Source organism: Molothrus aeneus, chromosome 19, assembly GCF_037042795.1.
Source record: "Molothrus aeneus isolate 106 chromosome 19, BPBGC_Maene_1.0, whole genome shotgun sequence".
NCBI lineage: Eukaryota > Metazoa > Chordata > Aves > Passeriformes > Icteridae > Molothrus > Molothrus aeneus.
The window spans coordinates 1,172,687-1,727,858 of NC_089664.1; the positions used below are offsets into that span (position 1 = coordinate 1,172,687).

Sequence of the window (555,172 nt, forward strand, 5' to 3'; positions counted from 1 at the left end):
GCATTGAGAAGTTAAAGGATCAGTTTCAAGGAGTTCCTTTTCTGCCGTGAAATTCATAGACTGAGCATAAACAAAAGAGAGTGAATATCCCCAAAGAGAACAGAATGAACCTTTTCAGTTGGTTCCATTGGCAATGCCCTTTTTTCCCCAGTAACTGGTTGTCTCCGTTGATTTTGGAATGGGCAGTCAGAACTGAAACAAAGCTGTTGGGCTTTTTGGAGTGGAAGCTGAAATGTTAGATTCTCTGCTGCCTTGTGCTGGCCCTGCAGCCAAATGTGATATTCCCCTTGGCTTTTCCAAGTGTTAATGAGGTCCAGAGACGACCTCAACTCTTGTTTTATATTTCATGGAACATTAATGGCCAATTCAGCCCCTGGCCCCAGGAGCAGATGCCAAAATGCAGCCTTGGCTCCATTTCACCCTTTTGCAGCCCCAGGGCTGGGGCTCAGCTGGCACCCACCAGCACAGCCTGGGAGGCTGCAGCCCCGTCCCTGGGCTGGGCTCTGCTGAGTGCACACATTGTGCCCAAGGTGAATTTTATCCTCAGTATAGCCCTGAGCCCAGGCCTGAACATCGTCCAGCCCTTGAATGTTGTGCAGAATCTCTTCTGCACTGGAGCCATTCCTGATTCCAGGAACACTTTTCACGTTTTTTCTGTCAGGGTCCATAGGCCCAGCTCTGCCATGCACTGTTGGATTTGATGTTGTTGGGCCTCTGAACTGTTGGGAAGATGTTCCCATGAAAGTGTTGCTGGGGGGTTCAGGCACAATTCCTCCTGTGCTGCTGGACACTCTCTTCTGCCTTTTGACTTTGGGACAAGGCCATGTCCTTCCTGCAAGGTGAGAGAGCATTGATATATTCTGATGACAAACCCTGATTTTTAGTGCTTTCCCTCTGATCCCACTAATTTAAGCTACACTCTGTTCTGCAGCTTCTATTTTCTCCTGTACCGCAGCTCTCCTCTGGGGCTTCCAACCATTGGTGTTATCAGAGCTTCAGAAATAGAAAATTAATCAAACACTGAGGTAGTCACTCATACCAGCAAGAGCTGCTTTTACACATTCCCCATCTGGAGCACAAAGAGAATCTCCTTGAGATTTCACAGGGGAAGGCTTTGGTGTTGAATGCAAAGATCAGGAGCGTTTACTACATTAAACTTCAGCAGAAAGACTCATCCAAGTGTCTGGAAATCAAAGGCAAGGGCCAGATTTGGGTGCACAGGGGGATGGAGGGGCAAATGGCACTCAGCTGGCACCCACCACTGCCCCATGGGCTGGAGATTTAAGGCAGGAGAACACCGGGAATTTCTCACCTGGACAGACCCAGATGGGCGGCTTGGCAGCAAAGAGCCTGAGCTGAGGGAAGGTGAGGCAGGGAGTAACCAGGGGGGAACAGGGAAAGTGATCCAGGGAGGAACAGGGGAGATGATCCAGGGAGTGATCCAGGGAGGAACAGGGAAAGTGATCCAGGGAGGAACAGGGGAGATGATCCAGGGAGTGATCCAGGGAGGAACAGGGGAGATGATCCAGGGAGGAAAAGGGGAGATGATCCAGGGAGTGATCCAGGGAAAGAAAGGCAGGAAATGATTCAGGGAGGAACAGGGAAGGGAAGGCAGGGCATGGTCCAGGTGAGGACCAAGGACAGACCTCAGCAGCTGTGACAGAGCACTGCCAGCCAGGAGCACCATGGCCACATTTCTGACCCCTGAGCTGTGCTTTGAGGGGGAATTGAAGTAATTCAGAGAATTGAGTTCCCAGAAGCATTCAGGAATTGAGGCTCTGATTCAGAGGTTTGTAAAATGTCTGAGGCTGTAAAATCCTGCAGGGGTCACTGGGTCATGCCCAAGACCCCCCATAGCACATGTGGGGAGATTGATCTGCACCAAACAGCAAGTGCGGCTTTGGGGCTGACTCAGCTTGAGCATCAGCTGGAGAAGGGGAAAGATTTCTGAGCACTGCATAAGAAAAGAGCTGCCAAAGAGCCCTGCAGTGCCTGCAGGGGTTTTCCTCTTCATTCTCTTGGTCTGTGACTCCTGAGCAGTGTCCTCACAGAACCAGTTCAGCTGGAAAGGTCTCACCTTTCTCTGCAGACCACAGTGAGCTCAGGGATTTGGGATTTCATTCCCTCCCCTGCAGTTCACCTCTTGCCCCACAATCCTGAATCACAGCTAAAGCTGAGCTAAAAACATCCAAAGTTTCCAGGCTGGAAGGAGTGGACTGTGCACCTGCACTTCCCCACAGCTCCATGGGCAGTGCTGGGATGCTGGGGGCGAGAGCATCACAAGGAAAACAAACACAGCAGGAGCTGGGCTTTCACAACACAGGATGGGCCATAACTCAGCAATGTGGAGCAAGGAAACCAAAAGCAAAAGTGTTTCACTGAACTAACCCAAAGCTTTCCCAGTGATGAGCACCTGTGTGTGGCAGGAGGGGTGTGGGAGCTGCGGCAGGTACCTGAGGCAGCCACAAAACACAGAATGTGCAGCTCAAGTGACCACACTGAAGTCAAGATTCAGTGATCAGTTCAGCCTTTTGGAAGTCCCTAATTCCTGCCATGACAACGTGGGATGCTCCAAGAAGCCCATTTGTCTTCAGAGGATGATCCACCCGTTCTGTAGGTGGCTGGGAGAGGCATCCAAGTGAGGATGCCCCTGAGGCTGTGCAGGGGGCAGTGGGAGTAGGGAAAAGCAGCCCCACATCTTTTCCAAAATCCCCATATCTTTCCAATTATATTATCCCCATTATTATTTCAAATATTCCCCATATCTTTTATTCATGGGCATTGTTGACCCCTTCCCCTGAGCATGGGGGAATGAAGCAATAAGAAATCCTAGAAGTTTGTGGCCACACAGCAGCTCACAGGAACCTCATCAGGGAAGTGGGAGGTGAGTGAGAAGGGGCTGCAGGGACCCAGGAGAGGGATGCAGGAGCCTGGGGCAGTGAGGGAGCTGGCTTTGGGTGATGTGAGTGCTGGAGGCAGGAGCCAGGTGCCTGGCAGCCCCATTTCCTGCCATTACATCCTGGAAAGCCCTGTGGGAGTTTCCTGTTGCTCAGCCCTTCAGGCTGAAGCAGCACCTGCCTCCCTTCCCCACATTGTGCTGGCAGCAGGGGGAGGATGTCACTGGCCAAGAATTCCTTAGCAAGAAATGCCAGGAGGCCTCCAGCCCTTTTCCAGGCTGCTGGGCAGTGGCAAAGGCAAAATAATGTGTGGGAAATGATTTGCCAGGTGTATCCTGCAGGCCAAGGAAGTGCCAGAGCCGGGCCAGACCTGGTCCCACGGGCTGTGAGGCACCTCTGGAGGGAGCTCAGCAGGAGCAGGACCCCAATGTCAGCTGAGAGGTGGCTGCTCTTGGGGCTTGGCCAGGTCTGTGCAAGGCAAGGCTGCAGTGTTGGGATTCCTGAGGCTGGGCTGGAGCCCTCAGAGGGCTGTGTGAGTCCTTCAGAGGTGCTGTGAGTCCCTGGGGTGAGCATCTGCCCAGGGCTGTGCTTGCAGTGCTGTGACAGTGACCCACATGTGGTGGACACACTCCAGGGTTTCAGTGTTCACACAGCTCTGGGTTATTACTAAATCACCTTACAGACCACCCACACATCCCATTTCATTTTCTCTTTCATTTCAGAACCAGGTCACTTCCACACCCATCCTCCTCTGAACTCCCACTCCTGGGATCCCACAGCATCTTCATCAGCTCTTGCTCCTGGGGTTTGGCTGAACCCATTCCTGTCCCCTTCACCTCTTTTTTTTTGGTCATTTTTCTTCCCCTCTCCCTCCCTGCAGCTGAGGGAGCAGCTGCTGTGGAAGCTGCAGAAGGCAGCAGCTTTCCATCAGCTCTGACAGGAGCAGCAGGGCCCTCCTCCACTCCACCAGCAGATCCTTCCCCATATCCATGCCTGGAGGGATCCAGGCAGCAGGGAATGCACCCAGCAGCTGCAGACAGGTCACTGGGAGGACACCTCGGGGCTCTGGGGGAGCCCAGCACAGTCAGTGAGCAGCAGGATTAGTGTCAGGTGACATTTCAGCTGCTGCTTTTGGGCACCCACAAAACCAGCCTTGTTCCCTGCAGCCCTGGGGCCAGCCCTGTCCCACCCTGCAGCCCTGGGATTCCCTGTCCCTCCCTGCAGCCCTGGGCTCCCTGTCCCATCAGTCCCAGCACAGGAACAGCCTCTGGCCAGGCAGGAGGTGGAACAAGCCAGGAGGGGACATGGATCAGTGTGTCCATCCCCCTAGAGCTCAGCCTCCCTTGTAGGGCCACATCTCCTGACCATGCCTGGGCACACCTGGCTGCTCTGGGACAGTGTTTCCATCTCCCTGGAAAGCCTTGGGGCAGCTGGGATCCCTCTGGATGTCATTGGGAGGGGATTTCTCCTGTGATGCTTTGCAGGAGAGCGTTGCCATCCTGCACGGCTGAGACAGGGCATGGAGGGTGGGAAGGGACCACGAGGGATGCTGAGGAGGGAGTCAGGAGAAACTGCAGAATACATCCTGTGGGAGCCCAGCACATCCCTCTGGCTGGCCAGGATGGCCAGGACCCCTGCCAGGGGGCTCAGAGACCCTGGCACAGAGCCCAAAATGCCTGTGGTTTTGATTATGACCCATGGAGCAAATCACCAACCTTAGATGAAGATCAGCAAGCCACAACAGTTTAGGTAGAATAACAGTGAAGTTATCACAGGGTGGAAAAGTAGATTTTGGGGTTTTTGGTATGGGGGTTCAGGAGGCAAGATGGAGGGAACTGGGCGTGTCCAGCCTTTCTTCTTCTTCTTCTTGGCCTCCATCTTCTGCTGTGATGTTGGCACTTACAGATTGGTTTAGAGTAGAAGCTCAGTGTCTAACATAGGTGATAGGTATTGGAAAGTAATTGTAAATAATAGTAATAGTTTTTAGTTTAAAGTCATAGTTTTTAGTTTAAAGACATAACCCCGCCCTGGGGGCAGGCAGAGTGCCTGGAACTGTCCTGCTGGAGGGACCTCGGCAGGGCAGGAGAAAAAAAATTATAGATAAGGAACAATAAACAACCTTGAGACCAAGAAATGAAGAGCCCTGACTCCTTCTTCAAGTGCTGGGCTGGGAAAAGAGACTTTGGAACTCTTCTCGGGGTCACTCTGAGCAGCAGAGACCCCAACACATCCATGGAAATGGTGGCACTGAATATCCCCTTGCCCCCTTCAGCTGGAAGTTCATGGCACTGGGGGAGGTGATTGCCATGGCCACACTGGGATGGCCCTGGCTGGCACTGGGGTGGTCACAAGGCATGGAAAGAAGGTTTCCAGGGAGCCCAGCACAAGAAGGAACCCAGACCCCAGTGTGTGCCCACCTGGAGATTCACTAATGCAGCACAAGGTGCCACTGATCTTCCTGGGGCAGTGACACAGTGCCAGCCTCTGCTCAGGGTTGTGTCCACCAGGACCCCCAGGTCCTGTTCTGCCAATCCTACTCAGCTGGGAAAGAGGAATAACAGGGAGAGAGAGATTGGCCAAGGGCACAGATCCTTCTCTGCGAATAAATGGGATTTTGGTGCCTCTTCAGAGGGTGCTGTCAGGGAAGAACTGTGTGGGTTTGTCCCATGCTGCTGCAAGGGCAGCTTTGGAATCATGGGATCAAAGACTGGGCTGGGTTGGAAAGGACCTTAAATCTCATCCAGTGCCAGCCCTGCCATGGCAGGGACACCTCCCACTGTCCCAGGTGCTCCCAGCCCTGTCCAGCCTGGCCTTGGGCACTGCCAGGGATCCAGGGGCAGCCCCAGCTGCTCTGGGCACCCTGTGCCAGGGCCTGCCCACCCTGCCAGGGAACAATTCCTAATTCTCAATATCCCATCCAGCCCTGCCCCCTTATCCTGTCATTCCATGCCTTGTCCCAAGTCCCTCTCCAGCTCTCTTATGCCCCTTCCGGTCTCAGAAGGGACTTTAGGCTTTCCCCAAGCCCTCTCTTCTCCAGGCTGAACAATCCCAACTCCCTCAGTCTTTCCTCCTGGAAGAGGTGCCCCTTCCCTCTGATCATCTCCATGATCTCCTCTGGACTTGTTCCAACAGCTCCATGTCCTTCCTGTGCTGGGGACCCCAGAGCTGGACACAGCACCCCAGGAACTGTGAGGGACAGAAGAGCTCTGAGCAATTCCAGAGGAGGCACAGAAGCACAAAAAGAGCAAATGGACTTGGAGCAGCTTTTCCTATTTCGACTCATTTGTTATGGAAGTATCTGAAATGCTGGAAGCTGGAAAGCTTCAACAAGCAAAAGGTCCTGCCAAGGTTTATGTTTTCCTGCAATGTTTGACCTTTAGCTCCAGAAGTCACAGAATTACATAAGATCCCTCATTTTTGCTAAATAAAAATATTGTCATAATGGAGAAAGAGCCTTTCACAGAAAAATGAAACATAAGCAAGGTCCTGAAAACACGGAAATGGGAAAGGAAAGAAAAGTCCAGGGTCTGTTCCCTGAAGAGACAACCCTGTTAAAGCCAAATTTGTGAGCTGGGTGAATGTGTCATGGGTTTCAATCACATCATGGTTGGCACAGTGCATACCAGCAGCCCTGGCAGCTCCACACTTTAATCTGGAAGTTCAGTCTGTGAAACAAATTTTTTGCTCCATTTTTTCTCTTTTTTGGATTTTCAAAAGTGTCCAAGGCTAGGGCTCAGGGCAGCCTGGTTGAGGGGAAGGTGTCCCTGCCCATGGCACTGGATGAGCTTTAATTTCCCTTCCAACCAAAACCAGTCTGTGATTCTATGATTTTATAATCACTGGTTTAAATAAAACCCCAGAATGCCTGGGGGGGACTATTCTATATCCTCCCTTCTTTATGAGAAATGAGAGTGAGCCAAATAAATTATACCTGCAGCTAAAAAAATGATTTCAACTAATTGTAGAATGACATCTTTTTTCTTCCCCTCTCAAAAAAATCAGGTCACCAGCAAATGACAGCTCCAGTTTTTCTCTTTGTAGTCACATCCCCAGCAGCTCTGGGGGGGATGAAGAGCAGCAGGACCCACCTAACCCAGCCCAGCTCCTGGGGCTTCCCTGCCACCATCCACGTGCCCAGGCTGCAGGGGAGGCAGGAGAGAGGGAAAAGGGATTTTATGGAGTTTTATCATTCATGCACAGGAAAGGCCCCAGGTATGACCCCAATGAGGGCTGAGGGTGATGATCCCAACATTTGGATCTTGTGGGTTGTAATTCAGGAAATTGAGAGCCAGTCAGGAATTTACCTCCTTCAAAACTGACAGAAAATCAACATCCAAAAGGGAATTTTAACTGCTTTCCAGTTGTCATAAACACATATTATAATATTGGCTTTTTGCAAATATTAAAATAGATGTTATATGTATATAATATATATGTATATATGTTTATATACAACATATACATAAAGATACATGCTTATATATTTTATATATAACATAATATAATAAAATATGTATAATGTAAAGTAACTTTATATAATGGTAAACTTTACTATAAAGATATAGGGGTTTTTAATTTTATTTCTGTTGTTAACTAAACTTAAACATAGTAGTGAAATAGCTGATATAGATATGCTTGTGTTGGCATGCCTGCTTAGTTACAATAACATTGAGTGAACATATGATGAAGATCCTACTGCTGAAACACCAACTATCAACACTCACCATCAGTAGAAAATACAGATCAAAGCCCAAAACTAGAGGTAATGATAAAAATAGACTAAAACCACAGCTAAGGAATACACATGCTCTAAAAAACTGAGAAAAAGCCATACTGAACAGTTCTTAGAACATACAAATTCGTTTGAGGAAAAGTTTAAATATACATCATTGTTTGTGAATATGCCACAGATAATACAATAGAAATAGTATATAAAGAGTGTTTCCAAAATAGCAGGTGTGCTCTTAGCAGAATGCCAAGCACCCAGCCATAAAATCTTTGCTTTTTTGTCTTTGTCTCCTATTGCCCCTTGTTAAACTCTCTCATTTTCACGAGGGAGTGAGGCTGGTTTTTCACACAGCGCTGCTGCCGGGCCGTGCCCTGGCTGTGCCCTCCCTGCTGGGCTGGGCTCTCCTCCCCTGGGAGCCCCCAGGGCTGGGCCAGGGCAGGGGCACACAGGGACAGGGCCGGGCTCTGCTGCTGGCTCTGAGCGAGCGGCCTTGGCCAGGGAGCCCCCATCAATCGCTGGGGCTGGGAGCCCTCCCCAGACACAGCTGCAGGAGCTACAAAAAGCTCCAAAAACGGATCCGTTCTGCCAGCTACAGATATTCCTGCAGCTCCAGCCCTGGCCTGGGTCCCACAGCCCGTGGGGAGCCCCCTCCACCTCCCCTCCCTGGCACGAGGGGGGCACCAGCATTTCGGGCCCCAAAGCCAATGTGGAGCTCTCCACATCTTTCCCTTGTCTGTGTGCAACATCCAGCTGGAAAAAAAAAAAGGATTTCTCCTTTGCTATTTTCCTTTTATTTAGAGAATTGCAGATCAGGATGGGGGATTACAGTTGGAGTTAATCTTGGTTAGGATAACGATGAGTTTAGGACTGAGCTTTAATTAGAAATGGGTTACTTTGGAGGTTAAAATATACAATTAGGTTTTTCTTTGTGTCTGTAGGTTTAGATAAGTTTTAGGGTTATATCTATGGGGATGATTAAACTCAAGGACTTAGATTTTAAATTTCAAGAGATAATTGCCTTTGGGCTGGAATTAAATTTGAAATAATTTGAAGGATTAGGCTGGTATTAAGGTTAGATATGATTAACCATTGCATTATAGTAGATTACTGTTAAATAGAATCTCAGGCTGATTTAGGAGTTCAGTTTGAATCTAATTATAATTAGGGCTATTATTTGGCATAGACACTGCAATTCCTGATCAGGGGAGAGATGAGAATTTGCATGAGGGGCTCTCTGCAGCTGCATTTCCACTTGATGCCCCTGATTTGGGACTCCCCATGAGGGGAGGAAGCAGAAATCTCTGTGACCCAGGAAACCCCAAATCCCTGATGCCACCAAGAGCAGCTTGGAGCAGTGCTGGCTGTAAGACTGCTTTGTTTGCAATCCCTATTTCTGTTTTATGAGCACGGGAAGGACAAACAGAGCATGGTTTTGTTTATAGCACACTGACACTTTCCCAGGTTTCCAGCCATTCATAGCAAGGCAGGGGAAAGATCTGATCATTTAAATCTATTTTCCATTCTCTGCCTAAGCCTTTATGAATAAAACCAAAGATTGTTTTTAGAAATAAGTCTCTTCCATATATAAATCCAACTTTTCTGTGTTAAAAAAAAAACCTTCTTGATGTTTAGTCAGTGCTGTTTTATTCAGTTGCAGTAAAAGCAGGGAAGAGAAGCCTCAGTTGGCTGTTTATTACCAGGGATGTTATTTTTTGTACTTTACAGGATGCATTTTCTGTCAGAATTTGTAAAATATTAATCAAACAAACAGAAAACAGTACAGAAACTACAACTTGAAATGAAGGTGATTTCACAGCAACACTAAATCCATAATGGCACATTCCCCATCTTTTTTCTGTCAGCTATGCCACCTAAATGCTTCATTTACAGGAAGTTTGCTTTTGTTTTGGTATTTCTTGACATTTTATTGTCTCGGTTTCATTGAAACGAGAACAAAGCAGAGAAACTCTCTGTGAATAACAATGTTAAGAAGCAATTAGCCAGTAGAAATCAAAATACACGCTGCTGCCATTAGAGTGACAAGGCGTGTGCTCAGAGGGAAGAGCTGCACTGAGTGGGGAATGTTCAAACCCTGCCTTGCCTGGCCTGCCTGGCAGCTTTACCCCACACTCTGCACTCACGAGGGAAGGGGGGATTGTGGCTCCCATATATTGTATTTGTGGGGTGCCCCAATCAAGAAAGGAATGATGAATCTGACTCCATGTTCTCAGAAGGCTAATTGATTATTTTAAGGTATTATATTAAAGAATACTAAATTATACTATACTAAAGAATACAGCAAGGATACTTACTGAATGCTAAAAAGATAACAATGAAAACTCCTGACTCTCTCCAGAGCCCTGACACAGCTTGGCCCTGATTGGCCAAAGAGTGAAAACAACTCCCAGCAGAATGCAATGGAACAATCACCTGTGGGTGAACAATCTCCAAACACATTCCACATGAGCACAGCACAGGAGAAGCAAATGAGATGAGAATTGTTTTACTTTTCTCTGAGGCTTCTCAGCTTCCCAGGAGAAAAATTCTGGGCAAAAGGATTTTTTCAGAATGTGAATGTGACCCCCCCCTTCCTCCCTGTCTGCTCATCCCAGGACACAGCCCAGGGAAGGCTGCCTGTGGTTAGGATAAGGATGAGTTTGGGACTAAGCTTTAATTAGGAATGGGTTCCTTTGTAGGTTAAAATATACAATGGTGTGGTTTCCAGCAGGGAGCAGAGACAGGACTCCCACAGCCACCTGGTCACTCCCCTGTGACCCCAGCGCACATTGTCTGGGTTTGAACAGACAGGTGTCTGTTAAGGAAGGCAGGAGCCTCTCATGAAATGGAAAATGCAAACCCCCTCCCTCTGAATTGTTGAAATTGAAATTGGGGGGGGGGGCCTCTCAGGCAAAGATATGGGAATAGGAATAACAGTTCTTTATTAGGGAAGAAATTTAAAATAAAACAAACAATGCAGTAATACAAAACACTACTGCCAGAGTCAGAGCAGGAGCTGACCCACCCCCTGTGTGTCAGGGGGTGGCACAGCCCCATCCCATGGGGGCTCAGCCCTCCTGCAGTGCCAGCTGTGGTTCTGCTGGAGCAGGGATCCTGCACAAGGGGGGAGTTTTCCTCTGCAGCTCCAGGGCTGCTGGAGATGGGCCTGGGCTCCCTCTGGCAATGCAGGGCAGCAGAAGCTGCTCCTCTGGCAATGCACTGGGCAAAGGCTGCTGTGCTGTGCCAGGCTCACATTGGATCCAAGTAGGAATGCTTGGCTCCTGCCCTGGGCGCAGCATCTCCCCATGGGATGCTGGAATTGGATCAGCCCTGCAGGGACACTCAGTGGCCATGGACAGCAGAGATCTCCTGCAGGGAGGATTGGCTGGGGGAGAGATCAAGAAAAAACTGCCCATGGACAGCAGAGAACTGCCCTATTGTAAATCAAAGGCAACTCCAACAAAGGGGAGAGAATGATGAGGAGGACTCCATGGATATCAAAAAAGGCTAATTAATTACTTTATTGTTCTATATTATTCTATACATCTAAACTGAATCTGCCAAGCACTCACTCTGCACACACCTGCTCATGCTGCACTGAATCTCCCAACACACACACCTGGCCCTGACAGGCCAAGGAAACAAAACATCCTCACTTTGGATAAACAATCTCCATATTTCATTCTGCTTTGGCACAACACAGGCACAGCACATGTTAAGCATTGTGCTTTCCCTTTCTCTGAGGTTCAGAGAATGTGAATCTCAGAAATCCTTGGGAAGAACTGTGCCTTGCTTCTCTCTGTGGAGAGAAATGTGGCAACACTGCCCCAGCTCTGGCAGATGGCAAGAGAACAGACCCTTACCTTGCAACCCAGGACAGCACAGCTGGGCACTGGGGCTGAGGGACACGGCCCCATGGGGACTCCAGCTGGGAAGGTTGGATCCTCCTCAGGCAATCTGGATCCTTCTCTCCTGTTCTGGACACACCAGGTACAATGTGAGCCCCACTGAGCCCAGGATGAGCCTTGGGAGCTGCAGTCTCGTGACAGAAGAGTTTTGCAACCCTTGTTCCCATGACCAAGATTCCAGTGTTTTCCACTCAGCCGTTTTTGCCATTAAATATTTTATACATTTTGATTTTTTTCCCCAGGAATGTGAGGTTGTCATAGCAAATCCCATCCAACATTCTGATTTTGGGGAGGATTTCCAAACCTTTGCTGAGTGCTGAAGGCACCTCTGCATTATATTGAATTTTGGGAATATTTGTTATGTTTCTGCTTCTGCAGGGGTTTCTTGTCTAGCATAGAAAGGAACACTTCTTTATTAAGGTTTTCAAGACCTCCATGAATTCTCCCTCTGATATTTGCTAAAAGAGCCAGAACAACTGCTGCATTTTACATTTTTCAGAAAGAACTAGATTGGGATTGACGTCACAGACCATATTTGGGTGCATTAAAAGCTGGAGCTTGTCTGACAGATGCTTTTTATAGATTAAAAATATTTGTGGTCTAAGGATGTATTTACATGGTCTTCAGGAAATTCTGGCAGATCGTTGTGCCAAAACAATGGCTGCATTTTTTCTTTCTAATTCAGACCAATTTTACCCAGCTGGAGCTGCTGCCTCTTCATTTGTAGGTTTGGATCTTGCACAGAATAGCTGCACTTCATCAGATACTCCACTCTGTGTCAGGAGCAGCTCTTTAGTCCAAAATCATCCAACTTTCCCTTGCTTTAGGTACTCAAGTGTAGAAGTTGAGTTCTTCTCCTTGGATTGGGATTTTCAGCATCCCCAGTCTGAAAAATCCTTGAGGAACCCAATTTCTTGGTGGGCCTTGCCCTGATTTCTGCCTTGGCATCTCCAGATGGCTCACAGGAGTGGGATGGAGGAGGCAGGAGGGTGGGGAGGTGCTGGAAATCACCCCTAGGGTTTTTTCTTTGTCTTTACTCTAGATCTCCAGTGAATTGAATCAAGGCCATTTTGACATTAGAAAATGTCCAATATCAGTAAAATTCACAAATAGCTGCAGGTTTCTTTATCAGCTTTGACCACTGGTGATGAGGATTTACTCCAAAAAGCTGCTGGCCTGACCAAAAACACCAATGTGGTGTTCCTCCACTATTCCCCAGGAAATTGCCACTGGCACCATGGCTGTGCTGGTGTTTGTTTCCTTCTCAGCTCCTGATTTTACAGATTCTGAACTGTAAATACATACAGGTATTTGTTTGTTTGTGCATTTGGGTTTACTTTTATGTATTTATATATTTTAAAATATATATTAGATATTATAGATATTATCCTATATTATACATAGTATATATTATGTATATTTATATATATTATATATTGTATTTATATATAATTATAATATATAAATATGAAATATATAAATATATAAAATTATATATATATACACATATATTTTTGTACGTATAAAAGAAGATAAGGCAGCAGCTAAGCAGTGACATGGATGCCAAGTAAGTGGGATGGGATGGGATGGGATGGGATGGGATGGGATGGGATGGGATGGGATGGGATGGGATGGGATGGGACGGGATGGGCCAGAAACTTCTGGTAAGGAATGGATAAAAAGCAGAAAAATCCCAGAAAGGTGGGAAAGGCAGGACATGGATTTGGGTAGAACTGAGCCAAGTAGAAAACAAAGGTGGGCAGAGCTGAGCCTGCCCTAAAGCCCTTCAGGAGGAGCTTCACTCTGGCCTGAATGATCTAAAGGATCTTTTCCAGCTGAGCCTTTGAGACTCCACAAGATCACTGGAGTCACTTGATGTAATCTGTTGGAACAAGAGACATTCCAGAAATAGTTTTCCAAAAGAAAAATACTGAGTTAATGCAAGCTTTTCTTAACTCAGTGATGCAGCCGGGGGAGAATTTTCAGAGCAGCCCCAGGGGGAGCATCATTAACATCAGGCTGGTTTGTTGCCACACAAAGTTTTTCCTGTTCTATTTCTGTGTTTTACTCCAAGTGAAATCCATTCCTGAGGTGGGGGAAAGGCAAGCTTGTGTTTATCTTATGCAAAAAAGCAATCCTTTTTTACTTTACAAAAACAGCCCACTGGAACAGGATGGGGTCATTTCTGACATTTTTTCTTGGTACTGTTTAACATTTGACCCAGTGCCTTCACTGAGGGACAGGGACACTGAGGTGGGTTTTACCCTGTGGCCTGATCCTGGTGTCAGCTCCTGCCAGAGCTCAGATCCAGAGTGAAAAGCCATCATCTTTCAGGGATGAGTCACCTCCCCAGGAGCACAAGGGAATCCCCAGCCCTGTTTTCTTTCTCCAAGCCCCCCAAATGCTTTTTGAGAACTCACACATCACTACCCAGCAGCTCTTTTGGGAGGAAACCTGCTTTTTATACAGTCAGCTGAATATTTTTACACAAATTTGAGGGCTTCTCTGCCCTTCTGGTGCAACAAGGACTTGTGCAGAGTTCAGTGTGGGTGAAAATAACCTGGAGATGGGGAATGGGCTCTTTGGCTCTGTTTCAACCAGCCAGGGCTTCTCATCCCAGCAGAGCTGTGCCCAAACTCTGTCCTCTCATCTCCCCCCCTCTCCTCTAACTGATTTTCTTCTCACCAGTCTCAGAGGGCTCCTGGAAATTTTTAGAGGAGACTTTTCCCCAGGCTCCTCCAGAGGGGAAGCAGGCCACTCCTGAAATAGAGGTGACCTGCGTGGGAATGAGTGTGGGGCTGCTGCTGCTCCCAGAGGAGGAGACAAGGGCTGGCATCTGTCCAGCACTGACCCAGGGAGCTCTGCCAGGATCAGAAATGCACTGGCCACTTGTGAGGGCTCCTGGATAAAAATGCCAAGAGCAGGAAAGCCCAGAGTGACCCTTTACTGCAATAACCCCACAGTGTCCTTGCAGACCTGGCACAGGTCTTGGTGCTCGTTCCTCATGGGGGCACCTGGCCCAGGGAGGCAAGAGAAAGCAGAAACCCACAGATGTCACCTCCCATGACAAAGAATCCCAGAGTCCAATAATCCCAGAATCCCAGACTGCTTTGGGTTGGAAGAGACCATAAAGCCCCTCCAGTGCCACCCCAGCCATGGCAGGGACACCTCCCACTGTCCCAGGTGCTCCCAGCCCTGCCCAGCCTGGCCTTGGGCACTGCCAGGGATCCAGGGGCAGCCCCAGCTGCTCTGGGCACCCTGTGCCAGGGCCTGCCCACCCTGCCAGGGAGCAATTCCTAATTCCCAATATCCCATCCAATATCCCATCTAAATCTTGTTCTGCACCCATCAGGTGCAGCCCTGTCCTGAAATCCTGAGCAGCATGGAGATGTTTCCCATCACCGCTGGAGGACTAAGAGCAGCATGGATGCCCACAGGAATTCTGCCAGGTGGGAGTAGGGAAATGGGAGGAAGGAAGGGGTAACAGTGTGAGGCCTCCACGGTCAGGACAAGCTGAATAAAGTGAATATTTTTTTATTTCAACTTCCGAGTCAGGATGTCTCTGATTTACTTTGGCCAGAAACAGGCTGAACCAAAAAAGATTAAATTTGACCTTGATTGTTTTTTTCTGTTTTTCTTGTTTTCTAAGCCCTTCCTTAGGTCATTGGCCATTCTGGGCAGAAACATTTCTGGAAAAGGAACTGTCTGCTTTTGCTTTGACTCAAGTCTGTTGGGGGATTTTCCATCACACAGTGAAAGGCTCAGCCCTGCTTTGGGGCCAGGGACAGGGAAGGAGCACTGAAAAGCCCCTCAGTACCCACAGGTGGAAACTCCCTGGGTGTGATACAAAGCCCCAGAGCTGAACACTGCAGCTGAGGCTGCCTGGCCCCCAGCAAGCCCCAGGGAGCTCCTCAGTGCCAGGTTTGCTGTCAGTGAGGGTGCAGACACAGAGCTGCAGCTCAGCTGCTCAGAAAGGCCTCATCCTGGGCACTGTGGGCCCTGGTGTCCCTGATGTCACCCTGGTGTCCCTGATCCCCTGCACTGACAGGGCTCAGGTGCCTCCTGCCAACAGGACAGGGGGTCCCAGGTGGCCCCAGCCCTGCACAGGGCAGGACTCCTGTTCTGTGCCAGCCCTGGGAAAGCTCTCCCAGCACGAAGCAGCAGCAGCTGCTGACAGCTTGTCTTGGTTTGAACAGACAGGTGTCTGCTAAGGAAGGCAGGAGCCTCCCCTGAAATGGAAAATGTAAACCCCCTCCCTCTGAATTGTTATAATTTTGAAATTAAGAGGCTCTCAGGTAAAGACACGGGAATAGGAATAACACCTCTTTACTAGGAAAATTAAAAATACAAATTCAATAGTACAAAACCACTTCTGCCAGAGTCAGAGCAGGCCCTGCCCCCTGTGTGTCAGGGGGTGGCACAGCCCCATCCCATGGGGGCTCAGCCCTCCTGCAGTGCCAGCTGTGGCTCTGCTGGAGCAGGGATCCTGCACAAGGGGGGAGTTTTCCTTTGAAAATCCAGTGGAAAAGGCAGCTGTTCCTCTGGGAATGCAGTGGAAAGGCTGTGTATGGTGTCCCAAACCTCAGATTGGATCCAGGCAGGAATGCTTGGCTCCTGCCCTGGGCGCAGCATCTCCCCATGGGATGCTGGAATTGGATCAGCCCTGCAGGGACACTCAGTGGCCATGGACAGCAGAGATCTCCTGCAGGGAGGATTGGCTGGGGGAGAGATCAAGAAAAAACTGCCCCATGGACAGCAGAGAACTGCCCCAGCTCTGACAGATGGCAATAGAACACACAGCCCCGGCTAAATCTTTCAACCTGAGACACAGCTCAGCTGGGAGGAGTCCCTTGCACACCCTGCTGCTGGAGGAGCCCCACAGCCCAGAGCTGAGGTCACTTCCCAGGCTGGGAGCAGCTCTGGCAGCTCCCTCTGGGTGTCCCGTGCTCCTGGTGTTCTCCAAAGGGGAGCAGGAACCAGGCAAGAACCCCTGAGCCCCCAAAGGGCTTTGTGCCATCTCCCCAAAGTCACTCAACTTCGCTTTGTGGCTGAGCCCTCAAATGGCAAAACAATTAGCCAATTTTTTTGAGAAAAGATAAAACATGGATTAAAATTGTTCTGTGACCCAATCTTCCAGCACCTCTGAGAGAAGTGCCCAAGGCCAGGTTGGACAGGGCTTGGAGCAGCCTGGGACAGAAGAAGGTGTCTCTGCCCATGGCACTGGATTGGCTTTGAGGTCCCTTCCAACCCAAACAGGGCCGGAGCCTGGCTGCAATCCCACAGAGGGGTGTAAGGTCCTGCTTACTCCAGGAGAGCTCCAAATATTTTCTTACTCCCTGCTCTAGAAATTGTAGTTTAGTTAAATTGTAATCACCCGCTAGAAAAATGTGTAATTAAACTACCAAGGGAAAATTTTCTCCCCGCAGAGCAATATTCTTACTCCAAAACATTTTGCTGATAGTTTGCTATTTTCATACTCCCCAAAAAAAAACTGAATGGGGGCCCTAAACATGAGTGTTTGTCCTCACAATAAATCCTGAGCTCAGCACTGAACAGGCTGCCTTGCCTTGCCTTCAAAACATTTATTCCTCTGCAGGTTTGGTTACATTTCATGCCTGGCTGCAGCAGTGATAATGTGGCTCTGTTTGTGCCCATCAGCACAGCTGGACTCCTGCTCCTTTGGGCTGGAAATATCTGTTAAAAAGAACATCTGCCACATGGAAATCCAAACATGGTAAACAGCAGCAGGAGGGGAGGCTTGGGAGACTGGTGAGATTGTGAGGAAAATATTGGGAGCCAAAGGAATTTAATGGAAAGGTGAAGGATCAGGATGGGTTAAGGTTGGGCACTCTCAAAGGGTGAAGATGCCACCTCTAGAGGGTCAGATAGAATTAGAGCAGATAAAATATTTCAATTGGAGTTGGAAGGAAGCTGTGACCCCCTTGTCATTCCTGACTCTTGCTGGGACAATTCCTGGGGCTGGAGTGAGGCCACTGATGGAAATATTTAAGGCCAGGGTGGATGGAAGCTCTGAGCAACCTGATCCAGTTAAAGATGTCCCTGCTCACTGCAGGGGGGTTGGATTTGATGGCTTTTAAATTCCAACCCAAACCTTTCTGTGATTCACTGAGATTTCAACATTTCCTTTCCAACCATGCAGGGGGAATGAATTTCTATTTGTTCTCCCTCATAAGTTTATTTGCCAAGAAATTATCTCATGTATTGATCGAATTCCTGGCTCTGACACTGGAGATTACCAAATCCCAGTTTTCTGCACCTGTAATTCCCTGTGGGAAGAAATCTGTTTAATGGATAGGTCAGCCCCTTGCTCAAGGCCTGAGCACTTTCCTTCTTTGGAAATGTCTGGGAATCAGCGAACAAACAGTTTGGACAATCCCTGGGCTGGATGGGGCCAGGCAGTGTCACAAAAGGGAATTTGTGGGTCAGCACTTCGAATTTCACTTTCTGTAGACACATGGATTTAGGGAAACTCAGAGTAAATATTGGCTTTAACTTTCTACTGGTCAATATTTACTTTTTCTGTCAATAAAGCCTGATGTTCATCAGAGCAGAAGCCTGCACTTGTTGGAACAACAAGGATTCTCCTCCCAAACAGGTGTCCACAGGAGCAGGAGGCACAACAGCCATGCAGCAACATCTGGGCTGGCTGGAGAGGAGACTCCCCAAAAAACACACAGAGCTTCAAACACAGGTGAGCAAAACTCCAGCACCTCTGTCAGTGCTGGAAGACAAGTTGTGAAATGGGGAATGTTCCTCTGGACCTTCCCAGCCTTTGCCAGGCTGAGCTGAGAAAGGTAAAAGTGTCCTTTGTCCCCTGTGAGGGCATCCCCCTCCCCAGGACCACACTCTGGCTCAGGGCGTGGGGTCTCCTGTGCCTTGTGCCCATGGTGTGATCTGATGCTTTCATCTCCCTTTTTCCTCTCTCTCTGACACCAGGCACTGCCCCAGAAATGCTGTCCAGGAGGAGCTCTGGGTGTTCCCAGCCCCACCTCCTGCTCGGGGCTCCAGGAGAGCTCAGCCCCACGCTGGGGAGCTGATCCAGCTGTGCATTGTCCCTTCCCTCGTGCCATGGCCGTGTCACCTGCTGCCACATCCCCCCAGGAGCTGCTGCCACTCTGCCTGACCTCCATTCCTGACCTCCTCCCCCAGGGCTTCGGGAGAGGCAAAGCAGCCCCTGTGCAGACAGCTTACACTTCTGCCATGGTGTATCCTTAATTTTGGGTTCTAGCAACAGCTTCCAGACATGAGGTGCCTAAAAAGACAACATCAAGGGGATGTCTGCAAAATGCTGCACCAATATCCAGATTTGTGCCAACACCTTCAGAGGAATTGGCCCAAATCCCAGGGGTCTGAGCCCCCAGTCCCACACAGAAGGGCTGCTGGGAGACAGTTCTGCAAGCCAGAGCTGCTCCTGGAGAGGTGAAAGTTTAATCCCTGTTCCCAGCAGGTGCAGCAGCCCTGGGCCCCAATGGGGCAGCCCAGGTGTCCCAGGGCAGACACAAACACCCTCTGAGAGCTGTCTCAGCCCAGCACTGCCTCTCTGATTGCTGCTGCAGAACCCCAAAATTCAGCATCAGCTCTGTCTCCTGGACACCTCCATGGGCCAGAGGATCCCTTACATAAACAAAGGGCAGCTGCTTTTCCAATGGATTGTTCAGGAGCCAGGAGGAATTTGATTCCAAACCTCATTTATAAACCCTGTGCTGAAGCCTTGTAAACCAAACCAGCCCTGGCTGTGTCAAATAATTATTTTAAGGAGGTTTGTTAGAGGCTCGAGCAGAGGCTGCAGCCTCCAACTGCATTATTGGGATATTTAATCCATTCTTGTGAGGAGCAGAGCACAGAAAGCAGCACACAGAGACAGGAGCTGGACTGGTGCCAGCACCAGAGGACTGGAGAGCTTCACTAATGACTTTATTTGCTCCCCTGGGAGCAGGGATGGCTCTTGGGAAAGCATCCAGGGCTGTTCAGCTCACAAGGAGAGGAGCTTTGAGCACTCTTGAGTAGCAACAACCCGGGGTGCAGTCAAATTTGGGGAATTACAGCTTCAACTGCACCAGAAAACCTGGGAAAATGGAATATCCTGCTGCACATGGGTGCTCCTTTGGGGAAGGGACAAAGGCAGTGGGATGAATTCTTCCCTCTCAGTGTGAAGCTGGAGCTGTTTCCTGTCCAAGCCTGTGGCTTTTGGCTGGACCCTTCCCAGGCTCTGCACTTTACTCTGGGTCCAGGGACCTGCTTGGCCCAAGGCCTCATGCCTGGGTCACCACTGAACCCACCACACCACACTTGCTCCCAATTTTTTTTCCTTTTTTGTGATTATTTTCTCTCCTCCTCTCCCCTCCCCTGTGCTTTCAAACCCAATTTCAAAATGGCATTTGGGATTTGGGCCAGACCTTCAGCCCCCCTCCAGAGGACCCTGAGGGGGAGTTGCTGCCCTCCTGCTCTTTGGGGTCTCCAGTTTGGCTGCAGCCAGGGCAGGAACAGCCCAGGAGAAATCCCCATCAGGACATTTCAGCTCTGCCCTGCTGCTGTCCTGTGGGGGTGCTGATGGATGGAGGTGTGGGATCCCTCATCCTGCAGGCACACAAGGGCCATGGAGGAGTCAGAAAGGGTTCCTGGTGTTCCCCAGGTGTTATTCCCAGCCCCAGCTCTCCACAGGCTGGAGCAAGGATGAGAACAAACATCCCCATTGTGCTCCCACTTCAGAACTTGGCTCTGGGCTCCTGCTCTGAGCTGTGATAAGCACAGGGGCACTGGGACCCACCTGGGCCCCATGGGCAGTGCTGCACACGAGGTTTCTGGGTGTGCAGTGACTGAAACCTTACAAAATCCACAGGGAGCAGAGCCCTGGCTCTGCCTGGCAGGGCATTTGCTCTGACACTCCAGGACCACTGCCAGGACTTGTTGCTCATTCCTGCAGCATCCAGGAGCTGCTTCCCTGCCACCAGCACCACAGCACATCCCAGACCCTCCTGGAGCCAAGAGCCAGGCCTGTGCTGCTTGAAAACAAAGGACAAAACCAGTGCCATGAAAGATAAACGCAGCTGGGAGTGGGAAAAGTCCTCACCCAGTGAGACAGGGGGAAAGTGAGAGGGGAAAAGTCACAAAGATTCCCAGCTGGAGAACACATGGAGAACATGGGCAGCTGGGAGAGCTGAGGCACACAGAGATCAAAGCAAGGCCGTGGGAGTGCTGCTGGTGCTGGGGTGGCAGAAATGCAGGTGCTGAAAATCAGGGAGCCACATCCCAGCCCAGCCAGGGAGGGGAGCCCTGCCTGCCTCCAGAGGTGCCCCTGCAGTTACTGAGCTGCCCAGAGCTGTGGCATTCACATTCTCTGAAAAAATCCCTTCGCTCAGGATTTTTCTCCTGGGAAGTTGAGAAGCCTCAGAGAAAAGGAAAACAATTCTGATCTCATTTGCTTCTCCTGTGCTGTGCTCATGTGGAATGTGTTTGGAGATTGTTCACCCACAGGTGATTGTTCCATTGCATTCTGCTGGGAGTTGTTTTCACTCTTTGGCCAATCAGGGCCAAGCTGTGTCAGGACTCTGGAGAAAGTCACCAGTTTTCATTATTATCTTTTTAGCATTCAGTAAGTATCCTTTCTGTATTCTTTAGTATGGTATAGTATTCTTTAATATAATATAGTATAATAAAGTAATAAATCAGCCTTCTGAGAACATGAAGTGAGATTCACCATTCCTGCCTTCACCAGGGCACCCTGCAAATACAATATAGAACTGCAGAGCTGCTGTCTCTCATTGGCTTGGCACCTGTGTTAGGTTGGATGCTCGTGTGCAGGAGGTGGTGGCTTCACTGCTGGGGTGACACCCAGGTACCACAGCAGAATCTGGGCTCTGGAACCTGAAGTTGCATCTGTTGGGAATTGAAATTCCAGCTCAGGCAACATCAGTGAAAATCTTCCTTCTGCTCTGAAGCATGTGAGCAGCGAGAGTTGGAGAGGCAGGGACAGAAATGTTGGTGGGGATTTTATTTATTTTGGAAGTGAATTCCTTTGATGTCCAGCTGAGCAAGCCAGACTAATGAATCAGGGTAAGCCCCTGGGACTAGCAGCAAAGGGCCCGGGTGTCCTGCTGTGTTCCTGCTGTGTTCAGCACCCAGCAGGCAGGACAGGAGCCCAGCAGCCCCGGCCCTGGCAGCTCCCCCTTCCTGATCTCCCTGCCCCGAGGGAAAATGCTGATCCCGAGATCCACTGCTCTGTGTGCAGCGCTGCTCTATTCAGCCAACACAATGAGAAAGCCGACAGCAGATGTGGCTGATGAAAAGCACCATCAGCTGCCAGGGACAGCCCGAAAGCCCCAGAACACTGTCCCGTGCTGAGGCTGGTTCCAGTGCTGGCAGCTGCATCCTCTGTCCTCCATCCATCCATCCATCCATCCATCCATCCATCCATCCATCCATCCATCATCCATCCATCCATCCATCCATGCATCCATCCATCCATCCATCATCCATCCATCATCCATCCATCCATCCATCCATCCATCCATCCATCCATCCATCCATCCATCATCCATCCATCATCCATCCATCCATCCATCCATCCATCCATCCATCATCCATCCATCCATCCATCATCCATCCATCCATCATCCATCTATCCATCCATCCATCATCCATCCATCATCCATCCATCCATCCATCCATCCATCCATCCATCCATCCATCCTCCATCCATCCATCCATCCATCATCCATCCATCCATCCATCATCCATCCATCATCCATCTATCCATCCATCCATCATCCATCCATCATCCATCTATCCATCCATCCATCATCCATCCATCATCCATCCATCATCCATCCATCCATCATCCATCCATCCATCATCCATCTATCCATCCATCCATCCATCATCCATCCATCATCCATCTATCCATCCATCCATCCATCCATCCATCCATCCATCCATCCATCCATCCATCCATCCATCCATCCATTCATCCTCCAGCCCATCCCTTTGGGCTCCCAGCCCGGTGGGCACATCCCACGGCCCGGAGGGAGCAGGAGCGGGCAGGGCAGGGCAGGGCAGGGCAGGGAGGGTGTGCAGGGGATGTTCCTCTGTCTGCAGACAGAGCACGGAGCCGATCCTTGCTGCAAACCAGCGGGTTTAATGAGTGCTGCCGTTGATTGTGCTGCCCTGCCCCGCTGTCCCCTCCTCAGCCCCTGTCCGCTGTCCCCACGGGCCGCACCACGGGAGATGTCTGGGCACGCTCCCAAGGGCTGAGCCGCTAATTGTTCCTGGGTGCTAATTGCTCCCGGGTGCTAATTGTTCCTGGGTTTTACGGAGCTCGGGGCTTTTCCTGCCGTTCTGGACATCTGTGTGGCTGTGATGGCTCCGAGAAGGGTTCCCACTGCAGGCACACCTTTGAAGCTGTGGGATCGCAGGAAGCTTCAGGAAGCAGATGGATTGAACCGACAAATTGAAGCTCACTGAGTTTTCATTTAATTAACTTTTAATTGGCGAATTTGGAGCTCACGCATTTTTAGTATAATTAGCTGCTTAAATTAGCTGTTAACAGAGGTTTAAATTTAGAAGCAGGCTTTTTATATCCCGTGTCTGGGTTTTTACTGTATCCATGCTGTGATTCCTTTTCAGCCAAATGCTTTAACTCCAGCACACCAAAGGATGAGGAGGTTTGGAAGCTGCTACAGGAACTCAGAGCAGGAAAAATGAGATGCTCAATTCCACAAGGATTATCCCTTGTGTTCCTTTCTGTGTGGGGTTTCTGGTGACTCTGCACCCTCAGATGGGGAGGATCAAAGGAGGATCAGAAAATAAAAGAGGAGAGGGAGAGGGAGAGGAGAGGGAGTCAGTCCTACAAACTCAATTGTCTCCCTCAGACCTAAGAAGCTCCATGAAATCCTTGAAGTGGGTCCCTCACACCCTGTTTGGTGGCTGAAGGAGAGGGATATGGAGAGAACTTCAGACCACCTGGAAATGTTGATCTTGGATGTATTTCTCAAGGCTTCTGAGCTGCTATGAAAAAACACCTCCATAAATTGGGATGGATTGGATCAAAGATCACTGAAGGAAGAGTTCCCAGCAGTGGGGTGTATAAAAGGATTTAAACAAGTCCCCCAAAAAGGAGAATATTTTGATTTTTGCAGTTGAAAACAGGAGAAAAGAAAACTCAGCAAAGATATCAAGGAGGTGAGGATACAGCCGTGATTTGTTCCTTTTTTCAAGGCTGCATCTGTTTACTATTTTAGGAATAAATTCACAAGCAGGGTGGGCAGATCTGTATTGTTCCTAATCCCCCAGATTAAGGGCAGCAGAGAGGGCAGAGCAGCCCAGCCAACAACAAGGGCTAAAAGCTGCTCAAACCAGGGCTGGAAAATGCAAATCTGCTCCTTCCCCAGCAGAAATAAACTCCACATTTTTCTCCTCTTTGCTAAGTTCTGTATAAACGGAACAAAAATATGCTGTGGACAAATGACTTTTCCCCAAAGTGAACAAGAAAGGCATGGTCAGGTCCCTGCTTTTTCCTGGTAAAAAAGGTCAAAAAATATTTTAAGAACTGTGGAAAGAATGGAAATGTGGCTAAGTGGAAATTCAAGTGGAGTAGGAAACAATAGCATGGATTAGGTCATTCCCTGCAAGAACAGGGAGAAAATGTCAGGGATTTGGGTGCTCTGGCCCTTGGTTTCCTCTCCTGTTGTGAGCAAATGAGGACCAAGCTCTCAGGAGATGAACTGGGGGGAAATGAGCCCCCCAACACCACCCGTGGGGTCACAGAGGGGCTTTGGGGCTGGATGGTTCCTCCAGGAGGAGACACATCCATGGGAAGGGGCACAGAGCCGTGATGTCTGGGAGGTGCAGCTCTGCCTGTTCCTGCTGGGACGGAACTTTTGGGGGCCCTTGGGAGCATTCATCCCTCCATTAATGATCCCACATTTAATTACTGCACATTAAATGACTGCACACTTCCAGTAGCCTCTGGTTGTCATCTGCCCCCAGCACTCCCTCCAGGATTTAGGTTCTTGGGCTGACAGACAGACACCAACTGTCCAGAAGCCTCCCACACGAAGCCTTTGCCAAGGATTTCCACAAAATTTAAAAAACCCAGTTCCAGGAAGAGCTTTGATTTCTGCAGAAATGTTGAAAAATTGGGAGGGGAAGTTATTTTTCTACTGAGCAAAGGGAAAAAAATGTAGGTAGTTTCCTTTAGAAAATTCTACAGCTATTTCTGGAATTATTCAAAAAACATTTTCTGGGCCCTGTGGGTTATGAGGTCACAGTTTCTCCAGCTCCAGTGGCCTTGAAGAGCAAAACTTGGCCCTGGCACAGGGTGCCCAGAGCAGCTGGGGCTGCCCCTGGATCCCTGGCAGTGCCCAAGGCCAGGCTGGACAGGGCTGGGAGCAGCCTGGGACAGGGGGAGGTGTCCCTGCCATGGCAGGGGTGGATGAACTGATCATTGAGAGCCTTTCCAGCCCAAACCAGGCAGAGAGAGGAGTTTCATCCCCATCAGTACAGGAGATCCCTGCATGCCAGACCTCCTTTCCCCAGGCATTGCCATTGTTCCCTCACTGCTTCATTCCCACACAGATTTGAGCCTAACCTGAAGAGCCCAAAGTGCCTCCACTGAGCTCCAGTGCAGCCCAAGCTCTCCTGCTCTTGTTTCACCCTCATTTTCCCTGCTGGGAGCTTTGCTGTCTCTTTCTGTCAGCTGCCTGCTTATTCCCAGCCCAATATTCCGAGTTCAGCTGTCCTTTCAAGATGCAGGAAGGAGAATTTAGGGCTCAGGAGCCAGAGAACAGATGGGCAGATTGGAGCATGAATGGAAACCTCTGCCATTGAGGAGCTGAAATCCCAGCCCAGAGCCCTCAGGGCACTGAACCACCGGCAGCAGGGGCTGGAGCAAGGCTGGCATATGGGGAAAATCCTCCTTGCAGGGGGCAGGAGGAGCTCCAGCTGTTTGCAGGGAGCCTCTGCACCTGGCCAGCCCCGTAAATCTGTCACAGGCTCACAGGCAGCGGCTGCCAGCACAGCAGGGCGGCTCCTCCCGGCCTGTTTGCACATCCTGCCCGCAGGAAATGTGCCCAGAAAGGATTAAAGCAAGGCCACGCTTCACAAATTGATCCCATCCTGAGCCTTTCAGCCCCGCAGTGAGTCAGCATCCAATCCCCTAAGGGAGATTTCCTGGGAATCTGAAAGGGAATGAAGTGCCAGGTTAAAATGCCGTGTTTATCAAACTGAGCGAGAGACTCCCCTGCTTCCGACGTGATTTCAAATAAATTAGGAGCCCATCTGCTGTGCTTGGTTCCAAAGAATTAATTACTTCCAAGGGTGACGAGTTTTTACAACAAAGTAATTATCAAGCTAATAATAAAGGCAGAGGTTGGGCCTTCAACAAGAGCAAATTGCTGCCACTCTGTGCCTGCAGCTCGGTGCTCCTGAGAGCCCCTCGGGACTCCAGGGGGCTCCAGGAGAGGGATGCTGATAAATGATTGATAAATAACTGATAAATAACTGATAAATAACGGTGACCTCACTCTGGGCCGGGTTCTGGGCTCCCAGGGATGGGCTCTCAAAGTGAGCTGGGATCCAGAACCTTCCTGTCCTGGGCTGAGCCCCAGCCCCATGCTTCTTGCTGTGGGATTTTCTCATAGAATCACAGAATGGTTCTGCCTCCAGCTCTGGGGACCTCAGCACAAGATCTGGAGCTGCTGGGCAGAGTCCAGAGGAGGCCCTGGAGCTGCTCCAGGGCTGGAGCCTCTGCTCTGGAGCCAGGCTGGGAGAGCTGGGGGTGCTCACCTGGACAGGAGAAGCTCCAGGGAGAGCTCAGAGCCCCTGCCAGGGCCTAAAGGGGCTCCAGGAGAGCTGGAGAGGGACTGGGGACAAGGGATGGAGGGACAGGACACAGGGAATGGCTCCCACTGCCAGAGGGCAGGGATGGATGGGATATTGGGAATTAGGAATTGTTCCCTGGCAGGGTGGGCAGGCCCTGGCACAGGGTGCCCAGAGCAGCTGGGGCTGCCCCTGGATCCCTGGCAGTGCCCAAGGCCAGGCTGGACAGGGCTGGGAGCAGCCTGGGACAGTGGGAGGTGTCCCTGCCATGGCAGGGGTGGAATAAATTGGTCCTTAAGTTCCTTGCCAATCCAATCCAGCCTCTGATTCCATAATTCTCTGTAAAATTGCTGCTTTATTTCCAATAAGGATCGGGCTGATTTAATGATAAAACAAAAGGAAACCAAACTGGCTTCAAGGGAGGGAAGGAGAGGCTGAACCTTTCCTGAAGCACCAATCATCAGAAATACAGGGACTGCAGGGACAGGGAAAAGGACTTTCCATGCTGCTTTCTAGGAAAGCATACTGGAAAGTCTGATTTTCCTTATTGGGAACCTGCTCTATTGGGAAGCTTCCTGGATGTTATGCAAGCAAACCCTCATCACAAAACTTTCCTTTTCCCACTGAGGTGTCCATGAGGCTTCTCCAAGTGCTTCTGCAGCTGCACCAGGCAGGGCAAGCACCAAGAGAGGTTTCTGAAGTATCCAGATAATATTCCTGCCACTTGTAAAGATCCCCAGTGCTGCGGAACCAGCTCCAGGCTCGCCCAGGCAGTGTTCCTGTGCTGGCTGGAGCCTTTCTCCTCAGCTGCACCATTGCCAATGACACAGGGCTGCTCATGTGCAGGCCAAGGGCTTTTTTCCCACATAGCTCATGGCCAAAAATTTGATGAATCAGGGTTTGGGGTGATTTATCTCTATTTCAGTCTCTCCTAACTGTGTTTTCTATTTCTAGCACCCACTGTCATTCAGGAAAATCTTGTAGGTGTCCAAAGACACCATGACTCACACCCTGGCTCTCCCAGCCCTCATGAGCAGTTTTCACTCCGATTTTGGGATCCTGGCTTGCAGCAAGTGGCTCTCCAGGACCAGGCCCATGACTGGGAGAAGGAAAATGCTCAGTTTCCTATGAGTCAGCCCAAGCACTGTGGTTTGTGTTGTCATCATTAACACATCTCTGCAGCTGGAGTTATTTTAATAAACTCGTTGATGATAATGCTTTTAATAATGGTTTTAGGTGTTAATTCCCATCCTCCAGGGAATCTCTTCCTTTGATTTGTCAAGGCTGAGTGAAACCCAGACCCCTGGAAGCCAATGATCTCCTTTGAGGAGCACCCAGTGTTTCACCTCTCACTTGTTCTTCCCCTTCCCCTTCCCCTTCCCCTTCCTCTTCTTCCTCCTCCTCCTGCTGCTGGAGCTGTGCTAAGCTCTCACTTTGCTGCCCTGCAGAGGTCTGGCAGCACAGAGCATCCAGCAGGAACAGGGAAATGGGGATTGGGAGTGCAGGCAGGGCCACCCCAGCCTGCAGCACCTGGACATGAAACAGGGATCTGGACCCCAAAAAAAGCCCCAGGGCTGCAGGTGACCTTCAGTGGCAGCTCCTTGTGCTCTCCTTCACTCTAGCTGCACCAGAGGTGTAAGAGCCGAAATGAGGGATGTGGGACTCCAGGGGCTCTCTAAAATGCAGTTTGTTGTATCCAAAATGCAGTTTATTGTATCCAAAATGCAGTTTATTGTATACAAAATGCAGTTTATTGTATCCAAGGTGTCACAGCAGTCCAGAGTCGTGGGTGACAGAGCTGTGCCCACAGCTGCCAGCTCCAGCTGCAGGCAGGCCTGGAGACCCTTTGGCTTTGGTTACAATGCATTATAGACTTTTCTTTTGGTTACAATGCATTTTATACTTTTCTTTTGGTTACAATGCATTATAGACTTTTCTTTGCTGAGCATCTTAATACAGTAGAACCAACCTATACCTTAATTATTACCTATAGCCTATCATAACTACTATAATTACCATATTCACGTTACTGTTCTCCAATCACTCAAAGTCAGTACATTACAGTTTAAGCTAGAAGTTGTTTTTCACTTTTCTTGCAGTGGAAAATTCTGAGACCTTTTTTCTACTTGCAGCTTTGCTGCCTTGTTTGCCTGTGCTCTCTTCCTGCTTGGTAAAATCATCTTCTTGTTTGGGGTTGGTTTATCCTTTGCTCTAAGCCATAAAAACCCCTTCTAACTAACACACCCTTTGCCTCCTTGGTTATCCAGTGAGACTGGCTCAGCAATTCTTTTCTTCTAGATCAAAACTTGCTTCCATCTCTATTCTTTCTTCAGATTCTACATTCAAAAATCTTTCTGCCAAGCACACACATACCTGTGAGACTTTCTTGTCAAACTTTCATCCTTGCCAACACAGAGGTGTCATCCTGAGTGTAGAAGCAGAGCCAGGGGGTGACCTTGGGAGTGCCAGCTCCACTCTCCCAAGGGTTTTGCCCACTTGGAGGCTCAGGAGGATGAAATTGCTCAGCAGGATCCAACACCATGTGCACAGCACAGCAGAGCTCAGGGCAAGGCTGTTCAGCCAGAGGGGAGTTTTATTTGAGATCCAGCTGATCTCAATCTCAAACACCCCAAAGTCAGCAGCAGCAGGACACAGGCTCTGCCCAGGTCACTCAGAGTGACACAGGGGACAAGGGACACCAGCAAGGCCTTGGCACATGTCCTGTGGCAGCCAATGCTGATTTTGGGTGGCCATCCCAGGATCCCCTGCTCACAACACAGTGACCATTGGGTCACCTGGTGGGAGTGGGAGGGGTGGAGAAGGATGGGGACACTGCTGTGGTACCCATGGTGCTGCTGAGGAGGGATGGCTGGAGGAGGATGGTGAGGGGGGAATGTTCTGGTTCAAGGACTTGTAAGAAAGTAGGACACCCTAATAGACTTCTCAAGGAGTTTGGGGGAGGATTTGACTTTGAACTTCCTTTTTAAAATAAGAAGTGGCCTACATAGGACTGCGTTTAAAATTATGCAAGTATCCCCCGGTAATGTATAGAGCAGCAGGAAACCCCAGAATAGCATCAGAGAGGGATTTGTGCCCTCAGCTGAGACCATCTGCAGAGGAGAAGCTGAGCTCCTTTGGAAAGCCCATGTTGGATCACTGGGAAAGGAGAGATTTGCTCTCCTGTCAAGGACTCTGGGCTGACTGTACTGAGAAAGTCGTGGATGTGCTCGAGCTGAATCTCCTGCAGGGCACCCTGAGGCACACCTGAGGTCCAGAAGGAGAGTGCAGGAATTGGCCACAGCAGGAGAGTGGAGAGAGCCCAACCAGAGCCTCTGGAGGTGCAGGGCCAGGAGCTGCACCTGGGCAAAGCACCCTGGAGGAACATCCCTGCCCTTGGGGGATCATCCCTGTCCTGGGGGAACATCCCTGTCCTGGGGGAACATCCCTGTCCTGGGGGAACATCCCTGAACTGGAGATCATCCCTGCCCTGGGGGAACATCCCTGTCCTGGGGAACATCCCTGAACTGGAGAACATCCCTGTCCTGGGGAACATCCCTGTCCTGGGGAACATCCCTGAACTGGAGAACATCCCTGAACTGGGGGAACATCCCTGTCCTGGGGAACATCCCTGAACTGGGGGAACATCCCTGTCCTGGGGAACATCCCTGTCCTGGGGAACATCCCTGAACTGGAGAACATCCCTGTCCTGGGGAACATCCCTGTCCTGGGGAACATCCCTGTCCTGGGGAACATCCCTGAACTGGGGGAACATCCCTGTCCTGGGGAACATCCCTGTCCTGGGGAACATCCCTGAACTGGAGAACATCCCTGTCCTGGGGAACATCCCTGTCCTGGGGAACATCCCTGTGCTGGGGAACATCCCTGTCCTGGGGGAACACCCCTGAACTGGAGGAACATCCCTGCCCTGGAGATCATCCTTGTCCTGGGGAGCATCCCCGCCCTGTCCAAGCTCCATCCCTGAGCCATGAGTGTGTCCCATGCCTGCCACGGAGGCAGTGGGGCAGAAATGGCTGTGGGCTGGGTGCTCTGGCCTCCTGTCCCCCTTTCCTGCCCTGGGAGGGGACATTCCCACCCCTGGCCAGCCCAGGCACTGCCTGCAAGCTTCTCTCTGCCCTGTGAGCACCTGGCCTGGGCAGGAGCTGCTCCTGGGGGCTGTTCCCACATGTCCCAGAGCTGTGGGGGAGACACTAAAGCACACAGGTGACACAGGGCCTGTGAAATTAAGGACATCCCTCATTTGGGAGGTTTAGGAAAGAAACAAAGCAATCTCAGGGCCACTTGCCCTACCTCAGAACAAATCTGGATTCATTTACCTCGTGGCACTTGGGGACAGAGCTTGGCTCTCCTTGGGCTAGTGCCTTTTAGGAAGGTAAATCTTGCAGAGCCCACCAAGAGCTGTGGTTGCTGAACATTCACCAGGAATTTGGGGCTGCCCAAGCCAGTGGGCAGCCAAAGGATGCTGAAAAAATTCCAGTGCCCAATGCTTCACCAGAAGTCAAAATGTTCTACCCACTGTGTTTGTTATTCCCATTATTTTTGTCCCTGTATATAAAAAGTGGTTTGTGTTTGTCTGGTAGGAAATATCAGTGCTGGATTTGTCTCAAGGACTCCTCAGCCTTGCAGTGCCTCCCTCCCTCTCATGTTTGAAATCATGAACCCCAGCGCAGTGCCCTGGTTTGGGTAAGGTCCTGGAGCCTGGTGACAAGGGCAGGACTGGGCACCATCCTTGTGGATCCATGGATTTTGGCAATGTTACATTCAGGCTGGCACAACTCCACCTCTGCCTGTCCCCCAGGCCCCAGGTCCCTTCCAGGGGACTGAACATGAGGCTGAACAAAGACAAACAGGCTTGAAGAGTGGAGGGAGGGTTTTTCACTCCCTGCTTCTTCCCAGTGGAGGGAAAGGAGGGAAAGGATGAAGGGAAAGCCAAAGGAGGAGCACAAGCATCTCCACAGACAAACCCATGGAATTTCAGCCTCTGCTTTGGACTCAGCCTGGCCTAAGCCCAGTTCTGGGTGATTCTGGGGGGTTCAGGGCAGAGCTGGGGGGTCTGTGCTGGTCACTGGGCAACATCCCCAGGGTGGGGGCAAAGCTTTGCCAGTGACACCCAGGAAGGGACAGCTGCCCCCACAAGCCTGGTTTGGTGTTTGGGGTATCCTAAAGCAGATCCTGGGGTCTGTGCTGGATCCTCCAGCCCTGCAGATGCTGCAGGTTCTGTGGAGCACCATCACCTACAGCTGAGTGCCCCAGTCCTGCCCTGTAACACCAGTTCAGAACCAGCAGTCACCAGCTGGGCTCTGCAGAGAGACCCTTGGCTGGCTGCTGCCAGACCCTGCTCAGGCCCCCCTCAGGGAGAGGCTGAACTCCTGAAACCCTGAAATCCTGAACTGCTGAAACCCTGAAATCCTGAAATCCTGAAACCCTGAAATCCTGAACTGCTGAACTGCTGAAACCCTGAAATCCTGAACTGCTGAAACCCTGAAATCCTGAAATCCTGAAACCCTGAAACCCTGAAATCCTGAACTGCTGAAACCCGGAAATCCTGAAACCCTGAAACCCTGAAATCCTGAACTGCTGAAACCCTGAACTCCTGAAACCCTGAAATCCTGAAACCCTGAAACCCTGAAACCCTGAAATCCTGAACTGCTGAAACCCGGAAATCCTGAAACCCTGAAACCCTGAAACCCTGAAATCCTGAACTGCCGAAACCCTGAAACCCTGAACTGCTGAAACCCTGAAACCCTGAAACCCTGAAATCCTGAAACCCTGAAACCCTGAACTGCTGAAACCCTGAAATCCTGAAACCCTGAAATCCTGAACTGCTGAAACCCTGAAACCCTGAAATCCTGAACTGCTGAAACCCTGAAACCCTGAAACCCTGAACTGCTGAAACCCTGAAATCCTGAAACCCTGAAATCCTGAACTGCTGAAACCCTGAAACCCTGAAATTCTGAAACCCTGAAACCCTGAAATCCTGAAACCCTGAACTCCTGGCTCCACTGAAAGCCACAGCAACATTCCTGTTCCTTTTTCATGGGGCACCTCCAGCTCATGAGTGCTGCTCCCAGTGCTTGGCTCCAGCTTCCCACAGGCTCTGAACTGCCCCAGAAGCTTCCCCAGGGCAGCTCTGCTCCCAGCACAGGCTCCAGGGCCCCTTTCCCAGCTGGGACACCTGGGGAATGTCCAAAGGTGTTGCAGTCCTGACTGTTCCACATCCACCTGGCAGATCCCTGAGGGCCAGCAGAGACCAACCCCAAAACCTCCCTCCCTCCCACTGCAGGGAACGAAGCAGAGGTGCTTTTTTCACCTGGCTGCTGCATTTGTGCTGCTCTCAGGTTGGAGAGGATCCCCCTCAGGGATGGGCCAAGACTGACTTGGTTGCATAAAATCCTCTCCTGCCTTGTGCCTCTTACAAAATCCACCTGGAAAAATAATCCTGGAGGCTGTGCTGACAAATGAGGAACTCTGCTCCTTCCCTTTCTATTGGAATAAAATACTGCAACACCTTTCCAGGGGTGTGCTTTGGAAACCAAACACAGAGAGAGCCCCTCAGGGTGGCCAAAGCAAACAGCTCCACTCAGAATACAGAAATAAATATATAAACCAGGCTATGGACAAATCAGCAAGGAGCATTTCTGAACACAAACCCTGCCATGGGGCCAGACCTTTCCAGTGTGCAGAGCCAAGGAGGGGCTCTTTTGGTGCTGTCAGACTTTGTTGCTGCTGCCAGGCTGATTTACAGCAGCTCTTTGTGCAGTGTGGCCCCTGCTCAGGGCTTGTGTGGGGCTCAGTCCAGTGGGAAGCAAGGCATGGTCAGGACCCTTCTTCCACTAGATGCAAACCCAGCAGAGGAAATCACAACCCTGCTCTTAGGGGAAAAAAAAAATAATTCTAATACAAGAAATATTTAAATCAACCCAGCAGAGGAAATCTCAACACTCCTCTTGGGGAAAAGAAAAAAAAATTAATTATAAGAAATGTGTAAAATCTTCATCCTGGTATGATTTCTTTGATTTTAACAGCTGCTGATGGAGACTTTTTGAGGCCATGGGGAGGAGCAGCCACTGTCTGCAAAACAGATCAGGAGCAAGGCTACCTTCTGTCTCTCTGATTAGGAACGGGGGATATTTTAGGAACACTCAGCCAGGAAAGGCAGGAAGGGAGGAGCCAGGATGGAAACACGGGGCTGACACGGTGGAGTGGAGCCCCTGTGCCCCAAATCCCTGAGCAGGAGCCACCCCAGGGAGCCCAGCTGTGGCCAGCCCAGGGGAGGTGAGGGTCAGGATGGGCCATGGGATGGGCACTGAGCCCCAAACCCTGGGAACAGCCTGGGGTGACCTTCCCGAGGGGAACAGGGGGATTTATGGAGCAAAAGGCCTGGAACCCCCAGAGCAGCTTCTCCACATTTCTGGGAGCACCTCCCAGGCTGCTCCCAGCCCTGCCCAGCCTGGCCTTGGGCCCTGCCAGGGATCCAGGGTGGGCACCCTGTGCCAGGGCCTGCCCACCCTCACAGGGAACAATTCCTAATTCCCAATATCCCATCCAGCCCTGCCCTCTGGCACTGGGAGCCATTCCCTGTGTCCTGTCCCTCCATCCCTTCTCCCCAGTCCCTCTCCAGCTCTCCTGGAGCCCCTCCAGGCCCTGCAAGGGGCTCTGAGCTCTCCCTGGAGCTTCTCCTGTCCAGGTGAGCACCCCCAGCTCTCCCAGCCTGGCTCCAGAGCAGAGGCATTTCTCTGGGCTCCAGGACACCCCAAATCTGAGCAGAAGAGCAGGACCTGAAGCTGTCCCAGCCCTGGCCCAGGCCCTGCTCCAGCAGAGGAGGGGGTGAGCAGCCCCTGGGGCCGGGCAGGACCAGAGCTGCACTGAGCACTTCCTGTGGCCAATGAGAATTTTGTATTTATTTCATCATTAGGCCTTTGACTGGCTTCAGGAGCAATTTTCAGTTCACAAATGAGGGTGTTGGAAGTGCAGCTGCCTTTTACATGGCCATGGATACAGGACTGAGCACAGACAGTGGTAACACTCCAAAGGCTGAGCAGGGTGAGCAAAGGAAATGCCTCAAATGCTCAGGGTGCACTGTCAAGTGTAAAAGTGGAACATAAAGACACTTCTGGTGCAATTTTTAGGGGGAAGAAAAAGCTCTCCAAACTTCCTTTTGTTGCTAAGAAATAGCAAAACATGAGGATAAGCAAAGGAGCACTGCAGAAGGCACAGATGTGCAGCACAGTTCATCATCCGTGGACACACTCCTGACAGCCAGCTAAATACAGTTGTTTTCCATGTCTAAAATGATCCTTTTGTGGGACAAAAGCTCCATGTATCACCAATAATGTATTAACTACTCTTTGAAGAGAATAATGGAAGATTTGGCTAAAATATTCATACTTATATTTGTGGTTTCTGAAGTCTGAAACCATGAGGATTTCAAAGCATTTCATGTGGCTCATTACAGCTTAGCTAAGAGGGAAATAATCTATTGTCGAGTTATTTTCAAGGAAGAAGCAGCAGTGAGAAGAGTTGAAAATGTGAGAAGTGCTTCCACCATATGGTTTGAATTATGATGATGATTCATCACTTGCCACTAAAATTTTAATTTTCAAAGTCAGAATTTAAAGGGAGGGAAAGGCTGAATATTTACTCCCAAGTTCTCAACCCACAAGTGTTAAACAGCAAAGTATGGTGTAAATGCATTGTGTTGAGAACAGAAGTTTATGAATTCCTTCCCCTAGCAAAGGGCTGAAGAATTGTAGAGGATTTGGGATCTTTTTCCTATTAAATACAAAGAAATGTTGAGGCAGCCCATCATAAAATGGCCCTCTTTCCTGAGAGTTATCCCAGGGAATTCAGCAGGAATAGCCCAGCTGAAGTTTTTATATTCTTTAATCCAATACAGATGGCAAGAGAGATGGAAAGTGCTTGGTATGCAAGTGCTGAAGGCCTTCAGTGTTCATTTTAAAACACATAAGAGTACTTTAAAATGAGCCTGCATTAATCTTTGCATGCCAAAATGTGTACCGTGCATCTACTGAAATGTAAATCACAGCCAAGGACTGACAACAAATTCCTTGGCCATAAACACCAAAATTCTCTGAAAGAAAAACCCCAACAGTGCAGAGCAGAATCAGCAGGAAAGGGTTTTGTTTGCCTGGGTTTGTTGTCTTGCAGACACCTGACTTCACAGGGATCTCAGCACGTGACACTCACTTAACCTGAATCAATCATTTTCCCTGAATTCCATGCTGACTTCTCACCACAAACATCAGAGAAGTGGGGAATTCCTAGAGGAGGCTTTTTGTGTATCAGACTGAGCATGCACAGGTTTTAGGGGGGTGAGTTATGGAAGGCTCTGATTCTGAAGCAGTGAATCCCAGGATCCCCCTGGATCTCCTGCAGCTGTCAGGGATGTGTCCATGTGTGCCAGGTGGAAGGACATCTGGACAGGCTGCAACCTCCTGATAAACCCTGATTCTGCCAAAGGACAAGTCTCAAATTAACACCATTTATCCACAGAGAGTGGTTTATGGCTTGATAAAAATATAAAAAATACGAGGAATGGAAGCCTCATTGTCATCCTGCCATGAACTTTTTAAATGAGGCATCAGAGATTCCTCCCCCAGAGGGTGCTGGCACTGCCCAGGCTCCCCAGGGAATGGGCACGGCCCCGAGGCTGCCAGAGCTCCAGGAGCTGCCAGGGATGCCCAGGCTGGGGTTGCTGGGGGGTGTCTGGGGAGGGACAGGGCTTGGACTGAGTGATCCTGGTGGTCCCTCCAGCTCAGGATATCCATGATTCCATAATGGGATGAGGGCCCTCAAGATACCCAGAGAACCCTGGATGATTGTGGCAGTGGCCATAATGCCAAAGACAACACAAACTCTCCATGCTGGTCCTGGATATAGAACACACACTTTGACTTCATGACAGCTTGGAATGATGTCATGTCCCAAATGGAAACTGTTCCAGTGAAGGAGTTTGGCTGTTCCCCAAATTCTGGAGCAAGAGAACCCAGAATCAAGCCCAGTGGGGTGAGGGTGACCTCAGAGCCCTGTCCTTGGCTGGAGCAGCTGTCACCAGCACACACAGCCAGGGGACGTTGGCTGCCCTGCAGAAAATTAACCTGGATTTGAGAAACTGCTGCACCCTGCTCCCACTGGCACCAAATCATCCCCTCTGTGCTCCTGGGGTCACAGCGCTGGCAGTGCCCGTGGCACCTGGGACACTGAGCCAGGCCTCAGCTGCCACCTGGGCTGGGTGGGGCCCTTGAGATCTTCACATGGGACATCACAGGGGTGTCCCCACTGCCTGCCCCTGGTGTCCCCCATTTCCTGGCTCTGATGTCCCCAATTCCTGCCCCTGGTCTCCCCCATTTCCTGCCCCTGATGTCCCCCATTTCCTGGCCCTGGTGTCCCCCATTTCCTGGTTCTGGTGTCCCCCATTTCCTGGCCCTGGTGTCCCCCATTTCCTGTCCCTAGTGTCCCCACTGCCTGCCCCTGATGTCCCCCATTTCCTGGCTCTGCTGTCAACATTTCCTGGTTCTGGTGTCCCCCATTTCCTGGCTCTGGTGTCCCCCATTTCCTGGCCCTGGTGTCCCCCATTTCCTGGTTCTGGTGTCCCCATTTCCTGCCCCTGGTGTCCCCCATTTCCTGGCTCTGGTGTCCCCCATTGCCTGGCCCTGGTGTCCCCCATTTCCTGGCTCTGGTGTTCCCCATTTCCTGTCTCTGGTGTCCCCATTTCCTGGTTCTGGTATTCCCCATTTCCTGGTTCTGGTATTCCCCATTTCCTGGCTCTGGTATTCCGCATTTCCTGTCTCTGGTATTCCCCATTTCCTGGCTCTGGTTTCCCCCATTGCCTGGCTCTGCTGTCCCCATTTCCTGTCTCTGGTGTTCCCCATTGCCTGGCTCTGGTGTCCCCCATTTCCTGGCTCTGCTGTCCCCATTTCCTGGCTCTGCTGTCCCCCATTGCCTGGCTCTTGCTGCATTGCTGACTGGCACAAAGCAGCCCCAATCCCCGCTGGAGAGCACTGTGAGGGGCTCTTTCCTCCTCTTTCCTCCTCTCTCCTCAGTAATTCAATCCCAGCTCGGGCTGGCGGCCAGGCGGCTCCAGGAGCGAGACAGGCTCCTCTCAGTTATTAACGAGTTTTTTGATTCCAAAGAGCCCTTCCCAAGGAAAAACCCTTCCCTCCATGAGCCAGCGTGGGGCAAACAGATTGGGGCTGCATTTCTGCTTTGGCTTTGGTGCCTGGGCTCCTTGGCCTTGTGCCAGTGGGCAGCAGCTGGCCCCAAGCTCACCCTCAGGATGTGCAGCTCCAGCCCCCCTCCCTCCTGCCTTTGGGGAGGGGGGATCAAGGGCCACCTAAATAAAGCAAATATTAGTGGGTAAAAAGGGCTTAAATGGGTTATTTTTTATTATTTTGCTCTCCTTTCTATTGTGGTGGCATTTTGTGGATTTTCTTTCAGTGGATAAAGCGAGGCTGCAGCAGATGTTGTGTGTTTAGACCTCACCTTGACAGAGCTGGGGAACAGAAATAACTTCAGTGACTTAGAGAGAGGGTGTGTGGAATCAGTAAAAACCACAGGGAAATAAGCTTTGTTTTAATCATTTGCCCAAATTCTTGTAAGTTAAGGAGATCCCAGGTACCCTGTACTCAGAGAAATGTTCCTGCTGCTGTCCATGACATCAGTCCCTGGGCTTTGGCTGTCTGGGATCTGTGCTGTGCCTCCAGCAGATGTAACCTTTGTACAAGGGTGATGTTTGGTGGTTGTATTCTCCAGCTATTTCTGGAAGTGAATGCAATAATCTTCCACGGATATGACTGTCTCCAGCATAAACAAATCCAGGCCAGCTTTGCACCATAGTTCTACTGTCTGGAAATATCATCATGGAGGATGTTTACTTGATTCTTTCCAATTTTTTTTTTCATTCTTTGCTTTGTTTGCAGTCAAACTCAATTTTTTTAGTTTTATACACTTTTCCCAACCCAAATGACTTCCCCCTTTCATTTCAGCAGCTCTTGCTCCAGAATTTGGGGAACAGCCAAACTCCTTCACTGGAACCAGTTTCCATTTGGGACGTGACATCATTCCAAGCTGTCATGAAGTCAAAGTGTGTGTTCCATACACAGGACCAGCATGGAGAGCTTGTGTTGTCTTTGGCATTATGGCCACTGCCACAATCATCCATGTCCATCCTCCCCTGGAAACACAGGACATCACACTCAGGAGTCTGGGTCACCTCTCACTGCTTAGGTGACATTTGTCCTCCAGGGGGGACAGTTGGACTCAATGGGCTGCATTTCACTGTCCTGGCATCCTCCCAGTGCTGACGTGGGAGTGACAAGGAACTGGCTTTGGGCAGCTTTGATGTCCTTGAGGACATGGGACAGACCCATGGGGACAGACCCATGGGGACATCCCCATCTCACCATCAGCCTCCTTGGAAAGCAGTGGACAGCAAACCAGCACTGTGCTGGGAACTCAAGGTCTGAGATGAACTAGAAGTGATTGCAGGAGAAATTGGCCCTCAGCCAGAGGCACTGGGTGGGTAAATCCCCTCTGTGATGATGAGTGTGATGCTCCTAAAACCCTCAAGTGCTCACAGCTCCAAGGAGCTCCTGCTCCAGGACTGGATGGTGCTGGATCTGCTGGAGTCCAGGCTGGGGAAGAGCATTTATTCTCACAGGAAAAAAAGAGTGTCTTTTGAGATAGACTGATTTATTTCTGCCTGGATGGGACCTGTGGTGTAGGTGTGTGAGACATTGAACTCCCTTCCCAGCCACACTGCCTGGGGCAGCCTGGGGAACCAGCACGGCTGCTGCTCTGTGCTGAACCATCTCAGGGAGCAGCTCCTTGCAGGGCCCATGGGCAGCTGGGCAGCACACCCAGGCTGTGCCCCACCCTTCTGTCCCTCTGCCATCTGTAGCTTCCCACTGAGAAGTTGTTGGGGTGAAATCTTCCTGGCAAGATTGGTTCAGATAAACACACAGACACAGCTGGAAGCAGCTCCAGGGGAGATGAATCACACCCAGCCCTGGACTCCATCAAGACAAGATAAAACAGCCTCAAGTTGCTCCAGGGTAGGTTTAGTTTGGATATTAGGGAAAAATTCCCAATGGAAAGGGTGGTAGGGAATTGGAATTGCTCAGGGCAGCAATGGGGCCACCATCCTTGGAGGGATGTAAAAGATGTGTAAATGTGGCACTTGGGGACATGGTTAGTGGTGGCCTTGGCAGTGCACTCCAGGGGGAATGGTTGGACTCATGATTTTAGAGGCCTTTTCCAAGCTTAATTCCATGATTCTAAGAGTACCATCAGCCCCCTTGCTTAGCACTCCTGGCTCTGGAATAATCCCCTGCACTTCAGAATCCCCTGGAAATCAGAGCTGAGAGCCACCTTAAAGCCACACAAATGTTTTTTCCACCACCCCTCTCCCCCTAAAGAGCAACCAAGTGTCCTACAAACCTCTGTGTGTGCTCGGATCTGCTCCCACCAAGGAACAACCCTGCAGGGCAGGAGGAGCAGAAACGGGACCAGGTTAATTTGGAGAGTGCCCTCCCAGCCCGGCATCAGCGGATATGGGTATTTCTGTGCTGCTTCCTCAGAGATATTTTTAGCCACTCAAGTGACTTGTGGCAATTCCCCGAGGCCAGAGTGATTCATAGGGTTTGGAGACTGCGCTGGATCGCTCCTCGGGAAGGGAGCGTCATCCCTCTGAAATCAGGAGCTTCAAAGGCATAGGGACTTTGAAAAATGGAGCAGGGTCTCCAGAATGAGGTTTTTGGCTCTGGCTAAACTGGAGCTGTGGAATTTTCAGATTATTATATCATGGGGGGGAGGGATCTTTTTGTTCTGGTGCTGGTGAAAGGCAGTGATTAATCTCACAGGCTGGGGGCAGGCAATATGCAGAGCAAGACTGAGCCATGGAAATTCCCTCTTCCCTCAGTCCTCAGCAGCTTTTAACCCTGCCCTGGGCACCATCTCACATTTTTATCCTGCCTTCCTCCCCTGCAGCCTCTTCTCCATCAGTGCACATCAGTCCTCCTCCTCCAGACCCCAGCCCATTATCTCTGATGTGTTGGACTTCCAGAGACTTTTATAAGTTCTTCTTGTAGTCAAGAGAACTTTGGTGGGATTTGTGAAGTTCAGCAGCCCAAGGGCAGAGGAGAACAGGACATTTTTTCCTGATCCTCCTCATCTGGCTGCACCTTCCCCAGGCACTCCTTAGATCATGTCCGAGAACTGCTTCTCCCTCCAGACTGACAAAAGCAGAGGAAGGAACCTCCCATCAATCCATTGAGAGATTGAGATGAGATGAGATGAGATGAGATGAGATGAGATGAGATGAAATGAGATATGAGATGAGATGAGACAAAGTTAATTCAGGAGAAAGGTTATTTCTCTACTCTTTGTCTCCCCTTTACTTAGGAATGGGGCACACCTTTCCTAAAGTGAGTTGAATGTGGGTTCAGAAGAATGTTTTGATGTATTTCTGCTACAAGGAAGAAAGGAGAGAAAGTTTCCTTGGTGGGTTGGCAGTAGCTGTCCAGCCTGTCCAGCAGCTCCTTTCCAGAGAGCATCCTCTGGACAGCAGAGAATGGGAATGATCAGGGAGGGCAAGAGCAGCAGAAGCAGTGACCAGAGCACCTCCCTCTGTCCCCAGTCCCACAGAGAAGAGTCAGGAGTGCTGCTGCCAACAGCTCTGAGAGCCCCATGGGGAGAGGCAGGAATCAGGGTCCTCTTGGCAGGAAGAACCCAAAAAGATGGAAAAGATCTGGAGGCAGAGAGGGCAGGGGAGGGCAGGCCTTGGTCAGAGCTGTCGGGAAGGCATGAGGCTCTGAAAGCTGTGTCTTTGGGCTGCTCCTCAGGGCTGAGGCAGCAGCCAGACTTCCAGGCTCAGCCCTCAATTTCCCCGGTCATGTGGGATCTGCTGGGCTCCAGACATCCCTCAGCAGCAGTGTTTTGTGGGCAGATAATGCCTGGCTGCTCTTGTAAGAGATGGTAGCTGTCCTGACTGCAGGGCAGTTCTTGATCCCTCCTGAGGTATTTTTGCCATGGACAGGAGCCAGTGGGATCATGTGCTGGGGATTCAGCTCCAGCTCCTGCCGTCACAGGCCCAGGCACAGCTCACAGGCTCCAGGAGTTATTTACAGCAAGCCAGCCAAGCCCTCTGGCACAGCAGCTGCTGGCTGCCAATGCCAAAGGCCAGTGCTGAGGCCAGGATCTTCCTCCCCATGACCAGCACTGCTACAAAAGCAGCTTCTTCAAGCCCAGTCTTGCCTGGGACTCAGCCTTCACCCACCCTTGCAGAGCAAAGAGACAGTGACCACACTGCTTGGTCTGCTCCATGGTGAACTCAGAATCTCAGAATATCCTGAGCTGGGAGGGACCCCCCAGGATCCCCCAGCCCAGCCCCTGTCCCTGCCCAGCCCACCCAGCAGCCCCAGCCTGGGCATCCCTGGCAGCGCTGCCCAAAGGCTCCTGGAGCTCTGGCAGCCTCGGGGCCGTGCCCATTCCCTGGGCAGCCTGGGCAGTGCCAGCACCCTCTGGGGGAAGAACCTTGCCCTGAGCTCAGCCTGAGCTGCCCTGGCCCAGCCCCAGCCGTGCCCTGGCTCCTGTCCCAGAGCAGAGATGGGAGCTGCCCCTTGGGAGGAGCTGCAGCCCCGGGGAGCTCTGCCCTCACTCTGCTCCAGCTGAACAACCCCAGAGCCCTCAGCTGCCCCTCATGGGCCCCTCCAGACCCTGTGTCCCTCCTTTGGCCACTCTCTAACAGTTTAATTTCTTTCTTATATCATGGGGCCCCAAACTGCCCCCATAGCTCAAGGTGAAGCTGCCCCAGCCCAGAGCTGGACAATCCCTCCCTGGCCTGGCCAGCAATGCTGGGCCTGATGCCCCCAGGACAGGGATGTCCCTCCTGGCCCCAGGGCACTGCTGGCTCATGTCCAACTGGCCATCAACCAGGACCTCCAGGTCCCTTCCCACAGCTCTGCTCTCTCATTCCCCCTGTGCCCACCCCATGTCCCTGGAAGCAGCAATGCTCCTTCTCCAGGCCACGCTGCTCAGCTGCCACATCCTGGCCCCAAAGAGGTGGGATGGTGCTGAAAGCATGGGGAGGTGGTCCTGGGCTGCCAGAAGAAAAGGCTGCTTCTTACATAGGAATAAAAATCAACCTCTCCTTCAATCATGGTACCTGACAGGCCTGACAACAGCTTCACTGCAAAGGTTGTTCCTCCACAGGCCACAGCCTCATGGAAAAACTTCATTTTTCAGTTGTACCCTGGCAAAGCAAGGGCAATGACAGGTGACACAGCTTTGGTGACACCTGGGGCCATCTCAGCCCTGCAGAGGGGGTTTGGGGTGTGCAGCCAAGTGTTGGAGATGCACAAAGTGCTTCAAGGGCAGCGAAACCAGCCCTGGCCTGCCCACCTGCTCTGCAGGACCAGAGATGAACCAACCCCTCCTGAGACTCTCCCAAGGCTCAGGTGGAGCCACAATGTGAGAAAGGGAGTGTGTGGGAAAGTGGATTTCAGTATCAAACCTCACCACAGAGCAGCCAAGTTGTTCTGGGAGAAAGTTTCCTGTCAGAGAGTGTGGTCATACTGGAACCAAAACTTTTCTTAAGAGCAGGCCAAAACTGAATGACTGATTGCTAATTCCTCCTTTGTGGCAGAGCAGCTTCATTTTGAGCTTATGGGCTGTGCATTTCAGTGCTTTAAATGAATGGTTGGATGATGATAATAGTGTCCTAACTCCACAGCAGTACAGCAAATTAAATGTGATGCTCTGGGTGGAGGTTAAATAGACTTAGGATTGCATTAATGTTTATGTTTGGATGTTAACAGAATGAAATAACCTGGAGTTACTGAGTGCAAATCTGTTATCATCTGTCCTGGGGTAAATACCAACATTTTCCTTCAGATTTAGGATTTCAGTCAGTGAAAGAATAGAATAGAATAGAATAGAATAGAATAGAATAGAATAGAATAGAATAGAATAGAATAGAATAGAATAGAATAGAATAGAATAGAATAAGGGGCCTACAGTGATCATCTGCCTGAGCAGGATGACCCAGATTTAAAGCCTGTTGTTAAGGGCATTGTCCAGATGTTTCCTGAGCACTGTCAGACCTGAGGCATCAAGCACCTCTCTGGGGACCCTGTTCCAGTGTTTGATCACCTTCTCACCAAAGAAATGTTCTTTCATATCAAGTCTGAAGCTCCTTGGTGCAGGTCCTCTCCACTCTAGACAAAACCAGTTCTGGGCCAGTCACCAGGGAAGGAATCAGCCAGAAGTGCCCATGTCTGTGTAAAATCACAGTCAGGGGCTGTGTGTGAGGCAAATCATAGAATCACAGAATAATGGAATGGTTTGGGCTTGAAGGGACCTTAAAGCCCCTCCAGTTCTACCCCTGCCATGGGCAGGGACACCTCCCACTATGCCAGGCTGCTCCAAGCCCTGCCCAACCTGGCCTTGTTCATATTGGCAATGATTTAAAGTTGAGGAAACACAAAGTACTGTTGCTGAAATACATAAACATTTAGAATCTGTGCATCAACTCAACCATGGAATTACATTTACTCATTTTCAAAAGAGAGAGAGAAGATTCCCACTTCAAAAGCAGTAACAAGTCAGAGCCCCGGTAGGATATTGACTGTGGATCACTCGTTAGCACCATAAAAAGCTGTGTAATTAGACAAAAATTACAAGTAGTTTCACTGAGAGGGATGGAATACTTACTTACATCAAGAGGAAATTATTTCATGATTCCTCTTCTAGATGTTTCCCATATTTTATGGCATTATGACTTTTATGTTGGTTTAATTGGTAGAGCAGCAGGAAATGAAAGGAGATGTACAAAACATGGTTTTGCTTTGTATTGAAAGTTGCATTCCTGGAAACTCAGCTCAGAACATTGTCCAGAGACAATGGGGACTGAGAAAACCTGGATCCAGAGTTCCCTGGCAGGGAAGGAGGGTTTCTGTCCTGTGGAGCCAGGCTGGGAGAGCTGGGGGTGCTCACCTGGAGAGTAGAAGCTCCAGGGAGAGCTCAGAGCCCCTGCCAGGGCCTGAAGGGACTCCAGGAGAGCTGGAGAGGGACTGGGGACAAGGGATGGAGGGACAGGACACAGGGAATGGCTCCCAGTGCCAGAGGGCAGGGCTGGATGGGATATTGGGAATTAGGAATTGTTCCCTGGGAGGGTGGGCAGGCCCTGGCACAGGGTGCCCAGAGCCCCTGGATCCCTGGCAGTGCCCAAGGCCAGGCTGGACAGGGCTGGGAGCAGCCTGGGACAGTGGGAGGTGTCCCTGCCATGGCACAGGGGTGGCATTGGATGAGCTTTGAGGTTCCTTCCAACACAAGTCTGGGATTCTGTTCTGTGATTCCATTCTATGGCAGCCCAAAGTCCCAGGACTGCAGCACAAGCTGACAAAGCAGCTGACAGAAGAGACAGCTCTGAGCTCTGCCGGGTGCTCTGTGGGAAGAGGCACATGGGTTTCATCTTCAGAACCTCTCCCAAAGCTCTGGCCCAGCACGGGGACCCAGTGAAGCCCCTTCCTCTGAGCCCAGCCCTGGCTCTGCTCCCCTGCTGCAGCACGGCTGGGGAGCTTTTATCTTTGTGCTTTTCTAATTGTGGCTTATTGCCTCCAGAAACCCCAGGAAAAAAAGGGCTGTTTGTCATCACAACACCCACAATTGGTGCCTTATGATACCCAACATTCACACCCTTTCCTGGGGATTACAGTGCTGATGTTTTATGGGGGAATCCTTGGCATTCATGGATTTACTGCACCAGAGTGAGGACAGGCCAGTGCATGGCACTCACAGCTGGACCTCTCAGCACAGTGGGGTTATTGGCTTGTGATAGCACAGAAAAACCTGTCCCCATACCTCTGGATCCATAAAGAAAACATCAGTGGACAGAAGTGTATCACTGCTGGAATTGTCTCCTTCCTCCCAAAATAAAAATGAAAATTACCAAAAGCATTGGAAAGTTTGCATTTTCTCTTTCCCTATGTATTGGATTCTATTTCTCTAAAATATCTAATCTTTTGTACAAGACCATCCTTTAAAACTTATTTCTAGTTCTATTTCTCTCTCAACAATATTCTATAATATATCTAGGTCCTGTTCTATAATATTTCTAAATCAATATTTTTATCTTAAAATTTATATACAAATACACACTATATAAACCTTCTATCAAGTTTGTCCAATTTCCTACAAATTCATTTCCCACACCTGTGCTCATGCTGGAGTGGCACCAAACGTTTATAGCCAGGATCCCAGCCAGGCCCTGGTGTCCTTGCAGGGCTCTGTCCCATGTTGGGAAGCAGGGCTGTGGGGACCTCCCTGGGACATCCCCAGGCTCCCAGGGCTGGGAAGGTCCCTGCTCATCCCCGTCCCTGCATTGCCTCAGCGGGAAGTGGTGACAGGGGTGACACGCCTGGGGTGTGATATACAAGGGGCACTGCCCCTCCCCACACACCCTCCTGTGCCCCCAGCCCCAGAGCCACCCCTGGCTCAGCTCTGCCTCAGTTTCCCCACAGCTGCCAGACCTCCAGCTCCTCTAGAGAGTGCTGGGCTTTGATCCTGCTCATTCCTGCACCCCTGGGCAGCCTCTGGAGCTGCTCCTGGTGCCAGGCAGGGTCAGCAAAGCAACAATTCTGTGTCCTGCAGGGATGGACCCACAGGCTCACACCCCAGCTAAAATTCTTCCAGAAGGCTTCCACACAGGAATCAAGCTCCTGAGAGAGACCAGAGCTCCCTGGGCCTGGCTGCAGCTCAGCTGCTCCTCCAGGTGCTCTCCCAGCCCAGCTCTGGGCTCCCAGCTGGGCACAGCTCTGCCTCCCTGTCCACAGCAGGCAGCCAGGGCCTGCCAGGGTTGCAGGAGAGGCCCAGCCCCTGATTTTGGGGATTGCTGTGCCCAGAGGGATGCAGTGACTCACAGTCTGGCAGCCAGCTGGGACGTTCCCATGAACATAAGCCAGGCTGATGGTGCAAGCAAATATCTATTCCCAAGAGTCAAACAGGAGCAACACATTCACAAGTGCTATAAAGAGACAGAAACAAAAGCAAAACCAGACCTGGGCCTGCCAAGATGAGCCAAAAGCATCTCTCATTCTCCTCTATCCCCTGGCCAGTGTCCTGGGCAGGCTCTCTGCTCTCAAGCTCACAGACACAGGGTAGGATCTGGGGCTGAGATCACCTTGGATATTTCCCCTTCTGAGAGATGGGTCTGAAGGAAGAGCCAGGAACATTTACCCATTCTCCAAGGGGTACCACATTTCCTGGATTAATTAGGAGGTGTTCCTGGCACTGTTCCCTATCCCCACACACCTGGCTGGGGACTCCATCACTGCACAGACACACTGGAAATGTCCCCTCCTCCCGAGCCACCACATTCCTGCTGCTCCACCACAGACACTTCCCCACCTCCCATAAAACCCCCTTAGCTCAGCAGCCACACTCAGTGAGCTCTGCAAGACTGACCCAGCTGGCTCCTAGAATGCTGTGACAGCCATCACCCTCCCTGGGGACACTGTGGGCAGAGCCTCTGGCCAGGCAGCCCTGGGAGAGCTGCAGTGGCATGGCTGGTGTGCCCCATCACCCCCCACCCATCACTGAGGGCTGTGCAGCTGCCAGGGACAGCCTGGTCCCCAGCCATGGCCAGGGGACACTTGATCCCTCTGGGGACACTTGATCCCTCTGGGAGCCTGTGGGGCCAGAAGTGCAGTGTGAAAGGCTCCAAGCTCCTTCCCAGTCCAGAGGAGGAGGAGCTTGGACAACACCACCCAACACCATCCCCCTCTGTGTGAACTCCCCAGGCTGTGCCTGTGCTGAGTGAAAAATTTCCCCTCCTTTGTTGTTAAGTTTTTTTCCCAATTATTCCCTTCCTCTCCTGTGTGAACCAGAGGGACCAGGCAATGTTGCTGCACTGACCCACCTGGATTAGAACCTCCCCAGCTTTCCCTGTGTCAAACCACAGCTTCTTCACCTGGAGAACACCAGGAGCAGCAGCCTGGGGTGGGAGCCAGGTGCTTGGCCATGGCCCCCATTGCTGTTGCAGACACATCAGGGCAGCTGGAGCACCCAGGACCCATCTCAGAGCTCCTGCAGACCTGGCCAGAGGGATAAAGTTGGGTAGGACCATGCAGGGGGCCAGAGTTTCTGTGCCTGAGCCCTGTGTCTAAGGCCCAGCACTGGGGCCACCACCCTGGGCCACTGGAATGCTCAAGCCTGGAAGCTGCAGGAGGGGAAACTGATGGGTTCTTTGGATCCCAGGCAAAATCCCATCAGGTCTGGGTGTTCCCTGGCACGTGGGGAGCAATGCCCAAGCTCTCAGCCCTCCCTGCAGGATGTTTGGTGTCCGTGTCATCCCCCAGCCCTCTCCCTGGACATAGAAGTGCAGAGCATTTTCCTGTCTGCAGAGGTGGCCTTGTGCCAGGCTCTCCCTGGAAGGATTTGTTACTCTGCTCCCCAAGGACTCAGCAGTGGTAATTTTCCTATCCTGCTCCTATTTCCCACCTGGTATTTGGCATTTCTCTGCACAGCTTCCTCCTCAGCTGGGGATGAAGGTCAGCCAAGACAGCAGGAGCTGAGAGAGACGGAACAGAAACATCTCAGGGTGAGACAGTCTGGCACAAGGGCACGTCCAGCACCCACATCCCAGCTGAAGGCAGCACAGGAAATGCTCATGGTCCTTGTCCTCAGGGCCATGGGTCACCCTGCAGCAGCCAGGAGGGGGCTCTGGGCAGGATGATACCAGGGCTGACACAGGAACCTCCAGGCAAGGGCTCAGAGAGCCAAAATCTGAGCTCCAGAGAGAGGGACAGATCAGGCTCTCCTCTCTTCCACTCAGCCCCCTGAGATGCTCTGGACAGGGGACACTGGAGCCAGGACTGGGGGAAAAAAGGGTCCTGGAGTAGCACTGGAGCACCTGATCCCCATCCCAGCTCTCTGATGGGAACCAGCTCCTCTTCCATGGCTGTGTGGCCACAGGGCTTGTGCCAGGGGCTGAGGTCTCATCCCTTGGGCTCAGCCCTCTCACTCCTCCAGCCATTTTTCTGAAAGTCATTGTGCCTTTGGGAGGAAAACAAGAACTTCACCTCCCTCTGGAGCCAGCCTGGCAGCCCTGGTCCAGCAGGGTCATTCCTGTGGTTGCACTGGAGGGTGGGTTTGGGTTGGGCTGGAGGCAGAGCAGCAGCGTGGTGGTGCTGGGACCTGCAGATCCAGCACAGCCCAGGGACAGCAGCTCTTTGTCTGCCCCATCAAAGGATGATCCCCATCTGAGGATGCTTGTGGGGCATCACTTGATTGGAAATCACATCCCCAGAGCCCCAGCCATGCTCGTCTGCCTGCCAGCCCTCCCCACCTCCTCAGAGCCCTGACCACATCTGAGGCTCCCAGAAGAGCTCAGCACTGAGCAGATGCCAGCAGATAACAAGTCAGGCCCTGCCTGAATCCCTGGTGCTCTGTCCTGTTCCTCCAGCCCAGCTTTCCCTGGAGTTTTCACACAGACATTGTGTAGAACTGTCACAGACCCAAACAGCTCCTGGCAGGAGCAGCTCTACCAGCACATGGAAAATGCCTGGAGAAATTGGATGACACCAATGGGGACTGTCCTGAGGGCTGGCCTTGAGTCTCACCACTGAGTCTAGGGTCTGTCTGCTCCTCCAGGTGGATGCTAAGCCTGTGTCAAATCAGACAGCTTGACCATGATCCTCTACAGCCCAAAAAACCCACATTTTTGGCATGTAAATAAATTAAAAACCTGATTTTATCATCCTGTCTGGGTGCCTTGCTTGTTCCAAGGTGCATTCTTTCCCAGGAAACACCCAGGAAGGCAGCTCTGGCCACCAGCACAGAGCTGAGGAGGAGGCTGGGTGCTGCAGAAAGTTGTCAGTGCTGCAGACATTTGAGCATCCCTCCAACTGCAGCAATCAGCTGTCAGAGCAATCAGAAGGAGCTGGAAAGCTCCTGTAGCAGGGTAAATTGAGCTGTTATCACACACTTAAGGATTGATGAGAAGACTTTGGTTTGCACTTTAACAGTCCCTTTCATCTGCCCAGCTCAGAACACTTGAAAATGTTTATAAATAAGCCCATGTCTCTCCAGAGGAGACTTTATTCCCCTTTTAACGTTGGCCAAGTGCATGGGGAAGAGCTGAGCAACTCAGCAGAGATCTGAGCTTGCTGCTGGGAGCAGAGACCCCTCTCCTAGGGCAAAGAGCCAAATCCTCACAACATCATGATGGCAGACCCAGGGCTGACAAAAACGACATCTCCAGAGGACTCTAACAAGGCCCCAGAACGGGTGTTCCTCGCCACTAAGCCCTTTTATCAGATGTCTTCATCTTGTGTTGCTGCCTGAGCCGTTCCCAGTGAGCAAACCTCCCTTGTGAGGCCCAGGAAGGAACCCACAATTATCCCAAAATCTCCAGATAACCCAGGCAAGCCAGCACAGACACTGAGATGTTACCTGCCCTGAGCACAGCTGCTCTCTCATTTCCCAAAGCCCAGCCTGCTTCAACAGAAGTGTCCCAAAATCCTCTTCAGCTGTCCCAGTGCTCAGGACATTGCTGGTGACACCAAGCTGGGGCTTTGATCCCTACAGGGGCCATTTGCTCAAGAGCTGGACCCAATGATCCTTGGGGTCCCTCCCAGCTCAGGGTAAGGAAGTGTGGGAGCAGAGCAGACCCAGTGGGAGCAGTGGGGCTGGAGGGACAGTGGGACAAGAGGGACAGTGGGACAAGAGGGACAGTGGGACAGGAGGAGCAGTGGGGCTGGAGGGACAGTAGGACAGGGGGGACAATGAGGTAGGAGGTCCCAGCCTCCATCTGCCCTTTCCTGGCCATTGTCCCTGTGCCACCCACAGCAGCCACCCAGCCTCCTCTGGCTCCTCTTCCTGCAGAGCCCAAACCTCCCCAAATCCCATCTGGGCCAAAACCTCCCCAGATCCATCTGAGCCCAAACCTCCCCAGATCCCATCTGGGCCCAAACTTCCCCAAATCCCATCTGAGCTCAAACCTCCTCAGATCCATCTGGGCCCAAACCTCCCCAGGTCCAATATGGACCCAAACCTCCCCAGATCCCATCTGGGCCCAAACTTCCCCAGATCCCACCTGGGCCCAAACCTCCCCAGGTCCAATATGGACCCAAACCTCCCCAGATCCCATCTGAGCCCAAACCTCCCCAAATCCCATCTGGGCTCAAACCTCCTCAGATCCATCTGGGCCCAAACCTTCCCAGATCCCATCTGGGCCCAAACCTCCCCAGATCCCATCTGGGCCCAAATTCCCCCAGATCCCACCTGAACCCAAACCTCTCCAGATCCCATCTAGGCCCAGACCTCCCCAGATCCCATCTGGGCCCAAACCTCTCCAGATCCCATCTAGGCCCAGACCTCCCCAGATCCCATCTGGGCCCAAACCTCTCCAGATCCCATCTAGGCCCAGACCTCCCCAGATCCCATCTGGGCCCAAACCTCCCCAGATCCCATCTGGGCACATCCCCCAACCCTCAGAGCCAAATCCTGGGCTGGGTGGGCTCCCACCCCAGGCTCTGTGCTCTCCCAGCTGCCAGGGAGGCTGCAGCAGTGGTAGGAGCAGAGCCAGGGACACAGAGGAAGCTCAGCCTCCTGGCCCTGGAGCCTTTCCTGCCCTTTCCAGAACAGCCCCGTTGTTGTGCAGCCCCTTGTCCGCCCCAGCCCGGCCCTCACTGACTCCTCTGCTGCAGCCTCGCCAGTGCGGGGGATCAATGGGGCCATTGTTCCCCCGAGCCCTCCATGAAGGGGATTTTGTTTATTAAAAAGTCATGCTGCTGGTGAGGAGCTCCTCGGAGCCAAAAATAACTGAGGCTGCCATTGTTTGCTCGCTGCTCCCTTATCGGCTCCGGAGGAGCGGCGGGCACAGCCACAGCCACAGCCACAGCCCAGGCAGATGCAGCTCCTGCTAAAAATACCCCGGACCCAGGAGCAGGAGACTCCAGCTGGGCTGCCAGGGCAGGAGCAGAGCCCTCAGACATGCAGGGACACCGAGAGGGCTCCAGATGTTTGCTGAGGGTGCCAGGATGGGCTGGGATGCTGTTATAGATACATAACATTGGCTTTTGGCAAATACTTAAATAGATTTTATATGTGTGATGTTAAAGTAACTTTGTTATAAAGATACCTTTTTTATTTCTGTTGTTAGCTAAGCTTAGAGATACTAGTGAAATAGCTATACTTGTATTAAAATGCCTACTTAGATGACATAACATCCAATGAACATATGAAGACACCTACTATAGATATACCAACAATCAGCACCAACCGTCTGAAGAAAATATAAGCCAAAGCTCAAACTAGAAGTAATGAAAAAAAGAACCAAAACCATAGCCAGGAAACACATGTACTCTAAAAAAGACCCAAAGAAGAACCATGTAAAATAGTTCCTGGAATATGTAAACTAGTTATATATAGATATATATAAAAGTCTATAAATACACAAAGGGCTGATGTAATAAAAATAATATTTAAATAGTATCCCCAAAAATGCCAGTGTAGTCTTAGCTGAATGTCAAGATGCACCCAGCCATAATAACCTTTGCTCTATGCTCCTTGTCTTCTATTGTCCTTTATTAAACTTTTTACATTTTCACAAGTGTTTATCACATTGGGCTGGCCATCCCTCGGCTCTGGGGGATGCACAGCACAGCTCAGCCCCCCTGAGGTGCTCTCTGGAGATTTCCTTTGGGAGAACCTCTGAGGGAAGGGAGCAGAGGGCAGAAATCCACCGGCAGGGAGTCTCCAGAGGGGCTGGGATCAGCACAGGGTGTCCCCAGAGCCCAGCATTTCCTGCTCTCTGCTCTCTGGGCTGCTCAGATGGGCAGCACAGCCCAAGGGGTCTGAGCCCCAGGGCTGGGGCACCCAGCCAAGCAGGCTGCACCCACCACGGGTCTGCTTGGCTCTCCCAGAGCCCTCAGCAGAAATGTTTGTGTCTTCCAACCAGCCCAGAGGCTCTTCCTGCTGCTGGGATGCAGGGTGGGCATTGGAGGACACACACACAGAGCCTTCCTTGTGCCACCTCTTCCAGCCACCCAGCCCAGGGAATCTTTTTGCTTCCCAGAGAGTCTCTTGGCATGAGGTCCAGCATTTCCTGACCACCAGCCCAAGCCACCCCCAGCCCTCAGCCCTGCTGGCACCAGTGGTGGGAGCTGTGTGCCAGCCCTGCTCCACAGCCCTGCTCCCTCCTGGCAGCAGGGACAACAGGAGCCAGGGGAGCAGCAGATCCAAGCAGGTCCCAGAGGTGCCCTTCACCCCCTGTGCAAGCCCAGGGAGAATCCCACAAACACTGCACACAGCAGTGGCCTCCCATAACTCCCTGTGAACCCCCCTCCCCATTTTCCCAGCTGTTCCCTGACATTATTCAACTGATTTAATTTAAGAAAAAAAGCCTCTGGGCTGCTCTGAGCCCTGGAGGGCAGAGCTTGCCCAGGACACGGTGCTGGTGATGCTCTGCCCAGGTGCACTCCCCAGAAGGGCAAGACGTGAACTCTTCAGAGCAATCTGGGCCATAGTGATCCCCCCACCTTCCCAGGCTTCTGTGGGCTACTCTGGCAGGGAAAGTGTCCTTTCCTCATGGGAGCAGCACATCAGAGCCAGCCTGGCCCCTGAGGCCATCCCTGACTCCAGACACAGCTCCATGCTCCTGCTCCCTCCCAGCTGGGCTTCTACTGCAGGAGCATCTCGAGGCTTGGGGTGGGGGAGCCTTCCCTGAAACACCCAGCAGCTTTGGAAACTGGAAACTCTCCCTGCTGCTTTTCCAAGAGCCTGATTTTGCCTTTCTGGCTCAAACACACCACTCATTTTTCTGCAGCAATGAAGATAAACGTCAATAAATCTCCTGCAGTCGTTCCACGGGGCCAGGAGTGATCTCAGCCCTGAAGCATTTCAGTGTCCTGCAGTTCCACCCCAGCCCCATCCAGCAAACTCACCCTGCTCCAGAGCCCCAAACACACAAGTACCTCCTTCAAGGAGGTGCCCAGTCCCTGTGAAGTCAATGACACCTCTGTGCTCCAGGGTTTGCCTGCAGCAGCTCCCACACAAGCAGCCTGTGTGTGTGCAGCAGAGAGCCCTGGCAGTGCCAAATCCCCCTTGCAGTGCTGCTCCTGGGCTCCAAGGTGTTCTGCTGCCTCTTCTCCTCACAGCTGCCCCCAGCCAGCCCCAGCAGGGTGACCCCAGGCTTGGCAGCCTCTGGGGGCTGCTTGTTCACATCTGTTCTCCTTTGTGCCCCTTGAACAAGGCCTTGGGAAGGGGGGTGACCCCCTGTCCTCGTCTGCATGAATTCCCAGCAAATGGGGACTCCTCTGGAAATGCAAAGTCCTTTTCCAGCTGGATGGGCAGCTGGGACTAGGGGGATCCTGCACTGGGCAGGGTGCAGCAGGCCCAGCTGCTGGACTCTTCTCAGCCAGTTGTGAGACACAACTGCTCACTTTGAAAATTTAAAAAGGTTTATTAAACCTTAACAAAAATACAACAAAGGACTACACAAGGAAAAAGCTGCAGCACTGAGAACTGCCCCTCATGGATACCATGAGGTTGGTTCATCTTCAAGATGGATGCTCAGTCTTTTATACCCCTGGGGGTTGCATCAGCCAGCCCTGGCCCCTCCCAAAGTCTGTCAGGCATCTCTTCTTTGCCATTTATCAGTGGAAACTGCTTTCTTGTAACTTGATTGCAGATCAGGTGTTTCCATGCCCACCCCCTGAGCACCCCCAAGCTTTTCCATTCCCACCTGCCCCATGCCAGGGACACCTGTGCAGCTTCTTTGTACCTGTCCTGGACAGCCCAGGCTGTCTGATGGCAACAATACAGGGGGAAAGGGAACTGTGGGGAGAACAGAGGACATCTAAACTACAATAACATAACTGTACATCACTAAAGTTTTTCTTCATATTCACACAATAGTTATCTTTGAATTGTGAGACCAATCAGCTCATTATCCATCTGTAACACAGTGGTGTTGTCCCAGCACCTTTCAGTGGTACCACAGCCCCGTGGGGCAATGCAGGGCCCTGGTGCATCCTGCTGGCTTCTGGTTTCTCCCTTCTGCTCCTCACAGACCCCCAGCCCTGGCAGCTCTGCCCTCAGGCCACGAGTGCCCAGCCCGGGGTCACTGCCCTGCCCACAGGAGCTGTCAGCTCCATGGGATGTGCTGGAGAGGGCAGGGAGGGCTCAGCTCCAGAGCTCAGCTGGGGCAGGCAGGGCACCCTGAGGGTGCTGCTGTGGGGGACAGGAACTGAGTCCTGGACTGAGCCAGCACCAATGGGGCTGGAGCTGGGAATGGAGTTATGGACCTGCAGCACCTGGTGGGGAACCAGGAGCTCCCCGTTCTTCCCCTGCTCAGGGGAGCAGGATTGTTCCCTCCTGGACATGCAAAGATTGGATTTGGTCACAAAATGCAGTGGGGAGAAGGTGCTATGGTGCAGGTCCCAGGCTCTCATCCAGCCCAAAGGCAGCAAATGTTGCTCTACTTCAGACACAGCCAGGCAACCTTTGCTGGCCAGGGTGGGTGACCCCAACCCCTGGAGCAGAAACCCCTTCCCCTTGCAGAAGGACAATGTGAGTGTTTCATTCAGCAGTTTTACACTTTGAATTCCCTTCCTTCCCTCTGCTTTTCCTGGACCTGCCTCGAGCTGCCTGCACTGCCAGGAGCTGCAGGGTCTGCAGTGCCACAGCCTTGTTTCCCTAATTTCCCACCCTAACTTCAGCCTGCTCAGCATTATTGGGGGGTGGCCCTGGCTGAACAACTTGACCTTGCAGAGTACCCATGAAAACAAACTGTTTCCAGCCACCCTGGGAAGGCTCTTATCAGAAAATGAGCTTAGAAATTCCTCAGCACCCTGAGTTGGTGCCAGGTCATGGCTCTTATCTTCTGCAGTTGCTGCACTAAAGGGAACATCCAGTGTGTTCGAGGGACACACAGAATTAATGGTCCTGGAGCTGGGATGGAGCCCAAAGAAATTGAGGGTAATTTTTTTTCCCATCCTCTCAGTTTGTGATGTTCCAAATGTCTCATTGTTCCTTTGCAGTTGTTCTGCTCCAGCTCAAATGCAGGTTCACAACATACACAAGCAGCTCTTTGAAATAAAATTATAAAAATTTGCACCTTGGGAAGGAAGTGAAAGAAATCTGAGGGATCCTCCTCTGAAAGTGACTGTGAACAACATTCCTGAATGTGTCCATTCCTCCCCAGGAGCCCCAGAAAATCTATTTGATAGAATCCCAGATCCCAGACTGGTTTGGGTTGGAAGGGATCTTAAAGCTCATCCCATTCCACCATGGGACACCTCCCACTGTCCCAGGTGCTCCCAGCCCTGTCCAGCCTGGCCTTGGGCACTGCCAGGGATCCAGGGGCAGCCCCAGCTGCTCTGGGCACCTGTGCCAGGGCCTGCCCACCCTGCCAGGGAACAATTCCTAATTCACAATGTCCCATCCAGCCCTGCCCTCTGGCAGTGGGAGCCATTCCCTGTGTCCTGTCCCTCCATCCCTTGTCCCCAGTCCCTCTCCAGCTCTCCTGGAGTCCCTTCAGGCCCTGGCAGGGGCTCTGAGCTCTCCCTGGAGCTTCTCCTGTCCAGGTGAGCACCCCCAGCTCTCCCAGCCTGGACCCAGAGCAGAGGCTCCAGCCCTGGAGCAGCTCAGGTGTCTCCTCTGGACTGGCTCCAGCAGCTCCAGGTCCTGTTTCTGTTTGGGTCCCCAGAACTGGAGGCAGCTCTGCAGGTGGGGTCTCACCTGAGGGGAGCAAGGGACACCCTCTCCCCTCACAGCAATCCCATTTCCAGTCCAGGGCACACTGACATGGCCAAAGACCAGTTTGCCACCAAAATGTTGCGTTTCCAATTGGTCACCTTATCCCAGGGAACCAAGCTGGCCAAGCTGCACATTTCCCTGGAGCAATCCCAGTGAGGTGGGGCAGGGCAGGCAGGATGGATCCCTCCTGCTCCTGCCCACAGGGAGAGCCAGCCCAGGGCAATGCCACGGGGCACAGGGGTCCCTGTCCCTCCCTGGGGCACCACAGGGGCACAGCCAGCCCTGCCTGGCGCAGGAGCAGGGCCAGCCCCATCCCACAGCCCCAGCAGCTGGGGACATGTGCTCTCCATCCCTCCTGTGCTGCTGGGGGGCTCTTCCTGCCCTGCAGACACAGCCCAGCCTTCGTTGGCTCCCTGCATTTCACAAAGGCATGTGCTGCTTGCAAACACCCTTGGAAAACTGCTGGCAGTAAGGCAACCACAGGGAATTTTCCCACAAGGTCCCAGCCACAAAGACACCCAAACTCCAGGGCTATTTCCAGCCCTCTCTCCTGCCTGAGCTGGGTGAGCATCACAGGATGCTGGGGAGCTTTGTCCTGGCCTCTTGCCTGAGCCTGACTGAGCCTGGCTGCAGAGCTGGAGGTTATTCCTTTTGGAAAGTGCTGCAGAGGGAGCTTCTAGACCCCAAAAGATTGCAAAGGAAACCCAAGAGCCTGGTGAGGGTCACTGAGTGGACAGAAGGTCCTTTATGTTCTGGCATGGGCAGTGTCTGAGCTGGGCCATGCAGAATCCCAGAATTGTTTGGGTTGGAAAATCCCTCCCAGCCATGGAGCCCCAGCTGTGCCCATCCCTCACCTTGTCCCCAGCCCAGGCACTGAGTGCCACATCCAGCCCTTCCTTGGACCCCTCCAGGGACGGGCACTCCAAACCCCCCTGGGCAGTTCCAAGGCCTGAGCCCCCTTTCCATGGGGAAATTCCTGCTGTGCCCACCCTGAGCTGCCCTGGCCCAGCCTGAGGCCGTTCCCTCTGCTCCTGTCCCTGTTCCCTGGAGCACAGCCCGACCCCCCCGGCTGTGCCCTCCTGGCAGGAGCTGTGCAGAGCCACAAGGGCCCCCTGAGCCTCCTTTGCTCCAGGCTGAGCCCCTTTCCCATGGGATTTACCCCCTACACCCTTCAGACCATGTGGCAAACCCTGTCCCACTCCCCCACCTGTTCCTGGGCTGGTTACACTGAGTTCAGCCTTTTACTGTAAATTCACTCTCCAGAGCCTGCTCCAATCCTTGGGGCAGACAGGGAATCACATCCAAGGGCCAGTTGTTGGCTCCCCACCAGGTCCCACCCCCTGAAGGGTCCCAGCAGAGCAGAGCCCCCCTGGCAGGCCCCGAGCCCACAGGTACAGACTGGAAACAGCTGCTGGACAGATGTGCTGCAGACAGGCAAAGGCTCTCAGCCTGCCAGGGTTGCTCTGGTAACACCCAAACACAAACCTCACCTCCAAAGGCTTCCAGCCTTGCCAGCAGCACAATAGGAGACAACAAAGTGATGAAATCTCCAACCTGCAGAAACCCCCTGGAAGCACCAGCCTGGCTCGGATTTGCAGGAAAAAAATGCCAAGAAACTGAGCTGGGACCAGGCAGTGGGAACAGCCCTGGGACAAATCCATGCAGTGCAGCAGAGGCAGGAGAGAGGACAGAGGCAGCAGCATCCCAGCAGCAAGAGGAAGGTGGAGGAGAGCAGAGGGGTGGTGGCAGGAGCAGGAGGTGACCAGAGGTGGGCTCTGCTCCCACTGGGGGCACTGGGTTGACTGGGAATTGCTCTGGAGCTGCAGAGCCTCCAGCACTGCCATGTCCCCCTGCAGTCCCAGGGAATGCTGTCTGGAGGGACCTCTGGGATCACCCCAGAGCAGCTGCATTCCCAGACCCATCAGATCAGTGCAGTCCCACTCGAGGGGTCTCCTGCAGCCCCAGTGCTGCCTCCTGCCCCACCAGGGCTCCCAGGACTCAGTCCTGTTTGGGACTCATTCCTGTTTGGAGTGGCTCCTTCCAGCAGCTCCTCCTGGAGCACAGGGCCATGGAGGGACACAGGGGACATCCCCTGCCATGAGCTGGGCCAGCACAGTGCACAACCCTTCCCATGGAGCTGCCCATGAGGGGCTGCAAGTCCTTGGAGCAGGGACCAGAATTCTCCCACCCCTGCTGCAACCACAGGGCTGCCTCGGTGCTTTCAGCTGACAAAGGCCCAGCCCCTTTTCCCCCACCTCCTCCGTCAGTCCAGGGCCTGCTCTGCCAAACCCCACCACGTGCCCTGGCACCAGAACCCTTCAGGTTCATGATGGGCCCACCAGGACACTCTGTCCTGTGTCCTTACCTGCAGGTCCAGGAGCTGGAATCACACACAACACTGGCCTTGGCCCCAGCCCCTGCACTCCCTCTCTGCCAGGCACCTCCCCAGTTTACAGCCCATTGTTTTCAGGAGAATCAGCCCCCAATCCATGCTCTCCATTCAAGAGTGGTCAGGAGTTGGCCCTGGGCTCACTTGGAGCTGCCAGTGCCCCCTGCAGCCCCACCATGCATCTCTGGCCATGGTTTGCTGAGGACCTGCAGGACAAGGGACACTCGTGTGCCCTGTGCCAGCCCTGCCCACGTGGCACAGGCAGGGCACTGGTGACTCCTGGAGCTGAATCACCCCGTGACCCTTGTGTGAGAAACGACTGCTCACCTTTAAAATGTCAAAGGTTTATTAAACCTTAACAAAGAAATACAACAAAAGGACTGAAAAGGAAAAATTGCAGTGCTGGGAGCCCTCATGACTACCAGGCACGTGCTGCTCTACAAGATGGGTGCTCTGCCTTTTATACCCCCAGCCCCTCCCAAGGTTTGGTCAGTCAACTCTGTCAGATTAAGCCTTTTTCTGACCCAGAGATGGGGCAGCTGAGAGGCCTTTTAAAAACTTTTATTCCATTTTCAGTCTCATGTGAAGGGCGAGACAATATAGATGTTATAATTCACATCACCACAATCAGAAGTTAACTATTTCCTAATTACAATACATTATAAGTATTTCTTGGCCTATCAGCTTTTTGCCACACCATGCTGTAAATGCCTTAAGCCCAATCATCTAAAATTACCCCTCATGGGTCCCACTACAATGCATCTTTCATAGGTTCTTTTTCTCCAAAGTATCCAGTCTTACTTACAAGGCCATCCTTTGAAATTTGTTTCTAGTTCCATTTCTCTCTCAACAATGTCTGTCCTATTCCGTGGCATTTTCTACAAATCCATTTCCCACAAACTCCTTCCCTGCCATCCCCTGGTGGAGATTACCTTCCCACATCCTGGCTGGAGGTCAGGTGTTGTTCTGCCACCCTCCTGGTAAGAATCCAGCCCTCTCTGAATGCCCTGACTACTGAGGCTGTTACAAGGGGAGGGAAAGGGGACTTTGGGGGACATAGCACTGTACATCCACATAATACCTGTCTCTTCATGGTGAGAGGCAGCTATTTTATTACTCACCTGTAACCCTTGTGACTCATGCCACGGTGCCCCAGGCAGGGCCTGGCCAAGCCGGCACTCCCTTCCCTCCCAGCCCTGGCTGATAACAGCTCCAGCCCAGCCCCTTCTGACCTGGCTGCTGCAGCTTTGGAGGAGCCTCTGCAGGGCTGGCTCTCAGGGACAGGAGGGGCTGTGACGAGGCCAGGGGACAGGAAGGGCTGTGATGTTCGGAGTGGAGTCACCTCCATGGTGTCCAGGAGCAGCCTCATACCTGGGGCCAGAGTGGAGGCACTCCCCAGCCCAGCCCTTCACCCTCCACCTGCTGCTCCATCCCTGCTCTTTCCACAGCCAGGCACAGCCCGTGCTGCTGCCCCATGGAGCAGAAGAGATCCTGGGCTGCAGAAATGGAGGGTGCACAGCAGAGGCAGGGGGAGAGCAGGGAGGGCAGGAGGGAACAATGGGGTGAAACCACGGCACCATCACCCTGGGGATGATGTCCACAGGGTGACATCACATCTCCAGCCCCCAGCCCTGCTCACAGAGGCCAGCTCTGGCTCCAAAAGCCCCAGCAGAGCTCAGTCCTTCCACAGGAAACCAGCACTGAAGCCCTGAGGCTCCAGTCCAGGGCATCCTGGCCAGGGAGCTGGGCAGAGGTTGGGCCTGACCCTGCTTTTCCAGGGCATTTCTGTAGTTTATGGGCAAAGGAGCCTTGGTGGGCCCTGTAAACACACCTGTGCCTGTGGGAGAGCAGCCACCCCTGAGGAGAGCCCCCAGGGTTCCAGGCCCCTCCTGGGGGAGGCAGCAGGAGGCCAGGGAAACATTTGTGTACAGGAATTTAAAAAAAAAAAACAAAACCAAACAATTTGAGGGATTTCATCCAGAAGAATGAGTGCTGTGACTGTTCCTTTTCTGACCTGGAACATGCAGATCCTCAGCACTCCCAAGTCCAAAAGAATTCATCTGAGAATCACTGGCTGGACCAAGGATGGATGTGCTGGGATGGAGCCCAGAACACCCCAAACCCTGCTCTGGCCACGAGTGGGGCACTGCCAACCCCACAGCCAAAGGGTTAAACCCTGCAGAGATCCACCAACAAACCAGAGCTGCCAACCTCGTGCTGCCCTTGATTTGTGCCAGCCTTGGAGGAGCCACCTCTGGGGGCTGCTCCTCACAGCGCTGGGATTGGAACACCCAGGAGCTGCCACAGCAAAGATTTGTCACCAGCAGAGAGTGTGGGGCACACCAGGAGCTCAGGAGGGTGAGACAGCCACGGGAGATTCTCCCAGGCTTTATTTCCATTGACAGCTGCAGTTATTTTGGGAGCTTGGCACAATGGAGAGTGCAGGGGCCAGTTGGATCCAGGAAAAAAAGGAGATGTGTTTTTCTTTAAGAAAAATACAACAACATTGCAGCTTGATTGGAAAAAGACCAGGTTTTGTTTTTCTGGTTGTTATTTTTTTCCTTAGCTGGCGTTCCTCTGACTCTCTGCAGCATTTTAAGGTTTTTCCAGAGAACGAGGAGCAGCCCCAGCCCTGCCAGGAGCAGTTACTGAGGCACCAGGGCTAAAAGTGGCAAAAGCACTGACGGTTTCCAGAAGCCACAGCTGGAAATAACCAAGCACAGCACCACAGGAGAGCACAGGGCAGCCAGTGGGGCTCCACACAACCCCTGCTCCAGCCCAGGGGCTTTCCATCCCTGGCTCCTCATCCTGGAGGAGTCTGGCATTTCCTGAGACTCTGCAGCCATGGAAAAGAGGGGAACAGGAGCAGGATGGGCTCAGAGCAGAGCAAACAGGGCTTTGAGTTTGTGGTGCCTGGGGGAAGTACTGGGGGTGGAATCATGGAATCCCAGAGTGGTTTGGGTTGGAAGGGTCCATTCCTTGGGCAGGGACACCTCCCACTGTCCCAGGTGCTCCCAGCCCCGTCCAGCCTGGCCTTGGGCACTGCCAGGGATCCAGGGGCAGCCCCAGCTGCTCTGGGCACCCTGTGCCTCCCCACCTCCCAGGGAACAATTCCTTCCAATATCCTAAACCTGCTCTTTCAGTTTGGAGCCATTCCCCTTGTCCTGTCACTCCATGGGGAGCAGGACCCAGGTGTTTGTTGTTCCTCCTGAGTCCCACCTGAACCTGGCTGGGATGCTCTGAGGACAGAGCCCGTGGCAGTGGCCCAGCAGTGTCCCCAGCCAGCCCAGCTGTGTCCCCCAGATGCAAAGCCCCACTGGAAGGGCTCTGCAGCGCTGCCAGGGTGAGAATCTCTCACAGGAAGTCCTGGATTCACCAGCTCCTCCATCCCAGGTGGCAGGAGCAGGGCTCAGGAGGGGTGGGCAGGGCCAGCAGGGTGTGCTGGGCAGGGTAGGGAGGTCCAGGGGGAGGAAGAGGAGCAGAAAAGCCATGGGACCCCCCTGCTGGGTCCCACTGCTCCTGCAGCATCACTGCCAGTGGGACACTGGAGTGGGGTTTGGGTGGTGCCTCCCCCACTGCCCAGGCTGAGCCCAGTTCCAGCTAAACCCAACTTCAGCTGAGCCCAGTTCCAGCTAAATCCAACTTCAGCTGAGCCCCACTTAAGCTGAGCCCAACTTCAGCTGAGCCCAGATGTGAGGGCTCCCATCCAAACACCCTCAGCCAGAGAAACAGCAGAGAACAGAGAGGATGGAAGGCCAAGGAGTAGAACCCACATTTAATGGGTTTCAAAATCCCACTCAAGCAATGGAGCACTGGGGAGACAGGACCCTCAGGGTTTAAAACCAGCTGAATTCCCCAAGCCTGTCTTTATCCAGCAAGCAAGATCTTCAGCCACCCCCAGAAACAGGAGAGATGAGCAGGACAAGAGGGTGGAACCAGAAAACCCAAGCACGAGTGGTCTTTAACACCAGAGCCTGGAAAACACCTCCAGTGTCTGACCCACCCTCCCACAGGGCTCAGGCTGGCTGGTGGTGCCACCCCGACCCCACAAACCTGTGCAGCCACAAACACAAGCAGGAAATCTTCTTCCCACCTTCCTCAGGAGGCTTTGCCTCTCTAGGCCCAGGAGAAATCAAGTTTTGTCCTGGTCTGTGGGGACAAAGTGGCACATCAGGTGCAAGTCAGTAACCCCTGGTGGGGTCTGTCCCTGCAGCTCCCAGAGGGCTCTGGCTGACAGCTCAGCTGGAACCCAGCATGCTCTGGATGATGGAAGGTGCCTGGATGAGGAGCCAGCAAGGGCTGACACATTTCCCAGCAAACTTCCATCCCTCTAAAACACCCCTGTGAGAGGGGGCAGTGCCCCTGCAGCCTTTTCAGACACCAGGATGGACCAGGAGGTCCAAGCTGAGCCCCTCTGGATCTTCAGTGGTGGCCCTGAAGCTGCTCCTGAGGCTCCTCCCTGTGCAGGAGAGCAGGGACAGGGTGGGAATTGTCCCTTGGGAGGCCACTCTGCCACCAGGCTTGGACTCCAGCAAATTCCCCACAGGGCTGGGGACTCCCCAGAGTCCCCAAGGTGCCCTGAGGGAGGCAGAGCCGTGCCCTGTGTGCTGAGAGCAGCCAGGCTGGAGCCTCAGCTGTGGGAGAGCAGTGGGAGCTCTCCTGGAATCACCTCCCTGGCACGTGGGCACAGCAGAGCCCCCCCTGCTCCCTGCCAGAGCCAATTCCTGGGCTGTGATGGAGCTGCAGGAACGAGTGTGGCCATAATTATCATCTCATTAATGCCATGCCAGGGCTTCAGGAACTGTGGTTTTATGGCTCAGCCATAAAAGCTGATACTATTTAAAATGTGATTTTCAGGGGCTCCCATCCTACTTCCTTCCTCATTGTTTATTTTAGGAAGGGAAAGATTGGCTGGATCAACTTATCAGACTTCCTACCTCTGGCAACACTTGTGCTCCCTGAAAGATCACGCAGTTAATTAACTGGATTGTTTGCATGCAAATGACAAATTAAATAAAATACATGGGGCAATTGCTGCAGGAGCCATCCAGGATCCCCATCCACACCCCAGCCTGCACAGCTCTCACTGCTGCTCAGGCCTGGGGAGGCCAAAAAAAAAAAGATTTTAGGCATAATCTCTAGAAAACACAGAAATGTGGAGATCAGAATCACCAGTCAGGGAGATGAGCTTTAGTGACAGGGGACAGGGCAGCTGAGCACAGCAGAGACGTCACCCTGAGCTCCATGGGGCCATCCCACAGCCCAGCCCAGGCCAAAATCTGGCTCTCAGCTCCCATCTTTTACCCACAACCAAAGAGATTGTGAGTGCTCAGAGGGCAAAGGGAAGGACTCTCCCCTCAGCTCCAGCATTAACTCAGTGGACCCATCCTCAAGCTATGGAATTTAATTTTTCCCTTGTAGAAAAACAGAGGATTCATCTTCACATGAGGCCTTTGGCCTCTTGCAGCTCTGTCCTGCACCCCTTGTGTGCTGGGGGACATTGGCCATGGCCATGCAAAGCTCCTCAGAGTGCTGGGGTGCATCCCTGGGCTCTCTGTCCCCCCCTGCCCAGGCCAGGAATGTCCCCAGCACCTGGGGGGCAGCTGGGACTGGGCTCAGCTCTGGTCCCCTTCCAGCAATGAAACCCCTCCCTCTCTGGTTTCCTGCTGTGCCATGAGAGGGCCTGTCCTGCTGTCCCCAGCTCTGTCAGCTGTCACACGCTGTGCTGCTGTCCCTTATTGTGGCACCTGTGCTACCCTGAGAGCTTTGGCTCTGCTGGCTCTGCTTTGGCTCCATCACCTTTCCTGCTGTCCTTCCCAAAGCTGTGGATGCTGCTACATCCACCCCTCTCCTCCCTCCACCCCAGCAGCCTCTGCAGGATTCCCCCTGGTTTCTCCTGAGCTGCCTGGAGAGCACAGGGCCCACACTCACAGGGACACATCCAAAAGCGCCGTGCCAGGCCCAGCAGCTCCATGCCAGAGCTTGTTTGGGGATCAGCTTTCAGCACGTGAGCCCCTTCTGCCCTGGGAGCTTTGTTTGGTGCTCTGTGACCCATCCCAGCTGTCCCCAGGCTCGGGAGCAGGAGTTTCACCTGCTTGTCTTTGTCTAGAAAATCACGCCAGGGCCAGCAGGGCTGCTCCCCCGAGGAGATGACGCAGGGCCTGTGTGGAACTTTCCATGAGAAACACGTGTGGCCCCAAGTAATTGTCCCATTAGTTCAGGAAGGGACAAGAAATTACTTGCAAATGGCTCCTGTGCAAACACTCCATCCACAGCCCCCCCTGCTCCTGCTTGGCTCTTCTTCCTCTCCCCCACCTCCCCCAGCTCTCCCTCTGCCAAGGGAGGGGGACAGGGAAATGGGGGATCCCAGATTTCCCCAAGGTGGGAATCCCAAAATCAGCTCCATCCCTGCCTGTGGAGCTGATTTTGGGATTCTCACCTTTACAAAGGGGGTGGAGGTGCTGGCAGGGGTCACTCAGAGGAGCAGGTCCCCATTGTCCCCTCCCTGTGTCCCAGCCCTGCTCAGCCACAAATCAAAGCATTTTCCACCATCCTTTGCTCCATCCTCCCCAGGCCTGCAGGCTGGCTGCACTCAGCATTATCTGCTTTCCTCCCCAGCTCCAGGGAATGTGTGAGCTGGATGGGCTGAGTAAAAATGACCTCATGCAGGGAAGAATCAGAAAATGAGCAATGAGAGGGCCACAACAATGCTTCCCCACTGAGCTGGAGGCACCCAGGGGACTCCAGCACCGCTGCATTTCCTGCCCTGGCCCCGGCCCAGCCAAGCTGGGTTTGTATCCTTGACAGAAACCTCCGAGTCTGGTTTTATTTTTACCTCAGAAGCCTTTTACTTTCTCTGCAGTTGCTCCCTTGGATTGTTTGGGGGTGACATCGTTAATGCCACCTGCAGAGGTTGGTGGCACTGGTCCTGCCAGCCCCAGTCCAGGGATGCTTTGGAAGAGCATTTGTGGCACCCTGGGCAGGACAATGAGCTGAGCACCCCCTCCCCTGCCCAGCCCAGCCCTGGGGTCACCAGCAGGAAGGACAAACAGACTCTGCACCTTTATCACACCCAGGGGGTGCCAAAGGCCCCAGACAAACCCAGACCAAGGCTGACCTCCATCCCCACCCTGCAGACAGCTGGCTGCTCCTGTGGTGGGGCTCCAGACAGCTCCTGGACACCTCAGCACCCAAATTAGAGCTCAGGGTGCTCCTGATAAGCCTCAGGAGCCGTGAGCAGGGTGAAGGGACTGTCACAGCAGCTCAGCTGTTTACTCCAGGCTGGGAATTCTTGTGCCAGTGGTTTCAGTATCAAACTGCTGAGCTGTGTTTAGTCTGTGGCTGGAAAGCAGCCTTGCTTCTATTCTGAGAACATTTGTCTAATCAGGGGTCCAAGGAATGATTTTGCTTAGTAGAAAGTTCTGTTTATTTGGGTAAGTTTGTCCTCCAGGATGGGTGTCTTGAAAAAGCCCAGTAAAGGCTAAGCAGTGCTGGAGTGTCTTGGGGCACAGGACACGCCTGAAAAAAAAGGCAAAGTTCTGTTTCTGTAGAAAGAGGAGAAAAGCTTTGTGCTCCTGGCCTGCAGCCAGCTCTGGAATGAGGCTCCTTGCAGCCCAAGTGCTGCAGGTGCTCACCTGGGATGACCACATTCCCTTCTCTCCCTCCTCATCCCCTTCTCCCAATAAATCTTCATGCCAGAGGTGCTCAGCAGCTTGAGCTGCATTTTCAGCTGCCACATTCAGATCTTCCTTTGCTTTTGTGACTCACAGGTGACCCCAGCACCCATCCCTGGCTGCCAGCCACGTCAGACAGCTGATGCAATCCTGACCTGAGGGACACCTGGAGAGTCAAGGCCATCACCTGGGACAGGTGACACATTTTCCCACCTCTCCAAGTGCTTTTTGTTCATTCCAACCTCGTCATCCCTGAGGATGTGAGGGAACCATCACGTTAAACCCAGGACCTTAGGACATTTTACCTTTCTCAAAAACGTCAGTTTTTGAAGCTTTCAGCTCTTTCTGGTGATAATTGCCATTTTCCCACATAAATCCCTTCCCTGGGAGCTTTTCCTTCAGCTGGGTGAGCTTTGTGCCATGGATGAACAAGAAGCACCTGGGTGGACTTTGCCCTGTTTGCACACAACAAACACGGCTGAGCTGCTGCTATTTGCAACTCAGCAACCACTAATTTTTAGCCCAGAGATAAATCCTTGTTATCTGCCGAGATAAGGTGCTCCCTGTTTTGGAAGGCACCAGTTTCCACACTGGGAAATTCTCTTTGGCTGCAGCACCAGTGATGTCCACAGGCAGCTCTTCCCCACATCCCTGATCTTTGGGATGAGCCCAGGACAGGCAGCAGCTCCTGCTGTCACCCTTCTTGGGTGGCTTCAGGGCAGGAAATGTCCCCTCTCCTCCCCCAGGGCCACCCCCAGCCCAGTGACCCCCCTGATCCCAGCATTGCTGCCTTGGGAATGTCCCTCCAGCAGGGTCAGTTGGGTTGAGGCTGTGGCTCAAATTAGGAATTAGGGATATACCTAATTCCCATTCCCTTCATGCAGGCTTGTGGCATTGGCATCAAAGAGTCAGGAATTTCTTCTCTTGGCATGACTGGATTTTGTTCTGGATATTTGATTTTATGCTACAGAAGGACATTTCTCTTCCTCTTCTGTGCTGTAAACTCAGCGTCCCTGTAAGAGCTCCCTGTGTCCCCTCAGGCAGTGGGGCTGGATCTCCATCCCAGCCAATGTCCCAAACAAACCTGGGCTGGATCTCCATCCCCAATGTCCCAAACAAACCTGGGCTGGATCTCCATCCCCAATGTCCCAAACAAACCTGGGCTGGATCTCCATCCCAACCAATGTCCCAAACAAACCTGGGCTGGATCTCCATCCCCAATGTCCCAAACAAACCTGGGCTGGATCTCCATCCCAGCCAATGTCCCAAACAAACCTGGGCAGGATCTCCATCCCCAATGTCCCAAACAAACCTGGGCTGGATCTCCATCCCAGCCAATGTCCTAACACAAACCTGGGCTGGATCTCCATCCCAGCCAATGTCCCAACACAAACCTGGGCTGGATCTCCATCCCAGCCAATGTCCCAAACAAACCCGGGCTGGATCTCCATCCCAGCCAATGTCCCAAACAAACCTGGGCTGGATCTCCATCCCAGCCAATGTCCTAACACAAACCTGGGCTGGATCTCCATCCCAGCCAATGTCCCAACACAAACCTGGGCTGGATCTCCATCCCAGCCAATGTCCCAAACAAACCTGGGCTGGATCTCCATCCCCAATGTCCCAACACAAACCTGGGCTGGATCTCCATCCCCAATGTCCCAAACAAACCTGGGCTGGATCTCCATCCCAACCAATGTCCCAGCACAAGCCCCCTCCATGGGCTCACTTCCCTCAGCAGTTCCCATGCAGAAGCTCCAAGCTGCTCACACCTTCTGCTCTGCAGCACAAAGTCTTGGAGAAGCTGTCACAGCCCCTCTCCCACAGCACAGAGAGGACAAAGCTGTGGCTTCAGTGTCACCACAGAGTCCAAGAGGAGACCTGAGTTCATGTTGAGACCTGTCCTGTGCAGGGGGCACTGGCCATCCCAGGAAAACAAGGAAAAAGCACGTGGCCCTTCCAGCTTTGCTCCAGCCTGTCCTTCCAGGAAATTGAGTGTGCCCAGGCACGTGGGGATGGCGTTTGCCAAGTGACTCAGGCCAGCCTGGAACCCAGCAATAAATTCTCTTACAGCAATAACCCAGCTCCTGCCACTCACCCAGGGCTATTTCATCTTTCCAGGGAGTCAGCCCAGGTCCTCATTTCTCCACCCCCACGGGGCCTTTGTCCCCTGCAGGGATCAAAGCTGAACACCAGATTTCCACCCCACACATCCCACGGCAGCTCCTGCCCTCCCTGCCTCACTGGGCTGGGATAGTTCCTGGAGGGAAGGCAGGTTTTAGGCTCAAAACCCAGCAAGATTATGGGGTTGGGATGCTCCTGGGCATCAGGAGCACCACAGGATGCACCAGGGCTGCTGGGGCTGTGCTCAGGGCAGGGAGAAGGTGACAGCAGGGACTGAGCTGCCCAGTGCCCACAGAGCCCCCGAGCCCAGACCCTCTTGGGGTGTCCCAGTGAGCCTCGGAACGTGGAAAAATGGGACAATGAAGGGACCCTGCTGTAAGTTTCCTAGCATGACAGTTTGGGATGGAGTGAGGAGCTCAGGAGAGCGCAGATGGAGAGAGGGGGAGGTGCAAGAAAATCTGTGTTGAGTCCAGACACAAAGGGAAACCCTCCCAGCTGGGAAGGAGAGGAGATGAAAGCTCTGGGCAGTGCCAGGAGAAAGAGGAGGGTCTGGCCTGGAGGAGGCAGCTGGGAGGGTGCCCCCACCCACCGGGTCCCAGCAGCTCCAGGGTCAGTGACTGGGGCACCACTGGGACCCCATCCATGGACCTTGACCCTGGGCTGCCAACAGCATCTCCAGGAGAGCCTCCAGGAGAGCCACCAGGAGAGCCACCTCACCAACCTGCTGTCCCAGCCAAGCCCTGAGCAGAGCCCTCAGCTCTGCCTCACCTGGCATCACCTGCTGGTTGTCTGAATAGGGAAAACGGGCAGCTCCACAGAGATGGTACCTGCTGGGGAGAGCTGTGCTCAGGTGGGGCAGCCACACAGCCCTGGGCATCCCCAGCAGCACTCTGGGCAGCCACACCACAGCCCAGCACAGCCCTGTGACACCACAGTCACACCCCTGAGCCATCCAAGGCCCACCACAACCAGCTGGCACTTCAGGTACCAAACACACCCTGAACAGCCTTTACAAAATATTTGCATCCCACACCAGAGCACTGCCCTTGCTGGGGAGGAGCAGCCCTGCCAAGCTGTGCACAGACCTGGAACAGCCTTTTGCTGCTGCTTTTGGTGTGTCCCCAGAGGGACCTGGAGCTGCAGGAGGTCACTGGTGTGTTTGGGCATTTCCCTGCTCAGAGCTTTGTGCCCTGCTGTGTTTAACAGCAACCACTGGCCTTGGGAACGGTCTCACTTTGGGCAAAACTCTGCTCCTACACCCAGACCTGGCCTCAGGAGCATCTGGGAGCTGCTCCATCATAAAAAACAGTTCAGAAATTCATGGAATCAGATTTTCCCTTCTTTAGGCACACAGTAACAGGATTTTACACTCCTCAGCAAGGCGAGGGCTGCACGGCTCCACCGGTGCTGACAAACACGGCATGAACAAAAGCCAGCTACAAGAAATGATATTCTCCTTTTATTTACCTATGACCATGACAATGTAGGTTTGTTTCTAGCTGCAGAGATGCTTTGCACTGTAAACTGGGAGGCAGGCAGTGCACCCTGCCCTGCCAGGGCCAGCAGGAACCCCTGCTTCCCAACCACAGCATTGTTATCCAGAGTCAGGAGAGCGGCTGCTGCACAGAGTTGCTTTTCTGCTTTTCTCCATCACCAAACCCTCCGTCGTCAGGGCATCAGTAATTGATATTTACACCAGGCTCCCCCAGCGGCCCGCTGCCAGGGAATGGGTCTGGCACACAAAACCTGCTACCTTACAAAATCTACACACCTGCAAAAAGAAAAAGGCATCCACTCCGCCGGAGAACTCGGCCGCGACACACACAAATATTGCACTTGTAACTTGGGAACAGGGAGGACACGGGGCTTTCCTAGCACACAGCAACGTGTCCAGCTACAGGAGGGCAATAAATAAACCAGGGGTGAGGGCAGGAGGGGGTGCTTTGCACCCTCCAGCACAGGGCAAGGTCCCAGCTCTCTCTGCTCCCAGGGGGACCCACCACGAGCCAAGGAAGCGCCGGGCTCCTGCCAGAGCTGCTCGGGGCAGCCGGGAGGCCCCAGGGCACAGGGAAGCACAGCAGCATCCTGGGGCTGCTCCAGTTCACAAGGCTTTAATCCAGGACCACATCTGTGTTGGTGCTGCTGTCCCCTCGCCAGAGCCCTGCACGAGATCCCCTCCTCCTCCTCCTCGCCGAGCTGGGCTCACTCTCCACCTTCCAGCAACACTCCTGGCTGGGGCAGGTGCTTCACAGTATCTTGTGGGAGCTTCCCTCCAGGCTAAATCCAGGCCAGGGCCACCCCGAAGGCGTCGTACCAGCCATGGTGGGGCTGCAGCAGTGCCAGCCTGCCCGGCCATGGTGCCCTCGGCCCCGGCTCGCTGCCTTCAGCTGCCCCCTGTCCGTACGGCCTGGGGCACGAGCAGCACAGCGACTCCCACCAGCTCCTGGGAAGGCCTCCACTGCCCAATTCCATGTAAACACACAGCTCCCAGCCTGCCCCGAGACAGTCCTTGGGCCTACAGCGGGGAGCTGCCCTTTTTCTGGTTGATTATGTCCAAGTAGAGGTCGGAGCGGAGGAAGCGGGGGTACGAGTCCTTCTCCATGAGCCCGTAAATCCTCTTCTGTGCCAGGTCAAAGCAGCTGCGGGTGATGTTCTGCAGGTTCTCCTTGGTGTGCTCCCGTGTGTAGGAGTCCAGGTTGACCTGTGGGCAGAGGAACCAGGGCTGGTGAGAGCTCCCCAGGCAGGCACCGTGCCGGGAGCCGCACACCAGCGTGGGAGCCAGCCCTCACCTCCTTGCAGGACTGGATGGCAATGTACTCAGCAAAGATCTTCTTGGCCTTGGAGACCATCTTGGACTGGGATTTGATCTTCTTGAACTCCTCACAGGCCAGCCAGAACTCCAGGTTCTCCTCGCTGAACTCGGTGCGCAGGAAGGCCCTGAAGGCAGCGAGCCCGTCTGTGGGAAACAGGGACGTGGTTCTACTCCTGCTCACAGACAGGGAACAGCCCCACAGGAGCCTCAGCCCCACAGGAGCCTCAGCTCTGGCGCAGCTGCAGCCCAAAGCACCTCCCTGCACTGCCCAAAAAAGCCCCTTGTGCAAATAGGCAGCGATGGCACTGCCTGGGCAGCACAGCCCGTCCAGGAGCTGAATCCACATCCCCAGCCTGGCTGCAGCACCCAGAGCCAGAAGGGAGGCTGGGCTGGAGTGGGGACAGGACCCCCTGGCCATCCCCTGGGCTGGATGTGGGATGGGGTGCCTGAGAAGGGCTGTCCTCCCATCTTCAGGATGTTCTAAAGCTGCTCCTGCTCCATGGTCCCTCTGCACAGCCCCAAACTGGGCACAGCCATGGATCCCTGTCCCCTCCTCCCCAAGCCCTCACCTGAAGCTCTCCCTGGCCCCTGCCCCCAAGATCCCCCATGGGCCAGGCAGGAGCAGGAGGGGTGCAGACAAGGGAGAGGCTAATTTTGCTTTGTGCATCCCCAAACACCGGAAGGGATTAACAGAGGAAATCCCAGCTTTATCCAGGCACGTGTCTGGATATTCCCCTGGCAGCAAACACAAGTGTTAGGGATGGACACACACTCACATTTGTGCAGCAGCAGCTTCTCCAGGGAGTCCCCCCACTTGAGTGCTTCCTCGGGAGTGGGCCTGTGGAGGAAGGACGGACGTTGGCAAAGCTCAGCAGCAAAAGCTGCTTTTGCTGCCTGCTAAACATTTCCAGTGGATTAAAAGCCAGGCTGTGAGCCCAGCACAGCTGCTCCCAGCTCCCAAATCAGCTCCTGCTAAATGTTTCCAGAGGATAAAGCCACACTGTGTGCCTGAGGGGCTGGCCCTGGCTCCCACCTTGTTACTGGACTGGCAGAGCAGCTGAAGGCAGAGCCAGGCTCTGCACCAGGCAGCACCACAGCAGCTCTGCCAAAAGGGAACCGCTGCCTTTAGGCTGGCAGGAAGAAAATCCACCCCCAGGGGGTGTGTGCAGGCAGCTGTGGCACTGGGGGTGTCCAAGGAGGAATTGAAGAAGCCCTGGGTGATGCAGAGCTGCGGAAAAGTGGGACTTCAGCTGCCCCATTCAAGCAGCCAGAGAAGCTGCCAGGAGCAAGAGCAGGGAGGGCTTGTCTCCAGCTGCTGGAGCATCTCCAGAGCAAAGTGGTTTTTCAAACCATCCTCTGGCCAGTTAAAGTTCCATAGACAGGCACTGGGAGAACGCTGCTGTCAGGTAAATTTCCAGCCCAAGCTGCTTCGGTGCCACTGTGCAGGCAGCACCTCTCACCCTCCAGCAGGAGATTTTCAGCCAAAAAAAAATATTTTAAAAGCTCCTCTAGACACAAAAACTTTGTCCACAGCTTCCCCAAACGGGGTGAACACAGCCTCCCTGGAGGTGAGGAGCTCCAGACCACAGCTTGTCCCCAAGCCCGCACGGTCCCCAAACCCACGGTCCCCGAGCTCGCGCCGCCCGCTCGCAGCACCTACTTGAGCGATTTGAGCACTTTGTCCAGCTTGCCGGAGGGGTTGGCTCCGGGGGACTCGTTCCGCCGCCGAAAAATCCCCAGGCGGTTCTTCATGTCCTTGGCTCTAGAGAGAAGAGCGAGCGTGAGCGGGCGGGCGAGGGGACCCCCGGCCCCCGGGTTCCTTCGCCCTCGCCCACCAGCACCTACTCCTTCATGGTGTGCCGGCGCTGCAGGCTGCCCGTGTGCGGCCGCTGCACCGCCAGCAGCATCTCCGCGTGGAACTCCAGCGGCTGCGGCTTGGACAGGTCGCGGAAGAAGGGCATGGCAGCGGGGACGGCAGCGGAGACAACGGCGGGGACGGCAGCGGGGACAGCGGCGGGGACGGCGGCGGGGACAGCGGCGGGGACAGCGGCGGGGACGCTCTGCCGGCCGCCCGAGCCGCGCTCCTGCCGCAGCGGCCAGCGCGGACGGGAAGTGGGAGGGCTCAGCGCGGAGAGCTTTAAATGCGGCGTGGGGCGGCCCGGAGAGGGCGAGTGAGTGAGTAAAGGCTGTGTCAGCCCCGCCGCTGGCTGGGACGGCTCTGCCGTTGCTGGGGAAACTTGAGGAAAGGTGGAAAAATCAGCGCCGAGGCGGATAGTGGGGCCTTTCAAGAGACGGCGGGGAAAAATAATCACGGCGAGGATTTACGAGGGTTATTTATAGAGCGCAGGGAAGGCAACGGGGCGGAGCGGACTGAGGAGCAGAGCGGGGACCGCGCTGCCCCGTGTCCCCCCTGCGTGGGCACCCACACACGCAAACCCCACGGGTGTTCACACGTCTGCGGTGCCAGCCCGGGCGGGACACGGCCTGGGGACATTTCCCTAAAGGAGTGGCCGGGATTGGCAGCGCAGGGCACTGGGGCAAAGACACCCCACTCTGTCACCCGCGCACGGGTCCCCCCTCTCCAGCATCCCTGGGCAGACAGACTGAGGGACACACGGCCGTGGGGGTCGCGGTTGCCCCGGGGGGCTGCCAGTCACACAAAGCTGTGCGGATTTTTGGGAAGCGCCGTGGGAAAAGGAGCCCCCCCCCACCACCACCACCACCACGGGCAGGGATGGGACGGGCGGTGCTGCCCCCGCGTGGCACCGCGCGGTCACTGCACCCGGACACCGCGGGCACCGGGACCGACCAAACACCCCCAAAAACCCCAAAAATGCAGCAAGGACAAGTTCTAGCGCTTGGGCCTTGCTTCTCACTCCCTTTTCTGGCCGTCTTCTCCCAATGGCTCTGATCTGTCAGTCATTAAAAAGCAAGTATATTGCTATCTTAATTACATGTGGCTGGAACGGTTATAACTCGAAAGAATTACAGCTTCCATCTGTGTTTTTAATTTCTTCCATTTAAAATACCTCTCCTCGATCTCATCATAAAGTGCACATAGACAGTGTTTCACTGCCTGTGAATGTAATGTATTTATCAAAACTTAAGAGCATCAGTCTTTTCTCAACACACGTGGACTCTGCTCTCTAAATCTGAAGCTCCTTATCTGACAACATCTCATCAGGCAAGCAGCTTCAGTTTTCACTTCTTGCTCTTTCTGATTCTGCAAATTTAACGTTACAGGATCTGCCACAGGTCGCACAGCAAGGATGCTCAGAGAAGCCACCTCTGGCCAAGCCATGCCCAGGGACACGAGGGGGACAGGAGGGGTTCAGGGCACGGATGCACCACCCCACCCCAGGTGATGTTCTCCAGACCCACAGCTCTCTCCAGTCCCAGGAGGGTAAAATAAAAGGTGCAACAACCCCAGGGCTCAGTCCAATGAGCCACAGAATGATTGTAGAGGGCAATCACTCCCCCCAGTCCCTGGTGCCATCCATACCCTCAAGGACACCGTTTCACTGCCTTCACACCCCCTGGGCTGTGGTCCCAGCAGGACGCACCTCCCGCTGCTGCCAGGCACCCGCTAACGTGGGAAATGCAGATCCAAACACGGAGCCTCACGCTCCAAACAGCGTCTGCCTCCCATCGCTGCGCCGCCAGCGCCGCCGGCAGCCGGGGACCCGCCAGCGCAAGGGACCAGCCATGCACACAACCTGGAGCAGCAATGCCAGCAGTGCTCCCAGCCTAGCAGGGCAGCAGCTCCCAGCTGTTCCCAGCAGTGCTCCCAGCCTAGCAGGGCAGCCGTGGGCACCTGGTGGGGCTGGCAGAGCTCTGAACACCCCTTGTGTGACACACGAGGGTCACCCCCAGAGCACAGCCCTTGGCACCAGGCCAGCTGGAACACACCAGGCAGGTGATCCTGGCTCCTGGGTGGATTTCCCAGCAGGAACACACCAGGCAAACACCTCCTAAGGAAGCTCCCCAACTTCCACATGCTGCTCCTCTTGCACACTCTTGCACAGAAGGAGTGGCACCGACCCAGGCTGCGACAGCCACGGGCAGGCACAGCCCCCAGCTGCAGCCACACTGCACAATAAATGCCCTAGCAAAAATAATTCCACAAAATAATTGCTGATTTCACTGCGGAGTTGCCTCTATAAATGGATCTGCCCCAGCACCCCAGCATGACCCCGAGGCCCAGCACCATCACCCCGCGCTGCTTCCAAACCATGCCCAGGGCAGCACATCCCCCTTCCTCGCAGGATGCTGGCTGTCCTACCTTTCCAGGTATTTTTCCGAAAAGTCCACCATGGCGTGGTACATGGAGGCCGGCAGCGTGTGCCGGGAGAGGAGCGAGTGCGGCCCCGCGGCCCCCGCCCCATAAATAGTCCCGGGGCCGGCTGGGACGGGGCGGCGCAGCCAATGGCGCTGCCAAGGCTCCCCGGAGCATCCCCCGAGCATCCCCCGCCGCTCAAGGTGAGCGGAGCCCTCTCCGCAACCGCCCCTGACCCGGGGGGGCCCAGCCTCCCCCGCCGGCCCCGCTCCCCACGCGGCCGGGGGGACGTCCCTGCTCCAAGGGCTTCGTTTTCGTTTCCAGTGCTGGGGGGGGGAAAGAATAAAAAGAGCTAAAAATAGGCGGCAGCGATGCGGCAGCGCGGGCCGACAGTGCCGCTCGCTGGCACAGCGGCGAGGCCGGGCAGCTGCGTGCGCAGCCCCCTCGCACCCTGGGCCGCTCCAAGCACGTGTGGCTGCTCCGTTTGCCCGGCACAGGGTGCAGGCGATGTGAGCAGGGGGCAGGGCACGGGGCACACGTGGCGCAGGGCACGGGGCACAGGCCCGGGGCACCCCCGGCATCGGCCGGACCCGCGTTCAGAGGAGTTCGCTCCGTGCATCCTCACTCGTGCGCCTGCCCCCCTCAGCTGCAGCTGTGTTTGAGGACAGCAAAGGCCACGGCTGCCGTGTCCTTGCTCGCACCCACTTTTAGGCACCCCAAAGCCTTACCGGGAGCAGCAGAGAGCTGCCGGTGTCCCTGGGGGTCCCCGCGGTCCCCGCTCCCACCGCGCTGCCGCAGATGTGCCGCGAGGGCTGAGCCTGACCCTCCCCATTCCACCTCCCCATTCCTCCTCCCGGCATGGGGCCAGCGGGAAGGAGGCCCCCAGCTCAGATTTCAGCGCTTCCATGTCCTCTCCCTGAACCCGGGCACGCTGTTTTTCCCCAGAGCCGGGGTCTTCACCCTGCCCGGGCTCGGTGGGAGGGGGCGCTCCCAGCTGGGCTGGGCAGTGCCCCCAGCACACCCCGCACCCTCCCTGAAACAATTCCCTCTGAAGTGAGACCCCAGTTTGTGGCTTTGCTGCTGGAAAAAGTCAAGGGGAAGACAGGGAGCCTGAGGACTCCAGCAGGGCTAGGCCAAGGTGTCTGACCCCACAAACAGCCCTGGCACCCCCTGATGCCACCCCCAGTGTGACACTTACAGGCTCTTGCTGCGTTTCTTGCGGGAGGTCTCGTCCCCTTCGTCACAGCTGCACTCAGGGTCTGCTCCACTCAGCTGGGGAGAACAGAAGAACAGTGTCTGTCATCACACCAGGACGTGCCCACGGTGTCACTCTGTGTCACAAGCCAGCAGGGCCAGCATGCCCACATCCCCACAGCACACAGCCCAGACCCACAGCACCCACAGGGCCCCTTCCTCAGGATGGCAGTGACATGGGACAAGCTCCTGACACAGGAACCTCCCTGCCCTCACTCATCCTCTGCCAATTCAGCCCATGGTGCTCCTGGAGTATCCAAAGAGACCCCAGGGCTGCTGGCCCAGGTACTCTCCAGGTTCAAGATGTTGACAGTGGAACCTCCTACAGGGAGGGCATTCACATCTCCACTCCTGATGCTCCTACCCCTGCTGCTGAATGGGCACAGGGATCCTGCCACTGCCCACAGAGCCCCCCAGAACCAGGCTGGGCACCCAAAATCAATCAGGAGTTCCCAGCAGTCCCCAGGCAGGAGAAATCAGAGCAATTTACTTATAATTGAATCATATCATTGCAGTTTACAAGTGTCCTCTGTGACTGCTGGTCCAGGGCAGCCTGGACAAACCAAGGGGATCTGGGATGTGCCATGAGCTCATTGCAGCACCAGCACAGCCACAAAGCCTGCACCAGGCAGGGAGACCCGCGGGATCACCGTGGCCAGGGCCTTTAGTATTCCATCCATCCCTGCACGCTGCAGATGCTCATGGCCAGCCCCACATCCTGCCCCACATCCCAACCCCCAGGGGGAACCATACTGGGGCAACTGGGGTGACTGGGAATGAGTGAGGTCCTCCTGGGGGCAACTGTAACCATACTGGGGAAACTGGGCTGACTGGGAATGAGCATGCTGGGGGCAAGTGGGATGTACTGGGAGTGTCTGTAACCATACTGGAGGGGACAACACTGGGAACAGCTGGGACCATATTGGGGGCAACTTGGAGCAACTGAGAATGACTGTGTCTATACTGGGGGCCACTGAGATCATACTGGCAGTGAGAGGGACTGTACTAGGGGTGACTGGGTGCAACTGGGATCATACTGGGTGCAACTGGGATCATACTGGGTGCAACTGGGATGACACTGAGGGAGACTGGGATCATACAGGGAGTGACCAGGAGCATGCTGAGGGCAGTTTGGACCATGTTGGGGAAAACTGGGATATACTGGGAGCAATTGGAACTGCACTGATGGTGACTCTGAGTAGCTGTGGGCAACTGGAATCATGCTGGAAGCAACTGGGAGGCAGTGGGAGGAAGTGGGAGTGACTGGGAGCATGCTGGGGGTGACTGGGATATACTGAGTGAGACTGGGGGTCACTGGGATCATACTGGGAGTGACTGGAACCAGGGCAATGGCCTGGGCTGGGTGATGTGGGGCCTCAGGGAGCGCAGGGAGCACTGTGACTCTGCAGGGCCTGATGGAACCAAGGGGACATTGTGACACTCGGGGCCCGCCTTGGCCGTGGGGTGTTTCAGAAGCCCCGGGGCCCCCGGAGCTGCCGGGCGCTTTCCAGGATCATCCCCCGCGGCCGGGCCGTGGGAACCCTGCTCTCAGCCCCGCAGCCCCGGGCCCGGGGTTCCGGACATTTCCTTCCATTCTGCGCTCGGCTTTCCGGAGTTTATCGGGCCCGAACAATGCGGCCCCCGCCGCTCCGGCCCCGGCAGACGGGCTGGCCGCGCCTTCCTGCCATTGTCCGGGCAGGCTCCGGGCTCGGGGACAAAAGGCAGCGGCAGAGCTCTCCCGAGGAGCCCCAGGCTCCCCACCGTGCCCGATAAAACATCCAGCTCCAAACCCCACCGCGGGAAGGGGGGACGGGGAGGCACAGCGGGCACGATGGTGTTAAAATAGGCTGTGGGATGAGCCCCTCTGGAACACTCCCAGATGGGAAAATAACCAAGGTTGATGGACGTGATGGCCCTGCAGCGAGGCCCTGCAGCTTGACAGCTTGGTGGGGAATTCCCTGTGGGAATTGTGCATCAGCGTCCTGCTCCAAAAAGCTGGGAGGTTTCACTGAACTATTCAAGGGCACAGACCAATGAAAGTGCTCCCAAAGTGTAGGCAGGGGCTACAGTCCCACAGTGGCTCAGCCCCGTGTCTGGCTTCCCTGACTGCTGCACTCCCTCCACAGGCAGCTGGAGAGGCAGGGCAAGGGGAACGGAACAATGGGAGCACGGTGGGAATGGGGCAGTGGGGACAGGGCAGTGGGAATGGGGAATGGGAACAGGGAAATGGGAATGGGGCAGTGGGAACAGGGCAGTGGGAATAGGGCAGTGGGAATAGGGCAGTGGGGACAGGGCAATGGGAACAGGAGAATGGGAGCAGGGCAGTGAGAATGGGGCAGTGGGAACAGGGGAATGGGAATGGGATGATGGGAGTAGGGCAATGGGAACAGGGAAATAGGAATGGGGTAGTGGGAACAGAACAGTGGGAATGGGGCAGTGGGAATAGGGCAATGGGAATGGGGTGGTGGAAGCAGAGCAGTGGGAATAAGGCAATGGGAGCAGGACAGAAGAAACAGGCAGGGGTGCCCAGAAGAACACATGGGCAAGGATTTAGGCTCCAGGCAGCCAGAGCTGCTGCAGACTTGGAATTGGGAGCTGCAGACACCACACTGCCCTCTCCACCGGCACAGGCTGCCATTCCCTGCCCCAAAAATCCCAGTCTCACGTGCACCAGAACAGTTTAACCCAGGAGGAGCTCCGTTCACCTCCCGGGAAAACATCATCCCCCCCGGTGAGAGCAGGAAGAGCCCTGGCGGCTCCCCAGGGCAGGGCGAGCAGGACCAGGGGGCCCGGCAGGACACAGAGCCCACCCAGCTCGGGCAGAGCTGCGGGGATGCAGGGGTGCAGGCTCGGGGCTGTAGGGTTTCAGGGCTGCGGGGATGCAGGGATGCAGGGATGCAGGCTCGGGGCTGTAGGGTTTCAGGGCTGCAGGGTTGCAGGGATGCAGGGATGCAGGCTCGGGGCTGTAGGGTTTCAGGGCTGCAGGGTTTCAGGGATGCAGGGATTCAGGGCTGCAGGGTTTCAGGGCTGTAGGGTTTCAGGGCTGCAGGCTCGGGGCTGCACACACAGCGGCACTGTGAGCTCTCCTTCAGGCCACCGCTCACGGGACGCTCCCAGCCGGCGCTGTCGCTGTCACCGCCTCCCTCGCACGTGTGACAGGCAGCGACCGCCTCCCTGACACAAGGGTGGCTTTTCTTTGTCGGGGATAGGGCGGGTCTGGACCCCCCATCTCCTCCCGCACACAATTGTTGGCCTCAGTCTCCAGGAGAGTTTGACTCCCCTGCAGACAGCAGCCCCATCCCAGCAGTCTGTAACCCTGGGAAGGGCTCTCACCAGCTGGTCAGGGACTCTGAGCCCAAAAATTCCTCCAGGAAACAGCATCAGGGTGGCTTTTCAAGCAGCATGGCAGGAAAAGGGTTAAACCAGCATGGGTTTAACCCCAGGGTCTGCAGCAGCCTCTCCTTGCCAAGGAGCCATTGCTCTGGAGCAGAATGTGGCTCTGCAAGGGGCTCCCAAGCAGCAGGACATGGTTCTGAGCTGTGAAAGGAGGTCCTGAGCTGGGAGCACACCCTGAGCACTGGGCTGAGCACCAGAGCCCTGAGCAGCACCCAGAGCTGAGGATGGGGCAGAGCAGGGTTTGGGGCCAGGGGTCACTTTCAGCACCCTGCCAGTGCCACCTGGGGAGGATGGGAACAGCAGGGCTTCCCATGAATGATCTCTGCACTGGCAGCTCATTCCTGCACCATGCAGCCAGGGCCAGCTCTGCTCTGGGGGCTCAGGAGCACCCCAGACCCCCAGATTGCACAGGCCAGTCCTGGGCAGAGCTGCCTCAGCACAGCCTCTGCTGCTCCTCCCACAGCACAGGTGGGGTCACACATCTCTGCTGAGCACAGCTTCTCCAGATGGACCCCACAGCGGCCAAAGCCCTGCAGAAGGCGGGTGGGGCAGAGGGTCACACTGCTCCTGCACCCCCTGCACACTGGGGACTGTCACCAGGGACTCTCCCCACTGCTGCTGGGAGCAGCCCTGTGCATTCCCAGATCCCCAGGGGCACTCTGCCACCAGCAGTCCCAGCAGACAGCGCTGCCCAGGCCATGGGTGCAGTGGTGGCAGTGCCACCCACGGCCCCAGCCCGCTGCTCTGGGCGCCCTGCCCTGGCTGCTGGCACCTCCAGAGCTGGTGCCAGGGGCAGGGACCCTCCCGAGTGCCCAGAAGGGAGCTTTGCCATACTCATGGAGACAGGGGCCACATGGCAGGACACCTCCAGCCAGAACTGTCCCAGCTCACAGCCAGCCGAGGCTCTCGTACCTTCCTGTGGCCCGAGAAGAGCAGCGTCAGCTGGTGGATGGAGCCGCCGTTCTTGACCAGCTCCTTCTTGAGGGTCCTGGGGGAGGGCAGAGCCCAGCGTGCGGCGGTGCCCTGGCTGTCGGGGCAGTGCAGGGTGGTGTCGGAGGTGAAGCAGTGGCCCTTGGTCTCCTGCAGGAGGCTGCCCTCGCTGTGCGTGCGGCGCCGCAGCGAGCCCTGCACGCTCAGGGTGTAGCCGGCCTGCCCGCCCGTCTCGATCATGCTGCTGCGCTTCAGCTCGTTCCTCTCCAGGTACTGCTCGTCGGTCTCCTCCTCCTCCTCCTCCTCCTCCTCCTCCTCCTCATCCTCCTCGTCCTCATCTTCCTCCTCATCCTCCTCCTCATCCTCGCCGTCCGTGCCCGCGGCGCTCTGGCTGAAGGTGCTGTCCAGCCGCAGCTCGGGGATGACAAAGGCGGGCAGGGAGCTGGGCTGCTCCTCTCCCTTTGCCGGCTGCTTTTCCGCCGGGAGAGGAGCCTGGGTGGCCCCCAGAGCGTCCCAGGGCTCGGCCAGAGCCGCTGCCTTGGCAGCCAGAGGGGCATCACCCACTGCTGCCTTCCCATCCTCCGAGGGCATCTGCCCCGGCTTCTCGGCGTCCGTCTCCAGCATCTGCCAGAGGAGAAGATAGAGAAGGATGAAAGCAGAAGCACCCCAGATCTCTCTGGCACCTTCCTGAGGAGCCTTTCACCTCCTCACACCCCCCCTACAATGCTGGCACCGATTTGTACAATGCTAACAGTGCTCTGGTGGGGTGGGATGGCATCGTCCCCATGTCCCCAGGTGGTGCCAAGTCACCCATTGCTGTCCTGCTCCTGAGCCCTGGAACACCAGGTCCCCCGGCAGGCAGGAGCAGGATGGTGGCACTCAGCTCCTGGCAGCACCGGGGGGTTCTGAGGATTCCCAGGGTGCCGGCTGGGCTCCAGCCACAGAGGCAGAGCCGTGGCAGCATCCTCACCCCGATGGCTGCTGGAGCTGCTGCCCTGCAGGGATCCCCCAGGGGCTGCAGAGAAACCCGGCAGCTCCTCGGCAGCTCTGCCCCCTCCTGCACCGCGTTATCATCAAAGGCCGAAGGGAAGCGCCGGGCTCTGCCCATCCCTGCCTTGCCCCAGCTCAGCCCGAGGCTCTGGGCTACAAAACCACAGCCACTCCTGCCAGCCCCTGCCGGGGGTTTGTGCCTTTGGGGCTGGTTTTCCCAGGTCTCTTTGCCTGTTGGGGAAGGCCTGAGCAAGCTCTGTCCTCTCAAAGGGAAAAGTCTGAGGGAAAGAACCTCCAAGGTTGTTTTTGTGAGCAGGGGGAGGCTCTGATGAGCCCTCCCTTGCCAGAGCAGAGAGTCCTGTGTGATTTTTGTGTCTAAGCCAAAGGGGCAAAACCAGCCCAGCAGGGAAAAAAAGACCAAAGGAGAGAAAATCCTCTCTTTAAGAAGCAACTCCCTCCTACACATGTCCTGGGGCAGGGACTTCCACAGGACCATCCCCAGCTAACAAGTCACCCAGAAAAGAAGTCACTGAATCCCCAGCTGAGATCCAAGCATTTTCACAAACCCAGTGACACCAGAAAGTTGGAGTTAACAAAGACACCCCTTACTTCAGCTTCAAAAGGGGCACCAGCCCCAGGAGTCAGCCCATCCAGCCTCACATCCCTTTGGGAAGAGGCACACACAGAGTGGACAGAGGTTCCATCCCCATGGAGGTTCCAGCCTGTGACAGCACCCCTGGGAGAGCCACCCTGCAGGGGACACCCCTCGTTCCCCAGAGCACAGAGGGGATATCCTGGACATCCCCAGGCAGCTGTGTGCAGATGTTGGGCTGCAGAAGCTGCTGGCACCCCCAGGAAACACCCCGGGGGGGTGAGGGGGGTGTGAGCCCCCTGTGCACAGAGGGGACAGCACAGACACCACCCAGCAGCACCTGCCTGAGCTCAGGGGGCAAAGAGCTGGGTGGGTTTCCAGGAAGATGCTGGAGCTCAGTGCCACAGCCAGCTGGGCAGGAGCCCACACGTGTCCAGCTGTGCCTTGTCCTGGTTTATCACACCCAAAGGGTCCCTGTGTCACCTGTAGCACAGAGAGCAGCAGCTCTGTCCCAACCAGCCTGGCTCACCCCAGCAGCAACTCAGCATCACCCCCAGTGAGTCAGAACACAAATTCAGAGACCACATTGTGCTTGGTCCCTTCATGGCATCGCTCTGTCCATGAAACAGCTGGATTTGGTGTCAGGCACAAAGCAAATGCTCCCTCACCCCACCCTTGGGGTGAAATTACACATTAATTCCTTTAAGAAGGGAATGTTCCCAGCCCTGCCCTGCCAGGCTGCCCATTTGCACCAGAGCTGCCTCAATGATGCTGCTGATGTTTTATTTGTCTTGCAATCACTGTCATCATTATCTCATGAAATAATTAGAGGAAAAACCCACACAGCCCTGGAGTCAGTCCCCACAAAGCCCTCCCCCAACCCTGCCTATCTGCCCAGTCCTGCTCACAGTGCTGGGTGCCTGCATCTGATAAGGTCCTAGAAGGAAATGAACAGGCTCCTTTAAAATGAGAGACATTTGGGGATTAAATTAAATCCTTGCACTAATTCAATCAGAGCCTCTGCTGCTCTTCTCTGGCATGGAGGGGATGAGCAGCAGCCTCACCATGAGCCGGGGTCGGTTCCATCTCGGGCTGAGAGCATCACCAGGGCTGTGAAATGACCTCTGCACAGGGCTGAGCTCTGCTCAGCATCACCTGGGCTGGGGAGAGGCAGCAATGCCATCACTGCCAGCCCACAGACCTGCTCCTGGCTGGGACTTCATCAGCACCAGGGACTTCATCGGCCAAGGCCACCTTGCTGCCCAAATCTGATTGGGACCTCAAGGATGGGGATGTGACCAGGTTTCACAGGCTCACAGGATGGTTTGGGTTGGAAGGGACCTAAAGCCCATCTTATCCCACCTCCTTCCATGGGGTTCACTATCCCAGGCTATTCCCAGCCCCAGCCAGCCTGGCCTTGGGCACTGCCAGGGATCCAGGGGCAGCCACAGCTGCTCTGGGCACCCTGTGCCAGGAATTCCTTCCAAGTATCCCACCTAACCCTGCCCTCTGGCAGTGGGAAGCCATTCCCTGTGTCCTGTCACTCCAGGCCCTTGTCCAAATTCCCTCCCCAGTTCTCTTGGAGCCCCTTTAGGCCCTGGCAGGAGCTCTGAGCTCTCCCTGGAGCCATTGAGCAGCTTTTCCAGTACCTGAGGGGGGCTGACACCTTCTCACCCCCTCATGTGGCCAAGGGGCTGCTGGAGGAGGCAGCAGTGGAGGCAGCGCTGGTGCTGTCTGAGGGAGCTGCTGTCCTTCCACATCACAGACTCTCCCAAAATATCCCCCGCTCTCACTGCAGCAGCAGCAGCTCAGGAGCCAGCAGCCAACATCTAGATTTCTCCATTCCCAATGCCTTGGTCTCACTGCTCTCGGCATCTGGGTGTCCCTGACCTCCATGTGCAGATTTCCCTTTTTTCACCACCTGCATCTTCCCCTGCACCCAACAAAGTGGTTTTGCCATTCCCAGCCTCTGGGTTTCCCTGTCTGTACTGGGACAGGTGCAGGGGCTGAGGGGATTTACTCCATCCTCCCTGGAGGATCTCACACTTCACTCTTCCAGTTTCTGTCTCAGACTGAGAGGCCAAGGCAGCATTTCCTGAGAAGGGGAAGAGAAAGCAGAAGCAAGAGCTGCCTCCAAAGCCCAGGATGGCTCTCTGGGGTCATTTTAGGGAAGGAGGATGATAGGTCTGAGACCAGAGCAACAGCAAGAGAGTTCCTGAGAATGATCTCATTGAGCAAATATCAACACACTCCAAAAAAAAGCCAACACTGCCCTGCCTGCTCCAACATCCTCAAACCTTGCACCTGTTACCCACTCCCTGGGTTCTCTTTGCCATCAAGGATCACTCACTATCTCAAAAATTCGTTTTTTTCAAGTTTTTAAAGTTTTATTGAAACCAAGGCAGGGCAGAAGAACTGCAAAGCCTCTGCTCCTTGGTCTGTACCTCGAGCAGGTTTTTCTGAGCTGCTGCTCACATCCAGGACAGTTCCAGCTCACCAGCAGAGAAAACTTCAACAAGTGCCAGCACAACCTTGACTTCTCTAGCATTTCTTTTAATAACATGGCCTTGCTGGTGGCCCACAGCTGGGGCTTCCAGCTGGGAAAACCCCAGCCATGGAGACAGCACACTGAGAGCTGGAGCCTGCCCTGCCCTTGTCCTGGTGCTGCTGCCAGCTCTCCCACTGCCAGAAGTGCTGGCACAGGTGGCATTCCCTGGAATCCCCAGCAAGGGAAGGTCAGGGATATTTTTTTTTATGCTCTCAGCTTCTCATTTCAAAGCCTCTGCTCCTCTCAGTCATGGAGCCACTGTGGCTCAAGGAATGCCTGGCCACGGGGATATTTAATTGAGTTTAATTGAGCCTTTCCTGGCTCCTGATAGGGATGCTCAGGTTTTCTCTTTCTTTTGTGGTGATGCTGAGGAAGAGGAGGCAAAACACAGCTCAGAGAGCTGCCCTGCACCCAAGTACCTCCTCAGCCAAAACCAGGGATTGGGAAAAGCAGGGAAGTCCCTGCAGGCTGTTGGACATGGATGTGAGCAGGAAAGCAAGGGATGTGCTACTCCAGCTGTGGCCTCACCCAGGAGGGTGAATGGACCTCCTGGGACACTGCAGGAGGAGCCAATCTTGTGGCTGTCCCCAACCATGGCAGCTCCATCCTCCCTGTGTCCCTCTCTGTCTCCTGCTGCCCTTCAAAGACCTTTGCTCTGAGATGCCTCACCTGTCCCCAAAAGCATTTAACTCCATGGGAATGAGACCAAGGTTATTTTGGGAGAGATGCAGACAGCAGTGGGTTCCCTGTGCTAGAGGCAATATCCCACCCCAGCTGGATTGCAGCTGATGCAAGAAAGAGCACCCACATCATCCAGGGAAACATTAATCTTCCCAAAGTAGATCTTTCCTAAAGCAGAAGGAAAATATTTTACAATTTGGGTTTTTAGCATGGGACAACCTATGCCCAGATCCACCAGATTGGAAACTTCTGTGAAAGGCTGTTGAGCACCTCAGGATTTATAAGTGACTTCTAAGAGCCAAGGAAGCTCACAGCTACAGGGAACAGCATCTAAAGCACAGCACGGGGCTGAGGGGAAGAAAGCAAAGCCTGAAATACAAAGCAGAACTACCAAAACTTGAGAAAATCTTCGTGGGAGTCCCTGTGAAAGTGCTCACAAGGAGCATTCCCCGAGCTCTGCTCCTCACCCTCTGCGAGGCCGGCCAGAGCCCAGGGCTCGCTGCACAGCCGGGTTTTCTACCCTCGCCCTGCTTCATTACTGCACAATGAATAATTGATCCCGGGCAATTAGCGGGACAGCAAAAGCAGCGCGGGTGTCTGAGCAGCAGGGCCGGCAGTGCCTGGGGCAGGGCAGGGAGGGTGGAGGTGCAGATGGGAGATGGGGGGTGATGTTTGTACCGCCCCAAAAACCCGGCCGGGGGCTGCCTCAGAGCCCTGGCAGGAGAAGCCTTGGCAGGAGAAGCTCTCCTCGGGGAGGAAACACGAGGGGATCCCTGCCTGTAGGATGGTCGGGATGGACAGAGACGAGAGATCTCTGGAGCCAGGGCTGGAACTTGGGGTTTATTGCAAAGGGCCTGGGTGCAGGGCCCTGCTGGGAGCTGCCAGGCACAGCTCAGAGCAGGCCTGAGAGAAGAGAGGGGCAGAGAGGATGAGAGGGTGAGAGAGTAAAAGCGTAAGAGCTAAGAGGTTCCCATTACCATAAATCTTCTTCTGTGTTGAATATTCTGATTCTCACTAACCAGTCTAGTACAATACACAAATCCTATAGCATTTTCATACAGCCTATAAGAATCATTACATTACCATCCTGTGCTACATTTTAAACCCTACAAACTCCTCTTTGGGCCCCTTCTGCCAAGCTGGCAGGGTCTGCTCTGACCCTTGGGCCTGTCTGCAAGCAGAGGGTGTTGTTCCATCAAAAGGAGATTATCTTCAGCCAGCCACACCATTGTTTTCCAGTTGTTCAGTAACCGAGGTATCTCAAAGCTTGCTTTCATTTCAATCTCCCTTATAGTTTCCATATTCTGAAAATCTTTTGCCAGGCAATCATATTTATAAGGCTTTCCTGTTTCATCTTCCCCAACACCTGCCCAAATCCCGATCCCCATCCCTGCATTCCCGGGGGTCGCTGGGCTCTGCCCAGCCCCAGCCCTGCGGCCCCGGGGCTGCTCCGCTCCCGGAGCTCAGCGGGAAGCGGAGCCCGCCCGAGGGCAGCGGCCCCGTGCCCGGGGAGAGGAGCTCGGCTGCAGGCTCAGCTCCCACCCCGCACCTCGGTGTCAGCCCCAGCCCGGGACCGACCCTCCCAACGCCGCCACCAGGGGCTCGCCACCGCCGCAGCCCCGGGCTGCCAGCCCCGACCCGCAGCTGCCCCCGCAGCCCCAGCTCCGCATCCCAGCCCATCCCTACCCGGGGCCCTCCATCCCCAGCGGGACTCCGAGCATGCCACGGCTGCAATTCCAGCCTGAATCTGCTGGTTGGTCCCCAGTGCCAGTCCAGGGACGGTATCGAAAAGGCTGCAAAAGTCCCGGAGCAGAAAATCCACATTGTGGGCACATTGCAATGCTGATCCCACAGCAAGAGCCAGCTGGTGCCGACGGCACGGCCGAGCACAGCCCAAATTTGAGGGGGAACCTCAAAACATCCTCGCAGTACAAATGCCCGTTCGCTCTCCCTGGACGCCCCTTACCAACCCTCAAGCCCAGCCTGGTGGCAAATGAGCCGTGCAGGAGCCACAGGTTCCCCAGGAGAGAGCAGGGCAGGGAGCGCAGCTTGGATCCCCAAGGACACCAGCGCTCCTGGCACCCCGTGCCGCTCCCTCAGCCTGAGCCGGATCCTGCCCGGCCCTCAGCTGCATCCTTCGCTTGTAACACCTACCAAGTGCGGCCCCTGAGCTGCATCCCCCGGGCCCAGCGAGCGGCCCCTCCGCCGGCAGCGGCCCCCATGTGCCCGCGGCGGCGCTCGGCTGCTGCTGGCTCCGGCTCTGCCCTGCTGTTATTAATGGCCGTGTCAAGCGGCGGCTGAAACCGCCCCAGCCTCCCCCAGACGCGGCTCACTCGTGCCCCTCGTGCTATTTCTGGCTCTGCCGGCTGTCCCTGGAGGTGCTGTTACCTGCTGACAGCAGCGCACGGCCGCTGTGCCCTGGGGAAGGGCCATGCATCACCCTGCGCTTCTCCTGCCCTGTCCTGCCCCCGGCGACGCCGAGCGCAGAGATCCCGGTGCTTCCTGCCTAAGGAAATTCTGCTGCACGTTCGCTGTTCGCGGGGTTTTTTTCCCAAACTGTTTTCTGTAGCGAAGTGACGGCTCTGGAGTGGGGGATGCTCTGCAATGGGGAGCTCTGCCTTGGCATCCCAACCTCTGTGAGCAGCTCGACCCCAACGGGCAGGGACAGGGAGAATAAACAGGCAGGATGGTGGATGGTGCCCATGCAGGATGGTGGATGGTGTCCATCCAGGGGACAGCCCACGAGTGACCATCTGCCCCCCCTCTGCTCCTGCAAGGCCAGGGCCCTCTCGTGGCACCCCCATGCACACGGGCTGGGGACCCGACCCCAGGCTGGGCATTCCACCTCACTGACAGGGACAGGCAAGTGTCCTGATGGCTCCAGAGAGAGAGAGCACAGTGAGGGCTGTGTGCACAGCCACTCCCAGACACGTGCTGGCTTTATCTGCCCCACAGCCACCCCTCACTGCTGCAGTGACAGTCTGAGCTCAGCTCTCCTCCAGCACAGACCTTGGCCACACACGCATCCCCTGCTCAGCCAGCTGCAGCCACCTGAATGCTCTTGGGATGGAGCAGGACTGTGCTGCCTCCTCTGCCTCACAGGTAGCCACAGCTTTGCAGTGGCACAGGAAATGTGGAAGCTCCCTGGTCTCACTGGACACAGAGCTGAGCTCAGCTACACGTGGTCACCATGGACAGCAGTGACTTGGCACAGCCACCCCCACAGCTGTGCCCAGCTCCCATCCTACCTGCACTGCTGAAGGCAGCTGGGCCTGGAGGCTTTGTGCCTGTTCCCTCTCTGAGGCCACCTGGCTGGCTGCAGGTCTGTGGGACACAGGATGTCACCACACTGGGGGTGCCTGGATGTCCCTGAGACTTCGAGCACCCCAGTCCCTATCCCCTCTCAGTGAGGAGTGACCCAGCCACCAGCCCAGCCTGCCCACACCCACTGCTCTGTGCCCATTGTGAGGGGGAACAGCTCCTGAGCAGGCTCCAGCTGCTGCCTGCAGCCTCATCACTGCAGGGCAGGTGCCGGGGGACCCGGAGCTGTGAGATGATGTCTGGGTCATAAATATCCCTGGCAGTAAAAATCCAGAGTGGTGGGAAAGGGGAGGAAGGAGCAGATCCTGTCACTGCCATTCAGCCCACAGAACCCTTTCCCTTCGGTGCTGCTCAGCTGGGGAATCTCTGCAGCTTTATGGGTAGGACAGAGCTCTGTCCCCTGGGCAGGATGAGGGGGGTGACAACCAGAGCCTGATGCATTCAGCCACTGCATATCCACTGGGAAGGACTCATCCCAACACCATCTACACAGGACCACGAGGCTGGTGCTGGAAGCTGTTCCTGTGCTAGCAGAGACCACTGGAAGGAAACATCCACTGGGAGGAGAAGACCTGGCAGAGCAGCTCTGCTGTGACTGCCTCCAACAGGACAATGGCCAGAGCCACACACAGGAGGGAGGAATCCCAAATGGTCCCAAACCCAACACTGGTGGCTCCAAAGGCACACAGAGCCCTCGTGCAGTGGTGCTGGCAGGCCTTGCTCTGCTGTTGCATAGGAAGGTGCTCGTTCAGGGCAGGACACCAAACCTGGTGGAGGGCCAGGGTGCCACAGGGACAGGATGAAGCTGTGCCTACCAGTCCCACACCACTCTGGGCACCACCACCCAAAGCCCCCTGGAATTTTGAATAGATCCTTTAACTCTGCAGAGATATCAGGGTTTGGGTAACTTTTGCAAGGAATTCCTTGAACTTGGCTTCAGAGGCTGCCCAGCCACACGCTCACAGTCCCCTGCCATGCCTGGGGGGAAGAGGAGCAGCCACCCGAGGCAGGAGGTGTTTGGGCACAGAAGAACAGGGCTCCAGCCTGGCAGGCTGCAAGAAGCACTTGCAGCACCTTCATTAAATCACAGCAGCGTTGGCTCAGAGCACTCAGCTCTGCCCACCCTGTGCAGATGATCTCACCCTGCTCAGCCCCCCCGGCTGCCGGCGCCGCTGCTGCCAGCGCTTCCCCCTTCCCAGCCCTTTGGGGATGGCCAGGAACAGCCCCTCAGGGTTTAACACTGCCTCTGGCCATGATGGCAGAGCTGGCAGCTGCTCCTGCCCGGCTGCCCCCGAGCCTTGCTGCTGCTGCTGCTGCTGGGGGTGAGGGGGTGCGGGCTGGCCAGGAGAGATCTGCCCCAGGAACCGCTGGGAGGGGGAACAGCTCTGCTCTGCTCATGGCTCAGGAGCCCAGCCAAGCAAAGGAACAAACCCAGGGGAGCTGTGGCTCTGGGCCCCTCTGCTCCACTCCTCCTGCCCCTGCCTCAGGCACTGGGAGTCCCTCAGTGCCACCAGAAAGGGCACCAGGGCTGGCAGTGAGGCCAGGGGAGCCAGGGTTCAGTGACCCAGGGCTCAGGGGAGGTGATAAACAGATCAGCACCCAGCCCAGCATCCCATCCACCCCACAGGCACAGCCCAGCTCCCTGGGGCCTTGGGACGTGTCCTTGCAATGGAGGCTGGAAGGCGACTGATGTGCAGTGGCTCAGCCTGGAGAAGAGAAGGTTCTGGGGAGAGTTTAGAAGGGGTGTTTAAAGGGGTTCCAGGAGAGCTGGAGAGGGACTTTGGACAAGGGCCTGAAATGACAGGACAAAGGAATGGCCTTAAGCTGAAGGAAGGCAGGGTTGGGTCAGATATTAGGAAAAAATTCTTTACTATAGAGGTGGGCAGGCCCTGGCACAGGGTGCCCAGAGCAGCTCTGGCTGCCCCTGGATCCCTGGAACTTCCCAAGGACAGGCTGGACAGGGCTTGGAGCAACCTGGGATAGTGGGAGGTGTCCCTGCCCATGGCAGAGGGGTAGAACTGGATTTTAAAGATTCCTTCCAACCCAAACCAGTCTGTAGCTCCATAACTGTTCAAGGTGGGACAACTTCCTCCAGATTTTTAAGTGGACAGAGCTGCACTGGAGCCTGACTCAGAGAGGAAGAGCATCTCTGGTCCCACAGCCTCACAGATCCATGGAGCCTTTGGCTGTCCTCAGCAATGAGTTTCCCCAGTCCAGGGTGAGAGCTGGGCTGTGCTCCCTGGTGTGGAACAGTGGAACAAGACTTTGTTTTGGTTTTGTGACCAGGCTGTACATCCTGCTTTAACCCTCATTGGGGCAGAGTCACCCTCAAGGTTTCTCCCCTCTTTGAGCCCCCTGACAGCACAGTTAGGTGCTCAGAATGTATGGCCAGGTTCAGGTTGGCCCTCCAGGTGCTGCTGTGATGTGCTCAGCCCTGGCCAGCCTCTCGTGTTGGTGTGTGGCAGGAAAGGCTCTGGTCAAGCTCCAGCTTTCCTGCACCCTTGGCCATGTCCTGCCCCACAGCAGCAGATGAGCAGAACCTCCTGGAGCAGACGGCACCCATGGGACAGCAGGTTCCCAGCCCAAAATGGGAAGACTTTGGCCAGAAACAAAATCAGAAGGTACAAAATCCTCCCCTCCTTCCCCATCAAAGAGGTGATCACACTCTGGCTAAACTGCTGTGAGTGAAGCACCTGCTCAGAGACACGGGAAGGAACGGGGCTGTCCACACTTGTCCCCAGGTGCCTGTCACAGCCACCCCCGAGCCTGGTGCTGGGCTGTGCAAGGAGGGCCAGGAGATGCCTCAGTGCAAGGAGAAGGGATTTGCTGGGGCAGGGGGTGCCAAGGAGCAGGGATTGTGGGGGGACAGCAGGGTGGTTGCCTGGGGGTGCTCGGGATGAGGAAGAGGAGGCAGGGGGAGGGACAGGAGAGGGGTGACCCCACTGAAGCAGCTGCAGGTGCCAGGAGCAGCCCCGGAGCCCTCCCAGCCCTGGTTTCAATCAGCCCTCCATCACACACTGTTTGCTTTGCCGACAGCTCATTTACTCGCACTTGTCAAGCACGTTGTAAATAAGTGAGAGAAACAGCCCTGCCCTTCCTGAGCAGAGGCACGGCCAGGAAGGGGCCGGTCCCCCCGCACCGGAGCCAGCGCTGCCAGGAGGGGCCGGGTCATCCACGCTGCTCCCAGCAGGGCTGGGAAAGCGCTGAGCATCCACCACCGCCCTCGGGAAACAAGGGGAGCACCCGTCCTGGACTCCCAAAGTCCACGCCACCGAGTGTCCGTAATTATTTAGCTTAAGGATAATCTGCATCTCTCAGATACAGCCAGCCATCATCTCCGAGGTAATCTCAGGTCACGGAGCCAGAAGGGAAGAGTAATCAGCCGTTCTGAGTGTGGAAGACACAAAGAAACAAGCAGTGAGAATCAGACGGTGGCAGCAGGTCTGTCACACACAGGGGTTTGCTGTGTGTGGAGCTTTTCCATCACACACGGGGGTTTGCTGTGTGTGGAGCTTTTCCCTGGCAGCCACAGCAGCTGGAGCAGCTCCAGCCCGGTGCCTGCCCTGCCCCTGCTCTGCATTTGCCCTCTCTTCCTTCAGCCAGGCTGAATTTGCCCAGCAGGTGCAGCAATGTGAGGGGAGCCCAGCACTGATGGTCAGCACCCGAGCCGGGGTTAACTCAGTTAAAGCACAAAGCTGCTCCTCTGTAGTCACATTTCCATGGCTGTGGTTCCTGGCAGCCCCAGGCAGCCTCCAGGCTCCTCACAGCCCCGCTGGGGAAGGTTTGCTCCAAGCTGGGGATGTGTTTTACAGGGACTAGCTCAGCACAGTCGCAGGTCAGGGGGCAGCATCCCAGGGCAGACCTGGGCACAAGGACGAGAGGGGGAAGGCTCTGCAGGTGGAGAAAACACCCACAGGGTAATTCCTGGGAGCTGCTCAGCTGCCTGAGTGGGTTTGCAGCTCAGGGGAGTTCAGCCAAGTCTTACAGTGGCAGCAGAGCCCCATTTGCACCACATCCCTGACACTGACATCTGACACTGGGGACAGGGAGCTGGGCCACAACAACAGCCACGCTGTCCCCAGAGCTCCTCCTGCCCTGACTCTGGCAGGAAAAGCCCACTGGGAGCTGGGCTGGACTATCACAGCTGCATCCCTCATGGCTGTCTCTTCCTCCATCTCCAGAAGCAGATGCTGCATTTGCTCGAGTCCCCCAGAAACCAACAGCTTTGCTCCAAAGCCAGCTCTGAAAGCAGCAGTGCCAACACAGCCCCTGCAGGGCTCATCCTCCTGGCCTGACACCATCCTCCCTGGGGACACTGCCAGGGGCACTGCCAGAGGCACTGCCAGCTCTGCAGAGCCTGCCCTGAGCCACAGGGACCTTCCTGCCCTTAGTGCTGCCCTGCCCAGGCAGAGCTCAGGGGGGCCTTGAGAAACAGGAGGCACCACCCCAAAGCCCCAAATCTGTCTGATCTCTGCACAGCTTGGAGGTTGCCACTGCTGGCAGCCATGGAGGCTCCCGAGGAGCTGCTCTGTGCTCGGTCAGTGTCCCTTTTCCTGGCTCCAGCACACAGCTGGCACATGGCACAGCTCTGCTGGCACCAAGGCTGTGCTGGCCCTTCATTCCCACCCCACAGCAAAGCCCACATCCCCTTGGCCAGACTGTGGCCACAGCAAAACGAGCTGCCTCTTGCTAAGCTGCAGCAGTTTTGAAAGCTTTGCAAATCAGATTCCTGGCCAGGCTGATATTTCCAGCTTAATTTGTCTGTTCACTGAACACAGACACTGGGTTTTTTCCCTAAATAGCCCTAGTATCAAATGACTGGTAAGCCAAGCTAATGGATCAGTTCTCCCTTGCAAGAAGCAGCTGATTTTCCCAGCTCCTGTCTCCCACTGCTCTGGCATCCCCAGAGAGGTCTGTCCTGACAAACCAGCCTGGACACAGCCCCAGCTGCAGCTCTCCCAGGTCAGGCTCCTGCCCAGCCCTGTGTGCCCACCCTGCCCCAAGCACCCTCCCTGTCCCCTTGGGAGCTCCTTCCCTGCTGCTCCTTCTTGCATTTCACACCAGATTTGCTTTAAAATTGCATCCTGGGTACTTTACACCTTGCTGGGATGGCAGTGTTGCTATAAACTCAATTTACAGTGCCTGGTAGTTGCTGTCACACTCCTTTTCTCCCTCCTGGCCCCACACCCCACCAGTGGGATTTCCACCAGCTTTGGCAAGCCAAGATAAACCCCCTTTGTCACAACTTTGGAGGGCCCATGGTGGCTCTCCACAGCACCCAAAGAATAAACACCCTCTTGGCTCCTGAGGCATAGAAAAGCTTTTGAAAGAGATGTGATGTCCTCTGGAGCACTTTTTCACCTGCCCAGTGGCCAGGCTCCTTCCAGAGCTCAGGGAGCAGATGCTCCAGGCTTTGCTGTGATCACAGCTCCATGGCCTGCCATGAACAGTCTGGGCTGGGGAGGGCAAACAGCCCCATCCCCTGCAAGCCCCAGGAGCCCAGAGCTCCTGCCATGGTGGAGCCCCACCGAGCTGCCCCTGTGAGATGCTCAGATTGGAAAGGTCCCTGCACAGCTCCACCCTGGATGGTCCCCAGCCCGTGGCAGGATCGCACCAGCCCAGCACAGAGCCAGGATCGGTGGGTTCCAGCAGGGCCCCGTGCCCGGGCAGTGCCAGCCGGGTGCCCCAGGGCCAGCAGAGGTGGCCGAGCTGTCACCTGTGTGCATCAGCGGCCCGGGGCCGCCCGCAGAGCGGGAGGCTGGCTTGGTAACGAGGTTCTCAGGCTTTGTGCGCTGCTGTTGCTATTTTAGTCCGCCTGAAACGTGCAGGAAAAGGAATCCGGAGGCTGTGTCTCCTGCGGAGCTGTTTGTGCTGACCCACTTTGGGAGCCTGCGGAGCCGCAGCGCCGGCAGCGGGGCCGGGCAGCGCCGGCCGGGCCGGGCCGGGCCGCGGCTGAGGGAGGAGCCACCGGCCTGGGCCGGCAGGGGACAGCCACCAACACGGGGACAGGGACCCACACGGGGACAGGGACCCACACGGGGACAGCCACCAACACGGGGACAGGGACCCACACGGGGACAGGGACCCACACGGGGACAGCCACCAACACGGGGACAGGGACCCACACGGGGACTGGGACCCACACGGGGACAGGGACCCACACGGGGACAGCCACCAACACGGGGACAGGGACCCACACGGGGACAGGGACCCACACGGGGACAGCCACCAACACGGGGACAGGGACCCACACGGGGACAGGGACCCACACGGGGACAGCCACCAACACGGGGACAGCCACCAACACGGGGACAGGGACCCACACGGGGACAGGGACCCACACGGGGACAGCCACCAACACGGGGACAGCCACCAACATGGGGACAGGGACCCACACGGGGACAGGGACCCACACAGGGACAGGGACCCACACGGGGACAGGGCCCCACACGGGGACAGCCACCAACACGGGGACAGCCACCAACACGGGGACAGGGACCCACACGGGGACAGCCACCCACACGGGGACAGCCACCAACACGGGGACAGGGACCCACACGGGGACTGGGACCCACACGGGGACAGGGACCCACACGGGGACAGCCACCAACACGGGGACAGGGACCCACACAGGGACAGGGACCCACAAGGGGACAGGGCCCCACACGGGGACAGGCACCAACACGGGGACAGGGACCCACACGGGGACAGCCACCAACACGGGGACAGCCACCAACACGGGGACAGGGCCCCACACGGGGACAGGAACATGGGGCAGGAGCTGTTCCACCACCCTGCACCAGCCAAGGGAGGGATCCGGGCATTTTACCCCCAAAATCCCCATCTGCAGCACTTAAAGCTCCTCAAACACCCACACAGGTGTTTCTCCTCTCCCAGAGCACTGTCACTCTCCAGGGGTTTCTCCTCTCCCAGTGTCACTCTCCAGGGGTTTATCTTCTCCCAGAGCACTGTCACTCTCCAGGGGTTTCTCCTCTCCCAGTGTCACTCTCCAGGGGTTTCTCCTCTCCCAGAGCACTGTCACTCTCCAGCAATCCAAACCCAGCCCCCGGGACACAACACGACCCAGCAGAGAGTGCCACAGTCCCACACAGCTCTGTGGGGCAGCCCCGGCCCTAGAGGAGGTGGGTGAGGGTGTTCAGTGCACCCACAGAGGGCAGGCAGAGCCTCAGAGCTCTGCTCACACACATTTCTCTGCCAGAGCTGCTGAGACAGCGCTCCCGGGCCAGGCTGGAGCTCCTCAGTGTGGGAAAAGTGCTGGGGCTGCCTTGCTGGGCATGAAAAACAGCACTGCCCAAACAAGCCCTCTGTGCTTTGTGCACATCTGTGGGGTCAGGATCAAACATCTGAGCCCACCCAAGTGCACAGAAGGGGCAAATCTCTGCCCCACTACTCCCATCACCTCAGCCTTTTCATCAGCACCCAGAGATCCCAGCTTGAATCTCTCCCTCTGCTCTCATCTCTCCATCCTGCCCCAGAGGCAAGCTCTCAGAGCAGGCTGGCCACGGGGTTGTGGAGCCTCAGCTGTCCAAATATCCAAATACAGATGCTGGGAGGTGTCAGCCCAGCCTGCCTCAGCTCCAGCCAGCAGATGCAAATGCAGTCACTGCTCCCCAGGCAAAGCAGGAAGCTGCAGACACAGCAGTGCCTGAACACAAACTCCCTGCTCACCTGGCAATCAAAGAGCCTCCTGCACACCCTCCTGGCAGGAGCATCCCTGAGCAAAGCCCCCCAGAGGCAGAGCCTGCCGTGCTCCAGGCAGGAATCCCCAGCTCCTGTGGCTCTCTTACCTTGCTCTCCGTAGGAGCCGCTGCCGGATGTTGCTGCTTGGTGATGTTCTCAGCCAGACACCAGCAGATCCTCTTCTTCTGCTCCTGGGAGTAAGCCTCCAAACTTAATAAGCACTCTGACTTCTGACGTAAAGGAAACACAGGCAGGGAGAAGGTCATTAGCTGTGTGTCACAGGCCCTGCAAACTCCTCTGTCCCCACACACCACAGCAGAGCAGGGGACAGCTCTCAGCCCTGTCCTGCACCCTGGGCACAGGTGAGACAAAGGGACTGGAGATCAGCTCCCTCCAGGGACAGGGAGAGTGCTGCAGGGGAGCTTCCATGAGCAGGAGTGGAGCAGCACAGGCAGAGCACAGGCTGTCCTGCACCCTGTGCCACTGCAGGGGAAACCGAGGGTGGAAACTGCTCTTTGCCATATGCAAACATTAATGAGGCACCAGAGCATGAACTGGTGAGAACAAGAGCCTTTGGGCTGGGTGGGGCTGGGAGGAAGAGCTCAGGGAAGCTCCAGAGCAGCCTCACTGTCCTGCTCCTCAGTGAACACCAGGGTGAATTTGGGGATAAACTCCAGAACAGCCTCACTGTCCTGCTCCTCAGTGAACACCAGGGTGAATTTGGGGATAAAATCCAGAGCAGCCTCACTGTCCTGCTCCTCAGTGAACACCAGGATGAATTTGGGGATAAACTCCAGCCTCCCTGTCCTGTTCCTCATTTAACATCAGGGTGAATTTGGGGATAAAATCCAGAGCAGCCCCCCATCCTATTCCTCATTTAACATCAGGATGAATTTGGGGGTAAACTTCACAGCATCCTCCCCATCCTGCTCCTCCTTGAACACCAGGATCAGAATTTGGTGATAAACTCCGGAGCAGCCCCCCATTCTGCTCCTCACTGAACACCAGGACGAATCTGGGGATGAACTCCAGCCTCCCTGTCCTGTTCCTCACCAGGATGAATGTGGGGATGAAGCTCCAGCTCTGGTCATACATTATCTGTTAGCAATATGCAGCAAAGAAGGATTGAGAGAAATTATGAGAAGTCATCCCAGCTGAGCTCACCTCCTCTTGTGCCCTTCCCTGCACATACCTTCTGTTCCTCTTGGACAGGTTTTCTTTGGGCCAAATCTCACTCACTTAAGGAACTTTCTGACTAAGTCCCCTCAGCAGCTGTCTCCCAGCCCTTCAACTGCTTATCTCTCATGCTAAAAGTTAAGCATTATAACATCTGCTGCCTGCTGGGATTTTGCACGTTTCACTTTATAAAGGGTCCAGAAATGCCCAAGGTTGGATCATCCAGAGGGGAAGAGAAAAAAAATCAAAGCACAACTTCAGGACAGACTGAAAATAAAGGAAAAAGAGTCGTTCACTAAGGGCCATAAAAAAGACCTTTTTCTTTCCCCCCAGAATTTCCTTCCAGAAGGGCAGGTCCCCAGTAGCTGGTTTTTCCCAGAAAGGTCAGAGAGAACCTGCAGCTTTGTGACTCCAGAGACATAACACAGCCAGAAGGGGAAATGCTCTTTAGTCACACCATTTAAATCAGTGTTTGCATTGGATGGGAATTCATTCATGTTCCATCCAAACTCCCCTGAAGTGGTAAATAAACCAAGCTCCCACATCACCTCCTGGGAAAGAGGGCTCTGGCTCAGTCCTTTGCCCCTGCAAGGAGACTTCCATGAAGGAGAAAGTTTGAGCTTTCTTATGCCTGGACATCCCCACACTTATTCCTCCAGGCTTCAACACTGAAAATTCCTTCTCAGGCTTCCTGAGCACAACCAGAATGAGCAGAGGTTTGGGATTCAGGGACAGGAAGTGGTAGGGCTCCCCCTTGCCCCCAGATCCTGGGTGGCAGTGATGCTCAGAGCATCCCTGGAGTGTCACAGTGAGTTTTTCCCATCCTGCATGTCCCAGTCTGTCCCAGTCCCACACTAGCAGGTCACCAGGCTGCACCACTGTGACACCCACTCATCCCTAGGAAGTCATTCCCACTTTAGAGGGGAGGATCGGCACCATTTGCTGGGATGGAATCCAGGCTGGCACTTCCCTGCCCCACACTTGTGGTGAGAAGAGAACAAAGCAGGAGCTCAGCAGAGCCCCAAAGCCGTGGGGAGCTGTGAGGAGCCCACCCTGAGGCTGGAATTGCTGCACACTCCCAGCCCTGCCAAGCTCCTGTGGCTCTGCTGGAGCGAGGCTGAAAGCAGTTCCAAGGACATCTCTGTCCCCTGGCTGTGACAGACACAGAGCTCACCTAGCCCTGCCCTGAGCCCCTCCCTGATTCAATTACAGCCCATCTCTTTGATTGAATTTAGCACTCAGCCATGCTCAGCTCCTGCTGGCTGCTGAGAGCAAAGTGCCCCCTGCTCCCCCTGAGCTGCTGCAGGCTCCCCAGCCTCGGCCACCCAGGAGTGGCACAGCCAGGAGAGCACATTTCCCTCTGCTCCAGAACTCAGGGAAGGGCAACCAGCCCAAAGTGTGTGCCAGCCATTGTGGGCAAGGTTGAGGGGGCACATGAACAGCCAAAATTGCATTTATCCAACATGTACCTGTTTTATTATCACCACAGTGACATTTAACCTCTCCAATGTGCATTTCCCAAAGAAAGAGCTCTGGTTTTCCCTCTCCCATTAACCTGCTCTGCCAAAAACTTTCACCTGGACTGGGGAAAGCCCAACCTGCAGGGCCTGAGCACCCACAGCTGCCTCCAAACCAGGCAAAGCCCTTTGGGATGCAGCCAGGTGAAGGGTTGGGTGTTATTTGGGATAAAAACTCGTGGCATGTGGCCCTGGAGCCTGGTCCATGCTGGGCAGGGAGCTGCCCACCCAGGGGAGGCTGGGGAGGGGTCAGGGAGCTGTGCCTGCCCACGCTGCCCTGTGAGCTGGGAACAGCCTCCCCTGATTGTTTTCCTTCAGGGAGGCTGCTGCTGGCCTGCCAATATTTACAGAGAGAAAACAGGGGTTGATCTCCAGGGCTGGGAAAGGAGGATGCAGATGGTGTGAAGGGGGCCTTTGCCACCAGATAAAGGCAGTGACTGAAGTGGCTGCCAGTGGCTTTCTGCCACTGCCCCCAGAGACAAACATGTTATTGCAGGTGCTGTGTGCTCAGGAGCCACTGCTGAGCCAGGGCAGTCCCAGCACCCCACACTGCCCAGGGAGGGCAGGAGAACACAGCAGGTATTGCAGAGAATGGCCCAAGCCAGCACCAGCACCAGACAGGCCCTGCCACAGCCAAGGATGATCTGCAGGAAAAGTTCCTCCTGCTCCATGGGAACAGCTCCCCCAGGCTGGAACCCAACCCCACGGCAGCCAGGGACAGGTCTGGCCATGCAGAGCTCCTGCCTACCCCAGCAGACAGCACACAAGGAAGGGCTGTGCACTCTGTAGCCCATAAATCATGAGAGGAGCCCCCAGAGAGTGGCAGGAGCCCCCAGACCCCACACACCGAGCCCCTGAATGCAGACACCCCTCTGTGCAGGGTCCCCTGGAGCTCTGTGTGACACTGCAAAGCAGAGACACCACAGGAATGAGAAGCCAGACTCAGTCTGACACCTCTGGTGCCCTGAGCTCAGTGCCCAGCAGAGCCCAGGGCTGTTCTCTCACCACTGACTCTCCTGGCTGTGTGAGGGACACATTCCCAGGCTGGGAGGGAGGGGTCATGTCACACAATCCCAGACTGCTTTGAGGTGCAAGGGACCCTAAAGCCCATCCAGTGCCACCCCTGCCATGGCAGGGACACCTCCCACTGTCCCAGGCTGCTCCCAGCCCTGTCCAGCCTGGCCTTGGGCACTGCCAGGGATCCAGGGGCAGCCCCAGCTGCTCTGGGCACCCTCCTCCCACAGATGCAGGGATGCACTGGTGCTCCTTCCCCAGGCTCTGTCCCCAGGGCTGGTGGCAGGGTGGTTTGGGGACAGGCTCCCAGCCCAGCCCTGGCAGCCCCTGGCCTCCAAGGCTCAGGGGTTGGGCCCTGGCCAAGGGCAGCAGAGATCCCAGAGGGGAAGTACCTCGGAAACTGCTCCAGACTACAATGGCTCCAAATCACAGAGCAAACCTTCCCAGGGAGAAACAGCCAGCCCTGGGAATATCCTGTGCACAAAACAGGGCACTGCTGCCTGCTGACTTCATGCTCCACCAGCCAAGGGCTGCTGAGAAAGTTCTGTTTGCTCCCTGCTGGGGGACTGGGGGGGACCAGGGCTCTTCCTGTGGGTTTTGGACTGCTGGGCACACTGGTGATGCCCAAAAAACAAACCCTGGCACTAACAGCAGGGGCCCTGCTAGAGCTGGGATGCTCAGAAGGTGCCAGTAGTGCTGCAGGAGAGGATGTGCATGGAGATAACACTGGCAGGACACAGAAATCCCTGCATGGCTCTGCTCTGGGTCCTGTTTCTGGGAGCACTGATGATGGCACAGCCTGGGGGATGCCCAGAGGGTGTGGATGCCACATCCCTGGAAGTGTCCAAGGCCAGGATGGACAGGACCCTGAACAACCTGACCCAGGAAGAGGCATCCTGGCCATGGCAGGGCTGGAGCAAGATGAGCTCTAAGGTCCAGCCCAGACCATTCTGTTATTCTGTGGTTCTCTGTTAAACCTCCAGGAGGAAAATCAGCCTGAAGAACCTTTTCCACCCCCTCTGGAGCAGCCAGTGAGGACACAGGGCTGTTTTCCAGGCCAGGCAGTTTTCTTTACATGTCTCATCAGGTAAAAGCCTTCCCAGGAATCCCTGAGAGGAGCCAGGCACGGAGCCCCCACTGCAAACACAGCAAACAGAGAGCAGGGCCAGCACCTTCCTGCTCTGCAGGGATCCTTTCCTCTCAGGGAAGAGGAAACAGCTCAGAGCTGAGTGGCCCCAGCAGCACCAAGCTCACCCACCCAGGGCCAGCACAGCCCCAGAGCTCTCCCAGAGCTTTCCATGCCTCTTCCCTGGCACAGCCCCATGGGCAGAGAGCAAACAGCCCCAGGGCCCTCTGAAATCATCACCCTGTGCTGCCTGGGCATTTTAAAAATCTCTCTAGCACTGTAACTGCACCAAATCAACTCTTCTTTTTGCCAACACCTGGGAAATGTGACCCCAAAATTAAAGTTGGGGGGATAAAACTCATGGTTTTTTTGTTATCTCAACACTCAGGGTCAGGCTGAGCTGTGTGAAGATGCACAAAACCAGGAGAGCAGAGTGTCCCTGTTTATCTGCTCCTCCAGTGGGACATGAGCACTCCCTGCTCTGCTGAGGAGCCCTGAGCTGGGAGCTGGCAGTGCCCAGGAGCTGCCTTGTGCCCAGGCTCTGGGTCGTGCCAGCCTGGGGCTCTGCCATGGTGTCACCCAACATCTGACCCAGGGAAAGCCCCTGGGCAGAGGAGGTGAAGCTCAGGGTCTGTCTGCACAGAGCAGCCTGGCCACCAGCTCCAGAGCCACTCCATGGGTGTTGCAGCTCCAGGGACATCCCAGGAGACAGCAGGGCCAGGGGAACACTGCCACTGGAACCTGGGGCTGCCATGGCCATGCTGGGTTGGGCAGTTCTGGAGAGCCTCAGCATCTGGGGCAATCTGCACGTGGGCTCATGTCACAGCATCCCCCAGAGGGGCTTCTCCAAATGCTGGCATTGCTCTCACCTTGCCTCCCTGCAGCTGCAGCTTGCACTGCTCAGCACCACCCAGAGAAATGCAGGGGCTGGGACCTGAGGGCCTTTGGAGGGGGGAAAATGGAAAGCTCAGCTCAGGAAAGAGTTAAGCTGCTGCTGTGAGTGTGACATAGCAGAGGGACTCAGTGTCCAGCTCTCAGAGGTGACTCAAGGCTTGGGGAACCTCTCCAGCATCCCAGAAATGAGCCATGGAGAAAACAAAGGCAATGCCAGAGAGCAGGAAAGGATTTTTCATTGGGTAACATCTCCTGGCCACCAGCAGCAGAATGGAGCACAGGGAGTCCCCCCTTCCCCTGAACAGATGGGAACAGAGGTGCACAGTTCTGTTCTCTCACAATATTCATGTCACAAAAGTGGTGAAAGCAAGGAGTCTCCAGGCTGCCTCTGCCCCAAGTCCTGGGACTGATCCCAGGGCCTGAGCCCTGCCTGCAGTGCCTCCCCACAGCCCAGGGGACCCTTCCCCTGTGCAGGACAAGCCCATCACACAAATTACAGCCACAAACCTAACAAGCACCTTCTCCTGTCCTCTTGTGAATGAGAGGAAACTGAGACACAATTCCAGCAGAGCACACAGCCCATTTCCCACACAAAGGCTCATCTCCACTCCCTTCTCACTGAACAAATTCCCCTCAGCTGTTCACTTGGGCATGTAGCTTTGATGTCACCCCCAGCCCAACCCTTTTGCCCTCTCCCTATCACCAAACCATCTGCCCAAGTGCCCTCTAGGTCTGCCCAGACAGTGCCCAAAATGTTCCTTGCAAACTCTGCTGATGACATGTCCAGAACAGCCAGCTCCAGAATTACCCAAGTGTTTAAAACCTGCCAGAGTGTCCCTGAGACTTGTCCTCTGTGCCATCAGTAAATTGCTTTTCCCAGCATTCAGGTTTGCTGTTTGGAGACAGAACTTGGGCTCTCCCTGGCTCCTCCCTTTGGGACAATGCCACATCCCAAAGGGCACCCAGTGAGCAGAGAACACCTTGGGAAATGAATGCTGCTGTGGAATGAGCTGGGCCATGGATGGAGTAAGGCACATTACACAGGCTACAGCATTCTGTGATCCATTTGTGCAAAGCATCCCCTTGGCACAGCCGAGGGTGGGAACAGGAGCAGGAACAGGAACAGGAGCAGGGATGTGCCCACACAGAGCCAGGCTGCCAGAGCAGCTGCCCCATCCCTGGCAGTGTCCAGGGCTCTGTCCAGTGAGTGCCATCCCTGGCCATGGCAGGGCTGGGACAAGATGATCTTTAAAGTCCCTCCCAAGCCAAACCAGTCTGGGATTCTCTGATGGGGCAAGGTGGGGGACAGTGGCATTTCCCTGGCACTTGTCCAGAGGCTCTCCTGTGCAGGATGGGCATGTCCAAGGCAAAGCCAGCTCAGGCACAGAGTCACAGCATCAATTTGCTCAGCTCTGGACCAGTGCTCACCACAGCAGCACAAGGAGCTGCTGCTGGAAGGATTTTCTGTTTCCCAAGACAAACTCCTGTGTCTGCAGATGAAAACTTCCAGAGAAAAAAAAAAAAAAAGATCAAATTTGCCAGTGCTTTTCAAAGGAAAAACTTACTGAGCTGTTTGGTTTTAAGTCGATTTGGTCTGAATATGTTGGGCTGGAATCAAACACTTGTAACAATGCATTAAACCCCTGACCTGCAGTTTCCTCTCAGCAGGATATTTCCGGAGCAGGGAAGGGTGTGAATGCAGCCCTGGAGCACACTCACAGCTCCACACAGCTCCCTCTGAGGCTGCCCATTCCCAGCAGGCAGCAAACATTCCCTGCTGACAGCTTGTACACATCCCATGAGGTAAGTGTGTCCTGCAGGGAATGGGGAATGGGCAAAATGCAAACTCCCACACCCCAAATCCTGTGGGGCGCAGAAATGTGGGTCCACACTGAATCCCAGAATCCCAGACTGGTTTGGGTTGTAAGGGACCTTAAACCTCATCCCATTCCACCCCTGCCACGGCAGGGACACCTTCCACTGTCCCAGGCTGCTCCCAGCCCTGTCCAACACTTGGGCACTGCCAGGGATCCAGGGGCAGCCCCAGCTGCTCTGGGCACCCTGTGCCAGCTCCACCTATTGCAGTGCTCAAATCAGCCAGAGGCTGTCACAGGCAGGGGCTGTTCAGCTTCAAACTGTGCTCTTTGGACTTAAAATCCTGAAAGGAAAGATGCCCAGGCCAGGTCTCAGTGCACTGCCAGGAGTTTTTAACATTTCAGCTGGCAAATAGAAAATTAGAGGAGCTGTAATGGCCATAAACTGAAACACCAGGAGTTCCACCCAACATGAGGAAGAACATTTCTCCATGAGGGTGGCAGAGCTCTGGAACAGCTGCCCAGGGAGGGTGTGGAGTGTCCCTCTCTGGACACATCCCAAACCCACCTGGACACCTTCCTGTGACACCTGCCCCAGGTGCCCCTGCCTTGGCTGTTCTGGGACTCTGTGATCCCAGGTACACACTCAGGCATTCCTGAGATCTAAAGGTACCACCTCCATCTCCACCTTCACCTCCAAAATCCTGGCTCATGTCTGTGCTGGGGCTATCACAGCCACCAGAAGGAACAAAACCCCCACAGGGAACAGCTCAGTGCAGAACCTCCCTCTGCTGTCACATCCTTTCCAATCCCATTCTACATTCAGCCTTTCCAGGATGCCAAGTGCCCCTCCAGAACCGGGTCCATGTTCACTCAGGATCTCCAAACCCTGCAATTGTCACCTTGCAGAGGCTGTAAAACAAACACCCTTGGTGCTGGAACCCACAGCAGGCTCTGCAGCTCCTGCTGGCTCTGCCTGCCAACAGCCAGAGTGCCCAGGGTTCCAACTCTGTGCAGTGATTTATTACACACAATTAGACAGGATGACCAGCAGTAGCTTTTTTGTGACACTTCCTGAAGGTTGGAATTTTCTGTCTTGTTTATAATAAATTAAGGAACTCACAGGTATTAGAACATACTTTCATTTTGTAACATGTCAGATCCAAATGCAAATTTGTGACCTTATGGGTCAGAACCTTACTCAGAAACCCTCAAGATGAGCAATAGCAGGAGGCTGCAGCTCAAGGCTTCAGCAGAGAGCTCTTCCTGCAGCAAAGGCAGTGGCAGCCTGGCCCCACGGGCTCCTCTCAGCTCTCAGCAGCACTAAACACATTAGTGCTCATTGCAGATGATTTGTGGGCAACAAACAGCAGCTCAAGAGCTTCCTCCAACCTCCCAGCCCATCAGAGCAGCACAATGGATGTGTCTGCCCAGCCCACGGCGACAGGAGCCCAGCTGAGAGTGGCCACAAACCCCCCTGAGCCACCAGCAGCAGGGACAGAGCCAGGAGAGGGCTCTGGGCACACAGAGAGCCAGGGATGGAGCAGGTCACGATGGGGACAGACCCCTCAGGGTGACACGGGGCCAAAAAGCCACGAGAGCTCACACATCCTGCCCTTATCCATCCTCAGCCCTTCCAGCTGCCAGGCAGTCCTGACCCCCCTCAGGAACCTGAACATGTCCCCATGGCACAGCCAGCCCCTCTCCAGGGCAATCCCTGTCCCCAGGGCACAGCCAGCCCCTCTCCAGGGCAATCCCTGTCCTCAGGGCACAGCCAGCCCCTCTCCAGGGCAATCCCTGTCCCCAGGGCACAGCCAGCCCCTCTCCAGGGCAATCCCTGTCCCCAGGGCACAGCCAGCCCCTCTCAAAGGGAATTTCTGTCCCCAGGGCACAGCCAGCCCCTCTCCAGGGCAATCCCTGTCCCCAGGGCACAGCCAACCCCTCTCCAGGGCAATCCCTGTCCCCAGGGCACAGCCAGCCCCTCTCCAGGGCAATCCCTGTCCCCAGGGCACAGCCAGCCCCTCTCAAAGGGAATTTCTGTCCCCAGGGCACAGCCAGCCTCTCTCCAGAGGAATTTCTGTCTCCAGGGCACAGCCAGCCCCTCAGGGGAGCCCATCCTTGCAGAGGCTGTTCCCACAGCCAGGAAGGAGGCTGAGCTTTTCAGCAGGGCAGAAGAAGGTGCCACAAGCAGAGTGTGGCACTCACTGGACACCAGAGCTGTCAGGTGATGGGGAGAGCTGCACTGGGATGGCCCAGGGACTCTGTGTGCTGCAAGTGGCACTTCCCAGTGCCCAGCCCTCATCTGAGAGCAGGCCCACTGCAAACATCACCTTATCACACAAACCCAGCCTCCCACCAGGCCAGAGAGGCACCCACAGCCTCCCCACTGTCCCCCTGCAGTGTTTCTGTGAGAGCCACCCTGCAGGGACACCTCTGAGGGGACTGTCCCCTCCCAGCCTCCTGCTGACACCCCCACAGGCCTGTAAGCAAAGATCTGCTCCCAAAATGTGAACGCAAAGAAGAAAAGAGAGACAACCTGAAGGAGATGCTCTTCCTGGCTTCCCTGCCAGAACCAGATGCTGGAATGCTCCCAGGCTGGCTCCCAGAACATCCCATCCTTTTACTCTCCACCTGGGGCCAAGGGCACAACCCCTGTGCTGCACATCTGGGAGGTTCCTGCTCTCCTGCTCCATGCCCAGCCCCTGCAGCCCTGTCACCCCCTCCCTGTGGCTCCTGGGGAAGTGACCTGCAGGTCACTGTTTCCCAGAAAAGAAGTCTGAGAGAAGTCTGCTGGGAGAGCCCCATCCTGCCCTGGCTCACTGCTGACTCACAGACACATCCCCCCCTCTGTTCCCCTTTTCAACCCCAATTTCCCACTGCTGGAGAGCCCCAGGGCACCCACAGCTGGCAGGTTCCTGTCCCCTCCACCCTGGAGTCAGGACAGAGCAGCAGCCATGTGTTAGGAAGGATGAAAGTTTGACAAGAAAGTCTCACAGGTATGTGTGTGCTTGGCAGAAAGATTTTTGAATGTAGAATCTGAAGAAAGAATAGAGATGGAAGCAAGTTTTGATCTAGAAGAAAAGAATTGCTGAGCCAGTCTGACTGGATAACCAAGGAGGCAAAGGCTGTGTTAGTTAGAAGGGGTTTTATGGCTTAGAGCAAAGGATAAACCCACCCCAAACAAGAAGATGTTTTTACCAAGCAGGAAGAGAGCACAGGCAAACAAGGCAGCAAATGTGGCAAGTAGAAAAAAGGTCTCAGAATTTTCCACTGCAAGAAACCTGAAAAACAACTCCTAGCTTAAACTGTAATGTACTGACTTTGAGTGATTGGAGAACAGTAACATGAATGTGGTAATTATAGTAGTTATGATAGGCTATAGGTAATAATTAAGGTATAGGTTGGTTCTGCTGTATTAAGATGCTCAGCAAAGAAAAGTCTATAATGCATTGTAACCAAAAGAAAAGTATAGAATGCATTGTAACCAAAAGAAAAGTATAGAATGCATTGGAACCAAACCCAAAGGGTCTCCAGGCCTGCCTGCAGCTGGAGCTGGCAGCTGTGGGCACAGCTCTGTCACCCACGACTCTGGACTGCTGTGACACCTTGGATGCAATAAACTGCATTTTGTATACAATAAACTGCATTTTGGAGAGCCCCTGGAGTCCCACCTCCCTCATTTCAGCTCTTACAGCCGTGGGGCTGGCAGGGAAGGGTGGCACAGGGCATGTCCTGCTTGGCAAGGTGCTGTCCCCAAGCCAGGGCTGCCCAGTGTCACCTCAAAGCTGGGCTGGCAGTGCAGGGGGGGATCACCCACCCCTGGGGTCCAGCACGTGGCAGAGCTGCTGGGAAGCTCCACTGCCCTTGTGACTGCCCCAAAACAGCCCAGGAGGAGCAGCCAGGGTTTGCAGAGTCCCACAGCATGGCCAGTCCAGAACTGCTCAAGTCTGTGGGGGAACAGGAGGTGGGAAAGCAAAAATCTCACATTTTCTATCCAAGTGCTCCACTCCAGCCACAGCAGATGCCAGGGATCTCCATCACCAGAGCTCTCACAGCCAATTAGGCCCCTCAGAAGAAAGCCCAGCCCTTCATTACAGCCTGACAAAGACACTCTTCACATCTCAGGATCTCATGAAACACAGCCAGCTCTGTTTTGGTCACTTCTACTTAGGGGCACTAAGCTTCCAAACCAAATATCAGACTCTGAGTGCATTTTTCCAAGTGCCTGAGAAAATGCTGGAGAGCCTCATCCAAGCACCCAGCACAGCCTGGCTGAGTCACAGCCCAGCTGTCACCAGCCCAGGGTGACATTGCCCTCCCTGGGACACACACTGAGCAAAGCCAGGGGAGGCTCAGCTCCTGCCCAGCCACAGAGCACACAGCAGACAAGGAAGGAGCAGGAGGGAAGGAACAGGAGGGGAGTGCAGGACTCTGCAGCGAGTCGTGCCCTGGCCCAGCTCCAGCCTCTCAAGGTGAACAACTTCCACACTGAGCATTTGCACCCAGCCATCACAATGGCTCATTATTGCACAGTGCTGCTGAGCAGTGTTTGCCTTTCTCCTCTGTGCCCTGGGGAGCTTTCCCAGACCCACCTTTCCACCTCAGAGAGTACAAGGCCTTGAAAGCAGGAACACAGCAAAGTCACTGCAAAAGCAAAAAGCCCCACGGCCTTCAGTGGTTAGGGAGGTCCAGTGTGAACCAACTCTGCAGAGTCCTTGACTTGACAAAAGGGACTGTGCCAAAGTTTGGGTGACTGCAAAGCTGCTTAGAGCACTCAGCTACATGTGGGTTTACAGCTATGATTCTGCTTTCAGACGGGGCTTCCTTATTTTATTTGAGGGCTCCAAACCTGGATGTTTGAAGACAAGAAAAGCAAAGTGCCTAAAAATAATGACAAAACATTTGGGAAAGAAATCTGCCCCCAGGGGTAAGAATCCTAAGAGAAAACAAAAGTGAGATGTCTCAAGGAAAATCCATAGGGAGAAGGGGAAAAGAAACCTGTCCTAGTGCTGCCCAAGCTGCTTTTAGCAGCTTCTTATTCACATATTCTACAGCCATTACTTTTCTTTTCCAGGCTTCTGGCAAATTCATTTGAAGAGAAGTTAAAATCAATTTTTTCTGTGCTCCTTGCCCCAGAAGAAAGGATCAGAGCTGTCAGTACCTGGCCATTCTCACTGGAAGGTTAAAGTGGAAATCAGCAGTACTCACCTCTGCCAGGTAAAGGATGCAGAACTTGCGATCTTCTGAACCTGCAGGGAAGAAAAACCAGGATCAGAGCGAAGCTGCAGCTGCATTTCTGCAAGTGGAGCCACTGGCAGAGGAACTGGCTGAGGGACAGCACTGAATGAGTGTTTGTTGTTGTCCCCAGTACCAGGCTGTGACCTGGGTGATGTATGTGGCATCTGCCAGGGCCGGGCATGGCCCTGCAGGGACTCAGTGCCCTGGCAGGGATCCTCCCGGGGGTTCCTCCTTTGGAAAGGGTTTGCTGCATTCAGAGGCCACTGCAGGCTCTGCTGCCCAACCTGTCTTGGCACCTGCAGCCTGTGGGAGCGTCCCAGGGCTGCACAGCTCCTGCAGCACCCACAGAGCCATCCTGGGAATCAAGGATGGGTCTCTCCATCCTATCCCTGGGGGCACTTCACTCCCAGGAGGACTCACAGAGAAACTCCTGTTCCTGCATCTCATTTCCAGCTTCTTGCCTCAAGTCCTGGCTGGTCCTGGTGGTCCTGGGCCGTCCTGCTGTCTATCCCAGCCTCCACCAGTGCCAGCAGCTGGAGCACTGCCTCTGCAAGGGGATGGAGCCAAATCCCAGAGCAATGGGAAGCAGCAGGATGGGGCAGGGGAAGGAGCTCATCCTGCTCCTTTGGGCTGAGGACAAACTGCCCAGCAAGGAGACCCAGCCAGGGAACTTCCACTTCCACAGCTTTGTGAAAGGGGATGGTGCTGGGGACAACACAATCACCAACTCTGCCATTCTCCTCCTGCTAAATGATGGAGCAACCTAGAGGAGCTCCTCAGCTTGCTGCCAGACAACCCAGGAGATGTGTCAGACTCCAGCTGCTCCCCCAGGCTGGTCCCTGCAGGCCCAGCCTTCCCTGCACCCAAACAAAAGGCATTCCTGAGGATTTGCCCTGGCCCTGGTGTGTCCCCAGCTCCAGGCATACACCAGCCCTACAGGAGGACATGGAACTGCCCCAGGACAGGATCACCTCTGCTCTGGAGCAGGACATCCCATCTCTAGGGCAGAAAATCCCATCTCTAGAGCAGAACATCCCTTCTCCAGAACAGAAAATCCCATCTCCAGAGAATAACATCCCATCTCCAGAGAATAACATCCCATCTCCAGAGCAGAACATCCCTTCTCAGAAGCAGAACATCCCATCTCCAGGAGCTGGCTGGCCCCTTCACAGCAGCTCTGCCCTTGGCAGCACTGTGGGGCTGCTGCTTCCCTGACCCTCCTAATGACATTATCTGTGCCAGGAGCTCAGGCCTGCAGCCTGGGCATGGCTGCAGTGGTGTCAGCACAAGCTCTGCTTCATTTCAGCAGCCTGAGCTGCTGGATGGGAACAGGCTCTGCACAGGGCTGGAAACACCCTGTTCCCTGGAGGAAAACAATTCTCCTGCTGCAGGCAGCAGCCCAAATGTCCAGATAAGAGCTGTGACCCACTGAGGGACTCAGGTGCCTCTTGAGTCACTCCCTGGGCCACGTGAAACCCAGGAAGAACTGGCCTGGAGCCCTTTGCTGGGTGTCTATTCCAGCTGCCTTTTGTGGGGTCACAGCTCTGCCTCCACTGCCAGCTTCAGTTTTAATGAATTTTGCAGGATTTGGGCTGGAAAATCCCTACAGGGCCACCAGGACACTGTGACAAGAGGCTGCAGGAGCCCAGCACCACTGGGAGTGCTGCTGTGGCCCTCTCAGGTGAGGAGCCCCTGTGTGTTCCCAAAACCTTCCCCGTGCTCATCCAGGGCTGCCCCTCCAAATGCTCATTCCCAGGAGGGAAGAGGTGCTGGATCCTGGCAGCAGGAGCAGCTGGGCCTGGCTGGAGCCCATCCCTCACCCCTGCACACAGAGAAACCCCCACTGCTCCCATGGCAGTGCCTGAGTGCTCACAGCCCCTCTCCCATCACTCCCAGCAGGACCATCAGGGAGCATTTTCCCTGTGGAGCCCATTGGAGCCCCTCACCCTGTGCTTTTCCCCTCAGAAAAGGCTGGCACACCACGAGTCCTGCTGCTCCTGCTTCTCCTGAGCTGGGCCCTGCTCTTCCCTGCCCCAGGACCTCTCCAGGCTGGCTGGCAGAGCAGGTCACAGAGGACCAGCAGCACATCCCAGCTCTGTTTCCTCAGGAGCTTTAGCCAGGTTTTCCCTGATGATGTTGTTATAGATACATATTATAATACTGGCTTTTCACAAATATTAAAATGGATTTTATATGAATAGTGTTAAAGTAACTTTGTTATATAGTTTTTATTTCTGCTGTTAATTAAGCTTAGACATAGTAGTGAAATAGCTATACTTGTATTAAAATGCCTACTTAGATAACATCCAATGAACATATGAAGAAGACACCTACTACAGATGTGCCAGCTATCAGCACTCACCATGGAGTGTCACAGGGTGGACCAAGGCCCAAAAGCTAGAAGTAATAAAAATAGACTAAAACCATAACCAAAAAATACACATACTCTAAAAAAACAGATCCAAGGAGGAGATGTGCTAAACAATTATTGGAACATGTAAACTAGTTTGGGGAAAAGTTTACTATGCAGAAGGTCTGTGAATGTGCAACAGGCTGATGGAAGGGAAAAGGTATTTAAGGGATATCCCCAAAGATAACACTTAGGTGCCAAGATGCACCCAGCCCTAATAACCTTTGCTCTATGCTCCTTGTCTCCTATTGTCCTTTATTAAACTTTTTACATTTTCCCAGGAGAGTGAACATGATTTTCACAATGTGAGATCCTCATAAAGAAAGGTCCTGTTGGAGTGTGACAGCCCAGGGAATGACCCTGCTCCCCTTGGGCCTCTGTGGATTCCTTCTGCAGTAATAACTGATCCTGACAAGGTGCAAACCCACCAGAATTAAATTCCCTTTCAAATTCCTCTCCCCTGAGCTGTGAATCCTGGCACCAGCAACCTCCAGAGCCAGCAGCTGCTGTTCCTGTCCCTCCAGGACTCACTGCTACACATGGCCCAGCAGCTTTGTGCCTACAGGACACACAAAGCAGGGAGCCAGTCTGGGCTAAGGAATGGCTTAAATCCCATTTTCTACCAGCCTTTAGGGAGAGCTCCAGTAATGAACTGGCTGCCCATCCCAGCAGCTGGGCTGAGGCAGGGCTGATCCCTGGCAAGGCACAGGGAGAGGCTGGAGGGCAATGGCAGAGCCAGGCAGGGCTGACCTGGGTGCAGATTTCACCACAAACCAGGTTTGCCAGGATTCCTTCCATGTTTTCAAGTCTCTCGAGGGTCAGGGTGGAGCAGCAGAGCCTGATGTGCCCAGAGCCCAGAAATACACGGGAGAGGCACAAGCTGGCACTGGAGGGGTGGCAGATGCCCAGAATGATCCCCAGCTCTGCTCCCCACAGCTCTCGTGACAGCAGCACAGCACATTCCCTCAGACAAAGTCAGGGGAAAGCTAAAATGAAATAAGCAGGAGGAAAAAACTCACTTGGAGGTATTTCCTTCTCTTCCTGATGTGCTGAGCTGGGGACTGGTTTGCCTTGCAGAGTGACGTGAGCTGAGCCTGTGCCAGGCTGGGCACGAGGCTCAGTGGGAGCTCTGCAGGGACACGTCCCCTCTCCAGCTAAACCCTGTCCTGCACACCCACACAGCACAGCAGCTCCTCTCTGCCTCTGCCACTTCCCTGTGCAGCCCATGGAAAGCACCTGCTGCTCTCAGGATCTGGGGGTGCATGCCTGGTGTTGGGTCAGAAGGATGGGAAAAGAGGGAAGCTGGCCCTGCGGCTGTGGCAATGCCCTGGTGAGGGCAGGCACCCCAAACCCTCACCTCTGCTCAGCAAGGCTGGGACTGCACCCAGCAGCCAGGACAAGGTGCTGCCAGGCCCTGCATGTGTGGGAAGGGAAGGAACTGCTGAGCACATCCAAACCCAGCTGCAGGAGGGGACAAGCTCATCCCACTGGGGGAGCGTGGCAGGGTGCAAGCCCTGGGTGCCCCCCAGCATCCCAAGGAAGGACAGAAGGCCCATAAATCCCACTGTTGCCCCTTGAGCATCCTGGGGCTGCACAACACAGCAGGCTGGGATGTCAAGAAGCCTTTGTTTGCAGGATCCCAGCTGGGGATGGGCTCCCAGAGTATAAAGGGATAAAGGAATGCCCCTCTCTGTCCCAAAGCTGAGCACACCCACTGCGGGGGAACCAGGATCCCGGTGTGTGGAAATTCCCACAGTGCCTGCTGAGGAAGCCAGCCCTGTGTCACTGGGAGCCAGCTCATCAGCCGGTGCTGGGCTTGTGAAGCAGGAAGAGGCAGCATTGTGAGGCAGATCAGACTGATTTGCTTTCGCACAGAGCAGCGAGCGGCAGGAACAGGAAACAGCACAATGGCCCTGAGCGCACCGGAGATGTCTCAATTGTTGGAGGCAGCCACATGCCTGTTCCTATTCATGGGCCTTTCAGTCATTCAGGAGAGCAGCAGCAAATCCCTGCCAAGAGGGACAGACAGCTCCGAGCTCTCTCCAGCCGCCTTTGAAGCAGCCCTGCCCCAAGCAGGGGGGTTTGAGCTGCCTGAACAGCAGCTGGGCTGGATTCCCAGTGCACGGGGGGGTGAATCAGTGCTGTGGGGACCCCATCTCCTTTGGAGAGCCTTGGGAAGCTATTCCAGACACGATCCTGCTGAGTTATTACGGCAACAAGGCAATAAGTGGCAGAAAACTGCTCACAAATCCACCGTGCCCGAGGTGAGGAGGCTCAATGGCAGAGCCAGGCAGGGCTGACCTGGGTGCAAGCACAGCTCAGTGTGCAGAGCCAGGAGCAGCGCCAGGGAAGCTGATTTCTCCAAGCAGAGCTATTCCCCAGCCTTTGGGAGCAGCCAGGAGCAGCACACACACACGGTCCAGGAGCTGACCAAAAGCACTTTAACAAGGAACAATTTCTTTTGTCCCTTTCTTAGAAATAAGCAGTGCTGAGAACACACTCAACAAACCCCAGGGAAGCTTCAATGGCTTTTCTCAGTGGCTCGTGGCTGTGGTGCCCCATCTCCCTCCCTTGTGCTTCTGCTCCCACCAAATAGGTCAGGGAATCCATCTGGAAACAGAAATGTTGCTGGAAATGGGAAATAACAACTGACAGGCAGCCTGTGGTGTCCAGCACTGAGCTCAGAACAACGTGATGCATGTGGAGAGACACAGCCCATCCACAGGGCTCGTGGCTCAGCTGGCAAAAGTCATGGGAGCAGCAAAATTCACCCAGAAAAGGATCCCTTTGGAGAAGCAGCCCAGATCTGGATTCATTTCTTTTGGTCAGGGCCACAGGACTGCATAAAGACATTGCTCATGACTTCCAGAGTAATTTGGGGTGGAAGGGCCCTCTCTGGTGGGCTCTGGAGTCCAATCCCTGACCAAAGCACACAGACCAGGGCACTCAGGAGTCCTGAATGCCTCCAGGCATGGAGATCACAAAACCTCTCTGGGCAACTCAATATCTGACCAACCTCATGACAGGAAAGTTTCTCCTTCTATCTCATCCAGATTTCCCCTGTGGGGTCCCAAGGCAGCTGCTTGGGCTGGAGAAGGAGCTGTGGCACAGTCAGGTAACTGTACATAAAACAAGCCCATACCCAAAAGCGACCACACTACAAGGAACAAGGTGAAACTGGGCCCAGGGCCAACAAGTGGCTCCACCATAGCAAATAGGATGTGGTAGAGCAATTCCCTCACTCCTCTTTAGACCACGAGGAGCTGAAGGGAGCCTTTTGTACAGCCTGAAATAACCCATTTCCAGTCACCCCTGCCCTAGAAGCCCTCTCTGAGCCCTCAGCTGGACACAAAAGGTGTCAGCCAAGGTGCAGGGTGAGGGCAAGGTCGCCAGCCCTGCTCTGAGGGTTTGCCCTTTCCTCCCCAGAGGGGTGAGCAGGGGGATGGATGTGAGCAACAGGGAAACCGTGGGCAGCTCAAGAGAGAAGTAGCAAAGTAAAGCAGCAAAGTCAAGGTCATCAGAGCTTGGCCAGCCACGCTTGGAGCCAATCTCTGAACTCCCTCGAGGCATCATGGGGGAAACCTCAAGGCTTCAGTTCCCTTTCCCAGCCTTGGCCAGTCCCCGCTGTCACAGGGTGACACCACTTGGGGAATGCCAGCCCAGATCCTGAGCCATGCACCCAGGAAGGCTGCAAAGGGCCTGGGTGCTCCTGAGGTGTCCCAGGAGATGGAGCTCCCAGGTAAATGCAGGGACAGCAGGGGTGGTGCTGGCACCCCAGCAAGGATGACCAGGAAGCACCAGGACAGCAGGGTGCTGCTGGCCAGAAACCTTTGCTGCCAGCAGCCAGAAAACCCCCAAAATGCCTCCAGCTGCTGCTGCAGACACTCACCCTCCTGGAGCTTGACACTGTGCAGGTACAGAGGGTTCCTCAGCACATTGCAGCGCCCGGGCTCGTCCTCCTTGGTGAAGAGCAGCAGGTCAGAGTAGACAAAGAGAGTCACCTGGAAGCACAGGAGCAGCACAGAAGAAGCTATAGGGAGCTCATCTCTTGGCACTGAGTGTCCTGGAAATGTCCTCTGTCCCAGGGAGAGGCACCAGGGAGCCCAGACAGCCCTTCCCAAGGGGCTGCTGGCTGCTGCACCCAGCGAGCTTCGGATGAGGCTCCCCTCACTTGGCAGCCGCTTCCTGAGGCTGGTGAGTCCTGTGACAGGAGGGATAAACCTGCCTGGCAGTTCCACAGCACACAAACACACCCTCTCTGCTCCCTCCTGTCACTTCCCACTTACAAATCACAGCAGGAGGAGGGAAAAAGTTGCCAACTAATCCCAGCACTCTGCAGAAGTTGCAGCCTGAAAGCAAATCTGATCCCTCTGATCACCCTCACTGCTCTCAGTGAGAAAGTAAAGTTTGGTTTTTACAAGAGCAGGACCACAGAGAGCAGCTGCAGGGGACAAACCTGACACCTCAAACCACGGTGGGGGTGGACAGGAAACACCACCCAAGTGTCTCCCAGAGCTGAGCTCCAGCAGAGCCTCAGGTGTCCCAGGGGCTGGGGGCTCCTCCAGGCCAGGGACAGGAAATGCTGTCCCTGCATTTACTTGCCTGAGGTCCTCAGTCCAATCAGTTCAGATTAATGGGACCTTGAAAATGAGAATGGGTTTCTCCACTGCACTGGAGATCCTGGACCCAGAAGCCTCCCAGGGATGAGAGCCTGCCCTAGTCTCCAGGAGCTGGGGCACACAGAGAGCCTCAAAGATCACAGAATCATGGAACCACAGAATATCCTGAGCTGGAAGGAACCCACCAGGGTCACCCAGCCCAGCCCCTGTCCCTGCCCAGCCCCCCCAGCAGCCCCAGCCTGGGCATCCCTGGCAGCGCTGCCCAAAGGCTCCTGGAGCTCTGGCAGCCTCGGGGCCGTGCCCATTCCCTGGGGAGCCTGGGCAGTGCCAGCACCCTCTGGGGGAAGAACCTTGCCCTGAGCTCAGCCTGAGCTGACACAGCTCCAGCCGTGCCCCTGAGTGCTGTCCCTGGTCATCAGAGATGCCAGGGAGCAGCTGCAAGGTGGCAATGGCACAGTGGCACAGTGGGTGCCAGACCTGCTCAGGGTGAGGGCCTTGCAGTGCCCCTCAAAACCTCCCACAGCAAAGGGAAAGCTTTGCAACACTGAGCCACAGCAAGGAAGGGTTTGTGGTCTTTTAGCAAAAGGAGACAACACCCAGAGTCACAGAGGGGTGGGAGGGAACACAGAGAGGTGACTCTGTTCCCACAGGGACCAAGTCCCAGCTGACAGCACAGTTTGTGTCTGTGGCTCATGGACACATCCTGAGGAAGACAAGCTGGGTAACAGTTGTCACATGCTGGGGAGTCTCACATCAGGGAAGAGCATCTGGCTCCAAATCCAAAACCAAGCCCTTGCCACAAGACTTCTCCTTGCAGTGCAAGTTCATTTTTGTGGGATTCTCAGTAAGTACAAAGCTGCTGGTGGAGCTTTAATTGACAATGAAACCAGGGAGGGGATGTTCTTGTCTGTGTTATTTGGAAAATCCCTTCCTCTGCTCTCAGCACTCTGCTGGCCTTGTGCCCACATCCACCCTCTTCATTCCTTCTGATCTTGTTGGTAACACAAGGAATAACCAGGCAGAAACTGCACTATAACCCTCATCCCATGCCCACCTTGTGCCAAAGGTGGCCAAAGGTGGCCAAAGGTGGCCAAAGGTGGCCAAAGGTGTGCCATTTTCTGGGACATGTCTGCTGCCATCTCAGGCCCCTCAACCCCAAAGAAGAGATGCTGAAGGGATTTTGGGATAGCAACCCAAAGTGAAGGAGATAAAAGTATGATCAGCTAACAGTAACACAGAAATGGAGGAAAGAAACTGAAAACCTACTACCTGTGGAAGTTTAAAGGGTAGAAAAAAGAGTGGAAGCAGCAGGGAAATCTCTTCAAAACCAAGCAAGTTTCAATAGGGAATCTTGGAAATGGAATTACATGGCTAAGAACTTACAGGTATTGAACTTTTACAGGAAAATTGGACGGATTGTATTCAGGATGTAGAAGGTAAAAGCACAAAAGTGCAGGTTCTGTAGGAGCATCTCTGTCAGATGCTGCTTCCAGGAAGACAATTGAACTGAGAGCAGTTGATAGAGGTGCCTCTGCTCCTCCAGGCTGTTGGGAGGAAAAACAAAAGTGCCCCTTCCACCCACAGAGGCAGGGGCAGAGGCAGGGACAGGGGCAGGGACACAGGCAGGGACAGGGACAGCCCAGCACTGCAGGGCCTGGGGCTCTGGCAGACCCAGAGGTTGGAGCTGGACACCTGAGAGCTGAGGAGGGCACTCAGGGATGACCCCAGGGCAGCAGGGGTAAGGAGGGACTGGAGGAGTAACGTGGAGCTCTGCCCTGGGCTGCCATCCCACACTGACGGGCTGTGACCTGTCTGTAACAGCCCTTGGCAAAAAGATCTACCCTGAAAAACCACAGGGCTCCTAAAAGTCAAGAGCAAACAAACAACAAACACAACGTCTGGGCTCACCCAGGCAGGTCACAGAATTCACCAGAGTTGCTCCTTGGAGGGTCAAAGTAGCTTTGGGTATTTAGCAGAATTTCCTAGCCCATAGTCAGAAATCCAGGAGCTGCCAGGACAGAAGGACTCTCTGAAGACAGAGCTGAGCACCCTGGGTCATTGCTGCAGTGACTGAGGCCACATGGCCATTGTCACATGGGCCTTTTAGGGGGGAAACGTTGTTCATTGAGGCTGACCCTGATGTCTCCACACTGCTCACCTGGGTGTGCTCTGCACCACAAACAGCAAAGCCTCTTCTGCTGAGGGACCTGAGCAGCTACAGGACAAAACTGGCAAAGCACTGGCACAGGAGACAGGGACACATTTAAAGAGGGAAATCAGGAGAAACTGAAAGCCAAGAGGGAAAGCAGGAGCAATGGGCCAGTGTGCTGCCCAAGGGGGGATAACCCTGGGACTGCCACTGAGCCCTGCCCTGGGCAGGAGGGAACCAATATCACAACTTGGGAAGAAAATGTGCCAACAAAATCACTGTGAAAAGATGCCCAGAAATGCGGCCTTGAAGAGAGAAAGAGGAGAAAGGCTCCTGCTCTACAGAGAGGAGAATAAACCCAGCCAAGCCCATCCATGAGGCTGCAGGACTCAGGAGGCCCATCCTGACCTGCAGACCCTGCCAGAGTGGCAGAAAGGAGGGATGAGGAGGGCAGGAGCGTGGCCCACCCTGAGCAGACACCTCAGGGCTTTGGGAGAACTCCAGGTCCATTGGAGATGGATGGACAGGGCCAAAGGCCACCTTGGACACCCCGTGGGCCATTGCCCGCTGGCTCCTCTGGCACTCCACGGGCTGGAGGGATTTCAGGAGGCCATAAAATGGGAATTGCAGCAAAGTCTAGACAGGATGTGATTAAGGCCTGAATAAGGATTGCCCCAGAGGTAAGGTCAGGGAAAGGACAGACCCTGGCAAGCCTCCAGAGAGATAGGTTGATTCCTTCAGGAGATGGGAGAGAGTTTGCTCAGGGACAAGGATGCAGTGCCTGATGTGGAAACTGCCCCAGGGAAAAGATTCTGGGGGTTTGGGAAGGAAAGAAAGGAGTAGGACCTGCAGCTCCGGGCCCTGCACCCAGGCCCTCCTGTCTTGAGCCTCTCAGGCAAAGCAGATTAAAAACACACAGAGAACAGTCCTGCAAAGCACAGGAGCCCAGCTGGAGAGAGGCTGTGTGGGAAGAGCAGTGGGAAAACAGAAAACCTCATGGAGCAAGGAAGGAAGAAAGGACTGGTTGGACACAAGACAGCCTCTGTCCAGGCATCAGAGGAGGCAGAGAGGGAAAGAACTCAAGGCCAGCAAAGAGAGGAGTCAGAGCCCTCCTGCACCTGTGGTGTCCAGGCTGTTTTAGGTGTTGCTGGCTGCAGAGGTTCAGGTTCTCTCCCCTCACAGCTCAGCAAGACCAAAGCAGAGCCTGGCACTGCAGAGACTTGCAGGAGCTCCTTGGAGCTCCCCAGAGCCTTCCATGGCTGTGCCCACACTCAGACAGGAGAGAGCCCTTCCCAAGGGCCACAGGTGACATCCCAGCCTTGCTCTCTCCACTGTCCCTGCCAGCAGGGGCTCAGCACCACGGGCTGTTCCCTTCAGCATTTCTCATTCCTCACCCCACTGACTCAGCCCCTGCTGCCCTGCCCCTGTGCCAGCTCACCCAGACAGCACAGCCCCAGGGCACCAGCATTCCCAAACACTGCCTCACACTCCTGGCCTGCACCCTGCCCTTCCCTGGCACCAGCTCCAGCTGGGAAATCCTCTCCTGTCAGAACTCAGCACATCCCTCCAGGTGTCCAGAGTTGCCGAGGACCCCACCAGGGGGCTCAGAGACCCTGGCACGCAGCCCAGAGCACCTGGGGATTTGATCTTGACCCTTGGAGCAAGTTGCCAACTTTGTATGAGGACCTGAAAGTCACACAGGTTTGAATAGCGTAAGAACAAAATGATCACAAGGTGAAAATGTAGATTTTAAGATTTTGGTATGGGAGTTGCAGGGACAAGATGGAAGAACTTAAGCGTGCCTAGCCTTTCTTCTTCTTCTTCCTGTTCTCCATTTTCTGCAGTGATGTTGGCACTTTGGGATTGGTTTAGAGTAGAAGTGCACTGTCTAACACAGGTGATAGGTATTGGAATTAAGTGTCAATATGTTATATTTAGAATAGAAGTGCACTGTCTAACACAGGTAATAGATATTGGAATTAAGTGTAAATATGTTATATTTAGAATAGAAGTGCACTGTCTAACATGGGTGATAGGTACTGGGAATTAAGTGTCAATATGTTTTATGTAGTTTGTAGTATAAAAGGACAACACCCCCTCAGGGGCGGTCGCAGTGCCTGTGGCTGCCCTGCTGAGCAGACCTCGGCTGGGCAGGAAGAAAATTTTACAGATAAGAATTAATAAACAACTTCAAGAGCGAAAAGTGAAGAGTCCAGACTCATTCTTCAGTTGCACGGGCCGAAGCAGAGACATCCTGCACATCTCAGGGCAGCAATTAACAACCAAAACCCGAGACTCTCCCAGCTCCAGGCTCACCCCAAGAGCATCATAAGCAGAGTCCTTTCCCTGAGACATTTTCCTCCTCACCCTGCCCCTAGTGGGGTCTCTGCTCCTCCAAACACACTTGTCCTGGGGTTCTTCATCACTCCCACCTGCACAAATACCCCACCCAGGCTGCAAACAGCATTAGTTATCCATAAATATTCCACATTTGGCTGCTGCTCCAAATATCTGAGTCTGACCTGAAGGCAGGTAAACCAACCCAGCCAGGAGGAACTCCTGACTTCAGCTGCACCCCCAAACCATCCAGCACAGCTGTACCACACAACAGCAGTTTACCTGGGTTTCAGTCCTGCAGGTGCCCAGAAAAGTCTGAGCAGCACATGACAGCAGGGCAGACAGGGAAAGGGGTTTAGTTAAAAGTTAGTGCCAAGTTTTCTAATCAATCATGGAATTCTTCATGTACTTTGATGTATTTTCATGTACTTTTTGGCAGAAAAAAAGGAAAAGATGTTCAAGTCAAAGCAAGGGATGAATTACACAATGAAAACCAGAGAGAGAGAGGAGTCACTTAGCACAACCCTCTGCTGGTTTGCACTGGCCAGCGATGGGAATTGGCTCAGGCCTTCTGCTGTTGGCCACCCAGAAACTAAAACCAGTGAAGCAGAACTTTCTCTACAGATCTGTGGAGATGACACATTGTTCACTCCTACTGAATTCAACCCCAAATTACTCAGTGAGATCCTCTGAAATTACCCCAGAAGAAATGTTCCTGGTTAGCAGCGCACGAGTGGGCTCTGCCTCTCTCCCAGATTCCAAGGCTTTGCAGACTTTGCAGTTGGATGCAAGTGAAAGCAGCAGCAAATGTGATCAACACATCCAAACCCTGCCAGTTTGGATGTAAGAGCTGTCTCATCCCCAGGGTGCCAAAGTCCTGTTGTGCCCCCAGAGTTCCAACAGCTCTCCGACAACATGGCAGAAAAGTTGAAGTAAGAAGAACGAGAGGAATTTGGGCAGGACACGTGAGCTGTTTCAGGAACTGAAATTCTGAGAACATCTGCAGCAAGTTCTCTGTCTGCTTCTAGTTCTAGTGGATTCTCCTTCCCTAGAGATGCTGCAAAGCCATGTGGACACAACCCTGAGTGACTTCAGGGGATCCCTGAACAAGGGGATGGGACTGGATGACCTCCCCTGGTGCCTTTCAGCCTGAACCACTCTGTGCTTCTCTAACCTGGCACAAAACATCCTTAAACCCCCTCCTCCTGAGCCTGCTGGGCTGTCACTGATGTGCATTTGCCACCCACAGTTTCCTCTCTCTGAGCCCAAAGGCAACAGGAACAACAGTTGATTTCTAGCCCAGAGAGTTTTGATATTTAGTTTATCCCACAATAAACTGTCCAGAAGCCTTTCCAAATATCATATCAATACAGTCACTGCACAATGAAACATTTCCCTTCTCCATGTAATGAGGTGTCCCTTCCAGTCCCTCCAGTGCCTGAAGGGGCTCCAGGAGAGCTGGAGAGGGACTGGGGACAAGGGTGTGGAATGCCAGGACCCAGGGAATGGCTCCCAGTGCCAGAGGGCAGGGATGGATGGGATGTTGGGAATTAGGAATTGTTCCCTGGCAGGGTGGGCAGGCCCTGGCACAGGGTGCCCAGAGCAGCTGGGGCTGCCCCTGGATCCCTGGCAGCGCCCAAGGCCAGGCTGGGCAGGGCTGGGAGCAGCCTGGGACAGTGGGAGGTGTCCCTGCCCTTGGAATGGGACTGGATGAGCTTAAAGTCCCTTCTAACCCAAAGCATGGTGATTCTATCATTCAACCCTCTATGTAAGACAGCAGAAGAGCAAGTTTGGAGAGCCCAGAGAATGTGGAAGAGTTTTACCTGTGTGGTCCTGTTCCTGCTCTCGAGAAGGAGCAGCTCCTCCGACAGCAGCAGAGTCCGGGCTGGGTTGCAAAGATCCAGGGGCTACATTTGGATGGGAAAATAAAAAAATAAAAAAAAGGAAACAAAAGAAACAGTCAAACCTTCCACTGGCAGCGTGGTTAGTGAGATACACTTTCCACCCACCAAACCCACTTTGTGTCACTTTGAGCTGTAACTCACATGGGGAGAAGCCACCCTGCACTGTGCTCAGACGGACACAAAATCCGCAGTCCAGTGAGAGGAGAAAGCAGAGCCTTGCACTCACACCTCCAGCAGCCCAGCTGTGAAAAGAGCAGCAGCCTTGCCTCTGACAGGGGCTGCTCTGCAGGGGGAGTTATGGGTGTTTGTCAGCAGGAAGCACAACCACAGGGCTGGAAGGGCAGGTTCCCACGTCCCTCAGGCACCAATATTGAACCTGATGGTGTGCATCACTCCTAAAGCAACTTTTAGCAATTCCTGTCCCTTCCCGTGCCACACCCAGATCAATGCTGGAGAATGGGACAGGTTCACGTGTCCTGAGTGCACAAGAAACCCTGCAGCAGCAGCCTGGAGCAGCAGAGTGGGAACAGGAGGGATCTGCACAGGGCCCTGCAGAGGGAGAAAGCAGCTCCTGAAGGGGCAGATTCCCAGACACGCGCCAGGATGAGGTTTGGGAGTAAGGAGGCAGAAAGTGCCAGTTGTGTTCCTGCCAACACAAGCTGAGGGCTCAGCCAGGGGCCACAGGGAGGAGGGGGTGATCAAACACCTTCCCCCAGCTCCAGCCCAGCCTGGCCTGGCCTCAGGCAGCCCAGGGCTCAGGCAGGAGGGACACGGAATGGGGACCATGGCTTCAGGCTGGGCTGAGGGGACAGTGACACTGCCACTGGCACAGGAGGACAAAGGGCTCCCCACAGGCTCAGAATGGAAGGGATTCATCAGCAATGTACTAAAATACATGGAGCAGATGAGATTTTTGGGGTTCTGGCCACATGAAGGACAAAATGAAGGACACAGAGGAAGTCAGAGCTACCACCACCAAATTCAGGGCTGTTGTCTTAGAACAGCTCATGGACTTGCAGAGGCAGAACTTTCCCTGTGGAGCCATTACAGCTCTGAATCCTTGTCCTCTGCTCTGGGGGCAGGCTGGGAGAGCTGGGGGTGCTCACCTGGAGAGGAGAAGCTCCAGGGAGAGCTCAGAGCCCCTGCCAGGGCCTGAGGGGGCTCCAGGAGAGCTGGAGAGGGACTGGGGACAAGGATGGAGGGACAGGACACAGGGAATGGCTCCCACAGAGCCTCTGGAGCTCCTTTTACCACCACAGAGCCTTTTAGAGCTCCTGCTCCCACCACAGAGCTTCTGGAGCTCCTGCTCCCACCACAGAGCCTTTTAGAGCTCCTTTTACCACCACAGAGGGCAGGGATGGGTGGGATATTGGGGAGAAATCCTTCCCTGTGAGGATGGTGAGGCCCTGGCTGCCCAAATTTTAGTGTGCCCACAGCTAAACTAAAACCCCTTTGCACACACTGACAGCACAAGAACCCTCAAGAAGAACCACACTGATCTGCAATTCCAAAGTCAGCTCTGAAGCCCAAAAGCTGGGACACCTCCACCTGACCCAAGCAAGTACCAAGGGTCACATTTGAAAAGCTGAAAAGGAGAAAAAAAAATCCAACAGAGAATTGCTTGGGCAGGACAGAATTCCCTTTGAGACAGCCCCCAGCACTGTGCCAAGTGCAGCCAGCTCCAGAGGAGAGCTGAGCATGGCAGGGATCCTGCTGGGAGGGAGATCCTTGCAGGGATGCCCAGGCTGGGCACTCCCTGGAGCTGAGATTGGGCACTGAGCACGTCCAGCCCCCGTGGCTGCACTGACCTGCACAAAGATGGGGAACACCAGCACTTTGGGGGCCAGGGTCACGTAGGTGCCGTAGGAATGGGGGATGTGAGGCCTCACTATGGTGCAGTTCTGGTAGTTCCCATAGCTCTTCATGCTCTGCACAGTCTTCATCAGCCTGGATTTCCTCCCAGAGCCCGTGTGGGATTTCCCTTTAGAGCCATTCCCTGGATGGACACAGGAGGCAGAAGGAAGCACAGGATGAGGAGGGAGCTCCAGCTCTGTCACTCCAGCTCAGTCCTGCTCTCCCAGGCTGGAGCAGGCCCTGGGAATCCTGGGGAACTGCTGGGGCCAGGAGCTGCAGGGACAGGCATCACTCAGCTGCCCAGCAGTCCCAGGGATTCAAGGAATAACAGCACTGATCCATTGTTTCTAATGGCAAACAAGAGGCCCCTGGGTGGTTTTGTTCCAGGGCTGTTTGCTTGGTGGCCTGAAGACTTCAGTGGGTGTCACCAGCAGCACAGACACGGCTGGGAAGGTACAAACAGACCCCAGGGAGGCCACAGCAAGCTCTGCTTCAGGCCAGCACATCCCACCAGTGCCCTGCCCTCTGAGTGTCCCCCTGCAGGGCTCTGTCCCACCCTGGGGTCCCAGCACAGAAGGACCTGGAGCTGCTGGATGAGTCCAGAGGAGGCTCCTGGGATGCTCCAGGGGCTGGAGCCAGGCTGGGAGAGCTGGGGGTGCTGGAGAGGAGAAGCTCCAGAGAGAGCTCAGAGCCCCTTGCAGGGCCAGAAGGGGCCCCAGGAGAGGAACTTCAACATTTTTATCCACACAAGTCCTGCCTGCTCTGGATTCTGGGCATGGAATTAGCAAAGTGCAGGAATGCCATGCCATGGGGCAGTGGGTTAATGACAGCTCTCAGAAGATGCTGGGATTGGAGGTGTCAGAGAACCAGGCAGGAGTTACAAACACTCATGGCTGGATCAACCCCTGCTGCTGCCAGCAGTGCTTTCTCAGACATTGGGTTTATTTATAAAGGATGAGCTCACTGTTCATGAGGCTGGCATCACATCAGCCTCTGTTTTCCAGCATTGCATTCTGGGCTGGAAAAGGCCCAAGCAGCCTGACTGGCTTTCAGTCTGTCCCTCTTCCCTGAAGAGTTATCCTCACTCAAAGGGGGGATTACAGGAGCCTTTCTCCTGCACCCTCCCACCCCAGCTGTTGCTGTCCTGATGGACCCCAGCAACCTAAAACTGCCCTAAAACTGCCCTAAAACTCACAGGCAATAGATCCAACAGGAACTGCATGGCTCTCTAACCAAAATTCACACCTTCAAAAGAAGCCCCACTGAAAAATCAACGTATTTCCTTCCTCCCTCCTCCTGTAGCTGATGAACTGAGCCAGCCTGGGGCTGCAGGCAGAGCTCTCCACTGGGACTGAACATATCCAGGTGAGGAGCTGGAGCATTCTCCTTCAACCCCACAGGGATGTCTCAGGAACAGGAATGAGCATCCCTCCTGCAGCTCCCTGGGGACCCCCAGCACCTCTCCTTCCCTCCCTGCAGCCACCCCAGAGCTCCTGCTCCCACCACAGAGCCTCTGGAGCTCCTTTTACCACCACAGAGCCTTTTAGAGCTCCTGCTCCCACCACAGAGCCTCTGGAGCTCCTTTTACCACCACAGAGCCTCTGGAGCTCCTGCTCCCACCACAGAGCCTCTGGAGCTCCTGCTCCCACCACAGAGCCTTTTGGAGCTCCTTTTACCACCACAGAGCCTCTGGAGCTCCTGCTCCCACCACAGAGCCTTTTGGAGCTCCTGCTCCCACCACAGAGCCTTTTAGAGCTCCTGCTCCCACCACAGAGCCTCTGGAGCTCCTTTTACCACCACAGAGCCTTTTAGAGCTCCTTTTACCACCACAGAGCTTCTGGAGCTCCTTTTACCACCACAGAGCCTTTTAGAGCTCCTGCTCCCACCACAGAGTCTCTGGAGCTCCTTTTACACCACAGAGCCTCTGGAGCTCCTGCTCCCACCCAGAGCCTTTTACCCTCGCACTGTGAGGGATGCCCAGCACCTTCCCAGGCAGAAATGAGCCAAAACACTCCTGACCATGGCCCAGGGCAGATAAGGTCTGGTCCAAAGCAAACACACAAAGCTGCCCAGCATTACCTATTCCATTAAGCATTAGGAAATAGCACATTTACTCCCAGATAAAGGCAGCAGAGGCAGCCAGCCTGGGCTGGGAAGCCAGCTTGGCTGTTTACTGCTGGCTGGAGCAGCTGCCTTTGCTGGGGGCACCCTCATGACCTAAGAGCTTGTTTCCACCTCTAAGTGCATTAATCCTGACATTTTCCCTTTTCCCTTTTTCCTGGTTGCACTGGCAGATAACATCAAAGCTCAAGAGACAGCTCAGCACAGGCCAGATAAGATCTGTCTGGGCTGTTCAGGATTTGCTTTTGCTCTTATGCCTAAATCACCTCGTTCTATCAGAGGAAATAATCACCTGCACAGGTCCTGGCACAGAAACACACCCAAATGTCAGCTCCTGCCACTGGGTGGGCAGCTCTGTGCTGCCACACTTCATCCCTGCTCAGGTTAGCTGATACCTCCCTCCCTCTGAACTTAACATTAAATAATTAAAAACAAATCCATAAAAATCCAAAATTTGCTACGGGAAGAAGCCCAAGCCATTCAAATCCCACCCCACTGTAAGAACAAGTCCCCCTGGTCCAGCTCATCTTTTCACAGGACCCACAAACAGCAGGAAAGAGCTGCAATTATCCACAGAACAAAACATCCCCCGCAGCTGAGAGTGGAAAATTCTCCTGGTGCAGAGCTCCAGGGCTGGGAGCTCCCAAGGCAGGGGGGCCTGGCCCTCCCTGCTCCCTCCTGCTCCCCAGCACTGCCCCCACGGCTCTGCAGCCCCATTCTTGGCTTTCTCTGGACACAGCCCCACCTCAGAGACAGCACCAAGTTTGCCAGCTGTGCCCTCACCAGACAGGGAATGCTGAGGGGTTCACATCCTCCAGGAGCTCAGCTCTCCTAGGGATCCACAGCTCATCCTGAGGGCATCCAGACAGGCCAGGGCAAGCACAGCCTCCCAAAGCTCCCAAATCCATGAGCAGACAAGGGGGATTTCCACATGGACCTGGATTCCTGCAGTGCCCAGCCCTGCCACCCTCCTCAGCCCACTCTTCCCACAGGTCCAACCATCCCCAGGGAGCTCCAGGCATCCCACACACACCTGTCACAGCTGTGGTCCATGTTATGAGCTTATGTTTCAAAGGTTTTTTGAGGAGAGCTGGCTCAGAGACTTTGCAGCAGCCCAGGGCTTGAATATTCCCCAAATCTGACCCAGCTGCTGGCACTGATGTGAGGCACAGCCAGCCTCACTCCTGTGGCACTGAAGGAGTGTCAGAGCAGGGAGCAGCTCTCCCAGCAAGGCCTCATGGATGAGGAGAACACGTGAGAAGCAGGATGGATGCTCAGAGCCCTCACCCTGCCCTGGGAGGTCCCCACAGCAGAGCCCTCTGAGAGCTCCCCAGACCCCTCATGTGAGGCTCACCCTGTGCCCAGCTCCCCTCTGATTTTGGGTTCAAGGATGATCCCAAAGCCCCTGGGCTGCTGCTCCTGCCCTCAAACCCCAGCCCTGCAGGGCTGGCACAGGGAGCTGATGGTGCCAGGAGGCCCAGCCTGGAGCTGGGTGCTGGGAGCAGCTCCCCAGCCCAGGCACACTCACCCACAGTGGTGCTGTCCTCCTGGTACACGGGCCTCAGCAGCTGTGGGGACAGAGACAGGGACACAGTCACCCCCAGGGACAGTGACACAACCAGCTACAGAGGGTAACATGCCAAACCCAGCCAAGCCAGAGCACTTCAGAGAGGGGAAAAAAATCATTTTTGCAGCAGAAAAGGAGAGCAATGACCAACAGTGTGGTCTTGTGCAGTGGGAACAAGACAGTGGGCTGTGACTGTGACCCCCCCACAGGTAATGAGTGGAAAGGCAGTGCCAGATGGAGCCAAGGCTCTCTGGAACACTCCCCACGTCCTCCACACACCCCTGGGGTGAGCCCTGAGGGGAGGCAGCAGGGAAATGCTTTAGGAAAACAGTGAAAGGGGACAGAGGTGTGGCTTGTAAAACTGGCAAATATTTCGAGCTGATGCTGGATAAGGCTGAAGCAGGGGCCAGGAGAGGCTGCAGCCAGGGCCATGTGCAGCCCCAGCCCTACCTGGCTGCCGGGGTTCAGCGGGGCCAGGATGATGTAGTTCTGGTCGGCAGCAGAGGGCACCCGGGACAGGGCGGGCAGGGTGTTCTGGCCCCGCTTGCCCAGCTCCGTGTACCTGTCCCAGGTGTGCAGCCCCAGCCCCTCGGAGCCATCGTAGAGGATGTGGCAGCTGCGGCGCTGCTCGGCCTGCGCGGGGCCGCTCTTCTCCCGCTTCTGGGGAGGGGACTGCAGGTCGTAGGCGGATTTGCAGGAGGACCTGCGGGGCATGGCCTCGTGGGCCGGCTTCACCTGAGGCACCAGCCTCCACACCAGGAGGATGATCTCCGTGGGACAGTTCCTGGCACAGATGGGGTGGGGAAATCAGGGCTGCAGCACCGTGTCCTGCACCCAGCCCTGCAGCCCTTCCTCCCTCCAAATCCTCTGCTGCTCTCATGTGCTCCCCAGCCCCTCCATCCTTCCTTCCTTCTCCAGGGAATCCTTTCCTGCATCCTTCCCTCTCTAGGGAATCCTTTCCTGCATCCTTCCCTCTCCAGGGAATCCTTTCCTGCATCCTTCCCTCTCTAGGGAATTCTTTCCTGCATCCTTCCCTCTCTAAGGAATTCTTTCCTGCATCCTTCCCTCTCTAGAGAATCCTTTCCTGCATCCTTCCCCTCCAAGGAATCCTTTCCTGCATCCTTCCCTCTCTAGGGAATTCTTTCCTGCATCCTTCCCTCTCTAGGGAATCCTTTCCTGCATCCTTCCTTCTCTAGGGAATTCTTTCCTGCATCCTTCCTTCTCCAAGGAATCCTTTCCTGCATCCTTCCCTCTCTAGGGAATTCTTTCCTGCATCCTTCCCTCTCTAGGGAATCCTTTCCTGCATCCTTCCCTCTCTAGGGAATCCTTTCCTGCATCCTTCCCTCTCTAGGGAATCCTTTCCTGCATCCTTCCCTCTCTAAGGAATTCTTTCCTGCATCCTTCCCTCTCTAGAGAATTCTTTCCTGCATCCTTCCCCTCCAAGGAATCCTTTCCTGCATCCTTCCCTCTCTAGGGAATTCTTTCCTGCATCCTTCCCCTCCAGGGAATCCTTTCCTGTATCCTTCCCCTCCAGGGAATCCTCTCCCAGTGTCCTGCACCCCTCAGAGCTTTTCCCTTCCCACAGTCACTCAGTGCTCTCCCTGCCCTGGGGTTTGGGTTCCCCCAGACCATCTCTCCCTGCCCTGGGGTTTTTGGGGAGCACTCACCGGATTTCATGGGCCAGCTCCACACATTTCCAGTGCTCCACAGGCTGCTCGTTCAGCTGCAGAACCGTGTCCAGCTGCTGCAGCCCTGCCTTCTCTGCTGGGCCACCTGAGAGGGACAAATTCCAGTCACCTGCCAGGCAGGAGGCCGAGTGGGAGGGGGAGGAGAAGCCCTGGAGCTTGGGGACCCCCAGAGAGCTCCACAGCTTGGAGCCCTCACTCCCCCAAACCCCATCTGACACCCACACCCGAAAATGAAGTGGGATCAGCCAACCTGGAGCTTCACCTTGCAGCACATCCACACACACAGAGCACCAGGACAGAGCCAGCAGTGCTCCCTCAGAGCTAGTGCATGAAATCCCCATGTTTCCTGGGGTGCAGTGGGGAGCAACAGAGCACACTGGAGACACCAGTCCATCCCACAGGTGCACAGCAAGAGGTTCTACTCAGGGAACTGAGGATTCCCACAATCCTGATCCCCTCTGACCTGTTTTCCCCCCAAATGATTTCTGAAGGTCACCCAACCAGACAGTTTTCAGGTTGGAGAGGGAAGGGAACAAAATCTCTGCAAATAACTGAAAACATTGCCAAAATAGTGACAGTGCTAACCCAGTGGCCTCTGACCTCATTAGAGGCAACAGAGAATTCATCTAATGAAGTTTCTTGGAGGTACCCGAGTCCTGTAAGGCGTGGGTATCACAACCAGCTCTGGGAAGCAAGAAAGGAACAAGAATTGATTCAAGTCAAAAGGGATGGAAAGGATCCAGTCTCTTACCAGAGTCCACAGCCTGCACACGTACTGGGGCGTCGCAGCAGATGGTGAAGCCAAAGCCATCAGTGCCCCGAGGGATGGTGATCTGCAGGGAGACACCTGTCAGGTGGGAGAGCAGCCACTGGGTGTGATCCTCACTCCCACACTGCCCCACAGCCCCTGGAAATGCTGGCACGTGGCATTTGAGATGGGGAAGGGCTGTCACTGAGACCCCCATGGGTGGAATGGGGGCTAAAAGGCTCCCAGGAGTGTTTGTTTAGCACACGCTCTGCTCCCAGCCCTTCCAAGTGTAAGGAAAGGTCTGAGAAGCCATTGGAAAGGAAAACCTGGCAGTCTGGCCCTGACACTGACTTCTCTAAGCAGATCACTTAAACATTTCATTTCCTGTTGGAGAATACAGAAATAGCAGCACTCCCCTGCTCCGGAGGGAGCTGCGAGCTCAGCACGCTCTCGTCCTCCAGACATCTGTGTGCATCACCCCCTTCCCTGGGCTGAGTGTGTCTTCTCTCACTGGGTTTGGAGAGGAGGGATGCTGGGTTGATTTAGGCTCATTTCTCCTCCTGATTCGAGGAGCATTGAGCTTATTAATAAAATTATACTTATTTTTTGATGTTGGCTTCCAGCAGCAGCTCAGCGTGACAGATCCTGTAAATACCTGATTAGCCCCCAAGACATTAGTCAAGATGCTTGTTTTACTGACAGAGAAAAGAAAATTAAAAATCCTACATCTGACCTGTATAATTTTGAGAACAAACAGGCAGAAGGAAGATGAGGAATTCAGCAGAATTTGCCAAGGAGGTGATGTGGTTCCTCACTCCTTTACCACGGGAAGGCAAAGCAGTGAGATTTCATTTCCCTGCACCTTGTCCCTTTGTGATTGCTCAGCATAAAATCAGGCTTCAAAAGAGAAACTGTCTTGCCCTGGCAGGATCAAACATAGATCCAGTCCCATTGCACTCACTATTTTTCTCTCTGGAGTTTGCTGGTTCCTCAAAGAGGTGGCTCTGCACCTTTGAATGAACCAGGAGTTGGACTCCTGGTCCCTGTGAGTCCTTTCCAGCTCAGGATATTCCAGATCCTCCACTTTCATCTCCAGCACCAAGCACTGCATCTCTCCCACCACGGAGACTCCACGGGCACTTCCCAGCCCAAGGTTTCCCCCCAGTCCTTCTCCCTGAGCTGGCTGACCTTGCCCCCCACCTGCCCTGTGCCACTGAAGAGCAGCTTCTCCCTGCTGATGCTCCTCACCTCCCACCACCATGGCCATCTCAGACAGTCATTTTCCATTTTTTGCCCATTTTTTCCCATTTTTTGCCCATTTGTGCTGCCATGCAACTATGCACAACTATGAACATCAGCCATGAGCTGGGAGGTGGGTGGGGAGGCTTGATATACCCAAACTTTGCCAAAAAATGCAGAGGATATTTTCAAAATAAAGACTTGAGGAGCTCTAAGAGACAAAGCAGAGTCGGTTGTTATCCAGCCAAGGCAGAGCAGCTTTCCTGCATGAGATGGTCACCACAGCCCTGGCAAGGAGGGGGCAGTTGGGTTTGGAATTCTGCAGCTTTTGTAATTCCCAGTGTTTGCTGTCCCCCACAGCAGCTTTGGAATAACCTGAACAATGAGCTCAGGAGCACAGGGAGAAGCTGACCCTGAGCTGGGAGTCCCAATCCCACAGAGAGAATATTTCTTTGAAATGCAGGAGACTGGGACCTGCACATGGACAAGCAACAGCTGGCATTGTGCACTGGGAGAACTGCAACCAGCACAGTGAGCTACTCCCCAGGAAACAAGTGCTGTTGGCTCCCAAAAACACAAAAATAATTTTAGAAGAGGCAGTAGTAACCTGCTGTACCTGCTTCTTCTCTAATAAGGGGAAAATTAGGACAACACCTTGCAGCTTAACACTGTTACCATCAGCACGCTACCTGCAAGTTGTACAGCAAATATATTTTTTTATATTTGCATATATTTATATATTTTAATAATTTATATATATTTGAAAAGCACCCCTCCCTGCCCATTTCTCCACTGCAGCAACAAGCAGAGACCAGCCACAGGCACCCATGTGAAGATGCTTTCCTTCTACCCTCACTGTAATTTGCCAATTGTAACGGTATCAAGTCGATGCCTCACAAGCAGCACCCACAGAGTCCATTTGTTGGATTAAGCCCTTTTCTGACCCAGAGATGGGCAACTGAGAGGCCTTTTAAAAACTTTTATTCCATTTTCAGTCTCATGTGAAGGGTGAGACAATACAGATGTTATAATTCTCACCATCACAATCAGAAGCTAATTATTTCCTAATTACAATACATTGTAAGTGTTTCTTGGCCTATCAGCTTTTTGCCACACCATGCTGTAAATGCCTTAAAGCAAATTATCTAAAATTACCCCTCAAGGGTCCCACTACAATGCATCTTTCATAGTTCTATTTCTCCAAAGTATTTTGTTTTATTTACAAGGCCATGCTTTGAACTTATTTCTAGTTGCATTCCTCTCACAACAATATCTGTCCTATTCCGTGACATTTCTACGCCAGCATTTCTTATCTCAAAGTTTATATACTATGTGAGCTTTCTGTCAAGCTTTAAGAATCCTCTACAAATCCACTCCCCACATGCAGCCCTACAAATCCATTCCCCACATCCAGCCGTAGAAACCCATTCCCCACATCCAGCCCTACAAATCCATTCCCCACATGCAGCCATGGCAAGAGAGCTGCCAGGCTCTCAGGGATCTGCCCCAGGTGGGTGCAGGGGGATACAGACCTGCCGGTACCTCGGCTCCGAGCACACCTTGCAGAGCCCATGGAAGCGGTTCATGGCTGTGCCCCCCGAGCCCATGAAAACCCCGCGGCTCCCGCGGCACTCCCGGACTGCTCGGGCTGGAAGGAGCCCCAGTCACGCTGGCATGACCGCCCATGGGAACCCAGCTCCCGAGAAGAATGGCAGGAAGCCACCTTTCACCTCCCCGGCCCCTGCGAGCGCTGTATGCCGCTCCACGATAAGCCAGAGGCTTCCTGAAAGCCCTCACTGACGAGGAAGGGAGAGAGTTTTATATTAAAATTCCTGTCAACTCTTTAGTATTCCCCAGTCCCAGCTCTGTTGATGTAGCTTTTGTTCCCGTGGCATTCTTGGGGCTCACGGAGCACTTTGTTATTGCGACGTTCTCACAAACACTTGGAGGATGTTTGAGCGGCGTTTCACAGGACTGGCTGTGAGAGCCTCGCTCCATGAAGGACATGACTCCATACTCATAAAAAATCAGAGGTTTGGGTTTATAGAAGCAAAAAAAAAAAAAAAAGTTTGTTTTTGAAAGCACAGACCCAGAGGATATGCATGTCCCCGTGCTTTGTGCTCATAAAGTCACCAAGGGGGAAGCACCGAGGTCAACTGAGCTGCATCCCTGGTGGAATTTGGGAATTAAAAGCCAAGAGGAACTCTGAGCACAGCCAGCAGCAGGGCTCAGCTGACCACTGCCAGAGTTGGGCACAACTCCTTGGAGATGTGGTTCCAACAGAAGAGAACACCTTCCACACTTCTACAGGGGGATGATAAAGGAGGGAAGGCTGGAGGGAACCCAAAATCCAGGTTCTCCTGCACAGTAACCAGGGTGGCAGGGCCAGGGAGGCCAAGCAGGGAGCTGAGGAGCCTCAGCACTGCCAGGGGAGCCGCGGTGGCAGAGCCATCAGAGCATTGTCAGGGCAGCCACACTGGCAGGCTGGGGCTGGGGCTGGGGCTGGGGCTGGGAGGAGGAGCAGCTTTCCTTCCCAGCCAGCACTGCTCAAACCAGTGGCGACTGCCGGAGAGGAAGGGAGGAGAGGGGCGCTGGCTTTGTTTGTCTTGCTCAGCCCTGTGCTGTAAAACAAATAACTGCAAATGCAGCTGAGGGAAGCGCAGGGCGGAATTCGGCACAGATAAATCACGGGGCCGCCCGAGCCCCGTTTCCGATGCAAACCATGTGTTTGTGTTCCCATTTCCCATCCTTGCCTCTCCTATAAATCACCCAGGCTCCACCATGGGCCTTTCCCTTCCCAGAGCACACGGTCCTGGAAGGAGGAGAGGAGCAGACGTGTCCAAGGAGCCACAGAGCCAGGCAGGGGCCCGTGCTGTGGGGCAGGAGCGTGCCAAGCCAGCCCTGCCATCCCAGGCACTGCTGGTGCTTTGGCTGGAGTGGGAATACTCTGGAAAACAGGAGGTCCCTGGGGCAATGGGGGTGAGCACCCAAATCACCCCCTCCACCAGCTGGGGCCTGGCTGGGGTAACAAATTGCCTGTGACAGCCATGGTGGGACAGGGAGGTGACAGAGCTCTCTCACCTCAGCATCAGCCCCACTAAAACACTGTCCCTTGGTGTAGCCATGATATTTTCTGAAAAATCCTTTCCTTGGGATTTTTTTCTCCTGAGAAGCTGAGAGGTCTCAGGAACAAACTGTAACCAATGGTTATCTGCTGCTGTGGAATGCAACAGGTGCATCTGGGATTGGTCTCATGTGGTTGTTTCTAATTAATGGCCAATCACAGACCAGCTGTCCAGACTGTCTCAGTCAGTCACAAGCCTTTGTTATCATTCTTTTTCTATTCTCAGCTAGCCTTCTGATTAAATCCTTTCTTCTATTCTTTTAGTATAGTTTTAATATAATATAATATATATAATAAAATAATAAATCAAGCCTTCTGAAACATGGAGTCAACATTCTCGTCTCTTCCCTCATCCTAAGACCCCTGCAAACACCACCACACCTTGGCTCTCTGGAAACCCCTCAGGCAGGCACCCAACCCCACATCTTCCCAGTGCTGTGGGTCACAGCCCTGTCACACCCACCTTCAGCTGCTGCAGGGTCACAGCGTCCTGGTTCTCCTGGGCTGCACTTTGACTTCCTGGCTTGACTTCTGAAATTATTTTTAAAACATGTTTTAAAAAAGAAAAAGGCCCCATGAGTGTGACAGCACATCTGGCACATGAGACCTTTACATGGCATGGGCACATCCCCCCAGGCAGCAGCTCGAGGGTGGCTGCACACCCTGCCCTGGGCCAGCCCCTGCTCCTCCACTCCCTGGCAAGAGCAAGGCAGGAGAAAAAGCTCCCAAACATCCAGCCCAGACCCCAGGGACAAAGAGAGTGGCCACAGCAATGAGCCCCAAGTGTGAGAGACAGGAGGCAGCATGAGGACAAGCCAAGGAAGAGAGAGAGAGAGATGTGGCTGCAGGGCTGGGGTCCCCAAAGAGCCCCAGAAGTGAGACTGAAGAGGAGAGCAGGGACTGCTGAACCAGCCAGAATCCCCACCCCACAAGATTTTGGGATGCCAGTGCCCACTGAGCAGCACAGGGCAGAGCAGTGCCCACAGGGTGCAGTGGGGCTGGGGCTGCTCCACACACAGGCTCAGACACAGCAGTGACTCCTCCTGCAAGCCCTGCCAACACCCCTGGGATATTCCTGTGCTGGGACACACCTGGGATATTCCTGTGCTGGGACACACCTGGGCTCTGCTTCAGCCTCCTCATGGCCACCTTCAGGTGCTTGGTCCTGCCCAGGTCCTCCCCGAGGAGGTAATACCAGCCACTGATCTCCTGTGGGGAGGGAAGCAGAGGGGCATCAGGGCAGCTGTGCATGCAGGGCAGCTGTGCATGCAGGGCAGCTGCTCAGCCCCCTGCACCCAACCAAGGGCAGGAGCTGCCCCATCTACAGCCACAGAGGTGCCCAGACCTGCTCACACACACAGCCCACAGTCCTGCTCTCAGCCACAGTTCAAATTCCATCCTCCCTGCAAGGGGGAATGAGCAACTCTGAGGCACCAAGATTCCAGGTTTTTACTGAAGCACCAAGATTCCAGGTTTTTAGAGGGATATCCAGCAGATTCCAGGTTTTTAGAGGGATATCCAGCAGTATCATGCAGCAGCCAGGGGACAGGACTCATGTCAGCCTTGCTGAGGTCCTGTGAGCACCAAAGTGTTTTAAAAAAGCTGCACCTCACTTGTCCAAATTTCAGAGGAGGCCATGCTTCACCCACCTCTCACCCAGCACCACCAACAGCTCATTTTTAGTCTCCTGCTATGCAGAAAACATCCACACCTCAGGTGAGAAACTTTAAAAAATCAAGGAGCTTTTGGACAATGCTCTCAGGCACTGGGTGGGATTGTCTGTGCAGGAGTTGGGCTTAATGCTCCATGTGGGTCTCTTCAGGATGATCTGTGATTCTGTGAGCTCAGGGGATGTATTAACACCTCCATGAAACCCCTCCAGCTTGCTGAGATATTCTGCTGCCCAGGGACAGAACCCCTCCCCGCTGGGCACTGGGATGGAGCACTCCCATGGGATGAAGAGTTCCCCTGGGATGAAGCATTCCCATGGGATGGAGAGTTCCCATAGGATGAAGAGTTCCCATAGTATGAAGCATTCCCATAGGATGGAGCATTCCCATGGGATGAAGAGTTCCCATGGGATGGAGCATTCCCATGGGATGAAGAGTTCCCCTGGGATGGGGCATTCCTATAGAATGGAGCATTCCCATGGGATGAAGAGTTTCCCTGGGATGAAGCATTCCCATAGGATGGAGCACTCCCATGGGATGAAGAGTTCCCCTGGGATGAAGCATTCCCATGGGACGGAGCATTCCCAGGCTTTGGTGCTCGCTGGGAGCCCTGCCCGGGAAGGCAGAGCCAGCTGTACTGACCAGCAGCAGCCAGGCTGGGGCAGCAGCACTGTGACCAAACCCTCGGCAGCAGGGACAGGGATTCTGGCACAGAATTCCTGCAGGAACAGCCAAAAACCTCTGTGGCTGCCCTGTGCCCATCAGCACACTGCTGGGAATCGGGCAGACTCCTGAATGTGTCCCACGTGTCAGATGTGACCCGTGCCAGCCTGGCCCCATGTCCTGTGTCCCCTCCCCTGCAAACTGGGCAGGCAGCCTGTGCTGGGGACAGCTCTGTGCACCCCCAGTCGCTGCCACTCTGTGCCCCTGCCAAAGGCAGTGACACCCCTGTGCCAGGATCCCTCCTCTGACAGCCTCCCCACCACCTCCAGCACCCACACCAGCCCAGCCTCACCCTGCCCATCCACACTGGGAATGGGAGCAGGGAACTCCCTAGGCACCCTCTCCCACCGTGGGAAAAGCCTTTTCATCCAGCCAGAGAGCCCAGAGAGCCCTGCCCCAGCCCCACACCCTGCGCTGGGACACGGAGGTACCTTGTCCAGGGACAGGAGGGACTTCACACCAAAGCTCATGCAGCCAATGAGTTCACTCTGCCTGCAGGACAACCAGAGTTCAGGGACTGTCAGCACACGCCTGTGGGAGCACCAGATCCCCCCTGGCACCCCTTTTCACCCCAACCATCCCTGCCCATGCTGGGTGCCAGGCAGTGCCCAGGACATGCCCCTGGTGTGAGCAGACACGGTGCAGACACCTGCAGGGCAAGGAGGAGCTGGGCTGGAGCCCCATGGTCACCTCCAGCCCACCTGGTGCTGGCAGGAGCTTGGCCAAGGTGGCACTTGCTGGGCTGGCAGCACAGCCTGCAAGGTGCCATCCCCCTGGGTGCCCTCCCTGCATTGTCCCCACAGGGAGGGGAGATCCCAGCCCACTCCAGCCCCACCTGGCTTTGGCCAACAGTGCAGGCATGAGTGGCCACAGGGGTTTAAATGCTGGCCCAGCTGGTGGCTACCAGGCAGCACCAAAAGAGTGCCAAGGGCAGGGTTTGCTGCCTGTGATGCTCCTGGGAGTGTCCCAGCTGGGACATCCCTGGGCCAAATCCTTGAGCAGAGCAGCCCTGAGGTCAGGGCCAGCCCTCAGGGCCCTGGAGGAGCTCACATGGGGTGACCAGAGCAGGGGACAGGGTCTCTGCCACAACAGCCCCACCTGAAAAGGATCCTATGACAGCTGGCAGCCCCTTACCTGGAATTCCTCTCTCTGTTCCAGACTGTGACCAGGAGACGCTTCTGCTCATCCTCCTCCTTCACGGGGCTGTAACAAGAGGGCACAGCCCATCAGCCTCCAAGGAGCACCCAGCAAGAGCTGCCCTCACAGCCACAGGCTCCTCACAGCCAGGTGTTCTCCTCCAGTCCCTGCACAGAGCACTGCAGCCCCTGCCCAGAGAGCAATCTGCTCACTCCTGACAGCTGCAAGGGGATGTCACCTCTCCTGGGCAGGTGTGGGGACACCACTCATGTGGCTTCAGGGGGGAAATAATCTTGCAGGAAGACACATCCAACACCAAAGGGTAAGGGCAAGGAACAAGCCCCAGTTCATGCTCTGAAAGCACCAGCCTGTGCCAAACCCAGCCCTGCATGGGTCAGAGGGCTGGCACAGCCCCCGTCACCAGCAGTGACAAGCTCTACTCAAACAAAGTCATGCAGCTCCTTCCCCATGCAGAGACATGCTGGAGCTGTAGGAAACCCTTTTACCTTCCTCAGTCACACTATTCCAGGTCTAGGAAATGCAGTGTGTTTGTCCAGCTCCTGCCCAGCAAGAAGGTCTGAGCATGCAGGAGCAGCGCTGCCATGCTGGGTGTGCTGAGAGCTCTGCAGAGCTCTGCCCAAAAGTTCAGGGCACTTCAGCCTTGAAAAGCACAGAATAATGGCTGTCACTCCTCATCTCAGCAGCAGAGCTGCTCAGGCGTGCTCAGTGTTTATTAGAGATCACAAAGCAAAAGCAAACACAGGGTTGTGGCGTGGAGAGGGAGCCCTGGGACAGTGGCACCCAGTGCTCTGTGTGACACGGGGATGGCCCAGAGCTGCCTCTGCCCTGCCATACTCACAACACAAAGTGCTCATGGAACACAGGATTTTTGCTGTCTGGCACTGTCTTCGTCTTTTGCCTGCACTTGCAGCCAGCATCTGGCACAATGGACATCTTTGGGAGGAAAACAAGCAGTGTTAACATTCCCAGAGCATATCCCCAGCTGCCCTGGCAGGACACTGGCACAGGCACTGGCACGGATGGCTGAGCTCAAAGATCCTGCTGAGCCCGTGCTAACGGCTGGATGGGATCACCCCACCCTTCTGCCTGCCAGGTAATTGCATTTCAAAACCCCTTGGGGCAGGGGAGGGAGGGAACAGAGCAGAAAAATCAGGAGTGATGTACACAAGTGTGGCTGGCTGGGGTCTGACCCACACCACATCCCAGCAGGAGACCCACCCTGTGGCAGCAAACATCCCCACCAGGCCTGGGGCACCCTCTGGGGTGTTCTTGCAAGGAATGGTTGGCACAGCCCTCAGCAGGGTCCTGTCCTCCCCTTTTCTGCTTCATCCAGACACTGCCAACAAAACCCATGAGCTGTCCCTGCATGCTAGGGATGCTCTTCCAGAGCAGGATGGAGAAGGAAAGGGAAGGGAAAAACAGTGCAGAGCAAGCTTGGAGGAGCCAACCACAAAATTGTCCCCAAAAAGCACAAAGGTCCCTGAGCAAAGCCCCAGGAGGACTCACCTTCACATAGGAGTCACACGCACGGCACTCTGCTCCCATCAGAGCTTTTGCTTCCATGACTGGAAAGGAGATGAAATTATCACATCCCAAAGCAGCAGGGCAGGCATCTCCCTACCCCACACCCCTCTGCTGCCCAGGCTGATCCCTCCCTGTGGGGCAGAACCCCCTCAGACAGGGGCAGGGGTTGATGGTTTCCCTTTAACACACCCGTGCTATAAATGCAGCCTGGGCTGAGCTGGTGGCAGAGCAGTTCAGCACCCAGGGGCACAAACTGCACTCCCTCTGCCCGACCTGCCCAGCCCTGCTCTCCCTCCCCTGGAGCCAAACAGATCCTCCAGTTAAACATAACAGCCCATCCTGCCACTGCCCTGGCACTGCCCTGACATTGTCCTGGCACTGACACTGCCCTGACACTGGCACTGCTCTGGCACTGACACTGCTCTGGCACTGACACTGCTCTGGCACTGGCACTGCTCTGGCACTGCCCTGGCACTGGCACTGCTCTGGCACTGCCCTGGCACTGGCACTGCTCTGGCACTGACACTGCTCTGGCACTGCCCCACACTGCTCAGCCCCTGTGGCTGCCTGGGGCAAGGGATGTGCCAGGATGGGCCAGGGATGTGTTAGGGCTGTGTTGGGAATGTACCAGGGATGTGCCAGGGATGTGCATGGGATGTGCCAGGATGTGCCAGGGATGTGTTGGGATGTGTCAGGACAAGACCCCACCATTCACACCCAGCTCACGCTGGGGCTGCTCCAGATGGAGGGATTTGGGGTAAAGCCTGTGCCAGACCCCCAGACAGGTGTTTCCCAAAAAAAGGGATCATTCTGACACTCCCATTGGCCTCTCTGATAATCAGCATCAAAACACTTTCATTGAAGAAATACTGTTGGTGTTAAAAACTGCAGCATTTGGAGGCAACAGAACAGTTTGGAAATCCTGGCAAATATGGCAAAAGTGTTTTGGCAGAGATAAAGCATTTCAGACTTTCCAAATTGTATTTGCCTTTTTTCTCTTCATATGGAATAAAAGTAATTTATACACATGGGTGCAAACACATGAAGGTGTCTGGAAAGGTTTCAGTTTGGTCTCTTAATCAAAGAGCTCCCAGCTGTGCCGCTGCACCCCAGGGTTTTTCCCAACCAAGAAGGAAGAGCATGCAATGCTGTCCCCACCCCAGCCCAGTGTGGCTCACTGGGGATGCCCCGGGGCACACTCACCGTGCAGCACCAGCGTCCGGCCCCGCGCCTCGATGGACAGCTTCAGCTGGCCTGGGGACACCAGGGACACGAGGGCACAGGCTGAGGGACAGGCTGAGGGACTCAGCCACCCCTCAGCTGCAAGGCTCACACAGGGCCAGGCACATCCTGCCTCCCTCCAGTTCACAGAGGCTCAGGGTGGAGGTCAGCACTGCCACCCCCAGCCCCAGCCCTGGGCAGGAGAGCAGGGTGTGCCCTGCTGGGTGAGGGCACAGCACCACAGCAGGGCAGCCCCACTGCTCTGCCAGCCTGCTCACACCCATTCCCTCGCTTTCCATGCACTGGCAGCTCTGCATCAGCCCAGAAATCCCCCCACAAGGCCCAGACTGACAGAGGACTCACCCCGTGGTGTTTTCAGGGTCGGGGTGTGATGGTGACGGGGTGTGATGGTTATGGGGTGTGATGGTTATGGGGTGCAGGGTGAGTGTTTCCCCTCTGGGTGTGATGGTTATGGGGTGCAGGGTGAGTTTCTCCCCTCTGGGTGTGATGGTTATGGGGTGTGATGGTTACAGGGTGTGATGGTTATGGGGTGTGATGGTTATGGGGTGCAGGGTGAGCTGCCTCCCCTCTGGGTGTCCTCCCTAAAGGTTCCCCAGGAGCTGGGTGTGCCAGCATCAATAGGATGTGCAGATTTTAATGGCAGTGAAGGGTACACCCCTGGAGAATCCAAGGACTGAAACCATCACTGCTACAATGTTTCCCTTAGTCCAAAGCAAAGATCCCATTTTCACTTCTTCCCCAGTTTACAAAACACAGCAAACAAGTGAGTAAACATCATTTACAGGTAAGTAAACATAACGTACAGACACATAAACATCTTGCAAGTTAAAACCCAACATTTCATTTTGTCAAAGACACACCCAAGGGCTTGGGCTTGCTTGGGAGGGGATATCTGATGGGATTGTTTAACCTGAAACAATTCAGAGAACACATTTTTCACTCAAAAAAAAAAAAAAAGTCCAAGGTCTGAGCAGCTCACGTGTGCATGGACACGTGGAAATGGTCTGTGTGCATTTGCACAAGTGTGAGGTGAGGGAGCAAAGGCAGGAGCTGGGTGGGTGAGGTGAGTCAGGACAGCTCTAACACTGGTTTGCCACAGAGAGAGTGCTGTGCCCCAGTGTCATCCTCCCACTGCAGGCTTTAGGCACAAGGCTGGAACCCCTCTGCCACCTGCAGGTCTCTGGGGCTGTGGGAACCCTCTGGGGACAGCTCTGTGCACCCCCAGTCGCTGCCACTCTGTGCCCCTGCCAAAGGCAGTGACACCCCTGTGCCAGGACCCCTCCTCTGACAGCCTCCAGCACCCACACCAGCCCAGCCTCACCCTGCCCATCCACACTGGGAATGGGAGCAGGGAACTCCCTAGGCACCCTCTCCCACCGTGGGAAAAGCCTTTTCATCCAGCCAGAGAGCCCAGAGAGCCCTGCCCCAGCCCCACAGCCCTGCCTGCTCTGCTGTTAGCACACCACAGATGTTACAGCACAAAGGAAACTGCCCCAGTGCAGCCCAGCATGAGGAGGAGTCAGGGGGATGAAGGGAGAGGAAGTTTTTGTGCTGGGTGATTTGGGGGATGCCAGTTTGGGGACTGTCCTGCCCTGCCCTGGGGTGGCTGGGGCTGCTCCTGGGGAGCTCAGGGGCCAAGGGTTTGCACAGTGAGGGATGGGGTCACCCCTGCCCCGTGTGTGTCACTGCTGTGGGGACAGGGTCCCCAGCACCAAGGACAGGAGAGCAGGGAGAAGAGGGGCAGCTCTGCCTTTTTGGGGAGAAACACAAATTGGCCATAGTAGGGGTTGGGAGTTGAGGTGCTCTCCCCTCTGTGAGGAGCAGAGGATGTTTCCCTCTTAATGCATTTGTTCCTAAGTGTCTCCCAAGCACATGAAGGGACAAATCAGAACCCACAGCACACCCCAGCCCCTGCCTGACCCCAGGCACTCACTGGCTTGTGTAGGACCAGGATCAGACAGGGAAGCTGCTCTGGGAGGAATGATCCAGCTGGAGCTGGTGGGAGGGATGTGCTGTGCCAAGGCCTGTGCTCAGACAGAGCTGGGCACTCTGTCAGAGGAGCAGAGCAGGGACCTGGTGCCACACCTGGGTGGGCAGGAGCACAATCCCTGTCAAGGCAGGTTCATGGGCTGCATTCCCCCCTCAATCCAAGTGCAGAGGTCAGAGAAACCTTTTCCCCTCATTTATCTCCTGATACATCCCTAACCAGAACTGAGGGAAACAAGCCCCAGCAGAGAGGCCCTGACACAGCTTGCCCAGGTCCTCTCTGTTAAATAAAGGTTAATATAAATTAAAATAAGTGCAGAAGAAGGGCAGAGGGAGAAGCCACATGCAGCTCCTGGGTGAACATCCCATCACAGAGCTCAGCCAGGCTTGCAGGGGTGCAGCACAGAGAGCTCCCAGCCCCATCCACCTGGACCCACAAGGCCAGGAGAGGCAATTCCTGCCAAGGAACAAAGCTGGCACAAGGAGAACAGGGGAAAATGGGCATGAACAAGCACAAGATAGTAATCAAACATGTTCCCACCCATGAGAGACGTTTGCCAGGCTAAGGGAGGGGACAGGGCAGCCTTCTATGGGAGCAGAAAAGCAGGGAAACCTGTTCCTTACTGATGGTCTCTGACAAATGGAAAATTTGGGGTTCTTCTTAAATGCTTTTCTGTAGGAAAAACACAGTGCTGGGCCTGGCTGGGACAGCCAAGAACATCTATCAAATGCCAGTGGGGGTTCCTGCCAGAGGACACAGTGTCAGATCCTCCCTGGGTGGGAGGTCCCCATGGGCACAAGGCACCCCAAAATCACCATCCACAGTCTCTGCCCTGGCACCAGCCCTTTGGGAGACTCCCTCCTAGCCACCCTCAGTGAGAGGGCAGTGCTGGCCCTGTCCTGCCAGGCTCTGCAGCTCAGAACACAACTCCACATCTCACCAGTGATGCTCAGCCCATGAGGGGAACTGTGGCTGCAGAGATGATGTTTTGCCTGCACTTAGTACCAGAGACAGGAGGCACCACAGAACCCACATTATTTGGCCTTTATCCTCCAGACAGAGACAGGAGGATTTCAGCTTCCATGCTGTCCTGAGCAGTTTGGCACTTGGAAGGCCAAAAGGGGAAGGAGCAGCATCCCTGGGAAGGGTAAACATCCCTAGGAAGGAGCTCACTGCGTGGTCATGAGAGCAAGAGAAGCTTTGAAAGAAAACAAAACTGCTGCTTTGAAAGCAGCACCCAGAAGGGGCACCCAGCTGCCCCATGTGTGACACTGCTGCCAGGACAGTCCTGACACAGTGTGACCGTGTTCACAGGGCTCTGAGGATGAGGGAAGAGATGAGGATCTGACTCCATGTTTCAGAAGGCTTGATTTGTTATTTTATGATACATATTATATTAAAACTATACTAAAAGAATAGAAGAAATTATTTCCTCAGAAGGCTAGCTAAGAATAGAAAAAGAAAGAATGATAACAAAGGTTTGTGGCTTGGACAGAGAGTCTGAGCCAGCTGACTGTGATTGGCCATAAATTAGAAACAACCACATGAGACCAATCCCAGATCCACCTGTTGCATTCCACAGCAGCAGATAACCATTGGTTACATTTTGTTCCTGAGGCCTCTCAGCTTCTCAGGAGAAAAAATCCTAAAGAAAGGATTTTTTATAAAAGATGTCTGTGACAACACAGCGGCCAGGACATCCACAAGGTGTCCAGATTCCCAGCCAGGGCCGGGCCAGCTCCGCCCGCAGAGCCAGCGCTGCCAGGGGCCACCAAACCCACTCTGCACACCTGAGGCAGCCACAGAGAGACCCCGAGGAGCAAAAAGGAACCTGGGGCTCTGCCCGAACGGGGCACAGCTGCAGGCAGCCCTGCCCCAGCTCGTGTCCATGCAGGGGCAGAGCGGGCTGCGCCTTTGGGACCCCGGGAGCGCTTCCCGCACCGCAGCGGGCTCAGGGCGCTCCTGCTCCGGGGCACAGCGGGGCAGGAGCTGCTGCCCGGCCCCGATTCCTGCGAGGAGCAGCAGCTCCGCAGCCGCTTCCCGGCCGGGGCGGCAGCCCCGGGCTCCCCGGGCTCGGGGCTCCGCGCTTACCGAAGGTGCTGAGGCAGAAGGACGCGCCCGGGAGCGGAGCGGCCCGGCGGGAGCAGAGCGAGACCCTGCGCACCCCGCCGGCCTCCATGGCACGGCACGGCACGGCACGGCACGGCAGCGCTAATGGGAGCCGCACTAATTGGAGCCGCACTAATTGGAGCCGGGCCCGCCGAGCCGGGCTTGCCACGGGACACGGAACAACGGCCGCAGTTTGAACGGAGCGGCTCCCATCGGCCCCGGGGCTGGAACGGGAGCGCACCTGGGACACGTGCCAGGGCGGGGACAGTGCCAGGAAAGGGACAGTGCCAGTGCCGGGATCGGGACAGTGCCAGCGCCAGGATAGGGACAGTGCTGGGGTGAGGACAGTGCCACGGTGGGGACAGTGCCAGGGCGGGGACAGTGGCGGGATCGGGATAGTGCCTGAATGGGGACAGTGCCAGTACAGGGACAGTGCCAGGGTAGGATAGTGCCGGGGTGGGGACAGTGCCGGGGTGGGAACAGTCCTGGATGAGGATAGCGCTACGGTGGGTACAGTGCCAGGAGGGACAGTGCCTACATGGAGACAGTGCCAGGACAGGGATAGTGCCTGGTGGGGACAGTGACAGGGTGGGGACAGTGACAGGGTGGGGACAGTGACAGGGTGGGGACAGTGCCAGTGTGGGACAGTGCCAGGAAGGGGACAGTGCCACAGTGGAAACAGTACTGGGGTGGGGACAGTGCCAGGGCGGGAACAGGGCTGGGGGGAGGGACAGTGCCTGGATGGGGAGAATGCCGGGCTGGGGACACTGCCACGATGGGGACAGTGCCCTTCCCCACCTGTGGCAGAGCGGGGACAGTGCCGGGTTGGGGACAGTACCAGGGTGGGGACAGTGCCCTGCCCGCCCCCGCAGACTCTGGAGCCTCCCTGCGGGTGGTGCCCCAGGAAGGAGCTGCAGGGTAAGAGAAGAGCCTCGCTGGTGTCAGCAGCCCCTGGGCCTGCCCGTGCAGGTGTCCTGGCACACCTCAGCTGCTCAGGCTGGGCAGGAGCCAGCACAGCCCCCTGGGGACATTGCTGCAGCAGAACTGGTCTGGGAGGGTGAGCCAGAGCAGGGGGAAGGCAGGGCATGGGTCACCTGCTTGGCTCTCATGTGACAGGGAAAGAGGCCTGCAGCCCCCCAGGCTTACGGGGTCCCCCTGCAAGAGCCCAGAGCAGCCCATCCCACCACCCAGGAGCTCAGGGTGCACCCACTGGCGCTGGGTGCTGCAGCACAGCTCACCAGGAGGCAGCAGGGCTGAGCTCCAGCTCCAGGGGGTGTGGAGGAATGGTGGAGATGGTTCCTGGGGGAAAAAACCCCCCCAAAGGCTGGGCTGTGCCAGATCTCTCTGGGATGGAAAAGAACGAGATCTCCATGCAGCCCAGGCTGCTGAGCACACACACTCCCACCCCCTGCCTGTGGTGACCCCTCCACAGAGCCCTGGCCGGGGCTGAGCCCAGAGCCTCCCTTCAGGAGTGACAGGGGTAGGACGGTTGGGATGGAGGGAGACGAGAGATTTCTGAAGTTTGGGTTTGGAACTTGAGGTTTATTGCAAAGGGCCTGGGGGCAGGGCCCTGCTGGGAGGTGCCAGGCACAGCTGGAGCAGGCCCCAAAGAGGGAGAGAGAGGTAAAGAAGGCAAGAGTGTGGTAAAGAGGATGAGAGAGCAAGGTTCCCATTACAGTGCCAGAAGTCTTCCTCTGTGCTGAATATTCTGATTCTCACTAACCAATCTAGTACAAGATACAAATCCTACAGCATTTCCATACAGCCTATAAGAATCATTACATTACCATCCTGTGTTACATTTTAAACCCTACAAACTCCTCTTTGGGCCCCTTCTGCCAAGCTGGCAGGGTCTGCTCTGACCCTTGGGCCTGTCTGCAAGCAGAGGGTGTTGTTCCATCAAAAGGGGATCACCTTCAGCTGGCCACACCATTGTTTTCCAGTTGTTCAGTAACTGAGGGATCTCAAAGCTTGCTTTCATTTCAATCTCCCTTATAGTTTCCATATTCTCAAAATCTTTAGTCAGGCAATCATATTTATAAGGCTTTCCTGTTTCATCTTCCCCAACACCATCCCCACAGCCCTCACTCACCTTTCCCTTTCACTCGGGCACGGCTGATCCTCCTCCTGCTCCCCGAGGCTCCCGGCAGCCGGGGCTGCCCGGCCCGCTGTGGCCCCCTGGATGATGGAAGAGGCTCCAGCACCGCGGGACTCTGCCCTGGACCTGCTGGGGAAAGAGATGAGAGCACGACCCGGCAGGACCGGGACAGGGACAGCAGGGACCTCCCAGGCTCTGCTGCACCCTCTGTTTTATCTGTCCCGGGGGGTTGTGCCCACCTTGCCCCAGCCTTCCCCGTGAGCACAGAGGAGAGGAACGATGGCAATTCACCCGATGCAGCAGCACAGAGGGGACAGAGCCACGTTCAGAGGGACTCACCCCTGGCAGGAACCCCAGCTGCAGCCTTGGCCATGGCCCTTCCCATCCCACACACCAAGTGCATCCCAAGGCTCTGCTCAGCACCGTTTTATTTTATTTAGAACAGATGACCAGCCCTGTCAGGGCTTTATTAATGTGTAAGCTGCTGTCCAGGACACTGGAGATGCTGCCCTGAACTGGGTGTTCAGGACAGGCTGAGAATCACAGAATGGTCTGGGTTGGAAGAGAACTTAAAAATCATCCAGTTTCATCTCTACTTCAACTGTGCCAGGTGCTCCCAGCCCTGCCCAGCCTGGTCTTGGGCACTGCCAGGGATCCAGGGGCAGCCCCAGCTGCTCTGGGCACCCTGTGCCAGGGCCTGCCCACCCTGCCAGGGAACAATTCCTAATTCCCAATATCCCACTCATCCCTGCCCTCTGGCAGTGGGAGCCATTCCCTGTGTCCTGTCCCTCCATGCCTTGTCCCCAGTCCCTCTCCAGCTCTCCTGGAGCCCCTTCAGACCCGGCAGGGGCTCTGAGCTCTCCCTGGAGCTTCTCCTCTCCAGGTGAGCACCCCCAGCTCTCCCAGCCTGGCTCCAGAGCAGAGGCTCCTGCCCTTGGAGAATCTCTGTAGCCTCCCCTGGACTCATCCAGCAGCTCCAGGTCCTTCTGTGGGTGGCCCCAGAGCTGGACACTCTTGCAGGACTCTGGCTCAGACCCAGCTCCAGCCCATCCCTGCTGATGTGCTGGGGCTCAGAGAAGGCTCCACAAAAGGGGGAATTGGATGCTTTCCTCATGTCCAGCACCCTGACAAAGCCCCAGCAGCCCCAGCCTGGCCCTCCTCACTCACAGCCATCCAAACCTGCCACAGGATCTGAGGCTGAGACAGACAAAAGTGCTCAGACCCAGAACTGGGAGCCTTGGAGGAGAAACCTCCCAGCCCAGCATGAGCAGAGGAGCCAGCACAGCCCAGGAACTCTGCAGAACCAGGAACATCTGCCCAGGCTTCTTCCACAGGGATGAGCAGGGTGGGACTGGTGAGGCAGAGCTGTTTTACACTGCCCTTAACACAGGGCAGCTGTGCAGCCCCAGATGGGGGGTCCCCAGTTCTGGAGCCCCAGAACTCCCTGGAAGGGCAGTGGGGCAGAGCAGTGTCCCTCAGCCCTGATGGAGCCACACACAGCAGCTGTAAAGGCAAAAGACCCTCAGCTGGGATTTTGGTGTCCCTCAGCCCTGTGCCAGTGTGTACCAGGATGGACAGATGGACAGACCTACCACACCCTGCCCAGTGCCTCCAGGTACCCCAAAATATCTCCAGCTCCATCTCCACAGCCTCTAGGCAGAGGCAGCAGCTTGGAAAGGCTGTTTGCTCACTGGAAAAGCCTTTTTCCCCAAAGGTTGCCAGGGGCATTGGTTTGATTCAGCTGAACTTCCACCAGCAAAACCGCCTGAAACTGTAGGAAAAGCAACAGGAGGAGCACAGAGCAAACAAGGGAGGGAGGGAGGGAGGAATGCTCTGCACAGCCCAATCCATCACTGCCACACACACCTATTGTACCACTGCCATAAATCCAAGCCCCTTTGGGCATGGTGGGGACAAAAACCACCCCAGCAGCCTCCAAAGCCTCCGGGCAAAGAGCCCAGCTCTGCTGGGGCTGCCTGTGCCTGCAGGGTCAGCCTGACCCTGGCACCCTGCAGGAGGCTCCCAGAGCCAGCACTGCCCAGGGCCTGGGGCTGTTCAGAGCTGGGGAGGGCCTGGCAGGGATTCTGCTGCCAGCTCCCACACCAAGCTCCTGCTTTCCTGGTGGAGAGGGGCCAGGAGCCTCCTTTTCCCTCCTTCCCACAGCACAGCAGCGAGGCACCAGCCAGGATGGGAGCAGGGCAATGTGCAGGAACCAGTGGGGTGGAAAAGGCCAAGAGCTGAGTTCCCTTGGGCTGTGAGAGTCCCTCTCCAGCCCTGGGAAGCACCCAGAACTGTTGGGGAAGATGAAACAGGAAAGTCTTATAGATATGATTGTCTAGCAAAAGATTTTGAGAATATAGAAACTATAAGGGAGATTGAAATGAAAGCAAGCTTTGAGATACCTCAGTTACTGAACAACTGGAAAACAATGGTGTGGCCAGCTGAAGGTGATCCCCTTTTGATGGAACAACACCCTCTGCTTGCAGACAGGCCCAAGGGTCAGAGCAGACCCTGCCAGCTTGGCAGAAGGGGCCCAAAGAGGAGTTTGTAGGGTTTAAAATGTAGCACAGTATGGTAATGTAATGATTCTTATAGGCTGTATGGAAATGCTGTAGGATTTGTGTATTGTACTAGACTTGTTAGTGAGAATCAGAATATTCAACACAGAAGAAGATTTATTGTATTGGAACGGGAACCTCGCTCTCCTACCTCTTAGCTCTTACCCTTTTACTCTCTCACCCTCTCATTCTCTCTGCCCCTCTCTTCTCTCAGTCCTGCTCTGAGCTGTGCCTGGCAGCTCCCAGCAGGGCCCTGCCCCCAGGCCCTTTGCAATAAACCCCAAGTTCCAGCCCTGGCTCCAGAGATCTCTGGTCTCCATCCATCCCCACCGTGCTACCCCTGACACCCCCACACGGAGCCATGGCCATGGATGCTGTGCTGCTGGAGCCCCCTGCACACACAGCCAAGGGCAGAGGCACCTCTGTGGGCACAGCTGGGCTGCTCAGCACTCACACAGCTGTGCCACCCTCCCCTCCTGTGCTCCAGCCTCGGGATCCAGGGCTCAGGGAGGGCTGAGGAGCAGGGATGTGATTTATTCTGTAATTGCTGAGTGTCTGTGCAGCACAGCAGGGCCTTTGCTGCCCCCATCACAGTGCAGGGGGTGCACAGGCAGGGCAGGGAGCAGGAGCAGCTGAGAGACAGCACCAGGAGCTCCTCAGCAGCCCCTGAACATCTGGCTGTCCCCACAGCACATCTGGATGCGCCTTCAGCACATCTGGCTGCCCTCACAGCACATCTGCCTCCTCTCACAGCACAGCTGGCTGCTCTCACAGCACATCTGCCTGTCCCCACAGCACAGCTGGCTGTCCCCACAGCACAGCTGGCTGTCCCCACAGCCCAGCTGGCTGGAGCCCAGGGGAAGCTGGAGCCCCTTTCCCAGCTGGCAGTGCCAGAGGTGTGGGAGGTGAGGAGAAGGTGCAGCCTGGTCACACTGATCCCTGCAAGTCTGGGCCACCACCTAAATTCTCCTGTCTGCCTGGTGGCCCCAAAACCCCCAGAGTTGCCCTGCAGCCTCTGGAATCCTTCAGGACCCAGGAACCCCCAGGGCAGCCACAGCTGCTGCTCCCCACCAGGGACCTGAAGCAGCAAGCCCAGGGCGAGGTGTGGTGGAATGTGAGGGACACAGGAGGGGAGAGGCTGCTCCAGCAGCTCTGCCCAGAACCAGAACCTGCTTCCCACATCTGGCACAGCTGCTTTGCAGGTCCTTGAGGAAGGGATTCATGCAGTTATCAAAACCCAGAAGCCCAAGGAGGGGAGCACAGAGAGGGAGGGGGTCCTTTTCCAGCGGGCAGGAGCAACCCCTGCATCCCAGGCAGGCTCTCCAGCCAGGAGCCAACCTGGCCAGGCACACAGCCAATGGCACAGCATCCCCCAGGGATGTCCCAGCTGCCCAGGTTGATATTTGCACCCTGGCATTCCCAAACACATCCCATGGCTGCTCCATGCTCTCCCTGCAGACAGGCACAGCCAGGGGAGCAGCTCTGGCTCTCCCCAGGATCCCTGAGCTCCAGCACAGCTCACCAACACCAGAGCTCCTCCCAAATATGACAGGCTGACACTGGAGGTGTCACATCCTCTGCACATCTTGCTGAAAGGCAAGAGAGCCCAGGATACAGAGCTGGGGTGGGGATGGACCCTTTAATCCCACCCTCATTATCATCCCATCCTCAACAGGCAGTGCTGGGGAGGAACTGAAGTGCATTTATGTTACAGAATGTTCCAAGAGCTCTCCTGTCCTGCCCACAGGGAGGGTCTGGGGACCCCTCATCATCCCAGCCCTGGGGTCTGCAGAGAAACCTCACAAAGGCTCCAACTCCCTCTCTCATGGGGGTGTTTATAATGCAGAGGGAGAGGCCCTGGGCTCACAGTCAGTGCTGCTGTCACCTCCTGGACAGGAGGGCTGAAGAACAACCCTGCCACAGCCCCCCTCTGTCCCTGGCCACGTGCCCCAGCAGCTCTGCTGATGCCAGAGCCCCACAGACACAGGCAAATAGCACCAAAGCTCTGTCCTGGGCAGGCAGGAACCAGCACACGGGGGGGTGGCCCTGCTCAGGGATCCAGGGTCATTCCTAAGGCACTTCTGAATGTTCCTCCTTTCAGAATAATCAAAAATTCTTCATTTGTTCAGCTGAATCCATTTGCTGATATTCCCAGTGATCTCCATCTGTCACCCAGCAAAATTAAAGCTTTTTCCAAGCAAATTTATTTGCTCCTGGGAAAAATCAAACCAATCTGGGATTGCACCTGGGAAAAATCAAACCAAACCAATCTGGGATTGCACCTGGGAAAAATCAAACCAATCTGGGATTGCACCTGGGAAAAATCAAACCAAACCAATCTGGGATTGCACCTGGGAGAAAACCAAACCAAACCAATCTGGGATTGCACCTGGGAAAAACCAAACCAAACCAATCTGGGATTGCACCTGGGAGAAAACCAAACCAAACCAATCTGGGATTGCACCTGGGAGAAAACCAAACCAAACCAAACCAAACCAAACCAAACCAAACCAAACCAAACCAAACCAATCTGGGATTGCACCTGGGAAAAATCAAACCAATCTGGGATTGCACCTGGGAGAAAACCAAACCAAACCAATCTGGGATTGCACCTGGGAGAAAACCAAACCAAACCAATCTGGGATTGCACCTGGGAAAAACCAAACCAAACCAAACCAATCTGGGATTTTTCACTGCACAGCTCAGCCCATGGAACAGACAACACCAAGCAGCTTCCTGAGCGAGCAGCAAACAATTCCCTCCACAATCCCAGGCATCCTGAACCTCTGGAATGGGAGCAGGGTTTGTACCTGCCCAGCCTTGCCGTGTCCTGGTCCCTGCCACAGCCCCAGCACCATGGTTTGTGTGGCTGCTCTCAGCAGCACCTGCAGCTCTCCCAGCACTCAGAGGTGTTTACACTCCCCCTGTCTCCCAGGAGCTCCCCAGGCTCACACAAAGCCTCCTCTCTCTCTCTCTCATTGCAAAAGGCTTTTAAGAGGCAAACAGGACAGTAATAAATGCTCTGTCTGTCCAGCTAAAGCAGGCAGTCTCACAGCTTTGGGTGAGAGTCCCAGGGGACAGGGCTTTCAAAATAATAATAAATAAATTGTAGTAAAGAGTCTCTGTGGGACTCCCAGCCACAGACTCTCCCTGCCCATCTCCCAGAGGGTTTGAGGCTCGCTGGCTGCAGAAATCACTCCTAACACACAAACCCAGGAGATTCAAATCCCCTCCATCCTGCAGCACAGAGAGCCCTGAGATCAAACATGATCCCAGGGGGAGCTGGGCATCTCCAGCCCCCCACAACAGGCACGGGGGAGACACAGACCCTCATCTCCTCCAGGCACCAGGACCTGGCTGCCATGAGCAGCCCCCACAGAGCCATCACCCAGCTGTGACCCTGTTCACAGGGGTCTGAGGGTGAGGGAAGAGATGAGGATCTGACTCCATGTTTCAGAAGGCTTGATTTATTATTTTATGATATATATTACATTGAAACTATACTAAAAGAATAGAAGAAAGGATTTCCTCAGAGGGCTGGCTAAGAATAGAATAAGAAGGAAATGATAACAAAGGTTTGTGGCTCGGGCTCTCTGTCCAAACCAGCTGGGCTGTGATTGGCCATTAATTAGAAACAACCACATGAGCCCAATCCCAGATGCACCTGTTGCATTCCACAGCAGCAGATAACCATTGGTTACATTTTGTTCCTGAGGCCTCTCAGCTTCTCAGGAGGAAAGATCCTAAAGAAAGGGTTTTCCATAAAAGATGCCTGTGACAGCCATCCTCCCCCCTCCTCCCCCCGGGAATGAGCCGTGCTGCCAAGGCAGAGGAGTCCCCCAGCACTCACGGCTGAGCCCCGGCTGCTCCATGGCTCCCTCGCAGGTCAGATCCTCTCCAGCAATGGCCCAGGGGAGATTCAGCTGCCAGAGCCTTTGGTCGTGGTTCCACTGCAGGGAGAGGGGGAAACCCCAATCCAAACCAGTATAAAAATGTCCCAAGGGAGCAGAGATCCAGTCTGGGGAGGTACAAATTAAACTGTAAGCTGGGGGGGATGGTGGTCCTGCAACAGCTCTGTTCTCTCCTGGCTCCCAACAGCAAGGAATCAACTCCTCCTAACTCCCCTCCTCACATTCCAGCCTGGGACTGACCTTAACCTGCAGTTCTGTTGGAGTCTCCAGCAAAGTGCCCATTCAGCTGGTTGGCCTGGGAGTTAATGACTTTCTTTTAAAATTTAACACCATCAATCTGTTCTCCATCACAGATTTCAGTCTGCCAGCACCAGGGTCTGCCTTTGGCTGGATATTCAAATCCAAACACGTGCTTAGACAGTTGTTCCAGGCAAAAGGGTAACATATGCACACAGAAAACCCACAGGGTTGGGGCTGCCTTTGGAACTAAAGAAACTAAATCAGGCTGGGAAAAATTATCTGGCTTCCCAGATGGTAAGAGGATTGCAAGAAGGAGGGTTTGGGCTATTCTGGGGCAATCCTGAGGGCAGATTTCTGGGATTAGCACAGCCTGGCATATAGGGCAGACACACAAACCATTCCAGCAGTGGGAGCACTGCAGCCCCTCTTCCCCAGGGCCCAGCTGAGGTGCTGCTGTCCCTGACACCACCTCTGCAGCAGGCACAGCTGAGCTTCTCCCTGGAAAACTTCAATTAGGAACCCAACAAAGAGGCAGACTGGCACATTGCAAATCCTTTTCCAATCTGAGGCCCAAAAAAGGTTTCTCCTCCTTCCCAGGGTATTCTAGGTACACCAGCCCTTCTCTGCCCACATCCAAGAGTGTGAGCATCCTGTTGGAGCCCAAATCTGAGCCAGAGCAGCAGCAACATCCCCAGCATGGTCTTTGCTGCTGCCTTTGCCACCCTGCAGCTCCCTTGTCTCCACCTTTCCAGGCAGATGCACTCAGGACTCCACACTCCTGGAAAATGGAGCTGGGAGAGGACAGAGCACTGGGTGTCAGAGCAGCACCCACCCAGCCTCATGGGCTGCTCCTGCTCCCAAAACCATCCTTCCCCTTCCACAGCACTCAGCTCAGCTGCTGCAAAATATCAGAGTCTTGGCAACATGCAGAGTCTGACAAGAACTATGTCTGCCTCTCCACGGGACTTCATGTGTTTGGCCTTTTGCACCCATCGTTTGGGGTAACAAATTTATTCTTTGGCTGATTTCTTTTCTAAACCTCCCTCTCTGCCCCTTCCCCACAAAAAGCAGAGTCTGAACATGCAAATGGAGCAGCCCACAGCCCTCCCTGGGCCCTGAGGCGTGGCTGTAAGAGCTCAGGATGGAAGCACAGAGTATTTCTAGGGCAGGCAGAGGCTCTGTGACAAACCCCACGTGAGCAGGAGCTGGCACAGCCCCTGTGTGGCTCACCAGGGATGCAGAGCACAGAACAGTCTCCATGCACAACCACTTGTTCTGTGCCCATCCTTCAGCAGGGCCAAGCTTGCTGGAAACAGTTCATCTTGTCCCTTTGCCATTGCTAAACTGGCTGAAACCAAGGCAGCTGTGACCACAGCATGGTTTGTGTAGGAGCTGCTCCATAAACCAGCTCCTCTCCAGGAGGAGAGCAGCAGGGAAAAGATGGGAGAGCAAGAAGCTCTTGTTTTATTTCAGTTCAGATTTTCACCCATCTGAACGCTCTAAACCTGCAGAAACTGCCTGGCTTCTTCCCCTGCTGCCCTGGGGCTGGTCAGGGAGACATCCAGGGTTAGTTCAGGAGAGGGATCCCTTTGAGCACAGGGGTGTTTCCTGATCCCTCCAGACACATCTTGTACAGAGAATCTCCTCTAGGGCTGGAGAAGCCTCCACTGCCACCCTCCACAGTGAGGAGCAGCAATCACAGAGAGCAGCAGCCACCAGAGCACCAGGGGCTCTCCATGTGCTGTGGATTCCCCTGGATCCCTGGCAGTGCCCAAGGCCAGGCTGGACAGGGCTGGGAGCAGCCTGGGACAGTGGGAGGTGTCCCTGCCATGGCAGGGGTGGCACTGGATGGGCTTTAGGGTCCCTTCCACCCCAAACCAGTCTGGGGTTCCATGGTTCTCTCCCCAGGAAAGGCACACAGCTCAGTTCAACTGCCTCTGAGCAGGCTGACAGGATGCTGACCCCAAAGCAGTAATGGGCCATCATAAACTATTTTTCTTCCTTTTTTTTCATCCTTTTTCCCTTTTGCCATGCCTAGCCTGCAGGATAACAGTGAGTTGGGCCTACAGCTGACAATTTTCCCAGCTCAAGGCTTTGTCCTTGCTTTTGCATTTCCCTGGGGCAGTGGGACTTTCTCAGGCCAGGTGTTTAACACACACCTGTCTTACAGCCTTAACCTGATTAAAAGCCCAGTGAATTACAGCAGCACATCAGCTCACAGCACCATTCTCCTGCACTCTGAACCCTCAGTGACACACAAGAGCAGCACCATGAGACATTCCAGGTCTCTTAGAGGATGTCTGATCTGAGCATCCAGTCCTGCTGCAGCATTTTGACAAATGCTGAGTATTAATCCATTGTTGATTTATTTTAATGCAATAAAAACAATGTAATAACCAAGCTGGGTCTTTAGTGACCCTTCTCATAAAAGAGATCAGTTTCAATATAGCAAAAGGTCTCTTGGGAATTATGCTTTTGGCCTTAGAATGGTCAAATGGATCAAAGTAATGAAGTTAAAACAGCTTAGGAAGTTATTGCCTGTCACCTGAGCTGAACTGCCAGGCTCAGCCTGGAGCTGCAGGAAACAGCTGAGCTCTCCTCTCAGGTGCCTCACTTGGGCTCTGCTCCCCAGCTCTGACACTGCTCTGCCTCCCAGTGAGCCACGTTAGCTCACTGATTTTACAGAAAATCAAACATTTCTGGCATTTGGCACCCAAACAGATTTGATCAGGGCATGTGATGGGGGAGACAGATCAAATGCCAGAAATCTTAGTCTGGTTTGGGCTGGGAGAGACCTTAAAGCTCATCCCATTCCACCCCTGCCATGGCAGGGACACCTCCCACTGTCCCAGGCTGCTCCAAGCCCTGCCCAGCCTGGCCTTGGGCACTGCCAGGGATCCAGGGGCAGCCACAGCTGCTCTGGGCACCCTGTGCCGGGCCTGCCCACCCTGCCAGGGAACAGTTCCTAATTCCCAATATCTAACTAAATGTATCCACCTTCAGTTTAACACCACTGTCCTTTGTCCTGGGGCACAACAGAAGGGGAAAGTTGCCCTTTTTCTTGACAGAGATCTCCTTTGTCATCTGGATCATTTTTGTCATTCCCATTCCCAGGCTGGACAGAGTAAACCAAGATTCTCTGACATTTTTATGTTCAATTCAGCTGGTGTTAGAGTGAAGCTGCTGCTCCAAGGGCAGCTTCTTCCCCCAGAACTCTGATCCTGACTCTCCCCTTCAGCCCAAGCATGGGAACAGGCACAGAGTCCCTCCAGCCACAAGGGACCCAGAGGGATCATCAAGCCCCACTCCCTTGCAGGACTAGAATTAAACCCTGTCACTAATCACATCCTCCAGATGTTCCTGGAGCTCTGGCAGCCTTGGTGCCATGACCACTTCCCCAGGGAGATTGTGCCAGTGACCACCACCCTCTCAGTGAGGAATCTTCACAAGAATATTTAAGGAGAAAGCATATTTAAGAATATTGAAGAAAATAAAAGCAGAGCCATTGGGTCAGACAAAGCTCCTGTTTCATGTCAGAAGGTGATGCCCAGGGGAGAACACAACAGAGCAGGCACGAGACATTTTCCCAAATAGTTGCCCAGCCCCAAACCATTTTCAATTCAAGGACTTTCACCTCCTGTAGGGTCAACTTTAATGTAAATTTGGCAGATGTAAGAGGAGCTGGATCCCATTTGTGTAGTGACACACTACACCATTAGCCCACCTTACTGGGGCACCTTTAAGCCACTCTGTGGATTAATGTTATTCTGGATCAATTAGCTGAGCACAGCCTGATTATTGCCCATATAGTTTAAGCATGATCCCATTAGCCAGAACCAGGAAGGCATTGCCTTCCCTGGGAGCACTCACTGTCCCCACCTTACTGCAGAGCACCAGGGGGATCTGTGCAGGTGAGAGCACAGGTGTCTGACCCTGCTGCAGAGCCCTGGCTGGAGCAGGGCACAAACAGGAGCAAGATTCATGGTGCCACAAACCCGAGTGAACACCACCAGAGGTGACACAGAGGTCACCCTACAGCTTCCCTTCCCAAAGCACTTTCCAAAGGGAGTAACAAAGTTACAGTTAATGCAATAGTCCATCCACGCAGCTGAAAATAGCTCCTGACCTGGAACACAGCATCTGTCCAAGTCTCTGGCTTAGGTCACATAGGAAGGGCCACTCAATCAGCAGAATTTTAGGCTGGCACTTTTTTGACAGTTGAAACTGCTGAATTAGTTTATGGCTAAAAAAAGAATGCCAGGAAGATATTTTGAAAAGTGCTGCACTCAGAGGCCTTCATCAGAGGTGAGCTAAACTTAGAGGGCCTGAGGTAGGAAGAGAAGTGTGTGAGTGACACCTCTGAGGGACAGCTCCATCCTCTGGGGACCAGGCTCCTGCCTGCAGTGCCTGGCCTGTCTTTAGGGGAAGGAAAAATGGAATCATTCCAGGCACCAGCTCTCAGTTAGAGCCCTGATGCACTTAAACATTTAGAGATTATAATGACCAAGTAAAATCTTATTTCCTTTAAAAAAGGATACTGCCAAGTGCTTCACATTCATTCTTCTTCCACAGCCAAAAGGAAAATGAATTTAAAAAACAGAGCAGTCATAGACAGTCTCCCAAGGAAATTTAAATTGGTAAGTGCAAACCATCCAACACCAGTTTGGGCTGTGTCCCTGTGTCCCTACATCATCCAACACCAGTTTGGGATGAGTGCCTGTGTCCCTGCATCATCCAACACCAGTTTGGGATGAGTCCCTGTGTCCCTGCATCATCCAACACCAGTTTGGGATGAGTCCCTATGTCCCTGCATCATCCAACACCAGTTTGGGATGTGTCCTTGCATCATCCAACACCAGTTTGGGATGAGTGCCTGTGTCCCTGCATCATCCAATACCAGTTTGGGATGAGTCCCTGTGTCCCTGCATCATCCAACACCAGTTTGGGATGTGTCCCTGGGTCCCTGCCTTCATCCACACCACTTTTGGGATGAGTCCCTGTGTCATCCAACACCAGTTTGTGATGTGTCCCTGTGTCCCTGCCTTCATCCACACCACTTTTGGGATGAGTCCCTGTGTCTCTTCCTTCATCCAACACCAGTTTGGGATGTGTCCCCGTGTCCCTGCATCATCCAACACCAGTTTGGGATGTGTCCCTGTGTCTCTTCCTTCATCCAACAGCAGTTTGGGATGTGTCCCCGTGTCCCTGCCTTGTGACCCCTGTGTCTCCTGCTGTTTGTTGTGCCTCCCGAGCGCTGCCGTGTCCCCCTGCGTCACCCGAGCCGGGCGGGTCCGTTCAGCACTAACGAGGGCAGAGGTGTGAAGTGACTCAGGGGACAGGAACGCACTGAACGCTTCTCAGGCTCAAGCCCTCACAGTTAATCCTGCAGCCCCAAAACGTTCTGAGCAGAGCCAGGGAGAGCCCAGAGGGAAGGGTTTGCTCTTCAGAACTCTCCTGTGCACCACGTCCTGGCACACCTCATCCCTGATTCTAGAACAGAAAGAGTTACCTGTTACTGCATCAACAGCCTCCTATTTACAGGGCTTGGATGGCACCCATCCAAACAGGGCTTCAGGAGTGCTGGAAACAATTCAGGTGTTCCACAATGACTGTTCTACATTGGAATAATCTGTATTTTTGTATTAATATTTTTTTCTTTGGCCATGATGATACTGAAGTGTCATTTTCACAGAAGTCAAGTGAGATTCAAGCCCCTCTGTACTAACAGTGGGTTCTGAGGAGTACAAACACTCCTGGGTAAGCTCTGTGCCTGCAGCTAAACCATAAATGTCACATTTTTGTGCAATTTTGTGAAAAACAAGCAGGCTAAGAGTGACCACCCTCACTGCAGGCTTAAAACTCCCAGTGTTCATCTCCTGACATCAGTGCAGAGTCATTGAACAGAATCCACAGTCTGTTCAATGACTCTGCACTGATGTCAGGAGATGAACACTGGGAGTTTCTGTGGTCCAGCATGGAAGGGACCTAAAAGATCCTCTCATCCCATCCCTGCCATGGCAGGGACACCTCCCACTGTCCCAGGCTGCTCCCAGCCCTGTCCAGCCTGGCCTTGGGCACTGCCAGGGATCCAGGGGCAGCCCCAGCTGCTCTGGGCACCCTGTGCCAGGGCCTGCCCACCCTGCCAGGGTGTTTTCTTAATATCTAATTCAAAGCATTTGAATCTAAATCTGTTATAGCCTTTCCCTGAGGTACAGAAGGACAATATTGTCCCATGGTTTTGCTTTCCCACTCAGGCTGAGCTGAGCTGCTGCTCCTCTGTCACTGTATTTATACCTGTGCTACATGCAACAACTTTTTTGTTCCAGTGTAAAATGTGACTCACAGCAGTAAACTTGAGCACTGCATGCTCAACATCTTCTGTGTTTTACACATGACAGTGAAACAAGACTAGAAAGCTGATTTAATACAAAGGCTCTGGACCTACTGGATGTAAGGCCAGGATGGCTGCCCCTGGATCCCTGGAAGTGTCCCAGGCCAGGCTGGACAGGGCTTGGAGCAGCCTGGGACAGTGGGAGATGTCCCTGACACAGAATGGGCTGTAATGTCCCTTCCTGGGATTCAATGTACCAACCTCCAGACATTGTCATTAAAAACAGAGACTCACACCAGGGACCAGGGAGGAGAGGCTGCTGTGTCCAGAGGACACACAGAGCTGGATGAATGGAGCAGCTTTGGGCTGAATCCCTGGATTTGGGCAGCCCCATTCCTGGCTCTGCTCCATCCCACCCTTTCCCCAGGCAGTCCCACACCACCACCTCACTTGGTTCTCAGTTTGTGGACAAAAACACCTCATGCTCTAAAAAACAGAAACCAAAATGAGCAGCAGTGGCTCCCAAGGGCTCCAACAGCTTTGAGCCACCCCTCTGTGTGGCATTCACATTCTCTGAAAAAATTCCTTTGTCCAGGACTTTTCTCCTGAGAAGTTGAGAAGCCTCAGAGAAAAGGAAAACAATTCTTATCTCATTTGCTTCTCCTGTGCTGTACTCATGTGGAATGTGTTTGGAGATTGTTCACTGGATTCTGCTGGGAGTTGTTTTCACTCTTTGGCCAATCAGGGCCAAGCTGTGTCAAGACTCTGGAAAGAGTCAGGAGTTTTCATTATTATCTTTTTAGCATTCTGTAAGTATCCTTTCTGTATTCTTTAGTATAGTTAGTATTCTTTAATATAAAATAGTATATTCTTTAATATAATACAGTATTACATATTATATAATTGATATATAATTATATTAATATATTATATTTAAAATATATTATATTGAATATGTTCTTTAATGTAATATAGTATTATAAAGTAATAAATTAGCCTTCTGAAACATGGAGTCAGATGCATCTTTCCTGCCTTAGTTGGGGCATTCCCAACAAATTCAAAACCCCTGTGCAGGATCCGAGTCTGCCATGGGCACTGTCACAGCAGGCTCAGTGTGCCACAGTCACTGTCACAGCAGCTCAGTGTGCCACGGGCACTGTCACAGCAGCCTCAGTGTGCCACAGTCACTGTCACAGCAGCTCAGTGTGCCACGGGCACTGTCACAGCAGCTCAGTGTGCCACAGTCACTGTCACAGCAGCCTCAGTGTGCCACGGTCACTGTCACAGCAGCTCAGTGTGCCATGGGCACTGTCACAGCAGCTCAGTGTGCCACGGTCACTGTCACAGCAGCTCGGTGTGCCACGGTCACTGTCACAGCAGCTCAGTGTGCCACAGTCACTGTCACAGCAGCTCAGTGTGCCACGGTCACTGTCACAGCAGCTCAGTGTGCCATGGGCACTGTCACAGCAGCTCAGTGTGCCACAGTCACTGTCACAGCAGCTCAGTGTGCCACGGTCACTGTCACAGCAGCTCGGTGTGCCACAGTCACTGTCACAGCAGCTCAGTATGCCATGGGCACTGTCACAGCAGCTCAGTGTGCCACAGTCACTGTCACAGCAGTTCAGTGTGCCATGGGCACTGTCACAGCAGCTCAGTATGCCATGGGCACTGTCACAGCAGCTCAGTGTGCCACGGTCACTGTCACAGCAGCCTCAGTGTGCCATGGTCACTATCACAGCCAATCTGCCCCCTGTGAATGCCCCTCCCCAGTGCCAGCACTGCCACACCCGCCCAGGGACACCCAGCAGTCAGGGTTGACAACAGAGCACACGGAAAGGAGCTAAAACCAAAACTTACACAGTTTGTACAGCAGGGATGGAGTTCATTAATCCGGTGGAACTGGAACAGGGGCTCACACAGGCCTGGCCCAGGTGTGCTCAGTGTGTGCTTCCACAGCACAGCCTTATGTCCACCACTGTGACCTTCACCTGGGCTCACAAGCTTCTGTCAACTCTCCCTGCAGTAGAAACGCTGCCCTTGATAACAGGAAATTCCCATTTTCCATGGAAAAGAGCTCTGCTGTCAATCACTGCTCACTATTTCAAGTATCACCCCAACACAGCACCTTATTAATCTGCTTTCTTGCACTCTGAGCTTTAATTTAATTTAATTACCGGGTCAGGTTATCAATAGGGATAAAGTCCCGTGGAATTACAGGGTTTAGACCAGGCTTGGGGTCAGTGGGGCAGGGATGGAGGAGCTCACACAGCAACAAGGGAAGAGGCCAGACACCGCTGTGGGGTAAAATAGCTGTTATTTCTATTGGAAATTATGTAACTTTCCTAACTAATTGTTTTAATTAATTGCAATCAGTGCTCACTTTCAGCTAGCACTATTTAAGTTTCTTCACATGCTCTTACAATTACTTTGATCACTAAATAACCAAAACCTCATTTGCTAAAAGTAACCCTGCCAAGCTTCAATAAACAAAGGCAAAGGGAGTTGGAGATTGGACATCTGGGATCTTAAATTTATGACCCTTCAAGGGTGTTGAAGCAAGCAGAAAATGTGGAGGAGATTAAGGCCTGGAAAGCTGGAGATTCCCTGACTGAGAAAAAGATTATAAAAGTAATAAAGTATGTGGACCAGATTAGCATGAAGAGTGAGAAATTAACAACCAAGAGCAGATAGAACGGTAAGTAATGAAGAGAATTATGTAACCTAGAGCCAATGAACGTTAATTTGTTTGCTAAAAATGCATAAATAAGTGGAAAAGTTTTGTATCTGCATCCATGCAGAGGCTGGAGCTTTGTCAGCCACACGCTCTTGGCTGAGGATACAGTAATGCCTTACTAACAGTGTCACACAGCCTTAGAGGGAGCCTTACTGATCCCAAGCACTTTGGGGGACCTTGGAACAATTCCACAGGCACCAGCTCTGTCCCAGGGCTGCACCAGCTCCCCCTCCCAGGCTGTGCCTGTGCCTGGCCCTGCTCCCAGCCCTGACAGCCCCTCAGCAACCCCCAGTGACAGCAGTGTGACCACCTGAGCCTGTCTCCGCACCTGAACCTGTCCTGTACCTACACTTGAATCTGTCCTTGTCCCTTCACCTATACCTGAACCTGTCCTTGTCCCTTCACCTACACCTGAGCCTGTCCCCGCACCTGAACCTGTCCTGTACCTACACCTGAATCTGTCCTTGTCCCTTCACCTACACCTGAATCTGTCCTTGTCCCTTCACCTATAGCTGAACCTATCCCTGCACCTGAACCTGTCCTTTCACCTGCACCTGTCCCTGCACCTGTCTCTGTCCCCTCACCATCACCTGGCCTTACACCTACACTTGTCCCTACACCTTTAGCTATGTCTGTCCCTATCCCTGCCCTTATCCTGTTCCTATGCCTGCCTCTCCTTCTTTTCCTTTCCCTTTCCTTTCCCTTTCCTTTTCCTTTCCCTTCCCACTCCTGTTGCCGCCCCTCAGGCGCCGCCGCCATTTCCCGCCGTGTGGGCAGGGCCGCGGTGCGCGCCGGGAGCGGGCGGGGCGGCGGCGGAGCGCGGGCTGGGTACGGCCGGGCTGGGCCGGGATCGCCGTGTCCTGAGGGGATTCCCCCTGTCCTGAGGGGACCCCGCCGTGTCCCACCGCGATCCCCCTGTTCTGAGGGAATCCTGCCGTGTCCCGCCGGGATCCCGCCCATCCCCGCGCCCCTGACGCCGTGTTTGCCTTGCAGGAGGCCCAGGATGGCGGAGAGACCGGAGGACCTGAACCTGCCCAACGCCGTCATCACCCGCATCATCAAGGAGGCGGTGGGTGCCGGGCCCCGCGGTCCAGCGGAGCCCCGGGAGATCCCGGCCCCGGGAGGCCCCGGCCCCGGCCCGTGCTGTGTCCCCGCCCGCGGGGCTCTGCCCTGGGCTGTCCCCCTCGGGCACCGGGGCTGCGGCCCCCTCACTGCAGCGTCCCAGGGGATGCAGCTGCACCGGTGCAGCTCACAGCAGCCCAGCTCCCACGGTGGCACTGTGCGAACCAGGCCCCCCGAAAACTTCAGCACACACGTCCGTGTCTATATAAAGATCCAGAATAATTCCCAGTGGTTAGTTTAGTTTGTTTAGTTTGGAGCTGTGAGGTGTTGCTGGGTGGATCTGGGCCTGGCACGTATGTCAGGAGCTGGGCAGTCACAGGATGAGTTACCTGCAGACGGTGGCCAGACCCCAAATTCCAGTCACTGGGTTCTGCTCAGCTCTGCCTTTGGGGAACACATTCCTACTGCCCTGGGCTTCCAGTGGGAGCAGAGCTCCTGTGTCAGCAACCCCAGAGCAGTTCCCAGTTCTTCTGAGCCCTCTGAGTGCCTTAACATGCTGACACTTGAATTATGTGAGTTTAAGTCGTTTTTAGCAGCTGCTGATAAAAGTTGTATTTGTTTTTCAGCTTCCTGATGGAGTCAATATTTCCAAAGAAGCCCGGAGCGCGATCTCCCGAGCAGCGAGTGTGTTTGTGCTCTATGCAACCTCATGGTAAGGACTTGGTGCAGCAGTCACTGGGGCACTTGATTGATAATTCATCTCTGCTCGCCTGGGGACTCTTTCCCAGTGTTGGTTTTCAGTATTGCCTGTTTATATAAATAAACCAGTCTGCCAGGCTGCAACAGGTGGGTTTGGGCTGACCAGAGCAGCCCATGGGAAGGTAGCTGGGCTCTGGACACAGCCACATCCCAAAAAGAAGAGTTCCAAACTGCCATTAACCTTAGAGCGTGGCTGCACAGCCTTCCTGGCAAAGGCAGGGGCACTTGACTCACTGTCAGGCTCTTCATCATGAAGCTGTGTTAGGGCAAGAGCTGTCACAGAGGACACAGTCACATTTTGGGGTGGCTCGGCATATTCTCTGCAGGCAGTCACTTCTCTAGTGTCAGGTGCTTCTAGGGCTGTGTGGAACTCTCACAGCCAAGGTTCACGCTTTCTCCTGCTCATAGAAAAGGTCTGTGCAAGTAGAAACTAACACTGTGGGAAAGCACAGACAGCCAGTGTAAACAAAAATGTCTCAAACCTCCTTTAGTAAATGATAAAAAATCCCTAAATGTTTTGGAGATGGCTTTTCTATGTGCTTATGACTTTAATAAACAAGATGGAATTGCTAACAGTTCCCAATTACCTCTCATTTTGGTTCTGCCTAGTGCAAATAACTTTGCCATGAAGGGGAAGAGGAAAACCCTGAATGCTGGGGACGTGCTCTCTGCCATGGAGGAGATGGAGTTCCAGAGATTCGTGGCCCCTCTGAAGGAATCCCTGGAAGGTACCGTGCTCCGTGGGTGTCCAGGGACTCTGAGAGGCACTGAGTCCTGCTTTCCTCCAACCTGGACAAGCAACACTTATTGCCTGTCTTGTTTCTCTTCTCTTTGCCCAGCATCCTACTCTGCAGTTTGCCTGGGGAGTAACTAATGTGCACCTTAACGGGACTGGGATAACATTATTGCACAACTGATGAGGATTGAGAAAGTCTCATCTGCTCTCACTCCCCTATTATGTTATCTAAGGAAAGCCGTAGGTGCTGCCTGTAAATGTGACCTCCTGCATCCTTTTCAGCATTTTTCTGCTGAAATTTAACCTGATTTCCTATGGAGCTGCTCAGCACAGCTCAGCTCGTAGGGTGAGTTGTGCTCTGAGTTCCCTGCTCCCCTCCAAAGCCGGGAGAGCAAGTGGATGTTGGACCTCAGCCACTGACCTGTCTGTGCCAGAGCCAAGCCCTCACTGTTCCTCTCCTCCAGTTTACAGGCGGGAGCAGAAAGGAAAGAAAGAGGCCAGGAAAGATAAAGACAAGAAGGCAGACTCGGAGGAGCAAGATAAGAGCCGAGAGGAGGACAATGATGACGATGATGAAAGGATGGAGGAGGAAGAGCAAAACGATGAGGAAGAGGTGGACAACTGAGCTGGCTCGTGGGCAGGGGCTGGGGTGTGCTCAGAGGGATGTAAATGCTGTAAATCGACCTTGCTGCATGCCCTCGAGTATCCATTAGAGCATTGTACTGCCCCTCTGTGGCCTGTCCCTTTTGTTATTTGTACATAAAGGACTGTGCTGAAGCTTTTCTGTGCCAGGGTGGCTCCTCCCTGTGCCTGGGGGGCTTTGGCCCTCTCCAGGCTCTGGGCAGGCACTTCTGGGCTTTTGATGCTGGGCTGGCTCTGAAGGAGAGGAAAAAAGCACTGATGGGTGCTCAGTGCAGAAACTGGCCAGGAGAACATGAGACTCTTGAAGATGAGGGGCTGAATCCATTCACAGGTCACTTCTGGGGTGTAGGATGTAGGTGATGATGTCCAGAGGCTTGGGAGCTGCACATTGAAGCTTTTGATCCAGTTGAGTTGTTTTTTCCCTTTGTTTCCTTGCATCCTGGCTGTGCCTTCTCTCCCTGCTGTACTGTGAGTGACACTGTGTCCTCCAGCCTCAGCAGCAGCACAGGGTGGCTCTACAGGGACCATGAGTTCACTCACTGACTCACCCAAACTAACCCAAATCTGAAAAACACACAGTGCTGACGGGGCAAACTGTACACTGACAGTGTCTTTGAGAGACAAAGAGGAGACTGATTCAAAATCTGGAGCACAAGGAGGGCTCAGATGAGGAGCAGGGCTGAAAACAGGTGGCTTTGTGCAGTGCTGGGGGTGACAGGTCAGTGTCACACCAGGGTCTGGTGGTCTCAGCAGCAGCAAGCTGAAATGTGCTAGAACAGAGTGGTGAATTGTGGTTGTCTTTTCCCCTTTTCCCAGTGGGGATGGGCTAATTCCATCCAGGTCCCTCTGTAGCCTTCGCTGGTCATCCCAGGGATGCCTCTGGGAGGGCAGCAGGGCAGGGTGTGCCCACCCAGGGGGTCCATGTGGTTTCACAAAAGGCTCCTGCAAGAAGGAAGGGTTGAGAGAAGCTCTTAGTATCCCTTGTGCTAGTGTAGGTTTGTGCTTTTCCACTTGAACTCGTAGTTCTAATGCCTTTCTCCCTCAGAAAGTTTTAGATACATTTAAAACCCCCAGGTTTTGATGATGTGCAGTTTTAAAATAGCACTTGTGAGGATTCCTGGATCCTTTCCACCAAAAAATGGTGGCGCTCCCCACAAGAACCACTCTGCCTTCCTGCTTTTCTGGCTCGCTGGATTTTCACACGCACACAAGCCCAGCTTCTGAAAAGAACTGAACCAACACTGATTTTCTGCTGTCTAGTTTCTGCTGGCATTCAGTCAGGCTGTGGAAAGCCTGAGCTGATGATGTGTTCCTCACATTTCTGATAAACACCCACCTTCCAGCTCTTTTCCTCTCTTTTTTTTTTCTCTTCAGCACATATCTGGGGTGCATATTCTGGAAGGGAATGAGATCTAAATAAAAGCCAGATTTTTTTTTTTTTTACAGAAATGGGAGTCTCGTATTTTGGTCAGTTATAAAATGAGCAGGTTGTGGTTGCATAAGTGGGATGGGAGCAGGAAATGCTCTGGAAAATGGTTTCTGGAGTAGCTGGCATGGAGGAAGATGAGGGGAGGATGAAGGCTGCTGCAGCCCTGCCTCAGTGTGAGAGGAGGGAGGGACTGTGGAAAAAAGGAGGGGACTTCCAGGTCACTGATGTTTGCTGGGGGAAGGAGCTGTCAACTCAGCCCCAGGGAGGTTCCAGGCTGGGGGGAAGATCCAGGATCTGGATCCAGGGTTTCTGCACTGGAGCGAGCCAGGGAATGATGCTTTGGTGGGGGAGCTGCAGAATTCTTGCACTAAACCTGATCCTGGCATCTCCCCTGCTCTGAGGGACCAAGGCAGGGGTCTGGGTTTCCCCCAGCACCCCAAAGCCCAGCTCCAGGTGCCTCTGCAGCACCCCAAACCCTGCACCACACCACCACAGCCTCTCAGCCATGCTCCTTAAACCAAACCCTCACAGCAGCCCAGTGCCCTGTCCCAGCCACTCCAGAATCCTAAAACCTGGCTCCAGGTCCTCCCACAGCACCCTAGAACTGGACTGCATAGACCTCCAGCCCCCCAAAACCCTGCTCCATATCCCCCTCAGCACTCAAAACCTGGCTCTGGGTCCTGCACAACCCCAGAGCTTTGCTCCAGCCCCCATGAACCCCTAAAACCTGCCTTCTGCCCCCCCATCATCCCAAAAGCCCTAGTCCATGCCCCCCAGAACCCCCAAACCTGGCTCTGAGTCCCCCTGCAGCACCCCAGGGCTGGATTGCTTGGCCCCAGCACCCAGAGCTGCCCTCGCAGCACCCCGAGGCCGTGCCCCGTGTCCCCCCCCGGGCCCATCCCTGCCGCAGACCCCAAATCCCGGCTCCGCCACCGCCCCCGTCCCCCCGCGCCGCCTTTCCCGCGCTCCGCCGGGAGCGACACTTCCCGCCAGCCCCTCCGCGGGGGCGGGGCTATGCTGATCGTGGGCGTGGTTATGCAAATCACGGGCACTGTCGCACGGCCGGAGCGGACGCGCTGATCGGTGAGTGCCGGGACCGGGACCGGGAACCGGACCGGGAGCGGGGCTGGGAGCGGGCACCGGAGCTGGGGCCGGAGCGTCCGCCCCTTCTCCGCTCCCCGACCTCGGCCCCTTGCAGGGCTGCCGGGGAATGACTCCAGAGACGGGGCCTGGCCGCGCTTGGGTGCAGGCAGGAAGAGGAGCCCCGGGTAACGCAGGAAGGACAGCCCGGGTTTTGCTCAGTTTTGCTCCGTTTTTGCTCCATTTTTGCTCGGTAACCGTGGCAACGGCGGGGGACGCACCGAGCAGCGTGTGATGCTGCGAGCTGGCGTCGGTCCTGAGTTCCCGCTTGCCCTGGGGTGCAATTCCAGACTCCTGAGCATCCCCATTCTCGTCCTGGAGCGGGAAACCTGCCCTAACAGCTTGACCTTCGTAGGTAGCTCTTAATTAACCCTGTAATAGCTTGGCCTTCGTTAGTGGCTGTTAATTAACCCACAGCTCCGTTGTCTGCCTGGGTAGCTCCACTTTCCTAGAACACCCGGTCCGTCCCCAGCTGGGATTTTAGGAGCCCGCATGTCCCTGGGATTTAGCTAAATAATTGTGCTCACGTCTGAGGCCACGTGTGCTTGTGTGTCCTGAAATGCTGGGACACCTCTTGCTGCCAGGATGAGGCGAGACGAGGGAACGAACCCTCCCCGCTCGCGGGGGGCTGTCGGGAGCCGGAGCAGCGCCGGCTCTGCCTCCAGCCCGTGCCGAGCATTGTCCGCCCGGTGCCGAGGGCCGGCGTGTGCCGGGTTCTCCCGTTGGGAAGGCGCTTCCCGTCCCTCGAGAGCAGCGAGGCACCCGGGCAGTGCCGCGGGCACGGGCTGGGCACCGCTGCGGGTTCGGCTGCTGCGGCTTTGGGCCGGCCCCAGTGGAAGGAGCAAGGGTGAAGCCGCTCTGATGCCGACCTGTCCTTGAACTCCTCCGGCGTGCGCGGAGCAAAGAGCTTTAGAAAGTCAGGTTTGGGCCCGGAATGTTGGGGAAAGGTTAATTTGCTCTGCCCTGGCAGCCCCAGCCCAGGGTGGTGCAATGTCCCCGTGGCCCTGCCCTCCTTCCCCGCTGCCCCCGGCTGTGCCCCCCCGGTCCCGCCGGGTGCCCTGCGTGGGCAGCAGCTCGTCCTGGACGTGGGGCTGGGAAGGAGGACCCGGCCCAGCAGCCCGGGACCCACCCGTGCCGCTCTTATCTCGGCACTGCAATCCCAGCCGGTGCCGTCTCCTCCTCCTCCAGAGCGCGGTTTCGGGAGCTGTGGCCTCTATCTGTCCCATCCAGTCAGGTGCCTCTGGTCCCACCCGGCCCCCTCCCCTCCCTCGGGTGGGATTAACTGTTTAAAGCATTTTTTGGATTCTCGAGGTGGGTTTTGTTCACTGAGCCCTTTGTTTGCCATTGCCGGGAGCCCTGCCTGGAGCCAGGCGCCTGCTGGAGCTGCCAGCTCCGGTTCACCCGAGGGCTGTCCCCTTCCCTGGAGCAAGGCCTGGGGCTGCAGCGTTCCAAGGGCTAAAAATGGCTTGCCAAGGGATGCCATGACGCTGCCAGGTTTCTGTCAGCTGCTCTGCATCCCCCACGAGCACCACCTGATTTTTTATTGGGGTTTTTATACATGTAAACCTCTAACCAAGAGGGGCCATTCTTCATCCCCAAGCAGAAGCAATTCCCTGGGGTATGAGAGGCTCGATTCCAGCCCTGGACTGAACACAATTCCCCTTTGTTCCAAGTGTCCTGTGCATTGGGCTGCTCTGACACAGTTTGGCTCCATATTAGAACATCTTAAGGGTCTTGAGTGTGTAAAATAGGTGAAACACTTCATGTTAAAGGTTTTCCAGAAGAACTGAGCCATCTCCCAGCTCTGTTACTGGCTGGTGTCGTGGGTGCCAGTGTAAAACTTTGTTCCCTGGATTCCGTGCTGGGAGCTGGAGCTGTGCCTCCAGGGGGACTCTGATCCCACTCTGTTCTCCAGAGAGAGTTTGGATGCAGGCTGGGGGTCAGAGAGGTTTCCTGCCTGGGGAATCTCTCCTGGGATGGACCAAGGCTGCTCCATCTCCCTAGGGAAGCCCTGCCCTGCCCAGGGCACTCACAGGAATCCACCTGCTCTTTCAGAATCCCATCTCAGCTCTGCTCCTGCCCACCTCCCTCAGGCTCAGCTCCCAAAGCCCCACACTCTTCAGCAGGAACTTTACTTTGTCTCCTAGGGCACCCGAGCCCCTCTGCACAGGGCATTCAGGGGATGTGGCCCTGTGTGAGCAGCCAGCAGTCCCTGGAGCTGCTCTGCACAAACAATCCCTTGTTGGGGTCATGCAGCTGCTGCTCTGCACTGCAGCCAAACACCTCATCCCAGGAGAGCTCCCTTCCCACGGCCCCTTCCATCACATCCACCAGCAGCCTGGTGGTGGGAATTGAGCTTCATGGAAATGTAATTCTTAATGGGCTGATCACAGAATTATTACTAGATCTGCTAAATAATAAAACATTGCTACAAAAGAAGCTTCAGCCATGATTAGCTGATGATTGAGCTGATGATCATTAGCTGATTCATAGCTAATGATTGATTTATGTCTGAGTTTTGTTACCTCTGAAATTAGTTTTACCCAACTCCAGCAGTAAGCAGCCACTGGAGTTGTTCACTGTGAGAGTTGTGTGAGAGTTTTAGAGCCCTGGATGGTCCTGTGCCTCTTTCCTCCAGTGCTCCTGGAGGTGCCCCTCTTCTGTAACTGCACCGTCACACTGCAGCCATAAATATGTAGTGCTACACAGAATCATAGAATGGTTTGGGTTGGAAGGGACCTTAAAGATCACACAGAACAGCTCTGTATCCTCTCCATACAAAACCACAATTTCTCAGCACTAAGGAAAAGTAAAATGAATGAAGAATGACCCTCTTGGGGCTCAGGGAAAGGAACCTGCAGAGGGTAAATGTGGTTCTGCTGGGGGAGGTTGTCAGTGGCTGGAAATGGGGGTTTCATACACAGAACTGGGAGGTTTGTGGGGAGGAGTCAGTGATACCCCTGTTAATGGGAAGGGCAGTGCTGTGACTGCTGATGGGGGTCCTGCAGCACCCCAGGGTGCCCAGGGTAGGTGGGGTGGAGCTGCCTGGGCTGCAGCTCATGGCCTGACAGGGTCAGTCCTGCAGGGGCTGCCTGGATCCCAGCCCCTCCTCACGTGTGTCAAGAGCAGCAGCTCACCAGGGCCCCTCTGTTTGTTTGGGTGTTTCAGAGTCTCCTTCCCTGAGAGCAGAGCCCACCATGCAGGCAGACTCCGTTCTCCACAGTGGTTACTTCCACCCTGTGCTGCGCTCCTGGCAGTGCACGGCCACCGCCTTCGATGCCTCCAACCTCATCTACCCCATCTTTGTCACGTGAGTGAGCCCAGCTCTTGGGGCAGGGATGGACCTGGCTCAGGGGGTCTGGCTGGGCCCATCCCTGTACCCCCTGAGCTCCTAAATAGGTGCAGAGCTCCTGTGGACAAGTCTGGGAGAGAGGCTTCCTTCTCACGTCTCTGTCCCATCCTCCTCCCACAGTGACAGCCCTGATGCCGTGGAGCCAATTCCCAGCCTTCCTGGACAAGCCAGGTATGAATCCAGCCCTCCAGTCATTGCTGTGCCCTGTGTCTGGGGAGGGTTTATTTATGCCCTGAGCATGAGCCAGGGGGAGGCTTCCAACCCTCTGGTTCCTGCTTTGGAGATCCCCAGCACCAGGCAAAGTGGGAATGTTCATCTGCTAAGGGAGTGGAGGGAATCATGCAGGGAATGCTGGAAAAGTGTCAGTACTAGGAGGGACAGCACCAGGGGCTGGCTCTGTCCCAGAGCACTCCCAGGCTGTGTGGGCTGGGCACACAGGGAGGCTGGAACTGAACAGAGTTTCCAGCAGCAGCCAGAAAACCTCTGCAAGGATGTGGATTTTGGTCCTGTACTGGATCCCACTGGACTGGCAGCTCCCCTCTGCATCTGCTGCACATTAGCAGGGCTTTGGGCAGGGGAGCTGTGATGGGAAAGGGGCTGGAGCTGCACCAGGGACACCAAGATAAGGGATCCAAGGGCAGGGTATGCCCATCTCTCCAGAGCAGTGTCCCTGCCGGGCAGACAGTGCTCCTGGAGCCCCAGATAAGGGCTCAAATTGTTCCTCCCAGTGTTCAGGCAACACCTCCCCTGTACCTCCAGCCACTGCCTGGAGATGCTGGATTGCTCCCAGGGCAGCAGCATCCCAGTCCCAGGGCAGCTCTCCCCACAGGGCAGGTCTGTGTGCCTGGCAGCTGCTGCCCTTTGCCCTGCAGGTATGGAGTGAACAAGCTGGAGGGAATGCTGCAGCCCCTTGTCGAAGACGGCCTCAAGTGTGTGCTCATCTTTGGGGTGCCCAGCAAGGTGCACAAGGTCAGTGCATGGGTGTGGGGGTGCTGGGAGAGCCACAGGGCTGTCAGAGCAATGGGGGGCTGGGGGGGTCTCCTGATCAAACAGAAGCAGTTCAGGGTCTCTGCTGTGATATGATAGGATATTGCAGTGACACCCAGAAAGTCCCCAGAGCTCTGCAGGTGGCCCCAAAACCTGCCCTAGCTGCCCATCATCCTTTTCCCTCAGTGGGGTCCCACCATCCAGCCTTACAGGGTCCCACAGTTCAGGAAACGCTTCCTGGGCAGAGCTGCTGCCACAGAGGAGCCGGTGGGAAGTGTCAGCTGTGCATGCTGAGGTGTTTGTGTCCTCACAGGACGAGAGAGGCAGTGCTGCTGATGCCCAGGGCACTCCTGCCATCCAGGCCATCAGGAAGATCCACTCCACTTTCCCAGAGCTGCTGATTGCCTGTGATGTCTGCCTGTGCCCTTACACCTCACATGGGCACTGTGGTGAGCAGGGGCCTCTGAGCCTTCTCCTGCCTCTGGGAGCCTCTGGGATTTGCCATTTTCTGCTGAGGGTCTGGCCAGCTCCTGCTCCAAGACTTGGATTCCCTGTGCTGCTGCAGTTGAGCCTGGGTGACCTCTCCTGGGTTTTGAGCACAGGGTGGGAGGCACAGGTGGTTCAGACCCTCCCTCAGGCCCCTGAGTCTGAGCATCCCTCGGTGTTCCCCATCTCTGCCTTTCCTTCCCTGGAGCACTCACATGCTGTGTCCAGTCCCCAGCAGGCTCTTGGTCCTTATCCACCTCCCTGAACACATCAGGTTCCCCACTGCTGCTCTGAGCATCTCCTCAGCTTGTCCCCAGAGCCACACTGCCCCGGGGGACTGAGCTGTCCCTCCGCTGTGTAACCCCAGGTTTGTCTCCCAGGCATCCTGCGTGAGGATGGCACCATCCAGAACGAGCTCAGCTGCCAGCGCCTGGCCGAGGTGGCACTGGCTTATGCCAAAGCAGGTGGGGAGCCCTGGCAGTGACACCCCAGACTGGCTCTCAGAGCTGTCTCTCTCTGCTTTGGACAGATCCCAAAGCAGACTGGGCCTGGCTCTAACTGGGAGTGCTCCCCTGTGCTGTCTGTCCCTGCAGGCTGCCACATCGTGGCCCCCTCGGACATGATGGACGGGCGCATTGCAGCCATAAAGCAGGCACTGATCTCCAACGACCTGGGCAACAAGGTGAGCCAGGGCCTGTGTGTGCCACAGCCATGAGCCACCCCATGGGAGGCTCCAGCACAGCGGGACAGGGCAAGGGGCAGGAGGGGAAAAGCCCCCTTGGTGCCACGGGCATTGCCCTGCCTGGCACACACAGGAGGGGAATGTCCTTGGCTGGGGGGAATGCCCAGACATGGTGAGGTGCCAGATGTGTGGCAGGGGGAGGGTGAAGCTGTGGGAGGGAATCTCTCCTGTCCCAGCACTGGGACGTGGCCCTGAGCTCCCAGCCCTCACAGCCCCTCTCTGCCCTGCAGGTCTCGGTGATGAGCTACAGTGCCAAGTTTGCTTCGTGCTTCTATGGCCCCTTCAGGTGGGTCTGTCCCCCAGCCAGATGTGCCCAGCTGGGGCCAGGCTGGCTGGGAGTGCATTCCCAGGGAGTTATTTGGGAAAGGGGCTTGCCCAGAGCCTGGACTGCACATGGGGCACACTGGTCACTTTTCAGCACCCTACTCCTACTCCTCCATGCAAAAAGGACTTGCCCAGAAGAGGCTGGCTGGCAGCAAGGTCACTGAAGGGTGATCTTCCATCCCAACCCTTCACCTGCTCAGGTGCTGGTGGCAATGCAGGCAGAGGGAGCTGCCTGCAGCTTCCAGGAGCAGTCAGGAATCAGCAGTCAGTGCTGTCCCATAGGGTGACATCAAGGACAAGCCTCAGCTGAGTCAGCTGTTAGAACAGCCTGACCCTGGCATGGTATCCCCAAGGAATCGACCTTGGAAAAGAGCCTGACATAATTTTACCCAAATTCTGGGCATGAGGGGGCAGTGGGTGTTGAAACAGCTCCCAGGGCCAGCCTGGGCCTGTAGGACCTCCCAGAGCAATCCCTGGGTGCTGAACTGTGTTGGGAGTGCCCCCTTGCTCTGGCTCAGTGGCTCAGATGCTTGTCCTGGCCTGTCCTTGTGTTTCTGGAGCTGTAGGAGGTGGGAGGCAGGGGTTCCTCACCCTCTGCCCCTCTGCAGGGACGCGGCGCTGTCCAAACCTGCCTTTGGGGACCGGCGCTGTTACCAGCTGCCCCTGGGCGCCCGTGGGCTGGCCCTGCGCGCTGTGGTGAGTGTGGGGTGACTGTGGGCTGTGGGGGTACGGCTGTGGAGTGGGACCCTCAGTGGAGTGAATATGGGCTGTGGAGTGGGACACCCTCAGTGGGGTGACTGTAGGCTGTGGGATTATGTCTGTGGGGTGGGACACCCTCACATAGGGCCTGGGTGATCGCACCCCACAGGGCTTGGGGCGAGCAAGAGCTTGGGAGGCAAATGGTCAATGGTGTTCCCCTTCCATGAGCAAAAGAAACACCAGGCCTGGCAGAGCTGGTCCCAGTGTGTGCCCGAGGGCTGAGCACTGGGAGCTGTGCAGTTGCTGTCCCCATGCCCTGCTTGGCTCAGGTGTCAGGTGCAGGGACACGAAGCCATCAGCTCTCCCCAGGCACCATGTGTGTGGTGAGGGGAGCACCAGCCACCTTGGCCATGAGGGGCTCACAGCCTCCTGCGATCCCTCCTGGGGAAAACCACCACGGCTCCGAACTCCTGGGCAAAAACGAGCTGTTCTTGTCCCCACACTGCCATGGCAGGACCGGGACGTGCGGGAGGGCGCGGACACGCTGATGGTGAAGCCGGGGATGCCCTACCTGGATCTCGTGAGGGACATCAAGGCTCGGGTGAGGCCCTGCGGGGCAGGGAGGGCTCTGGTTGGGGGCTGTGGGTTCTGTGTGCGGGGAGGGCGCTGGAGCACCGGGGGTGTGCGGAGGGCAGGCTGGGCTGTCCCCAGCACTGACCCGCTCCCGCAGCACCCCACGCACCCGCTGGCTGTGTACCACGTCTCGGGGGAGTTCGCCATGCTGTGGCACGGGGCGCAGGCCGGCGCCTTCAGCCTGGAGGCGGCGGTGAAGGAGGCGATCACGGCCTTCAGGCGCGCAGGTGAGGCTGCGACCCCCGTGTCCCCCTCTCTATGCCCCGTGTGCCCCCGGGCTGGCTCCAGCGTCTCGTCTCTCCGCAGGGGCCGACATCATCATCACCTACTTCACACCGCAGCTGCTGCGCTGGCTGCGGGGGGCGGCGGGCCGGCAGTGAGCGCGGCCATTGCGGCCGGGGCGGGAATTCCGGGATGGGAGGGAATTCCGGTAGGGGCGGGTTCTCCGGGATGGGAGGGAATTCCGGTAGGGGCGGGTTCTCCAGTAGGGGTGGCCCTTCCGGGCAGCGGCGCAGGTGGGCCCCGGCACTGCGCGCCCCCCCAGCCCGCAGCCCCCGCGCACCGGGAGCTCGGCCCGGTGAGCGCCGGCACCGCCCCGCACCTCCGGGACCCGCGGGGACACCGCGAGCCTGCACCTGCGTTCCAGCGGTGCTCCCGCCCCCGACACCCCGGCTGTGCCCCGGACGCCCTCCCCCGACACCCCGGCTGTGCCCCGGACGCCCTCCCCAGACTCCCTGGCCGTGCCCCTGACCCCCAGCCCGGGTGCAGCCCCGGTGTCCCAGCTCGCCCCGTCTGCGGCACCCACGTGGGGAGTGTCACTGCCCCGGCCTGGCAGACTTTGCCCCTGGCACTCGGAGCAGGGTTTGCCCTCCCTGCCGCCTCTCCGTGCTGACCCCAGAGGGGCCCTGAGCCCCGCCGGAGGGACACCAACGCTCGTACTGGGACGGACAAAAGGCCGGGGTGCCCGCAGCCCTCGGATGTGAGTGGCAGCGCGGGGCTCGGCGGTGTCCCCGGGCGCTGCCGAGGCCATGCTCAGGCTGCGCCTGCTGACGTGGGACGTGAAGGACACGCTGCTGCGGCTGCGGCAGCCCGTGGGCCAGAGCTACGCGGCCGAGGCTCGGGCCCAGGGGCTGCAGGTGCAGCCCGAGGTTCTGGGGCGCTCCTTCCGCGAGGTGTACGGAGCCCAGAGCCGGCGCTTCCCCAACTACGGCCACGGCCAGGGGCTCAGCTCCTGGCAGTGGTGGCTGGACGTTGTCAAACAGAGCTTCAGGCTCTCGGGCGTGCAGGATGAGGCAGCCCTGACGAAGCTGGCAGAGAAGCTTTACCGCGACTACTGCAGCTCCAACACCTGGGAGCTGCTGCCGGGAGCCGCCGAGACCCTGAGCCGGTGCCGCCAGCTCGGCTTCCGCATGGGAGTGGTGTCCAACTTCGACAGGCGGCTGGAAGCCATCCTCTCGCACTGCAACCTGCGGCACCACTTCGAGTTCGTGCTCACCTCCGAGGCCGCGGGCTTCGCCAAGCCGGACGGGAGGATCTTCGAGCAGGCGCTGCGGCTCGGCGGGGCCCGGCCCGAGCAGGCGGCTCACATCGGCGATGACTACAGCCGGGATTACCGGGCGGCCCGGGCCGCGGGCATGCACAGCTTCCTGCTGCGGGCGGCCGGGCAGGCCGAGGGGCAGCCCGAGGTGCCCCCCGAGCACGTCCTGCCCACGCTCAGCCACCTCCTGGCTCGCATCGAGAAGGAGTAGCTGCAGTTCGGAGGGGTCCAGTGCTGCTGCCAGTGCTGAACTGTCCTGACCTGAGATTTCTTGCTGCCAGGTGGGCAGGGAAGAGCAGCAAGTCTGGGCTGCCCTATGGAGCAGGAGGAGTGTTCATGCAATAAAACATTTCTGATGCCCAGCAGTGGAGGAGATGTGTTTCATGGCTCTAAGAACACCACAGAAGGTCAGCTGTGGTGTTTTCCCCTAACAGGGCTGGGACTGGGTCACTGCAGAGGTTCATTCTGGCAGGAGATGGAGGCAGATACTGAGGTTTATCCCTTCTCACTCACCCCCAGGACAGGCCTAAACATCTCCCAGTGCAAGTGGTGGCCCTGTCCCAGGGAAGCTTTGCCCACACAGAGCACCCAGGACACCCCTGCCCAGGCCCTGCACCCTCAGTGTACCCCAGCTTTGCCACCTCACCAACATCCTCCCCAACAGCAGGCAGGAGGTGCCTGCAGGTCTCCTGCTGTGGGCAAAACAGCCTGGAGCCAGGCAATTTCACTCAATGAATTGCCAATTAACAAACTTTACTGATTCGGGTAGTGAGAAATAAAGATGACCCTTTAAAGATGATTTTAAACCCCTTTCTCTGGCTCAACTCCTGGCCTACACCTCTTCTTCCTCCCTGCCTGCTGCCATCAGCTCCCCATGTTTGCACCATGTTACACTCAAACCCCACTGCCTTGGGACACTCAGTTTTGGTTTCTTTCTGCTGGTCTTTGCTTATTCCTCTGCCTGGACATGGCCACAGCCCCTCAGCAGTGCCCCTGTCCCAGCATGGTTCCCCCACAGGGGACAGCCCCCTGTGCTATCCCTGCCCTGCAGTGGGGTCGCTCCTTGCAGATGCGTCTCCAGCTGTGTCCCAGTCAGGGAATGCCAGAATCATTAAGGCTGGAAAAGACCTTAAGGCTGGAAAACACCTTAAGTCCAGTTGTTCCCCCAACACTGCCTAGGCCACCATTAAACCATGTCCTCAAGTGCCACATCCACAACGCCTTTTGAACCCTCCAGGGTTGGTGACTCCATCACTATCTTGGGCAGCCTCTGCCAGGGGCTGACCACCCTTCCTTCCAGTGAAGGAATTTTCTCCATGATCCAACCTAAACCTCTCCTGGCACAACCTGAAGCCATTCTCTCCTGTCCTTTCACCATTGCTTGGGAGCAGAGCCTGACCCCCCTGGCTCCTCCCTCCTGCCAAGGAGTTGTAGAGCACACTATGTCCCTTTCTATGGGCCTCCTCCCTGCCACTTCTCCATACATATCTCTCACTATTTCTCCTCTTTTTTCCAGCCCACCAGCAGACTGGAAAGCTGCCTTTGGTGGGGCAGAAATCACACAATTCACCTAGGAGCAGCTGGCCCAGGCAGGCACTCCCAGACCGCTCACCCCAGCAGAGGATGTAGGCTCTGGGACGAGAGGAAAGCTGCAGAGAACACACGAGGACAGGTGTAGTGTGAAGGCAGGTGTTGTCTGAAGGGCCCTGGACACAGCCCACAGCCCTGCCCAGGCTCCCTTCCCCCGGGCACTGCACACACAGTCACACACGGGGGCCGAGTGAGATGCTCTGGTGTGCCACGGCAAAGACAGGGAACACGGGCTCCAGGAAGGCCTGGCGGTGGGAGAAGAGGATGGTGCAGGAGTCGGGGTCATAGAAGAGCAGCTCCCCCCCTGCAAAGTCCAGCAGGACCCCGATCTCTGCCGGGGCCTTGATCAGCTCCACGGGCTGGGGCTGCCCCGCGTGCAGGAACCGGAATTCTTTGTCGTAGCGTGAGAACACCCAGGAGGCGGCGTTGAAGCCCAGGCGGCCTTCGTTGGCAGAGCCCTTCCTGGGCACGGAGCTGTAGCACACCCCCAGCTTGTAGGCACAGCTCTGCTCCACGCTGACCTTCCAGGCACACACCCCCGAGTGGAAAGGAGCAGTGGCCAAAGCGTTGGGCCAGTGGTCAAAGCGCTCGGGGCAGCCCGAGTCCACCTTTGCTTTCTTGGGGCTGAAGGTCAGGGTTCTCTTGTCTTCTGACAGGCTGAGGTGAGGGCTCAGGGTTTTCTCATCGATGTGAATCTCCTGTGAGCCTGCAAGAGAAGCCATGTGATGAGCTCAGACGCAGTGGCCACCACCTGAAGTAGTCATGGCTGTGAGAAACACAAGCACAACCACCCTCTCCTCACACAGCGCTCCTGGGGCCCCTCTGCTCCCCGGGGTGACAGTGCTGGGGCTCAGGCTGAGTGCCAGAGCTTCTCCTCTCAGCCAGGGCCAGAACAAGGCAGAGACTCACCAAAGCCCAGACTCACCAGACACCTCTCCACCTTGCTCATCTTCCTCTGACCCTGGCCTGACACCCCACAGAACAGAACTTAGCAGGTTTGGCTCACCTCACTTTTGGGAGAGATCCAAACTTAGTTCCTGTCCTTTCCCACCCCCATGGTGGGTGAGCAGGACCTGGCTGCTCCTCCCCCTGCCAGGGAAGCCAAGAGCCTGGCAAGCCTGGGAGGGCTGTGTGCAGAAAACCTGCAAAGCTGGAAAAACAGGACTGGAGAGGGCCGGGCAGGGAAATCTTTCATTCTACAAAGCCCCAGGTGTTGATCAACCCGCCCTGAGGTGCTGGGAGCAGCACAGGGAGCTGGCACCAGGCTTAGAGCTGAGCCTGGCTGTGACTGGATCTGGCTTAGCAGTGAAAGAAGAGGGTGCCCAGCTGCACAAACCCAGCCAGTAGCAGCCCAGGCTGGCCAGAGGACACAGCACCCACTGTGGGTCTGCACCTATACAAAATCATGGAATCACAGGACTGTCGAGGTTGGAAAAGATCTCTAAGATCATGGTGCCCTGCCCTGGCTGCATGCTTCCCCCTGAGACCCCTCTGTGGGTTTGCAGCTGTGGAACTGCAGAAGTGTGTCCCTCAGTCCCTAAATTTATGAAGCAGGGGTGAGGCTGATGCCCAGCAGACTCATCTGCTCCTGAGGAGACTCAGTTCCTGCCAGCAGGTGCCCCTTCTGGCCCTGCCTTCCCCCACCCTCACTTTATTAATTTTCGGTCTTAAACCACCATGGAAACAGGGCTGGAGGGGTGACTCAGTGGCTCTGCCATCCCTGCCAGCAGCTCTACTGCATCATGCCAGTGCCAGCCATTGCCCAACACCTTCTGCTCAACATCCAGAGCACAGCACAATGAGCCCTTAAAGAACCAAAGGATGATCTCAACAGGGTCAGCCCAGAGCCCAGACCTGCTCCAGGACCCAGGTCAGCATCCCTCTAGCAGCAAACAGCACCCAGCAGCAGCAGCAATGCTCCAGGGCTTCCTCAGGCTGCACCTGCCCAGGTGCTCCCTGGCAGATGAACAGAGGCTGAATTATCCCTGTGCAAATCAGTGCCATGCACCTGTGCATGTTAGATAGGAGTTATTGCAAGCAAGAGTGAGCCCAAAGAGGAGCTGAAGCCAGCACTTCCTTCAGCAGGAGCTGCCAGCCTCATTCATCTGATGATTTATTTCCCCACACAGCAGCCAAAGCTGAGCTCTCCACAGGGCTCGGGGCTGCCCACGCTGCTGCTGTGCAGGGCGGCTTTCCAGGAAGCCAAAGCTGCTCTGAATTCATAGAAAACACAGCAGCACCAGACTTTATCTTCCTCTGGCAGAAGGAGGGCACTAAACCTCCTGTTGTGTCACACACAGCTGACCTAGGGCTGCATCCTGGTGGCCCACAGCGCCCCAGTGACACCCACACTGCTCTGCTGTGGAGCTGCAGTTCCAGGGGTGTGGGATCTCAGCACATCGTTCCTGATGTCCAGAGATGCCAGGAGAACCCTTGGGGGTCTCGAAAATCCTGGAATGTTGCCAGAAGTGTCTGGTGGCTTGATTTTGATCCATCCACAGAAATAACAAGAGTTTGAGGACAAGAGAATCACTTTAGAGTAAAAGGTGTAAAAGGGACACATTTAGAGGGTGAAGTATAGACTTTAAGGTTTTTGGGTACAGGGGGGTTATGGAGACAAGATGGAGGGATCGGGGCGTGTCTTGTCCTTCTTCTTTCTTCTTCTTGTCCTCCATCTCCTGTGGTGATGTTGGCACTTGGGGATTGGTTTATGGTGAAGGTGCACTTGCTAACATGGGTGAAAAGCATTGGGAAATAAAGGTAAATATTATGTACGTAGATATTAGTATAAAAAGACATGACCGCCCCGTGGGTGGTCAGAGTGCCCTTGGCTGCCTTGCAGATCAGACCTCTGTTGGGCAGACAGAAAATTTTGTAGATAAGAAATAATAAACAACCCGAAGATCGAAAAGCTGAAGAGTCCAGACTCGTCCTTTAAAATGCGTGCCACCCAAGAACCACTCTACCCGTGTCGGGGCAGAGACAAACAGCCGAACCTGACACAGGGGAGCATCTGAGGGAGGGGAAGTGCTGGCAAAATAACAGCACAGTAATTCAGATCAGCAAATTTTGCCCCTCACACAAGTGTTTTGTCATGATTAAAGCTGGATTTTCATATATAATTCTGATGGATGATTCCACTGAATTCATCTCACCCCCAAGTCTGTTTTCTCTGTGTCCTGTATCCATCAGGGTGGCCTTGGGACATGAGGGATACTGGGACAATAAATTCCCATGGTTAACAGCTCTGGGAAGCACATTTGTGTGAGCTGCAGCACATCTGGCTGCTTTTAAAAATCCAAGTTCCCATGAACTGAGACCCCTCCAAAATCGGTGCCAGGAGATTTACATCATCTTGTGGTGCAAGGAAGAAGCTGCCAACCCCAAATAGAAGTGATGCAGAAGGCTGGATGCCAGGTGAAGGCATCAAAGGAATGATGTTTATTTTTGAAAGTGAAATAGAGGCCCTTTTGCAGCTGCTTTCCAAGTATTTTAGAGGTTATGGAGTGAGCCACCAAGGCTTGGAATTTTCTGTTTTCAAGCAAATAAACAAGAGAGCCACCTGCTCAACTGCCTTTGGGAGAAGGGACCACAGAGTGACACTTCACATTACTGTGTCTTAAGGCAAGCTCAGACCACTGCTGTTAATATTAAATCTCCAAGGCTTGGTCCAGGGTGGCCTGGGGACTGATGAGATCCACAAGGATACACCAGGCATCCTCAGCATGCAGTAATGACATGTGAAATGTAACCACACACTCAAAAAAACCCAAAGAGAATGAAATTCCTGTGTAATAAGTGCATCAGCACGCCCACCACAAGAATCAAATGCCCTAAAGTCATTACATTTCACAAGGATACTGTTGGGAGAGGAATCCTTACAAAAATTCTGTCCCAGCAAAGGAAATTAGGGAGAGGGTTCCTGTTTGACTCCACAGCTCTGAACATTGAGAACCTGCTTCACTGATTCTTTCAGGAAGAACATCTTCACTGAATGGGCTGTTAAATAATGGAAGGTACTGCCCAGGTGGTGGAATGACCACCCCTGGAGGTGTCCAAGGCACAACTGGACCTGGCACTCAGTGCTCTGGGCTGGGTGACAAGGTGGTGATCACAGGATGGACTGGATGGTCTTAGAGGTGTTTTCCAACCTGAACAACTCTGGGATTCTGTGACACTGTCAATGCACCACTGCAGGGACTGGCACAGAATCACAGAGTGATCTGGGCTGGAAGGGACCCTAGTCCCAACCCCTGCAGGGACACTTTCCTCAACTGCCAGCACTCAGAGATTCCAAAGAGGGAAATTAATCACAAAGGGAGAACACCAGAATTTGCAGTAAACACATGATGGTAGTGCTTGATAGGCATAGACTCTCAAGCTAATACTTCAAACCATGAGAGCAATAAAAGCCTGAAGTGCAGACTTTGGAGACGGGCCTGGAAACAGGGAAAAACTGGAAACAGCTCATCAGAATCACAGCAAAATGAGCAGAAATCAGAAATTTGTACAGCAGCTTTGGAAAAACCACACTTGGGATTGTTCACAAGGCAAATTATGAAGGATACTGTCATCTCTGAGAAACAAAAAATGCATTTGAAATACTCTAACAACAGACTGAAGCCAGAGTAAAAGCAAACATTTCACAATCAGCCATTCAAGCACATCACAGCCAGGGGAAAAATGTCTTTCCCTGCTTAACACAGCCAGCACCAACCAGGTAAACCAGTCCCAGAGCCTGTCAGTGGCCTGGCCAATGCCTCAGCTGCACAGCAGGGGCTGAGCCAGAGCACAAACACCTCCAGAACCACCAGCTCGTGCAAGCCACAACCTCAGCCTGTGATCAGAACACTGCTCCATCTACTCACTGCCCCCTGCACTGGGCAGTATCACAGACATCCCCCAGAAGAAATCACCTTCCCAAAGTCCCCAGCAGCCCAATGCTAAACATTGTGAACAGAGATTTCTGTGACAGAGATTCCCACAGCAGCATCAGCTTTACTGCTGTCACCCAGAAACTCAGGAAACAGCAAAAGAAACCACACAATGTTAAAGCCACAGAGCTGATAAAACACGTAATATTTTCAAACTCCAGTTCTTCCTCGAGCCACAACTGCTTGGAGCCACCCCTACATCTCCCACAGCTGCTGCTGCCTCCTTGAATGGGCTCCAAGAAACAAGGAGGGGCTGGGAGAGCAGAGGGGCAGGACACAGCGAGAGGAAGTTTGGACACAGCAAGAGGAAGTTTGGACACAGCGTGAGGGAGCTTCTCTGGGCACAACACAAGAGAGGGTGCAGGAATCCCCGGAGCATGAGAGATCTGAGCAAGACACTGACCTGTGAGGCAGTAGAGCACAGCACAGGCCCACAGTCGATGCAGCAGTGGACTCTGAACACAGCTCTGATTAAAGTTTAACTTCAGGGACTCCTGGGGCTCCAAGATTCCCTCCGCCAGCTCTGTCCTAGCAAAGGAAAACAGGAGCTGTTTCAAAATACAATGATTTATTGTGCTGGGAGGTGTTTAAAAGATTACAAGGAGGTATGGCAGAGGTTAAAGAGGAGCTCTGGCTGCAGAGAGACCACAGCAGGGGTGTCTGGGCCAGCTCTCAGCCCGAGTGATACTTTCGGTTGGCTCTGCTCACAGTTCCTGGTGAAAGGGCTGCAGTGTTGTAAAACACATCCCAGCAGCCTGAGTCAACAGCTCCTCACTCAGCAGACACAGGGTAAATAAATGTGTCTGAGAGCAGCCATCAGGGTACCAGGGGAGCACAATGAACAGGCAGAGAATCAGATTTCCTCTATTGCCACGGTCTGGGCACAGAGCAAGCCAGGACACCAGGTTTCACCTGCACAGAGCCAGGGCTTTGCTGGCTCCTGTGGCTTGCAGAACTCCTGGTTGTGAGGACAGGCTGTGGCACAGGCTGCTGGGGATGTGCTGGGGCACACTCCATACTCTCCACAGGCACAAATACCCCTACAGGCCCTCTGGGCAGCACAGTGCAGCCAGGGCCAGCACCCTCACAGCAGCCACTGAAATATATGACTCAAATAAAATTAAATAGATTAAATAGAAACACAGCCACCAAGGTGCTTCCTCAGGAAGGGCAGCCCAGTGTCAGTGATAGGGCTGCTGGGGACACTGGGACCTGCAGCTGGCTCTCCCTGCCCGTGCAGAGCTGGGGAGATGCCGTGCCAGCCACCCCCTACACGGAGCACAGACCATCCCAGCTGCTGCCAACAGCCTGGCACAGGCCTGCTCCATCCCCCAGCAAGCCCTGGGGTTTTCTGAGGAGCTGCAAAAGTTCTCCCAGAAGCAAGGACTGCTGATCTGGGAAAGCACATGGAGCATCTCCAGGTGCAGCACAGCACAAGGAGCAGAGACAAGAGGCCACGCTGGCATCTCTGTGCTCTGTCCTTGTCCACAACAAAAGCAGCACGAGGGACAAAGGAGGTGTCATGGGGTGCCTGAGTCATGGCACACAGCACAGGAGCTGTGGGGATGCAGGTGTGGAGCAGGAGCAGGGAAAGCTTGGAGCAGGGTCAGGGAAAGGACCAGGAGCAGCCAGGTACTGACCTCTCGAAGATCTCTTGTTCTGCACGCTGGGGACAAGGAGAGAAAGAATCATCAGAGCTTAAATCCCCACAGAAGACACCCCAAACACAGCAAGCCCAGGACCTGGGGAGCAGTGCTCCCCTTCCTGACCCAGAGAAGCCACCCCTCACCCCAACCCCAGCCCTGGGGAGCAGCAGGAGCATCCAACATCCGTTTTCTTCACCTGCAGCATTCCCAACTCTGAAAATGAGTGGGAATGGCTGAAGGCAACACATTGCACATGTGGCTGGGACACTGTCTGCTGCTCCCTCTCTGTCCCCACCCCACTAGGGCAGGCTGCAGGAACAGCCTGTGCTCCCAGCAAACAACCCCAGGGCTCCCAGCAAAGGAGGGAGGCTGCAGAGGGACTAAGCCAAGAGTCAGGTGACCTCATGGTCAGTCCCACTTGTTTCTGTACCTGCTGGGCATCAGGCACTCTCAAGGTACAGCAAAGTGATAAGAAAATACCTGATCCCTGCTCAAATCCAAGCAGTGCACTTTGCATGCCTTCAGCCTTCCTGTGGCATGCCATGTGTTGATTCCAGATAGGCACAAGTAGCAACACTGACAGCACAAGGTGGAGAACACATGAAGCCCAAATTCCCTTCCAAAAGGAGAAACTGAGGGTGTGGCTGCTCTCTGCCACAGGCAGCTCATGGATCCTGGTCTCCATCCTCTCCTCTTTATGGTGCAGCTACAGCCCAGCACACCAAGGTGCTGGGGCAGGATAGGAAGTGCCTTTCCCACCAAAGGAGCATCTGCCCTCTTTCCATGGGACTGGGTCTGTTTTCCAAGCCAAACCGCTGCTCCTCTCCTGACAAATTTACACGTGGGAAGCAGAGGCTGAGCATGGTGGTGGCAAGGCAGAGGTCCTGCTCACATCTAAAATGAGAGGAATCACTTGGGTGAACCCAGATGATTCAATAACCAGAGAAGGAACTGAGCAAGGGGAAGCACAGGCTGTTTTGCACAGCAAATATCCCTAACAGGGCTAAGCCAGGCAACACAGGGGACTTTCCAGAAGAGCTGCAGGTGTTCCCAAGGGTCAGTTTTGATTAACTAGACACTATAAAACTGGTGGCACACTAACTGTTGTAAGAGCAGCTCACAATCCAGAGCTGTCCTGGCTGTCCAGCCTAAGGGCAACTACAAGGCCAGAATTTGGAGACCTGAACGTGGGTAGTTCTGGACCTCATTGCAAGCAAGAGCGGGATCGGGCAGAGCAGATGCTCGAGGAACCACCAGAAACCACAGGGGCTTATCAGGATCAGGTCAAGGAGGTTCCCTGAACTAGACCTGAAAATATCTGCAAATGGCCTGCCCAGGGAGGTGGTGGAGTCACCATCCGTGGGTGTGTTTAAAACAGCCTGCATGTGGCACTGGGTGCCAGGGTTTAGTTGAGGTGTTAGGGCATGGGTTGGACTCGATGATCTTGAAGGTCTCTTCCAACCCAGTGATTCTTTGTGTGATTTCTGTGATCCTTCACCTGTGAATTCTGTGAATTCTTGATGTCCTGCCCACCTCTGCCTCCCTGCTGGCAGCACAGCAGCTGCTGAACTCTGCATTCAAGTCCCATAACAAGACGTGCAGGTCAGCTCTGGGCTGCCTGACTCACAGTACTCACCAGCAGGCCCTGGTCATCCAGGTTGGTGATCATGTCCACCAGGTAGGTGCGGAGGGCACCCAGCTTGTGCAGAGCCTCTGTCCAGTGCACCTGCTGGGTGAGGATGCTCTGGTGTGCCCTCTCCTCCTCGGCATGCACCCTCTCCAGCAGCTGCTGCTCCTCGTTCTCGCAGGCCTTCCCCACCAGGAGCAGCCTCTGCACCACCAGCTCCCGCGCCGCACTGGCCGCGCTCTGCCAGGCAAGGACACAGCGGGAGCATCAGCCCTGCCCCAGCCCTGAGCGCAGCCCCAGCTGCTCTGACCGTGCTCCTGGGGCTCAGCCATCGGTGCTACTCTGTAAACTGAGCCCACGGCACCATGTCAGCCCAAACCTGCCCACTGCCTCCTCAGCCAGCCCCAGTACCTAAGTGACACCCTGCGAGGGACAAGAGTTCTGTCCTCAGCAAATCTCCAGAGATTCACTGAGGGTGAAAACAGGAGAACAGGCTGAGACAGCTGGGGGTGCTCAGCCTGAAGGAAAGACACCAGGGAGAACTTACAGCCCCTTCCAGTGCCTAAAGGGGCTCCAGAACAGCTGGAAAGGGGGTTGGGACAAGAGAGAATGGCTTCCCACTGCCAGAGGGCAGGGTTAGATGGAATATTGGGAAGAAATTTTCCTTGCAAGGGCAGTGAGGTGCACAGGGTGCCCAGAGAACCTGTGGCTGCACCTGCAAGTGTCCAAAGCCAGGCTGGATGGAACTTGGAGCAAGCTGGCATAGTGGGATGTGTCCCTGCCTATAGTAGGGGGTTGAAACTGAGTAGTTTTTAAGGTTCCTTCCAACCCCAACCAGTCTGGGATTCTATGATTCTATCACTGTCCTCTGTCCTCATCCTCAGTGACAAGGAACAAATAAAATAAACCTAGGAATTCTAAGGCACTGATCCTAGTAGGATGTGTGATTGTTGTACACTCACACCATTGTCTGTGCACATTTTCTAGGCAAATGAAGCAGGAATTCCAGGCACACCCTGGCATTCCATTTCCACAGCCGCATCCCGACGTTTCCCCCCCCCCGGGAGCTGAGCATCCCTTCCGGGAATGGCGAGCAGGGAGCAGGCAGGGCCAGCCCCGGGGACTCACCTGGACGCCCTGGTCTTTGGCAGGCAGCACCTCGTCCACGTGCCGGGCGATGGCCGCGCTCTGCAGCTGGATCCGCTCGCAGCGCTCCACGAGCTTGTTCTGGGGCACGGAGCAGTGCGGGGATGGGTGCGGGGCTGGACGGGGCCCCGAGCCCCGGCAGACACCCCACACCCGGTCCCCTGCACCACCCCACAGAGAGCCCCCATCCCCTCGGGGGACCCCGAACAGCCCCACACCCATCAGGACCCCACAGCTCCCACACCTGTCGGGAGCCCTCGCAGAGACCCCGTCCCCATCCCTGGGTGGGCCCGCACCCGCCAGGGGCTCCTTCAGAGCACCCAGCTCCCCGTGGCAACCACCGGCACGGCCCCACCCGTGCCAAGGACCCCCGCATGGCCCCACACAGCCCCAGGGACCCACACAGCCCCAGGGAACCCACACCCGGTCTGGGACCTCCACACCCTGCCAGGGACCCCCGCATGGCCCCACACACCCCTAGGGACCCCACACAGCCCCAGGGACGTCCACACCCTGCCAGGAACCTCCACACCCGGTCTGGGACCTCCACACCCTGCCAGGGACCCCCGCGGCCCAACACACCCTCAGGAACCCCACACCCCGTCCGGCACCTCCACACCCCGTCAGGGATCCCTGTGGCCCCCATACTCCCACCGGGACCCCCCCACACACCCAGGGAGCCCCATATCCCCCCAGGGACGCTCATACCCACCCTGTAGCCCTTACACTCCCCGCATGCCCGCCCGGACCCCCCGTCCCGCCGGAACTCCCCGGCCCCGCACGGCCCCTCTGCCCCCCCAGCCCCGGGCTCCCCTCAGCCGGCCCGGCCCGGCCCGGCCGGGGGTCCCGCCGCTCACCCGCAGCCGCTCGGCCCGGGCCATGCTGTGCCCGCACCTGCCGCGGGGGCGGCGGCTCCGCCCGGCCGCGCTCGGCGCTCCCGGCTCGGCTCCGCCCCGGCCCGGCCCCGCCGGGAGCCGGCAGCGGGCGGCGGCACGGGCGGGACGGCGCCGGGGCTGCTGAGGGTGAGGGTGAGTGTGCGGCGGGGCCGGGCCGGGCCGGGCCGGGCCGCGGGCTGCCCCAGCGCAGGGACGCGGCTCTTCACAAACCTTTCCTCACAAACCCTTCCCGAGGGCTGCCCTGCCTCGCCCCTGCCAGCGGCACATAGCACTTGAGGGGCTCCCTCGGGATGCTCCCATCGAACCCCACAGGGACACCCCCATCACAGAACCCAGAATGCTCCCACTGACCCTCAAAAAGCCACCCCCATCCATAGAGACCCAGGATGCTCCCATTTAACCCCACAGGGACACCCCCATCCCAGGGACCCGGAATGCTTCTATCGAACCCCACAGGGACTCCCCCATCCCAGGGGACCCAGGATGCTCCCACTGACCCTCACAAGGCCACCCCCATCCATAGAAACCCAGGATGCTCCCATTTAACCCCACAGGGACACCCCCATCCACAGAAACCTGCCAGCACCACCGTGGGGTCACACCCAGCTCCAGGAACCCAGGGTGTCCCCCATTCTCCCCAAAGCCAAAAACCCTCCTCGAAGGGATGCTTATTGCCCCATGAGGAGGGGGCAGCTCTGCTGGGGTCCCTGTGCTGCTGCTGTGGTTGTTGACATTCCTTATCCCAGGGCACAGGTTTCACTGCAGAGCCTGGACAGGTGGAGGCAACAGCATGGCTTATTTTTCAAAAGCAATTCAGTAAAAAAGGTGTTTGATTTCTGTCAAGTGATGCATTTGGGGGGAAGGGAGGATAAAGGCATTCTCCAACATGAAACTCAGGCTGCTGAGGTGAAGCTTGGTGTGGATCAGCTGTCGTAGGATCTCTTGAGTTTTTAGAGCTTTGTGGTGGAGCAGCTGATGGATAAACGTGTGTTGGGATACAGACAGCAAAACCTTGGATTAACATCCTGACTGAGTGCTGTTCTCATCCAGGATGCAGAAAAATCTGCTCTTTCTTGCAGTGAAGAAGAGGCAGGAGAACAGTGAGACACAGGACAAAGCTCCCACCTTCCCTGCAGCCTCCCCTGGCCTCGGGCAGCTCCAGATGTGCAGGTAGGCATGAACATGAACTAAGTGCTGGTTGGAAACAGTAACCATCATTAAAAACTCAGAATTCCCGCCTTAGCTTTTCCTAGAGTCTTGTTTCACAACTTCCAGAGTTCTCCCACTGTCAGAGAAAAATCTCATTCCTGATGGACTGAAATGATTGGGGCACTCAGTCTGATTGAAAGAATAAATTGCCAAATTAACACAGCCCCTCAGCTGTGAGATTGATCATTCCTCACATCTTTGGAACATGCAAACTCATGGATAGAACAGCAGGAGATTAACTGGGTATTACTAATTGCTAATCACAAAGGCTGTCAGGGTAAAATTAGAAAGGGAATTTTGTTGAAACCTTTTGCTCACTGCTTCCAGGATTTGGTTTTCACTTTTTTTTTTTTGTGGGCAGAACCTTCAAGCAATTTTTTGCTGGAAAAAGCAGATTGGCTTTTTTTTTTTTTCCCTGATTTTGATTAGCAAAATGCTGCAGCCGTGGAAGATGGGCATGCCAGCAGACTAAATCCAATTAGTGTGCCTTGAGCTAAGCTGCAGCAGTTATTGTCTGTGACAATTCACTGTCACTGAGACTGGTTTCTGCTGGGTCTGTGAGGACATGGGGGAGGTGCTGCTCCTCACCTGGCTGGGTCTGCAGGCTCTGGCTCTGCTGAGCCCTCTGGGGAGGGACCAGCCTTGCCCCAGCCTGGCCAGCAGCTGTTTGCTGAATGCATCTGGGTTATCCTCATGCTCTTGCCGTGCCTGGAACTGGTGTATGGACATGGAAACTCTTCCCAAAGTGTTCCTCAGCTCAGGGAAAGATCACTTCAAGCATTGCCAGGCTGCCTCAGTTGAGTGGGGCTGCCTGTGCCTGCACTTGGTCCCACCAGTTGCTGTACAGCTTCAGTCTGAAGGTGTTTGCCTTCTCCAAGCCAAACACTGGGATCTCCAGGATGTATGGAAGTCCAGACCAGATCCAGGAGTAACAGGAGGTGTAAAGAGTAACAGGCAGCAGTCCCATGTCTGTTGTGATCTCACCAAGCTTGGGCATTTTTAAGCTCAGTGTGAGGTCCCAGTGACCTCACCCTGCTGCTGGCTCTGCTCTAAGCTAAAGGTTCCACACAGGACCTCCAGATGTCCCCTCCTCTGAGGTTTTCTCCTTACTCTGAATGGAGTTAGGATGTAGATAACACATAACCAGCACCTTATCCTGTATGTGTGACAAACAGAAACCCCCCTGGATCCCTGGTGGTGCCATGTCCCCTCACCCACAGGTCCTGTCCCCACAGCAGGTGCCCGAGGTGCTGATGTGACACCCACCACTGGTTGCCAGGACCATGGGGAAACTGCAGAGTAAAATCAGCTTCCACACCACCAAATACAGGTAAAGCAACGCTGGGAGATCAGGTTTTGTTAATAACCAAGTGTGAGAGTGAAGAGAGCACAAATGAGCAGAGAATATGGCAGGCACAGGGGTTTAGTTTCATTATTAGATGTTTGAACCAGGTTTTCGTTTCTAGTCCTCACTTTTAAAGTCTGCTCAGCTTTTTGGGGGACTGAAATCCCAAGTGTCACTTACAGGAATGGCCAAGCACATAACCATGGCAGTGGTTGTGCTCTGTGATGGCTGAGGCAGAGCTCTGAAGGGGAACAGCTCCAAATACCCAAACTGTTTTGTTGTGTCCTCAGAGCCTGTCACCAGCCTTCATGGCCAAGATGAAATAATTCAGTCCCTGGCAGCAGGGAGAGGGTTCTGTACCTGGAGAGCAGCACAGGGTGGCACTGGGGGGACTCGTGGCCAGGGAGGTGTCACAGCAAAGAGCAACAGAGCCTGACCCATGTGAGGACTGTGGAGGCTGAGCCTGACCCATGTGAGTGACTGTGGAGGCTGGTGAGATCAAAATCTCTTTCCTTCTTTGCACCAGCACAGAGTGAGCAACAATTAAATATTCAGCAGCTCTGGAGCTGGGATAGGTCTGCTCCATCTCACTCACAGCCTCTCTCTGGCTTTCCAAGACAGATGTTGTTGTGTCAGAAGGTGCCAGAGGTGCCCGGGAATGGCACCTGACCTCTCCTGCCAGCCCTGCAGCTCCCAGTGCTGTCCCTGTTCCTCTGCAGGGCCGAGGGCTCCATGGGACAGACGGGACCCGCTGGTGCCTCCCGGCAGCACAGCCCTGCTCACACTGATGCTGTCACCTCTGTGGCTGCCCTCAAACCAGATCTGTGTGTGTCAGGAGGAAGGGATAAGGTGAGGTATCCCCTGGGACAGGATACTACATCAACAGCTTCAAAAATCAGGTTGAAATGTGAGCTTTGAACATTTCCGTGGATTGTGGCAATGTCGGTGCCTGGATTTAGAAAGGAAAAATGAGCTTAGAGTGAGGGCACACCCTTGAAGCACATGGAATCAAATTTTGTAACCTCTCCAGAGCTCATATCACATCAAATGCTCCCACCCAGGCTTGGGATCACCAGACTGACTCATACATCACCTGTCTTTAAGGGCAGCTGTCAGTGCTCTAGGAGCTGAAAACCAGAGGAACCTGTTCCCTGTGCTGTGGACTGTGCACAAGCCTTGGTATGACATATCCTCCCTGCCCTGCTCTCGTGCTGACCCCTGTCCCTGTCCCTGTCCCTGCAGAGTGTGGCTGTGTCCAGCTGGAGGTCTGGGGCTGCCCTGCGCCGCTTCACCGGCCACGAGCGCGAGGTCACCAAGGTGAGAGAGCTGGGGAGCCAGGAATGATGGAGCACTAGTTTGTGCTCCAAGAAAGGTGGGATCAGGGTATTCCTGGTGTCCAGCTGGGGATGGTTGGGCTGGATGACCTTAAAGGTCTTTTCCAAACTTAATGATTCATGATTCTGTGATCAGAACACATTAGCTTTTTCCCAAGGTCCCAACAGATACTTTTGGAAGCAGCATGGAGTGTTGCATTCAGACTAAACAGGGCTGCAGGAGGTCTGGATGTGAGCTTGTCTTCCCTTCCAAGAGACTGTATAGCAAAAGCTCAGGATGAATTATGAGGTCAAGCTTTTGATGCAGAGATGCCATTCACTTTTCTTCAGGCCTCATTCTACTAGACCTGACATTATTCCACAAATCAGCCATGCCTGGCTGAGACATTCTGGGAATACCCATGCCATGTGCCACAGCTGGCATATTCTGGGAATGACAGGGCTTTAATTTCCTTTCTGGAATTGGGATGACAAAGCCAAGCAGGCTTCTGGGAGAGCAGAGGGGCTGTAGCCATGCATGGTGTGGCCACTGCACCTCCACAGGCGTCCCCTGGGCTGTGGGTACTGCAAAGACAAAGGGGGCTTTGTTCACCTCAGTGCTCAAAACAGCTATGCACTGGGCTCATTTGGGTTTGTAAGGATGTTTTTCCTATAAAAGGAATGGTTTCTAAAACAAGACCTGAGAGCACCCATCCACCATCCCAGGCTCTGAAGGGATACGGGACAGAGTTGGGAGGCCAGGCTCTCCCCAGTCGTGTTCCTGCATGTGTTGGGCTGTGGCAGGAGAGCAGCAGAGTTGTGCTGTCCCTGTGAGCTGGGTGTGAGGATGAGCAGCTTCTCCTTCTGTCCTTGGCAGGTCACCTCAGCCCTTGACTCCAACAGAGTCTTCAGCGCATCCCGGGACAAGACAGTGATGATGTGGGAGCTTCACGGGACGTCAGGGCCAAGCCAGCACTTCCCAGGACATGACCTGGTTGTTACTGGACTGGCTGTGAGCCCAGGTGAGGGACATTACACTCCCACTCCCCATGGACTGACTGACAGTGTTTCATGCCCTGTTTTTGATGTTAACTTGTGGTTGCAGACGCCTCCCAGCTGTGCACGGGCTCCCGGGACAACACCGTGTGCAAGTGGGACACTGAGACTGGGGAGTGTCTGGGCAGAGCTGCAATCTCCAGGAACCTGGTAGGATCTGCTGGTTCCTCCAATCCCATCCCATCATCCATCTCCCTGCCTACATTGTTATTTCACACATGGAGCTGTGCAGAGGGGATTTTCTGGGAGCTTGGTGCCAAAGGGAGCCCTTGGGACACTGTGCACCTGGGCAGGCTCAGCTTGAGGCTGGTTATTCTTCTCCAGGTAACAACAAACACAGGAGCACAAAGGTACCAAGAGACTCGTGGCCATTTATCAATGCTCTGTCTCAGAGCTGTTTGGAAGCACACAGTCATGGAATCACTGGGGTTGGAAAAGACCTCTAAGACAGAGTCCAGCCATACCCCCAGCACTGCCACAGCCACCATTAACTCATGTCCCCAAGTGCCACATGGCACTACATGGCTTTTAAATCCCTCCAGGGATGATCACTCCACCATTGCCCTGGGCAGCCTGCACCAATGCCTGACCACCCTTTCAGCAAAGAAATTTTCCCCAGTATCCAACCTAAACCTCCCTTGGCACAACTTGAGGCAATTTCTTTTAATTGCTTGTTCCCTGGGAGCAGAACCTGACCCCCACCTGGGCTGCACCCCCTGTCAGAGAGTTGTGGAGGGCCAGAAGATCCCCCTGAGTCTCCTTTTCTCCTGGCTGAACAAGCCCCGTGCAGTGGGGCTGCATTCCCTCCTGTACCAGCCCAGATCTGGTGTGGGTACCACCCCTGGTGCCTGTGCTGTCCCTGCTCCCATGGCTCTGTGTCCTGCTCCTGGCACCTCCCAGCCTCAATCACCCCCAGCAACCCCACTGGGACTGGACCTGGCAGGGGAGCAGAAAAAGTCTTCATCCAACATTTCCAGCTCCCAACCCAGCAGGAGGAAGGAGAGGATGAGAGCTCAGTGGTTCCATCCTCAGGCAGACACAGCCTGGACTGCACACAGAGGTGGCTCCTGCTCATCCTTCCCTTTCCACAGGTCACACACCTGTGCTGGGTTCCTGGGGAGCCTTATGTCATCCAGACCTCAGAGGATAAAACCACCAGGTAAATTCTCCCTGTGGCCAGAGAGCAGGGAGGTACAGCCCGAGGCTGTTGTGGGGTTGGTTGTCATGGATCCTGCTGCTGTGGCTAAAAGCCACCTGCCAGCTCACCTGGGAGTGTGACCTCCAGCCAGGGACAGGGGCTGGGAGCAGCACTGGGTGGTGACTGGGGGTGAAAAGGAGAATTGGTGAGAAAGAAAGCTGCAGAGTGATGCAGCATGGATAAATGCAGGGAGAGCTTGGGAGCAGCCGGGGCAGAGCTGTGGGCACAGCCGGTGTGTGCGGGGGGGCTCAGAGGGAAGCCACGGCGGTGATGATGCCTCAGGGGCCCTCTGCTGTCCCTGCAGGGTGTGGGACAGCCGGGAGCTGCAGGTGGCGCACACGTTCCCAGCCAAGCAGCACATCCAGACGTGCTGCGACGTGAGCCAGGACGGGCGGTACTGCCTCAGCAGCAGCAGCGGCTCCGCCGGCCACGGCGCCGAGGCCACCGTGAGTGCCCCAGCCAGCCCTGGGCTCTGCCTGCCTCCCCTCCCACAGCCATGGCACACAGGGAGAGCAGCACAGCACTGCTCGAGGGTCTGAGTGCTCCCACTGCCTTGGCCTTGGGGTCTTCCTGCCTCTCCCTTTGGGAAATTTTGCTTGGAGAATATCAGCAGTTATTCCTCCTGCTTAAACCACTGGGATTTGCCCCATCCCTGGAAGTGTCCAAGGCCAGGTTGGATGGGACTTGAAGCACCCTGATCTAGTGAGTGGCATCTGTGCCCATGGCAGGGAGTTGAAACCCTTTAAGGTTCTTTAAGGTTCCTTCCACCCCAAACCAGTCTGGAATTTCATTTCAGTAAAACACACAGGGAAAAAACAATGGATGCCATTGAGGAACACAAGGTTCTTGCAGAAATTCTATAAGGGATCCCTTGTTCCAGCTGTTTCCAAACCAGGGATTCAGTCCTGCAGAGTTTCAGCCCTGTGTGTGAGGATCAAGAGGATGAAACGATCCCATCCCAGGGTGGGCAGGGCTGAGATTGGGAGGAGGCTGGACACTGCTTACCTGCCTGCACACCTTCTCTTGTTGGCTGTAATGGGTGTCCTCATCCCATGTCCTCAGTCACCAGTGGTGAAAATCCTTTGGGCTTTGATATTCTCCAGGACTGTGAGCATGAGCAGGGACAAGGGCAGTAGCCTTGGCACTCTGAGGGTTGGTGAGGAGCTCTTTTATCCCAACCCACCTTCCTGTCTTGGTAAAACAACCCCATGCTGGCAGAGCTGGGGCTCTACCACTGCCTGTTTCTGCAGCTCTGGGACCTGAGGCAGACCAGGGGCCGAGTGTGTGAGTACAAAGGGCATTTCCAGACCACCACCTCCTGTGTCTTCCTGCCCCGGGGCCCCACGCTCGCCCCCAGCATTGCCACATCCTCCAGCGACAGCACAGTGAAGGTCTGGGACCAAGGCACTGCAGGTAGGGGAGGCTCCTGCCCCCTCTGTGCTCCTTTCTCCTGGATAACAAACCCACTTCCCCCAGTTCTGTCTCCTCGTGGTGGTGGGCAGGGTGACTGCTGCAATCTCTGGAGTTCACTCCAAGCCTGCAGGGCAGGGTGGAGAAACGCCCTGGAGCAAACCCAGGGCTCAACAAACATGAAGGAGCTGCATGTCTCAGGTGACAGGAATCTTCTCTCAGCTGAAAGGAAGAATTACCAGGCAGCTTTTAAAGATACATCTGAGTTAGGCCATGAAAGGACAAATGATAAAAAAGAAAAAGAACATGGGAACTCCAGAGATTTCTGCAGGTATAAGTAGAAAGTTGTAAGGAATAGAATTTGTATTGGAGGACAGAGGGCTGGTCAGCCACCACACCCTCATTTTGGTTGTCCTCTTGAAGGGGAATCGTGGGCATTTTGGGGTTAAACCTGGTGGTGAGGGTGAGTCCTTCCCCGAGCTGGACACAAAGGGGTTTGTTTGCCTGCCAAGCCCTGCCATGGCAGCAGGTTCTTAGTAACCCTTGTGCTGCAGGCAGAGACCTCTTGGGAGCTGTTCAGGTTCACAGCATTAGACACTCCCCAGGGCTAAGCCCCTCTCCAAGGGAACTCATTTAAGATGGGATGAAAATAGAAACCTGAGGCTTTCCTGCAGAGAAGGGCCTTCTGTTCTCTTACCTGTTCCTTTCCTGTGCACCCAGGGTGGCTCTGGGGTGGCAGCAGCTTTGATCCTCTTGCCTTCCCAGCTGGGTGAGCCATAATCCAGCTGCTCTGGGAAGGGTGCAGGTCACAGGAGAGGCAGCTGCCTGTGGCCCCAGGCCAAGTGCAGCTCTGTCTGCAGCTCAGCCTGGGGCTGGGGTCTCTGCACAAACTGTCTCAGGGGGTTTAATAACAGACACAAACAAAAAGAAATAAGATTTACACAGGAGCCTCTTTCCCTCTTGGAGATTCATCAAAACCACGTGGTGAGTGTAGCACAGCCCTTAGGAAAACTGTCAGAAATTTGGGAGAAAAAGGAATGTTGGAAATGGCTCCAGGCACATCCTGCAGCTCTGCCCAGAGGGGCAGTAGGTCCATCCAGCCCTGCTTCCCCTCCCAGGAAAGGGCAGAGCCTGACCCCAGTGTGGATCCCTGTCAGCCACTGCCTGACTGGGCAGTGCACAGGGGTGAGAGTCTACTAGGGGCACATCCCAAGGTGCTGAAGCGTGGATCCAGGCAGCACTCACCCCTCTCAGGGGAGCAGAGCCTGGAGCTGGGAGGTTGGTGTGGCCCTGCCCCATCTCAGCCAACCCAGCCTCCCTCCCTCGTCCCTTCCCTTGCAGCCTGCCTGGCCACGCTGTGCCTCGAGGGCTCGGGCCCGCTGGCCTCGCTGGCCGCCTGCGACAGCTGCACCCTGCTCTGCGCCAGCTCCAACTCCGGCATCCACGTGCTCCGTGTGAGGGGCGGAGCGGAGCTGGCCCTGGAGGAGGTGGCAGCGTTCTGAGCACCGGAACCCTGTCAGACACTGGCCCTGGAGGAGGTGGCAGCGTTCTGAGCACTGGAACCCCGTCAGACACTGGCCCTGGAGGAGATGGCAGCGTTCTGAGCACCGGGACCCTGTCAGACACTGGCCCTGGAGGAGATGGCAGCGTTCTGAGCACCGGAACCCTGTCAGACACTGGCCCTGGAGGAGGTGGCAGCGTTCTGAGCACTGGAACCCCGTCAGACACTGGCCCTGGAGGAGATGGCAGCGTTCTGAGCACTGGAACCCCGTCAGACACTGGCCCTGGAGGAGATGGCAGCGTTCTGAGCACTGGAACCCCGTCAGACACTGGCCCTGGAGGGGATGTGACCCCCAAGAGCTGCCGTCACGGTGGGCAGCAGGGCTGGGGAGTTGCTGGTTGGTTTGTGGGTGACACAGGGAGGCATCAGAGCTGTCCAGGAGAAAAGCCAAACCCTGTGAGCCCTCAGGCCAAGCTCCTGCTCCTGACTGAGCCTCCTGCATTTTCCTTACAAAGCCTCCCTGCAGCCAGAGGCAGGCACAGGATGGGCAGAGGGGGGAGATGAGACACCAGGACCAAGGGACAGATACTTGAGCACCAGGCTGAGCACACACAGCTGGACCTGGGCTTGGACCACAGGAGACTGCAATGAAATAATTCTGTGTTAGTTGCTGGCCTCTCATTCCATTGTATTTTCCCTGGAAGGAACTGTGCTCACGTTCCCAAGGAACACACAGCTGCTCTCCAGCTGACAACAGGGAGGTGAATCTGACTTCTCTTTGCTCCTGAAGGTTTTCATCTGAGCTGGGAGGGACCCACCAGGATCCCCCAGCCCAGCCCCTGTCCCTGCCCAGCCCCCCCAGCAGCCCCAGCCTGGGCATCCCTGGCAGCGCTGCCCAAAGGCTCCTGGAGCTCTGGCAGCCTCGGGGCCGTGCCCATTCCCTGGGGAGCCTGGGCAGTGCCAGCACCCTCTGGGGGAAGAGCCTTGCCCTGAGCTCAGCCTGAGCTGCCCTGGCCCAGCCCCAGCCGTGCCCTGGGGGCTGTCCCTGTCCCAGGGAGCAGGGATCAGAGCTGCCCCTCAGGAGGAGCTGCAGACCCTGAGCCTCCCCTCAGCCTCTCCTGCTCCAGGCTGAACAAACCCAATGACCTCACCCCCCCAGCTGTTTTTCACACCATCAGAAATCAAACTCTGCATTGTGAAATTCCTGTAATTTCTCTGTTTCTTGTGAGACCCAGAGCACAGGACACACATTCAAAACCTGTTTAGATGTTCCAGGGCACATTATTTGCAAAACCTCAATTTAAACAACAAACAAGTACAAAAGCTCTCCCCAGGGCAGGGCAGAACAAGACAATCCTACACTTAGTGACCTCACACAGCAAACCCCAAGCAGGAGATGCTGAAATGGATTTGCAACATCCAGTCCATGGGACAACTCATGGAGTAGGACACAAAGTGGTACCTGGAAAAGAAGAGATTCCCTGGCCTTGGACATCTACTGTAAGTGAATCCAGGGGAATGCAGATCTCCAGCCAGAGACACCTGTGTGGAGGCAGGGGAAGGAGGGCACCTTATGCCTCTCCCTCTGGGCTCTCTCTCTAAATGCAAATCAAGTCTGAACTCACACTCCTACCAAAAAGGAAGATGAGAAGGGCAGTAACAGAAGCTGAAGCACACCCCAAACCTGAGATGCTCTGTGGTTACTGCAAATGTTTGGAGGACACCTGGAAGCTGAACTTGGAAGGGAGGGTAGAAGTACGTGGATCAAAATTACAGCAGAAAGTGGTACGTGCAGTATAAAACCAGTCCAAAATGTGGGAAAACCCCCAAGACTTGACACCAACCAAGCCTGGGCCAACAGTGGTGCTTCAAACACACCCAAACTCCAGAGCAGCCATGACTGCAGCTGCTGTAACACACTGGATTCCTGGTTTTTTCTTTAATATAAAAAAACAACCAAAAGTTATTAACGTCCCTGTCCCAGTCCATAACCAGTCCCTCTGAGCTACTCAGCTGTCCAGAGCTTGAAGGTTCTGTCGTAGGAGCAGGTGGCAATGAGCTGCCCATCCAGGGAGATGTCCAGGCCCATCACCTTCCCCTCATGCCCTGCCAGTGTCTTCAGGGGGGACCAGCCAGGGTGGGTCCAGATCTTGGCCGTGTTGTCGTAGGCGCCCGTGAGCAGGAAATTCCCGTGGTTGGCTGCACAGGAGGAGAGAGGGGAGAAGTGAGGCTTGCAATGACAACATGACATCCCTGCTCAGCAGCACAGGCCTTGCTGAGCTGCAGGTGTGCATGTGAGCTGCCAGAGGGGAGGGACAGGGAGCAGCAGGGACTCACGTTCAAACCTGACGCCGGTGACCAGGTTCTGGTGGGCAGGGATGGTGTAGATGCACTTCCTCTGCCGCAGGTCCCACACCTTGCACGTGTTGTCCCCGCTGCCCGTGGCCACGTGGTACCTGCCAAGGAGGGGAGGCAGAGCAGTGTTCAGGGAGTGGAGTTTACACTCAGAGCTCCCACATCAGTGCCAGCTCCCTCCTTACCCATTTGGGGAGAAGTTGATCCCGTAGATCTCCTTCAGGTGCCCTTCCAGGAACATGATACAGCGGCCTGTGCGCAGGTCCCACACCCGGCCAAAGGCATCCAGGCCTCTGCAAGCACAGGATCACACACTGAGCTGGGCTGAGAGGGACCCTACAGATCACCCTGGCCATGGCAGGGACACCTCCCACTGTCCCAGGCTGCTCCCAGCCCTGTCCAGCCTGCCCTTGGGCACTGCCAGGGATCCAGGGGCAGCCCCAGCTGCTCTGGGCACCCTGTGCCAGGGCCTGCCCACCCTCCCAGGGAACAATTCCTAATTCCCAATATCCCATCCAAAGCCCTCTGGCAGTGGGAGCCATTCCCCAGCAGAAATCCCTGGTCCCAGTAAAACCCTTGGTGCAGAGCAGGCACCCACCCGGTGCCAGCCAGGGAGCCGTCGGTGTGGAAGGCGATGTCGTAGACGCCCTTGCTGTGCCCCTCCTGGTGCAGGATCTCCTCCTGCGCCTCCAGGTCCCACAGGCGCCACGAGTGGTCGTAGCTGAGGAACAAAGCTCTCCTTAGTAACAGTCACTCAGGCTGGAAAAGCCCTCCAGGACCATGGAGTCCAGGTGTTAACCCAGCACCACCCCATTCACCACTAACCCACGTCCCCAGGTGCCACATCTGGGTGTTTTCTGAACACTTCCAGGATGGTGACTGCACCCCTGGGCAGCCTGTGCCAGTCCCTGGCCACCCTTTCTGTGAAGATGTTTTTTCCCCAATATCCAACCTAAACCTTCCCTGGTGCAACTTGAGGCTATTTCCCCTGGTCTCCATGTAACTCCAGGGAGAACAACAGGATATTTCACCAACCCTGGGAGCATTTTATTCCCAGTGTCTCACACAGGGACAGGGAAAGGAATCCCAACGAACTGCTGTCACTGACACTGCAGCAGCCCAGCTGTGGTCACAATGGCCAAGCCCTGCCCTGCTGTGGACAAGCCCTGACACCACAGGGCCACCAGCTGGGCAGCCCATGGTCACCTCTGGAAGCCATGGTCAGCAGCCCATGGTCACCTCTGGAAGCCATGGTCACCTCTGGAAGCCATGGTCACCTCTGGAAGCCATGGTCACCAGCCCATGGTCACCTCTGGAAGCCATGGTCACCTCTGGAAGCCATGGTCAGCAGCCCATGGTCACCTCTGGAAGCCATGGTCACCTCTGGAAGCCATGGTCACCTCTGGAAGCCATGGTCACCAGCCCATGGTCACCTCTGGATGCCAGTGCCCAGGTGTCCGTACCAGGTGGTGCCCAGGAACCTCCCTGAGGGGTGCCACATCACACGGGCCACTCTCATGCTGTGTCCCTCGATGTCTGCCACCGGCTCATCACTGAAACACAGAACAAACCATTGGCCACTGGGGTCTGGCTCGAGCCAGGCCTTTGCTCACACATTGTGATGGCAGCAGCAGCTCTGCTGAGGAAATCAAACCAGGCAGGAACATCAGAGCTGTACCCAATGACTCTGAACTCTGCCTTTGGGTCACACTCAAAGCTCTGAGTGAAACCCTTTCTCCACACCTCCTGCTGGCTGTAAAGCTCTCCTGGGATGATGATGATTATCAATGAAAATTAACAGGGCCCTTGTCATTAGCACTTTGGGAAGTACAGAAACAAACCATCAACTACCTGAACTGCAGGGAGTTCTGAGAACACAACATCCTGAACTGCAGCAACTCCTGCTGTTCTGTAGGATGCAGGCAGACAGGATGGAGGGGACATTTATTCTCCCAGAATGACAGGCAGCAGGTCAGGAGCATTCACACACCATCTGAACAGCAATGAAGTTTCTTTCCAACAGGTTAATTAAGAGACATGGTCACATGAGCCTAACAAACCCCCTCCCTGTCCCTTTTACAGGGAAACTGTTACAAACTGTGATTTCAGCTAAGGATAAACAACTGTGCCTCTGGGAGCTGCCTGCCCTTCCCAGGAGCCCTGCAGGCTCCACTTCTCAAGCAGGTGATGCTGAGGCTCAGTACCTGAACCCTTCTCCTCTCCCCAGGCCTGAGGGAGGTGCTGCCCATCTGCCAGAGCTGCTCTGTGCACTGACAGCCATTTGTCTGCAGCACAGGCAGAACGTTTTGTGCCTGATTGTGTATTTGGTCAATCCCTCTCCAAATCCTGGTGCTTTCCAACCACTCAAAAATTCATTTCTTAATATCCAAGAGGGGCAATTTTCTCCTAAGTGAGCTGTTAGAATGAAACAGTCCCCAGACCTTCCATCCATCAGCCCCAGCAGTTCAGCACTGCCCAGCAGCAATTCTGCCTCAGTCCCTTTCAGACCATCTCCCTCACCTTGGCTCCCTAATCAGGCTGATCTCTCTTCCTGCTGAACAGGGTGGCACATACTGAGGCCAGGGAGAGCACTGGGGCAGCTACAAGAAAAGGTCACATTGGCAGGAGGATGGTAAATGTCTGCAGGAACATGGAATGAACCCCAGCACAGCAATGCTGCAGCTGTGCACAGCTGGAACAGTTCTGACCTTTCCAGGTTCCAGAGTTTGACAGAGCCATCAGCTGCACACGAGGCCAGGCTCACGTCCTTCTTGTCCAGGGACACCGTGGCCTTGGGGTGGAACACGATGGCCCCCACGTTGGTGCTGTGTCCTGAAGGGAAAGAAAACCAAAATTTAGAATCTGCCACAAGATCTTGGCCAGTTCTTCAGAAAAGCAGCATTTCCTTGGCACTGGGGAGGGAGGTGCCAGTGAACTCTTCACTGTGTCCTCAGCGCTGGGTGGCATTGCCCTGTCACCCCCAGCCAAACTGCACTTCCAGGAGCAACCAAGGCAGAGCATCCAAAATGAAGGTTTGGATCCCTCAAAAATTCAATATATGAATCAAAGGATTTGTCCTCACATCTGTATTTAGTCCAAGTTGTGACCACTACTCAAAGAACCTCACTGTTGTCAAGTGACCTGCCCAAAACTGCTGCTGTTTGTAACTCAAGTAACACAAACCAGGTTTGGAAACCAAACCAAACTGTTCACAAACAGAAACAGCAAACTTGGAGCTGAGGTTTGAGCTGAAGGCCAGGTCTCCCTTCTCATTATATGACACATTCCCATGCTCCCAAGCCAAGGGATGCTCTCAGTAAGACAGAAATCTGCCTGAACACAACATTTTAAACCACAAAGTAATTCAGATGTGGGAGCTCAGCACAGAGAGAAACAAAAGAAGCAGAAGCCTCAGTGAGAGCCCCTCAGTACCTCGTAAGGTGTGAACCAGGTTGCAGTCAGGCACAGACCAGAGCTTGCACAGCCCACTCCTGTGAACACAAGGGATGGATGTCAGTGGAGGACAGCAAGGAACAGATCAGTGCTCTTGTTCAACCAGCTCAGATCAATCAATCTCTGCTCAGCTCTAAAGTGAGGTGATGAGAGCTCAGAGCAGCCTCTCACAACTCCCAAGGCTCCAAAACCATTGCTGTGCTCTCCCTGCCCCCAGAGCAGGTGCTGCCAAGGCAGGCTCACCAGCAGGCTGTGGCCAGCAGTTTGGAGTTGGGGCTGAAGTGGCAGTAGGACAGCGGGCGATCGTCCCCAATCTGGCTGCAGAAGTTATTCAAGGACTGTAAGAAAGACAAAGAAAATCATCAATAAATGACTGAAGTACAACCAGCCCAGAGCTATCCCCAGCCAAAGCTTGAGGTGAGGCCCTTGGAAAGTCACTTGCAAAGGGAGATGCTGCCTCAGAGCCACTCCAGCTCCAGGCAGGAGGGCCAGGGCAAGCCTGGCCCAGCACAGCCTGGGGCACAGCTCAGCCCCCAGGGCCACCCATGGTATGTGCCTCCAGCCCCAGAGCTCTGCAGCTGCAGCTCTGACACAGAGCTGGCTGGAGTTTGGCATCTGCCCACAACTCAGCCAAAGAATCCAACCAGACAGACAGGGCAGAGGGGAGAAGCAAATCCTCTGGAGTAAACAGGATTAGGGGGGCAGCACGCTCTGCCTGAGCCTCTCTGTTTGGTTAAGCTGGGAATCTGGCTTAGCATGCTCAGAAAGGGCATCTCAGAGTCATCCCAACCACGTTCAGCACCCAGAGTTGGCATTTCCCTGGCATTCCTGGGCTCCCCAGCCAGAGGCAGGAATACATTCCTTTAGCCTCACAGGTGAGTGGCAAGGCAGGACAGGGATGTCTCTGCACCCTCTGCCATGCACAGGGACAAATTACATCTCCCTGGAACACTCTGAAAGAGTCAGAAAAGGCTTCAGAGACAGAGGGAAAGAGGAAAAGCAGAATTTCCCAAGACTGCAGAGACTGATGTGCATGTGGACAGCACCTCAGGCAGCTGAACTCCTGCTGGGCTCTCGGAGGATCAGCCAAATCTTGTGAGCACAGCAGTGGAGCAGCTGCCAAAGCCAAACCTACCCGCAGGGATTTGTGCAGCTCCTGCCTCTGGGATGTCCTGGTGGCCTCAGGGATCTCCTTGAGCAGCCGAGCCTCCTCCAGCCTCTTTGCTGCCCTAGGGAGAGCAAAGGTGGGGTGGGAGCCCCAGAACTGCCCCTTCCCTGCTCCTGGAAATGCCTTTTCTCTGCTCTTCCCTGGATCAGTCCCTGAGAGCTCAAGCTCTGGGCTCACTGGACCTGCCTCCCCACTCCCTGCATTTCCTGTGCTCCCCACAGCAGGATCTGCCCTTGCATTGACAAATGTTTTCTGGTTTCTCTCACCTGGGGAGGGAGTAGTTGGCCAGCCACAGCCTGGCTGTTTTCAGACTGCGTGGACCCTCGTGGTACCAGGTTTGCTGATACTGTAAAAAAAGAATAAAAGTGATGGAAAAGCCCTGGTGCTGCTGCCCCTGTGTTCATTCCCCTCAGCTCCTCCCAGCAGCACCTGCCCCAAACCCTGCTGTGCTCTGGCCTCTTCTTAAGGGCTTTCTGCACAACTAAGGCCCAGGAAAAGGGATTTGGAGAGGTAAATCAAACTCTCTGCCCTACAGATCCAATCCTGAATGCTGCCACTTCACTCAACATTCCAGCTGAACCCTGACTCATCTGCATTTACTGACATGTAACTCCCTCCTTGTTTACACATCACCCAGTAAAGAAAAAGTCCAATTCTTTCTTACAGTACAGCTCAAAAATAATAAGGCAGAAGAGACTCAGAAAAGAGACAGAAGCACAAAGAGTAATCAAAGGCAGAGACAGATGCAGCAGCAGGAACATATTTTTTTCTTCCCAAGTGTGAAGGAAAGTAAGGGACTTGCTCCAGTAGGTAAGAGCCCACACACCTGCTCTCCTGGTCTGCACACTGAGAGCAGCACAGAGCAAGGTTTGTGAGTAAAAACCACACTTGGTGCTCCTCACTGAGAACAAACATTGCCACAGATTTGCTGAAATGGGCAACACAGAAAAAATCTGAAGGGACGACATGAGAATCCAGAGACTGGCCAAAGGCAGGAGTCCTGGATATATCAGAGGTGGATACACCATCCCTCCCTCAGCACTGAGGGGACAGGAGACACCCTCACCTCTTCTTTGGACTTTTTGGACCTGTCATCATCTTTCCTGGTCTTCTTTAACGCGTCTGTGCCAACCACCGAGAGGATGTTCCTTAGCCTGGAAGGGAAGTAATGAAGCTGGATTGAGTCAGGGAATTCTCAGCTCTCCTAACAAATACCAAGGTGACATTCCCACTGCCTTGGGGTCCTTAGAACAGAAATCCCAGACTGGTTTGGGATGGGAGGGACCTTAAAGCCCATCCAGTGCCAGCCCTGCCATGGGCACAGACACCTTCCTCTGTCCCAGGCTGCTCCAAGCCCCGTCCAGCCTGGCCTTGGGCACTGCCAGGGATGGAGCAGCCACTGACATTGAGGTTTTTGCCTGAAGGCCAAAGCACAAAATAAAATGCCATATTAAATTGCTGAAATCAGGCAATGTTGGGTCCCTTTTATTTATTATCTGTAGAGGTATATTTTGAAAAATCTTTAGAACACAGAGCTTTTCCTGGGCACTGCCAGGGATCCAGGGGCAGCCCCAGCTGCTCTGGGCACCCTGGGCCAGGGCCTGCCCACCCTGCCAGGGAACAATTCCTAATTCCCCATATCCCATCCATCCCTGCCCTCTGGCAGTGGGAGCCATTCCCTGTGTCCTGTCCCTCCATCCTTGTCCCCAGTCCCTCTCCAGCTCTCCTGGAGCCCCTTCAGGCCCTGGCAGGGGCTCTGAGCTCTCCCTGGAGCTTCTCCTCTCCAGGTGAGCACCCCCAGGTGTCCCAGCTGTCCCTATGGCACAGCCCTGTCAGGGCAGGGCTCTCTGCACCCCAACTGCCAGGAGAAGCTCTGGGGTTTGCCAGGTGTCCCCTCCCCGAGTGCAGGCCCAGCACCTCTCCCTGCGCTCCGCAGGGCCCTCTCCAAAGAGCGTGATGGGCTCTCCCAGGGCCCTCAGGCAGGCCTTGACCTCGCAGTCGTCTGTGGACACGTTGATCTGCCGCGCGCGCTTGCGGCGCTCGAACTCCGCCAGCACCTCGGCCTGCCGCTCGCTCATGTGGTCCTCGAGGTCAAACACCTCCCCTGGGCACACACACAGCCTGAGCACACGCAGCCAGCACGGCCCAGGGGACACCTGGGGCTGCCAGGGGCCTCTGCAGGTCACCCACAGCGTCCCCGCCCCGGCAGGGCCACCCCCAGCAGGGGACACAGGAGGGCTTGGGAAGTCCCAAGAGAGGGACACGGCACACCTCCCTCAGAGCCCTGGATCCCTCCCTCAGCTCCCCCGGAGCCCTGGATCCCTCCCTCAGCCCCTGGATCCCGCCCTCAACTCCCCCAGAGCCCCCATGCCCCTGGATCCCTCCCACAGCTCTCCCAAAGCCCCTCTGCCCTGGATCCCTCCCTCAGCTGTCCCAGAGCCCTGGATCCCTCCCTCAGCTGTCCCAGAGCCCTGGATCCCTCCCTCAGCTCCCCCAGAGCCCCCCTGCCCTGGGTCCCTCTGGAATGGGAAGATCTAAGCATGGAGCCGCCCACCCCTGAGTGCTTTTGAGGTGATGCCCAGAGACCAAGCAGAGACATTTGGAAGTGTCACATCTGCGGGGAGGGATAACAAAGGGTGTTTGCACATGCTCACCACTGCTGATGTTGATGTTGCCAGCCTCCATGGCTGCCTTCATGCCCTCCTTGCCCAGCAGCCCGGCCTCGCCCTTGGCCAGGCGCTCTCGCTCCTTCTCCTCCAGGCTCCCGTAGAAGATGGGAGCCCGCTTGGCCGGGGGAGCCTCGGCCTCCTCGGCAGCCTTGGCCTTGGGGGGCTGCGGGGAGAAACAGGGGAGCACAGAGTGTGGGACAGACACACAGAGCATGGGACAGAGCACACAGAGTGTGGGGACAGAGCACACAGCAAACAGCCTGCCTGTGCCAGGAGAACAGGGCTGGGCACCGTGCAAGGATCTCTCAGAATCCCAGCCTGCTTTGGGTTGAAGGGGCATTGAAGCCCATCCAGTACCACTCCTGCCATGGCAGGGACACCTCCCACTGTCCCAGGCTGCTCCCAGCCCTGTCCAGCCTGGCCTGTGGCACTGCCAGGGATGGAGCAGCCACTGGACATTGAGGTTTTTGCCCGAAGGCCAAAGCACAGAAGTAAAATGCCACATTAAATTGCTGGAATCAGGCAGTGTTGGGTCCCTATTATTCATTATCTGCAGAGGTATTTTTCGAGCAAGCTTTAGAACACGGAGCTTTTCCTCCTGCTGCTGAGCACCACAGCCAGGAGCGATGCCATGCTCCAGCTCCAGCTCCCTCCCTGGAACGCTGAAGAGTGAGGGGTGCCCGGCTCCCTCGCCCCGGAGAGGCTTCACACGAACTGCCCGGGAGAGCAACCAGGACTGGGTACAAGTGCAGGAAAACACGTGAGCCTGCGGGCTCCTTTAGAGTTCCGCTGTCACCGGGGCACCATAAACCCCGCACAGCAACAGCAGTCGCAATCCCCAAGGACTCTCCCGCTCCTGCGGGCCCGTGCGGGGAACGGGCCCGGAGACGCCCCCATCTCCCGGACACTCACCTCGGGGGGCCGGGCCCCGCCGCGAGCCGCCGGTGCCCGCGCGGTGGCCATGGCGGGACCGGGAACAAGCTCAGGAAGCGATGAGAAGCCTGGAATGGGAGCGGGAACGGGAACCAGAGAGCGGGAAAGGGGCGAGACTCGCGGTGCTCGGGCTCCGGCGCTTCACGGCCACTTCCGGGTCGCGCAGAGCATGCCGGGCGGAGTGGCGGTGCCCGCTAAGGGCGGGACGCGCGGGGCACGCCGGGAGGAGTGGCGGTGCCCGCTAAGGGCGGGACGCGCGGGGCACGCCGGGAGATGAAGTGCCCGCTAAGGGCGGGACGCGCGGGGCACGCCGGGAGGTGCGGTGCCCGCTAAGGGCAGTTCGCGCGGGGCACGCCGGGAGGAGTGGCGGTGCCCGCTAAGGGCAGTTCGCGCGGGGCACGCCGGGATATGCAGTGCCCGCTAAGGGCAGTTCGCGCGGGGCACGCCGGGAGATGAAGTGCCCGCTAAGGGCAGTTCGCGCGGGGCACGCCGGGCGGTGCGGTGCCCGCTAAGGGCAGTTCGCGCGGGGCACGCCGGGAGGTGCGGTGCCCGCTAAGGGCGGGACGCGCGGGGCTCGCCGGGAGGTGCGGTGCCCGCTAAGGGCGGGACGCGCGGGGCTCGCCGGGAGGTGCGGTGCCCGCTAAGGGCGGGACGCGCGGGGCTCGCCGGGAGGTGCGGTGCCCGCTAAGGGCGGGACGCGCGGGGCTCGCCGGGAGGTGCGGTGCCCGCTAAGGGCAGTTCGCGCGGGGCACGCCGGGAGATGCGGTGCCCGCTAAGGGCAGTTCGCGCGGGGCACGCCGGGAGGTGCGGTGCCCGCTAAGGGCAGTTCGCGCGGGGCACGCCGGGAGGTGTGGCACGCCGGGCGGGGCCCGCTGAGGGCGGGAGCGCTCGGTTGTGCCGCCGGTCGTGGTGCCGCCGGTCCCGCCTGTCGCGATGCTCCGTCGGAAGCCGACGCGGTTGGAGCTGAAGCTGGACGACATCGAGGAGTTCGAGAGCGTCCGGAAGGAGCTGGAGGTGCGCGCGGGGCCGGGCGCGGGGGGCTCGGCCCGCCCCCGGCCCTGACCGGCCCGTTCGCCCGCAGAGCCGCAGGAAGCAGCGCGACGAGGCGGAGGCGGCGGCGGGGGGCGGCGAGGAGGCGGCGGCGATCGGAGCGCTGGGCACGGAGCACAAGAGCCGCGAGCAGCTCATCAATGACCGCATCGGGTACAAGCCGCAGCCCAAGGCCGGCGGCCGCACCGCGCACTTCGGCACCTTCGAGTTCTGACCGGGCAGCCCCGGCCCCCTCAGCCGGGCGGGCCTCGCCGTGCCCCCTCCGAGCTGTTACGTTTTTGGTTTTTTTTTTAAGTTTGGTTAACACGCCCGTGAACGCCCCTTTGCCGAGTGTTTTGTTTTAAATAAACACTTATTTTTTATAATAAAAGAATCATAATCCCACGGCTGCAGTGACCGGTGGGGGTGGAAACACCCGGATCACCCGTTCCGTGCTGTGAGCAGGGGGATAAAACACCGCGGGAGGATCCTCTGGGAAAGTGATCTGGTGATCTTAACCAGACAGTGGAGTGGCCATCTGAACCTCCCGAGAGAATCAATCTTACTCTTTAAGTGTTAGATCTGAGCAAACCCACAGGTTTCTTGCTTTTCTTTCACAACCTGCGTTTTTCTCGTAATTTGTATTTCACAGAGCTCGCCTATGAGCTGGTTCACATAATTGTTTGCAGCAGCATGTGGTGTTAAAATCAGAAGTGTCTGAAAGGAGATCTCGATTTTAGAACTTATTTCTTCTCCTTTTCCTTTCCTTCTATTCTTTCTTCTCTATTCTGCTAAATGCATCAGAAAAATGTAAAGAACTGTCACTCTTGAAAACACAAATCTTTAAATGATAACAAACACCAATTTTTCAAGTTGTTTTCAGTTTCATCAGTTTCATGCACACATTAGGCTCATGTGGATAGCACACACATACACAAATTTCCCCTTAATAATTTTTAATCTTTTGAATCCTCTCTGCATCTTATCATTTTGGGAAGTTTGTCAAGTCTCTTTTGGCTCAAAGGTGCTTGTATTTACATGGCAATCTAGCTGTTGCTCTTTGTCCTTTTTTTACTACCTTTGGGAAAAATCCTTTTGCTGTAACATCAAAAGTACTGGGGTTGAAATAGTTATTGGCCCATAACTAGCAAGCTTTATTTCAGTCAAATCATAAGGGAAATAGACACAACAGACACCCTACCTTGGTGGCCCCACTGAAGAGAAGGTGCTGGAAGTGTCTGCTGAGTGTTTTGGGATAAAGGTGCCACAGCTCTGTCCTTCCCAAGGCAAGCAGGAGAGAATCCCCTGGGTTACATCAGATCCCAAATACATCCCCAGAGCTGCTGCAGTGTCTCACTGGGCCCTGGGCAGGGAGTGGCTGCAGGCCTGGATCATGGGCTGGCCTCATGGATGGGGAGGGACAGCCCAGATTCTCTGACTGAGCAGCTTCTCCTTTGCACTTCCCTGCTCCACCTCCATCCAGCTCTGCTCACTGTCCCCAGCTGCTCTGGTTTGTCACCCCTGGAGTGGAGCCCAGGGCTGTTTGCTGCTTGGAGCAAAGGCCACCAAACAGTTCCTTATGGCTGGTGGCACCTGGAAAGGCCAAGGGCACGTGGAGTTCTTCAGCTGGTCCCTGGATTTACCCTCAGCAGGTGCTGGGCAGGATGAGGTCAGATTTGATTTAGGTGAGGTTTGGGGCAGAGCCCACTCAGGAGGGGTCTGGCACACACTGGGGTGAGCTGAAGGAAGCAACTTAAAATTCTGAGCAGCTTCTTGGTGCTCAGCAAACTCTGCTCCCTGCAGCCTGGGGAACAAGCAGGGCAGGCTGCCACAGCCCTGGGCCTGCAGCAGGACACCTGCAGGGAATTCAGGAGCTGGAGGCTCCCCCTGCCTCTGGCCAGGGCTGTTTCTGACCATCTCCAGCACAGTGACCAGGGCTGGTTTTTCAGCATTCCTCCAAAGCGGACTTCAGTTAAATTCAGGCTTCCTGTGTTGTAGGTGCATCCAAGTCCAGGTCAGGCTGGGAAAATGTACAGAACTTCAAACTTTTCCAACTGGAAAGAGCCCCAGGCTGGCCTAGCAAAGAGATGCAGTTCCTGTCTAACACCACATACAATGATCAGGGGCTGCTCTGCTGGGCTGGCATTCCCAGCAGGCCCCAGCTCTGAGAGGACACCTCAGAGGTTGTTACAGCTCCATAAAACTCCTCTCCAGGGCAGGCAGATCTGGGAGGCACCAATTCCTCTTCCCATCCCTCCCCACAAAGTGTGACTGAGCTGGATCAAAGAGGTTTCTCAGTGAATCCCCACGTTCCCATTGCAGCAGCTCCAGGGAGCTGGGGAGGCCCAGGGGATGCTGCTCCTCACCCACCCCACAGCACCTGAACAGGAACACTGGGCCCTGCTGCTCCCTCCGAGGGCTGCACCAAGGACTGGTCCCAAAACACGGCCCCACCAGAGTAAAATGCAATCTATTTTATTGGTTAATTATGTACAGGAGATTCTTGATATTCACAGTAACATCAGACAAGTTACTGCCACAAAGAGCAAGAATAAAAACAAAACTGACAGTCCACTGTAAACAAAACTAGAAATCCTGCTGGATTGGGTGGGACTGGCTCCAGACAAACTCAAAAGGCACTCAAAGAAAAGCAACAAAAGCCCTCTGAGGGACAGGGCCCGGCTGCTCTGAGCTCCCTCCTCGGTGACATTGCGGAGGCACAGCGTGTGCAGGACACAGAGACAGGCACAGGGTGTCACCCCCGAGCAGGACAGACACCCGAGCATGACACGTGTGTCATCCTTGGAGCCCTCCCGTGCTACCAGGACAACTCTGAACTCAGCAGAGGGGCTGGGGCTGCCCCAGAGCTGCCGATCCCGCCCGAGGGAGCCCAGGCTTGGCTCAGGCTTGGCTCAGGCTTGGCTCAGGCTCGAGCTCTGCCACAGCACGCAGTAACCTGGCTGAGAACACACCGTGCTGGTGGCAGGGGGAGCCTGGGACAGGGGAGGCTGCTCTGGATTGTCACAGTGAACTGGGGAGAGCACAGCCATGGCAGGAGGAGCAGCCCTTCCCCAGCTGTGCCCCAGGAGCAGAGGGGACGCAGCCTCAGCACAGGGGACACAGCCTCACCTGCTCTCCTCAGCCACCTCCCCTCTCACCTTCCCTGGGCAGCCCAGGGTGCCCAAACCTCCCTCGTGCAGGCTGTGGGAGCAGCTGGGGCACCTGAGAGCCTCGTGCCCAGGTGAGCCCTGCCAGGGCAGTGTCCCCTCCCTGGGCATGCTGCAGAAAGCTCTGTGCCCTCTCTGGGGACAGCACGGGCAGAAGAGAAGCTCATTCTGGGGGGAAACAATTCCAGGGGCACAGGTGGTACAAACAGAACGACGCAGAAAAGCTTAACAAGAACCAGACTGACACTGATGAGCCGCAGCCTGATCTCCAAGCCATCCCTCAGAGAATTCAAGTCTGGCCACTTGGATACACAGAAAAGTGGCTAAAAGGTGACAGCAAGATCAGGCCAAGCAGCTTCTGTTCCAAATAAAGACACAGCAAGAGGTATATGAGGTGACAGTGCCACCACACAGCCACTCCTCACTCCAGCCTGTCATTGTGATGGCAACAATTCCACCCCCTTCCAGAAAAACCAATGGCAGCAGTGGCAGTGTCACCCTGAACTCCTTCAGGGGTGCAAACCTCCCACATCAACCACCATCCCCAGCTTTTAACAGCTCCAGTTCTGACAAACACTCAGATTTCCTCTCAGTTCCAGCAGGAGTGGGAAGTGATTGTCCATTTTCTCTGTCCAACACTCACATTCCTCCAGCTCTCCAGGGGTGGGGAGGGTGAGATTTCTCCTCCCATGATTATCTGGAGGGCACAGCAAAGTTTTACCTTTGTGACAGGTGCAGAGAGGGCACCAGAAGGTTCTGTCACAGACAGAACTCCCTTCAAAGATCAGACTGGGGAAGGAAGCACTTTAGCACTTTTCCTGTCTCTCAGCAGGAGGTGGCTAGAACTTTTCCATGAAAGTAACTTCACCTCTCTCACCCAGATGTGAATTTGCTACAGAAAGCAGCTACATAGGAACCTAAGCCTGCTTTTAACTCAGTTCCTTTTATTCTCTAGTTGCACTGTCCAGAGAAAACAAGATGTCCAAATAAACACTTGGCATCAGCCCAGGAGGGCTTTCAGGAGGTGCAATTCAAGCCCTGGTAGCAGCAGTTGTGGATTTCCTTACAGAGGGTGGGAGGGGGGACAGGGACAGCAGCACCAGCACCATGGAGCACCCAGGCACACAGGGATGGCCTCACCCTCCAAGGCTCAGGGGCTAAAATATCTCATTCCAAAGATCAGCTTTCCTCACACAGCTGCTGCCACAAGTCACCAGCAGCATCTTCAGGGGAAAAAACCCTTCCTGAGTGTGCCCAGAGGCTTCATCCCAGCGGGATTCTCTGTTCTCATGGCCTGTCCCAGACACCAGCCCCAGTCTGAAAGTGCTGCCTGTTCTCAGTGCCTTTCCCAAATTCCCACTGTCTTCCCTTCCAGCCAGTTACAGGCACAAACTGGGCAATCTGGGTAGAGAGAAGACCCCAGCTTTGCACCACCTCCTCCAGCTCTGCACAAGCTTTTTAACATCCAGGTGCTAAACCAGGGCTGCTCCCCAAGCCTGGCCTGGCATCAGCCAGGCAGGAGGGTGGTTCTGCCCCCTCACAGCCTGTCCTGCCTGGGCACTGGGCAGAGCCCACAGCACTGACTGAGCTCTTCACTGTCCCCCACTGCAGAGAGAACCTGCACCTCCAGCATGGGCCCACTGTGATTACCAAAACAAGGAGGAGCCATCTGGGTCAGGAGTACTTTTTGATTAGCCCACGCTGCTCCAAATTTCACCTGAGAAGACACTGAAGGCTGCTTTGGTCCTGTATTTTCCTTCTCCTCTTCCCCAAATCTCTCCTTTACAGGAATGTGGTTGTTTTCCCTCTTCACCTCCAGCCAGGAATACCCTCCAGCCATTTTAACTTTAGTGTCCTGAAATCATTATTTAGCTCTTGCCTCATTTACAGAACCAGTTCTAGTAACCCAAAGCTTAGTTCTAGTTCCATCCAGGGCAGCTCCACATGAAGTACCTGTGGGTTCAATGGTTTATTGGGAATCTTTCTGCCCTGTAAATACAGAACCATTATCTGTTCCATAATTGGCAAGGGAAAGCAGCCCAATTCAAGTGTTCTCCCTGGAGGCTGAGTAAAGCTGCTGGATACATCAGATTAACAACACTCATCAATCATCTCTGGTGGGCTTGGAAGGCAATTTCATTCAATCCCTGAAGCACACAGCTCATCCTTGGGTCAAAGTTCCTCCCTTGCCAGGACACACCTGAGCATGTCTGATGTGCAGCACCAAATCTTCCTCTGAGGCTGAGTCCTACAGCAAAAGGTGTCATTGGCCCCAAAAACCACAATGCCAGGGCAATCTCCTCCCCTGGCATTATGTACACATTGAAAAAAAAAATCAAAATTAAAACAGCCATTCACACATTATTGGCAACTGATCTTTTCCTACTGTTCATTAAACCCTCACTGATGAGCATTTACAATTTAAAAATAAAATAGTTTTGTTTTCCTTTTAAAATAATTTCTACAGTTCTGTCAGCCAACTAATTTCAATCACAGCATAATCTAAGAATAAAGCAAATCCTGGCCAAGAATGGCTGCCATGGACTCTCAGGAGTCAAGGGGAGCAGCGTGTCCCAGCTCCTCACATCCCTGCACCCCTCCAGGAACCTGTAGTGAACTCCAGTTGATTTTCTTTATCATGATTCTCTTGGCAGCTTAGGAATGCTCCAGTCCTCGGGTGGCTGCACTGGCAGGGAGCAGAGGGGTGGAGAGGCCTGTGGCACCCCCAGTGCTAGTGGCAGTGCTCTGTGATGTCCACCACCACTGCCTTCTTCCAGCTGAAGAAGAAGTACCCGGTGCCCGCTCCCGCGGCCACGGCGATGCACAGGTACCCGTTGTAGGTCATGAAGATCAGCATGAGGAAGTAGCTGACCACCACCTGGATGATGTGCAGCACAGTCTGCAGCAGGTGGGGCAAGCTCAGCATCTGCTGCCTGGGAACACAAACCCAAACAAGTCAGCAAATGGAACAGGTGGGAAATGCACATCCCCAAAGAGAAAGGGCCAGGACAGCAAGGAGGGCGTGGGGTGGCACAGAAGGTGACACCAGCCTGGGCAGGGACTCCTGGCACCTGGAGCTGTGGTTTTGCTCACAGAGCAAAACAAGCATGCAGCTTGCTGGGAGGACACAACTTTTAGCTGAGAAACAGGCTTTGCCAAGCTTCTTTTACCTCCCTCCCCATTCAAAAGCTGACTGGCTCCTGTTCTGCACACAGGCCTTGACTACCTGTCAATAAAAGGACCCTGAGTGTTTTCTGTCAGGGCCACTGGATGTAACATCCAAACTCTGTTCCTCAGAACTCCCCCAAACGTGTTCATTACAAAATCCCCAAGCCCATCTGGCTCCTTGCTGCTTTCCTCCTTTTGCCCCCATCCTTGAGGGTGCCCAGGTGTCCCCCATCCTCCAGTGCCACTCAGCATCCCAGTCTGGAGCCAGGACACTCTCCAGAGATCAAAACTGGTTGCACAAAGTTCCTTCAGTGCCAGTTCCAGCTGCAGAGTTGGCTTAAGAAGGAAGTGCAGTCCTTACCCCACGGTTTTGTGTGTCTCCATCAGGATGGTGCCATTGGGGCCGGGCACTGGCATGGAGTTGTAGCGGATGCTGACTTGGGATTTCCGGAGCAGACACTCCCGGGCGATCTTCAGGCCTTCATAAAACATGGCCAGGAAGAAGACAGCCACAAAAGCACCAGCCATTTCTGACAAGAGAGGAAACACCATTGTCTGTGGGCAAGAGAATGTCAGCAGAGTCACTGTGGGATTGAACCCCCCTGTGCTGCACAGGCCACGACCAGGCTCTGTGTGCATGCACAGACAGGTGGGAAATGGGAATTTCACCCAGATACTCCCTGCAATTCCACCTATAAAGCAAAAGCAGCAATCACTTTTGCTAATAAAACCAAATTCTTGAACTCTACAAATATCTCCATTTTTCTTTCACCCCACAGATGCCATTTAAACCAGATTCAACACAGCATGTCCACAGATTTTTAGCCCAAGTAACAAAGTAATTCCTGAAACATGGATCCTGAAACACCAACTGCAAACCTTTTGTTTGGACTGCACAAGACAGTGTTACTAACCTCCAGGAGAATTGATTGTAAGTCCAGAGAACAGCAATGGCACATTCTCACAGCTGAAGTGGAAAGTCATGGCCTGCCCAAAACACAAAGAACACCAAGATGAGCCTGAAGAGCTCATCCTAAGGAGGTCACAGCAAGGTGTGGCAATGGGGTTTGTATCAGAACAAGAACTCAGATCTGTTTGTTTGGTCACCACCTAAACTCCAAGGAACTCTGCAGCAGACCTGGTGTAACACACACAAGTGAGACAGGGATGAGATGCTCCAGGCTCCAGTCCCCAGCTCCTCGGGCAGCCCTGGGCAGGAGGCCCTGTCCTCCACAGGACTCCAGGGAAGTGCCTTCTCCTTGCCTTTGGAGCTCCTCTTTCCCCAGCATCAGCAGTGGTCAGGGACTAGGGATGTCTCCATGGAGCTCCTCCTTGGCTCCCCATCCCCTCAGGAATTGGGGTACAGGGCACTTTCCCCTCCCCACCTGGACCTTGTCTGGATGATACAGGTAAGGGTTGCACAGGTGAGTCCTCTGGTCCCCTCCTGCACTGTGCCAGTTGTTGTTTCCCTATGGAATTCCCAATATCCTGTGGCAAACAGAGGCCTAAACACAGCTACACAAGGAGCTAAAGCAGTTCACAGCTGCCCCTGGGTGAAAATAAGGGTTCCTGAGCCTGCACAGTGAATGCTGTGGGAAGGGCAAACAGCAAAGATCCCCAGGCCAGCTGGAGGTGATACAAACTAGGTAAAAACAGCTGGGCATGTCTTGGGCACAGCTGCACACAGGGTTTTCACATGGGAAGTCCTGACCAAGCAAGAGGAACTTCTCTTTGAACTTCCCTCATTGCTTAATTAAGGTTATTTGCTGAAGCTCAGAATTATGATTCATTTCAGCATCTATAAGAATCAGCTCATTTTCCCCAGAGCAGAATTTACTCTAAAATACCTTTTAGAGAGTACTTTCATCTCTTCAATGAATTGAACATATTTACATTTAAAACAAAACCCACATAAATCAAAGAACTTCAGGTGAACCTGAGCCTGTTACTTGGTACCAGTGAGGATTGGGAAAACACATTAAATGTGCTCAGTCTGTTATCTAAGATGCTCCACCTACGTACTGCCTTCCCTGACAGATTTATTTGCAATATGAATTCAAAATCTGGTGCAATTACTCACAGTTTTCAGCTGCAGGGCAGGGCAGGGTCCTGTAACTATCCAGTGAACACTTGACATTTGTAAAGAAATTATATTTACATGGAAAGTAATGGCCCAGGGATGCCAAAACTGAGCTGAGATGATGGGAAGAGCTTCACAAGGAGAGCAGTGGCAGTGCTGGACTGAGAGCTCCACGTGGGCCATGCCCACCAAGGTTGTTCTGGTGCTCTCCTCTCCTGCTCTGACACTGCTTGCAATAGAAATAGAAGCAGAGATTCTTGGTTCTCTCCTCAGGCACAGAGCTGGCAAACAAACTCCAACTGATGGTTTGCAAAATCCACTCCTGAGAACTCTCATATGAAATAGAAATGTGCCCTCTCTCCCCTCCTTTTGAAATTTCATCATAAACAGACATGTTTTAATAATCTGAAACTCACTCCAAAAGTATTTAGGAAAAGGAGAAAATGCTGGAAAAGTTCCTAGAACTGGCTACACACAAACACTGACCCTCCAGCCATCTCCATGGAAACTCTGGCCAGGATCTCTGCAAAGCCTCAGTGATGCCAGAATGCACAAGTCTGAACCTGCTGCAATCAAAGTCAGCTGGACCAATGCAGCCTTAATGCCAACAGGGCAAAAAGCCCTGGCACTGCTGTGCTCCCCAGCAGAGTGTGCTCTGAGGGTTCAGGAGGGAAGGGAAGGGCACAGCTCAGCACAGCCCCTCACACTGCTGGGCACTCCTCTCAGGGCTGCCTGGGGCTCCCCCTGCCAGCCTGGAGAACTCCATCCATCTGTTTCCTGCAGGGAAAATCTTGCTTTGCATTTCTGCCCTTAGCTGGCTGCAGAGCAGACACCAGGCTGGCTGCTGGAAAGGTTTTCTTCAAGAAAAGATAATTTTGCCAAAGGATCTCCAGCTGTGAAATCCATTCCTGCTCTGTATCCCTCACGCCGCTCCTTCATCCAGAAGACCCACATGGGATCTGGGTTGAAGCTGGATGAATTCCTGCCTTCCAAAGCTCAGCTTCATTTCCAGCTCTCCAGAGCACAGTCTTTAAGAGGACAGGTTACTCTGAAGCACGGCAAGGAGAAGCTCTCTGGTGAATTCCCCACTTACCATCATCATCATGTCGTGGCCCCCGTGTCCCGAGGCTGTGCTGGTGGGGTGCTGGTGCTCGGGAGGGTGCGAGGTTGGCAGCGTGGAGCTGTTCATGTGGTGAGACATCTTGAGCACTGAGAGATTCAGAAAGGCACATAGAAAAGTGGGACCCTGAAAAACAAACTAACAATGAAGCCCTTTTCTAAACAGAATGTGGTTTCTCTACTGCTGCTGCATGAGAAAAATATTCCAAGGCACTGAGAGCTGCTGCCTCTGGAAAACTCCTGGAGCTTGCTCATGGTCCTGCTCTGGCTACAGAGAGCACACAGCAGGACACGTCAGAGGAGGTGTGTCCCTCTGCACCCTAACTTGATTGAGATGGCACCTGGGGCAAGTACTCAGCATAAAGGAACATTTCTTATCTACTTGAGGAAAAAAACAGAGCCCCTTCCCAAGAGCAGTCTTGCAAGAGGCAAAAATATCACAAGCACCACTTTAAATTGCATATACTAAAGTATCAGATTACAGGATTTCTCTTAATTGACAGTTAAGCATTTTATTGGGAACATGCTTAACACAGAAATTGTGTTAGTTGGAACAAGACCTACTGTCAGGCAAAGGTCTGCAACAGCTACAGGCAATCCAATTTCATTTCCATGAGTTTTACATTGCCACATCTCCCCTGTAATCACATTACCCACAGTGAGAGAAACACTCAAGAGGCTGCCAGTCCCAATCCTTAATCTGGTTACCACAAATCAGGGATGTCTGGACACACTAAAAAAAATAAATAAAAATACCCTCTCTGGTCACCTGTGGGCATGGCTGCTGCACTGGCCCAGCACTGCCTGGGCTGGCAATTGCTGGTGGGAAATGAAATCATCAGGTTCAAACAGCAACAGGAGAGAAAATAACCTGGGAATACCAGTCAGTCCTGAAAGCACAGCATCTGTCCTACTGCAAGTAAAACCAAGGGAAATAAAAAGCAAAGCTTGGACACTTTATCAAATTAAAGTTTAAAAAGAAATGAGATACAGACTTCCTTCCACATAAACCATCAGGAGAGTTTACAAGTGTGTTTTTTCAGTTTTTTAAGCCAAAATGCAGCACTGTGTTTGAACAGGTAGGCATGGCTATATTTAGATTGAAGAGAGGAAATGAGACTCTAGAAGAGCTTTCTGAACTGGAAGTAGCAAATAAAGCCCTGAAAGGCACCTGGTGGTGGAGCTGCTCAGTGTGTGACAGTGACACTGTGCAAGGTCACAGAACAGCAGTGCCAGTGCAGCCCCATGACAGGGGACATCCAAGGGCTTTGGGGTTAAACTGAAGTGAGCAATGAGAGAAATTAAAGACTTGGGGAAGGTAAGGAAACAAAGTCAGCAGTGCTGGGGACAAAGTCAAGAAAAACAGAAGTAAAACCCTGCAAGCACAGAAATTAAATAATGCAGGGAAGCACCAAGAAATGACACCAGGTACCCACAGCTCAGGTATGTTCTCCATCTCTGTGCAGAAGTTTGTAGCCCATCTCTTATTTCATCAGACAACCTCACAATACTCCCCTAGACAGTAACTTGGAATCATGGAATCCAATGGCACCGGCTAAAACAGAATGAATTCCTTATTTCCATATTAGTCCATATTTCTGCTAATATTTTTTAGCTCACTTTGTCCCTGATTTGTGCTTAAATATTGAGACCAGAAAAATGTTCACATGGGGATAAATAGGAGAGAGAACAATTCAAGCAGTAGCTCAGCTGAGACAGAAAAACTTCACCAAGGGAATGGAATGCCCATGGAACACCAATGCAGAATGCCCAGTGTGATTTCCACATGGCACAGCTTGGAAGATTATCCTGTTCAAGAGCTGAAATGTTCTGGCTCTAGAACTGCAGTCCCAAAACACTTGGGAAAAGAATCCTCTGCCAAAACACACAAACTTCAAATTGTCTTTTGCATCAGGGAAGGAAGAAGAATGGCCCAAGTGCTTTAGCCTGAGGATCAAAGGAAAATGTCCTGGGAGAGGAAAGACGTAACACAAGAACTTCCCCTCTCCTGCAGCCAAAATCTCCTGGAATCACAGAACCATGGAATATCCTGAGCTGGAGGGACCCCCCAGGATCCCCCAGCCCAGCCCCTGTCCCTGCCCAGCCCCCCCAGCAGCCCCAGCCTGGGCATCCCTGGCAGCGCTGCCCAAAGGCTCCTGGAGCTCTGGCAGCCTCGGGGCCGTGCCCATTCCCTGGGCAGCCTGGGCAGTGCCAGCACCCTCTGGGGGAAGAACCTTGCCCTGAGCTCAGCCTGAGCTGCCCTGGCCCAGCCCCAGCTGTGCCCTGGCTCCTGTCCCTGTCACAGGGAGCAGAGATTGGAGCTGCCCCTGTCTCCTCCCTCTTCTCTCAGTTGACTGATCCATTGCTTTTCCTCTGAATACAACATCCTCACCAGCTTCTGTCCAATGATTATTTATTCCTTTTAGGATTTCACATTCCTGCCAAGCTCAGCAGGTTCCAAAATGCTCCACAGAGGCCCTGGCTGGTTACCAGGTAAAAACTGCCTTCGTGGCTGGGCTGTGTCCAGCTTTCCACTCCTTTTCTTCTCACTAATCATCATTTGTCTGCAGAAAGGGAGAAACAGTGTTTGTGTTTCAGGATATTTACTCTGCAGGAACAAAGAACACGGTCAGGTGTTCAGGAGTGGCTGCCTGGGCCTGGGCAGGCCTTGGTACAGGTTACAAAGGGCAAGCTTGACCCTCACCCAGGTATCTCCTTCCCACTCTGCCATCCCAGTGCTCCAACACCAGATCCAAGCCCTTGCTGCAGTCACCCAACACTGAAGGACATTTTATGAGATCCTGAGAGGATGGGGTATTAAGTAGCTTAAGAGGAAATAACCTCACCTGAGCCACTTCAGCTGTGTTTTGTGTCACTGAAGGTAACAGTGAATAAATTTCTGTTTAAAAAGAAATCAGTTCCCGTGGAGAAGCAGACTCTGATTTACTGCTTGGGAGATCTCTACCTAAGTCTCAAGGTAAAAAACAATATATAGGGCAGCAGCAGCAACAGGTTAATGGGTGTGTAATATTCCAAGCTGCAAATCCCTGGTTGGTTTGCACAGCTCCTAAGAAACAAGCTGACAGTTGTGGAGCTCTGTGTGTCACAAGAAGGTGGTGCTTTAACAAGGCTGACTCCATACCTGAAGGAAAAAAATCCCACAAGTTTCTATTATTGTAAATTCTTTAAATAGGCTTAGCCTTGTACAAAGCCAGCCTTTCAGCAGGTATTTCTGCCTGAAAGGGTGATTGATCTCTGGCTGCTGCCTGCTCCATATGTTTGCCCTGAGAGGGAGAGGCACTGGAGCAGATTCCTGAGCATGGAGCCCTGGAGAGGAACCTGCCACAGCCCCTGGCTGCATCAGGCTCAGGTACTCTGAACAGGACAGATCCCAGGGTGTACCTACCACAAGGGACACACACAGAGTGATTTTTGTGCTCTGCAGTAACCTACTGCCTGAGAAAACAAACAGGGTGGAACAGGAGACAGGAATGAGGAAATTCTCCTCCAGGGCTTCTTTCTTTCCCTCTCAGTGCTGTTACCCCAGGTGAGAGAAGCCACAGCCTTCATTTCACAACCCCTCAGATTCTGAAGGAAAACTGCAACTCACAGAGTTACTCACAGGACTTCTCTTTCTTTAAGCAGGAGCTCAGACAGGCCCTGCTCACTCTGAGGTTTCTGTGCAGCCCTGCACTGTCCCCGTGGCAGTTCTGCACACCAGGCTGCCTCAGCACAGGTGAGCAGGATCTGGCAGCAGCAAACTGCCAGCACCAGGACTCACCTCACCCCAACCAACACCCAACCACTGCTGCCTCACCTCACACACACCAGGAGCCACAGAGAAGGGGAGGACAGGCAGGAGGTGCCAGGGCACACACGAGTGCAGGTAAAGGTGCTGGATCAGATGAGATGCCAAAGCCAGAGCAGTCCTTTCAAGCAGGTCTCAGCCAAAGATCACTGCCATTACACATAACTCCCTCCCACAGCTCCCCAATCTATTCCTTCTGCTGTGTTCATCCAGAGTCCTGCAGCTTCATAGCAAATCACTGTTTTTCCTGGGCAAACCCCAAGGAAAATACACCTTCCAATGCAGAAACAGGACACACTATGGGAAGGATCTAGCAAGTTCCCAGGAAGTACTTTACAGCCAGCTCAGTGTCAAACAGATCTTCCTTGAAGCCCCAAAGGGAATGAAGTCCCTTTCCAAATCAGAAGTCCAGAGGATTAACACTGGAGCCCTAAATCAATGCCCATTACAGCATCAACTCTTCCCTTCTAAACATGCCTCACCTTTCCCAAACCAGTTCAGAAAACCCAAGAAAAAAAATTCCACTGGCTCTGCCCAAAAGGACCAGAGCCTTAAAAACCCTGTCTGCAGTCTCCTTTAGAGCAGTTATTTGTCCCACAGAGAGGGTGCTGCTGCAGTGGCCAGCACAGGACTGGCTCCTGCTCAGAACCCTCCTGACTCCTCTCAGAACAGCTGGAATGATTCATACCCAAAGCCTCTCCACCAACACTTCTGATAGCAAGAACAGGGCAGGAGCTCCCTCTCTTCTGAACAAGTGAGAAACACTTGGCAATATTTACTAAGAATTAAAAGCAAAGTTCCTGAGAGAAAGCCAAGGGAAAATGATTAAAAATAGCAAGCTGGAAAAGCAAAGACCTGTTGCTTACATGATCCCATATGGCTCAGTGCTGCATGACACAAAGGAATGCTACAGAAGAAGCACAGGAGGAATGGAAAAGGCACCCAGGAGTTGCTCTACTTACAGCAGTGCTGCTGGCACACCCAGCTCCACTGGCTCCCAGCTCGTGGTCCCAAGCCCAATCCCTTTTTTGTTTAGCAGTGCTGCCAATGGAGTGGGAGGGAAGCAGCAGCCTGCAGACACTGCAGCTCTGTTCACTGCCTGTGGGCTGCACTGAGCTCCTCATCAGGAGACCTAAGCACTGCTTTTAGTTTATTCAATTTCCTGGCAAACTTTTCCACTTTAACTGCTTCCTTTCCAAATGGGTGGACTTGTGATTCTTCCAGGATGCCAGGGAGAGCTCCAGAGCTGCTTAAAGGCACAGCTGAGGGACACACCAATTCCACCTGCTCATGCTGTGGCCAGGGCCCCTGGGCCAAGCTGTAAGGACACACTTTAAAGACACAGGGAATAAACACCACATTCTTCAGTAATGCAGCAGAACATGTGTTACAGATACACTGCTGTTTCCCAGTGTGAAAATTCTGCCTGGAACTCTCCCAAGCAGCTCCAGCAACCCCAGGCTGGCACTGAGACACAGGGAGGGACTGTGCTGTGCCCAGCACATTTAATTGCACACCTCTGTTTTTCCCTTGCACAATTCCTGAAGAAGGAGCTCTTAGAGCTATATTAAGAACTCAAGGAATGTTTGTGAGCTCACAGCAGAACTGTGGCTTGCCCTGGTACTGCCTCACCACCTTGGAGTCTCATCCTAAAGCTTCTTCCAGAAGTTTAAGGCTTCACAAAAGCTCAACACACCAGAAGGGGTTTATATAATAAATAGAATAAATCAATAGAACAATATAATAGATTATAATATATTATACACATATATTATATAATATAATAAATATAATATATATTATATAATTAATATAATATATAGAATAAATAAATAGAATAAATAATTTTTATTCCCTTTATAGAATAAAGGGAAAGAGAAGGGCACAGCTCAGGAGCTCCAATACACACTGAGGGTGAGGCTGTACAAATTTGGATTTCCTGGGGCTTGTCCCTGGTCATGGAAGCTTGCTGGATTCAAACTGGATCAGCAGAGCCAAGCAGGAACCCACAGTGTGACACAGGGCACATTCTCCCTGTCTACCTGTGAGCAGGCTGAGCTGTTCCCACCCACAGGTCTCAGAACTTCTGAAGGATGACAGGCACTCTGGAGAATGTCCAGCCAGAGATGCCAGAGGCTGCAGTGCAGGGAGTGGAGAATAATGGGCAAAAAAAGAGCTGAGCAGGGCTGCAGACAACATCTTGTGTTCAGGTTCAAAAGGAGACAATGCCTGGGCAGCCTCTGTGGAAGGAATGCCAGGATGGAAGCAGTCAGCAGGGACAGGCAGCCAAGCTGGGAGCACCCAGAGCCCAGCTCTCCCAGCACAGGCAAAGAATGGGCTTTTCAAATGATGGGCAGGGCTTTCATGTTTTGTGAGGGAAGAAATCCACACAGATCTGATCCTCTGCCATCACCTAATAAAGCCTCAGATTTGGCCTTATCATAAAGCAGAGCACTAGGGCTCAGGAGCTCAGTCCCGGGTAGGGACCGGGTGCCCGAAGCTCGCTCGCTCATGCCAAGGCCGCAGGGCTGCCATCCAGCAAGCATGGTGATTATCAGCTCTACAGTGACTGCAAGCTCTCAGGATTTCAGCTCTGCTTGCTAGGCAGTGGTGCCCTGGGCTGGAGGCTGCAGCAGACGGAGAGAGAGGAGAAGGAGAAGCGCAGGCTGTTCCACGGAGATGGCTTTATTTGGGGAGGTCCGTGAAGGGTCTCTGCTCTTCTTCTTTCTCCCCTAATGGGGTACAGTATGCTTCTTTTATAGGGTTGGAAAGGATCCAAGCTTGACCAATGGGTAAGGGGTTAACATGACATTGCCTTATAGGGTTACAGAGGTAGGTTAAGGGGTGGAGGACAGGAAAACAGGAATTTTCTTTTGCTGTTTCAGCATTCCTATCGTTCATATCCTCCATGGTGCTTTTCCTAAATCTATGGAGTTTACTACAATCACCTCCGCTGAGGATCCCAGCTGGAACCCTTACAGCACGGTTGTGGATGCTGGAGATAATGACAAAGTTCTGGCACATCAAAACCACTCTGCAGTCCATGAGCCATGCCCACAACTGATGGGATTGGCCCAGGCTGAGACACACCCTTATTAAGGTGATCCTGACAAACCCCACAGGCAGGATGTGGGAGGAGAATGAAGCAAACCCACATCAGCCACCCAGGGAGGTCTGGGGGTGATGCTTCAAGCCCGAGTTGAGCTCAGGCTCTCTGCAGCACAGGCAGATCTCAGGGCTGGGGCCACCAATCACAGCCTGCAGTTCCTGCCACTCCAAACACCCATCCCCAGGCCTCCTGCTGCCATCATTTGCTTATTTTATTCTTACCAAACCCTTGTGTTTCTTGTACCAATATGTTTGTCCCCCTCTTTCCCAGGTTGCTGTATCCCCAAGGCTCAGGCTGCCCCTTCCATATGGAGCCATCACACAGCACCCACAGACATGGCAAAAACCCCAAACTGTGCTCCAGTTCCACACTATGGATTCCAGCTGGGATGCTGGCTCACACAAGCTTTCTGAAGCTGCACCACATCATTTGGCAGCTTGATGCAGTTATATGCATTAATTAATGTTTAATTAAAATGAAGATTAAAACAAGATGAAGTATCAGCATATGTTCAATCTTTAAAGTCCTGTCCTCTGCTTTGAATCAAAGCATTCCTCAGCTGTACAACTACAGCAAAGCTGGTCACAGCCACTCAGCACAACCCCCATTACTTGAGGAGAGGCCAGAGCTTTTCCTCTCAGCATGGCTACAATAATGGCCCTTTGATGAAGTTTGTTTTCATAGCAAACCTGTCTGATCACCCTCTTTTAGAGGCTTTGCTAGAAGGGGATGGTCATTCCTAATCTCCCAGCTTCTGCAGACGCCTCAGGAAATCTGTAATCTTTGAACAAGAAGAAAAAATAACCCAGGACAGATTGTTCTTTACAGGACAATATACTGAACTTCATTAAGTGAAGCACACACCATGTCGTTAACCACAGGCCCAGTGGAGTGAAAGGCAGCTGAAAACAACCCTGCAGAGCACAAAACCTCAGACTCTAAGCATGGTAACATCACAGGAAAGGCTGAGAAATGCTGGCAAGAGCTGTGTAAAGGTGACAAAATAATGGGGAGTCAGGCTGAGCCTCCTCTGTGGTCAAGCATCCTCCTCAGCCATACAGAAACTGCAGGAGACAGCAAAGCACTCAAAGGATCCTCGTGAGAAGGTGGCAAAACTGAGGAGAGCTTGCCAACCCCCTCCTGGCTGTAGACTCATTTCTGCAGAGAAGTCTGACCCAGCCCAGGAGCAAACACCTGGAATGCACACAGAGCTTTGCATGGAGATCCAAGAGTGATCCTCTACTGTGTCCATCCAGCTGAGACCAGGCAGTTACACCAGATGATTACTGAAGGTACCTTCCAATTTAACATTCCTATCCTATTCCTACTCCTCTTCTATCCTACCCTACCCTACAACACCCCTCTGCTTGTGCTGGCCACCTCTCAACCAACCCCTGCCTTGGCAGCACAGCTAAGATTCCTTCCACAAGGGATCTTCAGCAAGAGGTGACAGAACCAGCACTGTCACACCTCAGTCTGTCCCTCCCAAATCCAGCAATGCAGGGGTAGAAACTGCCCTCATCTTCACAGGAATCCCACACACATTCCCACACATCCCAGCGAACGTTTTCCTTTGAAAGAAGCACTGCAATCTCAAACTGATCCGTGCCTCCAACTGTTGGGCCAAATCTTGGGGTCCCCATGTGCAGGTGGCTCCCCAGGGCACCCCACTCTTGGCAGGACATGGGGCAGCACCCAGCAGCACAGCTCCTTGCCCGCTGCTGTGGTGACAATGCTTTGGAAGGTGCACAGCAGGCTTGGGGCTCAGAGTCCAGCACTGGGTACACGTGACTGGATCATTCCCATGCCTCTGCGAATGCAACACGCTCCCTGCCCTGCCCAGTGCAGAACAGAAGGAAGGACATGACACCAGGAATTCCACTGGGATTGGCTCTGGCAGCTGCTGTGAATGCCACGGGGTGCAGGTTTGCAAAACAGTCTGTTTGACAGATGTTGCTCAGGGCACATCTGTCACAGAAGCCTGGCTCAAGGGAGGGAGTTCTGGGTGCCAGACAGATGCTGGAGGCTGTCACAAGGCTGAGGACGCTTATCCACACAAGGGACTCTTATCCACACAAAGGACAGCCAGGCAGGGCACAGCAAAATCATTCTGGAGAAGCTGATGTCAAGAACGCCATGACCTGAAGTTTTCAGCAACAACCTGCTCCCATTCTGATAAAACACAAATACTTTCAAACCTGCATGAACCCAAATTCACCTCAAGTCCCCAGTGGGACACTTTCCAAGGATCAGAGCATATTCCAGCCTTGGCTGTCTTGAAGAACCCCAGCCAGGGACTATAACAAACCAAGCAAATCCAAAGGGGAGCTCAGGGAAGAAAGCAGAGCTCACCTGGCCTGGAGTCACCTGTGCACTGACCCAGAGCAGAGGGCCAGGAACAGACATGTCAACGACAAGTTGCTTTTATTGCCAATAAATGCCAATCAAGATTGTATTCATAAGGGAGAACTGCTACATCAGCAGGCACTGAAGAGGAATAGTGACAAGGTGACAATTAAAAGGTGACTGGCATCTCTTACATACTTGAGTTTCCCTGTTCATCTGCCACAAAACCTCCCCCTTTTCCATGTTACTGCTCCAAGAGAACAGCCCCCAGCCAGCTCTGCCCTCTGGGCAAAACCAGCAAGGACACCAATGTCCAGTGGGATGTCAAAGCCAGAGCACATCCATTCTGCACCAGGAGTGCCTTGTCCTGCTCAAGCCCACCAAGAGCACAATTTCTTCCATTCTGTACATGGACAGTGGTTTTCCACCCCATTTTCATTTCCTCCACCACCAGCCTTTTGGATCCCTGATTTGCCCCATGCTGTCCTTTGTTCCCCTTTCTGTCTGGGTGGATGAGGCAGCTGTCCCCCTTTCTGGCACACAAGAGAAAGACACTTTTGGAAAGTGGCAGAATTGAGGCACCTCAGGAGATGCAGGAGCTGAGGAGTGACTGCCATTCCCACAGCTGCCAAAGCAGAGGAGATGCTGTACCACAGCTGACTTGTGATTGTGACATCTGCAGAGAACAGCACAGCACCAGAGATACCAAAACTGACACAGGATGCCTCATCGTGGTGTTACATTTCAGCCCAAACAAACTGCTACACCACATTACAATTTCTTTACCAAACATCCAGGACAGAAGGCATGGCAAACACCAAAATTCCTTATAGCCAAGGCCACATGAATTCAGAGCTAGAACTGACAAGTTTCCATCAAAGGCAATCCCCAGGAGGCATCTACAGAAGCACTTCAGAGCCTTCTGAAGCTGTCAGCCCAGCTCTGCAGACCAGCAGGCCACAGCACCAGAGCTTCACCTCCCTTCCCCACATCATCAGGGCATGACACAGGAACACAGCAACACAAAGCCAGGTCACAAATCCCCAGGATTCAGCACCCAGGGAGGAGAAATCTGGCAGGAAGGGAGGAAGCTTAGGCAGAGATAAGGCAGAATGGCTCAAAGGCCAGGGGAGTGAGAGCTGAGATGCAGGAGCAGGAGGGTGGGTGGGGCTCAGTCAGGAGGCACCTGGGAACCTCCTGCTAAAACCTCTCAGCACTCACTCCTCAGCTGAGGACAGCCAAGGATCCTGAGCAGGGAGGAGACACAGGACAGCACCAGGAAGTGGAGACAGAAAAGCAGGGCTATGTGACCCATATTTTCCAAGATTACATAATTCTTGAATAAACAGATGCTCCCTTATCCTCAGTGGTGGTTTTTGCTCAGATGTTACACAACCAAACACAGGAATGGTGACCAGGGAGATGTGATCCATATGGCCAGAGAGCAGGAACCATCCTGCTGAGAACAAATGGGACAGTCCTGAGCCTTGTGATACTCTTCAAAAACTCTTTAATATAAAAATATATTCATATTTGGAACCCCATCTTGCAAGATGTGTTGTGTAAGATTAGACAACTTCTGCTTCCTTAGAAAAACCAAGCCTAGCAGAGAATTTCACTTCCTATTTCATATGCCCTAATCAAGAACAGTTTCTAGCTTGTATTCCTCTACCTATAACAGGCACTTTTTAAATGAAGGGAAAAGTTTTCTCTCCAAATGAAAAAAAAAAAAAAAAACAAAAACAAAACCCCTCCCCATTTTCATACAAGGTTCTTTATCATGCCCAACAATTCAGCATCCAGACTCCTGCACACTCAACACCATCTGCACCACTTGTACCTATGAAAAGGAGCCTGTCTCCCACAAAAATGTGTCTGTCCACAGAGTAAGGACACAGATTATTGTTTGTGGCTGTTCAGTGGCCACATGCAGAAGCACTCCATCTCCAAGGAATGACAGATTTGTCAGGATGCAAGACAGAGAACGACTTGCAAGGTAATCCTGACAAACCATTGCTCCATGGTTGGCTGGAGTGGGAAGGACACACCAGGTTACACAGCATAAACAGCTCTGGCCAGATTGATTTTATGGTGTCTTTGAGCCTTAAACCCTGTGAAACTGTAAAATAATCTCAGGAGACACAAAATGAAATTAGAGCCCAAAAGTGCATTCCCAAGAAAGGAAGCACAAGTTTCCTCAGAGCCAAAAGTAACTCAATGTGTCCTAGAAGTGCATTAGTGGGCCTTTAATACAGGTGAAGGATCACACACAGAAATCACACAAAGAATCACCAGGTTGGAAGAGACCTTCAAGATCATCGAGTCCAACCCAGCCCCAACCCCTCAGCTCAACCCTGGCACCCAGTGCCACATCCAGGCTTTGTTAAACACACCCAGGCATGGGGACTCCACCACCTCCCTGGGCAGCCATTCCAGAACTTTATCACTCCTTCTGTAAAAAACTTTTTCCTGATATCCAACCTGAATTTCCCTTGGCACAGCTTGAGGCTGTGTGCTCTGGTTGTGTCAGTGCTGCTGGAGACAGAGCCCAGCCCCAGCTGAGCACAGGCACCTTTCAGGAGCTGTGAGAGTGATGAGGGCAGCCCTGAGTCTCCTTTGCTCCAGGCTGAGCACCCCCAGCTCCCTCAGGGCTTCCTCACAGGGTTTGTGTTCCCAGCCCCTCTCCAGCCTCGCTGCCCCCTCTGGATGCTCTCATCTCAACTTCCTTCCCAAGCTGAGGGGCCAGAGCTGGGCACAGCACTCCAGGTGTGCCCTCACCAGTGCCAAGCAAGGGGCACAATGACCTCCCTGCTCCTGCTGGCCACAGCATTCCTGACCCAGGCCAGGAGCCATTGGCCTCCTTGGCCACCTGGGCACTCTGCTGGCTCATGGTCAGTCAGCTGTGGACCAGCACCCCCAGGTCAGTTACAGATTACAGATGTTATCTGTTATTGCCTCTTTACAGATGTTATCTTGCAACAGCATAAATACCTTTGTCCCATGCAGGTAAAACTGAACCTGAGGGTAATAAATGGACGGCACTGGTTTATTAGAGGCCTCATAAAAGGGAGTCCAGCACAGGTGATTCACTGGAGATTCCCAGATCTTACCCTACTTGCCCATTTTCACACAGTTAATTTTCCCTCTCTGGCTGCTTTTCAACATTATAATCAGACTTAGCCCAGAAAAGACAATACTTGTACAAGTTCTGAACCGACTTTCAGGTGTTTTGAGAATCTGAATAACAAGAAAACCACACTCCAGAAGTTCTGGTTAATTTTTAGGAGGCCATTCCACACATATGATATGACACATACTGGTTTAAGCAATTCACACATGTTTTTCCATGTCCAGCACAGCCACACACACATTACCCTCCACCACATGGGAGAGTGTCCTTGCAGAGCAATTCCCTTTCACTCCTTTCTTTTCATATTGAAGCAGTTGTTGGTCTGTAATTACCCTCAGAAGCATGTCCATGTGCAACACAGCGTTTTAAGGTGGCCACTCAACCATTCCCCTTGCCTGGAGCTGCCACGTTCCAGCCTGTGTCAAACCTTTCCTCAACAGCCACGTGTTGATGTCAGCTCCTGCTGGGACACCCTGGGATTTCCAGCTCCTGTCAGGGCCACCTGTGAAATGCAGGCTTTGACTAAAGACCCAAGAGCTCTTTTAGAAAAAACCTTTTCTTGCAGAGGAAAAATGGATGTGCGTTCATTGCATTTTGCAGCACCATCCATGAGTGTCCCTCGACACAAGAACCTGGTCTACCACAGCCAAGAATCAAATTCTTTTGTGCCTCCAACAGTTGTTTTGAGAAGCCTCAAGCTGCTCCTGAGCAAAATGCAAGGTAGAACTCGGGTCACAAGCAGCAAAATCCATTCCAGTGGGTTTTTAATTAAGCCCAGGAAGTCAACCTGTGTTTTGGCAGATAGTTAAGGCCAAATAATCCATCACCAGAGGCACCTTCCTACTCTTGATCCATGATCTTGGCAAACAGCAAGTGGATGGCACAGTGATGTATAAACAGCTTCCAGGCAGTAATGCAAATAGTTGTAAGAGTTCAGAGAAAAAATTCATAGCCCAAATCCATAGAACAGAGCATTCTCCCTTTGAAAATGCAACTGAACTATTGGAAGCTTTATTGAAATTACTGAGTCACTGAAAATACAATCTCAGCAAGGTAGAAGATCTCCAGTATCAAGAAGAGGAAAAGAGCAATCCACTCAATTCTCTGGAAAGGAACTTATCTTTGGAAGGGCCTTGGCCTCGTGACACTCTTCTGACAGGAAGAGCCATGACTGTAGGGCATGGAAAGCCAGAACAAAAGGCATCAACAATTTTTCTGTGAGTGACAAAACACCACTCTGGGAAAGAGCTTCAAATGCTGGCTTTTTCATCATTTTCAAACCCCTGGACAGCCACAAAGCTGCTAATCCAAAGCAGAAATGATTCAGAGCTAAAAAATGCTGAGTACTTACTCTCCCAGAGACAGGTTTTCCATCTACCAACTCCAGCAGAGCCTTTTTCTCCAGAGAGGCAACAAGTCTGAGAGTGATCAAAGTTTCTCAACCCTCACATAATGCTGACAAGCACATCATTATCTCTATCAAAGGCTAATCATTAACTACTGCTCAGATTAGCTTAGGACCAGAGCAAGCACTGGGATGCTCACACAGAGATCCACAGAAGCAGCTCCTGAGTCTCCCTCACGAGATCTTGGCACAAATGCAAAGAGATTTTAGAACTCTCTGATTAAGTCCATTGCAGAGATTACTTTCCAACACATTAACCAAAACACATTTCAAACATTCAAGTCTCTATCAGATAAATTAGTGGTTTGCTTGCTTCTGGATATTGCAACAAAGCAAGCTTAGTTTATTTTAGTATTTAAGTATTTTAGTACTCAAACTGAGAGAGAGCAGGTTTAGATAAGATATTAGGAAGAAATCCTTCCCTGTGAGGGTGGGCAGGCCCTGGCACAGGGTGCCCAGAGCAGCTGGGGCTGCCCCTGGATCCCTGGCAGTGCCCAAGGCCAGGCTGGACAGGGCTGGGAGCAGCCTGGGACAGTGGGAGGTGTCCCTGCCATGGCAGGGGTGGCACTGGATGAGCTTTAGGGTCCCTTCCACCCCAAATCACCCTGTGACTCTGTTTGCCCCATCATGAAGAAATATGATGTTTTCAAAGCTATCAGCCAGTTTTTAGGAGCATTGGAAAGTGAGGAAAAAAAAAAACCAACAAGGCAAATAAATAATCAATTGTGCAGAAATTCTTCAACACTTTTTGTAGAGGACAAACCTTGTCAGGGTCACTGGCTCTGGGACCCCTCTGCTTGGAAAGCTGGGCCAACAACTGCTATGAAAAACCAAAGGGACAAAGCAGAAAAAGTGCAAGAACAGCTGTGCAGTGGCCTGCAACACAAGGGGCCTCGTGGTGGGGGCTGTGGTTTCAAGCAAGAGTTACACAAAATGGGATCAACTGACAAGCAGTGCACATGATCCTGGTGTTGTGATGTCCTGGAGGGCTTTACTTGAGGAATTCAGAAAATTAAGAAAAGTCAGGCTGCTGCCAAGAGGTTTTTTAAGCTAGAAGCAAAATAATCAGAATCAAGTGTATTAGGCTTTACTTCCCATACAGGATATCCCACAGACACTGCTCTGTGCCTTTTATGAAAATAGCACAAAAATGGCTTTACAAGTATAACTAAGCCTGTAACAGGAACATGAGGGCAGCTGTGAAACTCCCAACTATCTTTGTTTGCAGCTGTTCAGGTTTCAGCCTTACAGGATCTATAACATGCTCCTCCAGCACACTTCAGCCTCACGTGACACCACCTTAAACACTAAAGTTCAGTATCCTCTTGAGATAATGTCTTATCCCAAGTTAATGAAGGGCACCAAAGCCAGTGGTAACTTGATTTGTATAAAACTCACCTGGCAGTGAACCCAGAAATCATGACTCAGTCTCTTGTCAAATCCATTAGTCCAGGAGCTCAGACAAACAGGGCATCAAAGAAATCCAGACTGCAACACTGGCTGCATTTCACTTGCACTGCATCCCGAGGCTGGGTGTGTTCCTCTGGAGCTTGTGCTCCCCTTCCCTTACCACTTTGATGTACAAGGGTTGCTTTACCCATTGGAAATGCCCTCCCATGGAGCCACACTGATGGCAGCACTGCAGTGACTGCCCCAGGCTGCAGGAGAGTGAGCTGGGATGGCTCCACTGGGAGCACTGGCTTTGAGTCTGCTCCACGTTTGTGTTTCTCCTTCCCAAGTAAAAGATGCAAGCTTGAAAATGCAGCGCAGCTGTGCCAGTGAGCTGCCTGAGCCCCTTTAGTAGAAAGCTTTTGGGGCAGGGAAGTTAATGGGGAAGCCAGTGAGTGATGGGATCCCTGCTCCCAGCCCAGCCTCTGGCAGAGCCCAGCCAGGGTGACAGGAGCTGCTGCCACTGTCCCAGCACAGTGCAGCCACCCCTTAGAGACACCAGGCAAGGAGCAGCTGGGTCACAGGGATGAGCTCTCCCTGAGGAGGCTGGAGCTGTATCCCTTTCCAGGAGCTGCTTTTCCCAGTCCTCTGGAGCAGGCCAGCCAGTCTGCTCACACCATTAGCTCAGGATGAGCACTGCATCTCACAGGTGGCCTCAAAGCACTTCTTAATCCTACAGAGCCAAGGCCAATTATATTCTCTCCAATGTGAAACAAGTCTGAAAGTGCATCTGCCAGGCACTCCTTCCCCCAAGAGATGCAGTGCTTAGGCAAAAAAACCAGCCCAGACTGCCAGGGTTCCCCTTATCCTGGTTAGCCAGAAGATCAGCTAAATATATCACAAAGCTCATATTCCAAGCTCCTGCACCTTCATCAGAGAGCGAGATCTGACTCTGTGATAACTAATGAGTAAGTGTGGGAAAAGAGGCTTTATGGAAGTGAAGTGGCTCTTCCACAGCCTCAGGAGAGCTTGGGGCACTCACTGTGAGTTCCATGCCAGAACACCTCCACTCTGCTCCGTTTTCTCCCAACTTCTCAGGATTCTCAGCAGGACATGTTGAGCAAGCAGTGAGAACAGAAGAGCCTCAACCACTTAGAGCATTTGGCCAGTGCTCTAGAGCTCCATGGACTGCTCTAGTCCCTTAGATAAAGGGAAAAGATTACATGCTTGTACAACCTTTTTAGTAGATGGTAAATGCTGTTTACATCTGTGATACAGCAAATGTGAGATTTTTCTAAGATTATATCCACAGAGAGGAAAAGAGCAGGAAGCAAAGCCATTGTTCTGGCTGCAGTCACAGTTGCTGAAGTGCCACTGGAAACCAGCTGGAGACCCTTGTAGATATGAACTGATAGCACAGGGAAGAAAAGACAATGGGAAATGATGTTAAAAACTGGGAAATAAAAAAGGAAAACTAAAAAGGAGCTATTTCATCACCACCTCCTACTTCTAGATTGGCTTCTAAACCAGGAAAATCTAATTCCAGGACCAACAAATGAAAGGCTTTAGAAAGTACAGCAAAATAGGAGTTTAATTTGTTTACAATAACTAGTCCCATCATTCTCTGCATTAGCAGATTCCAGCTTTCAGATGAAAAAAAGGTTCATGAAAAAACCACTGGCATCGTGTTCTCCAGGACCTGATTGGGAACATTTCCAGAAAATTAGATTGAAACAAAATGCAATGGAGCAGATTAACTAAGATTGGATTTCCCAGAGAAAAACAAGATAAACTAGATTGAGTCTTTTTCATCCTTCCCTAAGGAAAAATTGCCAAGATTCCCAGTGATTCCTGGCAGACCTGTGGAGAAAGAAGTTGATGCTGGCAATGTGCTTCAGCTCAACTTCCCAAAATTCTGCTGCAGGCTCCTGTTAACTTTCAGGTGACCTTCAGGCCAGAGCAGGGAAGGCAGCTCTGCAGAGCCATGGCAGCTTTCTGTTGGGTAGAGGGGTCTTCATAGCAAATAGAGAAACAAGGAGGAAAGGAGAAAATAGTTCATTTTAGTTTAAAGAACAAAAAGTTCTGTCTTCTCTCAGACCTAATGCCTGGCTGGAAAACAAGCCAGCAGAAAGGAAACTCCTCAGGGCCCTGCTCAAAACTCACCCTGTGAACATGGTAGATTTTGTCATTGGCTTGTAATGTAAAACTGGCAAAGATTATTCTCAATGCCCTCCCTTCTCAGGCATTAAGCTTTTGTTCAGGGATACAGGGTCTCACTAATCCAAATCTTGAAGTTACATTGCAAAGGGAAAAGTGAAGTGAAAATCCCCCCAAACCTCTTTCCCAAACAAAAAACCAAAAAAAAAAACAAAACAAAACCAAACCCACAAACCTTGTCCTTGTACCACTGCATGTCAGAGTCAGTGCTAGGGATGATACCTTTAAAATAAAAAAGCAAACATGCAAAAGTGCTTGGAAAGGTGATTTAATTCCTCCTCTCTACTGGCAGAAATTATCCTAATTCTCAGCTTAGTTAACAACCTGGCCTAGATGAGAAATCTGATATGAAAAGCAGCCAAATCTGAGTAGGAAGTGGTTATACAAAATTCCTCCGTTCTCAACCCGAAGTTGTGTGGGAGCTTGCAATTCCCACCAGTTCTTATATTTTCAGTACCTTGTTTTGGGGGGAGAAGAACAAAAGAAGCAAAATCCTGCTTATTGCAACAATTTTTGTGTTTGTAGCAAAAATCATCGCTTTAATTTTGTATTGTACAGCAGAGCAGTCACAGCTTCACCAACAAATCCTGAGTTACAAAACCAAGCTTCATTTACACAGCAACATTCACACATTATTCCCTGTGCCCCCTTTTTAATGAAGGATGGGAAAAAAATAATGCAGAGTCCAAAGCCTGGTGGAAGCCTCAGGAAACATTACATCACAAATGACAGGATTTGGGATCATTTACTTCAATGCTAACTTACCCTATAAGATCCCATATTGTTACTCATGAAAAATCCTGCAAAAGCTTTACTGACCTCAGGCTCAAGCAGAGGCAAGTTAAGATCAAACAGACTGAAAAATCAACTTAATAAATACTTGTGAGGAGTGTTTCATCCACCTGGGTACAAAAAGCAGGACTAGTAAGCATTGTGGAGCTTGGAGTTCGAGCACAAACAGGAAGAATTGGCCTCTGCCTGTGGGAACTGTGTGGAACCACAAGCCCACTGCACACTCAAATACAAATGAGGACTAAAACAAAGCATAAATTAAAAAAGGACAAGTGGCTAAGATGTGATGCTTGCTGAGTGTTGCAGGTTGTGCTGCTACAGCCTCTTCCCCACAATGGCATTAAAACTGGCCAGTGCTGAATGCCAGTGAAAAAAAACAGGAGAAATACACAGGTATAACATTGGGCTAGGAAAATGGTGAAGGGTCTGAAAGGGCCACACCAGGAGCAGCTGAGGACACTGGGATTGTTCATCCTGAAGGGGAAACTGAGGTCAGAACTCACCAGGGGTTGCAGCTCCTCCCGAGGGGCTGCTCCAGGCTCTGCTCTGTCCTGAGGGAATGACCCAGGGCAGCTCAGGCTGAGCTCAGGGCAAGGTTCTTCCCCCAGAGGGAGCTGGCACTGCCCAGGCTCCCCAGGGAATGGGCACGGCCCCGAGGCTGCCAGAGCTCCAGGAGCCTTTGGGCAGCGCTGCCAGGGATGCCCAGGCTGGGGTTGCTGGGGGTCTGGGCAGGGACAGGGGCTGGGCTGGGGGATCCTGGTGGGTCCCTTCCAGCTCAGGATATTCTGTGATACCTGTACCTACAAAACCTCAATTGAAGTGCCACACCAGGACTTAGCCACATGGGTCTTCACCACTTAAAAAACAAAACTACATTAACAACCAGCCAGATAGAAATACAGGAGCCAAAGCAACAAACTCTCTTCATCCAAGGGCGTATATTTCCCATTGGAAGGAAATTCATGCCCACTTGCTTTACCAAGGTCGGAACAATCTCCTCCCACTGGGAATTTACACCAAATTATTGTGGGTTTGGTTTTTGGTTTTCTTTAACAGAAATAAGATTCTGACCCTTTTCAGGTTTCATTCTAAATTCATCACATATTCTGCAATATAAAAGGAGTAACAATACCCTGCTTAACAATATCCTTTATCCTCTTCCTTTAGAAGTGGAATCATTGATATCTCAATCATTGCAATAAACACCTGAATTACTGCAAACTCAGCTCCACAACAGACCTGGCAACTTCCTGCTCAGACTCAAACATCCAGTCAGTAACTGACAGTACAAACTTCCAACCAGTGCCAGCAAACACCCAAAGCCAGGAAATATCAGCCCTTATTGCCATTCTGACCTCCTGCACATTGTTCTTATGCATTTCAACATCACTTGGACCTAAGGTGAAATTAAAGTCAGCCGGTCTCACAAAGCACATAGAGATATCAGCTCTCCAAGAGGGAGAAAACGACACAAGAAAACCACAACACGCTACAAAAAATTCATTAACCAAACCAACAAGAAGGTGTATTCTTCAAGGTACGAGAAAAACGTGGGAAACTGCTTCAGAGGGGCGGCTCAGACATTTATCCACGCAAGGAACTATTGGGATGTTAAGAACGCAGCGCATGGCTGCTGCCCTTGGCTATCCCAGACACAGCAGCACCCAGAACCTGGAGCACCCAGAACCCAGCACCCAGAACCTGGAGCACAGCAGCACCCGGGGGTCCCCAGCCCTCCCGCCCAAGCCCCACGGACCCCCAGGGCCCTCAGCAGAGCCTTGCGGGCCCTGCGGCTCAGCCCGGAGCCCGGCAGGTCACGGCTCCCTCACGGCAAGGGCAGCTCGGGCCCGCTGTCACCTTGGGAACCGCAGGGCCGGCCTGGGCGCCTCCCGCGGAGCGCGGGGAGCGCTGCCGGCACCCACACCGAGCTCGCCCCGCACCTCCACCCTCACGTCCCAGGGCTGTCCATCCCCTCGGGGCTCCCGGCGGCCCCAGCCCGAGGTGCCAGCTCCCGGCCTGAGGGGAGGGGGGAGGTGGCCATGGGACCCCTCAGCCGGGATTGGGAGGGGGGCGTGGGGGGCTCGAGACCTCCTCGAGCCCGCCCGTCACTCACCGCGCGAGCGCCACGAGCCGCGACCTTCGCCCCGCCCCCGCCGCCGAGCCCCGCCCCCTCCGGAGACCCATAAACCCCCCAAGTTCCCGCCCTCAGCCGTGCCCACTGAGCCCCGCCCCTTTCCAAGTGTCCATCAAGACTCCGCCGAGACGTGTCATGCAAGCCACGCCCCCGATGCAGTTAAGCCACGCCTCCACCCGATCGCTGTGCTACTGAGGCCCCGCCCCCTGTGACGTCCCGCTCAAGCCCCGCCCCGCCCGTGCCGGTGCCGCCGGCCGTAAAGCGCCGCCGCCGCCCGCCCGTCCCCGCCCCGGCGGTCGCTGGCCATGTTCGCGGCGGCCGAGGAGGACGACGCCGACTTCCTGTCCCCGGCCAGCGGGTGAGCGCCGGGGGCGCGGCGGGATCCCCTCCCCGCCGCCGGGTGGGCGCGGCCGCCCGGGCAGGCCGCGAGGCCGTGGCCCCGGTGAAGGCCCGCGGCCGTGAGGGCGGGCAGGCCGCCCCCTATGCAGCCAGGCCCGGGGCTGCCCTCCTGTCACCGGGGCTGCCGCTGGGGCTGTGCCCCGCTCCTGTCCCGCTGCGGGGACGCTGTACGGGCAGCCCGGGACGGGTCCGGCTGCCGGCGGGGCTCGGAGCGTCCCCCGGTGTGCCCGGGGCAGGGTCTGGGATTTGAGACCCGCTTGGCTCCGGGAGGCGGAGCCGCTCCGGGGTCGCCAGGGCAGAGCGCTCGGTGTTTGCAGTTAAACAAGGAGCGGCGGGAAGTGCTGGAGGTGCCGCTTCGGGGCCGTTCCCGGCGCTGGCTCCTCCCAGGCCGCTCCCCGGGATCCCCCCGGGTCGGGTCTGTGTGCGGCGCATCCCGGGTTTTGTATCGCTGACTTGTTGCTGCTCCAAGAGCTGCAGTTCCACTCCACACTCCCTTCCAGGAGCGTCTCCTATAAACTAACTCTCCCTATAGAAAATTTAGTCATTTTTTTAAACAACATTCACTGGCAGTGGTGTCATCTTTTGGTTTTTTATTCCCTTGCCCCGTGGTATCAGGAGTAGGTTGAGCGGAACTGGCCTTGAAGTAGTAAAATTGCAAACAATGTGTCTTGAAGGAATAACCTCCAGCATTAGACCCTCTGTCCTTAGCTGGGAGAGCTTCTGCCATTTTAAAACTTTGTGGGAGAATGTGTTTCCTGGACATTTAAAGACAAAAAACTCCAGGAGCTGAATGGTGGTTTCTCCGTCACATATTATTTTGGCTTTTGTAAGAATCAGCTATTTTGTGTCAAGCTAGTTCTAGTCATTGCTTCAAAGTAACCTTTTTTTTTTTTGTGTAGTTTCAGTTCTTACACCTTCAGTTGATTTTTGAGGAAATGAAACACAATTTTACCACTTTCCCGACCTCTTCATATACAAGTTCTGCCAATTCAAAATTAAATAGTTAATTAGCATAAAGCAACTTAATCTGCAGCCCTTTGTTTATCTCCAAAGTGATGGTAAACATTTTGTATTTGATAGATCTTCTCGTTAAGGGTGTTCATTATATATAATACCTATGTTAAATAAGGTTAAATGGTTTTATTTCCCTTTCTAGAGCCAGATTAGCCTCTCTCTTTGGCCTGGATCAAACAGTCTCAAGCCAGGGAAATGATTTCTTCCAGTTCACTGCACCAAAGCAGCCCAAGAAGGGTCAGACAGCAGCTGGTGAGTAACTGGGCTTGAGCATGGGGAGCACACTCAGCAGCACGTGTGAGTAGGGAGAACAAGGGCCCTTGTGAAGAGCAGCAGAGCAAACAATTCCCTGAGCTTTCCTCAGGGGTGTTTTCCTCCTGCACCTGGATTTTCAGCTGGCCTTGGGTGACTTTGGAGCTCAAGTCTTTGTTTCTTTGTAATTCCCACTGGAGCTGTTTCTCCCTGTGGGAAGGAACATGCCATGGCGGTGTCCCCAGCCGGTGCTGTGCCTCTGAGAGCTGTCCCTGGTCTCTGTCCCCACAGGGCAGCCCCAGAAGGCGCCAGCGGCCTCGGGAGCCCCCTCGGTGCTGGTGGCCACGGCGGTGCTCGCCTATCGATAGTAAGTGACTCCTGCTGCAGCCTGTTCCCAGTCCCAGAGGGGAGGTATTCCTGGATAAATGGGAAGAGACACTTGTTTTCAGCCATATCTGCATGGTGGGAATGCTGCAAGGCACTGGAAGTTTCTGCTCAAGAAGAGTTTCAGTTGCTGCGCTGCAGCTCCGGTGAGGCAGTTCTGAGGTAAAGAGCAGCTCTGGGTCTGGCTGTGGCTGGGAGCTGTGTCCTGGCTGCTGGGCTGAGATCCTGCTCTGCTTCAGGAGGCTCTGTCAGATGCTGGTGGTTCATGCACTTGAGAATTGAGGCATGAGCAGAATAAGAGCACTAAAGCTGTTTGCTGGGGAAAAGTTTCTGCCCTGGATCTGTGAGAGCAGTTTTCAACTCACTCCACAATGTGTGCTCTTGCCTGTGGGCAAGCAGGAATGTCTCTAAGCTAAGCAAGACTGCCTGACATTTTATACCTGGGAAAAGGGATCTGAACTCTAAAGAATTCTGAGTTAGGGGCAGTTGTGCAGCAGAATGTCTCCCTTATCTTCCAGTACAAATGGGCAATACTTGAAGCAAGGCAAGTATGGAGCAGCTGTGGTGGGGAACCACGCCACCAAAGAGGTAAGAGACACTTCTTCCCTAGCTCTGCCCTGCTGAGGGCTCACTGCTATGAGATGGTGTTTTTGTGAGCTCTCCAGGTGTTTTGCTTTTGGTGTTGTTCTCCTGCTGCCTTTCTGCCTCCTGGGTTTTCCTGGGGCTCAGCCATCCACCTTGGTGACATCTTTCTTTCCTGCAGCCTGTGACTTTGTAAGATCTCTTACAACTTGTGTCTGAAATAGTTTGCAGTGTTTCTGGAAGTCATTTTGGTAATTATTCAGAATGTCTTTTACAACTGGATCATGCTTTTGTGCACATGGAAATGGGTATAAAGGAAAATTCTGTCCAGCCGTGCAGAGATGCTTTGCCTAAGTTTTGTTCTTTTGGTATCAAAAACATCTTTTCTTCCCAAGTGTTCCTTGAAGAACACAGAACTGAGGTGCCCAGTAAATTGGTGTATTTGAAAGCTATTTTGAACATTCTTACCCCTCCCTGGTGCTGGTATTTGTGATGTGATGGTGATGGATTGTGATATCCCCCAAGTCCTCATTCATGTCTCACTAAGTTGCTTCTGCTTTGGCAAGAACAAAATAAATCTTAGTTTGGTAACTAAATTCCTGAGTCAGTGATCTGGGAAGTGTTGAGCTGTGTTGGTCTGGGGGAGCTGGGGAGCACAGGCAGTGCAGGGGGGAGCTGAACCAGCTTTCCTCAGGCTGCCTGTGTGATATCACATCCAGCTGGGAGCAGTCACTGGGTCACTCCCAGTTCACCACTGAGCTGTGTCCAGTGCAGGTGCACAAAGGAAAACACATTTCCATAATAATTGTGTTTAGTAGAGCCAAATATGTCAATAAATCTCATATGTGTTGTTTAGTACTTGGAAAACTCCCTCCAACTCAGTGTGTTGTGTCAATAGGTTGATGCAGATTACACACACAAACCTCTTCAGGGAAAATGTCTTTCCCAAAAGGGTGGTCAGGGCCTGGCACAGCTGCCCAGGGCAGTGGTGGAGTCCCCATCCCTGGAGGGGTTTAAAAGCCATGTGGATGTAGCACTTGGGGACACGGGTCAGTGGTGACCTTGGCAGTGCTGGGGGAGTGATCTTGGATCATTCAGTCTCTTCCAACCTAGATGATTCTGTGATGGTTTGCCATGTGTGGTGAGTTCTGTATCTGGAAGGGTTAGTGCACCATCTTCTTCCACTGTAACTGTGAAAATGTGGAATTAGTTAAAGCATGTTGTTTATTATAAAACAATGAGTTTCACTTGCTTGGTTGCTGCAGCTAAATAAAACCCTTGAGAATAAACCAGTTTTAATAAGTGTCACAAAACTGTGTTAAGTATTTTTGCTGAGGTATATCTGACAAATAAATACTGAGCCTTAGGCTCTGTGTGTGACAAAGCACCTTAGAACTGAAGAGGTTTTGAGTTCCTGTTTTTGTTCTTTTTCCTTTCTAATTCCTTGTGGAATCCAGTACAGGATCCTCCTTTACATCAGCCAGCAGCAACAGATCACCTCTGCAAGGATCCACCCAGGCTTTGTGCTCACGGTGAGACTCTGGCTTGGAAAAGCTTTTTTGATCACACCAAACACAAGGTTGGCTCTAAAATTCTTCCTTAAGCCTTGGTTTATAACCTTTGAGGTCAAACATGTGAGTGACAGAGCAGGAGGTGTCCCAGTGTGACTGTTCTCCTCATGTATTGCACAAGAGGCTGTGACAGTTCCCTTTGGCTGAGCACCTCCTCAGGAGATTTCCAAACCAAGGCTCCTGTAGGAGGTAAATTATTACCTGTGCTCACAGAGGTGTTTGGGGATTGCAGCCCTGGATAAAACCAGCAAAATTCCTTTTGCTGAGAATTTGGAGTTAAGTGTCTGAGAGAATACAACTGAGTAAGCAGAAGGAAATGACAGCAAGGAAATGTCTTCTCTCAGAAAATTTACACTCAGCATTTTCCTGCTGTTGAGAACAATCTGGAGCATTGTGAGCTCTAAAATGGAATCTCTCAGGAAGTTGGTTTCTGCCAGTTTTACAGAAAATTGATGTGATGGTTTACTGTTCTTAGCTTGTCATCAGATGGCATCAAATTTCTTTGTATGAGAGAAATTTCACTCTAAAACAATGACATTTCTGCCCCAGGTTAGACCTTGCTCTCTAGTTTTTTATAACCACATTCTTGAAAAATTAATGGGTTTTATAGTCACTTCTGATGACATGGGTTTAGGAGTGAGGAGGAAGTGATTTCTCCAACTGATTCTGGAAGCCTAAATGCAATAAACTATGAAATGTAAATTTCTCTCGCTTAGAAATTCTCAGTATATATGAAAGAACCAGGCTTCAAGGGAGTTTCTGAAGGGTTTCACCTTCCTGTGTGAACTTCAGCATGTGGGAAGCACTTAATGTTTGCTCACGTATTTGAGTTATAATAATTCTTCCATGATAATGAGCACGTAAATAAAGGCTAATTTTGAACTTGGGCAGTAGAACAGCAGGGTTCTTCCTGCCTTATTTCGGTAGCTCTTATTTTAAGCTTCTTATGGATGTGGGTTTTTAGTTCATTTAATGTCTAAGATAGAACTGATTTGCTCTCCCACAGGTTCAGCCCAACAATTACAGCACATTCTATGATGATCAGAGGCAGAACTGGTCCATCATGTTTGAGTCAGAGAAGGCAGCAGTGGATTTCAGTAAGCAGGTAACTGCTCCCCTCTGGGCCAGCCAGTTCTGATGGCTGCTTTACAGCAGGGGCAAATCAAGTTTTGTTTTCATTGGAGTTCAGCTTTGAGTGCATAACTGTGATGGAGACAGATCTGAGAGGAGCCAGCCCTGAGTTTTGTTCATTAAAACAAATCTCTTTGAGGCTGGGAGCCTGTTGCCTCTCAAGATTCCCAAGTGCTGCATATCAATGGTTCTGTAGAGCTGAGGGTGTTTAATCAGCAGCATTCAGCACAAGGAGATGTGGAATGCCCTGGGAGTGCAGTTCTGATGTGGGCTGGATCAGTACAGCAAGGAATGCATCACATTGATGAGTGGGACTTGTCCATTAAAGGCCAGAGACACTGCCAGGCTTTTCCTCTGCAGGTGTGCATTGCCAAATGCAACAGCTCTCCAGCCCTGGACTCAGTCCTCTGCCAGGATCTCCTCCTGGGAGAAGGGCAGGGGGTGGAAGGAGGAGACTCCCTGGAGGTTGCCTATACAGGATGGCTGTTCCAGAACAACGGCCTTGGACAGGTAAAGACACCTCTGCCACCTCCTAATGCTGAGTGGGACAGTCCTGGCAGGAGCCTGCTTATCCACCATAGTACTGGTGTTGATGGTAAAGTGTACTTTGGGCATTTGTGGCACTGTAAGTGGGGTCATCTGTACTGCCTATAGAATATCAAGGAATTCTGGCATATTACAAAAAAATATACCTCACTGAAAGGGTTGTTGAGGCTGCCTAGGGCAGCAGTGGAGTCACATCCCTGGAAATGTTCAAAAACCATCTGGATGTGCTCCTTGAGACGTGGTTTGGTGGTGAACAGGGCAGTGCTGGGGGAATGGTTGGCCTTGGTAATCTTAGAGGGCTTTTCCAACCTTAATGTTTCTATTATTCTGTTATGTTCAGATTGAAATGCTTTTAAACTTCTCTGGGCACTCTCACACATGAATATTTAATGTTGTGTTTTGCTTGACCCAGCCCTGTCCTAAAGCAAGTCTGAGTCTCCAGTTATCATTCACTTCATGAAATTCTACTTCAGGAAATGGACTAAAGCTCTGTCTTATGGCTGAGAATTCATTTTGGTAGTAGTGGGATGGGAAATAGCATTTAACCAAAGTTCTAGGAATTTATGGAGCATGTAAAGCAGCATTCAGAATCTTGAAACAGTTGGGAAATCCATGTATTTTGTGTTCTTGTTCAACTCTCCAGGTGTTTGACTCTAATGTTAACAAAGACAAGCTGCTGCGGCTGAAGCTGGGCTCTGGAAAGGTCATCAAGGTACAACTTCTGGCACTTTCATTACAATAATTCAAGTCTCAGAGCTTTGAATTACTGCAGTTCTTGTTCAGGATTCATACATGCTATTTCTGCTTCATTTATTAGCAAATACTCTGTGACAGTGACTCACTCAAGCTTTGCACAATAGAGCCCAGTCTCCTTTTCAACATCAGTGTTAGACAGGAGTTGTCCTCTTTGGCAAAAAGGAAACTTCCTGTTTTTAGGAGCTGAGATTTTGTCTTTGTTTGTCTGGAAATCACTTAATCCATTCCCTTGTTCTTGGGGAACCCTATTTCTCACGGAAACAATTTTTCATCCAGGTGTTGTGATATTCCCTTATGTTAGCCCATAAAATCAGGGTTTGAGTCAGAGATGCTTTTGTTCAGGTCACTTCCATGACCAGAGTAATTAATGTATAATTCATACATGACATGTTACAAGTTGTCTTTTATTGAAGATGTGCTATTTGTCTACTTTGTTTTGTCCTGTATCTTGCTAATTTTGCCTGGCTGTTGGAGCCATCCTGTTCAGTGCTGGCATCCCTTGGGCAGTTTGCATGGCTCTGACTTCATGTCCCTCATTACAACTATATTCTTTGGTTGTCTTGTAAATCTAACCAGAGCAATTCAGATCTCTTTGGAGTCCAGTTCTCCCTCAGAATGCTGAGTGAGTTTGCCACTGTGTGGTGGAGCTGCATCTGTATTCTTAAGTTAACACTGGGATTTACAACTGGCTGCCAGGATTTGTGGCAAGACAAAGGTTTAGTGCTGCACATTGAAAATAAACAGGATTTTGCAAGAATCTCTCTAACCTTTGCCTGAAGTTGTCTTAATGGGGGTAAATAATGTCACTGATCCAAGTGTTGCTCTCTCTTCTGTTTCCTGTGCACACCAAAGGGCTGGGAAGAAGGAATGCTGGGCATGAAGAAAGGAGGGCGAAGGTTCCTCATCATTCCTCCAGCCTGGGCCTACGGGGCTCAGGGCGTGGCTGCTCGAGTCCCTCCAGACTCCACTCTGGTGTTTGAGGTGGAGGTCAGGAGGGTGAGTGACTCCTGCCAAATGCTTGGTTTCCATCTGGTTTGTGACTGCAAGGGGGGAACCTGCTGCTAGTGTGAGAACTCCAGCTCAGAAACTGTTAGAAACCTCAGCAAGATGTGTATCTTTAATTCAAACAAACAAACCCAAAACAGAGCCCTAAACCCAGAAAATCCCTCAAGGCTGTTTGTCTATTGTAACTGTCTTGGGATCTTTTAGCTGTCTTATTTGTGAGTCACTTGGGAAAACAGAATACTGTGGGAGGAATGAGAGGATGTAAAGACTCAGCTTCCCCAGCTCTGAATCAATTGGCTGCTTTTCCTTGAAATGCACGAGCTCCACAGGCAGTGGCATCACAAATAAACTGATGATAATTTTTACAGGAACCCAGAAAAACATCTCTTTTTTTGCTTCATGCTTTTTAAGGTGAAGCTGGCAAAGGAATGCTCTGGTTCAGATGGGCTGAGTGTCAGTTCAAGGGATTCCCCTGCACCTTCTCCAGTTCCCAGCTCAGATGGCTTCTCCTCAGACTCTGGTTTAGTGCCTCCCTCCACCATCCCTCCAAAGCCTGGGTAAGAGGCAGCATGGCCTGAGCACCTCTCTGTGTTAATGCTGGTGCTGCACAGTGCTGCACTAACACCTCATTTGGCAAATGTGGGGCCTCTGTGCCAGCTCAGTGCCCTCCATGTGGCAGAGCAGTGCTTGCTAACAGGACTCACTGGAATTTTCTGCTTGAGTGCTGACTTCCAGATTAAAGCAGTTGGAATGGGCCCCAGTGAAGGAAATCATTCCAGCATTCCTGAGATCCAGTGGGATTGAGCAGTGTGGGTGCTGCTGCTCTAACAGCTGTCTCATCTCAGCTGATATCATTGGCATCAGTTTGGACCCTCTCAGTCTCCAAACTCCCTGAAAAGGGGGTTGTAGCCAGGTGGGGTTGGGTTCTTTTCCCAGGTAATAAGGGACTGGGGAGAGGAAATCACCTCTTAAGTTACTTCAGGAGAGGTTTATGGTGGATATTAGGAAAACCTCCACTGATAGAATGGTCAGGCACTGGCACAGGCTGCCCAGGGTGGAGTTACCATCCCTGGAGGTGTTCAAAGAATGCAAATGTGGCACTTGGGGATGGGGTTTAGTGCTGAACGTGCTGGGGCTGGGTCAGTGGTTGATGACTCAACCTTAGATGTATTTTCCAACCTTAATAATTCTGTGTTCTGTTACTGAAATTAAATGGGTCAGTCACCCTTTTTAGGGAGTCAAACTAAGTGCTGCTCTTGTTGCCATAAGTAGTTTATTGGACTTGGTTAAAATTATTTATGCCAAAACATGGTTGTTAAAGCAATCAACAAAATTATCTTTCTATATTCAGCTGTTTCAATGGGCCACAGTGGTGTCCTGAGCTTATCTACAGATAACACTGCAAAGACTGTTCCAGAAGTGTGGGCTAAAAGAAATGCTCATGATGTGAGAAACCAGCTTTCCTAGGGAGAGGTGTATTTAACAGTGTTTGTAAATCCAGAGTGGTGGCTCCTGAATTGCTCCTGGCTAATCTCCACTCCTGTTTGGCTTTGCAGGGAGCCAGCTGTCCGAGCCAAGTCCAACTCCATCAGTGAGCAGCTTGCAGTAAGTGCTGCCTTTTCCTAACTTGAAGCCTGAATAGAGAAGTTTATTTGCACTTTGAGCATTGGGTACTGCTAAAGATAAAGTGAACATCATGCAAGACACTGCTATGTTCACCTTCCAGCAGGGCCTTGTTTTTGTAGGAATTAATGGTTGGACTCCATGATTAATGGTTGGACTCCATGACCTTAAAGGTCTTTTCCAATCTTAATGATTCTGTGATTACCAGGATCTGAGGAACCCCAGCCCCAGTTCCTACTCTTGAATGAAAGTGACTTTGACCATGTGGATGTTCACAAGGCTGGTTGTCTTTTGAGATAAATGGATAAATTTAAAATAGATAACAAAGGAATTGGAACATTCAGGATAAGTTTATAGAGCTGCATGAGAAGACTTTGTGCCTCCAGACAGAAAAAGCTGCTAAGCAGCTTCCTGAACTCACACATTTTCTTGTTGGTGTTTTGTGCAAGGATAGATTTTCCTCTGTAGTGACAGCACTGTCATCCCAGAAAGAGGATATATAAAACAAGCCAGATTAACAATCCTGGTGCTTGAAGGGTAGATTTTCACACAGTCATTGAAAAATTGAGTCAAAATTCAGTCTGAGATTTGGAAGTGTTTGTAATAGCCCAAAAGCCTGGGCTGAGACAAAGGGAGAGTAACTACATGTTTCTTTTAGAACCCAGATGTAGCAAAGGCAAAGCTGATTTCTCGGATGGCCAAAATGGGACAGCCCATGCTGCCTTTCCTTGCTGGGACAGCAGGGAGCCAGCTGGACTCCAGTGACTCAGAAATAGAGGTACCAGCCACAGCAGGGTGACTCTTTCACTGCTTTTCCTACACTGGGGGTTGCTTGAAGTGGGATCTGGAGCAGTGGCTCTGCTCTTGTCCAGGGAAATCTGCTCTGGTTCTGTGACAGAAAGGTTCCACTTGGGTTCCTGGGGTAGCACCTTGTCTGAAGGGACCTTGGGCTCAGGCTGTTGCCTTGTTCTTTGGTGTTTCTTGTAACATGCAGAAATGTTTTTAGGATCCCAATACTCTGAGAGGGACAACACAGCCAGTGGCTTCAACCAGACCCTCCCAGCCAGCTCAGGCAGTGCTGCCCACAGTGTCCACACAAGGTAACGTGCTGGGGAGCTCCTGCACTCCCTCTCCACTCCAGGGGGGCTGGGGGAACAGAGGATTCCTTCCAGGAGCTGCACTATGAGCTGGAAGCTTCTGATAAGGGTTGCTGAGCCATGAGCCACTGGAGCACAAGACAATCCTTGGAGTGTTTCTTCATTGTGCTCTTGTGCTTGAGGAAGAGCCTGAGCTGTCCTGTCACTGGGCCCTGAGGTTGGTAGGCCATGGATTGGTAAATGGAATGTTACAAATCCTCTCCCAGTGAACAGTACTTTTAGGAATGATGGAAATCCAAGCGAAGGAAGGGCAGCATGGGGCTGGATGTGTCTTCCCATGATGGAATGGTCACATCAGCTGCTGGTCAGCTGAGCAGCCTTCAGAGGCAGTGTGAGTCACACCTCGTGTCAGTGAACTTCAGAGCTATCTGTTTGAATGAAAAGAGGCTGTTTCAGTGGAGCCAGAAGTGGGATTTCTGTGGAAGGTTACTCTTCTCTTGACCTATTATCACTTGCTTGACTGGATTTAGTTTTCACAAGGTTGCAGACAGGCTTTTGTTAAACTTTTGTCTGTTCAGTGGCTTGGTTGTTGGTGGGGTTTTTTTGCCATTTCACACTAGGTGAATTAAATTCTTTTAAGCTGCTTTAGCATGCTGACTTTATTTCTTCCTTTTCAGTACCTCAAGCATCTGGTGCTGCACCTTCAGTATCTTCTGCTGCTTTAATTCCTGCAACGATCCAGCCCCATTCAGCTCTGCCTGGAGGAGCACAAGGCTTTCAGGTACCAAAATGAAATCAAGGAGAATATTGTCACTTCTGTCCTTTCTCGTGAGTCTTCTCTATTGCTGGGAGCAAGGACTTTAAAAAGGGTGAGAATTCCAGGCTCTTTCCTGTGACTCTTTGGCATTCTCAGGTTTTCACCATATACCTCTTAAAATTTATTCAAAAAGGGCTAACTTTCTGTTTATGATGGCTTCTTAAACTAAGGATGAACCAGGCTTTAATACCTGGTGTTGTAGTGGATACAACAAAAACACCCAAGTTCCTCAGCAATGAGCAGTAAAGTTGCAATCAAGTTGTGCTGTGCTTTTTGAGCCCTTTTCAGGAAATAACCTTGTGTTCAAATTAACATCAGAGGGAGCTGTTCACATGCTGATCTGACTCTCACAAATGTAGGATGACAGTTTTGCTGAAATTTGAGTGAAGGTGGGAACTAAGAAGAATACTAAAAGTATTCTTTTCTTTCACAATTACTGTTGTGTATTTTGACTTTCCAACTCCTTAATTCTTGGATTTTTTCTTTCCAAACATCATCCTTGCTTTTGAGCTTCAAAAAATATGAAACTGTGAGGACATGGAGAAATAGCAAAGCACATTCTAACCTATTGAACTTGTCCTGCAAGGCATATCCAGGAATGGCATTTGCTTACCCCCAGACTGCTGCATCTGCCTCTCAACTCCAGCCTGTGGGTCAGATGTATCCTGCTCCTTACCAAGGTATGTTTTAAAGGGTACCTGCTTCTCAGAGGGCTGCAACTCCTGCAGAAACAGTTGGTGATGATGATTTATGGCTGTGGTACCACTCTGCTGTTTCACAAATACTTATTTTTTAATATCAAATAGGGGCAAGCACTTCCCAGTAAATACCCATCTGTTTCTTACCTTGAAGAGCTTTGTGCAGTGTGAAAGGGGCTGGAATTTCTGTCTTCCTAAGACTGGATATTGCTAAAGGAATTTGGTCGATGGTGCTTCCAATTATAATTAAAACTACCAGCCAGGGAAAGAATTGAACTGTAAAGGCAAAACCTAGGAAGGGCCAAATGCATTTAAAGAACCATTAAGGCATCCCAGTTGGTGAAGTCTTGAGTGAACTGAGCCTTTCTTGGAGCCTGTTTTTGCAGTGCAGTTTTAAAAGCTGACCCTCACTGCTGTGGTTTGATTGTGCCTTGCTCTGATTGTCCCTCTGGTGTGTCTGGGGGCTTTGCTGTTAAGCTGAGCTGTCATGTGGCTCAAGAATTTCCTGTAGTCCAACCTGCCTGTTGAGGTTATTTGGGAAATACCTGCATTATTCATTTTCCAAATAGCATGTCCTTTTCATTTCTGGGCTTTGCTGGTCTCAGGCTTCATGCTACCCAGCTTTTGCTGTGTCTCTGTGCAGGTATTTCCCCTTGTCACTATAAATCTCTCTGCTTTCCCTTCAAGCCCCTGGAGATGTCACTTCCTTTTTGATGACAGAGGCTCGGCAGCACAACACTGAAATCCGACTGGCTGTCAGCAAAGTCGTGGATAAAATGGATCACCTGGCTGCCCAGGTATGAGCAAAATGGATCTCCTGGGTAAAATGGATCACCTGGCTGCCTAGGGATGAGCAAAATGGATCACCTGGGCAAAATGGATCACCTGGCTGCCCAGGGATGGGCAAAATGGATCACTCTGGGTAAATCACCTGGCTGCCCAGGGATGGGTAAAATGAATCATCTGGGCAAAATGGATCACCTGGCTGCCCAGGACATTTCTGCTCTCCAGGTGTGCTGAGAGCAGTTGGCTCTATTTAAATGCCTGCATTAAGTGATACAGTAAATGGGTAAAATTCCAATATTATCACACCTTCAAGTGGCAGCTGTTCAGCTGCTGTGTAAAAACAAAGCTTAGGCTTGGGGTAGGTGCATCTTACTGTCTTGAATATCATGTGGTGCATTGTTTGGAGGATTCCCTGCCCTCTGGGAGGTGTCACACTTGATTCAGTGCCTGTTCCCTACAGCTGAGCAGAAGGAACAGTGAAATGCCTCTTTGCATGTGTCTGACTCTCACCTGCACCCATAAATTCATTTCCAATGGCTTAAGAATGGTTCTCCCTGCAGGTGGAGGAGCTGAAGAAGCAAAGCACTGCTAACAGCTCCCTGCTGCCTGGCATCTCCTCTGTCACCATGGAAGCCTCCATGATCATGAGCAACATCCAGCGCATCATCCAGGTGAGCAGGGCCAGCTGCTTTCACTGCCATCAGCACCTGGGGTTCTTATTATCCCTAATGAGAGCAAATGTCCAGCCACCCATGGCTTCTGGTTTTGTATGGTCAGAATGAGGATGAGACTTACAATGATTTCCATACCTCTTTCCCTCTTCAAAAAGCTTTTCTCAGCATTTTGGGGTTTGGGTATTTTCTGAGTCAGAGTTGTGGGTATTTAATGGGCTTTGACAAAAGGTTCATGTGGGAGAAGTTCAGCTTCTCAAACCATTATGGATTTAGCCACCGGTCTTCAGCAGAATGATTTTACAGCTGAGGTACCATGTTGTAGAAACCACCTGCTTCTGTTATTCATCATTTAATTTTATGCTTTGAAGCCTTTCTAAGCAGCAGCCTTAAAAACTTGGGGTTTGTGGGTAAAAAACTCCACCAGACACAATATTTTCTAGGATATGATTTGGCAGCCACTGTCCTGTGCCAGGATTCTGCTGAATGTGGCAGGTGCCTTCCTGGGCTGCTCCCACAGAAGGGATGAGCCTCAGCACTGTCCTGCCTCTCTGCAAAGCAAAGGTTTAGGAACTGCTGCAAGGAAATCTGAGTGAGCTGAATATTGATGCTGAGCTGTGCTTTAGGAGAATGAGAGACTGAAGCAGGAGATATTTGAGAAGAGCAGTCGGATTGAGGAGCAGAATGAGAAGATCAGTGAGTTGATTGAACGCAACCAGAGGTAAGGGCTGGGAACCTCATTGCATTCCCAGACTCTCCAGCTTACACTTGGGTGTAACTGAGGGCTCTTTGTTAGGACACAGCCATGTTCTGATATTTTGATTTCTTTTTTTCCAAGGTATATAAAGTGTGGGATTCCTCTCACCCCTTCTCTGCAGGGCTTATCCCCAAAACTCTGATTTACATACAGTAAACATGAATGTGTAAAAGGGGAACAAAATCCCTTATGCTTTTCCCTCATGTGTCTTTGAGCACACTTGCCCTGCTTCTAGGGGTTACTTCATTTTAGCTGGCTTTTTAGTGAGGTGAAGCAATTGTAGGGGATGTGGAGCCCTTTGTGAGGTTCAGCTGTGAAGCACTTATCCCAGCTGATAAAAGCTCTGCTGTGCCAGGCACAGCCCTCCCACCCCTCTGAGATCAGCACATCCTGTCAGATTGTCTGGGACTTGTCATGAATTCACCAGAGACCTCCTGTGCTTTGGGATGTCACCTTTTCTGTGTGAGCCTTGGCTCCAAGCCCTGTGTTTCCAGGAATCCCACAGAGTCTCCTTGTTCACAGGTATGTGGAGCAGAGTAACCTGCTGATGGAGCAGAGGAACCACTCCCTGCAGACCACAAATGAGAACACACAGGCAAGAGTGTTGCATGCAGAGCAGGAGAAGGTAACAGTGCCATGAACAAAGCCAGGGTGTTGCATTAAAACAAGCTGAAGCCTTGTTAGTCAAGGCAGTTTTCTTAGAAGGCAACTGCAGTTCTGAACTTTGTTTTGAGGAAAAAATTGGATTTTATGGCTTTCATAACCAAAGCATCACAGAGATGTAACCATTTCTTGCTGTCACAACTTTAATGTTGTTACCTTGTAGGAGAGTGTCTGATTTATTGTTAACTGTGTAGGCAGGTGGCCAGTGTGTTGTGGAATTTTGTATCACAGGGCTTTTGAGTTGGAAATACTTCAGTTATTTAGTTGCACTGATAGTTGGAGAAGAGTTTTATTCCTTTTATATAACTGACATAGAGTGAATATGGATGCAAGAAAAAACATATTTCCTACTGGAGTTTCTTCATTGCATTTTTGTGATTTTTTTTTTTTTTTTTTTTTTTTTTTTTGCTATCAGAAGCTGTTTGTTTCTCCCAGTAACACTCTGTGCTTTTATGACAGGAGCTGTTGGGAAATAGCTTTTAAGCCAGTGAAATGCATTTCTGCATGGCTGCATACCCTGAACCATCCCTGTAGGCCAGCCTAGCCCAGGAGTGCTGCTCTGGCTCTGCCATTGCATGGTGCTTGCTCTGCTTTCTCAAGCACTGCCTTCTTAAATTGCACCAAGTCCAGTCTTACTCTGTGCTCTGCTGCTGAGCTGTCTCTCTGCAGCTCAAATGTGAGGTGACAAATGCTTCCTCTGTGTGAGAACCACAGCTTGGTGCACCTAAAGCTGACCAGAACTGCAGCTTTCCAAAGGGTGGTAAAGAGCAGGGAAGGGCTGATAGTGCTGAGAGCAGGCAGGGAAGGGGCTGCTGCTGCACACCCACAATGTGTAGGAGTGTCAGAGATTCTAACCAGGAATAAGTCAGACTGAAATAATAAATTGAATTCCCTCCTCAGTGAGGACAGCATCCTGCTGGTACAATAAAACCTGGGGAGGTGTCATCTTTTGGAAGTGTAAGATCCTCAGGAGTCTTTTGGGCCTCATCTTCAGCAGGACACTCCTGACTGAGCAGTCAGTGCCCAGGGATGATGTTACATGAACAGGCTTCAGGCCAGACCAGGAGAGCCCTGCCTTGCTCTGGGAGATTCCCCCTGGTTCTGTGGGAGTATTGACTGTAAATATGAAGGCTGATATTCCTTCCTCTTCCCTTTGTCTAACCCAGCTTGCCCTGGGACTGCAGTCACTGATTCCCCAGGGAAGAGGATTGATTGGAAGCTGTTTATCCATTGCTTACACACAGATTTACTCATCATTTATTTGGTTGTACCCAGGGTCACTGAGGTGTTGGTTACTCACTGCTTTAGGTTGTGGATCTTTGGCCCTGGCAGAGCAAGTCACAGCTTTAGGTGAAGGCCTGTGAACCATAAGTAATCCCCCACCTCTCCAGTGCAGGTAACAGCCAGGACTGCTCCCAGCTCTGGAGTGTGACATACCCTAAGGATACCTTTAGTGTCTGTCTTTTTACATCAGGCTTCACTTCCTTTGCCTGTCTAAGCTTTTACAGTCCTTGGAGTAATTTAAAGGCTTCTCTGGCATGCCTTAGGCTCCTGTTATGAAGCATTTTGCTTTTCTGCTGATGAATGCCTCTGCCTTTCCAGTTGTGTTCTTAACCCTTCCTGTTTCCTGTTGCTGCTTTCTCTTCCCAGCACATGCTGCCAGTGGATCGGGGCTGGGACCAGGTGAGGCAGTGTCTGCTGACTGTGTAGCTGCTACATGGGTGTGCCCTAGGAAGTGCCAGCCCAGCTTCCTCTTGAGCTAGAAATTGATTGGCATGAAAAGAATTGTCTCAGAGCTTGAATGAGCACAGATCCCTCACTGGAAAAGGGCTTTAGAACTGGCAGTGTCTCCCCACTGGCCCCCTCTTTCTTGGGGAGCCCTTTCCAAGAATTCTCTCACATTGCTGCTTGTTCCACTCCCCATGGCAGAGCAGGTACAGGTCACCCAGGATTCCTGGTGCCTGAAAGCTGGAGCTGAGCTGTGGACATGAAGCATCCTCTGTAGAAACTTCTGTCTAGTAACACTTCCTGCCATAGGATCTCCTAGTTTTGTTTTCTTTATTTGCCATTAAAGACAGAGGCCAGAGTTAAAATAACCTTTAGGTGTCCTTAGCTGTGCCAGGAGTCAGTGTAGCAGTGGGACATTTATGGAAGCACAGGAGGAAAGCAGATCTGGTTTGGGCCATTCTCTGAAATGCTGCCTCCTCTTTAAAATGAGTGCTGTGGTATCCCAGCCCTCCAGGTCAGCACATCCTCATCATCACCATAGCTGGAACAATTTTGCTCACAGTTCTTTTGTGCCAGAAGGTGTTGGTCCTCATGTGGAGGGAATTCTCTGAGGGGGATAAAGCAGAGAGAAAATCCAGTTCTCCTGACCTTACCTGTTTCAAGAATGTGAAAAATCTGTTGGAAATCTCAAAATAGGCAGAGGTGTGGAAGCTGTTTAGGGATTCCCTGTGCAAATTCTGTCTTTGCAGAGCATCCTCTGAAGTTTGTGTGTCACTCAGCAAGATTGGGAATGGGACTTTGTGTCTGTCTTGATGCCTTGAGCCCCTGCTAACATTGTTTACAAGTTGTCTAACAAGCTGTGCTAGTGCCTGGTTTTGGGTGAATCACTGACTCTCAGCAATCCTAAATCTAAACAGGTCTCCAAATGGCTGAGAGCTGTGCTGGGAAATGCCAGCCTTGCCCATGGGCAGCCAAGGTGACCTCGTGCTGTGTGCTCTGGGGACAGGCTGCTCTCCTGGCTGGGACCAGCCTGTGTTGAAGTGGCTCTTCAGTGATTTGTAAGCTTATGGAAGACAATTAGATGTTGGAGCCCAGGCTTTTTCCTCAAATAGATGTTTTCATAGCCTGAAAACTGAGCAGAGCCACCAGGCACTGGTACCAGGCTTAAACCTATTTAACCTTTTCAGGAAAACTCACTGGGTTGAACTGATGTGGTGGTGAGGTTGTTGGTGGCCTCATGCAGCTTTCTAGTCAGTCTGGACAAAACTGACATGGCAGAAAAGTCACTGTTGCCTCCTCACTCTGGAGATGTGTCCCTGACAAGGCTTCCAACCCTTTTCCCTGCTCCATCTTGTGCTCCAGGCCAAAGTTGCAGAGGAGCTGGCAGCTGCCACAGCCCAGGTTTCCCAGCTGCAGCTGGAGCTCACTGCCCACCAGAAGAAGGAGATGGACCTGAGGAAGCAGCTCTCCTGTGCTGTGCAGGAGGCAGAGAGACAGGAGGCACAGCTCAACAAGCTGCAGGCACAGGTGGCAGGTGAGAGCTCCTTCATGGCTCTTTTTTTTTGATAAGTTGTAGTTTTTTCCTGTCTTCTGGGGTATCTTCCTGCTTTCCCTAGGATCAGTCACAGGGGATAGAAGGATATGGGTACACTGAAATATCTGAGGGATGTGCATCCTTGAAGGCAAAGTGGGATGACTCAACAAAATCATCCTGTTCCAGGGATGCCTTTGGTAGAACAATCTCTTGGCTTTTCTGCCCAACATCCTGCAGAGCAGACAGAGATGCTCCAGTGGATGGAAAGCTGAGATAAACCTGAGGTGTTGTCTTGGTTTGAAAAGCCAGGTGTGTGCTAAGGAAGGCAGGAGCCTCCCCTGAACTGGAAACTGTAAACCCCCTCCCTCTGAATTGTTGAAATTGAGTGGGGGGCTCCCCTTAGAGAGAGATATGGGAGCAGGAATAACAGTTCTTTATTAGGGAAGAAGATAAAAATAAAATAAACAATGCAGTAATACAAACCAACACTGCCAGAGTCAGAACCCAACCTGACACCCTGTGGGTCAGGGTGTTGGTGGCAGTCCCATTGGAATTGTGGCTCAGCCCTCCTGCAGTGCCAGCTGTGGTTCTGCTGGAGCAGGGATCCTGGAGAAGGGTGGAGTCTTCCTCTGAAGCTCCAGTGGAAAAGGCAGCTGTTCCTCTGGGAATCCAGTGGAAAGGCTGTGTATGGTGTCCCAAACCTCAGACTGGATCCAGGTAGGAATGCTTGGCTCCTCCCTCTGGGCAGAGCATCTCCCCAATGGGATGATGGAATTTTTGTCAGTCATGCAGGGACAATCAATGGCCCATTAACAGCTGATGCCTTCCCACAGGGAGGATTGGTTTGTGGGAGAAATAAAGAAAACTGCCCAATGAACAGGAAAGAACTGCCCCACCTCTAACAGATGGCAAATAGAACACATCTTGCCTTGCAACCTAGGACAGGTGTTGATTCATTCCTCTGTGCTGGGCACTGCTGTGGCCCCACTCTGAACACTGGGGTCACTTCCCCCCATGTGATGAGAAGGACATTGAGGGGCTGGAGCCCCAGGAGAGGCTGGGAAGGGGCTCAGCCTGGAGCAGAGGAGGCTCAGGGGGCCCTTGTGGCTCTGCACAGCTCCTGACAGGAGGGGACAGCTGGGGGGGGTTGGGCTCTGCTCCCAGGGAACAGGGACAGGAGGAGAGGGAACAGCCTCAGGCTGGGCCATTGGGAATTTAGGTTGGATATTGGGAAAAATGTCCTCACAAAAATGGTTGCAAAGCACTGGAACAGGCTGCTCTTGATAAATTCTAGTCCCCACTGCAGGCACAAGTGGAGTTGTTGACTGCACTGTGCAGGAGACTCTGTTCCTCCCCATCAGCCCCCAAAATGTGCTCCCCTGCAATGGGAGTTGCAGCCAAACTCACAGAGAAATGGGGGCTTTGTTTGCAGAGCTCCAGGAAGCCTCTCAGGACACTCAGAGCAGGTTCAAGGCTGAGAAGCAGAGCCGCAAACAGCTGGATATGAAGATTGCAGCACTGGAGGAAGAGCTGACAGACCTGAGGGTGGAGAAGGAGACTCTGGAAAGGGTATGTACAGGGCCAGCAACACAGTTTCAGTTGTTTACTGAAGGTTAACTCAAAAACCAAAAGGTTCTTGCTATTAAATATGTAAGGTAAGTAAATCTTGACTCATCTGCAGGCTGGTAGAGCCTTTGTGCTTATGTTAATTCATTTTTTAAAATTTATTTTTGGTTATTGTTTATTTTTATTGCTAATTATTATTTATTTAAATGTTATCATTTAATGATTATTTACTTATTGATTATTTATTATATTTATTATTACTTATTGATTGTTATGTACTTATTGATTGTTGTTTATTTTATTAGTCATTATTATTTATTTAATTTTTATTATTTACTCTTTTTTAAATTTATTATTTCTTTATTTAATATCTTACCCAGTAATGTGTCAACCTTCCTTACCTCTGAGATAGCCTCAGCTTGGTTTCAAGTAATGAAGTTCCCTGCCCAAAGAACCTCCTTCTGCCTGAGGGAGAAAAGCTGCTTTGGTGCAGTCTATTCTATGTCATGTTCTGTGTTGCAGAATCTTGCAGAGAGGAAGAAGAAATCCCTGTCAGAGAGAGCTCAGGCAGAGGAGGAGATGGAGGAAATTCGCAGGACGTACCAGCAGGAGCTGGATAAGCTCCGGCAGCTCCTGAAAAAGGCCCGGACCTCGACTGACCAGGCAGCAGCAGAGCAGGTGGGGACTCAGGAGCTGCTGCTGCTCCAGGTCTGGGGGGCTTGTGGGAGCCTACAGGTAGGAAATAATGTGAAAATGGTCAGCTAGGGGAAGAATGAAAGCATTACCTGCTTGAATTCTTGGGTTAGTGTCAAACTGAGGAAAGGAGAGGCACCAAATTGAGATTGTAGTAGAGACAAGAATATGGGACTTGTGAGGAGTGAAAGGTTGTTCAGAATTATGCCAGGAGGTCTGAGATCTGAGCCAGATCATCTGGCCAGCCTGGGGCTTTGTGGCTGGAGCTGAAGTGAGAGGTGTGGGTGTGAGCTGGTGGCTGCACTCTGTTTCTGGGTGTCCAGCCCTGGCTCTCACCTCCTGTGCAAACACAGATCTGTGTGTGTGTGTGTGTTCCTGATGGTGTCTCTTGTGCCACGGGCAGCTGTCAGTGATCCAGGCAGAGCTGGAGTCCCAGTGTGAGGCCAAGTGTGAGCGTGCCCTGGCCTCAGCCAAGGAGCAGCATGCCCGGCAGTGCCAGGAGCTGTGTGAGCAGAGGGACTCCCTGCAGCACCAGGTGGCCCAGCTGGAAGAGAAGGTAAAGAGCTGATCTTCATTGCTGTAATGGGCACTAAACACCAGCAGCCGTAACTAACAATCTTCTCCCACCTAACTGGGGCTTGACTTTAACTCCCTGCCTGTTGTGGATCTTGATCTCAGCATCTGCAGATGCAGGGGTTGGGTTGGGTTTATTATGGAGGAGGGAGAGCCAAGGTGCTGATAATGCTGAACTGCAACAACAGCTACAACTTCCACTTCACTGCACTGTCCTGAGTGGCTGCTTGGAGTGGGTGACACTGCCAGGGGCTGGACCTGCTCTGCTTCTTGTGTTTCAGCTCACAGCTCTCAAACACTCGAAAAAAGTGGAGGAGCAAAAATTGTCTGAGGCTCAGCAACGTTTGGAGGAGCTGGAGCCTATCCAAGAGAAGGTAAAGGAGTAACACAGCAGCTGGATGGGAGCTGGAGTGCAGGGAACACCAACCTCAGCCTAGTCCAGAATAACAAGGATGGGAGTTCCAGAATATGGTGGGGAAGGGATAATTTCATGTGGCTTCCAGCAAACCAGAACAGGCCCAATAATGAGACCCAGTCTTCATCTCACTGGGATCTCAGTGATGCTGCACCCCCCTATTCTTGGTGGCACTTGAGGAGCTGATGACACAGCTGTGACTCTCCAAGGCTGGCTTGGCTGTCCTTATTTTGGTGCTGTTGCTTTCAGCCAAGTCTTTTGTGCCATGCTTAAACCCCCCCCTCAGAGTTAGTGCCTCAGTGCAGCCCTTGCCAGGGGACCCTGTGGTGGGGCTGTGCTGTGGAGCAGCTCTGAGGGAGCCTCTCCCCTGGCAGTTCTCAGCCCTGCAGGCAGACGTGGGGGCACTGAGGGCTCGCTACGAGGAACGGCTCCGACACCTGCAGAAGGATCAGGATGGATCTTCCGCTGCAGACTACACTGAGCAAGTGAGCTTGACCCTCCAGGACTTCTCCTTCCTGAGCAAATGAATTTACCTTGAATTATTTCTCTTTGAACTGACACAAGAAGGAAAAACATAATTTTCTCCACAGAGTACTTTGCTTGTAGTAACAGTCCACAGAGGAAGGAAGGGATGGGATCTTATCCTAAAGTCATGGTCACAGAATGGTTTGGGTTGGAGGAGACCTTAATGCTCATCAATTCCATCCCCTTCCATGAGCAGGGACACCTGCCACTGTCCCAGGTTCCTCCAAGCCCCATCCAGCCTGGCCTTGGGCACTGCCAGGGATCCAGGGGCAGCCCCAGCTGCTCTGGGCACCTGTGCCAGGGCCTGCCCACCCTCCCAGGGAACAATTCCTAATTCCCAATATCCCATCCAGCCCTGCCCTCTGGCAGTGGGAGCCATTCCCTGTGTCCTGTCCCTCCATCCCTTGTAAACAGCCTTACTCCATCTTCCTGCTGCCCACTTTGTTGCCTTTTATTTCTTAGTAAAACTCTACATTTGAGGTTTAGATTTAAAAATTAAACTAAGTAAGAAGTGCCAGTCTGCCTTGGCTTTGTGCAGCCTGCCTCAGTTTGGGGGGATAAGTTTGGGTCACATAGAGTGGTCTGAGTTAAGGTGGCCTGATGTGGTGAGGATTTCTGGTTTGGAAAGTAGATTATTTGAAAAACCACCTGTGTGTGTTTGTATTTATTGTCCCTTCCCTTGGAGAAGTGCCTGGTGTTGAGTGCAGTGCTTCACATGCTAATGAATTGTCTCTGTTTCCTGTGATGCTGTTCTGCAGGTAAAGAAGATAATGAATGGTGTATTTCAGTCTCTTCGGGGTGAATTTGAGCTGGATGAGATGTACAGTGGCAGGACAGTCCTGGGGGTGGTCATGAACACTATCAAGGTATGGCAGTGGTGGGAGAAGAGAGAGCCTTGGGCTGAAACCTCAGATCTGTGCTGAGACTGAAATAACTGAAGGAGAATTTGTTGTGGGTGGCAAAGCAGCCTGATAGGAGGAGGTGATACAGGGATCTGTGGTTTGTATTTAGGGTGTAACTTGTGTTCTCTCTACTCCCTTTTCCAGACTGTGACACTGCAGCTGCTCAACAGGCAGCAGGAGAAACCAGAGCATGGCAGTGCAAATGAGGAATGTGGCACAGGAGCAGGGAGACAGGAGGGATCACCTGGAGCAAAGACTGAGCACAGAGAGCCCCTGCAGCACAGCCCAGCACGGAGCCCTGCACCCCCAGCTGACCCTGGGGAAGTGACCAGAGGCTCCCTGCAGCCTGAGCAGCAAGGCCAGGCTGCTCCTCACCCTGCTGGGCACAGAGCTCCTGAGGAGGAGCAGGAGACACAGAGCAGTGGGGTGGCAGAGGAAGAGAAGATTCATGAGGAGCATCTCCCTCCCACAGCTGATTCCAGGCTGGATGCTGAGAAGGAGCCTGTGCTTGCAGGACAGCCTGTTCCCGGGCTGGAGCAGGGCCTGGACACTGTTCCCATCAGCAAGGCTGGCCCAGAACAGGATCCCTCTGCTGTGCCTTCTGTTCCACGATCAGCAGAGCCTTCTGTTCCAGGAGCCAAGCCAGGAGAGGGGGATGAGGCAGCACCTCCAGCATGTCCAGCTGTGGAGCAGAAGGCAGAGGAGGCTGGGGGAGGTTTAGAGCCTCCTCCCTTAAATGGGGAGGAGGGGAGTGGCACAGACCCCTGGGATGGAGCTGGCTCTGAGCAGGAACCTGCCTCAGTGTCCAGCAGAGCAGAGCCAGGCTCAGCTGTCCTGGGAGAAGCTCCAGGATCTCAGGAACTGGGCTCCAGCCCCAGGCACACAGATTCCAGGTGAGGGAGGGTGCTGGGTGCCAGGGTCAGCTGGGGCTGGGACAGCAGCTGGTCCAGGTGTGTCCCTGCTGCAGGACAGCACAGGCTGGAGCTGCAGCCTCCACATGGGGCTGGCACTGGGTGGCACCAACCAGGAGCTGGCACAGACCAGGCTGCCCAGGGCACATTCCACTGGGAGCAGCCCCAGAGCAGCCTCCTGTCTGCTGGAGGCAGTGGAGAACATTCCCAGGGAAGTGTGCAGTTCCTGTGCAGTGATCCTGGTGCCTGCCAGGTCCCAGACTTGCCCTGCACTGCTGAACAGTACCTGCCACAAAGGCTTCCCTCAGTGACAAAGCTTTGCCATCTCTCAGTAACAGAACTTGTACAAGCAAATGCCATCCTCTGAGAGCCAGCTGCTCATTCTTTATCTCCTTGCAGCCTCTTTGAGGAAGACAACTTCTTTGAAACAGCATCTCCTAAACCACGGAAGCCTCAAGTTCCCTCAGAAGAGGAGGATGAGGAGGAGGTGGTATGTATTTAGGTGTTTGCTCTGATTGAGGCATGGTCTGTAGCTTGTCTGTAACATCCTCCCTGTGGCAGTGGGGGCCTGGCTGAGCTCAGGGCTCCCCATCCATTCCCTGTGTAAATCAGGAGTATCTGGGGTGGGTGACTGAGCTGGGAGGGGCTGGTTTGGCTGAGGCAGTGGTGACAGACTCCTGCTGGCATGAAATCAGTGGGACTTGCCAGCTTAATTGAAGGGTTTTAGTGTTTGGCCCCTCTCCAGTCCCTTTTAGCCTGTAAGCAGCACCTGGAATCATAGAACCACAGAATCCTCAAGGTTGAAAAAGACCTTTAAGATCATCAAGTCCAGCCATCCATGTAGCATCATTCACCATTGAACCATGTCCTCAAGTACCACATCAACCCAGTTTTTGAACACTGATAGGAATGGTGACTCCACACTGCCCTGAGCAGTCTGTGCCAATGCTTTACATTCCTTCCCAGCAAGAATTTTTTCCTGCTATGTAATCTAAACCTAATCTGAACAGCAAGCCATCATATGAGAAATAAAAACTTGGGTAATGAGGCTTCTTGTTCCCAGCTCCTCAGAGCTGGCAGAGATTGCAGAGCAGTTTGTGATTAGGAAATGCCAGGTGATTGTGGTGATTAGGAAATGCCAGGCAGCTGCTGGGGCTGAGCACGTTCCCTCTGGTTGTGCCTTGCAGAGCATGAAGGGGCGTCCCCCTCCCGCGCCGCTCTTTGGTGACGATGATGACGATGACCTGGACTGGCTGGGATGAAGATGTGGCTGCTGAGCCCTCTCCTCTGGGCATGGCCTCTTCCTGTGCTCTGAGCCCATGGCGAGCTGCCCACGTGGGACATTGGGAATGACCAGGGACTTCCCAGCTCTTGTCCTGCAGCTGGATGGGGGCTGGCAACAGGGGGCTCGTCCTGCACTCGTGGGTGCTCAGCCCTGTCACTCTGAGCTGCCAAACACTCTGGGCTTGGGCTGAGTGCAGGAGCCACCCACTGTCCCCCTCCCCTGAGCCCTGGATTCATTAATCTCAAACCTTTTGCAAATAGGAACTTGGTGAAGAGCTTCAGCAGAACAAGTCTGGCAGGACCCTGCAATGGCAACACCCTGTTAAAAATCAGACTAAAATCTCCTTCCCCAGTGATGAACTCCTTGGAATGTTTCTCAGTCCCCAGGTGACTCCCAGGGTCCTGCACCCTCTCCCCACTGTGTCTGAGCCATGTGCCACTGCAGGTTCCCCCAGGAATCCCAGTCAGGTGTTTCTGTGAGCCCCTGGGGGCTGAGGTGGTTCAGGTGGGCTCTGACTCAGAGCTGTGGCACAGATGCTGCTGGGCCTTGGAGCTCTGGGAGAGCAGGGCCTGAGCAGCTGTGATGGTACAAGGAGCCCAATCCCTGCTGTGTGTAAGTCAGACACAGCTCAGCTCCTCCTGTGCCCAGAGCTGAGGTGGCTTTTGCTGGCTGTGTTTCCCTGTGGGAGCAGCCCCTCAGCTCTGGGCTGTGCTGTGTGGTTGGGAAGTCCTTCCCCACAGCCCAGCCCCTCTCCCGTGCCTTTGGCTCTGCTGCTGTTGAAGTGTGACCATCCCAGCACCAGTCAGACTGTACAGAGGGGCTGGGCTGGGCAGTCTGGGGTGTCACCCTGCACTCTGAGGGGACCAGGAGGGGAAAGGAGTGAGGACAGAGCTGGGCAAACAGCCTGGGGCTCTTACAGCACTTTCATTCTCCACTCATGGGCACTAACACAACTTCATCCCAGAAATCCTTAAAATAAATAAACCCCTACATAAAATCAAAGGAGTTAAACTAATTCTACTATTTCTATGTTTAGTTTCTACACCTGCCTTTACAGTCTCTGACTGGAATTAGATCTCTGTCCCCCTCAAGGTGATTTCTTGGGAGGAAAACACCCAAAAGAGCACTGGGTGTTGCTGTTGGGGTGTGGCAGGTCCCTGTGCCCCATCCTCAGTACCACAAATTGCCAAATGCAGCTGAAACTGGGGCAGAGACCAAAGCCTGTGGCAGCCACCCTGTTGCCATGCAGGGTGACCTGAGCTGGGCCTTCCTGGGCATCACTCAGTGCTCACTGTGAGGGTGTTTGGAACTGGATTTTTGGGGGCACTTGTGCTGCTCTGAGTGTCGGTGCCCTGGTGTGGCCTCTGGCCCCATCCATGCAGTGTCCCAGGGCCGATCATTGCTCATGCTAACAACTTCCATTTCTCCTTCCCTGTTACAGATAGACACCCTGAGGGATTTGCATTTCACTTCTTGGTAAATAAAGTGCAATTAAACCTGATTTTTTTGCTTGCAGTGGCTTTACTTTAGTCTGCCACCTGAAAACTGACTTTGCTCTGACTTAAATTGGGAATAATTTTATTTAGAAGCTGTTCTTGTCTGTTCTTTTTGTTGAAGCCCTCTCTGGGAAAGGAGACAAGGTCCCTTTGTGCTGAGGCTCCTTGGGCTCTCACACTGGACTGGGTTGGTGTGAGAAGCTGGAGCACAAAGAACTCTGATGGCCACGGAGTTCCTCTCACATTTCAGGGGAGGGGATCTTGAGCAGCTCCAGGGCTTTGCAGAGCCCAGTCCCTCTTGAGCTGCTCTGGGGCTGCAGAAAGGTTCAGCTCCACTGTGCCTGGGAGCCCTGAGCAGGGATTGGGGTGCAAGAGTTGGGATTGAAACTTGTTCCCCCCCCACCCCCTTCAGGCCCAGCAGGTGCCACAACCCCTTCCCCACCCCGGCCTGCACTCGGCTCGGCATCGAAATTAACCCTGACTGTGCCTGGGTGAGCATCTGCCTGTGGTGCAGGGAGGTGCAGGGGGCAGCTCTGGGTTTCCAGGGGCAGAGCAGCCCCGGGGAGGGAGGGACGTGCCAGGGCCCAGAGGGGCCCATGCTGCCTCAGGGGCTGTGCTGGGGCTGACCCTGGTCCCGGGGGCTGAGTTCAGGCCAGAGGTGGATGAACCGCGGAGATCTTTGCTGAGGACGTGTCCAAGTGGGTTGCTGGGGGCCGGGAAGGAGAGGACCCTGCTCTATCCTGGTGCTCAGCCCCTGCCCTGCCTGTCGAGGCTCAAGGACTCACAGAAAAGCTGCGGACGCGGTGCTGGACCCATGGCTGGCTTTAATGTCTGGTGCCTCTGAGGGGCCGAGCCCGTCCCCGGCTGCCTCCTCGCTCTGCGGGCACCGCTCCGGGCTCTCTCCTGCTGGCAAAGGCCTTGGAGTCGCCTTGGAACAGCTTCGGCTCCGGGCAGCGCTGCGGGACCCTCCCGCCCCTCAGCCCGCCGGGCCCCGCGGCCCCACACGGCGCCTCCCGCCGAGCGGGCCCGGGGCCTTCGGGACGGAGCGAGAGCACAGCCGGGCCCCGGGGCAGGAAAGCGCTGTAATAAGTTAATTGTTAAAGAGTCTGATGGCCGGGGGCTCTCGTGCGGGGCAGCCGAGCGTCCTGCGGGCCCCAGGGCTGGATCCAGGCGGGTGCTGAGCCATGGCCGTGGCTGCGGCCCGAGCAGTCCCTGACCCATCACCGGCTCCATCCACCGGGCTGGGAGCCCCGCTCCGCCATGCGGACCTACTTGAGGAAGACGAGCAGGAAGAAGGTCGAGACGATGAGCACGAGGATGCCGGCGGCGAAGCCGAGGCGCAGGTTCTCCATGGAAGCCAGCGGGGGCTGCGTGTCCAGCAGCAGCCCCCGGCCCAGCAGCCCCAGCACGAAGGCGTGGGGGGCCTCGGAGCCGCGGCGGAGGCCGCAGGGGGACACCGAGCTGCTGACGGCGAAGACGGGGGCGTGGGACGAGCACAGCGCGGCCACCGAGCGCGACGAGCCCTGGCCGGGGTCCGGGGGGGCATCGCCGCCGTTCTCCGGCTGCCGCTCTCCCGGCTCCGCTGAGGCGGCCGGGGCCGGCTCGGGCAGCAGCGTCACCATCCTGCAGAAGGGGCAGCTGACGAAGGCCACGCTGGCGGCGCGGCACACGAGCCTGCGGAGGCAGCGCTGGCACAGCGAGTGGCGGCACGGCAGCTGCTGCGGGCCGCCCCCGGCACCCCAGTACGCCTCGTAGCAGATGCCGCACTCCCGGCCGGGCTCGGGCCCCGCTGCCATCGCGCTCCGCGGGCACGGCCCGGCCCCGCCGCTTTTGAAGGCGGGGGGCGGCGGTGGCCGAGCCCGGGGAGGGTTGAGGGGGCCGGGGCCGCCGCCCCCCGCTGAACTTCAGCCTGGCCCCAGGGTGCTCGGCGGGCGCTGGAGCGGCACCGGGAACAGGGAACGCTCCACCTCCACCGCAGAGCTGCTCCCCTAAACACCTGCTGCTCTTTCCCTTTTCCCGTTCCAAATCCATCATGTTCTTAGCACTTCCCAAGCACAGTTTCTATCGCTGTTAATGAACTTTAGGACCAGCTGAGCACTGGGTGCAGCAGCACCCATTTCACACCAGCCCCGGGGTCTGTCACCCGGTGCAGGATGTGGCCCCGGCCACCGGCACGGCCACCTCGGGGCTCCAGAGAGGGACGGGGCTGCAGCCCCCGACTGCCCGGCACGGCTGGGGCTGGTTGGAGCCGAAGGGAGCTTTTTAAATTTTTATTTTACTTTTTCCCGGAGTCCCAGAAAGTGCCCGGAGTCCTGGCTGATCCTCCAGCTGTTTTGTGCGCCCCGTGGCTGAGCGGGGCTGTCCCTGCAGTGGGGCCGTGCTGGCCCTGGCGATGAAGCGCAGCCCGGCACTGCCGGGCTCGGGAAGCGCTGGCTCCTCTTCATTGTCCCCGAGCGGACCTTGCCCTGAGCTCCTGTCACCCCCCGCCACCCCCGGCACGGCCCGGCGGCCACCGGCCGGGATGGAGGGGGCGGTGGGGATGGAAGGGGGTGGGACGGGGGGCAGAGGGGATGGAGGGAGCGGTGGGATGGGGGGCAGAGGGGATGGAGGGGTTGTTGCAGCATCGCTGCTGCCGGCCGGGTGTCGGGGCAGCTCTCGGGGCTCTCCCCCCTCTCTGGCCGGACCCGTGGGGTCCCCGTGTGGTCCCTGACTGTCCCTGGGGAGGGGGCGCAGGGGAGGGTCCTTGGGGGGCTGGATCCCCTCTCCCTACCCCTCTCTCAGGCCAGGGCTTGTGACTCCCTCCTCCTCCCCGACCCCAGGGAATGCCGAGGGAGGGGGAGCAGGGAGGAGTGAGGCTGCTGCTCCACGACCCTCCCTGCCCTCATGCGGGCACCGCCCCAGGGCTCCCCTCCTCCATCCCAGCCCCAGCCGCTCCTGCTGCAGCCCCTTGCCCCTCCCCACAGGACCTGCCTGCTCTGATGGGCAGCAGCAGCAAAGCGTGAGAACAGAGGCTGGAAAAACATCCCCAGAGTGTTCCCAAGGCGCCGGGCCTGGTGCTGTGGCACGTCCCCAGGACACTGGTGGCACTGGGCACCTCCACGAGGCCACACACGTGTCCCACAGAGATGTTCTGCATGGGGCAGCTCATGTGAGGCAACCCAAGCGCAGGGTCCAAGGTCTCCCCTGCCTGGACATCCCTGGGGCAGCTCCACGATGAGCAACACCCTGGGAGGAGGCCCAGAGCCTCAAATTCTTCTCTGACAAGAAGATGAGAAGGAGGCGGTGACACTGGGACAGCCGGGCATGGGCTGGTGGCCCCGTCCCTGCTCCAGCCACCCCCCTGCAGAAGGAAAGAGGCAGCAAACACCCCCAGCAGAAACCAGCTGCATTTAATGGCTGCTCCTGGGCAAGGCTGTGGTGGGACAAGGCTCGTGGCAGCTTTTCTATATTTCAGGGTCAAGAGCCGAAGGCAAACAGGAATTGTTACTAATCAATGACAGTGGAGCAGTGCCCACGCCCCAGTGCAGAGGCACCGTGGTCCTGAGCTGGGCACAGCCCCAGCCCTGCCCCAGTGCTGTTCACTGGCAGCAGCATTTTCTGCCTGCCTGCTTTGAGGATGAGGGACCCCCATGGGCTCCCCGGGCCAGGGCAGGTCCCTCCAGTCCCGGGGCTGTTGCTCTCTCCCCTCCCACCGGAGCAGGAACTGGGGGCTGGGGAGCTCCTGGCTCTGCCTGCCTGAGGCTGGAGACCCAGACAGCTCCTGTGGGGCTCCAGAGGCGAAGCCCCAGACCTTTGGCATGACAGAGGTGCACGGCAGTGTGAGCACACCAAGAACAGCACGTCCTGACCGAATGCTCCCACGGGAAATTCCCCTCCCTCCGTGCTGGAAGCACTCCCCGTGTCCCTGTGAGCCCCCGGGGCCTTTCTGACAGCAAACACCTCTGCCAGAGAGGAGGAGCCGCAGCTACGCCCGGTTTGTCACCCAGGCACGGGGACGCAGGGCGGGCAGCAGGAAGGAATTCACTGAAGGAGCCCCGGGAAGCTGGGAGGGGGATGCGGGGGCTCCCCCCGCGGGGCCGGGCACGGGGAGGGCAGTGCCGGCCGTGGGCTGTTCAAGGGACATGAGCGGCAGCGGGAACAGCCCGGAGCGGGGCCGGTGCCTCCGGGCCGGCCTAGGAGCTGTGGAAGATGCGGACGCGCTGCGAGATGTCCTGGCGGCACAGCGGACACGAGCACAGCCGCTCGCAGCAGCCCTGGCAGCAGCAGACGTGGCCACAGGGCAGGAAAATCATCTGGGGCTGGGGGAGAGACACAGAGGGGACACGGAGAGTGCTGCTGTCCCTGAGCACCCGCGGGGGCTCAGCGTGGGGGGCAGAGCCCCGCACCCCGATCTCCGTCCCCCCTGGGTGTGTGGGGACAGGGCTGTGCCGAGCAGGACACGATGGGACACGGGGCAGGACGTGATGGGACAAGGGGAAGGACACGATGGGACACCGGGAAGGACGTGATGGGACAAGGGGAAGGACGTGATGGGACATGGGGAAGGACAGACACCATGGGACACGGGGCGGGGCTGAGCTGAGCTGAGCAGCCCCTGAGCGCTGCCCAGGGCCGGCGGGGGAGCTCAGCGAGCTCCTGCCCAAGCCCGCACGGAGCCCGGTCCGTCCCTGTCCGTCCCTGCCCGTCTCTCCCCATCCCCGCTGCGATGCCCAGCCCGGCTGTGCCCGGATCCGGCGGGATGAGCACCTGGGCACTGCCAGGGCCGGGCAGAGCTGGGGCTGCGCTGGATCCCGCCCTCCCTCCGCGCCCTGCTCCATCCCGGGCGGTGCCGGCTCTCACCTCCTGCTCCATGCACACAACGCACTCCGACTTCCTCTCGTCCCCCTGCAGCGCTGGGGCCGTGGGGGCCGCGGGGCCCGGGGGCTCCTCCAGGGGAGCGCTGGGCTCGGGGCCCGCAGGGGCCTCGCTGTCCTCTGCCCTCCGCAGCTCTGCAAGCGCAGCCAGCTGAGTGCCCTGAGCGCTGCCCATCGCCCCCGCAGCCCTCCTGCCCTCCTCACACACCCACAGGCAGTGTCCGACCCACAGAGCTCCCTGCTCCGGGCTCAGGGACCTGCTGAGAGGGTAAAACGTGGCAGAAAACAACTGGGGGTACCTGGGATGGTCGTGGCCACAGCCAGGATCTCCCGAGCCCGCCTGAGGATGGCGTGCTGCAGACCAGCCTCTGTCACACCGAGCTGTGGGGAAAGAGGAGCGTGTTGGCCCCAGAGGGACAGCAGGCTGATGTCCCCAGGGGACACTGAAAACTCCTGGGCATTGCTGGTAAGACGTGGCCATGCCAAGGAAAGCCCCTCTGCCAAGCACCAGGAATTCCCTGGTGCTGTTTCTACTACAGAAAGCACCTGGAGGATGTTGGAAGAGGGAGCCACGCTGCAGCTCACCCTGCTGGTCTCTGGGAAAGCCACTGCCCACAGGGACAGGTAGAGCAGCACAGGCACAGCAGAGCATCCGGCCAGGCACAGCTGGATTCTGAGCAGGGACAGGGACAATCCTTGCTGCTGCTGTCCCACACTGTGGCTCTGCTGTCTCGTACCTTCTCCAGGTCACTGGCACTCATGGTGCTGAGTGTTTCCAGGGATATTCGGTGGTGAGCGAAGATGGGCACGTACTGCTCAGCAGAGAGCTCCAGCAGCAGGGTCACCAGCTGCTGCTCCAAACCCTTCTCCTGAAAAACATGGAATGAGCTCCCAGACTGTGCCCCTGGGGCTAGGCAGCAGCAGGGCTGGGGCTGTGCTCATCCCTGGCCTGCCCTGCTCCAGCTCTGCTGCATCCCAAACACACCAAAGCCTGGAAGCCCAACAGCTGGAGCAGCTCTGGCCCCAGGTGTTTTATGGGCACAGTTCAAATTGTTGAGGTCTGGGAATCACAGAATATCCTGAGCTGGAAGGGACCCACCAGGATCCCCCAGCCCAGCCCCTGTCCCTGCCCAGCCCCCCCAGCAACCCCAGCCTGGGCATCCCTGGCAGCGCTGCCCAAAGGCTCCTGGAGCTCTGGCAGCCTCGGGGCCGTGCCCATTCCCTGGGGAGCCTGGGCAGTGCCAGCACCCTCTGGGGGAAGAACCTTGCCCTGAGCTCAGCCTGAGCTGCCCTGGCCCAGCCCCAGCCGTGCCCTGGCTCCTGTCCCTGTCCCAGAGCAGAGATGGGAGCTGCCCCTCGGGAGGAGCTGCAGCCTCAGTGAGCTCCCCTCACACATGAAACAATGCCCTTGGCAATCCATGTCTGCAGCAGCCCCTGCTTTGCCAGCTCAGGCCAATCTGCAGCACAGGCAGAGCTCAGATCAGCTCCTTGTGCCCACCCTGAGGGGACTTGACCTGCATAAAATTCTGGCTCAGACTATCAGGGGCAGGAATGGGCAGGAGTTGCTGCACTCAGTTGTGTTTGAAGGGGAATTTGGGGAGCCAAGCAGAGCCCTTTGGGGGCTCAGCTGGAACAAGAAGCCCTGCCTGGAAGGTACTCAAGAGTTTTCTGATCCTGACCAGCAGTCTGGGGCTGGGACAGCAGCTCCTGCTGGGAACAGCTGAGGTGTTGGCACCAGGGACCTGGGCAGCTCCACCCCTCCACAGGCAGGAATGAGGGAGCTCAAAGCACCGTGGGCAGCACTGGATCTGTGTGAGGGCTCTGTGACCTGCTCCCAGCCTTAGCTCAGGGGGCTCCTTGCTTCCCCCAGAGCAAAGCAGAGCCACAGTGGCAGCAGGAACAGCAGCAGCACCTGGAGTTTCAGGGAGAGGGGCTTCTGGTTCAGCAGACGCTGGTACTGGATCAGCCAGTAGTTCTCCTGCTTGGTTTCACTCTTTGCCTCCATTTCCAGCTGAAAAACAAACTCAATTCACTCAGCACCCGAGGGAACACGGCCAGGGGGGTTCAGGGATGGGTGTGAGGAGGGAACCCCCAGTCTGGGCACTGCAGGGCCCAGCCAGAGCACTGTGATGAGGGTCAGACAGGATTTCTGGCTCCACAGGCTGGCCCCACTTTGAGCCCATGCAGGGCTGTGCATCTCCCTGCTCCCTTTGGCCCAGGACACGTGGCCTGGTCTCCTGAGGCTCAGGAGGGTCTGCAGATCTTCAGGATTTCAAGACCACAACTCCCATCCCTTGTGCTCACCCTGCTGCCCACTCCCTTCCCAGCAGGCTCACTGGGGGTGATGATGGTGCCCATGCTGCCCCAGGCAGTGCTGCTGTGCCCCCCAGGTTTATGTTACAACTCCCTGGGGCTAAATTGGCTTCTGGACCCAACACAGCCCTGCTCTGCTCCCCTTCACTCCCACACTGAGCCATGGGCTCTCCCTGCAGCCAACCCAAATGCTTCCCAACCCACAGCACTGCATGAGGGGCTTCATTACCAGGATTTGTTGCAGTTCTTCCTCCCTTTGCTTCTTCTCCTTGAGCAGCTGCTGCAGGAGGCAGCTGAGTGCCCGGCGCTGCTCCATGACCGCCTCCTGCAATGGGAGAGCTCTGGCAGCCCCAGCCCCACTGCAGCCACAGCCCCACACTGCAGCCACAGCCCCAGCCCCACACTGCAGCCACAGCCCCACACTGCAGCCACAGCCCCACACTGCAGCCACAGCCCCACTGCAGCCCCAGTCCCACACTGCAGCCCCAGCCCCACACTGCAGCCCCAGCCCCACACTGCAGCCCCAGCCCCACTGCAGCCACAGCCCCAGTCCCACACTGCAGCCACAGCCCCACTGCAGCCACAGCCCCACTGCAGCCACAGCCCCACTGCAGCCACAGCCCCAGCCCCACACTGCAGCCCCAGTCCCACACTGCAGCCACAGCCCCACACTGCAGCCCCAGCCCCACACTGCAGCCCTAACCCCACACTGCAGCCCCAGCCCCACAGTGCAGCCACAGCCCCACACTGCAGCCCCAGCCCCACACTGCAGCCCTAACCCCACACTGCAGCCCCAGCCCCACACTGCAGCCCCAGCCCCACACTCCTGCCCCAGCCCCACAGTGCAGCCACAGCCCCACCCTGGAGCCCCAGCCCCAGCCCCACACTGCAGCCCCAGCCCCACACTGCTGCCCCAGCCCCACATTGCTGCCCCACTGCTCCCAGCAAAGCCCCTGCCAGACCCACAGCAGTCCCTGTGGCTGTGCAACCCCTGTGCCCCACAGCTCAGATCCTCTCCAGCTGAAGCTGCTCCCTCAGCCCCCCCTGGCTGCAGCAGCTCCTCCTCACTGCATCAGGAGCTCAGCCAAAAGTATCCATGGTACCCTCCTGAGAATCATGGAATCCCAGACTGGTTTGGGTTGGAAGGGACCTTAAAGCCCATCCAGTGCCACCCCTGCCATGGGCAGGGACACCTCCCTCTGTCCCAGGTTGCTCCAAGCCCTGTCCAACTGAGAAAAGACCACCTGAAAGCAGGTCTGGAGTCCTGCAGGTGAACAGGACAGGTGAGGTCCCCTTGCCTTTGGGATGCTTCCTTTCCCTGGGGTCTCACCCCAAGCACACCAGGGCAAGGCCAGGCATCCCTGCAGCCACTCCCTGGCAGTGCAGAGTTAAGTGGCTCAGGAATGTCCCATCATGGCCCCTCTGCAGCTTCAGTCCCAGCCCACCCATATCTGAGCAGAGGCCAGTGGCCATCAGCCACAAGGACGACAGAGGGACAAGGATTCTGTTACACCCTGAAGTTTGGGGAAACCTTCATTGACCACAGTATCCCAGACTAGTTTGGTTGGAAGGGACCTTAAAACCCATCTCATCCCACCCCCTACCACAGGCAGGGACATTTTCCACTGTCCCAGGGGGGCTGCAAGGCCTGTCCAGCCTGGGATCAGCACCTGGACCCTGCACAGGGACAAGGCCCCCCCAGAGGAGCAGCTGCCCCTCCCAGGCCAGCCCCACCTCCAGGGGAGCACAGAGGCAGCAGCATCAGCACCTCCAGGGAGGGAGAGGGACAACAGATGACAGGAGGAGCTGCTCCAGCCCAGCAGGGACCCTTTGGGGGGCACAGCACCAAGGGCAGGGGGATCCAGGCAGATCCAGGTGTTCAGGCCTCGTTCCTCAGCTCCTGGTGCTGAAGCTGCAGGGCAGAGCTCTGCTCCCTGCACTGCCCTGCAGCTCCTGTGCTCACACCTGGTGTGCCCTGCAGGAACTCTGGGTGGTCCCACCCTGTGCCCTCCAACACCACAGAGTGACACAGAGGAGCTGAGTGAGTCCAGGCAGCACAGCCCAAACCCTGAAAGCTGCAACCCTGACACCCGAAGGATCCAGGACAGGCACTGCTGCCTGGGGTCAGCACTTCCCACTGCTCTGTGACTGCCCTGCCTGTTTGTCACTGATTGTGGGCTGACTAAACAGGTGACCTGACCTGACACATGGCACACAGAAGAAAAGAACTGATGCAAATCATGACAAAATAAAATTTAAAGCCAAGCTGCTGAAGCTAAACCTGGCATTCCTCAATGTGTGACTGCTGATGATGTCCAAACCAAAACACAACACAATGCAAGAGGACATGCAATGCACAGCAGGCAGGTGGTTCTGGGACAGCCAACAACTGGATTCCAAAATCCTTCCCCACCCAGCACACCTGGAACTGCCCATCCCTATCAGGGCTCCTCTGTCTCTCTGCTGACAATGCCTGGGGATGTTTAGGAGCAGCAGTGATGTCCCACATTCCCAGGACACACAGGGGTTGCTGTGCCCTGTGCAGAAGGACCTCCTGACTGAGCATAAAACCATCTGGAAAGTGCCAGGAGCAAGGGAAGCAGGTGGAGCAATCCCAGAGCAGGGAGGGTGGGGGGCAGCCCCAGAGCCCCACGTACCTGCAGTGTCTCTGTGTCCAGTTCTTGCCTCTTTACCTCCAGCTGTGTCAGCTGCAATAACTCTGTTTCTATTAATTTAATCTAAACAGAAGATGAAACATTTTTTACTGACATTTAAAATGACTTTGATTTATGCTCTTTTAAAATGAGGTCTGACTGGCAAGGGCAGCACTGCAGAGCACCCAGAGGTTGGGGGGAGCTGCTTGTGCCCTTTGGTGATGTGTGTGCTGAGGGTCCCTCTTCTTTTACCTGAGGAGCTGTCCCCCCACTCCAGCTGTCTCTCTACTCTGAACACTCCTGCTCAGGTCTGGAGCCTCACACTGCAATCAGTTTGTGCACCCAAACCTTTTGCAGCCACTCTGGAATGCAGAGCCAAGGCCCTCCCAGCTCAAACCTCAGACTCCTGGGACAGTGCCCTGGTCTCCAGGTGCTCCAGCAATCCCAGAACAACACCTGCTCTTTCAGGTGGGGTAACTGAGACACAGAGACGTGAAGGTCCAGGGTCCCACAGTAAAGCCCAATATGAAGGTCCAAGGTCCCAGAGCAAAGCCAAGATGAGAGCCCAGCTCACCCCTCTGCCAGGCCACCACCTGTCCCCAGGCCATGCTGCCCCTGCTGACCCCAGGGCTCTGCCCCTGCCCTGCCCCTGCAGCACGGGGTGGGAGGGGTCCAAGGTCCAGCCTTGGCATCAAGGAACAAATTCCCTTTATTCACAGAGCAAGAGGGAGCAAAATGCAGGGCCCTTATGGAGAAGTCAGGCAATGATGGGAGCTGTCAGACAGGTCACAGGCTTCCAGCAGAGTTTGGTCACTGGGGCACTCAAAATATCCAAGCCCTCAAGTTTATCCACCACATCCTGAACTGAGACTTTTGTGTCAAATCAGGAGAGGGAAGATTCTGGAGCACTGTGTCAGAAACCAGCAACCCTCCTTCCTGCATCCACCACTGCTGCCTCCCCACCTTCCTGCATCACCCCCTGCCACTTTCCCATCATCCTGCATCACTCCCTGCCACTTTCCCATCATCCTGCATCATCCCCTGCCACTTTCCCATCATCCTGCATCATCCCCTGCCACTTTCCAATCATCCTGCATCATCCCCTGCCACTTTCCCATCATCCTGCATCACCCCCTGCCAACTTTCCCATCATCCTGCATCATCCCCTGCCACTTTCCCATCATCCTGCATCATCCCCTGCCACTTTCCAATCATCCTGCATCATCCACCCCTACTTTCTCCACCAGCTCTTGCTCTTTCCCCCAACTACATCACTGCACCTTCTGTGGAATGGAGCTCAGAAAGGCAGGCTGAGAATGGGAAAGAAAAGGTGAATTGATGGCTCAAGGTGCAGCTCTGATGTGCTGGATGGAGATGCAGTGGGCTCATGTGGAAGCAGCAGCCCTGCCAAGTACACAGCCTGAAGGAAATCTGAGGTGCAACTGCAGCTCACCCCCAGAGCCAGTGCAGGTGACTGAAGGAGCGGCAATGCCACCACCTCCAGGAATCCAAAACCTGCTTTGACACTGCCTCCCTCAGAGCTGGAGTGGAACCAACACTGTCCAACTCTCTGTTCCAGAGCTCTCAGCAGCACCAGAGCTCTCCTCAGACCCTGCTTTGTGCTCACAGCACTTTGTTCTTCCTCCCAGGGTCTCACCAAACAGCAGGATGAGCTGAGGAGCTGGTCTCTCTTTCCTCTGTTGCTGACTCACCTGGTTCCTGATCTGCCTGTGCATAAGATCCTTCTTCACCTGGAGAGCTTCAAAGGCACTTTTCTGCATCTCAACCTGAGGGACAGGCAAAACCCTGCCTAGTGAGGTGCAGTTGCTGATGGGCTCAGAAGCTGCTGCCTTGCAGGGACTCAGGAACAAGTCCCTGAGTGGTGCTTGCTCTGAGCAGCAATGTCCTGAAACACAGCTGAGAGCCCAACAGGTAAAGCCCACCCTGGAGACACACAGGGAGAATATTAATGTCATTCAGACATTCAAACATTCATCTGGAATGCTCTGTGTGACCCCAGCTCTCCTTTTCAGCAGCACTGAGTAGCCAGGCTGTGCTGCAGGGCACAGCTGCCCAGCACTTCTGAAAACAAACTCTGAAAATGCTTATCCCAAGTCCCCCAGGGAAACCTGACAGGAACTTCTGTCCCAAAATCCCCTCTTAATCACCGTGTCAGTTTTGTTTCTCATGGTCCCTGCTTCTGTCCTTTCTGAAAATTTGCTGGCTAGATAAAAAATAATTTTTTTTCAACCACCCAAGTTAGTTTGTCAGAATAGCAGATATTTTCAAAGTTTAGCATGCAGTGTTAAATAAAATCACTTCTGCATGCAGCCCAGCCCCTGCTGCTCCTGTGACCCACTCTGGATCCTGCTCTCCTCCATCCCCCATGACCAGTGTGCTCCTTTGCCTACCTGCTGCAAGATCTGACTGACAGCTTTGTTCTGATCCAGCTGCTGCCAAGCCAGGATCTGCTGGAACTTCTGATCCATCTCAGCTAGGCTGCAAGGAGATGGATGTGCCATGGGGTTAATGCTGGGTCTGGGACTCAGAGGAAAAGCAGGTAATGGGGAATGCAGGAGGAGGAATTTCTTACTGAACAGGGGAACAGCAGTGGCACTGCACAGCTGAAGGCCACAAATTTAACACCTCCTTCCCTACACCCAAACCAAACCTGCACCACAGGCTCCTGTGGCCCTGTTGAGCAGGTCACAGGCTCACAAGGCTGGTTTTGGTCAGTGCCAGATGTTGCCAGATTAAAATTTCTCATCTTGTTGTAAACAGTGAGCCAGGATGCTCAGCAACACTCATGTACTCGTTATGCTCACACAGCACCATTGAGGCAGCCTGGGAGGTGAGGGGAGCAGCTCTGGGCTACAATTTGGCACTGAATTGCCTCAAAAAACAGAAAAACAACTGGTCTAACTCTATCCATATTTAGCAGAATGTATAAGGCAAAATAAACAGTGCAAAAAAGTGACAGTTCCCCCACAGTGTGATTAACATGCAAATTGTGGTCGTTAGAAGGCCGTTCATTTAAGGCAGTCTGACAGTTTAATTTGCACTGCCCTGGGCTGTTACAGCTGTCCTGCTGTATTCCAGCAGCTCCAGGGGTTCCTGGTGTACTTAAGGGAATTCCACTGCTGAAAGAAAGGGATTTCACAGCAGCACCACCAGCCCCAGACAGCCCCTGCACCTGGAGCAGGCCTGGCTGACGAGGTCCTGCCGGCGAGACTCGGAGGTCGTTTGGAGGAGCTTGTTCTTGTAGGTCTCAGCCAGCATCTGCTGCATGGCAGCTGGGGACAGAGGGGACAGAGGGGACAGAGGGGCTGTCAGTGCCTGCCTGGCCTGGGTGTGCACAGCAGGACTCACTCCCCACTGCTGCTGCAGTCACTGCAAACAACAGTGGCTGCTTTCTCATTGCTCTTGCTCTTCCCACTTCACTGATTCCAGAGCACACCCACCCACCCGAGAACTGTGGCTCTTTATTGGGAAAAGAGCTGAGCAAACTCCACCCTGCCTGTGCCTGCACCTCTTCAGGGCTAAGAGAGGCCCAGGCCCTGCTTACCAACCCTGAGATCACAGAATCTCCTGGGAAGTAGGAAGGAACCACCAGGATCCCCCAGCCCAGCCCCTGTCCCTGCCCAGCCCCCCCAGCAGCCCCAGCCTGGGCATCCCTGGCAGCGCTGCCCAAAGGCTCCTGGAGCTCTGGCAGCCTCGGGGCCGTGCCCATTCCCTGGGCAGCCTGGGCAGTGCCAGCACCCTCTGGGGGAAGAACCTTGCCCTGAGCTCAGCCTGAGCTGCCCTGGCCCAGCCCCAGCCGTGCCCTGGCTCCTGTCCCTGGCCCAGAGCAGAGAGAAGTTGGGCTCTGCCAGTCCTGGGGGGACTTGAGGCTGTTTCCTCTTCTCTTGTCCCTTGTTCCCTGGGAGCAGAGCCTGACCCCCATTTGGATACACCCTTGTTTCATTCAGGGAGTTGTAGAGAGTGAGAAAGTCCCCTCAGAGCCTCTTCCTCTCCAGGCTGAGCCCCCTCAGCTGCTCCTGGTGCCCCAGACCCTTCACCCCATCTCCCCAAGACCTGGCTGGACTCACAGGCCACCTCCCTCCTGCGCAGCTGCTCCGTCTCTTCCTGGGTTATTGCCATCAGCTGTTCCATCCTGATTCTGCCAACAAACAACACTTCAGCCACTCCTTCAAAAGATCCCTTTTCCTCTACCCACCCAGCTCAGAGCCTCAAGGCTGGGCAGGTTCACCCTGCTCAGGAAAGTTTGGCTTATCAGAGACACCAAAGCCTTGGTGATTTTTTGGTGAAGAACCTCTAGAGACAACATTTGCTCAAAACCACGGGACAGTGGCTTTAGACAGGGAAATTGATTTTTCTGAGAGACAGAACATCAACACAACATGCATATGATCTCCCCAAACATTGCCAGACCCTTCCCTGGCTCTCCTTTCTGCTGAGCTGGATGAGCCCTGAGCCCAAGTGAGCAGTGCCACTGCAGGCAGCAGCCTGGCCTCCCTCCCCACCACCCCTGTCCTTGTTCCAGCACATTCCCCCCACCATTTACCAGGTCAGGAGCTGGTGTGGCTGGGGAACAGTCTGACAAACAACTGGATGATGTTCACCCAATTTACTGGGCCACAGCACAGCTGGCTGAAGGGAGGGGGCAGCTCACAGGCAGGGCAGAGCTGGGGACAGTCACTTTTGGTGCAGAATTAGCTCAGAGTGTTGGCTCAATGGCAGATTTGCTTCCCACCTGCTCCTCCCAGCCTGAATACATTGCTGGAACACCCTCATAACTGCCTTGCTTGGATATTGGAATACAGAGTTTTGTTCCCAAACTCATTATTTAGGCCCATTCAGAGATGAAAAAGAGGTAAAATCACCCTGTGACTGGATGTGCCAGACTGGGTAGGACCAGGCACTCTGAGTCCAGTGTCTTGCCTCCAACAGTGACCAGAGCCAGCTGCAGGTATGAGAGGAACCTCACCTGGCTTAGGGTGGATTCAGACTGTGACTCTGAAAGGAAGCTCCCACCCTCTTCCCAGCTTCTTACCCCTTTTCCAGACAAGTTTGTTTCAGAGACTCACCTCTCATTTTCCAAGGATTTCAGAATGTCTGAACTTCGTTTTTGCCTTAAAAAAAAAGATAAAACAAAAGGTTTTCATCAAGCTGAGTAGAACATCCTGGTCCCCCAGAGGGCAGAATCACAGAGTCACAGAATCCTGAAGGGACCCACAAGGATCATCCAACTCCAGGCTCTGCACAGGACAGTACCAACAATCCCCCCATGTGCCTGAGAGAAAACAGCTTTGCTGTCATGCACAGCAGAGCAGCTTTCAGCAGGGTGGGCAGCTCCCATCAGCACCTGCTCACATGGACACCCAGCAGACACAGGCAGAGGCACCTTAACATCTCAAATTTGCACCTTCCGTGAGGAATTCAAATTTCTTCCATAGCACTGCAAAATCCCAACATCACACATCTGTGAAACAGTTTTTATAAACTGCAGATTCCATGTGCTTGAAATGGGTCTTTGGTAGTGCAGGAGCTAAGGCAGCTCCAGACATCAATCCTGACCAGGTCCAAAACACTCAGGGATGAAATGAACTGCCCAAAACAACGTGACCAAAAAAAATCAGAGTAAGACCCACCTCTGGTTGTCCTCCAGCAGCTTCTGGATCCGGCTGGCAATGCCCTGCTCTGTGTCCTTCAGCTGCTGCAGCAGCTTCAGCCTCTCCTCCTCCAAACAGCGCTGGTGCTTCGACAGCCCCTGCTCCAGCCTCTGCTGCTCCTGCCCAGAGCAGGGAAAGCAGGAGCAGGGGGTGGGCTTGGGGAAGGCAGTGGGTGCCCTGCAAGGGCCCTGCCCAGCACACCCACCTCTCTCACTGTCTGCAGGATCCCATCCTTGTGGCTGTTGAGCTGCTGCACCAGCAGGGCCTGTTCTCGCTGGCCCACGTTCAGGCGCCGCTCAAACTCCAGCTTCTCCTGAGTTTTTCTTTCCTGAGAGGAATCAGAAGAAAGGTCAATGGCAGGAATCTCCTTCCCCAGCAAGAACATATCCTGGCAAAAAGGTAAAGCAAGGGACAAGAGTCCTTTGCAGAGAAGGGAAGCTAAATGAGAAACAGGAGGCTTGTCTAGGGGAGAGGAATGTTCTCTCCTCAGGAACCCAAAAACTGGGAAGCAGAAGCTGCTGCTCCCTTCATAACAATCTCCAAACTCTTCCATGTCATGGAGCTGAATTCCCTGGGCATTGACTGATACCAAACCAGCCAATATAAACACAGGGAAGCCCAAAATGCAGGCTGGGTTCAGCTCCACATGGCACAGGACTCCCTTGTCTGAAGGAAGCAGCCAGCTCCGAGCAGCTCGAGCCAAAGGCAAGGGGGGAACAGCAAGGCAGGAGCTTCTGGCTGTTTCAAAGTGAGCCTTGCACAGGGGAAAAGACAGAGACCCAGGGAAACAAAAAGAACAATCTAAAAGTGCAGCCAGGTGAGGGGAATGAGAAATAAAATAAAAAGATGGAAAACAAACACCAGAAGCAGACCCATGCTGCAGACAAAGCAGTTGCAGGAGTTGATCCTTACCTTCCTCTTCTCATAATCCAAGAATTTGTTCTGAAAAATAAGCAATATCAGCAGACATTTATTCCCAGAAGCACTCTTTTGTAGATATTATTATTCCACAGTGCAGCCTCCCAATACTGAGTGAAGACATCAGCCAAAGGCACAGCAACACAAGACCCAAGTCCAGTCACTCAGGCTTCTCCAGGGGCAAAGGCAGTGACTCTGCACTTGCCAAAGAGCACAGGAATTACCACAATTATTGGCCCAGCCTCCCCTTTCCCAGTAGGGCTGAACATGTCTAGCACTTGGCTGGGAAGCACAAGGTTCTTCTGCAGTTTGCTGTCCCCCCAAAAAACACACTGCACACTCCATGTCCCCCTGTCACCCCTGTCCCTTGGCTCCATCACTGCTTTCAAGGATGGGGACAGTTCTTTGGGATGTGCCTTCCAGGAGTCAGCATGGTGACAACAGCCCCAGCTGAGGAAGGATGAGCCACCCTTGCACACACTGTGCCTGGCAGCTCCCTCCATCCCCAAAACCCATGGAGGGGGAGGTGATGAGGGATGATGAGCCAAGTGCTGTGAGATGCTTTGGTGGAGCACAGAGACAAATCCCAAACCCTGTGGTACAGGAGAGCCTCACCTGCCACTCACTCTCCTCCTCCAGGTACTTCTCCACTGTCCTGTCCACCCCATCCACTGAAGTTCCTCCTCCATTGCTCTCCAGAGTGGGGAGCAGGTGCTGTGAGGGAGGGTTGTATGCAATTCCACACTCTGCAAGGCACCAGACACAAAATAAGAACATTTGAGGTTCAAAGACCTCCTTGGAACCGTGGCTGTGAGCTGGCTGCTGTGTGGGACTGCTTCCAGCTGTGCCCCCTCTGCCCACACACCAGGGAGTGCCTGGCAGGGCTCCTCCAGCTGAGGCTCATTTTGCCATTTAATGATTGCAAAAATCATTAATGATGGCAAAAAAATGAGGGAGCTCTGGGGGGAGGTGGGGCCACTCCATCCCCATCAGGACAAGGATCTGCTCAGACAGAAACACACCCTGCACACAGGTGCAGGCTTGGCTGCAGATGTTACTGCCCAGACCAAAATAAGTTCTGACTGTCCTGTTTTTTAGGGAATATCCCAATGTCTGGCAAGGCACTTCCCCTGCATAAAACCTCCACCAAAACTCCCTGTCTGTATTAAACACAGTGGCCACAAACTCCCAGTATATTATCTGTGAGTTTGAGTTCTCCATCTGTTTTCACCATTCTCCAAACAACCTGCAGGGCCCAGGTCCTTCCTCAGAGAAAATGAGGGCAGCAGGGACCTGAGTGTCTCTCCTTGTCCCAAGGCAGTGAGAGCTGGACAATGCCTAATCCTCCCACAGGAGAAAATCCAAATAACCACGGGCGGTGCACTGACCTCTTATGGCCACTGAGGCAGCCTGACCCAGCCACTCTGATGGTTAACAAACCACTCTGCATTCCAGTGGGGCAGGGCTCAGGGAAGGACTCCTTCCTGCTGTGCTGTGTGCCAACACAGACAGGTTACCAGGTGTGCAGGGCATCACCAGCACCCCAAGCAGGGCCCACACAATGCCTGTCCTTCAGAAATGCCATCTCTGGGCACAGCCCAGCTGCTCCTGGCTTACCTCTGCAGAGGAACTGCTGGATGGCCTCTGTGCCTGCACTGCAGATGTCAGGGGGTGGGTAGGTCATGGCAGAGGCATCCAGGGTCAGCGTCTCCAAAACAGAACACACAGAGCTCCAGGTTATTCTGAGTCCAGACAGAGGCCAGCTGCAGTTTTCTCCTTGCAGCTCCCCTGAATCTTACTTCATGTTACCCTAAATCCTAACATAAATTTGAGGCTGTATTGAATCCTGTGGCAGTACCAGTTGTTGGTTTTTCTGGGTCTGGATTGAAGGCATTTGAGACAGGAATTCGTGTTTGGACTCAAGTGTTTATTATTTCTTATCAGTAAAGCAGCCTCATTACTGTGAGTTTGGCAGCTTTTCATTAGAAGACACAAAATGGCCAACAATCTCTTGTTACAAGGTATTTTAAGACTAAACTATCCAATTAAGAACTGACACCTGGATTATTTCCCCTTTTAACCCAATAACTGATCCCAAAGAGCCCCCAGTGCAGACTTTCCTGCCCAATTACCAAATGCCACCCAAACCCATGGAGAAGAAGGAAGCAGCATGAAGAATAAACCCAGGACAACACCCTGTGCCCCCCATCTTACTTCCATCCACAACATACTAAAAATCCAAAAATCTAAATTTCTCACCAAGTGATACCTCTGCACTGCTCTCTATAATCTATTTCACACTTTTGTGGATTGCAGTCTATCTTGAAGTCTGGGAAACTTTCTCCATGAATGAGGGTCAGAGTCAGTGCTGCCCTGGGGGTCAGGGCACCCCAGAGCAGACAGAGAAATATTCCCAGTGCCCTGGGTTTGCACAGAATCCCTGCTGGGTGTCTGGCACCTTTCAGAGGTGACTCCACTGCCCCTTATTTGGAAGTTTCTGAGCTGGCCATTCACTGAACATTCCCCTCATGCAGGCACTGGCATTTCATTTAGGTACCAGAGGTCAGAGCACTTCTCAGCTCAGACATTCCCTACTCCATGTCAGGAGTTCAGCATGGAAGCAGGGGTGATACCAGGGCATGGAGAGGAATGCCATAAAGAAAAGTGGGGAAGAGCCACTTGTTTTGTCCTTCTGTGGCCACCAAAGGACCCAATGCTGCCTTGTGTAGGGAAGGGCACAGCAGGAAGACCTAGAAAGGAACCACTTTACCAAGCACTGGGGGCAAAGCTGCACAGATGCCTCAACTCAGGCTGTTCTCATGAGAAGTGAAGCAGAATGTTGTGTGTGAGACAGGAGAGCATTTATTCACACCTTCCTGCTGGTGTCTGAGGCAGCCCTGTTGCCTCACACTTGCACCCTTTAGTACTGACAGGTTTGGCAGCCAGAAGGCAACAGATCCATAAAAATCTTACTGCTTTTCCCATTCTGAATGTGCACTTCAGAGAACCATAAACACATGAAAGCTGATAACAAGTTGGAGATCTGCCAGGGTGACAGAAGCATGATTTGTGCTCTTAAAGACAGTCCTGGCAAGTAAAATCCAGGGGTTCACTCTCTGGGCATCACTTTAGTCATGATTAAATGACAAAATGATCAGATTAAATGGTAAAAACTATCAGAAAAGACCAGAGCAGGTACATAAAAGTAATTTTAGCCAGTGTGAACAGCCCTGTTACAATTCCCTGCAGAGCATCCTGCCCAGACCCTAAACATTCCCCTCCTGGGCTGGATTAATTTCCAGCTGAGGGAGGCAGGCAGGGAAGGGCTGGCCCCAGGCTGGTACCTGCAGGCTGCGGGCGTGGGCCAGCCCCCGGGGCAGCTCCTGCAGCTCATTGCCGCTGACATCCAGAGCCCGCAGGCTCCGCAGGCCGCTCACGCTCCCGGGCAGCGCCCTCAGCTGGTTCCCTGCAGGGACAGAAAGGCAGCTAAAACATGGAACCACACCATTCACAGAATCACAGAATCCACACCATTCACAGAATCACAAAATTCACACAATTCACAGAATCACCAGGTTGGGAGAGACCTTCAAGATCATCGAGTCCAACCCAGCCCCAACCCCTCAACTCAACCCTGGCACCCAGTGCCACATCCAGGCTTTGTTAAACACACCCAGGCATGGGGACTCCACCACCTCCCCGGGCAGCCATTCCAGAACTTTATCACTCCTTCTGTAAAAAACTTCTTCCTGATACCCAACCTGAATTTCCCTTGGTGCAGCTCGAGGCTGTGTGCTCTGGTTGTGTCAGTGCTGCTGGAGACAGAGCCCAGCCCCAGCTGAGCACAGGCACCTTTCAGGAGCTGTGCAGAGTGATGAGGGCAGCCTTGAGTCTCCTTTTTCTTTCCCAAACCAGGAGCCAAGCTCATCTGTTCCAGCACCAATCCATAACCACACACATGGCTCACTTCCCCAGGGATGGGGCTGTGCCAGGTCACACAGGGACTCAAAGGATGGCACTGCCCACCAAGGGCAATTTGGGATGCAGATCTCCTCCTCTGCTGAGGTCACTGCTGCAGGCTGGATCTGAGCTGTTTATCAGGAGAATATTTGTAACATGGGATGTTCTTGCCTTGGCCTAAGTCCCAGGGATGGGAGCAAGGGGCCTGAGGGTGAGATTGCACACCCTGGGCTCAGAGCCCAGGTGCTGCAGACAGACAGACAGACAGACAATAATCTGAGCTGCCCTTCCAAGCTCCTCACCCTCCACTGCCTTCCCTGTTTCAGCAACAGCTCCACATAACTAAATCTCCTTTTTCTCCCAGATTTATGGCACTGCATAGCTGGACAATGTCCAGGAGTCTGGAAAAGAGGTGTGACCTTTGTGCTTGGGCTGTGCAAACCTGTGGGGATACACAGGAGCCAGCTCTGGGTCTTGGGGGACCCAACTGTAATTCAGTTTATCTGGCTGAGTGCTCTGCTTGCTTTACTGCAGTGCTTGAGGCTGATATATTTTCTGCTTAGATCATTTCTCCTGCCTTGCCAACTATTTGAATTCAAACCTTCCTTGTGCTCCTCCTCAGCACTCTGAGTGTAAATAAACCATATGGTGTTTGCCTTGATTGATAGGAATAATTGTTAATGCAGCTCACCATGACCAGATAATAGATGTGCTTTGTCCAGAGCAATCCCATTCCATACCTTTCACATTGAGGACCTGGAGCTGTGCAAGGTCTCCTATAGATTGTGGAAGGCTTTTTAAAAGATTCCTTTCAAGGTTTAGGACCTAAGGTATAAACAGAAAAGATATTCAAAATATTAATCCAAGTCTCATGTCTACTACACATCTGTGCTGCTGAGACTTTCAGGCCCAGGAGTACAACTTGAAATTGGTTGTAGGTAGCACTTTCAGGGTTAAAAAACTGTATTTTCCACCAGCCCTGGATAAAGGACATGCCAAGCTACCAGGGGCAGTGAGAAACTCTGCTCACCACCAACATCTGGTGCTGGATCCAGATGCAGGAACTGGGAATTGGAGTGTCCAGGGCAACCCTCCCCAACTCCAGTTCTCACCTAAATCAGCCCCCTGAGGAGAGAGACCCTGAGTGTGCCCTTAGACACTGCTCTGGGTTCTGAACATAACCACCCCAGGGAGAACAGCAAAACCTGAATGTCTGGGGAGATCAGCAGGACTCTGCTTGCTCAGAGCATCTGCATGGCCATGGGAGCCACTTGGGCTGCACCAAGCTGGAGAACATAACCAAGCCTGGCTTTTCCTGCTCTTCTCCTGCTCCTTTCCTCCATTCTTCCATGCCCTGTACAGACAACTGGGATGCAGCAGCAAATCTTTACCTGAAGAGCTGTCAGCTGACCAATATCAGCAGGAAGTGATGCCAGCTGGTTGTCATGCAGATCCAGAACCTGGAAAAGCAGATGATGCCACCAAACAAGGTTGGGAACAAAAGTCATGAATTATCTCACAATGAAAATTACTTTGTTTACAACGGGGCTTTGAAAAGTAGCTCAAGTTTTGCAGGAGACAGGGACACTTAATTCTTGGAGGTCTTTTGGAAATAAAGGCATCAGTAACAAACAAGAGACAAGGGAGAGCAGTGACACTGAGGGAGCTGTCCCACAAAACTGGAGAAGCCAACTGATAAATCATCCCCTTGGAAGCAGGCTGGCAGCAGGAATTTCTGCAGGATCAGTGATCTGAACTGCTCCAACAGCAGTGCAGGGAGAGGGTGGGACTAAACCTGGAGACCTCCCTCCCTCCTGTGGAGCTGCTGAAATGACTCTGCCTCTTGGGGAATCCCAGCACCATGGTGATACAGCCCTCTCACACCCATCACCAGTTTCCTTCCCATTCCAGTGACCCTCCAGAGCAGGGGAGAAATGGATCTACCCCACAACACACCCAGCCCTGCTTCACCACCACCAGTGAGGCTGCTGAGGGGGAAACTGTGGGATTCTGAAGAGGATAAATGAGTTGTGGGACTGATGGTGATGTGACACAACCCACTCAGTGACTGCTGTCTGCCAGCCTGCAGCTGAACCCAGAAAAGGCAGGAGTCACACCTGGGACTGATCCCTGAGCCAGCCAGGAGGGATTTACTTGGGCTGCTGTGTTTTAGTGCAGCTCAAACCAAAGGAAAATAGGCTGCAGTTGAACTGTTAAGAATCACAATTACCTTCACAGTTATGAGACTCAGGAGGCTGCAGGACTTTGGAACTAAGGATGTCAGATTATTGGTATGAATAATCAGCACCTGGGAAGGAAAAACCCCATTGTCACATCAACACAAGAGACACCAGAACAAGCACTTTTGTTGGGATTGAACTGGGGAGGCTGTATAAAAACTCAGTATCTTATTCAGTATCATATAAAACATTGCAATAGGAAATGGACTGTCAGAGAAATCAAACTTTACATGAGATCTAAACCAGAACCAGAACCCCTCATTTGAGAAATACCCTTAGATGGGCTAAGACAGGAACAACCACCTGCTCTTTCCTGGCAGAAATTAACTGTAAAAAACATAGACAGGATTGATCTGACTCAAAATGCTCTCTGTGTAGTATCACACAGGTGGACAAATTCCTGACAAGAAAATTCCTTCTGGACCACCATAAAGCAACCACACACAGTCATATCAAACATGACAACAATAGTTAAGCATATTAATAGTTAAGAATATTAATTATTAAATAATTATTTAATAATTTCTGATTACAACATTACCTTTTTTTGCAAGACCTTGCAAGTTGCAAAGGCCCCATAAGGAACCTAAAAACAATAAAAAATAGTCATGTCAGACTTCTCTTTTAAGTAGTTCTACATTGTCCATCTGTAAAGTGTGAACAGCTTGACTGGAAATAAAAGTGATGCTTAAAATCACTGCCCTCTGATTTGGGCCCAGTATCTCCCAGGGAGTTTCCATTTAAACAGCTCCCAGTGGCTCTCCAAGACACAACAGTGGCACAGAACAGGCTGAGGCTTAGGCAGGAGTTCAAGCCTTGTGTGATTTAATATTCATTGTGCAGATGAGCTCAGGCAAAGGTTCAGCTTTCTCATCACACAAATGCATTCTGTGCTTTGGAAACCTCAGAGCACTCTGCAGCATGCTGAGAGAGAGAGGTGAGCACCAGGCAGGACAGAGTGTCCCTGATGTGCCAGGACAGGGACAGGCAGACCAAGGAGGTGCCAGTCCAGCCCCTGCCAGGCACAGCTGGGCACTGTGACCTTCCCTGCAGCACAGAACCAGCAGCAGCCAGACTCCTGTCCATGGTTAACTGTAAAACCAAACTGATGTCTCACTCCATTTATTGAAACAACAATGAAAATGAACAGCAAGACAGTTTTATGGTCCCAAAAGAGCTGCTGGGCATCCCAGATTAGCTGTGGGGCTGGCAGGGTGGATCCTCTGTCTGCCACCCTGCCACACCCAGGCTGTCCCACACAGCCTGCAAAGCCACCCAGAGCTGCTGGTGGCTCCTGAGCTGGGAACAAAACATCCCAAAGGCTCAGCAAAGCCATTTCACACTGCACAGCAGGCAGCTCTCCTCTCCAGGATGGTGTCACATCTCCACACTTTGCTTGGCAGGGCCATCCTGTATTCAGGATCAACATTTTGTGAAAAGTGAGATAGAAATGGGCTTCTGCCTGAGGCTGGCCTGGCTGCCAGCAGGAAAAGCTGTGTCTGGGTGCCTGGCACTCTGTCACTGCCTGCCCACACACCAGAAGATTGTTTCTCATTTAGTTGATTGCCATAAAAGAAGCCAAGCTGGGGTGAGACTTCCATCCTTACCCAGGAACTTGGAAGCAGGACTGGGATTTTCACTTACACAGAAAAACAACCATGGGTGGCAGACTGTGTAGCTCTAAGATCAGAAATACTCAGCCTCTGGCAAACCAATTCCCTCAGAACCAGCAAAATTAAGCCATGAGGTCCCAAATTAGGGTCAAACAAGGTGGAGGGTATGAGACCACTCTGCCCTTCTAAAGGATTCCCAGGACAGAAATGGTGTTGAAGCATGAGACAGGACAGGCAAACTCCCAAAAAAAAAAACAAAAAAAAAAAAAAAAAAACCCCAAAAAACAACCAAACAAACAAAAAACCAAAAACAAAACAAACAAGAAAACCAAACCAAACAAAAAACCACCAAACCAACCAAACAAAACAACAACCAAAAAAAAAACCCCAAAAAAACAGGGAAGAACCCGCCCAGAACTCAGGAGATAGAGGAAAAGGTGGAGATAGAGGAAAAGGTGGAGATAGAGGAAAAGGTGGAGATAGAGGAAAAGGTGGAGATAGAGGAAAAGGTGGACCAGCAACAATTTCTGTCTCAAGGCTCACAGGCATGAGAGTAAATCTGACAGTTGTTTCCAAGAAGCAGACAGAGAATCAGAGGTGTGAGTGAAGACTGGAAGGTGGAGAGGACATACCTCTGAGAGCTCACATCTGGATATGTCAAGGGTGTCATCAGCACCAGCTTCTTTTGCCTGGAGAGGGAACAAACACATGCAGAGAATCAGACCATGCAGAAATCCAGCACCTCTTGCTGCATCTTGCCCAGAGAGTTTGTGGGCTCCCATCCCTGGCAGTGTCCCAGGCCAGGCTGGACAGGGCTTGGAGCAGCCTGGGACAGGGAAAGGTGACCCTGCTCATGGCAGGGGTGACTCTGGATGGGCTTTAAGGTCCCTTCCATCCAGACCAGTCTGGGATTCTGTGCTTCTGTTCCAAAGTATTTTCCATGTTCAAATCAAGTTCATTCAATGCAGCTGCTTACAGCAATGAACCTGGACAGACACCACCCACCCATGTCCCCAAAGCCACATCTACACATCTCTGGGTCACTTCCAGGGATGGTGACACTACCCCTGTCCTGGGCAGTCTGTTGCAATGTCTGACAAAGCTTTTCAAGAAAAAAAAGTCCCAATATCCAGCCTGAGCCTGCCCTGGCCCAGCCTGAGCTGTTCCCTCTCTTCCTGTCCCTGTTCCCTGGAGCACAGCCCGACCCCCCTGGCTGTGCCCTCCTGTCAGGAGCTGTGCAGAGCCACAAGGGCCCCCTGAGCCTCCTTTGCTCCAGGCTGAGCCCTTTCCCAGCTCCCTCAGCCCCTCCTCATCCCTTCCCCAGGAGATTCCCTGTGCCAGAGCACCCTGGTGAAATCCTACTCCAGGAAAACAAACAGCAACATCTAATGAGTTAATCCTCAGAGTGACAGGAAGATCAGAATAATGGGAAGCAAAAGAGAGGCACAAGGCAAGGCAGATGTGATGGAAGGCACAGCTTCCCTGGAAGGAAAAGCAAACTGGGAGATCTGTGAGGGCAAAGGGGCATGGAGGAGAAAGGAGAGCTGGGGTCCCACCTGCAGGCTGGCAGGACATGGGGTGGGGTGGGGGATGCCCCATGGAACCACACAGAGAGGGATGGAAGGGGCACCAAGGGGATGTGGGGGTGGGAAAGCAAAGGCAGACAGGGGGGCAGAAATTCCCTGAGGTGCATTAGGAAGAAAATCTGCTACCTTAGTGGGATCAGGAACACAATTACTGCTCATGGAATGTGGTTACTGGTCATGCAGGGAGGTACCAAATCACACAGAGCCAGGATCAGGCATGGAGAACAGAAATGAGCCTGGCAGTGCTGACCAGGCACACAGGACAGAAATGAGCCTGGCAGTGCTGACCAGGCACAGAGAACAGAAATGCCCTGGCAGTGCTGACCAGCCACACAGGACAGAAATGAGCCTGGCAGTGCTGACCAGGCACAGAGAACAGAAATGAGCCTGGCAGTGCTGACCAGGCACAGAGGACAGAAATGAGCCTGGCAGTGCTGACCAGGCACGCAGGACAGAAATGAGCCTGGCAGTGCCTACCAGGCACAGAGAACAGAAATGAGCCTGGCAGTGCTGACCAGGCACAGAGAACAGAAATGAGCCTGGCAGTGCTGACCAGGCACAGAGAACAGAAATGAGCCTGGCAGTGCTGACCAGGCACAGAGAACAGAAATGAGCCTGGCAGTGCTGACCAGGCACAGAGAACAGAAATGAGCCTGGCAGTGCTGACCAGGCACACAGGACAGAAATGAGCCTGGCAGTGCTGACCAGGCACACAGGACAGAAACGCCCTGGCAGTGCTTACCAGGCACATTTGGTACTCGAGGCGCTTCCGAGCTTCTTCGCTGGGTTTCTTCTTCCTGAAGAAGAGAGGCATCTTCAGCCCTGTCCAGGGGCACAGATGGTCACTGCAGAGAAAGGCTGAGGGATCCTGGGCTCTGTGTTTGCTGGGGAGCCTGGGCTGCACAACTGGGACCTAATGAGTTGGGGAAAAAATTAAAAAGAAAATAATTGTGTCAGTCATGAAAAAAAAAATAAAAATCTTTGTTTAGCTGGATGCCACAGGCAGTTCCAGCACAGGGAAGTACAAACATGAGGCACTCAAGCCCTGCTGAGGTCTGAGAAGGGTTGGTTGTCTGGGTCACCCCTGGGATAGGCACAAAAAGGTTGCTGAGGATCAGAGAAATGCAAGGTCCGCTCCAGGAATTAAAAATTAAAAAGCTGTATCAAGAAATCAAGTAGAAGGGATAAAACCCAAATTATTGAAACTCAAAGTCAATTCTGGCACAATAACAAAGAGCTGAGAGCAAGGATTCCAGTTGGTTCAAGTGTGAGGGAAGAGAAGTTGAACCTAAGAGAGGAAAGGCTGGGTGCAGGAAGATGCCAAAAGGTGGAATCAGGAGTGCAGTGGCTGAGGGGAACAGACACCAGGCAGCTCTGGGACAGCTCTGACCCAGCAGGGGAGGAAAAGGAGCTGTTGGCAGATCTGGAGGGAAAGGCAGAAAGCTGTGGCTGGACAAGGAATGGGGAGAGCAGCTGGTAAGGAGGTGGTACCAGTGGGGATGCTGGAAAAGAGATGAGGGCAATGACATCAAGGAGCAAAAGGAGTTTATTGTGGCTGCATAGGACCAGGGGCACAAATGGGCACAGCACAAAGAGCCTGAGCTGGGGCTGCAGCTGAAAGGGGCTCCCAGAGGGATCTGGCTGGGAGTTAGGGAAGAGCAGGGGGGCAACAGCAAGCCCTGAACAGGGAGAACATTTTAAACACTTGCAGTGAGTTTTTAAACACTTAAAATCCCTAAGCAATTAAAAACCAGCACAGAAGAGGCACTGCTTCACCAGTGGGGAGTTACTGGCACAGCTACACTGAGCTCAGGGCTCAGTGGAGCTCAGTGCTGCACATGAAGTGCTGGGGCTCTGCCAGCTCTGTGTCTGCAAACTGGCCCCAAAGGCTCCTGGGGAGCAGCTCCTCACAGCATCCAGCCAGAGAGGTTCCCTGAGCAGGGAGAGCTCTGCCAAAACCTCTGTAAAATCTTTACAGAGATAAATCCTCACTGTAAAAGTAAAATAATTCAGTATAATTCATCCCTCTTCCTTTCCCTGCAGGAACAAGGAGGCAGAGACATCCTGAGTCACTGTCCTGCTGTCACAGCACTCACTGGGACAAGCCATGGGCCACAGCAGGAGCTCCAAACTCATCTCCAGCAGTTCTGGGGCTCCTTCCCTGCCATCCCAATTTCTGCCTCTTTAACCAGTTCAGATGACTGAAATGCTGCTCAGAGCCAGCTCCCAGGAGAACTCAAAGCATTGAGCAGGAAGGGAAGCTCACTGTCAGGGAAATGCAGAACCAAGGGCAAGGCATCAGAGGCACAAACAAAAGGAGATTTCAAGATGAGAAAGCAGGAGGCAAAGGTGCCTGCAACAGGATATCCTTGAATTGGTGACCATGTTCAACCCTGCTGAGCATTCCTGCATGCCCCTGTCCCACCTCACCCTTCCCTATTCCAGCCAGACCTGGTCATGGGGACAGTGGGAAATCTTCAGTTTTTACCCAAGAAAATGGATAAAGACATGAAGGGCAGACAGTGAACAGGAAAAGAATCATACCAGGGGTCACAAGATGAAGGATCAGAGAGATTTGTTACATGGATTGAACAGCTCCCAAAAGTGGAAATTTGCTTTAGTGAAGACACATCAAACTCAGCAGCCAGGAGTGAAAAAGGCCCTTGGCATGTGACCACTACCTGATGTAATTTTTATTTATTAAATTACTGAAAAAACTGCCTGTAAGTGCCCAGGCCAGCATCCACCCTGCAGGCAGTGGGCACCCAGGGACACCAAATCCTGATCCCAGTGATCCCTGCAGGCAGTGAGCACCCAGGGACACCAAAACCTGATCCCCCTGCCCCCTGCTCTGCCTGAGGAGCAGCCACACACATGCTCAGGAAGGGCACAGAATGTTTTCTGGGTGTTTCCCAGTCTGCAGCTGTTGGGGTGATGCCAGCAAAATAAAACCAAACATTTCATTTTACTAACAAATGTAATTCAAACACAGCAACACAGCTCTGGGAGAAGCCCCAATTTTCAAAAAATTCTGGACACCATAAATCCATCTGGGCACTGTAACAAGACAAGGTGAGGGTGTGGAAAGAAAAGAATTTTTATTTAGTCTGGGAAAACACACTCGGGAGCACAGTGAGGCAGCACTGAGCCAGCGTCTGGGTGGCTCCTGGAGATGCTGCTGGCCCTGGGGGACAGAGGTGTCACCAGGCAGGCACAGGCTGCTCTGGCTGTGTGACAGAGGTGTCACCAGGCAGGCACAGGCTGCTCTGGCTGTCTCACAGGGTGTCACCAGGCAGGCACAGGCTGCTCTGGCTGTGACAGAGGTGTCACCAGGCAGGCACAGGCTGCTCTGGCTGTGTGACAGAGGTGTCACCAGGCAGGCACAGGCTGCTCTGGCTGTCTGACAGGGTGTCACCAGGCAGGCACAGGCTGCTCTGGCTGTCTGACAGGGTGTCACCAGCCAGCCCTGCAGGACCTGGAACAGGCCCAGAGGAGGCAGCAGCCGAACTGCAGCTCTGGAGCTCGCTGTCCTGCATCGTTTGCTCTCTGTGCTGGAGCTGCCAGCCCTGCCACAGCCTGAGCCTGCCCTGAAACAAATCTCCGCTCGTTTTCACCAGTCCAGCTCTGCCACTCAGTCCTTCTTTTCCCTCACCATCACTATTCTTCTCTTCTTCTCTCTGCGGCTCCCCCTCCCAGGCTCACACAGCTTCCAAGCTCCTCGTCTTCTTCACCCTTCCCTCAGCCAGAACAGCGCCGTTCCGTGCCCGAAGGCCCAGAACCTCGGAAGGATGAAGGACTGAGCCGGGATTGTGGCTCGCAGCCCTCGGGCACCGGCCCGACACCTGAGGAGAGCAGGAGAGTGAGCGAGGGCAGCGCCTGCTCCACGGCGGACACCGCGCAGCTCCGGGCACCGCCTGCTCCAGACCCTTCCGAGGAGCACCCCCGAGGCGCGGTGCCCGGTGCCGGCCGGCCGGCCCAGCCCCAGTGTCCCCCAGCGGGTCCCCCCGGCCCGGCCCGGCCCGGCCCAGCCCCGCTCACCGCTCGGCGCCGCCATCGCCGCCTCACCGCCGGCTCAGGTGATCAGCGGCACCGCCCAGAGCGCCCCGCCCAGAGCGCCCCGCCCAGAGCGCCCCGCCCAGAGCGCCCCCTGGCGGCCGGAGGACCGCCCCCACCCGGCCGCGGGATCCCGGAGCTGTCCGGGATGGGAAAGATTCCCCGGGATCACCGGGACTGATCCGCGCCTCGTCCCCAGCGCAGAGCGCTGAGCGCCACAGCCAGGCCTTTCTTGGACACCTGGACACTTCCAGGGGCGGGGACTCCACCGGTGCCCTGAGCACTCCTGCCAGTGCCACACCACCCTTCCATATAGTCCGCGTTTTGCAACAGGGCTATCTAATCTATCTATCTATCTATCTATCTATCTATCTATCTATCTATCTATCTATCTATCTATCTATCTATCTATCTATCTATCTATCATCTATCTGTCTATCTATCTATCTATCTAATCATTATATAGAAATACAAATACACATCTACAGAGATCCCGCCACAGCCCGATCTTCATCGCTCGCGAGATCTCGGCCGCGAGTTACACTTTCCTGTCATCTCGCGAGACCTCAGCGGGTATATTACAGGCCCGCGCCGCCTACGCCGTCTTTTCGCTGCCCGCGGGAGACCTCGTTTCGCGCTCTTGCCTCCATCCGCCTCCATCCGCCTCCATCCGCCTCCATCCGCCTCCATCCGCCGCCATCCGCCGCCGCGATGCCGCCCAAGTTCGATCCCAACGAGATCAAAGTCGGTAGGTGGCGGGCAGCGGGGCGGGAGGCGGGCGGGGGCCGCGGGGCTCGGCGGGCGCGGCTGACGCGGCCCTGTCCCCGCAGTTTACCTGCGCTGCACCGGCGGCGAGGTCGGAGCCACGTCCGCGCTGGCGCCCAAGATCGGACCCCTGGGGCTGGTACGTACCGGGGGAGCGGGGGGAGCGGGGGTGGAGGCCGGGGGAGCGGGGCTGAGAGGGGAGGGAGGGATGGGACATGTGCCGGGCGCAGTGGGAAGCGTGTCCTGCTGGGGAACGAGAGAGTCCGGGGGGAATGTAAGGGTGAGGGAGGGATAAAAATTTAAATTCAATTTAAATTGAAACGAGAGGGATAAAGTGCGTTCCGAAGGCGCTGGGGAGCCGCTGGCGCTGCTGCTCCGTCCCGGAGCACTTCGTGCAGCAGGGCCGCACTCAGAGGGGCAGCAGCCGGGGCACTCTGCGGCTCTCGGCTCTAACCCGAGCCCGTGTGACCTCCACGTTCGTCCCTCAGTCCCCCAAGAAGGTGGGCGATGACATCGCCAAGGCCACGGGCGACTGGAAGGGGCTGCGGATCACGGTGAAGCTGACGATCCAGAACAGGCAAGCGCAGGTACCGCACGCCGCACGGACCGGCCCGTGCTGCAGGCGTGGAGCCCAACCGGGCTCCGCCTGCTCCAGGCACCGGCCCGGATCCCGGCAGGGTCCACTCAGCCCTTCATCCTTCCGAGGTGGATAAAATGAGTGCCACACAGGGGGTGTGTGGGGGTCTTCTGGGAAGACCTTAAAACGTGGGTGGGGGGATGCATGTGGAGCCTGGGACCTGCCAGGCTGGAGAATCCCGAGAACAGTGCTAAAATTCAACTTTCATCCTGTTGTAGATTATTCTTTGTACAGAACATTGAACCAGCAAAAAAACCATCCTTAAAGCAGCATAGAAATAAATAATTTAAAATCTTGCCAACTTCTGTAGCCACCTGCCACCGTACCTGTTCTGATGTCTGTGGCTGGTACATTCCAGTGGTGAGCTGAGAGGAAGCCCCAGGCAGGAAGCAGTCCTCTCCTGCTGGTGGGGAGGCCTGTGCCGAAAACCTGGGAACAGATTCCTGCAGCACAAAAAACCTGGAGCATGAGGGAGCTGATTAAACCCACACTGCTCTGGCAATTACTTTTGCTGAAATAATTGATAGGTTGAGTATCTTCGTTAGTAATTTAGAATGGGAGGGGAAATTAATTTCTTTGTATTTAGATAGAGGTTGTTCCTTCTGCCTCTGCTCTGATTATCAAAGCTCTGAAGGAGCCACCTCGTGACAGAAAGAAGCAGAAGAACAGTAAGTATTCTCTTGGATTTGGTTCTCTATTTTTGGCCTAAAAGAGGGGAAATACCAGTACCTTTCTTTGGGATTATTCAGCACAAACTGGTAAATGAGACACGAGGCTGCTTTGGGCATCCCTGCAGTGCCAGGGTACCAAGAGATGCACAGCAGCAGAGCTCTGTGTTTGAGGAAATTATGGGAGATTATGGACTCATGGATTGGTTTGGGTTGGGAGGGACTTAAAAGTCCATCAGTGCCACCCCTGCCATGGCAGGGACACCTTCCACTGTCCCAGGGGGCTCCAGGCCCTGTCCAGCCTGGGATCCAGGGGCAGCCCCAGCTGCTCTGGGCAAAGCTGGGGTAGAACAGACTCCTGCCCCTGGGCCTGCCCTGTATCATGCTGTTGGCACAGGGCCTGGCACAGCCAGGGGAGCTGGCAGAAATGCCAGCTTGGAAAGAGGAGTTGGGGATAATCTGAGAGCAGCAGCACTGACAGCAGCCCTGCTGGAGCTGCAAACCCCCAGCTCTCCTGTGGTCTGAGTGCTGGGAATGGCCTTCCCAGAGGGAACAGGGGGCTGGCAGTGCCCAGGTGCCCTCACTGCTGCTCTTCCCTCCCAGTTAAGCACAGTGGCAGCGTCACCTTCGACGAGATCGTCAACATCGCGCGGCAGATGCGGCACCGCTCCCTGGCCCGGGAGCTCTCGGGTGAGTGGGGCACGGGGAATGCCCCGTGGCCTGGGGGGCACAGGGAATGCTCCATGGTCTGGGGGGCACGGGGAATGCCCCATGGCCTGTCCAGGGAATGCCCCATGGCCTGGGGGGCACGGGGAATGAATGCCCCATGGCCAGTGCAGGGAATACCCCATGGCCTGGGGGAAACAGGGAATGCCCCATGGCCTGGGGGGCACAGGGAATGGTCCGTGTCCTGGGGCATGCAGGGAATGAATGCTCCATGGCCTGGCAGAAGGGGCTCCCAGCTGAGCTGTGCTGGCTGGGAACAGGCAGCCCCAGCACCTGGGGAGGGGCACAGGGAGTTTGCAGTGTGTTCCTGGGGGAATCCAGCGTGTGAGATCTGGGTAAGGGAATTGGTGATCCCTGGTGAGCCCTGAGGCTCAGCCTGCAAATCCCTGAGGGAACAGGGACAGCTGAGAGCTGTGAGGAGCTCTCTGTCAAGAGTCCAGACAGGTTTGGGTTGGAAGGGACCTTAAACCTGATTGAGTTCCACCCCTTGCCATGGGCAGGGACACCTTCCCCTAGCCCAGGCTGCCCCAGGTAAGCTCCTCAGATGTTTTCCCTGGTAAAGCACTGACAAGGCTGTGTCTGCTCCTTCAGGGACCATCAAGGAGATCCTCGGCACTGCCCAGTCCGTGGGCTGCAGCATTGATGGGAGACACCCCCATGACATCATCGATGACATCAACAGTGGTGCCATCGAGTGCCCAGCTGTGAGTACCCAGCTCTGACTGAAATTGATGTACAACATCTAATTACTGAAAAACTCCACTAATGAGCTGTGTTTGCTTCTTCCAACAGAGCTAAGACTGCAGAAAAGGAAGTTGCCACACGAAGGCTCCTTCAGTTTTTTGTAGCACTTTAAATACTAAAATAAAGACCCAGTTGTCTGCAAACATTTCCTGGTTTGATTTGTTCCTGTCCCATGCTGGGAATTTTCCTTGTTTTCTGAAATACAGCACCTTTGGTGTCCATGCCTGTTCTGGATGGATTGGGGCAGGGATGGAAGTATGGCTGTTCAAAAATGGGGTGAGGAATGAGAGCAGAAGGTTTAGCCTTGCTTATTCAAAACAAGATCCATTTGTGTCCTTTGCTCCCTAATAATTTTTGGGTCACTGCCCTGGTGACTTGAGGGCCACAGAGCCTGAAGTGGGGCTGTAGTGACAGAGGGAAAGGCATGATCAGAAAACCCCATTTTTATTAAATAATGAGCTCTGGCAGACCCCATTTGTCCAGAACATGCCACTGTGTTCCTGTCTGTGGAGGGGAGCTGCACCCTCCTCACTCCTAAAGCAAAGCTGAGCAAAGCCTGACCTGGGTATTCCCAGCCATGGGAAAATCCCCGGAGCTCAGGGATGTGTCTGTCCCTGCCTGGTGTGGCTGTGCCTTGGGCAGCTCTGCCAGGGCTCCAGGCCTGGGCTGGCCCCTCCCTCCCTGTCCCCAGCTCCATGTGCAGCTGATGGAGTCAAAACCAGCAGTTTGTGGCTCTGAACTTTGATTTGTTTTCCCCCAGCTGATTGTAGGGCCTTGCACTGAGGCAGCCAGGAAGAAAAGAGAATTACAGCTGAAATTCCAGGGATTTGCCATGCTGAGGGCAGGCTGGAGCTCAGGGCAAGGTTCTTCCCCCAGAGGGTGCTGGCACTGCCCAGGCTGCCCAGGGAATGGGCACGGCCCCGAGGCTGCCAGAGCTCCAGGAGCCTTTGGGCAGCGCTGCCAGGGATGCCCAGGCTGGGGCTGCTGGGGGGGGCTGGGCAGGGACAGGGGCTGGGCTGGGGGATCCCTGTGGGTCCCTCCCAGCTCAGGATATTCTGTGGTTCTATCTGGTTCCTTTGTTGGATTGACCACGTTACCATGTTTCAAGCAGGGAATAATTTGGATGCTCTGAACAGGTCAGGTGTGGCTCCTGGTGCTCTGTAACCAGTCCAGTGTCTCCAAGGGTTTGTGTGGCACAAATTCTGGTAAGGAACAGGGGCAGAAAACCCTTGTGTGGAGTGGCCAGAGGCTGAGGGGGCTGCAGAGGTTGGGGGATCCCATCCTCACCCCAGCCAGCCTGGCTGCCATGCCAGGGGAGGGTTGGGTCTCTTCCAGCTGAGCCTTTGCAGGGGTTCCACAGAAGCCTCACAAACACCTGGAGTGCCTGAGGCAGGGCAGCCTGGCAGAGGCTGCAGCCCCTTCTGCAGCAGCTCTGCCTTAAACTCTGTTAAAAATCTTTGTGCCCCTGGTGTTGGAAACCCACTCTGGAGTGAGCCCTGAGAGTCTCAGGAGCTGTTCAACCTCCTGCTGTTGGGGCTGTCCCGTGTGGGTTTCCCTCCACTTGGCAGTGCTGGAAACAGTTGGAAAAATGATTCCTTTTCCTTACAGGGAGTTCTCCTGGAACAGGACCCATAACCTTTCCTTTCCTGTGCTGCCTGAGGGCACATGCTCTGGTAGGAGCAAAGCAGTGCTTGGAAGGAGGGTTTGCCCTGCCAGTAATTAATTTTTTCCAAATCATGCTTCTTCAAGAGGAGGCAGAGGGTTACAAAGATAACAACCTACATTAACGTCACATTTAATCCCATCTTCTTAATTTAGTATCTTTATTAATGATATAGATGAAGGGATCAAGTGCAACCTCTGCAGGCTGGCAGGTGACACCAAGCTGAGGATGAAGTGAAAAATCTGAGGGATGTGATACCATCCAGAGGGACTTGGAAAAGCTCAAGCAAGCTCGACAACCTCATGGGAACCTCATGAGGTTTAACCAGGCCCAGTGCTGGAGCTGCAACTCTGGGATCAATCCAGGCTGGGGATAAGCAGATGGAGCAGCCCTCGGAGAAGGATTCCACAAATCTTGAGGGTTTTCTGAAGGAATGAAGACGTAGAGGACACCCTGGGCTGAAATCTGAACCAAAAAATTGCTGTGACACCCTCAGAGGTCCTGAAGTAATCCCCCAGTGCTGGAATGGCTGGAAGTTCTGGCAGTAACTGCGCTGGTGGGGAGGCTCTTGGGGCGACCCCACAACAGCTCTGGGGTGGCTCTGTGCTGTCCCCGCTGGGCCTGGCCGCTGTCCCCGGGCAGGGCACAGCCCCTTGGGGCCGCCCAGCGAAGCGCAGCGCGGCTCTCCGGGCTGCGCCGGGAGGTTGGGAATGCCGGGCTGTCCTGGGCACGGCCGGGACCTGCACCCCGGGATCCCGGTGGGTGTCCCCAGCTCCGGCCCCTCTGATCCCTGCCCGATCCGGCCGGGACGCGGCTCTCCCCCGGCAGGGCCCGTCGGGGCAGCGCGGGGTGGCCGGGCCGGGCAGAGCGGGCGCTCCCACGCGGCGGGGCCGCCGCCATGTGCCACCGGCACGCCAGCCGGGGCTCCGAGGCCCTGGGGTGTCCCTGTTCCCTTCCTGGGGTCCCGGGGGTGTCCCCGGCCCTGTCCCCGTTCCCGTTGTCCCCGTTCGGCCCCGGGGGGGGGGGTGGTTGCGGTCCCTTTAAGCGCGGCCGCGCCCCCGCCGCCGCCGGCACGGAGCTTCCCGCGAACGTGACGTCACCGCCCGCGCCTCCCGCGCCCGCGCCGCCCGCGCCCGCGCGCGGGGCCCCGTCCCACGTGACCCGGGCCGCGGCGCGCCGCGCGCACATTGGCCGCGGCGGCGGCGTTCGCGGGAGTGACGCGAGGGCGGCGCGGGCTCCCATTGGTCCGCCGGGCGCGGGTGGGCGGTGGCCCGGGCCGCCATTGGCCGAGGGGCGGCGGGGGGGCGGTGGCGCGGCGGCCCCGCCCCCCGGGTGTGCGCGAGGCGGCGGCGCGTGGCAGCGGCGCGGGGCGAGCGGCGGCCCCGGCCCGGCCCCGCCATGACCGACTTCAAACTGGGCATCGTCCGGCTCGGCCGCGTGGCCGGCAAGGTGAGCGCGGGGCACGGCGGGACGGGCCGGGCCGGGCCGGGCTGGGCCGGGGGGCGGCGGGGCCGGGGCGCGGGATCCGGCCGGGCGGGCCGGGCCGTTCTGTGCTTTGCCAGGGCCACGCTGAGGCCGGGCCGGGGCCGCTCCGAGCCGGGGCCGCACCGTGCAGTCCCGGGCCTTGCCGAGCCGTGCCGGGGCCGCGCTGACGGCGCTCTCTCTCTCTCTCGCTGTGTTGCAGACCAAGTACACGCTGATCGACGAGCAGGACATCCCGCTGGTGGAGAGCTACTCCTTCGAGGTGAGCCCCGCCACTGCCCGCGCTTCTCTCCCGGTGTTTGCCCGGGTTCTGTGAGTCCCCCCTGCCCGGGGCTGCCCCGGCCCCGCCGCCCTCCCGGGCCCCGCTGGAGCTCCGGCTCTGCCCTCTCCTCGTGCCCTGCTCCAGCCGAGCAGACCCTGGAGGAGCTGAGCCTGCAACTCCCCCGATTGGCGGAAAAAAAACCACTTTGAACTTACTGAAGTCCCAACGTGGGAGATTCCAAGCAGGAAAAGTTCTGGGTTTTTCTTTTTTTCCCAATTAGACAAACCTTGTTTTAAAACATTTATTTACTAATTTATTTTCTATTTTTTTTCATTTTCATATTATTTGTATGCTTTTGAAGAACTGATAATTTGCCCTCCCGTGGTTTGGCAAACATTAAGAATGTTCACTCTGCACTTAGTTTTGGATGAGGAAAACTTGTACTATTGTAACTGATTATGGGACCAGAAAAAAGTTTTTCCTCTTCACATCCACTGGAAAATGGGTTCTACCAAGGCTGTGAAAGTGAAAGACAATGATTACAAAATTTTCAACAAATAAAGGTGGTTTTTTTGGAGGAGGGACCATCATCTGCTACATTTCTGCAGTGCAGTGGATGCTTTGGGGCTGCTCTTGTTGATTTTAGGAGTTTGGGCAGTGCTACTGCCAGAACTCTCCCTGTTTGTCCATTCCTCCCCTCTGGCAGCCACTGTGAGTGTCTGTCACTGTGGTGGTAACACACCCTGACTGTCCAAACGCATCAAGTTCTTGCTGTGCTTTGTGAGCTTTGAACAGCATTGTGGAGGGCAGAAAAATATGGAAATGCAGGAAAAATGGCAGGCCCTCGCTCTCCCAGCAAGGTGGGTGATGATGGGGCAGTGCTGGAGCAAAGCCCTGGTGGCTGCCAGGGGCAGAGTGAGGATCCTGCCATGAATCCCATCCCCAGAGCTGCATTCCTGCTGTGCTTTATCCAGGCAACCCCAGCTCCCCCTGCCCTTTCCCTGGGCTCCACAGGGTCCATCCCACACCACAGCCCCCAGGGACCCCTTCTGGCAGGGATGGAGGTGCCCTTTGGCTTTCAGCACCCAGAGGTGCCAACAGCTGGCCCAGGGAGCACAGCAGTGCTGGGGGTGTCCCCAGCTGGTGCCCCCCAGGCTGGGCTGGCTGGGTCCCCCTGGGGCTTTGGGACAGCTCAGACCCCCCCGAACTCAAGGGACCTGTAGGGACAAGTGTGAGATGTGGGGTGCATCCCCCAGCTGTGGGGTGCATGCCAGTGGAGGGGTGCTGTGTGCCCCATGGGCTGCTCTCACAGCCTTTCCCTTCCCTCTAGGCTCGCATGGAGGTGGATGCTGATGGAAATGGTGCTAAAATCTTCGCTTACGCCTTCGACAAGAACCGGGGCCGGGGCTCGGGGCGCCTCCTGCACGAGCTGCTCTGGTGGGTACAGCAGGCAGCACAAAACCAGGGGTGCCCTTGGCTGCCCCAGATTGTGAGGGGTGATCCCTCTGCCCAAGTGCCCTCAGGAGAGGGGCAAACCCAGCTCAGGGTGCCCACAGGGTTTGGGGTGCGGGGTCCTTTCACAGCAGAGCCCATGGAACATTCCAGGCAGGGAGAGCAGAGGAAGGTTCATGGACACCCTGTTTGCACCTGAGGATGCTGCCCAAACTTCAGCTGGGGGATGAACAGGAAGACAAACCTTTAAAGGTTTGTGAGGTTTTTTGTCCCCTGAGAATTGGTAGAGCACTGGAGAGAGGGAACTCTGATGAATTCAAACTTTGAGGGGTTTTTTATGGCTTTCTGCAAAACTGCCTGAGGTGATGCTGCTGATGGTTTATTTCAGCTGCTGCATCTTATTTTCCATACTCTACAAATCCTTGAAATCCTTCATAGTTTCATTAAGTTTCAGGGGCCAATTTCCTCATTTGTGAGAGCAGTTCACCCTCTGAGCTCATCTGTTGCCCATCTAGATGTTGATGGGTTTGTACCATCAAAAAAGATGAGATCTGCTGAAGAAATCTTATTTATTTTAAAAGCCTTTTTGGAAAAATTAAGCATATTTTCTATTCAATTCCACATCTTTGGAAGTCACAGTGCCCAGGATGCCCTTTATTTTTCCAGGTTATCTTTTTATCCCCCTAGAACCAGGCTTTGCACAGGAGGAAGGAGACAGGAAGAATATCAGATTATTATTTCCAGTCTGCTTATTAAATATGGATTTTAACCTGCATCTGTTAATATTTAATCTTATTGCACATAGAACTTTGTTGAAATTATGAAATTGGCTGCAATATGTGGAGCAAATCACTGACAGCTGCTGCTAACTGTGAACCTCAGACAGTCATAATTATTATCTGTAAGTAGCATTAAACAGCACCTGAAAATTATTCAGGTCAGTTGTTGAAGGCTGTGTAAATGATGACATCCCAGCTATTTGTTTATGACACAGCCCAGCCATTGCCTCTCCTGGCTTGTTTTACTCAAATTAGGAAGTCATTTGAGCATATTCAGTTAGGAAATTCAAATTGTGTCACTCGAGCATGGGCTGTGGTTAAAAATAAGAGATTGTGTGTAATGGGGATTTTGGAGAGGCACAGGGGGGTGTGAGCTGCCAGGCAAGCAGAGCTGCACTTCTGAAGTTGCAGTCAGATTTCTGGAGTAGAAGATCTAAAATATCTCTGCTGTTCCTGTGAATTCATCCTGGTCCTGAAGGTGTTGGTGCTGCTGATCTTCAGTTGCAGCTCAAACACTGCAGGGCAGAGGCTGAGTCTCTGCAGGGGCTGTGAAGTTTCTGCCCCCCCTAAACAGAGCAGTTTTGGGGCTGCTCTGAGCACAGAGCAGGACTGGGGAGCAGGGTCAGGTCCTTCCCTTGGTGAGCAGGGCAGTGCTGGAGGTTGGGAGCCTGTCAGAGTCAGGAGAGCTGGGCAGGGGCAGGCACTGATTGCACTTCCCAGTGCCAGCCTGACTCCTTGCATGAATAAAAACCAAAGATCATGGATTACTGCAGGTGTAGGTGTGTGATTCAGTTCTCTGCACATGAACCCCAGAAACATGAAAAACCAACCCAATTGTGTGCCTCTGGTTTAAGAGACAGTGAGTAGCATGTGGTAGATGCAAGTAAACAGATTTTTTTTCTTTTCTAGTTAAGCAGGTATCTTTGTCCATGTCATGAGGCCCTTGGGATAGAAATCCTGGATCTGCTGGAGCTGCAGCAGTGACAGGAACCTTCTCCTGCTGCCCTGTGCAGAGGCAACTGTGGGATCAAAAGGCATCAGTAGCTGGAAATTCCCCACGTGAGCTGCAAAAATTCTTACAGGGAGAACTTCCTGATGGTTCTTCAGGCTCTCTGCAGCTTGCTGTGATTTCCACATGGAGTCTTGGCTCCCCCAAAGCAGGGTTTGGTGTCTCTGCAGGAGTCTTGTCCCTCCTCAGTTCCCTGTGGAGCAATCCCAGCTCTCTGTTCTGCTGGTGTGGAGATGTTCCCTGGGGAACAGCAGCAGCAGCAGAAGGGGATTAGTCATAAGTAGCACCAACTGCATGTTCAAAAAGACATCCAGGACCTGATTTCTGGGGGTTTTTAAGGGTTTTTTTTAGAGCCCTTGCCATCTTGCTGCCTATAACAGGCTCGGTTCTGGTTCCTGGTGCTTGGAATTGCTGTGTCTGCATTTGTATTCCAGTCCTGGGCTCTGAGCTGCTGAAATACCCAAAGAACAGAATCCAGATGATCCCTGAGAAGTCCTGGGGGAAGGGTTTGCCTGGCATCTTGCAGGAGCTCAGGAGTGCAGGGGGAGGCAGGAGCTCCAGCTCTGCAGTTCTGGCTGCATTCCTGAGGCTGTTCCCAAGGCAGGGTCTGTCTGTCTGTCCTTGCTGCTCACTTTGGGTGAGCTGGGGTGGTCACAGAGAGGCCTGGGGAGGGGAGTGCTCCTGTGTTCAAAGCTTGGAGAGAAGGGATCACCCTGAATTTGGCATTACCAGGTCTGGCATCTCAGTGCAGTGGTGTTTAACACTGACTGCTCACCAGCAAGGCCCAGCTTCCAGCTTGACTTAGGCTTTTGTCACTTGAGGCCACAGAAAAGCTGGCAGTGATGTAGATAAATGGGGTTTTATACAAGGAGGTAAAGACTGGCTCAGTGTGGGAAAGAATTGGTCAGAATTTGCTTTTAGGGGTGCTGGGTGCAGATCTGGGCTGTGGAGGAGCAGGGTGCAACCCTGCTGTGACATCCCAGTGTCAGGGACAACCTCTCATAATCCTCTCTCTTTGCCCAGCTCCAGCAGTTTCTAAACTCATCTAATCAAATCAAGAATATTTCTGAACTTAGTCTTGGGATCCCCTTCCCTTTCCCCCCTGCACAGTCTGTTCTTGCTCTGAACTTGTGTCTCCTCCTCCCAGATTCCTGTCTCCTATCTGTCCCATCTCTCCAGCTGGCACTTTGTCCCAGGCTCATTCTAAGAACCTTAACTCCTTCCCTGTCTCCATATCTGACTGATGCTCATCTCCAGCAGTTCTCCACTTCTTGGAGCCCTCAGGACTCCTGATTCCCTTTGCCAGACCCTCTGCTGGCCTTCAACAACTCAAAGTACATGACAGCTGTTACTGTAATGGCTTCCCAGTGCAGAGGGCAGGGAGGGATGCGATATTGGGAATTAGGAATTGTTCCCTGGGAGGATGGGGAACCCCTGGAAGTGTCCAGGGCCAGGCTGGATGGGGCTTGGATCACCCTGGGATAGTGGCAGGTGTCCCTGAGTTTTAAAGTCCCTTCCAACCCAATCAAGCTGGGATTCTGGGATTCCTCCTTTAGGGCACTTCAGCAGACTCTTTGCCATAGTTTGTTTGCTTTAATGTCTGTAGTTTGGTTTCTTTTTCCCCAAAAGAAGGATTTTATTGGTTTTACCTTCAAAGGGAAGAGCTTTTCCCTGTTCCATGGAGGCCCAGCTCCTCCCTGGCAGGGGGCTCCAGGCTCTGTTCCCATGCAGGGAATTCTCACAGGAATTACCTGGTGGGAGCTGGAGCACACTTCTGTGTGAGGTGCTGCTTGTAGCCTCTCCAGGGGGATTCTCCTCATTAAATTCTACCAAGTTTTGGGGCATATGTGAAGTGCAAGTTTTTCTTACCCCCAAGGTACATAACTTAGACATATCTGGATGGATTTAGACCAAGAATACAAAATCCTACATTTTTCATTGTAAGGCATGTTAAAATGAGTTTCCTACTCTGCTGGGTAATGCTGAGCTTTATAAAGGTTAAAAAAGGTGGGAATTTTTCAACTCAGACAAATATCTCTTAAAAATTAAAATAACTATTTGAGCTGAAATGTTCAGTGAAGGCTGAGCAGGGCTCAGTGTCCAGGCTGGGCTGGGGTGAAGCTGCTGGGAGGTGTCCATGAGGAGGTGCTGGGTTACCCTCAGTGTGTGCTGTCAGCTCTGCTTGGTCCTTGTTCTCCTGGGCTGGGAGGTTCCTCATGGCAGAGCAGTCACAGGGACACAGCCCTCTGTCCAGGCCTTGCATTTCAGCTGGGATGGGGATTCCTGCAAGAAGTGATACCAAAACTTGTCCAGGCATGAGGGTGTTTGACAGTGAACTCGATGAAACGGAGAGAGGAGAGGTGAAAAGAAGGGGGAAAGGCAAATGGAAACTCTTAGAAGGCAGTAGGGAAGATTTCTCCTTGCAGCCATCCTGGCTTAGCCCTGCTTTGGGTTTTGGGCAAGTTTCAGGTGTCTCTTGGTCAATTGTGGAGTAATTTCAGACTTTCAGTGTGACATGCAATTACAGTGTAAAAAGATTTGCATACTTGGTGAAACCTCTGTTCTGTTGCTGTTCAGAGATGTTTCTTCATAAATAATGAGCCCTGTGACACCACACCAGTGCCAAAGTTGCACAAATGTGTCTGATGGAATTTCCTATGGGAATAATAAGCCAGTATTGGCACCTTCCAAGGAGCACTATAATTCCATGGATCTTTAGCAGTAACTGGAGGAGTAGGCTCTGGAACTAAGCAACATGCTTAAAATGACTCTATTTTATCTTTTGATTCAACTGATTTATAATTGAAACCACCTGCTGGAGAAAGGCACTTTCTCCTGGGAGTAGCCCCTGGAGTCTGTTTGCAGCCCAGTGCCAGCAGCTCCCAGCTCACATTACCTCTGCAATTGCTGTGATCCTTTGTTTTTTAGCTGTTCCTGTTCAGCACTGACCCTCAGGTTGGTTTTGTGTCCTGCAGGGAGAGGCACAGGGGAGGGATTGCTCCTGGCTTCCAGGTGGTGCACCTGAACTCGGTGACCGTGGACAACCGCCTGGACAATCTGCGCCTCGTGCCCTGGGGCTGGAAGCCCAAGGCTGAGGACATCTCCAGCAAACAAAGGTATGGAGCAGGGGAATGGACAGCTCTTCAGATGTTGTCTCCTTCCTTCAGTGATTTTTGCCTTGGCAGAGCCTTTTTGATAAAACTTTGGGTGCTTTACACATCCCTGTCCTGGCTTCCTCAGCTGGGGCTCAGTCTGTGCTCATGTCCTGCTGTGCAGGGACCACCCCACCCATCTCACCCTCAGGGCTGTGCCAGGTGGAGCAGGAAACCTCTGTGCCCTCCCAGCTGGGCAGAGGCTTAGGGCATTCTGCACATCTCAGTGCCTTCTGCCCCTCAGAAATCCCAGTGGGAACTGGAGCTGCAGGATGGGTGCTCCTGATGGGAGCTGCAGGATGGGTGCTCCTGATGGGAGCTGCAGGATGGGTGCTCCTGATGGGAGCTGCAGGATGGGTGCTCCCGATGGGAGCTGCAGGATGGGTGCTCCCGATGGGAGCTGCAGGATGGGTGCTGCTGATGGGACCTGCAGGATGGAGGCTCCTGCTGGGAGCTGCAGGATGGGTGCTCCCGATGGGAGCTGCAGGATGGGTGCTGCTGATGGGAGCTGCAGGATGGGTGCTCCTGGTGGGAGCTGCAGGATGGGTGCTGCTGATGGGAGCTGCAGGATGGGTGCTCCCGATGGGAGCTGCAGGATGGGTGCTCCCGATGGGAGCTGCAGGATGGGTGCTCCCGATGGGAGCTGCAGGATGGGTGCTCCCGATGGGAGCTGCAGGATGGGTGCTCCCGATGGGAGCTGCAGGATGGGTGCTCCTGATGGGAGCTGCAGGATGGGTGCTGCTGCTGGGAGCTGCAGGTTGGGTGCTGCTGATGGGAGCTGCAGGATGGGTGCTCCTGGTGGGAGCTGCAGGATGGGTGCTGCTGATGGGAGCTGCAGGATGGAGGCCCCTGATGGGAGCTGCAGGATGGGTGCTCCTGCTGGGAGCTGCAGGATGGAGGCTCCTGCTGGGAGCTGTGAGCTGGGGTTGGGCTCCCTCAGGGTGGGTTCTGGGCTCAGCTTCCAGCACCTCTCAGCAGCAGCTTGGGGGAGCTCCCCATGGGCTGGGTTTCACTGAATCCACTCAGCACATCACACTCTGTGCTAGGATGGATCTGGATAATCAGTGAACATCCAGACCCACAGACTTCACTTCACTCTTCTCCTGAAACACCTGCAGCAGCAGCAGCTTTAACATTGGGGTGTTTAGAGCTGATTAAACTGATTTTGAGAAGCTATAGTGAATTACAAATGCTCTACATGATTTTGGGGGTTCAAGAACAAGAAACAGACTTCATGCCAGAAATTGATTTTGATTTAGTGTGAATAATTTTGCACAGAATTAACTTTTCTCTATGTAAATGTTTCTTGATTGATACCTTTAAACTTTTGGGGTTTGCATTTAGGCTAAAAAAAACTTAAAAACACCCAATATATGAACAGTATGTGCAATCTGAGGCTAAATACAATGTTAACCTTATTTATTAATAAATTTGGAATTGATGTCTCAGTATCATTATTATGAATTGATGTACTAAATTGTACTTTTTTTTTTCCAGGGAACAAAGTCTGTACTGGCTGGCAATCCAACAACTTCCTACAGACCCCATAGAAGAGCAGTTTCCTGTCCTGAATGTAACCAGATATTACAATGCTAATGGGGATGTTGTGGAGGAGGAAGAGAACTCCTGCACTTACTATGAATGTCACTACCCTCCCTGCACAATGATTGAAAAACAGGTGGGTTCAGAGAGCTGGGAGTGAGCATGGAATCCTTGGGCTAGTGGTGTATCTAGGGATTTATTTGTTATTTAAAATGTAGAGCTTTACATGAGCCACTCAGTAGCTAAAAGCAACGATTTTCTTCCACTCAGGTTTTCTTTGGCCTGAACCTCCTGAGCCTGTGATAGTTTTCAGTTTTCTTACAGGAGGGAATGTGGGTTTGAGCTGGAGCAGTGGATGGTAGGGGGCTGCTGGGAGGAGGGTGATTTCTGCAGAGTGCACAAAAAGCCAGGTGGGAGCTTTCCTGCAGGGAGCAGAGCTGGGATGAGTGAGCAGCTGTGTGAGGCAGCAGGAAGCATTCTAGGAGGGTTTGCATGGTCATGGAATCAAAAAATAACCTGGTTACCATTTCCTGAGGTGAAGGTGAATTGCAGTGGCCTTCATTCAGGGGAGAGCTGGGAGGAAAAGTTCTGCTGGAGGAAGATAAAGCAACATCAGGAGTGAGAGAATGAGCTGTGCAAGGGCTGTGCCTCTGTCACACAGATGCCTTATCTATAAACAAGGGCTTTTCTTGGGATAGCAGATGCTGAGTAGGCTAAACCTATTGTGTTCCACTTTCTGCTGTGGGGAAGGGAACATTTGCAAAAATGATCTTAAATTCTCTTTATTTGTAACAGAGGCAGCTCTGCCTTTTATTTGGGTCTGTGCCCAAAAGCTCCCTGGATAACAGTAATTTGGCAATGGCTGAGGTTGTGCAGCCCTCCTGATAATTTCTGAATTTCAGGTGTTTGTTTGTAGTTGAAAACAGAACTTGAGTTGACAAAACAGGAGCATTGTGACAACAAATGTGTAATGCTCCAATATTTTGTCTATAAATTGAACACATTTTAGAAGCACAAAGAGGATTGCTCCAAACCCTTCTGGTTCGCTGAAACTCATGGTGGGGTGTTTGTGTTTCATAGAATCCCAGAATCCCAGACTGGCTTGGGTTGGGACTTTACAATTCATCTCATTCCATGGGCAGGGACACCTCCCACTGTCCCAGGCTGCTCCAAACCCTGTCCAGCCTGGCCTTGGGCACTGCCAGGGATCCAGGGGCAGTCCCAGCTGCCCCAGGGCCTCCCAGGAAGGATTTCCTCCCAATATCCCTCTCACCCTGCCCTTTTCCAGCGTAGGCTGTTCAGCCTTGTCCTGTTTGTGGCAGGCATGGAGAGAGGCCCAGGGGAGGGATTGCTCCTGGCTCTCAGGGGTGCACCTGGACTCGGTGACCGTGGCCACCCGCCTGATGGTGCAGCTCCTTGGGAATGCTGCTGGTTCCTCTTGGCAGAGCTGCTGGGGTGTCCCCTGGGGGGATGCTGAGGCTCTCCTGGCACTGAGCAGCCCCTCTAACAGCACCTTTTGTTCCCAGCTCCGCGAGTTCAACATCTGTGGGCGCTGCCAGGTGGCGCGGTACTGCGGCTCGCAGTGCCAGCAGAAGGACTGGCCGGCCCACAAGAAGCACTGTCGGGAGAAGAAAAGAACCTTCCAGCAGGAGCTCGGCCCTGAGCGGTGACCGGGCGGCAGAGGCCTCTCAGCAGCAGGATTCCTTCCCAAAGGCATTGGACTCTTGCTTTTGCACAGTATGACAGACTGCTTATCAAAGCCAGAGGCACTGAAGAAAAACCCTGTGATGCTTGAGCAGAATGGCTGACTGGACTAAGCCAGCTCTGACTGGTGCTGTGGAAAGGGATCGGGTCTGCCCTTCCAGTATTATATTCTCAAGCAAAAAGACTACTGTGGAGCTCCAGGCAGGAAGCTTCTCATTATTTATATGTTAATACGTTTGTAAACTCATGTACAGTTTTTGTTAGGAATTCTTGATAGCATTCATTAACTGTAATGTTCAGATGAGAACATGTTGTTGGCCTAAAAGTTAAAAAAAAGAAAAAAAAAAAAGAAAAAAAGTCATGTAGCAAAAGCTTTTCCTCCCATGTGGCAGAAGTGTCTGTGGCAGTGCCAAGGCCAGCGGGGCAGGCTCTGGCATCAGCACTTACTCTGGAGAACTCTGCATGGAAGCTCTATTTCAAAAAAATACAAACAAAAAAAGAGCAAACAAAGTAAAGGTTGGAATGAATCCATGTCTGCTCTCTGGCTTTTTCCCCTTCCCTTCCAGCTGCCTTCAGAGCTGTCACCCTGACTGCTGGCAGTCCCTGCAGGCAGGAGCAGTGCCCCAGGAGCTGGCGTGGGGCAAAGGGACCCTCTGGGATCTGAGTCCAGGACTGCAGCTGGGGCTGCTGGAGATGGGCCTTGGAGCAGGCAGGATTCCCAGGGAGCTGGACCAGCTCTCTGTTCTCTGTTCCAAAGCCTTGCACAGAAGGCAGTGCTAGGGCAGCTCAGGGAGCAGCTGTGTGTGGACGTGGTTGCCCTCGTGGCTTCCCCGTAGCATAGGAAACACTCCAGTCATGTGCAGAGATGTTTAAATATCTAATACTGGGTGATTTGAATTATTTATTCACTTCTTTAAGAGTTGTCATCAATCCAAGAATCACTTTTTGATTTTTTTTAATGTAGTAATGAGTAAAAGTAGTATGGGAGGAGGATTTCCCTTGCAGAGCACATGCCTATTTTTCTTTTCATGAATAATTATTTTCTATTCCATTTTTGCCTTAGAAGTGTAAGGAACATCACTTGAGTTTCCTGAAGAGCTAAATGGATAATTTAGTGCCAGGTGTTAGTCTTGCTTCACAGTAGAAGAATGTGAGCTGCTGAGTGCTTAATGCAGAGCCTTTCTTGGAGTGCTTAGTGAAAATTTTTTTGTAAAAGCCATTTAGAATTTTGATTTTTCAATCAGGATTCACTTTGCCACTTCATGTTGCAATGTTGGTCTTGCTTGTATTCAATTTGTTAGAAAATTGATCTGCTGTGGACTTCCAAAATTATATTCTGTTTCTAATATCTGCACAGGAAGTTCTGAATTATTAACATTTGGGTGGGTTTTCATCCTTTGGCTTTAAGCATCTTGGGAAATAGCAAAAAACTTCTGAAACTTCCTGCTGGAAGTTCACTTGAAGGCACTTGGTCGAGTTGCCACTCTCAAACCACATTTGTACTGCAACTTTTCTGTTCAGGCAGCCCAAAATGCCCTTTAGTATGAAAAAAACAAGCAGGACCCAGTCAAATTTCCTGTCATGAGTAATCTTTTTTTTAAAGGAAACATTAATTCTTTCCTTGAAGTGAAATCCAGTTTTTGATTAATATAAAATGGGACATAAGGACTATTTTGTTTATTGAGGTAATCCACTGAATAGGGCAGAAGTATTGACTTATTTTCACTTGCCTGTTTAAAAAGGCTGCTATTTGTCCTGCCAGTTTTCCATTTTAATACCAGGAATCATGTTTATCAAAACAAAGTGCAGTCTTAGAGCCCTTTAACACTTGAGCAGCACCAAGCAGGGAAAAGTTGGTGCAGATGTTTCAATGCCGCTGCTGTGAGCACAAGGACAGGCTGCAGCCCGAGGCTGGTGGGGCAGTGGGGAAATTCCTCTGAGGGAATCAGGGATGGGTGGGACTCAGGATGGAGGTGCTTGGGGGAATCCTGATCCCAGGGAATGTGGGAGGTGGGGTACAGCAGGTGGGGAGATGCCCACAGGTTAAAGGGCTGTGGGACCAAGCCAAGTGGAAAGAAACTGCCCAGATCTCCTGAAGAGGCTCAGGGAGACAACAGGGAGATAACAACACCTGGGTGTGTGATCTGTGACCTCAGACTGTCCCTGTGCCAGAGGACAGAAGTGGCTACGGGGATTTTGACTCTTGGAACGTCTTGGGGACTGCAGTGAACACATCCCTGCCTGCTGGGGGGAGGTTGTGGGATCAGGGATTCGGGCAGATCTTGGCATGCACAGACATCTTCCCTCTCAGTGAGGAGGGTCAGAAAGGAACTTGAAGGTGGCAGCTCCCCAAGGCACCCCAGAGGATGGAGCTCTTGTAAAGGCCCTCCTTACCTACAGAGAAGCCCAACTGGCAGGGATATCTCTATATTTAAAACCCCAGGATTGGAGTCATTTATCTGGGAGTACACCTGGACAGTTCTGATCAAGAACTGATTTTCCAAGGGCTTCCCCCTGATGGAGATGTTCTTCATCCAAGTTGTTTCCTGCAGGTAAATCTGGTAAATCCAGCTCAGGGCAGGAGGCTGCAGCGTTCCTGGTGCTGGCTGTAACAGGGCTGCACACCCCCTGTAAACTCTGTGAAATGTTGGTACAGGCACCTTCCAGTGCTCCTTCCTATCAAAGTAGGATGATATCACCAATTCCAACATGCAGAAAACGCAACTGGAAATCCTGGCTGGCTTAAGGAATACCAAATCTGAAATATAGTGGATTGCAGGGCTTGGTGTTCTGATACTTGCACCTTGAAAACACCATCAGATTATAGTCTTAGTTTTCCTTTGTGACTCAATTTTAAATGAAACTCGTGGTAAAAGGAGCAGCTGAAAGACAGAAATGCTTATGGGAGGCATGGAGATGGTGTAAGACACCACATGAGCCAGGAGCAAAGCTTCACCACCCAGCAAAACAGCACTGAGAGCAAAAGGAAGCTGGTGTGATTAAACAGGAGCATGTGGGATACTCAGAGTAAGAAGAAATCCTTGGTAAATTGAACTTGTGTCCAAATGTAAGAGATGGAAAGAATAACATTTGGCAGGTGAAATGCAGAACAAGCAAAGAAACAAACCAACCCAGCAAAATAATACAAAGAAAAATTACTATGAGGACTGTTCAAGTCATAAAACTTGAATGAGTAGTTTTGAAAAAATCAGGAGCAGGGGAACTGCTGGAGTCAGCAGAGACTGATGCGCAGCAAAGGGAAGGGCTGACCTGAAGATGAAAGCCTCAGCAGAAGAAAATCCAGTGACTTGTTTGCATATGTGCTCCCTGTGAAAGAGCTGGTGGAGTTCACATGGGAATACTCCATATGGAGAGCTCCACAGGGAATCTGCTCAGAGCAGAAGTGCTTGCAGGAGAGATGAAAGTTCAGCTGAAATGAGCAGCAACAAGTCACCAGGACCAGACGGTGCCACCTACGGCTCCGAGGGAGCTCAGGGATGAACAAGCTGAGCTCCCAGCTGGGATGGCGACCTCTCCCTCGGTACAATGTCACAGCAAATGGCACAGCAGCTTCTGGAAGGAATTTCAAACTACAGCCACCTGCACTTCGTGAATTCATGGATGCTGTGAAGCAGCACCAATGGCTGAGTACTGAGGAGGAGTCAGTGTGGGTTCTGTACGGGGAAATCAGCTTCAAAACTTTACTGGAATTGCTTCAATTCCAGGCATCAAACAAGCAGGGAAAAGGGGATTTGGTTGGGACAGCTTGAACTGCATTCAATGATGACTTTGCTCAAGGCACTTAAGGAAGAAAAGTTGCTGGTCAAAAAGGGAAATGTCACAAAGACAACTGTTTAAAAGACAGGAAAGGAGTAGAAGGGAGGGTTTTTATGGTGGTGGGAGGTAAACAGCTGGATGTCCAATAGATTAAAAAAAAATTAGAAAAAAGGTAATGTATAATGAAACTGACAAAATCCACTAATGATATTATTCAGTGTAATGATAATATAACAAAGGCTGAGTGAATTGCAGAAGGATGTTATGAGAGAGTGGGAGATGAAATTCAGTGTCAATAAATGTAGGGTTGGTTATGGGAAAACAGCAAACGGCCCAGCCTTGGCTGATTTCACTCAGCAAGGAGACCTTTGGGTCTGCAGGGTTTCCGCCAGGGAGCAGCGGCAGCGCAGGCTCCAGGGCAGCGCAGGGAGCGGCACCGCGGCGGGAATGGCTGCGGGGCGCATCCCGAGGGGCAGAACCCGCCCTGAGCCGGGGAAAGGACTGAGGGGAGAGGGAAAGGCTGAGAGGGCAGCGCCCAGGAGCGCTCCGAGCCCCGGAACGGCTTCTGCGCAGGGACAGCGGCACCAGCCCGGGTGTGCTCGGGACGGGCCGGGCTGGGGAAGGGCTCCAAGGGAGGCGCTGGGGGATGGCGAGGAAAGGCTGAGCCCGGATTTCCCTCGTGAGCGGCTGCCGGGTTCAGGGCACGGGTCCCTCCCGGCGGTGCGCTGGAGCCGCAGCCAAGGACACATCGGGCGGGAGCTCGGACAGACGAAGGGAGCACCCAAAGCCCGGCGGGAGCCCCGCGTGTGTGGCCAGCCCGGCCGGGGGAAGAGGCGGCTCCGCGGGGGCAGCTCCGCCCCGGGCCCGCCCTGACCGGGAAGCAGACGGGGCCGGCCCCGCCTCCCCCGAGCCTCCCGGGAGCCGCCCCGGCGGCGCAGCAGGGCCCGGCCCGCCATGGCCGCGCCGTGCAGGACGCGCACGCTGCAGGTGGTGGACACGGAGTTCAGCGCGGACGCGGTGGAGTGGTGCCCGGTGGAGGGCTGGCACAGCATCCTGGCCTGCGGCACCTACCACCTGCGCCCGCCCGAGCAGGTGAGCCCGGCCCCGGCCCCGACCGGCCCCGCTCCGGGGCGAGTCCTTATCCCCATCCCCGTCTGTGCCCGGTACCGCTCCGGGGCGAGCCCCGGCCCCATCCCCGTCTGTGCCCGGTACCGCTCCGGGGCGAGCCCCGGCCCCATCGCTGGCCGCCACCGCAGCAGAGCGAGCCCCCGTCCCCGCCTGGCCCCGCTCCGGGCGAGCCGCATCCCCATCCCCGGTGCTGCCGTGCCTTGTCCCGGCTGGGGCGGCTCGAGGGGGGCAGAGGGGCCCCTCCGGTGAGCGTGGCTGTCTCCCTTCATCCCTTCTCTCCTTTCATCCCTCAAGGCTGTGACTGAGCAAGTGGCAGCCTCAGCCCAGCTCCTCGCTCCTGGCAGGATCTCCAGGAGGCAGAAGCGCGGCTGAGCTTGCCCCGTTCTTTCCCGTGTTTGCCACAGAGCGATTCCCGGGGGAGCAGTGCGGCCTGTGACCGGACGGGGCGGCTCTACCTGTACCACTACAACGAGGAGCAGCCCTACATCCCGCTGACCGAGATCCAGCGCATCGACACGGCCGCCATCCTGGACATCAAATGGTAACTCCGGCCTGCCAGGCTCGGTGCCACCGCAGCACGCTCTGCTCCTCCCGGCATCCTTTTTTGGCATGGCAGCAACAGCAATAGTTACTAATGGAACAGTTCCTTTCTTCTTGGAGGGAAGTACTTTCCAGTTTGTTCCAGTGAGAAAAGACTGCCTTGTTTCTGTTTTATACTTTCTGCTCACTGGACTGATGACTTTGTACCTCATTTATTTATATAATAACATATAGGAGATCTCCCTTGTACAGAATCCCCTCCTTGCAGGTGTGTGGGAATTTGAGGAGCCTTAGATTTTCTTAATGTGAGATTTTTTTAGTTACATACCTTCTTCTTGTGCATGTTGGAATGAAAGTTATGGCTTTGCTCTCTTCCTAAAATACAAGAAAGATAGACATTGGAGACATGTTTAACTTGATCTTTTAGGTGCCACATTCCTGTTGCAGAACATCCCATGGTTGGCATCGCAAACTCCACAGGTGCTGTGGAATTTTGCCACCTGACTGGAAGTGAGGTGGGTGGATGCAATGCCTGCTGCTGCTGAAGCTGGTTTTAAGCTGTGTTTGCTACATCTCTACATTTACTGGTAGTGTGTATAGGCTTGCAGGAAAGCTGGTTTCCATGGCTTCCTCAGCATGCTTAGCTTTTTAAATACTTCTTTTGTCTTCTGATAATGTTTGTCATAAATTCTATGAATTTGTTCATGGTGCCAGAGAGTTGGGTTGGGCTCTACCCATCTGCAGAGTCGGGGAGGAGAGGCAGGAGGAGGGAAGCAAACGCTGGAAACAAGTATGGCCTGACTGGGAAACATCAGAAAGTGCAAGGCTGATAAAAGCAGGGAGGATTTTTGGAGTGGGGTTTCTTTTGATGGTGAGAGAAGAGGGTGACCAGAGCCAGTCTCACAGAGCAAAGAAAGCAGAGGCCAGTGTGTAAAGGAATTCAGCAGTCAGGTCATCACTTCTGCTACACTTCATCGCTCCCTGAGAAGCAGCAGAGTTTAAGGGAGGTTTGGTGGGAGATGAGCAGCAGAAGGGTGGGATCCTGTGTGTGCAGCATGGTTTGCCCCTCAGCCAGCACTGGATGATTGTACAGTGCTGTGGCACATTTCATTGCTTCTTCAGTGTGGGACCCTCATTTGCTCATCATTCTTTGGAAAACCTGTTTCTGTGGGAAGCAGTGCATCTGTCATTACGTGCCTGCTCTCTTTCCAGTCTTAATGCTGTCCTTTTGTTTCCAGTAGAAGAACAGCTGCATGTTGGAGCCACGCTTCAGGGTGGATCTCGGGGCACAGCGCCTGGCCTTGTCCCTGGACTGGTCCACTGGACGAGAGCAGTGGTGAGGATGGGAGATGGAGGCTGGGGCTGGAGCCCAGGGTGTGTGGGACAACTTTCAGGAGAAGTTGAGCGCTTGGATGAAGCAGTCTTTAGTGATTTTGACTTTCTTGATCCCAGCTGGCTCCCTGGCCCTGCTCTAGAAGTAGCTCTTTCCAGAGCAAAGGTAACAGGAACACAAGCACTGGCCACTGGAACAGGAGCAGAGAATAAACCAACAACAAATGGGAGGTTGTGCTCTGGGGAATGGCAGCAGGTGAGCCAGGGATGTGTCTTCTGCTGCCTTTGTTAAAAGGAAAGACCAGAACGGGATGCAAATGGAGCTGCTGGTACTAACTCTGCTCTTAGAACAGCTGAAATTTTAGTGTGAAGTTCTCCTTAAGAACTGCTAATAATAGCACATGTAGGAAGTTTAATCATGGATTAGTGAGAAACAGGAGAGAATTGGTTAGGAAGTGGCTCCTTCTTCTCTCAGCTGCTCATACATGAGATTTCAGAAACAGCATTGCTGTGTGAAATAAGCTGAATTAGCTGTACCTTGAAAGGGAGTGGGGGTTAATATGTTTTGTAGGTGCAGATGAAGGGTGGTGCCTTTGGTGTGAGGCTGGAAACCAGGGAGATCAGGCAGTCATTGCTTAATGCTGTAGGGCAAATTTGCTAATTAAAGCAATTTCTGTTTGTGTTAATGTGTTAATGAATAAGTAGAATTGCCAGTTAGACTTCCTTCTAACATTCCTCCTTTTTTTGTCTCTGTCCTACATGATAAATGATTGTTGCCATGATGAAATGCCCCTTTAAACCTGTCATTGTTGTCACTTGAGAGACCAGTAACTTCTTCTAGAAGCCAAATGTGCATTGTTCACATCTCTGCAGGAAGGGGGTGGCCCTGTATCTCTTATGTGGGAATTTGGGAGATTCAGATTTTGGGAGTGTGGTTGAATCATTTGATACAGAACTGGAAAGAAGCCCCAGGCCACCAAAGCAGTGCCTGCAGTTGCAGGTAACCAAACAGAAGGGATCTAGTTCATGTCAGGGAATGCCAGAAAATCTGTGCACTGGGAATTGCAAAACATTTGCCAGTGCTCCAAGGTCATTGTGTCTAGAAACTGTAACTGTGGCACAGGAAGAGAGCAGGAGAGGTCAGGATCAGCCAGTGCTTTGGGTTTCAGTGATAGCAAGGAAATAAAACATCTCTTTGTACTCCAGAAGAGGGAAGAGGCTCTGAAAGGGCATTGTCAGTCTGACTTGGAGGAAAAAAAAAAAAAGAACCCTCTTCACATGGAATTTGTTTATTGATGTAATGTGAAGCATGTAAGAAGTCAAGTTTTGCATCTCTGAGAAAGATGAGAGCCAGTAGTGGTTCCTTCCCTGACCTGGGTGTGAGTGGTTGCTCCCTGTGAGAGCAGGGAGTGGCAGTCACTGGGGCAGGTGATTTTAAGATGAAGCTGGAAAGAATTGTATGAATGTGTCATTCCTGCCACCATGCTGCCAGTCTCTACCAGTGTTTATTTGAATTGAAATATTTGATTGTTGCAGTAATTCCCAATGTTTTTTGTGTACCCTGCTGTAGTGGATGTCCTTTAAGAGTGATCAGCAGTGATTCAGAGGGGAAGCTGAATCTTTTCTCCATAGATGAATCTGCTCCTTCTGTGCATGTCCTGAACCAGTGGGAAGCTCACAGATTTGAGGCCTGGATTGCTGCTTTTAATTACTGGGACATTGATATTGTGTATTCAGGTCTGTATGGGCTGGGGATCTCCTTGGGGCTGTTGGGGAGGTGCTCCTTGTCTGGGGATGTGTTCCTTGGGTTTTTACTTTCCAGGGTTGGGTGAGCTGCTTGCATCACCTCTTGACAGAGCTGGGTCCTCTGATTTGGGGTGGAAGGCTTCATTTCTTGATGGTGGAAAAGGGTTGGAGTTAATTAGGAGAAGCTGTACCCTGAAAACTGTACTTTGGGTGACTTGGCAAAAAAGATTATATTCTTCTGCAGTATGCTAAAAGCCAGAGAGCTCTTTGAGTCCAGTCTTTATAACTCCTAATTCTTTTTCTTTCCAAAAAGGAGGGTACCACCATATTGATACCACATGTGTTTCCTGTGGTGATGAGTATTGGGAGCCTAATGTGATTTTTGGTGTGTCTGTTAAATTCTGTGAGATCCCAGGGCTGGAAAGCATCAGCTCTGTGTCACAGACTGCCCTGAGCTGGAAGGGACCACCAGGATCCCCAGCCCAGCCCCTGTCCCTGCCCAGACCCCCAGCAACCCCAGCCTGGGCATCCCTGGCAGCGCTGCCCAAAGGCTCCTGGAGCTCTGGCAGCCTCGGGGCCGTGCCCATTCCCTGGGGAGCCTGGGCAGTGCCAGCACCCTCTGGGGGAAGAACCTTGCCCTGAGCTCCAGCCTGAGCTGCCCTGGCCCAGCCCCAGCCGTGCCCTGGCTCCTGTCCCTGGCCCAGAGCAGAGATGGGAGCTGCCCCTCGGGAGGAGCTGCAGATCCCTGGCACTGCTTTGCCCCATGCTCAGGGCTGGTGCTGAGGGTCACAGTGTTTTGTCCCTGGGCAGGAGGGGATGACAGCCTGCTCAAGGGCTGGGACACCAGGTGCAGTCCGGAGGCTCCAGTCTTCACCAGCAGGAGGTGAGTGAGACCTGTCCACGCCCAGCCCTCCAGCAGTGGGGTGGGAACCCTCGCTGCTGCCCTGCCCCTGCCCAAGCCACTGAATTCAGACACGTGCAGTGATAGTGGCTGCTGGTTCTGCCTCCCCTGGGAAATGGAGGCATCTATTAGGGTTTTTTCATCAGAACAACTTCAGGTTGAAACTTTCTTCTCTGTGTCCTTTAACACAATAAACCAAGTGCTGACTTCCACATGTGAAGAAGGTGGTAGTTTCTTTCTAAAAAAGAATCCTGATTTATACTTTTATTTTGGCAATTTTTGTGTGTGTTAAGTTTGGATATATTATTATGGAATGTTTTTTAGAAAATATTTTTTCTCCACTGGTTAGTTATTTGAAGTGATCTCTTTTCTATCTTATTTTAAAAAATGGTTAAAACAATATACACAGCTCTCCAGTGGAATTCTGTATGTAAACTTAAATTACACTGGGGACCATGGCTATGGAAATACTAATTTTGGGAGTAAAGTCTCCTGGGAATGGAGGTGTTCTGCTGGAATTCTTAGGGCCTTTGAGCAGCAGTGTATGGGGTAAATATTACTAGAAAATACTTGTGCTGAGAGATGATGTGAGTAGGAGTTTGTCCCTGGGAAGGCTGTTGGACTCAGTAGATGAAAATCTGCTTGGGTAGGTCACTGGACTGAAATTTTGAGCTTACCTCTCCTGAGACACCTTGATGAAATAATGCGGACTCAAAATCCTTTAAATTCAAGGGAGAAGCCCTTCTCAAAATGCTGTCTCTCCCCTCTGCAGACATTCCATGGGTGTGTGCAGCATTCAGTGCAGTCCCCACCGGGAGAATCTCCTGGCCACAGGCAGGTGAGGCCCTTCCAGCTGCTCTCCCCTGGTGTGCCCAACCCATTCTGTTACCTGAACGTGCTGCTGCCTCTGCAGGAGTTCCATGTGGTGCAGAGCATGTGGCCTTTCCTACCTTTGTCCTGTGCCCTGACCTGGCTGTGCTTTTCTGCCTGTTGGTGTTGTGTCCCCAGCTACGACGAGCACGTGCTGCTGTGGGACACCAGGAACATGAGGCAGCCTCTGGCTGACACCCACGTGGAAGGTGGGGTGTGGAGGCTGAAGTGGCACCCCACGTGTGACTTCGTGCTCTTGGCAGCCTGCATGCAGAGCGGCTTCAAGATCCTGGACTGCCGCGGGAGCCTGGGTGAGTGTCTGGGGAGCAGAGGTGCTCCAGGGCTGCTCTGTGTGCTCCTTCACTGCCCCCAGGTTCATGGGGAGCTCCAGCTCTTGCTGGAAGGACTGAGATGGTGTTAATAGCCATCTGTTCCAGTTTGAGGTAACTTCCAGCTTTTCCACATCTGGGCACTCTTTTGGTCTGCTTGGTTGTGCCAAGGCCCTGTCACTGTGTGTGTGTAAATCTTCCAAAGGTTTTTTTTTCACGGGAGGAAAGCCTTTGTGTTTGGTGTGAGGGCACAACCACTCTGGGTTTGTGTGCATTCTGCTGGCTCAGAGAGGTGCTTCTGACTGTCAGGTGGTGCTTTCCTGTTAGCAGGAGTCACTGACCTGCTGGGGAGACAGTTATTGCCTCAGGAAGGAAGTGCTCTGCAGCCTGGTTAATCCAGAATAACATGAATAAGCCCTTCATGTGAATGATGAGGTACTTCATGGTGGAAAAGCCCTTTGCATTCACATTACAAATGCAAGCTGACAGAGGATGGCTGGGTTCCTGGGATCTCCAGACCTTGGCCAGATCAACAGCTTAGGAAATGAGGATGGCATTTCTCCTGTGTGGGGAAGGAAGGAACTCACTGTGAGAGTCAATGCAGTGTGTTAATAACCAGGACCTGGAAATCCCCCAGGTGTGTTCATGGCTCAGTGAAGGTTGTGGTGTGATCAGTCTTGTCCATCTTGAGCCTTTGTAGACACTTCAAATAATGATGCTCTTTAATCTCATGCATGTTAAACCCTCTTCTCCTCTGCTACTGACCCAGGAGGAATCAAGGCCATTGAGAGGTGGCTGAAAAATGGTCAGTACCTCATTCCACCACTCAGTGGTGAAGAAGGGAATAACCAGAGAACTCTGCCATGAGACACAGCCAGTGCTGGAATGGCTGCTGAGCACTCTGCCACAACCCACAACTTGATTTCTAAGTAATTTCATTTATCTTTTTTTTTTTTTTAAGCGGAAAACACAGAGGAATGTATCATCCTGTCATCCTATGTCCTGCACAATTCCTTGGCCTATGGGGCTGACTGGTCAAGGCTGTGTCCAAGGGATTCCCTGCCTGCCAGCCAGGACCCTGCTGCTGTGTGCCAGCCTCAGGAGGAGCTCATGGGAGCATCAGGGCAAGGAGATGAGAGGCTGAATTTGCAGGTCCAGAACCTGAAGATAATTTATGAATCTCCTACAGCTACTTTTGATGTAATCCTGGATGAGGAGAGTGAAAGCCCTGCTGTGGCACTCACAGCAGGGGCAGGGCCAAAGCTGGCTGGGGATCCTGGACTGCTCAGGGGCTCTGGTTTAAAGGGAGGTTTAGATTTGGCTGCCCAAGGGGCAGATCTGGGGTCAGCCAGCAGCTCTGACTCAGGAGTCAAGAGAGCCAATGGAATGGGCCTGGACAGAGGCAGTGACTCAGCCAGGTCTCCAGACAGCCCCAAAGAAATGAGCATTGTGGCCACTTGTTCTTTCTATGACAACATCCTCCATGTCTGGAAGTGGGAGATGAGCCTGGTGACCCCTCCAGATGTGCCAAGTCCTAGATCTCCATCCAAAGGAACAGCTGAAAGTTTGCATTGACCAGTCCCAATGGAAGAGGGAGGAAAACTCCTGAACTGAGAGTGACAGCTGAGCCTAATGCCCTGACTTCTGCTGGGCTTTGCCATCTTACTGCTGAGCTTGGGAGTCCTCCAAGGCCAACACTGATGGGATTCCTCCAGTTCTGTTTTCAGCACAGAGGGAAGCCTTTGCTTAGAGGCCTGTGGTTATGGCCAAGACAGGTTTATTCAGTTTTTCCCTTAATGTCCCAGTTCCTCTCACAGGCTGCTGCTTTGTACCTCAGATCTGACTCCTTTCAAGGCTGGTTTGCATTTCACAATGGATCTGTCAGGCCCCTTCTCCTCCTTCCCTCACAAACCAGACTTGGCTGTGCTGCTGTGCAGACCCAGGAAGTGATCAGAAGGTTTCCTGAATGTCTCAGAAAAGCCCCTGGGCAGAGGCTTGGCTGTGTGATGGGAGGAGAGCTCGGACAGGCCAGATGCAGTGCAATGTGCTCACAGTGATGTTTAACAGAGAGAAGGAAGTGCAGACTGTCTGTGTGATGGGAAGTGCTGTGGGATCCTCCTTGTGAGGGTCCTGGTGCTTCTCCATCATTTTCCATCACTCATCACCTGACTGCAGATTCCTTCATCATTCCCAGCTGAGCACACCCTGGTTCAGATAAGTCCTGTAGTGACCCCACCATGTTTTAGTGCCACTCAACCACCCCCATGGCCTCTCCATATTCAGCTCATTCTTTCTGCTCTCCACAGAGCCACCTTTAGGTCCAAAGGCAAGCTCAGTTCTTAAAAGGTGAACAGCTTTAAGATCAAAACCTCCAAAAAGTATAAGTGGTGTTTCTTGACATGTTTTTAAATTTGAAATAAGTACAGAAACCAAAATCTTAACAGCATTGCCCTAACTACCTCCAGGAATGGCTGCAGGATTTCTCATGGTTGCTCCATTAGCTCTCTTTTTTTCACTGTGAAACATCAGCAAAACACCCTTTCTGGAACATTTCTCTATTGTTAGAAACAAAAAACCAGCTTAAACTAGATCAGTAACCTTTAGCATGCACGATTGGTCTTTGAAGGTCCTAAAGAATGAGTCGTGTGGAGGGAAAGAAACACCAGCAACAGGTCTCTGTGTAACAGTGCTGCAACTAAAAGAGGTGCAGCAGATGAGAACTTTGCTGCTTTGTAACCCCCTTCTCAAGGGTGAATGTGTATTTTAGCAAACATTCTGGAACACTGTTACATGAAGATTCATATTAGTAATGAAAACAAGAGCTTTTGCTAAAGAAAAACATGCTATTTTTGGATGTTTCTAAAATAAAACCAATATAAATGATTTATCTTTTTTTGGTTGTTTTGAGTTTAAAAAAAAAAGAAAAAAAGACTTGACAGTCCTTGTGAGGACCCTGTGCCCTGGCCTGGGCCAGCTCGGGCTCCAGGGGTGAATATTCTTTGGGAGGCAGAGTGGACAATCCAGTTTCCTGGGAAAGCCGAGGGTGTGTCCCTGTATCTGTTTTAAAGGTTGTAATGGCTTTTATTGCCCTGTGAGAGCAGCGGGAACAGCCCCAGGGCAGCGAGGCTGCAGCGGTGACACCCACTGGGACCAGCCTGGTTTAGGCTTTAGGCCAGGCCTTGCTTTGCTCAGAGCAATGAGGTGAGCCAGTTCTGATCTGCCTTCACACGGCGTGTGAGGCAAATGATGTGCTGAAGAGCAAGGTGGAATTGGCAGCAAAGGGCAGAGGATTTCCTGCTCTCCAGCCCTGCATCCCCCTCCAGGCAGCTGCCAAGTGCCCTGCGGGGCAGCAAGGCTCCCAAGGGAAGGGATGAAGGGCCACGGCTGCCAACAGCAACAGCAGCAAGGCAGTAAAAGCCACGTGTGTGACTTGTTGTCATCAGCTTCACAGGAGGGGAAAAATGCAGAGCTCAGTTAGAAAAGCTGTGCCTTCCCCATCCCCACAGTGGCTGCTCCCTGAGCACAGCTCATCCTTGTGTCACTGGGGCTGCAGCACCCCCACTCCATCACAGCCCTGCCCAGCCCCGGAAATGTGGGGGTTTGAACCCCCCCCACCACTGTAAGAACTCAGCTGGCAGCCCTTATTACAGACTGAGTGCTCACACACCATCCACTCATCTTCCTTTCTCCCAAAGTGAACACTTCCAGTCTTAATTTAATTTTTAAAGTTTAATTCCTAAACTTTGCAGTACTTTTTCTTTAGAAATGTCATGGACTCCTCATCCTCAGAACCCCAGAGAGGGCTCTTCTCACCAGGCACATCTGTCTCCCAGAGCATCACCAGTCATGGATGGGAAATCAAACCGCAGATTTCACTAGGACTCAAATCAGATATTACAGAAGAGCAAGGCAGAAGGATTTGCTTTAACGTCCAGTGACGGAGCCTGTCCCGCGTTGCCCGGCGGTATCACCGCCTGCTCCCTACCGCACGTAGTTCTTGGGGAAGAGCTGGAAGAGCTTGCCCTCCTGCGTGGGCTCGAAGCCGTACTTCTCCAGGTTGTTGGGGTCGAATGTGCCGTCCTTCACGTCCTTCTCGATGCGCGGAGCCACCAGCTGGTCGAAGAGCTGCTTGGCCGTCATGGGCGGCTCGGAGCCCTCGGGGGCGCGGTAGGACACGTAGGGCCGCAGCTTGAAGCCCGTCAGGTCGGGCACGACGAACTCGGGCACCATCTCCTTGACGAGGAGGAACTTCTTGTTGCGGGTGAGCACGCCCAGCTTCTTGGCACCGCGGCCCTTGTTGTGGCTCCGCGGGCCGCGCTTGCTGGTGAACGGCGACACGCGGTCGGCGCCGCGCACCAGCCCGCGAACCAGCTGGGTCAGCAGCCCCATGCCGGGCACCGGGGGCTCAGCGGGGCCGGAGCCGGGCCCTGCAGACACCGGGGGCTCAGCGAGCCGGGCCGGTCCCTGAGGGCAGCCGGCAGCTCAGAGAGACTGGACCAGTCCCCGCGGAATTAGCGAGCCCAGGAGAGCACCGGGGGGGCCAGCAGAGGCGGAGCCGGTCCCTGCGAGCACCGACACCTCCCCAAACCGCGCCGGGGCCGGGTTCCCCTCACGACCCAGAGTGGCCCCGCGGCGCTCCCGCCTCCGCACACCCCAACACCGCCCGCTCCCATTGGCCGGGCCGCGCCAGCCAATCAGCGACGCCGATGCTGCCCCCGCGCAGCCCGCGAGCCGAACGGCTCCAGGGGGGCTTTTCCCGCCAATCAGCAGCGAGCGGCCCGCGGCTGGGCGGGGCCTGGCGCAGCCGCGCCCCCTGGCGGCAGCGGGTGGGGTCTGCGCTCGGCGCCCTTCGCCCCCGGCCCGGGGACCGCGAGCGCCGGGGACAGAGACCGGGACTGGTGTCGGGGCTGGGACCGCGACCGGCACCGGTGATGGCGGAGGAAGAAGCAGGTGAGAGGGTGCCGGGGATCGCCGGAGCGCGGCGGCAGGACGCGGGCCTGGCGGGCTGGTGCAGTCGCGCGGTGCCCCCGGTGGTGCCGGTGCCCCAGGCCCGGCGGGAGGAGTTGTTGTTGTTGTCGTCTTGTTCGGAGCCCGTGTCCCGAGCTCTGGCCTGGCGGAACCGGGCCGGGACAGCACCCGGGGATGGCCGGGAGAGCGCCCGGGGCTGGCCGGGAGAGCGAGCTGGGTCCGGCTGGAGGTGCCCATGAGGGTTACCCGCGGTCACTGCCGGTCCCTGCCCGGGCCGGGTCGGGGCTGTGACCAGGCAGGGTCGGGGCTGTCCCCGGGTAGGGTCGGTGCTGTCCCCGGGCAGGGTCGGGGCTGTCCCCGGGCTGTCCCCGGGCAGGGTCGGGGCTGTCCCCGAGCTGTCCCCGGGCAGGGTCGGGGCTGTGACCAGGCAGGGTCGGGGCTGTGACCAGGCAGGGTCGGTGCTGTCCCCGGTCTGTCCCCGGGCAGGGTCAGTGCTGTCCCCGGGCAGGGTCGGGGCTGTCCCCGGTCTGTCCCCGGGCAGGGTCGGGGCTGTGACCAGGCAGGGTCGGGGCTGTCCCCGGTCTGTCCCCGGGCAGGGTCGGGGCTGTGACCAGGCAGGGTCGGGGCTGTCCCCGGTCTGTCCCCGGGCAGGGTCGGGGCTGTGACCAGGCAGGGTCGGGGCTGTCCCCGGTCTGTCCCCGGGCAGGGTCGGGGCTGTGACCAGGCAGGGTCGGGGCTGTCCCCGGTCTGTCCCCGGTCTGTCCCCGGGCAGGGTCGGGGCTGTGACCAGGCAGGGTCGGGGCTGTCCCCGGTCTGTCCCCGGGCAGGGTCGGGGCTGTGACCAGGCAGGGTCGGGGCTGTCCCCGAGCTGTCCCCGGGCAGGGTCGGGGCTGTGACCAGGCAGGGTCGGTGCTGTCCTCGGTCTGTCCCCGGGCTGTCCCGTCCCGCGGGGCCGCTCCGGTGTTTGCTCTCGGTAGGAGCGGGGCTGGGTCCGGCTGAGCCGCCGGGCTCGGGGCTCTCGCACAGCTCTCTCCGTGTGGAGAGGCTCCCGGGGAGCTCCTGCCTGGATTCCCGTGATGTGGAGAAGGTTCTTCGGGAGAGTCCCGGCCCCCAGCACTTCCCTGCTGGGTTTTATTGCTCAGCACAAAGGGAGCATAAAGTTAAAAAGTTATTGTTCTCGTGTTGTTCAAGAGTTTGCATCGGGAGCTGCAGTCGTCTCTTAACTCAGCCTTCTCTTTGCTTTTGTCTTTGCTCCTGCAGCTCCTCCAGACATGGATGAAGGGGAAAACATCACCAGCCTTCAGGTACAATATGTTTTGCTCTTATTTTTGGACTTACTTATTTCCCTGTGAGTGTTTCCAGAAGCTGAAAGCAGCTGTACCTAATTTGATAGCATTGGGACCATGCCTTTAGATGCTTTTACTTTGAAAGAGCCTTTCCTGCTGGGAGTTTTATCCTTCCAAACTTTTGAGGATTGGTCCCATTTTATTGTGTATTTGTTTTATTTCTTGCAAACCATTCATGCTCTGCTTCATATTCTAAACTGTTTTAATAATGCTATGATTAAGATACTTTAATTTTTATCCTGAAAAAGGAGGAGTTGCAGAATTCTGGCAGACTGCACTTCTTACATTTGTTTTTAATCACACATGTGAAACTCACAGACTAAAAAGGCACATGATGCTTTCTCTAGTCCTGAAAAACAAACCCCATGAGAGGAAATAGTTCTCAAACTGAAAAACACACACAATGTACTTGTACACAGTTAGCAATGTTTTGTGAAAATCCAGGTTCTGTAGTCAAAACAAGGCACGGGTGCCTCTGAGCTGTGAGGAAGCCTTGTGTTTGGGCTAATCCCAATTTTAAGCCCTTGTTTTCAGGGTTGATAAGCCTTTTTCACCCCTGCCTGCCCGGGGAATGTGTCAGTGTTTGCCTTGGACTGCAGTGAGGAGTGGTTGGACTCTCAGCAGTGCTGGGTGCTGGACCCTGGATGGGTGTGAGCTGCACTTGTGAGGCTGCATGTTTGTGCTGATTGCTGCTCAGCCTCGAGTTCCTAAGGAAACCTGGACATCAGGAGGCAGAGAAATGCTCTTTGTGCCAGTCCATGCTCTGGGCAGGTCACTGCTCATGTTCAGATGCAGGGAGGGCTCTGCAGGGTGGTCCCACAGGCGTTGCCTTCAATGAGAGGAAATTTTGAGGGTTCCTTGGCTTGGGGTGCTGAGCACAGCCCTCCTCAGAGAGGAGCTGCCCTGGTGACTTGGCTGTGACCTCATTCCTGCCCCAGGAGCTGTCACAGCAGTCACTGACACGGCTCAGGTGTCTGCACAGCTCAGCCTGGCTGCTTTGCTTCCTCTGCTTGTCCACAAGGATTGTCCAGGCTGGGAAAGATCCCCCCTGAGTCTGAGCAGGGCAATATCACACTGTCACTCGTGAAAACTTTGCAAGGACCTCTCTGGGGTTCTTGGAGGTCTGAATTTCATCTTTCCCTTCTTGCTTTTCTGTACTGAAGCCCCAGCCTGGACATGTTTGTGTTTTATTCTTTTTCTCCATGGATTTGTTTCTCCCCTTGCAGCAGCAATGTGAGTGTCAGTTGGCAATTACTATTTTTGGTGTTATTTGAGATCATACAGGCCTGGGGAGCAGCAGAACTGTCCATGTCCCAGTGTCCCTGACACTGTCAAGGGGAAATAAATGCATTAAGTGACCAGAACAGACTTCCACCAGGAACTCTGTGTCACCAGGTGTTCTACCTGTTGCTGACACATCTTCAGCTTTTTATTTTTTCAAAATCTTGTGACTGTTCACTGCAATCCCATGAGTAATAGTCTGATAACAATAGTGACAGAGTTAGTTTGACTCATATTGGGAAGATAAACACTGAAGTGCTAAAGTGACCTGAGAAGGCAAAGTGAGCACAGGGATCTGTTGAGGTGGCTGGTCTGGCAGGAGTTTCCTTTGTGCTGTAAAACTGGAATTAATTCCATTAGAGAGACCAGTTTGGTGACTTGGTGTGCTCTTCATTTTTCTCTTGGTGGCAAAGCTGAGTTCAGCTGTCGTCCAGATCTGGAACCAGGGGCAGGAATGGGACCTGGGCTGTGTGTAGTGCTTAATTAAGTGCTTTCAAGGTTCAAGACTTACAGGGGGATGTATTTATCCTTGTACTCATGTTGTTTTCACTTGTTCCTAAGAATTGTTTTACCTTTCCCTCCTCTCTCTTAAGTTTTGGGTTGGCATTTGTGAGACTGTTTTAGGTGCCAGGTTTTATCCTGAGTGACACTGCTGGGCACAGGTGCCAGGACAGCACACCTGAGCTCATGTGCATCATCTGCTTTTTATGTGACTTTAAGATGCTGCTTTGTGACTTGTTTTCTCAGTCTCATAAAGTCCTTTGCATTCCATTCTCATCCTTGTTGTTCTGAATAATACAGAATGATTTTAAAAAGTGTTCATCTCTGTTTGACCCTGGTTTAGGCCTGAACTGACAGCAACACAAAACTTCCCTACTCATCCCTTTCCACTGAACGTTTCCCTTTGCAAAGTGGGTTATAAGTCAAAGAAAAACACAATCCAGTTGGTTGAGGTGTTTTCATGGGGACTTTTCTCCACCTGTGGGAAATTAATTTCACCTTCCTTTTTCTTGCCAGGCTGTGGTGCTGGGAGGTGGGACCCCCATCCTGCAGTTTGTGGAGGACAGGATCCAGACCACCATGGTAAAGTAGAGCTGCAAGCAGCTGGGGGTGCATCCACAGCAGCTTCTCCTGAGCTCCATGAGCTCTGCTGAGCCACTGCCAAACTCTGAGTGTTGGTTTCTTTGCTCTCACCATGCATGAGGCAGGAATTAATTGCTGTTATTTAGAATCACAGGCTGGTTTGGGCTGAAAGGGACCCTAAAGCCCATCCAGTTCCATCCCCTGCTATGGCAGGGACACCTCCCACTATTCCAGATGGCTCCAAGCCCTGTCCAACCTGGCCTTGGGCACTGCCAGGGATCCAGGGGCAGCCCCAGCTGCTCTGGGCACCCTGTGCCAGGGCCTGCCCACCCTCCCAGGGAATAATTCCTGCCCAATATCCCATCCATACCTTCCCTCCTTCATCTTGAGGCCATTCCCCCTTTTCCTGTCCCTCCATGCCCTCACACACCCCCTGTACATTGAGTTGATCAGCTCCCAGATCTTTGGGAAGGAAAACATGGAATATTTTCCATGTGATCATAGGACTGGTTTAAACTTTTTGCATATGAGATGTTTGAATTAAAAATTAAGTATTTATGAATGTGCTTGACTTTTAGACATCTCACTGAACTGAGTGTTCTTCAGCCCTTCAAAAAGTATGTAGTAACTTCTGAAGTTGAAAATCATTAACTTCTTTCTCCCTAAATTTCCCTCCCAGCTGACTGGAATTGCAATTGGAGCTGCAGTTGCACTGTTGCTTATAGCAGTTGTTGTGTTTGTCGTGTACAGAAGAGTGAGACAGTCTAGTAAGTACTTGATAACCATGTAAGTTTTAAACCCAATTTTTCCATAAATCTTGAGTCTTTTTGTAATTTTCAGTGGTAGTTGTTTGCTGCAGAGGTGTGGTTCTTGCAGAACAGCAGCTTTAAAGGATGGAGAACTTGTGTTGGTTCCCTGCCCCAGGTGTGAGCCCAGAACTGTCACAGGCAGCACCTGCAGGTTTCATTTCTTTGGGGTGTGAGCAGTGTCAGCCTCAGGACCAGCTGTGAATTCTGCAGAGGAATTCACCCCTGCTGCGATTTCACTGTCACAGATGGAGAAATGATTGAATTAGAGGTTTCCTTGGGGAGATTAAAACTGCCCAAGCCTTCAGTGTGTTTAGAGAGCCCTTTATCTCCTCTGGGGCTGAGGTGGAGCCTCAAGGCAGCCCTGCCTGGGTCTGGCTTGGCCAGGGCTGGGCAATGAGGGATCCCAGGGTGGTTTAAACCCCAAACCCTGCCCACAGGAGCTGTTCTGGAGGCAGCAAAGTGCCCAAGCTGTGCTCAGGTGTTCTCCCAGCTGCTGCAGGGGGTTTCTGATGTGATGCTTCTGTTCCAGAGCAACTTCAGCCCCACGTGCCTCAGTACAGGTTCCGCAAGAGGGACAAAGTGATGTTCTACGGGAGGAAGATCATGAGGAAGGTGAGGGCACCTGGTGAAATCCAGTGTAAAGTTGAGAGGTGTAAAGTTTGCAACACTTCACTGGCAGAGCCTGGCCCAGGGCCTCCAGCCTGTAAATGTCACTGGGATGTTGTGGATGTTTCAGCTCTCCTGCAGTACTGACTGCATTGCTGGTGGAGCAGCAGCAGCTTCTCTTTCTGGCCAGACCTTTCCTCTTTGAAAAATATTTGCAGGCAGTGAAGGCAGGAATAAATCAATGAATATCTAACTCCTGTAGGGAGTTAATGTTTGTTTAAATATCCCAGAATCCCAGACTGGTTTGGATTGGAAGGAACCTTAAAGCTCATCCCATTCCACCCCCTGCCATGGGCAGGGACACCTTCCACTGTCCCAGGATGCTCCAAGCCCTGTCCTGGGACACTGCCAGGGATCCAGGGGCAGCCCCAGCTGCTCTGGGCACCCTGTGCCAGGGCCTGCCCACCCTCACAGGGTCCTGGCTGTTCCCTGTGCTGCCAAGTCCAGGTGTGCACTCCCTGCACCCAACATCTGTAGAAAAATAAGGTACAGGGAAGTAACCATCCTTAGTCACCCTGTGTGGAGGAACACTTCCTCCTGTGAACTGCCCTAGCCTCTGCCTCCCACACTTCATTGAGGTGCATTCAAACACTTTGACTTAATTAGACACTGGTGGGTTTAATATTCAGTTCTGGAGCTGTTTCATTGTGGAGGAGGTGGTTGCTCCCTGAATCTTTCATGGCAGGTCAGCCTTTAAGTAGAACTTGGCCAAAAAAGCCTTCAATGAGAGGAAGTTTTTTGTGTGCAACTTCATAATTTTAATATTCTTGATGATTTTCATGTGCAACTTCATAATTTGAATAATTTTAACCAAGCTCTTTATATGTAATTCACATAAGAATGCTTAGAATTCCACATGGGAAAACAATTTCAGGTAGTTTTTTGTTTGAGTTTTAGACCTTACTTTTTGCTTTTCTTCCTGAGTAAGACACAAAACATTACACCCAAACTGCTGTGGGTTGTATTTCCTGGGTTTTTTATAACATACCAAGATTTTATTTTCAAAAAAATAAAATCCCTCCAAACTAATTAAAGATTCCTTTTGGGAGAGAAACTTTTTAGAGAGATTCAGCTCTTAGGGTAACAAATGGAAAACTGGGAATGTTTTGAAAATACTTGATGAGGGGCTTGCTTGGTGTAGCAGTTGTGGTGTTTCTCCAGAGGGTGGCACCTGGGAACTAGGAAATGCAAGGAAAGGCCTTGGTTGTCACCATCACAGCCAGATAGAATCTTGGAATATCCTCAGGGGGAAGGGACCCACCAGGATCCCCCAGCCCAGCCCCTGTCCCTGCCCAGCAGCCCCAGCCTGGGCATCCCTGGCAGCGCTGCCCAAAGGCTCCTGGAGCTCTGGCAGCCTCGGGGCCGTGCCCATTCCCTGGGGAGCCTGGGCAGTGCCAGCACCCTCTGGGGGAAGAACCTTGCCCTGACCTTACAGAATTCCCAGAATTCCCAGAATCACTGGGTTGGAAGAGACCTTCAAGGTCTAACCCAGCCCCAACCCCTCAGCTCAACCCTGGCACCCAGTGCCACATCCAGGCTTTGTTAAACACACCCAGGGATGGGGACTCCACCACCTCCCTGGGCAGCCATTCCAGAACTTTATCACTCCTTCTGTAAAAAACTTTTTCCTGATATCCAACCTGAATTTCCCTTGGCACAGCTTGAGGCTGTGTGCTCTGGTTCTCCAGCTGACCTGTCCTGGCCCAGCTCCAGCCACTCCCTGGCTCCTGTCCCTGTCCCAGAGCAGAGATCAGTGCCTTACTCCTCTTCCTGATGTTGAGTGTTCCTGAATGAGAACCACAGCTAGGAATTCTTCTCCTCTACCATCCATTAGCACTGTAGTAGTTGATTGGTAAAATCAAAATATACTTTACTTGCTTTATCTAAAGGAAGTGATCCTGAAGTAGATATTCCAATCCTCCAAGGTCTTACATGAGCTCTTCACTCTGCTCACACTAATGGCTGGTAAATGTGTTGGTGCCTCAGCAGGGTTGGAATTAGCAGGCTGGGTTTTTTTTTTGGTTTTGGGGTTTTGTGACTGTTTTTGTGTCCATTATTCCCCCCTAGGTTACAACTCTTCCCAACTCTCTGGTTGGGAACACCGTCCCTCGCCAGCGGATGCGGAAACGGGCAAAGGTTTTATCTCTGGCTAAAAGGTACCTGGGACTTTGGGAAGGGGAAAATTCACATCATGGGGGCTGGTTTGGGGTTTTTGTGGATCTTATCCCTAGCAGAGCCCTTTTCTGTAGCTGTTGGTTTTTCCCAGTCCTGTCAGCTGTGGATCAGCTGGGAGGTTTGCTGGACTGGATGGTTTTGGTGGAGGGGCAAGAGGGTGGGATGTTTCAGCTAATTGATAATGTGTAACTTGGGATGGTGGATTTCAATACTTACTATATGCTTATTTAACATTTCCTATTCGTAAAAATCTAACATTTCCTATTAGTACAAAAGAGGGAGCATCCTGAACTTCCTTTTTCCTTTGTAGGATTCTGCGTATTAAGAAGGAATGTCCAACTCTGCAGAGGAAAGAACCTCCTCCTTCTTTGCTAGAGGCAGATCTGACTGAATTTGATGTCAAGAATTCCCACTTGCCATCAGAAGTCCTGTACATGCTTAAGAATGTCAGGTAATGTTAAATGGAAAGAGAAATTTAGAGTTTGGTTTTGATGGATGTTCAAGTGATGTAAATATTTGACAGTTTGTGTCAAATCTTGGATTTTACAATTGCATGGTCAGAATCCTGAGGAGGTTGACTGAAATTCATCAGAGCATAAGGACAAAATGAATGACTTTTAATTTTCTATAAATGTTAAGAAAATAGCTGAGTTTGTTTTAAAAATTAAAAAAAGAGACGGTGAAGAAAAAGGAAGTAGTTTAGTTGTCTCAGCTTGGGAATAGTGCTAATAAATGTGTTCTAACATGAACAGATTTAGTGCATCCTAAAACTTCTGTTTAGGCTGTATCAGGCAATTTTTTTTTTGTACAGAAAAGCATCATAATTGGTAAATGTTAATTGGATACCATATTGACAGCTCCCTGCGCTGCAGGATCTTTTACCTCTCTGCCTGAAAAGGTTGCAAATAAATCAAAGTCAACTTAATCCCCACAGCTCTTTGGCAGACTAAGAAGAAGGGTTGGTCTTTATGGCCCTTCAGCAAGGGGTTAAATTGCTGACACAGCAAAGAGGAGATCTTCCAATCTGTAATTTTGGTTTTGCTTGTGGATGTTCATTTTTCCTCCCAGTTGTGATATAATATAGTCCTGAAGGTCAGTCATTCTCAAATAAAAATGCTATTTCAGTCATCTGAACTTGCTGCTGTGAAATTATGGTCTCCTATGACTAATTGATATTGCAGTAGGATTTGATGGATTGATCCTGATAAATGTGAGCTGTTGGAGCTCTGTACAGAGTGATCAAGTATGAAACTCATATTTCTCTCTGCCTGGCAGTGACTGACTGGAGTCCAGGTGCATGTTACCAGCAGGAGATGGAATATTCCAAACTTGCAATTCCATGCAGATGACAGGAGCTTTTCCCTCTTTTCAGTATTTCTCCTGTGTCCTGCTTCCATGGGCAGGGCAGCTGCACTTAGAGAGCAGGGAAGTTCCTGGGGTAACTTTTCTCACAGAGTGTGTGTATCTGGCCGGTTTTTATTTTTATCCCCCTTCACAGGCCGTGCTGGTGTTTGCTGGAGGAAGTTTGGCTGTCCTTCCTTCTGAGCCTGCATTCCTTGGGTTCCTCCAAAGGAGCCCCAGCATTTCCAGCTCTGTGTTTCCTGCTGCTCTTGCACCTTATTTTGGGGAGTTCTTTGGGGCTCCTTCCCTGCAGCTGCTCCTCTGCTCCTCTCGGCTGGAGCTTTGCTAATTTAGGAAGGATTTTCCAAAGGCTGTGGTGATTTCAGGTTTTGCCTTTGCATTTTCTTTGCTGCAGGGTCCTTGGGCACTTTGAGAAGCCCCTGTTCCTGGAGCTGTGCAAGCACATGTTCTTTGTGCAGCTGCACGAGGGCGAGTACATCTTCCGTCCTGGGCAGCTGGATGACAGCATCTACGTGGTGCAGGATGGAAAGCTGGAAGTTTGCATCCAAGAAAGTGTAAGAACCTGTTCAAACTCAGATGTTTGTTAGTTCTTATCTGTCTTACAGTCTCACAAGCTGTGAGTTCTGCAGTACTTTACTCTAACAAGGTAATAAATGGAGACGTAGCTCTCTCTCTACAAGGTCTTTTAAGGATAAACTGTCCAATTAAGAAATGACACCTAAATTGTTTTTACTTTTAACCCAATAACCAACTACCCATGCCCTGCAATGTGGACTTTTTTATCCAATTACACAAAACCACCCAAACCCATGAAGAAGGTGAAGAAGAAGGACCAGCCTCCACCCTAAACTCTCCATCTTGCCTTACATATATTACTGTCTTCTAAAACCTTCAACTCTGAGTTTTCCACCATGTGATATTACACACTTCTGTCACACTCCACACTCATAATCCCAGTTCTGTCTTTTAGTTTTGGAAGCCTTCTCCATGGCCTTAGGTCAAATGCAGTGTTCTCTTGTGGGTCAGTGCCTGTCAGCACAGAAAGTCTGAAATTCTCAGCATCCAGGGTTCCAACAAGAACCCACTGCTCTGCACTTCCTGAGAGAAATCTGTTGGCACAGCAGATAGGCTGGCATGAATCATTAAGCATTGATTAAACTTAGACATGTGAATCACAGTGGTTTAGGAGGGATTAATCCCAGCTCTTTGGGGCTGTGGTATTTGTAAAGATCAAGGTTTGCAGCAGTCCCTCATGTCTCAGATGAGAGAGCAGAACACAAAGCTGATGAGGCAGCTGGAATGATCCTCACACAGGAGATGCAGAAGTTGTTGAGGGAAGACAGGGTGCAATATGGGTTTGGAAACATTCACCTTTTAAAGGTCATTACAGAAAGGATTTGGGCACAGAGAGCAGGAGAGACCAGGCTCACCTCAGAATAGTCCAGCAGGAGTCAGTGGGTTTGTCTGGGAGGTGAAAGAGTCAGATTGACTTCTGGGTAAATGGGAAAAAAGATGATCATTTGTTTTCCATGTGGGTCTCAAAATGTTGAGCACCAGTCCATGTCATCCCTTCTGCCAAGTTAAATTTTTAATTTTTACCTTCTTCCTAACTGAGCTTTGAGTTTAACTTTTGGATGTGAGCAGTTTTCCAGTGCCTGAAAGTTTAGTGGGCTTGTGTTTGGAGTTTATATCAAATTTGCTGATTTCTGTGTATTTTTACATTTTGCTGCTCCTGTTTTGTACAACCTCTTGAGAGGTCACCCCTCAGTAAAGGGAGCTCATTGTGCCTTGGTCTTTTGTTGGTGTTACATAGCAAAGACAAGCAGATCACAATATCCCTGGAAAAAACTGGCTCATAGTTTCTTTTAATTTATCACTTTTAAAAAGCTGGTTTAAAACTCCATGTTGGAATTAGCACAATTGCATCAAAGCAGAGAGAAAAGAAGCACCTGAGCTTTCTGAAATGCTGCTGGTTTGCCCAAATGCAGCTGTGAGGCTGCAGTAATGCTGTGTGTGTGCTTGCAGGATGGAACAGAGGTGGTGGTGAAGGAGGTGCTGGCAGGGGACAGCGTGCACAGCCTGCTGAGCATCCTGGATGTCATCACGGTGAGTCCTGGCAGGGCACATCCCTGCTGCTCCCACTGAGCTGGCTGGGGCAGCAGCCCTTGGGCATTCCTAGGGAAGAATCAGGATGCAAAATGGCTTTTTTGATAATTCTCCTCCTCTCAGGCCTTTGCAAGAGTAAGCTGAGCTTGGTGGTGTGGAGGGTGCTCGTGAAATGTGTGCTTGACTGGCTGCTTCTGGTTGGCAGGAGGATCTGAGTGATCCCTTTGTGTCTCTTCCATTTGCTCAAATCACAGCTCAGGCATGTCAGGAAAATTAATCCACAAACATCAGAAGTTTATGTCCAAAAAGGAGACAGAGGAGTCCTTTGACTTTATTTGAATAAAGGGAGAGGCCATGGGGCATTCCCCTGGGATCTGTCAAATTTTTGGAGGATGCCCCCTCCTTTTTATTCCAATTTCCCTGCCACATTTCCCTTCTCTCTTTCCCCACTGGCTGAGGTACTTGAGAGGTTCAGACTTCCCAGAGTGCCTGATACCAGAGATTCCCCTCTAATGTATAACCCTCCCTTTTCATTTTTAATTCTTACAGAATTTAGGGGTTTTTCTTCCCCATTGTTTCTTTTATCTTTCAATGTCTAATTTAATTTATCAGCAAACCTAAAATTTATTTGTAAAAGCAAATATCTTTTTCCATTCATCAATCAGTGGAATCCTTCCCATTGTTTCTATCTCCCAGTGCTGGTTTTATCTACCAGCAGCCCCACAGCTTGTTTGGAAAGACAAATCTGCTATTCCTCTCAGGCAGGAGCAGGAGCAGGTTGGGGCCCAGCAGTCCAGGCTTTTACATGTTTGATGAGTTGCTTAATGAATTTGGTTTTATTTAGTCTAATGAAAACAAATCTGACAGTTGTTAGTACTGTAATTATACTGTGAAACCAGTTGATGGATTTGTTTTGTTTTGTAACATCAGTGGTGCTGGTGGCCAGCTGAGGGCTTTGCTCTTTGGCAGGGGCCAGGATGAGCTGAGTGCTGATCCTATTCAGTGCAAAATTGGTGGATTTGGTTTCAGTTGGAATTAGACTGATGGTTTTGCTGAAATCACTTTAGGAATACCTAAATGGAAGGAATTGAATTCAACATCTTTGATAATACCCAAGCCCTGAAGGTGTTTTCCTGAAGGATTTTGGTAGGATGGGATTTCAGAGGATGAAGATAAATCTGGTTACTAAGCTGTTCATGTTTACCTTGTGCCATGTTTCTGCCATGCTTGGCTGTTGCTGTTCATCAAAAGGTGCCATTGCTGTGTGTGTGAGGAGCTGCATGGCCAGCCCAGAGGGTGCTGGGGAATGGTGCTGCAGCCACTCAGCAGTGCTGTCCCTCAGCCTCTGTGCTGGGGCCAGTTCTGTTCAATATCTTTGTCGATGACATGGATGAGGGGATTGAGTCTTCCATTAGTAAATCTGCAGATGACACTGAGCTGGGAGCTGTGTCCATCTGTTGGAGGGTAGGAGGGCTCTGCAGCTCTGCAGGGAGACCTGGAAGGGTTGGAGGGATGGGCAGAGTCCAATAGGATGAAGTTTAATAAGTCCAAGTGCCCAGTCCTGCATTTTGGCCACAATAACCCCCTGCAATGCCAGAGGCTGGGGGTGCTGTAGCTGGACAGTGCCCAGGCAGAAAGGGACCTGGGGGTGCTGGTCCACAGCTGACTGACCCTGAGCCAGCAGAGTGCCCAGGTGGCCAAGGAGGCCAATGGCTCCTGGCCTGGGTCAGGAATGCTGTGGCCAGCAGGAGCAGGGAGGTCATTGTGCCCCTTGCTTGGCACTGGTGAGGGCACACCTGGAGTGCTGTGCCCAGCTCTGGCCCCTCAGCTTGGGAAGGAAGTTGAGATGAGAGCATCCAGAGGGGGCAACGAGGCTGGAGAGGGGCTGGGAACACAAACCCTGTGAGGAAGCCCTGAGGGAGCTGGGGGTGCTCAGCCTGGAGAAAAGGAGACTCAGGGCTGCCCCCATCACTCTCACAGCTCCTGAAAGGTGCCTGTGCTCAGCTGGGGCTGGGCTCTTTCTCCAGCAGCACTGACACAACCAGAGCACACAGCCTCGAGCTGCACCAAGGGAAATTCAGGTTGGGTATCAGGAAAAAGTTTTTCACAGAAGGAGTGATAAAGTTCTGGAATGGCTGCCCAGGGAGGTGGTGGAGTCCCCATGCCTGGGTGTGTTTAACAAAGCCTGGATGTGGCACTGGGTGCCAGGGTTGAGCTGAGGGGTTGGGGCTGGGTTGGACTCAATGATCTTGAAGGTCTCTTCCAACCCAGTGATTCTGTGAATTCTGTGAGTTAAAGGATTCTCTGAAGTGTTCTTTGTTATTTCCAAAAGCAGTCAACACCTCTATATCCACATTATCTGTACATCTATATTATGCATATCTGTAGTTCCCATAAAACCTGTCAACAGCGATAACATTTTTTAAGCATGGTCACAGTTTTCTCTGTAGAAAGGGAATAATTTGGACTGTAACAAGTCTAGTTCTTGCTGTCAAGTTAATAATATTTTGTAAATTCATATTAGTTACTTCTACCACTAAATTTCTTCATGACAATATTCTAAATAACAGGGCCATCATAAAGGAACATGAATACCAGTCATGTTCTTGCTTGTTTAAAATGAATATAAGAAAAGATATCCTTGTGTAGCAGTGCTTTATGGCTTTGTTTTCTAAAAAAGTGGTTGCCTTTCATTTTTTATCCTGTTGGGGTTTTTTCATTTTTAATTCTCATTCTGCCATTTTTTTTCTTTCTCATTAGTTAAACCAGTGGTAAGTAAAAAAAAATAGAAATGATTGAAAGTGTGCTGAACAGAGTTAGCAGTCTGCAGAAGAATCTGTAATGAAAAAAACTTGAAATATTTTTTGCTAAACTTGTTCTCATTTATTTTTACAACTCTTTTGTTCCTCACTTCCCAGCTTCGTGAGCTGCTTGTTTCATTGCTGTTTTTCCTCTTCCTTATGTTCCTTGCAGACTTTAGGTAGAGGAGTAGCATGAAAATAGGCAAGGAGAGAGGAAGTAGCAGTGGATCAAAATAGAGGAGACCCCTCAGTGTCATCCCAAAACAGTGAGTGAGTCTTAGAACATCCTGCAGATACCATACCCTGAATTAGATTTCACTGCACCACCAAGCCCATGGCTGTGCTGTGAAGAAAGGGTGCATTCAGAGAGGATTTCAGTTGTCTGAGCTGGGTTTGTGATTCTTTTGACTGATTTGCAGCACCTGATGTCAGGCTGGTCCCTCACTTAGTTGAGAGTTGTGCAAGAATGTTGGGGGTGCTGCAAGAAGTGGCAAGATCTGGTTGGTGAACCTAAAAGAAAGGTCACACCAGTGGTACTTTTCTAATTGAATTTTTCAGCTTTTAAACTGAAAAGTCCCTTCAGTTCTACTGAATACAAAGTTAGCAGCTGTGACATGAGCCTCCCCTTATTCTGAGAACAGATTGATGCTGCTTTCTCCAAACTCTGAGGAGAAACTGGAAGCTTTTGAATCAAAGTAGCTGCAGCCCCTTTCCTGGTATTCTGGAACATTTCTGAGGTGCACTTAATGACTTTGACTTGATACTGCCTCAAATACCAAAGAAATCTCTGAGCTGAGCCTTGTTGATGTCTCTGTTTTCAGCAGCTCTTGCTGAGAGCCTGTGTGTGAGCCAGAGCTTTTCCCAGGACAGTCAATGTTCATCCAGAGTGAACTGCTCCAGCAGAGATGTGATGCTGATTCCTGTTGATTTGGGGTTCACTCTTCTCTTGTCCTCCATGTGGAGATGCTCTTAAGAAAACAGGGGCCTGCTGGCATAGTTGGAATAAGAAAGTTGGAGAAAGAAGAGGCTGTGAGGAATATTGATCAAATGGCAGTGATTAAGGGGGGGAAAAATGAAAGTCAGGATTAAAAGAAGCTGGAAAAACACTTGGATAAAGGTGAGCCTGCAGGGCTGACAAGATGGATGAGGTTATAAAGAAGTGATTGATGGCTGCAAGAGCTTTGGGTGCAGCAGTGTTGATGTAGAGGATGTCAGGAAGGAGCAAAGGAAGACAAAATCCAACCATGGAAATGGGGAGAACATCTCAGATTTTTGGGTCCAAAAAGGAGCTACCACTGCAGATGGGAGAATGTGAAACATCCATGTCTCTTGCAGTAGATTTTTTGACCAAACTTGGTTGGATTTGGCCATAAGCTGTCACCTGTGTTCAGCTGCTGCTTGGAGGTGATGCCTCAGCTCTTGGAACGAGACAGAAGTAAATAATTACCTGCCCTGAGAACAAAAAGTTCTCTGTTGAAGAAAACCCTGTTTCATAACTGATTATAACTTAACTGTTCTTGTCATCTCAGTGTGTGATTGCAAAATAGTATAATTTGAACGTGGTATTCTCCCTGTGCTGCTGATAACATTAGAGCTGAGAGAAGTGACAATTATGGGAGATTTGCTCCTCACATTCCCCTGACAGCTCTTGCATGTCCCAGCCCCATTAGCCATGGTGTTGGCCCTTTCAGAAGAGCTGCTCTCATGCAGGGATTTCAGAGAGGCAAAATTATATGCTGAAAACTCAGAGGAATGGGCTGTTCTTTGGAGAAAAAGGCTTCTGCATTGTTATCTGTTATTATCCTAAAGCTGTTTTTCTGAGGTTGTCAGCACTGAGCACTTTCCAGAAAAAACCCAAATACTTTACTGGGTAGACTAGAGACCAGAGTTCTGGGATACCCAGGGTTCAGTCTTCTCTTTGGAATAACTCATGAAACACCATTAAACTTGATAAAAATTTAATTTCCTTGTTTTTTTACTATATTTTTGCTGTAGAGATTGGTAGAAAATACAGTTGATGGCAAATGCAGTGCTTAAAAGCAGACTGTATACATTTTCTTTTACATGTAAGTATGGGTAGTCCAAATTAATTCTTCATGTAAAGCCAGACTTCAAACTGGGCTGTAAAAGAGGATTGCTGCATTTATTTTTGGGTGCAGCCAAAGCACAGAAATGTTATTTATTAATTTCTTTACTTAATTAAAAGAGACTTGGGAAAACTGAGGACACTGGGAGCTGTGAACTGTAGGTCAAAGAGATGTTTAAAATTTCAGATCCCTCAGGAACTTGAAAATCAAGGCTATTAATATCATCCCCAGATTTTATAAAAAGGTCAGCTGAAGTTGGTGTAATTAAGAAATTGGTTCCAATTAATTTAATTTAATTTTAGAATCTGCTTCTCTGAGCCTTCCAGACCAGCAGGCAGACAGAGCTGCAGCCTTATTTTCCAGAGTGATTAGAGAAAGTCTCTTGTTTGGTTTGGCTGGGTTCTTTAGGCAGGAATTCCTTCAGAGTGCTTGTGTTGAGTTGTGTGATGCTCTGCAAGTCTTGCAGGCAGTTTGGTTTGTAATCAGCATTTAACATTTGTGTGTCAGTGTTGGGAAAAAGGTGCCTTGTGTTGCTCTGGAGGGGAAAAGCTGCTGGAGCTGTGAGGTGCTGTTAAAATAGGAACTCCATTTCTTCCCCTGCTCCTGCTCTGTGCTGCAAAAAGGCTCATTTTATCTTATCAATACTGTGTAAATCAATATTTGATGGATTAGTAAATTAATTTATGAATTAGAGATGTTGTTTCCAGCATTTATTGAGTGGGTGAAAGGGATATTGTCTGTCTTTTTATCCAAGTGTTTGGCAGTAGGTTTTGTTAAAATCTATTCTCATTTAAGGGGGAAGATCCAAACCCAGAGGCTTGCCTTCCAGTGTGAAAAAAATCTCTGTATTCTACCCACTTTTTATTTGTTTGTTAGTTCCCCATCTGTTCTTTGAACAGGATGGTCTAGACCCACTGTGTCTCCAGTAAAGAGAAGCTGTTTGGCTTTGTCACATGGAATATTTAAAGTGTGTATATATATATGAAAAAATGTATATAGATATCTTGAAACACAAGAAGTCTGCCTGTCTTTTGTGTTCCTCCATTATGTCTGTAATTGCTGTACAATTTTGTTGTGTTTTTCACTGGTTGTGTGAGTCTGGGCTTGTTTATGCAGCAAATAACTTGGTTGTCAGCACAGAGAATAAAATCAACAAGCCCTCTTTTCTCTGCAGCCTTGACTAGGTGGGCTCTCAGAGGCTGGCTGTGTAATTCAGCTGTGTCACAGCTGAGATCCTGGCACTGCCCTACCCTGATACAGCTCCCTGGAGCTCTCGTTTCCCTGCCCTGTCTCTGATGCAGGTGTGAATTCACCCTCATTGCACCCCCGTGGTCCTGGAGCACCAGCCCAAGGCTCTCTGTGGTCAGAGGTGTCTGTCAGACACAGCAGCAAAGCAGGAATTTGGGAGGAATTGGATTGGATCATGGATGGATTAACTCCCTGTCTCTGGAACTTTCTCTTAGGGTCACCCTGCTCCCTATAAAACCGTCTCAGCCCGAGCAGCCTCTCCATCCACAATTCTGAGGCTTCCAGCCAGTGCCTTCCAGGATGTGTTCCAGAAATACCCTGAAACCCTTGTGAGGGTGGTGCAGGTAGGTAGAGCTGAGGGGGAAGGGGAACCACTCTCATTTCCAGGTTACAGGAGGATGTTTAGAGGCTCAGCAAGCTCATCATCCATCCTTTGCTAGATACAGAACTGCTCAGCACATCTTATCAAGATTTGGACTTGTTCTGCTGTTCTCCTGGCTGTTGAACCTTAGACTTAATAATCCAGTATTATCCCAAACAGGAAAATATAATTTATGTATCTGTATATCTCCATGGATTGAGTTTCTGCCTGGGGTACCCTCATCAATCAGCCAGACCTGCAGTGTGAGTCTCTTGGTCCCTGGGGAGTAGAAAGCTGCTGGTGTGGGCTCTGCAGCTTGGGGTGCACCAGGAAGGCTCCAGAATGGCTGAGAGTCATGAACAGACTGCCACATGTCCTGAAACACGACTGCTGGACCCTCAGGAGCTCTTTGGTGAGGGCTGATGCTTTGGAAGGGTCACAAAATTCAGACTGACATGTGAATTTTCACTTTAGAAGCGTCTGTCAGCACCTGAGGGAAGAGCTGTGCTTTGTGTCAGTTGTGCTCACCTTCTGCTGCTTGGCAGGGGCTCAGACAGCTCCCCAGGGAGCATCTCCTGCAGGTGGGAGGTGGTGCAGGGATCAGGTTCAGCATTTCCAGGGCTGGTGCCTTGTCCCACCGATGTAGCAGCCACAGGGTGACCCCAGGAGTCTCTCTGGGCTGTCCTTTTGCTTTGCCATCACTTCTGAATCTGTTTGTCCTTGCAAACTGTTCTGGTCTCTGGATGATTTATGAGCAACACATGAACCTCCTCATACTGCTGGTTGAAGGAGAACAGATCATTAACACCAAATTAATTTGCTCTGTGAGAGCTGATAAAAAGAGGAGATGGCTCAGGAGTCAGAATTAGCTGGCAGGGCAGAGGAAGGTGCCACTGATGTCAGTGTTAGCTTTGAGTGCTTGTGGGGGAGTGGGACAGGTTCTCTATGGGGAGAGCTGGAATAATTTTTTTAATGAAGAGGAAAATTGGAAACAAATGCTTCTATTTCAAGGCACTTTTACTACTGATGTTTATAAGAAACAGAAAGCATTTGGTGTTTGGGAGTAAGACTTTGGATTCTCATGCCATCAAATGATTGTGAAGTCATTGGTAAATCACTTGAATCTGTCTCTGTCTCAATTTATCAGCTGCTAAAAAGGAATTTCAGCCTAGGGTACAGTCTGTATTTCATAGAGTGCTTTCAGGTACCCTGGTGCATGATTGTGTCTAAATGCCAGAATGAGTGTGGGAGAATGCTAAATCCATTGCTGCTGCCTCTTTGTTCCCTGCTTGCAGATCATCATGGTGAGGCTGCAGAGGGTGACATTCCTGGCCCTGCACAACTACCTGGGGCTGACCACGGAGCTCTTCAGCTGTGTGAGTTTGGGGGGCAGGCCCTCTGCTCTCCTGGCAGGGCACACAGAGCTTTTCCTTCTTCCAGAAGGTCATAAAGCAAATGCTACATATTAATTTCATAATGACAGTGCTTGAGGACTGAGGCACTTGTATAACCAGCCCATAAAACCCAGCCTACGCTGGTGCCTGGGGGATTGGTGGGGAGGCTTCAACTTCCCAAGTGCATCATTCCAAGGTGATGAGTGTGCTCTGCTGGTGCTTCAGCACTTCTGATGTTTGCTGATGATGTCACCTCTGCCTGAGCAGTGTGGAAAATGCTGCACCTGTGGTGGCAGAGGGACAGGGAATGCTCAGAGTGTCAAGCTGGGAGTCCCCAGGCCCTGCTGGGAGGGAGCTGCAGATCCCAGGGCAAGCCCCCCTTGGGGATCTGGGGCTGAGGAGCACAAGCTGAGCAGTTCCTGGGGGTCTGTGCAGGCTGCAGGGTGTGGAACACGTGTCAGGGAGGGGGTGGTTGATGTTTGCTTGTCCCCCCTGCTCCCAGCAGGGCCAGGGCACCCCCCTGATCTCCGTGAGCAGCATCAGCGCTGGAGCCGGCAAGGTGGGGAAGAGACAAACACCCAGTGCTTTGGAGGAGGAGCGTGGAGAGAAGCTTGAAAAGTCTGGGGAAGCCCTGGAAATGGGTAATGCTTCTGGAAACATGGAGGAGCTGTCCTCTGGCATCTTCTTTAATTTTTGTACTACTCACAGAATCCCAGCCTGTGCTGTCCCCTGGGGCCTGCTCACACCCTGGGCATCCCCTTCAGTCCTGGCATGGAACCCCAGACTGATTTGGGTTGGAAAGGACCTTAAAGCTCATCCAATGCCACCCCTGCCATGGCAGGGACACCTCCCACTGTCCCAGGCTGCTCCCAGCCCTGTCCAGCCTGGCCTTGGGCACTGCCAGGGATCCAGGGGCAGCCCCAGCTGCTCTGGGCACCCTGTGCCAGGGCCTCATTGCCCTTAATAGTAAAGAATTTCCTCCCCAAATCCAGTCTAACCCTGCCCTCCTTCAGCTTGAGGCCATTCCCCTGTGTCCTTTCACTACATTTGATCCACTGTTGATGTCACTGCTATTGAGCAAAGGATTTTTATTTTATCAGAATAGTTAAGGATTGTCTTAGATTCATTTCAGGTTTGAAGCCTTTGGATAGTTCTTAGCTTCAATGGGGAAATATTACTGTGCTCTTAATGATATTGAGGGACGGAGGAAAGGGGAAAAATAAGTGACTCCTCATTTTGAATGCAGAGAGGGAGTTGGGAAAATTCAGCTCTCTAGACACCAGCAGAAGAATTGCTGGATATGTGTCTTTTCAGCCTAAAGACTCAGTATTGAAGGTAAAGCCAGGAAAATAGATGGAGTTGAATTTTCCCTCTGCAGATGGAAAAAGATTCATTAAATCAAAACCAGGAAAAAGGTTTAATTTAATTTAATAATAAATTTAATATTTAATGTCCACATTTCAGAATCTTTAGGTCAGCCTTAAATAGTGGCTAGTTAAAGTTCTTATTGTTAGTGAAACTTGTTTTATTAGGGGATACCTTGTGTTTACAACATTTGCTTTTAAATTTCAGACATGTTGAGGATTTCTGGTGCAGAAAACTCTGAGCATGTTTTCAGAAGAAGCCTTTCATCACCTCCCTATGCAGGCTCTACAGAGGCTTCTAGTAAGTAGTGCTTGGCAAAATTGTGGGGAATATGTAATTTATCTAATCATGGGGGAAACCACATGATCTCTGGAGTGCTGGGTTAGATAATTTTCCTGTTTATGGTGGATAATCATCTTGCAGTCCTGTTCATGGTAGATAATCATCTTGCAGTGGTGCTGCTTCATAACTCATTGGTCAAAAAATTATTTAGTAACAAATGGACTATTATCCCAGAGAGCATTCCCTTGCTGTCATTATCAGCAATGGGGAACATGATTTGGCTACCAAGACCTGCAAATGAGGAGCTTTATTAATTGATATTACTGAAACAAACTGAATTATGATGATAGGCCATCATCCTTCAAATAAAAGATGACACACGTTTCTTGCTTGGCTGATTGTCCCAAAAAGCACATTACATTGCTTTGCTGCTTTTAGAGGAATGTTCTTTAGAGAGGATAATAAAGGTGATGGATCATGGGATGCTCTGAGGAGACATTTATGAGGCTGAGCTGCTTTGATGCTGCAGTGTCATTTTGGGGAACTTCAGTTACTCCACTGTAGACATTTTCCTCTGGGCTTGGTGTTTTGGGCAGCTTTGTGCTTCAAGGTGGACAAACTGGAGTTCTTGTGGGAATCACAGAGCACAGGCATCTGTCTCTGTTAGCTGAGTAATAAATTAACCGCTGTCAGGGAATCCAAGCTCATGCTCGGGTACTGTTAATAGAGACATGTTTAATCAGTGGAATAAAGGTGCCCTGGGTACTTTAGAAGATGCTTTTATTGCTCACCTTGGCTATTGAGTGACTTAGGAGAAAGGAACATACTGTGAGAGGTTGAAGGGTTTGGAGACAAGGAGGAAGGAGGGAGCCAGGCTGAGGGAGCCCTGAGCACTGAGAGCTTTCCCCAGGGTGAGGTTTGTGTCACTTGTTGCTGCCACACAAAGCTGCTGGTGTGCACAGAGGAGAGCAATGGGAAATTCCTTCCGTTTTAACACTGGAGGGCTCATTTGTTTCCTCTTCAGTTCCTCTGGGCAAGTGTAAAGGGTCCCACTTAGATTCTTCATGGTTTCCATGTCACTGTCCAGAGGGGTGGATGTGATGGAGAAATAGGATTTTGGCTGGGGTGAGTAAAACATCTTTCTAAGCCAGGGAGACAAATTAAAAGAAAATACTGACTGACCCACACAAGGTTTGGCTTGATCTTCACATGTGTGAGGTTGTTTTACACCAGGAATTACAAAATGCACCAGCAGATTTGATTCAGTGGTAAATTAATTAATCCTTGCCCTGAACACAGCCCCTTCCCCAGGTAAATGAGGCAGTTCAGTGAGCTCTGCCTGTGCAGCCCTGTGACATTTCAGGGACAGTCCCTGTGTGTTCTTAGGAGCTTTGATATGGAAGGATCCCTGCAAACCTCTCAGTGGGTATGTCCATTTGTCCTTCCTTTCTCCTTTTATGTGCCATAAAAGTTATGCCAAGATACACAGAGCTTAGCAGATAGAGAGAATTAATTTTTACTGCCAGAAGGAGCATATCTAATTGGGTAATTATGATTTGCCTCAGTTAACAGAGCTGATTTTTTCTCACTGTTTAGCTTGCACAGAAAGTGTCTTGATGTCTGCAATGAAAAGATCAAGATATTGCTTTAGATTCTATTCCACTGCTTACTGTGTGTTCAGACTCCATGGAATATTGATCATGTTTATTATTAATTCAGAGAGGAGAAAATTGTTAGAGTCAAAGAAGTGCTGTTATCTCAACATCTCCTTGATTTGCTTGTTGTTAGAATTAATAAACACTGCTAAAAGTTGCTTTGGGAGAAAACACTTCTGCCTCAGTTGCTCCTGGGGCTGGCTGTAATCTGTTTGGTTTTTTGTGTGGTTATCTAGCTTGAAGCAGAGGAGATGAGGGAATGAGATTCTGCCAGCTCAGGCTACTCTGCTTTATAAGTGTACTAACTTTGGGTGGAGAAAGGTAGAATTAATTCATGGAAGTATCTGGGCTGGGGGCAGGGGAATTAGAAAGCAGAAATAAAACAGCAGGGCCTTTTGGATGTAACAACTTCACCCCTTCATTGTCCCTGGAAGTGACTCTTCCTAACTCTATTTTTAAGTTAACAGAAGTTGTTTTATTGTTTTGTTGGTTTTTTTTCCCCCAAAGAGTTGGAGCTGTTTCCCCAGAGCCCTGACGTGTGGCACTGGCAGAAGGTGGCAGGGAAGGCACCTTCTCTGCACCACCCAGCCTGGCCTTGAATGGTTTTGTGTTATTGTTTTTTAACTTATGGGTGTTTCAGTAGATGTTAGTGGCTGTCAAGTCATTTTATTGCACACCTTGAAATTCTGTGGAGATTCCCTTGGTGAGCAATGGGAAACCACTGCTGCAACTTTTTATGTATTTTCTTCCCTGACTCATGAAATGGATTATTTGGATTTGTCAGACCATGCTCTGTTTGTGAGAGGTCCTTACAGCAAGGAATTAAAACCTTGTATCAGCTGTAGGTTTCCAGTCATTATTTATAAATCTGTTTTTATTTTGTGGTCTGCTTTTTACAAATAGTGTCCTGGAAGTCAAGAGCACAAAAACCCTCTTGAATTAGAAGCCTGCACCTTAAAATCTGGAATGAAAGTGTTGCTCACTGTGACCTTGACAGGCATTTTATCTTTTCCTCCATTTTTGTGTAGAGGGTTGGTAAAGTTTTAGTTCATCAAGCTGGCAGCAGCTCAGTTTGTGAAGTCTCTCATTCCTTCCCTTTCACGAGGCAGGAATGCTGCCAGGGACTGTGGCAGTTGCCATTGTGAGGTCCCCAGGACGAGGTGAGAGATGAGAATTTGACTCCAAGTTCTCAGAAGGCTGATTTTATATCATATATAATACTTATTATATTTACTTTATAATATTTATTCTATTATAATTATTGTATTATATTTATTATAATTATCACATATATTAGATAATATTTATTATATTTATCACATATATTATATTAATTATATTTATTATATTATATTTATTATATTTATTATATTAAAAGAATGCTCTACTAAAACTATACTAAAGAAAGAGAAAGGATACATCAGAAGGCTTGACAAGAATGATAATGAAAGCTCATGACTGACTCAGAGTCTGACACAGCTGGCTGTGATTGGTCATTAATTAAAACAATTCACATGGAACCAATCCAAGATGCACCTGTTGGTAAATGATCTCCAGACCACTTTCCCAAGCAATCAGATAATTATTGTTTTCATTCTTTTCTGAGGCCTCTCAGCTTCCCAGGAGAAAATCCTGGCCAAAGAGGATTTTTCAGAAAATATCCTGGTGACACCATTGTTTGTGCAGTGCCCATCCCAGCAGTGTGGGGTTCCTCGGGCAGGATCCATCCCTCCCCTTGCCCAGCACCTCCTGCTCTCCTGGCTGGGTGTGCAGCTCGTCCTGCAGCAGCTCCAGGAATCCCTGTGGGCACCAGGGAGGGCTCCTGCTTTGGGCAAGCAGCAGCTCTCATCCTTAGATGCCTCCCTGTGCTCCTCTCCCTGGGTTTTTAGGGTGCAGGGCTGGGGAGATGCTTTCCTTGCCTGTGGGGCCAGAACCTGAGTGCTTGGGTTGAAAATGCCCTCAGGAGTTTGGCTCACCCTGGGATCTGGGGGGGCAGGGAGATGGACAGGGAGTCAGAGCAGCTCAAATGGAGCTGCTCTTTCTGTTACCCCAGTTTATTGTTTGTAGCTGTTTAGGGTCTTTAATGCTGCACTGTAGCATTCACATTCTGAAAAAATCCTTTTGCCCAGGGTTTTTCTCCTGGGAAGCTGAGGAGCCTCAGAGAAAAGGAAAACAATTCTCATCTCATTTGCTTCTCCTGTGCTGTGCTCATGTGGAATGTGTTTGGAGATTGTTCACCCACAGGTGATTGTTCCATTGCATTCTGCTGGGAGTTGTTTTCACTCTTTGGCCAATCAGGGCCAAGCTGTGTCAGGGCTCTGGAGAGAGTCAGGAGTTTTCATTATTATCTTTTTAGCCTTCTGTAAGTATCCTTGCTGTATTCTTTAGTATAGTTAGTATTCTTTAATATAATATAGTATTATAAAATAATCAATCAGCCTTGTGAGAGCATGGAGTCAGATGCATCGTTCCTGCCTTTGTCTGGGGGGAATGCAAATACAATAGTGCAGTGTTCAGGAAATTCAGTTAATAGCACCAACAGCATTACTATTTATTTTTATTCTATATCTTATGGCTTGTAAGTGCTCATGACAATCAACTTTGGGTCAACTTGCTGGGTTTCTCGTTTGGAGGCTGATTATTAAATTATTTATTATGATCCTAGTGGCAGGTTTGATTGTTTATATTTTTAGATCACAGAATTATGGTTAAGATTGGAAAAGACCTCGAAGATCTTCAAGTCCAACGGCCAGGCCAGCAGCACCCCGTGTTCACCACTAAACCATGTCCCCAGGTGTCACAGCCACATGTCCTTTGAACACTTCCAGGGCTGGTGACTCCACCCCTGCCCTGGGCAGCCTGTGCCAGTATTTCACAACCCTTCCCATGAAAAGATTTTTCCTGATATCTATTCTAAACCTCCCCTGGCAGAATTCAAGGCCATTTCCTCAAGATGACGTGGAAAGGGTACTCTGAGTTTGATGGGAATATTTGTGGCAGTGGGATTCTTCCCTTGGCCTGGCTGGGGTGGGAGAAAGGAGTCAAACCCTTCAGAAATAAAAACTGGGGTTTTGAAATTCAGTTTATGGAATTCAGCCCTTCAAGGTAGGGTGGTATTGTCACATGGTCACAGCTCACAGTGGTGTAAATTCTGGTTCCAAAAGCCAACTTCCCAAAGCTTGGGGCAATCCTGGGCAAATTCAAGTGTTTGTCTCTTGGGAGGGACAGGTGGGGAAAGAATTCAGAATTAAAAATTTGAATTTTTTAGGTGACAAGAATTTACCACTCAGGAGGGACAATTGCTTTTCCAAAGGGCCCAGCTTATTCCTGAGCAGCAATTTGTATTTATAAAAAGAGAAGTGTAAGAACAATGTAGTGACTGAAGGTAAAAGGTGTAAGGAAGAAAATGTAAACTTTTCTGAATAGTCTACTTTGGAGATATATTAGGCATAGAAATAAGGTTGAAATTATTATAGCTTTATTTGTTAAAGGAAATTGCAACTCCTGCATGATTCTTAAACTCATCTGTAATTATTCAGGCTGTGGGAATCCTGTTCAAGGTTTTCAAATAGGAGGAGTTTCCCAGTTGTGTTTTCATTATTGATTAAGTCAGAGAAGTTCCTGGAAGGTGGATGGGACAGCCAAGGACCTCATGTAATTAAGATGTATTAAAATTGGGAAGTAAGGAATGGAAGTAGCATTGACTTCAAATTAATGAATTAAGTAAGTGAGACCTGTAAGGGAATTTCTTATGTAACTTTCAGCACCACAATTTGGACAAGTTGTAGAAAAGATCTGAAATTATTGGGCACAAAATGCTTTGTGTGGAGAGACTTTTAGAAGTTGCTGATTATAATTTTCTCCCTATGAAATGGCAATTTATTGGGTGCAAAAAATTTCTTTAGTTTGGTGGAAAAAATATTACTAAGAATAACTTCCTGAAAACAGTGAGGAAAATTTGGTGGATTTGCCTTTTCCTGGCAATAACAACAACAACAGCTATTATTATTATTAGTATTAGTATTTTTGTTATTTTAATTTTTATTATTGTAATAATTGTCTGATATTCTTCCTGTGTCCCTCCCCTTGAGCAGAGCCTGGTTTTAGGGCATAAAAGGTGACCTGGATTGATAAAGAAAGGACAGCTACATCCTGGCACTGTGACTTCCAAGGATGTGGAACTGAATAGAAAATATGCTTAATTTTTCCAAAAAGGCTTTTAAAATAAATAAGATTTCTTCAGCAGATCCCACCTTTTGTACAAACCCATCAACATCTAGATGGGCAACAGATGAGCTCAGAGGGTGAACTGCTCTCACAAATGAGGAAATTGGCCCCTGAAACTTAATGTTAACCCTATGAAGGATTTCAAGGATTTGTAGAGTATGGAAAATAAGATGCAGCAGCTGAAATAAACCATCAGCAGCATCACCTCAAGCAGTTTTGCAGAAAGCCATAAAAAACCCCTCAAAGTTTGAATTCATCAGAGTTCCCTCTCTCCAGTGCTCTGCCAATTCTCAGTGGACAAAAAGCCCCACACCAAATCTCCAAATAATGACTGTACCCCGTACAAAGTGTGTGGGAGTTCTGGGATGTGTTGTACACCTGAGTTCCATGGGAGGATTTCAAGCTCCAGGTCAGAAGGAGCTGGGAAATAACAGGAGCATGAAGGTGCCAAGTTGCTGCCCTTGGTGTGCTAGCTGCTGTTTGTGAAGCTGCAGTGCAGGAGATGCTCACAGCAGGATTTTTGTGTTGCTTGCAGACAATTCCAGCGCTGCCAAGTCTGACATGGACATGGCCTACGAGAGGGCCAGGGTGCACCTGGCCCCCGAGGACGCCGCCGGCAGCCCCGGCGTGGCCAAGGTGGGTCTGCTCCTGCCAGGGCCCAGCCCGAAGCCTGGGTCAGTATCTGCTTTGTGCCACTGGTCAAAAAACTTTTAAAGTGAGTTGTAACATTGAGTTCTTGGTCTGCTGTTGGGGATGTGAGCTGCTGGCATCTTCCCATTGTCATAACCATGGAATGAGAGTGATGCTGGAAAATACAACAGCTCAAGGCAGTTCCACAGCAGTCCTGTCCTGTTGGTGATTTGTACATAACCTCCAGCTGGTGATACTTCCTGCTCTTCCTGCCCTGCCCTTCCTCACCTCCTTCTGCTTGCAGTCATGTAAAGGTTTTCTTCCTACCTGCAAAACGCTGCCCTTGTGGCTCTCTGTGAGTTGGGATATTTGGATTTGCAGAATGGTTTGGGTTGGAAGGCACCTCTGAAGCCCAGCTGGTCCAATCCACCTGCTATGGGCAGGGACACCTTCTCTGCACCACCCAACCTGGCCTTGAATGGTTTTGTTATTGTTTTTTAACTTACAGGTGTTTCAGTAGATGTTAGTGGCTGTCAAGTCATTTTATTGCACATCTTGAGATTCCCTTGGTGAGCAATGGGAAACCACTGCTGCAACTTTGTATGTATTTTCTTCCCTGACTCATGAAATGGATTATTTGGTTTTGTCAGACCATGCTCTGTTTGTGAGAGGTCCTTACAGCAAGGAATTAAAACCTTGTATCAGCTGTAGGTTTCCAGTCATTATTTATAAATCTGTTTTTATTTTGTGGTCTGCTTTTTACAAATAGTGTCCTGGAAGTCAAGAGCACAAAAACCCTCTTGAATTAGAAGCCTGCACCTTAAAATCTGGAATGAAAGTGTTGCTCACTGTGACCTTGACAGGCATTTTATCTTTTTCTCCATCTTTGTGTAGAGGGTTGGTAAAGTTTTAGTTCATCAAGCTGGCAGCAGCTCAGTTTGTGAAGTCTCTCATTCCTTCCCTTTCACAAGCTGTGATGAGTAACTTTGTTTGATTCAAGTGTCAGGCTGTGCAGAAAAATGCAGGGATAATGAAGTTAGGAAGCTTTTCTTTTTTGGAAACCTGGATTTCCTTTTTCTCAGACCACCAGTTGTGGGTAGAGAATGCAGAGGATAAAGGCCAATTTTGGTAGGTGCCAATTTTGATGTTTAACCTGATCCTTGATGTGTTTCTTCTCTTTGCAGTCGATATTGAAGAAGACAGTGACAGTGACAGAAACTCCATCAGCAGTTTTCCATTACAGTGCTGTGCAGGACTCCTGTAACAGCAAACACATTGATGCCATCGTGGAAGCAGCAAAGAGAGACCTCTCAGCCCTGATGAAACTTGATGTGAGTTATTGCAAGGGGAACTGGCTTTGCCTCTGCTTTTCATTTCACTCTGCCAGGAACTGAAATGTGGATTTGTCTCCTCAGTGTGCTGAAGATGGGCTGGGTGTTTTACTCAACAGCCTGTTGAGGTCATTAGAGGGGTTGAAATAAATTTGAATTATTCTGCCATTTCAAGAGACCAGGCTGGAATGCAGAGCATGAATCTCCTCTCTCTGTGTGCAGTTAGCCCTGCAAGCAGCACATGTGCAATTCCTGCCACCTCATGAGTGTGGGAAGTTATCTACAGGTCCAGGTGATTGCTGAACCCATGAATCCTGGTGGCACTGCATCCCAGGGAGTTGTTTGGGTTTGGAATTGTCCCTGTGCTTTCCCAGGGCACTGGGAACCCAGCATCTCCCAGCTGGGTCCTGTGCCCATGGCAGGGGCTGTGCCTGATCCCTGCTGAGCTCAGCCCCTTGGTGGTGTAAGAAGGATTGAAAATTGTTTCCATCATTGCAGCTGCATTTCATTACAGAGGTGTGTCTGTTCATGTGGATAATCAGACAGTTTGGGAAAGCTCAGCATCTGTCTCAGGCAGCCACAGACATCCCTGGTTTGTTCCAGCCTGCTCTGCAATAATTCCACTCTGCTGCTGCTGCCAGGGGCTGGGCACAGCTGCTGCACCTCCCCCTGCCTTCAGAGCTGTCAGCAAACAGCACTTGCTAGAATTTAAAAGATTTTCCTTCTACATTTTAGCATTCCCTCCTGACTTCCAAAATTATTCCCCTTGCAGCTTCAAAATGCCCGTCAGGGTCTTTCAGCTCCCAGTTGTGAGGCTGGAGGTGCCTGTTCCACATCCTCCCTGATCTGAGGTGTCTCAGGCTGCAGGAGCCTTACCTGTCTCATTATGTTCATTTTCAGGTTTTTTCAGGCATTTATATCCTCATGAAAGGCTGCAGACTATTTTAGAATAAATTATTGTTGCAGAAGGAGTAAAGTAGGACTTCATCTGTTCTGTTCTTGATCCAACTATCAGATCATAAGCAACAACGCCAAGATTACTGAAGCTCCTGATTACAGCACTTTTCTTTTAGTCTAGAATAAATTTCTCAGTAATTACCAAGTAGCAGTTCAGAGATAAAGTTGATTTCAACAGTGTCCTTAAAATGCAGCTCCTAATAGGCAGAATTTATAACATAAAGATCTAAATACTGGTGAAATAAGGTAGGAATTTCAAGCAGCTTCGTTTTTCACAAGCAAATTAGAATCTGTTGGGATGTGGCCAAATGTCAGAAATTGAAAACTCAATTTTTTTCCCCATGTAGTTATACAAAAGTTGATTCTTCTACAGACAATGCAAGAATAATCTTACTATGTACAAAGTATTTGTGTTCAATGCTGCTCTGCTTACATGAAAAAAAATGAATTCTTGTAAGATCTTCTCTTAAAAAATGAGATGGAAGCATTTTAAATTGTCATTTTTCAGAGCAGCCAATCAGAGTGAATAAAATTGAGATGTTTTGATGACAGATGGTAGCTTTGGGGGTTCTTTTGGTTGTTTAGTTGGGTTTTTTTTAATGTGACAGAGAGAGAGGATAAATGTCTCTAGAAAGAGAGGCATTATTTCAAATAGCCTTTAGGCATCTCCCTTCAGAATTAAAATTTTCTTTTTTTTCTTTTGTTTTAAGTAACTTGAATTCTTTGGCTCTCTGTCATGAATGGCTTTCAATCTCCTACAGTTTTTCTGTGTTTTCAGCTTTATCTTCATCTATGATGGGGAGGGTTAGGCAGTGTTGCAGGGCATCTCTTCTTTGTGAGTTACAAGGGAGTTTGCTTTGACAAAAATATTATTTGTCTCAGTTAATTATTGCTGTATTTAAATTGTTTATAACTGGTTTGTGTTTTCACTTCCTACCATAAACCCCTGCTAATTTGTTACCCAGAAATAATCTTTATTTCTTCTTAAATTTGCTATTGTAACCAACTTTGTTGAGTTTCCTGCTGCAATCATTTATCACAGTCCTGCAAAGAAAGAAACTTGCTGGGAAATGGAGCTTTTTGGGGTAATTATTTCCTTTATTTTCCCTAAAAGGTCCTGGCTGGGGGCTCAGTGCAGGTTTTAGCCTAGACCCTGTAGCTGTGCAGTGCTGAATTTGGGTTTGCTGGTGTCACCCGTGTGAGAGAGGCAGGATGGATTCCATTTGTCATTTCTTTTCTTGCTTCATGGGGCAGTGATTGCCCAGCAAAGGAGGATTCCAAGGTCACTCAGTCCCTCCCATGCCTGAGGCACAATCAGATACTGCTAAGTCATTTCTGGCAGGTTTTTGGCTGAGCTGCTCTTAAAGATCTCCAATGCTGAGGCTTTCACAGCCCTGAGTACAATCTATCCCAGTACTTAAGTAGTCTTAGACATGAAGAAAATCTTGGCAGCAATTTTTTTTTTTTTTTGAGCTGATGCAGCCTGAAAATGCTCTTGATAAGTAGAGCTCATGGGGGAGCCTGAATTCCCCTGCTGAGAGGCACTTTCAGAGTTACAACTTGGGCTTTAAGAATAGATAATACTATACAACCATAAATGTCTAAATATAGAAAAAACATTATAGAAATTAGTTGAGTTGCTATTGCTGAACTGAAATATTTTGACAGGTGCTTGTCAGGTTCTCTGCATTGGATATGTTCCCATGAAACAGATTGGCTTTAATAAAACTATTTTTGATGAAAATATGTTCTTTTTATCAGCAGTAGGTGTAAAGAATAATTGTGATTATTTCACTTGCACTATTTCTTTTCACCCCAAAATAGAAAAATTCCAGCCTGGCAGAACAATTACACTGGTGGAGTGTTTACATCTCAGCTGAGCTGGTTTCCTGCTGGAATGGAGTTGATGACTGGGGTCACATTGTGCTCTGCTCTTACGCTCAATTGGTTCTTCTGTGAGTGCAGCTTTTGGTGCTTCTGCCTCTGAGGCAGAGCCAAGCACCCAGGGAAGCTGTGAGAGCCAGGGCTGAGCTGCCTCTCTTCAGCCTGACCTGTGCACTCATAACTGAGCCTTGTTTTCTGCCCCAGCCCCTTCAGAAATTCAACATTTTATCAGTGCTGATAAAATGTTGAATTTCTGAAGATTTATAAGAAGGCTGGAGAGGGACTGAGGGCATGGAGTGACAGGACAAGGAGGAATGGCTTAAAGCTGCAGGGAGGACAGGCTGACATTAAATATTAGGAAGAAATTCTTTATTTGAAGCATGATGAGACCCTGGCACAGGGTGCCCAGAGCAGCTGGGGCTGCCCCTGGATCCGTGGAAGTGCCCCAGGCCAGGCTGGACCCTGGGGCTTGGAGCAGCCTGGGACAGTGGGAGGTGTCCCTGCCTGGACTGGATGAGCTTCAAGGTCCCTTTGAAACCAAACCAGCCTGTGACTGTGTGATTTGCTGGTTTGAGTGAAGGTTATGCCAAAGCAAAGGTGGCCTGAAGCATTAGGGTTTGATCCTGGCTGCACACAGGAACCCAAATTGTGTGGGCAGTTCTTGGAGATGGAAAAAAAACTCTCTCCTGTTTGGGTGTCTGTTCTGCACTCAGGGTTGTGGTGATTAAAGCAATGTTAGGAAGTTTTAGGCTCAGCCAGCTCATCTCCTTGGCATTGCAGGGGATTGGGGTCCTAACTGAGGGTGGCTTTTGGGAAGATCTTTCCTCCCATGTGCTTTTCAGTTGGGAGTGGAATTCCCACTTTAGTCTGCCTGAGCACAGGAGTTGATGAGCTTGGGGAAGCTTTTGTTGTACAATGTGTGTGAAAATGTGCTCTGCAGGTGGAGCACAGCTGAGCTGTGTGCCCAGGGCTGGCCTGGGACAGAGCCAGTGTGGGGTTATCCTGTCCAGGTACTCCATGATACAGAGTCTCCTCTAGTTTCACCTTCCTTTGCAAGTAACTTGATGTTTGATGGTTTTCATGCCACCTGATACAGATCTCTTTTCATTAAAGCCCCTTTAAAGAGTCTGGGGGGGAAAATTGATGAATAGAAAATCCTTAAGAATCCAACTGTGATCAATTAAAATCAATTATATTGATAATACCTTTTTTTTTTGTCTTCTGGAAGAAATATTGGTTGGGTAGAGAATTATAAAAATAGGTGCCATATTTTAAAGAGATTCAGGTACTTGTAACATAGTCTTAACTGTTGTTCTTACTTGCTTTATTTGGGTGGTTCTTCACATTCTGGGACCTTTACCTGTGCACAGAGCAGCAAATTGTACCTCCCACCCCTTTCTTCTCCAGAATCCTGCACTGCTGAATGGCAAAGTGACATTGCACCAGGTCACTGCTGGCACTGTGCTGTCCAGGCAGGGAGATCAGGTGAGTCTGGCTCAGTCTGTGCCCCTTCAGGAGGTGTTTATACACATTCATGGAAGTAAAACATTCCCACCTGTCCCCTCCCAAGCCACCTCTTCTGGAGGTGAAGCCCCCCAGCTCTGGGCCTTCCTGCTCCCAGGACTGGGCTGCAGCACAGCCAGGGTGGGACTCTGGGTGTTGTCAGCTCTGATGGACCTCGTGGGAAGCTGTGGGGTCATCCCTCATCCTTCCTCAGGACTGGGAAGCCTTCTCTCAACCCTGCACTTTGGGTTTCTGTGATGCCACTCAGTGGCAGTAAAGCCCTCATTCAAAAGCAATCCAGCATTATTTGTTGTTAGCAAAGTGTGTTTAGGATATAACAAGCTTCATTTATAATAATCCTGTGTAAATAGAGGAGCTTAAGCAAAGCAGATGATGGGCAGCTCCAGTTGCACTGCTGGGCTCTGCTCTGCTGACCTGCCATGCCCCTCATCCTGCAGCTGTGATTCTCCATTATCTCCTCCTCTCCCAGTTCTGTTGTTATTCCTTGATATCTCAAGATGCAGCCTTCATTTTTCATAACCACCCAAAGAGAAATGCATTTTTCAATATTGTGCCTGCTTAAATATTCATACCCTGCTTTTAATAATTCACTATTGTATCTTATTTTACCACCTAATTGTTCAAAAGCTATAGGGGAGCTTTCTGGGAAACAGATTGGTCATGATGGCTCTGTCACTGGGATAATTGCTTTTAAAATCTGGGAGGAGGGGATTTTTATTGAGCTCTTTTTTTATTTTGTTTTATTTTTTCCTCCCATTTGCTCCAGGATGTCAATGTTTGCTTTGTGGTCTCTGGGATGCTCCATGTGTACCAGAGGAAGATTGACTCTGAGGAGGACACCTGCCTCTTCATCACCCACCCTGGGGAGCTGGTGGGCCAGCTGGCTGTGCTCACTGGGGAGCCCCTCATCTTCACCATCAAGGCCAACAGAGACTGCAGCTTCCTCTCCATCTCCAAGTCCCATTTCTATGAGTGAGTTCTGCCATTCAAACATACGTGGACCTGGGGTTTTTAAGTATTTTTTAGAATTTTTATTACTTTTTTGAACAAAGGACCAGGGTAGTGACTGTCCCCCTGTGCTGGGTGCTGCTGAGGGGCCACTCATCAAATCCTGGGGTTAATTTTGGGCCACTCAGTGCAAGAAGGACATGGAGGAGCTGGAGCCCCAGGAGAGGCTGGGGGAGCTGGGAAGGGGCTGAGCCTGGAGCAAAGGAGGCTCAGGGGGCCCTTGTGGCTCTGCACAGCTCCTGCCAGGAGGGGACAGCTGGGGGAGGTCAGGCTGTGCTCCAGGGAACAGGGACAGGAGCAGAGGAAATGACCAGGGGAGGTTCAGGGTGGATTTTTGGAAAAATTTCTTCACTGGGAGAGTGGTTGGACATCTGAACAGGCTGCTCTGGCAGTGTGGAGTCACTGTCCCTGGAGGTGTTCCAAAAAACGTGTGAACATCCAAGATGTGGCACTTTGTGATAAGGTTTGGTGGGCCTGGAGGTATTCAATTAAAGCTTGGACCTGATGACCTTGGAGGTCTTTTCCAACTCTAATGATGCCATGGATTTAATCCCAGTATTGGGTGTCTGTGCTGCTGCAGGTGCATCCCACAGCAAACCATGTTTTTATGGGATGGGTTCAGGTGTGTGGGTGAGCTGTGGTCCCTCTGTCAGGTGGTTGAACTCCAGCAAGGAGCAATTCAGGGAACATGGCAATATTAAATGGCTTAGAAAAAATCTTTGTTCAAGCCCTATAGAGCACTTAACCCAGTGGGGTGGGAATTATGGTCCAAGTTTCTTATACTTCATAATTCAAATAAAAAAATCTGCCCAGAGCCTGCACTTTGCTTGGTTAATTGCTGCTTTGCCAGGCCCTTTGTCTTGGATTAATTATTCCTTTTTGTTGGAAAACCTCCCCAGTTCTGTTCCCAGACAGAGCCAGGGAGTTGAGTGTGTTATGAGTGATTGTTGTGGGTGTAACTGTGGGGTTTTAATGCTCACTAATAGAACAGGTTAGAGAATAATTCCCCTCTGCAGGACAGGTTCCTTCCTGGACCTTGGAAGTAGCACCTGATTTGGGATTTAATGCTTAGAGGGGAATACAGGTAATTAAAAATGCAGTATGATGGCTGTGGTTAGCCTTGTTGCCAATAACAATGATTAATGCCCTTGATTTATTCTGTGATCTTGTCATTTAGAGTTAGAATTAGTTCACACACATCATTTGTGTCTAATGCACAATCTCCTTTTCCAGCTTCTGGAATGTTCCATGAGTCCTGAGTTACACAGAGCACTTCTGGGGGTGGTTGTGTTTGTAGGCCCCTGTGCTGTCCATTTCTGCACAACTTCCTGCTTTCTAAATAATTGTTGTTGTTTGTACTCCTGACCAGCCCTACCCCAGCATCCTCACTGTGGGATTTTGGTTTTCCCCCCCAGGCAGAGGCTGTGGAGCTGAACCTGCTGTGCTCAGCAGGTGCTGCTTGATGAGCTCTGTTTTTCCCAGGCTCTGAGGTGGTTGTCAATTCTTTGGCCTAATTTCTGAGAGATGCTTCCCACTTGTGCCATTCCATGTGGTTCCAGGCTATTTCTTCTCAACAGCCACTTTTTCTCTCTGTCTTTTCCTGCTGTTGTTTTCCTGCTTGTTTCTGGCTTCAAATTTCATTTTGTTGTCTCAGCCAGCCAGGCAGATTCCACCTATTCCTCTTTTTTTTTTTTTTCCTTGTTTTTTTGCTATTCAGGACTGGATTCTCTCTCATTTACTGAAGCTCATTTTCCTGAGATTTCTCTTCTCTCTCAAGAACTGAATTATTGTTAATTCAGTTAATTCCTGTTAATTCCAGATTACCTTTCTGCTTCCATTAACCCCTTACCAGTCAGGGATCAAGACCCATCAATCTATCACCTCATCATTATTTTTGGGTCCTTTCCAAATCTTTCTTTTTCTCCTTCAAAGTCTATTGTCTGTTCTCTCCATTTTACAAGCTCTGTGACATTCCAGCATTTCATCTTCACAATTTGTCCTGAAGCCCAGGCTTTATGGCACTTCTGGGCCCATATTTAAAAGTGACATTGGAGAAGGGCTTTGAAAAGCATCAGATTTCTTCCACTGGTTCATTTTTGCTTTGAATTCTATGAGAAAGAAAAACTCGTTAATAAAATAGGATGTAGTACCTTTTGCCATTTTAGTGTAAATTCTGTGTTCATAGTTCCACAATGTTCAGCTTTCTTCTTTGCCTGGAATCTCAGAGGAATTATTTTTCTTTTAATTTGTTCATTTTTCTCTTAGCTTACAGACTAGGTGAAATTTGACAAGAACTCCTGTTATTCTCCAAAATTCCATTCTTCTTTTCCTGTCCCACGTGTTTCCTCTTTTCCTGTGTGCTGCCCTGGAACACTCTGTGTTTTTTCTCAATAATTAATGAGAGAGTGAAGCAGAAAGTGGTCAGTGGTTATGAGGCAAAGAGCACAGCAATGGAAGGAGCCCAGGGTGGAGAATTGAGTGTTGGATTAAATCCTTCCCCTGAAACTCCAGGGCAGGAGCCTTTTTTGTGCTGCTGCCATGAGCCAATGGCTGGCTGTAGGTGCAGAGTGCAGGCCCAGGGGTGGCACAAGCTGGTGGTGCTGAATCCAGGGCTGATTCCATGGAATGTGCCTGCAGTGCTCTCGGTGTGCAGCTCCTGGAAAACAGGAATCAAGTTGTCACCAGGATCTCCTGGGAGAATAAATTCAGGATCTGTGCTACCAGTGGCTCTCTCACATTTTCTGCTTCTGTAAATTTCACACTTTGGAAGCTTAATCAAATGCACTTGCCAGAGAAGCAGGAAAGCTTTGATTTTTATTTGGTCTTGCCAGCTAAGCTGAAAATCCCATTGCAGCCACATCCCCAAGAATATCTGCAGAAGCTCCAGACTTTCACAGAAACTACTTAGCCCTTATTGTTACACTTGGTGAGCTTTCTAGTAAAGAATCCTCAAAGTCCCTTCAGAAACCTCTGTATTGCAGAGCTTTGGATTTTCATTTTCCCAGTACCAGGCATGTGCCAAACAGAAGATCAGGGATGTAAATGCCCATGTGTGAGGAAGGAAACTGGGCTGATAATGGGGGGAAAAACCTCTTTTCTCTTCTCCTGCATAAGGGTGGGTCTCACCTTCTGTGTTAATTCTCTTGTAGAAGGTGCATGGAACTGAGGGACATGAGAGAACTCCAGGTGGAAATAAAAGAAGCCTGTCAGTTTGCATTTTGAATGCATTAAGTATTAAGATATATATTATGAGGGAGGAAGAGAGTAAATGGCTTTTATTGATGACAGCAGACAGCCTGTGTGGGAAGAGACTTTGAGGGCTGAATAAGCATGTGGAGTAAAATCAATGAGCTAAAGCATCCAGGATTTTTTAGGGGCTTTATTTAACTTTTGAATCTGCTGACAAGGGGGATAGGGCTGGGTGTTTTCCATGTGTTTGTTGGTATCTTGGTTGGGATGGCATAGAAAAATCAGGATCAGGGAAGAGGGTCAGGAGAGAAAAGCTGTCCTGCTTTTTGGTAATGGTGTTTGCTGATGGATCTTTAAGTGTTGTAAATGTAAGAGGAAGTGTTCAGTTTAATTTACCATGTAGACATTCAAGTGCAGGCATATGAGTGGGGTGAATTCAACATGAAATAGGAATATGTGCCTGTGGGTCCCTGCTCTTTCAATTCCAGGGCTTCTGACTGAAATTGTAGGCTCCATTATTGCAGAAGTAGGAATTGGAGCTCTGGGTGAGGAGAGCAGTACCCATGGGAAGCTCCCTGTGAGCTGCACTGTCCCACAGTCCCTGGCAGCTCTGGGGCTCTGGCTGCAGCAGTGGCACTGATGAGGAAGAGTCCTGGTGTTGGAGAGACTTCAGGGCAGGTTCTGTGCCCCATCCAGGCAGTGCAGAGCTCCTGGGGAGTCTGCTTTTGTTGTCAAAGTCTTGGATTGTGGATCTCTGCTTGGGCTTTCTGTGATTCTGCAGGGTTGCAGTGGTCCACAAGAGCTGTAATGCAGTTAGGGAACAAGGAGTGGCAGTGCTCCTTCCACACCTTTCTCTCTTCCTCAGTTATTTAGGGGTGAGGTTACATACACAGCTGACATGAGTTGTGCTGAGAGAGAGCACAAAAAGGAGATTTTCTTACCAATCTGGCACCTTCCTTGTGAAGGGAACATGGATGAAGAAAATTCAACAAGGATCCTCAGGTTTCAGGTGAAGGGTGAAGTAATCTTCAGTCTAAAAAGAAGGAGAAATTAGACATTCCTGACATTCCTGCAGCTGGAGCAGCCCTGAGAGGGAGCTGGGGGTGCTGGGGGTGAGAGCTGGAGCTGCCCCAGCCCTGAGCCCCTGCCCTGGGCTGAGCCCAGCGTGGGCAGCAGGGCAGGGGGGATTGTGCCCTGTGCCCTGTGCTCAGGTGAGACCCCACCTGCAGAGCTGCCCCAGCCCTGGCCCAGCACAGGCAGGAGCTGGAGCTGCTGCAGAGATCCAGAGGAGGCACCAGGGGGATCAGAGGATGGAGCAGCTCTGCTGGGAGGAGAGGCTGGGACAGCTGGGATTGTTCACCTGCACAGGAGAAGCTTTGGGGGGACCTCAGTGTGGCCTTGCAGGGCCTGGAGGGGCTGGCAAGAAACATGGAGAGACAATTTACAGGGGTCTGGAGTGCCAGGACCCAGGGAATGGCTCCCAGTGCCAGAGGGCAGGGCTGGATGGGATATTGGGAATTGGGAATTGTTCCCTGTGAGGGTGGGCAGGCCCTGGCACAGGGTGCCCACCCTGGATCCCTGGCAGTGCCCAAGGCCAGGCTGGACATTGGGGCTTGGAGGACCCTGCTTGTCCATGAGCAGGTTTCATGCACCTCCCTCACCTTTCTGTGTGCACTTCTCATGCTGGGGCTGCAGGCAGAAATCGACTTCTTTGTGAGATGTTAGTTCTTTTTTGTGAAATAACTATTTTTTAGCAGTCTGCCCTTGATGCTGCACAGGAAAGACAAGCTGCCCTAACAGGCAGAACAGCCTGACATGTGTGTGATCCCTTCTCCCCTGGGAGTGCTTCAGGAGGTATTTGAGTGCTCACTCCCACAGTGACAGGGTGAAGTAAGCTTCAGTCTAAAAAGAAGGAGAAATTAGACTTTCCTGAGCAATTCCCAGGTGTCTGTGAGAGTGATTTTTGCTAGGCCTCACAGTCACTGTGGAGTTTGAGGTTGTCCTGGCACAACCTTCTCAGTTTTTTAGTTTGAGGAACATTCTGAATTACATGGTATCTTTATTATTAGAGACTTTTAAGCTTGACTAAAAACATTCAGTGTGAAGATTGAGAGCTTTATTAGAAGATATTTCAGCTCTTTGTGGTCTTTGCAAGAGGAAAAAGGGAATATTTGAAATGCAGAGCAGGTGTTTTATTTTTAAGCACCTCAGACTTTACATATAAAAAGATTCTGATGTGATATGTGGGGGAAACTGAGCACGAGCAAGAGACTGAGATGGGCAGAGCAGCAGGGAGGGAAGATCCTGAGGACAGGATCAACATTTTCCTGAGTCAGGAGGGACCTGTGTGAGGGGAAAATGAGGAGGGTGGCTCATACACAGGAGCTCACATGGCTCCTGTCCCTCCTGCTGCACTGGGAGAGGGAATTGGGGCAGACAGCAGGACTGGCATCCTGCTCCTAGGACAGTGCCAGCTCTGAGTGCCATTTCATTTGGGCTGGGCTGGAAGCTGGGCAGCCCCTGTTTGGTCAGAGTGCCTGGTGAGAGTGGTGGTGGCAGGGCTGGGAATTCCTGCCCAGCTGCACTGGGATGTGGTGCCTGTGGGCAGCTGTTCCTGTTGTGGGGAGGTTCAGTAACTCTTTGGTTTTTCCTCAGGATCATGAGGGAGCAGCCCAGTGTGGTGCTGGGGGTGGCCCACAGTGTTGTGAAGAGAATGTCCCCCTTTGTCAGGCAGATTGACTTTGCCCTGGACTGGATGGAGGTGGAGGCTGGACGAGCTGTTTACAGGTGAGATGTGGACAAAATTATGTGTTTGTTGAAATTTTCCTGCTTCATGAGCTGTGCTTCCTTGGGGATGTGTAAATTGAGAACTTCAGACTGTATTTATTAACTATTCCATTTGGTTTATTTGTGTGCCTATTTTGAGATTATTTTCTTTCTGCAGTACCTTCAACATTGCTTCAATCTCTTCTCTCTACATGTTGCTAAATTATTTTATACTATTCCTCATATTTTCTGTTGTTTTGGCAAGCTTTTTAAGTGATACAATTGATTAAGACATAGTTCCGTGTTCTGGTGGTGGTTTCTGCATTGTTGAGGGCATGAAGATCTATTGCTCAGAGGTTTTCAGCCTTTCTGAAAAAACCAGCAAAACTCAAAGGTAATTCAATTAGGCTTATTCAGCAGTAAATTGAAAATAGGAATTTTGTGTTTAAGGGGCAAAAGTTACCTTGGAAAAACTTAGTTTTATGGATATGTACTAGGATGCAATTGAGCTGTTATATGGTTGCTGCAGTGCCGGGAGAGTAACAGTCTAATTAGAACATGATCTGTGTAATTGTAATTTTCATAACCATACCTGCAGCACCAATGCCAATGGAAGTTTTGGATTACTCTGTGCATTACAACACTCCTAGCTGTCAATATCTTGTTAAAATTTTCTGGAATTCCTTGCATTTGTTTGAACTCCACCACCAGAAGTGTGACATTCCCAGCAGCACTCCTAATTGTCCCAGCAGAAAAGTTCTTGGTAGACAAAGGTGTGTGCACCAATCTGGAGCCACCTGGGGGTCTTGCTCTTTGACCTGCAGAATTCCTCTGCACATCCACGTTGACCTTGCAGTGGGAATGAGCTCCTGAGTAGGCAGCAGTGAGCCTGTGGTGTCCCTGGGGCCTGCTCACACCCTGGTCATCCCCTGCCAGGCATGGAACCCCACACTGGCTTGGGTTGGAAAGGACCTTAAAGCTCCTCCAGAGACACCTCCCACTGTCCCAGGCTGCTCCCAGCCCTGTCCAGCCTGGCCTTGGGCACTGCCAGGGATCCAGGGGCAGCCCCAGCTGCTCTGGGCACCCTGTGCCAGGGCCTGCCCACCCTGCCAGGGAAAAATTTCTAATTCCCAGTATCCCATCTAAACCTACTCTCTTTCAGTTTGAAGCCATTCCCTGTGTCCTGTCACTCCTTATCTCAGCTCCCTGTGCACAGCCCATGCATTTACACATTAAACACATTTCCAGTCACCTTTTAACAAGTTACTGCTCTGTTTCTCATTTGCTCATTAAATATCAATTAAACACTTTCCTGCATCTTCCACGCCAGGCAGAGAAAAACCACAAACTTATCCAAAACCTCCAGATGCATTTGCTGAGCAGGGACTCTTCCTTTATCAAAACAGGATGACCCTGGTGTGGGGAGAAATGATGCATCTGACTCCATCTTATCAGAAGGCTAATTCATTACTTTATTATACTATATTATTCTATATTATATTACCCTTTATTACATTACATCTAAACTGAATCTGCCAAGCACTCCACTGCACACACTGCACAGAATCTCATGACTGTCAGCTGAGAGTCCCAACACACACACATGCTTGGCCCTTGTCTTGGTTTAGGGCAAATTTGGGAGAAAACCTCCAAAGGGCCCCTCCAGAAAGCAAACCTACATAGTTCCTCCCCCCAACCGGTTTGGGAAGGATTCCTTGGAGACAAGTGGAAAGAACCTGTTTATTTACCAGGCACAGCACCCCCAGCACACAAAATGAACAATACCAGGTGACACCACTCTGTCACCGCTCTGAAATGATGACAAATTCAGAAAGTCTCTCCTGGGGGTGGTCACTCTGCTCTCAGTCCCTCCTGTGCTGGGGCAGCTGCTGCAGCCACAAGGGGCAAACCCTCGGTGTTTCCCAGGTCCCAGTCCGGAGCAGGTTCGAGTAGGTCCAAAAAAGGGAAAGGAGAAACAGTCCAGGGAAATTCAGACTGCTCAGCTAAACTAACTAATGAGCAGAAGCAAGGGTGAGAGCAAAAGCAAAAAGCAAAAGCAAAAAGCAAAAGCAGCACCATGCACTGCCCTGTCTGTGTGTCCCACCAGCCATGGGGGAGCGGCTGAGAGCAAAACCAAAACAAAATATTTGCTCTTCAGAGCCATTTTTGAAGGCACAGAAGATGATATCCAGCATAAACAGAACACAGGAATGGGGATACAAACATCATAACATCACCCTAGGACAGCCCTGATAGGCCAAGGAAACAAAACACCATCACTCTGGGTAAACAATCTCCACATTGCATTCTACTTTTGCACAAACACAGGCACAGCAAATGAGGTAGGAATTGTTTTCCCTTTCTCTGAGGTTCAGAGAATGTGAAACCCAGAAATATTCTTGGGAAGAATTGTGCCTTTTCTCTGTGAAGAGAAATGTGGTGCCATTCCTTGATGCTGGTTGTTGGTTGTTCTCCCTGCAGGCAGGGGACCAGCCTGACTGTGCCATTCCTTGATGCTGGTTGTCCCTGCAGGCAGGGAGATGTTGGGGAAGATGAAACAGGAAAGCCTTATAAATATGATTGCCCTGCTAAAGATTTTGAGAATATGGAAACTATAAGCGAGGTTGAAATGAAAGCAAGCTTTGAGATCCCTCAGTTACTGAACACCTGGAAAACAATGGTGTGGCCAGCTGAAGGTGATCCCCTTTTGATGGAACAACACCCTCTGCTTGCAGACAGGCCCAAGGGGCAGAGCAGACCCTGCCAGCTTGGCAGAAGGGGCCCAAAGAGGAGTTTGTAGGGTTTAAAATGTAGCACAGGATGGTAATGTAATGATTCTTATAGGCTGTATGGAAATGCTGTAGGATTTGTATCTTGTACTAGATTGGTTAGTGAGAATCAGAATATTCAACACAGAAGAAGATTTATGGTAATGGGAACCTCTTAGCTCTTACGCTTTTACTCTCTCACCCTCTCATCCTCTCTCCCCCTCTCTTCTCTCAGCCCTGCTCTGAGCTGTGCCTGGCAGCTCCCAGCAGGGCCCTGCCCCCAGGCCCTTTGCAATAAACCCCAAGTTCCAGCCCTGGCTCCAGAGATCTCTCGTCTCTGTCCATCCCCACCGTCCTACCCCCCGACGCTCCTACAGGGACACAAGTCAGACTGTGCCATTCCTTGATGCTGGCTGTTGTTCAGACTGTGCCATTCCTTGATGCTGGCTGTTGTTCAGACTGTGCCATTCCTCGATGCTGGTTGTTGTTCAGACTGTGCCATTCCTCGATGCTGGTTCTTGTTCAGACTGTGCCATTCCTCGATGCTGGTTGTTGTTCAGACTGTGCCATTCCTTGATGCTGGTTGTTGTTCAGACTGTGCCATTCCTTGATGCTGGTTGTTGTTCAGACTGTGCCATTCCTTGATGCTGGCTGTTGTTCAGACTGTGCCATTCCTCGATGCTGGCTGTTGTTCAGACTGTGCCATTCCTTGATGCTGGCTGTTGTTGTTGCTCTCCCTGCAGGCAGGGGGACAAGTCAGACTGCACGTACATCGTGCTGAACGGCCGCCTGCGCTCCGTGCTGCGCATGGACGACGGCAAGAAGCACCTGACCGGGGAGTACGGCCGGGGGGACCTCATTGGAGTGGTGAGAGGGGCCTGTCCCTGGGAAATGGGGTTTGCTCCATGCCAAACACACTCACTCCTCCTCCCATCCCTCAGGCAGCTTTGGGGCTTCCAGAGTTGAAAATCTGGCAAACTCCTTCCAGCCTGGGAAGTTTTTATAGTGGTTGCCGAATGGGTTTGTAAAGAAAGATAAACCCCAAAAAGGTTGTGTTCTGCCCAGTGCTCCTCTGTGCCATGGGTTAGTCTCCTCCCTTTCCTATTCCAGCCTGTTAAATTAGGGCTGGAATAATTGCAGGAATGTGCACTAACTGGGGATTTGAATAAATTCAGTGCCATAGGAGGAGCCAGTTTGGATGAGCCCCACCCTGGAAGTGAGTGGTCCAACCTCCTCAGAGTTAGCAGAGCTGACTTCAAAGCTTTGTCAGGTTTTTCAGGGAGTGTTAATTATTATAGCTATTAAAGCAACTGTTCATTTCAAAATTGTAGTATTTATCCATATTTAATTTCTCTGTTATGTTCATTTTTTGTTCCTCAGACCTAGTTTTGTTTCTCAGACCTAACAGCAGAAATAGGAGTCATAAATATGCGTTGCTTGTTTGATTTTTATATTTAAAATCAGAAGATTTCTGAAGTTCTGAGCTTGTTGTTCAGGCCCTTTTCTGCTTTCTGAGCTGAAAACTAAACACTGAAAATGTATCTGTTTATAGGCAGAATTAGCATAGCTCTGAAGCCATGTGAATTGGGATTAGTTCTATGGGAAGAAATCCCTTTTTATAGGAATAAAGGGGAAGCAGGAGTCTGAGGCTCCCCTTAGAGACCTGATCCAAAATTTTGTCTGTGTGGTCCATGAGGCAGTTCTGGTGGTGCTCCCAGCAGAGACAGGGCTGGGCTGGGCTGCTGCTTGCCCCATATTTGATATTTCCACGTGCACAGGATTTAGGGATCTCTTCCCACACTCAGTGGGATTGTTTGGAGAAGCAAGCCCATGCTGGAATGTGCTTCTAACACAAATTTTATTTGTTTTTTTTTTTTTTTTCTTTCTTTGGGATACTTCATTAAAGGTAAAATGATGTGGTTTGACAGGAACTAAAGCTGACATCTTTTGTGACTAATCACAATGGTGTGAGGCTTTCTGGGGTCTGAAGAAGGGATTGTCAGTGTCACATCCAGGCATTTTCCTGCTTTCCTCTGCCTGTGATGTTCTGCAGCTTTTCACTGTCGAGCTCCTGGAGTTTTGCAGAGTTCCCAGGTTAAAAACAGACCTGTTCTACTTTCTGAGAGCACTTTTGAGTGACAGGGCAGCATATGGTGCTCAGAGGGTGGGCAGGCCCTGGCACAGGGTGTCCAGAGAAGCTGTGGCTGCTCCTGGATCCCTGGAAGATGCCAAGGCCAGGTTGGATGAAGCAGCCTGGGACAGTGGAAGGTGTCCCTGCCCATGGCAAGGGTGGCACTGGATGGGGTTTAAGGTCCTTTCCCACCCAAGCTTTTTTAGAATTCAATGTTTCTATGAAATGGCCTAAACTCCACCTCTCTGTGCAGGTTTTTCCAGGCTGGCCCAGCTGTTTCTCTGGGCAGGAAGGAGGAGGGGGGTTGGTGGAAGGACTGGGCTGTGTTTGCTGTAGCAGGGCCTTGTTTGCTGTGAGTGCCCAGGCAGAGATACAGAAATACCCGTGCAGTTTGTGCCTAAAGCACAAGTCCCTGTTTTGGATCCACGTTATGACATGAATCACGTTGGAGACTTCAGTGACTCTGTGGACGTTGTCATCTCCTTCCTGCCCACAGCTCCCAGCCCCACTGACTCACTCTGCCATTTGTTGGAAGTGTCTCCATGCTCTGGCTGCCTTTTGCAAACATGGGGGAGGATCTGTGAAGAATGCCAGCATTATTTCAGAGGGCATTAGCAAAGCGATATTTTTGCTTTTAAAAAGTTTTGTTTATCCCCTTCTGCAGAATCTGTTATAAACCTTTAAAAACCTGCTGAAGGGTTGGGTTTTTTTTTCCTGACATTAACATAATTGGGGTTTTGGGTGCTTGCAGGGAATGAAAGCAGCAGTTGGTGTTGGTAATTGGTTTTTTGGTGAACTGGTGGCTTTGTTCCTCCCCGAACGCCTCCGAGACCCTCCCGTGTCACCCCTAATTGTGAGCACCAAGCAAACAGGGAGTCTTGTAGTCGGTGGCTTTTTGTTTACTGCCTCTGTGTCAGAACTTTAAAATGCCACCTGTCATTTGCATAAGAGATGAGGCTCTGCCATTCCTGCTTGCAGGAGCACAGCAGTGCAGGATGAGGGATTTCAGACAGGATGTTCATTTTCAAGCGTGTGCCTGCGCTCCCAGGGCTCAACTTGTGGCTCAAACTGTTTTGTTCCCTGCACTGACTCAATGGCATCTGTTCCTGAGGTCTGTCAGTGCAGGGGGAGAAGAGCAGATTAGAAACTGAGGTTTCCTTCCCTGTGGAGTTCCTTGAGGAGCTGACAAGGACAGTCCTGTCAGGGGAAAAGGACCCTGACTCTCAGGGAGACTTTTTGGACGGACACTGGCTGCTGTTGGCCCTATTGATGGGCAACTCCAATCACTGTATCTGGTCACAACTCAGCTTAGAAGCTTCCAAGGAATTTTTAAAGGACAATAACGAATCTGTTAAATAATTCCCTCCCTGAAATACAGTTGACATAAGTCTTGCTTTCTAGAGACTAAGATTTGACGCAGGGGAAATTTTTTAATTTGGTCGTCCATTGCTGTAGATGCACTTAGGGAAAAATGTTGAAATGTCAATTTTATCTACCAGCTAAAGGGTCATGTTTCTTATATTATTATAATTTCTGCCATGCCCTGGGTGATCCCAGAGGATATCAGAGGAGACATCTGTGTGTTGATGGAATGGAAGGGCTTCTCTTCACCAGCTACTTGTTTAAAATGCTTATCTTAGTCTCTCTTGATGTTGCTGCTTTGGTTTTGATCTTGATTAACCACTGGAAATTGTAGTTTTTACTCTTGCTCTCTTGATCTCATTAGCACTTTTTTTGTGTGTGTGAGAGGATTCCCTTTAATTTGATTTTTGTGCCTGTCAATAGCAGGTGTTGGCCCAGGCTCTGAGGTTCTGTTGTTCCTGGCAGTGCTGCTGAGGCTGGGGCAATTATCCCCTGGTTCATTCCAAACTGCAGGGCAGGTTGTCAGAGCACAGGGTCACAGCTCCAAGCATGTGTTGAGGTGGGTGTTCTTTGCTTTTTGTTCTGTTGGGAGGACAGCAGTGGGTGAGGAGAAGGCAACAAACCCATCAGAGCCATTCCTCAGAGTAATCTGCTGCTGGATTGAAGTTGTTTGTGCACTGCCTCACCCTTCCATCATCGAAGGTGATGGAACCTTCAATGCAATGAGGCCTTTATGCAAGGCCACCTTTGTCTTCATTGAGTTCTGAAGGATGATTGTGGTGCTGGGGAGATGCCTGAGTGCCAGACAGGTCTTAGAGTTGACTCCAGATATTTTCCAGAGCTGGGTTTTTAGGTGGTGTAAGCTGGGTTTACTGGTAACCCCTCCCAGGACACGGTTGTGTGCAGGGTCTGACCCAAAACCAGTCACCTTTCCAAAATACCTGCTGAGGGGGGGAAGCTGCAGCCATGTTTTGATTAATTCAGCACCTTTTCTGCTTCTCTTCAGCAACCAGAAAGTCCCTCTTATCAGGAGGGCTGCACACCATGACTTTTGAGTGCAGAAAGTGCTGAACAAGTGCAGAAAAGCATTTGTGCTCTGACTCTTGGAATACAGGGAGAAATTGCAGAAAAGAACCCTCAGCTGCCAGTGCTGCAGCACACTGGTCCTGCTGGGTAGGAAATAATTTTTTACATTCTTAGAAATAAGGCATTTTAAATATTTTCAGATGTTAAGCTGTTTATCTAATTAAGACAGCTAAATGTCCATGGCTTTTTTTCTCTCTAAAAAGTTGAAAGCCAAGAAGAATCTGTAAATGGCTTATGATTTCCTCAGGGGATTGGAGCATTGTCCTTTGGAAATGTAACACTGTTAGAAATCTTTAATTGCTGTGTAATCCCCAAAGGAATCACACAAAGGGAACTATCAGGATTACACTTGTCAGGCTTTTGTTCTTTATCAGTATTAATGTTATCAGGCAGCTCCAAAGCCAGCTGAATGTCACTGCACCCTCCACTTTAAGGCTGCTTTGCTCTGCCTTTTTAAACATGTGAAATTTTTTTGCCAATTCCTTGTGTTTTTGTGGTTTTGTCAAACCATGACTACTGCATTTGCTGAAGCTGTAAGATACTACAAAGCTGTTTCAGGTGGATTCAGATTATTGGCACCTCAGGCACACTGTGCACAGACTGCAGTTGAGGGAATTGGTGGTGGGTGAGGTTCAGGAACAGAGCTGCAAGAATGGTCCTGCAAGGGATTGTTCTCTTTTCATCTCTTCCTCTCTCTCTCTCTTGGTAATATATTACCAAAAATTATTATTTTCCTAGCAGCATCTTAGGTATGAACTTGTATTTAAAACAACCAACAAAAGCAAAGCCAAAAAAATCTAAACCATCCAGTGAAACCCACAAACAGCAAACCCCCAATATTTGCCAGCCCCAAAGGGAGGCAGAGGGAGCCTGAGGAATGAGTTCACATTTACACCACTGAATTAGTGTCAGAATGAAATGAGAAGCTGTGTCCTGATTCCCAGGCCCATCTTGAGAGTGTTTTTGTTAAACTCAAATGGCAGAGGGCTTGGTGTGCTGTGCCATGTTATTTTTTGAGAGTATGGGGAGCTCTGATGACAGACAGTGATGGAAATTGTGACGTGCTGGGTTCCAGACAGGTGATTTCATGCATTGGGCTGTCATTCCTTAGGATATTGGGTGTCTCCTTCTGTTTCCAGCTGAAATCTTGTGATAATTCCAGCTATCAGCTCACTCTTGATACACATCCTGATCCCCTGCAGGACAGCTTTTTACTTCCCTTGCCTCCTTCTCCTTTCTCCCTTCCATTTTGAGGGATGCCACATGGAACTGGGCTGGCTGGGAACAGCAAAGGCTAAAATTGCATTCATCCCCTTCAACCCTGGAAAATGCACAAGGCTGTTGAAAATTTTTGTTTTCCTTGATAGAACCTTTTTTTTTTTTTCTTTTTGCAAGCGTCATTAAATAAAAGCCACTGAGATAGAGAGAGATAAAAGTGATCCTTGTCATCACCACCAGAATGCTTGGATGGCTCTGAGTGGTGGGAGCAGAGTGCAGTGGGGTGGCAGGAAGGATTTTTGGGAGAAGAGTCAGCAGTGGAGGGTGGGGAAGGGTCTCTGATAAAGTTCCAGCCAGCTTTGGGACTCTGTGTGGAGCTGAGTTGAAAGGAATTGGATCTCTCCCTTCTAGGAAGTATCTGAGCAGCTCATCGTGGGTTGTTCTCTCTTTTTCTGTTCTGGAAGTTCAGGTATCCTTCACTCAGAGAGGAGCAGCCTGCCCAGGGCACTGCCCTTGCAGATCCTCTTTCAACAGCCTGGTGAAATGTGATGGTTTTGTTGGGTGTTTGGTGTGGGTGTCTCAAGTGGCTTCTGACAGGGTTTTTGCTGGTGGTTGGACTGTAATGTTGGGTTTAGGGCAGCACAACATGCATGAAACTTCAAATCTCTCCTATGGCCACACATATACAAGGAGTAAAACTGAAATACAGGAGGCTGAGCTTTTACCAATTCCCTTCCTAGCTTTAATCTTCCTCTTTTTTGTCCCTTAATGATATTCACAGCTGCAACAGATCTGTCATTGCACTGCTACAAAGTGCAGGCTCAGTCCTTTGGGGAGAACCTGTGGGATGACTCCATCTGCCCTAATTACAAAACACAGCAAGCTCAGCCTTGTTTCATTTTTGTTTTTTAGATCTGCTCTTGCATATAGCCATGTACAGATACACAAGACTTTCAGGCATGAGTGTGTGTAAACCTTTCATGGCTTTTTAATACATTTATCTATTAAAAATGGAGAGAGGGAGGTTTGGATTCCTCTTTGCACACAGCAGAAGGGCTGGCTGTCCTCAGTCACGGGGTTAGCTTGGCACACAGGAGATTGCAGAAGGTGGTTGTGAACAACTTTGAAGAGTACATGGTGTTCTGAGTTCATCCACTGGCACTGCTCCCACAAATAGCATCAATTTGCAGTTTGTCTGGTTGCTCTTCCCACTCATTCACTGCTTCCAGCAGTGTCTCCTCCTTTGTCCTTTTCTGATACAAACAAGTTGATATTTCAGGTCCTTCTGAGCTGGGGCTGGAGCAAACACTGTTGGGATGAGCATCCTCTGCTGCTCCAGGTGCAAATGAGCTGGAGAAAGGTGTGAGGGCAGTGTGTTCAAACCAAAAAAAAAATCAATGTTCCATGTAGTGTTGGGTTGCCCTTTGTGTTACATTGGTGATGTTGCCTCACTGGATTCAGTTGCAGCAGCAGCAGCTCCTGCCCTGGTCTGGACAAAGACACTGCTGTGACAATGCACAGGTGGCTCTTCTGTGCTCTTCTAGTGCTGGTGTTGGCCTTGACACACAGGTGTGCTACCTGTCAGCTGCCTCACTGCCTGGCCCTGCTCCAGAGCCCCCTGAACTGGCAGCAGATGTCAGTGTTGGTGTTTCTCCTCCATATCCCTCCTTGGGTGTGTGCCCTTCCATCCCTCTCATTGTGTCCCCTCTGTGCTGGCCTTTCCCCAGCACCCTGGGCTGAGCTGGTGGCTTTGTGGAGAGCCTGGGCTGGGCTGTGGGTGGAGTGGGGTGGGTGTTTCAGGATGGAGGGAGCAGTTCTGGCAGTTGGTCTCTCCAGAGGGGGGTGGGTGTCTGTGCACCCCCAGTGTCACCCAGTTGTGTCCCTGTGAGGACAGGCCCTGCCTGTCCTTGATGCTCCTGGTGGGAGCCAAGCCTGTGCTGGAGAGAAGACAATACAAGTATCAGGCTAATTACCAGACACTGATTGTGGCTGTCTTGGAGGACAATTTGGAAAATGAAGAGTTTCACAGAATTCACAGAGCCACCAGGTTGAAGAGACCTTGAAGATCATCGAGTCCAACCCAGCCCCAACCCCTCAGCTCAACCCTGGCACCCAGTGCCACATCCAGGCTTTGTTAAACACACCCAGGGATGGGGACTCCACCACCTCCCTGGGCAGCCATTCCAGAACTTTATCACTCCTTCTGTGAAAAACTTTTTCCTGATACCCAACCTGAATTTCCCTTGGTGCAGCTCGAGGCTGTGTGCTCTGGTTGTGTCAGTGCTGCTGGAGACAGAGCCCAGCCCCAGCTGAGCACAGGCACCTTTCAGGAGCTGTGAGAGTGATGGGGGCAGCCCTGAGTCTCCTTTTCTCCAGGCTGAGCACCCCCAGCTCCCTCAGGGCTTCCTCACAGGGTTTGTGTTCCCAGCCCCTCCCCAGCCTCGCTGCCCCCTCTGGATGTGCTCCAGGTCCTCAATGTCCTTCCCAAGCTGAGGGGCCAGGACTGGACACAGTTTAAGCTGCATAATTTAATAATCCTTGGGGTCCTGACCTGCTTCCCAGGGTCTCCTTGTACCTGGTGCTTTCCCTTGTGTGCTCTTACACGAGGGTCTGAAGGAGGCTTCCCTTGGTGAGGAGAGATTGCTGCTTTTTGTGAGCTGGCAGCAAGGAAGAATCAATGGGAGAGGAAGAAATATGACGTGTGAGAGAATGACAGATTCTTGGTTGGAATAGTGACCATAATGAAGAGGAACTGAAGAAGTGTATTACAAAATGGATGGGATGGGAAGAACCAGTGGTGTAAATGTGCTCCTGGCTGGAGGCTGGGGAGAGCAGGCCTGTGGCTCTGAACATCGCACTGGACGTGTCTGCTCATGCACTAGATCTGCTTGAAATCTCACTTGAAAAGAAATAATCTCCACAAGAAACTACTTGGAAATAATCTGCATTTTTAGTGGCTGCTGCCTGTGAGAAAAGTCACCCAACAGTTTGTTAAATTTGTCTGGAGAAGCAACATTTTCCTGCCAGCGAATTGCCTGCCCTGCACCAGCCCCAGTTTGCTCCAGGAAGTCTCAGAGATGCTGAAGCCTGAGCAGCAGAACTGTGCTCAACACACTGGGGCTGTGCACACACCAAAAATTAAGCAAATAAAGTGATTTCTTGAATGCAGCTCAGAAAGGAATTTGTACTTAGAGCAACTGGCAGAATATGCCACTTGCTGGTTTTCACTTCCCAACTGTGTCATTTGGAAAGCTGTAAAGAACTGTTAGGAATGACTGTTGGAAATGAAGTCAAAAGAGGTCATGAGAGTATAAATTGCTTTTCCCCTCCCTGTAAAAAATTTGCAGCAACACTTTTTCTTCAGAAAGAACTTGTAAGGCAGGGATGTGAATCATGTGCATCGTATGGGATGGAGGCAGCAAAACCTGCTTTTGTCACTCTTTGATACTGAGCTAAGAGAAGGTGTGGGAATAATGGAATTGCAGACTGGTTTGGCTTTAAAAGGACCTTAAAACTCATCCAGTTCCATCCTTCTGCCCCTTTCACTTGATTGCTCAAAACCCCTCCCTGTCAGAATTCAGTGGAACAGCACAAAGAGCACAGGTCTGGTTTTAGGGGGTTTTTATTTGTTTGTGTTGGGAACAACAGAACCACAGCAATGCAGGAGGGCTCTCACCCATGGCCATATCATGATCAGTTATCCAGAACCATGGGGTGTGTAACACTGGAAATGGTTCTGTGCTCTCTCATTCGAATTATTCCAGCATTTGAGACACTGTTCCTGTGCAATTCCCCCAAATTAGAGGGAGTGAAAGTGAAGGCAGTGATGGATGACAGATTTCTGAGGGTGGGCTGAGATACAGAGGGATTTTGAGGATGAGGAGCCAAGGGGTTGACCTTGGAGACAGGGGAGTGGTGAAGGGAGCATTCAGCATTTTTGTAGGGCTGCTAAAACAAAGCACAGCAGGATTTCAGAGAGATGGAGTTCCAAGTGAAATTAGCACTGCAGTGTGGGCCTGCTGAGTTTATTGCTTGAGAGAAAACCAAACAACACCAGATAATGAGGAGGCAAAGAGAAGAGCAGCCAGTCCAGGCTGAGCAAGGACAGGGTGGGCTCAGCAGTGAGGGAACTCCAGGAAAAGCAGAGAATTCTTGGAGGGAGAGAGAACAGCAACAACAAAGGCAAATGCAGGAAACTGAGAGAGAAGCCCAGAAATGGGCAGTGAGGTGGAACTTACTTAGAAGCTTGTGAGGAAGGAGGAGGAGGAGTGGATGTGACACGAGAAGAACAAAGAGGTACAATTGCCTCGGGCAAGAGAAGGATTGTGTTGGCCTGAGGTGAAGTGGGAAAGATTCCACGGGTTCTTTCTGCACTGGAGCAAATGCTGTGCTCATGCTGGTGAGGATGAGTGATGCTAATGGAAGTCTGGGAAGGAGCTCAAGAGAGAACCTTGGGTGATTATGAAACCAAATATCTAAATAAACATTCTCTCCAGTCAGGTTCAATAAGATCTGAAAGATAATAATAACATTATCTGAAAGATAATAATCTGAAAGATCTTGAAACATTTGGTTATTAATGTTACTGTGGGGGTGGTTTTGTGTTGTTTGCTGCAGCTGTGGTGGGTGATCAGAGTGTTAAATTTCCCTTTTTGTGACCAAGGAAATAATGCTACGGTCTTCTGAGCACAAGTGGATTTTGTTAATTTTGAAGTTCAAGCTGGATCTCTGAGTCTTGTACTTTTACAAACCTGGAAAAACAAGAAAACCTGTTCCAAAGGTTCACTGGGCAGAGGAGTCCAAGGATTTGAACGTGGTTTAAGATAGAAATGATTTTAAATACTTAAATGGTATGAGACTTCTGGTTTTTCCTAAGCAAGAAGAAAAATATCCTAACCTCTGAACAGCTGATACCTCAAATGGTTTATTAAAAATACAAAGTAAAAAAAGTGTTATTTTCAGGGGAGAGCTGCAACTCAATGTTGGAATGTTTTTGATCTCCAAAGGAGATGGGAATAGCCAAAACCAAGTGGGTTTGGCAGATTTCCATGAGCAGAAAATGTAGAACCAGTGCAAAAAAGGCTCTAAAACCACAGGCTGTGAAGAGGGGAAAGTGTGGTGAAAGTTGAGAATCATCCTGCAGCTGATCCAAAAGAGAGCCCTCACACTTCAGTGAAGAGGAAATATTTCATTAATTATTGAATCCCAGAATTATTTAGGTGAGAAGGGACCTTAAAGCCCATCCAGTGCCAGCCCTGCCATGGCAGGGACACCTCCCACTGTCCCAGGTGCTCCCAGCCCTGCCCAGCCTGGCCTTGGGCACTGCCAGGGATCCAGGGGCAGCCACAGTTGCTCTGGGATAATTAATAAGTGAATAATGGGGACTATTAATAAATACAGAGATTGGGAACTCAGATGATTATACTCAAGGGGAAAGCACAGTGTGAATTTCCTTGTGTACAGTGTCTGGGACCCAGATATTTTCCATGCTGGAACACTGGGGTGTATTTAAATGAAAATATCAAAGATTTCCATAGTACCTGTATGCAAGAACAGTCCAAGGTCCAGTTTCTGTAATCACTGGGAATTGCAGTCAGCACTTGCAGGGGTCTCTGGGACTGGTGGTGGTGCAAATCTGGGTATTTGAATGGCTCCTTGGGAAGGAGGTTTGGAAAAGGTCTCCCTGTGCCCTCTGCTCTGTCAAAAAGACAAAGTTCCACTTGGGAGCTCAAAACCCCTCCCTGTGGCTGTGTTTAAAGTTAAAATTTAATTGCCTTTTCTACAAATTTACAAATTTCATCTTTTCTGAAAGGCTCAGGAGCCCCTTGGAGCACAGTTGGTTTTATGCTCTCATATATCACAGAAATTGTGGCAAAGGATCTCGGACAGTTTGAGCGTTTTTCTTCTTGATACAAATTAAACTCAGTCAAGAGCTGAGAGGAAAGGTTTGATTTTAACAGCTGAAACTCTTAACCTCCTTTCAGGAGAAGGAAGGTAAATTACAGAGCCAAGAACCTGTGATAAAAAGCTGGTAATAGGGGAGGGAGATAAACCAGAACATCTTATACAGCCCTTTGGGGAGCCTTTAGAAGGTTTGTTTCTCCATAAATGTATGTACAAAGATGATTTTTTTTTGCCCTTCTATATAATTAGTTTAAAATGTGATGACAGAACAAAATATCCCTGGAACCCGAGCAAAAAACAAAAGCTGGGGTTTGCAAAATGAAGGTGCTTTAAATTTCCCTTTGCAGTTTTGCATGCAGAGCAGTTGGTGCTGGTGAAATTCAAGTTAATCTTGGCAAGTTGATCTCGGTTTTCTGGACTAATGGCAAGTTTTTGAGCTCAAGATATTCTGCTTGGTTGGATTATCCATTTTGTGAGCATGGAGCCTTCCAAGGATGGATCTTGGTGGAAGTGGGATCACTGAGCTGTGTGTTTTCCACAAGGCATTTTAAAATTATTATTATTATTAGTAGTAGTAGTAGTATTAGTATTATTAGTATTATTACTATTATTATTACATATCTGGTGCTCATTTTGTGTGTCTGAGCCCATAGTAGTGTGAGGAATTAATTGCTTCTGTTGGAATTTGCTGTCAATATAAGCTTTAAAAAAAATCATGAAAAAAGCCCCAAAAATCAATCAAACAAATAAAACCATCAACCCCCCCAACCTCTAAACAACTCAAACAGCTCTAAGCTGATATATTATTTATTTCTTTTTCTAGTGGAAAATTAAAAATGCAAAGTCATGTTCACTTTGATTTGAAATGTGAGTAAATTGCAGTTAGGGAGGGATTTTTCTGTTTGTGTTTTAACCTCGGTAATTACAGCTGCTACAGCAACAACCATTCTTTTGGAAATGGCTGATCCATGGATTTTAAGCCCAATAAAAGTTGTCTGCTGCTGGAACTGCCAGGATGGAGCACCAGGCTGTAAAGGCTGTGGCTCCAGTGGTGCTGCAGGATAAGGCACTGGCCATGAGAAGAGACTTCAGCAGGAAATTGCATTTCTGCATTTCCACACAGCACAAGAGGCAGTGGCAGCTCTGGGGCAGATGGGGATTTGGGCAGCAGCTGCATTTTGGGTTTTTTACCCCAGGTTGTTTTAAATGGTGGCAGAATCTCCATAAAGGAGCAAATCTTTGTATAAGTCTCTTTGTGTCACCATCTTCTTTATACTTCTACTGTCAATAAAATAGATGTTTCTAGGTGGAATAATCGGGCACTGGTCAGGGAGGTGTGTTCTGGTGTGGATTTTCCTTGTGTGGACACAGCCCTGAGTGACTGCTTGAGCAGGGAGGTGGGACTGGATGAGCTCCAGTGCTCCCTTCCAGCCTGAACCATTCAGGCATTCCTCTTTACACAGCACATGCAAACATACATATGTAAAAAAAAATTTAAATAGTAAAAAAACAATGCTCATTTTTGGCTCAAATGTGCTGATTTGCCCCTAGAATCCCTGGGTAGTTTAGGTTGGAAGAGACCTGCAAGCTCATCTTGTTGCCACCTCTGTCATGGGCAGGGACACTTTTCACCAGCCCAGGTTGCTCAAGGCCCACCCAGCCTGCTCTCACCACTTTTTTTTAGTTTTTAGAAAGTCTCAATTATTTCAAGGTCATTGCTATTTATCTCCCTGAAGTAAAATGGAAATGTTTCAGGGTGGCATTGAGGAAAGAGGGAGCAAGTAGAGAAACAGGGTTTTCCTGGCTTTGTCACCATTAGCACTGAGGGTGGAAAGCCCTCAGGGCTGCTGTGGTGCTGACTTCACTCTGGGGGCTCCCTGGGGCTGTTTCTGTGAGAAACTGCAGCTGCCCCATGGCAGAGGGATTTGGGCTGCAGAGATGGTTGTGGCAGCTGTGGTGCCCTGGGTGCCACCCCTGGGACAGGCAGGGCTCTGCTCCAGGTGTGTGGGAGCAGCTGGGGTCCTTGGGAAGGCTTCAGCCCCTTGGTGCTGCTGTTTGGTGTTTGGTACAGGCTGGGAACTGTCCCCATGCTCTGATGCTGTCCCTCTGCTCTGTCCTTCATGCTGGCCCTGGTGCTCTCTCTCTGTCCCTGGTGCTCTGGTGCTCTGTCCCTGGATCTCTGTCCCTGTGCTCTGCCCCTGATGCTCTCTCTGTCCCTGAAGCTGTCCCTGTGCTCTGTCCCTGATGCTCTCTCTGTCCCTGAAGCTCTGTCCCTGTGCTCTGTCCCTCATGCTCTCTCTGTCCCTGAAGCTGTCCCTGATGCTCTGTCCCTGGTCCTCTCTCTGTCCCTCATGCTCTGTCACTCGTGCTGTCCCTGAAGCTCTGCCCCTGGTGCTCTCTCTGTCCCTGTGCTCTGTCCCTGTGCTCTGTCCCTAATTCTGTCCCTGTGCTCTGTCCCTGGTGCTCTGTCCCTGTCCCTGATTCTGTCCCTGTGTTGCAGGTGGAGGCCCTGACCCACCAGCCCAGAGCCACCACGGTGCACGCGGTGCGGGACTCGGAGCTGGCCAAGCTCCCCGAGGGGGCCCTGATCTCCATCAAACGCAAATTCCCCCAGGTAAGGGAATTAAAAGCATTTTCCTGTCTCTCTCCAAGGATGTCTGGGAGGCTCCAGCTGCCTGTTAGCACCACATCCTCTGGGTTTTCTGAGTGATTGATGAATTCTGAGGAAACATCGCGTGCTCCTTGTCTGCCTGAGCGGATCCATCCCAGACTTCCAGCAGCTTTCCTTGCTCTGTCCTCTCATCAATTGTAGCAGGTTTTTATTGCAGGGCTGCTTTGTGTATCTGGGAGGAGTTCTGCTTAAATGCAGGATGTTAGCAAAGTGGAAATCACTTAGTGCTACTGATGGGAAATGCAAGTTTGGCTTCTAAAATCCCTTAAAAAATGTTATTCATTCCTCCTCCTCCTGGGGCTCAGAGGAAGGGAAGTTATCTCCATCCCAGTTATCTCCATCCCAGTTATCTCCATCCCAGTTATCTCTCTCACAGTTATCTCCAACTCAGTTATCTCTATCCCAGTTATCATCTCCATCCCAGTTATCTCCAAGGCTCCACCCTTGGTTCTCTGTACCTTTATTGCCACAGCTTTGATATTTGGGGGTGGGTTCCCTCTTCCTGCCATTTTAGGTTGTCAGTCCTCCTTCTGCAGCTGCCAAATCTGTCTGTCCTGAAGACTCTGATTGCTCTCTTTGAATCCATCAGCTCATCCATCTTCTTTAATTCACTTGACATTATATCTCTCTCCTGCAAATTTGGAGACTGACGGACTTGAAATTTAATTCTTTTGTCCCTAAGTGCATCAGGGACATTATACTAAGCACTAAATCATTGCATTGGCCTTACAGGCAATTCTTTAATGCTGTTACTTCACATTATTTCTGATTTGTCATTTTGCTGTCTTGAAGACCTAGGTTTTTTTTTAAAATCAGCATTCTTTGAAAAAATCCTCCAAAAATAATAAACCTGATTTAAATACTTTAAATAAACCTGTTTTAAATTCTATTGCTTTCCTAGCACCTATAATAACTTTTTTTTAAAACTGTACAATATAAAGCCTCAATTCAGGCATTTTCATAGTACCAAAATGGTGGAGTTTTTTCTGTGTTATTGCCAGGAGAATTTAATTATGACAATAAGTGTTCAGAAGTTATGTCCGTGAAAAATAATCTTTCTGGTTTCCCTGTAAAGATGATTTTTGCTGAAATGTTTCTGAATTTCTGTTGGGGCTTATTAAGGCACTTCTGGTCCCTGGAACTCACTTGAACAGACCTGTGAGTTTATTCCTCTCCATTTAATGTCATTCCCTGCCCAGGTTCATGAACTGGGAGCTCAGTACAGAGCTCCCCACAAACTGGGGACATCCCAAACATGTGACATCCACTGTGGGGCTGCTGTCAACCATCCCTGTCCTTGTGACTGACCCAGGAGGGAGGGAATGACCCAGGGAGGATTCAAACCCACCCTTCTGCTTGTGTAGTAAGTGATTTTAAATGTAACTGCTAAACATACAGACTGTAAATTTCCAGTGTCACAGACAGGTTTGGGTTGGAAGGGACCTTAAAATTTATCCTGTTCCACCCCTGCCATGGGCAGGGAACCTTCCCCTAGACCTGGTTGCTCCAAGCCTATCCAGCCTGGCCTAAACACTGAGCAATGCCTTGAGCACTGCTCTGCACTAAGGCTGGGTTCTAATTCTGACTCTTTATCTGGGGCAGGAATTTATTTCAGTGTCTCTCTTCCCTTTCTGCCAGCTGGCAGAGCTGTTTTCCCCTGAACAGTGATCTCTGTGGAGCTGTGAATCTCTTTGCTTTGCAGTTAAAATTGAGCTTGAGTGTTACATTTATAGCACAATTCAAAACATTTATTTGTAATAGAATTCAAACGTCTTCCCATGTATAAAGAGTAAAGCCCATCAGCCTCAAATTCCTGACCTTTTTCAGTATGGAATCAGTTTTCTCTAGAGTTGCCTATAGTCTGGCTGATTAGTTGCAATGAAACAAAATGCTAAAATAGATATTTTAAGGAAATGTGTTGCAACACAGGTTGTTAGAAAGACACATTCGTGCTGCTGTGTGAGGTCTCGAAATTCTAAGTAGATGTTAAACTGGTGTAAAATGTGAGAACTTGCATTTTTTTTCCTATGGGATTGTTTTAGAACCCCACTAGAAATAGAAAGAGGAACATAAGATTGACTTTCTGTAGGTGATTTATGCAGTTAATGCCTTCAGACTGTCTTAAAAACTTTAGGTAAAATATTTTAATAAGATTTCATGGTCCTTGTGTGTTTTCTTTTTTGTCTGTTAAGTCCATCAGGAAATGCTTTGGGTTGGAAGGAGCTTAAAGCCCATCCAGTGCCACCCCTGCCATGGCAGGGACACCTCCCACTGTCCCAGGTGCTCCCAGCCCTGTCCAGCCTGGCCTTGGGCACTGCCAGGGATCCAGGGGCAGCCCCAGCTGCTCTGGGCACCTGTGCCAGGGCCTGCCCACCCTCACAGGGAACAATTCCTAATTCCCAATATCCCACCCATCCCTGCCCTCTGGCAGTGGGAGCCATTCCCTGTGTCCTGTCCCTCCATCCCTTGTCCCCAGTCCCTCTCCAGCTCTCCTGGAGCCCCTCCAGGCCCTGCAAGGCCACACTGAGGTCCCCCCAAAGCTTCTCCTGTGCAGGTGAACAATCCCAGCTGTCCCAGCCTCTGCTCCCAGCAGAGCTGCTCCATCCTCTGATCCCCCTGGTGCCTCCTCTGGATCTCTGCAGCAGCTCCAGCTCCTGCCTGTGCTGGGCCAGGGCTGGGGCAGCTCTGCAGGTGGGGTCTCACCTGAGCACAGGGCACAGGGCACAATCCCCCCTGCCCTGCTGCCCACAGTGCTTTGGATGCAGGTAAGAGAGGAAGGACAGAAGTGAGAGAGAATTGAAGTGATAGAGCAAAACTATAGGGTAGAAATTTGAGAGACAACCAGAACAGCCATAGTAAACTTTAAAGGATTTTACTGGAGAGAAATGCTTGAGCTGGAAACTGATAAATGTTGTGCAGAGGACAGGGGCTGGTTCACTTTATTAGAAAAAGAATCCAGGCATTAGAGGATCAAAAGCTGCCCATGCCTGGACAGTGTCCCACAGTTGCAAAAACCCCTAAACTATGATAACAGAATGCTTTTTGGAGTGAAGAAATTCTGACATTCTCCTTGATGCTGGAAAAGCTTCAGCACCAGCCTTTGGCAGCTCATCTGAAGGCAGAGGCAGACCAAAGGAGGAGAGTCTGGATCACAAGGAGGCAGCTGAGTGCTGGTTAGAAATACTGACCTATAAAGACAAAAAGCCCATAGAAGGTTAAGGGAAGACATGGTAGCTATTTTCAGATGTATAAAGTTGTCTTGTGCTGGAAAGGGCAGATGCTGCTCACCATACTGGAACAGAGCAACTGGGACTGAACTGAAATGGCAGCAATTGCAGTGAGAACAAGCTCATTCTGCTCTCCAGAAAGACTAAAAGATTGTTACTTGTTTTTATAACCTCTTCTAAAATGATCAGTGGAGTAATGCTTAGTGCTGAGCAGAGGGATGGACCAAATGAATTCTGTCCTATTTCCTTGGCTGTTATTCTAGGAGAGTGATTTATACACAGGGTTTATGATGTTGTTTTCCCCATTCAAGCAGAAGTAATAAAGTAATGAAGGGATAGCAGGTGCAATAGCTCTGAAATAATTGACTGGATAGCAAGAGCTGGCTGGTGATTCAGCAGAGGTGGAGGATTTCCCTCTGCAAAGCAGAAAAACACAGGGCAGAAAGCAGCTCTGCCTCTGTCAGCTCCATGCTCCTGCACTGCCTGCTGAGGGTGAGTTGGCATGAGTCTCACTTGGTGAACAATGATCAAAGAGAGGTGCTGGTCCCCAGGTCAGGTCAAATCCTCTCTTAGTTCAGGGGGGAACTGGATTTTTTGGTGTGCTTCTTGACAACTTCTGCAGAGCCTGCATAGTGTGTGTGTGTGTGTTAACAGCCAAAAACTGGGCACGTCCTGAACTTGGGTTTCCCTCTCCATTTGTCACCCTTGAGCTTTACAGAACCAAGGAACCACAGAATATCCTGAGCTGGGAGGGACCCCCCAGGATCCCCCAGCCCAGCCCCTGTCCCTGCCCAGACCCCCCAGCAGCCCCAGCCTGGGCATCCCTGGCAGCGCTGGCCAAAGGCTCCTGGAGCTCTGGCAGCCTCGGGGCCGTGCCCATTCCCTGGGGAGCCTGGGCAGTGCCAGCACCCTCTGGGGGAAGAACCTTGCCCTGAGCTCAGCCTGAGCTGCCCTGGCCCAGCCCCAGCCATGCCCTGGCTCCTGTCCCTGTCACAGAGCAGAGACTGGAGCTGCCCCCTCATCAGGCTCCAGACAGTTCCTATGAAGGCTGAAAACCCCTTTATTTTAGGAATTAGTGGGAGGACTCCATCCTGCAGACTCTTCCCCAGCCATGCTGTGTTTGTAGGTGATCCAGGAAGGGTTCCAACTCTGGAATGCATTGTAAGGAAACATTACCTGGTGCGTAAGAAAATCGTAGGACGTGGGTGGTGCTTGCCAGTGAGAACTGTGTGAAATGAGGGAAATCGTGCTCTGTTAGTCCAGGCAGTCATTCCAGTTCCTTGAGCTGAGATGTACAATCTGGAGAAATGCAATGGCTGATGCCTGGGGGAGATCCATGTGACTGCCTTCTGGTTTGTCTCCTGGAGAGCTGCTTTGGTCCTGGGAGAGACAGGAGCTGATCTGCTGGGATCTTCCAAGTGACCCACCATAGCTCAGGTTATTCTGAGGGCTGAAACAGATGGGTGAATGTGGGGAGCCTGACCTCAGTTATAAATAACAGCCAAAACTCCAGATTATGTGCCCAGAAACGACAGATGTTGATTTCTAGATCCTGCTCAGTCTGCAGAAGTCAAGCTTACATCGTGTGGCTTCTCAGGAAAGCATCTCAACCTTGATTCACTCTGGATGTGGCATCCTAGACATTCCCAATGGAAAGTGGTCCATGGTGCCAAACTTAACACTTCTGTCCACCCTGGTTCCCCCAGCTCTCCTGCACAGCCCTCAGGGTTCTCTGCCAGCCAGAGCATTTGCTCCCTGACAGCCTCTGCGCTCATTTCTGGTGCTGTTCAAAGCTCTCCAGCCTTGCAGGAGTGGAAAGGAATTGATTCTTTCTATTTTCATCCCTGCCTTCAGTTCTGGAAAGTAGGACAGGGAACCAGCTCACGATTCCTGGCACCACAAAGCAGCGTCGAGGCAGCAGCGAGAGCACAAAAACCTGTGAGCAGATCACAAAGATGTTCCAGCACTGCTGCAGAGCTGGGATCACATTTCCTAGATTAGCTTTGACTCTTTTGAGCTGAGTTAGTTTTTAGAATTCTAACTTGGAATTTAGACCTGCTGGTTGCTGAGAATCTGCTTGGGAGCTGTGGGGGCTGAACTGTGAGACAACCTTTGGCGTGCTGGAAACGCGTGCTGAGAAATAGAAAGAGTTTTTCTGCATCTTTCTTTTAATTCTCTGAGTCTGCCCTTGGGCTTTAAATATATTCAGAACCTGTCATCCATCTCCAAGTGGAGTTCTGCTATCTTCATAGGAGTATTTGAGCCAGAGCCTCTCTGAAGTGGCTGGAGCCTTCCCCAGGGTTATCTGCCTTACAAAGGGAGCTCTGTAATGTGCCCTCTTTTCAAAGTGCTGCCCACAAGAACTGGGCAGATTCTGCATCATGGCTTAGCCTTGATGTGGCACTGGGGGATAGGTCAGGAGAGGCTGTGCTTCTGGATTTTTCTGTATTTGTTGTCCTGGCCCATTCCAGTAAGTGTTCCTCGACTGTAAGAGGAGTGGATGTGAAAAGGAGAGAAGGAATTCAATGGGAGCACCGTGGTCACTGAGTGAGGCTGGCAGGAGGGGGGATTTAATCAGCACCGGTGCCAGAATGACATTTTTTCTTCAAGACACGATTGATCCCAAGCATTAGAAGCTCAAACAGCCCCAGGATAAAGCTTCAGTTCCTCTGTGGGCTTCAGCAGCATTTGAAAAGGTGCCAGGAATTGTTGTGAGGGAGCATTGAGGATTTGCTTTGTCACAGGCTGATCAAACGTCAAAGTTTCAATCAGAGACCCCTTGCTAAGCTCCCTGATTCCAGGACAAGCCAGTGTTTGTCTGATCTGGGGCCATGTGAAACTTCAATAAGACCCTGGGTTTATTCAAGCTGAGGATCTAATTTACCTCTCCTCCTCCCTTGTCCCTTAAAAAAGGCCCTTAAGAAAGCTGGTCAAGGATAGATAATCTCAGCTCCTGGTAAGAGCTTCCCAGAAGCTGTTCTGTGGATTTGTGTAGGTAAAAATGGCTGTTTGCACTATTTGACTCCAGTTGTTCTTATTTGTAGAACAGAAAACTCTTGGCAGGCCTGTTTTTCATGGCAGCTCATCCATAGGGTCTCTGTGTGGCACAAAACCCTTTTACAGATTTTTTAACTAAATCATGCCTGGATGTGAAGCTCTGCAGTACCCTGCTGTGGAGGCACCAATAGATTGTTATTGAACATATTTAATTTCTCTCTGGTGACCAATGACCTGTGTCAAGGGAGGATTAGGTTAAAATGAGGAAAAGGTTCTTCCCCCAGAGGGTGCTGGCACTGCCCAGGCTCCCCAGGGAATGGGCACGGCCCCGAGGCTGCCAGAGCTCCAGGAGCCTTTGGGCAGCACTGCCAGGGATGCCCAGGCTGGGGTTGCTGGGCAGGGACAGGGGCTGGGCTGGGGGATCCTGGGGGGTCCCTCCAGCTCAGGAGGTTCTCAGAGTATTCTGTGATTGCAGTTTGGGGGTGACTGAAGTTTTAAAAGCTGAGCTAGGAAGCATCTTATTGTTAGACCTCAAAGGCACTGGAGAGTCCACAGCTCCCCTCCAAGGCTCCTGTTCCCTGCAGCATCCTGGTCTGTTGGGTCTGGATGATGGTGGAGGATCCAAAGAGGAAAACCCCATTCAGTTTGTAGGGCTGCACACATCCCTTGGCTGTGCAGGACTGACACAGCCATTGCAGGTTCATTCCTCCAGCCAAGGCTGCTGTCCTGGCCCAGGAGCCTGCAGGAGATAATGGGAGGAACCTGCCAGGGCTGGGGAGGCTTCCTGGGGCCTGGCCCTTGGCTTCCTTGCACAGGAGCTTTGTTTTGAAATCACAGACAGTAAAAGCTGAACCCTGGAGCAGGGTAGGGCTCAGGTGATGAATAGTTTGGGGTTTGTATGTTTTCTTCTTACCTATGCTTTAATGTATTTCTTCTGTTGTAACTAAAAGGGATTTGTAGTACACAAGACCTCACATCAGTGATTTGTGGCTGTGAATTTGGATATTGGTGTTGAATTTGTGAAATTTCCCCCTGATTTAGAATGCCAGAATGGTCCAGGTTGGAGGAGACCTGAAAGCCCATCCAGTGCCAGCCCTGCCATGGCAGGGACACCTCCCACTGTCCCAGGTGCTCCCAGCCCTGCCCAGCCTGGCCTTGGGCACTGCCAGGGATCCAGGGGCAGCCCCAGCTGCTCTGGGCACCTGTGCCAGGGCCTGCCCACCCTGCCAGGGAACAATTCCTAATTCCCAATATCCCACCCATCCCTGCCCTCTGGCAGTGGGAGCCATTCCCTGGGTCCTGTGCCTCCAAGCCCTTATAAACAATCTTTCTCCATGTTTCTTGTAGGCCCTCTTCATGTATAGTTTTTCTAAATAAAAAGTTACCTATGATGGAGAAAGCTTTGTTTGGATTAGTTGTTGTCTATCAGCAGATAATTCAATTTGCCAGGCCATCCCAAAGTATTCACATCCCACAGTATTCACAGATTGAAATAAATGTCCACAGGAAAATATTTTCCAACTGAATTCTCATGAAAATCACTTTCAAAAGAGCTTTTTGTAAATGAACTCTTGAGTTTCACAGTTGAATAGGAACAAAAGCTTTAACCAGAACCCAGCCTTGGAAGATTAGCAGGGGTAGGTAATAGTTTGAAATATTTAAAGGGATTATAGGAGATACAGCACTGTAGAGTGACTGTAACCTCTTGGTGAGGGAATTGCAGTGGCTGTGGAGGAAGTGGTGCTCTGATAACACCTCAGACCCAGGATGGATGGAGCACTCAGCTCTGTGCTGCACCAGCAGTAGCAGAGCTGAGATCCTGCCTGGCTACATCCTGCTCTTGAAACAGGAATTAATCTTCCTAAAGAAAGGAAATGCAGCCCCTTGGGATGTGGTGTTTGGGCCTTGCCCTGCCATGAATGCAGAGGCTGCAGGTCTGTGGAGTAATTGAACATTAATTAAGCACAGGGAATATTAATGGTTTCCCAGAAGCTGCTCTGTAGCAGGTGGAGGAACAGACTGTCACAGTGGACAGGAGAGGTTTGGGGTGCTGGGAGAGCCTGAGTGGGTCTCACTGGGATGGAGTTGATCCAGAAACAGCCAGGAAGGTGAGATGTTTGTAGGTAGGTGAGGGGGTGAGTGGTGAGCTGGGTGGGAGAGGTGGAATTGTTCTGGGGGAACTGCTCTCCAACCCTGTTTGAGAAACAGAAACTCTTTGTCCTGATTTGCCCTGCACAAAAATGTCCATCTGCAAAGGGGAGTGGGTGGCAGGAGGAGGAGGAGAAATGGTCATTTCCCTTGGAAAGTGCCTCACCTGAACATCCTGCCCTGGGCCAGGGTGATGAAGTGACATCTGCAGTGGTGTCTGTGGGAGCTGGAGGGGTTTGGGGCTTTTGGAGAACAGCACTGATGCACCTGCAGCCCCAAGCAGCTTTTGAAATGGAGATTTACTCCATTTTTTAGACCTGTAAGGTCAGATTTTGTTCTTCTGGCCTGAAAACTCTTGCATAAGCTCAGGAGAGTGGGGTTTTGTGTGCTTTGGGGATATTTTTGATGGTGAACTCAGTCACCTCCCTGACCTGGGCAGACCCCACAACTCCAGACTCACTCCATGAGCCTCTGTAGTGCCTCTTTAGGTGCTCTATGACCTTCCTGAGTCACCTCCCAGCCTGGGCAGGGAGCAGGGGGTGGGAAGCTGTGTTCCCTGGCAGTTTGGGAAGCTCTGAGCAGACCTGTCCTGGCAGCCAAGTGTCCAACCCACAGCTCTGCTGCTCGTTGCTGTGATTAACTGTGATTAACTGAGCTGGCTGCACTCAGTGCTACTGCTGTTCCTAATCATGAGCAAGGATTAATTCCCCTTCCTCACCAACTGAACCAAGCTCAGCTCCATCCCCAGCATGAGGGGTCCAAAAGCTGCGCTTGCTTTACTACAGGCAATTAATGATCCTCGCCTCATTTAGGAACCTGCTGGTGTTGTTTGATCTGTCTGGGCTCTGACTCGCTGCCTTCTTGCAGATTTTTCTTCAAGCCTTAAATTGAAGCTGCCTGGTCCTGTGCCAGCAGGAGGGGTGTTTGCAGGGCTGGGTGCTGAAGAGGCTGTAAAATCCAGGATGTGCTGTAGGGTGAGCACAGCAGACGCTTATGACCAGGAAGGCTGTCTAGCCCTGGGTGATGGTGAAAATGAGAGAATTCCAATTGTGCAGATGTCTGGGAAGTTCTGGGCTCTTCTGGCACTGGGATTGAGAAAGGCTGGTGTTCCCATGGGGAAGGGGGCAGAAGGCTCTGGGAGGAGCAGTGCCCAGGCTGTCCCTGGCTCAGGAGTGTGGGGCAGTGCTGGGGGCTGCACCCTCAGAGGAGGGAAACTCTCTGAGTTCTCCAGGTCACTCCAGTTCCTGCCTACCCCACTGCCAATTCCCAGAGCTTCCCTTGAATTGTTAAGGTTGGAAAAGTGCCCAAGATCATCAAGTTCAACCGTTCCTCCAGTGCCACCATGGTCACCACTAACCCATGTCCCCATGTGCCACATCCACACTTCAGGGATGGTGACTCCACCAGTGCCAGTGCTTGACCTCCCTTGCAGTGAAGGTTTTCCTAATATCCACCTAAACTTCCCTGGCACAGCTTGAGGCTGTTCCCTCATGTCCTGTCACTTCTTACCTGGGAGAAGAGACTCAGCCTCACCTTGAATTTCCTACAAAGTGCAGCTGGACAGGAGGGATTTGGGATTGCTGAGTCACAGCCCAGAATCTGCACCGAGGTACCCACCCTATACCTGCCCTTTGCCTCCATCTCCTCCAGACAATTGCTTGGAGTAATTGTTTCCCTTCAATCTCTGGCATTCTGCTCCTAGCCCAAGGGCTGATTCCTGCTTGTTCCTCATTGTCCCTGCCCAAGCCATCCCTGTCCTTTCCCAGATCCCTTGGCTTCCTTGTTGTCTCTTGGGCTGCACTGAGCTGTGCTGCTCCTTCCCGTGCCCTGCTGCTGCGTGGGAGTGAGAATAAAGGGGCTTGGAAACCTGAAGGATGAATTTTTCCTGCGATTTTCAGTTCTCCCCAGCTGCCCTGAATTTGGGGAGAGCTGCTCTGCTGCCCTGCACACTGAGGGCTGCGGGTCGATCAGGTCAGGTCTGCTGTCGATGGAGGGATGTGATTTGTATTGAATTCTCCCTCACAAGGATGGACAAGTCCCTTTTAGAGGAAAACATTGCCTTTTTGTGAGAGGATATCTGGTGTATGTAATATAAAACTCTGTGGAAATTTCAGTTCTGAGCTTGGATCCCAAATTGATGTTCCTTGGACGTTGCCATGACTGCGACAGAGTGACTCATCCTGTTCTGGGGAGCAGCTTTGCTTGTTGTACAAAGTCACCAGGGAAATAATTTTCCCTATCTATACATACCAAGGCTGTAAGGTTTGCTCCAGCAAACAAGACAAATAATATTTCCCAGTAATAGGAGCAGCCAACTGGAAAATGAGACCAATAGGTTCTATTCTTAGTTCCATCATTAACCTTGGACATATTTTGTAACTTAGCTGGAGCTCTCCTTAGCTGCTTGTAAAGCAGAAAAAGTTATAAATATAGGAGATGGTTTTAGTAAGTAATTAAAATTCTGATGCTTAAGTGCTTCAGAAGTGTAAGATGTTCACGGCACCTCCCAAAACTGCTGAAGGAAAGTCCTGCTGGTGTGCCGCAGGTTTAGGTGAAGCCTGTGAGCTGGGTATAGCAAATGTGCTCTGGGGACCGATTATCTCCTTTAGCAAGGGCCATCAGTCTCTATTTTTGTGAAGAATTCCCTGTTTCCCTGAATTCTCCCCATGGCTGGGTTAGTTTTCTGTAGCCACGTGTGGCACCTTTGGGGAATCCCAGAGCCTTGGAACTTGGTGGTGTTGAGTTGTGTGGTTGGGTGACCATCAGATTCTGTTGTGTTTTGGACAAAGGGAAGCATTTTGGATCCTGTCTGAGATTCCAGGACAAGGCAGTATGCTGGAGCTTTCCCGCTGTCCTCCCCACATGGGTGGCAGTGGGCACGGGCACTGTGCCTGCTCCTGGGCAAGGAAGAGGCACTTCCAGGGGTTTGTCCTGGTCACTGAGGAGATGTTGATGTGGCATCTTCACCAACTTGCAGTCATGGCTATGGGGCAGAACTGGCCCAGGGTGCCCAGAGCAGCTGGGGCTGCCCCTGGATCCCTGGCAGTGCCCAAGGCCAGGCTGGACAGGGCTGGGAGCACCTGGGACAGTGGGAGGTGTCCCTGCTCCCTGCAGAGGTTGAAGTGGGTGGGCTTCAAGGTCTTTTCCACCCCAAGCCATGCCATGAAATCCCTGAAATAACCTTGGTAACTCTTTTTCTGTGCTCCACCACAAGTCACCCTTGGGCTGGAAGCCTCTGTTTGCTCTTCCCCCTTTTCCCATAGAGGACTTAAAACACACCAGTGCTTTATCCACAGCATTTCACAGTGCAGGGGAATTTGCTGCATTAGATTTAGTTTGTAAGGCAGGATGTGTAAATGACTCAGGTGGGCATCCTGACCTGTCTTGATGCCTGCATGGCCCTTGATGTGAAAGCTGCATCCCCAAGTGCCTGTTTCTGTGGGAGCAGGGTGTGTTTATCCAGGATCCCAGGTAACCTGGCTGCTGCTTGTTTTGCTTGTTGACCTTGGAGAACTTCTGTTGTGGCAGTTGTGTTGGGGTTTTTTCATGTCCTCCTGAGCTATTTTGACCTAGAGTTATTTGTCTGGGGGGGATGTTTAATGATTGCTCTATTAATCCTTAATGCATTTAAATAACTCTTTTCCTTATTTGGTAAAACATCTGTGTAGAGCTTTCAGAATAAATGCTGCATTTTCTGTGTCTGTCACTTCTTGATATTGCAAGGATTAGTCTTCTGCTATCCCACTTGTCAGGAATTATTGATTGGTCATGTTGGAGAGAGGCTTGTCAGTTTGGAGATACATTTAGCTATTGGAATATTAGTTTATATTTATGTGAGTCCTGCTGGAAAAACAGCTGGGAGCACATCTGTGTCTTCAAACATGAATTACCAGGCAAACATGATTTGAGGGGGAAGGCAATTTCTTAGGTAGTTTGTTTTGATTCTGCAGGTGTTTGGGGGGTGTATTTATTCCCCTTTTTTCCCCCCAAATATTTCAAATTGGCTGTTGTAAACCATTCACCAGGATTGGGGAAGGGTCTGTTTGAACACAGGCTTGGACCTTTTTGAGTCTTTAGCACCTACAAAAGGTGCAGCACCCACTGAGCCCTGAGAGTACTTCGAGGGGCAGGTGCACTGCAGAGAGAAATGGGGAGAGCTGGAAATGCAATTTGACATGTTTCCCCAAATAATCTTTTTTTTTCCCCAAAGCAAGTTAAAACCTGCCTGTTCCGGGGTTGCTTTGTTTTCTTGTTTTTCCAAATTAAAGTAAAACAAGGTAGGAGAAACCAAGACAAATGACCAATCACCACACATTACAGCCAGGAAAGAAGCTGCAGCTGCAAACCCTTGACTCTGTGTGCCTCAACTTGAGGGAACATCTTAAAAAAGTTTGGAAATCTCCATGTGGATGCTCTACTTTCAGTACATTCTGCCTGAATATTTCTTTTTTTTCCCCTTTGTCTCCCAGGTTGTGACCAGACTTATTCACTTGCTGGGCGAGAAGATCCTTGGCAGTCTGCAGCAGGGAGGTGAGACTCATTCCTGGACTATTCCCATTGATGCTGGGACTTCCTTGGAGCCAGACTTGAATCCTTAAAATTGGAAACAGGCAGTGCATGCTTGGAAAGGAAATGCATTGCTAAATTTCAGCCTGGAGAGGAGAAGTCTCCAGGGAGAGCTCAGAGCCCCTTGCAGGGCCTGGAGGGGCTCCAGGAGAGCTGGAGAGGGACTGGGGACAAGGGATGGAGGGACAGGACACAGGGAATGGCTCCCACTGCCAGAGGGCAGGGCTGGATGGGATATTGGGAATTAGGAATTGTTCCCTGTGAGGGTGGGCAGGCCCTGGCACAGGGTGCCCAGAGCAGCTGGGGCTGCCCCTGGATCCCTGGCAGTGCCCAAGGCCAGGCTGGGCAGGGCTGGGAGCACCTGGGACAGTGGGAGGTGTCCCTGCCATGGCAGGGCTGGCACTGGATGGGCTTTCAGGTCCCTTCCAACACAAACCAGTCTGGATTCTGTGGTCTGTTACAGCTGCAGGTGCACGTGGATGGTGATTTCATTGTATCTGTGTACACATGATGGTTTTGGCAGAGCATGGCTAACTGGGTGTAGGAATGAAATAATTTGCAATTGAGATCCAGAAGTGTTGCTGCCTGTGTGCAGTGAAATTTCCCTGGAATTTCTTGCAAGAGCAATGTGAAGGGAGCATTGGAAATAGGAGCTGTAATGGGCTGGAATCAGAGCACCGTGCTGAGCAGCAGCAGCACAGACTGATTTCAAGTGTCTGGATTTGCAGTATTTTAATGAATTGTCTGGGAGGAAATGGCCTGCCATGGGTTGCTTCTGCAGCTTTGTGTTTGTGGCAGCACCAACACAAAGTCTCTTTACTGACTGAAGGGAGTAGGAGGGAATTCTCCCAATTTTCTTGAGCAGCATTTGAAAGCAAACAGATGCCTGTTAACTGCTGGGGGTGTTGTGGGGCTCTTTGATGCTGAGGATTGTTTGGGTTTTGTTTGGTTGGGGGGGGGTTAATTCCTTCAGTTGCTGGTTTTGCCAAATTCCGAGGAGACTGGAAATGAAGGTCACCCACTTTCCTGTTTCAGAGCAGTCTGGGGAAGGGAATCTGCTCTTTCTTCACCTGCTCAGCTTTCTGGGCACAGCCACTTGTGCACAAATGCCTGGTGATAATTGTACTTAAACTTCTGTGCCTGCTGAAATGCCCCTGTGTCCCAGGGCAGAGCCTGCACTGCCTGGGAAACAGGGCAAAATGGGGGAAACAGAAAGTGGGAGGAAAATTAGTGAGAAAAACAGGAGTTCAATCAGAGAATCACCATTGAAGTTCTGAGCAGGGAAGGGCCTGTGAAGATGAAGGGGTTGAGCTGTGATGTGAAGCCTGTTTAAACCTACAGATATCTTCTTGAAGATCACCAGAAGGAGGGGGAAAACTATTTAATGTTTCTGTGCAGAGCTGTTTTAGAAGATTTGAATTTAATAACTCAATTGCTGAATATATATTTTTTTAAAGTTTATCTGATATTTCTTTGTGCCCTGCAGTGGTCTGTCACTCTGGCATTGAGCCTTTGAATGGGTTTGCACAGGGGATATCAAGTATTTCCACATGCTCAGCTCAAGAATTCACCTTGATGGTACACGTTAGGCCTTTGCTGGGTGAAATGAGATAAGCAGGATGTGAAATCCCAACGTGAATTCAATTTTTTTTTGTGTGTTCTCAGAGCTGAGTTGACAGGCATTAGCAGCAGAATGAGATTTTCTGAGAAGGCTCAGCTAAAGAGAAAAAAGAGTATCATCAGAACAAGAACAGTTTGTAGAACATGGACCTTTACCAGCTCTAAGCTGTCTGGGAAGATCTTGATCTTCCTTACATGCACTGCAGATTTCTCTCAAAAACTGCTTTTCCTCTGCCCTTACTCACCAAATTATATCAAAGATAGTTCCCAGGTACATTGCAGCTACTTCAGAGGTTCCATATTTTAATACTCCTAAGCCCTTATCTGTAAAGCTCTGCATCTTGCAGAGAAGGGAGAACAGGTAGAGATGCACATTTTCTATAGGAGCTGTGTTGAAAACAGGTATTTCCTTCCTTGCTTAGGAATACCATAAGAAAAGGATTGTTAAGTTTTGGAAAATTTTGGAATATTTTAATACTGCACAACAGGTTTGGAGGTTTTGTTAGTTAAGCTAATTCCTCTTATGGAATCAGTTCCAAAGTTGTGGTAAAGGGATTTTAAGTGCTTTTTTTAATCTTTGTCTTCCTGGGTCAGGTAGATCCATGTTTCATTTAACATATTCCTGGCATATTTTTAACATTGCCTGACTTCAACCCACACATGCTGTACCAGCAACTGAAAATGATGGAAACTGATCTTCATCCTCGTAAAATGAAAGATGTGGGAACTCTGCTCTCACATGCTGTGGAGGTTTGTGTTCCATTTCTGTGACATTGAGCAGCTCGGTGACACAGTGACACTTTCCCTCCTGCCTGCAGGTGACATTCCACGTTTAGCAGCCTGGCTGACTGATGGCAGGTGTTTTCTCTGTGAACAGGTCATCCTCTGGGACTGCACAGCTCCAGCAGCAAGTGGGATGCAGGGAATCCTGCCAGCAACCTGTCCACGGTGGCGATCATGCCGGTGTCCGAGGAGGTGCCGCTGACAGCCTTCACCCTGGAGCTCAAGCACGCCCTCAGTGCTGTGGGTGAGTGTTCCCTGGTGGCATCACAGCAAACAAACCCTGCTGGCCACTTCAGAGGGCCATGGGGGTCACAGTGGCAGAAGAAGCCAGTGGTGCATGAGCTCTTTAACCTTCTGAAGTCTGTATTTATGTGCAATTTATGGTGGTGGCTTGTGACAGTGAGAACTGCTGGCACTTGTCACAGGAGGGTCCATGCTGTGTTAGGGGATAGCAGTACCTGGGGAGGGTCACAAGGCTGGAGAGGAGGTTCTGGAGAGAATCCTGTGGCCTTATAAAAAGGAGGGAGAGGGAATTTTTATATGGCCAGGTCCCCACAGGATGGTGGGGAATGGTTATAAACTTGGGGCAGGATTAGGTCAGATTAGGGAGAAATTCTTGTGAGGGTGGGGAGGCCCTGGCACACGTTGCCCAGAGAAGCTGGGACTGCCCCTGGATCCCTGGAAGTGTCCAAGGCCAGGCTGTAACAACCTGGGACAGTGGAAGGTGTCCTTAAAGGTAATCTTTAAAGTAATTTCCAACCCAAACCATTCTGTGATTCTGCAGCAGTGGTTAGGATCAGCCTTTTCCATGCTTCTTGCTTCTCTATTCCCATCCTTAACATGCATTTAATTATAGTGGAAAACTTTTTTGTCTCAATGACTTGGAAATACTCACCAGCCTCTCTGCCCTTGTCTTGGCTGCCCTCAGCTGCCCACAGTCACTCCAGGAGACACATCCCACACCAGGGCACCGTTCCCATGGCACCTGAGGGTCTGGTTCTGTCCAGCTCATGGGTGAGAGTGTTCCCGGCCTCCTCATCTGAAAAGCTTCATCCAGCAAAGGGTTTCTTAGCAGTTTTCTTGCATTGTGGTTGTACATGAGTGGTAAGGATAAGACTTGGTGGAAGAGGCTCGTGGGGGAGATCCAGACTGGCACTGGAAATCCGAAGTTTAGTCTGAAATCATTGTCTCATTTGTTGCCAGCTTGTTTGTCTGTCTCATGCCCACAAAACCATGTGTTCAGCTCATGGCTGAGTCATTAATTCCTTTATCCATGGGTGAAGTTGCTTATGCACGTTCCAGTTCCTCACAAAATTCATGCATTTAATTCAGAATTCATTTTGTGTTCATTAGTGGTGTTTGACATTTCCTGAACATCCTCTTTTCATCCTCAAATGCTGTTATATATCTCTTGAGTGAATCTCCTGTAGTCCTTTGAGAAATTATTAGTCTGCTCTCTCATGGCTTATTTAAAAGTACAGGTTATGTGGTGCTTGAGGTGGAACCACTTACATTTATTGGTAATTTTCTTTCTGACTTTTAGTGTCTGGAGCTGACACTCCTGTTTGTGCTTAAAAATCTTCTGGGTGAACAGGCAGAGGAAGAAGCCAGTGGTGCATGAGCTCTTTAACCTTCTGAAGTCTGAATTTATGTGCAACTTAGGGTGGAGACTTGTTACAATGAGAACTAATTTGTGGGTGTTTGAAGATTCCTCTTATTTTGGAGATGGCAGAAAAATGTTAAATCCATAATGGAGCTGTATTGCTAATGGGGACTCCTTAGGGATCATTGCCAGCTTGTTTTGATGTGTGACAACACTAAGAGCCTGTAAATAAAACAAACAGAAACTTAAGTAGGTAGATGGACTGTTCAGAATAAAAACACCCATTTGGGCTGAAAGCAGCAGGCAGGTGCCCAAGGGGGGTTTGGGGGGGTCACTCGGCCTTTCCTCCCTCATCCTTTTCAGTTCCTCCCCTTGCTGACGCCTGTGCCGTGCTTGGCAGCTCGAGATGGTTCTGTACACCCTTGGCACCTGAAGTTGTTGCCAAAAGGGAGCAGACGGCTGCAGTGGGAAGAGGAAAGTGTTGTGGGCAAACACAGGAGCCATCTGGTCCCAAACACCGCTGGCACAGGAGCGCCCGGGCCCCGCACCAGCCCCGCACCAGGCCCCGCACCAGGCCCGCAGCCCCCTCAGCCCCCTCAGCCCCTGCAGAACCTCTGCAGCCTGGCCTGGGCTGAGGGCACCTGCAGGTTTTCTTTCTTTATTTAGCAGAAGCAATGCTTTCTTTCCTTTTTTTTTAACTTCTATTTCCATGTATGTATTAACTTTGTATTTCCTCCTCTGCCCTCTGGTTGAGGTTGTTTGGGTGTTCCTCACAAAGTGCTGGGAGCCACGTGCAGGTGCTGCTTGGCTTTCAGAGAAGAGATGGGTTTTGGAATAATTTTTTTTTCTTCTGACTTCTTGCAACAGAAAATGAACTGAGCTGTGGAGTGAATTTTTGATTTGTTTTCAGGTTGTTTTTTTATTCACCTGCACATTTGGCATGAGGGGAGCTGTTGCCCAGAGCTGTGTCTGCCCCTGGATCCCTGGCAGTGCCCAAGGCCAGGCTGGACAGGGCTGGGAGCAGCCTGGGACAGTGGGAGGTGTCCCTGCCCATGGAAAGGATGGAATGAGATGAGTTTTAAGGTCCTTTCCAGCCCAAACCATTCCATGAATCCATGTGGAAAGGTTTGCACTGGGGCCTTGCTGAGCAGCTGCTGCCACCTGAGCCCTTCCCTGAGCTCCCAGCTGGGCTCACCTGGGGATTGGGTGTGAGCTGGGAACAGACCTGCCCTGGCTTTATGGAAATGAGAGCTGTTAATCTGCTTGACAAAGGTTAATTGAAAATCTTCTCTGAAAGGAACTCTGAGTTTGGAAAATTGCTTTGAACATTTGCTGCTATTCATGTTTTTTTTGTTTTTTTTTCCTTTTTTTTTTTCTTTTTTTTTTTTCCTTGAACCAACCTTTTTTCTAATTGTAATTTAAATGGCAGCATCTGATTACAATACTTGACTTAACATTTAATCCATACTTAACATTTGATCTGTATAATTTCATTGCTCTGAGCTTCAAATCTGTTCCAGAGCAGTGGAGAGCAGCCTTAATATGTGGGGAGAACAGCTGGTTTTAGCTTTCTTTTGCAACTTAATATATTTATTACAGAAAATTCCTTCCCCTTCCTGTTAATATGAATTTAGCAGGATATTGCAGTGATGCCTTGAATTCCCCTGATGCAGGTTGGAGAGGAGGATAGAAGGAATGAGGAGGATGCAGGGAGGAACACTGACACCATTGCAAGAATCATCAGCTGCTGCAGCTCTGGGAAGGAGCCTGGCCTCAGGATGCAGGCTGGCCCCAGTCCTGCTGGGAACACAGGCTGGGTTGTAACACAGTATAACACTTAAGAAATGGTTTTCCTTTTCCTGGAATTGGCATGAGAAGGCTGTGGGCAGTGCTTGGAGTTGGAGCTGGTTGCAGGTGAATCTATTCAACAGGATTCTGGAGTTTGTCTTGATAATTTTTAGCTACTTCTGTATTACTAAAGGGATATAAAAGTAATGACAACTAGAAAATCTCAGTTTGATAGTGAGTATTTACTCTCCACAAAAACTAAAAAAGTACTCAGAATCTTTCTTCCCCCAGAAAAAAAAATCCATTTTTCCTGTAATGAGACAGGACTAAGTGGTTTCATTGGTTAATTCTTTTTTTGTGGGTTTAATTGAATTTTTTTTCAAAAAAAAATTTTTAATGTTTTAATTTGTAATGGGAGCAGCTCAGGTGAGCAGCCTGCTCTTCCATCAGGGGTTCATTCTGCACCCAGGGAGCACCACCGTGTGGGACCACCTACAGCTTTCCCCAGGCCATTTGTGCTGGTTCCTTTGACATTTGGTGTTTTGTGATTTATGATAATTCACATATTGTTTCCAGACAGTAGGATTGTGTCCCAGTTAAATGCTAAGGGATGTTTGTGCTTCCATGGAGCTTCCAATCACTGAATGGTCCAGGTTGGAAAGGGACCATAAAACTCATCCAGTGCCACCCCTGTCATGGCAGGGACACCTTCCCCTGTCCCAGGCTGCTCCCAGCCCTGTCCAGCCTGGCCTTGGGCACTGCCAGGGATCCAGGGGCAGCCCCAGCTGCTCTGGGCACCCTGTGCCAGGGCCTGCCCACCCTGCCAGGGAACAATTCTCAATTCCCAATATCCCATCCAGCCCTGCAATCTGGAAGTGGGAGCCATTCCTTATTGTCCTGGCACTCCAGGCCCTTGGACAGTCTCTCTCCATCTTTCCTGTACCTTCAGGCTCTGCAAGGCCACACTGAGGTCACTCCAAAGATTCTCCAGGTGAACAATCCCAGCTGTCCCAGCCTCTCCTCCCAGCAGAGCTGCTCCATCCTCTGATCCCCCTGGTGCCTCCTCTGGATCTCTGCAGCAGCTCCAGCTCCTGCCTGTGCTGGGCCAGGGCTGGGGCAGCTCTGCTGCTGGCACAAGCTGTGGGATGAAAGGTTCATTTGGGACCTGGCAGCAGCAGCTGGACCTGCCTTCACCTTGAGAGAGATAGAATGAAAAATGCTCTGGGTTCTGTGGGCAGAGCAGAAGGTCCTGCAGGGACAGTGACCCCAAAGTCCTGCAGGGCACAGTGACCCCAAAGTCCTGCAGGGCACAGAGACCCCAAAGTCCTTCAGGGCACAGAGACCCCAAAGTCCTGCAGGACACAGTGAACCCCAAAGTCCTGCAGGGCACAGAGACCCCCAGGTCCTGCAGGGCACAGAGACCCCAAAGTCCTGCAGGGCACAGAGACCCCAAAGTCCTGCTGGACACAGTGAACCCCAAAGTCCTGCAGGGCACAGTGACCCCAAAGTCCTGCAGGGCACAGTGACCCCAAAGTTCTGCAGGGCACAGAGACCCCCATGGCTGAGGCCCTGCTGTCCCCTGGCTCCAGTGTGACAGTCCTTTCTCTGCATCTGGGGCTCTGGGTCTCCAAGAAAGGAGGCTGTGCAATATCCAACTCGCAGAAGCAGGAGCAGAATCTTCCAGCTCTGAACTGGAGTGCCAGGAAGGGGGGCAGGTTTTGCTGCTCTGTAATTCATCATGCTGATGAATTCTGGTCAGTGTTCATGATGTCTATTTTTATTATTTTCCTCTTAATCTTGGTAGAGCTGAGAGCATCTTTTGATAAGAAGTTCTTCTGCAGTATTCAGATTTTTCAAAAGTATTTGCCTGCCTATTTTTTTGTTCCTTTCCTGAGACCAGCTAAAAGACACCACATGGCTGTGCAAATTCTGGTTCTATGTGGGAGCCCTCTGATCTCATAGAATTTCAAACTGAAGTAGGGAGGGATTCAAATCCAACATATGTGTCTCTCTCATTCCTTTCTGCCCTTTAAATTTTCCTTCTTTTCAGTTCTAAAAATGTATAATGTATTGGACAGCTCACTGAAAAATCTTTGCTAATAATTTATTGGAGTTTTTAATTACAGTTCTGCCTGTCTTTACACACAGATTAGATTTAAATGTGAAATGTTCACTGTGGTGCCTGAACCCTGGCACCACTTAGTATTTTTTTGCTGGACAAGATTCTCTGACATCCAACTCATTTATCAGTTATGTGACTTTGCCACATAATTTTGAAGACTTTTATTAGGCCAAAAGTAAATTTTCTTTTAATGGAGTCCAAGCAAGTAAATTTGCTCTGCTGAAATTTTTCCACAGTGTATATTGTACTGGCCTTGTCTTTTGATGTGGGTGTGTTTTTCTGGTGAGGTGGATTTGAAACCATTTCTGAGCCTCAGAAATCACTCTGCCCTCTGGGCCACTCATTTCTCGAGGCAACTCTTGGACCATGTTTTATTAGACTTAGAACTAGGACACCTGTACTCCTGCTTCTGCATACGTTGGTGTTTTGTAGGAAAAATGACCCAAGTGAGTCTCTTGCTCACTGGCAAGAAAGGGAGGTTTTATGTCTGTGTGATGGTTTTTTCCTCCTCTCTGGGGCAGGAGGTTGGAAGCTTTGCTGCAGCCCTTCTCTTCAGTGCCCTTGTTTGTTAGCAGATAAAATGAACCAGACCTCTGGCATTTGCCAGCTTTTCCTTCCCTTCCCTCCAGTTTCATGGAGTTCTTAGTTTTGTACTGAAAAACAGATGGCCCTAGAGTACAGCTTTAGATGCTCCAGAAGGTTTTCCCAGAAACCACAATCCCTGGGCCTGGGCTGAGGCCACTGCCTGCAGTTCTCTCACCTGAAGCACAGAAAACCTGAGCTTCAGAATCCCTGTGAGCTCTTGGCTGACAGAAAAATGCCCCAGGCTACTGAAAGTCACCACCTCAGGCTTGAGAAATCCAAAAGGCTGAGAAAGCTGTGGATAGCTGGAGGCTCAGGGAATGGCACTCAGCTTTTCTTGCTCTGATTCTCCTCCCCAGCAATCTGCTGCTGGCTGCTGTCAGAGACACACACAGGGCTTGGAGGAATATTTCATGTTACCTCACATCACCTCTCCTGTTCTTCACTTTGAGCTGTTCTGATCCCATTAATAGAACACTGAGGAGTGCAGGATGTGTCCCTGATGCCAGCTCCAGCTGGAAGCTGCCCATGAGGCTGGTGCCAGGTTTGGAGAGGGGGTGCTTAGAGGTGTGTGACTGTGACAAAGCCCTTTAAGGATGCACTGACACGTTGGGCTGGTCACTCCTGCCTGCAGGTGTGGCTGTTCAAGGGCTGTGGTTTTGAATCATCACAGAATCATGGAATGGTTTAGCTTGGAAGGGACCTTAAAGCCCATCTCACCCACTGCCATGGACACCTTCCACTATCCCAGCTTGTTCCAACCCCTGTCCAACCTGGCCTTGAACCTCCAGGATGGGAATGATATTTTTTCATTACTTGGTTGCTCGCAGCAGTTTAGTTGAGATAACACTTTTTGTTGGTTCTGTTTTCTGAGCTCACATATGTTGGTGTTCTTGGTCTCATTAATGGAGGGGTTTTAATGGCTGATTAATTGGGAGCCTGCTAGAAACTGGGAGTGCAGAGCAGATGGTTGGTATTTCTGAGACAAAACAAGTTGGTTCTGTTGGAAGCATCACCGTGTTCCGTGCTGGGGATGAGTGAAAGTCTGGGAATCTTTGTCCCGTGTTCCTGGTACGTGAGGGATGGGGTGCTGGGCAGGCTCCTCCTGAGCTGGCACAGCCAGGGTCTGTCTGGGCACCCTTGTTTGTGTCCTGTTCTCTGAACTGCTGCTTTCCCACATCAGAAGTGAGGTCTGGATATGATTTTTAAGTCTCTCCAAGGCTCGTTCTGATGTTGTCCACAGCCAAGGTGCCTCTGGCTGAAGGAACACAAAGATCCACCCCAGCCCTACAAACTCTGCCTCTCCCCTAGGATGAAAGCTGTTCTGGCTGCAGGTCTGTGGCTTTGATGGTGTCCCTCTGGAGCCTGGGCCCCAGAGCATCACCAGGGACTGGTGCTGCTGGATCTCAGTGCCCAGGGCAGGGGATAACAGGCAGAGGTGCCCATGCTGTTCACTTGGTGTGGGCTCTCTTACTTAGCATTTGTATTGCATTCCTCAGCTCACTTGGCATTCCAGGCTGTTTGTCTTTGCCTACTAAACTTCCACCACTGCCAGAAAGCTTTGTAAGCCACATGTCCTGGAATACAATTTTAATCCACCTGTCTTTTCTATTTAACTGAGAACTCTGACACGTTAATGAACATTGATGATCACTCTGCTGCTGAATGCTTGCAAATTGCCCTGCACTCTGTCCCTTGCAGTTCTGCCCTGGGCAGTGCCATCAGTATTCCCTCTGGGAGACCTCTCTTATCCCCTTGTGCCATTTCAAAGCCATACCAACGCTGACACCAGGTGAACAGTGAGTCAGATAAAGAATCTGCCAGTGTTAAAGATGTGGTGATTGCCCCCTTCCCCAGCACTGGGGCTGTTCCCTGCTGTGGGATGGCTCAAGGAGCTCCAGAGGGAGGAGGGAAGGGCAGGCTAAACCCAGATCTGCTCTGGAAGTGCTGCTCATTCCCTCTGCTTTCATAGGAACCAACTTCCAGAACTTTCATTGGAGGATGGGGAAGTCAAATTCTATTCTTGAGTCATCCTCCTCTCTCTGCTTTCTCACCAGCTTTATCTTTTGGTCTCTGCTTATGGGATATTTTTGTCCATTTCTGTTTGATCTTCTTTGATAATCAGTGTAGCAAAGAGCAAATGTTATTTGGGTATTGGAAAGTACAAGATGGAAATGGCACCTGGGAACTTCTTCAAGTCTAAAAGTAAAGTCAATTAAAGCAGAGTGAAGCCTTTGCAGCGGGACTTGAGCACTGAGGGGGAATGTTTTGCTTTGAACAGACAGGTGTCTGCTAAGTAGGCAGGAGCCTCTCCTGAAATGGAAAATGTAAACCCCCTTCCTCTGAATTATTATAATTTTGAAATTAAGGAGGTCTCAGGCAAAGATATGGGAGTAGGAATTACAGTTCTTTACTAGGAAAATTTAAATACAAATGCAGTAATACAAAACAACAAAAAAAATCTGCTGCCAGAGTCAGAGCAGTCCCTCCCCCTGTGTGTCAGGGGGTGGCACAGCCCCATCCCATGGGGGCTCAGCCCTCCTGCAGTGCCAGCTGTGGTTCTGCTGGAGCAGGGATCCTGCACAAGGGGGGAGTTTTCCTCTGCAGCTCCAGGGCTGCTGCAGATGGGCCTGGGCTCCCTCTGGCCATGCAGGGCAGCAGAAGCTGCTCCTCTGGCAATGCACTGGGCAAAGGCTGCTGTGCTGTGCCAGGCTCACATTGGATCCAGGTAGGAATGCTTGGCTCCTGCCCTGGGCGCAGCATCTCCCCATGGGATGCTGGAATTGGATCAGCCCTGCAGGGACACTCAGTGGCCATGGACAGCAGAGATCTCCTGCAGGGAGGATTGGCTGGGGGAGAGATCAAGAAAAAACTGCCCATGGACAGCAGAGAACTGCCCCAGCTCTGACAGGTGGGGATAGAACACACAGCCCCGGGGGCATCTTGCATTTGTAACCTAGGACAGGGGAGATGAGTTGGCCCTGAAGGTCAGGACACCCAGTTCCAAATCTGTACCTGGGGGTTTTGCTATTTGAATACAGCAGAGTGAATTTGTGACCTTCTCCCATGTTGGTTGTTCACAGTTCCCTGATTTTTACTGAACACATTATAACCTTGCCTTGAGACTCCTTACATAATGAAGTGTTTTGTTATTTAGTACATAAATTTCAGTTCTGTTTTTAATGAAACAGTGAGGGATTGCACAATGAAAACATGAATAAAAAGCAACTGCTCTGTCATGTTTTGTAAATGTGAATTTCTCTCTCAGTAAGAGACAGGTAATATTTTCTCTAGGTGTGCAGTTATTCTCTTAAGTTTTCTTTTCTTTGCATTTTTTAAATTTAGCTGCAGTCACCCTGCAACTTCTACCACATATGGCACAAATTGCTGCTGCACTAGAATTGTTAATAAGAAAATTAAACTAAAGTGCCTGCAAGAAGCTTTATGTACACCCAAATTCAGCTCAGATCTAAGGTTGTTGCCAGATGTGTCTGTGTCTGTAGTGGAGTCTGACTGTGCCTTACAGATTTGGGAATGTTTTTTGGAGTTCCTGTTGGCATGTTGGAGAAGGAGTAGTGATGCTGCAGAGAGCTTGAGGATTCACCTGGGGAGGTGGTTCAATGCAGGATGAACAAGTTCTGTATTTTGGAAGGTGGGGGGAACAGCTTTTTTCGTTGGAAGCAGGATGCTGGCCTTCCTGTGGCTGTAAAGGTGTGTGCTGTTCTGAATGCTGAGGTGGTGAAGATGCAGCTGCAGTAGGAGTTGTCACCAGAGCCAGGCTGGACAGGGCTTGAAGCAGCCTGGTCCTCAGGAAGGTGTCCTTCATGGAATCATGGAATGGGATGAGCTTTAAGGTCGTTTCCAACTCAAACCATTCCATGGTTCTGTGATCCTACATGACCTTGAGGAATGGGATAACAGAGCTTGCAGGTTGTGACTAATGCAGTAACAGAGCTCTGGGAATAGGGAGAATTGGAAGATGTATTCCTAGAAAAGTGTGAAAATTTTTGTGAAGACTTTGTGCCAGCTCTGATCAATGTACTGATCCATCACTACCTTCAAAGCAAACTTTTGGAATTGAATTCTTGGAATCAGAGAATGGTTTGGGTTGGAAAGGACCTTAAAATCCATCCTATTCCACCCCCTGCCATGGACAGGGACACCTTCCTCTATGCCAGGCTGCTCCAAGCCCTGTCCAGCCTGGTCTTGGACACTTCCAGGGATGGGGTAGCCCCAGCTGCTCTGGGCGGTTTTCTCCAGGAGCTCAGACTGAGGTGTTTACAGGTGAATTTCCTTGTTCCCCCAGGTCCTGCCCTGTTGCTCACCAGTGACAACATCAAACAGCGCCTGGGCTCTGCTGCTCTCGACAGGTACCTGCCCTCATCACTGCTCAGGGAAATGCAGAGACACTGGGCTTTTCTTATAAATACACAGAGTTTGGGAACAGAATCCTGTCTTCTAACATACACTGGGCCTTCTGCTCCTGGTGTTGGAGACAATAATGTTTCAGGAGTATTTGTGCAGGTGTGGGTGGGTTTTTCCCACAGATACTTTCTCACTTGTGAAATTGGAAAAGCTGAATTTCTCTGAGTGTGTTCCTGCTTAGGGATGCTGTGGAAGCATTACTGAAGTGAGGCATCACTGTATCCTCCTGCCTTGGTGTTTGTCTAATGGTGTAAATCCTGGACAAACAGAGGCAGCAGGAGCTGGGAGCAGATCCTGGCTGAGCAGGAAATGTCACTCTCTCCCTGTGTAAGATTCCCTCTCTTCTCTTGGGAGCTGTGATATAACAGCAGTTGAATTCTCTGTTTTCCTTGTCTGTCCCCAGCATCCACGAGTACAGACTGACCAGCTGGCTGGGCCAGCAGGAGGACATCCACAGGATTGTGCTGTACCAGGCTGACAGCACCCTGACCCCCTGGACCCAGCGCTGCATCCGCCAGGCCGACTGCATCCTCATCGTGGGGCTGGGAGACCAGGAGCCCACTGTGGGAGAGGTTGGGAGCTGCTCCTTCCCCTCCTGGCACTGGGAACAGCCCAGCTCAAAGCAGCTTGCTTCACACTCATGTGTTTTCCTGGCTTTAACACCCAGTGAGGCATAAATAATGAAATATTCCTGAGAAATGCCTGTTAGGAATAGCAAAAGAATTGCATGAGAATCCTCTGAGATGGCAAGTTTTATGTAGGAGTACTTCCAGCAAAGTTCTTTTCCTCAAAAGAGTCATTTTGGCCAATGGTAAATCAAAAATTGCTTTGAAGCTTTGTGTTTCTGCCCAGAATTTCTTTGGGCTTCCACACAGAGGGAGAAATTCTTTTCTGCCTGGATGAAATTCATGGTGTGTGCTTAGGAAAAAGTAGATATAAATCGCAGTCTATGAATTATTTATTATATTTTATTACAGATCTTAAGCTGTAATTTTTTTCCATTTACTATCTATTTTTATGATTTTATATTTTATTACCAAAGTCTTCTGACCAGACAAAAATTCTTCAAGAAATTTTAAAAAGGGATCACAGGTGGGTTTTTTTAGGATGGTGAAGTGCTGAGTCTGACCTGCAGAGAGCCTGGGCTGGTCCCACGTGCATCTTTCGTGTGTGTCCCGTTGTGTGGGCTCTTCCTGCATGGATGTGGGAGGCAGGAAGCACAGGCAGAACAAGCTGCCAGCAGTTGCCTAAAACAACAACAAAAAAAATCAAAATCAGAAATGCAAAGAGGGAAAAAAGTGGACTGATGGGAAGGGAAAGAAAAAAACACTGAATATTTGTGGACTCAAGTCTAACTTGGGCAGCATCTCACATTGCAGGAGCAGCTCCTGCCTGTCCTGTGCTTTTAATGGCCTGGTTTAAGTCAAAAACATTTAGGTTTGAATCCTTGGCTGATTTTAGGCCTCTGTGTGCTGTGTAAGCCCAGAGTTAACAGTGTCGTTGTGTAAATCAGTCATGTTTGGGGGCTGTGAGTGTGCAGAGCGGGATTCAGGTGGGAATAGGGGTGTGGGGGGTGTGTGGATGTATTTCACCCTGAGACTGGAGCAGCCAGGACTCACTGTCCTTTCCTTGGGTGTCCATGTGCAGCTGGAGAGGATGCTGGAGAACACGGCAGTGAGGGCCCAGAAGCAGCTGATCCTGCTGCACAAGGAGGACGGGCCCCTCCCGTCCCGCACCGTGGAGTGGCTCAACATGAGGAGCTGGTGTTCTGCTCACCTCCACATCCACTGCCCACGCAGAGTCTTCTCCAAAAGGAGCCTGCCCAAGCTGGTAAGACATTCCTGCTTTGGTGGCTGGTCCCTTGCTGTGTCTCACTTGATCTGTAATGTGTGTGTCAAAGGGGATCTGGGGTAATCATAGTCCACCCTATTCTTACACGCAGAGATTTAACAATGCATTCTGCAAATCCTCTGAATTTTGCAACACCCAATCAAGGTAATCTTTTTTTCAAAGGTAAATAGATAATTACAAAGTCTTGGCCTACCATAGTCAGCAATCTCATTCTGGCTCTCATTATAATTTGGGCTATCATCTCCATAATTGTAAAAACTGGTTTTGGAGACCTGTAAGGAAGAAAAACCCATTCTATTATTAACAAACCCATTCTATTATTAAAAAAAGGATCTTTTTCAGAGGAGTCCCACTGAAATATGAGACCACACTCTTTAAAAATCTGTTTGGCCTCAGCTGGATTTAGAGAACAGGGATAAGGGACCAGGTTTTCTTTATGGATGCAGACTTGGCTTTTTGATATCTTGAAAGAGTAATCACTGTCTCAGAGTCCCAATGAAAGGTGTGTACAGGCCATAGTAGAGTCCTTCTTGTTGGGAGCATCCCTGTGCTTCCCAAAGCTGTGCTGAACATGAGGCAGAGGCAGTCTGGGATGCTTCCCAAGAACTTTAAATCCTTGTCAAGGAAGAGAAGAAGTGTGATGGTGTTCACAGGGGTCCCAGGACCAGGGAAGAGACAAGAATGTGACTCCATGTTTCAGAAGGCTGATTTATTATGATATATATATAATATTAAAAGTAAATGATATATTAAAACTATACTAAAAGAATAGAAGAAAGGATTTCATCAGAAGGCTAGCTAAGAAGAAGAAGAATGGAATGGTAACAAAATCCTGTGACTAACCAGCAAGTCTGAAACAGCCAGACTGTGATTGGCCATTAATTAGAAACAACCACATGAGACCAATCCCAGATGCACCTGTTGCATTCCACAGCAGCAGATAACCATTGGTTACATTTTGTTCCTGAGGCCTCTCAGCTTCTCAGGACAAAAAGTCCTAAGGAAAGGATTTTTTATAAAACATGTCTGTGACAAAGAAGCTCTAAAGGAAATTCTGTTGCACCCCCAGCAGCTATAGAAGACTCAGAGAGGCCACTGGCCACTAGAACTGTTTGGGTGGTTCACAAGCCTCTGTTGTTTTGAAGAAGAGCTGTAACAGAATCACTGACAGCTTCAGGCTGGAAAGGACCACTGGAGCTCCTCCAGTCACACCTCCCTGCTCAACAGGGTCCCTGGAGCAGACACTGGGATTGTGCCCAGACAAGCTTGGAGAATCTCTAGTGAGGGAGATCTCAGAGCCTCTCTGGTCTCTGTCCAGTGCTCGGTGACTGCGCAGGAAAGAAATTCTTATTGCTGTCCAGGTGGAACTCCTGGGCATCACCTCCTGCCAGTTCCTCTGGTGCCATTGCTGGGCCCCATGGAGCAGGGCCTGGTCCCTGTCCTGAGCCCTCCCTGCACACAGGGACACACAGGGATGATGTCCCCTCTCAGCATTGTCTTCTCCATGCTGAGCAGCGCCAGCTCCCCCAGCATTCCCTCACAAGAGAGAAGCTCCAATCTCAATCTCCTCATCTTTGCAGCATCTTTTAGCAGGCTGCTGCTGGCTGCCCTGCCCATGCAGTGACCGTGCCTGGCTCTCCTCTGCAGGTGGAGATGTATGAACGTGTGTTCCAGAAGGTTCCAGACCGTCACTCCGACTTCTCCCGCCTGGCCCGGGTCCTGACGGGCAACGCCATCGCGCTGGTGCTGGGCGGCGGAGGGGCCAGGTAGGGCATTGTCCTGGGGCTCTGGGCACCCTGGCAGGGCTGCACGGGGCTCTGGGCACCCTGGCAGGGCTCCATGGGCTCTGGGCATCCTGGCAGGGCTGCAGGGGGCTCTGGGCACCCTGGCAGGGCTGCAGGGGGCTCTGGGCATCCTCGCAGGGCTCTGCAGGGCTCTGGGAATCCTGGCAGAGCTGCAGGGCCTCTGGGCACCCTGGCAGAGCTGCACAGGGCTCTGGGCATCCTGGCAGGGCTGCACAGGGCTCTGGGCACCCTGGCAGAGCTGCACAGGGCTCTGGGCATCCTGGCAGGGCTGCACAGGGCTCTGGGAATCCTGGATGGGCTGCAGGGCCTCTGGGCACCCTGGCAGGGCTGCACAGGGCTCTGGGCATCCTGGATGGGCTGCAGGGGGCTCTGGGCATCCTGGATGGGCTGCAGGGGGCTCTGGGCATCCTGGCCTGGGCAAGGAGCCCCTGCCCATGGCATGGGGTGGGACAGGATGGGCTCTAAGGTCCCTCCCAATCCAAACCACTCTAGGATTCTGTGCTGGTGCATCCACCAGATCCAAAAGCTGTCCCTGGGCTGGGACAGATCCCTCAGGATAACAGAGATCCTGGGACACCAGCACTGCTCTGCAGGCAGCATTTGGGGGAGGAGACACTGAGGAATGACACAAACTTGACCTGCTGTGGGGATTTGTGCAGAATTTCTGCAGAAGGAACATGAGTGTTTGTGACCTCTTGAGACTTCTCATAATGGTTTAATACCAGGAGGTGACCAGGGCACGAAAGATGACGTTTCTTTCTGTTGGCCTACACTTTGGATTTTTTTTCCCTTATGGATTCTTACATTAGGAAATGGCTCACAGTATTTCAAAGCTCTTCAAAGTTTGAGCAGTAAGAGGAATTATGTCTTCTAATGGACAATGTTCTCATCTTTATAATCCTCCAAGCCCCCAGGTACCCATACACTTTGACAGCCTTACCTTACAGGAAGGGTGTGTTTTTGCAGACACAAGGACAGGGTGTGTGCTGAGCACTCTGTTAGAATTCCATCTGAAACCCCAGTGAGCTTTAGAAATAAATTGCTGCTGGCATTTTTCTTTGGAATCCTTTTTTACTTGGAGAGTTTTCTGTTGAGACAGAATCGAGTCGCCCTTTGTCTCAAGCGAGCGCCGCCTTCGTTGTCTCCATCAGTGTTCTTGAAGCCCTGCTTTAAAGGAGTGCTTTGAAATACAGCTCTCAAAAAAAATAAACCCCTAATTTGCACGCAGTCTGTCTGTTTAAGTGCACAGAAATATCACATTTTTGTCGTTGGGCCAGCGCGTGCTTCAGGGGAGCCTTGGCTGCAGGAAAGGCTGGAGCTCCTTTGTGCCAGCTCCTCCTGAGCAGTCACTGGTGCTGAGGCAGCCAGAGCTGGTTCCTCGAGTGTCTCACAGGTGCCTTGATCCTGCTCCCTTTCACAGCCCCTCACCTGGGCTGGTTCCTGGATTTCATTTCTGAGACAAGCTCTGTCCTGTGGAGACACAAAGCAGAGCAGCAGAGGGGAGCTTCTGTTTTATCTGAGTATCTCAGGAGGCTTCTCATCCACTGATAGAGAGCATTTGTGGTTTGTTATTTGTTCCCAGCTGATATCTCTGCCTCTACCAGAGCCTGTGTCATGCTAAATATGTGCACTCCTGTACTGCTGGCAGCACATTTTGCTCCTTCCCTTCCTTCCTTCTCTAACATTGCTGTAATTTTTGCCAAACTATTTTTTTGTTTGTTTTTTTTTTTTTATTCTACTACTTAATTTGCAAGCTCCCACCTGTGGGTGTGCAGGATCTGAGGTAAGGAGGAGCAGGGTCACTGTGTTGGTCCTGTGCTGTCCCTCTCTGCAAAGCTGCTCTGCTGCTGTGTTGGCTTTGGGGTCTCTGGATGCTCATCACCCATTCAGCAAGGAGCCATGGGCCATTAGCCATCACTCTGCTCATTTCTGCATCCCTGAATGGGGAGGACTTGAAGAGGATTAAGGGCAGAGTGGATAAATGGGATGTTTCTTCCTTCTCTGAAATACTTGCTATGCCACAGACTGAGATGCTTGTTCAGGGGTTCCAGGCTGGCACAGGGATGGTGTGAGCACTGTGTTTTCCCTGGAAGGGTACAGAATGCTGTTCTAGTCATTAAATAATCATCTAAATTGTGGTTAGATAGAGATTTTTTGAAATGAGAATATAATTAAGATTGGAGAAAAGACAAAATTGCTCTTAACCATGTAAAGATTCAGAATTACTCTGAACCTCTGCCTTTTGAAGGGCAAAATAAATTCTTAGATTGCCCATTTCTACTAACAAGGGAATTTCAAGAGATTAGATTAGGTACTTAAAATCACCCTGTGGTTAAAGCACAGTCAGACTAAGGATGTCTTTGTGGGTCTCTGCACAGACTGTTGATGGCCTTTGGATAATAATTACATGAATATCCTCCCACCTCGCTCTCAGAGCAGGAACCATGCAGGTCACACAGGCAGGGAGAGGTGCCAGTGACAGGGGCTGGCTGGTGGGTATTTGTTCAAGGTATTGTGTTCTGTGACTCCAGTAATATCAATTATTTAGTTGTTATTTTGGGAATGTTTGTCTGGCTTCCCAGTGACAGCCGGATTGGGAGGTTTTAGCAAGAGCAGCTTCCCAGTAATTATCATTGTGGTTTGTCATGACAAAAGGCTCATAGGAACTAAAGGTTTTCTTTCTCCTACGAGCATAAAAATAAAACAACTTGAAGTGATATGGTTCTAAAATTACAGTGTTTTGCTTTTGTTAAATGCTAACTTAATTTTAGATAGAAACCTTGTGGAGTTTGAGGGAAGGAAAGGGGATTTGGGTTTAGGAAAGTAATACCTCTGAGGTGGAGTTGCAAGAATAATGACACATCAAGCCCTGCAACAAATGCATAAACCTTCCATAAATAATTGTCCTGACCTTTAGCCCTCCCACGTACAGCCCACCCCTTCTTTGGTTTGCTATGGTTGTCTCAGCAAAGATGTTTGAAAACTAAAATTTCTTGGGAGTAAATAATTATTACAGAGCTATCTGGGAATCCTTAAGGCTTTGGGAGAAGAATGTGTTGAGCTGTTCAGAATCATGGAGTATCCTGGGCTGGAAGGGACCCACAAGGATCTTTACTCCTGTCCCTGCACATCCCACCCTGAGCATTTCAAGCTCTCCTGAGGAGCTGCTATCAGAGGATATTTTCAGATATTTCATCAGGGCATCTTTTCATTTCTCTTTTTATTGTTTAGTTTTCTCCTCAAACTTATTATCTCACCTCAGCACTTGATGTGTCAAGTAGCTGGGTTTTTGTGCACACAGTTTTTTCTTGCTGACCCTACAGATGTGGCTCAGACCATTTCATTTTGGGCAGGTGGCTTGTTTCAGCAACTTGTCCTTTCTGCCTTTCCTTTGTTTCCATCTCTGGCTCTCTGGAAAGGGAGGATAAAAGCAGCAGCGTAGGAGAAGCAAATTCTGCCCTTTTTGTTATGGGATCTCTGTGTCTGATTAACATTCCTGTTGTCTCCTGTGTGTCTGTGCTGCTGCAGCCTGTGCCATGTGCAGGGTGCTCACACTCCAGGCTCTGAGAGAAGGAAAAACAGGCAGCTGGTCACTCATGGGCTACTGCTGAGCTCCTTAGAGCCTGGCTTTATCTTCCTATTCAATGGCTTTACCCAGGGATGAAGAAGCTGGGAGAATCCCTGAGAGACAGATCTCAATTGTTCTGCTCTCAGGAGATCACATTTGCTCTCTGCACTCTGGGTTGGACTCTGAGATTGCAGGGAGAATAAACCATGGAGGATTTGCTGTGATGTTTGGCTGCAGCTCCAGCTCACTCAGGCAACTTTTAGTAAAAACCTGTCAATCCTGCCTCCTGTCTCTGCCACCAGATACTGCTCTTTTCTTCAGGAAGGCACAAGGAATTTGTTTGTCTGTGTCTGCACTGGGCCAAAGCCCTGGCACAGGCAGGATGGCAGAGCTGCATGCAGTGCCTGGAAGGGATGCACAGGTCACCCTGTCCTGTACAGGGGGGCAAGCAAGGAGCAGGTGGGATGTGCCCACAGCCACCTGGGGCCGTGGTGGAAGCTCACATGCATCTCCAGGAGCTTCTGTTTGGAGGCTGAGCCCAGTGTGGCAGCATTACTTGGGAGGGTTTTGCCCCTTTGTGTTCTGAGCAATCAGGGCAGAAAAGAAATGATGCAAAGCTCCCAACACACCAGAAGGAAAAGCTTGCAACAGATTTTGAGAACTTGAGAAGATCATGTTCCTTTTCTGACTGTTGGTGCTTTTAGCCTGCAAGTGTGGCTGGGAGGTGAGGAGCTCTTGCCTGGGAACGAGCCCTGTGGTGCTTCCCCCGCTCCAGCCTGCTAAAAGAGGAATCAGGTTTGGGATTGATGGCCTGATCTACCCATGTAAAACACTTAGAGGCAAGTTAGTGCTGTGCTGTGAGATCTGATATTCCTCCCAGGTTGTCTGGGGAGCTCTGGCTGCCTTCAGCAGGCGCAGGGATCTGGTGCTGCTGCTCCATGGCTGGTGACACAGCATTTTAATTACACAGCCAGCAGTGAAGAGCTGGCCAAGCTGGCAGGGTACAGAAGCTGAATCTGCAGTATGCTCATGTGTGGAGTCAGAAATGATTAATGAAAACACCAGTAGGTTTTGGGGGTTGATTTGTTTTTCTCTTTGGTTTGTTACTCTAACATGGAGAGGAGCCTTAAAGCAAAACCCTTTTCATCCCATCTTGGTTGAAGGCATCTGCTTCTTAATTCTGTCCTTTTCTCATACTAATTGGTAACAGACAGGGTTTGCTGCTTACCCTGTTACTCAGATGCTCAATGTCTCCTCCTGAATTGGATTTTGCCATCTTAGCTCTGAGAAACTTTCACTTCTGCACTGCATAGTGCAGGTCTGGTGTTTGGCAAGAGGGTCACTGCAGGTAAAAGAAATTTCTTTCTTGTCTCCTGTGAAATTCTCATCAACTTTTTTCCTGAGAGGAGTCATGAAGCCACTGTTCTTCCCCTTGCTTGAATTCGTTAAGGAAAAATTGACAAGCTGACAGAATTAATGAACATTTAAATTCTCATCAGCGTAATGAGGTAATGTAACAGTGGTAATGACTGAGGAAGGTGTTGCAAGGAAAGGAGGGTGGAAATAGCACCTCTGTCTTTTGGGGCTATGTTTAATTCTCCCAAGGTCAAGTGGCAGCATGGGAAGGTCTGTTCTCAGCACTGCTGCTGTGGAGAAGAGCTGAGATCCCTTGTGCAATGTCATCTTCTGCTCCATGGTCCACAAAGGCAGAGAGCAGCACAGGGAGAGAAAACAAGGAAAGACAGCACAGAAAATATCAGAGCTTAGTGAGGGTTTTAATAAAGGTGATGGCCCCTGGGTCAGGACCAGGGTTTGGCTCCAAGGGGTGGAGGGGGCTGGCTGGTGGTGCAGGGGTAGAACTGACACCTCATAGCCCAACCTCCAGCGTGTGATGCAACATCTGAGGAATAAAAAGCTGAAATTTGAGGTGGAAATGCTTCTCCAATGACAAAGTGCTGTCCTTGACATGGACAATTTGCTCCCATGGTGCTGACAGCTCCCTTCCCAGGCTGCAGCTCCTTTTCCTGCATCGTGGTTATGAAACCCTGGGGTTCAGTCTAGGGCAATAACAGCACCTCTGGGGACACTCTGAGGTTTTATGGTGCAGGTGCTTTGGAATCAGTTCCAGCAGTTAAGGAAGGTTAATTCTTATTCCTCAGCTAAGACAGGTAACTAATGATAGGAGGCTTTTTACCCCTTTTTACCCCTATCAGGAGGTGTGTGCATGGATGTTGTTTAAAGCTGCCACTGCAGAGCTGCAGAACTTGGGATGGAGCTGGTGGGCTCCTAGGATTGATCACTGAACCTCAAATACAGGGAGGGAACTGGAAACATGGGGAGAGTTACTTAAAGTTAAACTATGAAACCTGACCCCATCACCCAGACAATGTGAACTTAGGGTGTGTGGGAGGAGAGGGGAGGAATTTGCTGCCTGAAGGAGGCAGCTCCAGAGGAGAACACTGGGAAAACACTGCCAGAAACACAGAGCAGTGCTTTCCCCTGTGGGATCCTAAAGACACTCAATACAGAGATTACAGAAGGGATGAAAGAAAATCCCATGGGAGTTTCCTGGGCTCTTGATGTTCCTCACATAAGTTGGGACACAGTAAATGTTTCTCAGCTCCTTTGCTGGGTTCAGGACTTAACATGGACTGAGTCTGGTGAGGGGCACCCCAGGGTAGGAGGGGTAAGGGGTCTCTAGAGCCCAAGTGCTGTCATGACCAGTTCCTTGTGTTGGAGCATAAAAGTAATATCTTGAGAACTTCTCTACTCTTCCATTTCTATCTAGATAATACACAACATATTTTCCCTTTTTTTTCCCACCTGGCTGTGTCTGCCAGTCTGCAAGTCTCTTTTCCCTTTCTAACACATCCAATCCTTGAGATTTCTCAGTTTCTTTGCACTGTTTTTACTCCATACTCATTCCTTCTTGTCTTCCTTACATCTGCCCTTTAGTTCCTTTCTCAGTCTTTGCTTTCAAGTCCTCTCTCAAATAGTGAGATTTTCACCTATTGTGAAAAATGGCAATTTTTTGCCATCCTGGTGTGTCCCTGTGTGTCAACAGAAACACACTTGGCTTTGAAATCATTCCAGATCATGCAGTGAGCTTCAGGGCTGCACCAGGTTTGCAAATAGGTTATTCATTGCAATGTTTAATGTGGTTTATAATGGGGCACAGGTATCCCCTTCATTTGGTGTGTCTGCCTCACAGTGCTTAAAATTCATAGGGCACAGAGCTGGCAGCTTGAAATGTAGAAAAATTGGATGCAGGGTTGTGTTTTTTCCTGAAGTGCTCAGAAAACAGCCTGAGAAAATGCTTGTTCTGAAGTAAATTATGGAGCAAAACTGTTGCTAAAACCATTGTTCATTGTGCCCTTGGCTAGGAGAGGTTTGGAAGGGCAGCTCCAGCCTGTCCAAGGTGCTCCTGGAGCCACTGGCAGCTCTGAAGGGTTCAGTCACTGGGGAGAGGAAGGGACAGGCAGGATTTTGTGGGGCTGGGGTTCAGCTGCTGAGGGGTTGAGGAAATGGCTGAAGGCCTCAGTGCTGTGCTCTGCTTTGATGAACCACAGTGTGGGCAGTGGGCAGGTCACCCTCTGGAGCTCTGAAATGCCTCTGGAGCACTTAGAGGGAAGAGAAATACAAACCATTACCAGGAGGAGTTGTTTGGGGTTTCGGCAGGATGTTGTTAGCTCAGAATGGAAGTGGATTTTTGCTGCTGCCTCCTGGGCTGGATGTGTCTGGGGAATTTGTTTGAAGCCATCCTGCCATGCAGTTACTCTGAGGGGGCTGGCTTCACTCCAGCAGGCAGAGGGTGACCAGGTGACCCCCTGGGCTCTCTGGGTGCAGTGCCAAGACATGGTCAGTGGTTATGTAGAGGGCTTGGGGGTATCTTTGCCTTGCAAAGGGTTTATGTAGAGGTTTGGGGGTATCTTTGCCTTGCCTGGCAGGAGGGATCTGGGTGCTGGGCTCTGCTGGGGGCTGGCCAAGATCCCTGTCTGCAGCTTGGTGTCTGGCAGCCCTGGCTGGAGCCTGTCTGGCACAGGCTGGGCCCTTCTGCACTGGGTTCTCACCATTTCCTGGTTGCCACTTCCACGAGACAAGAACAAGGATGTTTTTTCTCTCTTTTCTTTCTCTCCCCCTGGTGCAGTCAGGCAGCATCCCTGAAATTCCTGCTCCATTTCCAAGTGCTTGCTGGAGGTACTGAGCTGGCATATCAGGGCTGTGCTTTCCTCTCCTCTAGCAAGACAGGTCCTGAAGAATATGTGCTGCTAAAAGGATCCCATCCCTCATCCTGATCATGCTCTGAAGTTCCAGCAAATTAAGCTGAGATATGAAAGGAACTTGGAAAATGCTGCTTCTCTGGGTTTAAATGGAAGAATCAGGCTTGCTGTGCAGCATCTGCAGTCTGTCAGTGCCCAGTAACAGCTGAGGAAGCAGGATTTCTGCAGCAGTGAAGTATCAAAATGATACAAAAGGGGCTCAATCTGCTTTGTGTCATGGAAAAAACAAACAATGCAACGTCTGAATACTTGAAATATCTTTCCTTCAGTTCTGTTCTTCAAAGTAATCCCTTTGTACGCCAGGCCAGTCTGTCTTTTGACTTTGGGAAGGCAGAAAGGTGGCAGCTCTGAGGTTAATCCTTGTGGCCTTTGCAGCTTTCCCCATCATGGCCAGCCTGGACTGGCTGGGAGCATTTTTGGGACGGGAGGCTGTTTGGTGACCTGTGTCATGGCTTTTGTGTGTGGAGATAAATGTCTGTACCTCAGTGCACAGTGGGGTGGAATTTCTCTGTGTGATATCCCCTTTTTGAAGCTCAGACTGATGCATGGGGGGTTTCAGAGCTTGTGATTGCTCCTGTAGGTACTCAGAGAAGTGTTCTGTGCTGGGGGTCTGTGCATGAGTGGAGCATCCATTGCCATGTGCAGATAAACCAGAGGGAAAGCTGAATTCCAGAGTCAGGCTTCTGGATTCCCAGCATCTTTCAAAACCTAGATTTGCTTCCAGGGCAATATTCAGGTGTGAGAACCCAAAAAATTCCTCTGGCTGCCCTAGAAAGCTCTAGGGAGACCCTACCCAAAGAGCTCAGAGACCTTAACACAAAGCCCAAGATCCCTGTGCCTTTGATTTAGCCCTTTAAAAAAACAATTACCAACCTTTATATGAAAAATTACAAGCCTCAACAATTTAAGTAGAATGATAGTGAATTTATCACAAAGTGAAAAAGTAAATTTTAAAGTTTTTAGAATAGAAGTTCAAAAAACAAAATAGAAGAACCTGGGTGTGTCCAGCCTTTCTCCTTCTTAGCCTCCATCTCCTGCTGTGATGTTGGCACTTTTAGATTAGTTTAGAGTAGAAGCTCACTGTCTAACATAAGTGATAAGTATTAAAAAGTAATTGTAAACATTGTATAGGTAGCTTTTAGTATAAATACATAACACCACTCCAAAAGCAAGCAAAGTGCCTTAAACTGTCTTGCTGAGCATACCTCAGCTAGACAAGAAAAAATATTTTATAGAAAAGATACAATGAACAACCTTAAAACTGAGAACTGAAGAGCTTTGACTCCTTCTTCAAGCACCGAGCTGAGAAAAGGGACTTGTACATATCTCAAAGTCACTCTAACCAGCAGAAAATCTGAAATCCAGGAGGTAAAATAACAGAGAAGCAGCAAAACTCTTTATCCTTAAAGGTAAAACTGCACCTTTGACTTGGTGTTTTACTTGTGCTGCTCCTTTGGAAAGGCCTGAGGAGTGAGGTAAGGAAGGTGGGCTCCTGCTTGGAGAAGATGATGATAATACATGTTTGGGTATCTAATTTGAGTCTTATCCAGGTCAGCCCTAGTTAGGTTGTTTGAGCAAACAGAAAACAACCCCTAAAAATAAATCAGTGAGTTTATTTGCTGTTGTAGAGCAAAGCTCCTGGGACAAGGCTGGAGCTCCTGTGGGGCCCTGGGGCTCTGTGTTTGCAGATGGTTGGGGAGAGCTGCAGCCTCACTGCTCTGAGAGGCTCTGCTGGGATTTCTGCAGGGAGGGACCATCCTGGGTGTGTTCATCGTGGTTGAATTGTGTTTGTGCAGGGTTCAGAGCTCTGCCTCTGTGAGCTGGGGGAAAGGCACAGCCTGTGGCTGCTCCCAGATTCCCAGACCTGAATGCCAATTGCTCAGAGAGCTGTGGAACAGTTGGGCCATCACGTGCCCACAAAATCACATGGACTGGCACCCATGGAATGCTTAATGATCTGATTTTTCCTTTTCCCATCTGCAGCACCTCTGTAATTGCTCATTTGCTCCCATCTGCCAGGAGGTTGAAGGTTATAACAGCTGCTATAAACTCTCCAAGCAGCAGGAGCTTGGGAGTAATCAACTTCAAAGGTATTGCTTAAAAAACCCCTAAAATTAATTGCAGGTGGTTTAGTTGGACTCTCCTGTCCTGATCTCCAGTCTTTCCCACCAAACTCATTTATTCACAGCAGCGCCTTGATAAACAGGTGAAATTAAACAAGGAGGTGGTGGAGCTGTGGGTCAGCTCTTGTTGCTGGTTTTGCACCTTTTTTTATCAGATGTAAAAGCATGGGCTGTGTTCACTTCCCATGGAGCAGCTGTGAAGCTCTCCAGGCTCTCCCTGTGCTTTCAGGAGTCTGGTTCTTGCATTGATGTGATTTTGGGGAATCTCTGTCCAGCCCTACCTGGGCAGTGAGCTTTCCTGTTAAGAAAAAGTAAATTCTCAGTTCTATTCCCTGAATGCTTTGGTCTTATTTCTGCAGCTTCCAGATGTTGTGCTCAGAATGGGTTCTTGCAAGGCTTTAATAAATAAGTCTCAGAGGGGTGGGGAAGAAGGATATATTTGTTTTCCAAAGAAATTATCTTCCTTTGCAGATGATAATTGAATTGTTCCTTGGCTCAGAGCAGGGGACAGGATTTTGTGACATCCCCAAGTGGTTGCAGTTTGTCATTCAGCCACTTCCCTGCTCCTGTGCCCCTCTCCAAGCCAGCTGGGATCAGAAAACAAGAACCTTGGTGCATTTTATAATTTACTTTGACTATTTTGTGCTTTTCCTCCCCTCCAGGGCCTTCCTCCTGTATCCCCTCACACCCCAGGGCTGGGTAGTCCTGACAGATCTCCTGGAAGGACTGAACACATTTTGCTCATTTATTTCTGTGTCAGGCACAAATCTCTTTGTTTAAAGCTTGTTCTAAAGTTAGTGTATAAAGCAGAAACAAGATCAGGGCTATAAAAGGACATTGTATTTGGATTTTCTTGCAGGAAGGGGATTTCACTGGGCTTGTGATGAGTAGGAGATGCTTTTTCTGCCATTTGTGCCTGCCTGGCACAGGGTGTGATCTCTGCAGCCTGGCAAGGCCAAAGGGAAATGGCTCCTGAGCTCTGGCTTGAGGAGTTGGTGGGAATCTGAGGGCAAAGCTAAGTGGGAGAATGGAATGAGGTTGTTGTTAATGGAGGGGAAGACAAGAAAAATTCAGGTCTCTGGATCAATATGTGTGGGCTGTGGAAGGAAAAAGCTTCCTCCAGGGCAGCTGCTGGGAAAGATCCTGCTGATAGTTGGATGTTAGGATGAGAACCCAGTAATGTGGGGTTATTCCCTCTGTTTAGCTTAGAAATGGTTCTTAGTTGATTAACAGTTCATTAATGTTGTCAAGACTGGAAAGTTCCTTGTAAGGGCTCACGTAGAACTGCAGAAATGCAGGGCTCTGGGTGCTGTGCTCCTTTGGAGCTGGCAGAAAATCACTGCAATAATTCTGGCTGATTTATGATGCTGGGAAGTTTTATGGTCAGGAAGGCTGGGAAATAATGTTATTGGAAAGATATAACTGGAATTAGATTTCAAAGCAATGTTTGGGTATATTGCTGCTGCTGCAAGAGCTCCAAGGTGCCAACTGGAGATAGGCCAGTTGCAACTTGTAGCAGACTTGTTCCATTTCTGAACAGTGACTGAACCACTCAATGCCAGGATCAGGCACAGAACAACCAAAAAATGCAGCTGTTTGTGTAAAGAAGAGGCTTTTCCTTATGTTACCTTTCCTGATGCCACTCCATGTAGCTCCTCACATAAACAACATCCAATTTCCACTCACTCCAGTACAAGGAACAGCTCCACAATGACTCCAAGAAGGATCTAGAACCACCACCACCCCTCAGTTAATGGTTCTGTAGTGCTCTGAGAGCTGCAGGCTCAGTCACCAGCCTGTTTTGGGGTCCCTGAAGTGCCAGGGTTCCCTGTGTGCTGCACATGGTGGATTTCAGGGTGTGCTGTCCACTCCTGTGGGCTTGGAAGCTCAGGCACCTTCAGTTTGTTTTGTGCTCAGAGCAGGGCTGGGGAGTGGTTGCCCAAGGCACCCCATTTTGCACATCTCCAAAATGGACACAGTAAATACAAATTCATAGAATTACAAAATGTTTAAGGTTGGAAAAGACCTTTAAGATCATCAAGTCCAGCCATTCCCCCAGCACTGACCCCTGTCCCCAAGTGCCACATCCATGTGGCTTTCCATCCCCTGGGGCTGGGGACTCCACCACTGCCCTGAGCAGCCTGTGAAGCCTGGACAACCCTTCCAGGGAAAAGCTTTCATGGCTTTGCTGCTTCAGGAGTTTTAAGGTTCTGAGGGTGTCTTAATTCAGGTTTGTTGGGCTCTAATGGAGCTTAATAAAGTCCCCTTGACAATTTCACTATTTTTCTGCCTCCTTTGCCAGGTAGCTCCATCAGGAAGGAGGGCTGGAAGCTGTGTCCCACTCTGGGGAGGCTTTGGTGGGAGACACAGCAGAGCTCTGCAGCAGCCATGGCCTTAATCCTTCTTTAGCCAAAGGAAACAGCATTTCTTCAGAGCATTCAGGGAGATCTCCTTCACCCTGCTGAGTCAGTTAGGAGGAGAGATGGGGCTGCTCAGGCTGGATTCCTCCTTGAGTCCAGCTTCCTTTTTGAAGCTGACATGGACTTTGGAGGTGGTTGAGCTGCAGCCTTGCCTGGCTGTCCCCTTAGTCTCCCCTCTGGCTGCTCCCAGGCTCAGGGTGTTCTTTCAAACACAGGCAGCATCCTGCTGGTGTGGCTCGTGGGGGAAATACTGGTGCACAAAATATTGGTTTTGTGTTGATTGTGTTTCCTTCAGCCCCTGAGCAGGAGGACAGCCTGCCTTCCTGCTGGCACTCAGATCTGGGATGTCCTGCTGCACTGGCTGCCTTCTCCTGAGGCAGATTCATCCCAGCTCTGGCAGCACGTGCAGGGCTGGCACATGCACAGCTCACAGGGGAATTTTCCTTTTATCAGTTCTGCTCTGGCCTTCGTGCATTACAGTCACATGCCAGCAGCACTTCCCCAGGGGATGAAAGCAAGGGCTCATTTCAGCAGCAGGAATTTTCCTGTAAGACCTTCTGGCAGAAAGGCTGAGCTCTCAGTGTGTGCTGTGCTGAGGTATTTAGGGAAGCAGGTCTCCAACGTCCTCTCTCTGCTTTGTGGTCATTTCTTTCCCAGAATCACAGAATATCCTGAGCTGGGAGGGACCCCCCAGGATCCCCCAGCCCAGCCCCTGTCCCTGCCCAGCCCCCCCAGCAACCCCAGCCTGGGCATCCCTGGCAGCGCTGCCCAAAGGCTCCTGGAGCTCTGGCAGCCTCGGGGCCGTGCCCATTCCCTGGGGAGCCTGGGCAGTGCCAGCACCCTCTGGGGGAAGAACCTTGCCCTGAGCTCAGCCTGAGCTGCCCTGGCCCAGCCCCAGCCGTGCCCTGGCTCCTGTCCCTGGTCATGCAGAGAAAGGATCAGAGCTGTCCCTGCTCTTCCCCTCACAAGGAACCTGGAACTGCAGTGAGGTCTCCCCTCTTGTCCAGCTGACCAGACCAAGTGACCTCCTTGTGGCCATGAGTAGTAAAGAAGGAATGGTGTTGGAGTTTAGCCAGCACAGCTTCTGGAGGCTTATTCAGCATGGGGATCATGATCTGGTGAGTGCAGACAGCAGCACCTGGGGCAGCTGATGCCCAGAGCAGCCCCTGCTTTGCATTGCTCAGGTCAGGCTGAGGCAGGGGCAGGGCTGGGTCTGGCTCTGGCTTCCAGCCCCTCCTCGAGCTGGGTGATGCTGGCTCAGCTCTCTCTGCAAAGGGCATTAATGAATCAGACCTGTCCTAGGCATGGAGTACAATGGAAAAGAGTTTCTGTTCAGATCCTGATTGCACCTCCTGGGCAAATCTTTGGGTTCTGATAGAAATTATTTGAAAGTCATCTCGTAGATCATTGTTCCTAGGCCCCTTGTCACTGTCCCAGGGCAGTGCCAGTCCTGGCAGGGGAGGTGCTGCATCCAGCTGCTTCTTCAGGCAGCTCTAGGGTGAGAGGAGCTGCATGTGCAGCTCCAGGGACATTCTGTGTGTCCATCCCCCTCTGGGCTGCTCCTTCCTCCCGTGTGGCAGCACTCCCCTGGCGCTCTCCTCTGCAGTGAGTGACATTCAGCTCTGTGTCACCTGGAGGTTTCCCTGTCCACGTTGTCACTGCTGTGGAGGTACAGCACTGGCAGGAGTTACCCATCTCCCTTTGTTCTCCTCCTGCCCAACACTTGTATTTCCACATTTCCCTAAACCAGGACACGTCCCCTGTGAAATTGAGCCTGGTATTACAAGGAGTGCACAATCCCTGGGGTTTTTTCTGCACTGGTCCTCTGGCTGTGAACATGGATCTTGCTCCTGGCTTCAATTCCTTTTCCTCTTCAGTCTGCAGCTGCCCAGTGCAGCTCTGTGGGAGCCCAGGGATGCTGGCAGAGGGGATGAGTGCCTGGCAGGGCTCTGGCACACGCTTCCCCTGGCAGCCTGCCCATGTTTGGGGAGCTGGGAAGTGCCCAGGACAGAACCAACAACTGCAAGGAGTTGTTGAGAAGTCCCATGTAGTAACATTGCTGGGGCAGTGATGGCCTAAAGCTGTAGGGAGAAGGGGGAAAAAAAATCCCCATTTCTGTCTTTCAGGAGGTCAGGACCACCTGGAGAAAAGGGGGGGCTCAGGCACATTTGTCTTTTTTCAGGACTTAATTTGCAAATTCCAGGAATGTTCCTGCTCAGGGTGTTGGAGCTGGAAGAATCAGCTTTGTGGTTGTGTATAAATGAAACATGATTTAATCAGGCAGCTTATGGAGGTTCTTTTAGAAGCAAGAAAAGGACTTTGATTCCCATCTTGCTTTGGGATCAGTGAATCTGTTGGAGATCTGTGGCTGTCACATTAGTGGGGTATTGGCAGGGACTCTGTGGATGCACCAGGAGGGGATGACTTGCCAATAAAAGTAATGATGATCTTTTGTTATTCATGCAAAGGCATCATGCAGCAAAATGGGAACAAATCCAGAGTGCTCACATCAAATCCTTTGTATTTATGGATGTCTGAATTGGGAAAAACAGTTAAAGAGAGAGAATCCAGTCTGGAGCTACTCATGGCCTGTTTAAAATTGTCCTCCAAGCAGGAAATAGTTTAAGGTACTTTAAGGTGCCCTAGGAAAGGCACCTGATGTGGGCTGTCTCCAGAGAGCAGGAGGTGCAGGGAAAGGTCTGCTCCTTGTGGAATATCAGGGCTGAGACAGTGGCAAGGGCCAGGCACGAGCAGCAGAGTTCCAAAATAGCTGCACTCTAAAAACCTAAAAACAATGGTCAGGGAAAAAGTAGAATTCCTTTAACTCAGGGCATCTGGTGGGAAGAAGCAGTAGGAGAAGAGGAGAAGGGGAATTTGGAAAGGAAAGCAAAATGAGCCATTTTCTGCTCTTGGATTGCAGAAGCACAGATCTGTCATTGAAGTCATTTACACCCAGGATAACCACAAACCTGTCCCAAAGCATTTCAGCAGCTGGAGGGGATTTATTTGGATGGAAAGAATGTGCTCAGCATAGCTTGGCCAAGTGACACCTACGGTGGACTTGGCAGCTGTTAGCAAGTATTTATAGGATGTAAACAGCAAGGGGAAGGAGGATGGAAATAGAGCAAACTGTGGGGGACAGAAAATGGGATGGAAATGGGAAAAGGAAGTGCTTTTTACTGCTTTATGGCCTAGAGTGCAAAGCATCCATCCAGGTGGGATGAACTAATCAAAAATGCTTCTTATTCACTGGACAGAGCATTGGAAAGCAGAGGCTGTAGCTTTGGGCTGCTTGGAAGGACAATTTGCTTCCAGTGCAGTGTTCTGTGGTTCTGTGGGATAGGCAGGGCTCCCTCTCCCACTAGGGGATAAAAGATCAGATGTGATCAAATGTTCATAGGATCAGATCAAAGGTTCCACCTCTGCTCTCTCATTTCTGATGGTGGGGAGCAGCAATTAGCAGCTCCTGAGCCTCCTGAACACCAGCTTGCACCTCCCATTTGTCATGTTTAGTAGCCACTGACAGCCTGGTACCTTTGATTCATCCTTTCCACATTTAAATCCATTTGTGATTTGACCTCTCCAGCATGTGGTAACTGTGGCTTCCCCAGTTTGTGCTCTATGTACACCTGTCTGCAAATTCTTTCCTTTCCATTAAAATCTCTGCATGGTGATATCATTGCTGACCCTGCATGTTTCCTATCAGTCAGGATCTTCCCCAGTCAGTGATTCCAGTTTACTTTCTCCTCCTGTGAAGTCCATCCTATATTCCTGGTCACCTTTTGTGCTTCTCTCTGTCATTTTTTAGTTCTGCTCTTTTTTTGGGTGAGAAGTCTGAGCTTGCTCATGGTTTTCCAAATGCTGGCCCATCCTGGATGTGTGCTCTTATATTTTCTGTTTTATTCTGGTTTCTTTGATTTGCCACTTGACCTTGCACTGCACAGTAGGTTAATATTTTTCAGGGAATATCCCCAGGGATTCCCAAATCCATGTGAGCAGAGCTGGATAAGAGCTGGTTGCTGCAGGGGCGTTGCTGCTTCTGTTTTCCTCTTGTCCCATCAACACTGAGGATCATCTGTTGTTTATCACCTGTCTCCATTGTTGCTCAGAATTCCTTCTGCACTTGAAATCAAGGAATAAGTTTACTCTCCTGAAGGAATTTGTGTTATCCTCAAAAGTTGCCTCCTCATCTGTCCCTCTCCTGGGCTTGTGTGCAGACCCAACCTCTGCCCTCTCATCACTGTTTGTCTCTGCTTGCTTTTGTTTCCACCTTCAAATTTCATTATTAATCCATGTGGTGCCCCTTCCCAATACCCCAGGCTGGCTCAGTTTCTGTGGAGAACCACCAGGAAAGAAACTGGAGGGAAGGGCTCTGAACTCCAGCCTTTCCTGGGTGCTTTGGGGGGACCCCAGTAGACTCTGCTCCCTCAAGTCCACGCTGACGTTCCCTCGCCCATCCACCAGCTCAGCTCTTGGCTGCTGTCATCTCCCTGCCTTTCCCAGTGATCCAGGCTGCGTGGTCGTGTTCCCTCAGATCCTCTGGGAGTCTCTGGGAGGATTCCTGCATTCGTAATGTTTGTTCCTGGCACCGGGGCTTGTTCAGCAAGAGATTGGCAGCTCAGCTGGCGCGGGCTCGGCTTCCTTAGAAGGCACCATTCATCCCCAGCCTTTGCACTCCCTCAATGACTGCCTGGCTGACAGTGGCTCTTCTCTCCCTTCCCTCCCTCCCTCCCTGGCACAGGGGCTGCTCCCAGGTGGGCGTGATCCGGGCGCTGATCGAGGCTGGCATTCCCGTGGACATGATCGGGGGCACGTCCATCGGCGCCTTCATGAGCGCTCTGTACGCCGAGGAGCGCAGCTACAACCAGATGAGGATCAAAGCTCGCCAGTGGGCCATGGTAAGCACTGCCACTGGGAATTCCTGCACTGGGAATGTGAATTCCCTCCCCTGGGAATGTTCCATCCACTGGGAATGTTTCCTCCCATGGGAACACTGAAATCCCTGCACTGGAATGCTTCCACTGGGAATGCTGAATTGCCTCCACTGGAAATGCTCCCTCCCATGGGAATGCTGAATTCCCTGCACTGGAAATGCTCCCTCCCATGGGAATGCTGAATTCCCTGCACTGGGAATGTTCCCTCCTCTGGGAGTGCTGAATTTCCTCCACTGGAAATGTTCCCTCCACTGGGAGTGCTGAATTCCGTCCCTTGGCAATGCTGAATTCCCTCCACTTGGAATGCGAATTCCCTCCCATGGGAACATTCCCTCCCCTGGGAGTGCTGAATTCCGTCCCTTGGCAATGCTGAATTCCCTCCACTTGGAATGCGAATTCCCTCCCATGGGAACATTCCCTCCCCTGGGAATGCTGAATTCCCTCCCATGGGAACGATGAATTCCCTGCACTGGGAACGATGAATTCCCTGCACTGGGAATGTTCCCTCCCCTGGGAGTGCTGAATTCCCTGCACTGGGAATGTTCCCTCCACTGGGAGCGCTGAATTCCCTCCACTAGGAATGTTCCCTCCACTGGGAGCGCTGAATTCCCTCCACTGGGAATGTTTCCTCCCATGAGAGTGCTGAATTCCCTCCCCTGGGAATGCTGAATTCCCTCCCATGGGAACGATGAATTCCCTGCACTGGGAATGTTCCCTCCCCTGGGAGTGCTGAATTCCCTGCACTGGGAATGTTCCCTCCACTGGGAGCGCTGAATTCCCTCCACTGGGAATGTTCCCTCCCATGAGAGTGCTGAATTCCCTCCCCTGGGAATGCTGAATTCCCTCCCACAGGAACGATGAATTCCCTGCACTTGGAATGTTCCCTCCCCTGGGAGTGCTGAATTCCCTGCACTAGGAATGTTCCCTCCCCTGGGAATGCTGAATTCCCTGCACTGGGAATGTTCCCTCCTCTGGGAGTGCTGAATTTCCTCCACTGGAAATGTTCCCTCCACTGGGAGTGCTGAATTCCGTCCCTTGGCAATGCTGAATTCCCTCCACTTGGAATGTGAATTCCCTCCCATGGGAACATTCCCTCCCATGGGAGTGCTGAATTCCCTCCCCTGGGAATGCTGAATTCCCTCCCATGGGAACGATGAATTCCCTGCACTGGGAATGTTCCCTCCACTGGGAGCGCTGAATTCCCTCCACTGGGAATGTTCCCTCCCATGAGAGTGCTGAATTCCCTCCCCTGGGAATGCTGAATTCCCTCCCACAGGAACGATGAATTCCCTGCACTTGGAATGTTCCCTCCCCTGGGAGTGCTGAATTCCCTGCACTAGGAATGTTCCTTCCACTGGGAATGCTGAATTCCTTCCACTGGAAATGTTCCCTCCACTGGGAGCGCTGAATTCCCTCCCTTGGCAATGCTGAATTCCCTCCACTTGGAATGTGAATTCCCTCCCATGGGAACATTCCCTCCCATGGGAGTGCTGAATTCCCTCCATTGGGAATGTTCCCTCCACTGGGAATGCTGAATTCCCTCCACTGGGAATGTTCCTCCACTGGGAGCGCTGAATTCCCTCCACTGGGGATGCTGAATTCCCTCCCCGGGGAATGCTGTGCTTCCCTCCTCCAGTGGAGCAAGGCCCAGGCACAGCAGGGCACAAGCAGCACCCCAGGAAGGTGCAGCCTCCTGAAATTCAGTGTGTGTGCCACAGAGTAAGCCCTGCCTGGCAGTGATGGGTCACCTGGAAAAGCTGCTCCATGTCCAAGCAGTCAGGAGGCAGCGGCCTGGCTTAGCTCTGCACCAATCCTGGTCACACTGTCAAGGCACAGAGATGTTGTCTCAGTGTGCTCACCTGTGGTTATCTTTGTTTTATATTCTCTTTTATGTGCTGGGGCCTGTTTCCTTTCCAGCTCTCAACAAATGTGTTTCTGTTTTGTGTAATTCTCTCTCTTTCTCACATGCTGTCATGTGTCAGTGGAACTGAGTGACAGAGGTAATCCTTCTCTAAATAACTCCCAAATGTGTCACTCCTGGTCCTGCCTGTGCACTCCACAGCACTGGGACTCTGGGTCAGGAGAAGGTCCTAACTATCAATATTTAGTACAAACAACAACTTATTTTCAAAGTTAACCCAAGTTTTGGGAAGGTTGTTTTAAATAGTGACTTCATTGGGTGAGTTTATTTATCATGGAATCAAAGATTGGTTTGGGTTGGAAGAGACCTTAGAGATCATCCCCATTCCACCTCTGCCATGGGCAGGGGCACTTTTCACTATCCCAGGGTGCTCCAAGCCCCATCCAGCCTGGCCTTGGTTTTATTTATTGATCAGATGTTGGATGAAAACTGTGCCAGGTGCCATTGGTTCAGCCTGACTGAAGGTGAGGTTCTTTACTGGTTGCAAGTTTGTATTCTTCACATTAACCCCACATTTTCCTGTAGATTTTCTTACTGAAAATGAAATGACATAGGGAATTTTATAAATGAGATTAAGAGTCTTAGGTCTTGGGTTTCAGGGGGAAACAGGACCCTGTCCTTGGCATGTGGGCACTGTTTATGTCTCCCAAGGATCCTCTAATCTGCCATGGCTTTGCAACAAAAACTGTCTCTGGGAAGATGGATTGTGTGAGGGACTGAAATGCACATTGAGGCCCTGGGATGTTTGTGCTGTCCTGTGGGCAGAGTGCTGTGGGACTGATTCACCTCCCCATCACTGCTTGCCAGAAGAATATGGATTTTATGCTTTTTATTTAAGAACTGCCTGTGCCTGGCTGGCTTGGGAAGCACCCAAAACATAAACTGTTTATGATCCAGAGCAGTTTGCTGGAATCACAAACCTGGGGGAGGTTCAGGATTAAAGACATAAAGCCAAATGCACTGAATTGTGTCAGACAATCCCTTAACCTTGCTCTCTCTCCCACCTTGTGCCTCCAGGGCAGCATCTGAGTGGCTGCTGATACCTCCCAGCTTTCCCAGCCCCCAGCACTCCGGGGCTCTCTGCCCTCTCTCCCAGCTCTTGGCTAAGCTACAGCCATGGAATTTCCTTCTGTGCATTTGTCCAGAGGATTCTCCTCCTGTTTGTCAGGTGTGCCCTGTGCAGGGCTGGTTTCTCAGGACCCTGTTCCCACTCTGGAGCTTGCCAGAGCTGGAATCACAGTCACTTTTATCAGGAATACTTAGAGATGAAATGAAGGCATTTAATCTGTTGATTAACTTTTGAGCACAAAATGGAAAAGCTCAGAGAACATTTCACAAGGTAAAAGGCAGTTTTTGGCCTGGGGCTGTTTCAGGTGTTGCTGCCTTGAAAGCTGCAAATAAGTAGTGGGAGAAGAGATTGACCTCTGTTAGAGCAAACATTTCATCTTAGTAATGAAGAACAGATTTTCATGAGGACTTCCATGAGTGTTCTTACAGGTCCATGTCCAGCCCAGAAATTGTCTAAGGGTTTGAGGAGGACAAAAGCAAAGCCTGCCCTTCCCAGTGGTACCAGCAGTGTCCAGCAGAATGGCTGCAAACTGAAGAGAGCCATGAGATCCCCTCTCCAAGATCACAATGTGCAGAGTTTGGTGCATTAGAAAATTTTTATCAGTGGCTGTTCTGAGGTGTTGACTCTTGTATGGTGTTAATGCTGAGCAGGGAGAGGGGAAAGGAGCCCCAGTGTGTGGGAAACAGCCAGGAGGTCTTTAGGGAATTCTTGGAAGATCCACTTGAAGGGACTGAGGGTGAGAGAGCTGAAATATCCCCCAGATAACCCCCAAATTCCCAAATGGGACCTTTCCTGCTGTCCCCAGAGCAGCCCTGGGGGTGGCTGTGCAGGAGATGCCCCAGGAGCAGCCAGGCAGAAGGGCTGGATGGAGCATTCCCTGCTCCAGGACCTGCTGCTCCTGCTCCTCTGCAGCTCTGAGCCTGTGCTGGGGAAGGTTATTGCTGAGAGCAGCCTGGCCCACGTGGGAAATGTCTTCATTGGCATGGATTAGTTAACTCTGAGCTTTTCTTATCTTCTGTTTAATCCATCAGGCTGAATGCTGTTTGTCCTGCATTTATTTCTCTTTTTGGTATTTTTAGCAATTGGCATCTCTCTAGCTCTACACTTGATGCTGGGAGAAGGGATATTTTTAATGGGATGTGTTTTCTGCACCTAATGAAGCAGTGAAGAAATAAATTACTCTTGTCAAAATACAGGGGGAAATATGAAAATTCCCAGTCAGATTAGTTACTGTGTATTGTCTCTGTGTCTTCTGCACCTCTGTTTTACCAGCAAAGTGAACAAGCCAAAGCTTTAGTGTTTGCAGACAGCTGTTTTATTTAATTGGAGGATTAATATCTCAAGGTAGAAATATTTCACAAAGATGGAATATTCTTAGAAAGGAATACAGTTACAGATGTGTGTGGGGCTAAAACACTGCTCCTATTGGGGATGGAGGCTGGCTGGGTGGGACACTGCCATCATTTGCTGCCTGTCACTGTCTGGTGGCACTGACAGCTCAAATAAATGTGGGGGTTCTGCCCAGGGAGTCAGGAGGTTCTGCCTCTGACCCTGCTCCATTTGTGCATTGGGAGATCCTGTGCTTTAATGGGCAGATCTGGCCAGAAATCAGTCCTTGGTTTTTTCCTGTCATGCCAATTCTCATCCAGCCCTGATTTATGTTTTTATTGTATTGAATTAATTTTTTTTCCTGTGGGAATTCCTTTCCTTGTTTTATTGAAACTTCAGGTGAATCCTGAGAAGGCACTACATGATCTTTTGAGTAGTTTGAAAAATACTGGATCTGTTTGAAATTTCTGTTGCTTCATAAGTTTTCCTATAACCTTGGGGGTTTTTTATAGTCAGGAACATTGGAAAATCCTGGGATTATACTGGCTTTTCACACCAGTTTGCCACAATGCTGCATCAAAGAACAAAAGAGCCAGAGATGACAATTCCTCTTGTCCATCATCATGTGCCTTTGCTCTTCTGTGAGCAGAACCTTCTCCCTTCCTTGCTGAACTTTTCTATACCCTAGGGTCACTTAAAAATGATTTTAGGATTTGAAGGTCTTTTTAAAAAGAAAGCTCATCTTGTATCAGAGCTGTAGTACTGGAAGTTCATGAGAAGTTAATGAGGAATTGGGAAGAAATTCCTCCCTGGCAGGGTGGGCAGGCCCTGGCACAGGGTGCCCAGAGCAGCTGGGGCTGCCCCTGGATCCCTGGAATTGTCCCAGGCCAGGCTGGGCAGGGCTGGGAGCAGCCTGGGACAGTGAAAGGTGTTCCTGCCATGGCAGGGGTGGAATGAGATGAGATTTAAGGTCCTTCCTACCCAAAAAATTCCACGATTCCATGACCTGCAAGCCCTGAGAGAACTGGCAGAGCTGGCTCAGGGCTGGGCCTCCCATCCTGGTGGTGTCAGGGGATGAAACTCTTGGAGCTGCTGGAGCTGATCCCAGAGCTCCTGGTAGGAAGTGGAGCAGGAGGCAGAAGGCTCTGTCTGCCTCCCCAGAGGGTGATCTTTAACTGAATTTATCTGGGGAACAGGAGGTGGTTGCAGCTATTCCTGGAAGGCTCTGGAGGCTGTTGGCCATCAGCTTCAGCTAAAGGGCATCTTCCAGCTTTGAGAAATGAGAATATTAAGAAATATTTTGTCCATGGACAAGATCACTGTCAGGATCAGGAGAAATGTGGAGGCTCAGCACCATAAATATAATTTGCAACAAGGGAAGCCCAATGGCTGCTGCTGAGTGGGAGAGGTTTTTCTTCACTATTAAATAAAGGGCTCTTTGTGGATGCCTCTTCCCCTGATTTAATCATTCTGAAGAGACCTGATCCCTATTTTAGGTGCAGCACTAATTCCATCTCCCTCTGAAGCTGTGGGTAGCAGTCTATAGTTAGGTTGGCACACTGTCCTCAGCACATCAAACCCAGAGTGAAGATGTGAATGAAGCTTCATCCTGGGGTTTGTGCTCAGCCTTTTACATTCTCCCACACTTCCTGTTCCCATCCTTGTTCTTAGTGATCTTTCTTTTATCCTTGCCCTGGTTTTCTCTGGGCAGATCCCTGACAGAAATTTGAAAGCAGCTGGACATAACAATGTAGGCTGATCCTGCTGCTCTGGAATCACTGCAGAGTAAAGCCAAGGCCAGATGCTGTGCACAGCTGCTCTAACAGCTGGCAGGTTTGAGGCTGTTCCATGTGTCTGCCTGGGAAGGATGCCCTGATCTCTGAGAAGCTGTTAAATTACAGAGAACATGTAGAGAGAGAAGATATTTCATCTCATGGAAATATTTCATCCAGTGAAATTCTATTTAATTTGAAAGGAATTAATTGGGTTTTGTGGTCTTCTTCTACATTTTGACTATGATGTAATATATTAAACATTGAATTTTGTTAAGATTTATTAGGATTTGACAGCAATGCCCTAGTTGTGGGCAAATACCATGGCCATAATGCCATAAAGTTTAGGGATTTTCATCATTTTCTCTTGTAGGTCAGTACATAGGTGTAATAATGCTGTTGAAATGGAGAAAAAAGGAATCTGTGAAAGCTTAATTGCAGGATTTGTGTGTTAGAAGGGTTGATGTTCAGAGACCTGCAGTTTTCAGGAACCTGATGTGGTTGGATTTCCCCTGTTGAGTTTGCAGCAGTTAAATGCTGGGTCCATAACACATCCCAATAAGCGACTTTGGGAATGACAAATCATGGACCCTGCTCCACAGAAAGTGTTTAAAGCTCTATGACATGTGTTTGACCGAACCTTGTTGGAGCCCCAGAGAATCCCAGACATGATTTTCTAAATGCCTCCACTGAGGCAGAGAAAAGCTTTAGGTCTGGGAGAACAATTGTGTGTGATCCCCAAATGAGAAGAGATGGATGAAGCAATTCCTGCCATGGATTTTTGGGTTCCTTCCCACACCACTGAACCAGACAGGTGCTGTGGGAAGGATAATGGAGAGGAAGACAACTCAGAACATCTTTTTTACTAGAGAAAATGTAAAGGCTGGAGCTGCAGCGTCTGTGGCCTCGTGCCCAGGCTGAGGGCTGTGCTGGGCACGCTGCACTGGGGCTGGTTTGGGGCACAGGGGAGCAAGGCTCCTTCTGGCAGAGCTTTACTGCAGGCCTTGCTCTGCTTTGGGGTTTACTAAATGTAAATTTACCACACAGGGAGCTCCTGCTTGTAGATTTTGTAGTTGGATTTCTGTCCCCTCAACACTTTCTGCACTTGTGATGCTTCCAGCATGTGGGCTCTGAACTCTGGAATTTGATGTCTCTGGAATTGCAGCCTCAATGCACACATTCCTATGCATTCTGACCTTTGAAATGCCTTTTCTTTTCCCTTTTTAGGTTATGAACTCAGTGTTTAAGACTATTCTAGACTTGACATACCCAATAACCTCTATGTTTTCTGGAGCAGCTTTTAACAACAGCATCAACAACATCTTCAAAGATAAGCAGATAGAGGTAGGTTGTTTATTCACCTTATGGACAGGAAATTATGTCTCTGTGTTCTGTTGGAGCAGAAATAGCTTTTTTTTAATGCTAATATGGAAATTTGGAGCTGTTGGGTGACTGAAAACATGGTGAAAGTGTGAATGTGATGGTCCATGGTGGCAAGAAGGAGCCTGTTCTTTTTGGTGGATTTAGAAAACACAAACTGTAGATTATTTGTAGCTATTTCAGTTTGACAATGGGATCTCATTGTCTGAGAGAAGAAGTGAAAATTGTGACACTGAAGAAGAACAGCTGAGACTGCTTCATCATTATTTTCCTGCAAATCAGGTCTCAGAGACCTTCAGGGCACACCAGAGAAGGGCTTGAATTGGGTTGTGATGGCTTTGGCTTTTTTGAATTTTAGTTTTGAAGCTGGAGTGAGTTTTTCTTAGCAGCCTGCTGAAAGCTGTAACAATGGCAGAGTCCTTTGTGTCCTGGTTTGCACCTTTTTGTAGTTGCTGGGTGTTGTGGGGTCCACCTGAGCCAAGAGCCACCTTTGGAATGCACCTCTCCCCTTTCCCTCAGCAGCAGCAGATTGTAAAGCACATTATCAGTGTTTGTCTTCCTACATTACCCTGCTGAGAGAGTGTTTGGGTAGCCTTGGAATTTCACCTGATTTGCAATTTTAACCAAATTATTCCTGTGTTTGCATCCTTGTGATGAAAGATCATGTAGCAAATTAACACTGTATATACTTTAAATATATTTGGTAAAAATAATCCAAAACATTCCCTACCTAAATGCAAATATGAAAGTAAGTGATTAATCATCATGTGGCTTAAAATAGCAGTTTGCTGTGCAGAGGGGATGGTGCTGGAGACAAGCAGGTTTTAGAGAATCCTGGAATCATCAAGGTTGCCAAAGGCCTCAGATCCCTGAGTCCAACAATTCCCCCAGCACTGACAAGGTCAGCCCTGACCCCTGTCCCCAAGTGCCACATCCACATGGCTTTTGACATCTTCCAGGGATGGTGACCCCACCACTGCCCTGGACAGCTGTCCAATGCCTGACCACCCTTTCCATGATGAAATTTTTCCTGCTATCCAACCTAAACCTCCCCTGGTGCAACTTGAGGCCATTTTTATCTATCCCTGCTTCGGATTCCAGCAGTCAATTCATTGTACTTCCTTTTTAAGATGCAGCAGATTCCTTCCTTAGGAATTTCAACAGCTGTAATTGCATATTCTGCTCTTTTCTTGCAGCCACAGGAAAGTTTTGTGTGAGAGAAATCCAGTCCTGAGGCATCCAGCAGCATCATCTCTGTGCACGTGTGCTGACCAGCACAGCCCCTCAGTCCATGGCCAGGGTTTCCTCTTGTGGGAAGAATTCCCTCAGATAAATAAGGAAAAATGTTGTGTAGCTCAGCAGGAAAGGGGGATTTTCTCCTTCACTGCAATTCCCACTCTCCATGTGGAGTAACCAGTGCTGGAACTGGGAGCTGCCCCAGGATAAAGGGAGACTGAGAAAGGAACAGGAGCTGAGCCAGGAGCCTTGAAAAAGTATTTTCTCAATGAATGTAGAGGATCCAAACTACAAGCATCCATCTTTTCTCCCTAGCTGGGGTGGGGTTGGCTGGGTAGCAATGACTTCTACCTGGAAATTCCTATCAGTAAAAATGAATTACAGCCTTACAAACAGAGGTTGTGTTTGGGTGCTTGGCCACAGCTGCTCCTTCCTGGGAGGATCTGCAGTGATCCCAGGAAACCCTGGGAGCTTCCTACCAAGGGGCTGACCCTCGTGGCTCTAGAAAAGTTTAAAATTTAGTAGTTCTGGGCCAGATCCTCCTCTTTGCTGCTGTGGCTGTGAGGTGACACCCCTGTGCTTCCCACAGAGCCCTCACCCCTCTCCCCCACGGGGAGGCAGGAGCACTGACGTTGAGCTGTTATTTCTGACACTGGAAGGGAGGTTTCCATTTTCTCTGAAATTTGCTCTCTGCCAACCCTTGTAATGTGGGTGTCTCCTGATTCCCAGCAGTGCTGCTCGTGTGGGGGCCCTGGTGACAAAAACTCCATCACTGCTTCCAGCCACAGGCACTCCCCAAGCTGGGGTCATCCATGTGAGACCCTCACAGGGCACACCCAAACCCAGGATGGGGCTCTTGGACACACAAACCCAGGCCAGGGTGCTTGGAGGAAATTTCTCAAGAAATAGAGCTATTTTCCTCTTGAATTACCCATCCTTCAGTGAGAACTTCAGCCTCTGGAATTTTTATTCTTCATTTTGGCATGGGGATAAGAATTCTCCCAATTCTTATCCCCATGCCAAAATGCCCTTGTAAATCATCTCAGCTGGGGGCTCAGGTGTGAGGAATCAGACAAGACTTTCATTAAGTCCTGTTTCAGACTTGAATGATGCTCTGTTCCAAAATCAGTGGAACAATCCCTGAGCAGCGAGGCTTTATTGCTGCGTGGGAGGCCTTGGGTTAGTTTGCTTTGTGCAGGTGCTTGCAGGAACATGAAAGGAGGTGTCAGAGAGGCTTCTTCTCCCATTCCTCTATTTCTGCTTAATATGTGCTTGATGCACTGAGAAGTGCAATCCCCAGAATATCTTCAGCTTGGAGAGGCACCTTAATTCTCTTGTAATCACACTTTATTCATCCACTTTGCTCTGGCATTTACACTGGGGTTGTGATCCTGGTGCAGTGCCTGTGAGCCCTCCCCAGTCCCACCAGCTTTGCAGAGCTGCTGAAGAGATTAAACTCAGCAGAAAAACCCCTGCTGCTTGGCAGTGCAGAATTTCAGGCTGAACAGCACAGAAATCCCACCAGGAGCTGCAGCCTGGCCAGTGAGGGAGAGCTTCCAGCTCCAGTGGTCCTGGAGTCCAAACCTGTGTTTGGTTTGTGTTTAAGGCCCATAAAGCTGTGCTGGAGAAGGCCAGACACCATGCCCAGTGAACAAAGGCTGCCTGGGAGGGCAGGTGCCTTGATTCAAGTTTTCTGATTGACAGAGCAGCATCAGCTGTTCCTGGGAACAGGACACAAGCTCAGTTTACTCAGACAAGTCCTCCTGCTTCCCCTTGGCAGCTACCATTTCACCAGGCACCATGGAAACTTTCCAAAACTGTCCTCTCTCCAACAGAGCCCTACACACTTGGGAGGTCACCTTCCCCTTTGCTTTTTCCAGCAGGTGGGAGGTGAGACACAGCTGAAACCAGAGGGAGACCTTCCCCTGCCAGGAGCAGGGCTGGCCCCATTGAATAAACTCCCAAAGCTCTTGGCTCAGCCATTCTTTTTGTGTCTCACCCTCCTTCTGTTCCACACTCCTCACTGTTGTGTTACCCTGCAGGATCTCAGGCAACCTCTAGAACTTTCTTGGAGATGTACCTTGCAGGGTCCTTTGTTCCTGTAGCCAGTGCTCCAGAGTTCGGTGTTGTCCTCTGTGATTCCAGAAAATGTTGGGTCTGCATTTCCTGCTGAAGTGATGACCCCTGGCTCCATCACCAGGAGGTACAGATTGGCCATTGCTCAGTCAGGAGGCCATGGATGATCATGTGCTTCATGTCCTCCAGTACTAAACAGCCTCAGGATCCCTTGGGATGGGAGTGACCATCAGACCCCCACCCTTCACCTGAAATCAAAACAAAAACCCCCTGCAGAAGGTGGCTCTGGTTTGTGTGAGGAGCTCTCTGTGCTGCCTCTGCACACTCTGCTGGAACAAGGGGCTCTTGCTACTTCAGAAAGGACAGGAGGATTTTTGTCTGCCTTGGTTCTGAATGAATTGTTTACATGAGAGACAAATTTATGAATTTAAACACAGGACTGAGGGGTTTCCTTCATCCATGCAGGTGTGTGTCTGTAGCTCTGTCTGGTAAGGTCCAGAGGTTGTTGCTCTGCTGTGTGTCAGGCACAGGGCGTGGTCAAGTGCAAGGTGACAGATTTAGTGAATTTGGGACTCTTCTGTTGCAGGATCTGTGGATTCCTTACTTCACCATCACCACTGACATCACTGCCTCGGCCATGAGGGTGCACAGGGATGGTGAGTGTGGCCATGGCCTCTCCAGGCCTTCAATCATCATGGGAGGCTTCAGGGTCACCCCTTCTTCCTGGAGCTTGTCTCACCTTTGAAATTTGTCTTTCCTCTTGCTTCTCCCTTCTGTGTTACCTGCTGAGCACCAAGCTGTGGCTGTACACAGGTGGCAAGGGACAGGGCTGCTGGCAGGGAATTAAATGAGATGCTGCATTCACTGTTTGGGGAGAAAATGGCTCCATTGGCACCTTTCTGTGTACTTAAAGCATCCTTAAAATCAAGTGCAGGTATTTTAGCCATAAATCAGACTTAAAGCAACCAAAGCCTTTGACAATTCCAATTCCCCTAAATGAAGCTGTCTTCCCCCAGAACAGGCTCTGCCTGAAGCAGGGGCTGAGTTGGGCTCTCATTTGTGGTCAGTCCTTTCTGTTTGTCACTGAGTGAAGAGGGGAGGAGGATCTGAGGTGCCTGGGATGTGTCCCTGCCTTTGCCTTTTGTCAGTCAGTGACTCAGCCTGCAGAGGAGACCTCCAGGTGCCCCAGATATTCCTGGGGGGAGCTCCAGCCTTTGCTGCCACATCTGATGTTTGTCCCTGGGGCTGGCACAGGTCACACTGCCCATTCCTGCCATGCCAGGGGGGTTATGGAGCTGCTGAAGGACTCTGGGCTTTGATCAGGGCAGCTAAAACAAGCAGAAAAAGGATTAACCCTTCTCAGAGGTTTTGTATTCCCATTCCACAGCAGGTTAAGCCAGTTGAGGTCAAGAAACTCACTCCAGCCAGCTGCTTGTCCCCGTGGAAGTTTAATGGAAGGAAAGGAATCAGCTGGAGAGTGGTTACGCTTGTCTCCACTGAATGGAGATAAATTAAGTTCCCAGCTGCTGCCATTTCCCATCTTGGTTTGGTCTGTGAGGTGTAACACACGTCAGCAGTTTCCTTGGGTGGAAATTCCACTAAAACTATTAATAATAACCCCCAAATGTGCCAGCATTAACCTGTGCTAACAGCAGGAGTGCTGGGGTTGGAATTAGAAACAGAGCTGTTATCTGTTTTAAAAAGAAAACACCAAAAGAAAATCAATGCCCAGGGAATTTGCTGGGAAGAGTTGCTGTTGGAAGCACCAAGCAGTTAATTACTGAGCAGTGATTTAGCACTGCAAGGCTCACTTATCTTGGTATTTTAAAGATTCACTTCTCAGACAAGCCTCTTGGCCTGTGGAAATGCAGTGTCTTCCCAATTTGGTTGATGCAAATGTTAAGAGAAAAATCAGTGTATAAGAGCCTTAAAGCAGAATGTTTTATAGGAAACACGGCCAATCAATTTCTACTTGACTAAACTTTGTTTCTAGCAGCTTAAAGGATTATTACTGTTCCTTACAGCACCAACAGAAATGGCCCAAGAGGAGATAATGATCCCCAGGAGGCATTTGCAGTGGTTTCACAAGACAAAACGTTTGCTTGTTGCAGAGGAGGGAAAACAGAATTTTTTGGGGTACTATAGCTTGTATTTTTCAGGTTCAGGTCCTGCTAAAAGGTTTGTGGATCTCTGTAGAGCACAGTGACTGCAGCTGCACCTTTTCCTTCCCCCTCAGCCCCAGCTCCACAAACCCTGGTGCTCCCTGCAGTAGGAATATGCTGAGATCCCACAGGAGGCAGTAAATCTGAGGAATGGGCTTAAAACTGTGGATTCTGGGGCTTTGCCTGGTGTCTGCATAGTCTGTGTTTTTTCCTGGCCAGTAGTATGATACAGAAAATAATAAACTGTTTTAATAACTTCCTCACAGTGCTCTGAGGAAAGTCTTTATCTCTTGATTATCTTAATGAGTGCAGCAGCCTCCCCCCTGCGTGGCAGTAATTAATGCTGGCTGATTAATTAATGCTGCTGCCCTCCCTGCAGGCTCCCTGTGGAGGTACGTCCGGGCCAGCATGTCCCTCTCAGGGTACATGCCACCCCTGTGTGACCCCAAGGATGGCCATCTCCTCATGGATGGGGGCTACATCAACAACCTGCCAGGTAGGAGCACAGCCCATGGGGGCAGAAATTCCCAGACCTGCCCATCAAACAGCCTGCAAGCCTTGGGGCTCTTGTTTATCCCCAAAACAAAGAGAAATCTCACAGACACCTTTAACCTCATGCTGGTTACCTGGAGTCCTTGCTCTCTGGGTGTTTTCTGGGTGTTCCCTTTATCTTGACTTTATTAACACTTTTTTTTTAATGAAGTATTTCCTGATAGCCAAATTCTGAACATACAACTCCCTAAGTTCTGTTCAGCTAAGTATGTATCTTCTATTCAGCTAAGTCTAATTTAGTGCTTGCTGAAGGGAGAGAGGAGGAATCAAACCACAGACACACAATCTACCTTGGAGTTTCTCTTCAATCAGTTAATTAAGAAATAATTCTGAGAGAGCAACAGCATCTGCTGCTCAGGCTGCTGTCGCCTGGAGCATGTGGCAGTGGGGGAATCATGGGGCCATGGAAGGAGGGATGTGGGGTGTGGGATGAGGTCTGAACCCCCCAGCAGGGTCCAGGGGTGTGAACTGGCCGTGTTTGGGATGTGTTTTGTGTCAGATTTCACTGCAGTCACAAGGGTGGGTGGCTCAGGGGTGGCTGAGGCAGCAGAGCCCTGCAGGGTCACTGCAGTTTGTGACTCAGGTAAAGAGGGAGGAACCTCAGGCAGAGACTCCCACCTGAGCAACCCGAGCCATTTACATCTTCCTGTCACACCCTGACTTTATTTTTCCATCAGGGCTGTATTTACCTAAAACCCAGGAACTGAAATGCACAAAACAGATCCCCCAAATCAGCATCTCCATTCTCTGTGATTGTAAGCCAGAATTGTGACTTGCAAACCAAAGCAACTCTTGCATCTCCACAGCTGGAGAGGGCAAAGAGCAGGCACAGGTGACACTGGGTGGGAAACAATAGACTGAACAAGCCCAGGAATATAAATCCAAGTCACAGAACAGATCTGATCTAAATAAGTGTCTAAATTAAGCCTCTAAATTGGCTCTTCAGGAGCTGTGGTTTTCCTACGCAAAACTATTCTGGAAACTGCAACTATCTTGGACTCTGGGGGTGTGAAAGAAATAGAAATCCATTCTGTGAGGTTCATGTCCTTCTCTTCCCTCCCCTGGCGCTTCCCTAAATCCTCACCCGTATCCAAAGACTGCAGCTCGTCCTTTTACTGACCTTGAAGTGGGAAGTGTTGCCTCATTTCTCTTCCCACTTTCAGATGTGAATCCTTCTCTTGGATCCCAGAGCTGTTCTCAGGCTGCCATCCAGCCTCTCCTCGCTGGCAGGTCCCTGTCCTGCTCCTCCCATTGTCACCTTCTCCCTGCAGCGTTGGCACTGCTCTCTCTAAGGCACTGCCACTTGTTCTCTCTGCAGGTCCCCCCGGTTTTTTTTTGGAATTAATGTGGGTTTGATGTGCTCTATTCCATTGTACCCAACGTGGTGTCACTGCCCTGGTGCTGTGTGCCCTGTCCCCTGCTGCCTGGTGACCTCAGGGAGGGTCAGGTCATCCCACTGATCTGGGGCAAAACATCCCCTGTCAGTGATGTCCCCCAGCAGTGCAGCAGCGGGGACTCACCCTGGGGTCACTCAGGGCCTGGTTGGTGCAGGATTTGGGATCCCTCCCTCCCCACAGAGCCTCCCTGAGCAGGAATGGTCTGGGCAGAGCTGCTGCAGAGTTCATGTGGAATCACAGAGTTGTTTAGGCTGAAGATCCTCTAAGGCTGAGGCCAGCCACTCCCCAGCACTAAGCCATGTCCCCAGGTGCCACATGCACCTTTTGGATCCCTGCAGGGATGGGCACCCACGGGCACTTCTGTCCTGCTGCTCGCGGTGGGTGCGACCTCAGGTGCCACACCTGAGCCGTGCAGATCTGTATCTGCACCTAGGGCAGCAGGGAGGTGACACAGGGGCTCTGACACCTCCTGTCCCCAGCTGACGTGGCCAGGTCCATGGGGGCCAAGGTGGTGATCGCCATCGACGTGGGCAGCCGCGACGAGACCGACCTGACCAACTACGGCGACTGCCTGAGCGGCTGGTGGCTGCTCTGGAAGAGGTGGAACCCCCTGGCTGAGAAAGTCAAGGTACTGGGGCTGGGCTGGAATGGTTTTCCAGGGCAGTGGGAGGAGTGGGAGAAGTGGGAAGATTCCCTCTGTTACTCAGGGAGCAGGTCTGGGCCAGATTTGTTGTTTTGCTGGATTTCACAGGATGACCAGGTTGGAAGAGACCTTCAAGATCATTGAGTCCAACCCAGCCCCAACCCCTCAACTCAACCCTGGCACCCAGTGCCACATCCAGGCTTTGTTAAACACACCCAGGCATGGGGACTCCACCACCTCCCTGGGCAGCCATTCCAGAACTTTATCACTCCTTCTGTGAAAAACTTTTTCCTGATATCCAACCTGAATTTCCCTTGGCACAGCTCGAGGCTGTGTGCTCTGGTTGTGTCAGTGCTGCTGGAGAAAGAGCCCAGCCCCAGCTGAGCACAGGCACCTTTCAGGAGCTGTGCAGAGTGATGAGGGCAGCCCTGAGTCTCCTTTGCTCCTGAAATGTGAATTCTTGTTCAAAGAAGGGAAGGCAGTGATGTGGGAAGCGGCTGGCAGAATTCTTAGAGCAAAGAAATCTTTTCTTGGATCTGCATACATTCTGATAAACTCAGAATTAATTAATTTTACCCATAAAAGCAGTAAATCTGTCCAGCTCACTTTCTATCCTGTGTCTCTGAACTGCTGATTTAGGGAGATTTTAGCACTTGGCAGTAATTAAGTGCAACTGATAAACAGGGGTCTGCAGAGCATGATTTTATTATTTTCCTTTTGTTGCATGTGCTCAGGCCAACTCTCTTCCTTATTCTGCATTTCCTAAATTACCTGGCTCTGTTACTCTCCCCCAAGTGGATATTGATTTTAATTCTTTCCTCCCAGTTGCATTCTCCAGTTGGAATTGGTCTCAGTAGTACCCAGTGAAATATTCCAACTGCCTGAATGGCAGTAGGCAACCATGGAAACATGGAATTCCTTCTGAACACCAAAAAACACTTTATTTATTGGTTGTGGTGAAACACTGGCCAAACAGAGGGCTGGTAGTTTCCATCTGTGAAAATGGTCAAAACTCAGCTGGACATGGTCTTGGACAAGCTGCCCCAGCTGGCCCTGCCTGGGCAGGAGGGAGGGACTGGATGATCTCAAGGGGTCCCTGTCCACCTCAGCCATTCTGCAAAGTCTCTGCCCTGGCACTGGACAGATCAGAGAACCATGGGATTACAGACTGGGTGGGGTTGGAAGGGACCTTAAAGCCCTTTCAGTTCCCCCCCCACAAGGTTCCAAGCCCTGTCCAGCCTGGCCTTGAACACTGGCAGGGATGGGGCATCACTGATTTCTGCCTTGGAGGATCACTGTGCCCCTCACCTCAGCACAGATCTCTTAAGTTCTGTATTTATTTCACTATATCCTGGGATGAAAGTCTTGGTTCAAGCTTGTTGGAAGGCGATTCCCTTCCTGTGCTGACCAGGGACACTCTCCCTGCCTGCTCACACTGGGGCCCAGCTGCAGGTGCTGCTGTGCCAGGGCATCACCAGGTGCCAGCTGTCTTGGCTTGAACAGACAGGTGTCTGCTAAGGAAGGCAGGAGCCTCCTCTGAAATGGAAAATGTAAACCACCTCCCTCGGAATTATTATAATTTTGAAATTAAGGAGCTCTCAGGCAAAGATACGGGAATAGGAATAACAGTTCTTTACTAGGAAAATTAAAATACAAATGCAGTAATACGAAACAAGAAAAAAAAAAAATCTGCTGCCAGAGTGAGAGCAGTCCCTGTCCCCTGTGTGTCAGGGGGTGGCACAGCCCCATCCCATGGGGGCTCAGCCCTCCTGCAGTGCCAGCTGTGGCTCTGCTGGAGCAGGGATCCTGCACAAGGGGGGAGTTTTCCTCTGCAGCTCCAGGGCTGCTGGAGATGGGCCTGGGCTCCCTCTGGCCATGCAGGGCAGCAGAAGCTGCTCCTCTGGCAATGCACTGGGCAAAGGCTGCTGTGCTGTGCCAGGCTCACATTGGATCCAGGTAGGAATGCTTGGCTCCTGCCCTGGGCGCAGCATCTCCCCATGGGATGCTGGAATTGGATCAGCCCTGCAGGGACACTCAGTGGCCATGGACAGCAGAGATCTCCTGCAGGGAGGATTGGCTGGGGGAGAGATCAAGAAAAAACTGCCCATGGACAGCAGAGAACTGCCCCAGCTCTGACAGATGGGGATAGAACACACAGCCCTGTTTCCAACCTGAGACACCAGCTCACTTCTCCCCCGTGCTGAGCACACCAAGCACGTTCTGAAAGCCACCTGGAGGAGCTGAATTTGTGAATTTGTGCTGGGCAGGTGCTGAACATGGCCGAGATCCAGACACGTCTGGCCTACGTGTGCTGCGTGCGGCAGCTGGAGATGGTGAAGAACAGCGACTACTGCGAGTACATCCGGCCCCCCATCGACCGCTACGGCACCCTGGACTTTGGCAAGTTCGACGAGATCTGTGTGAGTGCCCCTGGCAACCCAGGGCCCAGCTCTGCTCCTCACTGCCCTGCCCCTCACTGCTCCTCACAGCCCTGCCCCTCACAGCCCTGCCCCTCACAGCCCTGCTCCTCACGGCCCTGTTCCTCATGGCTCTGCTCCTCACAGCCCTGCTCCTCACTGCTCTGCTCCACACTGCCCTGCCCCTCATAGCCCTGCCCCTCACTGCCCTGCCCCTCACAGCCCTGCCCCTCACAGCCCTGCTCCTCTCTGCCCCTCACAGCTCTGCCCCTCACAGTCCTGCCCCTCACTGCCCTGCCCCTCACAGCCCTGCCCCTCACTGCCCCTCACTGCCCTGCCCCTCACTGCCCTGCCCCTCACTGCCCTGCCCCTCACAGCCCTGCTCCTCTCTGCCCCTCACTGCCCTGCTCCTCATGGCCCTGCTGCTGGTAATTAGTGCTGCAGCCAGTGCAGAGCGTGGCAGAGTGCAGAGGAGTGCGTTGGCAGAGTGAATAATTGACACTCAATAATGCTGTGGAATGATATCTCAGCTGGGAGATTGGATTAGCAGCAGGAATTGAGTTTGTAATCTTGATTCTGTCATGACCTGTGAAGGGATGGGTTGCCTTGCTCTGTTTTGTGGCAGTTCAGGCTCAGCTGCTGGGTGAGAGCTGCTCTGGGCAGTTTTGGGGTTTGGCATTGCTGTGGGCTGAGGTTTGGCCTCACTTTCACCTCCTCCTGGAGCTTGTTGTATCATGAAAGGTTTGCAGAAATCTGTCAGGGAGGCCTTGAATCCTGGAAATGGAGGGAAATGTGAAAATACCTGGTTCTGCGAACATTTGAACCCTTCTGTGAATAAAACATCATCCACAATTCCTCTGCACCCCTTAGAGGGTCAGGAAGTGGCACCAGTGTCAGGGTGTTGAAGTGGTGCTGCCAGTTCACACATCACTGGCATGGGTTGTGTTTGTTTGTGTCAGAGCCCAGCAGGGGCAGAGCTGGCCCCAGGTGTGCAGGGAATTGTCCTGCTGACATAATCCAGTGTTCACAGCAGAAATGTCCCTGCTCAGGCAGGACAGCAAAAGCCATTCTGGCTCAGTGTCTCCTGTCAAGAAAATGATTTTACTGCCTCCTTCCATTCTTTGCCTGTTTTAGCCCTGCAGGCATCTTCCATGTCCAGATATTCCTTCAGAGCTTTGCTCCTCTCCCAGGCTGGAAAAGCTCCACTCCTCCTTGAAGTCAATCTCCGTTACACTTTAATGAGAAGCTGTGATGCTCCTTAGCCTGCAGACTGCTCTCTCTGGTCCTGGCTTAGCAAACACTGACCAGCCCCAGGAGCACAGCTTAGCCCTGCAGGTTCCCATCTGAGAGACTCCTTAGGACACACAGCAGCTACTCCAAACCTCCAGCTGATTTCCCCAGTGTAAATATTTTCTCTGGGATATTTGGTGCCTCTTGGCTCGTGGGCAAACACTGCTGTCTGCTTGTGGATCTAGGACTTTGCTGATATATAATTCTTTGCTCTTTGCCAGCTGGAGAGCCCTGGCTGATGTGGAAACCTTGACAGACAGGTGTGGTAGTTCATCACGGGAGCAGATCGTGAGCTGTCACATCCCTGCTCTGTTCTAATGTGCTGCTGTTAAAGAGATGTAAAAGCACCAGGCAAATTTTGTCAGTGCAATAAAACCTGAGAGAAGGGCAGTTCCTCACAAGTGTCACTGTCTGTGAGCAGGTTCTTGGCACCAGACACTGCAGGGATGGAGAGGCAGCACCTCCTGGATCCTCATTCCCTGCAGCACAGCTCACTAACTTCAGTCCACAAGGGAGCTTTAAACTGTGCTGTTCAAAGGGAAGGACAGTCCAGGCATTCCTTTATCCTTAGGGGCTGGGAAGTACTGGGGGGGTTCATTTCAGCTCTGTGCCTGGATTTTACAGGAAATAGAAATGGGCACCAGCATTTTCCAAGGAGCTGAAATCTCTTCATATCAAACCCCTCGTGTTCAGCCCCAAGCAGGGGTGGCTGTTCTGCAGCTCAGCTTCCCCTGGCTGGTTTGGGTCAGCCTGACCTGCCAGTGGCAGAGCTGTCAGCTCCTTTTTCTTCCCTTAATCACCCCCACCTTGGGCTGGCATAGATGCTGGGAAGTGAATTCCAGCCCCAAGGAAGGCTCTGAACCCTCATCCAAAAACTGGAGGAGAGACAACACCAGAGGTTTAATGCTGCTGCCAGAACCAGGGCTGGAGATGGGATCCAGGGCTCCCAAAACCTGTTGCTCTGTCCTTCCCATTTGATTTTTCAACATAATTTCTACAGTGTTCTGAGAAAAAGAGTAAAACTTGGAGCAATGGGTCTGTTTTTTCCAGTTGTTCCTATGCTAATGGCAGTTATTAATTACTTTCTTTTCTCCTGATTTTTTTTTTTTCCAGGAAGTGGGATACCAGCATGGGAAAACGGTATTTAATGTGTGGTGCAGGAGTGGAGTCCTTGACAAGATGCTGAAGGACAGGCAAGAGACCTGCAAATCCAAAACTGATGTAAGTGCTCAGGGAAATGCTCTGTGCTCCTGGAGCTGCTCAGGGCTGGGGCAAGGGACAGTGACTGCCCTGAGGCTGGGTCACAGCTCAGTGCTCTGGATTTCCTGGCAGGGAAGTTCCAGTTGGTTTTAAGAAACAGTTATCACCTTTTTGAGGAATTTGGATAATATATGATAATATAAGGGCTCACTGTCCTTCCTTTCCTTTGAATCCCTCTGATTTGAAACCCAAGTGCTACAAAGGCTTCATGTTTTACCCAGTAATTCTTTTTTATCATCTTTTAGAGAGGGAAATGAGCAGTAATTTTTTAAGGGATGGCCAGAATGAATCATAGCTGTCTTGATCCTCTCAGAGGGGAGTCAAGTGAGGTGAGAGATGACACTGAGGATTTGCAGCTCTCCAGAGGTGGGTGGCAGAGCACTTTGGCTCAGAGATAGGGAGAGGATGGATGGCAGGATGGACACTGGGCCAGGGATGAGGGGTGGATGATTCCACATCCAGGTGCCCTCAGTGTCAGCAGAGGCTGTGAGTCACTGAGGGGTGGAAATGGCTCTGCTGGGAGGAGGTGAATGTCACCCTCAGCTCCAGGGGGACTTCCCAGCATCAGATGGATCTGCCCACGCTGCCTGGCAGGGCCAGAGTGGCTCTGGAAGGAGCACACAGGGACTGAGCCCTGGAGGAGACCACTGGAGATCCACGAGCCTGAGGAACCCCCAGACTCCTCAGCTGGGGTTCCTCCCTGGGAGCACACCTGGGTGAGAAGGTGCTTCAGTGTGGCTGCACAAGATGAGTCCTCAGTCCACCTCTGGCACCTCCTGATCAGCCATGAGGGGCTGGGGTTCAGATTTTGTGTTGAAGTCACAAGGAGAAGTCAAGGCAGGGAGAATTGTGTGTCTCAGAGTTGGCTGTGTCCTATTTCAGCCTCGCTTTTATCACCAGCCAGTAAAAAGCCTCAAAGATTTTCAGTGCTGTGACAGACACTTCTTTTAAAGAAGACTGCTTTTTAAACTGCCCTTTTTACAGGATTCAGTAATGGAGGGGAATATTTCACTTAAATCATGCTATCACAGCAGCATGATGGACATTTATCACACCTCCCCTGGCTTCTGTGGCACTTCAGTGCCCGGGAGAGCAAATCTGTCACCTCCTCATTGCAGACACAGCCTGACCCTGCCCTCACTTGATAATGAGGCACCAAGTGCTGATTGCTGAGGTGCCACAGCACGGAAATAACAGGGTAGGGAGAGTGACTCACCACCCCTGCCAGGTTATGGAGCAGGAACCACGGGCTCTGTGCATCCCAAGGACCTGTGGGATCATCTGCTCATCCTCCTAAAACTCCAGAGCCCTCTGAAACCCAAGATTTTTGCATCTGACTTGTGTTGCAGGAGATTTATTTCTATGAAGTTACAACTGTTGCAGCTCCCACTGGGGTATTTTTCTTGCTTTTCTTAGTCCATTAGAGTCACTTAAGTCCTTTAGCTGTGTTATCTTCCAGGCAGAGCAGCTGATATTTTTAACTTGCCTTTCATTAGCAAAGGTTTTGATGCTTTATGTGTTTTAGTTCTTCATCTATTTCTGGAGTGTTCAACATCTGAGAGCTGAGTGCCATTTCTTATCGTCTCGTTTCCATGTTGTGAGCATTGCAGTTTTATTTAAAAATCCAGATATTTAATCATTTAGATGCTTCTCCTTTGCTTTGATCATTTAGTCCCTGTTTATCTTGTCTCCAAAATGCAAATACTGAAGACACAAACAACAGGAACCTTACATAAACTTTACTTTGAGCAGCCCTTACTCCTTTCCAGTATGGAATGCTGCAGCACCATTAATTGGGTCTGCTTGGGGAAGTTCTGTCTACTGAGCTGTTATTCATAGTCAAAGCTAAATATAAACCAGTGGACTACAATAGTAACTGTCTTTCTCCTCTAATTTATTTCATAAAGATTGTGCCAAAGAGAAAAACTTTCCTCCTTGGAAAAAAAAAAATACCAGAGAAGTCTGAGAGTAGGTTTCAGGTGGATGTGAGACACTTCTTTGCTTTGTGTTATCTGATGGGAGGATGATTTTGTCCTTAAAAGTAGTGAGAGGAAGCACTGAAACATTAAACTCCTGTTTGTAAAGCACCAAATGAGTGTGGGAAGACACCTGGTTTCCCTCAAGTGGTTTTCCAGTCCTGGTGCTGAGGCTTTGGGTGCAGCTGCCTGCCCAGTGCCCTCAAACAGGCTGACCTGGGGACAGCTGGGGGACAGGTGCTTCTGAGGGTGCAGTCCCACTTCATTCCCATCCATCCTCACCACAGGAGCTGCTGATGGTTTTCCTGGGGCACACTTAGGTGCTGAGCCCTGCAGGATTTCGTTCAGCTGTTCATGCAGAGCCCTTCCATCCCTGCTCCCAGGGACAGCCTGGCACTTTGTGCCCAAGTGCTCTGGGCAGCCACCTCATCCTCCTGGGTTGTGGGGTGCAGGGACAGCCTCAGACCTGGCTGTGTCCCTGTGGTGTCCCTCACTGAGCTTTGTGGCACAGGCTGGAGCTGTCAAGGAGCTTTTCTTCCCTGTCCTGGGGAGGAGCTTCCTGCAGATGCTGCACTGGGAACGTTCAGGTTGGATGTTCAAAGTGAGCCTGGGCTGACTCATCCTTTCCAGCAGTTCCTTAACAGTCACAATGAGCTTCTCAACTTCTTTATGTTTTAAGGTGTGTGTCCTGAGCTGCTGCTGTTCCATTTCATACAGGTACCTTTTCATTCCCTCCAGGCTTTCTCTGCCCCTGTTGCTTGTCCTGGATCTGCTCTGTGCTGTGGCTGTTCTAAATTACATCAAAATCAGATGAAAGGTCAACTGAGAGCACTTTGCTGCAGCAGCAATGGGCTGCTGCTGTGACCCCACGGGGCTGTGTGATTCACAGGCTTGGTGTTCTTGCCAGAGGAGCAGAGGATTGTTCATGAAACCCCGTGTTAGGAAGCTGCCCTGGCTGGGAGCACATGGGCAGGTCTGGGTGTTTGGGAACACAACTGGCACAGCAACTCCTGGCCAGTTCCCTCTGCCTGCTCTCCCCCATCCCCTTCCTCTGGGCTGGGGTTGTTGCTGTGTCCATTAAACTCACTGGGTTTAAAAAAGGATGAGAGGTGTTGAGGTGTCCTCCTGGTTACCTTGTGCCCGTCCCAGAGAGGGAGGGGTGGCTGCAGGAAGCCTGAGAGGGCTCCTAAATGCCAAAGCTGGGTTTTCTTAGAGGAGACACTGGAGCAAGAACTTCTCAAAATAGAGAACACTCAGCCCACTGCTTGGATGAGACAGAGTGAAAATAGCAAGGGTTTACTGGAGAGAGGAATTGCAGTGGGAGATGTCTCTGCAGGCTCTGGCTCACTGCAGCACCTCCAGCTCTGGGGCTTTTAGGGGTCCCTGGGGGTCCTGCTCACCCCAGTGCCCTCCTGTCCCTGCAGCCTCTGTGGCATCACTCCAGCTGAGGGATGGCCACTGTGTGTCCCACCTGGTCACCTTCTCCCAAAAGCAGAAGCTCCCTGGGGGCGGCACCTGGCCCAGGCAGTGCCTCACAAAGGGACTCTGATGGAGAAAAACACATGGAGGGAGCTCTGCCATGCCAGGGCCCAGCCCCTCCTGTGCTTGTCTCTGGGGTCTCTTTAATAAGGCTCCTTGTTGTGTGGGTGGAGTAAGAGCCATTCAAAGCATGTCCCACTGTTGGGAATCCCATCTCTGCCAGCAGACCTGCCTCAGGAGAGCTGTTTGCAGGATTTCTCACTGATGAGTAATGAGGGGGCAGCTGTGGAGAATTTGTGCGTCTGGAGCTTTGTCTGTTCAATATCGTTTTTATACAGTCTCGACTTGTTTGGATTTTCTGTGTACATTTCTGTGTACATTTGCTGACAAACCTTCAACTTCTGTGTTTCAGAACGTGACCTGTCCCACCACATCCTTCACAGACCTGGCTGAGATCGTGTCCCGCATCGAGCCCGTCAAGGCTCCTCCGCTGGCCGACGGTGAGGGGCACGAGGGGGACAAGGGACAGCTCCTGCCTGCCTGCCCTCCCCTGCCTGTGCTCAGCAAGGGCCCTGCAGGGCACTGCCAGCCCCTCCCTGCTCCCTCAGAGCCCTGACCCTCTGTGTCCCCCTCCTGCCACCTCCTCTGGGACAGTGGGATCGGTTGGGGTGTCCTCTGCAGCTGCTGCCAGCCCCTTCCTGGGCAGCTCCCAGGGGGGAATAATCCCTGCTGGAGTCTCAGCTGAGGGAATAACACAAGGGGCAGCTCAGCTTCCATCCCCTCAGGCTGTCCTGTGCCCTTCTGCTGGCTCCATCCTCAGCCCTGTTGGGCAGGGGGAGGCTGAGTTCAAGCCCTGCCCCAAGGATGTTGGGCAGGGGGAGGCTGAGTTCAAGCCCTGCCCCAAGGATGTTTTCCCTGCTGTCGTGAGTAGGATCAGGAGTGACTCACTGGCTCCAGTGCTTTTTGTGTGCTCCTGTTGTGGGAGCAGCAGTGAACTGGAGAGGAGCAGGCAGCAGCTCCTGCATGGTGGCACAGAGGGGCTCTGTGCCCCGTGCTGGCCCTGCCCTGCAGAGCAGCTCCCTGGTTATGGAGCTCTCAGATCCAAAAGGATCAGAGCCTTGCAGGCCTGAAACCCCTGAGTGTGTCACCAGGGCTGGAGCTCTTTCTAAACAGTCTCTTCCCCTCCTCCTGATTCTTGTTCCTGCAGAGGGAAAGCTAAAGTTAGCAGTGCTCCCATCTGTGACTGTTTGCAGAGATGTCCCTGTGGTAATTTGAAATGCTAATTACAATCATATGCCTTATGAAGAAAATATTAATCAAATGTGGTTGAAGCAGCCATTGTGAATAAGAGTGAAGAGTTCATGGTATGTGGTTATTTAAGGCTCAGGCACTGAGACTTGCTGAGATTTCACCAGAGCACTGGGACAGATCCTCCTCCACTCTGGAGCTCCTGATGATTCCCTGTTAGGCTCCTGCTTTCTGCTGGGCAGGGCTGTGGAGGGAGTGTGGCAAATGGACCTGACACCCTCTGGGCTGAGGAGGGGCAGTGCAGGGGCTGCTGGGCATGGATGCCATGGAGGGATGGGGCCACGTGCTCCCTATGGCTGCTGAAATGCCTTGGCTGTAGGGTCTGAGGAGGGGCTGGCAGCAGAGTCGTGCACGTGCAGGATCCTTTGTGTTCTGCCATGTGGCTGAGGGACCCTGGCCGTGTCTGGGTGGCAGTGACAGCAGTGACATCCCTCAGTGCCCTCTGTGCATGAGACACTTGCTGAAGAGCTGTGGGGGAAGGTGTGTGGTGAGGTGAGCTCAGGGGGAGGGTGGCACCTCCCTGCAGTGGCCTCGTGGCTGTCAGGTGGCTCCTCTGGCATTGCTCTGCTCTGGGGGTGAGGGGGCTCTGAGGTTTGTGACCTGGGGAGGGGACAGGGAACTCCTTGGTGGCCTGGCTGTGATCCTGCACTGTCACCTTTGTTCTCCCTGGAAATCCCTTCCTGAGGGAGGTTTGGATCACAGAGGCTGAGAAAGGCACAGAGGCTGAGCACCCTGCAGGTCTGGGGCTGGCTGGGGAAATCCTGGCAGTAATTTTGTTCTCAAGAAAGCAAAGGGAAAGGCTCAAGTTCTGATGGATGGGGAAGGGTCAGCACAGAGGGTGAGAAGCCTGGGTGGGGCAGGAGCTGTGTGGGCTTTGTGGGGAAAGGGCAGGGGAATTCCTTCTCCTCTTGAGCACACAGAGAGCAGTGACCAAAGACATGCAAAAGGTTTTCAAAAGGGATCCTGTGCCTCAGGCAGGGCTGAGCAGAGGGACCTGAGTGCCAGAGTGCTGGGACACAGGTGTCTCATTTCACAGCAGTGTTGGTGGCCCTGTTGCCATTCTCCATCCCCACATCCCTCAGCCAGGATCATCCCTCTGCCCAGCTGGGGTTTGGGCACACAGAGCTGTGGCTGTGGCCAGGGGAGCTCAGGTGCCACTTTGGGGGTGGCTCTGTCACATCCCTGCTCAGGCTCCCCCTGGGAGGGATGGCTGAGCCCAGGAGATGCAGCACTTGTAGCAATGGTCATTTGGATAATGGGATTTGTGGAGGAGAAATGTTCCTGGTGCTGTCAAATGCCTGGGTTTGCCATCCAGCTGGAGCAGGAGACATCCCAGCACCTCTCAAGGGACACAATTAGCAGGCACCAGCCACCTCTGCATCTTAGCTGCTTTAAAAGAACTTTTCTGGAGGAGCACTAATGCAGCTGAGGCTGTGCTGAGCTTCCAGGTGCTGACTGACCCCTCCAGCCACAGCACAGCTGTGCCCAGCTGGGCTTCCCTGCAGGAATCAGCCACAAAGCAGAAACAGCCCAGCTGCAGGAGCACGGGGCAGGCTCTGGGTGGGAAATGCCCTCCCTGCAGGGAATGTGCTCACCCTGCTCAGGCCAGGCCTGGGGACCTTCCCAGGGTGGAATCTCCTCCTGGCTGAGCTCTTTGGGTGGTGCTGAGCTGAACAGAGCAGCAAGGCCCTGGTCCTGCCTGGTGCTTCTGGGAGGTTTTGTAGTGCCCAGAGCGTCACTGTGAGCTCAGCCTTGGTGGAAGGTGATGGTTTGGGACAGCAGGGCCACCTCCTGCTCTCCTTTCCCCCCTCCAGCACCCAGAGCTGTGCTCTGAGGGATGTGGGAAGGGTGGCTCTTGGTTCTGTGTCTGTAGAAGGACCTGTTAAATGCTGAATAGTGCTGGGAGAATCAAGGAATTTGGTCTTGATGGCAGCTGGTTTTATTGGAAGTATAAACTCCAAACTCTTGTTTGTGGTGTCTGTTACTGTTCAGATGAGTTTCCAGTTTCTCTGGTGTATTTTATCAAAGATTATCATTAGTGTTTTTAGTAAAAACTAACAATCATTGTCTAATTCTCAGTAAAAAAAACCCCTAAAAATAATAAAAGAAAATAAAAAAGACCTAATGTCTTTCATTCCAATGTTCTAGCAGTTGGTAGTAGTTATGTGCTAGGAGAAAAGGCTGTGGAACAGACTGTGCTGTTGTCTTCAGCATGGAGCAGATGCTATTGATGGCTCCCAGGAGAAATACTTAATCAAGGATCTGGTTTAAACAGGAGCCCCCTCTTCACCAGTGGGCTGCATCCAGCTATTGCCTCAGAGCACACTGGAATTAACTCAGGAAAGGGGCAGAAGAGCCGGTGTCACACAAAGGTGATTTTAATGGTGACCATAAAATGTCATTTTCACACCTTCAGCTGCATCCTGAAGCTCTGAGTGCCAGCAGAGGAAGGTGCTGCCTGCCAGGGGCTCTGTCCTGCTGCCCACGTGCCCTGGGGTCACCAGGGGCTGGGACAGGGGCTGGGGGCAGCTGGGACCAGCAATGGCTCCCCCAGCCCAGCTCATTCCTGGAGTTGCTGTGGGGAGCAGCCCTGGTGCAGGTGGAGTCAGAGAATGGTTTGAGTTGGGAGGGACCTCAAAGCCCATCCAGTGCCACCCCTGCCATGGCAGGGACACCTCCCACTGTCCCAGGTGCTCCCAGCCCTGCCCAGCCTGGCCTGGGGCACTGCCAGGGATCCAGGGGCAGCCCCAGCTGCTCTGGGCACCCTGTGCCAGGGCCTGCCCACCCTGCCAGGGAACAATTCCTAATTCCCAATATCCCACCCATCCCTGTCTACCTTAAGGCCAGCCCCCTTGTCCTGCTCCTCCAGGCCTTGGCAGGTCCTGCTCCTGCTGCCTGTTTTGCAGATCCTCCAGGTGATCTCCAGATGCTGGCAGAGGTGTTGGCTCTGCACTGATGTGTCCTCATTCCATTGGAACAGGCTGGGGCTGTTCCTTGCCCATCCTGCTGCTGTGCACAGCTCTTGAGACTCCCTAAATTATGTTAATCTGCCGGATTACTGGAGAAAGCAAGTGATTGTCCTCTGCAGAGAGGAAGGGAATGTGAATGTCAGTGTCCCTGTGGAGCAGAGATTGTGAGGCACTCAGTTATCAGCTCCACAGCAGGCAGAGCTCACCCTAAGCCTGGGATCCCTGGTCCAGAGCCTGTGAGCACAGGGAGTTTGGCTTGGCAGCTCAGAGGCTTCTCAAGGTGTCCCACGGGTCTGGTTGGGCTGAGGGGTGGAACACAGCAGCTGTGCTCTGAAGGGCATTCCCCAGGGAGCACCCCCCAAACCTGTGTCCCTCTGGGAGCTGGCACCCAGCACAGTGACCTGAACAGCAGGACAGAGCTGCTGTGCTGTGGTTCCTTGGATTCTGGAGGGCTCCAGGGCACCACTGGCAGAGAGGATGTGGTTTCTGTTTATGTGCTGGGGAGCTGAGATCTGTGTGTGAGCAGTCCCAGTTCACTGAGCTGCAGAGAGCTGCTGGCACTGCCCTGCCTGTGCTCAGTGACAGTGGCACTCATTCCTCTCCCAGCTTCCTCTGCCTCTCTGCTTGCCAGTTAAACCCTGTGCTTTGTGTCTTCTCTCCTCAGATGAGTCAGACTACCAGACTGAGTATGAGGAAGAAGTTCTGGACAGCCAGAAGGATGATTACCTTGATTTCATAAGCAACCAGGCTGAGGAAGACTCTGACTCGGTATGAACACCCTGAACAGGCAGTGCTGGTCATTGCTGGGTCCTGGCTGAATGGTGTCAGGTGGATGTGTTGGGAGAGATGCTGAGAGGAGCATCTGGGAGGGGCTGCCTGAGGAGCACTGTGCAGAATTGCTTTTTGTTAGTACAGACACTAAATGGCACATGCTCACCGTCCTCAGGCCAGTCCCTGCCACGTGTGGCAAAACCTGGCCACAGTTAAATCCTGTCCTGCAGCTCTGGGTTTGCTCATGAGGTGGATCAGGGCTGGAGAGGCTGAGGGAGCTGCTTCCTCCAGCCTGGGGGAGAGGAGCTGAAGGGAGGATCTGCCAGCAGGGTGGAGAGGGAGAAGGGGATTGTGGAGGAGAAGGGGGTTATGAAGGAGAAAGGGGTTATGAAGGAGAAGGGGGTTGTGGAGGAGAAGGGGGTTATGAAGGAGAAGGGGATTTTAGAGGAGAAGGGGATTGTGGAGGAGAAGGGGGTTATGGAGAAGGGGGTTATGGAGGAGAAGGGGGTTATGAAGGAGAAGGGGGTTATGGAGGAGAAGGGGATTGTGGAGGAGAAGGGGGTTATGGAGGAGAAGGGGGTTGTGGAGGAGAAGGGGATTTTAGAGGAGAAGGGGATTGTGGAGGAGAAGGGGGTTATGGAGGAGATGCCCATCAAAAAGCCAGGAGGGGCCTGGCACAATTTGTGCTGAAGAAAACCCTCCCTGGGGAGAGTGGGAAGTGCTGCCCTGTACACACAGCTGACACCCACCCTGGGTTGTGTGGAGAGAGGTGGAAACTCCACCCTTGTAGATACTTGAAAAGCAAAGCCCTGAAGAAGCAGCTCCAGCACTTGAGCCAGCCCTGCTTAGAGCAGATGACTGGAATTGTCTTCCAGAGGTCCCTTCCAAGCACAGGGCTTTGATTCTGTAGGACAGCAGGCCCACCCTGAGGTAACTGTGAGACCAGGTGTGCTGAGCAGCACACCTCAGACAGTCCCATCCCTGCTGCTCTGACTGCAGCAGGGTTTGGAAGGTGCTGTTGTGTTAGTCCTGGACAGTTCCTCAGTGGGAGCACAGGGTGGATGGGAAGGGCCCATGGGAGGGTGTCCAGTGGTGTTGGTGTTTTCAGGGAGGAGCTGGAGTGATGGGGGCTCTGTTTGCTGTGCTTACCCGAGCTGGTGGGAGAGGAGGTGAAGAGGACAGGTTTTAGCCAGCTCAGGAGGATGCTGAAGTTGCAGTTTGTGCTTCCTTTTCTCCTGCAGGATGAGGAGATGCAGCTGAGGAAGCGCAGGAATGTGCCCAGCGGGGAGGCCCAGAGCAGCACCGGAGAGCCGGGGTAGAGCTGGGAGAGGCCGAGCTGCCAGCTGGGAGCCACAGCCCAAACTGCTGACAGAGCAGCCCTATTTATTTATTTAATGCTTCACCAAACCAAAACAACACCAGATGAATGAAGGCAGAGTTCATCCTTCTCCAGCCAGGGCCGGGCACTCAGCACCACCCACACCAAGTCCTTTGGAGCTCTGGGCAGGGGGGCTGCCGTGGGCCCTGCTCCTTCCTGCAGGTGCTGGGAGCAGCAGTTATTGATCACAGACTGGCAGGGGGGCAGTTCAAAGCTGCCTGGATTCTTGCTGCTGTGTTTTTAGGCACTGTTTTTACTGCCAAGGCCCAAAGAACACTGGGGACCTCCCCCTGCAAGGTGCTGGGAGGGCTCCGGGCAGCAGCACTGGAGAGAGGGAGGGGTTTGTGGGTTGCAGCCTTGCTTTCTTTCCACACGAATCAGGTAACTGTGTAATTAACTCCTCAGTGACTTCCAACCATGTACTGGTGAGCAGTGCTCTGACAGGAGCAAATCTGAATGTATTTAACTTGAAATCTAAACCTAAGAAATCATTGTGAAGGGTGACCACAGAGCCTGGATCCTCGAGTCAGCAGCAGGACATTCACTGATGGATCATGGAACTGACACTTGCTGGGCAACTCTGGAATCACCACTTGGCTGTACTTGCCCTGTTGAAATAAAGTTATTTTGCTGGATTGAAATGTCTCTGTTTCTTTGCATCAGATCCTACAAAGAGAAAAGTTGTCAACAACTGAGAGCCCGACTTGCCTCTGCTTATCTCAGACTTGCAGAGGAACACACACAGAGTTTCCAGGTGCTCAGCCCAGCAGGAGTCACTCCAGGTATTGTCAGGCACTGGGAAGAATCTCCAGTGCTCTGTCCCCAGGGCTGGAGCTGTCCTGGCTGTTGGATCTGTCCAGACACCCCCTGGTGCTCAGCTCGTGTCACATCTGTCATTGCCAATGGCTGCATGACCAAGCTGATTCTTGCTTTATGGCAGCCCCAGCTCAGCCCCAGTTGTAGGTGCTGTTGCCTTGAAGGGATTTCTCATCAACCAGAGCACCAAGGTCACCCCCAGAGCTGCCTCCTTCCCTCAGCTCTCCTGGCCCTCCAGGCATCACCAGAGCTGGGCAGCACCCTAGGGCCAGGAACGTGTTTGGTGAGAAATGGGGTTTGGAAAAACTGGGAATTGTCACCTCTTCTCTGCATTTACCCTCCTTTTCTCTCCTGGAACACACTCTCCTTTACCTGCCCTGCATTGTGCTTTCCTCTGTCACAGAATCCCAGGCTGGTTTGGGTGGGAAGGGACCTCAAAGCCCATCCAGTGCCACCCCTGCCATGGCAGGGGCACCTTCCACTGTCCCAGGGTGTCCCAAGCCCTGTCCAGCCTGGCCTTGGGCACTGCCAGGGATGGGGCACGTCCATGAATGTGCAGCCTGTGCCCAGGGAGGCTGCTCCTCTCACACAAAATGTTATTTTCAAGTGTCAGAGCCCAGGTCGGTGTTTTGCTCCCAGACCCAGCCTGTTTGCATCTCCATCTGCCCCATGGCCCATCCAGGGAGGGATGGAGGCAATTGGAAACCTTCCCTGCAAGGGAAGGCAGTTGGAAACCTTCCCTGCAAGGGAAGGCAGTTGGAAACCTTCCCTGCAAGGATCATGCAGACCTTTGATGCAGATTTTGGTTGATGCACTTGTACAGAATGTGTTGCAGTCGCTGGAGGCTTTTCCCTGCTAATGCAAAGAATTCATTCTTACAAAGAAAACTTGAAAATGGCTTTAGAAGTGAAGGTAGAACAGCTGGGGGCTTCTGTGCAGGCACAGGCTGCCTGTGGAGCTGGAGAGATTGAATTCCTGTTGGGGCTGGTTACAGGAGGGTGGTGCTGGGCATGGGAAAGGCTCTAAGCTGGGTCCAAGCCTGGAAGTGAGCACAGGTGAGCACAGGTGAGTGCAGGTGAGTGCAGGGGAGTGCCCACCTTCCAGCATTTGCTCTGGGCAAGCATCTCATGCAGCAGCACAATTCAGAGCTTTGGTTTTTTGGTGATGGGTTGGCAAACCGGCTGTGAGGCCCTTCAGTGTCTGTTTATAGGTGGTTACACTCCAGGAACCTCTCCCTGGAAAATGGGGATCAGAACTGGAGCACAAACCCCAGAAACTACCAAAGTCCTCTGGCTGCCCTTCCCAAGCCCCTCCTGAGCCATCTGCCTGCAAAGGATAAAGCCAAAACCAAAAGTGCCTTCAGCAGAGGCTGGATCCAGCCTGCTGGCCATGGACAGACTGGGGTGGTCACAGCCCTGAGCTCTGGAGCAGGAGCTGATTCCACGTGTTCCTCTGCCCAGGGCAGCCCCAGCTGGGGCAGAACAGGCACCACAGGTTTTTGTGCAGAAGAATGAGAGCTCTGTCAGCCTGAACCCAGCTGCTCTTGTTCCAGGAGAGCTCTTCCTCTCTGTTCAAACAGGTAATTCATTTCCAAGCTGTGTGTGTTCCCTACAAACATCCTGGCAGCCAGACGTGCTCCTGGAGCCCGGGTGGGAACTGCTGGGCTCATTGAGGGACTCACAGAAAACAGACAAATATTGGGCTGCTGAGTGTGCTAATTAGAGCCTCTATTTGCTTTGTGCCCTGTACCATGGGAAAACAGCACTTAGTTCAGATGTATGAATTCAGGAGATGGACCTCTGATGTGAGACTGAAAGTCTCTCCTAAATAATTGATCACATTTTTCTTCCCTGCTGCATCTTTTGTAGCTGAGCTAGCTGGACATTAAACCAATCTGTTCTTCCATGCTGAGGAATGTAAACCCATAATGGGACAAATCTAAAAGCAAAGTTGGTTTTTTCTCTCTTGCTTTGCTGCTGAGGTAACCATGAGGTGACCATGTGTGCAATTCAATCTCAGGAGGTTTTAATCAATCCCTGCCCACGTGGACAGCAGTCCTGCCCCAAGGAGCCAGTGCTGTGTCACCCCCTTGTCCCCCAGGCTCTGCTGTGCTGGAAATGCAGTGGGAGGAGGGTGGTTGGAAGAGCCTGAGGCTCCTGGCCCAGGCCAGGTGCAGGCCTTGCCTGGAAACCACCCTGCAGCTTCTCTATGGGTGTGTGACATCCCCATAAATGTGAATTCTGACCAGAAGCTGGATGAATTTCTCTTTGCTGGAAGAGCTGAAGCAGTTGCTGAGGTTTCATCGTGGGTGAGGAGGACACAGAGCTCGTTCCCACAACAAATCTGGTGCCAGCCAGTGCCAGCCCTGAGGCAGCAGGGTCAGAGCAAGGTCCTGAGGAGGCACAGCCACGAGCAGGACCAGCAGGGGGAATGTTCCCCTCAAAAACCTTTTGGTGACACATCTGGGGGAGTAAAGCCTTGACTGAGCTTTCAGAAGTGTGTCCCAGTGGTGGATTCACAGCAGATCAAGCCCCCATCCTGAGCTCCCTGCAAGCAGCTGGAGTGGGGGAACACCCCCAGGCTCTGCAGTGACCGGGGCTACTGCTCAAAGGGACTCAAGGCAGGGGTTTGGGAACCAGGTTCTGTCTGGGTTTGAAAAGCCAGGTGTCTGCTGAGGAAGGCAGGAGCCTCCTCTGAAATGGAAAATGTAAACCCCCTTCCTCAGAATTATTATAATTTTGAAATTGAGGAGCTCTCAGGCAAAGATATGGGAGTAGGAATTACAGTTCTTTACTAGGAAAATTTAAATACAAATGCAGTAATACAAAACATCAAAAAAAATCTGCTGCCAGAGTCAGAGCAGTCCCTCCCCCTGTGTGTCAGGGGGTGGCAGAGCCCCATCCCATGGGGGCTCAGCCCTCCTGCAGTGCCAGCTGTGGTTCTGCTGGAGCAGGGATCCTGCACAAGGGGGGAGTTTTCCTCTGCAGCTCCAGGGCTGCTGGAGATGGGCCTGGGCTCCCTCTGGCCATGCAGGGCAGCAGAAGCTGCTCCTCTGGCAATGCACTGGGCAAAGGCTGCTGTGCTGTGCCAGGCTCACATTGGATCCAGGTAGGAATGCTTGGCTCCTGCCCTAGGCGCAGCATCTCCCCATGGGATGCTGGAATTGGATCAGCCCTGCAGGGACACTCAGTGGCCATGGACAGCAGAGATCTCCTGCAGGGAGGATTGGCTGTGGGACAGATCAAGAAAAAACTGCCCCATGGACAGCAGAGAACTGCCCCAGCTCTGACAGATGGGGATAGAACACACAGCCCCGGGGGCATCTTGCATTTGCAGCCTAGGACAGGTTCCCTCTGGAGAGGGGATGCCATGGAGTTTGGGCTTGTCCCCACCAAGAGCTGGTGGCAGTGGCACTCCTGTCCCCAGGGCAGCACCCTGGGGCTTGGTGCAAGCATCAAACTCAGCTGCTTCCTTAGAGAAGCCACAGGAGCTCCTGGAGAATCCCCAGAGGGGTTTAGAAAGAAGGAACACGTGGCAGCTGAAGCACCTGTCCAAACCCTCCAGGAACCCCTGCCCAGGCTGGGGACAGCTTTGACCTGAGCAATGGGGCTCTGGCTCCTGCCCAGCTGGTTGTGACAGCTCCTGCTGTGGCTTCTCAGGTTTCTGTCCCTGTGTGGGGCCGATGTGTCCGTGCAGCCCCTGCGGGCTCTGCTCCCCAGGCAGGGACAGCCGGGCTGTGGCGGGCCCAGCGATGCTCCTTCCCTGGCAGACCTCATTCTGCCTGCATGCTGTTCCCAAATTAATCTCCTCCTATTCCCTCGTGCTCCCTGACCTCCCCCAGCGTGTGATTTTCCCTGCCTGCTGCCCCAGGGCTGTGTTTGAGCTGTCGCGATGCGGGGGCTTGGCTGCGCTGCTGGGTTTCACTCGCTGTCGCTGGAAGAGCTGTGAGAAAATCAGCAAACAAGAAATAGATGGAAAATGTTTTCCTCTCCCTCCAGGGCTCCACGTGGCAGGATTGGCACCTGCCAGTGCCACTATCCCAAGAGCCCCACCAAAATATGGCCGTGGGGTGCCCGCTTTCAGCATGGGATGGTGGTGACCCAGGGCAGGAGGCACAGGCACTGGTAAGGTGGCATTTGAGGGACACAATTTTGGGCTGTTTTGCTGGCACCAGAGCCATCAATATCCCTTTTGCTGGCACCTCCCATAATATATCCCTTCCCAGCTGCTGGCTGGTCCTGCTCCCACTAGGACTGGTGGGGTTTGTGTTTGTGCTCTTTGTCCCTGTCCCTCCTCAGGTCATGGAGGGTGTGATCCTCTTTTTCCCAGTGGCCTTAATTTGGGTTTTGGAAGAGAATACACCATAAATACCCATATGTGTGTGCCAGGATGGTGCCTGGAGGTTCCTTGCAGGCAGCAGGAGCAGCGTTCCAAATGCTGGGAAACCACCCATGTCCTGAGTGTCACTTAGCTCAGACGTGGCATTTGCACATGGCAGAGCCACAGTCACCACTCACCACTGCCACCAACATCAGCAGGGACAGCTTTTAATTAAGCCTAATGCACTCAGGGGTTATGGACAGGAATGAGCTTCCCATCAGGAAGCAGCTGGGCCCCCAGCCCTGGAGAGGCTGGGGTTTGTCCCTAAGGAGCGACATTTGCGTCCATCGTGCCCTCAGACAGAGCTGTGCTGAGCCCTGGATGGCACAGAGCCCTGGCACCAGGCAGGAGTCAGTACTGGTGAGGTACCAGTGCTGGCAGTGCTGCTGGAAATCCTGTTTGTTGGGAATTGGTCCCTGGCAGTGGCTGCCAGGGAGAGAGGCTCAGCACGCGGGCAGGGGATCACTGGGGATCAGCAAGAACACCAAATATGCATCAATTTTAAATGTACCATAAATGACACATTTTTTCCTTGGATGAGGCACATCGGATGTGATGCACAGAGCCAGGGGAATGTGTTGAGTAAGGCTGGTGCAGCTCCAGCAGCCCTGACCTGGGCGAGCTCTGAGCTGTGCCCGTGCTTGAGCACGTTGCTGATGCCGGGGCCCCTGTGGGGGTCACAGGTGACCCCAAATGCCCTGTTTGCTCTTGGCATTGCCTGCCAGGGTGTTCTGCTGGACCCAGGGAGGCACAGTGAGGTGCTCTGTGGCACTGGCTGTGCCTGTGGCTGTGTTTGATCCAGTGTGAGGTTTTGCCCCACCTGGCACATGAGTGTCCAGCTCTGCATGGGCTGAGCTGCCAAACCCTCCTTGCAGTGACTAATGGCTGCCCCAGGGCACAGGCCCTCAGGAGAGGCTTCAGCTGATCACTGCCACTGCCAGAGGCTGTTTCTGCCTCTGGAATGAGAGTTTGCCCAGCCTGTGAGGGGTGCTGGCCCTTGCGTGGTTGGAGGAATCAGGGAAGGACACGTGTGTCAGCTCTGTTGTCCTTGGCATAATTGTCCCCTGTCCTGTCTAGGTGCTTTCCCCTCTCCCACTGCTGTGGGTCTGCTCCCCCAGTGTGTGACCAGGTTGTTGCTGCTGTTCCTCTCCCCAGTTAGGTTCTGGAGTAGCTGAAAGTGGTGGGTGGGTGACTTCTCTGCCTCTCTCTTCTCTTCTCACCCTGAAACTAGTGCCCCATGGCTCATCTCCAGCACTGTCACCTCGTGGCTGTAAAATCCACCCCCTTCACTTGCATCCTTGCTGGAAATAGAAAGCTTTTAACACAGCAAAGTTCAGAAAAGCTTCTAGAGCTGGCCTGGCAAAGCAATGGACCCCTGGGATTTCGGGGGTAATGAGGCAGGAGAGAGCTGGCAAGGAGGAGCTGTGCCAACCTCGTGGGTCGTGCCTGGGCTGCAGCCACAGGTGCTGACACGAGTGCACAGCCCAGGCAGGCACAGCCACCCCCGAGACTCTGCTGGGACACGTTCCTGGGGCTGAAGAGATTTTGGGCCAGAAAGCAGAGGGGAGAGCTGAGCTTTGCAGGGGTTGTTGTGACCGTGTTCACAGGGGTCTTAGGATGAGGGAAGAGATGAGGATCTGACTCCATGTTTCAGAAGGCTGATTTATTATTTTATGATATATATTATATTAAAACTATACTAAAAGAATAGAAGGAAGGATTTCATCAGAAGGCTGGCTAAGAATAGAAAAAGAAAGAATGATAACAAAGGCTTGTGGCTGGGACAGAGAGTCTGAGCCAGCTGACTGTGATTGGCCATAAATTAGAAACAACCCCATGAGACCAATCCCAGATGCACCTGTTGCATTCCACAGCAGCAGATAACCATTGGTTACATTTTGTTCCTGAGGCGTCTCAGCTTCTCAGGAGAAAAAATCCTAAGGAAAGGATTTTTCATAAAGTGTGTCTGTGACAGGTTGTTGGGGTGGGTGTGTTTCTTTCTGGAGCTCTTCTGCAAGCAGTGAACCTTGTCATGAGCTCCAGGTGTCAGGAAAGAGGTTTCCCAAGAGGGAAGGTCAGGACAGATCCATCAGCTGCCCAGTGACACTGGGAATGAGCCTGGTCCCTGATGGAGCTGTGGGCAGGGAGGACACCAGAGCCTGGGCATGAACCACACATTTCATCAGCTCCACTCCACATCCCTGGAAGTGTCCAAGGCCAGGCTGGACAGGGCTTGAGGCAACCTGGTCTAATAGGAGATGTCCCTGCCCAGGACAGTGAGATGCTTTAAGGTACCTCTCAACTCAGTCTGTGATTTTATGATCACCAGAGTCAATCTGGGGGCTCCATAAGGCCCAGCTGGCTACACTGGGCCTTGTTGAGAATAACTCCCTTGGGCACCCAAATCCAGGCTGTGCCCGTGCCAGTCTGGAGCTGCTGATTTTATCTGAGGCAAGGGAAATGTGGAAATGCAGAGCCCAGCCAAAAGGCTGTGGAGTCCCTGCAGAGCAGCACCCACCGGGGAGCCCTGCACATGCCCCTGCTGCAGACAGCCCTGGCTCCCACGGGACCCTCCTCCTCCTCCTCCCCAAAATCTGTCCCTGGGTTCTGTGCGGGCCCTGGGGAGCCAAGCACCACGTGCTGGGGACAGGGTGCCCTGGGGGGCTGTTCCTGGGCCGGCAGCATCTTCCCAGCACGTGGGGATGCAGTGGGGCGAGAGCTCTGCCTCCCCAAGGAGGGCACGCCGTGAACTCCAGAGGTGTCGTGGGCAGAGCTAAAAACACCGGCGGGGCCATCCCTGCCTGGATCTGTGCGGGGCCATCCCTGCCTGGGGCTGTGCGGGGCCATCCCTGCCCGGGGCTCTTCCTGGGCCATCCCTGCCCGGGGCTGTTCCTGGGCCATCCCTGCCCGGGGCTGTTCCTGGGCCATCCCTGTCCCGGGGCTGTTCCTGGGCCATCCCTGCCTGGATCTGTGCGGGGCCATCCCTGCCCGGGGCTGTGCGGGGCCATCCCTGCCTGGGGCTGTTCCTGGGCCATCCCTGTCCCGGGGCTGTTCCTGGGCCATCCCTGCCCGGGGCTGTGCGGGGCCAGGGCCGGGCTGGGCTCACCGGGGACAGGGGGCCCTGGGGCTGCTGGGGCCGGGCTGGTTGAGGAGCTGGAGGGAAAAACCCCTCTGGGGCTGCAGGTGCAGCATCCACGGGAGAAAATGTCTCTCTGCTGATGGTGTATAAATCATTGTGTTAGGAAAATTAATCCACAAACACCAGAGGTTTATGTCCGAAAAGGAGACAGAGGAGTCCTTTTACTTCATTCCAATAAAGGGAGAGGCCATGGGGCATTCCCCTGGGGTCTCTCACATTTTTGGAGGATGCCCCCTCCTTTTTATCCCAATTTCCCAGCCACATTTCCCTTCTCTCTTTCCCCATTGGCTGAGGTACTTGAGAGGTTCAGACTTCCCAAAACACCTGATACCAAAGATTTCCCTCTAATGTATAACCCTCCCTTTTCATTTTTAATTCTTACGGAATTCAGGGGTTTTTCTTCCCCATAGTTTCTATCAGCAAACCTAAAGTTTATTTCTAAAAGCAAATATCTTTTTCCATTCATCAATCAGTGGAATCCTTCTCATTGTTTCCTTTATCTCCCAGTGCTGGTTTTATCTACCAGCAGACCCACAGCTTGTTTGGAAAGACAAATCCACCATTGCTCTCAATTGCAAGTCACCTGGCAGGAGGGCCCCTGCTCCTTGCACAGACCCTGCTGCCAGCCTGGGATGTCTCATTTCAGCCTCCTCATCTGCCCCTCAGCAAAGCCCCTCAGCTTCCCTTCATTCCATGTTAACAATTACTGGCAGAAAATGATGTTGGGGAGAGGAATGGAACCCCAGCCCGATGCAAGAGCTCAGCAAAGCAATTCTTTTTCTCTTGGGAAAGTGAGTGTTTCTCTTTCAGTGTCATGGCTTGTGCAGGGCACCGAGAGGATGAGGACAAGTGCTGCAGGACATGTATGGGAGGGTCCCTGTGCTGCTGGAAGGTGGAGGTGTCAGAAGGTTTGATCTGGACCCTGTCCCCATGACTTGCACTCCATGGGGTGTTTGCGGCTCTGGGGCTTTGTCCATGTCCTCTCTGGGGTCTTGTCTGACTCCTTTGCCACTTCAGCTGTCCCCTGGAGACACCTCTGGTGTCCTCTGCCCACCATTCCTTGCACTGCAGGACTGTCCTGCTTTCCTCATGCTCTGCTCCAGTCTCTGCACCTGGGGCCAGCACTGTGGTTGCTGGAGTGATGCAAAACCAGCTGCTCTGAGTTACTTTCCCCTGATGATGTCTAGATTTTTTGTAGCCCATCTTTTTTTGATGAAACCTTTCCTCCCATCCTTTTTCTGGATGAAATGTTTCCTCCCAACTCTTTTGGATGAAACCTTTCCTCCGTTCCTGTTTGAAAGCTGGCCTATTTTAACACTGCCAAGTGAAAATGGGTTGTGCACAGAAAAGATCCCAGTTGCTCTGTAGAACTTCTCTGTCATAATTATTCACTGCCAGTCCTTCTGCTCCCAGCAGCTGTATAATTTATCAGCTGTGTTTTGTGCTCATTTCTCAATCAATGATGAAAACATTGATTAGTGTCAGGCTGGGACTGACTCCTGCAGAATCCCTCTAAATCATCTCTGTTCACTGACGAGTCCTTGTTTTGGAGCTGGATTTGCAGCTCTCCATCCATTTAATGTGGGCTTTATTGGGATTCTATAGCACTAAATTTGTAATTAGGGTGTCATAGGATATTAACTCAAACACGTTGCCAAAAGCTAAGCAAATAATGGCTACATGGTAACCTTTATCTACAAACTTGTAATTTTCTCAAAGGATGAACTGAGGCTCATTTGACAAGACACTTTCCATTGCACCACGCTGAGGGGTGTATTTTTAATCCCTGAATTCTTTATTAATTGAATCCTCTGTGTCCTCTCCATTTTTCAATCTGGATGTGTCGTGCTGGACTGAGCAGCTGTTAACCAGGGCAGCCGAGCACCCTGTCAGCATCCTGCTAAACCCAGCCCAGCCCAGCCCAGCCCAGCTCAGCTCAGCCCAGCCCAGCCCAGCTCAGCCCAGCCCAGCCCAGCTCAGCCCAGCTCAGCCCAGCCCAGCCCAGCTCAGCCCAGCTCAGCTCAGCTCAGCCCAGCCCAGCCCAGCTCAGCCCAGCCCAGCCCAGCTCAGCCCAGCCCAGCCCAGCTCAGCTGAGAGCACTGCTCGAGGGCCCTCAGGTGCAGCTCACACAGCTCTGCTGTTCAGAAACCCCACAGATGGCACCCGAGATGCTCTGGGTTGGTATTAGACCATAAACAATTTCATCATCCTCATGTCTGACATTCCCATCCTTTCCAAATGCAGAAGGGACCCACTGAGGGCCTTGTCACTAGCAAACCTCCTCATCCAGGAATGCTGGAGCCTCTCCATGCTTGGAGATCTTCAAAATTCACCTGGGCAGTTCCTGAGCAAGGCAGTGTCACTTGGACATCAGTCCTGCTCCAAACAGGATGTCAGACTGGAGACACCTGAGGCTGCTCCTGGCCAAAATCCTTTTATGTTTTTCTAAGTCTATCTAATGAGTCTATAACATCATTAATGTTTCTTTTGTTTCTAATGTATTTAGTAAACAACTCTTTACTGACTGTGGCTTTGCCAGACATGGATTTTCCTCTGTCCATTTACCCTCCTCTAATCAATAGCTCTGCTCCATAGCTTGACATGGTTGCTGCATATTGATCAGTATCTATTCCTTTCTTCCTCATCATATTTAGTGTCATTTTTCTTCCAATGGCTGTTTTCAGGATTACCAATTTAAAGGATGGGCTTTCAGCCAAACTTACATTTTCTTGACTCTGCAATATCAGCTATTCTGCCCTGTCACAAGCTTGACTCAAAGAACTGCTGCTTTCCCACACTGCAGAAGGTTTTTTTTCCCCACAGATTCCCAGAATTGCCACCATCTCCATGAGGTTTGTGCAGCTGCTGGTTCCATTAGTGATGAAGAGCCCAGCAAGGCCTATCAGGCCATGGAGGGTTAGGTGACTCTGTGGCATGTCCCAGGCAGGAGCAGAGAGCTGAGCCCATCCAATCTGACCTGGTGCCCAAGGGAGGATCTGCTCCACCTGGTCACACCTGCACTGCTCTCCCTGGAAGTCTGTTCCACTGCTTCACAATCCTTACACAGTTTTTCTTCAGGTGGAACCTAAATTTCCCCATCACAGTATAGCCCTGTTGCTCCTTGCCCTGTCCTGCCTTCAGCCTTGTACAAAACCAGAGTGTGTTGCTTCAATTTCCGGGGTGCATCAGTCCCTTTTCCAGCCCTTGCACTCCTGCACCATCTGACCCCTCCTGGTGCTCCCCCTGAGTCCAAATCTGCCCTGCAGCTCACAGGCTGGGGCTGTCCCAGCCCTGCCCAGCCCACACAGGGCCCTGTCACTGTTATTTCTGGTGCCAGGACATTCACCTGTTCTGCACAATCACAGCATTTCTGACGTGGTTCCACTGAAGATTTGCAGCAGCATCCAGGTCCTTTCCTGCAGAATGGGTGATGGATTGAGCTGCTGCCCTCCCAAGCTCAGTGCCAAAGCCCACTCAGCACTGCTTTGGATCACTACAAACCTTTCAGGGCTGCTCTTCCTCCTCTCCACAGGACGACTTGGAAGTGGGGCAGGAGCAGGGACAGCAGAACCCGAATGCACGCTGTGACCACTCCTCTTCTGTGCCTTGAGCTATTTTGTAGCAATTGTGGAATTTGTTCTCTTTGCCAACAGGGTCTAAGCTAGAGGCTCTTTGCTGCCTGTCCCTTTGTGTGATGCTCCAGCTGAAGCAGATGGCACCTATTTTGTTACACCCACACCATGGCCAGGAGCTGCTGATGGCCCTGAATGTGTATTCATCCCTCCTCATCCTCCAGCTGAGCTTTCTGAGTCATCCTCCCCAAATGTTGCTCCCTGCTCTTTCCCTGCTCCTTGCTCTGGACAGGATCAGTCCCCGCGTGTCCTTGTTCAGCCTCATGGAAGGCAGAAGCACCATGACAGAAGGAGCTGTTCCTGCCATGCCCTGGGCTCCATGGAGAGTGGGCATGGCATTTCCAGCTCCTTGGGTGTGCCCTCACAAGCTCTTCCAGCTTCCCTCGGGTGTGTCACCCGCACCTCTTGGTGGCTGACCCCACAACTGCTTGGTGTCACCTGCTGGAAGCACCCTGGATCCAAAGTCTGTGTCACTGATGAAGATATCTGGCAGCACTGGCCCCATACAGACCCCTGAGGAGCACCACTTGTCCCTGATCTCCATCTGGACATTGAGCCATTGATGGTCACATCCACTCTCTGGATGCGACCGTCCAACCAATTCCTCATGCACTGAGCAGTCCGTCCATCCAGTCCACATCTCTCCAACTAAGACAGAAGGATATTGTGAGGGAATGTCTCAAAGGTCTTACACAAGCCCACACAGATACCATTTTCTGTAGTCCCCTTGTCCACTGCTACAGATGATCTGAGCCCTTCTACCAGCAGATGTTTCATTCCAGTGGTTTCATTTCTGCACTTTTAGATACAGCCAGGGTTGGACATGGTTCAGGGTAGGGTTGGAGCAGAGTTTTGGGAGTGAGGTGCTTCCAGGGACACAATCATACAAATTTTCCCATAATCATAACATTTTTTCTTCCAACTTAGATATGACAGAGTCACTTCAAACTTCAGCTCTTCTTGTGCTGCGTGGTGCCAATGTGAGGACAAAGTCAGGCCGATATTTTGCCAAACAATGAAATACTGAAAAGTGGATGGAGCAAAAACTGAGTAATCACTGAATCATTGAGCAATCAATTACCACTGATCTGTTCCTGGAGCTGCTTCTGGAATCCCGACCTTGAGGAACTTCCACTGTAAGGGCCAACTCCTGCACCTCCACACTGCTGAGCAGTCCCTGGGATCCCTGGGAGTAAAACGTGTCTCTGGCAGGTAGAAAATTGGTTTCCCTTCACCAGGAGGGTGGTCAAGTGTGGGGACAGGTCACTCTGGGAGGGATCAACATCCAGCAAGTGCCTCAGTGTGGCTGAAAGAAGTTATTGTGCCAGATTTCCAGCAAAGACTCCAGAGAGCCTTCACATCAGGGCTTCCAAAATTCTGTGGAGGACTTAAGGAGTCTTTTCCCTATATGGCACATCCATATTGTTGTTTTCTTTGTTATAGCAATTGGATTTATTATTTATTGTAGTCTATTCTGAGGGATTGGCTTATGTCGATTTGATGTGGCCAACAGGAATGAAATGACATTACCGCCCTGCTCAAATCCTCCTTCCTGCTACAGCTGATGCTCCTTGCTTTTGTTTCTCTCCACTTGCTGGATCATTTTAAGGGAAAAAGAGGTATCTAATATTATGCTGCTTTTGAAATGCTCACTCTCCTGTCAGCTCTCCTGACCCAGACACATGGTCTCACTCAGAGTCTTCCCCTCCTGGGCAGAGGGAGTTCCCTTGCAGGCATTTAGGATCATGCTTTTGAAAAGGACCCACCCAAGGTATGGACACCGACCCCAGCAATCACCCATGCTGAGGCTTTGTCTTTTCTTTGATTGATTGGGGTGTGTCCAGTGCAGTGGTGGAGCCACCACCCCTGGAAGGATTTGAAAGCTGTGTAGATGTGGCACCTGGGGAGATGGTACCTGGGTTTGGTGGCCTTGGCAGTGCTGGGGGAATGGTTGGACTTCATGATCTGAGAGGCCTTTTCCAACCTCAGTGATTCTATGATGCTGATACTTCATGTTTCAAGCCCTCAGTCCTGACAAGGCTCCCATTTGAGATACAAATCTACTAAATAACTGGCATGGCTGAGTGCTGGGACATCCTTGGGGTTGCCTGTGACCTGGTGTCACCTGGCTGTTGTCAGGCCAGCGAGACCCAGATGGAGCAGCCCTGTCAGGAAGGCAGCTCAAGATTTCAGCCAGCAGAGTAATAACTAATTGAATGTATTTCAATCATGAGATCCACAGAAGGAGAGCAAACTCCACAGAGTAGAAGGAAATTGCATCTTAGAGTAATCTGAATGTGGGTAGATAATTAGGCCTATATTTCATGGGAACATTTGCTGGGCAACATAATGAAAAGGCCAGCAACATAATTTTCTTTAAGTAGTGTGATGCCTCCCACTGGGGTGGTGCCGTGCCAGCGCTGGTGCTGCAGTGCAGGAGCAGGGAGAGGCAGTGCCTGAAGCTGTGGCACAGTGGTGCCAAGCTGGAGCCTGTTCTCCCCCTCTCTAATGTCTGCTCAGAGAAAGCTGCTGAGGCTCCTGCCCTGCAAAGCAGTGGCAACCCCACAGCCTCATCACTTTTCCACCTTTCCAAACAACACCCCAAGGCTGTGCTTGCAGAGCCAGGCAGAGCCAGTGCTGCCCTGGGGGTCTCCCAGTGAAAGCCAGGCTGCTGCGACTGACCGAGTTTGGAACTGCTCATGCCCTGAGTCCTTGCTGAGCCAGGTGCGAGGTCAGTGGAGGTCAGGAAGCAGCCCTGGGCTGGGATTTGAGGAACACACAGGTGTGTGTGCCTGGGAAACGCTCTCACTCATGCACAGCATGAGTGCACTGTGCCCCCCCAGCCAGACAGGCTGCTGCTCTCCCCCCAGGACAGTGCACCCACCCTCAAATCCCCCCAGACTACCACTGTGCATGGGAAGTAAGCCCCCAAGACCTTTTTCAAGGATTTTTCCCAAATTTGGGATAAAAATCTCTGCTTTTCCCTATCCTCCTCCCACAGCTGAGCACAGAGCCTCCCTTCCAAATCTCCAGTTTGGGAGGGCTGCTCTGGCTTGCTCTGCCAGGACCTTGCTGCCTTGTGCAGGAGCAGACAGACAATGTTAAACAGTATCTGACCTCTTCATAATGTGGGCAAAATCAGAGAACTTGGGAAAACGCAGTTGCTGAGGAAGAGAGAGGAGAGGGTTTAATCTTTGAGCACAGGTCACCCTGTGCTCAGGGTCTCAGTGGGCTGAGTTCCCCTCCCAGCTGGGACATGTCACGTACAGAAGGCAGGGCTGAAAGGCTGTACCCAGCCCTGGCAATAACTGATTAGGTGTTTTACTAAAAATAGCTGGGGGTGAGCTGGCCAGCATGGGGTCTGAGTGCCCTGCATCCCAGCTGGTTCAGAACTGTTCACCCAGGGACTGGGACTGCCTTTGGGGCTGGGTTTGAACAAGCCTTGCTGATGCCAAATGCTTGGCCATGTAAGAACAGCTCCATGCAAATGAATCCACTCAAAGGAAAACCGTAATTCTTGACAAACTCCAACTTGTTAGCTATTGATTTTGCTTCAGTGATATATGGCCTACTTTTAATTATACCAGTGTTGGGAAAGTTATTTTCTTACAGCTCCTCATTCAAGTGAAGTTCGGACTTGATGAATTTAACAGCTACATCTTGAAGGGACTAAAGTGGCCAAGCAGGAAGGTGGAGAGGTGATACTTGAGTGACCTTCTGGCACCCAGGAGACCTTCCCAGGCACTTGGCCATAACCACTGTCCTCAAACTCTCTTCCAGTGTTGTGTGAATAAACTCCATCAGCCACTCCAGCTGCCTCAGTGTTGTAGGTTTATCACCAGCTCTCGGGGCTGCTGTGTCTTGTCAAAAGAGCTTAACTGGGGCAGAGTATTTAAGGACAGTGGGCACATCAGTTTGTCTTCTCTTTTCAGTCCTGTGCTTTGCCCCTTCAGTAGGAACACACTCGGGCCAGTTTTTTTGTGCAGAGAAATAGGAGCAGAAGGCAGGGGGCTACAAAACATCCCTGCCCTGTCCTGTCTGTGCCAGTTCTGTGCTCTGAGCATATCCTGTTCCTGGGCAAGCACCTGCAGCTTGGTTTAAGCTGTGGTGATGTGAGCCCTGGGAAATGTCTGTGGGGAGGGGTCCCACACCTCCCTTGGCACTGCTGACCCTCGTACTCTGCCCTTCCCTGGGTGACTGACTGTGTTCTCTGCAGGGACCACAAACAGTCCTGGTCTCAATTTGGAGCACAGGAACTGCAGTCATCTCACATGGGCCATTAAACACCCCCCTTTATCCTGGTTTTATGCTTACCACACTGCTGAGTCTCTTCCCTTCTCCTGGGTTTATAGTCCCACCAAAGCCAGGAGCCAGCGGGAGGCACACATGGATCTGGGCTGGGCAGGATGATATTCAATGGAACCTGGAAGAAAAATAGGCTATTTCTGAGGATAAAGATCAGTGCAGAGCCCAGTGCTGGAGGAGTTGGGATTGTTTCCATCCTGTCTTTATCTTCGTAATTATCTCCTCTGGATGTCCTGAACCTATTGCTTAGTTATTCACTATCACGAGGTCTTTGTATAATTCTTCAGTGTCTCATGTATTTATGACCCTGAATGCCTTAACATCAGCTGCAAACTTTGTCATTCCTTTTTTTTTTTCCAATTAATTTTCAAGATAATTTCTGAATATGCTGAAGTGAGCAGAGCCCTGCCCAGGTCCCTGTGGGGCTCCTTTCCAGTCATCCCTCCATTCAGGAGCTTGCTTATTGAGTGCTGCTCTTTGGGAATCTTTTAACCAGGTATTTATCTATTTCAAGTATTTTCTGTTAATCCCATGGTAGCTGCATTCCTGTAAGAAACTCGTGTGACAGACCTTTTGGAAACCCAAGCAGACTACACCTCACACTTACTGACCCCTCTAAAGAACTGTAATACATTTATCAAGCATTCATTTTTTCCAGGAAAATCAACTTTCTTTTCTTCCCAGTATTTCAAATGCATCCAACTCTGCACTAATGAGATTCTTAGTGACAATTTCACTTTGCCCAGGAGAGAACCTTAGACTTCAGGGTCTGTCTTAACCCCAAACTCTTTGCATTTGTCACCTTGAAGCTCTCAGACAGTGAGGCTGTTACACACAGTGATTACATGCTACGACTAAGTAATTAAACTGTTTCACCTCTGAGCTCTCACTGGGCCCTTAGGTGAACCATCTCAGCCTGGTGCATTTGCACTCTCTAGTTTGGCTATTTATTCCTCAACTTCTTCTGCTGACACTTGAACATGAGCCAAATCCAATGCCACGTCCATATAAAGATGACTTTTGGCACAGGAACGTCTCCAAGCTTTTCCTCACTGACTACAGATGCAAAATATTCATTGTTTTTCTGTTCTGACCTTATCTCCTATGAATGCTTCTCTTGCACCATAGCCAACTTCTGACTCTCCAGCTTGACGTGCTTGAAGAAGTATTTATTATTGTTTCCCTCTCCCTTTTGCAGGTTGCTGCTGTGACTGCTTTTGGCTTGCCTTATTTCTCCTTTTTTGCATTTAAATTGTCAGGATACACAGTTTTTGCTCGTTTAGACAAAAATTACATTTATAAATATAAAAAGAATGGTTCCTTAAAGTCTGAGTGTCAGAATCTGATACCTAGATCTAATAGGTTTGAGGTTCTGGGTTTTCTGCTGGACAGAGATGTGCTGTTTGGCTTGCCAGGATGCAGAGACACCAGATTTTCAAGTGTGATGCATTTCTGTGGACAAAACCCATCCCTGGCTGGGATGGACTTTGCCTGGCTTGGGCTTCAGGGCATTGCACCTTCCCTGGTGGAAGGAGGGAACATTCCTCTGGCCAGCTGTGGTTATTTTGGAAGGTGTTTTGGGGTGAGATCCCCTGAGAGCCCCATGAGTGGAGGTTTGGGGTTTGGGTGGAGGGGCTGTGAGGCTCCCAGCCCCCTCGGCCGTTTGCCTGTGTGCATGTCTGGAGGCCCTGTTGCCATGGAGAAGCCGTGGGAACTGTGTCTGCCTGGCTCGCCTGACTTTTTTCCTAGCACGAAGCAAAGGCAGCTCTCCAGCTGTAAAGGGCCCCCTGGCTGCCTCCTCTTCTGGGGTAACCCAGACCCCTAAATGCCTGGGATAAACCCAGAGGCAGGCAGGAAACCCTAAAGGAAGGCAGGGAAGAAGCAAAACCAAGAGGGGAATCTGCTGGGGTGCTGTGGAGTCATGGGGCTGGGTGCTTCTCCAGGCACACAGCCCAACACGGGAAATTCCCAGTGGATCTATGGGAATCTTTTGCTGTGGGAGAGGTGCAGCCCTGGGACATGGACCAGAGCATGGTTTGCATTTCCATCCTTGGAGGTGTTCAAAACCCACTGGGCCAAGCCCTGAGCATCCTCAGAGTGAGCCCTGCTCTGGGCTGGAGCCTCCCAGCCTCAGAGAGGGAGACCTTGCTGGGGAACGGGTGAGGGAGAGTCTGAGGGAGCTCCAAGAGGCACAAGTAAGAGCAGTCTGACCATGGGATGAAGATGGAGGCATCCATCTGGATGCTTTTTAATTCTGGGAATTGTTAGCACTGGGCACAGCTTCATGGAGACTGGAACTGCTTGCATGGCTCCAGTTCTCTACAGTGGTTTTTTTTTCAGTTGCTCATTCAAAACAGATGGATTATTTTTCTCCTTTTCTGTTGTAGGAACTCTTTCGTGACATGACTGTACAACAAAAAACAGGGTGGGGGAAAGTAATGAGTAGAAATTTAATTGGAGTCATATTCTGGGGGAAAAAATCCAATATATTGAGGTTGGGTTTTGTTTTGTACATGAAAAATGTCACTGTGAGCAACTCTGGGATGCTTCCAGATAGATCTGGTGGGAACTGTGTCATGGATAGAGCAGAACTACCTGTTAGTTTGGAGGGTGAGTTATATTTTTAAGGAATTGCATTTGCCTCAACCGGCAAAATATTTAAACATAGAAATAAAGACCATTTCCCCCATCTAGTTTACATAAAGGGGAAAGAGTGTTGGGAAACACAGATTGACCTTATTTGTCAAGTATTTCCATGTCTTTATTGTGGACATGTCACTTTTTCTGCTCACAGCTTGGGCCTCAGCAAAGATACAGTCTGAAAATTTGTTATTCATAGTGAATTGTTCAGATTGTGATAAAATTCTGCTTGGTGAGGTATTTGTATCCTGCTCCTTGTGTCCACAAAAACCAGGGGAATTGGGTACCTTCTTCATCTTTTTTCCTCTCTATAGAAATTATTTTTCAATGGGTAGGGTTAATAGACCAAACAGACTTAATTTGTTCAAATCCTCTTATATTTCTTTGCAGATTTTATGTTGGAGTCTATGGAGAGAGAGGATTGAAGCTTTTCCCCAGCTTTTGGTCTCTTCATGCAGGCTCTCTGAAGGACAGTGAAACATGAGCTTATGCTACAGCCCCTCCTCAGGTACAGACAGGACAAGGTGTGCCTGTCACTCCCTCCTTCAACTGCCTCTTTTCACAAAACCTGTAGCAATTTTAATTATCTATAAAACTTCTACCCCTCTGTCCAATATTATTGAATGAGTGGCTCTGAGTTCCTGGCGTTCCTGCACTTGCCTGCAGAGTCAGGGGGACAATCCAAGTGCTTTTTCTGTATGTATTATGAATAATATGCAAGAATTTGCTGCCCCAGTCACTCAGGTATCCTGAAAGTAGATTTATAAAGTACTTTCCCAAGGAAAAACATTTTCCAAACCTCCCTAGGGATCGAAACCTACACCCCTGAAATTGATCTGGAGGCTGGAACCCCTCTGCTGTGAAGAAAGGCTGGAGGAGTTGGGAATGTTCAGATGGAGAAGGCTCTGGGGAGACCTTCTTGCAGCCTTTATATACTGAAAGGAGGATTATAAGGAAGATGGTGGGAGAATTTTTATGAGGGCCAGGATAAGAGGCAAAGGAATAGATTTAGACTGTGTGATAGGAAGAAAATTTTTATGATGAGGGTGGACAGACCCTGGCACAGGGTGCCCAGAGCAGCTGGGGCTGCCCCTGGATCCCTGGCAGTGCCCAAGGCCAGGCTGGATGGGGCTGGGAGCAGCCTGGGACAGTGGGAGGTGTCCCTGCCATGGCATGGGATGGAGTAGGTGATCTATGAAGGTTCCTTCCAACCCAAACAGTTCTGTAACTGTGTGAATTGAAAATCCTCTAAGGCTGGGCTGACTGGTCGATCAGCTCCTTCTGTTGGGTTTGTTTTCAGGCACTCGATGATCTCAAGGCAGGTGTTTGCTCTGGCAGGTGACACTGGTCACAGGGAGGTTTCTGAGCACCCATCTCCCCCTCATGGCTCCGCTGTCTCCAGTCACTCCGGCAATAGCTGTGCTGCTGCTCTGGGACAACAGTGGGGAGCAGTGACTTGCTCAGGGGACAAAGCCAGTGGCGTTTGTGTCAATCCTTCAGATCTGTCGTGTCCAAAACCCGATAGTCTGACCTTCGTGACCGTGTCCACCCTGTGAGCAGATGGATGCAGCTGCCCTGGTGTGGAAAATAAATTGCGTGTGAAATCTTTCAGCCGATCTGTCAAAGGCAGGCTGCAGTTTTGTGTGAAAATGACCGATTTTTTTGCAGGTCGTACGTCTACTTCCTGACAGGAGCCTGGAAGGAGATACCCCCGGGCCTCCTCCTGCAGCCGTATCTGACGGCTGCTGGCTGGATATTCCCCTCAGGCAGAACCAGGGAATCACAGAGCATCCCGAGCTGGAAAGGACCCACAGGGATCCCCCAGCCCAGCCCCTGTCCCTGCCCAGCCCCCCCAGCAGCCCCATCCTGGGCATCCCTGGCAGCGCTGCCCAAAGGCTCCTGGAGCTCTGGCAGCCTCGGGGCCGTGCCCATTCCCTGGGGAGCCTGGGCAGTGCCAGCACCCTCTGGGGGAAGAACCTTGCCCTGAGCTCAGCCTGAGCTGCCCTGGCCCAGCCCCAGCCGTGCCCTGGCTCCTGTCCCTGTCCCAGAGCAGAGATGGGAGCTGCCCCTCGGGAGGAGCCGCAGCCCCTGAGGTGTCCCTGGGCCTTTCCCTCCTCCCACTGCAGCCCCGCGCTCCCCATGCGGGGGTCCCACCGCCCCGCGCGGCCCCTGAGGCGGGGCCGGCGCCCCCTCCCCGGCCATGATGTCAGGCGGGCGGAGGAGGTGCCGCTGGCCAAATATAGCGGCGCTTCCTGGGCGGCGGGGCGGGCTCGTCCCTCCTTCTCTCCCTCCCTCCCTGCCTCCTGCCGCAGTCAATGGGGCGGCAGCGGCCGCGGCGGAGCGCAGCGCGGGCCGGGGCCGCGGGCCGGGGGCCGGCATGGCGGGGCTCTGAGGCGGCGCGGCGGCGAGGGGCGGCGGCGCGCCCCGGCATGGGCAGCCGCGGGGCCCGGCGATGAGCGCTCCCCCGGCCGCGACCCCCCGCGCGAATATGGGCACAGCCGTGTCCAAAAGGAAGACGCTCAGGAACGAGGCCATGTCGTCCGTGGCGGCCAAAGTGAGGTGGGTGCCCAGGGTGCGGCGGGCGGTGCCTCGGGGGGCCCCGCGGTGCCGGCACCCTGCTCGCCCCCGGCCGCCTCGGGGGTCGTGCCGGGCTGGAGGGAGTCCCGAGACCCTCGGGACGAGCCCAGGTACCGGTGCGGGCACGACCCAGGGCTTGTGCCCCAGGTTCGTCCCGGGGCTGGGGAGTGGCACCTGCCGGCGGGTCCCGTCGCTGGCTGCCCCGATGCCCCCAAAGCAGCCGCACACTCGCGGGTGGCAGCGGGCGGCCGGGCCACCCTTGCACCCCGCCGACCCTCAGCCTCTGGAGGGGTGACTGTCTCCTGAGGCGTCCCCGCCATCGGCCCGGCCACAGCACCCGCAGGGCTTTATTTGCTGGGTCGACAAAGAGCGTGTCAGAAGTGGATTTCTCAGGGATGGATCTTTATAATCGTCGGGAATTCGGAAGCGCGGTCAGTGTGCCCGGTGGTTTCTCCTCTGCTGAAATGCCGTGCGCGTGTCCGAGGGCAAAGTCAGCAGCCTCCTTCAAGGGGTCTCGCTCCTTTGAATGGAAAAACTGCTCTCTGAAAATCTGCACCCACCACGTCTGCCCTCCCCGGCAGCGTCCCGAGCCACTACATGGACCAGTCAAGGGATTTGGGTTCTATATTGTGCCCGTTCTGGTTTTATATTGCTTGTCCTACAGTGTAGTACTTCACTCACTGCCTGATCCCAGTGCTTTTCAGTATCAAGCAAGGGAGATCCGAGAAAATATTTGCTGCTTAGTGGTACTTAGGTTTAAAAAGCTGTCAGAGATGAGCTTTGCTTTAGTGCCCTTTCCCAGGTGAAAGGACCCTTCTCCCACGCTGCAGTGCAAGTGTCACAGTAGTCATCCGGTGACTATTTGGGGGCACTGGCGCAGCTTTTTAGCTGCTCCTTCAGCACAGCTGTGCCAGGGAGTAGGTCTGTCACTGTCTCTGCTTCAGCTAGACTGGCTCTTTGCTGCTGGGGAAAAATTGGGAGAAATTAAACTTTTCAGCTGCATTATGTAACACCTTCTTTGTGTTGTTAGACAAAACTGCATTAGAATAACCTGGAGTCATGTGTAGAACTCAATCCATGTTGCTGAAAGATCTCAGTCACCTCTCTATGTAACTCAACATTACTGCATCTCTGCTGTGTTCAGAGGAAAGAGAAGTCTTAAAGCTTGAAGTGAATGGATGAAAAGCTTGTACCTTGCCATCTGTTTGAGTTGTAAAGAAATCCATCCTTCAAACTCTGGAGTATCTCGAGGGAAAGCTCTCCAGGCAGAGCCTGCAACTTCTCCCCACGTTTTGTTGCACCCTGTCCATAACCAGTAATGAAAACATGAATGCTTTCTGTGGCATTCAGAGATTTGGAAGTGGATTCTTTGTGGTGATGTCAGCCAGGTGCGTATACAGAAAGGACATGTAAAGCACCATAAGTGCTGTGGTGGGGTTCTGGGAGTGGGATTAGGCAGTCACACAAACAACACACTCAGTAATTGGTAGGATTTCAAATGCTAGTGTGGGTGTTTGGGAGCGACTAATGTGTTTTGAACATAATGACTTGTTAGCCTACATCAGGGTGGGCAGATGTTCCTCAGGTTCTATCAACTGTGTGGAGCCCAGTAGGTGCCTCGGGGGTTCTGGTTTGCTCCATACCTGCTGACAGCTGCAGGTTCAGGTTTATGGGGGCTCTGTGGTGTCTCTGTGAAGTAAGGTGGTTTGGCCAGAAAAGTTATGAGTGGGTTTGGGCTGGGGGACATAATGTCCTTGAGGAGTGTCTGGTCACATAGACCATGGCACAGGACAGGTGCTTTTATGTGTCTTCCTGTTGATGCCCGTGCTAGAAATTCCTGATCCAGAAATCATTTGAGGAGATCGGTGAATGTGTGGAGGGGCTCCCTGCAGAGCCTCTTTGCATGGAGAAGGTGCTGGTGGTGACAGGTGCTGTCCATATGCCTCCATCCTGCTGCTCCAGGCATGGCTCAGTCCCTGCTACCATGGGCTCTGTCATGCTCAGAATTCCTACAGTGGCAATGACCCACCTGCTGAAAGGCTTCCTGGAGCACATCACACACAGCTCCTCTGCTCTGCCCTGGGTTCTCCTCCATGTATCTCCTGCATCCTTATCTACAGCAAGGACTCTGTAGGACACTGGGTAAGGCTACAGAGAGACTGTTCTGTCCACCCCACAAGGGCTGGGCACTTGGGTCACCTGTGTGGGTAGCACTGCTGCAATGGTCATGTGCCCTGTGGGTGTAGGCAGCTGGGGGATCCTGGGATTGCTTCTCTGCATCTTCTGGGCTCTGTCCTGTTCATATTTGTCATGACTTCTCTTTAGAGAGAAAAATCCTCTCCTGGAATTCTGCTGCAAGTCCAGGTGACCATGGTGTGTATTTCTTACATGTGGCTGGAGTGCATGTGCACACTTGGCTGTTCTACTGAGCAAGGAGCAGGGCTTGTTTGCTGGTGTGAGTAATGGGATCCAGGCAGGAGGTGCAGGCCCCCTAGATTGTTAAATTAAAATCTCTGCAGAGCCACTCAGGGGAGTTTCATGTCCCAGGAGCATTAATTAAGCTCCATGCAGCTTGTTGTGTGCTGGGTCTTTAAGTAGCATTTTACAAACTAAGGACACAATTGCTGTGTGCCAGCGCTGTGGAGAGCACCCTCGATGCTGCTGACTTTGGTCTCCGTGGTGTCTTCTCTTGGGGGAGTTGCAGTGCCCTGCACGCCCAGGAAAGGCTGTGCTTGGTGCTGCTGCTGTGATCTCCTGTGAAGGGCTTGGATGTGAGATCTCCCTGCCAGGAGGGATTGTTCCCTCCCTGCGTGTGCTTTTATTGCCCTGCAGCTCCTGGGCCCCGGTGCCGAAGGCAGGGCTGACGCAGTTGTCCTTGAGCGGTGACCTTGGTGCTGCCCCTCTGCTGGCAGCCTCTCCAGGGCCCGGGCTGTGCCTATCTGACCTGTGCTCCTTGGCTTCCTCAGAACTTTTCCAAGGGTGCAGATGAACCAAAGCCCTTCAGAAATGGGCTTTCCTTGCCCTTGGTCCCTTGACACCTGCAGGAGAACACTGGCACCCCAAATGAGGCAATAAAGCAGATGCTTTCCTGCAGCTCTGCTTTGTATTGTGCTGGCCTACAGCTGTTCTTTGGGAGAATGTGACAGTGAGAGCAAAGAGACATGAGGCTTTTGCTGGGTGTTCCAGAACCATCTCTTCTTGCAGTCATTAGCACAGGAAATATTTGAATTGAGAGTGTAGTTTGTCTTGCCCAATTCCATGACCTTGGCATCTAGTCCAGGGTAGCCCACAGAGGGATAAGAGTTTGGTCTCACTCCCTCTCTTCCTGCCTAGAGAGGGATGAAGAGTGGCTTTGAACACAGCATTAGTGAAAGGGTGGATTTTTCATTGATGAAATGCAGAGGTAAGTGACCATGTACCTTATCCCAGGCTTCTTGCTGCGTGAGTGATTTTTGGCTTAGCTTGGGGTTCTTCATGGAGTCTAGATTCTTCTTTTCTGCTTGTGAATTATCTGAGGAATGGTATGAACTGTCTCTTTGATTGCCTTTTTCTTTTAACTTCTGCTGCTCTTCCTCTCTTCTCCTGTCCAAACTTCATGATCATAAATTACTCCAATACTGTGGAGTCTCTAAGACCCATTGCCGACATCCAATCTCCCCTTATTGAGTGTGAGAATTCTGAAATTAAAATTTTCCAGCTACCATTTCTCTACATAGATATTTTAGAAAACTAATTTTTGTCAGGGTATTGTTACTATTAGGCTTAAATAACGTAGGTGTCACCAGTCTTTAATGACTGAGCTGTTAACTGTGGCTGTGCTGGAGGTGTTCCCTTCTCTGCTTGGTGACAAGAGCAGGATTGCTGCTGTAGGAGGATGTAGGTCCTGATGATGCAGGTCTCTTCTCTCCTGTATGCCTGAGATGCAGCACTGGCAGATGCTGTCACAACAGATTCCTGCTGCAACTTCTCTGGGCATTACTTCTGAAGGAGCATGAGAAGGTGGTGGGTGTTCTTTGTTTTTCTATGTAATACTCCTGAATAGTCCAGGTTTTGCTGAGCTTACTGCTAAATGGAGTTATCTGAGGTCTTTCCTGTATCTCTGAGTGTTTCAATCTGCATTTCTTCACTCTGTAAGTGTCAGTTTGGTGGATAAATTTATATGCATCTGTTTCTCATAGCTGCTCGTGTGCATCAAGGCCCCTTTTATCCTGTTGATGTGATTATTTCAGAGACATGAAGGCCATTCTGTGCTTATTACATTGTAATTGAGATCTTTGTTATTTGGCGGCTTTGCTCCTTCGAGCAAATCTCTGTCTAGACTGTCTGTGCCTCTTCACAGTGCTCTTCCAGACCCGAGCCCAGCTCTGACATCTGAGGCACAGTGAGTACTGGAAAATGCCCCAGAAGGGCAGCTGCCTTTGCTGCCTGTATTGTGCTGCCCCATCCCTCCTTCCCTCCCTGGAGCCTTTCTGATGGAATTCTGGAGGAAATGCTGGTGTTTCCTGAGGCTTGTCTGTGCTGGTTAGGCTCAGCAGCACAGTGTGCTAGAGCCCTGGTCCCTGCTTGATGTCCTTTGTTAAATCAAGCTGTGCTGACTGTGTGACATGCAGGTCTGCTCTGCCACTAGAATGAAAACCTCTCTACAGATGAGTCAGGGCTAAACTTGTCCTGTCATCAGCTGATCACCTCTCAGTGCTACCTGCTCATTGGTATGCAGCTTTTGCAGTGTCATACACTCAGGGTTATAGCTCACCGGCCCATGGAGCTGTGAGGCACCTTGTATTCATCTCATTTATGTGAAACAAGCTTTCTTTTCCATCTTTTGCTCTTAAATTATCCCAAGGTGTCTCTGCTCAGAGCCCAGTTGAAGGGGTTTATGTCCAGTGCTGTCCGGTGGTGTGAGGGGGCTTGAACTCCATTGGCAGTGATAGTGGAGGCAGAGCTGAGCTGAGGAAAAGTCTGATTGTGTGACTTGTGGTAACAGATAAAAGAGAGAGAAAAGAATAGGATGAATAGAACAGCTGCCATCTGTTTGAATCGTGCTCTGGCTTTACTGTGACCAAGCCGATGGGGTAGCAGGGAGAGTGGAGCAATGGCACAGTAACAATGCAGGTGAGTGCTGGTGAGCTGAGGGGACTGTGAGGGCAGGGGAGGAGCACAAAAGGCTTGGCAAGGGGCAGGTGGCCATTAGGAGCAAGTGTGGCCATCAGAGTCCCCTTGGCAAAGGGCACGTGCAGGCATCTGCGGGAGATCGCTGAGGCACGGCCAAGGAGGAGCCGAGGGCACTGGGGAAGCAGGAGTGCAGAAGGGAACCGCTGAGATAATAGGCACAATAATTAGTGGCAAGTTTCGGGTGTAATTGGCTGGAAACCCCCTGCTGCACGCTGTGCTGGGTTCACCAGGGCTGGGGAGCTGTGCCCACGTGCCTGTGTTTGTTTGCTCCTGGGTTGGCTTGAAGGCTCTGGGAGCCTTGGGGTGGAACGGCCAGGACAGAGGTGCAGGCTCAGCCTGGGCAGGGAGCAATGCTTTTGAGCAATGCCCAGCCCTCCAAAGCTTCTACCCAGACCTGCACCAGAGCTCTGGGTATGGCCTGATCTCTGGGTGTGACCTGTTCTCTAGGAGCTCTGGCACCTGGGCTTGTACCCTCCTCCCTCCTCTGCGTAGGGAAACGAGAGTGAGGTCAGAGACACTGCGGCGCCTTCCAGCTGGAGCTCTTACTGAGTGGCACTGTTTTCACCATGGAATACGCTGGGCTGGAGGGCAGCAGTGCTTCTCTGGCTCTGTCGTAGCTAGTTATCAATTTTGGTCTTAGGAAATGCTTTGTGCTGGTTTTTTGAGCCCATGGTTTGCAAGTTAAAGGTGAAACCTTGGTTCAGATTTTCAGACAGACAAAACAGCTTCGGGCACTGGCAAAGAGATGAATGGAGACAGTGACATGAATTTGGAACTCGTGGAGCTTTTGATCTAGTTAGAGATTTATCATCATATTTCAGCATTTTTTGTGTAAATCACCATGTTCTCTCACTGATAATTTACCTGAGAACTTGCTTGCTACTATTTTTTCTACATGGAATGACTGCCGATGCAAAAGAGAAGCCTCAAAGTTTTTCCCAATGGCCTAAGTGCCTGCCCATTTGTGAATGGTGTTGGTGATTCCTCACAAAGACAGACATTTCCATGGGAAGCCTCGGAGTCCCAGAAATTTTGGTGGAAGAGATCTCAGAATCTCATGCTCAGCCATCTTATTAAAGCCATGCTGTTGCTGGTGGTGTGCAGGATCAGCCACAGCTTTGGCTGAGCTTTAACCAGCTCTGAGATGGACTACAGGAGCAGCTCAGGAATTTTCTTGCAGCTGAATAGCCTAATGTTAAAGTCATAGAACTGTTAAGGTTAGAAAAGACCTCCAAGGTCAGTGAGTCCAACTGCAAACCAAAACCTGCCACATCCATCACTAAACCATGTCCCCAGGTGCCACATCCCCACTTCCAGGGATTTTGACTCAACCACCTCCATGAAGCAGCCACACTCCAGTTCCCAATTTTGAACTTGTGTGGTGTTCCAGGATCAAGTCTTGCTTTTTGCCTGGGCAGAAAGGTTGAGGGTGCCAGGAACATCCATGAGGTGCTTGTCCTCCTGGGTGGGTGAACCATGATGTTCACCCCTGTGCCTTTCACAGTGGGGATTGTGGGCTGGTTGTAGAGCTCCCCGTGTGACAGAGCCTCCTTGTGCCCACCTCTGGGGGTGTTAGGCACTGAGGGGGACAGTTTGGGCAGCTGCCACCCCAAGCCAGTGTTTAACGGTACAGCCTGGAGCTGGACATGTAAGAATCCAAAACCAGGGAAAACCTAGCATTGTCTGTTAGTATGAAAAGATACAGAAGCTTAAACCTTTCTTCCTGCACAGCTCCAGCTGTGCTGCTCCAAAGCATTTTGCATTTGACTGTGCTGAAATTTAGTCCCAGAGAGATTAAATTACTCTTTCTTCATTGTTCATATTGATCCTGTGTTGCTGGCTGTGGAAGACAAATGGACTTCCCACTCCCTCCAGCCTGAGTCACTCTGGGAAGTGCACTGGAGCCTTGTTAACCTTTTCTCCTCTGGGAGGGGGTGCATAAAAGCAGTGGGGAAGATCCTGCCTACACAAGCTGGGATATGCAAAGCAGAAGGTGGTTTTGGAGGTCAAAGCCATTTCCCACTTAGATGTTTAATGGCTATTATGAGCCTTTTGCAGCAGCTTGAGCTGGAGAGGATGTCCTGAGGCTGAGCACCCCTGAAGGAGGAGGACAGTGATGGAGGACAGGATGTGATGCCTCGGGGTGGAGAGTCTTCTCTGTTGCCGCAAATCTTGTCCTTCCCCAGGAGATGCTGATGTGCTTGAGGGCTGAGGGTGCTCAGCTCTGGGTTTCTTGGCTTGGCTTGGCTTGGCTTGGCTTGGCTTGGCTTGGCTTGCCAAGGAGGTGGGTGGCTGTTTCACCTCCCTCTTTGCCAGTCTCCACCCTGGGCTGCCCAGTGGCAGCTCAGCTACAGACCTTGGAGAGATTGTTCTACAAACCTGGGGAAAATGGATGCCTGGGGAAAACCTGGCTCTAGTATTGACTCTCTTGAGTCACAGGTCTGTTAGATACAGGAGAGCAATCACAGCACCAGGACATTACAAATGCCCTGGCAGCTGGAGTCTGGAGGTTACTGTATTCCATGCCTTGACCAAGGGTTCCTTTCCTGTGTGAGTTGCATGCAGAGAGCTCTTCCCTGGTTGGAATATTCATAGGTTTGCTCTCTTACGTGGGCCTGGATGTGTGATAAGGGTTGAGCTTGCCCTGCTTGCTTGATTCTTAATATATACCAGTAAAATCTCAGTCATCCACAGGACTGGAATCCATCAGAGAAGCAGGAACTGCTTTTCTGGGAGGTTGTGGGTGACTCTCAAATAAGCTTGTCCAGTAATCCAAATACTGACATAGCTGGGGCTTGAGAATTTAGGCTTCAGGTAGGTAAAAAGGGCATTAGCATCCATCTGAGCTGTGGTGGCTCCCAGCTGGGAGCTTTCAGGACCTGTAGGAGCTTGGAGTGGTGGTTGGCTCTGGGGTGGATATGGCTCCTTCCTGGGCTGCCAGGAGGGGCTTAACTCAGGGGGGCTGGAGACAGTGAGCCAGGTCCTGTGTGCATCACAGATTTCATGCAGGTGCATTTCAATTCTGTTCTTTCATTTTTATAACAGAGAAGCTAAAGCCTAAACTAGTCCTGGATTTCTAGTCCAGCTCTGTTTCCCAGTTTGGCCAGGGAAACACTGATGTTCCACCAGAACCACTGGAATCCTGGTGTGTAGCGAGGAAGCCTCTCTGCTCTGGCAGTGAATTTCCGTGGGTGTCACCTGAGGCTGAGGGAATGGCAGCTGCAGGGGCACAGCAGTGTGTTGGTATTGAACTGTTCCTTCTTTCCCTGGCTTTAAGCATCTCAAAACTCTTTCTTTCTCTCCTTGGCTGCCTCCTGATGCTGGGACACAGAGCGGCGAGGGCTTTTGGAGAATACCTTTCACAAAACCATCCTGAAGGCAGAAATGGCTCAGGTAAGAGAACTGATGTGCCTTGGTTATGCCTATGTGTGCCTGCAGCTATGGTTAATAGCTTTAGAATGAAAGTACATTTATCTCTCTGTCATGAACAGTGAGATCTCAGCAGCAGAGAGGCAGGAGGAGTTGCCCCCAAGGAGAAAAGGCAGTTTGGTGACCCAAGGCTTGGGTGGGCTGTGGGGGTGAGTTCAGTTGGGGAACAAGTGCCCTGTCATAAATTCACCCCTACAGCTTAGGAGAAGTTGCAGCTGGGAAGTGACTGCACTGCACAAGGCTTCTGCACTGGTTTGTGACTCCCAGGTCTTGCTTTCACTGGGGTATAGAAAACAGGTGAGTTATATTCTGTTCACTGGTGTAAATCCTTGCTGGCAAAGGTGACATCTGGATTTATTCCAGGGGTTTGCTTCAACAGGGGTAAACTGAGATTTGCCTAGATGAGGGCACTACATGTGCTGGCTAATGTGTCACTATTTTCCATGTAGATATTGTCCCCATCAGCTTATCATGAGTTCTGCTTGATGGGCAGGAGAGTGCAGGATAAACTCACCTGACCTCTAACAGGGCTGTGTCTTCTCTGTGATGAAAGAAAATATTATGCAGGCAGTTAATTCGTTGCAAAACCTACAGAAAGTCCTGTGTAATCCACAGAAAGTCTGTGTGAAAAGCAACAAATTGTTCAGTGCTGTTGAGCTGCTGTGCAGGGGATAAAGTTATTACATAGAATGTAATGTAGAGTGATGTTATCATTTTAGGTAAGCTGTGTGTGTTTAAGCCTGTCCAGGAGATGCCTCTTGCTCTAAGAGCAGTCAGTCACACAGTCTTTGGCTGCCAGCTGAGTCTTTCCTTTTCTCTGGGATCTGTTCTAATGACCTTCACGTTGTCCTTGGCTGAATGGTGCTGATGTTGGGAATGGAAAGGCTCTAAGACAATGTACCGAGGTTGTCTTGGATTCTTTTCATGAGGATCTCCAGGGACACTTTACTTATAATATTTGGTCTAAGAACAGCATGTGGAGGTAGGAAGGGAGGGGCTGGGGTTTGGTGCAAATTCCCTTTTTCTTTGTTCCTTCCATCGTGGCCATTTCTGCAGCTGTTTCTGTCTCCTGGAGTCTCTGCCAGTCCTTTTTGCAGCCCCCCCACCCCAGTTTCCAACAGGAAGAAGTGTTGGCTCCTGCTTGTTTTGTAGTGCCCTTGTAGTGCCTGTGGGGTCGTGTTGGGGCCAGGCAGAGAATCTCTAATGGAGAGAAGAGGAAATTGCCGATCTGTTCAGGTGCCTGAGGCCTGGGCAGCCCTGGTCAGATCCAGGGAGTGGGAGCCTCTCTGATGTGCACTTCAAAAGCTGCTGTTTAACTCATCCTTGGGGTGCTCCTGGATTCTCTGATCGTGGGTGAGGAGAGCATGGGAATGGAGCTGATGTGACTCCTGGATCATGTGTCACAGCCAGGCTCCCCAGAGCAGTATTTCAGCCCTGTCTCTGCTTGTGACATCCATAAGCTCTCCAGGGAAGCCTTTTCACCCACTGCCCCTTGGTGTATCAGCCTTGAGATTGTTTTTGAATCCAGGAGAATTTAGTTGCTACAGGCAAGAATGAAGCAGAGAGAAACACATTTGGAAATGCCACAATACTTATGGGATCCTTAAGTATTCACTTGGAAAGGAATAAAATTCCCTAGAAATTACTCTAAATTCTGAGGAAGAGGGGAGGGAAAAAAAGAATCGTCATTTTTAAGTCATCTTCTGAAATTCTGCAATGTATAACTTAACACAGTCTGTAACACTTCTTTATAAATAACCCCAGTAGGAAGGTTGCTATCCAATAAAAAACACTGCAAGTAGAAAATTTGGCTCCTTTTAGTTCATCCCAGCAGCCTGATGACAGGGAAGTCACATCTTTCCTTCCTGCAGAAATTCCATCTCAGGATCACTTTGTTCAAGTTCTGGAGGCTTCACCTTTGGCTGGGCAGGGTGCTGGAGCTGCAGTGTGAGCTGCCCCCAGTGCCTGCAGGGAAGCAAAGGAAGGGCTCTGCTGCAGAAGGTGAAGGCATAGCACAGATCCAGAGGGACCTGAATGGGCTCCAGCTCCTCAGAGAGCAGCAGAGGCAGTGTGAGCAGGGAGAGCACCTGCATGCTGTGCTGTTGAATTCCCACTTGCATGGGTTGGTGCCTTAGGTCCTGAAAGCACAGTGCTCCAAAGAATCGAACCCTCAGTGCCTGTATGTGTCTGTCAGCTCTGAGCTTTCACCCGAGTGCTGTACCTGGTGGGACAGGCCTGTTTCTGCTGTCAAAACCCCAGATGTGCACCCAGGTGCTGCCTGCACTGCCAGCAAACTGAGCTGGGATGAAGGCTCTGGCCTAAATTTGACTGGAAGGAGGCAAGCCTTGGTTCAGTCCAGAAAAAAATGGTTTAAGAAATATTTAAAGTCACTGATGAATGCAGTGAGGGAAAAGAGGTGTGAATTTTGAGGAGCAGGAAGGTGGCAGAGCCATCAGTGGGACAATGAAGGCATAACTGGAGGAGAAAAGGGCAGGATCCTCCTTTTCTGGACCCAGGAGCTAGAACCCTTCTCTCCCCCTGTGCAGGGCACTCCTCATGCAGAAAATGAGGCGGGTGTGAATCTTTGGGATGTCAGTTCTTTGCTGCTTTATGTGCTGGTTCAGCTCCTCAGCAGAGGGGTGAAGCTCTGACAGCCCAGGCAGCCCCAGGAGATCCATGGGAGATGCCAGGTGTGCAGACACTGCCCCAACCCGCTCCACTTCTGCTGCACTTTCTTCTCTGAGGATTGTCCATTTCAGTTTGCATTTTTTATCTTTTTAGTCCCTTGACTCCAAGGAAAGGAAAAGATACAGTGGCTGTTGCATCCCTCATAACTTCACATTCTACAGCTGATCAAAGAGCTGCTCCTTCAGTCATAACTTCTATTTGTGGTGGCTCTTCTGGAGAGCTTGTGTGTTTGTGTGTGGCAGAATGTCTTGGAGAGACTGGGGAGTGGTAATGAAGAGCTGCAGAGGGGTTGTAGATCAGCAGGACAGGCCAGCTGCCTCGTCCAAGGGCTGAGTTATGTGCAAGGCTGTGTTTTCCTTCTGTTTTCAGTTAAAGTGCAGTGTGCATGCTCTGTTTGCTTTGCTGGGGCAGGGTGTGGAGCTGCACAGGTACAGAGGCTTGCAGGTGTTGCAGGGTGTACATGGGGGGAAGAAAGGTGAGGGGGAGCATTTGTTGGTTACAGCTTCTGATTCTTGCTCATGTGAGGCCTGAGAACTTCATGGCTCAGCAATGTTGTGTGACTATTCCTATGCAACTCTCCTGGAAGAGTCTTATCCTGGAAGATTTTTTTTTCCAGGTGAATGCAGAGGTGCATTTACCTCTCCTCTTTCTCAGAGGTTTTGTCAGGGATGATGACCATACAGAATTTTCTTCCCTCTGTTTGCCTTTTGGAGCAAGGCAGTTGCCTGGTGGTGGGGTATGAATGCAGAGGATGGAGGGGGGTTGTCCCTTTGGGATCGCTCAGATTTTTTTCCCCTGATCTTTAAAATATTTTGAGGAATTAGAAAGAAAGGGAGGGTTGGACTCTGCTGCAGGTGACAGGATATGGATGTGTTGAGGGAGCTGGTGCCAGGCTGCTGATGCATCTCCTGCTCTCTTCCTGCCTCTGTTGATTGCTGGTTTATTTATGCAGGCTGGAGGTCTGGGAGGGTTCCCACGACGAGCACTCTGTCTCGGTCAGCATTCACTCTGCCTCCAAGGCTGTGGCCAGAGTCTTTGCTGACTATTGTAGCTTTCTGCTACTTTTAATGTAGAAGTGGGTGTCCCTTGGGACAGACTTAGAAGAAAGATACAGAAAGGGATTAAAATGTGAAAGGGAAGTGTAAAAAGGCTGCAGAGAATAAAGCATGGAATAAGTAATCACTCAGTCTTCCAGAACTCATGGAATTTTGGACATTTTCCAGCTTAGGTGTCAGAGGCCCCACACTGAGATAATGCACATTAGATTTTATCTCCATGTTCTGGAACTGTGAGAAGAAAAGGTACCAGGGCATGGGGCAGTGACATTGAGAAGGACAGCAAGCAGAGCCTTTGAGAAATTCCCTGCTGTCTGGGGAAGCAGGGATCTGTTCTGGTGTGAGCTGGGATTCAGACACAAGGATCGGGAGGGAGCTGTGGGAGGTTTTTCTTGTTACTGTTTTAGTCTGTTTTGCTCAGTGGGGTTATTGGGAGGGCAGCTGCTGCTGCTGGAGTGGGGCTGGAGGATGCAGCACTGGGCTGCCTGTTGTGACCAGCTGCTCTGGGCAAGCTGTGTGGGAAAGGGTGAGATCCAATATAAAGTGTCCTTGGTGCTGCAGGGGTGATGGGCCTTGGGCAGGAGCTGAGCCAAATTCTCCATGGCTCCTGCTGAACCAGCATGGTCACTGGTTTGCAGCAGGACAAACCAAAGGAGGCAGTTACCTGAAACTGGAAAAACTTCTTTTTAAGCTCAAAAAAAGTAATCTTTGTGTCTTCCCTTTGTTTTTTGCATGATCCATGATTTTTCAGTCATCAATGTGAGTGTGTAAGGAGCAAAGCATCCCCAAGCCAAGTGGCAGTGGGGAGGGGTGGCAGGAGCAAAACCACGTTTGTGCCTGTGCTGGGTGTGGAGCCACCACTGGATCAGTCACTTGTGTTTGGAGCCTGGGCTTTGGCTGTGAGTGTGTGTGGAGGGAGCAGCCAGGCACAGAGGAGCTGCCTGATGCTGCCAGAGAGTGGCATGGAGTTAGAGAGACCCCAGGTGAGGCTTCCTAGGTGCTTCAAGCTGAGTAACCTGTGAGCTGAGCTTCCTGTGCCACCAGCAAGTAAAGCTGCAGCTGTGCAGTGCTCTGAGAGGGACATTCCATCTCCTGGGTTTACACTATGGAGCTGCCAGCCCAGCCTGGTTCAGAGTGAGCACCAGGTTGGTTTTTTTCTCTAGAGGATGTTTGTCCTGTCCCAGCAGTGCTGCTGGCTCTGCTCTCAGTCTGTCCCTGTGCTGATGAGGTGGTGGTGGCCTTTTTGGGAAGAGCCCGTGCTCTGGAGGGAGCTGTAGGTGGCCTGAGCTCAGGACAAAGCAAGGATGTGAAATCCCATCTCTGAGGGCTTCAGGTCTCTTCTAGCATCAGCCAGTGCAAGGATGGTGTGGGTGTATCCTGGAACTTGCTGTGGAATCTGTTGTTGCCTTACAGAGGGAACAAAGACGTAGGTCAGGGTGTTACCATGGAGATGCTGGGCCGGTGATGGAGCTGCCACTTGCTCCTTTGGGTCGTGTCTCACAGTAGCAATTTCATCTATTCACATTAATGTTACAGGCCAGACTAAAAGGTTACTCACCTATGAGATGCCAGGTCAATGCTATCTTGAGTTTGTTTGTTTTTGAAGCCCATTTGAGCAGGGGGGACTAATTGGAACCATTTTGTCATAGCTATGTGACCTTCTGGTTTCTCAGAGCAGCTCCCTTCCAGAAGCAGCCTTTGTCCGTTCCCTGTGCAGGTCCTTGTGCACGGTTCAAGAAACACAAGGAGCTGCTGGAGAGGACCAAAGGTGATGAGGGCTCTGGAGCATCTCTCATCTGAGGAGAGACTGCAGGAGCTGGGTCTGGTTAGTCTGGAGCAGAGGGCATCTGATCAGTGCACATAAATATCCTCAAGGGGTGTCAGAGGATGGTGCCAGACTCTGCTCAGTGGTGCCAGTGACAGGACAGGGAGCAATGGCCATAAACTAAAACACAACAAGTTCCACCCCAACATGAGGAAGGGAAAAAGAGCCCTGGATCAGGTGCCTGGGGAGGGTGTGGAGTCTCCCTCTCTGGAGACATTCCAAACCCACCTGGACATGTTCCTGTGTCACCTGTTCCAGGTGACCCTGTCTTGGCAGGGACTTGGGCTGGGTGATCTTCAGAGATCCCTTCCAACCCCAGCTATTCTGTGATTCCATCTACTCATTTGGCTTTGAAGCTACTGCATGCCTGAAATGCCACTGTGACTTTTTTTTTTAATGTTGTATCTTCCATTTTGATATCCCTGCCTCATGCTTCAATAACTTGAACAAAATTCCCATTTTTCCCATGATTATTTCTTGATCACATTTCAGCCCAGAGCCCAGCAAGGTGGGCTGCCTGTCCTGTGCCAGGGGTCACATTGTTGGGAGAACAGAGCTGGCATGGGGAGAAGCTCTGCATTACATCTCTGAGAGGGAGCAGAGGAGACCAGACCTGCCAGCACACCTGAGGGGCAGTGACAGGCATGTGGGAGGTCTTGGAGTTGTGATTGCAGGAGAAACTTCTCAGCTGTGCCATTTGAATGGTTGTTATGGGTTTTGCAGCTCTGGCCAGTGCTCCCCTCACTGAGGGAATCAGCTGGATTCCTCCTGGTGCAAGGTAAAAACATCATTAACTTCATTCCTACTTCTTTGAGCAAGGCCCTGTACGTACACCCAAAAACTTTCTATTCATCTTCAGTGACTGTGGCAGTTCTTTGATTTAAAGTTGGAACTTACTTGTCATAAATATCAGGTCCAGAGAGTTCCAGCTGAGGAGAAACAGGGAAGAAAGAACTGTCTCTCTGAATTTTTTTTTGCTGAGATGACAGATGTTCTTTTAATAGGGTTTATCTGGATTCCCCTTTGCCACTTTGCCTCTGATGCTGGAGCGGAGGCTTTAAATCTAAGGTGCTTTAATCATCAGTTTAGCTGCTAAATACAGGAATAAATTTGGAGCTTCTGTCTGTGCCTTGTGGCTGTATGCTGCCTTGATTTATAAACTTCTCATCCCAGGGGGTCACAAGGCAGCCTGCAGCAGACAGGAGTTGGCTCCACAGTTGTGGAAGGGCATCAGTCAGTGGGGGCTGATCCCAGCGTGTTCCAGGCTCTGGAGAAACGTGGTGGCACTGAAAGGAAAATGTGCAAGCCCTTGTCAGTTCCCTAAGTCACAGTGAGTGCTCAAGCTAGGGTTACTGAATGAGAAAGGATGTATTGTAAGTATCTAACACAAATAAATGCTTAATTATCAGGAACTACATGTACTGAGAATGGGGTTCTTTTTTCCCCAAGACACTGCCATTTCCCAACACAGATGTCAGTCTTTGGTCATGCCTGTGGCCTGTGTTGGGCAGTGTTGTGGAGAAGGTGAAGAAAGAAATGTCAGACAGGAGCAAGTGAAGCCAAAAAGACAAAAGGTTGTATATTCAAGTACATAATGAGGGGGGTGAGAAGTGGTTTGGCCCTCAGGACTGGATGTCAAACCCTGCTGGGCTTGGTCCAAGTGGGCAGGGAAGTGATGGAAATACCACCTGGATGGTTCTGGTACCAATGGACACACAATCTACAGATCAAGCACCTTGGTCTTCCTTTCACCTTGCTGCTCAGTTCCTTGTGCACAATAAATCCATGTAGAGCAAGAGTCAAGGTAAAAAGAGAACCTGAGGAACCAGATTTATCTGGTCCTAAGTAGCAGTGTGAGACACAGGCATTGCTGCTGAAGGCAGCAGGTGGGGGAGCAGAGCCATTCCCAGGGCAGCTCTGGCACAGTGAGGGCAGGGAGCTGTGCCAGGCTGCCCAGTCACACTGCCAGGGCTGCCATGGCAGGGGAGGGAGCTGTGCCAGGCTGCCCAGTCACACTGCCAGGGCTGCCATGGCATAGTGAGGGCAGGGAGCTGTGCCAGGCTGCCCAGTCACACTGCCAGGGCTGCCATGGCATAGTGAGGGCAGGGAGCTGTGCCGGGCTGCCCAGTCACACTGCCAGGGCTGCCATGACAGGTGAGGGAGCTGTGCCAGGCTGCCCAGTCACACTGCCAGGGCTGCCATGGCAGGGGAGGGAGCTGTGCCAGGCTGCCCAGTCACACTGCCAGGGCTGCCATGGCAGGTGAGGGGACGGAGCTGTGCCAGGCTGCCCAGTCACACTGCCAGGGCTGCCATGGCAGGTGGAGGGAGCAGCTGGGAGTGGGAGAGGTGGCAAGAGCCACATGAAAATGAAAAAAGGGAGCAGCAGCTTGAGGTGAGGGTGTTAACAGCAGCCTGCTGCAGCTGACTCCATTGCTGAGCTCCTGTGAGTGTCCCTTGGTTCTCCTCACCCCACATCCCTGTGGCTCAGCTCTAATCCAGCATTGATTTCTGGACCAGCCTGACTTCTTTCCTAGCAGAAGCAAACTATTAGCCTCAAATGTCTTTGTGGCAACAAGTGCAGTGTTTTGGCACCTGAATCTTGTTCACTGTAAGCACAGGCAAGGATAACTGGTCACATCTTGGTGTGTGTGACTCATGTATGTGAATGCACAGACTCCTGAAATGGTGTGGATTCTGTTCTACAGGCCAATAATTCATCCATCAATTATGATGGATGTTTGAATCTCTTTTCCTTCCACACTATTTTTTTTGTAGATAATTCTTTATTAACAGCTACTCTTGAATAAAGGTTTGTATTCCCTTGGCATATGAAGTTGCTTCTCCAGTGTATAATTACTGAAGGTGCTAAATTGAATGAAAATGAAGAAGAATTATCCAATTGTTTTACAAAAAGAAAGCACATTGGTGTGGTGGCAGCCCTTTGTAGTGAAAACTCTTACATAAGTACAAGTGAAAACACTTTGAGGAGGGGACAAGTAAGGTAGGAAGAAAGGATTATCCTCACATTTTGCATGCTAGATCAGGTAGGTAGTTTATGTCATATATATCTGGTCAATCCTGCCAGGATTTCAGTAAAAAATTTACTCTTACTTGAAACCAGTCACAGGCCCCTGAAATGTCTGTAAATTTTATGGAGCTGAACAGACCTCACTGCTTATAAAACAGAGATTGGAATTGGTCTCTTTGCTCTTGTGATCATCAGCATTTTCAGGCATATTTTGCTTTGGGGACTTCATTTTTCCATTTAGCCACAGATCCCAGGGCTCAGGAATTCCTGGCTGTCTGAATTCCAGAGCTGTCAGTGTGTGAGTGAAGGTGACACTCCTGTGTGTTCCCTCTGAGGAGGCTGTGCATCTCCCATACAAGTATCAGTTTCAGGAGGAACAGGGGCAGCTGTCAGCCACGATTTTGTGGTGCCTTAAGAAATCGGTAGCGTCACTGTGCCCACACAGATTAGTAAATTTGACAAGTTGAGAAGAGTACTTAGAGCTGGCCTTTGTTTTTAATTTTAAAAATGGTTTGTTTGGCACTATTAGCGAGCACAGATCTTGGCAGATCTCAGGGAGTCTTTGGTGGTGTTTTCCCAAGACATGCCCACTCTAGAGCACGGTTAATCCTGGAGCTGGGGAGGATCTGAGCTGCTGGAGAGCAGATGCAGGGGACCTGCTGCCTCTTGAGGGGGGACACGTGGTTTGAGAGGCTCTGGGGCCTGTGAGCACTCTCTGCACTGTTCTCTGACACTGTAGCCTGCAGCTGGGTACAGACTTTGGGATGACAGCCTGTGGAACATCTTCTTCCACTGGAATGTCCCTTATTGTCCATCAGGCTCCTCTTGGAGCAGGTGCAAATGTCCACATTGACCATGGGGCACAGTAGAGCCCTGCCAGCCTTTCACACTCTCTGGGCACTACCCCTCACTACACCTGGACATGGATTTTTGACTTCATGTGAAGCCTGGACAGAGCATCAGCTGCAGGTTCAAAAGGCTCAGCTCTTTCTTCAGGACTCCTAGAAGTCTCCTCCTGGCCAGCTCCAGTATCCAGAGACTGTGAGGAGACAAATGAAAGGAAACCTGACTTGTGTCAGCCTGAACAGCCCTGACAGTCACTTCTTGAGCAGAGTGGCCAGAGACTGATTTATTTCCTAGTGGTGCTGGAGGAAGTTGTATCTCAAGCAGAAAAATGAGACAAGGGTGAGACCCTGTACCAGTACTAACTCAGTTCTGGTTGCAAGCAGAGCAGGGGGAGAGGCCCTTGGCAATGTGAGCATTTTCCAGGATGGATTTCAGATTCAAAAGCTGACTGTGCATGGCCTCAGCTTGGGAGGGCTCCTCTCAGAGGGGCACGGGAGCACTTCATGGGCAGCAGAATGTGGCAGCAGTGAAAGGTCTGTGTTACACACATACACACAAAGTCTGTGTTACACACGTTCTTGTCCAGAGGTCGTTCTCCTCTTCCTCCTTCACTTCATGGCTGGTTGCAAGGTAGCCAAGCCTTCAAATTGTGGATGAGTTCTTCCAGGTCATGACTTGGTAGCTGAAGAAGTTATGTTCCATAAATATCTACTGAAGCAAAGGCTTGGGTTTGCTTTCTGCCTCTGTTTTAAGTGCTTCTGTCTGTGCTGGACACTAATGATTTCATTTTTTGGGTAGCAGTCACATAAATAATGCCTTCCCTGCTGAGCCTTTTTGCCAGTCCCTGAGCTGCTTCCCATCTGAAGGGAAGTGTAAGAGGTAATTAACAGCCACTTGAAAAAGGATTAGCAGGTGGGTGGGAGCTACTGTTGGGTTCATGCATGGAATTGCCATGGAAATGCTGAGATTTCCTGGCACTCCATCCAGTGTGTGGGCTCCAAAGATAGTTGCACTCATGGGCCTCTCTCCTTTGGATCTTCCTACCCTGCAAAGGGAGCGGCTGTGTTTTCTTCCAGGACAGCTCCCACGGGCTGAGCCCTGGCCATCTGTGAGACCAGGGGGGTGCTGTGCTGCAGCTGCCAGCTGAAGCCTTGCTGCATCTCTTTCATGTCAAACCACCTGGCAGAAAATCAGGAGGAAAAAAAGCCAAACAAACCTTGTTGGTTTGCCCCTTTGCCAGTGTTCTGAAAGAACTTAATGCACCAAACACTCAGAGTTTGGCACTTGGAGAAGGTGGTGCTGGTCCTTGTCCTGCAGACTGTCACCAGCTCTGTAGCCCTCGTGTGGCTGAGCAGGGCTGCAGCTGAACCAGGGCTGTCTTGCATGGCAGTTTTTTCAGGCTGTGCAATGAGACCTGTATTTGCTGCTAGAGTTGTTGGGTGGCCACATATGTTTAAAATATTGGGCCTCTCTGTGAGAAATATCTCTCATTTCACTGCCTGCTCTGGAGGTTTAGAAGGTGGTGATGGGCACACGTTCATCTGAAATGGGGGCCTCCTGTGTCTGTCTCCCCTACACAGCAGCAGCAAAGAGTCTCCTGGATTTGCCAGTGTCTGTGTGGCTTTGCTTTAAGGAAAACATGCCTTTTGTTTCAGATCACCTGCTAGCAGACTCCTACATCGGGCAGGAGGACTCCCCTGAGATGCAGCAGGTGGCCCAGAACAAGCGCAGGCTCTCGGTCATCTCGGACGGCAAATTCGAGAGGAGCTTCACCGAGGAGCAGGCGGAGAAGCTGCCGAGCGAGGGCCCCAAGCCACGAGTCTACACCATCTCTGGGGAGAGGCCAATGCTGTCAGAGCACGAGAACGACAGCATGGAGCTGGTGGTGATGAAGGGAGCTGCCCACGAGGAGTGTCACCATGGGCACCACGCGCACGGCGCCGCCGGCTCGCACGGCGTCCGGCACTGCAAGGCCTGGCCCAGCGGCCGCCAGGGCTCCAAGGAGTGCCCCAACTGCTCCAGGCTGGCTGCCCCTTCCCAGCAGTCCATTGAGCTGGAGCAGCACCCACCTGGTGAGGCTGGGTGGCACAGGAAAAGGCTGGAGAGGATGTACAGTGTGGATCGAGTGTCTGGTAAGTGACTGCTGGCTTGTTGTTGTTGTATTGAGGATGGGTGAATAAAGTGATCTATAGACTCTAAGGTCTCAGAAGGTAAAATGCAAAGTTTACTAGAAACTACACTTTTTTTATAGACTGTCCTGGTTTAGGGCAAATTTGGGAGAAAACCTCCAAAGGGGGCCCCTCCAGAAAGCAAACCCACACAGCCTCTCCCCCCAACCGGTTTGGGAAGGATTCCTTGGAGAGAAGTGAAAAGAACCTGTTTATTTACCAGGCACAGCACCCCCAGCACACAAAATGAACAATACCAGATGACACCACTCTGTCACCGCTCTGAAATGATGACAAATTCAGAAAGTCTCTCCTGGGGGTGGTCACTCTGCTCTCAGTCCCTCCTGTGCTGGGGCAGCTGCTGCAGCCACAAGGTGCAAACTCTCGGTGTTTGCCAGGTCCCCGTCCGGAGCAGGTTCGAGTAGGTCCAAAAAAGGGAAAGGAGAAACAGTCCAGGAAGAAATTTGGACTGTTTATCTAAATTAACTAATGAGCAGAAGCAAGAGTGAGAGCAAAAGCAAAAAGCAAAGCAAAAAGCAAAAGCAGCACCATGCACTGCCCTGTCTGTGTGTCCCACCAGCCGTGGGGGAGCGGCTGAGAGCAAAACCAAAACAAAACTTTCACTCTTCAGAGCCAGTCTGGAAGGCACAGAACATAACATCCAGCATAAACAGAGCACAGGAATGGGGATACAGCATCAGAACGTCACCCTAGGACATTGACAGTTACAATAAAGGTGGACTTGATTGGTTTTTAATTAATATTATTCACACTCTTGGTTAATTAGGAGCCACACCCTTCTTGTAAACATTTTACAATTAACAACACGTTTGAAACACCAGCTGCAGGATTGTTTTAATTCTTTCTCTGAGCTTTCTCAAAATTTCCCAGAGGAATGTCTGGGAAAGTTTATCTGCCTGTCCCTCTGACCAGACTGTCAGCCACCACACCAGGTGACACAAAAGGTGACACCCATCTCATCCCAGCACAGGGGTTTTGATCCAGGGCCCTTCTGGTACCGTGAGGCAGCATTCCTGGAAAGGGATTGTCAAAGGAGGAGTTTGCAATAAGCTGAGCTCAGTTGGAGGCCAGCTCATCCTAGCTCCTGGTCATCAGAGGCTGCTCTGGGTGGTTTTCATGGCTCCTTTTCTGTGGAGGAAGAGTAAAAGAGGAAGGACTTGGTCAAAACCCTGCATCCATGCTCACCCCAGAGGCAGTTCAGAGCAGGATCCTCTCTCTGCCTCTTGCTGGGCAGGGGAAATCTTTATGAACTGCTTCTGTGAGAGCCTCAAGTTATGGTGTTCTGTACTTTGGTGTGTTCCCAAAATTCTTGTTTGCAGGGCTGGATGCCACTCATGTAGTGCCACCTCATGGGCTTCCTACAAATATTAGCAAATAACATAGTGTTGGACTCTTTCCCTCCTTTCTTCCTTGCTTAATGTTCTCTCAATTACAAGAGTGCTTGTAATTATTCCATTCCATCAAAAAAAGTCTTTACAAACTGAACCATTAATCAAATATATGTCACAGTCTGTGTGCTTTGAATTATAAGCTGATGTGCAGGCCATCTTTGCCTGTATGTGGCTGGCAAAGAGTCTGGCCTAATTTGTCTGATTTTTTCTGTAAACACATATCAAGGCATTTAGAGCAGAGAGTCTGGCCAGGAAAGGTCAGGCTTTTCTCCTTGAAAAGAAACTGTGTATAAGGACTGTGCAGATCAAACTGTCCAGCTTCCCTGGGTTCAGAGTTTTCTGATAAATACTGCAGTGATGTTTACCACAGGTCAAATCACCAAAGGTTTGGGTCCTGGACCATGTTTTCATGCCTAGACAGCTGAAATTATGTGGCTACATGAATATATTACCTTAACTAATAATAGTAATGAAAAAATAGCTGATTATGAAATGTGTGGGAAAACTGCAGCCCCCTGAAATCCTGTGCATGATTTTTAAGCATCGTTCCTCTATTCCCTGGGACTTTTTGGGATTCACATCAGACATTGCATGTGCCCCATGTGAGCTCCTGTGAAGAAAATGAGCTTTATCCCAGCCCAAACCAGCACACCTGGACAAATCAGAATTGCACTGTGGGACTGAGGGAAGTTACTTGATACAGAAGCAAGGGAAAGCTCCACAGCATTAATGGAGGAGTTTAACTCCTCACAGCTGGAGCTGTGTTTGCTGGAATCCTGTGCTGGCAATTCCTGCAGGGAAATGCTGTTACTGGGCCTTGGAATTCAGTATCTGTTTTCAGCCAGGCAGCCATTTTCATTGGGGCCAGTCATCAGTGTGGGGTGGAGATTGGTCTGTCTGAAAATGTGTCAGAATAGTCACTTAAATGAGAGCAAAGTGGCCAGTGCAGGACCTGTAGATGCCCCCTTGGGCATTCCATCTTTCAGCAGCTCCCCTGGGTGCTCATCTCAAGCCTCTGGGTCCTGACATGTGTGGCTGCACAGGCAGGGCTGTGTCCCCAAGCCCAATTTCCATCCCAGCACTGGCACCATGGAAGGAGAGTTCCCTCAGCTTGGTCTTATTTGCACTCTCTATCCAAGTGCTGCCACTCAGATAATCCCAGAACTGAACAGCAAAGTGCCACAGGTTACAGAATTCCCTGGCACGTCCTTCCTGCCTGGCTAGCAGGGAAAGGGAGCAGTGGAGGCAGGAGAGGCTGATTTCCCCAGGGCTCACCTGACAGTGCTGCTTCTGTTTGCATCCACATGACAAGTTTGTGCTGCAAACCAACCCTTATGGCAGCCAGGCCCCAGTGGCATCACTGAATATGGGTTTGGATGCTGAGTCTCTGATGCCTGACACCGTTCAGGGGAGCACAAGCTGTCATCTCCTGGGCTGCTCCCAGCATCTGATGCAGACACACAGACTGTGGACAGAGGTGCTGGGGTTTGGGTGCAGTGGGAAGTGGCTGGAGATGCTGGATGGTGGTGGTGTCCCTCCAGTCCCTCCAGTCTTACCAGGCCCCTGGCTCCTCCACTGTTTCCTCCCAGTTGATGGTGAAAGGAAAGGAGAACAAGCTGCTCTGCCTGGCCAGAAAGGATGTGCTGCCTGCTCCTGGCAGCAACAGCCATGCCCATGGTCTGAATTTTCATTTGGTGAGTGAGCTCTGGAACTGAGCTGCACTGCCCAGTCCCCACCTGCAAGCTCCTCTGCTGATGTTCTACCCTCTGAAGGGTCCCAAATCCTTTATTCCACATTGAGTGCTGTGTGGAGGGCAGGGATATTGTTCCTAAGTGAACTCCAGTCTATGAGAAAAGGAGAGAAAGCTCCCAGTGATGGGCAGGCAAAGCCTCCTAAGGGTGTATTAGCTGTTGTTCATAAGCTCTGCTTTGAACCAAAGCCTGTGGCTTAAAAGCTGTAAAACACATGAAGAGACTGTCAGTCCTTTGAGATGAGCAGTCCCTGAGAAGCCTAAACAGAATTGTTGGCTAAAAAGGAATTTGTACAACTTCTCCTTCAGCACTTCTGTGGGTTGGAGGCTTCAAACAAGTAACTCATTTACAGTCTGAGTTGTTCTGCTTTGCTTGTGTCTCTGTGTTTTGGAGGAGAGCAGATTTTGGGACTGCCGCAGAAGTCTTTAGCATACTGGAATGCAGTTTCATTTAACATCTATATTTCCTTGGAGTGCCTTTAAACAAGACTTGACGTAAACTGTGAGCTGAGAAGGAGTGTCTGCTACAGCTTTCTATAGATTTTTTGGAAGCTGCATTTCAAAGGAAGGCTCCCCAGCTGCAGTTAGCATTTTTTGCATCTGTAATTGCAGCCACTTTCTGTACTTTCAGGGAATAATCTGTAGGATATAATGATCTGAACAAAACATTTGGTAAGATGGCTGGTCTGTAGTAATTATGCCTGCAGTGGGCATGTGGAGTTTGACTGGGCTTGGGCCAGTGAAAGTGAATTAAAAAATACCTTGACAATGCCAGAATATGAAATATTATCAGATCTGAAGACTTGAATGACTGAAGCAAGACACAATCAGCAACATGAGGCAAGGCATTAGGCAAGGGAGTCACAAATTGGATGAGAAGCAAGATGAAAAATCAGATAGCCCCAGCCCCAGGAATCCAGTTCACTGAGCTCTCTCAAGTGTTGTGGCAGTGGATTTCAGTACCCCTCTGATTCCCTGCCTGCCTGACTCCACCCTGAGAGTTCTCAGCAGGAGCTGCTGCTTGGGCAGGTTCCTCTCCTGGTCACCACACACATAATTGGTGACTTTTTTATTTTGCTTTTTGTCTTAGTGGTCATTCAGTGAAGGTGATGCAGTGTTCTGATGCCCTGGAAATAGGAAAAAAACCCCACAATTGGTACCCACAATTGGGTAGGGCAGTTTACAAAGAGAGGTGACTACATCAGCTCAGGTACCTGCAGGCTGTGGAGCTGATGGGTGCTTTGACTTCCAAACCAGGGGAACTCCTGAAGGCCAAGTCACCAGGAGCAGGTGTGAGAGGGGTTTATTGAAACTTCAGTGGCAGAAAAAAAGAGGATATTTCAGGCTTACTGTTCTGAGTGGAAGGTAAATGCTTTTCATCTTCTACTGGTCTGTATCAGAAAGAACTGGAGGAATGGGACAGTTTCAATCAATGATATAAAGGAAAAGGCAGAGACAGGAAAATGCTTTTAATGAAAAATGTTTCTTTTCCCTATTTTTTTTTTCCCTAGTTCAAATGTCAGTTCTGTAATTCCTGGATTATTCTAATCTCCAATGTTTAAGATAGAGCTTTTATTCTTCACTTAGTAGCCTGATAGACAGGCTTAGCAGGAATGTACAGAACACTCAGTGGCAGTGTGCAATTCTATGAGGAGGATGAGACTTGAACTGTTCAGTCAGGGCAGGATGCTGAAGGAAAGTCCTGAGAGAAGGAGCCTGGGGAGGAAATGGGGCTGTCTGAAGGGTGTCTGTGCCTGCTGGGTGCTCAGCTCTCTCTCTCTTGCAGATGATGTCCCCATACGAACCTGGTTCCCAAAGGAGAACCTCTTCAGTTTTCACACTGCTACCACAACTATGCAAGCGTAAGTGCAACCACTGCTGTGGCTTTTGTTCTGCATCTCAGGGTCTGGACCTGCTCAAAACCCAGAGCCTGGAGCAGGAGTTGTGTGTTTGGCATCACTGTTCAGGGATAAGAGAGAAACTTGTCTCTTGTTATTTTCTTTCCTACTCACTATTCTTCTCTACTGCTCTCATTTGTTTGGTTTTACCTTCTTTAACTCCTCGGGCTACCCTGTTCTTCTCTGTTCCCTGATTTTGTCTGTGACACTGTGGCCTGGCTGCCTCTGCAGAGCAAGGCTCCTGTGGGTCACCAGCTGGGACCCTCCACCAGCTGCTTCTGCTGCACACACCTCCCAAGGGAAGGGTATTCCAGGCTTGCCCTGCATCCCTCACTCCCCAGAGGTGCCTTCCTCTGGGGTAAGGAAGCCCTGCAGCTCTGCACGTGTGAAAAAGTGTCAGTAAAATCCCTGCAAAGTATGAAGGGGTGTGAGTTAGGAGGAGCCTCTCCCTCCACGCTCCATGCAGGCTCATGGGTGCTGAGTTTGGGAGGAGGCAGCTCTCAAAGGGCTCAGGAGAGTGAGGGAAGCCTTGTCTCCAGGTTCTGCCAGCTTGCCAGGGAGTGCTGCCTTCCTGCTTTCGAGTATTTCCCACCTGACTGGAAAACCAAGGCAAGCAGAGAGGAAAACAAGATGCTGTTCTGCCTTCCAAGGCTCTTCCCCAGCCTTGTCACCTTTTTCCTGTGTGTTTCTTCCAATGTCTGGGACACTCTCAGCCCTCTGGCTCTGGTTTCTTCTTGTCTAATCTGGTGTCCTTTTTGTACTCTTGTTTCTCTGACATTTCTTCTTTCCCTTGTGCTTTTCCTTCCCCAAATCCTGGAGAGGCTGGTTATTTCTCTTGGGATAACCCAGACTGGACCAGACCTGGAAGGATTCATGCAGGGAGGGCTGGATCTGGAGTTGAGGAGTGGGATAGCTGCATCCCCCAGAAAAAAACATTTAAAAGATATTGGCTGATAACAGTCAATGGTATTTCACAGTTCTGATCTGACCCACAAACCATCAGCAAAATCAGCACATTTGGACACAGCCTTTGCTGTCTGAGTTTGTATTTTCTGTGCAGATTTGTTGCAGGATGATGGCCCATGGCTGGGCTTGCAATGCTTGAAGGCCATTGTGGGATTGGTTTGGGGAATGGTGCCCTGAGGGAACCATGGAGGAGCACAAGTCCCTTGGTAGATGTGGCTCCTTGGTTAACATTTCTGGAGCTTCTGTGCTGCCTCTAGAAGTGACACAGAAACTCCTCCAGAAGTCCCCAGAGTGCAGGGGTGGCTCTCCAGGTGCCCTTGGCCCCTGCTCCAGTGTTTTCAACCCGCTGTGCTCACTCCCTTCATGGAGCAGGCAGCATGAGCCAGCTTCAGCAGTGTTTGCCATGGTGGGAGCAGCTCTCCCTGCTCCAGGAGCTCGTGGTTCTGCAGCCTGACAGGCCACACTCAGCTCTTGTACATCTGCACAGTCTCTGGGTCTGTGTGGAGCTCACTTTGCATCCAAGCCACATGTCAGCCCTGCCCCAGGGAGGATTAAGCTCAGTCAAGGAGGAGTCTCACCACTGAGAAATGTTTAATTTAAAAAGCAATTTCCTTCCACCTAACAAGATATATTCCTTCTGGAGTGAGAATTCCCTTAGAACACTGACTGGGGCTGAGCACTAATAAATTCCTCTTTTCTCTCTTTTTCTCTGCATCTCCTGGAATCTCTAGCATCTCGTAAGTATAATCTTATTTTTTTTATTTCCTTGTCTGTTGGTGTGTCCTAGCTAAGCTCTCCTCTCCTGTCCATCATATTCACTTGTGCTTTCCCTGTGCTAGGGGCTGTCTGTCAGCTGGCTGGAGCTTAGGTGGCTACACCTGGTAGGCCTACATGGATCCCACCAAACCATCCTCATCCTCTGAGTGCAGCCCTTAGTCGCTGGCACACTTTGTCCCTCTTGATGCTGGTGTGCAGAGAGAGTGTGGCTGCAGCTCCAAGGTCCTTTCTGCAGAGCAGGGATGGTGGGTGCTCCTTTGGGCCACGTTCTGATGTTTGAGGAGCAGCCCAGGGATGGTGGGTGCTCCTTTGGGCCATGTTCTGATGTTTGAGGAGCAGCCCAGGGATGGTGGGTGCTCCTTTGGGCCACGTTCTGATGTTTGAGGAGCAGCCCAGGGATGGTGGGTGCTCCTTTGGGCCACGTTCTGATGTTTGAGGAGCAGCCCAGAGAAGTGAGGAGCTGTGGTCTGAGTGCCCTGACCCACACGTGGTGCTGCCCAGCCCCCTGGGCAGCTCAGCCTCTGTTGTCTGCCCAGAGCTTCCCTCTGTGTGTCCCTTGTCCTCTCCACTTCCAAGCTGGACTTGGTTAATGGCTTGCCATGGTTTCCCAGGGCGTTCAGGGGCTACGCAGAGAGGAAGAGACGGAAACGAGAGAATGATTCTGCAGCTCTTATCCAGAGGTAGGGCCCGTCCCCACAGCTGTCACCTGCTGTTGCATGGGCCCTTGGGGTCACTGCTGAACCCTGGTGCCGTTGACCGTGGCTGTCCCTGTCTCTGTGCTGTCCTGGGGACACTGGCAGTGGCTCTGCTGGAGCTGTGGAGGTGAATGATGCTCAGGATAGCTGATCTCCATCTTCTTAAAGAACACTGTCAAGTTGCTTTTAGCATTCCACATGATCTGTACCTCAGGCAGAAAAATACATACTTAAAAAATTAAAGATGCAATTTCCCCATTCCAACTTGGAATTTCGTATCATCACAGAATGGTTTGGATTGGAAGAAAACTAAATTATGATCTAGTTCCAACTCCCTTGCCACAGGCAGGAATTTGTTTGAGGTTAGATGAATACTGTACGTGCTGTTGCTGCATGTACAAATGCACCTCAAAAATCTGAGACCTAGGCAAAACTGACATCTCTAGTGACCAGAAGTCTATTTTTAAGTCTTTTTTTTTTCAGTAATGGAAGGGAAATAAAAGTGGATGAGGACTGATTCCTTGTCCAGGAATTACAGAAAGGCCTGGTTTTCTTCTGCAGCCTTCCTATGGCACATCATTTACTCACAGTAGGAATCAGAACTGGTTTGGTTTTTTAAATGTACCAAGAGTTGTGGCAGCCTACTAAAAAGAATAACACAGTATCTGTATAATTGGTTTAAAACTACCATGATCACTTCAGCACTGTTCAAAACCAAGTGGGAGAAAAACATCAGATTTTCTTAACTGAGAAATTACCAGGCAATATTTTTTCATAGCAACTTCAGAATGGTGAGTTTTTTTCCATCAATAACAAAGAGAAATAAAAATCCAAACTAAAGACACTCTAAACAAATAGACAGTGTGCCTTTAAAAAGAGAGATTTCTCAGAATTTGTTAGCCAGAGGCAAGCCTGGTTAGAAAATGGCTTGTGAGTACAGGAGCAGCTGTGAACCTTGGTGGGTTGTGTAGCCAGGAGGGAGGATGGCCTCACCCGAGCCATGTCCCTGCTCCTGCTGAGCACAGTGCAGGGCTGGCAGGGCAGGGGGCCTGGCTGTGCCTGCCCTGTCCCAGAGGGGAGGTGGGACAGCACCGGGGGGCTCTGGCTGCAGGGATTGCTGGCAGAGCCGGGCTCTGTCCTGCAGGGAGTGAGGAGAACCCTGCTGTGGGTTTGGGTGTTTGCTGTGCAGCCCTTGGTGGGTGTTTCAGGGTTCAGATGTTGTCACACAGCCCCTTCAGTGCTGTCCTGGTGTCCAGGGAGGCTGGGATGTGTGGTGTGGCCACAGGGATGCTGCCTGTGGAGTGAGGGATGCCCAGAGCTGTGCCCACTGCAGGAGCAGCCAGAGAGGGGAGTGGGAGAGGTGCTGCCAGGAGTTTGGGCAGTGAAAAGTCTTCTGGGCAGAGTGTGGTGACCCACTGCAGGCAGAGCTGCAGGGTGGAGAGGGACTGCAGTGGCTTGGAGCCCCTCTGGCTGGGATGGATACCCTGGGGGTGCCATGGGGCCATGCAGACCACAAGGCACACTGGAGCAGAGCTGTTCAGAAAAGGGAGATTTCATCACTGGGACTTGAGGGATTCTGGTTGTGTCATGATGGGTGAAGGGGTCTTGCAAGGGATCAAGTGCCTCAGGGTTCCTGGGGGCAGTTGCAGGAGCCAGGCAGGAAAGCTGGGCAGGTTTGGGGAGCCCCACTGCTGGCAGAGCTGGTTGCAGCTTTTCCAGGTCCTGTCATGCTGACATGCAGGCACAGAGGGGCCTGAGGAGCCAGGCAGCTGCAAGAAGCCCTCAGAAGGATCTAGATGTTCACAGCATGGCCACATTAGGAAGCAGTCTGAGATTTGCATTTCTTTTCTGAAGTGCTGTTTTTTCTAGAAGAAAATAGATGGAGCAAAAGGCCTTTGTCCCATTCTGTGAGGGTTTAGTGCAGTGGTTAACCTTGAACAGTTGGATTCTCCTTGGAGCTGCTCTCAGGGGAGTTTAGGAGATGTATTTAGATGTCTCAAGGGAGAGCCCAAGCTGTCCAGGCAGCTGGGAGCAACGTTCTTCTATGCAAAGGCTGCTTTACCCCTCTTCCTCCAAGGTCTGAAGAAGCTCCTCTGTGGAGAGGACAGCTGAGCATTTAAAAGAAAAGTGGGTTTTACTCCAAAATGCCAAAAGCCCAAAGGATGTGACAGTGGCCTTGGGCAATTAACAGTGGTGCTCAGTGCCTGGTATGATCTCAGGCTCACAACAGACCGTAAAGATTTCCATGTAACATATGTCTGAGACTTCTTTGTGTAAAGAACAGCCCTGGTTCCCTTAAAATGTTGTATTTATTTGGATTTTAATTGAATGCAGTGTAAGTGAGGGTGCACCCCAGAAGGCTTTGTACAAAGAGCCAGGCCAGGGGTGTGCCTAAAGGGGCACTTGTCTGATCCACAGCAGTGAATCTTCATGTACCCAAGTAGAGACAAAATAAATCTTTGGGAAACATTAATAGCCCAAGTGTAGACAGAAGTTTGGCATGGAACAATGCTGCTCCCAGCTGCTGGTTTTGCTTCTTGCTGAATTTGGAGCCTGATGACAACAAGGGCTCCCAGGCCAAAGAGGGGAGGTGCAGGAGGTGACGTGGGTGCAGTGCTCTCCCACGAGGACTGTGTTTGTGTAGATCTCCTGGACAGGAGCAGATGGATCTGAGTTTCTCTGAACAATTTCTTGTCAGTGCTGGCAGTGTCTTTTGTTCCAGTCAGTTTGCTGAAGCATCTGCATGGTTGTACCCTGTCCTTACTCATCCCACTAACCTGTGTGTGAGCCAGACAACTTGTGACTTACCCCTCTCACCAGCTGTGGTGTCTGTTGCCTGGTGTTTGCCCTGTGTGTTGGGGGCCACAAAGAATCCAGGAAGGCTCCCCCACTGCAGGGGTGCCCAGTGCATGGGCTCTCTGTCATCCTGGGGCTGCACTGTGGGGTGAAGCCACAGTCACTAAATAGGGTTCATGGAGAGGTGACACTGCTCTTGATGCTGCTTCTCCCTGTCTCTTCTGGTGTCCTGTTTGTTCCTGTCCTGTTCCTGTCTCGTGAGTGATGAGAAACTGAGAGAAACTGGTCCCTTGCACTCAGAGGGGCTGGAGAGAATCCCTTGGCCATGGCCTCTGAGGAGCAGCAAGGACATTGTGTTTCACACAGACCTGGCTCTGGGGTGTAGCTGCTCCCCAGGGCTTTCCCCTGGAGCTGTGTGCTCTGCAGCCCCTCTGGACCTGCCTGTGAGGCCAGGGCAGGGCAGCACATGGGGAGAGCAGGCCCGTGGGGACAGACAGCATCCCTCAACTCTGCTGTGCAAGGAGGGAGAACGTGCTTTGGTCCTCCCCAGCTGTGCCTGGAGAGCAGCACGAGCTGCATGGTTACCAACAGCATAGGAGGGGTTTTAGGAGCTGTGTTTGGGAATGAGCACTGCCCCCAGCGTGCAGAGCCTGGGCACCCCACATTCTGCTGGAGAGAGGGGAGCAGTTACTGCTCTTTACCAGGAAAAGAGGGAACACTGCCAGCACGGGCAGCAGTGGGTGTCCTCAGCAAATACAGCACAGGTAAAGCTTAACCAGAGAAAAAGGAAAGCAGCCATGAGCAGGGGGCTGCCCTCTGGGAGCCCACTTGCCCTGAGCCCAGGGAGCTCAGAACAGCCCCACTCAATGAACATCACCATCCCAGCACTAAATCACTGCAGGCTGGGGACCTGGTCTCCAGCTTTGGAATGCCCAGAAGGAAATATACCATCATCCCCACTTTATTTTCTTCCTCCCTGTTTTCACAGTTCTTCTGGGCCCAGGTGTTGCTTCTTGTCACCTTTCTCAAAGGTTGTGTTTGGCCTTTCTTTCAGGAATTTTCGGAAGCACCTCCGCATGGTGGGGAGCCGAAGGGTTAAAGCACAAAGTAAGTGAGCACCTGGAAGTGTGGCTGTGAGGAGCTGGGCTCTGTGGGGTTTGTGGGAATTCTGTCACATGCAACTGTGGGTTGAAAGGACCTGGCTTTGGGCTGGAGAGAGGAATTGACCTGTTGGTGCCATTTCACCCTACAAACAAGAACACCAGGTGGTTGCAAGTGTCCAGGACATGTGGATGCCTGCAGCAGCCTGGGGGCTGTTCCCCAGGACCCTCTGCTGTGGCTGTGGGACATCTCTGGTGCAAGGCATGGAAGGAAAGCTGCAGCATCCTTGTCCCCTGTGTGGATTTTGGTGATCACTGGGGTGGAGGCCAGTGAGGAGAACCTGAGCTGGGAGTTCAGCAGAGCTGCCTGGCCTCTCTGCAGCTGTGACCAGCTGTGGCTCCATGTGCCACACAGCCTGCTGGCTGTCCCCTCCTGCCCTGTCCCACTGTCATCTCCATAGCTGGCCCTGGGGGAGAGTTGCCTGGTGGGAACTGAGATGATGGTGGAAGGAAGAAAGAAGAGGATCAGAGAAGAGATTGGAGCAAGGGGCAAATCAGGGAATGTTATGCCTCACTGGGGAAGAAATCACCTCTTAGGCCTGCAAAGTTGCAGTTCCCTTTCCCCGGTGAAGGCAATAATCCTCCAAAACTTGGTTGGGCAACTCCCTTAGTGCTGTGAAAGTGGTGTAAATAACCTGCTCCTGGGAGCTGAGGATTGCTCCAGAAGAGACAGCATCTTGTTCTTCCCAACCTCCCTGGCCAGGCATCGTGTACAGAGTGCCCACAGCAAAGCATTGCTGAGTTCAGTTTGCATTCTTTCCTTTCTCATGTGCTGTGGGAAGTGATCAGCAAAGAGCTTTGCCCTTTCCAGAGTCTTCATCGGCATCTGAGTTAGCAGTGCCTGACGTGGACAGGGCTTACCTCCGTGAAACTCAGGCGTGCCTCTGCCTCAGGAACTCTTGGGTCATGTTTTCAAAGCTTTCTTTCTGTGCACAGTAGCTAAATGCCTGGGTTTATCTGAAAGCTGAGGATGAAGATCACCTGAAGAACTGAAGACATCATTTGTCTCCCCAGACACCCTCCCTGGCCACACTTCAGCAGGGGACAGGCTGCTCTTGTGATCTGCAGTGAATTCCTGTGCTGCTGTTACTCTATTCCCCGCTGCACACTCTGTCTGCCACCAGAAATAGGTATTAGTGCCCATAAGTGGCTGTTAATCCTGGCATAATGGCTCTCACATGGGCTTGCCAAGTCAGACACGGTGGTTGCCAGTTCCCAGGAATTTGCCTGCGGTGCAGCCGTCTGAGCCAAGCTCCCTGGTTTGTGGTTGGGAAATGCCAGTGCAAACAACACAGCACTCCTTGGGAGGAAAAAAAGCCATGAGTAGTGCTCACAAGAGTGCAGGCAAGCAAAGGCTGAAGGATTTCCTCTTTTGCAACAAAATGTAGAAAGCGTTAGCTTTCCAGAGACATCCCCTCCCTGCTGTTTGGGCCAGCTCTGGCTGGGATGCCAGTAGAACATGAAGGGAGAACTTACTGGAGCACTACAGCTGCCTTCTGGCCATGCAGGTGTTGCAGTGCATATTTCTGTGAGGCCTTGGAATCTGAGCACTTACACTGGGACACTGGACTGGCCCTGGTTAAATTGAGGTTTGAGCTGTGTGCATTTGAGGAGAGATCATCAAGTGTTGTCCTTTTTCTGTGTTCCATGTCCCATCCTGTGCACAAGTGGACACTTGTCTCTGCTGTGTGGAAAGGACTCACGTTTGGCAAATGGAAGGAGCAGCCCAAGGGAGTCTGTGATGTGTGGCTTTGGTGGCAATCTGCTGGATGATTTGTTTGCTGGCAGCAGCAGAGGTGCTTTGGGATCTGTTAATGTCGTGCTCTGGTTTTATCCTTTAGCATTTGCCGAACGGCGTGAGAGGAGCTTCAGCAGGTCCTGGAGTGACCCGACTCCCATCAAAGCTGATTCCTTCCATGACTCTCGAGAAAGTGAGTTCTGAGTCCTTTGAGCTTCCTCCTGTGGGCAAACCCTCCAGCAGTTGTTGACTGGAGTCCCACTGGAGTAACTCCTCTGTGCCCTCTGTCCTGTCTGTGATCCTTTTTTAGTTTCCTGAGATCGGAGCAGGTAACGCTCCAGGTGTATGTACCTGTTCATCTGTGTGTACCTGTATTTATTTGTAGAGCACCACTCATCCAACCTCAGATTATTGAGCAGTTGCCAAAGGGTACCCAGTGGTACAACTCTCTTACAGCCCTCTGTTCCCATCATCCCTTATCCTCTTGGCACCAAAACAACCTCTCTGGAAACTCACCAGTCCAAGGCTGCCTTCACCATAGTGGGGCTAATGTGGCTTCCCATGCAGGAGCACCTTCTGAGCTCTTTCCTAGCCTGGAATAGCTCAAGAACACAGCTGATGAGATGGAGCTTTGATTTCCTGCACAGGTGATAGCTTGGGGCAATCTGATCTTCATTTGGGCTGCCAGGAATCCCTCTGGGAATCCCCAGTAATGCTGCCGTGTTCTGCTTGAGGGGACTGAGATGCTGTTGTGTTCATTTACAGGAAGGAATGCCAGCATCTGTATTCTTATAAAGGCTGTTTTACACAGATTTTATTGCAAGCCTGTAGGCAGGAGCTTGGTGGATATGAGTTTGCCCATGTTGAAGTGAATTTCACTAATGAAATGACCTGATCTACCAGGTAAGCACGAGATCTGGCCCTGCTAGCTGTAGAAGACCCAGGTTGCAAGGGGAGGTGTATGGAAGGCCAGGTTCACAACATGATCCTGTTGTTTGGCAGTCTGACTCCTCCCTGCTCCCTCAGCTGCCCGGAGGCAGATGGAAAAGCCATGGGAAAGCCATGGAAAAGCCATGGGAAAGCCATGGAAAAGCCATGGAAAAGCCATGGGAAAGCCGTGGTTCACACAGGCTCCAGGCACTGCCCAGCGACACTCGGACATCCCCAAAGGCACAAACAGTGGCACCTCGGTTCTCTTTCCTCAGTCCAGCAACCATCTCTGTTTTTAACCTTTAATGGTCAATTATATTCCTTCCAGATGTTTTTTTCCCCAGGAGGCATTGAAGGTCAACAGGTAAGGTCGATTTGGAGAGCAAGTTCAAGTCTACTGTTGCAATTTGACTGTGTTTGTTGCAGCTGTCCTCACGCACGCTCTAAGACTTCTCTGCCAGGATCAGTCTGACCTACAAGTCAGATTTTCTTTATAATCCCTGAAAAGATGTAGTCAGAGCAGTAATTACTACAAGGAGACCAGCTTTGAAGTCTTTGGACTTTTGCTTGTCAGCCTGGCAGTGCTGAAGTGTAGAGAGTCTGTCTGTGTTCTGTCTCCTTCCCCATTTCTGGAGTGACAGGGTGACTGTTGTGACTTAGCATTTGAAAACCAAGCTTGGTGACTGCGAGAGTGATGAAGTTCTGTGACATGTGATGTGAGCTCTCTGTGCACTCTTCATTTGTTCCATGTTTGTCTGTTTGAAGGCACCAGCCCCAGAGTGGTGTCTGTCACTCTGTGGGTGACAAGAGAGCACGAGTGTCGTGGCACCTCTTGTGAGGAAGCTGCCAAGGCAGGATGGAGTGGGGAAGGCTGTTCTGCCCTTGTAATGCTCCCTGTGTTCTGGCAGGCCATGACCTTCAGGATTCCTGCGGGACTCTGGATGGTGACTTTGACTTGAACTGGGAAGCAGAAAAGGAACTTGAAGCCATGGCATGTGACGGAGAAGACTTTATTCCACCAAAAATAATGGTGAGAGTTTCCAGCTCATGCTCTGCCTGTCCTTTCAGTGCTGCTAAGTTCAGGATCTTCATGGGAAGTCTCTTGTATAGGCACAGCATCAGGGATCTGTGGGGTCACTCAGAGATGAACCAAGACTTGACATGGGCTCAGATCTGTGGTTGCTGGAGGTAGTGCATTGAAATAAAACTAGAAGGAGGGATCTGTAATCCAGATCAGAGCAGGACTGACACCATTGTATTTGCAGGGAATGCCCCTACAAAGGAAGGAATGATGACATCTGACTCCATGTTCTCAGATGGCTGATTTATTACTTTATTAGACTATATTATATTAAAGAACACTGTACTAACTATACTAAAGAATACAGAAAGGATACTTACTGAATGCTAAAAAGATAATAATGAAAACTGGTGACTCTCTCCAGAGTCCTGACACAGCTTGGCCCTGACTGGCCAAAGAGTGGAAACAACTCCCAGCAGAATGCAATGGAACAATCACCTGTGGGTGAACAATCTCCAAACACATTCCACATGAGCACAGCACAGGAGAAGCAAATGAGATCAGAATTGTTTTCCTTTTCTCTGAGGCTTCTCAGCTTCCCAGGAGAAAAATCCTGGGTGAAGGAATTTTTTCAGAGAATGTGAATGCCACATGACACCAACACAGAGCCAAGTTAGCCTGAGGCTTGTTAACCCTGAAAATAGAGACCTGAGCACCACTGCCAGCTCTGCTCCCACACTGGAACTGAGGGGCCTGGAATCACAACAGTTCAGGCTCTGGTGCTGCTGGAGCCAGCTGAGGCTTCAGCCAGAGTTGTCAGGCACTGTCTGACACCTGCAGCCCTGTGCCTGCTGTGCCTGGTGCAGGGCCAGCCCTTGGCTGGACCCTGTGCAGGTCCCACCACACACTGAACACTCCCTAGAGCCAGAAGGAGTTTGCAGGAGTGATCCTCACTGGGATACTGTGGTGTTTCTGAGGGTCCCCAGGATGAGGTGAGAGGTGAAAATCTGACTCCATGTTCTCAGAAGGCTGATGTTATGTTATATTATATTATATTATATTATATTATATTATATTATATTATATTATATTATATTATATTATATTATATTATATTATATTATATTATATTATATTATATTATATTATATTATATTATATTATATTTATATCACTATACTAAAGAAAGAGAAGGATACAGACAGAAGGCTTAACAAAAAAGAATAATAAAACCTCATGACTGACTCAGAGTCTGACACAGCTGGCTGTGATTGGTCATTAGGTAAAAACAATTCACATGAAACTAATCAAACATGCTCCTGTTGGTAAACAATGTCCAGACCACATTCCAAAGCAGCCAAACACAGGAGAAGCAAATCAGATAATTTTTATTTACATTTTTCTCTGACGCTTCTCAACTTCCCCAGGAGAAGAAATCCTGGCAAAGGGAATTTTCAGAAAATACCACGGTGACAGGATACAGCCATCCATGGTGCTGCATGAGCTGCTCCATGCTCTGTGCACCCCAGTGTCCCCTTTCCAGCCTGTTCTGGGCCCAGTGCAGCCTGAGGGCAGAGCTGTGTGCTCATGTGGCACTCAGGGCACTCAGCAGGCCTGGGGGTGCTCTGGGCTGGAAACCTTTCCCTGGGATGTGATAAACTGGGTTAGCTGCTACCTCGAGTCACACCTGAGACCAGCTGAACAGGGCATTGGTTCATGGCCCTTGTGCTTCTGTCCAGACTCTCCTGCCTTCTCCTCATGCTGTTGCACCTTTTTTCCCCTTTGCAGCTCATCTCTTCCAAGGTGCCCAAAGCAGAGTATGTCCCAACCATTATCCGCAGGGACGACCCCTCCATCATCCCCATCCTCTATGTAAGTAAATCCCTTCTGCTGTGATGAGAGCACAAGTCATTCAGACACTTTTTTATTTCCCTAGTTCCTGTTAGGGTGACTCCAAAATGCTGATGTGATTTGGAAAAGCTGTCAGGAAGGGGCTGGGGGTGTGTTGAACCCAGCTTTGGGGTCTGGGGTAGCTTTGTGGGGGCTCAGGTCTAGGTGGAACAGTCAGGTGGGCTGGAAATGGCACATGTGGGCTCTGGGCTCTGCAGCCCAGGCAAACTGTGTGGAAGGATTGTCAAGGGAAGGCAGGGCAGGCATTGCCAGGCTTTGGGCTCCTCCTTATGCTCATGCTTGGGATAAGCAGGACTCAGAGCTCAGCAGTGAACCACCCACTGTCAGTCATTAATTTAACTCTGACTTTTCCCTGGGAGTCTGGCCTGAGCAGGTGTCTGACACAGCAGTGAGGAGTCATGAGTTTCTTTTTCTAATCACTTAATTTGCAAGGGAGGGTGGGACTGGGAGCCCAGCAAGGTCACTGTCAGTGTGCAGCAGGCTGTGCTGCTGGGGTTTTGCCTTGCTGCTCTTGTCTCTCTTCCTTGGAGGGTTGTTCAGTGCTCCTGATGACCCTGCTGTGGCAGGGGCAGCTGTGTTGGGAGTGCAAGTGTTTGTCAGCCAGCTTGGCCAGGGGTAGAGCCAGAGAGTGGCTGCAAAACATGGGCAAACAGGCATTCCTGATGTTGACTGCATCTCAGGGACAGTCTGTGCTTTGGATGTGTCTCCAGACTTCAGCTGCAAGCCTTTGGGTGGATTTGATCTTCATGGACTGTTCAGTCTTCAGCTTCTGTGCTGAAATCTGATTTAGGGTGAGGGTTACTGCTAATGGTGTAAATGTGCTCTTAAAGCATCCTTGGAATGGGGTTGTATGGTTATTAGGGAGCTGGTGGAGTGACAGTGAACCTTTACATGTCTTCTCTCTTGGTTTCCAGGACCATGAACATGCCACCTTTGATGACATCCTGGGTACGTCAGTGTTGCCTCCTTTTCTTATTTCCTGTCCATTGCAAATGTAACCATCAATATTTAAGTCACTCAGCTGCCCTTTGCTTCAGCTGCCACTCACAGAGTTGTTTTTGTCACCCCAGTGACCCTGTCAATCAGTTGGCTGCTCTTGGATTTGTGCTGTAATAAGCACTCACTTCTGTGACCTGTTTGCTGTGCTAAACTCGTGGTTTGCAGCAGGGAAACTGAGGCACAGGGCAGCAGCTGCCTGTTCATTGTACCTGAGGTGGGGAGTGGGAGCAGTGACAGAGGACCAGGATGGCTGGGGCTGCTCCAGAGCTGTGGTCACTGTGGTCTGGTGCTGTTCCATCCATCTCTGCCCTGTCACCTGCTGACATTTCCTGCTCCCACAGCATCCTTGGCACGTACTGAGCACCCCCAGCTCAGCTTCCTGCCCTCAGGACTAAGTGTAAAGAAATGAGATTAATTTTGACCTTTGTCCATGGTTCATCTTTTCCAACATGTTTTGTTTGGTTGGGTTTTTTTTTTTGCAGAGGAAATAGAGAAGAAGCTGAACATTTATCGGAAAGGCTGCAAAATCTGGAAGATGCTGATATTTTGCCAGGTACATGAAAGTTGTAAAGCACTTGGGTGATTTGTTACAAATTTGTCATTTTCTGTGGGGAAAGTGATGTAGAGGAACCAATATTCCAAAGTCAGCTTCCATTAAAGTCACTGCCAAGGCACAGCTTTCACTTCCCATTTCCCAGACATGGAGCAATCTCAAGTTGCTGTGACAGCAGGAAATCAAATCTGATTTAGTGAGGCCAAGTCAAGAGCTGGGCTGATTCTCTCAAGGAACCCCAGAAAATCCAGCATCAGCACTGACCTAGAAAGGATTCCAGAGACAGGAACAAACACTTGCAGTGTCATAGTTATGGTTTCCATCCAGCTTCAGTGTGACAGTGACAGTGGTTGTGGCCAGACTGGCAGATGGCTCAGCTGGGAGCTGGAAGCCAGAGGATGCAGGAGAGGGGTCAGGCTGGAGCTGGGGCTGGGACAGTCCAGGCCCTGCTGCATTTGGGGGGTGCTGGGGATTTCCTTCCCAAGTTTGCTGTTCCTGCTGGTGGTCAGCTGTGGGCTTCCCCAGCAGCTGTGCCATGAGAAGTGGGATGGGTGACCTGCCTGAGCTCCCTCCACGTGCCCAGTGCTGCAGAGGAGCAGCTTTGCTGCACACTGACCCGGAGGTTGTGACTTTTAGTGTTGCTGGTGCTGTGTCAGTCTGTTCATGCCTCCTGCTGCCCCAGTCCAGTTCCTCTGCAGTGCCAGCCCTTCCTGCAGTCCCTGCTGTGCTCAGCTGCTCCTCTGCCCACCCCCAGCATCCCCAAGTGACAGGGACTTTCTCGCCTTCCCTGTTACTCTCCAGCCACCCACAATGGCGTTTTAAATCTATTTTTGTGCCTTTCTAGAGTGATGTGGGCACGGAGCAGCAAAAAGCACGGAACGCAGCCCCCAGCACGCTGCCCGTGTGTGGATGGCCCTGGGCGTGTCTGCACTGCAGGGCTGCCCTGCTCTCTTGTGGCACTTCCGGGAATGGCTGGGCAGGACAGGAACTCATCCAGGGTCTGTGCAAAGGGGTTTCCATCTGTCTGTCTGTCTGTCTCTTGCAGGGAGGCCCCGGGCACTTATACTTGTTAAAGAACAAAGTCGCCACTTTTGCCAAAGTGGAGAAGGAGGAAGATCTGATCCTGTGAGTGGCTGTGCTGTGTTGTGGCCTTGCATGGTGTTTCTCTGCTGGATTTGCTCAATGTTTGCAGCACATGGTGGAACAAGAGAAGTGAAGGGAGCTGGGGTGGTTTGGTCAGGGGATGAGGGGGCTGAGGAGGCACTGAATAGCAGCTCACAGCTCATTCAGGGTGACAGCAAAGGTGGCAGAGCTGAGCTCATCCCTGGGGTGCTGCAGCCCTGTCACCAGGAGATTTATTCTTATATCAATTTAGTGTCTCTGTGGATAGAGACTGTCAAAAAAGGAGGGATAAAAAGATATTTCTTCTACTGAAAACAGCCTTGCTGACCAGAAATGAGAACATGCACCTCGAGCCTGTGGTGCTGTGATACCCTTGCTAAGCTGGTGGCTATGGCAGAAATCCAGGGTGTTCCCCCACAGCTGACTCTGGCCAGGGGGAAATGGAATTTGTTTCTGCAAAGCCTGCTCAAAGTCCAGTCTGTTACTGAGGAGGCTTTTCACTAACGTGCCAGCCTTCAGCTGGGAGTGCTGAGCAATTTTGCTGCTCCTTGCAGAGAGTAAAGCTTTGCCTGTTTTGCTGCCTACTCGCTTGTGCTGGCTCAAGCTTGCTTGGCTAACAGTGCCTGGCTGTGGGGGGAGGATGTACACCAACCTGTTCCTACACAACTTTTTGTTGGCATGAGAACTGAGCATTAAAATCAACATCTGCCCAGGCATCTCGTGCCCTGGCACAAACACTGGCTGTGGAATTCTCCAGCACGTGTGCACATCCAGGATTCTGAGCACATCCCAGGCATAGCTGCTCCCAAGCTGATAAATCGGATCTGCAGAGAGCTGTGAACACACAGCTGGAAGTTGGGGAGCTTGGAAGTGAATGTCTCCATCCAGCTTGTGTGTCCTGGGAGGCAGTGCTGGGGAAAGCTGAGGCTGCAGTCTGGTTTAAACACCCACGGAGGAATTTCTGGGCTTTGGAGCCCCCCAAAGTTGCTCCAGCCCTCTGCCCAGGGGAGGGGGTTGTGTTTCACATCCCTCAGGCACCAATGCCTGGTCACAGTCACTGCACATCAAGGGGGGGTGACTGTGAGCAGCACCAAGCACGGGCTGACATGGAGCTGCCTGGGCTGTATTGTCTCACTCAGAACAATCTCTGCAGCTGTTCCCTGCTGATTTCATGCCCTGGAAATGAACCAGTGCACTGATAAGCCTCGTGTTCAGAAAGGGCAGTTGTTGATAGAAATGGGAGAGAGGAAGCTGGAGGGGACGCTTGGTGAAGCTGTCACTCCAGAAGCACTCCTGGGGGACTCTGCTCCCTTCTCCTCACCTTGGAGCTCCCTTGGCTCCATGGGCTGCTCCTCCTTCTCTGCCACATGACTTGGACCTGCTCCTCAGGTCCTGGCTCTGCTCCTGTTCTTCCTTGTCTGGGATCCAATGGCTCTTCCTGAGCAGTTTCCTGCCCAGGGTACAAACCTTGGGCCCTGGCTGAGTGCTGTTACACATGTCCTTGGCATTAATCATGCCTATGAGGAAAGATTTTTTTATTTTTTTTTTTAATGATGTGTTCTGTTTTTTCCAGCTTCTGGAAGAGGTTGAGCAGGCTGATGAGTAAAGTCAATCCTGAACCAAATATCATCCACATCATGGGCTGCTATGTTCTTGGAAACCCCAATGGGGAGAAGGTAGGGGCCTGTGGGTCACCCCTGGAATGTCTGCTGGGCCCAGGGAGGCCAGAGTCACACTGGGAGCTCTAAACCTGCCTCCTCTGCTGGTTGGGAATGTGCTGCTGTCCTGTGTGTGGGAGCTGTGAGTGGGAGAACCCTCTGGACTGTGGGGCAGGGGAGGAAGGATTAGTGATGTGCAGGACAAGTAATGAAACCTTTGAGGAGAGGAGTTGTTCAAAGCACTTGGTTTATTTATTTACTGGTGAGATAGATGTTTTAAAGGATGTGGGTGAAAGGTTTTCCAGAACAAAGATGGGCAATTCTGGGTGCTCAGGAGTCATCATTGTTTTCAGCTGTTAACTCTGGTATGTTTTCCTTTCAGCTATTTCAGAATCTGAAAAACTTAATGAATCCTTATAGGGTTGCCTTTGAGTCTCCACTTGAACTATCAGCTCAAGGTAATTTATTTCCTGTACAAAGACACACAGACACCCCTTGCTAACCAGTCTGCCTCCTTTGGGGGGCATCTTCATGAAAAAGCAGTTTTGACTCCCTTAAGTCCTGCCATGGTCTTTGTTTTGCTTGTAACCACCTTGTGTAGCTCAGCTGCTGCCCCTTGCAGTTCCTGCATGTGTTCACCTTTCAAATGCCCTGTTTGTTGTGCCTGAGGGTCCTGGCAGTGCAAAGGAGGAGACAGCTTTCCAGGCTGGGTGCAGGAGAACCCATCATTATTAGGGCATGAGGAGTCTGTAGAGGAAATGCACATGGAGCAGAACCTTCCTGTAGCCAGGTGTGCTGGGGTCTCCTCTCCAGAGCTCAAACCACTGGCACCAAGTGAATTGTGTCAGTAAGCAACTGGGATATGGCCCATCAGAGCCATTCTACAGCTCAGTCTGCTGGCCCTTTTCCCTTTTTTTTTTTTCCTGTAGCTCAAGATATTTCAAGAAGCTCTACAGGATGTTTCCTGTTCAATGTCAGTAATTCACAGTGCAGTTTCACAGGTGACACATTCTGAATTTGCCCTTTTATCTTTGCTCTAGTTCTTGGCTAATAAAACCATGCAGGATTCAGCTGTAAGTGCTTCTCTGCTGCCCACAGCTCTGGTCTCAGCACTGATGGGTTTTTCTTACCTCCCTTCACTCTCAGGAATGTGCAGGAGTTGAGCACATTGGTGCTCAACTGTGCAGAGTCACAGAGCTCACAGAATCAGTCACAGACTGGTTTGGGTTGGAAGGGACCTTCAGACTCCCCCAGTTCCAGCCCATCCACGGGCAGGGCCACCTCCCTCCAGCCCAGGCTGTTCAGTTCCCTGTGCATGATCAGTTCAGCTGCACATGGTGCCTGCACAGGAGCAAACAGGCTGGGATGTGTCCAGGAGCAGCTTGCAGGGAAATTCCTGGGTTTGTGGGCAGCTCAGCAGGCCAGGCAGTGGGTTCTGTGTGCAGGCGTTAGAGCAGCTCAGCTTTCAGGAGGCTGGGCTGAAGAATACGTCTGAATTTATCCCCTTGATCAGTCTGGGACATGCTAAGAGTGTACCCTTGTAATCCTTTGCAAAGTCATCTAAAACTAATCTTAATCAGGCCTCACAAGTGAAAATCCCCTCCTTGAGCCCTGTCTGAGTGCAGGGTTGTTTGCCCTTGTGTTTTCAAATGCCCCTCCTGGCTGCCTGTGAGATCCCCTTCAGTCAGGGGGGCTGGGGGGCACAGCTGGCCCTGGTGTGTGCTGTGAGCTCATTGCTGTGAGCTCAGACAGGGGCAGGACAGGGATGGCCTGGTCGTTTAAAAAATGTATTTTTTAGTTTGGATTTTCAGTGTTAATTAGTTTTAGTGTTTCTTTACAAGGAGTTAACTCTTGTTTTACAGCTTCTGAAGTCCCTGTGCCTCATGCAGGCTGTGGCTGATCATCTCCAGCCCCCAGCTCCCCTCAGCCCTCAGAGCAGAGAGGTCAAAGTCTGGAGACAGACTTTGTGCTCAGTTCCTGCTCCCAGGAACAAACCCTGCCAAGGGATTACAGGGAGTTGTTCATGGTTGAGGAGATCTGAAAAGATCTTTGGCTCTCACGGGCCCCTCCACGTGCCCAGTGTCAGCATTTGCCATGGATGTGTCCCTGTGCCCACGCTGGGCTGGGGTTTGTGCTGCTGTGTGCTGTCACCTCTCCCTCGTGCTCCTTTCAGGGTGTGACCCCTCTGTGCTCCTTTCAGGGTGTGACCCCTCTGCCTGGTTTCACTTCTAGGTAAGCAAATGATTGAGACTTACTTTGACTTCCGCCTTTACCGCCTCTGGAAGACCCGCCAGCACTCCAAACTGTTGGATTACGATGACATTTTATGAGCTGGAGAAGCCTTTGCAAGAGGAAGCTCATCACCAGTGTCCAAGAAGTCATGCTTTATTGCAGAGAGACTTTTTTATTGGCACGGGGAGCCCTTCACAGCCCTACAGGAGGCAGCAGTGCTAAAGGGAGGGAAGGAGGAACCCTCGGAAGCGTCGGCAGGAAAAGGCTCCTGGGCCAAGAGAGACTGGAGGGAAGGGGGTGACAGTGACACCTCGCTGGCCTCAGTCCGAGCCCCGGGCCTCAGGAGGAGCTGTGTGAAACGAGGACAGGATGGAGTTCCTGGCAGAACTGAGCTGTTTTGGGTCAGAATGGGCCAGATTTGATTCCAGGTCCTTTTAAAGACTTTTGAAGCTCAGGTTTTCTTACAAAAAAAACCACACAAACCCAATTAACCCATGCACTACAGTGAAGAAGTCACCAGAGCACAGAGGGAGCAGGGGCTTGTCCTGGTGGGACTTTCTGTGCTGGGAGTCCTGGAGAGCAAGGACTGCTACACCTACTCCTGCAAGCTTAGAGCAAGATGATCCCATTTCCATGTGAATATATACTGGGATATAGAATTGAAATCTTCTTTTTTGTTTGTTTGTTTTGTTTAATAGAAAATAAGTGCAATTTTTATAGCGAGGGAGGGGGATAAAATCTCTCCTGATATTTAATTAGTTAAAAATAACACACCATAACCAATAGATGAGGTATTTTTGGTCTGCTTGAAAATATATTCAGAATGGTAATATATCTTCTGTAGACATATTTAATCACCAGCAAACATGGTTTTAACATAAGTTAGCAGACCCTGCATGTCTGCTGCATTGGTTTGGTTCCTTTCAGAGTAGCTGTGCTGCACTACCTGTACGTGCTCTCACCAATGTGTAGTTCTCCTCCAGTTAGCCACAACTTCATTACTTTCTATTTTGCTGCTTGCAAAACTATGGAACTTTAGTTTTGCTGAAATACTTTAGGTTAGAAACACAGGACCTGGCTGGGAATCCTCTGTCAGGCTCGCTTTGGTATAAAAAAGAATTAGAAATTAATAGCCATGGTAATTAATTGTTCATGCCAGTGTTTTGCTGTGTGTTGGGAGAGGAGCTCTCTTCCTGTGTGGAGACCCCTCTGAGGGGGCTGAGCACTGAGGCATTTGGGAGAATGCTTCTGGAGGGACACAGCACAGGCTTGGAGCATGAGTTTGACTCTTTGTTCACTTGATTGCCAGTTGTTTGTGCATAACCCACCCCTTTTCCCTGACCTGTGTCTTGGTCTGAGCTGCTCAGCCCCTCCCTGTGGAGGACAGAGAAAACCCTGAGCTCTGTCAGAGCAGCCTGAGAACCCAGGTCTGTACTTGATATTTGATGGTACCTTTTGGAATCTATTTATTTTTTGTTTGGTTGGGTAAGGGGGTGCTTTTTTGGTTTTGGGAATGGGGCTTTTTTCACATTCTGCTGTCCTTTCAGAGGACAAATAGTACTTAGAGTCTATGTAGGTCACTGGCAATTCTGGGAGGTGACACAAGTTATTTCTTTGACAAGCAAGGGAAGGAACAGGGAAGGATTACCTTATTTTCCTGATTTCCTGCTATCTCAAATTTGTTGATTGTGAAGTGAAGGAAAATAGATGTACAAATTTTCTTTTAACTACTTACAAAGAGAACTTGGTGTTCTGATCTGTAGAGTCCTCCTTCCCCTGTGCCATACCTGTGGTTGTGATTTTGGGGAGCAGGCCCCTGGCTAGAACTGCTGAACCCTTTACATTTAGAGCAGTTTTATAGCAAAACTTTTGAAGAAATAATGTACATACAGTAAGGAGAAGAATGGGTGGAGAGAGGTATTTAAAGTCACTGAAAGCCACACAGACAGGTGTGGGCTGTTGCCTCCCCCAGGTTGGGAGCTTTGGTAGCCACATCTCATCCCTGGACTCAGTCAGCTTTGCCAGACTTACAGTGAAGGGGAGAACAGGCACCAGTCTGTAGCTTTTGGAAGAAAATTATGCCAGATATAAAAGAAAAAGAACCCCAAATTTATGCCAGTTACTGTTTGACATTGGAGCTTCCACCAGCTCTGTGTGAGAGGTGGGAGCCAGAGGTGCACTGAAAGCACAAAGTCATGTTATCTGGAGAAGGAAATGCTTGTGGGAAGATTAAAATGCTGACACAAAACTCTCTCCCTTTCTGACCCTTTCACCTCCTAACTGGAGACAGGCAAACTGTTCTTCCTTTCTCAAATCCCAATTCAGTGAACTTGGTAGCATGAATGTAGCATTGTGCAACTATTGAAAATCTTATTTAACCCCCAAAGGGCCCATTTATGTATCCACTTGAGTGATTTCTCTGTAGAATTGTTGTATATCCTCACTGACCACTTGTAGTACTTGGGGTGCAAAGTAGAAGGTAGATTGTACAGTAATTTCTGTGTTGGAATGGACATTATGGACTGTTCTCCTGGTGCAGTTTATGGGATATGACAACTGATGAATGCATTTCCCTCCAAAGATCTATATTCCTCATAGCTTGTGATGTTTATGACATGAACATATTTTTTCCTTTCTTTGTAGCATTCATATGCCTAAAGAGATGAAATTCTCTCAGAGCTGTGACTGGAATAGAGTTGTGATGTTTGATGTCCTGTGTGCAGCAGCATCCTTGGAGTTAACCACTGGTGACAGAGGAAAACACTTTTATTCCCTTTTTTCACTGGTGGAGTTTTTCAGGTGGCTGCTGGGAAGGGAAGGGGTTAGCAGAGGCAAATAAAAATTGTAATTATTTTAAAATTTAGAGATAAAAATAGAGCCTGGAAGTTCCTCAGTGAGACCAGCCTGTAAAGGATGAGCCCAGCATGGTCCCAGCCAGGACAGCTCCAAGGCCCTGTGTGTTCCTCACCCCCTGTGCTCCTGCAGCATCCCCTGGAGGTTCTGGGGCTGCCCCAGTGCCCTGCCTGGGGCAGCTGTGGACAATCTGCCATCCCACTCCTGCCTGTTCCTTCAGCTCTCAGCACCCTGCTCTCGGGGTGTGTCTGAAACCACTTCTGTCCTGTGCCTCCAGCAGCTCTGTGTGCCTGGGCTGAGCAAAGAGCAGCTCCCTCCCCACTGCCCTGTCCCACCAGGGAACTGCTGCTCCTCTCTGCTGCTCCTCTGTGCCCTGGAGCTGCCTTCAGCAGGGACAGGAGGGTGGGGACACCTGGACCACTTGAGCAGCAGATGAAACCCAGGTGGCTGAGCTGGGTGCCAGCCCTGGCTGTTCACCAGCCACGGGTGGGGTTTGTGCTGCCCTTGCTGGAGGCAGTGGTGGATGTGACCCCCAGCCCATGCCTGGGTAAATGTGTTATCACATTTACCTGTTCAGTGTGATAAATGTGTTATCACATTTACCTGTTCAGTGTGATAAATGTGCTGTCACATTTACCTGTTCCATGTGATAAAAGTGTTATCACATTTACCTGTTCAGTGTGATAAATGTGTTATCACATTTACCTGTTCCATGTGATAAATGTGCTATCACATTTACCTGTTCAGTGTGATAAATGTGTTATCACATTTACCTGTTCCATGTGATAAATGTGTTAAATGTGTTATTTACCTGTTCCATGTGATAAATGTGCTATCACATTTACCTGTTCAGTGTGATAAATGTGCTATCACATTTACCTGTTCCATGTGATAAATGTGCTATCACATTTACCTGTTCCATGTGATAAATGTGCTATCACATTTACCTGTTCCATGTGATAAATGTGTTATCACATTTACCTGTTCCATGTGATAAATGTGCTATCACATTTACCTGTTCAGTGTGATAAATGTGCTATCACATTTACCTGTTCCATGTGATAAATGTGCTATCACATTTACCTGTTCCATGTGATAAATGTGTTATCACATTTACCTGTTCCATGTGATAAATGTGTTATCACATTTACCTGTTCATGTGATAAATGTGTTATCACATTTACCTGTTCCATGTGATAAATGCGTTATGGCCTGGGCTGGCAGTGTCACCTCAGGAGAGGAGGGGGCAGGAGGGGCCTCAGCTGTCCCAGCCCTGCTCCTCAGCCTGGCTCAGTGCTGGCAGTGCCCCCAGGATGTTCTCTGGTGCCTGCAGGGAACGGTCACTCAGCTGGAGAGGCCTGGGGGATCACAGGCTCTCTGCATGTGGCCCTTTCAGAGAGGCTTTTCTCTTTTCCTCTTGTGTGGCTGGGAAGGAAAGGGAAGAAGAAAATTCAAGTTACCCATGGGATATAGAAATAGGTAGAAACAAATAAAGCTTTTTGCACCTCTGCTCATGCTGCAGCCACCAGCTTCCCTTTGCAGCTGACCTCCAGGCCTGGGGTGGGAAATGTGCATTCCCAGATAATCCCTTCCTGTGTTAAACAAAAGCAGAAAAATCCTTGTAGCTCCAGCAAAACATCTGACTGCAAAAGGCACCGAGCCAGCTCATCCTGCCTGTGTGAGGACTCTGCTGTGGGATCCCACCTGCTCCCACCCCTGGAGCCACCAGAGCCAGTGAAGGGGCTTGGCCTCTGTGCAGGGAACTCCAGGAAGGAATTTATTCATTCCTCAGCCTGGGCTTGCTGCCTGGAGCTCAGCACAGGGTTCCTGCTCCCAGTGGTGTGTCCATGTGCCCCCAGTGGTGTGTCCATGTGCCCCCAGTGGTGTGTCCATGTTCCCCCCTGTCCTCGCCCCCGGGCTCTGTCCCAGCTCTGGGGGATGCTCCCTGTGCAGGAGGTGTGAGCTGGGATGTGGTGTCAGCACCGCTCGGGATCTGCCCAGAGCCACCCCACAAACAGCTCCTGCTGCTGCTGCTGCCTCGCTGACCTGTGCCTGGCAGTTCCTGCTCCCAGCTCTGCTGGCAGGGCTGCTCTGCACCCTCAGCAGCACCAGTAGGGTTGGCTGAAGGAATGGAAAATGCTGGTTATAAACAGCCAGCCTGGCAGGATCTGGGAGCGTGCCCTTAATCCCAGCCCCATTCTTAATCCCACTGGAGGTGCAATGCCAGGCTCGCTCTGCTCTCTTGGTCTAAATGTAAACATTCAGCCTCTCACAAGCTGGTTTGAGTCACACTCAGATATTTTTCATAAGATATGTTACTGTGTGAATGAGAAAACCCTTCCAGGGCCCTTCCAGCTGGCACCTGCTGGCAGAGCCCTCCTCCAGGGATGTGCTGGGCTGTGCCCTCCTTCCCAGGGAACCAGGCCCCACTGCCAGGTGGGCTCAGGTAAAGCTCAGCTCAGGTCAAGCTGAGTTGCTCTGTGCTCTGGGTTTTGCTGTGCCAGTCCCTGGAGCTGGGGACAGCCCTTCCCGAGGATCCCAGTGTCCTGGGGGCTATTGAGTGGTGATACCATTTTCCACATCATCTGTAAAGACTTTGTGATCCTGTATTTTGTCCCACTGACTACAGCCTACCCCTGGCTTTCTGCATCTTCCATGGAAGTGTTTTCTAATTCTCATTCTGGAAACACAAGCCAAAGTCAACTGGAAACTGTTACTGGCAAGTCAGCCTGGTAATGATCTCCTCTGTGGGAGCTGAGGGTGTAATGGGGGGTTGAAGGGCCCTGACCCTGACTGGGATCATTGTTATTCCCAGGTGATCCTGCTGTGTCATGGGCACAGTTCATGGTAAGGTAACCTCTGCTGGGGCAGTGCATGATCTATCAAAGAGCACCAGGAACCAGCAGTAGCTTTGGTTCAGAAATAACTTCAGCCCAATTTACTGCCAGTCAGTGTGAGAAATGTAAAGAGTGAAAGGAATAAACATTGTGGACATTAAATGTAAAGAATCCATCTGAAGAGAAACTACATTGCTTTTTTCCATAAATGTTTAGTAAATATTAAAGAACTAATGCAACCTAATATTTTTTTCACAGTATTGTATTGCTTTTAGAGTATCCATAAAAATTACACAGATAAGAACAGATAAGACCCATCACAGGGTGTTGCCCTGTGTTCTGAGAATGGGGATCATTAACTCAGTTCTTTGGGCATTCCAAACTTCCTTATCTCAGCATCCCAGTGGCCTGATGATAATCACAGCACGAGTGCCCTGTAAACCTTTAGCAGGAGGAGCCTCTCCACCTGCCCTGCTGAGCTGAGAGACCCCCAAGCACCCGATGGAGCCACGTGCTGGTCCCGTGTCCCCAGTGCAGGTCCCGTGTCCCCAGTGCTGGTCCCCTGTCCCCAGTGCTGGTCCCATGTCTCAGGTGCTGGTCCCCTGTCCCCAGTGCTGGTCCTGTGTCCCCAGTGCAGGTCCCCTGTCCCCAGTGCTGGTCCCCTGTCCCCAGTGCTGGTCCCGTGTCCCCAGTGCTGGTCCCGTGTCCCAGGTGCAGGTCCCCTGTGTCCCAGGTGCTGGTCCCGTGTCCCCAGTGCTGGTCCCCTGTCCCCAGTGCTGGTCCCATGTCCCAGGTGCTGGTCCCGTGTCCCCAGTGCTGGTCTCATGTCCCCAGTGCAGGTCCCCTGTCCCCAGTGCTGGTCCCATGTCCCCAGTGCAGGTCCCCTGTCCCCAGTGCTGGTCCTGTGTCCCCAGTGCTGGTCCCCTGTCCCCAGTGCAGGTCCCATGTCCCCAGTGCAGGTCCCCTGTCCCCAGGAGCTGGTCCTGTGTCCCCAGTGCTGGTCCCGTGTCCCAGCGTCTGGTCCCATGTCCCCAGGGGCTGGTCCCGTGTCCCCAGTGCTGGTCCTATGTCCCCAGTGCTGGTCCCATGTCCCCAGTGCAGGTCCCGTGTCCCCAGGGGCTGGTCCCGTGTCCCCAGTGCTGGTCCCATGTCCTGGGTGCCCCTGCTGTGCTCTTTCCCCTCTCTTTGGCCTCACCCTCGGGCACAGCCCCTGCCCTGCTCCCCACTCTCCTGCCAGGGCTGCAGGGATGTGTTGGGTTGTGCTTGGGGAATGTTTCTCACTGGGTGACTGAGCTGCTGCTGAGGCTGTGGGCTGCTCACTGGGCTGCTCACTGCCACCATCCCCTGGTTCAGGACCAGCTCAGATGCACGCTGGGTGGATTCAAAAACCTTGAGTGAAAAGTGGGGGGTTATGAGATAATTGGCTTCTAATTTGTATTTTTAGCACTAATTCCCATTGCAGTAATACAGACCCACCTACAAGGTGCTGTAAAGGTGGAGCTGGTGCAGAGCTGGGAATTCAAGGACAGGGATCTTTGCCCTTACCTTTGCAATGCCCTAAAACCCTCAGAGATAAAGGCAGCCAGCTGAGGCGCCTGAGCAGGGATCCTGCTCCCTGCTGTGTGCCCCTGTGCTCAGACCTGACTTTGCAGGGGGTTCAGGTGGGGGTGGCTGAAGGAGCCCAGCGGGTTTGGTGCTCCCATCCCGGGGAACCAGGCTGGAGTCCTACCCAAACGTGCTCAATGGGCTGCAGCTTTTCTGCTGTATTTCCTGTTGTGCTTTAATAACACTATTCCTGGAACTGGGTGACTTCAGTTTTGATGCCAAGCAACAACACAACCTTAGCTCTCAAGGGCTGGGAGCCAGCGCCCTTTTGGGATTTTTTCCCTTTGGAGTTCAGGCACCAGTTTTCATTTCCAGCTCCCTTTTCTTCTGCAGAGTGAGGGGGCATCAGCAGCTTTCTGAACGGAAAATTCCGTGCCTGAGTAGCAAGGAGGAAAGGAAAGAGTGACAATGGGTCTGGTGAATGTGGAGAAGGGGAGGTTATGTCCAGTAATGCCCCTAAACTCTGAGATGATTGAGCAAGTTTCTTTCAGCTTTCACAGAAAAAGAAGCAATGTTATCAAAGTAATGGGGGGAGCCCCAGACCACTTCAGTGGAATTATCAGTTGACAAACCTTGTGAAAATAAACCACTCTGCTGATTCTGCCTCTGCTCTCTGTGGGGTTCAGAGGAGCTGGCAGCATCCTGCTCCTTCCCAACCCCAGCTGGAGTGCAGGGCAGGGTGGCTCCAGCCATCCCTGCTGGCTCCACACAGACCTGTCTGGGCACCCAGAGCCCTCCTTGCTCTCCCATCCCAGCAGAAGCTGAAGGCACAGCAGGGCCATAAGGAGCTGGAAATGCTGGGCACAAGAGAGCCCTGGGGTTGGAGAACCCAACCTGGTTTGGGGCCAAAATGGTCTTGAGGCTAATGGAGAGTTTTAAAAACAAAGACTGTGCTCTCCCAGGCCTCAGTGGGCCTTGGAGCAGCAGGCTGGCTCCTTGGAAAGCGAGAAGGAGGTTCCAGGGACCCCAGCACCCCCACTGTGGTTTCTGGCTGCTGCTGCAGGGCCAGCCCTGCCTGACTCAGGAGCCCTCTGCCACCTCAGGGTCCTCTGGGGCTCTGCTGCTTTGTGTGGGATAACCAGGCCTCGAGTACACAAATGTTTCTAGGGCTAAAGATGTGATTTAATAAAAAGAGATGTTTCTGGGAAAGCTGCTTTTTTCTCGTGGTTTTGGGGCTTTTGGGGGGGGGGGGTTTGGGGGTTTTTTGGGGTTTTTTGGGGTTTTTGTTTGTTGTTGTTGTTGTTCTCTGGCTGAGTTTATAAACCCAGGAAATGGCACCTGGCAGATGCTGTGTGAGGGAAATGAGGTGTGAGGAACCTGTGGTGCAGGTGAGGGACCTACAGGCACTGGGCACCTCTGCATGGCAGCAGCTGAAACACAGGAGCAGAGCTCATGAGGGACGAGAGGCCAGGTGCAGCTGAAAGGGGAAAAAAGCAAAAAATCCTGATAATTAAACAAGGGACCATCTGAGAGGCACAAATCCAGTCATGGGAATAGGACAGGGATAGCTCAGAGTGATTCAGGTTCCAGCAGCATCTGCAGCTTAGTGAGTAGGGGGTGCTAAGGAATTTAGAGGGCATTAGGGATTGTGCCTCCTCCTGGGAGGAAGGCTAATCCCTGAGCACCCTCCCAGACACAGAAACAGGGCCCTGGAGAAATCAGAGGAGGTTAAAGGCCTGGTAATCCCCCTGGGGAAAACAGACCAGCTCCAAAACAGCACGTCCCCAGGAGGGCAGAAGGCAATGAAGGAATTCTGATAAAGCACTTTCTCTCCCACAGGCCTGTTTGAGTGAACTGCCACTGACTTGAACTCCCAGCTGCAATTTTCCCCTTATCTCCAATGCTGACAGTCACCTGCACGATCATCCTCTGATAGATGTGGTAATTGCAGCCCCTCAGCACAAAGAGAAACAGGCTGGACAGCTCTGTCATTTGGGCCATTTTTCTTCAGCCTTGGGATCTCAGCCCCTGTTTCTCCATCCTCCCCATTTGGGGATATTCTCCATGTGCCGCCACCACCACAGTGAGGTGGGACGTGCCATATTCACCTCAGCTGTGTGACAGATGACAGAAATCACCTTTGATCCTTTACCACCCACTGCACAGCCTTGTGCACCACTGATGCCTGGAGGGCCTGGTGCCCAGAAAGATCATCCAGATTCTTTATCCTCTATCTTGGAACCATTCCATGTGTCCTGGTTTTAAATCAGCACCATGAGGTACAAAGTCAAATTTTCTGGAGCAGCCCAGGTACAAGGGGTTACTTTTCCCTGTTCCCTCTTCCCTCTCCCTTGGTGCTCTGTTGCAGGCAGTGGGTGATGGACACAAACTGGAGTGGGAGCTGAGTTTAAGGTGAAATCACACAGACTCGTGCTGGGCCCTGCTCTCTCGTCCCCTGGGGGTACTTGGGGCTGTTCCTTTCCTCAGACCCTGTCGTGCTGTCTCTGCACCTCCTCTTGCAGCTCCGCAGGCGCAGCAGCCGTGCCCGGCTCTGTCCGTGCCCCGCGGTGGCACTTTGCCATCACAGGCTCCCAGTGCCGGCCCCTGCCATCATCACACCTGGGCTTTGTAATCGAGCGTTCCCTCTTGTGCCAAAATAGGAGCGGGATTCCCGGGAGCCTCCCGGGAGCAGCCCCGGGCACCCGGCCGGGTTCCCCGCGGCTGTGAACACATCGGGATTAGCCCCAGGGCTCTGCTTGCCGGCCAAGTGCCGCTGCCCAGCCCTCGACACGGTTTCACTGACTCAGCCGGGGCTTGGAGCAGTTGACAGAAATGATGGAAGGCTCTCAAATCCTGACTGGCAGGGGAGGGGATGAATAATGGTTGGATTTATTGTTTTGTTCTAAAGGCAGGCGGGCATGCAGTGAAACCGGCAGATGTCAGGTTCAATGTCCACAAAGGGAGGCGTTTTCTTTGCGCCAGGTGCAGCAAAACTGTGCGGGATTGATTATTTCAGGATTTACGGGCTTTACACAGGCTCAAAAGCCAACCAGACAAGACCACGAAAGAGAAATCCATTGAGATCTCCGAGCACAAAGGCACATTGTTGGCTCTGGCCGTGCCTGAGCCATGAGTCACCAGAGGCGGGGAAATGTCTCTCTACCCGCTTGCTCCGCTCTTTATGCTCAGCCCCGGGCACCCCTGTGGCCCTGCTGTAGGCAGATGGAGCCGTGCTCCAGGGAGTGCGGCAGGTCATGCGTGAGCCTCACATCGGCCCCGAGTTATTTCAGGTGAAAGGCTGGAGCTGCCTCCTCCCCAGAGCGTCGGGGGCGCTCACCCGGCACGGGCAACTTCGGCAATAAAAGCTATTTCCAGTGGTGTTGTGAAAAATGCACGTATTTTATGATTGGCTTTTCGCAAATGTTAAAATGAATATGATATGTGTTGTGTTAGAAAGTAATGCTGTATTAATTCTCTTAAGTACTGTGTTAAATATAGTTTCAGGTTATAAAAATTGTTAAAATAGAAACGATGCTATGTAGGATACTTTTTTTAAAGAAAGGACTCGCAGCGAGATAGCAGCCACAGGACACCTAAAGCGTTCAGAGGAAAAGAATTTATGGCTCTCTTATCAGAAGAAACGAACTTCTTCCTGCCTCGAAGGCGCTGTTAGGATTCGGAGGAAGAAGTTGACGATGACCAGACAAAATCCTGTGTTTGAATGGAATTTATGCATCATGTATGAGGTGTATGAATATGCAACAGGCTGTTGCTTTTAAGGGTTAATCCTTTGTTAACGTGGGTCCTTTTTCGGGCTCGTGCTGCCCAGAAAAAGGTACCCGGACATCCGTAACTCTTTGTATTTATTGTCTCATATTGTCCTAATTCAATTTGTCCAAATTATTACTCTAATTGTATTACTATTTTTAATAACCATTTTATTACTATTAAACTTTTAAAATTTTAGAAACAAGTGATCGGCGTTTTTCACAGGTATCATTTCCAGGTCTCGTTTGAAGAGGGTGTGATTGCTCTGTTGTGGCTCGGGAGTGCAAAGGTAGGAGCCTTATCAGCAGGACACGGAGCTGCTCCCGTAAACACAGCGGCGCTTTCGGCTCCCAGCGGGGGCAGCCGCCCGTGCCGGGCGCGGCTCGGGGAGCTCCCGAGTCCTGCCCAAAGGTAACTCCGTGCCACGGGCACGGGCCGTGTACCCCGAGTCTCCCAGGCGAGGGTTTGGGAGGCGTGGGAAGCGCTGCGGAGCGATGGTTTCCTGATTGCGCACACTTCCCAAAGACACCTGCGGGCGGCTGATAACAGGCGCTGACTGGAAATAACGCCGCGGCGGCACTTTAGTGTCCAACAAGTGGCTGCCAATGAATCACTAATCACAGAATAGCTGGGGTTGGACGGCACCTCTAGAGATCGTCCTGTCTAGCCCCCTGCCAAGACAGGGTCACCCGGAGCAGGTGACACAGGAACGCTTCCAGGTGGGTTTGGGATGTCTCCAGAGAGGGAAGACTCCACGACCTCCCTGAGCAGCAAAGAGCAAAATGGGAAAATTGCTCTCCCGCTCTGCTGCCATGTGCCATGGAAAACTCCACTTGTGTCCATCAGAGCTCTCCCTAAAACACTCTGACGGTCCGGGTATCACAGACACTGCTCCAGGCTGGTTCCCTGTTCCTGCACAGGCACCTGCTCCGCCTGCGACGGCGGCCGACATCCCAAGGGTGACCCCGAAAGGCGTTTATCGACCCTGCCTTCGGCTGGCAGCAGACGAACCAGTGCGGGATGGGGGAATGGGCACATATGGGTGTTTTGTGTGTTTTGGGATTCTGTGTCCGTCACTATGGCTCGTGTCCCGGGCCGGGGGTCTCCTCTGTGAGGGGACGGCGATGGGGCGGCGGGGCCCGGCCGGTTCCCAGCCGGGGGATGCGGCACCACCTCAGGTCACATCGCCATGCCCGGACCGCGCCGCTGTCCGGCGGCCCCGGAGCCCTGGTCCCGGGCAGCGGGGGCGGAGCGCTGACCCCGGTCCGGAGCGGGGCGGCCCCGGCGCACCTCCGGCCCCGCCTCGGCCCCGCGGGGCCGGCCCTGCCCGGCCCGGGGGCGGTGCCGCGGGGCCGCCCCGGTGCGGCGGGGCCCGGCCCGCAGAGCCCCAGCGCCGCCGCCATGAGCAGCGCGGAGCCGCCGCTCGGCACCGGGCCGCGGGCAGCGCCCGCCTGGCAGCGGGAGATCCTGGAGCGCAAGCGGGCCAAGCTGGCCGGGGCGGGCGGCGAGCCCGAGCCCCCGGCCGGGGAGCGGCTGGTGGTGGCGGAGAGCCTGGGCCCGCTCCGCGAGAACCCCTTCATGCGGCTGGAGAGCGAGCGGCGCCGGCTGCGGCAGGGGCGGCCCGGGCCCGGCGGCGCGGCGCGGCCGCTGCAGCAGCTGCTGGAGCTGTACAGCGCCGTGCCCGGCATCCGCACCATCCGCGCCGACAACATCCTCATCATCGAGTCCCGCGCCGACCCCGCCGCCTGCTTCGCCGCGGGGGATGCGCCGCCCGCCCGCCGCCGGGACCCGGCCGGCGCCGACCCGCTGCGGGAGCTGCTGGCCCGGCGCGGCGCCGCGCTCGCCGAGATCCGCGCCGACCAGGTCGTCATCTACGAGACGGCCGAGCCGCCGGAGCCGCCCGAGGCGGCCGAGCCGGGCACCGTCAGCCGCCTCCTGGAGAAGTTCGGGCAGCGGCCGCGGGGCCGCCGTCGCCGCGTTGGGGACGCGCTGTCCGGGACCGGCGGGGCCGCGGCTCCTCCGCAGGTGGGACCGGGCGCTGCCCGGGCCGCGCCGCCCGCTCCGCCCGCGGGACCCGGCTCCCCCCGCGCCCCCAAGCCCCTCCAGAAGGGGCCCGGCTTCCCCCGGGCTCCGGCGCCAAAGGCGGGACCGGCATCTCCGCCCGCGGTCCCGGCCACCCCTCCGCCGCTCCCGGCTCCCCCCCGCGCTGCCACCCCTCCAGCGGTCCCGGCGGCCCCCCAACCCACAGTCCTGCCGCCGGCTTCCCCCCGGGCTGTCACCCCCCCGCCCACGGCCCCTCCACGGGTTGTCACTCCTCCGCCCACGGTTTCCCCGCGGGCTGTCACCCCCCAGCCCACGACACCCCCGCGGGCTGTCACCCCCCAGCCCACGACACCCCCGCGGGCTGTCACCCCCCAGCCCGCACCACCGCCCCGGGCTGTCAGCCCACAGCCCCTGTCCCCCCAGCCCACCCCGGCTCCCCCCCGGGCTTTCACCCCCGAGCCCGCAGCCCCCCAGCCCGCCCCGGCTGCCCCCCGGGCTGCAGCCCCTCAGGCGGTCCCAGGTACCCCCAAGGCTGCGGCCCCTCAGGCCAACTGCTTCCTCCACAAGATCAGCTCCAACTCCTTCACGGTCACACCCCGGGGGCAGCCCCCCAGCGTCCGCGTCCCCGAGCCCGGCGCTGTCCCCGCCGGCCGCCCCGCAACGCCCAAGGGGCCACCAGTGCCATCCACCAGCCCTTCCCATGCCAGAGCCAACGCCAGGAGGCCAAAGCCGGAGGAGGCCGAGGTGGCCGTGTCGCCCCTGCCCAGTGCCAGTCCGGCCCCCAGTGCCACCGGCGCCGTTCGGCCGCTCTCCGCCTCAGCCCCCCGGGCCGGGGGCTCCTTCGAAATCCTCCCGGCCCCCAAACCTGACCTGGCGGCCATCCCAGCCCACGACCTGCAGGCACAGGCTCTGGCCAAGCTGCGCCTGAATTCGCGCAATTCCTTCGTCTTCGTGCCCCGCCGGGAGGGCAGCCCGGCTCGGCCGCCGGCGCAGATTGCCAGGCCAGGGCCACCGCCCTCGGAGGAGAAGGCACCCCCGGAGCCCCCGAGGGCTCCCGCCCCCGAGCAGGAAGAGCCCATCACTTCCCCAGCGGCGCCTCTGGATCCTCTGGTACCTGTGACTTACATCGATGACATTGTGGAGACGGACAGCGGGGCTGGCCCGGCTGCGAGGACGGGGAACTTGGTGGATCAGCCCGGAGGAGCTGGCCCCGACCTGGAGATGGAGTTTTCCTCTGTGCCCCTCTACAGACCGCACTCTGCCCCCCAGCAGAGGGGAGGCAGCACCTTCACTGTCGTGCCCAAAAGGAAGCCCGTGGCCCCGGGGCTGCAGGCTGTCCCCGATGCCAGCGGAAGGCCGCAGCGGGAGGAAGAGGAGGAGGAGGAGGAGAGTAAAGGAAGAGGCAAAGCCGTGGAGAACGCTGATGGGCCTCAAGTGGGGATATCCCATAAAAAGCGCTACCCCACGGTGAACGAGATTGAAGTGATCGGGGGGTACCTGTCCCTGGAGAGGTCCTGCATGAGCAAGACGGGCTCACGCCGCAAGAAGGTAACCGGGCACCTCTGTGCTCAGCAGCCAGGCTGCGAGTGCTGGGGCTGCTTTGGGTTTGGCTGCTCATGAGGCACTGCTGGGAACAGGGCAGTGTGTTTGCCCCTTGTGGGAGCCAGAGGCTGCCTGCAGAGCTCCCTGAAGCAGGGGGTAAAATGGACTGGAAAACAGGAGAGGGAAGGTGGAACTCCACCACACTGATGCGAAGGACGTTTCAGAATGGTGAGGAAGGAACCAGAGATTAATATTGCTTATGGTATCCAATATTAGGAGAGTTTGCAACTCTGCAAGTCCAGTTTCTTGTTTGCTTTTACTGTCTCCTGGAACTTAAAAGGGAGCCTGAGGACCCGAGCTGGGAGACGGGACTTGGTGTATTAAACAGAATTTGCCCTCAGGGAGGGGGCACTGGGGACTGTCCCACAAAGCAGCTGAGGGTGGGATATGCCCTGTGACAGCTGCAGGGCCTCTCCCACCCCAGCCCTTCTTGGAGATACGATAATGGAAAGTAAAGTATTTCAGGAATTTAGGAAATCAGGGGGAGCTGCATGGTTGGAGCAGCTGTGGGCTTGCCCTCCCACTGTGCTCGCTGTGTCTGAGGGGTTGGACATGTTGAGCTGCCCGTGGTCCCCCAGGCAGTGTGGCATTGGTGCCTTCCCCGAATTAGTGATCTATTGATAGAGGCTCAAGAATTAGGTCTCGATTAGGCAGAAAGAGATCAGCAAGAACTTAACTCCTATTGATAGGATTATACCACCTGCTCCTTCTGAATGTGCAGCTACAGCTCTGAAGATCCAGGAGATGCTGATTGCTCCAAATGCCTTTGGAGGGAGCGAATGCCAGATTTTCTCACGGCTTGGGGAGTAACATAGATCCTTCCTAGCCCTAAATTGAAAATTAATTTTTGTAGGGCTTGCTGAAATGCATCTGGATGTGACAAGAGGAGTGGGGAGAGTTGTTGGGCTCTGAAAGCAGCACACTGAGGTGGCACATCCCGACTTAGGGCTGTGATGTGACATGTTTTTCCATAGTAGGAATTGTTGTTGGACGTTTCCGTTACCCAAATCCAAATAGATAACTGAGGGACTGGATGCACATGGGTGCCTGAGGCACTGAGCATGATAATTTGAGGCAATCCTTTGAGCAGGATGCATCTCATTTGAAGGGACTCGGGGAGTGCTGCTCCCCTGGCTTAACGCTGTGGAATTCCTCCCTAAGCACATGCAGCCTGTGGTAATTTGATGGTGACTAATACAGGGAGCAGGTCTGGAGCACCTTGAGAGACAGAACAAGCAAATGAGCAGGGGTGTTGATTCTTGCTCATTGCTCCTGAAGTTTTTCCTTGTTTTCCTACAGGGAAGTGCTTGGTCAGACTGGAGTTGTTCTGCTGCCTAAACACCTGCTGGCTTGCACTCATTGCAGCTGTTTGGGCTCTGTTCAGGTTCAGTTTGGGGTGCTAATTTGATTTACACCAAATCAGGTTTGTGGTCTAAAGGGTGAAAATATTAATGCAGCATGTTACAGTTCTGAGTGCTCTTAGCATAGAGCAGAGGACACAGAGAGAATCTGGTGGGAGGGTCATACTTGAGTAAGCCCTACTTCTGATGGAGCTGAGGAGCTGATTTTTCTGAGCAGGGTATGCTGTTGGGGCACAAGGAACAAAGCCTCAAGTAAAAACAGTTAAATGGTGCCCAGTGGAAGGTATCCTTAACAAAAAGGAGGGAGGGAGATGAGCACAGGTCCAGTGCAGTGACTGAATTGTTTTTTGGTTGGTCAAACCCAGAGAAGTTGTGGCATGTCCAGCCTTGGAGCTGTCTGAAACTTGCTAGGGAAAAGCTTTAAACAACTGGCAAGTCAGTCTTGCTTAAGGCAGGAGTTTGGGCTAGAGACCTCCAGAGGACCTTTCCCAGCCTAAAATATCATGTGATATTGGTTAACTACTGTTCTGTGTGTCAGTGGTGGATTTGTGTGACATTGGGCAGGTCATGGAGCTTCTCTGCCCCTGTTCTTATCAGCTTAACAGCATTAGCTGCCCTGCTGTGCTGCTGAGGTGCCAAATACTGCAAGGTGCACACAGAGCTGTGCTCTAAGAACTGTGTGTGGGGCATCCTGCAGGAGAACTTGTGTAAACATTTGGTTTCTGAGAGGAGAGAGATTAAAAGGCAAAGGAGAAACTGCCTGTTATATTTGCAGAACTCAGGAAGCTGCAGCCAATACGGATCCTTTGAAAAATAAGATGGAGCTGAAGGAAAGTAGTCAAGACACAAGTTTCTGGGTGAAGTTAAATGTGGTATGGGAGAAACACTCACTTTTCTTTCAGCTCCTTCCTGCTCAGTCAAGCACAGAGTATGACTTTGGAGCCAGGGTCTAGAAGATGCTGATGGGGGACAAATGGAAAGATTTCTGTTTACTCTTGACCTAGAGGATGTTTGTGGCTGTACTCTGGGTAATAAGGCTGAGTGTTGATGCCTGAAAAGGAAGGAGCTCGTATTAAGATGCATTCCTTGGTTTCTTCCCAAGAGATCACTCTGTGTCTCCAAGGCAACCAGCCAAAAACAAGAGTTCTGTTTTGTAGCTGTGTCGGGGTTTTCAGAAACTCGATTTTGGCCTGAATTGGGCAGAAACAGACTGTTCTTGTGAGCAGGGAGCTGCAGTTGTTTGTTAAAACCAATCCCCTTTCTTTTTTGGGGTGTCAAAACCTGAGGCTGGTTTTAGTGAGCAGCTCCTGTGTCTTTTGGGGTGAACAAGCCCTTCTTGTGCCAAGCATCTTCGTTTCCAAACCTTGCTTTGAAAAGATCTTTAATTATGCTCCATACTCAAGCAAGCAGTCCTTAGTGAAACTTCAAGAACTTGGAAAAGTTTAGCTGTTTGCTGATGCCCAGCAGAAATCTGGGAGATAAACAGCAGGTCAGCAGAGTCTGGAAATGCTCTGGATCAATGGCTGGCTGTGCAGTCAGGGGTAATGATTTATTAGGAAGGAGGGTGTCAGCCCTGCCAGTTGCACCCCACAGTTCTCTGAGATGCAAATGGTGTTTTTCTTCAAATGTAGAAATTCAGCCTCCCTTTTCCATCCCCATGTGTGGCCTCTGATTGCCTGACTGTGGTAGCAGTGGCAGCCAAGTGGAGCTGCTGTGGTCTGAGTCCCCTGATCCACATCCTCCGTGGCTTTTTGGGAGGGTGGCTGGGACAGGCTGGCTTCCAGCACTGTCCTGCACAGAGGGAGCTCCAGCCCCTGCTCCTGGCTGCTGGCAGTGGCTGTGGCACTTGTGACTTTGCTGTGGCCTGGGGGATGCTGCTGCTTCAAGGCCTTTCAGGATAAACAACTCGATTGCTCCTTGCAGACCTTCAGATATGTGAAGCAGCTGTTACTTTGGGGGTTGGAGCTGGAGCTTGGTGAGGGAGAGGAAGATGATGTATTGGAAATAAGCAATCTGTTCCCAGCTCTGTTGTGGGGCTGCTGTGGGGGGACAGGGACTGTGAAGGTCAGTGTGGGGCTGTGTGGGATGGGACACATCAGGGTCTGCAGGTGGAGGGCAGAGCCTCGGCCCTGCTCACCCTGGGGGATGGATGAGCTGGAGCTGCTGTGCTCCTGCAGGGCTTCAGGTGCCCTTCAGGGCTGTTCATCTGCTCTGGGGCTGTTTTGAGATTTCTCAGGCAGTACCACCAGCAGTTCAGATAAAGCACTGTGTGTGGGACTCAGTCTGAGAAGTGTGTTTGCAGCTCCAAAGGGATGTGCCAGAAGCTGCTGGGCAGCTGCTGGAGGAGCTGGCTGAGCTCTCAGAGAGGACAGGATGCATGTGCAGGGGTGGAAGGAGACCTACTGACCTTTATTCTAAACTGAGAGTGGGGCAGAGGATGCAGCACAGTGTTGGTGACCTCTGCTCAGGGCTTCTCTTTGTACTCTGTTATTGCAGAGAAGTAAAGGCATGTCAGCAGTGCCAGGAGGAAGGGAAGGCTTTGCTGCAGGATGTGGATCTTTGGGATCTCAGAGGATAAAATCTTGCTCATCTGGGCTGACAAGAGTCAGTGGTGGTTTGGTTACCTGCCAGAATAACGTCCAATACAGTTGTTGATGAGATAGAAATCTGGGTTTTTGCAGCACATGTGGTTGGTGTGTGGGGTGAGAGCTGGGCAAGGACAGAGCACTGCAGGGCCAGCTGGGCTTCCACAAGCAGTCACTGGCTTTGGGATTCAGGCTCTCCTCTGGCTGGAGGCTGGACTCTGCCCTGGCCCTGCTCCTTCGCTGTGTCACTCCTGCAGTGCATCCTGAGTGTTTTCCTCTCCAGGATCCGGTACCTCCTGCAGATCCTGCAGGGAAGGTGAATGAATTCTGGCCAGGCCAGCCAAAGTCCTGTGAATAACAGGACCCGAGAGCCAGCAGACATCAGGTTGTTGATGGATTTAATGTTTAGTGCTTGTCACAGCTGGCAGTTTGCCGTGTGCTGGCAGGCGAGTCGCAGCCCAGTGTGAGCAGGGATTACGGGAACAAGGCTGCTGGGATCCAAACAGTTGGAGTCTAAAGCTAAATTGTCTTCAGAGATGTTCAGCTGAACTTCAAAAAGTTCCATCTTACACAAACTTTAGTATGGTCCATGTCCTAATCTTTTGAGCTGCGTAAAGCCTGAATGTGGCTTCCAAATTCCCACTTAAAAGTCTGTTAAAAGATTACTTTAAATACCCCTCAGTTTTGATGATGGGCAGCAGCTTTGTTGGTCTAACCTGCTGAACTTCCTGCTCTGTAGTTTTCCATCTGTTCAGTTCTGCTGGAGATGGTCTCCTGTGAGAGCCAGGTGTAGGTTTGGGATGTTGGCAGGGATCAACATTTCCAGCTGCTGCCCAGACCTGTTTGGAGCAAGTTTGCACAGAGTGGAGTCTAAATGCTGGTGGCTGCCTGAAGTTTTTTTTTTTTGCAATGTATAACACAAGTAAATTAACCATAACACAAGTAAATTAATTTAGTAGTAGAAGAAGAAATCTCTCTGCAAGAACTCCTTTGATGATGTCATCCCTGTGTTTTGGAGGGGTCAGGGCAGAGATTTGTGTTCTTTAGCTCTTGGAGAACTGCGTGTTCCTGTTCTATTTTCTGTCTCAGGCTGTGCTCTGCTGGGGCAGATTCATCTGCCACCTTTAAGGAGGGGCCATGGCAGTATCTGACATGGATGTATTGCATTTTTAGGAGATGAGGTCAGCAGTGATAAGTCATGCTCAGGAAATAAGTGTCTTGGATGATGAAGTGCGGCCCCTCCCCGGTGGAGATGATCTCCATTAGCTGTCAGATGGCAGCAGCCTCTTTCACCCAGACAGAAAAAGCCATTTTCCTGCCCTTTGCTAATTCCACTGATTATTTTTTCTGTGATGTTGATGGCTGAAGCCTGGAAATCAGAATTTGCTGCAGTTACAGCTTTTAAACCACTTCACAAGCTGCCCCCGAGGCTGTCTGTGGGGCAGTGGGTGGTTTTTTGTTTCCCAGTATGTGCCAGCACCTTGAAGTGCTGAGACTTTGTTGTATGAAACCCTGGCAGTCTGAGTCAGATTTATCTCATCTCATCTCTGTAGTGGGAAACTTTCTGTGACTTAGGCTCTGCATGGCCTCACCACTCCCATGCTTCTTCTCATGCTGCAGTGACAATCTGAGTCCGAATTCCCCTGGTTCTCTTGCCCCCATGTCCTGCCTGCTGCTGTCAGCACTGCAGGAATGGACAGAAGGGCTAAAATAGAAACTCTGACGCAAATCAGAGCCAAGTCTGGCTTTGAAGCTGGTTAGGACATGCCCAGGGCTCAGCGTGCCCCAAAGCTCAGGAGGAGATTTGAAGTACTTTGTGCTCTGAACTCTAATCACAAGGATTACAGTTAACGTTTTCTTAATCAGTTTGCTTAATCTGTGGACCAGATTGGAGATGGTTTATAAATTCCCTCCATCTCAAGGTTTCAGTTTGTTCCAGGTTTGGGTTTTCCTTTCCACTCTGGTTTTTCCAGTATGTGGTCATGGTGTTCTGAGAAGAGCAGAGGAAGGACACTGGGGTAGCTGGGGCAGGAGTCCTGCCCCAGGTCTGTGTTATGTGTGGGGAACAGTAAGGAAAATTAAAATATTTCGGTTTTGGGTGCAGTGGCAGGAAAGGAAATCTGGGTAAGAGCTGCTGCAGCAGCATTTCCTTCACCTCAGGGGTTGTGCTCACACCCCTCCAAGTGAAACCCGAATTGAAAACCTATTTACAACCCAGGCTGTTCCACTGACTGCAGCAGTCCGTGGGGCTGGGAGGATATCCCTGTTTGCCAATTTGTGTAGGAAGAGTCACATGGAGTGTCTGTGTCACACAGAGTGACTTCACAAACATCCTGGGAAAATCTGGGCTGGAGGAACTCGAGGCTGATGTTTTCTGAGAAATGCCCTTCGGATGATCTTGGGAACCTGGCAGGATGGAGCTGCAGCTTTGTGGGCATTAGAATGTAGGAAATATCTCAGACACACACTTGTGTGTGTGTGTGTGTGTGTGTGTGTGTGTGTGTGTAGGGAAATTGTCTCGCTTGCAGCTGCTGAAAATGCAGCTCTGAGGGCACATCCCTGAGGCTCCTGGTGAACCTGCTGCACTTGCTTCTCATCAAGGAAGTTCCTTTTGCATGTTAAAAGAAAGAGCAAGGGCAAGAGAGACATGAACTCTGTTGTGCAGGTGGTACTGTTCACATCATGGGTGCCTTTGGTCCTGAATGAGCTCCTTGACAGGGTGGGAAGTAATTCTGCTCCCAGCCTCTCTCTGTTTCCCATGGACTGATGCTCCATGGGTCCCATTCCAGCACCAAACCCAGGTATTTTTCTGAGCTGCTCTGGGCAGTCTGGGTTGCACAGAAATGTTTGTGGGTGGCAGCTTCATCACTGCACCTCGTTGTAGCTACAAATGGGCTGCTCAGAGCTCCTGTGAAATCCTGTGCTGTTGGGGAGCTCTATGTGGCTTTTATAAGGACACCAAGTCTTGACACTAATTGTACCTTGCTTATCCTGCTCCCTTTGTGCATTCAGATGAGATTTGTTTTGTACAAGCAGGGAGATTTGTCTGGTTCTTAGGGGCCAAGTAAGTAATTTCTGAATTGCCTGTTAAGCTGGGGAAGGCTCTGGCTCTTCTGCCTGCAGATGTGAGGAGGAATAAAGGGCTCCCAGGGTGAATGGCTGCTCTGTGCCCTGGCACACTGGGGCTCCAGCTGTGCTTGTGTGGGCACTGCAATCTCCCCTTGTCCTGCACAGTGAAGGGAAGAGTTAACCAAGCCACCTGCCCCACATGCTCTGGGGGCTGTCCCTACCCTGTCACCTCTCATCAGGAATTTGAAACTTGCCCGTGTCTTGCACAAGGAGTTTAATATTTCGAATCTCCATGCATTGCTCCTGTCTGCCATGTGCTTCAGCATATTGATTACACAGAGCTGGCTTTGTGGGTTGCCTTGTAAATGGAGACTTTCTTGTTTTGCCTTGTGGCTTGGGAGCTGGGATGTGATCCTGAAGGAAATGTCTCCTTTGCCAGCCACACAGGGCTTCCCTGACGTGCTCCTGCTGTAAATCTTTAGTGCTGTTAGCTCTACTCAGTAACTCACTGAGGTGCAGTTAATGGCTGGGCAAAAGTCAGTGTTACTCTCAGGAAACACTTCTTGGAAAAACAGGATCAAGTGATTCTGTGGTGTCATAGTTCCAGTTCCCCAAAACTCTTCTTCTTGTACAGAAAAGTACATTTCTGAACTGCCATCTGCAGTTTTCTGGGCACACTTAGAGTGCTTCAGCCATAGCAGTACAGGGTTAATCCGATATAGGAACCAAGCCTTGAGCCCCCTCTTTTCTAGGGATACTTGTCAGGGGAAAACCCTTTCTTTCTGTGTCAGGGAAAGGCTTTAGAGGCACAAAAGCTCCTTATCTTCTGAATGATAGCAAATGCCTTGGTGATGTGCTGGTGATGCTGCAGTCCCCAGGGTACTGTTTCAGGCTGCCCACATAGTCTGTGCCTGGAGTTATTCAACAATTTGGGCTGACACATGACTGTGTTTTCAGGACAAGCACAGACACACAGACAAGCTCATTGCTAACTCCAAAAAATTGGCTCATTTTCCCCAAAAGCTTTTATCTAAAAGTTTCTTTTCATGGGAGATGTCTAGATCACTGACTGCAGGCTGCTGTGAAAAAACTGAAGGTCTCTGCAGAGGTTTGGAGTTTATGAGCTGCTTTTCTGTCTCCTTTTACTGAATCTGCTGCTCTGTGGGACTGGTGAGATGGGAAGAGCAGGTTAAACCCTTTGGGGACCTTTGTCCACTATAAAATCTGTGCTTCTACCCTGTTTCCAGTCTCACAAGCAGTTATTTGTCTGTGCAGAGACCTTCCCTCTCAGTCTGGCAGCTGGGAGGTTGTTCTGTGTCAGAACCTCCTCTTTGTACAGGTCCTGAGCCTGCACCCACCAACCCCATGGGTTTGGGGCTGGAGCAGCTTTCCTGCCCTGCTCAGGGGCTCTCTGCAGCCCTCCCTGGGATGCTCTGTGTGCACAGCCTTGCTGACACTCCCAGCTGGATGCAGTTTCAGGTATCAGGTGATGTCTTGTGCCTCCTTGACCCAATCTTTAACCAACCAGTGCAGCAGCAAATGTTCCTCGATGTGAGGTGGCACAGGAGCACAAGGTTCTTCAGAATAGTCATTTTGTCTGTGCTTGATCTCTCAGAGATGTCAATCCCTGCTTTGTGTTCATGCTGGATCATCCACCTGTCCTGCAGATACCAGGCAAACCCTCCTGTGCTGCTGAGAGGAGGCAACTTCCTTGTGGGGGAAGAGGAGGGACAGACACTGATCTTGTGACACAGAGACACAGACATCTCTTGTCTGTGGTGACGAGGGACAGGAGCCAGGGCACGGCTGGGGCTGGGCCAGGGCAGCTCAGGCTGAGCTCAGGGCAAGGTTCTTCCCCCAGAGGGTGCTGGCACTGCCCAGGCTGCCCAGGGAATGGGCACGGCCCCGAGGCTGCCAGAGCTCCAGGAGCCTTTGGGCAGCGCTGCCAGGGATGCCCAGGCTGGGGTTGCTGGGGGGGCTGGGCAGGGACAGGGGCTGGGCTGGGGATCCTTGGGGTCCCTCCAGCTGAGGATATTCTGTGATCCTGCAGTAGACCAGGTGTGAAAAGCTGCCTTAAATCACACCAGCACCACCCAGCAGCCCCTGCATGTCCTGGGGAGTCAGTGCAGTCCCTGGATTTGTCACCTGGGAATTATTGAGGCCAGAGGATGATTAGAAGAGAATCAGTAGTGAAGAGAGCAGCTCTTGATCCCTGGTGCTGCTCTTTGGGTCTGGTGAGGCTCTTGCTGGGTTGGGATGTGCTGGAGGTGCTGTGGGATGGCACAGGGCAGGGGTGGAGCCCAGCTTGTCCTTCACCACTCACCATCCCATCCTGCTCCTCAAGGACAGAGCAGGGATGGCAACTCCAGCAGGAGCCCCAGCTTTGGGAGATGGGAACCACTCACATGGAGGGGAGAGGGGCTCAGTCCTTCTCAGCCCCCCTGTTCTGGGCTGGTGTGAAGGGGAGCAAATGCTGACTCAGACTCCTCTGCTGGAATAGAATTATAGGATGATTTTATTCATTTAATGTCTAGAACAATTACTTTTTCCTGACTGTTACAAGGCGAGGATTTGGATTGTCAAAGAGTTTTCAGTTTAAAAAGTGTAAACACCTTACTTTGGCTCATCAGCCAAGCAGCAAATGTAATAATGGGTGGTGAAGGGAAAAGCCACAGTAAGGAGATTCCTTCTGGAGCTGAGGATGCAGATTAAGCCCTGGAGACTTCCTGAGAGGTCCCTGGTGTGTGAGAAGCCATTGGGTCTTGGCTCTGTCATTAACACTGCCTTGCAGACTTTCTCCTCTCCCTTTTGGAGGTGAGGTGGCTGCTGACTGTCATTGCTCATGTTGTAGGTTGGGTTCTATAAATTGGTTCTTTTTGTTTTTAATAAACCTCTGTATTTGGGGGCTCTTTGGTGGCTGGTCTGGGTGCAGCCTGAGTCCTGACAGCCTGACACAGGGTTGACTTCCCTTTTCTAAATGAGATCTGCATGACTACTCAGATTTATGCTTTGTTGGGCAGTGTTTGCCCTGGCTTCTCTTTCCTGGATATTACTCATTACTAGTTCAAATCCTAGCAAATAAATAAATGATTTTTGCTATGGCAACAAGATACTATTGATTGAACAGCACAATATTTCCTGAAAAGCCTGATTTACTCTTTCCAGTGTGTCTGATTGCTGAGCAGAGTATTTATATATATATTTATATATATATATGGGTTTGGGTTGGACCCTGAGTTTGTGACACAGCTGTGGGTGAAGCCTCCAGCTGAGCAAAAAGTGACAAATCCCTGCAAACATCCACAGCTGAAGGGTGCAAAATTCTTGCTTGCCACAACTGGCAGCTGCTGCTGGGGCAGAAGCAGGGGAAGCAGTGCTGAGACAGGCTGAGCAGAGGCCTCTGGCTGGGCTCCAGTGAGCTTGGCTCTGCTGGGACACGCTTTTCTTCTAAAGAAACGTCCCCTGTTGCCTTTTGTGTTCCCATAAAAGTCCCTGTGGTCTGGCAAGGCACTGCTGGCTGTGCAAACCTGTTGTCTGTGCCATGACTGGGCTTTTGGTTTTCCTTTCAGGCTGGTTCCTGGGGCTGGAGCTGCCTGTGTTCCTTGCACACAACACTCAGCTGTGCTCTGTAGCCACTCAGAGCATTTCTCTGCCCCTGTGTCCCCTGGTTTTGCCTGAATGCTTCACTCTCCCTGTTCTGTTGGGTCAAGCAGAGCTGCTTTGTGCTTCCCTGAAAGCCTTTTGTGCTTAGAGAGGGGAGCCCAGGTGCTGCCACAGCAGGGTTTGGGGTTTGGGCTCTCTCCCCATGGGCAGGGCTGAGTGCCCCAGGCTCCATCAGTGCCAGTGCCAGGCTGTGCCTCGTGTTTGCTCTGCCTGGGTGTGCCCAGGGCGTCATTGCAGCACCCTGGGGCTCTGCCTGGTGCAGGCCCTGGGAGCAGGGGCTGGCATCTGCCACAGGGCAGCTCAGCGTGCTCTGGGGGAACTTGTGCCACACACACCTCCTTGTGTGAGCCTTGCAGGTGATCTTGGCCCCAGCTGTGCCCTGGGGCTGGCTGGTTGCTCTTGTTGTGTCAGGGGCTCCAGCACTGCCTCCTGCTTGAACTGGCTGTGGAGAGTGGGAGCTCTTGGGTGTGGGGTGTTGGTGTTGTGCCTGGGCTCTGTGTGGGATGTGGGTGTCTCCAGGCAGTTTCTGCTCCCTTCTGCTCTCTGGTTTTGCTCTCTGCTGAGGCTGTTTTCTCCTCCAGCACTGCATGCACCTTTGGTCCAAACTGGACTCAAAGTCATTTTTCTTAGAGATTTCCTCCTGATAGCAGAAACCCAGGAACATTTAGTTCCATCTCCCAAGCTTAAATTCTAAACCCCAGGGCATCTCTCTCCTGTCTGCTTTGTTTTCCATGTTTAGCCAAGTACTTCTTGCTCCTCAGTGCCATTGGCAGCAGTGATAGTGCAGTTTCTGGGGTAGCTCCTGGGCTTCCAGGAGCCCTGGGCACCTCCACCCTGGTGGCCTTTGTCCCTGGCAGCATGGCTCATCCCCACAGGACAGACACCACATTGTGAGCAGTGTGAACAGCCTGGCTCGGATCAGGGAGCATCTAGGTCAGCAGCAGGGATGGGAAATTCAGGGAGCAGCAACTGGGATGCTCTCAGCTTCAGCACCATTTCATTCCAGTCCCTTTTCTCTGAAATAGAATCACTCTTCTCCTCTGTGCAGGGAATGAGGAAAGGCAGCTGGTTCCCTCCATGCAGTTTCCATGCTGCCTTCTCCTGGGAGCAGGGGAAGGGGCCAGCCTGTGTCCCAGGTCCATCCTGCCCTGGGGCAGGGTAGCTCCAGCTGTGCTTTGCAGTGTGGAGGGGCTGCAGCTGCTCCCTCTGGTACCCAGATTCAAGCAAAGCTGCCCTTGTTGCTTTGCTGAAAAGCAGCAGTGAAATGCTCCCTGTCCTGCTCTGATCCCTCCAGAGCTCCAGGGACCCCGTGCACGGGCAGCACAGGTGGCACTGTGACCTGCTGGCAGCTCTGGCCCTTGGGGACATCCAGGTGTGACTTTGGCAGCCCCTGAAAATGCCACTCCAGTGCTCCTACCACTGCTGTGACAGGGAATGGCTGCACCAGGGCACTATTGGTGCTTGGGGCCAGGTGCCACTTCCCAGCCTTGGGGATTTTCTGTATGAGAGAACCATGGGGTAAATGTGCTGCACTCACCCCTGGCCTGTCATTACACAGCATCCGGGGAGATCAGAACCATTGGGCTCCTGTCACAAGTTGCCACGTCCTTTCCATTCTGTTCATAACCCTATTAGCTGAATTGTAATTGTATTTAGAAGTAAA

The 555,172-nt window shown here is 52.1% G+C and overlaps 18 protein-coding genes and 1 non-coding gene across 33 annotated transcripts in view; 13 read left to right on the plus strand and 6 right to left on the minus strand.

Moving 5' to 3' along the window:
* Positions 1-69,785: 69,785 nt before the first annotated feature.
* On the minus strand, positions 69,786-141,671 carry RGS3 (regulator of G protein signaling 3). 4 transcript variants are annotated; one of them, XM_066562891.1, is made up of 22 exons: positions 141,667-141,671; positions 140,446-140,504; positions 139,778-139,872; positions 138,916-138,984; positions 138,213-138,273; positions 136,507-136,597; positions 135,852-135,919; positions 131,029-131,110; positions 130,257-130,362; positions 129,040-129,373; positions 128,551-128,590; positions 124,856-125,043; positions 122,967-123,050; positions 115,928-116,039; positions 109,599-109,639; positions 96,957-97,079; positions 80,999-81,640; positions 76,635-76,708; positions 72,821-72,922; positions 71,937-71,998; positions 71,138-71,304; positions 69,786-71,049 (listed from the first exon to the last, which is right to left on the minus strand). In XM_066562891.1, the coding sequence occupies exons 2-22, from the start codon at positions 140,500-140,502 to the stop codon at positions 70,864-70,866; spliced, it is 2,784 nt and encodes a 927-aa protein (XP_066418988.1). In that variant the 5' UTR covers positions 140,503-140,504; positions 141,667-141,671; the 3' UTR covers positions 69,786-70,863. The 4 variants fall into 4 exon arrangements, with proteins under 4 accessions (XP_066418988.1, XP_066418989.1, XP_066418991.1 ...); XM_066562892.1 differs by lacking the exons at positions 135,852-135,919; positions 136,507-136,597; positions 138,213-138,273; ... (2 more) ...; positions 140,446-140,504; positions 141,667-141,671 and adding an exon at positions 133,797-133,886; XM_066562894.1 differs by lacking the exons at positions 76,635-76,708; positions 80,999-81,640; positions 96,957-97,079; ... (13 more) ...; positions 140,446-140,504; positions 141,667-141,671 and adding exons at positions 73,006-73,396; positions 75,443-75,775.
* Positions 141,672-164,458: 22,787 nt separating this feature from the next.
* On the plus strand, positions 164,459-167,007 carry POLE3 (DNA polymerase epsilon 3, accessory subunit). Its single transcript, XM_066562858.1, has 5 exons — positions 164,459-164,501; positions 164,667-164,742; positions 165,362-165,447; positions 166,104-166,222; positions 166,695-167,007. Exons 2-5 carry the CDS (start codon positions 164,677-164,679, stop codon positions 166,853-166,855), a joined length of 432 nt encoding a protein of 143 aa, XP_066418955.1. The 5' UTR covers positions 164,459-164,501; positions 164,667-164,676; the 3' UTR covers positions 166,856-167,007.
* A 2,328-nt stretch (positions 167,008-169,335) lies between these two features.
* Positions 169,336-177,097, plus strand: ALAD (aminolevulinate dehydratase). Of its 2 annotated transcripts, none has more exons than XM_066562824.1 (12): positions 169,336-169,384; positions 172,610-172,751; positions 172,914-172,964; positions 173,666-173,762; positions 174,094-174,229; positions 174,647-174,730; positions 174,860-174,948; positions 175,239-175,294; positions 175,941-176,028; positions 176,546-176,632; positions 176,762-176,891; positions 176,971-177,097. In XM_066562824.1, the coding sequence occupies exons 2-12, from the start codon at positions 172,639-172,641 to the stop codon at positions 177,042-177,044; spliced, it is 1,005 nt and encodes a 334-aa protein (XP_066418921.1). In that variant the 5' UTR covers positions 169,336-169,384; positions 172,610-172,638; the 3' UTR covers positions 177,045-177,097. The 2 variants fall into 2 exon arrangements, with proteins under 2 accessions (XP_066418921.1, XP_066418922.1); XM_066562825.1 differs by lacking the exon at positions 169,336-169,384 and adding an exon at positions 169,680-169,792.
* Positions 177,098-177,126: 29 nt separating this feature from the next.
* HDHD3 (haloacid dehalogenase like hydrolase domain containing 3) lies at positions 177,127-178,566 on the plus strand. Its single transcript, XM_066562827.1, has one exon. It carries the CDS (start codon positions 177,693-177,695, stop codon positions 178,410-178,412), a length of 720 nt encoding a protein of 239 aa, XP_066418924.1. The 5' UTR covers positions 177,127-177,692; the 3' UTR covers positions 178,413-178,566.
* Positions 178,567-179,868: 1,302 nt separating this feature from the next.
* Positions 179,869-190,084, minus strand: BSPRY (B-box and SPRY domain containing). Its single transcript, XM_066562920.1, has 6 exons — positions 190,002-190,084; positions 189,127-189,225; positions 188,008-188,238; positions 186,366-186,391; positions 185,129-185,253; positions 179,869-180,497 (listed from the first exon to the last, which is right to left on the minus strand). The coding sequence occupies exons 1-6, from the start codon at positions 190,023-190,025 to the stop codon at positions 179,965-179,967; spliced, it is 1,038 nt and encodes a 345-aa protein (XP_066419017.1). The 5' UTR covers positions 190,026-190,084; the 3' UTR covers positions 179,869-179,964.
* A 21-nt stretch (positions 190,085-190,105) lies between these two features.
* Positions 190,106-201,032, plus strand: WDR31 (WD repeat domain 31). The gene is made up of 10 exons (XM_066562922.1): positions 190,106-190,172; positions 191,120-191,210; positions 192,485-192,579; positions 193,837-193,911; positions 194,785-194,929; positions 195,013-195,113; positions 196,055-196,122; positions 196,466-196,607; positions 197,412-197,574; positions 198,913-201,032. The coding sequence occupies exons 5-10, from the start codon at positions 194,842-194,844 to the stop codon at positions 199,071-199,073; spliced, it is 723 nt and encodes a 240-aa protein (XP_066419019.1). The 5' UTR covers positions 190,106-190,172; positions 191,120-191,210; positions 192,485-192,579; positions 193,837-193,911; positions 194,785-194,841; the 3' UTR covers positions 199,074-201,032.
* PRPF4 (pre-mRNA splicing tri-snRNP complex factor PRPF4) lies at positions 200,262-209,784 on the minus strand. Its single transcript, XM_066562921.1, has 14 exons — positions 209,630-209,784; positions 208,703-208,880; positions 207,966-208,152; positions 207,115-207,202; positions 206,315-206,394; positions 206,016-206,109; positions 205,124-205,218; positions 204,860-204,918; positions 204,136-204,259; positions 202,891-202,980; positions 202,026-202,148; positions 201,613-201,720; positions 201,410-201,528; positions 200,262-201,271 (listed from the first exon to the last, which is right to left on the minus strand). Exons 1-14 carry the CDS (start codon positions 209,678-209,680, stop codon positions 201,078-201,080), a joined length of 1,590 nt encoding a protein of 529 aa, XP_066419018.1. The 5' UTR covers positions 209,681-209,784; the 3' UTR covers positions 200,262-201,077.
* Positions 209,785-210,401: 617 nt separating this feature from the next.
* Positions 210,402-211,084, plus strand: CDC26 (cell division cycle 26). The gene is made up of 2 exons (XM_066563010.1): positions 210,402-210,664; positions 210,732-211,084. Exons 1-2 carry the CDS (start codon positions 210,584-210,586, stop codon positions 210,912-210,914), a joined length of 264 nt encoding a protein of 87 aa, XP_066419107.1. The 5' UTR covers positions 210,402-210,583; the 3' UTR covers positions 210,915-211,084.
* A 2,054-nt stretch (positions 211,085-213,138) lies between these two features.
* On the minus strand, positions 213,139-240,564 carry SLC31A1 (solute carrier family 31 member 1). Of its 3 annotated transcripts, none has more exons than XM_066563045.1 (5): positions 240,523-240,564; positions 220,188-220,340; positions 217,929-218,001; positions 217,376-217,544; positions 213,139-216,779 (listed from the first exon to the last, which is right to left on the minus strand). In XM_066563045.1, the coding sequence occupies exons 2-5, from the start codon at positions 220,293-220,295 to the stop codon at positions 216,578-216,580; spliced, it is 552 nt and encodes a 183-aa protein (XP_066419142.1). In that variant the 5' UTR covers positions 220,296-220,340; positions 240,523-240,564; the 3' UTR covers positions 213,139-216,577. The 3 variants fall into 3 exon arrangements, with proteins under 3 accessions (XP_066419142.1, XP_066419141.1, XP_066419143.1); XM_066563044.1 differs by lacking the exon at positions 240,523-240,564 and adding an exon at positions 224,984-225,145; XM_066563046.1 differs by lacking the exon at positions 240,523-240,564 and adding an exon at positions 224,888-224,975.
* A 223-nt stretch (positions 240,565-240,787) lies between these two features.
* FKBP15 (FKBP prolyl isomerase family member 15) lies at positions 240,788-266,928 on the plus strand. 3 transcript variants are annotated; one of them, XM_066562860.1, is made up of 30 exons: positions 240,788-240,901; positions 242,099-242,208; positions 242,500-242,575; positions 243,111-243,180; positions 244,632-244,706; positions 245,752-245,850; positions 246,237-246,386; positions 247,066-247,134; positions 248,031-248,174; positions 248,595-248,740; positions 249,740-249,788; positions 250,465-250,584; positions 250,813-250,906; positions 251,581-251,684; positions 252,307-252,400; positions 253,106-253,215; positions 253,765-253,875; positions 254,502-254,596; positions 255,155-255,257; positions 256,946-256,978; positions 258,386-258,557; positions 259,990-260,126; positions 260,646-260,801; positions 261,220-261,372; positions 261,671-261,763; positions 262,179-262,289; positions 263,088-263,195; positions 263,376-264,124; positions 264,542-264,632; positions 265,330-266,928. In XM_066562860.1, the coding sequence occupies exons 1-30, from the start codon at positions 240,849-240,851 to the stop codon at positions 265,402-265,404; spliced, it is 3,750 nt and encodes a 1,249-aa protein (XP_066418957.1). In that variant the 5' UTR covers positions 240,788-240,848; the 3' UTR covers positions 265,405-266,928. The 3 variants fall into 3 exon arrangements, with proteins under 3 accessions (XP_066418957.1, XP_066418959.1, XP_066418958.1); XM_066562862.1 differs by lacking the exon at positions 262,179-262,289; XM_066562861.1 differs by lacking the exon at positions 256,946-256,978.
* Positions 266,929-270,293: 3,365 nt separating this feature from the next.
* Positions 270,294-297,130, minus strand: LRSAM1 (leucine rich repeat and sterile alpha motif containing 1). 3 transcript variants are annotated; one of them, XM_066562658.1, is made up of 26 exons: positions 297,026-297,130; positions 296,385-296,574; positions 293,475-293,645; positions 291,779-291,835; positions 290,075-290,119; positions 289,524-289,601; positions 288,685-288,753; positions 288,034-288,118; positions 286,678-286,799; positions 284,951-285,041; positions 283,949-284,079; positions 283,328-283,357; positions 282,621-282,743; positions 282,395-282,534; positions 281,831-281,875; positions 280,832-280,902; positions 279,937-280,036; positions 279,155-279,242; positions 278,456-278,530; positions 276,747-276,827; positions 274,319-274,414; positions 273,689-273,787; positions 272,514-272,645; positions 272,076-272,157; positions 271,763-271,911; positions 270,294-271,221 (listed from the first exon to the last, which is right to left on the minus strand). In XM_066562658.1, exons 2-26 carry the CDS (start codon positions 296,385-296,387, stop codon positions 271,096-271,098), a joined length of 2,289 nt encoding a protein of 762 aa, XP_066418755.1. In that variant the 5' UTR covers positions 296,388-296,574; positions 297,026-297,130; the 3' UTR covers positions 270,294-271,095. The 3 variants fall into 3 exon arrangements, with proteins under 3 accessions (XP_066418755.1, XP_066418757.1, XP_066418756.1); XM_066562660.1 differs by lacking the exons at positions 296,385-296,574; positions 297,026-297,130 and adding an exon at positions 296,771-296,836; XM_066562659.1 differs by lacking the exons at positions 276,747-276,827; positions 297,026-297,130.
* Positions 297,131-297,355: 225 nt separating this feature from the next.
* Positions 297,356-300,470, plus strand: RPL12 (ribosomal protein L12). 2 transcript variants are annotated; one of them, XM_066562663.1, is made up of 8 exons: positions 297,356-297,459; positions 297,490-297,533; positions 297,616-297,689; positions 298,039-298,137; positions 298,774-298,855; positions 299,459-299,545; positions 300,173-300,285; positions 300,374-300,470. In XM_066562663.1, exons 2-8 carry the CDS (start codon positions 297,497-297,499, stop codon positions 300,377-300,379), a joined length of 498 nt encoding a protein of 165 aa, XP_066418760.1. In that variant the 5' UTR covers positions 297,356-297,459; positions 297,490-297,496; the 3' UTR covers positions 300,380-300,470. The 2 variants fall into 2 exon arrangements, with proteins under 2 accessions (XP_066418760.1, XP_066418759.1); XM_066562662.1 differs by having other exon boundaries at positions 297,408-297,533.
* LOC136564885 (small nucleolar RNA SNORA65) lies at positions 298,501-298,628 on the plus strand. Its single transcript, XR_010784774.1, has one exon. It is a non-coding gene; the product is annotated as a small nucleolar RNA SNORA65 (small nucleolar RNA).
* A 2,852-nt stretch (positions 300,471-303,322) lies between the features above and the next one.
* ZMYND19 (zinc finger MYND-type containing 19) lies at positions 303,323-314,718 on the plus strand. The gene is made up of 6 exons (XM_066562874.1): positions 303,323-303,437; positions 303,673-303,732; positions 305,063-305,169; positions 309,948-310,088; positions 311,622-311,802; positions 313,193-314,718. The coding sequence occupies exons 1-6, from the start codon at positions 303,387-303,389 to the stop codon at positions 313,334-313,336; spliced, it is 684 nt and encodes a 227-aa protein (XP_066418971.1). The 5' UTR covers positions 303,323-303,386; the 3' UTR covers positions 313,337-314,718.
* Positions 314,719-318,077: 3,359 nt separating this feature from the next.
* Positions 318,078-326,876, plus strand: DPH7 (diphthamide biosynthesis 7). Its single transcript, XM_066562896.1, has 9 exons — positions 318,078-318,239; positions 318,680-318,816; positions 319,243-319,330; positions 320,057-320,151; positions 321,718-321,884; positions 322,704-322,776; positions 323,567-323,632; positions 323,803-323,975; positions 324,955-326,876. The coding sequence occupies exons 1-9, from the start codon at positions 318,102-318,104 to the stop codon at positions 325,566-325,568; spliced, it is 1,551 nt and encodes a 516-aa protein (XP_066418993.1). The 5' UTR covers positions 318,078-318,101; the 3' UTR covers positions 325,569-326,876.
* An 831-nt stretch (positions 326,877-327,707) lies between these two features.
* Positions 327,708-328,652, minus strand: MRPL41 (mitochondrial ribosomal protein L41). The gene has a single exon (XM_066562897.1). The coding sequence runs from the start codon at positions 328,380-328,382 to the stop codon at positions 327,975-327,977; it is 408 nt and encodes a 135-aa protein (XP_066418994.1). The 5' UTR covers positions 328,383-328,652; the 3' UTR covers positions 327,708-327,974.
* Positions 328,653-328,870: 218 nt separating this feature from the next.
* Positions 328,871-463,506, plus strand: PNPLA7 (patatin like phospholipase domain containing 7). The gene is made up of 36 exons (XM_066563058.1): positions 328,871-328,943; positions 330,222-330,265; positions 332,606-332,671; positions 333,351-333,438; positions 334,010-334,092; positions 336,214-336,302; positions 336,632-336,772; positions 338,078-338,237; positions 339,709-339,789; positions 346,141-346,269; positions 347,582-347,662; positions 348,186-348,321; positions 349,253-349,345; positions 355,745-355,845; positions 357,024-357,170; positions 361,419-361,496; positions 362,302-362,507; positions 368,388-368,519; positions 372,010-372,133; positions 385,468-385,581; positions 398,480-398,540; positions 401,074-401,223; positions 411,381-411,444; positions 411,903-412,071; positions 413,147-413,329; positions 414,998-415,116; positions 432,288-432,444; positions 439,799-439,915; positions 443,850-443,919; positions 445,805-445,921; positions 447,854-448,002; positions 450,285-450,437; positions 452,838-452,945; positions 456,852-456,939; positions 461,381-461,484; positions 462,729-463,506. The coding sequence occupies exons 1-36, from the start codon at positions 328,925-328,927 to the stop codon at positions 462,804-462,806; spliced, it is 3,999 nt and encodes a 1,332-aa protein (XP_066419155.1). The 5' UTR covers positions 328,871-328,924; the 3' UTR covers positions 462,807-463,506.
* Positions 463,507-484,198: 20,692 nt separating this feature from the next.
* Positions 484,199-534,117, plus strand: NSMF (NMDA receptor synaptonuclear signaling and neuronal migration factor). 4 transcript variants are annotated; one of them, XM_066562620.1, is made up of 16 exons: positions 484,199-484,336; positions 492,858-492,919; positions 504,053-504,529; positions 509,514-509,589; positions 511,323-511,328; positions 511,980-512,048; positions 515,914-515,966; positions 517,861-517,950; positions 519,596-519,717; positions 521,497-521,580; positions 522,534-522,567; positions 523,101-523,171; positions 524,217-524,296; positions 525,867-525,969; positions 526,334-526,409; positions 528,184-534,117. In XM_066562620.1, exons 1-16 carry the CDS (start codon positions 484,230-484,232, stop codon positions 528,279-528,281), a joined length of 1,608 nt encoding a protein of 535 aa, XP_066418717.1. In that variant the 5' UTR covers positions 484,199-484,229; the 3' UTR covers positions 528,282-534,117. The 4 variants fall into 4 exon arrangements, with proteins under 4 accessions (XP_066418717.1, XP_066418718.1, XP_066418715.1 ...); XM_066562621.1 differs by lacking the exon at positions 517,861-517,950; XM_066562618.1 differs by lacking the exons at positions 511,323-511,328; positions 511,980-512,048.
* Positions 534,118-540,587: 6,470 nt separating this feature from the next.
* TPRN (taperin) overlaps positions 540,588-555,172 on the plus strand; it is a 19,749-nt gene continuing 5,164 nt past the window's right edge. The window contains exons 1-2 of the mRNA XM_066562590.1: positions 540,588-541,556; positions 541,638-542,777. Of these exons, the coding sequence (XP_066418687.1) occupies positions 540,588-541,556; positions 541,638-542,777 (2,109 nt within the window). The remainder of the gene's footprint in view (positions 541,557-541,637; positions 542,778-555,172) is intronic.

What these genes read in the sequence shown, in the direction of transcription:
- RGS3 (XM_066562891.1), bottom strand. Translation starts at nt 140,502, where the DNA reads ATGGAAGCAAAAGCTCTGATGGGAGCAGAGTGCCGTGCGTGTGACTCC. An exon ending in CGTGTGACTCCTATGTGAAG is followed by an intron (nt 139,873 to 140,445) that starts GTGAGTCCTCCT and finishes TTCCTCCCAAAG; the next exon opens with ATGTCCATTGTGCCAGATGC. An exon ending in GAGGCTGAAGCAGAGCCCAG is followed by an intron (nt 135,920 to 136,506) that starts GTGTGTCCCAGC and finishes AAATAATTTCAG; the next exon opens with AAGTCAAGCCAGGAAGTCAA.
- POLE3 (XM_066562858.1), top strand. Translation starts at nt 164,677, where the DNA reads ATGGCGGAGAGACCGGAGGACCTGAACCTGCCCAACGCCGTCATCACC. An exon ending in GTGCTCTATGCAACCTCATG is followed by an intron (nt 165,448 to 166,103) that starts GTAAGGACTTGG and finishes GGTTCTGCCTAG; the next exon opens with TGCAAATAACTTTGCCATGA. An exon ending in TCTGAAGGAATCCCTGGAAG is followed by an intron (nt 166,223 to 166,694) that starts GTACCGTGCTCC and finishes CCTCTCCTCCAG; the next exon opens with TTTACAGGCGGGAGCAGAAA.
- ALAD (XM_066562824.1), top strand. Translation starts at nt 172,639, where the DNA reads ATGCAGGCAGACTCCGTTCTCCACAGTGGTTACTTCCACCCTGTGCTG. An exon ending in GGCTGGCCCTGCGCGCTGTG is followed by an intron (nt 176,029 to 176,545) that starts GTGAGTGTGGGG and finishes CTGCCATGGCAG; the next exon opens with GACCGGGACGTGCGGGAGGG. An exon ending in TGAGGGACATCAAGGCTCGG is followed by an intron (nt 176,633 to 176,761) that starts GTGAGGCCCTGC and finishes CCGCTCCCGCAG; the next exon opens with CACCCCACGCACCCGCTGGC.
- HDHD3 (XM_066562827.1), top strand. Translation starts at nt 177,693, where the DNA reads ATGCTCAGGCTGCGCCTGCTGACGTGGGACGTGAAGGACACGCTGCTG.
- BSPRY (XM_066562920.1), bottom strand. Translation starts at nt 190,025, where the DNA reads ATGGCCCGGGCCGAGCGGCTGCGG. An exon ending in CCCGGGCCGAGCGGCTGCGG is followed by an intron (nt 189,226 to 190,001) that starts GTGAGCGGCGGG and finishes TCCGTGCCCCAG; the next exon opens with AACAAGCTCGTGGAGCGCTG. An exon ending in GAACAAGAGATCTTCGAGAG is followed by an intron (nt 185,254 to 186,365) that starts GTCAGTACCTGG and finishes TTCCTTTGCTAG; the next exon opens with GACAGAGCTGGCGGAGGGAA.
- WDR31 (XM_066562922.1), top strand. Translation starts at nt 194,842, where the DNA reads ATGATGTGGGAGCTTCACGGGACGTCAGGGCCAAGCCAGCACTTCCCA. An exon ending in CTGCAATCTCCAGGAACCTG is followed by an intron (nt 195,114 to 196,054) that starts GTAGGATCTGCT and finishes CCCTTTCCACAG; the next exon opens with GTCACACACCTGTGCTGGGT. An exon ending in TCAGAGGATAAAACCACCAG is followed by an intron (nt 196,123 to 196,465) that starts GTAAATTCTCCC and finishes CTGTCCCTGCAG; the next exon opens with GGTGTGGGACAGCCGGGAGC.
- PRPF4 (XM_066562921.1), bottom strand. Translation starts at nt 209,680, where the DNA reads ATGGCCACCGCGCGGGCACCGGCGGCTCGCGGCGGGGCCCGGCCCCCC. An exon ending in ATCAACTTCTCCCCAAATGG is followed by an intron (nt 201,529 to 201,612) that starts GTAAGGAGGGAG and finishes CCTCCTTGGCAG; the next exon opens with GTACCACGTGGCCACGGGCA. An exon ending in CACCGGCGTCAGGTTTGAAC is followed by an intron (nt 201,272 to 201,409) that starts GTGAGTCCCTGC and finishes CCTCCTGTGCAG; the next exon opens with CCAACCACGGGAATTTCCTG.
- CDC26 (XM_066563010.1), top strand. Translation starts at nt 210,584, where the DNA reads ATGCTCCGTCGGAAGCCGACGCGGTTGGAGCTGAAGCTGGACGACATC. An exon ending in GCGTCCGGAAGGAGCTGGAG is followed by an intron (nt 210,665 to 210,731) that starts GTGCGCGCGGGG and finishes GTTCGCCCGCAG; the next exon opens with AGCCGCAGGAAGCAGCGCGA.
- SLC31A1 (XM_066563044.1), bottom strand. Translation starts at nt 225,145, where the DNA reads ATGAGGAGCTCAGTGCAGCCCACAGGCAGTGAACAGAGCTGCAGTGTC. An exon ending in GCCACGACATGATGATGATG is followed by an intron (nt 218,002 to 220,187) that starts GTAAGTGGGGAA and finishes TGTTTTGGGCAG; the next exon opens with GCCATGACTTTCCACTTCAG. An exon ending in TACAATCAATTCTCCTGGAG is followed by an intron (nt 217,545 to 217,928) that starts GTTAGTAACACT and finishes CTCTCTTGTCAG; the next exon opens with AAATGGCTGGTGCTTTTGTG.
- FKBP15 (XM_066562860.1), top strand. Translation starts at nt 240,849, where the DNA reads ATGTTCGCGGCGGCCGAGGAGGACGACGCCGACTTCCTGTCCCCGGCC. An exon ending in TGGATCACCTGGCTGCCCAG is followed by an intron (nt 253,216 to 253,764) that starts GTATGAGCAAAA and finishes TTCTCCCTGCAG; the next exon opens with GTGGAGGAGCTGAAGAAGCA. An exon ending in GCTGCAGGCACAGGTGGCAG is followed by an intron (nt 258,558 to 259,989) that starts GTGAGAGCTCCT and finishes CTTTGTTTGCAG; the next exon opens with AGCTCCAGGAAGCCTCTCAG.
- LRSAM1 (XM_066562658.1), bottom strand. An exon ending in TCGAGTACCAAATGTGCCTG is followed by an intron (nt 291,836 to 293,474) that starts GTAAGCACTGCC and finishes TTCCCTCTCCAG; the next exon opens with GCAAAAGAAGCTGGTGCTGA. An exon ending in GCGCAGGAGGGAGGTGGCCT is followed by an intron (nt 280,037 to 280,831) that starts GTGAGTCCAGCC and finishes CTCTGTCCCCAG; the next exon opens with CTGCCATGCAGCAGATGCTG.
- RPL12 (XM_066562663.1), top strand. Translation starts at nt 297,497, where the DNA reads ATGCCGCCCAAGTTCGATCCCAACGAGATCAAAGTCG. An exon ending in TCCAGAACAGGCAAGCGCAG is followed by an intron (nt 298,138 to 298,773) that starts GTACCGCACGCC and finishes CTTTGTATTTAG; the next exon opens with ATAGAGGTTGTTCCTTCTGC. An exon ending in CCTGGCCCGGGAGCTCTCGG is followed by an intron (nt 299,546 to 300,172) that starts GTGAGTGGGGCA and finishes CTGCTCCTTCAG; the next exon opens with GGACCATCAAGGAGATCCTC.
- ZMYND19 (XM_066562874.1), top strand. Translation starts at nt 303,387, where the DNA reads ATGACCGACTTCAAACTGGGCATCGTCCGGCTCGGCCGCGTGGCCGGC. An exon ending in TCGGCCGCGTGGCCGGCAAG is followed by an intron (nt 303,438 to 303,672) that starts GTGAGCGCGGGG and finishes GCTGTGTTGCAG; the next exon opens with ACCAAGTACACGCTGATCGA. An exon ending in GACATCTCCAGCAAACAAAG is followed by an intron (nt 310,089 to 311,621) that starts GTATGGAGCAGG and finishes TTTTTTTTCCAG; the next exon opens with GGAACAAAGTCTGTACTGGC.
- DPH7 (XM_066562896.1), top strand. Translation starts at nt 318,102, where the DNA reads ATGGCCGCGCCGTGCAGGACGCGCACGCTGCAGGTGGTGGACACGGAG. An exon ending in GCCACCTGACTGGAAGTGAG is followed by an intron (nt 319,331 to 320,056) that starts GTGGGTGGATGC and finishes TGTTTCCAGTAG; the next exon opens with AAGAACAGCTGCATGTTGGA. An exon ending in AATCTCCTGGCCACAGGCAG is followed by an intron (nt 323,633 to 323,802) that starts GTGAGGCCCTTC and finishes TTGTGTCCCCAG; the next exon opens with CTACGACGAGCACGTGCTGC.
- MRPL41 (XM_066562897.1), bottom strand. Translation starts at nt 328,382, where the DNA reads ATGGGGCTGCTGACCCAGCTGGTTCGCGGGCTGGTGCGCGGCGCCGAC.
- PNPLA7 (XM_066563058.1), top strand. An exon ending in TCAAACGCAAATTCCCCCAG is followed by an intron (nt 385,582 to 398,479) that starts GTAAGGGAATTA and finishes TTTGTCTCCCAG; the next exon opens with GTTGTGACCAGACTTATTCA. An exon ending in CTGAGGAAGACTCTGACTCG is followed by an intron (nt 461,485 to 462,728) that starts GTATGAACACCC and finishes TTTCTCCTGCAG; the next exon opens with GATGAGGAGATGCAGCTGAG.
- NSMF (XM_066562620.1), top strand. Translation starts at nt 484,230, where the DNA reads ATGAGCGCTCCCCCGGCCGCGACCCCCCGCGCGAATATGGGCACAGCC. An exon ending in TGAAGGCAGAAATGGCTCAG is followed by an intron (nt 492,920 to 504,052) that starts GTAAGAGAACTG and finishes CTTTTGTTTCAG; the next exon opens with ATCACCTGCTAGCAGACTCC. An exon ending in GAAACCCCAATGGGGAGAAG is followed by an intron (nt 525,970 to 526,333) that starts GTAGGGGCCTGT and finishes TTTTCCTTTCAG; the next exon opens with CTATTTCAGAATCTGAAAAA.